The sequence below is a fragment of the Ovis canadensis genome, chromosome 2 (genome assembly GCF_042477335.2).
Source record: "Ovis canadensis isolate MfBH-ARS-UI-01 breed Bighorn chromosome 2, ARS-UI_OviCan_v2, whole genome shotgun sequence".
NCBI classification, from domain to species: Eukaryota; Metazoa; Chordata; class Mammalia; order Artiodactyla; family Bovidae; genus Ovis; species Ovis canadensis.
The window spans coordinates 236,342,795-236,872,171 of record NC_091246.1 but is presented as its reverse complement, the minus strand read 5'-3'; the positions used below and the strand labels follow the sequence as shown (position 1 = coordinate 236,872,171).

General features: G+C 40.8%; 1 protein-coding gene, 1 long non-coding RNA gene and 1 pseudogene across 3 annotated transcripts; 2 read left to right on the top strand and 1 right to left on the bottom strand.

Moving 5' to 3' along the window:
* The first annotated feature begins 45,021 nt into the window (after positions 1-45,021).
* Positions 45,022-321,638, top strand: PID1 (phosphotyrosine interaction domain containing 1). Its single transcript, XM_069578467.1, has 3 exons — positions 45,022-45,522; positions 171,099-171,245; positions 319,500-321,638. The coding sequence occupies exons 1-3, from the start codon at positions 45,493-45,495 to the stop codon at positions 319,974-319,976; spliced, it is 654 nt and encodes a 217-aa protein (XP_069434568.1). The 5' UTR covers positions 45,022-45,492; the 3' UTR covers positions 319,977-321,638.
* Positions 321,639-446,683: 125,045 nt separating this feature from the next.
* Positions 446,684-512,110, bottom strand: LOC138434737 (uncharacterized). Of its 2 annotated transcripts, none has more exons than XR_011254843.1 (4): positions 512,023-512,110; positions 511,870-511,915; positions 490,306-490,380; positions 446,684-446,831 (listed from the first exon to the last, which is right to left on the bottom strand). It is a non-coding gene; the product is annotated as an uncharacterized lncRNA (long non-coding RNA). The 2 variants fall into 2 exon arrangements; XR_011254844.1 differs by lacking the exon at positions 446,684-446,831 and adding an exon at positions 488,207-488,256.
* Positions 473,596-474,118, top strand: LOC138433145 (large ribosomal subunit protein eL8 pseudogene; annotated as a pseudogene).
* Positions 512,111-529,377: the final 17,267 nt, after the last annotated feature.

Genomic DNA, 529,377 nt, shown 5'->3' with positions numbered 1-529,377 from the left:
AGAACAGAAAAAATACTTCAAATAAAATATTTTTGGCTAACATGAAATTGCACAAGTAGCTGAGGTTAAAAGATATATTAGAAAACATGTGTCTATGTTAAAAATGAAAAGGCTTCCAATGGAGCTGATATTCAAGTTTCCTTCCTGGAATCTGACCATCTGAGGACTCCGGTCTCCAAACTGTAAGTCAGATAAGGTCCCATGAGCCCTCTGACAGATATCGTGCCCTGTGATTGTGGAGTTTTTCCTGTAGATATACAAGAACGGGGGACTTCCCAGGTAGCTCAGTGGGTAAAGAACCCACCTGCCAAAGCAGGAGACACAGGAGACGCAAGTTCGATCCCTGGGTCAGGGAAGATCTTCTAGAGGAGGGTATGGCAACTCACTTCAGTATTCTTGCCTAGAGAATCCCATGGACAGAGGAGCCTGGTGGGCTATTGTCCACAGAGTTGCAAAGAGTTGAACATGACTGAAGTAACTGAGCCCACACGTATCAAAGTACAGAGGGTATAAGATGTGGTTAAAATTACTAAGAATGAGAAACAAACCCAAGGTCATACCAAATAAAAGTGACAAGTAAGGCTGGAGAAGTTTCTCAGAAAGTGGGAACCAGAAGGGCGAGGGGAAGGCTCTGGGGTCTCTTAAACTCTTTCTGACAACAGGAGGGATGAGAGACTTACTGGGAAACCCGCATCTACAGTTGAACACTACTGAGGATGCCCGCTCCTGCACCAGATGGGATCACTGCCAAGTGTGGCAGGCTCCCTGGAGGGCAAAACCTGCCTTTGTTGAAGGATGGTCGTGGAATTTAAGAGAAGAGGCAGATGACAAAGCCTGCAGTAAAATACTGTTCATGGGGTTCTCAAGGCAAGAGTACTGAAGTGGTTTGCCATTCCCGTCTTATTGCCCACTTCTGCAGACTCTTTAACTACAGTGAATTTAGACTATAAAAATTCTTGCAAGCATTTATTGCCCCCAAACCAGGAAGGCTGGCTGGCAGAATGAAGCACAGGACACACTGAGGCAGTAAACGCCCTGGGAAAGGCAGACTACTTGGAGACCTCCTTCAGAGAGGTGGGGGCCCGCCAAATGTTTTGGGGTGGCCATGTGGCCTCACTGGCTAGAAGAAGAGAAGCTCCTTCGCAGGGAAGGCAGCCTGCAGGGCACCGTGAAGGTGGCTGAGCGTCCACCTGTGCTGGAGTCTGTCTTTTGACTTGGGGGTCATATCAGTGAGAGGTAGGAAATTGGGGTCATATCAGTGAGAGGCCAGGTCCCCAGTAGAGTCCAGTATAATCACTAGCAGAAGGCAGTGGGTAGACTGAACAATGACGTGGGTGGCCACATATAATGCTAACAAAAGTGAAAAGCAGCTTCAATTCATAAGTGATGGAGAGGGGCTTCCCTGGTGGTCCCATGGTTAACACTTCACCTTCCATGCAAAGGGTGTGGATTTGACCATTCCCTGGCTGGGGAGCTAAGAACCCCGTGCTCGTGGCCAAAAAAACCAAAACATAAAACAGAAATAGTATTGTAACAAATTCAGTAAAGACTTTTAAAAAAATCTTAAAAAAAAAAAAAGTGAGGGAGAGTCATATTCAATACAATTCAACAGAGAATAAGCTGAGGAGGAAAGTGGTAAAAAATCTGGGGGGATATCAAGGTGTAAGAAAGACCCATTAAAAGGCTAATACAACACTCAAACGATAAAAGATGAAAGAAAGAGGAAGAGCAATGAATAGTTTCTTGATGTGGTCAGTTTTAATACAGCTATACCCGCACGATGCCTACTGATTATGTGGCATCTTTGTAGGAGATTTTAACAAATTTTTTTTTATAAGAGTAGGGATTCAAAGACAGCTAATATCCACATTTCCTAAGGAATAAAGAGAAATGCCTTTTAAACTACATTTTAATAAGTAGATTGGAACATGATAAATAGCATCTAATCTGTTTGGGAAAGATGATGTCTATAATGTCGGAGAAGTCATTTTTGACACCAGATGCAGTGTCTGGGACCAGTAAGCAGTTCCTTAATGTAGGTACAAGTAAGTAAATATTTGAGCAAGAAATCTGTCAACTGTTAAAGCAGAGAGACAAGAAAATGAAAATGTACTTAATTTGACCTAGGGGTTGAACCCGCATCTCCTGCAAGTCTCCTGAATTGCAGGCAGGTTCTTTACCCCTAGTGCTGCCTGGGAAGTCCATTTAAAAGTCTTTAGGAGAAAGTAGAATGAAAAATTGTAAGTATATTTATAGAGCTTTTCAAATGAAAATGGAAAAGCTTGAGTAAATAGAGTTACCGGCATAACAATTCAATAAACAAAGGCATTGAAGTTAGTTTATTCAAAACCCAAAAGCTAAATCGTGTGATTTTAAATTTTATTGTAATTGTGAATTGGAAGATGTTTCTAAAAACATGCCATCTCAAATTATTTCATTATTGCACAAATTGGAAATTTTGATTAAACATGCACCATGAGAAGCATTCTTTAGCTCCCCTAAATCCTGCCCCAGCTTCACTCAGCTCCAGGTAAGATAACTTGCTACCAGCAGGTTCAGGCTTGACTAGTCTGAACCACTGAGGATCTGGCCTGTATTGGTTTAGTATCTCCTTTGCTAAAGGATCAAGAAGTAAGGTAGGGTTAGAGAGAGTGTCTATAGATTCAAAGATAGTCTTCTAGCCTGTTTCATAATACCCACACCAGTCTAATCCAGCCTTTTTATTTGAACACTGAATGAAATCACGGAGGGAGAGTTTTGAGTGAAGTAGAAAAGAATAGCTTTATTGCTTTGCACAGCAAAGAAGACCACAGCGGCTAAAGCCCTCAAAAAACTGTGTGTCCCAACTTGGAGGCGGTAGTGAGGAGTTTTACAATAATGGTTCAGAGAGGAGCTGATCCCCTTGTGGACATTCTTCTGATTGGTTATGTGGGAGGAACATCATTAGTCTTCTGATTCCAACCAGTCTGGGGTCAATATGCCTGTGGGTGACGTACTTCTCCCACCTGGTAGAGGTTTCAATATCTGCAAAACAGCTCAAAGATGTTTTTGTGTGTATCCCTTGAGGGGTTGCCAGGACCCTGCCCCAAGGCTGCACGGTGGCTTTTTGACTATTCCTCCCTTCTCTCCACATCTTCTCCCTTCTCTGATTAGCAATTGCTTGATCTGCCCTTTGGAACTCAGGGAAGGTCATGGAGGCTGAATGATGCCTATTTCCTGTAATCAAGATAAGGGGGACACAGAAAGGATTGTGCCCAGAATCCTGCCAGCTCTAGGTCCCCAGCTGGCTACCTCCTGGCCCCTCGCTGGGGAGGCTGGTCTGCCCTGAGGTCACTTCTCCATGCTTCTGCGGTTTCGGTCTTACTCTGCTTCAGCTCTGACCACAGCCCTGCCCTGCTCCCCTCAAATCACCTGGTGAGACTCTTACTTTGATGTGTGTGGATCGCTCAGCCTTTCGCTAGGACACGTCTTGGAAAGCCCACCACTCCTTTCCCTACCACCCCAAATGGATCCCAACCCAGCTCAAAGTGGGTGTTTCGTGCACAGCTGGTGGTTCTCTCTAGTGCTCATTCTTGTCTCCTTTCACCTCTGAAGTCCCAACAAGCCTTGTACCAGTGTGTAGCTTTGGACCATCATCTAACAGAAAATAAGAAATTTTAATTCCTCAGAGATGGATTGTTTTCATGGAGGGAGAAAAATCTTTTCACTAAGGATCTGGAGCTATGACTGTATCAAAATCTGTATCAGTCAGAGTTCCCCAAGGAATAGAGAAAATAGGAGATGTGTGTGTGTGTATGTGTGTGTGTGTGTGTGTGTATGTGTGCATAAATGTATTTTGGGGGCTGGCAAGTACAAAATCTGTAGGACAGACAAGGAGAGATAAGGTTGAAATTCAACTGATATGCCAGGTAAGATAGCTTCATTTTCTTACTTGCAGTAGGGTGACTTGTAGGGAATAAATACAAAGGCAGCTACTTACAATCATTTATAAAACTTTTTTTTCAGGAAAATAAAAGGTGTTTTTTTTTTTTTTTTTTTAAGTAAGAGCATTCTAGAGAATATATTGTCTCAGAGAATCTGGCTTCCAATCTGGTTTAAGCTTGATATAAAGGATAGTATAGAAAAAGCTATCAAATTGTAAGAGGAAGTATATAAAATTATACAAAATTTATTTGTTTGGAAAACTTACAAAGCTAAATCAAAGTTTTTACATAAACATGAGACCATTCTGTAGATTGAGTTAGGAGAAGCCGAATGTACTTAATGTGCAGATTTAGAAGAACATGTGCGGGTCAGTAAGGTATGTGATGACAGGGGCTAGATAAACAGTGACTGTCAAGATTCTGTGTTCTTAAAGATCACAGCATACACGCCAGGCAGGAGCTTAGTTTGAGTCAGAACGAGTGGTCAGATATCTCAATGAAAAAACAATGTCCTTGTTGCCCCGAAATGGAGTTCTTGCCTCAGGCTAATGATTTACCATGAGCAAAGCCACCTGCAAATGTGTTACAAAATAGGGATAAAACAACAATCCTGCAAGTTCCCACTTTGGAGGTAGGATTTGTGGTTAATTTAGAAGGGGTTTGAGAAGAGACAGTGGGGAAGGATTTGCACTGGAAATAAAAGGAGTATTCCTTTCTACTGAAGAGCATCTGGGGCAGGTACACGCCTGCTATTTATCTATCTTGTCACTCACCAGTGTAGGTAAGCTCAGCGAATCCCTGGCTTACCTGGCCATCTCTTTGGATGGGATCCAAGAGGATAAAAATATCTGGGCGGTAAGTCAATGCTATAATGCTATTTTAGGGAAAAAAGAGATTTTTAAGAGGGATTTATGACTTTCAGAATAGTGGAGAAGTACAGACTGGTTTGGCTACACAAGAAGCCTTAAAACAAAATCATTCTTAAAAAGAGCTAGTTTGTGAATAGATGGAGCAACAAGAATATGGTAAGAATATTGTCAGGAGATGAAAGCTCAAAATTAGTAGAGGTCCAAGAAAATGAGTAAGGATAGAGGGTGGATGTGTTATACTCCAAGCCAATAAGATGGACAAAATCCATTTGCTTGGGGCCAATGATGAAGTTCTAACTGATGAGGGATGATAATAAAAGTGATTTGTTTTATAATCCCATCATAAGATGGCAAGAAAAATGTAAGGTAAGCAGGACAATACTGAGTGTTTAGGAATTTCAGATGACTTCACTTTATCAGGACTAAAATAATCAAATCTGTATGTGAGCTCAGAGTCACTACCAGGACTCTGCACCACCTGACCCCGGAGGATGAGAGCAGGACCAGGAGATTAGTGATGAAAGAAATTCTGCTGCCAGTTTTGGAAAAAGAGGAATTCTGCAAATGACACACCAGCAAATCTGATTTTATTCCAGGGAAAGCTTCTAAAATAGAATATTAAACAGATGGCTGTGAGCACAGAGAAGAGGAAGCAGTGACTCACTAGGGAAAGTCATGCCAAACTCATAATCATTCTCCTTTTTTAAAAAATCATTATTGTTACACACACTCCTAGATTGGTGGAACAGGAAACACTTGGGGAAACCTTTAGAAAAGCCTGCTTGAATTTCAAAAGAACATTTGCCAAAGACTCTCCCGAGAGAGTGGTATACACAGTCACGGGCTGTTCGTTGGGTGTTGGGACAGTCAGGTGAAATTGTGGCTGGCTGGATAAGAACCTCTAAAAACTGTTGATTAATAGGTTGATATCAATAGGAGGAAATGCTGAGGAGGAATATCATATGGCTTGATTCTTGGCTGACTTCAACATTCCATCAGTTGCCTGGCTCAGGAAGTAGAAGGCTGCATAAAATTTTGCAGATGATACAATGCTGAGAGACAGAAAAATGAGCTAAACTGACAGATGCAAGAACTGAGGTTCAAAATGATTTTGACATCGAGAACTCCAGGCGGAAGCCAGTGAGATGAAATTTAACAAGGGCAAATGTAAAATCCTATACTTAGAATTTCATGAGTACATAATGATAATGACCTGCCCAAATTTCAGACCCCTCAGGCTCTGACTACAGGAGCCAGGGGTCTGCTGTTTTACTCACTAGCATGTCCCCTGAATTTCCTTGGTATTAGGTAGGAAGATAAGGAATCTTTTATCTGTATTTCCAGCCTTGCTATTGGACCAGCTCTGAAGTTATTATTCCAATTCCTACTTATACACAATGTTCACAGTAACTGAGTCCCTTCCTGCCATCCCAGATTCCGTGGACTTACCCTTCAGTCTCTGTTTGGCTTTGTCCTTGAGTCGCTGCTCAACAGTTACCCATATGGGTCTTCATGATAGTTGATGTTATGAAGCTCACCAACCACTCTGCACCAGCCCTGCTTTAATCCTTGTCCTTACATTCTGTCTGGGCTTTTGTTTGTAAAAGTTTCTTCTAAGGTTGATTCCGCTTATATGTGTTAATATACACCATTTGTTTTTCTCTTACTGACTTGCTTCACCTTGTATGCCAGTCTCTCTGCATATGGCCCAATTTTGGTCCTTTTTAGGGATGAGGAATGTTCTGTCATATGTATGTACCATTCCTTCCTTATCCATTCCTTTGGTGATGGACATTTAGGTTGCTTCCGTGTCCTGGCTTATTGTGAACAGGGATGCAATAAACACTGAGGTGTGTGTATCTTTTGGAATTATAGTTTTCTCTGGGTATATGCCCAGGATCTTCAAAGCAGAAATAGAGACACAGATGTAGAAAACAAATGTATGGATACCAAGTGAAGAAATTTGGGATGGGATGAGATAAATTGGGAGATTGGGATTGACATATTTACACTACTAAGCATAAAATAGGCAACTAATGAGCGCTTATTCTATAGCACAGGGAAATCTACTCAACACTCCGTGGTGACCTAAATGGGAAGGAAGTTCCCCAAACAGGGGGTGTGTGCATACACGCAGCTGATTCGCTCTGCTGTACAGCAGAAAATAACACAATACTATAAAGCAACCATACAGCAATAAAATTAGGTTTTTAAAAAAGTTACTTTCCGAGCCTGCTATAAGATTTGAATGCACCTCTAGCTCTTTGTTCTCATTGACTGGCTAGTTTCAGTGAGTTTCAGTTAGTATAGTTTCAGTTCCAAAGCATAAAAGCAACCAAAAGGTCTGTCTAGTCAAAGCTATGGTTTTTCCAGTAGTCATGTATGGATGTGAGAGTTGGTTTATAAAGAAACCTGAACACTGAAGAACTGATGCTTTTGAACTGTGGTGTTGGAGAAGACTCTTGAGAGTCCCTTGGACGGCAAGGAGATCCAACCAGTCCATTCTAAAGGAAATCAGTCCTGAATATTCACTGGAAGGACTGATGCTGAAGCTGAAACTCCTTTGGCCACCTGATGTGAAGAACTGACTCACTGGAAAAGACCCTGATGCTGGGAAAGATTGAAGGCAGGAGGAGAAGGGGATGACAGAGGATGAGATGGTTGGATGGCATCATTGACTCAATGGACATGAGCCTGAGTAAACTTTGGGAGTTGGTGATGGACAGGGAAGCCTGGTGTACTGAAGTCTATGGGGTTGCAAAGACTCAGACACGACTGAGTGACTGAACTGAACTGAGGTTGAAGTTGGAACTGAACTGAGGTTGAAGCCGAAACTGAAGAAATGACTATGGTCTCACAGAAGCAGGTATAGAGTAAATGAAGAATAGAGCTAAGAGCTGAAGTCTAAGGGAAACCAAGACAGTAGTGGTTAGAGCAAAGACATTCTGCAAGAGAAAAGGAAAGGACAGCCAGCAAGGCAGGAGGTCCACCAAGAAAGTTGATATCACAGAACGTAAAGATGGGGACTTCCCTATGGTCCAGTGGTTAAGAATCCACCTGCCAATGCAGAGAACATGAATTTGATCCCTGAACTGGGAACTAAGATGCCCCCGTGGGGCAACTGAGCCCGAGCTCAGCAACAAGAAAGCAGTTCTTGTTCATTGGAAGTTGAGAAAGCCCATGGACTGCAATGAATGAAGACCCCAATGCAGCCAAGAATTAAAAAAAAAAAAGAAGGCAAAGATGTGGACTGTTTCCAGGAGGAGAGAATAACCAGCAGTGCTAAATACTGCCAAAATGTCAAATAGGATAAAAGACATAAAATACTTCATTGGTTTTATCAAAAGCTAGACCGTCAACAACAGTGGCAAGTGTAGCTTCTCAGAGAGAAAAAGGAGAAGGAAAATTGCTAAAGGTTAAGAGGGAAGAGGTTTGGAGAAATGAAGACGGTGAGAATCACTTTTGAATAATGGAAAGAGAATGATGGGACAGTAGTTGAAAAGAAGTAAAGGATGAGATGAGGGAAATGTGTGTGTGTGTGTGTGTATGTGTGCTCACAGTTGTTTACATATTAGACAGACAGTGTTATTAGAGTGAGAAATGGAATATTCATAAAGAATATATGCTTTTGATGGAAGAAAATCCCCTCAGATCTTCAGCTATGTCTTCCTATTTCTTCCCCTCCTCTTCATTTCCTTTTCTTATTCCACTTACCCTTCCTTCCACTCCATTATTTTTCCTTTGAAGATCAGGGACTGCGACTGATTATTAATTGACTGTATTCATACCACTGTCATCACGGTCTGTTACTTGACTGGACTCAGGGATATGTCAAGCCTGAGTGGAGTTATGTGCTAATATTGAATAGGGGATGCTCCAAATACATGCCAGTAGCAGAATTATAGAGACCTAGTCACTGTTCTTTGTTAGTATTGCAGAAGACTCTTGAGAGTCCCTTGGACAGCAAGGAGATCAAACCAGTCAATCCTAAAGGAAACAAACCCTGAATATTCATAGGAAGGACTGATGCTGAAGCTCCGATATTTCAGCCACCTGATACAAAGAGCCAGCTCACTTGAAAAGACCCTGATGCTGGGAAAGATTGAAGGCAAGAGGAGAAGGAGGTGACAGAGGATGAAATGGTTGAATGGCATCGCTGACTCAATGGACATGAGTTTGAGCAAGCTCTGGGAGATAGTTAAAGATAGGGAAGCCTGATGTGGTACAGTCCATGGGGTTGCAAAGAGTTTGACACTGCTTAGGGACTGAACAACAACAGCAACTAACAAAAATATCCTGGAGATGTGCACTAATTAAGACGAACCTTGAAGCAGAGACAAACTCTAGACGGAGAACAGTTCTGGAGAGTATGTCATGTGTGGAAACCTCTGAAGATGTGGGGGTATTTAGCACAGAAAGAGAGTGCTAGGTTGAGGGAGAAAAGTGGAACATGCTTCTTTCATGTTTCTCTGAGGGCAAACTTAAGACCAAGGTAGGCAAGTCATAAGAAACTGACTTTAGTTTAGTGTCCGGAAGAACTTGCCACAAGGGTCCCCTGAATTGCTGTCTCTATGTTGTTAGAAGCTTGAGTCAAGTGATCTCACATCAGGCTGGGGGTGACTCTTCATATTCTCTGGATAACTTTTAAGTTCATTTCCTAAAAATGTCCAGCCAAAGTCCTGATAATACTCTTGCTGGACGGCCTTCCTCAAAGTGGCCAGAACAATGGAATCGAGTGACTATCTGGATCTGGGATCACAGATCCAACCTCTAGCTTTGTCTTTACCAAACCATAGGGAGTCCTGAATCAGGCAGTTTGGGGAAGGGAGAAATGGAGAAATAGGATTTGGAAAGCCAACTGGCAAAGGCACATAGCAACGCTGTTCTCAGGGACATTGTGCTGATTGGGAAGGAGTGCCACTGCTGAAGGCTCAGAAGAAGGAGCAAGAATCAAATGATCGTTCTCTTTCAAAACACTTAACACTTTGCTCCCCTAAACATTGACTGGTAAAGTTGACCTCTCCCATTCCTTTCCCTCTCTTTTCTTCATTGTATGCATCTCTTTGCAATTTATCTCTTTTTCCCTCTCCTCTGTCTCTCAGAACCTAAATCAATGTTTAGAATGAGGTGAGATAGCACACAGTGGGCACAGCAAAGGGGTAGTAATAAGAAGGCATTGCGCATGTACTGATTTCACTGCCACTTGCCTTTAGAATCTGAAGGTTCTGATTATAAAGAAATAAGATATGGAATTTGCACTTTTTTGTGGCCGCAGGACTGGAAAAGGTCAGTTTTCATTCCAATCCCAAAGAAAGGCAATGCCAAAGAATGCTCAAACTACCACACAATTGCACTCATCTCACATGCTACTAAAGTAATGCTTAAAATTCTCCAAACCAGGCTTCAGCAATACGTGAACCGTGAACTTCCATGTTTAAGCTGGTTTTAGAAAAGGCAGAGGAACCAGAGATCAAATTGCCAACATTCGTTGGATCATTGAAAAAGCAAGAGAGTTCCAGAAAAATATCTATTTCTGCTTTATTGACTATGCCAAAGCCTTTGACTGTGTGGATCACAACAAACTGTGGAAAATTTTGAAAGAGATGGGATACCAGAGCACCTGACCTGCCTCTTGAGAAACCTGTATGCAGGTCAGGAAGCAACAGTTAGAACTGTTCCAATAGACTGTTGCTTCTAATAGGAAAAGGAGTACGTCAAGGCTGTGTATTGTCACCTTGCTTATTTAAAGTATATGCAGAGTACATCATGAGAAATGCTGAGCTGGAGGAAGCACAAGCTGGAATTAAGACTGCCAGGAGAAATACCAATAACCTCAGATGTGCAGATAACACCACCCTTATGGCAGAAAATGAAGAACTAAAGAGCCTCTTGATGAAAGTGAAAGAGGAGAGTGAAAAAGTTGGCTTAAGCTCAACATTCAGAAAACTAAGATTATGGCATCCGGTCCCATCACTTCATGGCAAATAGATGGGGAAACAGTGGAAACAGTGGCTGACTTTATTTTTCTGGGCTACAAAAGCACTGTGGATGGTGAGTGCAGCCATGAAATTAAAAGACTCTTACTCCTTGGAAGGAAAGTTATGACCAACCTAGACAGCATATTCAAAAGCAGAGACATTACTTTTATCAACAAAGGTCCATCTAGTCGAGGCTATGGTTTTTCCAGTGGTCATGTATGGATATGAGAGTTGGACTGTGAAGAAAGCTGAGTGCTGGAGAATTGATGCTTTTGAACTGTGGTGTTGGAGAAGACTCTTGAGAGTCCCTTGGACTGCAAGGAGATCCAACCAGTCCATCCTACAGGATGGGTCCTGGGTATTCATTTGAAGGACTGATGTTGAAGCTTTAACTCCAATACTTTGGCCACCTGATGCGAAGAACTGACTCATTTGAAAAGACCCTGATGCTGGGAAAGATTGAGGGCAGGAGAAGAAGGGGATGAGAGAGGATGAGATGGTTGGATGGCATCATTGACTCAATGGACATGATTTGGGTGGACTCCTGCAGTTGGTGTTGGACAGGGAGGCCTGGCGTGCTGCAGTTCATGTGGTCGCAAAGATTCGGACATGGCTGAGTGACTGAACTCAACTGAATGATCACTGTGGATGCCACTTTGCCTTTTTATTAAAAATGTATTAGTAGCTTTGAGACCAACTCTCTTTTATCCTATTGTCTAATGTTCAGTTGTATTTCTACTTTATTCATTCAACACATTTATTGAGTCTTTGCTCTATAAGTTTGTAGTCAGTGATGACCACCATGGAGAATGCAGAGCAAGCCATACTTCCTGGTTCCATCATGAATATATGAGGAAGAGAATTGTATGTAGCTTTCCATCCACCTGTGATAGAATAAGTGGTAGGAGAAAAGACCCAAGAAGCTTTATGCCTGCATGCAAAGTTGCTTCAGTCATGTCCGACTCTGTGTGCCCCGTGGACTGTAGCCCTCCAGATTTCTCTGTCCACGGAATTCTACCAGCAAAAATCTGGTATGGGTTGCCATGACGTCCTTCACCAGATTTTCCCAGTGCAGGCATTGAACCCAAATTTCCTATGTCTCCTGCATTGACATGTGAGTTCTTTACCACGAGCACCAGCTGAGAAGCCCCCCAAACATTTTGGCTTCTTGTTGACTCTTCTGTATTAATCCTGTAGTGCAATCAGCCAAGACTTCAGGTATTGATTGTTATGGGTCTATGAACTTGGTTTCCAGAAGCCCTTGGCCTAGCTTATTTCCATTCCCACTATTACTTCAGAATTTTATTGCATCTTTTACCTAGTACTCTTCTGAACCTATGCAGTGTGATCAGTGGACTCTAGGCTGGGCCCTCGAACTGTCAAAACATTTGGAGGCAAGACAGAGACTCTGACTGCATGAGTAATCTTGCCATTTCTCTTTCCAGCGTGGAAATACAGCCAGTTCTCCGGTTCACTTCCCTAATTGGTATCCACAACTCTGCTGTTCTCATGATCCCCGGGGGCGGGTAAGTGTCGCAAATAAATATTTTCAAGTTCTGCAAATTTTTGTGCTTAAGGAAATTGCTTTCTAATTGTTTTGGCAACAAAGACTTTGATGAAACCCATCTCTATTGGGCTGGGTGCCACAAAAAATAAGAATTTGTGTGTAGAAAAACCACTAAAATTAGTTTTAATTTCTGTGGAGAGATGACTCAGTTTCTTGTCCATGCACATCTTGGCTTATCAGTTTGCTAGGCTTCCCCTTGTCCTTACCAAATTGATAGAGAAGCATCTTGTTTAATTTTCTGATTTCACGGTTGCATACAGCAATATTCATTAATCAGTAAGACGTTCTCAGAGTATCCATTTATTGTAGTTAGGTTTAGAAAAAGCACATTTAGTAGAAGAATCAAATAGAGGCTTCGTAGAAGAATCACATAGAGGCACCAGATACACAATGATGTAATGAAGATAAAGAAACTACTCCCCAGCAATAACTCTTACTTTGTCCTGTTAAAGTGTAAGCCATAAGGAAGAGGAATGACTTGGTATTTGTCTCTCTTCACCACCACTTTCCAAAACTTCAAGAGGATTTGTCAGTGCCACAGAAATTTCAACATTAAAACATGATACTTTCTATATCTGGGGAAAGACATCATAAATCTCACAGCAGTTCATCTGAAACCATTACAACATTGTTAACTGGCTGTATGTGTTAGTTGCTCGGTCGTGTCCAACTCTGTGTAACCCCCTGGACTATAGCCTGCCAGGGTCCTCTGTCCATGGAATTCTCCAGGCGAGTATACTGGAGTGGATAGCCATTCTCTCCTCCAGGGGATCTTCCCAACTTAGGGATCAAAGTCTCTAAGATCTGGGTCTCCTGCGCTGCAGGTGGATTCTTTACTGTCTGAACCACTGGGGAAGCCCTAATCAGTTTTACCCCAGAACGAAATAAAAAGTTCAATAAAATAAAATAAATCTCACAGCAGCCAAATCAAATTAAATACAGAAAAGCAGATTACTGTATCCCTGGTAATTCTACCTAAGAAGTCAAAACTAATCAAAAGATGTCTTGGACATATTTGATCCAGCCCTTTCTACCACTGGGCTTCCCTGGTGGCTCAGCTGGTAAAGAATCTGCCTGTAATACGGGAGACCTGGGTTTACTCCCTGGGTCAATCACATATATGGACCACATGGGAGGGTGTGGTCAAACAGGACAGAGGAAACAGCAGTGAGAATTATCTTAGCTTGGTTAGAGTGGATGAATGCAGAAGGCCAGGGAGCACAAATATTAACACCACCCCCACCCTTACCCCTGGTTTACCTTCTGAGGACTGTTCTTAACTTACCAGAAGGGGAAGTGACAAAACCCAAATGACGTATAAACCATCACAATTACGCTTGTTTGTCAATCTATAGCTCTTCTTCTGTGCTTTTGCTTGTAGAAATTTGGAAATTTGGAAATTTGTCACCAAACTGTCCCCTAATGACATCTAACCTGAGTGACTTCTTTCTTTATCACTGCAGTTGAGAGACGCTGCCCAAGGTATATGCATCTGTCAGAACTTCAGTTTCCTTGTGGGTGGGTATTTATTAATATAGTGAATATATGTGGATGTCTCTGGTAACAGCAACTAAAAGTTGCAAAAATGTAATAAAGTAAATAGATGATGTGAGTTCCTTATTTCTGATGATTAATACTGACTTCTCTGTCACTGTAATTTTTACATGAATTGGATAAATCACAATCCTAGGCAGGCCAGAATAGCTTGCAAATTTCTCTCCCTGAACCTGCTTGGTCTCCATTTTTGGTTGCCATGTGCTGGAACATCATCTCTGATTGTCTTCTCAATTTTGCTAAATCAAAGGATGTATATTTTATATTCCTTTTTTCTTTTATTAGGATGATTAAAATTTTGTTTATTTGTTTTTCTTAGTTCAGATCTTTCTTCAGGCACTGAATTAAGCCTGATTTTAGCAGATAAAATCGTGGGGGTAGGGGGCTGATCAGTAACTGAATATAATCACAAAATCATGTCATATAAATTCTTTAATAGAAAGTCGCTATGAAGAGCCACAGATGGCTGTTAAAAATTATCAGGTTATTATTTTGCATAAGCTAAACAAAAAAACACTCCATTTAATGGAAACTAATTCAAAATACCTTTCCCCTCTGCCTTTCAGAATATTAAAAATAAAGTTATAAGGACCAAATAGCTCATAAATGCCTTTAAAGGATATAGTTTAATAGTTTAAATGTGTAATCTAAGGCAGAGAGAAGTTTTTATATGCAGAACTCTAGGCTCACTTAAAAAATTGGCTTTAATTTCATTTGATTTTCATAACGACTAAAGTTTCTTTGGGCTTTAGTGTAACCCAAGGAGTCGGTCAGTGACAGATGACAAGATCTACAGAATTTCTCATGTGGACCATTTACATGTTTATTACAACTGAACAATATATTAATGTGATTTATCCTTGAATGATAGTTCAAACTTTTTTTGGTAGACCAAAGTTTGAATTGCAACATCCTAGATTTTACTTCATGATACTGAATTCTTTTAATGTTTCATATATTGTTATGGATTTAAGTGTTATAACCCCCCACCTCCGGGCTTCTCAGGTGGCGCTAGTGGTCAAGAACTCTCCTGCCAACTCTCCTGCAGGAGACATAGAGATGCGCGTTTGATCCGTGGGTTGCCCTGGAGGAGGGCATGGCAATCCATTCAGTCAGTATTCTTGCCTGGAGAATCCTATGGACAGAGGAGCCTGGCAGGCTATGATCCGCAGGGTCTCACAGAGTTGGCCCAACTGAAGTGACTTAGCACACACGCATGCACCCCCCCCCCCAAATTCATATGTTGAGATTCCGACCTTCAGTAGCTCAGAAAGGGACTGTATTTGGAGGCAGAGGCTTCGAAGAGTTATTTAAGTTGAAATGAGTGTTAGTGTGGGCCCTGATCCAATCTGACTAGTGTCCTTATAAGAAGAGGGGATTAGAACACAGACAGCAGAGATCTGTGAGCACAGAGAAAAAAAGATCATGTGAGGATACAGCAAGAAATCTTTTGCGAGCCAAGAAGAGAGGTCTCAGAAGGACTCGGACCTGCCAACATTTTGGTCTTGGACTCCTAACTGTGAGAAAATAAATTCCTGTGCTTTAAGCCACCCAGTTTGTGCTATTTTGTTACGGCTTTCCTAGCAAACTAATACACTACCCATATCAGCTTTCAATCGGTCTTATCCATCAACTACGATGCATTGGATTATGATAAGTAAGAAACAAATTTAGACCAGGCTGAATTTCCATACCCAGAAGGAACTAAAAATTTTGGACTAGAGATCGTATTTACTCTAAGCAACTGATAGGAAAGACTTTTCAGTTATAAGACGGGGATGAAGACGCTCATTTTCAATGAAGCAAAGCTTTGATTCTACCTCTACACCTTTCCTTTCGTGAAGAGGAATAAAAATTCCTCATTTGAAACAGGGAGCATCTGCTAATAGTAATGTTAGAAGTTGGTAACGCCAGTGTTCCTTATTTTATAGGGTTGGTTTACTGTATGAAAGTCGCTCAGTCATGTCTGACTTTGCAACCCCATGGACTATACAGTCCATGGAATTCTCCAGTCCAGAATACTGGAGTGGGTAGCCTTTCCCTTCTCCAGGGGATCTTCCCAACCCAGGGATTGAACCCAGGTCTCCTGCATTGCAGGTGGGTTCTTTACCAGCTGAGCCCCCAGGGAAGCCCTGTTTACTGTACATACAACTAGAATCGGTCAGCTTTCTACTTCTATCAGCCAGACAGTCTGCTGTATAAAATGTTCTGGTTCAGAGTGGCTGAGGAGAGCCATTACAAGCCATCAGTGTGGTTGGAATAGGCCAATGGGGGAATATCCAGCATCAGTGGAAGTCAGTGCATCGAATCGCTGCTTCTCTTATCTCCAAGGTCTTAAGCCATTCAAGCCTGGGGTTGAAAGTCATGTGTACTCCAAGTAAACTGTGAAGCTCAGTTTTACTTTCTGATTTTTCTTTTGATTTATCATGTGTCTAAAGGGGTGTGAAGCCCAAGGAGGTTTCTCTGCAGTGGTCAACCAGCTGTGGGTCTGGTGACATTAGGTACCATTTCCTGCACACAGTCATCTAACATGGGTGACATTACGCTTCTGAAACTGCTCCCTCCAACTGCATGTTCATCCCAGCTTCTAACTGCACGCTGTATTACATCAATACAGATGTTTGGTGCAAGTGCACTCTAGCTAAGCTGAAGGGGGAGATAAATAAATAAAAAACAGAAAAGTTTTAAAGAGGTCACAAGATTAAACAACAACAACATGGAACAAAAACAAAGCACACGAACAACCAACAGCAACCAGACAAAGGAAAAAAGAGAAGAAAAAACAGCCAACAGTGAAGAGTCTTGGTAGCAGCAACAGTGTCTTCATCCCTCTTATATGATTCTAGTTAGGAAGGGACTGGGCCTCTGACCTGTATGGGGTACCCTGCTCTCTCTCTGGCTGGAGAGGGCAAGGCACCTTGAGTAAGAGTTCCATCCAGCTAGGTTCAGTAAAGTGGAGTCCATCTTCCCAGAGATGGTCAGGATGCAAATTTCAAGAGCAGGTGGAGAGGAAGAGTGGCAGACCAAAGCCCCACAGCTTCTTTACCAGGAGAGTTGTCTTGGAGCATTGCAGTTTTAGCTTATCCATATCTCTACAGAGTTCCCTGGGGCTTTTCCAACTGGAGCTCATCCACTCACATTGTCTTGTGGACACAAAGTGTCCCTTCCTGCTCTGTTCTCTCTATGAGATATCTGTTGGCTCCTCCTGAGGAACCCTCTGGATGCTCCACTCTGGCCCTGAATTTGTGGCACACAGGTTCTAAAGCACTAGAGATCTCTTGGCTCAATGAAAGGCCTGTTTGTGTAAATGTTATTATCAACAGTCACTATCAGAAACAAGAAACATCTTGATGGTATGAGAGAAATGGACCCAGCTCTGCTTGGGTGCCAAGCGAAGCATCTGTGTGGACAGACAGAGAGCTCTAAGCTGCCAGACATGTGGGAGAACCGCCCCTCACTGTTTGGGTTTTAGCAGAATTTCCCAGAAGATGATGACACGACAGAAGCCCTGGGAGGTTCTAGGTGCTAGAACATGAATCCATGTGCTTTAGGACAAAACCAGCTCTTTCCTTAAGATGACTGTGTTTTCAAAAGCTCCCAAGGATAGTGGTGACCACATTCTGTCTTTCTGAGGTTTTTAAGTGAGACTAACTTACTTCCCCAGTACTTCAGCAGTAAAGAAATCTGCCTGCAATGCAGGAGCCGCAGGAGACAGGTTTGATCCCTGGGTCAGGAAGATCCCCTGGAGGAGGAAATGGCAACCCACTCCAGTATTCTTGCCTGGAGAAGCCCATGGACAGAGGAGCCTGGTGAGCTACAGCCCATAGGGTCACAAAGAGTTGGACAAGACTGAAGCCACTTAGCATGCATGCACATTTGTTCCTGAGGTTGAATATTTTTGCCTTCTTTGGGACTAGGGCCAGTAGCCCATCTGGATGGCTCCTTTCTACTTTCCCCAAAATCTAAACAGTTGGAACCCAAACGACGAGAGGTTCATTTTGGAGAGAGATTTATTCTAAATCACAACAAAATGACCTTTCCTATTCTGAATATACCAATGGCCAAATCTAGGCAAACTTTGCAAAGTGACACTTTATTAGTTATTTTACTGCTATATACTGTTTACAGCAAAACTCTAAGAACAAATACAATTGTATTCAATGCAAGGGCATGAAACAAAGCCTTAATACTTGGTGTGGTATTCACGTGGTTTAACCCTTTCTCTGCTGAGGATGTTGTGAAAGGATCCAAGAGCTTCATGGCTAGACTCATGAAGATAGGTGTACTTGGCAGAGGAGGGTGCTGCTGGGTTTCAGGCAGCTGCTGGTGTGCCTTCCTGGTTCTACAAGATGTACCTTCCTGGTTCTATAAGATGGAAGGGAAGAGAAAGTGGAGTAAGTGGCTGCAGGAGAAAATGACAAGGTGCCTCCAGGAAGACCATCCTCTCTTCTGCTCTAAGCAGCTCTGCTCGGCGGCACCACAAACCACGGAATGAAGTCTGGGGAAAGCCGGATGCTTCCAAGAATTGTCTGAGGAGTCAGGACGGCTCAGAGAAAGGATCTCTGGGTAAGGTGGCAAGACTGGGCTCTCACTCCTAGAAGCGATATTCAAGGCAATATTTAAGGCTGCCAGTCTAGGAAGAGGAATTCCCTTTCACCTGACACTTTTCGGGCCCTCGGAGCTTGGTTGATATTTCATTACAGATTGTCTGGTGAGACTTTCAGATTCAAGCAAATTTGGTGGTTATTGTTTTTGAGTCCAAAAGTGTGGAGAAAATCTTATTTCCTTAGAAGGGCAATACAAGTCTCCCTTCCCTATAAGGTATCTGCTTTTTGGTTGGGTGAAAAATTTGATAAGGGAACGAAGCCTGTCCACTACTCCTACCCCAAGAACAATAGCAAAGTTGAAGTGGTTTCTAAAGGGAGAAGCCCCCAAACTATCAGCTCTCAAGATCTTTTTTCTTCCTTAGTTCGGAAGCTGGAGCTCACATAAATAAGGTGGATTTTATCTCAGGTACCTGCAAAGGGAGTGAGTAGAGAGATGCATTGGCAAGACTTGGAGAGGAAATTTTCAAGAGGAAGCAGGGGAATGTCTAATGAAGAATTTTATTATATTTTGTTTTAAAAGTCCCTTCCCTATCTCTTTGTGAACTCTTCAGTAAAATCTAAATTATTTGCCAATGTACAAAGTGGTTGGATCTGTCTGGAAGATGGGGCAATAGGCTGTTGACGTTGTGATGGTGTGTGTGTGTGTGTGTGTGTGTAAGCAGAGGAGGAGACTGGGGAAGCCTAAGCCACCCCAAAGAGACCTGCCACGTCTGATTACACCATTTTAGACAGCCATCACTCTATGCCTAGCTAAATCTTTTATAAACCATGCTAAACCTTTTATGTATGTGGTATTATTTAATTCTCACTATATTCCACCAAGGCAGGCACTCCTGTGTTTTCTGTTATATCTCTGTCAATAGCCTCTCTCTTCAGATAAGAGGCTGTGAGCATCTTGTGGGTGGGTAGGATCGTGTTTTATTTATCTTTGTATCTCTGTTTTCCATCATGAGGTTTGGCAAATAGAAGGCACTTGAGAATGTTTTTTCAGTTGAACCGAGCAGAGGAGGTGTGATTGAAGATATGGACTGAAGTTAGACTGTAGAGATTTGATTGACAGACCAAGTTTGGATTTCATCTTAATTGTTGAGGTTTTAAGGACATGATAGGACGGGCCAAGGAGCACGGGAAGATTTTGTCTTGGTTAATCAGATTCAGGTGGCTCTAGTGGTAAAGAACCCCATCATAGGAGACAAAAAAGACATAAGAGACACAGATTCAATGCCTGGGTTGGAAAGATCTGCTGGAGAAAGAAATGGCAACCTGCTCCAGTATTCTTGCTTGTTGAATCCTATGGACAGAGGAGCCTGGTGGGCCACAGTTCATAGCGTCACAGAGTTGGACATAACTGAAGTGACTTAGCACATACAATCAGCTTCCAGCAGGTAAGAGTTATATTCTAAAACTTGAGTTGAATGGAACTCAGCCTTGTATCTTGTAGGAACACATTTTTCTTGACATCTTATTTTTTATGATTTGTTTTATGTGATTGGTTTAGCAAGGATTAGCCAAGGATAAGCCCAAAGGGTATCTGGAAGCTAATGTTTCTCTCTGGGCTGTCCTTTAGTATGTAAAAGAAAATAGATCCAACAAAACTTATTAAAACTCTGGGTCAAGTTAGCACTTTTAACACTGAACATTCTACAAAAACATGATTGGTTGCCAATCCCTAATAAAGATTATCCTTCCGGATCATTAGAGAAAAAGAATGGTTTCATAGATTTCTCTCCGCTGTAGCATTTTCTGCCATGGAAAAAAGTCTCCATTTGTTTATCTTGCCCAATTTGGCAAGAATAGAGGAATCACAGAATTGCAATAGTCATCACTGGTGGTAAAACATGAGAACCCTCTGTCCCAAAGTCTCCCAGCTTCAGAGTCTGCCTACATAGTGAAAGGAGTTCCTAAGCTGATTTCACTTTTTTTCTGAGAACATAGAAACCATGTCATTTCTTATGATAAGATCATGCAGGCCAACTTAAATAAGCTTATTTGCTTTGGACAAGCATTTATCAGTTTGCTTTGCTAACCTTGCTCATGTTTGCTGATTGGAAGCCCCGATGAGCAGTTACAATTGTCTGTCCCAAGGTATCCTCAGGGGACTGGTTCCAGGACCGTGTGTGGATAACAAAATTGGAGGATGTTAGAGTCCCTTATAGAGCAAAATGACGTGGTACAGTTGGCCTTCTGTATCTGACAGTTTTGCATCCATGATCTAACCACCCTGCCAGTGTGGAACCTGTGGATATGGAAGGCCCACTGGGTTGTATATAAGTATTTGAATAACAATATGAAAGGACAATCGAGTTGCTATTTTATAGGCAGTTGTTTTGGTGCAAGAATATTTTTCAAATTCCTCTGGAGACAGGCAAATAAAAATGACCTTTGGAAAGAAATATTGGGAAGCAATTTCATTATCTCCCCTCATTTTTATTGATGAGGCCATTGAGATCTGAGGGTTAAGTCCACCTCAAGGCCATCAGTCCAGGATCTCTGTCACCCCAACACTTGTTTAACCCTCCAGGAAGCCTCAGATTCTTGGCTGAGTCAATTGAAGACACATCTCCCCAAATATTTGTGTTCAGAATGAGGAAGATGCATTCTCTAAATTCTCTTCCTGTATTTTACCTCTTCCAGTTTTCCTGTGAATCAAGGGGAACGTGAACCCTTTTATTTTGGGCACAACAGGAGGGGTGACGCAGAGTACCTGGTGACATGGAATTGTGATAATGTAGTTGAGGTGGCAACAAAAGCCTGCAAATGTTTGCCAGAAACCGGTCAGGATGTCCTTTAAAGAAGCATCATCAAGACTTCATTGGGAGGTCTTAGTGATCGCTTTTTCACGTGTCAGTATGAGCATCTTACAGTTGTGACTCTCTGAGCCCCACTGCTTCCTTCTGGGAACTCGGGATGCAAAACCGCACAGGGGACCTCCTCAGAGAAAGCAGAGTCTATTTGTAAAGACATCAGCCTGGACAGAGTGTCCTCAAACCACACTTTGAAACATTTCCTTAACCAGTATTATGTCCAGTGTAGTGAAAGAAAACATTGAAAAGGAAAAATATGCTTTTTAAGGGAAACAAATTGCTGTTATTTGAATCAAAGAAAAGTACACAGCCAGCCTGCATTTCAAGCAAGACAGATCACATGTAAATTGCAGCTAATTCTAGAAATGGAACGTTGGAGCCGTATTACCAGTGTCTGAAGTGAAAGAAAGGAATATGTAGAACACTGACCTTTTTTGACGACAAAATAAAAGATGTGAAAAATATTGAGAGCTTGTTTTCCAAGTTGTTTGCTTCTATTTCGGTTAAAATAAACTCAAGGCTTGTGGTGTGAAACAGAGATTTAGAAAAAGCAGAAATAGAGATTAAAAAAAAGATTTCAAAAAAGCAGAAATAGGATGGAAATTTGACATTTCAATGTAGCATTCTTTTGCAAAAATCATGCATATAACAATGTCACCTCCAGCTAGAACACAGTGTGTGAAATACAGTGAGTCCTCCTCACTGAGTGGCTCATCACCATGATAGCCCAGGCCCTGTGTCACATGTCAGCCAAGTCTTGTGATACTGATGGGAGATTTGGCCCAGGCAAGGCCTTATATCTTTTTTCCTTACTTGGATTTTTTTTTTTTCACCTTGGATGGGAAATTCACTTTTCAAAATAATTATGTGCAATTTAGGAATGTTGAGGTCGGCAGGCTCCTTCTGCTCTCCCCCCCCCCCTTTTCTTGTGTGCTCAGTCATGTCCAACTCTTTGTGACCGCATGGACTGTATGTAGCCTGCCAGGCTCCTCTGTCCATGGAATTCTCCAGGCAAAAATATGGGAGTGGTTAGCCATTTCCTCCTCCACGGTATCTTCCTGACTCAGAGATTGAACCCAGGTCTCCCGTATCAGCAAGCAGATTCTTTACCACTGAGCCACCTGGGAAGACCCACTGGAAAGTAAATGAGGAGGGAATTTTTTCAGAGGTACTGCAATCTATGCCATGCAACTCTGATTGAAGGAATCCATGTCCGCCCTTCTCCAGTCCCCACCTGGCCCCTGGCATGTCCATCTAGAAGGTGGAGGGCAAGACCCAATGTAGAGCACTAGCCTACCATTGTTCTTATGGTTCCCCAAAGATGGTCTCTGTTATCTAACCAATCCAGAGCTTGTTGCCTTTTCCTTTATGCATTTTCTGTACCATTTTGTGCGCAAATTTTAAAAGCGATGTACTCTCTGTCTTTTTTTGTTGTTGTTCTTTTAAGAAAACATGTGAGATGCAAATTGGAGGACTATTCAAAGGAGCTCTTTCCTAACGTGATTACCAACTGTTTAATTTGACGGTTTTGAAATTTTGAGCTGTGAGCCTTTCTAGAGCTGATGTTGACAGAGTTCAACTGGTGTCTCCAAGCTACAACAGGACAGACTGAGGATACTTGTTCATAGGTTTGTGGTTTTGGTTCATTTGACATAAGAAATTCAGAAGAATGCAGATGTTCTTCCACCCTGCAGTGGCTGGTTAGATGCACATTCTAGTGTCCAAATTCAGAACCCTTCTGGGTGGATGAAACTGAGAGTCAGTGTCTTAGAAGAAGCAATAAGGGCCCTTGAAGAGGCTGAATGCTTAATGGTTAAGAACATGGTTTTCAAAAACAGAATTGTGAGTCTAACAATGAAAGTTTCAGCAGACTATGTAGTAATAAAATCATTTATATTTATTTACCATTTTGCAAATCTTTCCAGGTGTCAGTAACTGTGTGTTTGTGTGTGCATATATGTGTATGTATATACATTATTTGTGTGTGTATACATACATAGATACATAAGTTGTTGTTTTTGTTTAGTCACCAAGTCATGTCTAACCCTTTGCAACCCCATGGACTGTAGCCCACCAGGCTCCTCTGTCCATGGAATTTCGCAGGCAACAATACTGGAGTGGGTAGCCATTCCCGTTTCCAGGGATTGAACCCAAGTCTCCTGCTTGGCTTCCCTGGTAGCTCAGAGAGTAAAGAATCTGCCTGCAATGCAGGAGACCTGGGTTTAATCCCTGGGTCGGGAAGATCCCCTGGAGAAGGAAATAGCAACCCATTCCAGCATTCTTGCCTGGAGAATCCGGACAGACCATGGGGTCTCAAAGAGTTAGACATGACTGAGCAACTGACACTTTCACTTTTCTCCCTCCTGCTTGGCAGGGGCTTCTTTACCCCTGAGCCACCTGGGAAGCCTATACATACATATAATATGTATATACACACATACATATTGTACACATACACATATAGGGACCTTAATGCCAGAAGCTGTGCTCTGATTCATAGCATCCTGCTTCTTTAGTGTGCTCCTCAGAGTGTCACTGCAGCAAAGCCTGCTCTTCCGGGAACCGCTTGTTCAATTCTGGGTGAAGTAAGGAGACTGTAAATAGATCACATCTCTCAGCACACCGTTCAGTTCATAGGACCTTTTTTTCGTAGCAAGACTTCAGGGACTTCCCTAGTGGTCCAGTGGTTAAGACTTCGCCTTCCAAGGCAAGAGGGTGAGGGTGCAACCCTTGATGGGGACGCTAACATCCCGTATGCCTCGGAGTCAAAAAGCCAAGATACAAAACAGAAACAATATTATAACAAAGTTACTAAAGACTAGAAAAATGATCTACATTAAAAAAAAAATTAAAACTTCAGTGAGGAAAGCAGTATATTGATTTGCATTTCTGCACTCACACCTTAAAAAGTTGCACACTCGTCTTTCGAGTGTGTCTGTCTGGTCTACAAGGGATTTCTTTGGCTGAAATAGTAATATCTATTAAATTTAAATCACTACCAAGGCTAGGAATATCTACCTTTGGAGGGTTGTCAGGACAATTCAATGAGGAGACGTGCACAAATGACATCAAATAAAATGTCCCAGAAGTTCCTTTCTGCCTTGACCTTCTCACCTCTTTTCTGCCGCCTCAAATTCTTTTTGCAGAAGTAATCTCAGGGTGAAGGAAGAAAGGTTAGTATAAGAAGGTTAGAAGTGAAAGCTTTCAGAAACTTCTACAATACTGTTTCTAGTAAATTCAACATGAAGCGTTACTTTAAAAACCTTTCCTTAATATATTAATTCTCACATTCTTTCCCTTTTCATCAGGAAAAGAATTTCTCCATAATAGACCACTCTGGGAATCAGTTCCATGCCTCTTCCTTTTTCACCTTGAAAACCACTGGGATAGAACTAAAACCATGAATAATAAATAACTTCTTGCATATCAGAAGGTTAACTTTTCAGTATGGGAATAGCTTGAAATATATATGTATATATAATTTTATATTGTATATGTGATATTATAAACATATATTAATCTTTGTAGCCTGCAGTGAGTAAGGGCTCTTATTTTCACATTCATCTGTTTCACGTTTAAGTTTCAGTGCTTGGAAATACACAGTCTTTTGATACCTTAGGTCGTCTGTCGTTGTACTTGGAGTTGTATCAACCCGTGCGTGCATGTTAAGTTGCTTCAGTCATGTCTGACTCTTTGCGACCCTATGGACTATAACCCACCAGGCTCCTCTGTCCATGGGATTCTCCAGGCAAGAATACTGGAGCGCATTACCATGCTCTCCTCCAAGGGATCTTCCTGACTCAGGGATTGAGCCTGGGTCTCTTAGGTCAACCTGCATTGGCAGGCGGGTTCTTTACCTCAGTGCCACCTGGAAAGCCCTTGTATTATCCTATCGCTCCATAACAACAGAAATAATTGACACATGCTGACATCCACCCTTGAAGATCTTTTCTGGGTGGGAGTCACACGCACATTGGTGATCCAAACCAAGTTGCCGCTCCCCACCCATCTTAAACAAGTTGGAGAGTTGGCCATCTAAGTCAATCACTTCAAATTCAGACAAATTCAGTACATACTTCAAGTTATCATTTATCTCCTGGTTTCCATGTGAGTCAGCAACTAACAAAAACTCTGAACTGTACTGCGGACAAGGTGAGCCCACAGGAAAGCACCTAGAATATGTGTCTTACTATGAATCCAACAACGTTCACTTCAGCTCCAAGATGAAAAACTCTGGGAAATCACTCTCGGAGAATGACCTAAGGTGCAGTTTTCACGTGAGGAGAAACACTGGCTTCATCTTGCCTGATGAATGGTGCCCAGACAAGGGTCACTTCCAGCCACGAGGACCTCCCAGGCCCTGGCCCAGGAGCTTCTCCAGTCCTCAGGCCCCCGCTCTCCTAGAATCTGTAGCTACTAGGAAGAGAGGGCTCCAGGACTGTGCTGGCCAGTACAGTAGGCAGTAGTCACATGGAGTGATTTAAATTTAAAAGATTAAAGTTCACAAAAATGTCAAGTTCAGCTCCTCTGTCACCCTAGCCACATTCCAAGCCTCTACTAGCCACCCATGGCTAGTGGACTCTCCTGGATAGTGTAGATATAAAATGTTTCCATCACCGCAGAAAGTCCCATTGAACAGCGCTGCTCTAGAACAGTGGGGTTTATATGTCACTATGCATAAGGATTGCCTGGGAATCTTGTTAAAAGCGCAGATTCTCAAATTTCATTCTCAGTAGGCCCTGTGGGTGGGGGGGAGGGGGTTGTTGCCTAACAATTTAAACAATTACCTGTTTCAGGGACAGGTCTACCAGTCCCATTTTGACAAATACTGTCTGCTAGAGTTAAAAATATTTGCTATTTTTTGGAATGGCATTTTTCAAACTATAATAAACAAAACCATTTAAAAATGTTCCAATCCTTCATGGACCAGTATAAGTAAAGGGAATTACTAGAAAAATAAAATTTATAAATAAAGCATATAAAGTACTAATTTTAGTTTTTCGCTGTTAATATTAGATTTAAAGAATGTAAAATTACTCGGCTAACATGCTCCATGACTAAGTATTTGCTCTCAATTTCTGGACTTGTCTGTTCTCAGACCAGACTTGGAGAAGCAGTGGACCTATATCAATAAAGGAACAAATGCAGGCTTATTCGCTTTTTACACAAAGATGAGGGATAGCTCCATGTTTCATATTTGCTGCTTATAAACTCATGTCTTTCTCCATTAAAACTTTTAACCTCTGTTTAGATTTCTTATGTTACTGGTAATGGAGGGGAGGAAGGCTTGCTTAGAAAAAAATATATGGGCTCATCTTTTTCTAAGATGGAAAAAACACTGGATACCAAAGTTTTATGATACAAGAGCCAAGGAAGGAATTATGGGAAGAATAATGGAAAATGGTTGCAGGGAAAGAGAACAAGATCCATACTTGGAGAGTTCAGAAAAAGAAAGAGCAGGACGAGAAGAAGAAAAAGAAAGTGGGACGCGAGCAGGAAGCTGTTTTTGAATCTTGGCATGATACTAGTCCAATCACTGGTAACTTCCCTGTGACTCCTAGAGTTTATTTGAGCTTGATGGTTGTGGCTGACGGTGTTTCCTCCCCCCAGCACTTACTGAGTAGCCTTTGTGCATCTCTGGAGAATGAAGAATCAGACACCGATGATGCTGAAGTTTAGAGTGCTCATTTGTGGAAGTTGTGCGGAGCAGTCCTCCCTGGTGGGCTGAGGTCAGAGAAGCCTCAGGCACTAGCACATCTGGCAAAATGAAGAGTGATTTTTTAAGGGCATAAAAGTAACTAGTCAGGGAGCACATTTCCTATCTGGTTTAAGTGTTCAAGTCAGGGTCTAAAAAAGTCTTAGGTTGCATTTCGTTGCTGATCTTCATGTTTCGTTTTATCTGTAGATTTTCTTGTCCTGTAGATACAGAGGAAACCTGGCCATTTGCCCTACAGGTTCCACATTCTGGATTGTGCTGACTGAAGCCCAGTTGTGCTGCTCGACATGTTCCCTTGTTCCTCATATTTCCTGCAAAATGGTGGTTAGATCTAGAGCAGCACTATCCAACAGCAAGGAGATGTGAGTCACATATGTAATTTGAAATTTTCAAATGGTTGCCTAAAACAATAAAAGAAACATTTTAATTAATTTTATAACATTATTCAGGATATTCTTGCGCTTGTGCTCAATCGTGTCTGACTCTTTGGGACCTTTTAGACTGTAGCCTGCCAGGCTACTCTGTCCATGTGATTTCTCAGGCAAGGATACTGGAGTGTGCTCTCATTTCCTCCTCCAGGGGATCTTCCTGACCCAGGGATCGAACCAGTGTCTCCTATGTCTCCTGCATTGCAGGTGGATTCTTTATCCACCGAGCCATTGGGGAAGCTCTTATTCAGGATAACTGACATATAATAAACCCTACTTAGGGCTTCTCAAATAGCTCAAAGGTAAAGAATTCACCTGCCAATGCGGGAGACGCAGAAGATGCAGGTTTGATCCCTGGGTCAGGAAGGTCCCCCACAGAAGGTAATGGCAACCCACTCCCACACTGTTGTCTGGAAACCTTCATGAACAGAAGAGCCTAGCAGTATACAGTCCATGGGGTTGAAAAGAGTCTGACACAACTGAGCAGCAGCAAACTCTCCTTAAAGTGTACAGTTTGAAACCATCACCATGATTAAGATAGTCAACATATTTGTCATTGCCCAGAGCTTTCTCCTGGAAAGATCCCCTGGAGAAGGGATAAGCTACCCGCTCCAGTATTCTTGGGATTCCGTGGTGGCTCAGATGTAAAGAATCCACCTGGAATGTGGGAGATCTGGGTTTGATCCCTGGGTTGGGAAGATCCACTGGCAACTCACTCCAGTATTCTTGACTGGAGAATCCCCAGGGGCAGAGGAGCCTGGAGGACATGGCTGAGCCACTAGGCACAGCACAGTACAACTTTCTCGTATCACTCGGTAATTTCTTTGTCCAGGTTTCCATATTCTCAGGCAATGACTGAGCTGTTTTCTGTCTCTGTAGATTAGCTTGCATTTTCTGGGATTTTATATATCATTCAAATCGTATAATATGTATTCATTTTTATCTTTTTTCACTGATACTCATTTTGAGGATCATGTGTGTTGATGCATTTATCAACAGTTTGTTCCTTTTTCTTGGTTATTAGTCCATTGTATGAATATACTGATATATAACAATTTGTTTATCCATGAACTTACTGATGAACATTTGAGTTGTTTCAAATTTTTGGCTCTTTGTGGACATCCCTGGCGGTTCAGGGGTTAAGAACCTGCCTACAAATACAGGGGACATGGGTTTGACCCCTGGTCTGGAAAGATCCCACATGCTTTGGAGCAACTAGGCCCACATGCCATAACTACTGAGTCCATGTGTTGTGACGACTGAAGCCTGTGTGCCTGGAGTCACACACCACAACAGGAGAAGCCACTGCTGTGAGAAGCACATGCCCTGAAACGAAGAGGAGCCTCCACTTGCGGCAACTAGAGAAAACCCGCAAGCAGCACCGAAAACCCAGTGCAGCCAAAAATTAAATCAAATAAAAATGTAGAACATTGTTTTAGCTGTTTCAAATACAGCTGCTGTGAACCTTCGTGTACAAGTCTTTTCTAGACATACACTTTCTTTTCCCTTGAGTAAATTTCTAGGAGCGGAATAACTGCATCATGTGGTGGGTGTTTGTTTAACTTTTTAAGAAATATATAGACTGTTTCCAAAGTGGCTGCACCATTTGACATTCCCATCAGCAGCAAGTCAAAATAATTTTTATATACTTCACTTAAATCAATTCATCCAAAATATCACTTCAACATATATCCAAATTTTATTACTGAAATATTTCATTTTTCATACTGTCTTCAAAATCCCATGTATATTTTGAATTTATTCATAGCATATTCTAATCTAAAAAAGTCACATTTCAGATGCTTAAAAATCATGTATCTAATATTTCTACTGAGCTTCCCTGGTGGCTTAAACGATAAAAAAATCTCCCTGCAATGCAGGAGATTCGGGTTCAATCCCTGGGTCGGGAAGATCCCCTGGAGGAGGAAATGGAAACCCACTCTAATATTCTTGCCTGGGAAATCCTATGGATAGAGGAGCCTGGCGGGCTACGGTCCATGGGGTTGCAAAGAGTCAGATATGACTCGGCAACTAAACACAGCACAGCATAGTCAATTTATCTCTTGTCCAATTTTCTTTGGATTGTTGGGCTTTTCCTTTTATTTTATAAGTTCTTTATATATTAGGGATGTTAACAGTTTTCTGCGGTTAATTTTCGCACATATTTTCTAGTTTTTATCTGTCATTTTTACTTTGCTGATGATGTTGTTTGGTGTGGCAAAATTTTAAAAACATATATTGTAAAATTCTTCGAAATTTCCTTTTATCGCTTGAATTCTGAATGATAATTAAGTTTTCCTATAATGGAAATTATTCATTTTTTATATCCATATGAATTTTATGTTTTATGTTCATTTAAATATCTCGTGTATTTTTAATTTATCTTGATATACTGTGAAAGAATAAATCCAGTTTGAATCTTTTTCCTCTTGGCTATTAAATGATCTCAACACTGTTTTTTAAAAAGTTCGTTGTTTACCCACTGATTTGAGATGCTATTTTATTATAAACTAAATGTCTAAATAGCTTGAGTCTACTTCTGGATTTACTCTATTGATATTTTTGTCTATTTAAAAGTCTAAACTCTGAAGCATTATAATGTTTTAATATGTGCTTATGACAGAGGATGAGATGGCTGGATGGCATCACTGACTCGATGGACATGAGTCTGAGTGAACTCCGGGAGTTGGTGACGGACAGGCAGGCCTGGCGTGCTGCGATTCATGGGGTCACAAAGGGTCAGACACGACTGAGCTACTGAGCTGAGCTGAGCTGAGAGCTAGACGCATCTTCCTGTTTTTTGTTTTCCCAGGGCTTTCCTAATTAATTTTGTTTTTTTCCTCTCAAATAACTTTATAATTAAAAAAATATATTTTTCTATATGGTAAATATCAGGGTGGAATGTAATCCTAAATAGTTTATTTCTTGTCCTCAACAAATGGAATAAAAATTAGTAATTTTTTAAGAAAGAAGTATATATGGCTTGAAAATATACAAAAGCAGCTTTTGTGAAATTAGCAGTAGTTAAAAAACAATGTGTTCGTATTTTTAAAAATCAAGAAAGTAAAAATAAATAAGTTTCTATAGTAATATTTTGGTTAAAAAATAAATATTAAGAAAAGCTGAAATCAGAGTGCACAGAAGTCAAGCAAATATGCTATTAGAATACTAGGTATTTATTCACCTAAAAGTTTATGATTAAAAAACAGATTTTCAGTTCAGTTCAGTTCAGTTCAGTCACTCAGTCGTGTCTGACTCTTTGCGACCCCATGAACCGCAGCATGCCAGGCCTCCCTGTCCATTATCAACTGCAGGAGTTCACTCAAACTCAGGTCCAACCATGTCATCCTCTGTCATCCCCTTCTCCTCCTGCCCTCAGTTTTTCCCAGCATCAGAGTCTTTTCCAAGGAGTCAGTTCTTCACATGAGGTGGCCAAAGTATTGGAGTTTCAGCTTCAACATCAGTCCTTCCAATGAACACCCAGGACTGATCTCCTGTAGGATGGACTGGTTGGATCTCCTTGCAGTCCAAGGGACTCTCAAGAGTCTTCTCCAACACCACAGTTCAAAAGCATTAATTCTTCGGCGCTTAGCCTTCTTCACAGTCCAACTCTCACATCCATACATGACCACTGGAAAAACCATAGCCTTGAGTAGATGGACCTTTGTTGGCAAAGTAATGTTTCTGCTTTTGAATATGCTGTCTAGTTTGGTCATAACTTTCCGTCCAAAGAGTAAGCGTTTTTTAATTTCATGGCTGCAGTCACCATCTGCAGCGATTTATTTTAAAGTAAAAAGCAAAGAAAAGAAAATGATACTGAAATATTAATAATAACTGTGTAATATATCATTGAACTTTAAGTAATAAAAGTATGAAATTAATATAAATAGCATCAAATAGAAATAAACAAAATAAATTAAAAAGAGAATTATTTTATATTTGTAAAATTAGAATAAGCAGTAAATAAATATGAAGAACAATAACACTGAAACTATCTTTAAGCAATATAGCAGCAAATTTATGTCTTATAAATTGTTTGAAATATAAGGAGAAAAAATGACATAAACATGATAGAAATGGGATATTTTGATTATAAAAGTCATCCTGGAAGATAAAATAAGGAAATGTAAAAGTTTAATAATTTTCAAAGTAAAATTAAAAGGCATATTAAACATTGCACCCCCAACAGCAAGATTATATTTTTCTATAGTATATGTAGAGCATTTTCAAGATACAATTTTATAATATTGTTGAAACATAACAATTAAAAAGGACAAAATAATATAAGCTTTATATATCTTGACAATTTGTAAACCCCAAATGATTTCCTTATTTATATTCTCACATAATTATTAAGAATATTCCTGATAAAAATGTATGGAATGCATAAAAAATCTGGCAAGGGATCAGCAAATAAAGGTTGAAGCCTTAATATATGCTAAGTTTAGTGATACATTTTGAAATGTATATGAAGCAGACAATAATATGAGAAAAGCATATTAATAGATAACTTACCAAGGAAGAATATAACTGCTTTAAAAGAGAAAAAACGATCAACCTCACTTATAACTAAAGAAATGCAAACAATAATAAAGTTTTTCTGTTTGTTTTTAAGTTGCTAATAAAAAGAGCTTAATGGAAATACCCAATGCTACTGGTATGATATTCTCATACCTTGTTATTGACAATGTTTTTGCACAATGCTTTTTCGAGACAATTTGGCAATATGTATTGAGTGATAAAAATATTCATATCTTTAATGTAATTCTCATTGAGAGAATATTTCTTAAGATTAAAACATGTTAGGAAACTAGGGGATGATCATTGCACTCTTTCCTGCATTTACGTCAAGGCTGTTTTAAAAATTTCTTAAGTGGAAAAGAGATCCTGGACAGTCAGTCGGGAACTGGCTCAGAGGACAGTCTGAGGTCAGTGACAAACCACAGAAAGAAAATGAGATCAGATAGTTATGAGAGAATGGTCGCTGAGAGATGTGGTATGCAGAGCCCTAGGTCTAGAGCAGCCTTTGCTGTTGTTCAGCTGTTCAGTCCTGTCTGATTCTCTGCGATCCCACTTTAAAACTGTAGTACTCCAGTCTTTACTATCTCCCGGAATTTGCTCAAACTCATGTCCATTGAGTCAATGATGCCATCCAACCCTCTTATCCTCTGTCGCCCCCTTCTCCTTCTGCCCTCAGTCTTTGCCAGCATCAGGGTCTTTTCCAATGAATCAACTCTTCACATCAGGTGGCCAAATTATTGGAGCTTCAGCATCAGTCCTTCCAATGAATATTCAGGGTTGATTTCCTGTAGGATTGACTGGTTTGATCTCCTTGCAGTCCAAGAGACTCTCAAGAGTCTTCTCCAACACCACAGCTCAAAAGCATCAGTTCTTTGGTGTTTGGCCTTCTTTATGATCAAACTCTCACATCCACACATGACTACTGGAAAAACCATAGCTTTGACAATATGAACTTTTGTTGGCAAAGTGATGTCTGTGCTTTTTAATATGCTGTCTAGATTTGTTATAGCTTTCCTTCCCAGAAGCAAGCATCTTTTAATTTTGTGGCTGCAGTCATTGTCTGCAATTATTTTGGAGCCCAAGAAAATAAAGTCTGTCACTGTTTCCATTTTTTTCCCATCTATTTGTCATTAAATGATGGCACTGAACGCTATGATCTTAGTTTTTTGAATGTTGAAGACCCCTAGAATCATCACGGAGAAGGCAATGGCAACCCACTCTAGTACTCTTGCCTGGAAAATCCCATGGACAGAGGAGCCTGGTAGGCTGCAGTCCATGGGGTCGCTAAGAGTCGGGCACGACTGAGAGACTTTACTTTCACTTTTCACTTTCATGCATTGGAGAAGGAATTGGCAACCCACTCCAGTATTCTTGCCTGGAGAATCCCAGGAACTGAGGAGCCTGGTGGGCTGCCATCTATGGGGGTCGTACAGAGTTGGACACGACTGAAGCAACTTAGCAGTAGCAGCAGAATCATGAAAATGGACTGATGGCCTTCCCAGAGTTTGTAGGTGGTGAAAGCGTTAGTTGCTCAGTCATATATGACTCTTTGTGACCTCATGAACTGTAGCCCACCAGGGTCCTCTGTTCATGGAATTCTCCAGGCAAGAGTACGAGAGTGGGTAAGTTCAGTTCAGTTCAGTCGTTCAGTTGCGTCCAACTCTTTGTGACCCCATGGACTGCAGCACGCCAGGCCTCCCTGTCCATTACCAACTCCCAGAGTTTACTCAAACTCATGTCCATTGAGTCAGTGATGCCATCCAACCATCTCATCCTCTGTCATCCCCTTATCCTCCTGCCTTCAATCTTTCCCAGCATCAGGGTCTTTTCAAATGAGTCAGCTCTTCGCATCAGGTGGCCACTAGAGTGGGTAGCCATTCCCTTTTCCAGGGAATCTTCGCAACCCAGGGTTTGAACCCAAATCTCCTACATTGCAGGTGGCTTATTTACTATCTGAGCTACCAGGGAAGCCCCTGTAGGTGGTAGTCATGAGCATATGCTTTAGAGACGGCTTTGAATCTGGCTAATCAGCTGCTGGACTCTGTGTAAAGGCACTGTGCCCCAGCGTTCCCTTTCTTAAAGTAGAGATTAAAAACAGTGCCTGGAGTATTGACGAATGAGATAATAATATAATTCAGACATGCCCAGCTCCGTCCCTGGCGCATTCTGATCATGAAGTATATCTTGGCTTTTATTTGTTGTGATACGTCTGCTAAAGATTCTGGAGATCTTATCCTAGCATATTGCTAGCTGGTAGTTTGGACACATTGGTTAATCTGTCAGAGAGCTGGGCTAGATTAGATGATCTCTTAGGTCCCTCCAGCTTTAAACTCTATTTTAGAGACAGTTTTGTATAAGCTAGTGCCAAAGAGCTTAACCTACGGGAGTCAGATACACCTAAGTATAAATAGCAGCTATGTCTATTTCTGGGCTTCCCTGATGGCTCAGGTAGTAAAGAATCTGCCCGAAATCCAGGAGACACAGGAGACACTGGTTCAACCCCTAGATTGGAAAGATGCCCTGGAGAAGGAAATGACAACCCATTCCAGCATTCTTGCCTGAAAAATCCCATGGACAGAGTCCAAAGGGTTGCAAAGAGCTGAACACGACTGAGCAACTAAGCACATATCTATTTCTAGCTATGTGATCTGGGGCATAATATTTTAGCCTTCTGTGACTCAGTTTCTTACTTGTAAAATGGGCAAACAAGAGCACCTACCTCACAGAATTGTTGTGAATATCCTGAGAGATGTTGGATTCAAGGTGCCCAGAAGGATCACTGGCAAAGCTAAGGGTTTGAAAGAATGTGAGTATTGTTATGGTTCTAACATTGTTTGAATTCTGCTGTCACTTTGTTTTCTTTTTGGCATTGGTAGGGACATTAGAATTACAGTAAGCATCCTGATTTCAAATATTCCATCCATTGCCCACGTGAATCTATAATTTGTGGTGGAGATTCAAATATTTTATATCTAAATTTCTAGCTACTAGGTAGGTTTAGAATTCTAAACAACCCTCATGTACTTTGATTTCTGGCTCAAAAAAGAAAACTACTGTTCTTAGTGATCATTCCAGAGGCTGAAGGATGTTAAACACGTGTGGTCAAGTGTAATAATATTCTTTAGGAAATACTACAGAATAAATGGAGATACGTTCATGAATTAAAATGATCAGGTGGAATTCCTTTGCAGTGGGATCATGTGTTTGGAATTAGGCAGTTCTAAGGAAACTTGGAATTGATACTAACACTGCTAGTAGTATAACATCATACTCTTAGCACCGAGTCATTGTTTTCTGGGATGAGGTTACCTGTTTTAATACCCCATCTGCACTACACCAACATATTGCAACTAAAACACCTTTAATCTCACTCCGTTTACCCTTCCCACCCTGTCCCACCCATATGAACCTCAACTGGAGCTGGAGATCCCTAAATGGCAAACGATGTGGCTACTCCTGCTCTAAAAATAGACTTGAATGATGATGAAAAAATCTGAGACAGTCATGGTCTTAAAGAATTCCATTAGTGTTATTGATGTACCACATTATATACTTTAATGGGATCATTAGCCAAAGAAGAGAATGATAAATTTTTTAAGCTGGAACAAAGCTTAGAGGTAAACGAATCCACATAATTTATTTTACAGATAGGAGAAATGAGTCTAGGAGAGCGGAAGTGACTTTTTCAAAGTCACTCAGTGGCAGTGGACCCTACACACATGGTATGGATGTCTGAAGACCTTAAACTTTCCTAAATTTCACGATGACATCACAGTGTTCTAATTATAGAAAGAGTTACAAATGTATGTGAAATTTATGAATGAATGGAATATATTGTAGGAAAAAATGTAGGGACTCTCTTTTGACATACTCTTGCCATTATTAATGAACCTCTCCAGGAAAATATCTCAAAATTGTGGAGTGATGGATATCAGCTCTAAAGCTTAGTATTGACAAGCTCACTGGAGACTGAAACCATAGGAACGTTACTACTATATCCCTTAATTCAATGCAAGGTTCTAAAATCTGATTTTTAGCTCCATTGAAAAATTAGATATCAGAGAAGGAAGATGAAAAAGTTGACTCACTGTAAGTGGTCTGAGAGAAGCAAGCATGACTGCTGACTATGACAATCTCAGTGGGAACACGACCACGGCATTTAGCTATTCACTCTTAAAACTGGGCAGAGATCTCAGAGACACCCCTGTGTATCACATAGGTGCCAAGATCTATTCCTCTCTGCCCCCACATGCATGAGCAGCCCTGTATCTTCTTGATAACATAAGTCAATTGCTTCCTGCTGCTGCTAAGTCGCTTCAGTCATGTCCGACTCTGTGCGACCCCATAGACGGCAGCCCACCAGGCTCCCCCACCCCTGGGATTCTCCAGGCAAGAACACTGGAGTGGGCTGCCATTGTCTTCTCCAATGCATGAAAGTGAAAAGTGAAAGTGAAGTTGTTCAGTGGTGTCCGACTCTTTGCGACCCCATGGACTGCACTGTACCAGGCTCCTCCGTCCATGGGATTTTTAGGCAAGAGTACTGGAGTGGGTTGCCACTGCCTTCTCCGCAATTACGTCCGAAGCAGAGTAAATCCTGCCTTTGACTGACTGCTGATTTCTGGGCATATTGAATCAGAAGTAATTGGACACTTAACACTAATTGGCTATCACTTACATTAAAAAATTAAACTCTCTTGAGGTCTAATTTACATAGAATTAAATGCACGTGTATTAGTTTGATGAGTTTTGACTCATCGCCACCACAGTCAAGAAACAGAATATGTCATGCAAGAAAGTCCCCTCATATCCATTTGATTTCAATTATGGATCCCCCACCCCCAACTCGGAAACACTGATTCTCTACTGTCATTATATGTCTTCAGATAAACTTTGCCTTTATGATATAATGGTGTCTGGTGTGTGGCTTCTTTTGCTCTGAAGAACATTTTTTTAAAACTTTTTATTTTGTATTGGGGCATAGCTGATTACAAACAATGCCGTGACAGTTACGTGAACAGGGAAGGGACTCAGCCATACATATATGTGTATCTCTTCTCCCCCAAACTCCTCTCCCATCCAGGCTGCCATATAACATTGAGCTGAGTTCCCTGTGCTATACCATAGGTCCTTGTTGGTTATCCATTTAAAAAATAGCAATGTGTGTTTATTTTTAAAGTCAGTGAACATTGTTAAAAGCCTCCATGTTGCTACATGTTCTAGTCATGTGTTGCTTTTTGCTGCTGGGAAGTAGCTCTTTATGAGGATAAACCATGATATGTCCAATTGTTTACCTGTTGATTGATATTTGGTTGTTTCTGGTTTGACTTAGGATAGATAAAGCTGCTGTGAACACTTCGGTACAAGTTTTTGTGTGGACATAGGTCTTTATTTTCTTGAATATATATATATATATATATATATATATATATATATATACACATACTCAAGAATTGCTGGGTCACACAATAAACACATGTTCAACTTTATAAGAAATTGTCAAACTGTTTTCTGAAATGGTTGTGCCATTTTATGTCCCCAGCAGAAATGTTGGAGAGTTTATGTGACTCTACTTTTTCCCCCAGATTCTTCAGGTAGAAGCTAAGATAATTGATTCTAGACATATTTTCTTTTCTAAATAAAAGCTTCTAGCTCGATATATTCCTCTCTTAAGGCTGCATAGTTGTATGCAACAATTTTGATTGGCTCATATTCATTGTTCTTTAATTAAAATATTTTAAGAAGTCCTCTGTGATTTCATCATTGAGACACACATTATTTAACAGTGTATAGCTTAATTTCAAAATATCTGTGGATTTCCCAGGCATTTCTCTGTTATTATTTCCAAATTAATTCTGTTGCAGCCAGAGACCATAATCTATACTATTTCAATTCTTTTAAATTACTGAGGCTTATGTTATGGAGCAGTTTATGAGTATATGGTCTGTCTAAGTGGGTGAATATTCATCGGTACTCAAAAAGAATGTATACTCTGCATTTGTGGCATGCAGTATCCTATAAAAGTCAATTACGTTAAAATAGTTACTTTGCAGAGGAGGGCAGCACGTCGGGGTCACGGAATCTGAGAATTCAAGATTTCCAAAGGCATTGATCTGTATTCTCATCTCAAGCGTCAGGGGCTCCCTCCCTCCCAATCAGAGTTGTGAACTACAGCACTTTTTGGAGAGTTCAAACTCCCTGGAGCTTCACTTTCCCCAGAGCTCATTCCTGGGTCTGATCTTCAGCTTTCTCCACCACTTAGTTGCGACAGGTGCGCATCCCTTAATTTTCCGGGAAGGAAGCCCCCTGGCCATAATCACTAGCTGTATTTCTTTGTCTTTCTCCAATGCATCCACAGCACTCAGCAATGACCATTTGATTCCATAATCCTGGGAATTACTGTTTCCCCTAAAACTCTAATACCCGAGACACTGTGGCCCTCAGCACATTCCCTTTCATTTGTATCTCATTCCATTCACTCCAGGTTGTTTTAACAACCACTCAGCGATAGTGCCTAGGGATGATTAGCACTCTGTCTATTGCCTCCAGGGGGTGGTTTGGCTCTCAAATCCCCACTGTAGAGTCTGCAAGAAAGTGAGGGAAACAGGTCTGGACAAGAAGAGAGCTTGAACTTGAGGCAGCTGCAACAAAGGCTTTGGCTGATCCAACAGGAGGTGCTGGAATGGCTCTCTGCAATCGTCCCCCACTGGAGGTCAATGTAAACTCCACATTGACTGGTCACTGGAAGTGGGCTGCCTGTAGGGAGGAACATATTGGGCAAATTGGCTCCCTTTGGCTAAAGGCAATGTCAAGAGGGACTCAGCTGTGGACCATTGGCTCATACTCTCAACCTTGGCCCACCCTCCTTGCTGCCGAGACCATGAACACAGTGATCTTGAAGCGGGGAGGGGTCTGGATGGCACGTTAGAATCCCCACTACATCATTCCTAACAAACCATTCCCAAATGGTGTCTGCACTTCAGAGAGGTCATCGATGATTTCCTGCTCCTTTTCTCTGCCACCGACAAATAACCAATAAAAACAGAACGCAGAGCCACGGTTTCTGCTGCTCTACCTGCGATTCCAGGTAGTTTGGTATAGATGAAGATTCAGGTTCTTCTTTATCTCTCTCCCGATTCTCCATCCATAAGATCACTGGCTTGACCTCTGCTGCTCCCTGATGACCTCTGAACCTCTGCAGGAAGGGCTGCCTCATCCATCAGAGAGGGTTTTACTTGCAGAAGTGCCCCTGGGCTGTGAGTTAAGCAAAGGCCAAGAAGGATCCGGGGTTTCCCAGGTGACGCGAGTGGTAAAGCACCTGCCTGCCAATGCAGGAGACGTAAGAGACATGGGTTTGATCCCTGGTTCGGGAAGATCCCCTGGAGAAGGAAATGGCAACCCACTCCAGTATTCTTACCTGGAGAATAGATTGCCAGAGGAACCTGGCATGCTACAGTTCACAGGGACACACGTGCGACTGAAGTAACTCAGCATGCACATAAGATGGATCCAGAAGCATCTTTCTTTTCATGAATGTTCTTTTCTAGATAACCTAATTTCTACAAGTTATGGCCGGCACATTTCCTATAGGTTTGAGGACGGCAATTCTTGGCTTTGATGATGAAAGTGGGAAGAAAGAGAGAAAAAAATAGAAGCAAAGAAAGACTGGTTTGGTGTGAAATCAGCTCAGATGGAGAAGTGATGAGGTGGGAAGACAGCATAAACTATGGCTTCACCCCAGTCCTGATGAGAATGGATACTGCTAATCACTGAGGCAGGACTGTGGTCCAGGGCAACAGGGACCCTTAGAAACCAGGCCACAAAGGACAAGAATAGTTGCCTGTTTCTGGGCTAAATGTGGTAGAAACAGATCTGAACACCATCCTCCATGCCTTTCTCAGCCCAGGCTCTAGTTGGAAAAGGAACTGTATTCACTCTTCATCTACAAAGATGGGCAGGATATTATTGACCGAGCTCTGTCTCAGAAAGAAGGAGGAGGATGGTGAAAAAGCAGGTACCTTCATACTCGCTGAAAATTGTGCTTGAAGGAATCTACCCTGATCATTATATGATTGGAGCACAGCCCACTTCCCGTCTTCCTGTCAGAAAGACTAGAAAAATAAGTAGGGTTCAGCAGCATGGGTCATAGACTCTGATAACAGGACCTAGCTGTGCACGAGGGAATTGGGAAAGCAAGAATAAAAGAACAAAAAAGGAAATAAGTATTTTTCTCCCTATTGGTTTGCCACAAATCGTGTGTGGGATCTTTGTTCCCTGATCTGGGATTGAACGTGTGCCCTTTGCAGCGGAAGCACGGAGTCTTAACCACTGGACTGCCAGGGATATCCCAGGAAAGGTCCTTATGTTAGACTATGAGGTTTCATTTTTGTACCAACTCTGATAAATTGGTTGTTAGGAGAGACTGAGAAAGATGTGAATTTTACCAGGAAAGACTAACAGGTATTTGGTGATGCTTTCTGAATCAATTATCTACCCCTACCTAACAAGCTACTCCAAAACTTAAGGCTTAAAAAAACAACCATGTTAGTTTTTCATGATTTGGAGGGTCAGCAATTTGGGCTGGTCTCAGCTGAGTGGTTCTTCTGCTGGTCTCACCTGAGGCACCCACGTGGCTGCTGTCTTCGTGTGGCGTGGTTGAGCTGTCGGCTCACTCTGCTGCTGTTGCTTTGGCTTGGCTTCCCTCTACAAGGTCATAATTTCAAGGAGGCTAGTCTGGTTTCTTCCTGCCATGATCTCAGGTTCCAAGAGGGTAACAGTGGGAGCTGCAAGGTGTTTTGTGAGCCAAGCTTAGAAATGCCATAGGGTCACTTCTGCTGAATTGTATTGATCAAAGCAGGTCACACATCAAACGCAAATTCAGAAGGTGCAGGTAAGTTCAGTCTCATGATGAGCAACCCACAGTGTACAGGGCATGACTTCCAAGGGGAGTGAAATGACTGTGACTGTCTTTGAAAATAATCCACCACTTTTTTTATATTTATTTTTCTTATTTATTTATTTTTGCCACACCACATGGCTTGTGGGAACTTAGTTCCCCAACCAGGGACTGAACCCAGGTCCTTGACAGTGAGAGCAACGGAGTCTTAACCACTAAACCACCAGGGAACTCTCAATAATCCACTGCTTTTCTAAGTCTGGTCAGAGTATGAGGAGATCCTGAGTAGGGGAAGGACAACATACATACTAGGTACTCACCAGTCCTGTACCATTTGCCTTTTAGCCTAGTTTGCAAAAACTACTCTGAAGGTTTCCTTCTAAGGGAGAGAAAAGGTTATCTAAACACCCTTATAAGTACATAAGGGCAAGAGCTAGTGGCTCCATCACTATAGGCAGGTTTAAATGTTTTAATGAATATTTTTTAATATTGCTCATCTACAGCTATTTTGGTGATTTTGAAATCCAGTTAATGATACCAGAAGGACTTTCCAATGCTTGCTCTGCTAAACATAATAAATATCTCTGGCTATATGATTAAATTGGAAATGGAAGTGAGCTTTAATATAGCATATCTCTTTCATGTGAAAGACTAAATCAAACAATTGAAGTCCACAAACATGCCAAGTGGAAATGACTGGACCACAGGAAACACGGGCCACTTGGCCACTTTGTGAGAATTTGATCATTCAGTAATAAAAAGAGGGAGAGAAGTAAGGGGATGGAAACTACAGTTTTCTGCACATGTCCTATATATACGACATGTTGCACACATGGCCTCCAATAACGCTTAAGTATTATCATCCTTTTTATGGATGAGAAAGCTGAGGTTCAGCAAGGCCAGTGACTTGCCAAAAGTTCTCACCAAGGTAGTTCAAAGGCTAAGATTCAGGCCTTATTGTCCTAGGTTCTCTCCAACACTTACTGAAATTGATACATATTTTCTACTTGTATTAAAATTATATACTATGTAGCTTATTATCACAGCATAAGCATTTTAAAGCTGCAATGTAGATTCATAATTTTCCTCTTCAATGGCTGCATAATATTTTAATATTTTTATGATTTGCTGGGTCACAGCTTAATTCACCATCCTTCTGATGGAAAAACATCTAGGTTGCTTAGATGTTAGGGCTCAGAATCCTGAACTATACTAAATCGTTTATAAGAATTTCTGGACGTGGTTGGAATTATTTTTCTGGACAAAACATTGTGTTTATAATTCATCTTGGCCTTGTCAATTTTTCTTTTGTGTGTGTGTGTGGTCCTTTTCCTTGAAATGGTATTTATTAATAAGATTAGACCTGCTTAGATAATTACAGGAGATTAAGTATATGAAATTACACACATACCTGTGTGCCTAATATTTCTACTCATGGCACCAAAACAAATCCTGCTTATTTCAGGAATGACTCCTTGCTCAGAACCACCCTGTTTCTATTTTCAGACTCACCAGGAGGTTGAGGTGGCTTCTCCCAGAAAGGGGCTGGGAGTGATATAGATGCGCATCCTGGCTCTGGCCAGTAGGTGTCTCTGTTTCATTCACCCTCTATTGCAGGTTCCTCCTGAATGGAAAGGCTTGGGAGCAAAACTGATGGTGGGAGAGTTGTCCCATTCCTTTCGCCACCTACCAGGCTCCACCTCCCCTCTCATGCCCCGGCCCCAGATTCCTGATTCCTGACATAAAGGTCATCAAAACTAGGGGTGTCCTCTGAGTTTAAATACTTTACCAAAACCGCTTGCAAAGTGGAACTGGCAACTGAAAACCAAATCAACAGAGCCCCGAAGCCTTTTCTCCTTAAATAGCATCATACTCTGAACTAAAAGCTGTATTACTGAGTCATAACAATTAATTACACTCGGAGGTGAGAAGACAGGATTTAACGCTATAATGCGACTTGAATGTAGGCCGTTATCTCATCCCACTGCTATTTAAAACAAAATCACTTTTTCACGGCAGCATCTGCGACCAAGGATGGTTTCAAAGCTTAAGTCGGAAAACATCCCTGGCAACTGAGTGGTTCTGTTTTAGCTTCCTGAGAGGTTTAACATGCATATTTGGATTTTCTAGATTTTCGTAATGAAGTGCCTCTTTCTCTGCTTTGGGATTTTTATAAAAAAAGAATTAGGAGGCTGGGGAGGTCTATTATTTGCAGCAGGAAATTTCTAGGTGTGGGAAGTGTGCTGGATGAGTTATTGGAAAAGTAAAAATATCATCTCCAAACAGAGAGCACATGACCAAGCATCTGAGATGTATTTCCATGTAGGGCTGACATTCCAACACCTCATCAGAAAGGAGCTATTGGTAGATCCAGAGCAGGTAGCAGGGGCTGGGGAAGTAGCTGAGAAAGTCTTTGTGGTTGTCAGGCAGGAGTGGGAGGTTCTGTGGTCATGGGTGGAGACGGAGACCAGACTTTCAGAAGCATCTCTGTGGCTCTGCTGGCTCTTAGGGCATCGAGGGTCTGCCTGGGTGGGTGGCATCAACCAGCAACTGTGTGGTTTGGAAGAAGCCATCTGGAGCCCTGGAAAAGAGTCCTGGATGGGCACTGACACTGTGTGACTCTCCTCTGGGTGACTCTGTGAATCTCCTGTTCCCCAGAGCCTGGGAGAGGTGTGTTTGTCTCCCTTGGAGAATCCTGGGAGGGTCTGGTGAACTGAGTGTTCTAATATATGGAAATCACATGACGCTGATGCTGGGAAAGATTGAAGGCACGAGGAGAAGGGGCAGCAGAGGATGAGATGGTTGGATGGCATCCCTGACTCGATGGAAATGAATTTGAGCAAACTCTGGGAGATGGAGAAGGAAAGAGGAACCTGGTGTGCTGCAGTCCATGGGGTCACAGAGAGTGGGACACCACTTAGTGATTGAACAACAACAATGCATGAGGATGGGCAGATCCTTCCAGACATGGGTGTTAGTTTGGACGGTGCCCGAGCAGCTCAGGGGCCAGGCTGTGCACCTACAGTGCAATATGCTCTCGAGGCCCTTCTCCTGCCAGCCCTCGCTGCTTCATGGGACTGCTTCTCAGGAGCTTTGGGCCCCCACAAACATCTCCTGGTCCTTCCCCTCTTTCTGTTGCTTCTGTTCTCAAGCATCTCCTACCACTTCTCCTCCCACCCTCTTCATCAGTGTCCAGACTCCACTTAGCTTCCCCATCCTGTTCAGCTCTCCCAACCTCCAGTCCCCGAAGGTTGCCCTTCTCCCACGGTGTTTCCCTGGTTAGAACAGGAGCCAGGTAAGCGCTCCAGCCTTCAAGCCACCTGGAAGCCACTCACTGGCTGTGTGACTTGAATGGTCACCTAAACTCTCGGAGCCTCGATTGTTTCATCCAAGTGATGGGAATGTTCATGCTTGTCTCAGCCAGTTGTCAAGGGCATCGGAGGAGCTGGGTTTCCTTAGGAAAGGGAGTTACTTCACGTGGCCTCCACTCCCTGGAGCTCAGGGTGACCCTTGGCTTATGTTTGGGTTCACAGAGCTTCCCCGGGGGACCTGGTAGATCTCAGAATGGATGCAGTATGGGGGACTTTGGGCCACCTTCCTCCTCGAGGTTACAGGCACCTCAGACCTCTGCCCTTCCTGTCATCTCTCACTTGGTGCGCCCATCTTTCCCTCTTACTCCAGAAACCTCCCCAGACCCACCCGCCCCTCCCGCAAGACACTCTAATCTCCCTTTCTTCACCCATCAGCCGCGTTTTATTTTCTTCCCCTGCTTCGCTCAGCATCTGACAGAGGAGCGCCCTTTCAGATGCTGAGTGAAACATGTTGGGAAGAAAATACCGTTCAGGTGTGTTCTCTGTCGTTGACCATCTCCTCCAGCTAGAACGGAGCTCGGGAGTCTTCTATTTTGCGCCACTTTATTCTCAGAATCTAGCATAGGGGCTGGAGCCTAACAGATGCTCAGTTAACTCCAGGGGGAGGTATGAATGGGATTCTGTGGGTACAGTGCCAGTCAAGACCCAGGTCGGTTCAGAGATCCCTGCTGACCCACCAAAAGCCTGGGACCCCCAGTGGGGGCGACGTGAGTTTTGGCTTCAGAAAGCCCCCTTCTGCAGGCTCTTTAGTCTCCCGGATCCTATCCCACCCGGGGCTTCCTCGAGGGTCGGGGAGGCGGGGGCAGGCTGTGGGTTCTGGCCTGCCCACACCCTCCGCGCCGGGATGCGGGGTCCCCCGCGGCAGGGTGTGCGGGCCCCCCGGGCGGGCGCCGGCCCCGGGCATGCTCAGAGCGCGCAGGTCCGGGCGGCGGCGGCGGCGGCGGCGGGGGAGGAGGGAGCGGCCGCCGCCGCCGTGCGCTCGCGGGCCCGGGCGGAGCTGCGCAGTCCTCTCGCAGCTGCGCCAGGAAAGCCGGCGCGCGGCCGTGCCCACAAGTTGCCGGCCGCCGAGCGCCACGCCGCCTCCTCGCGCTCGCGGACCCAAGAGCTCACCCCGCGGCGGTCGCCGGCTCCGGGACGCACCTCCCGCGGACGCCCACCCCAGATGTGAAGCGGGACCGCAGCCCCTGCCGCCCCCAACCCTGCCGGCGCCCATCGACAGAGTCTTGCCAGCGTCTCCAGTGCCCAACCCCGCGGCTGGAAGATGTGGCAACCGGCCACGGAGCGCCTGCAGGTAAGGGGCCGCGGGGGGCTGGGGGCCAGCGTGGAGGAGGAGGTGCTCGGACCCGAGGAGCAGAGTACCGCTTGAAGGGTTTGCCTGAAGCGGTCATGAAAGACACAAAGATTAGAACCTGATGCTGTCGGTTTCACCCAGCCGCCAGATACCCGGTCGGGGAGCTGGGGTGATGAAATTGAAGAAGGCTTAGCTCTGGGCATCACAACTTTTGCCTTGGGGGTTAGTGCGCCTGGAGATTTATATAAGATTGGACTTTCTGACCAGCAATTTTAGGTTGCTTTCCACTGACACAGTTTACTGGTCTGGGGTTAGGATTTTTGCATCCAGATTATTATTATTGTTGTTGTTATTATTTTTTGTCTCCGGGCAAGACAGAACAAATGATTTTTGAAAGCGTTTGTTTGCCAATATTAATTTGGAAATCCTCAAGCTTGGTTTGGCTTGGTCATGGTATACTACTTATTCTATTTTATTTTTTCTTATTTGTTGGCCCCCTCGCCTCATCTCCCCTGAACCCAAGCTCCCCCAGATATTTGAAAATCAAAAGTGAAGTTCAGCCAGGAATAGTTATGCCCTGGGGTCATCTCTTTAAAAGTTTTTTTTCACTGCTGTCTGCTGAAATGCCAAACTGCCTTTAATTTGGATTCAGGAGCCAGGGAATTGGGAGGGAGGGGGGTGGTCAAAGTGAGAAAGTGGGGCATTGTTTCAGAGGGTGGCTCATTCAGTGACACTCGGAACCCCCAAATCACCCCGACTGTAAAGTCTGCTGAGTGCTTTCCCTGGAAAATATTCTGCGGAGGAAGGGCAGCTACCCTGCCAGATAAAATCTACTGAATCCTGCAGTTAAACTTTTGGCAGGCTCAGAGCCACATTGTTTCGTAGTAAACTTTGAAGAAGTGTGTAAGTGGTAAAATACAGCACGGTTGGATTCCTAATGTATCTGAAGTCTTGGGACAGGGAGGCCAGGAGCCCTGGCTGGCTTCGGAGGTTTTCAATGAAAATTCAAAGGGCCAGACTGTCTCTGAGATGCTAGGAGAAGCTAACTAACCTTTGCCTGTGGGTTCTCATGCTGAGGATTAACCTGCAGAGGGCATTGCTTTGAGCAGAAAATAGATGCCCCAAGACCCTTTCTGAGCCTCCCTGGGCCCGTCATTTTGGGGAGGGGGTTCATAGTAAGAGCTTGAGACCCCAGGCCATTCCCCAAGGGTCCCAAACCCACTGATTAAGGAAACAGATCTTTAGCCTTGAAGATGGGGAGGTGGTTGACTGGCCTCCTAACTCTGAGAGTCAACATCGGGCTCTGAGCCATTGGCCAGAGGTGATGTAAGTGTATTTCGGGACTGGCATCAGCTGCCAGTTGTACATGTGCGTTTTTCCTTTCGTTCAGGGCAGTGAATTTATGCTAAAGGAAGGAGTGACTGAGAGGAGGTGGAGGCTTTTCCCATCAGAGTGAGGAGTGGAAGTCTTGGAGAGATGAGGCTAGAATTCCTGCCGGTGGCTTTTATGGCCTGGGGAATCCGTGCCTCTGCGGAGTTTGTGGATTTTTGCCCCTTGAAGTTATTTCTGTTGGCGTGTTTCGTGTAGGAACTCCTGTGTGCTCCGCAGCACGTGACCCTTGGCGGGGGCTAGCTCTGGCTTGCGTTCTGCATGGCAGTTGTTCCTCGCTAGAAAGGGCCTTCTGGCTCTTCTGTGAAATGTACACACGTACATTTGGCGTGAGCCTGGCTTATTAGCAGTGTGCATTTGCAAGGCATTCTTGTTTTCCTCTTCAAGTGTCAGATTGAAAGAGCGGGGTGGGGGGGGGGTGGTTTCACATTTGAAAGCTCAGGTTAAACACGGCTTGTCACTACGATCAGGTCACTCCTGGAAGGTACTTATCAACACAGGGCTTAACTTCCTGCTCCCCAAATTTAAATGATTCTCCAGGCCTGGTCCTCTTTTTAAAAGTATGTCTCAAACCTTGAGATAATAAAAGTGGAGAAAAACCTTCCTATTCATAGCTTCTTCCCAATAGCAGCTCTGCTGTTCTTTAGAACAGAATTTGGATGTTTTTGCTTTTGGGTAGGGAGTTGTTGCGGGTGAGGTGGTGAGTGAGTTGTTGGTAATAATATTTTATTTACATTCTTTGTGGTTATCTTTGTCATGGGCTCTGTTTGCTGTCTGAGATTCCCCCCCCCCACCTTTTTTTTATTTTGTCCTTCAAAGCACCATCATATAGGAACACTGGTTTCTGATTCTTCAGTGAATGGGGTGTTTTCCATGACCAGATGTGGCCATGGTGATGGCGAGGGAGAGCGTGTTCAGTGGGGAAATGATGATGAATCCCAGTTGTTAATGGAGTCGAAACCCCACCCTCCTTACACAAATCTCATATAACCTCATGAATTTTTCCCTCATTAATTCTTAATGCAAACATTCTAATTTAGATGAGCTTGAGTGAAGAAACTGCTTCAAAGAGGTGCTCCCAGGGCTTCCTGTCAGGACTAAGGAGTCAATTTCTTGTACCGACACCTGGTGACGGAAGAGGTGAGGGAAGAAAAGGACATCTCAATGAATTGACTTGATTAGTCCCTATGGGTTGATGCCCGTTCAAAGGGTTTGTAGTCCAGAGTGTGTGGCTGGACTTTAAGCTAGAGGGTCACCCTCCAACTAATTCGAGTCCAGTAACCAGCTCTCTTGCTCAGGAAATCGCATCCCTAATCAGAGTGGATTACTGTTATCAAATCCTGCTCCTTTGCCAAACAAAATAATGCTGCTACTTTCTGATTTGAGACTTCGCTGTTTGACCCAAATCCAGGACAGGCAAAGGGACCTGTTGCTTCGAGCAGGGCTGAGCTGGGGAATTTCTCATTCAGTCACACAGTTCATCTGCTCCTCTGAATGTTAAAACTTCTGTTAACATCCCACTGGAGCCCTCGCTGGGAGATTCTGCCATTAAAATTATAATAGGATCAAAGGGAATGTGAAGATTTAAATCACCACCTCAACTTTTAGAGATGAATAAATATGCATTCTTCCCTTTTTATACCTTCTCCTTTGCACAGCAGACTTTTTTTTTTTTTTTTTAGAGGGACTCGGGAGAATTATGAATTTTTAAAGAAGCTGATTTGAAACAGGCTCTTCTCAAAAAGTGAAAGGAGACTTTCCAGTAGAAAAAGGCTAAGTATTGGTTTTTTAAAAACAGAGATGACTTTGGGCTTTAATATATTACAGTTTGCTGAGGTTGCCTGATTATCTTCACTGTTGGGCCAGGCAGATGCATGACCAGTGAGAGACTCACTGTCCACGCAGGAGTGTGGACTCAGCCATAAGGAGTGTGTCTTTCCTCAGAACATCTGACTTCTGTGCACTACCAGACACACTTTTGGGAACCCTGGAAAGGTGGAGAGCAGGAGAAAGATGACTGGAGACTGAGTTTGGAATGAAGGAGACCAGGGCATCTTTGCCTGTGGTGTAGTTATTACAGGGACAGAGTGGGATGTGGTAGTAGAAAGGCACAGAACTAGAAAAAGTTCTAGCAGATTCTAATTGTGGATTCTGTGTGTGACCGTCTTCTTATGAGAACCGTCTATAAAGGTTCCAATAGTTTTTCTGTTTTGGCTGATCTTAAACTGTCTTCATGGCAGATTTCCTTGTAGCTCAGTTGATAAAGAATCTGCCTGCAAGGCAGGAGACCCAGGTTCGATTCCTGGGTTGGGAAGATCCCCTGAAGTAGGAAATGCCAACCCACTCCAGTATTTTTGCCTGGAGAAGCCCATGGACGGAGGAGCCTGGTGGGCTGCAATCCATGGGGTTGCAAGGGTCGGATACGACTTAGCGACTAAACCACCATGGCAGACCCAGAAAATACAGAGCTTTCATTGATAAAGTTGGCTGTTGTTTCCCTCTCACCATTTTGTTCATTTATTTATTTTCACTCACATTTTGATCAGTGGCTATAACTTAGAACCTCCAAAAGTGTGAAATGAGGAAGGGTAGGGAGGAAACCAGATCCTGAAGAAGCTTTCCTTTGACTTCTTGCTCAACTTTTGGCCAATAGAAAGGTTGGCGTTTGGGCCTAAATACCACTTGGCAATTATAGGAGGTCAGAGTGCTTTTCTCGTAGGATCTTCCTGCCCTTTCTGTGCCTTGTCATATCGGGCTGATCTTGCCTTGGTGATCTTGCCTCAACTTATTTCTCTGTGGTTATCATTTCCACTTTTCCCCGGAGAAAGTAGACAGGAGACCCTTCTAAAGGATTAGCTGGAGCCCATTAGACTAGGCCCATCAGGCAGAGAGAAACCCTTGGTAAATCTGACCTTTTTCCAGGCAGAGCAAATTGACGGGGAAACCAGAGTGAGGCGGGTCATGACAGTAGGCACTTTTATGGTGCACGTGCTGGGTGTGTGGCACAGCGTTAGAGAGTTTTATTTGAATTGTCTAGCTCATTTGCTTCCCATAACTGCTTTTAGCCCCATTTTATAGATAAAGAAACTGAAAGCCAGAGAGTTCAAATGATCTGGCCAGAGTCCGGAAGCCAGGCGTGAACTGAGCTGGAATTTGAACCAGGAGGTTTGGCTCTAGATCTTCTTAAGCAGTTATTATTATTATTTGGAAGGCTAAGGTGGAGTATGATGCTTACTTGTGTGGGTGCTCTTGTTATTAATCAGTAGAATGAGTGGTGGTCTTGTTTGCTGAGAGAGGCCACTTTCATATTTCTTGTTGAATCGGTGTGGTTGCCTGTGTTGACCAAAGGTTACCCCATTTTTGGTGGCCCACATCTCTGGTAGGGAATAAGCTGCTGTGTCGTCCTCAAGCTGTAATGCCCAAGTGCCATTTAAGAGTCTCTTGAGCCAGAGCACATGGCATTTATCCAAACTAGAGACCTAGAAAGCTGGCAATAAAGCCTGATCACGTCTGCAGTCATTCTCCACTGAAGCCAAAAACGTGGAGAAGGGAGAGGGGAGGTCGGAGAGTTCAAGAGCAATTGCTTAGAAATAAGCAATAGCTGCTCTTACAGACTCACAGGTTTCTCACTAAATCGATCCTACGTTTTGCTATTCTTTTCAACCCTCATAGTTGAGTAAGCGCAGAGCATCTGGCCTTATCCTTCCTAAAGAAAACTTGGCCTTCTCATTAATTTGAGGTCTTGCAGAAGTAAAATGTTATCTTACAGCATTAGGTCTTTCTCAGAGTTTTGACAAACTTGAGACCTTGAAAGTTGGTGATAAAGCCTGATCACGTCTGTAGTTGTTCCCCGTTTAGACCAGAACTGCAGGGAAGGGAGGGAGGAGGTGGAGAGTTCAAGAGCAAAATCTCTACCAAGTGACTTGCAAAATGCTTGCCTTGGAAAATTGATTAAAAAAAATCTCTCTGCCCTTTGGTTACCTATTGCCTAATGGGCTGTTTGATGTTGACTGTCCTGGGTTATCTTGGAGCATTAGGCAACATTTTGCACTTTGTTTGATGTTCCAGATTGTCCCTCTCCTCCCTCTTCCCTTGCACTGACTCCCTTCCATAAAATGAATTCATCCTGTAGATCGGATCCTGAAACAGCTGACTCTGGCCCAGCCCCACGGCTACTGGCGATCAGGTTCCCTTGCGCAGGGCTGGCTATCTGACTCCTCGAATAGCAGCAGTTTAGGGACTCGTTAGTGGTCAGCAAATAAAACCAATTCAGAAGCACTCAATAGCTGTAGTGTGCTTCTGCTCAGCTGCAACCCCCTCCCCACCCCGGGGCACAAATCTAAACGGAGGCTTTATATAAGTAGAGCAAGAAGAAATAGTTGAGATGTTTGTCCCAAGACCTCCTTAGAGACTAGTGGAATCCATTACCATCATTTTATGTTAACTTAAAAAAAAAAGAAAAAATAGTTGTGATCCCAATTTAGCTGCTCTCCAGTGATGAAGCATCCGTGCATTCACCAGGTCCAAACCCTCAGGCCAAGAACTGGAAGAGGATGCTGTTAAGGATAAAGCACAGACTTGCTGTGTGCATTTGGCCTGTTTCAGTGCCGCCAAAGTCACAGTGAGCTCTCTCACTCAATCCGTCCTGCTGCTACTCTTCCACGTCTAGCAGCCTCAGTCTCCTCCTTCTCCCCTCATTTGTTGTAACTGAGGTCTTAATTTGATAAGGGAGGTTCTAGTAGTGAAAAAATTACCGCCTCCAGCTTTTTGAAGCCTGTCTGTTAGTTAGGTTTTTTATTACTTGTATCCAACTGACATGGCTACTTAGGGACCAAGATGCAGATTAACCCCTGGTCTCTGGGTCTTATTCATCGTGATGGGTTGAGTCGCTTCCCTTCCCATCAAGATATGTTGAAATCCTAACCCTGGGACCTGTGAGTGTAGCCTTATTTGGAAATTGGGATTGTGCAGATGTAACTGAGTAAAGGTGAGGTCATACTGGGTTAGGGTGAGCCCTAAACTCGATGTCTTCATAAGGAGAGATTTGAAGACACAGAGGAGACTCGACAAAGAGGGCCAAGTGAAGATGGAGGCAGAGGATGGAGTTGTGCTACTGCAAGCCAGTGATCAAACCTGTCCATCCTAAAGGAAATCCACCCTGAATATTCATTGAAAAGACTGATGCTGGAGCCACAGTTCCAATACTTTGGCCACCTAATGTGAAGGGCTGACTCATTGGAAAAGACCCTGATTCAGGGAAAGATTGAGGAGGGAAAGGGGTGACAAAGGATGAGATGGTCGGACCGCATCACCGACTCAATGGATAGGAGTTTGAGCAAGCTCTGGGAGATGGTGAAAGACAGGGAATCCTGGCGTGCTGCAGTCCATGCAGTCACAAAGAGTTGGACACAGCTTAGCGGCTGAACAACAGCAACAACAAGCCAAGGAAAGCCAAGGATGGCTGACAACCACCAGAGGCCATAAGAGTCCAGCAAAGATTCCTTCCTAGAGCCTTTGGAGGGAGGGTGGCCCTACCAACCTCTTGGTTTTTGATTTCCAGCCTCCAGAACTGCCAGAGAGGACATTTTTGTGGTTTTAAGCCATCCAATCTGTGGTGACCTGTTACAGCAGCCCTAGGTGTCTAATGTGCCAGTATACTCGTGAAACCTGCTGCCTTTTGAGGTATTTGTTTAGGGCTTCCCTGGCGGCTCAGTGGTAAAGAATCCACCTGCCAATGCAGGAGACGAAGTTTTGATCCCTGATTCGGGGAGCTCCCCTGGAGGAGGAAATGGTAACTCACTCCGGTATTCTTGCTTGGAAAATCTCGTGGACAGAGGAGCCTGGCAGGCTATGGTCCATGGAGTTGCAAAGAATCAGACACGACTCAGTGAGTAAAGCAGCAACGAGAAGGAAGCTAACATACCAGTACACCCATGACATGAAGCCTACTGTCTTTTTATTTGTGTATTTTCGGCTGCACTGGACCTTCGTTGCTGCAGTTGGGCTTTCTAGCTGTGGAGAGCAGCGGGCTACTCTAGTGATCCTCGGGTTTCTTATTGTGGTGGCTTCTCTTGTTACAGAGAGTAGTCTCTGGGCATTGGGGGTTCAGTAGTTGCAGTTCCTGGGCTCTAGAGTGCCGGCTTATGTGGCCCATGGGCTTAGTTGCTCTGTGGTTTGAGGGATCTTCCTCTACTAGGGATCGAACCCCCACGTCCCCTGCATTGGCAGGCAGATTCCTATCCACTGTGCCACCAGGGAAGTCCAAACCTGCGCCCTTTGTCTGTGTCTGTCTCTGTACTTCCTGAGGCTGGGGTGTGCCCGACTTTCATATCCTGGGACGAAATCACTGTGTCTGTATACCATTTTCTTTTTGTGCAGAGTTTTGAATTTGTTTATGGTGGATTTGGAAAATAATGAACACAGGCATTAGAGGAACAGTTAAATGCCCACTCCTTTCTTCCCACTTTTTCTCTTCTACTTCTGGTCAACATCCTGGGAAAATGAAGCAAACGCCAAGAAGACCATGTGCCTTGAGGGAGGGCCTCTTGGCAGTAACTGCTTCAAGAGATAGTTCACTCTGGTACTTAAGATCATGGGCTAGGATGTGGAAGACAGTCCCTTCAGGGTAGATCTCGGTGACAATTTTTCAGACAGGTGGAACCAAGGGAGGCCCAGGGCTTTATTCTCAAAATAATCCATGTTGTTCGTCTCTGCGACGTCCCTGGTTGGATAGCCAGCCTCTGGGATTTGCCTCTTCCCAACTAGGATAATATGGGCTTCCCACGAGGCTCAGAGGTGAAGATTCCGCCTGTCCCTGAAGGAGATGCAGGAGACCTGGGTTCGATCCCTGGGTCGGGCCAATCCCCAGGAGAAGGGAATGGCAACCCACTCCAGTATCCTTACCCGGAGAATCCCATGTACAGAGGAGCCTAGTGGGCTGTATAGTCCATGAGGTTGCAAAGAGTCAGACACAAGTGAGGGACTACCGCTAAATGACATTAGGAGCCATCATCCTTGACTTCCTGTGCCACCTTTCTTTTTCATCTAATAGCCACGATGGCTGCTGCCTGTGTGCGCAGGGAGGGAGAGGTGCCAGGAGAAAGGGGCTCCTTCATCATTACCCTTTCTTCATGGTACATCCATCCTAATCCTTTCATGACAAGCCCTTCCTCCTGGTTTCTCTGTAATTGTGGGTCTGAGGATGAACGCACAGATTCTGTAGACTCTTCTGCCCACTGCATGCTTTGATGTGTTTACACCAGGAACCGGCTTCCCTCCGGTGTGTGCGGCATCCTGGTGTTCAAGTCACCTATGATGCAGGGCAGCAGACACTGCCGTTTACCTTCTGTGTCTTCTGAGGATGCTCCCTGGGCACGGGACTGGGGGTGTGGGACCATGGTAAGCATGAGGGACTGTGGGGTTTTTTTTTTCGCTTGGACTTAACTTCTTGGTACCTTGTGTGTGTGTATTTGCTCGGTCATGTCTGACTCTTTGTGACCTCATGGACTGTAGCCCATTAGGCTCCTCTGTCCATGGAATTTACCAGGCAAGAATGCTGGAGTGGGCCGCCAGTTCCTTTCTCCTGGATATCTTCCCGACCCAAGGACTGAACCTGGGTCCCTGGTAGCTCAGTTGGTAAAGAATCCTCCTGCAATGTAGGAGACCCCAGTTCGCTTCCTGGGTTGGGAAGATCCGCTGGAGAAGGGATAGGCTACCCACTCCAGTATTCTTGGGCTTCCCTTGGGTCTCAGCTGGTAAAGAATCCACCTGCAATGCGGGAGACCTGGGTTCAGTCCTTGGGTTGGGAAGATCTCCTGGAGAAGGGAGAGGCTACCCACTCCAGTATTCTGGCCTGGAGAATTCCATGGACTGTATAGTCCATGGGGTCACAAAGAGACATGACTGAGTGACCTTCACTTTCATTGCCACCTTATAGGCAGATTCTGTCTGAGCCACCAGGGAAGCTCCCTGCCCAGGGACCCAACCTGCAGCCCTTGCACTGAAAGATGAAGTCTTAACCACTGGACCACCAGGGAAGTCTCTTGGTCCCTTAGTTATTAGTTTCTCAGTGCTGCTGTAACAAAGTACCACAAGCCGGGAGCTTATGCAGCAGAAATGTACTGTCTCACAGTTCTAGGGGATGGATGTCTCAAATCAGAGTGTGGGAAGCGTTGATTTCTTCTGAGGGCTATGAGGAAGAATCTTTTCCATGCCTCCTTCCCAGCTTTTGGCCATCATTCCCATTTCTTGGCTTGTGGCCGCATCTCTCCAGGCTTTGCATTGAGTTTTCTCTGTGTGTTTGTCTCCATGTCCAAATTTCCTTTTTTAATAAAGACACTGATCACATTGGATTGGGGGCCCACCCTAATCCAGTATGATTTCATTCTAGCTTAACTATTTATATCTGTACTGATGCTATTGCCAAATAAGATCGCATTCTGAACTACTCGGTGATAGAACTTCTACCTATGGAGGGACACAATTTGTGGAATTTATTTTTGGAGTCCTCTTTATGAACTGACATATTTCTCCCTACTTGAACCAACCGCCAAAAAAAAAAAAAAAAAAAGAGGTTTTATTCCCAAGCAGTGGTACAGATGTGTGATAGAGTGGAATCCATATCTTCTACGGGTCAAAGTCATGACTACTATTTTAGACTTGATTTGATTAAAAATTGCAAACTAGTATCTACTTAGGGTAATGAGCTAACACACCATAGAAGAGCGTGAAGTGTAATCTTGTTCCTTTGTGCTCAGTTATGTCTGATCCTTTGCCACTCCATGGACCGTAGCCCCCCTGACTCCTCTGTCTATGGAACTCTCCAGGCAGGTATACTGGAGTCGGTTGCCATTTCCTTCTTCAGGGGATCTTCTGGACCCAGGGATCAAACCTGGGTCTCTTGGGTCTCCACCGTTGGAAATGGATTCTGTCCCGCTGTGCCAGCTGGGAATTCTACCCATGAAGCAGACTCATGTGATCTGTCTGGTAGTTATTTTCCCAACATTTTCTTAGGTTTTATCAGTTCAGTTCAGTCACTCAGTCGTGTCCGACTCTTTGTGACCCCATGAATCACAGCACTCCAGGCCTCTCTGTCCATCACCAACTCCTGGAGTTCACTCAAACTCATGTCCATCGAGTCAGTGATGCCATCCAGCCATCTCATCCTCTGTCGTCCTCTTCTCCTCCTGCCCCCAATACCTCCCAGCATCAGAGTCTTTCCCAATGAGTCAGCTCTTCACATGAGGTGGTCAAAATATTGGAGTTTCAGCTTTAGCATCAGTCCTTCCAAAGAACACCCAGGACTGATCTCCTTTAGAATGGACTGGTTGAATCTCCTTGCAGTCCAAGGGACTCTCAAGAGTCTTCTTCAGCACCACAGTTCAAAAGTATCAATTCTTCAGCGCTCAGCTTTCTTCACAGTCCAACTTTCATATCCATACATGATCACTGGAAAAACCATAGCCTTGACTAGATGGACCTTTATTGGCAAAGTGATGTCTCTGCTTTTGAATATGCTGTCTAGGTTGGTTGTAACTTTCCTTCCAAGGAGTAAATGTCTTTTAATTTCATGGCTGCACTCACCATCTGCAGTGATTTTGGAGCCCCCCAAAATAAAGTCTGACACTGTTCCCACTGTTTCCCCATCTATTTCCCATGAAGTGATTGGACCAGATGCCATGATCTTCGTTTTCTGAATGTTGAGCTTTAAGCCAACTGTTTCACTCTCCTCTTTCACTTTCATCAAGAGGCTTTTTAGTTCCTCTTCACTTTCTGCCGTAAGGGTGGTGTTATCTGCATATCTGAGGTTATTGATATTTCTCCTGGCAATCTTGATTCCAGCTTGTGCTTCTTCCAGCTCAGCCTTTCTCATGATGTACTCTGCATATAAGTTAAATAAGCAGGGTGACAATACACAGCCTTGATGTACTCCTTTTCCTATTTGGAACCAGTCTGTTGTTCCACGTCCATGTCCAGTTCTAACTGTTGCTTCCTGACCTGCATATAGGTTTCTTGAGAGGCAGGTCAGGTGGTCTGGTATTCCCATCTCTTTCAGAATTTTCCACAGTTTATTGTGATCCACACAGTCAAAGACTGTGGCATAGTCAATAAAGCAGAAATAGATGTTTTTCTGGAACTCTCTTGCTTTTTCCATGATCCAGCAGATGTTGGCAATTTGATCTCTGTTTCCTCTGCCTTTTCTAAAACCAGCTTGAACATCCAGAAGTTCACGGTTCACGTATTGCTGAAGCCTGGCTTGGAGAATTTTGAGCGTTACTTTACTAGTGTGTGAGATGAGTGCAATTGTGCGGTAGTTTGAGCATTCTTTGGCATTGCCTTTCTTTGGGATTGGAATGAAAACTGACCTTTTCCAGTCCTGTGGTCATGCTGAGTTTTCCCAACACATGCAAATATATTTTGGGTTGGCCAAAAAGGCCATTCAGGTTTTTCTGTAAGATGGTAGATGTTACTCAAATGGACTTTGTGGCCAACCAATATTTAGTTTTTTTCCGCATGTGTTTAAATAATATAGTCATTGTACATATGAAACTCTGTAATTGTGTCACTTTACAGAATATTTCTTGGATATTTCTTTTGGTTAGTCCATGTAGCTCCAACCCATTCCTTTTCCTCCTTGCATAGACTTTTGTGATGGAACTGGACTAGAATTTATTCAGTCCTTCCTATATCAGGGAATAATTGGGTGGTACCCATGTTGTTTTTTCTCCCATAAATAATATTGTTATAAGGATCTGCATGCTATCCTTGTGCTTATATTTCTTTAAACAGAACTGCTAAGACTAGAGTTGCTGAATCAAAGAGGCTGTGTGTTTTAAATCTTAGCAACTGTCAAGGAGGGCCTTTTATGAGAGTTCTGCTTTTTGATCAGAAGTTAATGTGATTTTAACTAAAGTACAAAGAAATAGTTTTCTAGAGCAAGAATAGTCTTTTCAGCAAATTATGTGAAACAATCTGTATGCAAAATAGCAAAATCATCAGCAGCAACAAATCCAAAACTTCAATCCATACCTCAACAGATTGTATACAAAAATTCACCTGAAATGAATCATAGACCCACCTGTACCGTAAAACCATAAAACTTCTAGATAGAAATGGCAGAAAATCTTTGTGACTTTGTATACATCTGTGTAGACAGTCCTACAATCACGATAATGACCAGATCCATCACACCCAAAGTTTCTTTGGGTTGGGCAAAGATTTCCTAGAATAATAACAAAAACCCATTCAGTTAAAAGTTGGGTAAATTGAACTTCATCAAAATTGAAGACTTCTTTCTTTAAAAGATGTTTGTAAGAGAATGGAAAGATAAGGTGCAAACTGGGAGAAAACACTTGTAAATCATATATTTAAAATAAAGGCCGTGTATCCAGGATATATAAAGAACTCTCAAAACTCAATACTGTAATAAGATAAACAACCCAATTAAAGAAAATGAGCAAATGATTTGAACAAAAAAGTTATATATGGATAGGAAATCAACACATGAAAAGACACAACACATGAAAAGTCATTAGGAAAATGCAAATTAAAAGCACAGTGAGGTAACACTGTACAACTATAGAATAGCTAAAATTAAAAAAGCTTCAACCAAACTAAATGTTGGTGAGGGTATGGAAGAATTGGACCCCTAATGCTTTGCTGGTGGGGGTATAGCGTGATTGAAAGCAGAATTATAGCTGCCTGAGCCTGGGATGGGAGGAGGGGATTAGAAAAAGGCTGGAAAAAGCTTTTAAAGGTGATGAATGTGCTCAGTGTCTTGATTACAGTGATGGTTTCATGGGCTTATACATATGTCAGAACTTAGGAACTTGTATAGTTTATTACATGTCATTTACACCTACCCAAAGCTGTTAACATCAATGTGAAATTTTCATTGTATGCCAGGCACAGTTCTAGGTGTTGGGAACTAAATAATATATAGTTTCTGCTCTCACCTCTGCAAATGGTCTGTAGTTTTTGTTTGCTTTTAACTGGATGTTAACGTTCTAGCCCATAACGTTACTAATGAACTCTGTAATTTTCTTAGCGTTCTGTCCTCTCCTTTTGAAACATTTCTTCCTTGAGTTCTTGAAATGACATTTTCTTTCAGTCTCAATTTGCCCACGGATCTGAGAGAAACCAGTAGTTGAGCAAGAGAAGAAATCCAGACTGGAAGGTAAAACGTTCAAGGTGATGCCTTGCTGAATCTTCCTCATTCTGGATGGCCCTTTAGCCTCCATCCCACCAGAGATGTATTTCTTACTTCTTTCTAGCATGTTGGTTCTCCAGCTGACTTTTCCAGCTGCCCCCGTCTTATGGGCCCTTTTTAGCACTGTAGCTCGGCACCTGGCTCCTGATCTAGGGGCCAGTAGACTCAGGAGATTTTACGATTAAAAGGGTGAACTTCTGGGATGATGGGTCCTGCTGTTGGATGGGCCACCTTCTTGCCATTCTTCCTGTCCTGATAGAAAACACAGGGAGAATACATCCTGCAAAACTGTTAGTGTTCTCGACTCTAGTTGGTGGATGTCATATGCCTAGCAAATATAGGGTCTGGATTTCTTATTGGATAATTCATTTTTCTCAAAATGGCAACTAAAAAAATTTAGATAAGATGCAGAAACTTTACCAAAGGCCACTGAACTTTAGTTTGTTTGTTTGTTTTTTTTTTTTTTTAAAAGCTCTTGAGAAACATTCAGGAAAATAAATTTAGGAAACATTTTTCCCTTCAGGGAAGAAAATTTGAGCAATTTGACTTAATCTCCTAAAGTAAAGGGCAAAGAATATAAGACTTTGGTTAATAAATATATAATAAGATCAGGCGGCCTTTTGTCCAATCTGAGGTCCTGTTGAAGTGATGGGGGGGTGCTATTTATAATTAACAGGAACAGCAGGCATGAACTGTGAGTCAGGCTCCTGGCAAACCGGGATGGGTGGTCACTCCTGAGTGTCACAGGTAAAATGCCAGATTTCTTCTGTTCCTGTGATCACTTTGGGATGAAGGAAAGAAATGAACTGGGTTGGTGAGGGATGGCGGGTGGGTAAGAAAACCAGGCAGAGGGGAGATGGGGAATTGAGGGGAAAAGGATCTGCAGACACAAAACAAGGAGGAAAGGGAAGGGAGAGGGTCACACAGGCAGGGAGCCTCGTGTCCCTGACACATGTGTGTCCACCGCCAAGGTTAGCTGTCTGTCCTGTGTTTGATGCAGCTGTTGGCTTTGCTACATTGTTCCTTTTAGCAGAGGCATCAGATGCTCACACTGGCTCAGGGATGCCAAATATTTTAGTGGATTATCTGGCTTCCTTGGAAAAGCAATGCTTTGTAGATAAAGAGCCTGGAAGCTTTGTGGTAGGGAAGAAGCTAGATCCAAAGCCACAAGGGTGGGAAGTTAGGGAGAAATGGGAGGGCGTGAGAGAGTAAGGTTGTCCCTTGGTACATGTGAGGGTGTTTCTTCCAGGACCTCTTGCAGGTACCAAAATCCATGGATGCTCAAGGCCCTTATATAAGTTGGCACAGTATAACAGGCCCTGTGTGTCTGTGGATGCTGAACCAAAAGATACAGATGGCGACTGTATTTCTTTAGGCTATGGGTCAGTCTTCCTCTAACACCTGCTGCTGCTGCTAAGTCACTTCAGTTGTGTCTGACTCTGTGCGACCCCATAGATGGCAGCCCACCAGGCTTCAGCATCCCTGGGATTCTCCAGGCAAGAATGCTGGAGTAGATTGCCATTTCCTTCTCCAATGCATGAAAGTGAAAAGTGAAAGGGAAGTCCCTCTAACACATACAAGCTATTAAATAGTGGAAAGACTATAGATAGGGATTTTGGTCTTCCCTTGTAACTCAGCTGGTAAAGAATCTACCTGCAATGAGGGAGACCTGGATTTGATCCCTGGGTTGGGAAGATCCCCTGGAGAATAGAAAGGCTACTCCAGTATTCTGGCCTGGAGAATTCCATGGACTCTGTAGTCCATGGGGTTGCAAAGAGTCAGACACAACTGAATGCCTTTCACTATAGGGTTTTTAATCACAGACCCATGGATACAAATCTTGGCTGCTTCATTTATTAGGGATTACCTCACAGCTTCTGATCTATACTTTTTTTAACTTTAAAATGGGATAACAACATTCAGCTCCTGACTGTCACCTGAGATGTAGAATACATGGTATCTGGCATGTTACTGGGAGTTGGTGAATACTAATTTCTTTCCCTGTTTCCAGTCCAAGATGGTACTGTGAATAGCAGTGTAGCATTTTGGAACTGGGCAGGTAAGTTTGGTGCTTCCCAAAGTGTGTCCCATTAAAAGATGCTTACTCCTTGGAAGGAAAGTTATGACCAACCTAGACAGAATATTAAAAAGCAGAGACATTACTTTGTCAACAAAGGTCCATCTGGTAAAGGCTATGGTTTTTCCAGTGGTCATGTATGGATGTGAGAGTTGGTTTATAAAGAAAGCTGAGCACTGAAAAATTGATGCTTTTGAACTGTGGTGTTGGAGAAGACTCTTGAGAGTCCCTTGGACTGCAAGGAGATCCAACCAGTCCATCCTACAGGAGATCAGTCCTGGGTGTTCACTGGAAGGACTGATGTTGAAGCTGAAACTCCAATAGTTTGGCTACCTGATGCGAAGAGCTGACTCATTTGAAAAGACCCCGATGCTGGGAGGGATTGGTGGCAGGAGGAGAAGGGGATGACAGAAGATGAGATGGTTGGATGATGTCACTGACTCAATGGACATGGGTTTGGGTGGACTCTGGGAGTTGGTGATGGACAGGAAGGCCTGGTGTGCTGCGATTCATGGGGTCGCAAAGAGTCAGACACGACTGAGCGACTGAACTGAACTGAGATTGTGTTCCATGAAGCAGACACTCAGCGAGTTGCTCATATGAGTCTTGCCACAAAGGGTTCAGTCTCTGGATAGGTTGGGAGATGCTAGGTGAAGCAGAGGTGGTCTGGTTTGCTCTAGGATTTCTTGTGGTCTTTCAGATGTCACTGCCTGGTGAATTTCCATACAAGAGGAAAAGGTGATGCCTCTACATAGGAGCATTCAGCTTCCAGGGCACTTCAATACAGAACTTGAAGTTGACAAACTGTGGGCCTGAGGTTTGGCTCTAGCTTACAAAAATGTTTCCTTTGGCCCCTTCAGTGTATATAAAAATTTCACAAATTATTCTCCAGGATTGAAAAATCATAGGAATTTATATAGAAAGCTAGGCTCTCTGATTCTCTCAAAAACTGGGACGGTCCAACTATGCTGGGCCAGGATGCTCCTGTAGTGACTACTGACCAGCTGCTGCTCCATGGCCTCCAGCTCCACCCAGGCCTTAGGGAGCATTCCTAGCTAATTCACATTCCCTGCTGGGTCTTGCAGGTACCGGGGTTGGGGACCCCAATCCAACTTAGCAACTTCATTTGACTGATGGGAGAACTGAATGCCAGATTCACATAGTGTTGGACTCAGGGCCAGATCCTTGGTCTCCTGACTCTCAAAGGCCAAGGTAGTAAATAACTGTGTGACTAAGTTTATTTGTTTAACATCCACTTCTTTACGGGGCTTCCTAGGTGGTGCTAGTGATACCCCGTCTGCCAGAGCAGGAGAGGTAAGAGACATGGGTTTTGATCCTTGGGTTGGGAAGATCCCCTGGAGGAGGAAGTGGCAACCCACTCCAGTATTCTTGCCTGGTGAATCCCAGGGACAGAGGAGCCTGGTGGGCTACTAGGGTGGCAAAGGGTCAGACAAGACTGAAGTGACTCAGCACACACATGCACCCTGCTCTCCACTCATCACTCTAGGAGCCCGCCTTCCACTCAGAAAGCACCCCTGCTTCTCCCATGTTCTGCCCTCTCCCACTTCTAACTAAACACCGATCACCTTTCCTACATCTCAGGCCTGGCAGCTAGGTCCCTCATTGTTGTGGTATTGGCTCTTGAGGGGCGTTTTTACTGCTGAAGCAGAGTGCTGCTACTGCTAAGTCACTTCAGTCGTGTCCGACTCTGTGCGACCCCATAGATGGCAGCCCACCAGGCTCCCCCGTCCCTGGGATTCTCCAGGCAAGAACACTGGAGTGGGTTGCCATTTCCTTCTCCAACGCATGAAAGTGAAAAGTGAAAGGGAAGTCGCTCAGCCGTGTCGGACTCTTAGCAACCCCATGGACTGCAGCCTACTAGGCTCCTCCACCATTGGGATTTTCCAGGCAAGAGTACTGGAGTGGGTTGCCTCCAGAAAAAAAGGGTAAATTTAGAGAGTGGAGAGTTTTACATTGAGTGGATTTCCACATTTGCATCACAGATTATCAATCTACAAAGAACCTTTCAAATGCTGTTTTAGGGAACGCAAATTGAAAGACATCCCTAAGGGTGGCAACACCTTTCTAATTAAGAGCTCCCTTTGCACCAAAAAGATACCCCAGAGCACCTTGCAGGTGTTTTCTGAACATCCTGGGGGCAGATCTGCTGCTGTTTCCCCTTACCTTCCGGGATTACCACTGTTCTACTTAACTCTTCCCCTTTCCTACAGTGATAAGGGATTCTGATATTTTAGTATGAAAAATACCTGAAATTAACTCAGACCAGGGCTTGAGCTAGAAAACAATGAATTAGACCCACCTCTAAATCAAGACTCTATTGGCTCATGAAGTCATAGATGCCCTATGCTTCCTGGTTCTCCAGCTTTACATCTTCTGTCTCTCTGGGTTAGGCTGTCTAATATATAGGTTGGAGAGAGTTCCCTGTTGATCTTCCAGTAAAGGTTTATGAACTTTATTGATAACTATTCTAAAAATTATTGCACACTCCAGTCAGACTCAGAGTTAGATCTTTCTGTCTAGTTAACTAGCTGTCCTTCTAATTTAATCTATTCTAATTGAATCTAGCAAAAGAAAAGAATGATTTTGGCTGCAGAATACAGGAGTCCTGGACAATCTACAAGCTCAGAAAATGTAATTATACATGAAATACTTATATTGTTCTGAAAAGGCTGACTTTTAGCTAGGGAGGAAAATATCCAAATGCTTTTGATGTGTGTGTATGTGTATTTATGTGGACCGTTTTTAAAGTCTTTATTGAATTTCTGAACAATATTGCTTCTTTTTTATGTTTTGGTATTTTTGGCCATGAGTCATGTAGGATCTTAGCTCCCTGACCAGGCATCGGACCCTTACCTCTTGGGTTGGAAGCGAGGAATCTTAACCGCTGGACTGCCGGGAAAGTCCTTGAGACACTTTTCAGTAAAACATAGTTGTACCTTTGAAACATTGAAGTAAGACTAAAGTGAAACTACCCTCAAATACCAGTCCTGTCATGAAGGGAGAGAGTTAGTTGTACCTGAAAACCTAGCCTAAGGATAGCTACTGCCACTGAGCCTAAAACTCCTAGCTTTGAGCCTCCTGGCAGCCTAAGTAAGAAAAGAAACATGATAAACTACTTGACCCTCATTACCTGTTACAACAGAATGTACATCAGCTCATCTGGAGCCCCAGATGTTTATTTTTTTAATTGAAGACCCTGCAAATTACCATGCAGGCTATCCTAACACAGACTATTGGACAATAACATTATTTGTAACTTTTGCCGAAGTTGTCCTTCAGTTCAGTTCAGTTCAGTTGCTCAGTTGTGCCCGACTCTTTGCGACCCCATGGACCACAGCACACCGGGCCTCCCTGTCCATCACCAACTCCCAGAATTTACCCAAACTCATGTCCATTGAGTTGGTGATGCCATCCAACCATCTCATCCTCTGTCGTCCCCTTCTCCTCCTGCATTTAATCTTTCCCCGCATCAGGGTCTTTTCAAATGAGTCAGCTCTTCACATCAGGTGGCCAGAGTATTGGAGTTTCAGCTTCAACATCAGTCCTTCCAGTGAACACTCAGGACTGATCTCCTTTAGGATGGACTGGTTGGATCTCCTTGCAGTCCAAGGGAAGAAGCTGAAAAAGTAAGCAGTTCTGTAGGAATGCTGACTGTTTCTGTAGAAGTGCACATCTGTGTTTTTTCTGCCCATCTTAATTTCTCATCTGCTGATAACAGCACCCTGATTTTGCTTTTTGGGAATTGTTCTTCCCCTGGTCTAGTGGAGGGGACTCATTCAGTTTAGAGAAGCCTGTCAATCAATGTGCTCTCCTTTCACTGTGGGGTTGATGTGTATCCCTAATATCTAGGTCAATTAATTTCTCCCAGGAGTGGGAATCCAGAGCAGGGTGATAGAAAGGCTGAAAGCAGCCAACACTGATAATTCCGTCCACGGTGATCAGCAGAAACTCTGTTGTCCTCCAGTGTGGACCCTGGGGACCCCTTGATAGCTATCCTTTCTGAGCTTGCTCCTTCCATACTTCTTTTAATCCAGTGTTACCCAATTATTTATTATTTTTTTCCAGCTGATCAGTTGCAACCACAAAACTCTGATATACAGGTAGATTTTTTCTTGAACCCATGGACTTTAAGTCTTCAAATTCCATTTCACAGAAGGTGACGTGTGGAGCAGAGCTTGTGTGTGGAGGAAAGGAAGGGAGCCATGCATGTTTGAAGGGTTTCCAGGGTACCAACTAGAAGCCCAAGGGTGCACACGTGTGCCTCCTTATGGGTACACCTTCTTTGTAAAAGTTGCGCTTGCTTGATGAAGAATGGATGCAAATATTGCCCCCACCCCAGAATTTCTTATGCGTGCACCCCTGCTTTAGTAAGTTGTTGTTCAGTCGCTCAGTTGGGTCCAGCTCTTTGCGACATCATGAACTGCAGCACACCAGGCTTCCCTGTCCTTCACTGTCTCTCTGAGTTTGTTCAGACTCATGTCCATTGAGTCGGTGATAAAGTGGCACTTACCAAATAATCCTAATTATCCTCTAGTCCTGGTCCACAGCTTCCATGTTCTGGCCCATCACTGGGAAAAGATTTTTGTCTTTGTTTATAAGGGTGTAACCCTGCTATTGGCATCTGCTATAAATCTTAAGGTTTTTATAACTTGGATGTCATTTTCACCTTCTTGCCAAATCCCTGCACTGAAAAAGCAGAGTGTCATGTTAAGTAATGATGCTTTTACTGCATCCAAAACAAATAAAGTAATTTTGGTACACATCATAAAGTGAATCCCTCTTGTCTCCGAGTCTGGGGTAGAAATGGTGTCGGGGACACAAACAGCTATTTTGGCCAAAATAACCGAAAAGACATGGTCTCAGGCTGTCTGAGCCTCTGTTCTTGAGAAACATTTGTAATTGTTGGTTAAAAATGTGAATGGTAAGTTCACTCTAGGACAATGTGGATTTGTGAGGCCAGAAAGTTAAATACCTCCAACTTTGGCAGTCCTGACTTTCTGAGTAGAGAATATAGTTCCCTAGTTTTCAGGACCTGCTTTGCCACTTTGATTTAATACGAGGCGGAAATCTTCAAAACAAAGCTCTTGGGATCCAGGAAAAGTTCATCTGGCATCAGTTAGCTTGGGCAGGCCCCGCCCCCTTCCCCACCCCGCCCCCTTCCCCACCCCACCCCCTTGTCTTTTCTCTAGGAGCTCGATGCTTTGTAGAAAATGAATGGCTTTGCAAAAGTGCAAATTTGGGAGAGTGTGGAACAACCAAGGAAAATTCAAATCGGCATTCCCCCTGTGGGAATCCGTTGGAGGAGACTGAGATTATATTTAAATATTCATTAAACAGCCAATAGCTGTTTTAGGATGTTGACAGACTGTCTGAATGGTAAAGCTCAATGGTTTTCTGGAAGTAAAGCGGTCTGGAGAGTGAAGAAAACAGTCTAAAAAGCCTACTAATTGATGTGCCCTGCTCTCTGCTGTGTTCTTGGTAAATAGCACAGGCTCAGGCTCGAGGCTGATTTCTGTACTCCTTGGCCCAGAGAACTGGCTTTTCTCTTCATCATATAGTTGAATGCCCATGTTGAACAGAGTCTGACCCGTATGTGTGTGCTCTGAAGAGGAGGGGCTGTGTGCTGGCAGGGTACCTACGAGCAGGGTAAGCATTCAATGAAAACTTGGAGGAAGTCTTTTGGAAATAAAACTTAATTTGCAGGGATCTTAACTTCGCACGTGAGGTAGGCCTGCTGTGCGATTTGGGGCCATATCTGTTTTCTCTCTCTCTCTTTTTTTTACCTTCTTTTCTTGCCTTTCTCTTCTTCCTTTCCTCACAATTAATAGGAGTGAAGTTCTTTCCATTCCTGAATTTTTTTGAACTCTCTTGCTAACTGCCAAGTCTTTAGACACTTTTTATAGCTTTCCCAAGGGGTGAGCATCACCTATCTTTTCTCTGGTCTTCCTGTTTCAGTGACTGAAGGCTCTCAGTGGGCTGGAAGTCACAGCTGAATTAGACAGAAAGAAGTTTGGCTGTGGCTTCAAAGACCTTGCTTAAATTGGGGGAGATTTTTTCCTTTCTCTTTTTCTTCCCTTCCTTTCTATTTTGGCTTATGATTAACAGGATATTATCTTTGCATTAGATAGTCATCAAACTGGTTTCTTGGGTTGTGAATGCAAAGAACAAATGGCTTCATTTGGATCTGAGGACTGGGAGAAATTGATACATTGTTGGTTTCTTATCAAATGCACTAAAAAGTCTATCATGGAACTGAGCAGATGCCTGCCTTTGTTATGCTAAAGAACTGAAGCTATTTATCTTTTTAATTTCAATGATCAGCCCCTCTAAATAGGAAATGTAACTTTCATTTGAAGCTGTTAATGCATTATGGTAAATAACAAAATGTGTGCTGGAGAAAATTACTCTTCATCTCTTGCATTTCCTGGTCCTATCAGACTCAGGAGTATTTTTAATATAGCATAACAATTTCTTAAGTGTTAGCATTTTTTAAAAAAATGTCACATTATAAATAGGAGCAGAAGCCAGCTTCAGAAATTTAAAACTAGATTGCTGCTGCTGCTACTGCTAAGTCGCTTCAGTCGTGTCTGACTCTGTGCGACCCCATAGATAACAGCCCACCAGGCTTCAGCGTCCCTGGGATTCTCCAGGCAAGAACACTGGAGTGGGTTGCCATTTCCTTGTCCAATGCATGAAAGTGAAGTCACTCAGTCGTGTCCGACTCTTTGCGACCCCATGGACTGCAGCCTACCAGGCTTCTCCGTCCATGGGATTTTCCAGGCTAGAGTACTGGAGTGGGTTGCCATTGCCTTCTCTGTAAACTAGATTAAGGTTGATCAAAGAAGAAGGCAAAACTATGACTGTATTACAGCTCACATCCTTGGGGTTCTGAATAGTGGTTGGACAGTGGAATAGATACAACTAAAATACTCTCACTGGAAAAGATCCTGATACTGGGAAAGATTGAAGGCAAAAGTAGAATAGGGCGGCAGAGGATGAGATGGATAGATAGCATCACCAACTCAATGGACATGAACTTGAGCAAACTCCCTCCTCGAGATAGTGGAGGACAGGGAAGCCTGATGTACTGCAGTCAGTCCATGGGATTACAGAGAGTCGGACACGACTTACAACTGAGCAACAACAACTAGAGGAGCAAAATGTTTTTATTATGGATGAATAATTCTTGACCTATGGACCTTAGGACTCAAGAGGGTCATGGAGTTTTAAGATATCTATGAACATGTTGTCCTTTGTACATTTCCTATAGCTTTCAAAAATATACCTTGCCAAATATCAACTGCTTTTCAAATCCTGTCTGTTGTATTTAAAGAAATCATTTATTAGAAATCATTATTGATTCATAGCGGCTCTTGGACTTTATGTTTCTTTTCTGTTAGTGGGTACCAACGTTCTATGTGTGAGTCAGCAGCATTTTGGATTTAAAAAGGATTGTGATGCTTGAAAGAGGCGGGACTGTAGATTTCATGCATACCAAATACCAAGGTAAAAAGGCCCTGGCCGGCTGAGACTTGTCAGTGCTTTGCCTGGATGTCCCTTTCTTACAGACTTTCAACAGTATTTTGTCGTAGTTGTTTAGTTGCTAAGTTGTGTCCGACTCTTTTGTGACCTCATGGACGCTAGCCCTCCAGGCTTCGCTCTCCATGGGGTTCTCCAGGCAAGAATATAGAAGTGGGTTGCCATGCCCTCCTCCAGGGGATCTTCCTGACCCAGGGATTGAACCTGTGTCTCCTATGTCTCTGGCATTGGCAGGGGGATTCTGTACCACTGAGCTACCCGGGAAACCTTCAATGAGTGTTTATTAACCTTTTATTCTTGGGTAAGGAGCTGTGTTAATTTCTAAGGTGGGTCTAAAAACTGGTCCTGTGCTCAAGAAGGTTGTAATCAGTTAGATACAAAGTAGATTGTAATCATATGGGAACTTCTACCCTACGATGCTGTGAAAGGCAAAAGATGAGGGCCTTAGTAATCTGGTTTTTTTTTTGGGGGGGGGTATATATTAGGAACATGAGTGCATTCCTTCAAGTCCTACTCAGGAGTTTTCTAACATCTCAAGGATGGGGACTATGGCACATAGTTATCTGTTGCTTGAGAGAGCAGATATTTTCACTGGGCATATTTTTGCCCCAAATTGAGTTGTTCTTGTTCAGTTGCTAAGTCATGTCTGACTCTGTGACCCCATGGATTGCAGCATGCCAGGCTTCCCTGTCCTTCACTGTCTCCCAGAGTTTGCTCAAACTCAAGTCAGTTGCATCAGTGATGCCATCCAACCATCTCATTCTCTGTCGTCCCTTTCTCCTCCTCTTTTCAATCTTTCCCAGCATCAGGGTCTTTTCCAATGAGTTGGCTCTTCACATGAGGTTCCCAGAGTATTGGAGCTTTAGCGTCAGCATCAGTCCTTCCAGTGAATATTTAGGGTTGATTTCCTTTAGAATTGACTGGTTGGATCTCCTTGCTGTCCAGGTGAGTTGCAGTTCTGTTACTGTGGCCAGAGGGAATTACGGTGAGCACTGCCCCATCTCTACCACAGGTACTAAGTTTAAACTAACAGCAGATGTGGATGGTATGGGATCCCCAGATTCTGTTCCTTGTTTGTTTTTCTTAGAACTTTCATGCTTTTCTTCCCCGTGGTTTGGTGTGTGTTCCGTTGCTCAGTCATGATTGACTCTGCCGCCCCATGGACTGTAGCCTGCTAGGCTCCTCTGTTCATGGAATTTTCTAGGCAAGAATGCTGGAGTGGGTTGCCACTTCTGCTTCAGGGGATCTTCCTGAACCAGGGGTTATCAAACCTGCCTCTCGCATCTCCTGCATTGTCAGGCAGATTCTTTACCACTAGCGCCACCTGGGAAGCCCAGTGGCTTGGTGTAATCACACTGATGTCCACCCAATCCTCTGACTTGAACAATCAGTTGATGCTGGTCTAATATAGTATCAGATGGTTTTCTAGCCCATCTTTCAATAAAAGTGTTTTGTCCAGTGGCATGTGCTGAGAATTGCCAAGAATATTAAGAAAGGAAGACTTTGTGAGTAAAATAAAAATCACATCTGAGTGTTTTGATGTTAAAAGTTTAATGTTTGTTTGAACAGATGCTGTTTGGCTAATTTCATATTTGGGAAACTGTCATTTGGTCGATATTGTATATCCTTTTTTGTTTATGACGTTTAAGTCAAAATATCATATGTTGTATCTATCTTGTACCTGAGTTATTGCCTGATTACTGTCAGGATATTATCTTTGTTATATTTAATCTCTGGAATGCAAGTCAACAGTCAGGGCTATTCATCGTAAATGATAATTAGTTGAAAATATAAAGTGTAAAAACTGTCTTGTTTAGCATTATATCTATTTCTTGGTAATTGATCATGGTTATCGATGGGGAGAATTTTCAGGTTGATTGATTTTCTTTATGAAACCAACAGTGAACTCCAGTTGGGCATCATTAAGACATCTGGAGGCCTCCAAGATTGCTAAGCATTTATTTGTTTGCTAGGAAGTTTAAAAAAGCTTTTTTCCAAAGGACACAGAAACATAGAATTCAGCTTGGCTTCCATTGGCCAAATATGGTACCTGTTGAGCCTCAAAATAATTAACGATTGTTGTGGATCATGTCCCTGAATAAAATTACACTCTCTGAGGGCATTCCGATGCAAACGAGCGAGGAAGGAAAGTTCTTCCTTAGAGTATCAACTAAAAAATAAAGCAGTAAAGTTATGAAAATCACCATTTTGCAACCAGCATAGTAATCATTGGTGCAGGCAACCATCATTAGTGAATACTGAAACTAGTTGATGGATGTTTGATGCTTACACAGTCTCAAAGATCTCCCCACAGATGATCAGTTGAAAAAGAGAAAATGTAATGTTTCAGAAGAGAAATCAGGACATCACCTCAAACAAATCTCAGAGTTTGCATCATCCAGAATGGAGCAAACCATTATTATGTGATTCTTGATAATGCTACATGAAAACATGTGTGTAGATGAGTACATGAATGTTATTTTTAGTGGCTTTGGGGAGCAGTGGTCACCGAATATCTGAAGCATTAGGTCAGAGGCTGTCCTGCTCTGCTTCTTACTGTACACCTAGTGCAGAGTCTGGCAGAGGTAGGCAATTCGGAAATACCTGTTTGATGGCTGCTTGTACCTCAGGGCCTGGAATTCCCTCGAGCTGTGGAATCTGGATCTTTGCTCACATATTTTGCTATTTTTAGGTTCCTTTGTGGCTAGTTATCGCCTTGTAACAAGTTAACTGTAGTAGCCAGTGGGTTGTAAGCAAAAAGGATCTTTTTATTTAAAACTACCATTACTTTTTAAAAAAAGTTAGTTATTTGCCTGTGTCAGGCTCAGTAGTTGCTGTGTCGGCTTTAGTTGCTCCAAGGAACGTGGGATCTTACTTCCCTCACCAGGGACTGAACCTGCATCTCCTTGCACTTAACCACTGGACCAGCAGGGAAGTCCCAGCAAAGGGGTCTTAAAGGGAGGACACCTGCTTCTCTGCCCCTTCTTCCTCTGTTCTGGTGGGACTCTGGATGTCCTGGCTGGGTGTTGAGAGGCTCTTTGAGACCATCTTAGGGAGCCTTATGCTAAGGATGGTGGAACAGAAAGAGAAGCGTCTAGGATCCTTGATGCCAGGGAGTCTGCGCTAGCCCGGGGCTTCTTCCTCCAGACCTCATTTGTGTGAGAGAGGAGTAGCGTCTGTCTTTAAACCACTGCTCTTTTGCTTTTTCTTTCATTTGCAGCTGGAGCAAATCCTAAATGATACACTGTACTTTCTAAAAATCGTCGCTGTTGAATTTGTGTTCCTCTGTGGGGACCTGTATTCAGTTTGTTCCATAGACATATTCATTAGAGAAATTCTCTGCCCCCCCCACCTTTTTTTTCTTTTTCTTCCTGTTTTCTCTGAGTGGGATTTCTCTGATCGTCATAGGGATTCTCTTTTTGTCTTTGAGTATCTGGGGTTTGGGGTACTTTTCAATGCTGCGGGCATCCTCCTTTTTCCTCCCTTGTGACAAACCTCCGTTTTGCAAATTGCTTGGTTGATCTGAAAAGATTGATCCTGAGGGACTGACTCTCCTAGGAGATCTCTTGTCCTGACAGACCCAGCTGGAGACCGGATGTGCCGAGGTAAGAACTTGACAGAATCAGGGGGAAAAATAAAAAAGGGAAATTTTAACTGTTTCCAGTTGCCGAAAACATTTTACTTCAGTGGAAGGATTCGGAGCAGATTTTCTTAAGTGTTCCTTCTGCCTGGTGAGTTTTGTTTAGCAAATCTTTGTGCTTTTTTGGAATCCACTCATATTATTACTTGTTCGGTGAACAGTTCTTCCTTTGCAGCTCTTTATTGCCACTAAGGTGCCACTCTGGTGCCTTCATTCGCACAGATAAAAGATGGGTGTGTGTGCCCACAGCCCAGCGTAAATAGAGGACCTGACTTCCAGCTTGTTTATTGTTCAACTGATATGTAAGCAATGGGGCTTAACACCTGAATTATGCATAGGTATGTTTCTGTGCATTGAAATTCAGGAACTTGAAAATGAATTCTGTAGTGATATTTCCTGGTGTTCAGTTCTTTCCTTTAAAGTATTTATTGTAAAGTTTTACATGCGTAATTTACTTACATTTACTTGAGCAGTTCCCATAATAACATTATTTCATGATCTCTTTTGTAATTTGCAGCATCCTTTCCTTCTCATGGGTAGGATTGATTACTGGTGCTCTCTTTCTCCTGCCCAGTTGCTCAGTTGTGTCTGACTCTTTGTGAACCCATGGACTGTAGCCCACCAGGCTCCTCTGTCCATGGGATTCTCCAGGCAAGAATACTGGAGTGGGTTGCCATTTCCTTCTCCAGGGGATCTTCCCCACTCAGAAACCTGCCTCTCTTGCATCTCCTGCGTTGGCAGATGGAGTCTTTACCCTCGGCTACCTACTGGGGCCCTAGCTAATATAAATCTGAAAGATAATTGATAATCAGTTGAATATAAAATGATATTTGGCATTGCCATGGGCAAGGTCTTCCAGCTCTTTGAACTTCCAGTAACCTAGATAAGAATCAGTGATTGCTGTTGTATGCAAAATTTTATTTTATTCCTACAGAAAAAAAAAGAAGTAACTTATTTCTAGCACATTTTGGTCTGCAAAAGAAAGCAAACAAAACACTGAGGGAAACAGCTACTCAAAAGCCTGAAGCCAAAATGTAGAGGGGTGCATGATAAGAATAGCTTCAGTGTTCTCCTGGCTTAAACAAGCCTACTATGATGGGAACAGGGCACATTGAGGATTTTTCATGTAAATTTCAGCCCCTCTTGCTACTTTGCCTGTGACCTTGGGAAAGTATGTTAACTTCTGAGGCTCAGTTTCCCTATTTAGTAAAATGAACTTAATGAAAGCGTTCTTCTGAAGGTGAAGTGAGATGGGATATGTGAAAGTGTTTGCTAAACGGTGAAATGTGTTCAAGTATTGATGCTTTTTAAGCAGTCAGCTTAAAGCAGTGGTTTGTCCTCCCGCAGGCCTGTAAGCGCTGCTTTTCCTGGCCTGGAGCACTGTAGCTTGTTCTCCATTGTTGTTCAGTTGCTAAGTCATGTCCAACTCTTTTGTGACCCCGTGGACTGTAGCCCGCTAGGCTCCTCTGTCCGTGGGATTTCCCAGGCAAGAATACTTGAGTGGGTTGCCATTTCCTTCTCCAGGGTATCTTTCTGACCCAGGGACTGAACCTGAGTCTCCTGCATTGGCAGGCAGATTCTTTACCACTGAGCCACCAGGGAAGCCCAGTTTGTGCTTTAGGTAACAGTAATTGTCAGAACTTTTATGTAATGGGCAAAATTATACTCGGATTAAAACGAGTAGCATTTCCGTATCTTCAGGATAATTTCTGCTGGTGAAAACCTTATGAGATGGGAATTTGGCAAAGTAAAACAGATCTCCTTTTGCCCTTGCACTTAAGCATGTAATGACATCTATGGCATTCACTAGGAGGCTTGGGGCATTATAGAAGCATCGTGTTCACCTTGGCCTTGCTTGGAACAGAGAGAAAGCTTTGTCTAAGAGAGAGGCTTTACATAGTTGTGTGTTCAGAAAACAGAAAAAGCGTAGTGCAAGAGACTTGGTCATGCAAAAGGGTTTTGAACAACAGGTGGATTTTAAAGTGCATCCAGGAGCAGATACAGGCTTCCTTGATGACTTAGACCGTAAAGAATCTGCCTTCTCTGCAGGAAACCCGGGTTCTGTACCTGGGTTGGAAAGATCCCCTGGAGAAGTGAAGGACCACCCACTCCAGTGTTCTTGCTGGGAGAATTCTATGGACAGAGGAGCCTGGTGGGCTACTGTCCATGGGGTTACAAAAATGGGGTGCTACTGAACAACTAACACTTTCAACAGCATAAGATACAAATGCCATAATTAGTTTGGACAGCTCTATTAAGTGCAAAGAAAAACATGCTTATTGGCAAAGAAGGCTTTGTTACATGACAGACCTATATGTGAGATTTTGATCTTAAACAATTGAGAAGCAAGTAACACTCCATTTAAATTACCCAGAGCTTCTGGTTATGGATCCCTGGGTTGGGAAGATCCCCTGGAAAAGGGAAAGGCTACCCACTCCAGTATTCTAGCCTGGAGAATTCCATGGATTGTATAGTCCATGGGGTCGCTAAGAGTTGGACATGACTGAGAGACTTTCACTTTCTGGTTATGGAACTTTGAAATTTGCCTGGATGATTTTCCTATTTCTCTAAGCACCAGAGTGACTAATGATATCATACCTATGGCCAAAAGCAAAGCATGGGTTGGGGAGGGTTTTGTAGGGACCCTCTGATGGGAATGCAGAGAACAAAAGTCTGGGAGGTGAGGCTGTTCAGAGGAAGTGACAAAGGAAGAGTATATAGCTTTACTTTAAAAAAAAAATGGAAATTGCTTTTGCTGATTAGATAACACTATGAGATTCTGAGGATGGAAAGAGAGATTTTGTGTTTGTGATAAACACATTATTCAGGAATGCAAACTACATGCCAAATGGTGGAGAAGATAATTGGGCTTCTTAGAGGTTGAAGACAAAATTTTGATCGTGTTAAAGAATTTTGAAGGATTGAGTTTTTCTTTTCTTTCTTTTTTTTTTTTTTTAATGAGGTGGTCTGTGAAGTTGAAATTTCGGGAAAGAGGGTCATGAACGTTTGTTGAGGAAACAATCACGCTTGTAGTTTTGAAGGGCTCCCTGCAGGCAGACTTCATCCCTAGTTCTCGTTTTCACAGCTGGCTGCAGTTGTTTGGATGATATAAGAATCAAGGATATTTGGTCGTGTCTTTGGAAAAATTGGTGCCAAACTGCTTACAAGTGTGACTGGAGAAAGGCTACAGAGGTTGAAGTGCCCTTGGACTTCACTGAATGCTTGATTCCCTCCTTTACATTAAAATCCCAAGTTGCATTGAATTAGTGGTTAAATAAAGTTGCACTAATTTTCAATTAGTTGAGAACTAAAAAGTAACATATTTTGTTTACACAGTGCTGTTTTTTGCTTTATATTATGTTTGTATTAGAAATGAGCAATTTAGCCCAGAGAAAGTACACGTGGGGCTTTCTGCCAAATTCCAGTGCCAAACATGACTTTCATGATTAAAGTATCTACCGTTAATCTTTGCTTGACAAAAATCAAATTAGGATTTTTTTGAAAGCTTTACATGATCTGAAAAGAAAACATTATACGTCTAAGAGCTTGGAAAAGTTAAGAGTTACTAAACTGGACTTTGACCAGTATAGCTATAACTTTGATTTTGTAAAAGAAGAGGTTTTCTTTCCTCTTGGTATTGGAGAAATGCAGATAAAAATGATTGTGATTAATCTAAGTCTCACTATTTCTTTTTTTTTTTTTTTAATTGTGGTCTTTGGGTGGGAGGATTTGCTGGGAGGGAAATATTTTGTTGCATTCTTATATTTTGTCTCTCAACTTTAATATTCCAGGGCCACAAATCTGTAGAATGCCAGCTATAGAGATGAAAAGATGATATTCATTCATTAGTGCAACAGATGTTTATTGAACATCTACTGCGAGCCAGATACTATGCTGAGCTCATTGTCTTGAGAATGCAATAGACATACAAACATGTCAGATATAGTGCAGTGCATACCTACTGTAAATACAAACAGAAGGCAGTTATGAACCCTGTCCTAGACAGGAATGCTTCACAGAGGATGGGATGTAAGTGTGCAAGAAAGAATAGGCATTTGCTAGGTTGAGAAGATGACCCTAGGTATAGGGAAGAGAGAGCTGTGAACTCAGGCTTGTCTGGACAGCAGTGTGAGCGCATCCTGTGAGGCTGGGGAGTGGGAGAGGGACTGGGTCAAGGAATGAAGCCAGGGTGTAGCTCAGGCTGCATTGGAAAGGGCCTTGATTGGGGTATTTATGAGCATAGGTTCCAGCCTTTAGGCTGTGGGAAACCGCTTGGTGGCTAATAGGAGACAAAGGACTCAGATATATAGGTCTTAGGAATGTTATTCTGGTCGTGGCGTAGCAAATGAATTAAGAAACAAGGAAATGAGGACACTATTGGAAATGGGGCAGAAAAAAGGGGCATGAAAATATTATGTAAAACAGTGACTCTTGGAGGTGAGGAGGTGGCAGAGGGTTTGAGTGAGAGTTAAAAGGCAGAATGGGTTGATGGCAGATTGGGGAGGGGAGGGAATGTGAAGGGTGATGTTCAGGTTCCTAGCCTGGGCGGCTGAGTGGAAGGTCGAGCGGCATATGGAGCCAGCCCAGTTCTGTCGTAGGAGGAACAGATTTCAGGTAGCAGTGGGTTAGGGTGGGGGCAGCATCACGAGTTTTCCTTTCCCACCTGTAACTAAATATTTCAGCTTGTGGGCATGCCGTTTCTGGTTGTTCTGTGGAGTGTGCTGAGTCATAGCAAGTGCTGTGAGTTTTGATTTGAGCTGGTCTCTAATTAGGCAGAGCAGGAAAATTGTATTTTAGTTGTTGGATTCATTTTTTTTCCCCCACCTTGCACCCCAAATGCAGAAGTCTCTGCCTTTAAAAATAACGTTTACTGAGCACTAGCTCTGTACTTGCTGTTGTGCTCAAGAGGTGTGTTCGTGCGTGCCAGGTCACTTCAGTTATCTGACTCTTGGCTCGAGGGGTGCCTGTTATGAATTTTTACAGGTGAGGGAATATGCTTATAGAGGTGAAGAAATGTTCCAAAAGTAGTGAAGATGGAATCAAATTGGGTGTGGAATACATGTAAGCATATTCTTGTATTTGATTCTTGAAAAAATGATAACTTTTGGGAAAAAAAATTCAAGAAATAAAATAAGGAATCTATTTTAACTGTAGCAGATAAATTATAAGGTATTTTGGTTCTTATTTAGTTATTTACGTTGGTTATTGAAACTTTTCTGCCCATATGGGGGAGATACAGCCTGATTTATGCATGCTGTGAGTTTTGTACTCCTTAAAAGTTCACCAACTCTTTAGAAAGATCTATAGTACGAATATATTTTTCAGTATTATAATGGAAGAATTGGACACCTTCAAAACCTGTGTTTGCCTGAAGAAGCCTTTCTTTCTATTTGTGCAATACTCAGATTTCCTGTGACTAGGTAAACAATCATAGGTAATTATTTAGTCTTTTTTTTCTAGGTAAAACACATTTTTATCCCTTGGTCTCAGGGCAGAACTGAAACGGGCCCAACATGCCACAGTGTGAAAACCAAGCCTCCACAAGTTCAAGGCTATTAGCTAGTAACTTAACTGAGTTTTAAAGCAAAAATCAACATTCCTGTTAAGATAGAATGAAAATAGAATCCAGAGTCTTAAAATATGTCATCCACCACATTCATTGTAAGATAAGTTCTGGCAGGAAAATGTAGCATATAGCCAAGAGAAATAGAAATCAATAAAAACAGACCCTACTGATGGTTGGGCAGAGTGTTGGTTGATCCCCTTTCAAATCAAGTGGAATATTCTAAATAATACCAATAACAATTAGTAGTATTCACAAAGAAATAGCAGAACCTAATTTTTACGGCATATTTTTCTGTAGGTCAAATCCTCTGCTTGCTTTATCTCCATTAATTCTTACAATATTCCTGGAATCTGTACTAATGTGATTGCTTTTATAGTGAGTAAATTGTTCAGGGAAAAAGCTGGCCAAGTTCAAGGTATTTAGTAGGACAGCCAGGGTTATGCTGGTCAGACTAGTTCTAGCAACAATGTCTTGACCCACTTAGTAATAGTATCTGAGACTTTGGACATTGCCCCTCTCCTCCCATCTCTGCCTGTATGTCCTCGTGAGGCTAGAGATCTATTTGTAAATGCAAAAAGGGGAGCCAGAGTTCTTGTCTTTGCATGCTTGTGCCTGTCTTACTCATCTGTGACTTACCCCCTCTCCCAAGTTAATATCCAAAGACACTTTGATCAAGTAGAGTGAATATCATACTTTATGTCCTGTGCAAACACATTTTTATATCCTGTTTTCTTTCAAAAGTTTATCTCATTCTGGAAGTAACTAATTCACTGACCTTTTATCTTTGGGCTCTAGTTTGTGGTTTCTGAAGCTTTCCAAGATCAACTGAGCAATGATGTGGTTTGGCAATTTAAACAGTTAATACAGTATCAAGCTGGATGATTTTGAAAGCAATTAATGCTTGAATGAAGTCTTATCCTGCTGAGTTATGGTTTTCCCCCTTTAAAAAAACTTTATTAGGTGATTAGAGGCAGGCTTTCAAATTCCATTCCTGGTAATTGAGGGATTTATTTTACCTCCAAGATATTTCTGCTTTCTGGACCAGCAAGGAAATAGAGCGTTTTAAAGAAATAAGACAAAACCATTTTAAATGGAAAGAAAGGGCTCTCTAAATTGAAAGTTAATGTCACCATTTTTAATATGAAAGTAGAAACTTAAATGAACCTTCAAAGTTACTAATTAATTTGATGCTAGCTCCCACCCCTCCCACCATGTAGATTCCATTTGGTCGAGGAGTCTGAAAGAAGGACATTAATTAAAATTGGAATGATTAATTTTATTATGTGTAAGTCAGAATAAATTAATTCCAGTGTAAGTATAAATTGACTCCAGTGTTAATTCCATAGACCTCCTTTCCATGGTTTGCTTCAGTAACTGAGAATTTATCAGACGTTCCTAAAATTCAGAAATACTTTTGTGTATTTGGGGAGGGGGTGGGTACTGAGGGGCACAAAAATATATAGTGAGTCAAGAAATGTCGTTTAATTCCAAATTTTATTTATACTAGGGTATCCTTTAATTTTAGGGATTCCCTGGTGGCTTACCTGATCGCTCAGTTGGTAAAGAATCTGCCTGCAATGCAGAACACCTGGGTTCAATCCCTGGGTTGGGAAGATCCCCTGGAGAAGGGAAAGGCTACCTACTCCAGTATTCTGGCCTGGAGAATTAGTCCATGGGGTTGCAAACAGTCGGACACGACTGAGAGACTTTCACTTTCACTTCACTTTCTGGTGGTTTAGATGATAAGGAAACTGCCTGCAATGCCGGAGACCCGGGTTCAATCCCTGGGTAGGGAAGATCCCCTGGAGAAGGGAATGGCAACCCACTCCAGTATTCTTGTCTGGAGAATTCCATGGACAGAGGAGCCTGGTGGGCTGCAGTTCATGGGGGTAACAAAGAATCCGACACAACTAAGTGACTATCACACACACGGCCTTTAATTTTAGGCAAAAAATGTGTTGAGAATGTTAAATTTCTCCTTGTCCCCTTCAGCTGTGCCTTCTTCTGTTCTCCTCTGTTTCTCATACCACATATAGGTTGAAACAAATGACCAGCTTTGCTCTTGTCTGAGATTCAAAGACTGTTCTCTTTTCTTTTTTCCCCCTATTGCATAGTAGGTCATTACAAATTATTGCTACATCTCCAGTCACAACTATAATGTACTATCTACATGATAATGCTTGTTAGGGCAGTTTGCTATGTTAATATTTTTAGGGGATATTCTTGAATAAATAAAAATGGTAAGTGGAAGTGTTCATATCACATTTGATTACTCTTCTTTTCCATCCATGTTATTCAGACCTGTAGTGCTTTTTTCCTGGGCTGACTGCTCTTTCCATAACACTGACTGCTATTGATGACTATGTATTTTCTCCTAAGCCCTTTCACATATTCACTGAGTTTGAATTCGGTTTCCAGTTCTGTTTTCTGGATGTGAAGCCATTCTAAGTTCCCACAGTGGATACTTTTCTTTCTTACATAAGACCTACAAGTGAATTCTTCTGTGTGTTTTAATTTATTCATATTAGGGGGAGATTTTATAACATTTCAAAAACATTTAGATCATCGTCTGCATTGGGGGTCAGCAAATTATGTGTGTGCTTGCAGAGGGACAGGCATTTTGTATTTGGGGCTTGGTGGACTATAATCTGCTATAAATTCTCTGAGATTTCAGTATGAAGATAGCCACAGACAGTAAACAAATTGATGGGCTTCCCTGGTAGCTCAGCTGGTGAAGAATCCACCTGCCATGCAGGAGACCACAGTTCAATCCCTGGGTTGGGAAGATCCCCTGGAGAAGGGCATGGCAACACTCCAGTATTCTTGCCTGGAGAATCCCCATGGACAGAGGAGCCTGGAGGGCTACAGTCCATGGGGTTGCAAACAGTCAGATGCAACTGAGCGACTAAGCACCGCACACAGCAAACAAATGGATAAGCCTGTGTTTCAAGAAAACTTTATGTATAACAGCAAATGGTGGGTTGTTTTGTTCTGGACGGTAATTTGCTGATCGCTACACTATAGTAAGAGCTGTAGATTTATCTGGCCTCTATGACTTGGTCTTCTCCCTTTAACCTATTACCTTCTCCCGTACCTTCTACTTGAAGAGGGTGCTCTGTTTTCCTTCTTCTCTCTCTCTGTTCAAGTTGTCTGCCTCACTTTAGCATGATTTCTGTTTTGAAAGAGATTGTTTATTTCGACTGCATCTGGTCTTATTTGTAGCACATGGGATCTTTCGTTACGGCGCACAAGTTCTAGAGCGCACAGGCTTAGTTTCCGTACAGCATGTGGACTCTTAGTTCCCTGATCAGGGATCACACCTGTACCCCCTGCATTGGAAGGCATATTCTTAACTATTAGATCACCAGGTGGTGGTTTAATTATGGTGTTCCGACTCTTGCAACCCTATGGCTTCTCTGTCCATGGGATTTCCCAGGCAGGAATTCTGGAGTGCATTGCCATTTTCCTTCTCCAGGGAATCTTCCCAACCCAGGGATCAAACTTGGGTCTCCTGCATTACAGGCAGATTCTTTACCTACTGAGCCACTAGAGAAGTCCAGAACGATCAGGGAAGTTCCCTTAGCATGCTTTCTTACGTGTTCAAGGAGAAGGCTGCTTCTTGAAGGTTCCTAGGTTGTGACAGTGACCTGGCTGGAGCCTCTCTCCCCTACTGATAACTAAGGTTTAGTCAGTTGTTCTATCAGTTTCTCCTCCCTCCCTTAGAATCCCAGCAAGGTCCCTCCTGAAGTTGCACTCCCAGTTCAGTTCAGCTCAGTCGCTCAGTCGTGTCTGACTCTTTGCGACCCCATGAATCGCAGCACGCCAGGCCTCCCTGTCCATCACCAACTCCTGGAGTTCACTCAGACTCGCGTCCATCGAGTCTGTGATGCCATCCAGCCATCTCATCCTCTGTCATCCCCTTCTTCTCCTGCCCGCAATCCCTCCCAGCATCAAAGTCTTTTCCAATGAGTCAACTCTTCGCATGATGTGGCCAAAGTACTGGAGTTTCAGCTTGAGCATCATTCCTTCCAAAGAAATCCCAGGGCTGATCTCCTTCAGAATGGACTGGTTGGATCTCCTTGCAGTCCAAGGGACTCTCAAGAGTCTTCTCCAACACCACAGTTCACAAGCATCAATTCTTCGGCGCTCAGCCTTCTTCACAGTCTAACTCTCACATCCATACATGACTACTGGAAAAACCATAGCCTTGACTAGACGGACCTTAGTCGGCAAAGTAATGTCTCTGCTTTTGAATATGCTGTCTAGGTTGCTCACAACTTTTCTTCCAAGGAGTAAGCGTCTTTTAATTTCATGGCTACAATCACCATCTGCAGTGATTTTGGAGCCCCCCAAAATAAAGTCTGACACTGTTTCCACTGTTTCCCCATCTATTTCCCATGAAGTGATGGGACCGGATGCCATGATCTTCATTTTCTGAATGTTGAGCTTTAAGCCAACTTTTTCACTCTCCTTTTTTACTTTCATCAAGAGGCTTTTTAGTTCCTCTTCACTTTCACCACCATAAGGGTGGTGTCATCTGCATATCTGAGGTTATTGATATTTCTCCCAGCACTCCCAGTAGAGAAGGGTTAATCTTCTCAGATAAAGGAGGCTGTTTCTTGGTAAGGAGAGGGGAACAGTGGTTTGGCTCCTTGACACAACAAGGCTTATCAGAGAAGCATCTCCAGGAATCCCTGACTCATTGCTCCATCTGAAGTGGCTTCCCCTGCCCCTCCCAATCCTCTAGAAGTTTTTGGACCTGCCATCTTGAAATGCTTCTTTTTTCTCCCTTCTCTTTCTCCTGTTATTTGCCTTGCTTTGGGGTGAGTTTATGTCAGAGAGGCCTCTGTTCATAAAAGAGGGCCTCTTTCTTCTAAGTCTACCCCTGAAATGACCCCTTCAGTGACTATTTACATGTACATGGGTTTCTTAAAAGCGGACACACTTTACTACTATGTCCATCCAGCAAATTGTTTGCAGCCTTGTACAGGTCATCTTTGCGGTGATGTATTGCCACCAGCTCTCATAGAGTCTTGTTTTAAGAGGATATTTAAGCTTTTCCCTCCAAAATACAGGCTTTGGTTTCATTCCATTGAGAATCTACTGAAGAAGACAAAAAAGAGCCATGTACAGCTTTTTGTCTTGCTTCCCAGGTGCCTGTTTGTCTTTTTACCTTAACTGTTTTCCATGGACATCCTTCTGGCCTAGGGGTCCCCAGTGCAGTCGCTATCAGTGAGTTTCCCCTCGAGTGATTTTAATCCCTCATTCCTCTGGCCCATCCATGTGGAGTACCTGATAGGATTACAGCATCGCTGTCATGACCTTATCCCCTTGCTAAAGAACAAGGCTAATATGGGTCAGTTATTGAGACATTGCAGGAAGATGATGATGCCAGGGTTCCAGTAGCTAGTTCATGGGTTAATATCAGCATTTAAGAAAAAGAAGTGCTCAAAAATTAGCAACGGTCAGTGAAGATAAATCTGAAACATCAAGTTTAAAAAAATTGTGGACTTATTAAAAAACATCCATCTGGCTGCTGGTGGCTATACCGCATCGTTGTCTCCTATGCCACCTCTATGGAAGCTGCTGTCTTTGGGGATCTTGGACAGCAGACTTCAGGACTTCCTGCAGTGTTGCCCCCCTGAGTGTAACTTTCAGGACCACAACCTCTGGGCAGCTCCTCTGCTCTGCCTGCCGCTTCTCTGAGTAAAGCAGTGGCTGTTTTACTCTCCTTAACTTGGTCTTTTCCATTCATCCCTTGGAGGGGTTCCCTGCTTCCTGCCAGCAGGGTCAATCTTGTGATGTCAAGAGGTTGGGGTTAGAGAGTTGTACCTGTGAACTGAGTGGTAAAGCAAAGCAGAGAAAGCTTGTTGAGGATGGGAGGGAAGAGGAAAACCTGGAGAGGGTCAGATGTGGGGGACCGGGAAGCTGTTGATCACTATGAAATGACAGTATCACGACAAGCATTTCAGTACTTCAAATAAAGCATGGCGTATCAGATAACCAGGATCCTGAAAACTGGACTTGCAATCAATGGAAATGTGGAAATGGCTATTAATGTTTATGGAGGGTTGTTATGGGTCAGAACCCATGCTGACTCAAAAGTACCCAAATCTGTTATAATAAAATGACCTTTCAAAATAGGTCCAATAACATGGCCTTCAGAAATTCCAGGGTTGCCTTGCTGGTGCTGTTAGTTTGCTATTCAGTAAAAGAGATGAGCATGCACCTGTAGACCACTGCCACCCTCCCTGCCCCTCGAAATGTCTACATCTTAATCCCTGAAAGTTGCGAATGCTATATGTGTTAGTTCCCTCTTCCTGTTGGAATAGGTTGTCGTGAACTTAGTGGCATAAAACACAGAGTTATTATCTTACTGTCTAAAATGGGTCTCACTGGGCTCAAATTGGGGCTCCCCATGTTCTGCTAGTAGTAAAGGACCCACCTGCTAATGCAGGAGACGTAAAAGGCATGGTTTGGTTCCTGGGTCGGGAAGATCCCCTAGGGGAAGGTATGGCAACCCACTCTAGTATTCTTGCCTGGAGAATCCCATGGACAGAGTAGTCTGCCAAGCTACAGTCCATGGGGTCACAGAGTTGGACACGACTGAAGCAACTTAGCACGCATGTACCCATGGGCTCAAAACAACACGTAGGGGTGAATTTCTTCTGGAGGCTCAGGGGAGAATCTGTTTCCTTGCCTTTCCCAGCATCTTCAGACTCCCCTTGGCTCGTGACTCCTTTCTGTCTTCAAAGCTGGCCAAGGCCTTCTCATGTTGCATCCGTCTGACCCTCAGATGTAATTAAGGTTGTTGTTCAGTTGCTAAGTCATGTCGAACTTTACAAACTCATGGACTGCAGCACGCCAGGTTTCCCTGTCCTCCACTGTCCCCTGGAGTTTGCTTAAGTTCATGTCCATTGAGTCTGTTGCTTTTTAACCATCTCATCCTCTGCCGCCCTCTTCTCCTTTTGCCTTCAATCTTTCCCAGCATCAGAGTTATGAATCTTAAAACAGGGAGATCATCCTGGATTGTCTGTATGGGTCCAGCTGAATCAAAAGAAACCTTAAAAGTAGGTGACTTTTTCTATTTGGAGACAGAAAGATGTGGTGGAAAGGAAAGTGTTAAGTGACAAACATGGCTTCTGATTCAACTTAAGAAACTCCAGTGGCTTTCTTTCATCCCTCTTGCAAGCCCAAAGTTCAGCTTTAAAATCGAGCAGTCAGAGCTCACCTGTCCAATTTTGGATTCTGTACCTGAAGTCCAGCCAATCTCCTTGTATTTCTTTGAGAGCCCTTAAGGTGGTGTGCTCTTGCTGTCTTCTCTTAATTACCTGCAAGATAGCCTGTCTTGTCTCAAGGTCTCGGATTTTTCCTCATCGTTCAAAGTTAAATTGAAGTTTCACCTTTTCCATGAAGCCCTGGCAGTTCTGGGTAGTTGGCTGATTTTTATAATAGCATTTATAATCTTTGACATATGGTGTTCAGCTTATTAATGAGGTATCATGCCTTGTTTTCTGGGTATTTCTTGCATAAGTGTTAGCCTTTCAAAGTATATGCTTCTTGAGAGTAAAGACATTTTTCTGGATCTTCCAACACAATTTGGCATAGTTCATACTAAATGCATGTGTGCTGATTGACTAACTGAAATTAATTCTATAAAAATAATCGAGACATATGCTTAGTAGTACAGGTTTCCTCACTGCACAGTAGTCATTACAAATCTCAGATAAGAGGTATTTTTGGTTACAAAGACCTTCTATTTCTCTAACTCTTTTCCATCTTCAACCCCATCTCTGTTATCCCCACACCCACCCTGCCCACATACATCTAGAACCAGTCAGTGATTCGGACACCCTTTTAATGGCATGCTGGCCAGACTCACCCTCTGAATTTTCCTGTATTACACAATTTATTATTCTCATCTCCTCACTCTTCCTGCACATCTAAAAATCTCTCCTTCCAGCTTTGAACAAGTAATCTTATTAGAATAATCCATAATATATTATGAAAAACTGATAGGCAATATTAACCATTCTAGTTTTTTTTTTTGTAAGAAATTTTATTTTAAAAATTTAAATGGAAGGATTATGGTTTGTGAGGAAATCCACTGTCTTCTGTTGCCTTACTTGTTCATAAGAGTATCTTGACATTTCCCATCTAAACTCTTACAACTTATGGGTATATAGGGCACACGTTTGTTTCAGTGGCCATGTGATGCTCTTAAAAAGTGGACTTAATGAGTATATCCTCCAGTCTGGATTCAGAGTGATTTCCTGATGCTTCAGTTTGCATTTCATATTTCACATGCTTTCTTTCCTGTCGTCATGACTGTGAGTAGATGCATACACTTGTGTGTATGAGTATATATATGCACACTCGCATATTTTTGGTGGGGTATAGATGGGAGAGGGTGAGCGGGGCTAAGTTTTGACTTTTGTTCCCATGCACACGGTTAAAGGAGGAGTTTAAAGAAGAGATGTGGTGGACTTCCCTGGTGGCTCAGTGGTTAAGACTCTGTGCTTCCACTACAGGGGGCCTGGGTTCAATCCCTGGTCAGGGAACTAAGATACTGCATGCCACATGATGCAACCGAAAAAAAAGGGCAGAGGGAAGTGGATCATACATAAGTGGGTTACATAAAATGACACCCCACTCCTGGAACATTGAGACACATTGGTGGCAGCTCGCATTATGAAGACTCGATTATGTTACTGAGTCCAAGCTTGTCCTGCTCACTGCACAATAGGTCAGTAAGTCAAGAGACAAGGTGTTGGGACAAGGAATAGCAACTTTATTCAGAAAATCAACACACTGAAGTGGCACTAAGTGTCTTAAAGAACCATCTTAACTCAGAATAAAATTCAGGCTTCTTTTCTGTTAAGGGTAAGGGGCAGCAGGAGAGTTCAAGATTAAAGGATAGAAGTGGAGTGCAGACTTCTTGGAGATAACTGACCTACAAGGGAAAGCACAACACATTTCTTTGTGCTCCTGCTTGCTCATGTAGGCTGAATCCCAAATCTCCTGCAAAAACTTCAAATTGTTAGCAGTCATTTTTTGCTCCACCATTCTCCTTGCTGCTTGTTAGCAAGGTTTCTGGGCCGAAAGCAAACTCATCTATAACAAGTAATAGCCATAACTAGCTTGGAACTGTGGGACAGGAGCTGTTTCAGGGAACTTAATGAGCTATTTGTGCATGAGCAACATTTCTCTAATATTTAACTCTTTATAGACAGAGGAACCTGGCAGGCTACAGCCCATAGGGTTGCAAAGAGTGGGACATGTCTGAGCACACGTGCAAACAGGGCTAGAGTAATAGAACATATCAGCTAGAGAATGAGGGAAGCAGTTCCAGCATGGTATTACTTCTCTTCTTCCTCTGTTACAGTTGTGGGAAAGAAGTGACGCACGTTCAGGAACTCAGCTGACAGTATGTTAACTTTGGAGCCACATGCATTTGGGTTCATTTCTGGCTCTGCTATTGATCTCGGGCAGGTTTCACAGAGTATCTGAGCTCCACTGCCTTCACCTGCAAAATGGGGCTGCTGGGAGAAGGATGGGGGAATGGATAATCAGGCAGTTTGGGATTGACAGGTACACACTGCTGTGTTTAAAATGGATAACCAAAAACCTCGAACAGCCAAAGCAGTCTTGAGAAAAAAGAACGGAACTGGAGGAATCAACTTGCCTGACTTCAGGCTCTACTACAAAGCCACAGTCATCAAGACAGTATGGTACTGGCACAAAGACAGAAATATAGATCAGTGGAACAAAATAGAAAGCCCAGAGATAAATCCACATACCTATGGACACCTTAGCTTCCCTGGTGGCTCAGAGGTTAAAGCATCTGCCTCCAATGGGGGAGACCCGGGTTCGATCCCTGGGTTAGGAAGATCCCCTGGAGAGGGAAATGGCAAGCCACTCCAGTATTCTTGCCTGGAGAATCCCATGGACGGAGAAGCCTAGTAGCTTACAGTCCACAGGGTCGCAGAGTCGGACACGACTGAGTGACTTTACCTTACCTTACCTTATGGACACTTTATCTTCGACAAATGAGGCAAGAATATACAATGGAGTAAAGACAGTCTCTTTAACAAGTGGTGCTGGGAAAACTGGTCAACCACTTGTAAAAGAATGGAACTAGATCACTTTCTAACACCACACACAAATAAACTCAAAATGGATTAAAGATCTAAACGTAAGACCAGAAACTATAAAACTCCTAGAGAAGAACATAGGCAAAACACTCTCCGACATAAATCACAGCAGGATCCCCTATGATCCACCTCTCAGAATTCTGGAAATAAAAGCAAAAATAAACAAATGGGATCTAAATAAAATTAAAAGCTTCTGCACAACAAAGGAAAATATAAGCAAGGTGAAAAGACAGCCTTCTGAATGGGAGAAAATAATAGCAAATGAAGCAACTGACAACTAATCTCAAAAATATACAAGCAACTTATGCAGCTCAATTCCAGAAAAATAAACGACCCAATCAAAAAATGGGCCAAAGAACTAAATAGACATTTCTCCAAAGACATATGGATGGCTAACAAGCACATGAAAAGATGCTCAACATCACTCATTATCAGAGAAATGCAAATCAAGACCACAATGAGGTACCATTTCACACCAGTCAGAATGGCTGCAATCCAAAAGTCTGCAAGCAATAAATGCTGGAGAGGGTGTGGAGAAAAAGGAACCCTCTTACACTGTTGGTGGGAATGCAAACTAGTACAGCCACTATGGAGAACAGTGTGGAGATTCCTTAAAAAATTGCAAATAGAACTACCTTATGACCCAGCAATCCCACTGCTGGGCATACACACCAAGGAAACCAGAATTGAAAGAGACACATGTACCCCAATGTTCATCGCAGCACTGTTTATAATAGCCAGGACATGGAAACAACCTAGATGTCCATCAGCAGATGAATGGATAAGAAAGCTGTGGTACATATACACAATGGAGTATTACTCAGCCATTACAAAGAATACATTTGAATCAGTTCTAATGAGATGGGTGAAACTGGAGCCGATTATACAGAGTGAAGTAAGCCAGAAAGAAAAACACCAATACAGTATACTAACACATATATATGGAATTTAGAAAGATGGCCATGATAACCCTGTATGCGAGACAGCAAAAGAGACACAGATGTGTAGAGCGGACTTTTAGACTCTGAGGGAGAGGGAGAGGGTGGGATGATTTGGGACAATGGCACTGAAATATGTATACTATCATGTAAGAAACGAATCGCCAGTCTATGTGTGATACAGGATACAGGATGCTTGGGGCTGGTGCACGGGGATGATCCAGAGAGATGATATGGGGTGGGAGGAGGGAGGGGGGTTCAGGATTGGGAACTCATGTACACCTGTGGTGGATTCATGTCAATGTATGGCAAAACCAATACAGTATTGTAAAGTAAAATAAACTAAAAATAAAAATAAAAAAAAAAATAAAATGGATAGCACAGAGAACTCTGCTCAGTGCTATGTGGCAGCCTGGATGGGAAGGGAGTTTGGGGAGAATGGAAACATGTGTATATATGGCTGAGTCCCTTTGCTGTGCACCTGAAACTGTCACATTGTTAATCAGCTATACTCAATATAAAATAAACAGAAAAAAAGGCAGTGGCTAGTGCCCACCTTGAAGGGTTAGAAAGACTGTTACATATCTGCTCCATGTCCTCAGTTGTGTTCCACTCTTTGTGACCCCATGGACTGCAGCTCACCAAACTCTTTCGTGGAATTTTCCAGGTAAGAATTCTGGAGTGGGTTGCCATTTCCTCCTCCAAAGGATCTTCCCAGCCTAGGGATTGATTGGACTCAAATCTCTCGTATCTCCGGCATTGACAGGCAGGGTCTTTACCACTAGAGCCACCTGGGAAGCCATACCTGCTCCATGATGGCTATTAAGTAATTGGCAGGGATCATTGGGTGTGTCATATTTGTGTGATGGTGTATCCCAGGATGACTTGATGAGCAAAGGGATCTGCTTACGGAGGACATGAACACTGGAATGTGAAAATTACAGAAGAGGCCCACATGTGGGGCTTAGAGGACAGTTCCCTGTAGACCAATGGGATAGCCTGGATCTGTTTACTGATGAAAGACTGTGTGGTTAATTTGAATAGATCTGGTCTGCTCATGGTCTGGCCTCATTGGCTGCTCCTGGACTGCGACAGTTTGCCATAATCTGCAAAGCCCTCAAGTCCTTTCTAGTCGCACAGATGAACTCAGGTGCAGGTGTCCTGTGTTGTTCTTGACACTCTAGGGTTGGGTTTCTTTTGGGACATTGGTTGGGCTGAGAACACAGTGCCTCACACAGCTGTGATGTTCCCATTGCCAGGCGGTCCTTATAGTTAAAAAGTTAAGAAGAGTTTACTTATTTCTAGTATTGTCTTATGAGGAGGGACTGATGAGACTTTTCAGCTTAATAAACATTTCTTAGTGTTACATGGAACAAAGAGAAACAAATCAAGAGGATTGATAGCTTAATATATATCTATATGCACATGAGGGCCTGCATATATATTTATTTATGTTTCTAGAGTGTGTATGTTTATACATGGAGGGTATACCCCTTTAGAAATTACAGTGTGTTCTCTTTTGAAAAGGAGACTTTGATTGGATATAAAAAATGAAGAAAAATTAACTTTCTTCATCCCCAGTAACATACACGCCTTCACAAACAAATATTACCAAAGCCCCAGAGACAGCAATAAATTCCTCTTGCTGATTTAAATCCCATTAGGGTCCAAACTTGTGAGACAAATGTTGAAATTGTACAGCTGACAAACCAGACGATTCAGGGGGCTTTATACCAAAGGGGCTTAGAGAAGTTATTCACAGAAAACCTTCCAATTGTAAAAGAGATAAACAAGCTTTGGATCTGAGTGGTGTTTAACTGGAATATGCAGTGAGAGCCAAGAAGGGTTCATATTGCAAAACACAGGGCTTACTGCAGAATTTTAGCACTTGAAGACATCAGTAATCTCTGCTTCACTGACCAAGGTTTATTATTTTTATCTTTCTTTCATTCTTGCCCCCTTTCCCACCTCCTCTCTTTTTCTCTCTCCTTTCTTTCTGATACTAGAGAGCAATATAGTAGCTGTTTTTAGCACCACATTACAATTCCAAACACCTTTATATACCTGTGGATTTGTCAAAAGCTCCTTTATTGTATATTAGAAATGATTATTCTCTTTTAGGTTGCCAGCCTTTCCCAGGCCAGGGTTAAACACTGCAATTACTCGAAGAAGAGTATAAGCAGTAAATTGAAGTGTTGGAAAAACATCCAATGGTTGGGTGCATGGAGGCAGTTATTTTACTTCATAAAGTCCTAGCAGAGCCTTCTCCCAGTATGCCCTGTGTCTTTATAAAAGTCTTAATAAGTACCACATGTGTAAATAGACGAGCTCAAATAAACCTTAATAGATCACCTGGGTGAAGTTCTGTACCAAAACATCTGCCTTCAGCCTAGTTCAAATGTGCTCTTTGTAGAATCAGCATGTTGTGATAGCATACCTGAAACAAAAGAGGGCCTCTTACTTTTGAAAATTTAAAGGTAAGGGGTTGTTCCGCCAGAAAAGAAGACACATAGAGAAGTCTGGTGGAAGACAACAGAGGATGAGATGGTTGGATGAGATCACTGACTCAGTGGAATCTGAGCAGACTCTGGGAGATGGTGGAGGACAGGGCAGCCTGTCATGCTGCAGTCCATGGGTTCGGATAGCATTGGACACGACTTAGCGACAGCAACAACAGGTGGAAGATAAGAGCTCCCCGCCCACCACCCCCCCCCCCGCCCCGAAAATGTGTGGATATCGTGTATTTGAGTTGTCTGTATGGTAGAACATTTTGATGTGAGGAAAATTATGTGGTAATTTGGGCTTCCCTTGTGGCTCAGCTGGTAAAGAATCTGCCTGCAATGTGGAGACCTGGGTATGATCTCTGGGTTGGGAAGACCCCCTGGAGAAGGGAAAAGCTACCCACTCCATTATTCTGGCCTGGAGAATTCCATGGACTATATACTCCATGGGGTCACAAAGAGTTGGACACGACTGAGCGACTTACTTTCATGCTGTGATTTACTTATCACCATGATTTGGCCATAATGTTGCCTTTAAACATTTCTTGTGTTTAGGACAGTGTAAAGCTATCCATCCCATCAACTTACACGTTGCGGTGAAAATAAACGTGATACACAGCTGCAGAGAATGCAACATGAAGTCTCAGAGACCTCAGTGCCTTCAAGGGTAGCTTGCTGGCAGCCTTCGGAGACTAAGGGTGTTGGAGAAATTTTGTGTTCCAGGGCAGAAGTTGGGTGTTATGGGTCATACATTCATTCCTTCCTCAGCTTCCACCGTGAGTCTCAGTTTTCCTATACACAGAAGTTCAGTGATGACCCTAGGCCATACCAGGTAACACTGGGACTAGGGTGACAAGGGGAGTCGGCCAGCCATTTCTCCATTCCAAGCCAATGCCCGCAGAGTGACATTCTAGTATTTCTTTGAGATAAAGTGTATTTCCGGCACCATGTAATGTAAAAAAACAAATAAGAGATACATCCTCTCCTAAAGGAAAATTGTGTTTTTAACAGGCTTCAAAATTCCTGTTCTGCTTAAGTCAAGATATTTATGATGATGAGATTTAAGGCACCAACACATGGTATTTCTATTTATAAAGGGATCTTTCAGTTAAACTCTAAGATCATTTCAGGAAAACACTACCAACATGGTTTTAACAGATCCCTTTTTGTTTAAATATGAAAGAGTGAAAATCTCCATCCACATATGCTTCCTGCAGGTTTATAAATTGTACGTATATACACAGAAAGGGAGTATATGCTCATTAAAGAGCATTTTTAAAACAGAAAATGTGTCCATATACTTGAGTTCAAAGATATTTGTTAAAGCTCCAGTGTATTGCTATTTGCTCTATAATTTCTCATCATACTTTAAAATATGATTCCATGTTTGCAATATATGGAAGTAGAAGAAGTGAAAGTTGCTTATTTGTATCTGGCTCTTTGAGACCCCGTGGACTATTCAGTCCATGGAATTCTCCAGGCCAGAATACTGGAGTTGGTAGCCTTTCCCTTCTCCAGGGGGTCTTCCCAACCCAGGGATCATACCCAGGTCTCCACATTGCAGGCAGATTCTTTACCAGCTGAGCCACAAGAGAAGCCCAAGAATACTGGAGTGGGTAGCCTAACCCTTCTCCAGCAGATCTTCCCTACCCAGGAATTGAACTGGGATCTCCTGCATTGCAGGCAGATTCTTTACCAACTGAACTATGAGGGAAGCCCAATAGTGGCTTAAATTGGGATACAATTCCTCATGTAACAAGTGTAGAGGTGATTGATTGGTGCTGTTGGTTTGATTAGCTCCTCAACGATACCTTCACAATTGAAGGTTTTTTCTGTCTTCCTTTTCTGTTGAATTGGGTGTTTTGCCCTTCATCCTTCTGCATTTGCCTCTTGGTTGCAAGATGGCTGCTGCTACTCCAGTCATCGTGTTTACATTCAAAAATGAAGAAGGAGCAAAGTTCAGTACCTTTATGAGGGAAATGCAAGGTTTCCCAGCAGTCCCAAGTAGACTTCTTTTTTATATCTTATTGGCTGGCCATTGTATCCCAAGCCTGCCAAGTCTATTCAGCATATCCAGCCTCTGAAGAGGAACGCTATGGTAGAGGTGGATGGATAATTGTTGCCACCCACAGGTCTTCTGCAGCCTCAATACACTGCAGTCGCTGCTACTGATCTGCCATCAGCGAAAATGTACCTGTGCATAGAACATGGCATAAAGTAGTTTGACTCAGTGCTCTCCAGTAGAACTTCCTGGGGTGATGAAAATATTGAGTAATCTCTGCTGTCCAATATGGTAGCTTTTGTCCACATGTGGCTATCAAGCACTTGACATGTGGCTATTGTGATGAAGAGGCTGGTTTTTAAATTGTGTTGAACTCTGATAAATTTGAATAGTAGTATGTTGCTTGACTAGCAGCTGCTGTGTTAGGTAACACAGTTTGTTCATTAGACGTATCCGAATAATTTTGAGGAGCAGTGTTGACATTTAAAAGATCAAGCCCTTCTGTGGTTAAGTGTGATTTTATAAAATTACATATTGCAAAGTGATTATTTCTCCATGTGTTTGTCTTTACTTCACATTTATTTATTTTGCTTTATAAAGTTAGCCTGAAGATCAGTTTCTCTGACTTAGCAGAGATTTCTTTGAACATTTCTGTTCTGGTCATTGCTGTTTTATAGTTAAAAAATATGACGCCACTGCAAATTAAAAAAAAAATCTAAACACCCTGTTTTTGTCCATGTCAGCACTATGGCGGTAACAGTGGAACAAAATGATCCTTATTGAGGGGTCTTTCTAACAGTTTGGCTCCTTATTGTCTGCTCTTGTATTACCTGAAAGTGTAGTTTGCCCCCATAAAATGGTCCCAACTTCTGAAATGTGTGAGTTTATTTTGGATTTAATTTTTTCCTGGCAAGTTTCATGAGAAAGAAAGATTAGAGGAGACCAGGGAGTTTTCAGCGTTGGGATTCCTCCCGGTTCTGATTCTTTCACAGCCGTGGGTGTTGGTGGAGGTTCTGGCAGTGCTCTTTGGCCAAAGCTGTGATGAGAGAACACGTCCAAGCTGGAAGAGTGCAGACCTCAGATACGCTAACGAGAAACATTGCTAGAGCTCAGAGGTCTAACATCTTGGTTGGGTCACGCGGATGGAAGTGGTGTCATCCGTGCTCAGTCTTGGCAGGAGAGAGGACAGCAGCATGTCAGCTTAGCCTCCAGCTTAGAATGTTCACGAGCCTTGTAGGTTCAACAGCAGTGCGTCCTTTGCTTTCTCTTATAGTCAGAACAGAGAGATGACAGTCTCTGACATGAAATTCCATGCCCTTAAAGCAACCATTAAGCATTCTAGAAAGTTGCAGTCCATGGAATTCTCCAGGCCAGAATACTGGAGTGGGTAGCCTTTTCCTTCTCCAGGGGATCTTCCTGACCCAGGGATCGAACCAAGGTCTCCCACATTGCAGGTGGATTCTTTAACAGCTAAGACACAAGGGAAGCCCAAGAATAATAGAGTGGGTAGCCTACCCCTTCTCCAGGGGATCTTCCTGACCCCAGGAACAGAAGACTGTTCCCTCCAGGAGACTGGGGTTTCCTGCATTGCAGGCAGATTCTTTACCAACTGAGCTGTCAGGGAGCCCCCAAGAAAGTTGAGAAGCGTGAAAAGTGCTTATTTTTTAACTGAGCTGCCCTTCTCGCTGGGATGTGGACACTGACTCATAAGTGTCAGACCTGCAGTCCTTGGAGGACTAGGCATCCGTTGCTGTTTAGTTGCTAAGTCATGTCTGACTCTTTGCTGTCCCTTAGACTGCAGCAAGCCAGGCTTCCCTGTCCTTCACTATCTCCCAGAGTTTGCTCAAATTCATATCCATTGAGTTGGTGATGCTATCTAACCATCTCATCCTTTGCTGCCCTCTTCTCCTTTCGCCTTCAGTCTTTCCCAGCATCAGGGTCTTTTCCAGTGAGTCAGCTCTTCACCTCAGGTGGCCAAAGTATTGGAGCTTCAGCTTCAGCATCAGTCCATCCAATGAATATTCAGGACTGATATCCTGTAGGATTGACTGGTTGGATCTCCTTGCAGTCCAAGGGACTCACAAGAGCCTTCTCCAGCACCACACTTCAAAAGTGTCAATTCTTTGATGCTCAGCCTTCTTTATGGGCCATTTCTCTCATTGGAACATGACTACTGGAAAATCTATAGCTTTGACTATATTGACCTTTGTTGGCAAAATGATTTTTCTGCTTTTTAATACTGTCTAGATTTGTCATAGCTTTTCTTCCAAGGAGCAAACATCTTTTAATTTCATGGCTGCAGTTACCGTCTGTAGTGATTTTGGAGCCCAAGAAGATAAAATCTGCACTGCTTCCAATTTTCCCCTTCAAATATAAGGTTTGCTCATCAGTTAAGATCCCCTGGAGAAGGTAAAGGCTACCCTCCAGTATTCTGACCTGGAGAATTCCATGGGTTGTATAGTCCATGGGGTTGCAAAGAGTTGGACATGACTGAGTGACTTTCACTACGACTACTTTCTAGAAAACCTGTTATATCTCAGTGAAATGAATAATGATGTAGCTGCAAGCCAACAATAAAACCAACTGGGAAAATGTTTGCATCACACATGACTGTCAGAAGGTTATATTTTATAACAGATATTTTAACTGGTGCCTAAGAAACACCATGCAGATAAGTGGATGAAGGATATGAATTAGAATTAACACATTAGAATGTGATTAGTAAACAAATTTGCCAAAAAAATGAAGCTCATTAGTAATAAATGCACATTAAAATAATAATGCGGTGGTATTTTACAGGCTTCAAATGAATAGTAGTTTTTGTTTGTTTGTTTTTGTTTTTTTAAGACCAAAGCTAGGAAAATTATGAGATTGTTGGTTTAGTGGCTGTGGAATTTATATGGCTTCTTTGAAAAGGCAATTTGGCAACAATTATAAAGAATCATAAAATTTCCACACCCTTTGACCCAGCAATCCCACTCCTGGGAATTTATCTTCAGGCAATTATTAAAAAGACAATGAAAGCCATGTGTAAAAAAAAAATTCACTGCAGTAATGTTTATATTAGCAAAAAATTGGAAGCCACCTAAAGATTGTAAAACAGGGAAGAATTTCAGTAAATTATGGATCTACACAGCCATGAAATTAACTATAGCAGCTATACAGTAATATAAACATACTATGGTGTTAAGGAATGAAAAATGGTTTATTCTGTGCCTTTAACTGCAATAAAGTCCATATAGGAATTAGCATTGAGAATAAACACAGGAAAACAAAAATAATGGATGTAACATGATGGGGAGGTTAAAGGCTCACATGAGACCAGTAAACACATGAAATGTTTACACCTGCATGTAGAGATCTAGGTGTGTGAAATGGAAGTGTCCCGAGATTAAGCTGAATAGGTAAGTGGAAGCCAATTTGGGGGATGTTTCAGATACCATCTTAAAAAGTTTGAGCTTGGTCCTTAGAGGCATTGGAAAGCCATTGAAAAGGTCATAACTGAATCTGTTTGGGGAACTCTGATAAGCACCGACAGCTTCAGAGTGGGAGGGAGGCACTTAAGAAGGCTTCTCATGGTCTGGGTAAGAGGTCATGAGAGCCTCCAGTAGGCAGGGCAGGAAAGGGATGGAGAAATTTGTCAAGTGCTCAGATGTGGGATGTGGGGAGACAGAGGATGCTGCCTGCTTAGCTTGGGAGGGGATGCTGTTAAGAGGAGTGGGAACAGAGGCGAGATGCTGGTTCCCTTTTGAAGGTGCTGGGAAGATAGTCATCCTGAGGTGTCCTGTAGTACAGCCATCGGATGGTGGGGACACAGGTCTTATCCTTGGGAGAGAGGGAAGGGTTGGTGGTGGAGCCTGGGCAGGTAGGCTTGTGGGCATAGTTGCCCTTGGGAGAGTAGAAGATGTCTGGGGATGGTTGGTGTGAAGAGGGAAGAAGATGGCTGTGGGCAGAGCCCTGGAAAAGTCCGAGGTCTAGAGATGGATGGCAAGAGGGGTGGAGGAAGCCGTCAGAGAAGGAGCAGTTGGAGGTCTATATGGAAATAGAACAGGTACAGAGCCTTGGGCTTCCCTGATGGCTCAGAGGTAAAGAATCTGCCTGCAATGCAGGAGACCGGGGTCAGGAAGATCCCCTGGAGAAGGGAATGGCTACCCACTCCAGTATGGTTGCCTGGAGAATGCCATGGACAGAGGGGCCTGGTGAGCTATAGTCCATGGGCTCCAAAAGAGTCAGATACAATTGAGTGACCAGCACTTTCAGCATCCTAAGAAGGAGTGAGTGGATGGTGGGACTAAGCAGAGGTGCGGGTCTAGAAGACTGAAGCTTCATTGGAGGCTTTTGGTTAGGTCATTGGATTTTGGACAGAACAGGTACAGTCAAGCATGGAGAGGGGAGAGGGCGGTGGCAGAACCCAGATTCATGACTTGAAAGTATGTCAGACTTTAAAAGGCTCAGAATTAGAGTTTCCTGGGACTGTTGGTTGGGAAGGGGCCATTCCCAGGATGCAGAAATTTCGGTGCTCCAATTGGGAAACTCCCAGACCAATCAGGACAAGTTGGCCACCCAACTTACACAAAAATGTGTCAGCTAAAATGTCTGTTCTCTAAGAGCAAGTGAAGCTGGACGAGGACACCAGATACGTATACACAGTGCAGTCGAGTAGCACCGCAAGGGAACAAGCCTAGGTTGAGCTGCCAATTTAGTGGGATGGAGAGGAGAGTTTGGGAATATTTTTGAAAATATTTTTGGATTGAAGCAATCTGGAGAAATTCAGGGAAAAAGAAGTTGTTTTTCTCTTAAATTTTTAGTTAAAAAAAAAAAATCGAGTCAGAGCAGCACAATAAAACTGTAGAAAGGAAAGCACTGGTGTAAACACTGATAGTTTTACACTGAATGGTTTCCTCATTTACGTTTTCCAATTACTGTTTTATTTATTTAGTTTTAATTTGACACTACAGGGAATAAAAACCTATAACCACAGCTCATTAATTTGCATTAATGGGAAAGCAGTATGCTGTTTGTTAAGTAAAAGTGCTGAGTTCCAAGACAGAGGGCTCGTAGAACCTCGGGCCTGTTGTTGTTGTTGAGGTGCCAAGTTGTGTCCGACTCTTTAGAGACCCCGTAGACTGTAGCCCCCCAGGCTCCTCTGTCCATGAGATTTCCCAGGGAAGAATACTGGAGTGGGTTGCCGTTTCCTTCTCCAGGGGATATCTTCCTGCCCAGGAATAGAACTTCAGTCTCCTGTATTGGCAGGAGAAGAGTTCTTTACTACTGAGCTTCCAGGGAAGCCTGTAGACCCTTAGTCCTAGAAAAGCCCTAAGTCATCTTCTAGTGGAGCTGATGGTATACATAGAATCACTTTTCTCTGGGCTGGGTCCTGACTGCTGCCACCTCCTGGGTAATGGAGTTCCAGACCCACAGTCTTATTAGGGCTCCCCAATCTCACTGCTTGGAGAGCATGGGCCACTGGATTCCTGTTTTCCAAACCCTGTGGGCTTGGGGTCAACCTCTGGTTCTCTAGGACTCCTTTTCCCCATTCCTTGAACAACTGTTTTGTTGACATTAAGTAGAAGGTTTGTGAAGCAAAGATACTCCTCTGACTGGGGTTCTTTCACCTGGCTCCTTGCCACTGGCTAGGTCTGTACAGGCTTCCCAGGTAGCTCAATGGTAAAGAATCCCCCTGCCAATGCAAGAGATACGAGTTCAACCTCTGATCCAGGAAGATCCCCTGGAGGAGAAGATGACAACCTGTTCCAGTGTTATTTCCTGAAAAATCACAGGGACAGAGGAGCCCGGTGGGCTGCAGTTGTATCCGCAAAGAGTTGGGCGTGACTGATTCTCTGAGCATACACTGAGGTCTGTACAATCATGTGAAATTTCTGGGCCTCAGCTTCCTATGGAAAAGAGGTTGCAAGACGCTGTGTGGGTGGTTCAGAGTCTATCACATATTTGAAGCAATTAGTGTGGTGCCTGGCTTCTCCTGTAGCTCAGTCAGTAAAGAATCTGCCTGCAAAGCAGGAGACCTGGGTTTAATTTCTGGATTGGGAAGATCCCCTGGAGAAGGAAATGGCAACCCACTCCAGTATTCTTACCTGGAGAATCTCATGCACAGAGGAGCTTGGCAGGCTACATCTATGGGGTCGCAAGAGTCAGACACGACTGAGCAACTGGGTACTGTGCTATTTATTATTGGTAGTGATTCCTGGGTCAGGAAGATTCCCTGGAGAAGGGGATGGCTACCCACTCTAATATTCTTTTCTGGAGCATTCCATGGGCAGAAAAGCCTGATGGGCTATACAGTTCATGGGGTCACAAAGAGTCAGACTAACTGAGCGACTAACACAACATGACCCAATCACTTATGTGTTAACTACATGAAGAAGTGAAGTGAAGTTTTCCAGTTGTGTCTGGCTCTTTGCGATCCCTTGGATCATATGCTGCCAGGCTCCTCCGTCCATTGGATTTTCCAGGCAAGAGTACTGGAGTGGGTTGCCATTTCCCTTATACAATTCTCTCACCATGTCCTTAACTTAAAAAAAAAAACAAAAAAACTGAACTGGATGATCTGTGGTGTCCTTCCCAGTTCTTGAATCAATTCACTTTTCTTAGTGCTGTTTGAAGCTTGTGCTGAGGTGAATAGTTGTTTGTTTATGTACTGCCTTGAGAGACTGACTTCAAGGGAAAGTTTCAGTGTAACACATCCTCACATTTGAAAATGAGAATTTAGTTGAGGGAAGAAAGACTTCAAGAAGGCTACAAAGATGGGAGAATGGATCAGATCAGTTTATCAAACTCTAGGAAGATTTGCACAGAGAGCTTCTGTTTAGCAAATCAATAAATTTGGCAAACTGCGGGCTTTTCTCCTGTATACCTGCTGCCCATCTTTCTAACGGTTACTGTAGTTCCCTCCCCCTGCTGCTTCTGGTCCTCTGTGCTTGGGACCTTGGCTATCTGTCCAGTCTCTTCTCCCCTGAATCTCAGGACTCCATGCTGGAAATCTGGATCTGGGTAGGGCCATCCCCTCTGTTCCAGATCCTGGATGTCCAGTCTGTCCGCTCCGCTGTCCTCCAGGACCTGTCTGCACTGTCCCGCCTTTGGGCAGCATTTCTGCTCTCTAGGTAGTTACTCACTGTGACCTTGGCCGCTATCCTGCCCTGTTCTGTCACTGCCTAGGCTTCAGCTTGTTTCCACTGCTGATCTCAAAAGTATGTGCGGCAAGACTTACCCAGTGATTATAACTCATAAACCTTGACCCTGCGTGGACCTGGGATGAACAGGAACAAAAGGACAGGTGTGAGGTGACTGGAGGGTTCCCGAGAAGAGGTAGAAGATGAAGCTGTGAAACAGGGCTGGAGCAGGTTTAGAAGGGCTGTGGAATGCTGGGATAAGGAGAGAGTCTGGTAGTGACAGGGAATTATTGCAAAATCTGAATGAGTTAAGCCTAAATTGATGGGATTTGACTGTGAAGAGCTTGGGGAATAACCACTGATAGTGCCGTATTGGGTATTTGAGTATTAGAAGCTTTTGGAGGGCTGGTTGATCATATTGCTCGTGGTCATCCTGGCTCCTCTCCACAAGCTGCCAGCCATGCGTTCACCTCCCCCGACTGTCCTGGCGCTCGGCTGGGTCTCCCCTTTTCTCTAGCAGTCTTCCTGTGTACAGGTGGAGACACCTGTTGCCTTCGCCCCCACCTCTCTGTCTCCGAGGGAGATTGATGAATCTTGTTCCCTTCCGAGCTACGGCCAAGGGAGAGGCTTTGAACAGATCAGTTCTGACTGTGTTTCTTGGTACTGGTTGAAAGGTACTATCATTAATTAGAGCAAAACAAACAAAGCAAATCCTAAACAGCTGAGCTTCCTATTTTCAAAGACCCCTCCTAAACCTCATCAGCATAAAAGAAATTAAATTTGTAGCTTACTTAGTGCAGATGTTTCTTTTGATGGAGTATTCCACACTTTGCATTACTGTCTGGGATAGAGTTTTCTGAAGTCATCTCAGAGCTCGGATGAGTCGCCCTGTAGATCTTGGATTCCCGGATAAGAATGAGCTGTGTCCCCAGAAGGCTGCTCCGGCAGAGAGGCTGATGGGAAGTGAAGGACATTTGTGGCCAGCCTGTCCCAGGAGGTCCCAAAGAAGTCGGACTTGATTTAGTGATTAAACAACAACAAATGGCAGCAACTATGCAGCCACTTCCCTGGACTTCCCTGGTGGCTCAGACGGTAAAATGTCTGCTTATAATGAGGGAGACCCGGGTTCAATCCCTGGGTCGGGAAGATCTTCTGCAGAAGGAAATGGTATTCTTGCCTGGAAAATCCCATGGATGGAGGAGCCTGGTAGGCTTCAGTTCATGGGGTTGCAAAGAGTTGGACTTGACTGAGCGACTTCACCTTCTTTTCTTATACAACCACAGCCCAAATGTCCATATCCCAGTCTCCTGGGACAAAGTGAAAGTGAAGTCGCTTGGTTGTTTGTTTAATCACTAAATCATGTCTGACTCCTTTGGGACCCCATGGACTATAGCCTGCCAGGCTCCTCTGTGCATGGGTTTCTTCAGGCAAGAATACTGGAATGGATTGCTGTTTCCTTCTCTAGGGGGGTCTTCCCGACCCAGGGATTGAACCCAGGTCTCCTGCTTGGGAGGCAGATTCTTTACCACTGAGCTGCCAGTAAAGTCCATTTGCCTGATTAAAAGTTCAGTCTGTTTGTACTTGAGATCTATACATTTCACTGTATGTTAGTTATATCTCAGTACAAATTCTAATTAAAAAAAAAAGTATCTGTTTAAAGAAACTTTGAAAAAAATAAAATTTGAGCTGTCTTTTTCAGAAGATCTTGAAAATCAAAGGGACAGTGACAATAATAATATCATTTGTGGCTCTGGGTCAGTTTCTTCTTTTGTGTTTGTGTGTATGTATCAAGTTTCCTCCTTTGAATTGTGGCATGCTAGGTTTTTCTTTTGGGTCTTGTTTCTGGTTGATTTTTCCTTCACAATGAAATACTATTTAATAAATACTTTGTAAAAGAACAATTAAAATATCACAGCAACAAGAGTTATATTTATTCACGTTTGAGGATTTGACAACTTGAGGACTACCCACACACTGTTTGGAAAGATCAAAATCGAAGACCTTCCTCCTTAGTTGATAGTATTTCTGTCAGTTATCTGATCTTTTCTCTGGGTTGTGTGGTTGTTTAGAGGCTGACCATCTTGGTGTGGGATAGTCTTCTACCTTGAGTCCCTGTGTTGCTTTTTCATGCCATCATTTTGGAGCTAAAGCCACAAGAACTCACAAAGGACAAAGGTGCTACTAGTTGGAGCTGAGAAGCAAAGTGGTTGGGATTGAAAAGGAAGGTGATTGAGTTTGAGAAATAAGGTGGTTGGGGTTGAGAAGTAAGGTGACTTGGGTCGAGAAGTGGCCTGGCAGTATCATGCCTTGAACTTGGAGGAGAAACCATCAGGTGAATATGAGTCTCTGCTGTTCCTACAGGTGCTTATGTGCATGGCCCCTGGGAATTGGACCACATGACAGGCAACACATTTGCTGTTAGCCATTTTTACAAGTGATCTTTATATTTTATTCTGCTACTGCTTAGGACCCTACAGGCTAGGTCACGAGGACAAGTTTGAAAGGTTTCACCTTTCAAGAGCTCTTCTAAAAGCCACATGTCTGGCTGTCAAGTGACTTCCTGGTGGCTCAGTGGTAAAGAATCTGCCTGCAGTACAGGAGATGCAGGAGACTCGGGGTGGATCCCTTGGTTGGGAGGACCCCTTGAAGGAGGGCATGGCAACCCACTCCCATGTTCTTGCCTGGAGAATCCTATGGACAGAGAAGGCTATAATCCATGGGGTCCCAAAGAGTCGGACACAACTGAAGCCATTGAGCGTGCACACACTTACTGGCCATCAAAACTGAGAAAAACCTGTTCACGAAGAGGGCACACTGTCTTCACAGGGTAAAGGGATGTTTGCTGGCTTCTTCCTGGTGCTCAGTGATTTCCTAACTATGCCAGCAGAGGTGGTTCAGGATATATTTTCGCTGCTTAGAAGTTGTAGTAACAAGGCAGTGTGAATGGGCTATAAATATTTTAACAGGTTGCAGACCACCAGTATGTTAATTGGAGACTGCAGGTTCAACTTTTTAGTTTAGATTTTTCTGATTTTACAGCAAAATTTCTCCTCTCATGTCTGTGCATGTATTTGGACTTAGGATAAAATGCATCCCTGGCTAGAAGTCAGCTCTCCATAGTTCGTTTTATAATTCAAGCCTGCACGTGTCCATGCACATGACCTTGTCGTGGGAACACCTGGTGGTGACATGATTGACTGCTGGGTTACATGCCAACAGGGCCCAGGTGCCCCTGCCTGGTCCTTGCTCTGCTCATGGTCAAGTGGTTTTGTGAGAATAAAGAGATGCGCTGTCATCTAGTCTATTGATTAAATAAACATTTCAGACTCTAAGGCAGAGTTACTCTGAACACCACCAAAGCATAAATAACTCATTGGGGAAAATGTAGTGCAGATCAGTCGACCAACAGTCTGTTTTGTTCAGTTCAAAGTGCTTTCACGATCAATAAAAGACAAGCAATCCAGTAGAAAAATGGTCCAAAGACTTAAATAAGTAGGGTCACAGAAAGAAAGTATAATTTCCAATAAACATGCAAGAAGATGGTCAGCTCATTTAGTTAAAGAACCAGACAATGTAGCAATAGTCAGATCTCCCCCACCCAAGTGTCAGTAGATAGCGGTTACAAAGAAAAATAAAACCCAGTGCTCTTAGAGCAGGGGACGCTGGTCACTTTCAGACCCCACTGCTATCTGTATGACTGTAAATTGCTGCTGTGATTTTTTTTTGGAGGGTTTGGATGATGTGTCCAGAAAAATGAGGCACAGTCTTTTGACACCGGTGGTTTCCCTTCCATAAACTGATTTTACCGTCTCTTAATATGTGTCCTTCTCTGCACTGATTGTGATAGTAACAACCACCTTCCCAACCTGCGAGATACAACTTCAGTATCCATATATGATGAGTGAAATTATGGAGCCATGATTTAATGGAACACTGTAAAGCTTGGAAGAATAAAAGAGAACAGGAGGAAGAGAAAGAGAGAGGGAGGGAGGGAACAGAGGTGAAGAGAGTGATGGGGAAGGACAGAGTGACTGGATGTGCTGTGTGTTGCTATTATGGGAAAATGGTCACTCTATAGTCAGAGAAAAAAGTAAGCTATAAAATAGTTCAGTTCGGTTCAATTATCACGTTCATATAAAAAAGAAACAGAAAAGGAAAATCTTCTTATGTTTTAACTGCCTTGAACATTTCTGGAAAGAGCTCCAAAAGAAAACACAAAATGTAAGACAAAAATAAAAACCCTGCTGATAGTGACTGACTCTGAGATTTGACATTAAAGTTCAGAGAAGGAGGAGGGGTCTTTTATATATTTCTATCTGCCCTCCTGTGTTAATTCAATTTCCTTTTTTTACACTGAGCATGCTGGTATCTTTAGTGATTGGAAAACTAATAAAAAGTCCTCCATTCTTTCTCAGTCATTCTCTGTGCTAAGTCGCCTCAGTCGTGTCTGACTCTCTGCAACCCCATGGACTGTAGCCTGCCAGGCTCCTCTGTCTAAGGATTTTCCAGGCAAGAATACTGGAGTGGGTTACCATGCCTTCCTCTAGGGAATCTTCCCAACCTAGGGGTCAAACCCATGCCATTTTCTAATAATGCCCTAATCCTTCCTCATATTTGGTCCTAGAATTATATTTTTTTAAGACTGTAAGTACTTGGAGGTTTTTTTTTTTTTTTCCAGTTGACCAAGGCTTCCAAGGCTCAGTGGGTAAAAAGTCTGCCTACAATGCAGGAGACACTGGGTTTGATTCCGGGTTTGATTCCTGTTTTGGGAAGATCTCCTCCTCCAGGAGGAAATGGCAACCCATTCCAGTATACTTGCCTGGAAAATCCCATGGACAGAGGAGCCTGGTAGACTACAGTCCAAAGGGATGCAAAGAGTGCTGAGAAGGTAACAGGCAGGAAGGCCAGGGGTCTCCAAACGGAGGAAATAGCCTGCAAGTGTCAGACAGCTTTACCTCTCTTAAGCTTCGGGAGGAAACGGACTAACAATATTTTTTTTCCTTCTCTATACAAATTTAAAAGGAGGTTTCTCTTAAAATACTGTGTTGCCATAATGACACCTGGCTTCACCTGAAATTAACTATTCTCAAACCTTGAGATAACCAATGCATTCTTCTTATGGAAATGTTTGTCTTAAGCTATGCTAATGTGCTATGCATTTACCCCAAACTCTGTCTTCAAGTCGGTTCCCCCTAATGGCTCAGAACCTACTTGACAAACCACTATGTTATACTCAGATATTGTTTCCCTAATCTATGTAAACGAAACTATCTGTATGGTAATCAGTAGATTCAGGTTAATCATTTTATGGCTGGGATGAATCGTCTGGTGCCAAGATTATCCCAAAATGCATCTTATGGGTGAGGGGCCTGGTGCCATGCTGAGGTTTAAGGCATTCCTTTCTTTCATTAACAGACTGCTAGTGACTATATAACATTCAGCTGAAGCCTAGCAGGGGGGTACTCTTCCTGCCCCCTTCTGATGCCTCTGTCAGAAGCTTTCTGTAGCTCCTTTATACTTTAATAAAACTTTATTACACAGAAGCTCTGAGCAGTCAAACCTCGTTTCTGGCCTTGGATTGAATTCTTCTCCTCCAGAGGCCAAGAATCCCCGCGTCTTTTCATTCAGCAACAACCTTTCAGTGGAACACAACTGAAGACTAAGCACTCCATAGCCTCAAGATATACTTACTTCTTAAGAAGTGATTGCTTTTGAATGACTTGTCCTGAGGGCTCACTGGGCTCTCTACCGCAGGACTGGCTGGGGTGTGGGAACACCCAGCTTGTCCCCTGGGTGGAGGCATCCACTCTGTGTTCTCTGTCAAGAGCCATGGTTGTTGAAAGTGGATTCTTGAATCAGTGAGTTGGGTTTGACTAGGCTCTACCAGGTGCTATCTCTGCTATATGTCACTGGGCAGATTATTTAGCCTCTGTCAGTCTCTGTTCTGCATCTGTGAAATGGGGCTATCAAATGTATCTGAATAATGCTAGAAAAAATAATACCAACTGCAAGCCATGCCACTTACTTTTAAAACACTTAGAAGGAAGTCTGGAAAATAGTTGTCATCACATATTATTGAAAGTGAAAGTGCAGTCGCTCAGTCATGTCTGACTCCTTGTGACCCCATGGACTGTAGCCTACCAGGCTCCTTCATCCATGGCATTTTCCAGGCAAGAGTACTGGAGTCGGTTGCCATTTCCTTCTCCAGGGGATCTTCCCAATCCAGGGATTGGACCCACGTCTCCCGCATTACAGGCAGATGCTTTACCACCTGAGCCACCTGCACGGGTCAGATATTATTGTTTCATATTATATTTATAGGCATGTCTACCTCCCCTTTATTTTCTGTTTTCTTACCTTTAAGATGGTTGAACAGAATAAAATGGAATACCACATCCAGTTCAAAATTTGATACTTAAATATTTGCCTTTCTGGTATGTGTGTGTGTGTGTGTGTTAATTGCTCAGTTGTGACTCTTTGGGACCCTGTGGACTGTACCCTGCCAGACTCCTCTGTTTATGGGGTTTTTCCAGGCAGGAATACTAGAGTGGGTTGCCATTTCCTTCTCCAGGGAATCTTCCCAAACTAGGGATTGAACCAGGGTCTTCTGCATTGCAGGGGGATTCTTTACTGCCTGAGCCACCAGGGAAACCCTTACTCTTTATTAAATCCTGTGTGGCTTAAGGTTGTATATAGTTGTTGTGGTGTTTAACAGTAATTTCACTGGCTTGTTTTTTTTGATCAAAGCTCTTTGGCTAGCCTAAGTGACTGGCACATTACATGACTTACAGGTTCCCCCTGCCCCCCGCACACACTGGTAAAAATCATATATATTCTGTGTTTGGTACTGTCAAGAATGTGTTGTATTGAGGACCAAGAATGGAAAGAAGATGTAATGTCTACCCTCTGAGAGGTGTGGGGACATATGACTTGTATAATTTGGGGGGGAGTGGCTGCCCGTAAAATGAACTATGTCAGTCAACATGTTACTTGATTGAGAAACTGGTTGGAGGACAATTGTGAGTGATTTGTTATTCTTTCGAGGAACCCTGGAGCTTAAGATGGGAAATTGCCTTTCCCTGAATCAACACTTTTTCTGCCTTTTTGAATTCTAAGTTTTGCCTTTGTGTTTGGCTCATATCCTCTGAATTTAATTTTCCTAATTAACAAATGCCAAGCCTGGAGGCGGATGGGTGCTGTAGACAGACATATCCCTTGAGATGGCCTGGGAGCCTAATGAGCTGAATGAAGGCTATGCTTGGGTCAGGTGTTGAGCGTGGGGTGGAGGCGGCCCTGTATGTGCTGGTCCCCCTGGCTTGGCTTATTCATCTCACTCAATTCTCACAGATAACCTGGAACCTGGGCATTTTTCCCATGAAGAGTGGAGACTTAGAGGGGGGTCGGTTTTCTTGTCCAAAGTTACAAAGTTGGTGACTTACAGAGCCTGGATTGGATGGAGTCCAGGTCTTACCTGCTCCTTAACTCATGTGCATTTTTCTCTCGCTCTAGTCTCCTTGGTTAACTTCTTTATTTGAAGAACTGCAGAGTAGGTACTTAATCTCTTCCCCTGGCGTCATTAATTTGTGTTGTTAGTTACAAAAGGAATTAGACGTGAGAGCGAGTTTGGGAAAGGAGCTCAGGGTCATGGGACAGGGCTGAAGGGAGATGTGTATTTACTGGTGGGTCAGCTGAGACACACAGGCAAGGAGAATGGGAGGTTAGATATCCTGCTTCTGTCTCACTTGCCTTGCTTTACTTTGAATCAGTAACTGTCCATTTCCTCATATGTAAACAACAACAGCAAAAAATTATATTACCTGTCTAGCAGGCTTTATGTGAAAAGTAAATGGCAAAAGCCTGTAAAATGTCCCACATGGTTTTGGGCCAAATGCACATGTACCCCCACTCTGCCTGCACGCGTGCGCAATCACTTCAGTCCTGTCTGACTCTTTGCGACCCTGTGGGTTGTATCCTCTGTCCATGGGATTCTCTGAGCAAGAATACTGGAGCTGGTCACTATTTCCTTCTCTAGGGGATCTTCATGACCCAGGGATTGAGCCTGTGTCTCGTGCGTCTCCTGTACTGAGGTAGATTCTTTACTGCTGAGACACCAAGGCAAGTCCCCCTACTCTGCCTAATAAACCTTCAGTGGCAGCAGTAGCCCTGAGGTCCAGCCCTTGAAGAGAAACTTCTGGAATATCTCTGTGGCCTGTTCCTATTATCATTTTGGACAGGGTCATCTTTGCATGGAAATAGATATAAAATGGCCTGTTGGAAAGCACACTTCTCCAAGTTTAGCCCCCTTTACAGCTGCAGGTAGAACTCAGAGAGCTGCGTAAGGCTTGCTTGCCTCCAGTTCTTAGTGATGTTTCCCCAGGAATTACCTCTTTCTGCCATATGGGAACCTGGGCTGTATTTCTTTGGACAGAGGAGGGAAAAATAACGGAGTCACATAGCATGTGACAGCAATGAAACATCTCTCTGTGACGGCTGACTACTTAATCTCTAGGTGAACTTCAGAAAGTTGCCTTTTGGAAGGGAATTATACATTTCTCCAAAAGAAACTTCTGGACACCTGATTCAAGGGCATTGAGGACAAATCTACTTTAAACATAGCTTAGGAAGCACACTGGTACAGAGAAAGAAAAACAAAATAGGTAGAACTCTTGATATTTCCTCTGTTTTCTTTTTTTTCCCCCCCATAACATGCTAATTCTAAGAAAAAGAGATTATGATAAAGGCCTGGTTTTAAAACATGGATTTAGTTCTTCTCAGGTTGTTACACACTAAGCTAATCAGACACCTTCTGTATTTGAGAAACTAAAATTAAAATTGGTTCAAAAGTGTGACCGTGAAACTCTCTAAGTTTCTTGTTAGAGAAATCTTCAGTTTTTTAAAAAATTGTATTCAACCTCTAGTTGAGAAAGATATTCATTTTATTAGAATGTATAATTTTCTTAAAAATCCTGATTAACCAAAATGTGGTAATAGGGTCACACATTTCATTCTGATGCTGTTGAAAGGTATGAATAAAGCTGCCTTATGGTGTTCTCCTTCTTAAAAAGTTACTTTTCTGACAACCTCACCCATCCCAAACCCTACTAGGAGGGTGTGGCCAGAAGCATATGAGAAAGCCCAGTGGCCTCCTGCCTCAAAGCCCATGTGTCATACTCTGTGGAAATGATAGCATACACATGCATATTGAAAATATACCTTGGTACCATGTGGCTTAGGGGCTTCCCTGGTGGCACAGCTAGGAAAGAATCTGTCTGCTAATGCAGGGGACACAAGAGATACGGGTTTGATTCTTGTGTCGGGAAGATCCTCTGGAGTAGGAAATGGTAACCCACTCCCGTATTCTGGCTTGGAAAATTACATGGACATTGGAGCCTTTAGACCACCATTCTCATAAATGAGTTGAACAACTAAATGAGTGAAGGGTGGAAGAAATACAGACATTTGATTATGCAGAAGCCTCATTTCTGAGTACTTACATGAATGAAGTGTTACTATAATTTTGAATCTAGGAAATGCTTCTTTGCTTAACCCTCAGAATTATGGATGACTTTTCCCCAAACCACACATTTGGTTGTATAATCTCTTTTATATAATCCTATCACTACTCCCCCAACTGCTTACCCTACTTTTGAGGAGAGAATACAACATTACCACAATAAACAGTTCATTATTGGCAGCCTTATTTGGAAAGGGGTTTTAGAAAATACTAGTTAATGAAATTTTCAGCGAAGGCTGTTTGTGGCCACAAAAAGCATGATTAAATTTTAATTAAAACATACTTAATTAAATCTTATTGGCTAAAAATAAATGGAAAAAGTTATTAATCCTCTTTAACTATTTTCACCAAAGCCTTTAGATGCCCTGCCTGGAGGGGACTGCCTGGCAGATACAAAGCCTGTGTGGAAGGGTGGATCTTATTTCCTGACCTACCACCGTGTGGTTCACTGCTGTCTCCTAGCACCATATTGGCCCGTGGTGTCCAGCCATTTTTTTTTATCACTTTCCCAACAAATTATCTGCATGTAAATAAAATTATAAGACAAAAAGCAGTATTCTTTGAATTTTATTTAAAATCACTGTAGATGGTGACTGCAGCCATGAAATTAAAAGACACTCCTTGGAAGGAAAGTTATGACCAACCTAGATAGCATATTAAAAAGCCGAGATATTACTTTGTCAACAAAGGTCCATCTAATCAAGGCTATGGTTTTTCCAGTGGTCATGTATGGATGTGAGAGTTGGACTGTGAAGAAAGCTGAGCTCCAAAGAATTGATGCTTTTGAATTGTGGTGTTGGAGAAGACTCTTGAGAGTCCCTTGGAATGCAAAGAGATCCAGCCAGTCCCTTCTAAAGATCAGTCCTGGGTGTTCATTGGAAAGACTGATGTTGAAGCTAAAACTCCAATACTTTGGCCACCTGATGCGAAGAGCTGACTTGTTGGAAAAGACCCTGATGCTGGGAAAGACTGAGGGCAGGAGGAGAAGGGGACAACAGAGGATGAGATGGTTGGATGGCATTACCGACTCAATGGACATGGGTTTGGGTGGACTCTGGCAGTTGGTGATAGACAGGAGTCCTGGTGTGCTGTGGTTCATGGGGTCGCAAAGAGTCGAACATGACTGAGCAACTGAACTGATGTAGCAAAAGGTGTTGGTAAAAGTACCTTGAAGCCTTCTGACTTCCCCAGTCTGAGTTTTTTTTTTTTTTGCAAACTCTTCCTTCTAATCTATCAATCTCTATTTTCCCAATCTCTTTCCATGTTTGAAAGTGTGAAAGTGTTAGTTGTTCAGTAGTGTCTGACTCTCTTGGTCCCCATGGGCTGTAGCCTGCCGCACTCCTCTGTCTGTGGAATTCTCCAGGCAAGAATATTGGAGTGGGTTGCCATTCCCTTCTCCAAGGGATCTTCCTGACCGAGGGATAGAACCCAGGTCTTCCCTCATTACAGGCAGATTCTTTACCTTTTGATCCAATAGGGAAGCCCATATATGAACCATTTTTAAAAAGATAATTTATTCCCTTTCCGATACTAGACTTTCTGGGGCAGGGTCATCTCAAGTGAAAGAAAGGGCAATAAACAAAAATTTAGGGAAGGAGACTCTATAAAAGTATTACTTTGTTCTTGGGAAATATTTTATGGCTTGAAAAAACAGTGTTACCATGAGAAGATTTTCAGGATGTTTGTACATTTTGCTCTGTAGCAACTTTTCCTTAATAGAAATGGTATGATAATCCTGTTTCTAAATCTGACCTGATTCTGAGGGTTCTGGAAAAGTCATAACTTTTGCCCTTAAGCAATTGATAAATAAAAACTGAACTCATCTGAATAGTCATGGATGACCTATCATAAATCAGAATTAAAGATAAGTGTATCTAGGAGGGAAAAAATGAAAGCATTCCACTCACAGTTGAAGGGACAGAAGGAGAATGAAAGATTGTTGTTTTTCCAAGTTAAAGGTGAAGAATCCTAGAGACTGTATTAAATAAATTAGGCTGTGTATGTGTGTGTTAGTCATTTAGTCATGTCCGACTCTCTGCGACCCCATGGACTGTAGCTCACCAGGCTCACCTGTCCACAGAATTCACCAGGCAAGAATACTGAAGTGGGTTGCCATTTCCTCCTCCAGAGGATCTTCCTGACCCAGGGATCGAACCCGTGTTTCTTGCATTGCAGGCGGATTCTTTACCATCTGCGCCACCAGGAAAGCCCACATTAGGTTAGGATGCAGTAACTAAAAAACCCTAAAATAGAAAATGTATAAAACACTGTCAATGTTTGTTTTTCCAGCTCACAGTCCAAAGCCATGTTCCTGGACAGTTAGTGGCTCTCTTCCGTGTGGTGATTCAGGGACCCAGGCCTCTTCCATGCTTGGGTTCCACTGCCCTTAGGGCTTTTGTTGTTTGTAGAAGTGGCAAGATAGCGCAAAGAGACACAGCTGCTTCTTTAGGGTCTTTGCTTGTAAGAGGCACGTGTCAGACTTCCCTGGTGGTCCAGTGGCTGGGGCTCTCTGCTCCCAGTGCAGGGGGTCTGAGTTCAGTCCCTGGTCAGGGAGCTGGATCCCAGACATGCTGCAACTGGAGGGTCTCACGGACCTTGATGAGGATTGAGGGTTCCATGTTCTGCAGCTGGGCCCTGGCATGGCCAAATAAGTGATTAAGTAAAATAAATATTAAAATAAAAAAGGAATAAACATTTTAGAAAAAGAAGTCAAAAAAAAAAAAAAAAAAAAGGAAGAAGAAGAGGCATGTACCCTTTCTGCTCACGTTCTATTGGCTGAAACTCAACCATCAGTTCATTCCTAATTCCAAGGATGTGGAGAGACATGGTCCAACTGAGTGCCCAGAAAGGAGGAAAAACAGACTCTAATGATAACCAGCACCTGTGTTACAGAGACTATCTAGGTGAAGGTTTGAAGATGACCGGCCAGTAAGCCACCTTGGCCTTGCTGATATATTTCCTTTGGCGCACACGGCGCTTGTAGAAGTTTTAAACTGCAGCAAGCACCAAAAGACCAGGAGATTTCATATGAATATCCGGGCTTCAGACTCTTCTTGGAAAATCTGATTCTCTGGCAGTGTTTACCTATATTCTTGCTTCATTCTTGTCTAGAGTTGAGTGGGGACTCTGCCTTTAGAGTGGGCTTGTGTTGTCTCCTTTGCAAAGTTCTGGCCACTCTCTGTCGTACCCTGAGAAAGCCAAGCACTGATGGCCACTTGTCTTCTTATAGCAGGCCTTGCTTCTCTAATTCCTGCATCACTCCATGACTGGAAAGCAGAGCACTGATCCCAGCCCCAAACTCTGTCTTGGTCTCTCTCTATCAGTCCCTCCATCTCTCTTCTAACACCTATTTGTCTGCTTATTTATCTACCTACCTACTGCCTGCCATCTACATACAGTTCTCTATTTTCCTCTTTCTCCATTGCTTTCATTACACCAGATGGATTATAGGTGACACTCACCTATAACTTAAATGTGTGTGTGTTAGTCGCTTAGTTGTGTCTGACTCTTTATGACCCCATGGACTGTACCCTGCCAGGCTCCTCTGCCCATAGGATGTTTCAGGCAAGAATACTGGAGTGGGTAGCCATTTCCTTCTCCAGGGTATCTTCCCGACCCAAGGATCGAACCTGGGTTTCCTGTACTGCAGGCAGATTCTTTACCTTCTGAGCCGTAGGTCTAACAAATAGTATTCTGTTTGGTTCAGAATGGTTTCAGTGAGTTTGTAGAATTGCAAATACTGTTGAGAGGAAGGAAGAAAGGGAGGGAGAAGGGGGAGGAAGAGAAATGAAGGAAAAAGTGAAGGGAATGCATTCTGTGATTATGGAAAAGCAAAAAGAAAACTTCTGCGTCTCTGCATGAACACTGAGCTGCATTCGGCATATATGTGTTTTATAAGCCCTGTTCTATTCTATTTAAGATTTGCAATAGGAAGTGGGATCTTCACCCTCTAAAACTAGTGTGGAGAAATAAATGTTTCTTCTTGAGACAGTTGTTACTAGGACCAATTATAGGCACAGGTAGGAAGTGGTAAAAGAGGGGAGACGTGGCAGTGAGCCGAGAGAAAACCTTCCCGTCTGAACTGGAGTCTCTTTGTAGGGATTTATGAGACTCTGCTCTAGAGAGGCGAGTGACTGGGTAGTGATGGGGTGCTTGTCTTTCTACTTTGCAAAGCAGTGATAGAGAAAGCCTGAGTCCAAGGACACCTGGCTGGGCTCGCGCACTGAACTCATGAGCAGGAGGACTCAAGGAAGCCGTCTCCATCACAACTCAGCTGGCATTGGGATTTAAAAGGAAAACGTCAGGAACTGAAGCTTGTGCTTGCCTCTGATGCAGGTGCAGCTAGAGCTGTGAAGTGGGGATGCTTTCAGACAGGCAAGGCGGGTTCCTGTGAGTTCCTCTTCTGAGCCTACAGATGAAGGTAGTAGTGACAACACAGTCACAGCCGTAGCAGCTTACTGTCGCCTGAGTAAGCCCTGTTTTAAAAACCCGGTGATAGGTGGTCAGGCATGGTAATCAAGGCATCTGGGGCTCTAAAGATTGAAGACAGCTACAGATCGGAATCACTACAGAAGTATTGAATAATACAGAATCCAAGGTTTTATCTCAGACTTGCATGAAAACAACTCTGCCTAGCTGGGAGGAGGCAGAGAACTCTGAATTTTCGTCAAGTGATTATTATACGGCCAGGTTGGTGCAGGTCTGACAGTCCACATCTGAGAACCGCTGGGTGAAGTGATTTGCCTGCGGATGCACAGCGCATCAATAGCAGATCCAGGTCCAAACCTGGCTGCATCTTTTACTCTAGGTTGAGTGCATCTGCTGGAGCTAGGGTTCACCGACTGTTTGATAGGCTTAATAAGGTTTAATAATAATCAAAGACAGCACAAAAAAGAAAAAAAGAAACTCATTGTTGAGCATCTCCTGTGCTAAAGCAGTGTTCATATGTTTTTATTTCATCCTGTGCTCACACTGCAAGGTGAGTATTTTCCATTCACATTTTAAAAAAATTTTTAATTGGAAGATAATTGCTTTACAATATGGTTTTGGTTTCTGCCGTATAACAATGTAAATCAGTTATAATTATTACATATATATATATACACATATATATATCTTCGACTTCCCTGGTGGCTCAAATGGTAAAGCATCTGTCTACAATGTGGGAGACCCAGGTTCAATCCCTGGGTCAGGAAGATCTCTCTGGAGCCTCCCCCCTCGCTCCCGTTCCACCCTTCTAGTTCATCACAAAGAGTCAGGCTGGGCTCCCTGTGTTACACAGCAGCTTCCTTCTAGTTATCTGTTTTATATGTGATAGGGTGTGTATATCAGTGCTACTTTGCAGATCAGGATACTGGGGTTAAGGGAAGCTCAGTGCCACATTTATGCCCCCATGGTTTTGGCAGAGTAGAAGAAAATTAAAAATCAGGTCATCAGTAGGGTGACCTCATACCAATGCCATACAGGGGTTTCTCGAGATTTCTGCCCTTTAAATCTTACTCTAAATTGAATGACGTAAAACATGATTTAATGTTTCTGTTTATTAAGTCAATTAGGAATAGGAAAGGCAAAATTAAGTAGAAGTGTTTCCATTGCATGTCTAAGGGGAACCAAGCTGTTGATCTCTCAAGCCTTTATTGAAATGTGGTCATCTCCCACCTTGCTTCTCAAAGGCTGGGCCAAGACTGCAGTGTTAGTGCCACCCGGGAGCTCGATAGAAAGCCAGACTGTTATCAGGCACCACCGCACACGTGTTGACCCAGCATCTGTGTTTTAACAAGATCCCTAGGAATGCCTGTGCACATCAAGCTTGAGAAATACTGCACAGTTGCTGGAAACCAGATACCTTACAGAGAAATAAACAGGTTTGTCGTCTGTCACCACAAATGTGAGAAGTGATGGTTGACAGAGCAGAAGCCTGGGGATAAACCCTGGAGAGGGTTTGTAGGTTGAACTAATGGTACTGATATGGAGAATGAGGTGTTTGATTTGGTTGCTTTTGTACAGCTGTCAGTATATTTATTAAACTTGCAATGTTAGAGGTAAAGTTCTAGAATTGGATCCATTTACCTTGAAACATAAAAACATGCAGCAGAGTGCTTCTTATGTATGAGTGTGTATCCAGTGCTTTTTGATCATAAAGAGGTTTATTGTTTAAGTTTAGCTGGGAGAACTGGATTTAAGAGACTTGTCAGGACACAAAGTCTATTTAACTGAAATAATTGTATTTTGCCCTGATTATTGTTTCTCTATTACTTATATCACTTTCCTGATGATTCTTAGGCAGAACGTGATAAACACTGAAATGCCAAAAGGCCAAATTAGTCATCTCTTATTAGAGTTGTTAAGATCTTGGTATTGGTTGTTATGCAAGTAATCACTTGTTAGCAATATTTATTTCTGTAGGCAATAATTTTTAATTTGTTTTCATGAGGAATGTCCCCAGAGTGTGGCTTACAGAGGAATCTGAGCAATGAAAATCACTTTAACAAATAGTTTTGTATATATTTGTATATTTGGTCTGAGTGAGAAAAATCTGCATTTCATCCAAAGCACAGAGGATCTATTTCCGCATCAGCCTGATAATGAGACAGTAATTGGTGTGTAAGCCGTTCATTCTCCAAGTTTTCTCACGGGGCATAATTTGTCTCTTATTTGTCAAGGATGGGTTCTGGGAAACAACACTGCCATTCATGATGGGCAGAGCAAATGTACTAAAACATTATCATAGCTGGGATTAATGGTCCACTATGGATTTATGTCAAGAATGTTAATGATTTGTTTGTGAATAAGTGGGCCTGTCGCATGGTGAAACAGTGGCCTGCAGAATTGCTGAATGGACAGTTTGCTTGCAGAGGATTCTTGGAGGAAATAAATACTCTTGCCAGGCCTTTTGCATCTCTTAAATCGCTACTGTGAATTGACTTTGGGATTCGAAATGGTGGCATTTACCTTACAAAATCCAGGGCTTGCAATTGCTGATCTTGTAATTAAATTTTCCTGATATAGTGCAAAGAAAGTGTATCTTTTAAGGATTGAATATAATTTATTTCTGGTAAAATAGTTTTGAGAAAATAATGATTTGTTTTAATCTGTCATTGAGCAAAATCTCTCCACCACTACCACCCCCCCCATCCTGTCACCAGATTACGTGTTCTTTTTTGAAAAGCATGTTAATCTGTGGAAGACATGAATTTGGAGTAGATTTTAATTGGTAGATGAAAGAAAGTCAGTTATTGCCAGGCAAAGTTTAGGACATGAAAAGTAAATCAAGATTATATAATGATTCATAGACATACACATAGACTGATATAAAATAGACGTGTGTATGTATAGTGTATATGTGTGATGGTATGTGTGTGTGTGTGGCTTGCAGTATAAATGTTTGTGATGTAATTTAATGATGTGTATGTTAGCTACTTTTTATGAATGATGATGTTGGCCTTCTCTTAAAAAGAAATTTAAACTTAACTGCTATTCTATTTACATTAAAAAAAAGATTAATTTCTTCTTTTTGCTTTGGGATAGAACTAGTATAGTCAGGCTTTTCTTACTTGTGTTCAAAGGGTCTTAATACCAAGGTAACTTTATAGAAACTTCAGATTGCAATCTGGGAAGTTTCATACTATAAACATGACCTAAATGATATTAACACCTAGGCTCCTATATAATGAAACGAATGTATCATCCTTATTTCATGAAAGTGATATCTATCTACATTTGCTAGCCAGAAAGCATCCATAATGATGAATTCCCTTGATCCTCAGAGCAGTCCTAGCTATTCTGTGGTTATAAAGCTATGGTGTCAAGTCTCAGCGCAGGGTTATTTGAGTCCAGATCTCATGTTCTTTCTGTTGTATCACAGGATCAAAATTCATGTAACCTCTCTCCCCATGTCCCCCTCTGCCCTCTGTATTCCTGTCAGAACTGTCATGGATGAACTTATCAAATGCTGTTAAATCAAATCAATGGGCTTCTAAGTATCAGAGAACTCCTTAGCATAAACCCAGTTTATCTGATTCTTCAAGAGGTCCATGATCGCCCCAAAGATCATTTATCTGTATAACAAATCATTAACTTAGTGCCTGTCCGGTCATACTGGAGTGGATAAACATGTGTTCCCTGTTCATTTGTTAAGATGCTCTCATCCCTCTCTAGTAATTTACCTTCTGTGTAAATTATACTCCATCTCAAACTTGCAGCTTGGGTAACATGCAGCAAATACATAGACTTGACCTCTTCTGACCACTGTAAAGTTCATCATCTTAGAAGGGATTGAGAATAGGCAAGTGGGTATTGATCAGGGCTCTTTCAGAGTTAAGAGAAGAACACAGTTCGTCAAATTTTCAGCTGTAATGGGCCTCAGTACCGTCTGTTATGTGGCACATGGTTGGATTTGGAATGGAGTTGTTATCAGAGACATATTAAATTCAAGGGGGATGTGTTGAGCATCTGTGGTTGACAAGGCATTGTTCACATGCTTGGCAAGGTGAAGAGATGTGAGTGCTGGGTAGGATACTTGGGGAACTGTGTACATCCATTCATGTCTAAATTGTGATTAGGGTTCACCTGTGTGCAGGCTCCTTCATTTCCACTGCTCACATTTACATCCACTGAATGTTAACATAAGAACCCTTCACTAGAAGTACTAAATGTTAGTAGTATTGCATAATGTCTCTGGTACAGAAAGCATTTGTGATTATATGATTTGTTTCTCTTACCTTCATATATCTTAGATTTAGGATTTCCTTTCCCTCTCTGATTGACAGATGTGATTATAATAAGACTAATTCTGCAGAAAGCTACAAACCCATTCCACCACCTGTGGCTCCACCTTCTGTATCAGAAAATTTTCACCTCATTCTATCAACCTCAAGTCTCTCATCCTCAAAGACAATGATTCTGAAGTATTAGAATCACCAGGGGCTTTCATTAAAAATGGAGATGCCTTTCTCCTACTCAGAAATCTATTGTAACTAGCATCCCAAAGGATGCTGATGTAGAATGAGCTCTGTGCATGGAGTCTATAGATGGATAATCAACAAACCTCTGAAACGGTTTTCTAGATTTGGATTTTGTCATTTTTCTGGGGACAGGATCCAAAGTTTTACTTAGATTTTCAAAGTCTGAAATCCATAAAGAGTTTATAAGCTTTTGTTCTTGTGACTGAAATGAAGGCCATTAATTGTAACCTTGCATTTGTTACCATTTGAGCTTGGGTGCTAAATGGATGGAATTCATAGGCAGTGAGATGAAATCATACTATAATAAGAAAACTGTAACAAGAAACCATCTTACTTTCAAACAAACAAAAAAAAGGACTACTCCTGTAATATTACTTTATGTACTTTGTCAATAGCACTTAAAATGTAATAATAGTTGATGGCCAGGTGACATTTACAGAAAGATCCGCTGATGTTATAGATGCAAAAGTACATTATTTTTTATACCTTACCTGAGCCAGGTGAGATAGACTGTGCAGATACCTTACATTCCTTTAGTAGAACAGGCAACCTGAAACCCTCTTCAGTCAACTGGCCATCCCATCCTACTGCCTCTGGAAGTTTTGAGTTCATGGCAAACACCTCATTCATTTTGCACAGGAGTAGAATAGTAAGAAGGCATTAATAACTCAGAGCAGACATGGTGTTAGTGTAGATGTTATAATCATGTTATCAAAGTAATTGACTTGAACTCTAACAAAAATTCCACTTTGAGGTTCAGAGAGAGAAGTGACTGAAAGCCAGATTGATGCCTGCTCTGGATTCATGCTTCGTCAGTCCTCTAAGACTTCTTGGTGATGAAGACTTTTTGCAGAGTGGTGATAAGACCCTCATCGTCTTTACACATGTTTTCTCTGCTTCCAGACAATCAAATTAATAGGTAGTTTTTCTTTAGGGATTAGGTGCACTTTTAAAGAAATATTTGATGATTGTTCCCTGAAATTATCAGGGTGTTCTCTGTGAGTGAAGATACAAATAATTTAACTACCAACTTCCTTTCTATGTCTCTTTACGTAATGGCAGGTGGCAGAGAGGACGCACAGGCCTAAAGATACTGTAGTAAGGAGCTGCAGTGATGTGGCTTTGGCTGCTTAAGACAGGAAAAATATATCATCCTCAGAGTCAGAAAAACTGCCATTGAAGCAGACAGGAGTATGATTGATCATTGTGTGTGTGTGTGTGCTAAGTTGCTTCAGTCATCTGACTTTTTGCGACTCCGTAGACTGTCGCCTGCCAGGTTCCTCTGTGTATGAGGATGCTCCAGGCAAGAATACTCAAGTAGGTTGCCATGCCCTCCTTCAGGGGATCTTCCCAACCCAGGGATTGAACCCAGGTCTCCTGCATTGGAGGCAGATTTTTCTTTACCATCTGAGCTACCAGGGAAGCCCAAGAATACTGGAGTGGGTAGACTATCCCTTCTCCAGGGGATCTTCCCAACTCAAGAATCAAACCAGGGTCTCCTGCACTGAAGGCAGATTCTTTACCATCCGAGCCACCATACTACAGTAAAAATTAATTAATAATAATAGAAAAGAAATATACAATTTACAGAGGACTGGCTTCTCACCAGTTATAAGGCTTCAGACAGGGTAGAGTGCCTTTGTAGCATCTGTATGTACAAAGCCCATGCTGATGTTAGTTCAGCCATCTGCTCTTTTCTCAGAGCCTGTTTGATAAAAGGGAAAAAAATAAAGCTTTGGGATACACTTGCTGGGAACAGCTCTCTGTGTGTCTTCACTAGGTTGGCCCCAGTAAAGAAGGGAGGAGCAGGCTATTTTGCTTACTTAAGAAATTATAATATTGATAGTTTCATACCTGGCCAGGGCTTCTCTTTGCAGTGGACCCAGCATAAGTTGAGAGAATGAAGCAGTGGAGTTACCACTCAGTTCAGTAGATTTGCAAATAAATCAAATTCTCTTCTCCAAGTTCCTCCTTGTGGTGGGATCTGTGCTTCCTGCCGGAATGAGGTCAAGTAGGCATGGGATTCAAGTTGACTTCCTAAAAGTGTTGATGATGGAAATTATATTTGAGTGTATGTGTGTGTAACCGTATATGGGGACATTTTGCTATTTGATTGCAAAGTTAAATTTCTTTGATTATGACATGTGTTTCATTATACAGGCAAGCTCTGACTTGCAAAATACTGAAATACTGTTGGAATACTGTAAGAATCGATTGGCTTTGTTGGAATGATATTCTCATTTTTCACATTAATTTTTTAAATTAGAAATTTCCCCTTCAACTTAAAGGGGTATATGCCATGGAACGTTAAGCAGATTCTTTCAAACTCAGTTGTGGAGGTAGTTTTATAGATTTTGTAAATCCCAAGCTTCCTTGTGGAAACATATGCTAATTAACCTCAGCTATACTTTATGATCTATGTCTTTATTTTTTGAAAACATTAATTTCACTGTTTTATAGCCAACCCCATAAATGTGTATTTATTAAAAGTCTTCTATGAGCCAGGCTCTGCAGTAGGAACCAGAACAATGGTACAAATACAATTGTGATGGAAAGCCAGAGAGTTCTTGCTTCCCAGGGACTGCTGCTCCCACAGTGGGAGACATACAGTAGTATGCATATCAACAAAAATGGAAATGTAAATTAACATAGTGCAGTAATATAACCTGAAAGGTCTAGTGGTTTTCCCTACTTTCTTCAATTTAAATCTGAATTTGGCAATAAGGAGTTCATAATCTGAGCCACGGTCAGCTCCTCGTCTTGTTTTTGCTGACTGTATAGAGCTTCTCCTCTTTGGTTGCAACAAATATAATCAGTCTGATTTTGGTGTTGACCATCTGGTGATGTCCATGTGTAGAGTATTCTCTTGTGTTGTTGGAAGAGGGTGTTTGCTATGACCAGTGCGTTCTCTTGGCAAAACTCTGTTAGCCTTTGCCCTGCTTCATTCCGTACACCAAGGCCAAATTTGCCTGTTACTCCAGGTGTTTCTTGACTTCCTACTTTTGCATTCCAGTCCCCTATAATGAAAAGGACATCTTTTTTGGGTGTTAATTCTAAAAGGTCTTGTAGGTCTTCATACAACCGTTCAACTTCAGCTTCTTCAGCGTTATTGGTTGGGACATAGACTTGGATTACTGTGATATTGAATAGTTTGCCTTGGAAACGAACAGAGATCATTCTGTCGTTTTTGAGATTGCATCCAAGTACTGCATTTCAGACTCTTTTGTTGACCATGATGGCTACTCCATTTCTTCTAAGGGATTCCTGCCCACAGTAGTAGGTATAGTGGTCATCTGAGTTAAATTCACCCATTCCAGTCTGTTTTAGTTTGCTGATTCCTAGAATGTCGATGTTCATTCTTGCCATCTCTTGTTTGGCCAATTCCAATTTGCCTTGATTCATGGACCTGACATTCCAGGTTCCTATGCAATATTGCTCTTAACAGCATCAGACCTTGCTTCTATCACCAGTCCCATCCACAGCTTGGTATTGTTTTTGCTTTGGCTCCATCCCTTCATTCTTTCTGGAGTTATTTCTCCACTGATCTCCAGTAGCAGATGGTGATTGCAGCCATGAAATTAAAAGACACTTACTCCTTGGAAGGAAAGTTATGACCAACCTAGATAGCATATTCAAAAGCAGAGACATACATTACTTTGCCAACAAAGGTCCCTTTAGTCAAGGCTATGGTTTTTCCAGTGGTCATGTATGTATGTAAGAGTTGGACTGTGAAGAAGGCTAAGTACTGAAGAATTGATGCTTTTGAACTGTGGTCTGGCAGAAGACTCTTGAGAGTCCCTTGGTTTGCAAGGAGATCCAACCAGTCCATTCTAAAGGAGATCAGTCCTGGGTGTTCTTTGGAAGGACTGATGCTGAGGCTGAAACTCCAATACTTTGGCCACCTCATGCGAAGAGCTGACTCATTGGAAAAGACTGATGCTGGGAGGGATTGGGGGCAGGAGGAGAAGGAGATTACAGAGGATGAGATGGCTGGATGGCATCACTGACTCGATGGGCATGAATTTGGGTGAACTCCGGGAGTTGGTGATGGACAGGGAGGCCTGGCGTGCTGCGATTCATGGGGTCGCAAAGAGTCGGACACGACTGAGTGACTGAACTGAACTGAACTGAATGTGATACTTGGTGGGAGCCAGGTTTATTTCAGGGAGAGATGGAAGGCCTCTTTGAAACTTGAATAATAAAAAGGCAGTGGTCTCATAAATATTTGGGGGAGGTATATTGTAGAAGGAAGAAACAACACCTGCTAAGACTTTAGGTTGGAAGCAATCTTGGTCACAGTGTTTAGAACATCATGAGAGGGTTGGACAGAAGATGACAGTGGGGTTGGAAAAATAGTGAGGAATTAGACCTATTTGCCACAGTAGGCAGTTTGGATTTTATTGCATGAGTGATAGGAAGCTTGTGGTGGACCTTAAACAGAGAGTTGACAGATGATCTGTTCTTGCAGAAAGAGCATTGTTTTGGAGATGAGTTGTGGCAAACAAATGTGAAGGCAGAGAGGCCAGTTATAAGACTGTTGTACTAAGTCTGGAGAAGAAATGATGCTTTTTCAAGGGAGATGGTGAGCAAGGGTTGCCTATAGGATCAATTTTGAGTATCGATACAATAGAATTATCAATAGTTAGGAGTAGACTCTTGGAGAAAGAGAGAAATTGTCCCCTAAGATTTTAGTTTAAACAAATAGGTAAATTCACTGAGATGGGAGGAAAGAGATGGTGGCAAATTTCTCTTTGGGGGAAGAACTGTGTATTCTGTTTTGGCCATATTAATTTTGAGGTACTGGTTCAGACACCAAGGAAACCCAGAAGGCAAATATATATACGAATCTGGACCACAGAGGAAAGGTCTCGTCTAGGCATATATTGAGAGTTATTGAAATATGTTGTTGTTTAGTCGCTCAGTCATGTTCAACTCTTTTGTGACCCTGTGGACTGTAGCCCACCAGGCTCTTCTGTCCATGGGATTCTCCAGGCAAGAATACTGGAGTAGGTTGCCATTTCCTCCTCCAGGAGATCTTCCTGATCCAGGGATCAAACCCACGTCTCTCCATCTCCTGCATTATACGTGGATTCTTTACCACTGAACCACCGAGCCCTATTGGAATACAGCTGGAGTTTAAAACTACAGGGTAGAGTGATATTACCTAGGAGAGAGTGTGAGCAGAGAGATGGTCTGAGAAAATCGCTTCCTTGCTGGCTTCTCCTATAATAGTCCCTGACATGTGCTACCATATAACTGCTGCCAAGGACAGATGCTGAAACAGATTATTGTCTTACACTCTGTGAATGTCTGAAAGCTCTTTATGCTGCATAGTCAGTTCAGTCGCTCAGTTGTGTCTGACTCTTTGTGACCCTATGGATTGCAGCACGCCAGACTTTCCTGTCCATCACCAACTCCTGAAGGTTACTCAAACTCATGTCCATCGAGCCGGTGATGCCATCCAACCATCTTATCTACTGTCATCCCCTTAACCTCCTGCCTTCAGTCTTTCCCAGCATCAGGGTCTTTTCCAATGAGTCAGTTGCCATGGGCGGAGTTCCTCATGCTGGCCGCCGGGGGCCAGCGTGAGGAACTCCGCCCATGGCAGTCAGTTCTTTGCATCAGGTGGCCAAAGTATTGGAGCTTCAGCTTCAGCATCAGCCCTTCCAATGAATATTCAGGACTGATTTCCTTTAGGATGGATTGGCTGGATCTCCTTGCAGCCCAGTGGACTCTCAAGAATCTTCTCCAACACCACAGTTCAAAAGCATCAGTTCTTCAGTGCTCAAGTATATGCTGCATAAATAGTTACCTAATAAATTATGAAAATTTCAGGCAAAAACCTCATGTGTCTTATGTTTTGTATTTTCCTAGTGTATTTGCAATGGGACTTCCCAGGGGCTTCAGTGGGATGAAAATCCACCTGCCAAGCAGAAGACGTGGGTTTGATCCCTGAGTGGGGAAGATCCCCTGGAGAAGTAAATGGTAACCTACTCCAGTAGTCTTGGCCTGGGAAAACCCGTGGACAGAGGAGCCTGTCAGGCTATATCCAGGGGGTCACAAAGAGTAGAACATGACTTAGGGACAAAACATCAGCAGCAGAAATACCATGGGAATGATAACACATTTTGAAGAGGATCTGGGCATATAGTTGCCAAGAAATATTTGCTTGAAAAATGGAGATTGCTTTCTTAGTGTGCCAACATTTTATACCCTCTTGTTACTTTAAACTTGAAAGCTATCAGGATTTTTGTCACGGATTTGATTTGGATCAAAAACTCAGAAAAAATTTCATTTTAGCTGTTCAGTGCTACCACCACTTTATAACCTTGGATTTTGAGCCAGAATACTAGATGCTGAGTTGATTGAGTTTTACAGAGTTGTCTTTTTGTTTTTATATAAAAGAAGGAAATGAATTTGAAATACCAGTGAAACAGTCATAAAAGGAGAAACGATTCAATAGATATCAATATTCCTTTATGTGAAGGATTCCAAGAAGATGTACAGCTTAGGCTGTAGACAAGACATTGGAGGTGTTCTCATTTTCCCACTTTATGAAACTCAGAAATAAAAGCAAAATGAATTGTATTAGCTGTACTGTATTATGATAAGAAATTTTTCCCTTGTCATGGTACCGGTTTGTAATTGTTTACCATCCAAGACAATATATTTCACATTTAATGTGGATTGTTTCTATCATTTTAATTATGTTTTACATGATGTGTAGTGGCAAATTTGTTTCACGTGCACCTTAAAAAAAGAAGTATGATTTATAGGAGAAGGGGATGGCAGAAGATGAGATATTTGGATGGCATCACCAAGTCGGTGGACATGAGTTTGAGCAAACTCCAGGAAATAGTGAAGGACAGGGAAGACCGCAGCTTATGGGGTCGCAAAGAGCCGGATATGACTTAGTGACTGAAGAACAAAATTGGCTTATAGTATACAATTACATAACATAGGTTAAAGCATAATCCTAATTACTGTTGTTAAGTGGTGCCACGTTCTTATCATGTATCTTTTGGTTTGTCTGTCTTTGGATTCTTAATTTTGGTGCTTCTCTCAGTTTTCATCTTTTGGTGCATTTCTAAGAGAAGAAGGAAATGTTGATGAACCATATTCTAAGCACTTGCAGTCTGTATAAGTGACCTCTTGAATGGATTTTTCATTGTTTTTATCAAAGTTCTATATTGCTGTGGCTGAAAATAAAAAAGACATGATCAGCTGTTTCATTTCTACACTGTGTTAGCAAGAGCCTGATATCTCAAAATCAATAAGGAGGGGACCAGATTAATAAACTATGGAACACCCATGCTCTGAGTACTATTCAGTTATGATGTTAAAGTTGCTCAGTCGTGTCCGACTCTTTGCGACTCCATGGACTATACAGTTCATAGAATTCTCCAGGCCAGAATACTGGAGTGGGTAGCCTTTCCCCTTCTCCAGGGGATCTTCCCAACCTGGGGATCGAATCCAGGTCTCTGCATTGCAGGCGAATTCTTTACCAGCTGAGCCACAAGGGAAGCCCAATTTAGTTATGAAAAGAAGTTAAAAATTATCTCTAGTACCTATTTATAAGCTAAAAATAATAATGTGGAGAAGACTATGTGAAGTATCCTATTGCTTAAGGTAGGAATGAAGAAATATGAATATATGTGTATATAGTATGTATTACATGTGTGTGTTTATATATGTATATGTTATCTGTGTACAACACACAAAACCAAATTATTTGTATAAATAAAAGAACTAAAAAATGAGGTTACTAGAGAGAAAGGAGGGATAGGGTGGAGGAGCTAGGAATAGAAACTAGGATTTTCTAAATACAGAAAAAGTTTGTAGAACTATGTAAATATTTTACATAATTATATAAGATTAAAGCAGAGTAAAATGTATATTTTCTAAAAACTAAAGGTAAATTTAAACAATGAGGTGTAACTGTATCAAGTTGGTGATTTAACTTCATGGAGAAGAATTACTTCAAATGATTATAAAATATTTTCATCATTCTGTCCATCACTAGTGAGATATAACCAAAAAGAACAAAAAAAAATCTGCAAAGATATATTAAAATGTTTTTATTAATCATTTATTTTACTGATATTGTTATAGTAGTTATATTGGCATTGTTATTCTGAGCTGATTCCATGTATATATTTATATGTATAATATATACATATATTTTTACATTAAGTATACATGTATCTGTATAGATTCATAAAATATGTATGAATAATCATTTTTCTAATATTTCTTATTGCACAATATCCTATACTTTATTACTCATGTATCTTGTGTGTTCAGTCACACTCACATATATTTATACACAAATAGTAGTATATATATTATACTTTATTGTATCTCTTCTGTGTGTAGAATAGAATAGACCTGGGTTTGATCCCTGGGTGCGAAAGATCCCCTGGAAGAGGGCATGGCAACCCACTCCAGTATTTTGCCTGGAGAATCCCATGGACAGAATAGCCTGGTGGGCTACAGTCCATGAGGTCTCAAAGAGTCGGATACTACTGAGCGACTAAGCACGGCACATTCTATGTGTATCATAAAATGAGCCAGATTACCGATTATGTTCATGTCCTTAAGGAACCAAGATTTTAGTAAATATGCATTCCAAGAATTGAATGTAAGCCTTATAATCCTAAATTGGAATTGGAAATATTTCTGTATCTAATGTAATCCTATTTTCATTTCATTGCAAAATTCATACTTTTTAGTTTTTACTTTCCTTGTTTCTTAGAAGTAATGTTATCATATATGCTATTTAACTTGCAAAATGGTTTTCTAAAATTTTCTTCAAATTTCTATAGCAAATAATGTGTGAAAGCTAGGTGATTCTTCTGTTCCACCTCTGAAAACTTCATCTAAGTTTTAGAATGACAGTCTCTTTCCCTTGTTCTAGAATATCTTTGAAAGGTTCTGTGTGGGTTTCTTTTTTAAGAAAAATGTCTAAATCATAAAGATTGGGTTAGTAATAAATCATCTTTGGTCTTTTGTTGCTTTAATTCAATTACTTAGCTTGTATGTGTGTTCTTTTTTTTTTTTTTTTTTTTACTTCCTTTGACCTTGAGATTAACTAGCCATTTTGAAATTATGTTTTGAAAACTCAGAAAGTTCAATATACCCCTGGAATAGCTGTGGGTCTTCCTGAAGCCCAGAGCAACAAATTAAATTTAATTCCCTCTTAGAATTTTCATTAGGTTTTCTGGACCATAGCTCGGAGGCAAGGGACTGGAGATTATTCTTGTTATGCTCGGAGGTAATAAGTCCTCTTTGACAGTGTCTTTCCATTTCGCAACTTCAATGCCTCTTCACATTATTGCCTGCTCTCTTGGGAGGCCATTTTGAAAATAACATATGGCTTTCCTTTCACTGTGTGAAACCCTTGTTTAATTTGGCTGGGAGAGCAAATTGTACTTGACATCAATTTTACTTGTTTTTATTTCTAGCAGAATGACTCTGAAAGGTCATTTTCCAATAAAATTATAACATAATTTTATTAAGTGCATTGTATTTATTTATTACATGTTAATTAAGTTCTCATACACACACACCCCTATTCATACATGGCGTGAGACATAACAAAACAAAACCCTTGTTTGTACACTCCAGAGACCTGACTCACAAGAGCAGTAACATTATCATTTGTGTTTACATGGAGCCTGTGAGGTAGACCAACAATGGCTACGGATTTGCTGCTGTTTCTCCATTGGGATATTGGGAGGTGGAGTCTAATTCCATCCTCTTTGAATCTGAGTTGGCTTTAGTGACTTTACCAACAGAATGTGGCAGAAATGACTTTCTGAGACTTTTGAGGCTGGGTCAGAAGAAGCTTTCCAGCAGCAGCTTCTGCCCAGGACTTTCTGAACACTCTCTTTAGGAACTCTGAGCCACCAGGTAAGATGTCTGACTACTTTGAGTTCATCCTGGAGAAGTCACATGCAACAGTTCTAGCCAACTCTCCCACTTGAAGTCAGCCTTCTAGCCATCCTTACCAAGGCATCAGGCAAGTGACTGAGGCCTTTCTGATCAACCTGTCCGCCAGCTGAGTTACCAGTAAGCCATTTTAGCATCAGGTGGAGCAGAAGATGCTGAACCCTGCACAAATTCCTGATCAATCAAATTATGAGATTTATTAAAAAATGAAAAAGGATGTTGTTTTAAACCACTAAAATTTGGAGTTATGCAGTAAAAGATAACCAGATTAGAATATGTATACTAATCTCTTAAATGGAGTTTGAATGTGATGAATAAATAGTCAATTGAGGAAGCAGCGTGGAAGGACCTGGGATGTGAAAGTCTAAATTCTAATTTTGTTCCTAATAACTTGTGTAACTATGAGCAAATTGATCTCTTTGAACTTTACTATTTTTATATATAAAAAAGAGAATTATAAAATAATAACAATAAGGATGGTTGTTTTTCAACAATAACAATTATCATTGTTGAGAGTCCCTTGGACTGCAAAGAGATCAAACCAGTCAATCCTAAAGGAAATCAACCCTAAATATTCATTAGAAGGACTGATGCTGAAGCTGAAGCTCCAATTCTTTGGCTACCTGGTATGAAGAGCCAGCTTGTTGGAAAAGACCCTGATGCTGGTAAAGATTGAGAGGAGGAGGGGAAGGGGGCAGCAGAAGATGAGATGGTTAAATAGCATCACCAACTCAATGGACATGAATCTGAGCAAGCTCTGGGAGATGGTGATGGACAGGGAGACCTGGTGTGCTGCTGTCCATGAAGTCACAAAGAGTCGGACACGATTGAGCAAGTGAACAATAACAACAATAAGAATAGTAAGCCTCAATGTAATAAAAGCAAGTACTTACTGAATGCTACTATACAGGACACTGAAACTGAACTAGGTGTTTTAATGCATTGTTTACCTGATATTCCACAGTGATTCTGTAAATTAGAGGTATTATTATTATTTCATTATTAATACCAGTTTATGCATTGGAGAAGGAAATGGCAACCCACCCCAGTATTCTTGCCTAGAGAATCCCAGGGATGGGGGAGCCTGGTGGGCTGCCGTCCGTGGGGTTACACAGAGTCAGAGACGACTGAAGTGATTTAGCAGCAGCTGCAGCAGCAGATGGGTGGTAAAATGGATTTCATTTCAGGAAATCAGGAAGCTGCTCATACATCCTCTATAAAATATACTTTTTAACCTCTAGTGTTCTATTGTCCTGTTTCTAAGATTCTTCAAATCATCACCTGCAAATTAATATCTTATTTGTGAGAGGTGAAGAATTTCTTTTTTATTGTACCAAAGTAAATTCCAGAGTTGTAAGGTAAAATCAGTGGCGGAAAGGGAACACCAGAGTCTTTAGTGCAGTGTATCCTCATACAGCTTATATACTGGAACAAAAGAAGGAACTAGAAATGCCAAAAGGTTACTCTTTTGGTCTTCAGTCATGTTGTAAGGAAGTCACACATGAAAGTGTGGGGTAGACCTTACAAGTGAAGCATACTGGTTACAGCAGTTGCCATACGCATAGTCCATCAAAATGGATCTCAGCAGAGAGGTTAAAAAAGGTACTTCAGTGACAGTTGATAAGCTGTCTTGTGTATAAAAAAACGATGTCTTCATTTTAATCAATAGTGAAATATAAATTGCCCCAACATGTTAAAAATTTTTTTGTTTTTTTTAATCTCCTATTTTGTTTTCATAATTTTTCTTTGGTTTTATGCTTGTAGTTACAAAGAGTATGTGTTCACATGCATTGGAGGGAGGAAGGAAGCAGAGAAAGAAAAGCACTAATATTCATTGGGTAACTTGTCAGGCATTCTAGGTTCTAGCACCCGTGCTGTTAGCATAGCACATATGCTGTTTCGGGTTTAAATTGTAAAACATTTAGCATTTAAATTTTGGAGATTATTTTGGTTTCCAAAGCCACGGAGTTAGTAAAAGATGGGGCTGGATTTTGAATTTATCTTCTAAATCCTTCTTTCTGCTGTATAAAATGCCTCACTATCTCTTATAAGCCTGCTGTTTAGTTGATGAGATTTATTTTACTTTCATTTGATTTACCAATTCTTTTAAAAATCTTAATCCAATTTAAGAGTGCTGATTCACATACTGCAGGGTGCTCTAAACCTGTTCATTTTGGTTGAAGTATTAAGAGGGTCTAAATATAAGCTCATGAATGAACTTGCTGAGTGGATTGAAAAATACCCCTAAGCCTTTGAGGCCTTAGGTTAGAGGGTGTGTATGATCGGTTGGGCTCACATTTATTTTTGATGAAGATCTCTTAGAGTCACTAGCGGATATTTTGTGTGACTTAGTGGGGACTGCTGGACTGCACTGTGCCAAATGAGCCCTGGAGGAGGAACTTGGATGCATAAGACTTTCCTTTCATTCTCTTGAGAGAAAACGTTTACATCCTTGGAAGGGCCCTCTTCTCAGAGGCCCACGTCAGGTGGCTGAATTACTGCCTACCCGCATTTGATACCTGTAGACAGTTTCGTCTAGCCCAGCTGTTCTCTAATGGGGGCACTTTTGCCCTCTCCCCAGGAGATACTTGGCAATGTCTGAAAACAACTAGGAGATGCAACAGTTATCCAGTGGGTAGAGGGATGCTGCCAAACATCCCACAACTCTGGGGCGTGCCCCACAGTGTGAGCTTGAGAAAGTGGAGTAAGTTTTCTCAACTCTATTTTTTATTATTTCTCCCTAAGAAGCCTTTCTAGACATCTTCCCCTAATTTCACCCTCCCCAATGAATTTCAATATATTGTACTTTATAATAGTTGATCTACTGTAGTCCCAGGACTTCCCAGGTGGCTCAGTGGTAAAGAATCTGCCTACCAATGAAGGAGACACAGGAGATGCAGGTTCAATTCTTGGGTCAGGAAGATCCCCTGGAGAAGGAACCCACTCCAGAATTCTTGTCCTGATAATCCCGTGGACAGAGGAGCCTGATGGGCTGCAGTCCATAGGGTTGCAAAGAGTCAGACAGGACTGTCTATGCATACACACACTATATCACATCTTTGCTTTACACATAAAAAGAATAAGTGTTCTTTCCAGCCATCAGAACTAGTTTTTGCCCCTTGCCTGGCCTAGTGAACCACCTTGGGAACAGAGAGGCTTGTAAAGAACCCAGTTCACAATTAATTCTCGAATAAAATAGACAATGCCAAGCAAAACAAACAGAAGTCAGTATGACTAGGAAATTAATGGGAATGCTGCTGCTGCTGCTAAGTTGCTTCAGTCATGTCTAAGTCTGTGTGACCCCATATTGGAAGCAAAACATCTGCTCAGTGCACTATCGTCAACAGTCATCTATGACTTGTAGACAGGTCCACCAAACAGAGCCCCACTTTCTCTTTCTCCTTGAAGTGGAGAGAAGGCCCCCCAGTTTCCCTTCATACAATCTACAGATAGGAACTTCACCTTCAGTTCTTTCCACATGCACATGTCTCCTGGAGTTGGACAATGAGTGGGCATCTCTGCTTTCCTTTGTCCATGCTTAGTGACATCTGGTAGATGTCTGGGAGTGTGCCAAGCACTGGAAGTACCATGGGGGGCACAGACACAGACCTACTGCTCTTGCAGCCAGCGCTGGTGCCTGGTCCTCATCCAGTTGTTATTTGTATGATACAATCAACAGAATTTTGATACCGTATGCCGTTCCTTCAGTTTTTACATAACTGTGCTAACTGAAATATATACTCTCTATTGTCATTAAATTGACACACCTTTTTAGGTGATACATTTATTTTAAAAGACATTTATGTTATCACTTTACATGGGGAACCAAGAGCACTGCCATAAATATTTGGAACAATAAAAATTAAAGTGGGAAAAATTAATGAAAAATTAATGCTTTCTGAAGCCTCTGAGCTGAGAGCTGGTACCCTTTGGGCTAAAAAAGGAAAATTAGCGTGAAAGAAAGATGTTCAGGATACACTGGTACCAAACTAAGACTTTCTCCCTGATATTGTTTGAGAGAGAGTTGAAGTGGGCATAACTGTCTCCCAAGGTGATTGAATGCTAGGTAATGCTGTGTCTGTGTGCTACCTAAAATCGTCTCATGGACTCCAGGGGTCTCTCCTACATTTTGGGAACACTGGTCCAGCTAAGTCCCCATAGTTCTGTGCCTTTCCCGTTTCTGCCCCTTGACCTTCTACTCCATGGAGTGTCATCAGCAGTCCACTAGAACCAACTGAGGTTTCTTACTTCCCTTTGTGTTCCTAGCACCAAGCACCATGCCTGGTGTGTGCGGAGCAGCAGCTCTGTGTTTATCTGTCACTTGAATGACTGGATGAAGATGTGTGCTCACTGACCGTGCATGGTCCCAGGTAGGCCATAGGTCACGTTTGTGTGAAGCAGGGTTGGGTCGCACTCCCTGGGTGTGTGCTTGATCAATGACCTTCAAGTGGATTTCTGCCTCCACTGTCCCTTGGCTGAGGGCTACTCTGGTACAGGAGTCACCTACCCAGCCACACCTGGCTTCTCTGTATCAACGTCGAGGACATGTGGGTTCATAGATATGGAGAGGACTTTTGCAGGTTCTTTCAAGATTTACGGGTAAGTGGAGAAGGCCAATCTTGTCCCGTGCGCCTTAGATATATTCTCTTTGTTCAGAGGAGTGCTTAAGAAGCAGTTACCAGTAATTGTCATTGAGAGAATTTGAACGTACAAGAAAATAGACTTTACATAAATGTTTAAAGGAATGCTTACTAAAGACCAAAAGGTTTGAGGAGCAGTTATTGTATATGATCATCTCTTCTTCTAGGCTTGATCGTTGTTCAGTCACTCAGTTGTGTCTGATTCTTTGCGACCCCATGAACTACGGCATGTCAGGCTTCTGGGTCCTTCACTATCTCCCAGAGCTTGCTCAAATTCATGTCCATCGAGTCGGTGATGCCATCCAACCATCTCATCCTCTGTTGTCTCCTTCTCCTCCTGCCTTCAATCTTTCCCAGCATCAGGGTCTTTTCCAATGAGTCGCCAAAGTATTGCAACTTCAGCATCAGTCCTTCCAGTGAACATTCAGGGTTGATTTCCTGATTGATGGGAAATTTCCTGATTGATAGGATTGATAGGATTGATGGGTTTAATCTCCTTGCAGTGCAACGGACTCTGCTCTAGGATAAGGATATAAAAATGAATATCTCTTTAACAGAAGAGTCTTCTGAGTGGTGCTGCCCTCCTCTTCTTCCTTTCTTTATTCCTTCTCCTCTCATCCATCTGCATCTCTGCTACTCCCTCCTCTTTCTTTCAGGGAAGAAGTATAGGCACCCTAAAGGTTCCAATCATGGGACTGTTTCCCCCGTGAGTCAGGCACAGGTAGACCATAGCTGACCACCAGGGAATGAATGGAAGGTGGTCATAGAAAGTCAAATCAGGAAGGGTTCAGAGTCAACTCTTAGCATTTCTCTTCTAAAGATGGAGAAATCTGGAGAGAGTGATTGAGTGATCTCCAGCACACTGCCTGTGGGTTATGATCCTGTATGTTTTATGATGTATGTACTGTGTATGAGGTAGGTATGGTTTTAGGAATCATAGGAATAGGAATGTGAAGGGTAAGAATATTCCCATGGATGGAGCAGTACCAGCCTGTTCAGCAAATATTTGTTGAGCCAGTTCACAGGAAGGATGCGGCAGAAGCCTGATTAGAGTGGGTTTAAGAGAGTGTGGAAGGAGGGGAACTGGAAAAGAGGGTAAACAAACTTAGAAAGCTCAGTTTTACTTCAGATTGGATGAGAGAAATGGGAAAGTAGCCGTTGGGAGTAGGGCCAGGAGAGGTAGGTTCAAAGAGGATTTTTTTTTTTAAGCTGGAGAAATCTACAGTATTTTTTTCTGCTTATGGAAATGATCCTGTAGAAAGAAGAACGTAAGTGATGTAAGGAAAGAGTCTAATGTGTCTGAGTGGATAGGAGAGGATAGGATCAGTGAGCAAGTGGACTGATTAGTGAGCAACACCCAAGAGTAGGTGGGTATCTATGGCAACTGGAGGCAAGGCAAGGTCTCACAGGACGGATGCTTAGAGATGCTTCCTTCTGTCTGCATCAGCTTTCTAGAGATAGAGGAAGTGTGTTAGCTTCGTACGGCTACTGTAACAAGGTACCAGGAACCAAGTGAAGTTAGAAACTAGTTCCCTAGGTAACCAGAGCTAAGAGCATGTATATAGAGAAAGAGAGTTACTGTAAGGAATTGAGTCACACAGTTGTGGAGGCCGAAAAGCTCCAAGACCTTTGGGCAGCCTGCTGGAGACCCAGAAGAGTCCATGTTGTAGCTCCAGCCTGAGTGCTGAGTCCAGTCTGAGAACCGGGAAGGCCGATTGCAAGTTCAAGTCTGAAAGCTGAAAGGCTGGAGACCCAAGAAGAGCTGGTGTTTTAGTTTGTTGCTCAAACACAGGTAAAGTTGGATGTCTTAGCTCAAGATCGTCAGGCAGATGGAATTCCCTCTTACTCCAGGGAGGGTCAGCCTTTTTGTTCTAATCAGGCCTTCACCTGATCGGGCGCTGCCCATCCACGTTGGGGAAGCAATGTGTTCTGCTCAGTCCACCGATTTCAATGCTCCTCTCTCCATGGGGACATCAGGAATCTTGTTGGACCAAATACTTGGTCACTTCATGGCCCAGTCACGTTGATACATAAGATTAACCACCACAGAGGCTTAAAACAGTAGCAGTTCATTCTCTCACAGTTCTGGAAGCTAGAAGTCTGAAATCTGGGTCAGATTCCTTCCAGTGGTTCTGAGGGGGTGTCTGCTCCAGACCTCTTTGTTTCCTGGCTTCAGGGGTTGCTGGCAATCCTTGGCGTGCCTCAGCTTGTACATAGCACTCCAAACTCTTCCTTCATTATCACATGGCATAGTCTCATGTGTGTCTCTGTTTGAATTCCCGCTTAGAACACCAGTCATTGGTTCAGGCATCACCTAATCCAGCAGTAATCCATAATTGTTGTTGTTCAGTTACTCAGTCACATCCCGCACTTTGTGACCCCATAGACTGCAGCATTCCAGGCTTCCAGAATAACCTCATTCGAATTTGATTATATTTGCAACAACTCTGTTTTCAAATGAGGTCACATCCACAAGTTCCAGAGGTTAGAACTTCAAGAATAGCTTTTGGAGGGCACAATTCAGCTCATAGTAGGAGGCAAGACACTCAGCTGAGGGTGAGGACAGGCAAAAGGGGAGGTTAAAATAGTCGGATGAGAGAGTAGGTAAATATGCACCTGCCTGGTGGTCCAGTGGTTAAGGCTCTGCACTTACAGTGCAAGAGGCATGGGTTTGATCCCTGGTTGGGGATCTAAGATCCTGCATGTCGCATGGTACAGCCAAAAATTTTTTTAAAATAAAAAAATAAGAAGAGAGTAAATACTGTATGAGAAATACCTTTAAAAACAGAGAGTGAGTGGGAAAGTCAGTGATTAATGAACTGCAGAGAGGGCTGAGCAGTTCAGAGTATCTGCTTGTGGTTCATAGTCATGAGCTCCATGTGAGACCAGCCAGCATGGATACGTGGGTTTCCCCAGCCATGTGCGTCTCTGTGTGTGCAGCCTTGACTTGAAAAGAAAGTTGGTATTTTACCAGAGTTGGTTTTCCAAGGGAATTTGATAAAGTGATCATTAAAGGTGTATAGGAGGGAACTGTTATGATGAATGACCTTGAATATTAAGCTGTAAGGAGAACTGAGAAGACCTGAGAAAGTGGATCAGGGGGAACAGGTGACAGATGAGTGGGTTGAACTTCCTGTCTAGTTGAAGATGCTGAGAGTCACAGATACTAATAAGAGATCATGGTCAGAGACTTGGATGCTCAAAATGGAACTGTGGGCTGGTGGCCTTTAAGAAACTAAGATTTTACATACATTTCCTAAAATCACCTATCCCTTGTCCTAGGGAGCCTCTTGTATTACTTTTAACTGTGGTGTTCAGTCTCCTTGCCCTAGGCAAATTTGGAGGGTTATTCATTTTCATTACGATAAGTAATCTGTTCATACAGCTGACACTTGCTCTATTTCTTGCCTTCATCAGTTAGGGAAGAAAATCTCTGGTAAAGGCTACAAAGAGAAATGAAGCAGAGTGTCATTTCTGAGCTGATCTATTGCAGCTCAATGGTTCAGGAATTCTAAATGTAAAATTAAGATGCTAAGGATACTGTAATTTATGAGTTGGAATCCTTTGATTATCTGTGGAGATGTTTTCCTCAGAGGAATATTTGGCGATAAGGCATCAGTCTAAGTTCTTGGTTTCACTGTCATCTTTTGTTATTTTATAATGTGATATCAAATATGGCTCCCAAAGGTATTTCCTGATGGGATCTTTGGTCTTGTTAGACCCTCCCATCAGGCCCCCATCGGCTCCTCATGGACGGCAGAATCCAGTAGGTAGTCTTTCTTCACCTGCCACATATCTGCTTTTTGCAATTTTGTACCACATATTCCAGCCAAACAAGACCATCTGCTAGTTTCTAAATACACAAGATTCCCTTCCTGCCTCTGGGTTCTTTCTCTTCCTTCCTTGGGTCTGTTGATATCTTATTTGCTCACTTGACCTTCAAGGCCCTGATCAGAGGATGCTTCTTTACTGCAGCTTCCCTTGAGTCTTGTGATTCTCAGACATTAGTGCATGTCAGAATCACCTGGAGATTCTACCTGCTAGAAGGTAGATTACCTGGCCTCAGTCCCAGAGTTGGGGCACAAGAAACTGCGGTTCCAGTGAGTTCCCAAGTGATGCAGATGCTTGGTCTGGAACCTATACTTTGAGAACCACCATGCCAAAGTCTTATGTTGACATTTTTTTTTCTACTAAAGCTTTCTTCTGTCACACAGTAAACATAATATTAGCACGCAGTAACTCAACAGTGATTATTCGTCTAATGTCCTAATGTCTTTTCTATGCACACAGATTATGCAGGTTGGAAAGACTGTGCTATGCTGAGTCGCTTCAGTTGTATCTGACTCTTTGCGACCCTATGGGTCATAGCCCACCAGGCTCCTCTGTCCATGGGATTCTCCAGGCAAGAATACTAGAGTGGGTTGCCATTTCTTCCTCCAGGGGATCTTCCCCACCCAGGGATTGAACCCAAGTCTCTCACGTCGCCTACATTGGCAGGCAGGTTCTTTAGCTCTAGCACCACTTGGAAGGATTACTCATTTCCAATAAACCACGATGTTTACAATACCCCAAATCATACTGAACATAGTTTAATCTTAGATGAGTCAACTGGCATCTCTGCTTCATTTGATGCATTGCCTAAGGTGTATCCTTATAAATGTCAATCATAATTTTGTGGTACTCCAGAAAAAAAAAATTAGATCATTTGAACTTTCTGTAGAAGCTGATAAAGCAGATATTTCAATGAGGAAGGAGAGTTCAGATTTGGAACGTGTATACTAAGTGCATGTGGATGTAATTAATGTCATTTATTAGAACTACAGGAGGTTTAGCCAGACTCTTTGACCTGGCTCTTGTGTTTGACCTGGTGCAGATTTGAGCTTATGCCAGGCGGGGAGATGGGCAGGGCAGGTTCTGTGAGAGGCTGTCTTGAGGAGAAAAGGGACAAGTTGAGTCTAGGCAGTGTGGGCTCTTTCTGAGCAAAGGTCCTTGTGGTCAAGCAGGAGTTAGCCTATTTTGTAGCTTTTGTGCTGCTTCATACTAGGGCTAAGTCCAGGACAAACAAATGACCTCCGCACAGCTGCCTTTGCTGAAATCAGCTCACCAGACGGTGTTCTCATACAGCCAGATAAAATCTGGCATTTACTCTGTAGCTAGTGACCTTTGCTTTTAGGAGAGTTAAAAAAGCTGAGAATCTTGCATGATTGAGTTTTATAATAATGTTGCATTAAAGAGAAAATATCATTTTAATAGATTAGTAATGAGAAGGGATTGGTTTTTTTTTAAAGGGATGCTATCATCTGTTTGTAAATGGTGTAGAAATTTAAGAGTGTCTGACTTTCATCTGCTTTTTTAATTGGAGTATAATTGTTTTACCATGTTGTGTTAGTTTCTGCTGTTCAGTGAAGTGAATCAGCCATATTTATACATATATCTCCTCCCCCCTGGACCTCCTTCCCACACCTACCCCATTGCCACCCCTCTGGGTCATCACACAGCACTGAGCTGAGCTTCCTGTGCTTTACAGCAGGTTCCCACTAGCTGTCTGGCTTACACACGGCAGTGTATGTATGTCAGTACTAATCTTCCAATTCATTCTGCCCCCCTTCAACCCTGTGTCCACACACCCCTTCTCTACACTTGCTTCTCTGTTCCTGTCCTGCAAATAGGTTCATCTGTACCATTTTTTTAGATTCCACATAATGTGTGTCTCTCCCAACTTACCTTTGGTGTTTCCTCTTCATCAGTCTATTGACTTTAAACTTGGAGTGAGAAGCTGTTTCCACATGAGCTGTAAGATCAGCAGGGTGAGGAGCCCGGACTTCCACTTACGTCTTAGAAGAGATGGAAGTGAATGAGTTCAGTTGCTCAAGGCCCCGTTGGGCTGATCAGAGCTCTGAGGAGTCCCACTTTTCAGGTTCTGTCTTTGAGGACCACCCATTCTTTGGTCAGTTTCCCACTCCACTCCCTGCTTTGCTTTGGGTTGTGGGAAGCTTGAGCCTGGTGCTTCTTTCCCGTGTGAACAGGGTGGGAACTCAGAGTCTTAGGCTAAGGACAGGCAGAATTGAGCTCAGGGCAAGAGTTACTGAAGGTCTTGGGATTAAATGGGAAGTGAATTTTCACTCTTTCTTTCCAAACATGTACAAACCAGAGGGGTGAGTGTGTGAATGAGCCAGTGGTTAAAGAGATGACATGTGATTTCCTTGGGCAGAGTTTTTGCATCTGACTTTTACAGAGAGGGTCTGGCTTGGAGTTGGGGCCTTAGTCTATGTAGAGTGTAATTGAGCCTCACCCTGCATTGGCTTGGCTCTTAGTGTGCTCAGCGCACATGTCCTGCTGTTCCTCTCCCTAGCGACTCATGCCCAATACACATGGATGGTTCCACTTCCCGTTCACATCCTTCTCTGATGCTGCCAGACCATAAGACATTCTTTCCTCTTCTGAATTTTTAAAGCATGTATAGCCTTGACCATGGCTTCCCTGATGGCTCATATGGTAAAGAATCTGCCTGCCAGGTAGGAGATGTAGGTTTGATCTCTGGGTTGGGAAGATCCCCTGGAGAAGAAAATGGCAACCCACTCTAGTATTCTTGCCTGGTGGTGGTTTAGTCGTTAAGTCGTGTTCTACTCTTGTGATCCAATGGACTGTCTAGGCTCCTCTGTCCATAGGATTCTCCAGGTAAGAATACTGGAGTGGGTTGCCATTTCTGTCTCCACTTTATTCTTGCCTGGGAAATCCCATAGACAGAGGAACCTGGAGGGCTACAGTTCCCATGGGGTCACAAAGAGTTGCACACGACTGAGCAACTAAACAACAACAAATAATCTTGACCACATAGTTTGGCTCTATTTGAAACCAAAATGGTAAAGATTAATTTCAATTTGGGCTATTCAAAATGACTTTGTAAATAATAAAGTACATTTACTTGAGTATAATTAATAAGCATATACACAAAATGGATGGGATATTTTCATCCTGGCCAATTACAAAAGATGAACCATGGAGATGAAGGCATGATTTCAAGGAGGATTTGAGTAGCTGAGAAAGATGGGTAGACAGTAGAAATTAAAGATGAGAAAACAGAATGATCAACAAAAGAATTATTAACAAAAGAATTTTTTCCTTAAAAAGTGAAATGAAGCAAATATGCTAAAATCTTTATCAGTTTGATTCAGTTCAGTCCCTCAGTCATGTCTGACTCTTTGCAACCCCATGAATCGCAGCACGCCAGGCCTCCCTGTCCATCACCAACTCCCGGAGTTCACTCAGACTCATGTCCATCGAGTCAGTGATGCCATCCAGCCATCTCATCCTCTGTTGTCCCCTCCTCCTCCTGCCCCCAATCCTTCCCAGCATCAGTCTTTTCCAATGAGTCAACTCTTCACATGAGGTGGCCAAAGTACTGGAGTTTCAGCTTTAGCATCATTCCTTCCAAAGAAATCCCAGGGCTGATCTCCTTCAGAATGGACTGGTTGGATCTCCTTGCAATCCAAGAGACTCTCAAGAGTCTTCTCCAACACCACAGTTCAAAAGCATCAATTCTTCGGCGCTCAGCCTTCTTCATAGTCCAACTCTCACATCCATACATGACCACAGGAAAAACCATTGCCTTGACTAGACGGACATTAGTCAGCCAAGTAATGTCTCTGCTTTTGAATATACTATCTAGGTTGGTCGTAACTTTTCTTCCAAGGAGTAAGCGTCTTTTAATTTCATGGCTGCACTCACCATCTGCAGTGATTTTGGAGCCCAGAAAAATAAAGTCTGAGACTGTTTCTACTGTTTCCCCATCTATTTCCAATGAAGTGATGGGACCGGATGCCATGATCTTCGTTTTCTGAATGTTGAGCTTTAAGCCAACTGTTTCACTCTCCTCTTTCACTTTCATCAATAGGCTTTTTAGTTTCTCTTCACTTTCTGCCATAAGGATGGTGTCATCTGCATATCTGAGGTTATTGATATTTCTCCTGGCAGTCTTGATTCCAGCTTGTGTTTCTTCCAGTCCAGCATTTTTCATGATGTACTCTGCATAGAAGTTAAATAAGCAGGGTGACAATATACAGCCTTGACGTACTCCTTTTCCTATTTGGAACCAGTCTGTTGTTCCATGTCCAGTTCTAACTGCTGCTTCCTGATCTGCAAACAGATTTCTCAAGGGGCAGGTTAGGTGGTCTGGTATTCCCATCTCTTCCAGAATTTTCCACAGTTTATTGTGATCCACACAGTCAAAGGCTTTGTCAGTAAAGCAGAAATAGATGTTTCTCTGGAACTCTCTTGCTTTTTCCATGATCCAGCGGATGTTGGCAATTTGATCTCTGGTCCCTCTGCCTTTTCTAAAACCAGCTTGAACATCAGGGATTTCACAGTTCACGTGTTGCTGAAGCCTGGCTTGGGGAATTTTGAGCATTACTTGACTAGTGTGTGAGATGAGTGCAATTGTGCGGTAGTTTGAGCATTCTTTTGCATTGCCTTTCTTTGGAATTGGAACGAAAACTGACCTTTTCCAGTCCTGTGGCCACTGCTGAGTTTTCCAAAATTGCTGGCATATTGAGTGCAGCACTCTCATAGCATCATCTTTCAGGATTTGAAACAGCTCAACTGGAATTCCATCACCTCCACTAGCTTTGTTCGTAGTGATGCTTTCTAAGGCCCACTTGACTTCACATTCCAGGATGTCTGGCTCTAGATTAGTGATCACACCACCATGATTATCAGGGTCGTGAAGATCTTTTTTGTACAGTTCTGTGTATTCTTTGGCTCTATTCGAAACCAAAATGGTAAAGATTAATTTCAATTTGGGCTATTCAAAATGACTTTGTAAGTAATAAAGTACATTTACTTGAGTGTAATTAATAAGCATATACACAAAATGAATGGGATATTTTCATCCTGGCCAATTACAAAAGATGAACCATGGAGATGAAGGCATGATTTCAAGGAGGATTTGAGTAGCTGAGAAGGATGGGTAGACAGTAGAAATTAAAGATGAGAAAACAGAATAATCAACAAAAGAATTATCAACAAAAGTTTTTTTCCTTAAAAAGTGAAATGAAGCAAATATGCTAAAACCTTTATCAGTTCGGTTCAATTCAGTCCCTCAGTCATGTCCAACTCTCTGCGACCCCATGAATTACGGCACGCCAGGCCTCCCTGTCCATCACCAACTCCCAGAGTCTACCCAAACCCATGTCCATCGAGTTAGTGATGCCATCCAGCCATCTCATCCTCTGTTGTCCCCTTCTCCTCCTGCCCCCAATCCTTCCCAGCATTAGGGTCTTTTCCAATGAGTCAACTCTTTGCAAGAGGTGGCCAAAGTATTGGAGTTTCAGCTTCAACATCAGTCCTTCCATTGAACACCCAGGACTGATCTCCTTTAGGATGGACTGGTTGGATCTCCTTGCAGTCCAAGGGACTCTCAAGACTCGGCTCCAACACCACAGTTCAAAAGCATCAATTCTTCGGCGCTCAGCTTTCTTCACAGTCCAACTCTCACATCCATACATGACCACTGGAAAAATCATAGTCTTGACTAGACGGACCTTTGTTGACAATGTAATGTCTTTGCTTTTTGATATGCTGTCTAGGTTGGTCATAACTTTCCTTCCAAGGAGTAAGCGTCTTTTAATTTCATGGCTGCAGTCACCATCTGCAGTGATTTTGGAGCCCAGAAAAAGTCTGAGACTGCTTCCACTATTTTTCCATCTATTTGCCATGAAGTGATGGAACCAGATGCCATGATCTTCATTTTCTGAATGTTGAGCTTTAGGCCAACTGTTTCACTCTCCTCTTTCACTTTCATCAAGAGGTTTTTTAGTTTCTCTCCACTTTCTGCCATAAGGGTGGTGTCATCTGCATATCTGAGGTTATTGAGATTTGTCCCGGCAATCTTGATTCCAGCTTGTGTTTCTTCCAGTCCAGTGTTTTTCATGATGTACTCTGCATAGAAGTTAAATAAACAGGGTGACAATATACAGCTTTGACGTACTCCTTTTCCTATTTGGAACCAGTCTGTTGTTCCATGTCCAGTTCTAACTGCTGCTTCCTGACCTGCATACAGATTTCTCAAGAGGCAGGTTAGGTGGTCTGGTATTCCCATCTCTTTCAGAATTTTCCACAGTTTATTGTGATCCACACAGTCAAAGGCTTTTGTATAGCCAATAAAGCAGAAATAGATGTTTTCCTGGAACTCTCTTGCTTTTTCCATGATCCATCGGATGTTGGCGATTTGATCTCTGGTTCTTCTACCTTTTCTAAAACTAACTTCAACATCTGGAAGATCACTGTTCACGTATTGCTGAAGCCTGGCTCAGAGAATTTTGAGCATTTCTTTATTAGCGTGTGAGATATACTACTGTTAATCAAGATGCTGTTTGAGATGATAGCTCACCAGTTTAGGCTGGATAAGAATTAATGACTGCTGGAAGGTGCAGGACACAGAAGATGGCCCTGTTGTGAGCAGCCACATGCCTGGCCTTCCCCACTGTGATGTTGTATTCATTTGCTAAGGTTAGAGCAAAGAAAAAAAAAAAAAAAGCATTAGTCATTCAGTTGTGTCCAATTCTTTGTGACTCCACGGATTGTAGCCTGTCAGGCTCCTCTGTCCATGGAATTCTCCAGGCAAGATTATTGGTATGGGTCTCCATTCCCTTCTCCAAAGGATCTTCCTAGCCCAGGGATCAAACCTGGGTCTTCTGCATTGAAGGCAGATTTTTTATCATCTGAGCCACCAGGGAAGTCCAAGGATAGAGAATCTGAGGGGGAAAATCACACCCCTAAAGTGAAGATCACCTTAAGTAGGAGAGGTTCTGTCTTTCTGCCTTGGCTTCTGAGAATATAAAAGCATACTAGTGGACAGATTTGATACAAAGAACTGGTTGGAGAGTCTGATTCAGTGGATATGTAGTTTGAGAAAAAGAGAGAAGTAAGAATGCAGTCCTGGTCTCTGACTTTGACCTCTTTGTTGGTGGTGGGGCTGAGATGGGTACCCTGAAGAGAAGAGAAGTTTCCTGGAGGAGCCCTGGAGAAGACAAGTAGCCCAGTTTTGGGTGTTTTGACTTTGGCTACATGTATGGTAAATTATTGAACCTCTTCATTCCTTAGTTGTGAATTCTGAAAAGTGGATAGAAGCATTTTCTGAGTCATTACACCTCAAATAACACCTGAAACACAGTTCAGTGAATGTCAGACAAGATGATAATGATGATCTAAGATGTCAGGGCTTTAATTGGGTAGTCATTTTCCCTGGCCTGTCTGATCAACATCTTTTCATACTAATCTTGTGTTTATCAGAGGTCAGCATTAGCAATCTGCAGAATTCACCCATCAATAAATAGGTCCCTCGTGGAAACAGGTCACTTGGTTTTTCAGACAGATGAAAAGAAGAGATATTGAAATCAGTGAACTAGGGAAAGGAAAGTAATGTCACGGAGAATTAAGATAATGAGGAAAACCAAAACCAAACCAAAATCAAAGGAAAGAGAAGATAATTCTGGTAATGAATGTCAATAATTATGTATTGATTTGCATTGCAGTTATGGCTAACTCTCCAGCTCTTGCCCTGAGTCAGGACCTGTGCCCTGTGAAGCATTGGCACTATGCATGTCCCCATCTGCAGATGAGCAGCCTGCATCTTGGAAGGTTATGTGAACTCTCAGGTTCATATATCTAGGAAGAGGTGGGAGCAGCATTCAAATTCAGGTGAACCTCACTGGCACAGAAGTGGAGCTTCTTCAATGCATTCTTGACCCACTGGCACATTCTTCCTAGCTCACATTAAGTTATTTTACTTCCTTTTGCTAATTGCATGATTAGGAAGAAAGCATATGAAAATACCTGTTTTATCAGAGAAATATTTAGGTATGTAAGGCTTCTACAGTTCCTTTCTCTTTTTCATGGTTGTGCATGATCAGTTGTGTCCAATCCATTGCGACCCCATGGACTGTAGCCCACCAGGCTCCTCTGTCCATGGGATTTCCCAGGTAAGAATACTGGAGTGGCTTGCCAGTTCCTTCTCCAGCAGATCTTCCCAATCAAGGGATCGAACCCGTATTTCTTGTGTCTCCTGCATTGGCAGGTGGATTCTTTTACCACTGTACCACCTGGGAAGCCCCCTTTTCACAGCAGGGTTGAGTAAAATATTAGTTGGTGAAACACTGCATATAGACATCACCTTGCCAACAGAAGTCCATGTAGTCAAAGCTATTGTATTTCTAGTAATCGTGTATGGATGTGAGAGTTGGACCATGAAGAAGGCTGTGCACTGAAGAATTGATGTTTTCAAATTGTAATGCTGATTAAGACTCTTGAGAGTTCCTTGGACTGCAAGAAGATCAAACCAGTCGATCCTAAAGGAAATCAATCCTGAATATTCATTGGAAGGACTGATGCTGAAGCTGAAGCTCCAGATGCTTTGGCCACCTGATGTGAAGAGCTGACTTACTGGAAAAGACCCTGATGCTGGAAGAGACTGAAGGTAAAAGGAAAAGGGAGTGACAGAGGATGAGATAGTTAGATGGCATCACTGACTCAATGGAAATGAATTTGGGCGAACTCTGGGAGATAATTAAGGACAGAAAAACCTGGCATGCTGCAGTTCATGGGGTTGCAAAAAGTTGAACAAGACTGAGTGAGCAACAGCAACAGATACAGACATCCTTCAAGGATTATTGGAGTCATCCATGGCTCATCTGTAGACTGTATGTTATAAGATCTTGTGTCAGCATCATCAGTGTTATAAGTGTCAACTACAGTTTTTGAAGCTTGCCAAAAAGTTTGCTTTTGAATTTGGGGACCTGGTTGCCTAATAGAAATAAGATGTAGCACAAGGTGTATTGAAAATATGTACTGAATCCAGGAACTAAAAAGCATATGTCCCTCGGTCAGAGTCTACTGAGCGTGTGACTATGAGCTAAGGGGAGCTCTGAGCCAAATGGAACCAATTAGCATACCCTTGGCTGTGGACTTAAGGGTGTTTACCAAGCCAGTTCACTGGCGGGAGTCAAGTTTCTTTATCCTTCTTGTTTATAATTTAATTTTCAAATTGTCCTTAAAAAAGGTTGTAGGAACTTTGGCCTAACAAGTACAAAAATCTAGATTTTTATGAGCAGGCTGAATGAAACTCAGGAAATGAGTTCTGAACTTGTATGCTAAATATGTACCTGCTTTGAATTTGTAGCTCTGATGGATACTATTTTTTGAAGCAAGTGCAGGGAGCTGTGTTATATTTGAGGGGCAGTGATGGAAGGCAGTGAGCATGGGGTAGTAAAAGCCATCTTAAGCAAACACCGGATTTCCCTCTCCCCCTAAAAGTCCAGTTGGCATCAGCACGAGATTTTATGAGAGAACAATCTTTCCCAACCTCACCTTTTGGCTGCAAAACATTATAGAAAGCCCACTTGGATCTGTTTCTTGAGAGAGGAAATGGATGAAATGTGTGTCATTTGTATCAGGCAGTTGTGATGCCATGATTATTCATGTTGGTCCTGTGAAAATACCTTTTCTAATAACTCTGAATCATAATATTGAATGTCCTGTGTTTAGTATTTGATTGAAGGTGGTAAAAGGAGGCAATGATAAGAAATGGTCTTAATTGGTTTAGATCAAAAGATAATTTAGGACCAGCAGCCCTCAGAGAGGGATTAGGGTGCGAGGAGAGTGAGAGTGGGTTAGGATCATTCATTTATTCCTTGCCTTCATCCCTATTCTGTTGTCCTCCAGAATGAGGGTGGGAACAGTTTGCCCACTATGTGCAATTGAAAATATGTTCCACTTGATTTTGTCTGTTCTGAACTACTCTTTCAGAGCTGGTGGTTTATTTTCTTTATTACTTGAAAGAATTTATTGTCTTCCTGATTTTTGGAAATACAATGATATTGTTCACAGAGACTTGTGATGGTTTCTACTGATAAGCTAATTGACTCATAAACAAGAACAACCTTACTTAAAAAAAAAAAGTATATATTGACAAGCAAAGTAGGACCTGTAACTGTATTAATGAGTCAGTCACTTAAGCTTATTTACCCAGCTTGTTTACCCAGCGTTTGCTTGACTTTTCTCAGTGTACAGCCCAGTCAAAAGCAATGAATAAATGCCTGGTTAAGATTATGGTGGGTGCCTGTGCAGTGACTTTGATGTGAGATTTGGGAGCTTGGAGTAGTGTTTACAAGCACAATGTTCCAGTTATGTGGTGGTGGTGGTGGTTTAGTTGCTCCATTGTGTCCAACTCTTGCGACCCTATAGACGGTAGCCCGGCAGGCTCCTCTGTCCATTGGATTCTCTGGGCAAGAATATTAGAGTGGGTTGCCATTTCTTTCTCCAGGGCATCTTCCCAACCCAGGGATTGAATCTTGGTCTTCTGCATTGCAGGTGGATTCTCTACTGACTGAGCTCCCAGAGAAGCGCCAGTTCTGTGTTGCTATGTAATATATTATTTCCAAAATTAGCTGTGTAAAGCAATAGCAACCAATTATTTTGCTTACAAATCTGTGATTTAGGCAGAGCTTTGTGGGGTCAGCTGAGGCAGGTCAACCAAGCTAAAGGATTCACTTCAAGATGGCTTATTCATGTGGCTGGCAAGTTGGTGCTGGTTGTCGGCTAGGAGCAGAGCTAGGTCATGCTGGTTCCTCTCTGTGCGTTTCTCTCCTTGAGGCTGTTTGAGCTTCCTCAGAGCATGGTGGCTGGGTTCCAAGACCTACTGGTGAACAGGCAGCAGCTGGAAGCTGCCAGTCTCTTAAAGGTTGAACTGGAAGGACATAGACCCTTCGTCTTGAGGTGAGAGGTGTTAGAGAATCTATAGCCATTTTTAATTTACCACAAACTACTTAGCTCTGGCTCTGTAAGCTATGCACGTTCATATCTTTTTGCACTTCTCAAGGTGTTTCCCTACCTGTATTGTCCTCCCTTTTTTTTTTATTTCATGCATTTTCAATGAGGGTAAAAATTGGTTCTAGAAATGGGGAAAAAACTTAGATATTTATAATGGGAATATCTGTACCACAGGACATAAACAGATGCACCGTATACCTGTAGCTACAAAATTTCATGGGAGTGAGAGAAGCCATTAGAGAAAGCAAGGTCTAAAAAGAGCTCCTTAGGTGGGCAACTATTTTTTGAAGGTTTTTTTTTTTTTTTTAAGCGAACTATTTTGATAGTCTTTATTGAATTTGTTACAGTATTGCTTCTCTTTTATGTTCTGGTTTTTTGGCTGTGAGGCATGTGGGATCTAAGCTCCCAGACCAGGGATCAAACCCACGCCTCTTGCTTTGGAAGATAAAGTCTTAACCACTGGACTGCCAGGCAAGTCCCTAGGTGGGTGATTATGAAAAACTTTGAGAAACACAGCTTTACTTTCAGCCCAAATTTGTTATCCTCTCTTTTATAGAGCATATCCTAACCCAATCCTAAAAAAAACTTAATTGTTCCCATTTTATATACTTATAGACATTTTATTTGTGTGTATGCATGTATTTAAGCTGGTTGTTTTTAAGCTTTTTCTCCCTTACCTCACTATGAACTTCTTCCATGCATATGATCGTGTACCAGTAGAATGCCTGTAATGGTAAAGAATCCACCTGCAGGTGCAGGAGACATGGATTTAATCCTTACGAGATCCTTGGAAGACCCACTGGAGAAGGAAATGCAACCCACTACAGTATTCTTGCCTGGAAAATCTTATGGACAGAGGAGCCTGGCAGGCTATAGCCTAGGTAGTCATGACTTAGTGACTAATTTGGAAAACTCAGCAGTGGCCACAGGACTGGAAAAGGTCAGTTTTTATTCCAATCCCAAAGAAAGGCAACGCCAAAGAATGCTCAAACTACCACACAGTTGCACTCATCTCACACGCTAGTAAAGCAATGCTCAAAATTCTCCAGGCCAGGCTTCAGCAATACATGAACCGTGAACTCCCTGATGTTCAAGCTGGTTTTAGAAAAGGCAGAGGAACCAGAGATCAAATTGCCAACATCTGCTGGATCATGGAAAAAGCAAGAGAGTTCCAGAAAAACATCTATTTCTGCTTTATTCACTATGCCAAAGCCTTTGACTGTGTGGATCACAATAAACTGTGGAAAATTCTGAGAGAGATGGGAATACCAGACCACCTGACCTGCCTCTTGAGATATCTGTATGCAGATCAGGAAGCAGCAGTTAGAACTGGACATGGAACAACAGACTGGTTCCAAATAGGAAAAGGAGTCCGTCAAGGCTGTATATTGTCACCCTGCTTATTTAACTTATATGCAGAGTACATCATGAGAAATGCTGGACTGGAAGAAACACAAGCTGGAATCAAGATTGCCGGGAGAAATATCAATGACCTCAGAAATATCAATAACCACAGATGACACCATCCTTATGGCAGAAAGTGAGGAGGAACTAAAAAGCCTCTTGATGAAAGTGAAAGAGGAGAGTGAAACAGTTGGCCTAAAGCTCAACATTCAGAAAATGAAGATCATGGCATCTGGTCCCATCACTTCATGGCAAATAGATGGGGAAACAGTGGAAGCAGTGTCAGACTTTATTTTTCTGGACTCCAAAATCACTGCAGATGGTGAGTGCAGCCATGAAATTAAAAGACGCTTACTCCTTGGAAGGAAAGTTATGACCAACCTAGATAGTATATTCAAAAGCAGAGACAATACTTTGCTGACTAAGGTCCATCTAGTTAAGGCAATGGTTTTTCCTGTGGTCATATATGGATGTGAGAGTTGGACTGTGAAGAAAGCTGAGCGCCGAAGAATTGATGCTTTTGAACTGTGGTGTTAGAGAAGACTCTTGAGAGTCCCTTGGACTGCAAGGAGATCCAACCAGTCCATTCTGAAGGAGATCAACCCTGGGATTTCTTTGGAAGGAATGATGCTGAAGCTGAAACTCCAGTACTTTGGCCACCTCATGAGAAGAGTTGACTCATTGGAAAAGACTCTGAGGCTGGGAGGGATTTGGGGGCAGGAGGAGAAGGGGACGACAGAGGATGAGATGGCTGGATGGCATCACTGACTCGATGGACATGAATCTGAGTGATCTCTGGGAGTTGGTGATGGACAGGAGGCCTGGCGTGCTGCGATTCATGGGGTCGCAAAGAGTCGGACACGACTGAGCGACTGAACTGAACTGAACTAGTGAATGAACAACAATCAGCATTTAGTGAATTAATAAAAATGGACTAAGGGGAAATTAGGTTTTATAATAGTTTGGATTTTTCCAGAAACAGGCCCTTCGATTTAAGGGCATAATCTTTTGGAAAGTTCAGGAAACATTGGTGGGGAGCAGTGAGGTAGGGCAGGGAGAAAGAGGAGGCAGTGAACTGTGCCATCAAGCCAGTTATCACGTGTGAGCTTAATCCTGCAAGAAAATTCTCAGAACTATTAAAAAAAATAAACAAAAACACCAAGCCTAAAACTAAACTGAAACAAAAAAGTACCTGCAACTCAGAGTTTAAATCACTTTTAAGGATGGGGATTTGGGGTATTTATCCTCTAGCTTTCATCATTCATTGATTGTGGAATCTCAGAGATGCTTACCCACTGCTCTGGCTTCTTTGGCTTCGGGAAAAGCCTCCGGCAGAGAGAAGCAGGTACCCATGGGGACGTCATGGGGCCTCCCAGACATGGGAAGGCCTGAGAGCTAAAGGCAGGGCATCTAAGGGCTAAAGGTGTAGGCTGTCTTAGCACTTGGTGACTGAAACAGTAAAAAGAAAGGTGACAGATGATTTTGTTTGGAATGGAGGAACTTCTACTTTCTCAATGTCAGTTGAAGGGAAGACAAGAAACATGCCTGTTTAATTCAACACTGTGTACCCAGCAGAGTCTCTGATTCAGCAAATAGGATTAATGAATAAGTGGCTGAATAAACCAGCAGCAGGTTTAAAAAGATGTGTTCTTTATTGTGTTCCAGTTCCAGGGAGGTCCGAGCAGGTAAGGCACAAGGCGCTAATGAAAGCTGACAAATGTCAGGTGTGGTTTGCTTTCAAGGACTCTTAGAAAACGGACTGACCACAGGGTAGAATTGCTTCTGGGGGTAGCTAGGGCTGCTTATTGAACCAATGGCATTGTCATGACTATGTAGCTTAGACTCAAGATTCAGATCCACTGAACTCAGATAAGCCCAGTGCAGGTCTTGCCCATTTTCTTTTGTCTTGTCCTAAGGAATTTAGCATTATCTTTGGTTCTGGTGCCATGTAAGCAAGTACAGTAAGTCCACTACATACAAGCAAGTTCGGAGAGCTCCAATTTGTTCGTAAGTCCAACAAACTTCGCCTAGGTACTCAACTATTATTTACAATCAGCTATTTACTGCTGCTTTTATGCTGGCTTCCAGACAGCCTGGGCTTGAAATAAAGATGCTGTACTCGGTCTGTATCGTACTTAAAAGTACACACAAGTAACCACTTGTAGAGGATGCATACACGTGACAGTGTACACCAGATACATGAACTAACTGATGTGCTTGGACACTCAGGCCCATGTTTGTATCTTTGAAATTCCCAATCTGAAGGTTCAGATGGAGGGGATTTACTGTAATAGTGACTGGCAGCAGCTAGTGAAATATCTGTGTTCAGAGAAGCTTGGAATAATGGAGAGTCCAAATGCTAAGTACCTTCTCTGTCGGTTATGGGTGGAACTGTGTCCCTCATTCCCTCAGAAAAGACATGCAGAAGTCTTAATCCCCATTGCCTCAGAATGTGACCATATATAGAGACAGGGTCTTTACAGAGGTCATCCAGTTAAAATGCAGTCATGAGGATGGCACCTAATCCGATATGGTGTCCTTCCAAAAAAGGGAAATTTGGACTCGCAGACAGACACACCCAGCCACCAAAGAGATACAGCTCTGGTGATGCCTTGATTTGGGGCTCTTGACTCTAGAATTATTTGACAGTACATTTCTGTTGTTTCAAGTCACGATAGTTTTTGGTATTTGGTTATGGCAGCCCTAGAGAAGCAGTATACTTTAGTATACTTTCTTTTCTTTGTTAAATAAAGACTTTCCTAAATAATTGCCCTCTCCCTCCCTCTCTTCTTCCTGCCCTTTGCTTGCTTTCTTAAGTATGCTGCATTGATTGTTGACATTTGCTTGTGAATTTCCAGGGGTAAGGAAAGACATTCCATTCCCAAACCATTTGGAGGACAGCAAAAAAACAAACAAAAAAACCCTGTCTTCAGTGTTTGGACCTTTTGGCTGTTACTCAAGGGGAAATCAGTTTCCTCATTGAAATGTTTTGCCATCTCTACCAGGGCTGGGTGGGGATGAGCCTTTTGTGCTGCTGTAGTCTGATGAGATTGGCCTGAGAGATGGCCGGCATCTCCTACATGTTGCTTCTCAAGGAGCTGAAGGCAAGGAGCCCTTCCTTCCTGAGGAAGTTTGTGTGATATCCGTGAACCAAGTGTGGCCACTAGTTATGGTCCCTGTGGCTGAGAGTTGTCAGCATTCTTCACATGAAGCTGGAGGTTGTCTGGTTATGGACCTGAACCTGAACTGATTGCTAGGGTGATTTTCAGAACATGGTAGTCTAGTTGATGGTAGTTGGTGGTGTGGAGTCAAGGAATGGAAGGGAGTGAAGGGAGATAACAGACTGATTTGGTCATGTGTGTAGTTTGACGGCTTTGTTTTTAATTCTAGTTATGTTGTTTTTCTTTACTCACTTAATCGCTCATTTATTCATTAAATAGTCATTTCATCACTGCTTTTTGTCAGGTGCTTTGCAAGAGACGAGGGTTACAAAGAAGAAGCAACCTTACAAATGTACTTACATTCTGGCATTATAGGTGTATGGTGAAAGTCCTATTGTACAAGGTATGGTTCAGGCATAAAGCAGGTAGAGAGGTCAATTCTACCTGATCTGGGAGGTAAGGAGCGTCCAAAAAGCCTCTACAGATGTGATTGTAGTTGCAAGAATGGTCAACAAAATATTAGAATTGCTGAAATATGAAAGCATAAATATCTGAGCTGGAAAGGAATAGGGTGGGAGGAAAGGACCTTTTGAAATGATAGATAATGCTAACACACACTCTTTTGATGTGGATTAATTTTAGTCTTAAAAAAAAAAACTCTGCTGAAGGTATCATGTTTAGCAAATGGATTCTCTATTCTCTGTAGATGACCCTGCAGCATGGTGCTCTCCCCTGCACCCTGATCAAAGCGAACTCTGGGCTTGACAAAGCTCTGGCATGTCACCTTCCTGACGATTTGAAGCCTGGGAACAAAATTATTGCTAGTTTCCTTCCAACCTGCCGAGATAATGTTCAATCCAACAGCAACCCAAAATACATTGTTCTGCAGAGGAATTTTGTCTAGCAAAAATGAAGTGAAAACCAAATGCGTATGGACAAAAATGTGTGTGTGTTCAGAACATTTACCTGTCATGTCCTGAGGAATGGGGTTCATGATACCAGAAAGCCAAGCGTTTCAAATGGGAATGTGTGAGCACCCCGGGGGCCACACTCAGGGACTGAATGAAGTCCCTTGGGGGGGAGTATGACAGACAGTCACTGGAATCTTAACTCATAACATTTGGTTTGGTTTCCAAATCTTATGTTGTTTTGTCTGACTTCTTTTCATTCTTTTAAAAGCGTGTTTATGCTGTTTTGTTTTTATTCTCTGCTCTGTGCCCTCACTGGTTGCTTGGGAGGAAGATAAGCCCTCATGGATGTTTCTGGCTGTGCCCTTGCTCTGTCAGGTTTGTAAAGGCTGCCTGGTGTTTCCCTCTCATCCATGTGTGTGTCAGAGTGACCTGAGAAGGCAGCCACTTGATCTCTGCCTCACCTGTGTAAGTTAATTACCAATAACTTACACTAGATGTTACATAAGATTAATGCACATTGACTTTTCAAATGGTAGAAAATATACAAATTAACTTAGAGAGCAAAGGAAAGAGAAGACAATTACATGCAATTCAACTACCTAGAAATGACTACTTAATACTTTTGTATATGTGCTTCCAGATATTTAAAAGTGGTTTTCTATGGGACTTCCTTGGTGGTCCACTGGTTAGGACTCTGCACTTTCACTGCAGGGGTTGTGGGTTCGATCCCTGGTCAGGGAACTAAGATTCCACATATTGTATGATGTGACCAAAAATTAAAAAAAAATTTTTTTTAATTAAAAATGATTTTCTAACTATAAATGTCAGAAAATGGGGGGGGGGAATAAAGATGATTTGAGTCATATATTTAGTGAAAATGAAAGTCACTCAGTTGTATCTTTCTGACCCCATGGACTGTAGCCCACCAGGATCCTCTGTCCATGGGATTCTCCAGGCAAGAATACTGGAGTGAGTTGCTCTTCTCTTCTCCAGGGGATCTTTCCAACCCAGGGGTTGAACTCAGGTCTCCCACATTGCAGGCAGATTCTTTACCATCTGAGCCACCAGGGAAGCCCATCATATCTTTAGGATCATGATTAAAGCTAGGAGTTTCTGATTCTAAAACCTTCCTTTTACTTTGTGCCTTATACTGACTATTACAAAATTTAGGCCATTATGCAGTTCTGAAAGATGAATTGGTAGCTATCTTGTCAGCTCTGGCCAGGAGGGCAAGGGTGCAGGGGTGCAGAACTGATCTGGAATGACATGCTGGGTTGAGAACTCAACTAGTCATCAGATGACTGGACTTCGAGGCTGGTTGTCTTTGAAGCCTGTAGCTCGGGGCAACCTTGGACGAGTTGCTTCACTTCCCTGGGCTTTGTTTTCTTCCTCAGTGAAATCAGGGAACTGATTTAGTTCATCTGGAAGGAATAGTATGTGTCACTGGCTAGTTCCTCCCACAGAGTTTCTTGGTTTATCTTCCTACATTTGTTTATGAGGGATGATGGAACCAATGTATCTGTAAGTAGAGGTGTCTGAGGAGGGAGATAGGAAACGGACCACAATCAGATAGTGGTTGGCATTGGTGAAACCATAAATATCACAGCTGGAAATAAACAGGGAGGGAGGAAAGGATCTTTGGAAATGAGAGGTAAACCCAATATGCACTTCATAACATTTGTGTGGCTTCCCAGGTAGCACAGTGGTAAAGAATCTGCGTGCCAACGCAGGAGACATAAGAGACCCAGGTTTGATTTCTGGGTCGGGATAGTCTCCTGGAGAAGGGAATGACAACCCACTCCAGTATTTTTGCCTGGAGAATTTAAAAGTGGTTGTCTATGGGACTTCCTTGGTGGTCCACTGGTTAGGACTCTGCACTTTCACTGCAGGGGTTGTGGGTTTGATCTCTGGTCAGGGAACTAAGATCCCACATATCGCATGATGGACAGAGACCCTAGCAGGCTACAGTCCATGGGGTTGAAAAAAGTCAAACACTACTGAGCAACCGACACTTTCAGATTCATAGAAATGATGTTAGACAACAAGCAAATTCTAGCAATTTTTTAATACCAGTTCAAAATGGGTCTTAAAGCAGCAGAGACAATTTGCAACACCAGCAATGCATTTGGCCCAGGAACTGCTAATGAGTGTACAGCAGTGGTGGCTCAAGAAGTTTTGCAAAGGAGGAGAGACTCTTGAAAATGAGGAGCATAGTGGCCGGCTATCAGAAGTTAACGGCAACCAATTGAGAGGGTCATCGAAGCTGATCCTCTTACAGCTACACCAGAAGTTGCTGGAGATCTCAGCATCAACTTTTCTACAGTCAGTTGGCATTTGAAGTAAATTGGAAAGGTGAAAAAGCTTGATAAGTGGGTGCCTCATGAGCTGACCGCAAATCAAAAAAATCATTTTGAAGTGTAGTCTTCTCTTATTGTACACAAAAACAACAAACTATTTTGTGATCAGATTATGATGTGCGATGAAAAAGAGAATTTTATACAGACAGCTGGTGATGACAAACTCAGTGTCTGGACCAAGAAGAAGCTCCAAAGCACTTCCCAAAGCCAAACTTGCATCAAAAAAGGGTCACAGTCACCTTTTGGTGGTCTGCTGCTGATCCCATCCACTACAGCTTTCTGACCTGCTTTGGAGCTTCTTCTTGGAAAATTAAAAAAACTTTGATTAGTATACTGCAGGCTCTAGAGAGAAAAGTGAAGAACACAAAAGAATGTATGGGGAATTTCAGCAAAGAGAAACTGTAAGGAAGAATCAGATGGAATTGTTAAGGAAAACAAGGACAGGAACAAAAACAGCAACATAATGAGAGACTTGAGGAGGGCCTTTAACGAGCTCATCAGTAGACTCAACACAGCCAGCAGAAGAATAAGGGAACATGAAGACAGGCTATCGTCTTGACTATGTTGATCTTCTGTGTTATATTTCATTGATTTTTCCTCTGATATTTATTATTATTTTTTAAATTCACTTTTGGGTTTCATTTCTTCCTTTTTTTTTCTCTTAAGGTTGAAGATGAATTTATTGAATAGAAAACTTTCTTTTGCATTTCTAATCTATTACTATTTCTAATATTTCTAGTATGGACATTTGTGCTATAAAATTTCTCTTAAGGACTATTTTAGTGGCATGCCAGAATTTTTGATATATTTTCATTTTCATTCAGTTCAAAATAATTTCTACTTGGCCTTTTGATTTATTCTTTCATCCATGGGTTATTTAGAAGTATAATATTTAGTTTCCATACATTTGGAAAATGTACAGAGATTTTCCTGTTATTTCTTGGTATAACTTGAATTCTAAATTTGCAGAGTTTTTACTTTGTAGTTCAGAATTTTCTCTGCCTTGGTAAATGTTTCATGTACACTTGAATTACATTGTTTTTTGGTGAAGTGGTTTATAATTATTATGTCAGGTTCATTGATCTGTTATTCAAAACTTCTATATCTTTACAGGTTTTCTTTCTACTCATTCTATCAGTTTTGGAGGGAGAGGTATTGAAATTACCAATCAGATTTGTGTTTTTTATCTATATTGAAATTACTGACCATATTTGTGGTTTATATCCTTGTGGTCTATGGTTTTTATTTGCTTCTTTATATTTAGAGTGAATTTCTTATAGGCAGTAATAGGGTTAGATCTTGTTTTTTATTTAATCTCACTATCATATGTATATGTATATATATATATATATCTGTACTGGGAAAGATTGAAGGCAAGAGGAAAAAGGGACAAAAGAAGATGAGATGGTTGGATGGCATCACTGACTTGATAGACATGAGTTTGGGCAACTCCGGGAGTAGGTGTTGGACTTCCTAAAGCCTGGTGTACTGAGGTCCATGGGGTCGCAAAGAGTCAGACACGACTGAGTGAGTGAACTGAACTAAACTGCTATAGACTTAAAGGCCTAAAAGAAAACTCAGTAACCTGAAGTTCCCTGAAAAGCAAGCCCAAAACAGGCAAACATGAGAAAGCAGTTTAGCCTATTAGGTTGATGGTCACCTGATGCGAACTAATTGAAACAGTCCCTAATGCTGGGAAAGATGGAAGGCAAAAGGAGAAGGGGGCAGCAGAGGATGAGATGGTTGGATGACATCACTGACTCGATGGACATGAGTTGGAGAATGCTCTGGGAGACAGTGGAGGACAGAGGAGCCTGGTGTGCTACAGTCCATGGGGTGGCAAAGAGCTGGAGAAGACTTAGTGACGGAACGAGCTGTATCTTTTATTTGGAGTATTTAGAAGTTTACATTTTATGTAATTGTTTAATTTTAAACCTATCATGTTATTTGTTTTCTGTTTGTCTTATCTTTTATTGGTTAACTTTTCTCTATGCTTTCTTTTTTATGGTTTATCTTCTTTATTATTATAACTCTTTGGCTGTTTATTTTACTCATTGCTTCATGGCTTATAGGACACATATTTAACTTACCACAGCCTACCTTCAAATGATGTTAAACCATGTCATATATACTGTTGGATCCTTAAAATAGTATACTTCCATTTTACTTTTTCTGACCTTTGTACTAGTGTGGCAATACATCTTACTCTTATGTATAATGAAATCCCATTCCGCATTGCTATTATTTTTAATTAAATTGATTAAAATATTATATATCTATTATATAATATAATGGGTATATATAACAAATGTTTATAATATTACATATTTAATTAAATGATCAATTATCTTTGAATGAATTCTAAATTGTAAGAAAGAAACTTATTTCTCCATATAGTTACCCTCTTCTGTGCATTCATTTCCTTTTTAGATCTATAGTTTCATCTTTTCTTTTGCTTGACTTTCTTTAACATTTCTTATAGAAAAGGCTCACTGGCAACGAATAATTTGGATTTTTTATATCTTTATCTCTACTTCTAGAATATTTAATATATAGGTTTAATGTCTTTATCTGATCACTATAATATCTGTGCCATTTTTGGTTTATTTTTATTTTTTTTTAATTTTAATATCTTTAATTCTTACATGCGTTCCCAAACATGAACCCCCCTCCCACCTCCCTCCCCATAACATCTCTCTGGGTCATCCCCATGCACCAGCCCCAAGCATGCTGCATCCTGCGTCAGACATAGACTGGTGATTCAATTCTTACATGATAGTATACATGTTAGAATGTCATTCTCCCAAATCATCCCACCCTCTCCCTCTCCCTCTGAGTCCAAAAGTCCGTTATACACATCTGTGTATAACCAGTTTTCCCAGCACCACTTGTTAAAGAGATTGTCTTTACTCCATTGTATATTCTTGCCTCCTTTGTCAAAGATAAGGTGTCCATATGTGTGTGGATTTATCTCTGGGCTCTCTATTTTGTTCCATTGATCTATATGTCTGTCTTTGTGCCAGTACCCTGTCTTGCATACAGGGTCGTCATTGCCATCTTCCTAAATTCCATATATATGTGTTAGTATACTGTATTGGTGTTTTTCTTTCTGGCTTACTTCACTCTGTATAATCGGCTCCAGTTTCATCCATCTCATCAGAACTGATTCAAATGAATTCTTTTTTACGGCTGAGTAATACTCCATTGTGTATATGTACCACAGCTTTCTTATCCATTCATCTGCTGATGGACATCTAGGTTGTTTCCATGTCCTGGCTATTATAAACAGTGCTGCGATGAACATTGGGGTACATGTGTCTCTTTCAATTCTGGTTTCCTTGGTGTGTATGCCCAGCAGTGGGATTGCTGGGTCATAAGGTAGTTCTATTTGCAATTTTTTAAGGAATCTCCACACTGTTCTCCATAGTGGCTGTACTAGTTTGCATTCCCACCAACAGTGTAGGAGGGTTCCCTTTTCTCCACACCCTCTCCAGCATTTATTGCTTGCAGATTTTTGGATCGCAGCCATTCTGACTGGTGTGAAGTGGTACCTCATTGTGGTTTTGATTTGCATTTCTCTAATAATGAGTGATGTTGAGCATCTTTTCATGTGTTTGTTAGCCATCCATATGTCTTCTTTGGAGAAATGTCTATTTAGTTCTTTGGCCCATTTTTTGATTGGGTCGTTTATTTTTCTGGAATTGAGCTGCATAAGTTGCTTGTATATTTTTGAGATGAGTTGTTTGTCAGTTGCTTCATTTGCTATTATTTTCTCCCATTCAGAAGGCTGTCTTTTCACCTTGCTTATATTTTCCTTTGTTGTGCAGAAGCTTTTAATTTTAATTAGATCCCATTTGTTTATTTTTGCTTTTATTTCCAGAATTCTGGGAGGTGGATCATAGAGGATCCTGCTGTGATTTATGTCTGAGAGTGTTTTGCCTATGTTCTCCTCTAGGAGTTTTATAGTTTCTGATCTTACATTTAGATCTTTAATCCATTTTGAGTTAATTTTTGTGTGCGGTGTTAGAAAGTGATCTAGTTTCATTCTTTTACAAGTGGTTGACCAGTTTTCCCAGCACCACTTGTTAAAGAGATTGTCTTTACTCCATTGTATATTCTTGCCTCCTTTGTCAAAGATAAGGTGTCCATATGTGTGTGGATTTATCTCTGGGCTCTCTATTTTGTTCCATTGATCTATATGTCTGTCTTTGTGCCAGTACCATACTGTTTTGATGACTGTGGCTTTGTAGTAGAGCCTGAAGTCAGGCAAGTTGATTCCTCCAGTTCCATTCTTCTTTCCCAAGATTGCTTTGGCTATTCGAGGTTTTTTGGTTTATTTTTATTAATTTATTTGTCTCTATTATGGGTTCTGTTTTCCTGCCTTTTTGTATACCTGGTGATTTTTGTTTGGATGTTAGACATTTTGAATTTTGCCTTGTTGGTTGCTGGACATTTTTGTATTCCTATAAATATTTTTCAGCTGTTTTTCTGGAATTCAGTTAAATCACTCTGAAGTACTTTGATTGTTTTGGATCATCTTTTAAAGATTTACGGTGGAATCTAGTGCTGATTATTTCCTACCACTGAGATTAGACATTGAGTACTCTATCTGCTGCCCTGTGACTCACAAGTTTTTCCATTCATGTGTGGAAACAGACAATATTGCTAACTGTGTGAGCACCAGCATGTTAATCTCTAGTTCTTTCCAGAGATTTATTTCCTTTCGTTACTTTCCTTTCATATATATTCTGATTAATACTTAACTATTTAAGGGGATGCTCTGCAGATTTTCAGAGTTATCTCTGTGTGAAGATATTTCCTTTTTTTTTTTTTTTTTTGTCTCCTTGAACTTATATCTGTGTCAACTTATCAGGGACTCTGCTGGGCCCTGTTTTACTCCTCCCTGCCTGGCAGCCTGCAAACTCCTAAAGGTGGTAAGCTGGACAATTGTATAATGTATCTTATTTGTTTCACATCTTTCAGGGATCACTGTCCTCTATAGCCAGGTATCCAGTGTCTCACAAACTGTTGTTTCATATATTTTTCCTAGTTTATTTGGTTGTTTTTAGTGTCATAGTCTATTTGATTCCTGTTACTTGATTGCAAATGAAGTAAAAATATTGTTCTTTAGCACTTTAATTGAATTTAGTGCAAGAACATATTCATACCACCATATTTATGGGAATAACTTAAAGAAGAAGAGATTTCTAAATGCTTATTCTTGTGTCATACCTATTTGGAATGACCAGACAATTTTATTTTTATTTTTTATTTTTTTTAATTGAAGAATAGTTGCTTTATAGAATTTTGCGGTTTTCTGCCATACATCAGCAAGAATCATCCATAGGTACACCCATGTCCCCTCCCTCCAGGACCTCCCTCCTATCTCCCTCCCCATCCCACCCTTCTAGATTGTATTTGCATTTTACTCTCTCCATACATTTCGCCCTTTCCCTCCTCCTCTCCTCCCTATGTCCATAAGTCTGTTCTCTATGCCTGTTTCTCCATTGCACCCTGAAAATTAATTCATCAGTACGATCTTTCTAGATTTCATGGATTTGCGTCAGTGTACAATATTTATATTTCTCTTTCTGACTTACTTCACTCTGTATAACAGGCTCTAGGTTTGTCCACCTCATTAAAACTGACTTAAATGTGTTCCTTTTTATGGCTGAGTAGTATTACACTGTATGTACCACAGCTTCTTTATCCATTTATCTGTCGATGGACATCTAGGTTGCTTCCGTGTTCTAGCTATTGTAAATAGTGCTACAGTGAGCATTGGGATGTATGAGTCTTTTTCAGTTTTGATTTCTTCAGGGTAATATGCCTGGGAGTGGGATTGCTGGATGATATGATGATTTCATTCCTAGCTTTTTAAGGAATCTCCATACCATCTTCCATAGTGGCTGTATCAATTTACATTCCCACCAGCAATCCTAGACAGTTTTCTTTTCTCCACACCCTCTCCAGCATTTATTGTTTGTAGACTTTTTGATGATGGCCATTCTGACTGGTGTGAGGTGGTATCTCATTGTAATTTTGATTTGCATTTCTCTAATAATGAGCAATATTGAACATCTTTTCATGTGTTTGTTAGCCATCTGTATGTCTTCTTTGGAGAAATGTCTGTTTAGGTCTTTTCCCCACTTTTTGATTGGGTTGTTTGTTTTTCTGATATTTTTTTTTTTTTTTTTTAATTTTTAGTTTTTTATTTTTTAAATTTTAAAATCTTTAATTCTTACATGCATTCCCAAACATGAACCCCCCTCCCACCTCCCTCCCCAGAACATCTTTCTGGGTCATCCCCATGCACCAGCCCCAAGCATGCTGCATCCTGCGTCAGACATCGACTGGCGATTCAATTCACATGATAGTATACATGTTAGAATGTCATTCTCCCAAATCATCCCACCCTCTCCCTCTCCCTATTGAGTTGTATGAGCTGCTTGTATATTTTGGAAATTAATTGTCAGTTGTTTCATTTGCTATTCTTTTCTCTCATTCTGAGGGTTGTCTTTTCACCTTGTTTGTAGCTTCCTTTGCTGTGCAAAAGCTTTTAAGTTTGATTAGGTCCCCCTTGTTTATTTTTGTTTTTATTTCCATTTTTCTAGCAGGTCGGTCATAGAGGATCTTGCTTTGATTTATGTCATTGAATGTTCTGTCTATGTTTTCCTATAAGAGTTTTATAGTTTCTGGTCTTACATTTAGGTCTTCAATCCATTTTGAGTTTGTCTTTGTATATGGCATTAGGAAGTGTTCTAATTTCATTCTTTTGCATGTAGCTATTCAGTTTTCCCAGAACCACTTATTAAGGAGGCTGTCTTTGCCCATTGTGTATTCTTGCCTCCTTTGTCAAAAATAAGGTACCCATGGGTACGTGGGTTTTTCTCTGGGATCTCTATCTTGTTCCACTGGTCTATATTTCTGTTTCCGTGCCCGTACCATTCTATCTCGATGACCATAATTTTAAAGTATAGTCTGAAGTCAGGAAGGTTTATTCCTCCAGCTCCATTCTTCTTTCCTAAAACTGCTTTGGCTATTCAGGGTCTTCTGTGTTTTCATATGAATTGTGAAATTTTTTGTTCTAGTTCTGTGAAAAATGCCATTGGTAATTTGATAGGGATTGCATTGAATCTGTAGATTGCATTTGGTAGTATAGTCATTTTCACAATATTAATTCTTCCTATCCAGGAACATGGGATATCTCTCCATTTGTTTATGTCACAGACAGACAGTTTAACTCATTTATATTATTACTTCTGTCTGTCACATACTTACACTCTGTTAGTTCAGTATTCCTAACCTAAGTATGTGTGTGTATGTTAGTCGCTCAGTCATGTCTGACTCTCTTGACCCCATGGTCTGAAGAGCCTGCCAGGCTCTTCTGTCCATGGGATTTTCCAGGCAAGGATACTGGAGTGGGTTGCCATTTCCTTCTCCAGGGCTTCTTCCTGACCCAGGGATCGAACTTGGGTCTCCTGCATTCCAGGCAGATGCTTTATTGTCTGAGCTACTAGGGAAGAGTTAATTCAGCTATACTTTAATTTTTTTCTTGAGTGGGTGGAATTTTTGTTTTATGCTCCTAGCATTTGTCATTTTCCCATCAGGGTTTGCAAATTCAAATGTCTAGAAGGGTCAAGCAAGTCAAATGTCCTGGAGTAGGAAATGGCAACCCACTCCAGTATTTTTGCCTGGAAAACTCCATGGACAGAGAAGCCTGGCAGGTTACAGTCCATGGAGTCGCAAAGAGTCGAACACAACTGAGTACAGACACACAAGTCAAATGTAGGAGTGAAGTGGGTAAGGCAGAAATAGTCGCTGGTATTTAGTATAGAAGAGAAAGCTGGTATTGGGGGAAGAGGGAACATGGTGAATTGTAGAGGAAAATGCTTGAGTAAATAAGGGCATTTGCAACAACCAGCTGGAGTTAATTGTTGCCCTGAAGGAATGCAAGTTGCTTTTGTTGATCTTCTGATCTTTTAAGAGAAGCAGAAATGCAAATTTTCATCATATATAGCTCAATTTTTGAATACTACTTCAAATTTTAATCATAAAACAGTCTGTGAATCAAATAAAGCTTATTTATAGGCCAAGCATGCCTTTGAGCTGTGAGCTTGCAACCTGTGTTCAACAGTAAATTGTTTAACTGTTTACATACAGAAAAATAATTTAGAAAATTGCAGAAACTACTTAAGCTAGGGATACAGCACGTATGTATTTGTGTGTATGTATTTCAGATCAATAACAAAGTAAATAAGTGAATTCACATACACACACTCCCCTGAGTTAAATCTTTCAGAAGCTTTGGGGACTTTCTGCATACTCTGGAGCATGAAGTTATTTTTATGTTTCTCCCACATAATCTCTTGAGAAAGTCTGTGATGTGTAAAAGAAGTGCTTCCATAATTAAAAACTGCATGAATAAATATGGGTGTGTGAACATGAGTATTTTCAGTTAGTTTAATAATAGCTATCACTTTAATAGAGACAGACAAATTCATGAATAGCTGGATGGAGGCCTTTAGGCTGTAATATTTTTTGAATATGGCAGTCACCAGGAAAATTTGCAGTGAGAAAGTTCATGCCAAATTGATGTATGTCTTTCTTTTCTTAAAATACCAGATTAACACAGATTGCATTAAAAATTAATTCTTGAAGTAAAACAATTTTGTGTATGCCTATTATGTTTGATGAGATTTTCCAATCCTGCTTTACTTTTAAAAAGAACAAAAAATAATAGATAAACAAGATCTTTGCACTAAAATGTGTTTAAATGAAAGTTGAATTTAAGTAAAATTAACTTTTATTCACTCATATTATCTCTTAATCGTCTAACAAATCATTTGCTGTTTATCTAACAAAATATTTTTCTTACATTTGTGGGGTTTTTTTTTGGTGAAAGTGCTAGAATAAATATTTAAAAGCAGAAATCTAAGAATATACATTAAAAATAAATAAAAGAGTATTCAGTTCAGTTCGGTCGCTCAGTCATGTCCGACCCTTTGCAACCCCATGAATCGCAGCACACCAGGCTTCCCTGTCCATCACCAACTCCCGGAGTTTATCCAAACTCATGTCCATCGAGGCGGTGATGCCATCCAGCCATCTCCTCCTCTGTCGTCCCCTTCTCCTCCTGCCCTCAATCCTTCCCAGCATCAGGGTCTTTTCAAATGAGTCAACTCTTCGCATGAGGTGGCCAAAGTACTGGAGTTTCAGCTTTAGCATCAGTCCTTCCAAAGAAATCCCAGGGCTGATCTCCTTCAGAATGGACTGGCTGGATCTCCTTGCAGTCCAAGGGACTCTCAAGAGTCTTCCCCAGCACCACAGTTCAAAAGCATCAATTCTTTGGCGCTCAGCTTTCTTAGTCCAACTCACATCCATACATGACTACTGGAAAAACCATAGCCTTGACTAGACGGACCTTTGTTGGCAAAGTAACGTCTCCGCTTTTTAATATGCTGTATAGGTTGGTCATAACTTTCCATTAGATCTTATTAAAGGACACAAAAGATTATTTCACTTTTTCCATAATTCATATGTGGGGCCTGGCTACACTTTTTTTTTTGTTTGAGACAAGTGGTATACAGTGTAAGGACACTACAAATGAGTTCCAATAATTCTTACAGAACCCTAAAGTATTAAAATGAAATGATGAAATGTGATTATGCGTGGAATGTTAAAGCCCTACTGATTTTTGTATACTTGTACGAATTAACATTTGTTTGGTTTATTGAGTTTTTCCATTAATTCCATTCACCCACTTGTTACTTGTGGTTTTCTTGAGAACATTTGCAATATTTTTCAAGCTTGATTAGGGAATTACTGAGTCAGTAATTTGCAAGTTAAAACTGACCATTGTAGTTAGCCTTCAAAATGCAAAGATGAACCAGGGATTAAAACCTTTAATGTCTTCCCTCAAATTTGAGTGAAGATAGTGTTCCAGTTATCTTAGAAAAATGAAAAGGCAGGATTTGCCTTCCAAAGAAGTTTTGTATTTTGGATACAGAATCAATACAAAGGTGAGATACCCTGGATTTGAATTGGTAAAATATGTAAATCCCTGCCTGCTAAACTGCCAGAGATTAATGTCTGAATAGGAGTAGGAATCGCCAACTGTAAAATTATACAGGGCATGGCGATTACCCCATCTGCATAATGGGGCTTGATTTAGAGGCTCTATTTTAGGATCCCACATAAAGCACCAAATGTGGAAAGCAGAGCTTTGTTGAATTTGTCCTGGGCAGTGCCCTAATTTTCTACAACACTGTTCACTTTCCTTCTTTAAGGATGAATAACACATTTTCTTCATGGAACCTTGTGCATCCGTCATGTGGGAACCATAGCTTTTCTGAACCACTCTATTAGATTGCTCTTGTGTTGCCTTTTTATGATGCTACTGGATTATGTTATTTGAGGTTGCATTATCTTTATTATAGTTGTTTGTCTATGCAAAGAACAAGTGATATCATATTTGACTTATAGCAAGCTTTTTAAAGTTAAAAAATGATAAAACTGAGGCCCAGGAGGTACAAGGTCATGCAGTTCTACCAGAGCTAGTGTTGGCACATGGGTCTTGTCTACCCAGCAAGAACTGGATATCACTGCACACACAGTATTTCGCTGTCTCTTGATAGTTGGGATTCATGTTATTTTGGCAGCTCAAAGGGCTTTATCTTAGACATGAATAACCTGCGGACTATAATACCTTCTTTGGGTTGTTATCAGTGCTTGATCATTAAGGCTCAGTCTATTCAAATAACTAACTGCAAGATTCATTATATTTTAAGAGATAATGTTGCTAATTATTTATGCAGATTAACATTTATGAAGTCCTTTTTAAATTTTCTTATCTCCTTTTTATTTTTGCAGATGATTTTTTATTAAAAAGTGACTTTTATTGCTGAGACTCTTGAGTTCTGGGGATCAGACACATAACTCAAGCTCATTTAAGCATAAAAGGCAGTGTTTTGGTTTACACTGTCAGTAAGTCCGTCACTAGATCCAAGTCTAGATGCAGCTGGATCCAGGGGCTCAGCCTTGTCAATTCTGTGACTCTCCATTTCTGGGTTTTCCTTGTCTCTGTGTGGTATTATCATTCACAGACTGACCTTGGGAGGAAAGAAGGTCAGCTGCAGTTCTCCACTCTTTACTCCAGTTTAGCAGCCCTACATATCAACCTTCCAGAAGATTCTATTTAGCCAGTCTTGAGTTTCCTCTTAACCAATGCCTTTGGCTAGGCACATGGGGTACTCAGATAGTCAACCTGTGTTACATATTCTTTCTCAATGTTAGGGGGTGGGGGATTGTGATTGGCAGCCCCATTTCACAAAGCAGCATATAGTTGTGGAGTTTTTCCCAAGGGAGGGGCAGAAGAGTGTTCTTATCAGAAGCATCTTTAGCTATCACATTTCTACAGGTGAAAGTTTACAAGACAGACTCAGAATTATATACAAATGTTAATTTTCTGTAAAAGTGGTAGACTGAATGATTCATCATGTAATCCAGATTTTATTTCTCTCTTTACCTTCATCCTTTCACAGTGGACACAAAAGACAATGCCATCAAAGTAAAAAAAAAAACAAACAAACAAAAAACACTTAAAAAAAGAAAAGAATCATTTTCTCTGTTTTACTTTCAAATATTGTCTTAACCTTTTTCTTTAGCTCTTCTAAGGAACTTCTCATGTAGAATTGTAGTTGTCATTTGATTTAACAGTCTCTACTGATTGTGAAAAACCTTTCAAGAAGAGGCTGTCATTTTATTTCTGTTCCAGCTATGCCTCTCAGTGCTGGCTGAGTGGGAGTATTAAGTAAAGGTGGATGGTGGAGATTATATAAGAACATTGTGTTGCTTTTGGAATTTGAACTCCGTTATTTTTCTATTCACATGTGAAAGTTTCTTCTTCTTATTATTTTTTTAATGTTTATTTCTTCTGCTTGGCTCCCAGGCAAGTAATCAAGGGAGATGTACATGTAACTGTGACTTCCAGTCTCTCTTGTGCCTAGTGATTGAACCATTTTGTTCTGATAGTAATGACGGTGGGGAAAGAAAGACAGTCTCAGAACTTCTGTGCAGTGTGGTTGTCCAGCCCTCAACAGAATAGGGCCATTAGTGCCATCTTCAGGACCTTCCTGTGTGTCAGAAGTCAAGCTGAGTTGAGCTGCAGCTTCGTGTACCTCTCATGGAGCCCCAGCAAAATGGTGGCCGGGGTGGAGTATCCACACTTGCTCATTCTCTCATCTTCTGAGCCCCCTCCCTTTATAGTCTTCATCCTGTGGCTCCAGTTAGTTGTCCACAGGGCAAACCAGCTTCAGGTGTCACTCTCAGTGATCTATGTTTGTCTTCCCAGACCACCTTGCAACCCCAAATCCATACCCTCTATTTGGTTGGGAATCAATTAGGAGCAAAGATGGAAACTTCAGATTAATACCAAGATTTGTGATTTATGCAGTTATCAGGAAGATAGCCTTACATTTAAAAAAACTGGACATCAATACTCCTTGGGAAAATTGAGTGAGAGTCTCTTTTTCATTTTCATTTTCATGAAGGCCTTGTTCTGATACAGATTCTAAAACTTCTACTTACTTTATATTGAATTGCATGAAAAACGTTTTTGGCAATTTATATTTAGGTGAATGTACTTGTATATACAGGCTTCCCTGGTGGCTCAATGGTAAAGAATCTGCCTGCTAATGCAGGAGATGTGGATTTGACCCCTGGGTCAGGAAGATCCTCTGGGGAAGGAAATGGCAACCCACTCCAGTATTCTTGCCTGGGAAATTCCACAGAGGAGCCTGGTGGGCTACAGTACCTGGGGTTGCAGAAAGAGTCATTGGACGTGGCTTAACAACTAAATAGCAATAACAACAACTTGTGTATTCATTTCTTTCAGTCCTGTGTTTATTTCACAGTCCATAACATATTCAGAAATGTCAAGTTGGATGAAGTTGTGAGCTGGTGTATTCCATGATCCCTGGTAGAGATAATTATTTTTATATTTGAGCTTTGATTTTTTTTTTCTATTTTATTATCTGAGTTGACTTCCACACATACTTGTAGGACAGCTGTTATGTTTCAATTGATGTTTTAGGTACTTGGGAGACTTCATTAATTAAAACAGTTTCTACTTATATGGTGCTTATATTCTAGTAGATGGTGATAGAATAGTAGTAGATGGTAGTAGTAGTAGTCTGCTGCTGCTAAGTCACTTCAGTCATGTCTGACCCTGTGTGACCCCAGAGATGGCAGCTACCAGGCTCTTCTGTCCCTGGGATTCTCCAGGCAAGAACACTAGAGTGGGTTGCCATTTCCTTCTCCAATGCATGAGAGTGAAAAGTGAAAGTGAAGTTGCTCAGTCGTGTCTGACTTCGTGACCCCATGGACTGCAGCCCACCAGGCTCCTCCGTCCATGGGATTTTCCAAGCAGGAGTACTGGAGTGGGGTGCCATTGCCTTCTCCGAGTAGTAGTCTAGTAGATGGTAATAAAACACATTTCATAGTGATGATAAGTAGTGATAATAATAAAGCAGGGGGAGGAAATAGTTATGAGGATTTATGTGTACCAAGCTTAGCTCCATAATCTGTGGGGCCCAGTGCAAAATGAAAATCAATGTCCTCCATTCAAAAAGTAGAAACAAGTGCCATTAAAAGTACTAAAAATAAAGCTTTTTTCTTTTCTTCCATGAATCTCTCTTTGGAATAATTATGGTGGTTTTTCTTTTTAAAGCTTGCTGTTTAATGGTGTTCTAAGTTTAAAGAAAAATTAACTTTCAAATTATTAACATGAATTTGTCATTCACCATTTACTGGGCTCAAGTAAATGAGAAGATAATGGGTAGGAAATGAGATTAGAGCTGCTTTGGGTCCCTGAAGCATGCGTGGGCTTGAAGGCCAGAGTAAGGACTTAGAATTTTTTGATGAGAAGAGGGGAAGACTTGGGGATCTTTGGCAGAAGGGTGACAGCTGATTAGATTTTAGAAGGATTCCCTTAGGCTGCTGTGTGACAAGGTTGGAAGCGGCAAGACTAGATTGGAAGCTGCTGTTAACAGACCAAACAAAGATGGTGCCTGAACTGTACATATAGAAAAATAATGGTGATTAAATGTGGTTAGATTCTGGGTATATTTCAAAGTTAATGCCAATAAGAATTGAATGTAGACTAGATGTTTACTTAGATTCCTGGCCTAGACAGCAGATAAAATGGTCTGTTGAGAAGCAGCTAATTTTCTAAAGTTCTACAGCCAAGGCATGACACAGATGAAAAAGGCAGACAAGAAAAGTCAAGTACGTGTGTTTTTCATCAGTTCTTTTTCATTATCTCTAGACTTTCCTTCAGATAGCTCCTGTAACATCTTCACTTATTTAGCTTATTTTAGCATGGATTACATATCTAGAATCTCATCCATACGTATCACTTTGGAAGAACCTCTGAGAATAAAGTTCTGGTGAGGCTGCCACTGCCCCACGTTTTCATGGCATAGGAGTGGGTATTGGCTGTCTCCCATAGTTTCATTTTGGTAGTATCCTGACAGATTTTTCCTCCCATTTTACTCAAACCTTTTGGCCTGCCCTAGTAAAAATAGAATTAATAAAACAAAAAGTTTGCTCCTGAATTTGCTGTGCAGTGGCACCTTGTACAATTCCAAATGATTTCACTGTTTGGCTTTTTTGTTTGTCCTGCTTTTCAGCACTTTCAGACCATGCTGAAGTCTAAGTTGAATGTCCTAACACTGAAAAAGGAACCTCTGCCAGCAGTCATCTTCCATGAGCCAGAGGCCATCGAGCTGTGCACGACCACGCCCCTGATGAAGACCAGGACTCAGAGTGGCTGCAAGGTAGGGGGCTCATGGCCAGCAGGGAACCTGTTGGTGGGGCAGACAGCAGGATGCACAGACTTAAGGCACTTGTTTCATAGTGATAACTTTTGTAAAGAGTGAAGATGTCAGACGACTACCAGAATAAGCTCACTGAGTGATGGTAGTATGAATTTATACCCCGCTTTATGTTTCTTGGTGATATAACACTCTTCATCATATGGTGCTACACACTAAAGACATGAGTTATACCATGTGTGAATGAAATAGTAATTGCCCCATATTTTCTGTAGCCCTAAGGAACGCTGGGCTTGACAAGAAAAATTATGTCTTGAAAGATAATTCTTCCCTTTGTATTTGCAATCTGAATAAGATATATCTTAAAGACCAAAGAACAGAACAAGTTTCTCAATAGTTGTACTCTCTGAATCCTTTGGGGGTAAATTTACATTTTCGTTTTGCTGTAGCTCTTAAAATTTATTCTAGTATTCATGCCTCAGAATCCATTTAAAAAGTGTTTTTCATTTATGTAAACCGTAATGCTGACTTGGAAAGAGAACTAGACATGAAATACATAATTTTGGTAAGTTGTTGGTTTCTTTCTCACATAGTATTCTTTTTTACATGTGTTGATGAATATAGTCATCGCTTTAGAGGTAACAAAGAAAATATCTCATGCATATTTTGTCATCAGAAATTTGTTTTGAGTCCTGAAAGTAAATTAAGGGGCAGGAAAATGCATGTTTGCTTGTGGATTTCTTTTATAACCTTGTAGTACACTCTTTCCCTTATTGCTTTCTGGGTTAGGGAAGCAAAGATCCATTGATCTTTCTCACCAAAATATTCCATCCCCTCCCCAGTGCTTGCATAGTTGTGGTCAGATTGGAGTAAGCCTGAGTGATGGTATTTGCACAAAACCTCACACATGTCCATTCATCGCACAAATACTCTGGGTGTGCTCAGTGTCTGCCTGGCAATGGAGCCCCTACCCAACTCCAGCATCTTTATGGGGCTTAACTGTTCCTTGGAGGAGGAGAGAGGAAAAAGTACAGATGAACAAACATTGGCTGATGAGAATGTCAGTCTGTGAAGAACTTGTGGAAGTATCTGCTAGGCAGAGGAAGAAGGAGAGCTAATTCCTGGTCTTGTGCATTTTACACAGAAAAGAATGGGCCGGTGAATGTGGGAATGTGACAGAGTTGTGGTTTGTAGTGGAGTCTTGTGGGGGTCCAGGTATAGGGAGCTTTGATACTATGGCAAGGAGTTTAGATTTGGTTTTAATTTCTAGGAAGAAGTAGCAGAGGGATTCAGGCAAACGAGTTAAATGACTCCATTTGGGAAAAAAAATTTTTTAAAGATAACTCTGCTAAGGTGAGCATCGAGCTTCTCAAAAGCAGTGGCCAGTGGCCCTGCTTCAGCAGGGGAGAGTGGCCCCACAGAACTGCCTTTGGTCCCCTTGTATACACTGCTTTTGGTGAACTGATGATGTGAAGGAATTTTAAAACTACTCATTAAATTGTAAAGTGATAAGAAATCAAATTAGGTTATATTTCCTTTAGAGATTTCCTGAAGTCTTTTTGAATTCTGTTCCTGTTGGGGATAGTGGTCCCTCAAAAGCATGATGAAATCAGTAGAAACAAGTATAAGGAGGAGTTTGGTAAAGTCTGCAGGGCATGTTTAAATGGAAGGGAAAATGCAGCTACAGAATAAAAAGACCTAACAATGCAGTCCCAGATACAAAAGAGGAATATGTGTGCGCGTGTGTGTGTGTGTGTGTGTGTGTGTGTGTGTGTGTGTGTGTGGTGGGGCGGGGGGGAGGGAGAAAGAGGAATAATTGCTAGGATAATATAACATTTCTAATAAGAAATATAGGGTTCCAGATTCACGGAGTGGTTTTTCTTTCTATGCATTCTTTAGATCATGTTCATTTATTTTACTTCTAGAGGGATGTTGAAAAAGACACAGAAGGAATTGAGAAGAGCATGTCAAAGAGAGTGAGCGTTGCCCAGGCATTGGTCTATGGGGCTATTTAGACAAAGAGAAGTCAGCAGTGATTTCAGCTGGATGCAGGGAAGAACTTATGCATTCAAGGTGAAAACCACGTTCCACTGGGCTATAAAAAATTTATGACCTCTCCAGCCCTAGAAATCTTGAAGAGGAGATTCCAGGTGCAGATAATCATAATCCTAGAATCAGGCATCTGGGCCAACACCTCTGGAGATATTTTCCAGCTTTTTTATTCTGTTTCAAGGATGAAAACCTCGTATCCTTCTTTAGACTGCGCACTTGAATCCACTTTACATATTTAAATTTTAGCTGCAAATATACTGGAGTCTCAGCCTTTCATTCTCAGGGACAATGTCACCTTTGTGTTCAGAGTCATAGTCTTTGGTTCCAAAACAACAAAACAAAGTTAGATTTTTGAGCCTTGAAAGTTTGATTTAAAATCTTCAGACCTCCCTCATTATTTTTTTTATTTTCCAGATCATCCAGGGAACAAAGTGTAGTGTTTCCTCTCTGATTCTTGCGACTAACTTAGCTCCCAAAATGCCAGCTGCAGAAGGATCTCCCTCCTGCCAGGCATAATGAGCACAATGTAGCCAGGGCCCAGCTGCAGAGCCGGGACCCTCCTTCCTCTACACAGTGCTGGTTCTTTTTGCCTCGCAGCTCTCAAGTTGTGCCTGCATAACTTTAGGTTTGGGGAGGGACATAGGCAGGAGGAAGCAAAGGAAAGGGGAGTTGCAGTGGGATTCTGGTGAGCGAGGTCAAGGCCCTGGCTCTTCTCAGATTTCCCATTTCCCTCTGATCTGTATTCTCCGTGGGTCCTTGGCGGGATGACCCTGCCAGGCTATTCATGTTGCGGGCAGCTGGGTCTTTGTATATTCTCCTCCCTTGCTGCCACTTTTTTTTTCTTTTTGGAGTGGAGTTATTTAACTGTACGATCCACTGCATACCATTAAGATGCTTGTTGGAGCTGTTCCGAGTGTCAGATGCTTGTGTCTGATTTTGCAGCGGAGACAATGGCTTATCTTGCCTGCCTTTGCCTGTCTAAACAGGGGCATCCTAGATGGCTTTGGCTTGTTAGCAAACATTTATTTAATTAAAAGTCATTGGAAACCTACTGTGTGCGTGGAATTGTGGAGAAAGGAATCAAAGTAGGTGTTGTGAGTGAGTAGGTGGCTCAGGGATAAAGAACCCACCTGCAAATCTGCCTTCCTGATCCCTGGGTCCAGGAAGATTCCCTGGAGGAGGGAATGTCAACCCACTCCAGCATTCTTGCCTGGAAAATCCCATGGATAGAGGAGCCTGGCGGACTACAGTCCATGGGGTTGCATGACTGAATGACTGAGCACTCTCACACACATTTAAATTATCAAATTGCACAAAGCAATTTATAGTCAAGCAGAAGAAATAAGATGAATGTCTGAGTAAATTGTGAGTGCTTCCAATACTTATGAGTATGTCAGAAACCCCTGGATACTAGATCTTTGAACCATCTTTCCGAAGAGTTTGATTTGGGCACTCAGCTTACTGGTGGGGAGCAGGAGCATGCACTTTAGGATAGACCGTGTAATTTACATGAAAGTGGTGATTGGACGTGCTTTGTGCTTGAAGACCTGAACCACAGAGAAGGGAGTGATCATAGCAACTAAGTGAATGGAGATGCAGTGGGGAAGTGGGAGATGCAGGGAAATGGGGGCAGTTTAGCACATCTAATAACATTTATCTTTTATTTAAAAATGTTTTATAAAGTATGTGATTGGTGGTCATTTCTAAGAAAGGAAATAGCATGGAAGAGAAATACCAAGAGAAAGATGGGGAAAGATGCAAGAAGGAAAAGCAGGAAAATTAAAAGTTATTTACATAGGGCTCCTGTTTGAGTCTGGATCTGTCTGCCTTTGGGTTTCCCAGATGGCTCAGTGGGTAAAGAATCCACATGCAATGCAGGAGACTTAGGAGATGTGGGTTCGGTCCCTGGGTCAGGAAGGTCCCCTGGAGGAGGGCATGGCAACCCACGCCAGTATTCTTGCCTGGAGAATCCCATGGCAGGGAAGAACCCTGCCCATAGGGTCGCAAAGAGTCAGACATCACTGAAGTGACTGAGCATGAATGCACTATCTGCCTTTGTCCTGGATTTACCTGGTTGTCTTATTCTATACCCACTCCGCATCTCAGGAAGGAGCCAAGGTCCTGAGCTAGGTCTTGAGGGATGGTCTCCCGAGGGAATGCTCTTCTTAGCCACATATGGCCCTTGGGAGTTGCTAGTGAACAGAGCTGGTTGAGCATATGTTTCTTTCCACTCCCTCCCTTTCCATCCCCTGTTGTTGATGCTGAGGGTGCCCTTGACTTCATTCTACAGCTTGGTAGCTGTCCAGCTGCCCCATCCCTTTATTTCACCGAAGGCCCTGCCAACATCTCACCTGAGTCTGCTCTCCAGGTGATGCTTTGTTTTCCAAATCTTGCCTCCTCCTGAGTGAGGCACTTGGCCTGACATCTTCTCAATTATGAGAGCAGAAACAAACTAGTCTCCAGGAAGGAATTCAGTTCAGTTCAGTTCAGTCGCTCAGTCGTGTCCGACTCTTTGCGACCCCATGAATCGCAGCACGCCAGGCCGCCCTGTTCATCACCATTTCCCGGAGTTCACTCAGACTCATGTCCATTGAGTCCATGATGCCATCCAGCCATCTCATCCTCGGTCGTCCCTTTCTCCTACTGCCCCCAATCCCTCCCAGCATCAGAGTCTTTTCCAATGAGTCAACTCTCGCGTGAGGTGGCCAAAGTACTGGAGTTTCAGCTTCAGCATCATTCCTTCCAAAGAAATCCCAGGGTTGATCTCCTTCAGAATGGACTGGTTGGATCTCCTTGCAGTCCAAGGGACTCTCAAGAGTCTTCTCCAACACCACTGTTCAAAAGCATCAATTCTTCGGTGCTCAGCCTTCTTCACAGTCCAGCTCTCACATCCATACATGACCACAGGAAAAACCATAGTCTTGACTAGACGGACCTTAGTCGGCAAAGTAATGTCCCTGCTTTTGAATATGCTATCTAGGTTGGAATTAGTGATTCATAAACCATGACTGTTTTTACTTTACTCTCTGAGATTTCTGTGTTCTGGAGTGTCAGTGGTAATCCCTTGGCTCTAAGAAAGAATGTGATTGATTTATAGTTTCCTGGGACAGGGAGGAGTTTCTGAACTGAGGGCATGGCAGGAAGTCCTCAACTTCGTCAACGCCTACCATTTTGTGCACTTGTGAAATGGCCAGTTTGAGAAGTGGCCTCGAGCTGTCCTGCTTATCTTGTGCTGTGCTGTGCTTAGTTGCTCAGTTGTGTCCAACTCTTTGTGACCCCGTGGGCTGTAGCCTGCCAGGCTCCTCTCCTAACTTGAATTTAAATATATTTAAAATTAGCATAATGTATCTACTTTCTACACATATTTTGTATTTATTAGATCAGTCATGTATTTCATTAGAAATATAGTCATATTTTCTCACTTTACACATGAACAGAAGGAAAAAACATTGATTATATTATTATTTTCATCAAATGCATTTTGGTATAGGTCATTTTGGACATGGGAACCTAAATATGTCAATTATACAGACTTTTGTTCTGCAAAATAAGTTTCTGATTGAGATACGAAGGTAGAATACGAATAAAATAAAGAATAGTGATATATGAAGTGAGAGTCGGGCCCTTGGTCTTTATGGTTTTTTTTCCCCTCCATATTCAGAGTGGATGTTATCTAAGTCTAATTTATTTTCTCTTCATTCTTTCTCATAGTTCCCTGTAAGCAAATCAAAGCTCAGTTACTTCTGCTTGTCTCTCCAAATGGAGAAGGGTAAAAGGTGATAGGAGGTTATAGTTTGTTGGTTTGTATCAACAAGCTTTTATTTTTCTGTAATTTTTACTTTTGTTGATTTGTAAATTTTCTGACTTTCTCCTTTCCTCCCTCCCTTCTCCCCTCCTCCCTTCCTTCCTTCCTTATTTTCTTCTCTCATTTCCTCCTTCATCCAAAAGAATATATTGCACACCCTCAGGATGTTCTGTGTATTCATAGGGACACAAAGATAAACAATGGTATTGGATGCTTCATGCTGAAATAACAGGAAATGTAATCCGAATTGACTTGATTCATTGACATTGATTTGCTTTTGCTTTTGAATCTGTAAGTTCCAGAAGAAAGGAAGAAGGCAAGAGATGCTAGAGAGGAAACAAAAGTGTCCACTGCAAAAAGTTACCCAGGGATAATGACCTGCAAGGAGGCACATATACTCTGCAGGAGGGGTGGTGGCAGTTGGTGATAAAGGCCGAGTCCTCAGGTTGCCGAGTAAATGCTGCTTTTTCCTCCATATTATAGCCCGTTTTATTTTCTTGGTTTCTAATGGAGGATGTTTCTTTGCAGATAGGATCAGCCTCAGTATGTGTACAGGCTACTGTCTTGGGCTTCTCTCGCCAGCAGTCATAAATGGCCATCAGCTGCCACGTGGTTTGGCCTTCTGCACTGAGAGGCTTTCACCTTGCTGGTGGGGAGGGTGTTTTCATTCACTGGAGAAACTCTTCATCCCCCTTTTAGTCCAGGTTTCTAATTTTGGCAGCCCATTAGTCAAGGTTAGAAAAGAGAAAGAGAGTCAGGATTTCAAAAGTGATCATGGGTTCAAGCTTATGGAATTTGGGATATCTGTGGGACCACAAGTGGCAACACCCAAAAGGTGCTGTGTTAAATGGGTTTGGAGCTTCATGGATACCTTGAGGGTGTTGTTATGGAGAATGGGGATGGGAGAAGATGAAGGAGTGAGACAGGCATGCAGAAATACAAACTTACACATATCATCACACTTGGTTTTTTTTTGGCTGAAGAGATTATTTATTCCATGACTTTTCTTTGGCAGAATCCGATATGGTGTTCCCATCTTTATGCACACACTCTTTTGGGCTTAAATCCACTATTTCAGACCTCTCAGCATGCAATGTGCAGGAGAGGGTCTCATATTGAATTCATTGAGTCAAAGACCCTACCAGTTATACCACCAAAAGAGAAAAATGCTGCCACTAATTATTGTACGATGCCAGCAACCTAGAAAGCATATTCAAAAGCAGAGACATTACTTTGCCGACTAATGTCCGTCTAGTCAAGGCTATGGTTTTTCCAGTAGTCATGTATGGATGTGAGAGTTGGACTGTGAAGAGGGCTGAGCGCTGAAGAATTGATGCTTTTGAACTGTGGTGTTGGAGAAGACTCTTGAGAGTCCCTTGGACTGCAAGGAGATCCAACCAGTCCATTCTAGAGGAGATCAACCTGGGATTTCTTTGGAAGGAATGATGCTAAAGCTGAAACTCCAGTACTTTGGCCACCTCACGCAAAGAGTTGACTCATTGGAAAAGACTTTGATGCTGGGAGGGATTGGGGACAGGAGGAGAAGGGGACGACAGAGGATGAGATGGCTGGATGGCATCACCGACTCAATGGACTTGAATCTGAGTGAACTCCGGGAGTTGATGATGGACAGGGAGGCCTGGCATGCTGCTATTCATGGGGTCGCAAAGAGTCAGACCCGACTGAGCAACTGAACTGAACTGAATTGACACTAATACATGTTCATCTTTTGGGTTTTTAAAACATGAAAACAACAGCTACCTTAGACTGGATTAAATATATAAGCACCAGTAAAAATAATAACACATTGTGCATGACTGGGTGGACCAAGCACTGTTCTGAGTGCTTTTCATGATTAACACATTTCATCTTCACAAGGATCCAATGAGTAGGGACTATTGTATAATCACACAGTTTAAGGATGCAGGAGAGAAAGAAAAATCACTGGGAAAGGAGCACCAGGAACACAAAAGGATACTCTCCTCCCCACCAGGCACTGACTCCTCTTCAGCCTTTTTCTCACTTCATCCTGCACACACCTCCCAGGCACTCTCCTTACCACCTTGTTCAGCTCTCAGATACGTCAGAAAGAAAAATGGATATAGCTCTGGTAACAGCTGAAAACCCTGAATGTTGTTTTAGGGTTGGTCTCTCTACATATGTTCAAGATACAGGCTACTTCTGCTGTGATACTTAGTGTGGAGGGATATTTCATTTATGGTTTTAATGTAAACTTTTTGACCGCAAGTCCCAACTATGACTTTGAGTTCTGTATTTTGGTCTTCCCAGTGACAACTATGGTGACTTCAACAAAGTTGTCCATCCTTCATGAGCTCACTTTTGTTATATGGTGGCTAAAATCTTTTCATTCTGGAAAGTGTCTTTACTTGTGCTAATGAAAGTGTTTAGGATATAGATTATCGTTCTGCGTCAATGCCTGTTGAGTAGAATGGCAGACTTCTTTATGAGGTTCTTCTTTCCCATGATTGATTTGTCCCATTAAGGGCTTCTCTGGGGATCCTTATACCTTCAAACTATTTATTTCCTGCTGCCTCCCACACTGAGAGCTGTGGCTGAAAATGACCATTTTACTCTAGGGAACCAGATTTGACATTGCAGCTTAACCTTTGTTTAATGTCAAAGATGGTATCTTCCTATATTTCTGAATTTTTAATGTTGCTGCCTGCTTTACTTCTTGGCTTTAAAAACTCTTGGGAAATCAGCAAAGATATATTAGTGAAAAATGGGAAAATAATCTACATTGAAAGAAATTATAATATTTTTACTCTACAATACTATGTAAAACATGTGGCTATTAAAAAATTTTTGTACAAATGGTCCTGGTGAGAAAAATGCTCATAAGGTATTAAATAAATTTAAAAAGCTGGTTGCAAATTGTTTTTAGATCCTATTTTAGTAAAAAAAAGTAAAAATAAAATAATTATATTCAAATATTCATAATAGAAGGATCACACTAAAATATGAACAGAAATGATCCCTGGATAGTCAGATTATAGGTAAAACTTTTGATTTTCTTATTTTTTGCATTTTATAAACTTTCAACAATGAATAAATATTGCTTTCATTATTGGTTTTTAAGTGTAGTTATTAAATTAATAATTATTTTAACAATTTAAATAAATTGTTAATTTATTTAATTAAATAATTAAATGAAAGTAATTAACTGGCTGAGAAGGCCACCTGGAAAATTATCTTTAAACCACTCCATTCTCCTTGGAGCATTTGGAAAAGAGTTCCCTCTATGTCACCAACTTAGACATTAGTTTCTTCTCTTTGCCCAGGTAAGAATTTCCTTAGCTTCAGGGTAAGTGACATTTTTCCATCTAACATGTGGATTCTCCGGTGGCGTGTTTGGCATAATAATTGTAAGTCCACTCACATGCATTTGCAAGGATGGAGTGCTTGGTTTCCTCAGAGCTGCTGGGTAGCAGTCTTTGTACCTGAAACTGCAGAAATTTATTTTTCACAGTTCCGGAGGTCAGAAGTTCACAATCAGCATCACTGGGCAGAAACCACTGTGTTAGCAATTCCATGGTCCCTTTGGAGGCTCTCCGGGAAAATCCACTCCTTGCCTCTCCCAATTTATGATGGCAACAGGCATTCCTTGGCTTGTGGCCACATCACTCCAGTCTCTGCCTCCATGGCGACACTGCTTTCTCCTCTTGTGCCTGTATCAAATCTCCCTCTGCCTTATAAAGAGATATGTGGTCAGAAGTAGAACCCACAAGACCATCCAGGATCGCTGTCCCCACCCCGTGCCCCGCATTTCAAGATTCTTAATGTATTCAAATCTGCAAAGACTCTTTTTCCTTTTAAAGTAACATTTATAGGTTCTAGAGATTAGGACCTAAATATCTTTGTGTGTGCTCACTCAGTCATGTTCAAATCTTTGTGGCCACGTGGACTGTAGCCCACTAGGCTCCTCTGTGGAATTTTCCAGGAAAGAATACTGGAGTGGGTTGTCATTTCCTACTCTAGGGGATCTTCCCAACCCAGGTATCAAATCTATGTCTCTTGCCTCTCCTGCATTGGCAGGTGGATTCTTTACCACTAGCACCACTATAGATTCCTCCCTTATAAATGGGGAATTTCAGAAGTGTAAGAACTTACAGGCAAAAATGTAATGCTCAAAGTTATAAGTTGTTTAGGTTAACTTTATTCTCTCTTGGGCCTAAGAAGACTCTTTCATTGAAATTCAGAAAGCTAGTTAAAAAAAGTAGAGAGATGAAGAGAGTTACTCTTATATTGGGGCACATTTCTTTGATGATTTTGCTTCCTTAATCAATATTTCTGAAAAAGGCAGTTCTATTTCCAATTTTTAAAGGCATCTCCACACTGTTCTCCATAGTGGCTGTACTAGCAGCAATCCCACTGCTGGGCATACACACCGAGGAAATAGACATGTGTACCCCAGTGTTTATCACAGCACTGTTTATAATAGCCAAGACGTGGAAGCAACCTAGATGTCCATCAGCAGATGAATGGATAAGAAAGCTGTGGTACATATACAAAATGGAGTATTACTCAGCCATTAAAAAGAATACATTTGAATCAGTTCTAATGAGGTGGATGAAACTGGAGCCAATTATACAGAGTGAAGTAAGCCAGAAAGAAAAACACCAATATGGTATACTAACACATATATATGGAATTTAGAAAGATGGTAATGATAACCCTGTATGCCAGGCAGCAAAGAGACACAGATGTATAGAACAGACTTTTGGACTCTGTGGGAGAGGGAGAGGGTGGGATGATTTGGGAGAATGGTATTGAAACATGTATAATATCATGTAAGAAATGAATCACCTGTCTAGGTTCAATGCATGATACAGGATGCTTGGGGATGGTGCACTGGGATGACCCAGAGAGATGGTATGGGGATGGAGGGGGGTTCAGGATTGGGAACTCATGAACACCCGTGGTGGAGTTATGTTGACGTATGGCAAAACTAATACAGTATTGTAAAGTAAAATAAAAAATATATAAAAAAAGAAAAGAAAAGAAAAAAAAGAAAAATTTCTGAAAAAGAAGAGATGTCTTAACATTTAAATGAAGTCAGATTTTTTACAGAAACTTGTGAGCATTTGTTAATTTGTTATGGTTCAGTGTTGTATGTTAAACACTGTTTGTTTAAAAAAAAAAAAAAGTCCACGATTCTGCCACAGGGAGTGAGAACAGTGTTTTTTCTAGATTCCCAACAAAGCTTTAAAGATAATTTTGAAAATTATTCAGAAGCTATCGTCACTATAATGTGTGTGTCTGAGAGAAGTATCTTGTTATGAAGTTATTTTTTCCCTTATGGTTTCCTCATTAGATGGTTTGTCTTTGAAACAATTTGTTGGTTTAGTTCTGAAAATTTAGCTTAATCATTATGTGAATATAGGGTTCATTTAGTCAGAAAACATTTTAATTATTCTGCATGTTTCCTTGGATTAATTCTGTGGATAAAATATAGTTCCTCTGTGGTAGACTTCATCTGTTAAGGCAAAATGCAGAAGCATCACACAGAAAACCAATTAAGTTGGGAAAAACTCATTAATAATATGCTTTATGGTTTCTTTCCTGCAGAGTTGTACTACTTGTTAGAGATGGTTGCAAGGTTATGATAATTTCAAAAGTAAAATCTACTTTATACAAATATAATGCTCAAGTATAAGTAGTTAATGTTTAAAAGATGTTCTCATCTTTATATATATTTATATACATTTATATACATTTTCTGCTGTGTTTTATTCACCTTTTACATTCAAGGTGTCTCTAATGAGGAAATGAAATGTTACAGCAATAGTCAACCTGATACTCTAGGATTAGTTTAATTGATTGTTTGTTAAATGGAAAATGAGCATTAAATAAGGAAGCATTAGACTATATAGGGCTTCCCTGGTGGCTCAGTGGTAAAGAATCTACTTACGATGCCGTGAATTTGAGTTTGATCCCTGGGTCGGGAAGATGCCCTGGAGAAGGAAATGGCTACCCACTCCAGTCTTCTTGCCTGGGAAATCCCCTGGACAGTGGCGCCTGATGGGCTACAGTCCATGGGGTCACAAGAGTTAGACATGACTTAGTGACCTAACTGCCACCCAGACTATATAGACTGTGAATATAATCTCATAAAGCCTGAAATTTCTTTGTTAGTGATTTTTTTGCCTTAAATTAAAAATGTTTATCAAAGCATTATCTATATAGATAAAACCTTAGATAATGATGAAAATGAAACATAAAATATTTTTAACTGCCTTCTTTATCCTTCCCTCACACCCAAGTCCTGCTTAAAGGAAAATGATAATTATTTCAGTGGTTTGTTCTTATTTTTACCTTCATATTTTACATACTATGTTTTCATCCATTTTAGATATCTTCTGTCTGTTCAGGAAGGTAAAATTCTAGGCTCTAATAACCCTACCAACTTTCCTTCCTCCATCTTCCTATTTACTTCTGAAATTTTAGTTTATTCAGATAGGTGTGTAATAACTAAAACACCCATCATTATACCCTGATTGTATTTAATACATTTTTATAAAATCTTATATTGAAGTACAGTTGTGTTAGTTTCAAATGTACAGCAAAGTGGTTCAGTTATACATATATATCTATTTATTTTTTGCTCATTTTTCTTTGAATTAAAAATTTACAAGTTTAAAGTTAGCATAGTTTGATATGGGCTTCCCAAATGGCCCAGTGGTAAAGAATCTACCTGCCAATGCAGGAGACACAGGAGTGGTGGGTTTGATCCTTGGGTCAGGGAGATCCCCAGGAGCAGGAAATAGTAACCGTTTACAGTATTCTTGCCTGAGAAATCCCATGGACAGAGGAGCCTGGCAGACTACAGTCTATGGGGTCACACAGAGTAGGACGCAACTGGGCAACTAAGTATACACATGTAATTTAATATACATTTATACTTAATTTTCACTAAATACTGTGTCAGATTTGGCATATACTATCAATATGTTGCTCAACTAGTAATTATAGAGGTTCTGTAAATCTTTTTAATCTTCTCCTAGGAGTCTCACCCAGAGTCCTTTGTCCTGCATCAGACTAGACTATTTGTTTCTGAGCAATCTTCTTGCTGTAAATCTGGGACTTCTCTCTTCTGTGGCAGATACTCTTCTGTTTTCTCTCCTGCTTTTAAGAAATGATACCTTTGCTTCTCTAGAGCACATATTAAGAAATAAAAATTGTGTGCCTTGTATGTCTGAAATTTTTTTTATTCTGCCCTCACCTTTTGGAAAATTTGACTGGATTTAGAAACATAAATTAGAAATAATTTCAGATTTAGATTGTGAAGGCACTGTCCCTTTATTTTGCTGTCTTCTGTGTCTTGGTGTAAAATGTCCACCCCCCTCAAATCATTTAATTGGAAGGTGGTGGGTCTTTACAATTTGGAGACTCTTTTACTTAAGTAAAATTTCTATTTCCTCTCTTAGTTTTGGAACCATTTGAGAAATAAGAAATAATATAGGTAGATTAGATAAAAACATCAGTTTTGTAAAACTTGCTTGGAAGGATGGAGTTTGGATGTATAGGTTCACTGGGTTTTCTAAAGTTTTTAAATCTTGCTGGAACCTCTGGTATCTTATTCTACTCTCCCCCATTCATTTTGTTCTTATGGCTTAAAAATGTTCATTATGATCAATTTAGTGGAGTTTAGAAATGACATAAATATTCAATGCCTGCCCACCATCTTTATCTCGAAATCCTCTCTGAATTGTTAAACCCTCTCTAAGTTGCTAAGTTTCACTGTTTAAACTTTTCTTATTTTATATTTTTATCTAAAATAGAAAGGGTGATTCTTAGCTTACTTTTAGGTTTAAGGAGATATTTATAAAGTACTTTGAACTTTTCCCAAGAGCAGGGCTGTATAAATAAAGTAGCATTGTCATTCAAATACAGCTCCCCTTGATTTGAATGGAAAGGTCAATGAACTACAGACAAAATGGTGGCAAATGAGGTAAAGATGTTCCAGTGGCAATAAATTACCCGAATTATAGAAAGGTCATAAACTGTACTCTTAAATAGGAACAGCTATTTCTTATTACATCTCTGAGGATTTCAACTCCCAATTACCAGCAAGTAAACTATAAAAACAGCAGGTGCAGATGTGTTCCTTGGTGTGCTGGCTGTTCATGTCTTTGTTTTTACTGAAAATATTATACGTTCATTTCTTGGCAGGAGAAATGATGTCTAGGCTTCCGTGCATACTGAGTTCTGTAAGTGAGGCATTAGTCAGTTGGCGTTTATGAGTCACCAGTCATCTTCATAAGCCAAATCCAGGAATTATAAAATAATTTACTCAGGAAGTAATGGGGATAAATGAAGTTTATCATCCTGGGAAACAGGAAAGCTACCTTGTGAGCTAATGATCCTACTGAAATGAAGCTTTCCCCCCACCGTTGATGGATGACTCCGTTGTCTTTAAAACTGGTTTTTGTGACACTTATGAGCAGTGTTCCAAGTCTCAGTTGCCACCATCTAGCTGTAGCTGTAGTATGTGGTGGGGCAGGACAAGTGCTGTCTGCTGTCATAGAGACATCTTCCTGTTAGTCTTTGTTTTGTTTGCTGTGTGCTTGGTCGTGTCCGACTCCACGATCCCGTGGGCTGAGGCTCACCAGGCTTCTCTGTCTGTGGGATTTTACAGGCAGGAGTACTGGAGTAGGTTGCCATTCCCTTCTCCAGGGGATTTGACCCCTAGATCAAATCTGTGTCTCTTGCTGCACTGTTCATGGTATGGTACAAAGCAGGAGTCTACTTTTCCCCTTGGAGAGCTTGCCAGTTCACTCAGAGCTCACCTTGCTTGTGTCCTAGTCCCTACTCTGCTCTCTGTCCTCATTCTCATTCCAAAGTGACCTAAAATCCTTTAATTCTTTTTCTCTTCTTTACAGCCACATCCTCCAAGGGGCCTGGCTTACAGGGAACTTTGGGGGTTAGGGGACAACCACAGTAGGCTTGATGGCTCGGTGGTAAAGAATCTTCCTGCTGAGCAGTAGACGTGGGTTTGATCCCTAGGTTGGGAAAATCCTCTGGAGGAGGAAATGGCAACCCATTCCAGTATTCTTGCCTAGGAAATCTCATGGACAGAGGAGCCTGGTGGGCTACAGTCCATGGAGTCGCACAGAGTCAGATAGGACTGAACAGCTGATACTTGTACTGTCTTTCTTTAATTATACTAAATGTAAAACCAAATTTCAGAGGGCTTTGATGACTTCAGTTTCACTGAAGATCAGTTTCACTGATCTTTCACGTCTAATCAGGTCATCAGTTTTCACCCCAGAATGAGGTAGAAAAGATTCCACGACAGAAGGTGATGTATCAGCTCTGCCCCATTGTTGTATGTGTATTCTTTTTATATCTTAAATCTGATGTTTATTGGCAGGAATCTCAGCTGGGCTTTGTTAAAACCAGGTTATGAAACCCATAAATCCATTGAGCAAATGTAAACAGTAATATTCTGAGTGATCATGATGAGTGAGATGGCTCGTCAGCTTCTTTTCCATGGTAGTCTCCTTTGGAGATTTTGAGTTTTGCACGTTGACACAGGTCATCTGAGATATGCATGGGCCAAAGGTGCTAGTGTCCATTTGTATATTAAACACGAGCTGTGTTGAGTTTATTTAACATTTTTGAAGATAAAATAACTCTAAATAGAAATTGTAACATAACATCCCTAACCTAGGGGATTCTATTCATACTTCCCGGGGTGTACTTTGGAGACAAAGGACCTGGAGAACAGTGATAAACACCTTGAGGCTGCTTTTTGGCTTTGCAGGAGACCATGCCAGGATCATTCATTGATACTTGCTGTTGTTTCAGGAGGAAAAAGTGATAGGCTGGTGTCAGATACTTAGATTCAGACCAGTGCCTTCTTGGGGTCCATGTAGCAGATGAGAAAGTCTAGACCCATCAGACTGAGTGATGTTGTTAACAAAGGGGTGGAAAATCAGAATTACCATTTCATTGTCTTCATTTCTGGACCAATCCAGTGACACTGCTCCTTCTTACTGTATCGTAGGAGATAAGAAAAGAAATCATCATCACTCATGTGGATGTTAAAGGCATCCAATGAAATGCAAGCTCATCTTACTCTGGCCAAGCTCTGAAATTTATTGACAGCTAGCAGGCAGTTATTATAACCAAGACATTCATTAGCTAGGGTAAACTTGACATTTGTGGATCAAGGTGTCTTTGCAGAAAGTAGAAGAGACTTTCTCAATGATGAGGTGTTTAGACTTGGGAGTATTTTGTTCTTGTGCAATAGATCACAACACAGGTTTTTGGAATAGAAAGATGCTAAGATCAGCAGTATCTAAAATACAGAAAATTCAGGATTGTGTGAAAGAAGCATAATGTTATTTTCATTGTATTTGCAGAATAGATCGGTTCTTCACCTAGCTCCTCCACAGTGGTTTGACTGCATTCTGTAGGTTTCAGTATTTTACTTATTAACTAATGATTACACTGTGACTGTGAATAAGGTGATTTGCAGACATTGCATTCTTTTTACTTTAAATTGTGAATAAAGGTAGGTTAAGTGCCTTGACAATGATGTTGAAGCAGGGTTAAGAATCCATATATTATGAGGGTACGTTTGGTAGAAAGAGAGCTTCCCTGGTGGCTCAGATAGTAAAGCGTCTGCCTGCAGTACAGGAGACCCATGTTTGATCCCTGGATTGGGGTGATCTCCTGGAGAAGGAAATGGCAACCCACTCCAGTACTCTTACCTAGAAAATCTCACGTACAGAGGAGCCTGGTGGGCTACAGTCCATGGGGTCGCAAAGAGTCTGACGCAACTGAGCGACTTTCACTTTCTTTTGGTGTAAAGAAGCTGTCCTTTTTCCTTTTCCCTCTTTTTCTTGCCCTTCTTTTTCTCTGTTCTCTTTACTCCACACTTTCATCAGTCCCTTTTCTCTGCTATCACTTTCTTCCTTTTTCCCACTACCCACCATCCTGCTTCTTTCTTCCTCCTACACCCTGGAACTCATTTGTCCAGAAGCAGCACCAGAAGGGCCTCTGATTTGATAGGTTCACATCACCTTCTCAGCCCAAGCATATCCCCTTGGTCCAGGGATGGAAGGTACCAGACTGGGACCTTTATTCTGTGATGGAGCTTAACTCAGACTACCTGGCCTTCCAAAGGGAATTTGGGTGCATTAGGACTGTGGAAAGGGGAATGGACAGTATGACACAATAGATCTATGTCTACAGCAAACAGCATCCTTTGTACCGTTATACATGGTGAAATGATGATGTAGAACCTTAGATCTGCTCCAGTTTGGGTTCAGTGATCACCCAATAGTCAGATGAGTCTTTTAGTGAAATTTGGATATGATTCAGGGAGATGAGCAAGAAAGAGGCTCTTGGAACTATTTTGAAGAGTATGGGTTTCAACTGGGTTCTCATGGTGGACAGATAGGGAAGAAAAACTGCATGAGAAACCCTGAGAGATTGAGAAGGACATGAGTGACCTGGCGGATGTTATGCTAAGTGATTAGAAGTCAGACACAAAGGCAAATACTGTGTATTCTTACTTATAAGTAACATCTAAACTAGTCAAACTCATCAAAGAGTTGAACGGTGGATTCCAGAGTTGGGAAGTGGTGGGGGTCATGAGGAGATATTGGTCAGAGGGTACAAAGTTTCACTTTTGCAAGATTAGTAAATTCTAGGGATCTTATGGTTATCTCTGGGCTTTCCAGGTGGCACTAGGGGTAAAGAACCAGCCTATCAATGCAAAAGACCTAAGATACATGGGTTCAATCCCTGGGTCAGGAAGATACCGTGGAGGAGGAAATGGCAACCCACTCCAGTATTCTTGCCTGAAGAACCCCATGGACAGAAGAGCCTGGTGGGCTGCAATCCTGGGGTCGCAAAAAGACGTGACTGAAGCGACTTAGCACACAGTGGTTATCTGTAGTGAACAATATTGGATTGTGTTGCCTAGAATTTGCTTAGAGGGTAAATGCTAAGAGTTCTCATTGTTGTTGTTTAGTTGCTAAGTCATATCCAACTCTTTGTGACCCCGTGGACTATAGCCCACCAGGCTTCTCTGTCCATGGGGTTTCCTAGGCAAGAATACTGGAGTGGGTTGCCATTTCCTTCTCCAGAGGATTTTCCTGACCCAGGAATTGAACCCATGTATCCTGCATTGGCAGGCAGATTCTTTGCCACTGTGCCCCTAGGGAAGTGTTCTCACCACCCCCAATACAATAACCTACATGAGGTGATGAATATGCTGATTAGCATTGTAGTAGTGTGGCATCACTGACTCGATGGACGCGAGTCTGAGTGAACTCTGGGAGTTGGTGATGGACAGGGAGGCCTGGCATGCTGCGATTCATGGGGTCGCAAAGAATCTGACACGACTGAGCTACTGAACTGAACTGAGTGTTCATTTCATATTGTATCCATCTATCAAAGCCTCAAGTTGCATATACCTTAAATATATCCATAAAATCTAATAGGAAAACTCAAATGAACTTTTTGGCTAACTCCATATATACTGTTTTCATTTGTCACTTCTACTTCAGTAAAGCTAAAAAATGCTTAACAATATTTTTTAAAGTGCTGAGGGTTTTTAGAAGACAACTTGTATACCCACTACTCTAGTCTGCACCTGTGATGTGAACATCACTCCTATTTCCTGCTTCCTTCTGAGAGTCCAGGAGAGCAAGGAGTAGGCAGAGGATGGGGACTGCTTTCTGCTGTGACTTGACAGTGGAGGCAAAAGGCCACTTGCTGTCATTATTCTCTAGGTTTCCAAGAACTTGTTTGCTTTTCTCCAAGCACGCGGTTTCTCATTTTCAGCACCTGAGCGTTCAATGTTTTCTGCAGGGTGTGGTGTGAAGGAGACCTGTGTCCCTTTGTCTCTGGATGTCTGCACAAAGAGCTTTGTCTGGTGTACTCAGAGAAAGGCTGATGTGTTTTCTTGTGATCCATCAAACTCTCTCCTTTGCTTTCTTCCAGTTTCTCAAACAGAACAGTGGAGAGCCTGTTCCACGGAACTTTCAATGGCTTTGATGTGTATATATTTATAAGTTAGCTAAGCAAAATGCTTTATTTATAGAAAGCATAACTCTTGGTTCTGGTCTTTGGAGATTCAGTTACCTGTGTTACTGATGCGGTTGCATTACGCCTAAGTCCACCTGTTTCATTCATCCCTGTGTAGAAGTATCTGGGCGTCTTTACGGTTATTTTGTTCATTTCTGTCTTTCAGCACTTGAAAGTTAATTTACTTTACAGTGTATTGAGTTCAAGCTTTTGTTCATTTCTATGCCTTCATTCAGAAAAATATTATATTTAAGTTGTTAACATCTAATGGGATACATCAGACTGAATTTAGTGTCCTTGATTTGAAATTCAGTCCTCTGGTAAGAGATAAATATCATCTTAACTGTTAGAAGTTAAATATGTTTTATGGCAAAGAATGATAAAAAAATAAATGATGATGCTTTATTTTCCACTCTCAGGGCCCCCAGTTCTGTTCACTAAAGCACATATGTCCCAATTAAGCTACTTGCCATACAAATCTGTGTGGCATGTTTGATAGAAATCATTTAATTTCCTCTATTCTTTTGTTTCTTAGACTTTCTTATATGTATTAAATGGAGCAACTACTTATGAGGATTCAAAAAAGGGTGCAGCCTTGTGCAGTTTATTTTACTTGAAATTGATGACATATGGAAAGGTTTGTGATTAAGGGAAAAGGATCACGAACTTAATTTATTAAACCTCTTACATGTGAAAAATAATCCCTCATTTTCCACTTGCAGTTTCCCTTCGCTGTTCTGAGCACAGCTTAGCAGTAGGAAATAGCCATTTGTCTTAAGGGAGTTGAATTTTTCTGCTGCATAGACTATAGTTTGGGGCTCATTTCTCTAAGAAAAACATGTTTACCATAAAGACACATGATAAGATCTGCCATAGGGTGTATGAACCTTCTATTTGATGTTTTCCATCTCTGCAGTGTGTAGTTTTAGGTTAAGGTAGGGCTCATAATGTTGGGTGAATATTTGTCTAAATTTTCTAAGGGGTCAAACAGTACCAGTCATTTCCTTACTCAATTTATGTCCCTGAAGTTCAGGATAATCAGCCACTAGATTTAAATCAAAGAGAAAGTGCCAATACTTCATTGATTTTTTTTTTTTTTTTAGTGGAGGGTAAATAGTCCATTATCCTTAATTCACATAAAGAAGTAGGAGCTATTTTCATAGGAAGGAAATAGGTTTCGGAGCATTAGTCCAAGAGTGAGGAATATTAGATTTATGAAATGATTATCTTTATTAACCAGTGAAATATCAGAAAACTCTGTTATACTGGTTATCCCTACTGCTGCATAAAAATTACTCCCAAATGAGTGGCTTAAAGCAGCAAGCATTTATTGTCTCACAGTTTCTGAGGTTCCAGGATCCGAGTGCAGCCTCTGGTCTCTCCTGCGGCTGCCATCAGTGGAGCTGCTGGCTGGCCTGCAATGTGGTCTCAAAGCTCAGCTGAGAGAGCTTCCACTCTCAGGTGCACTCAGGTGGTCATCGGCGGGATTCACTTCCTTCCAGGTGGCTGGACTGAGGGCCACAAGAGCCTCTCCCTAGGGCAGCTCTCCAACATGGCAGTTGGCTTCCGCCATAATGAGTAAGTGAGAGAGCAAGGGCGACGAGCAAGACACAAGACAGCGTCTTCTCGTAACAAACTTGGAAGAGGTATTTAGAAGCCAGCCGCAACTAGATCCAGCCAACACTCAAGGGGAGAGTGAATACTAGGAAGTGAGGATCCTTGGGGGCCCTCTTAGAAACTACTACCACATCTCTGACTACTTTTCAGACCTTATCCCATTAATCAACGAGCATAAATTGAGCGTGCTATTTACTGTCTAATCATTTGACTTCTGCATTTCACATAATTACTCTTTTCCTGCTTTAAAACGTACCCCTCCTTAGCTTTGGCTCTTGGCTGCTTGAGTTTCCTTCTTTTATTTTTTGAACAGTAATTCACTTAATTGCTATCGTTGTTGTTCAGTTGTGTCCGACTCTTTGTAACCCCATAGACTGCAGCATGCCAACCTTCCCTGTCCTGCACTATCTCCCAGTGAAGTTTGCTCAAACTCATGTCCACTGGAGTAAAAACAAAAAACAAAAAAATGAGATGCTTTCTTTGCGGCTGAAGTTCCTTCTTGATTCAATGAGATGCTTTCAATTCCCTGCACCGCTCCTTTGACTCCCACCCTGTTCAGTTGCTTTGAGAAGCTAGACCTGCTGGAGACCTGCTGGTTTTTCTGTGGCCATAGATTTTGCTGTAATTACACCCTAAGCATTTTTGTATAGAACTTCTGCATCAGGTGCCACCAAGGAGGGTGCCACCTGTTCATAAGACAGTCCATTGTACTATTCTTTTGCAGACCACAGAGCTCACAATCTGGAGCTATAAAGTACCATGGTTTTTTGGAAAGTGAAGCTTCCACCAGGGTTGGAGGGAGATGCTGGTGTATTTTAGGATTGACCAAACCCAACAGGAACCACATTGGAGAGCCCTGTCCAGATCATGAGAAGTCGATATTGGTGTATGTGGAACTAGCTAGTCACTGCTGACAGCATCAGCTAGATCTCTTTTTCTGTGTATCAAAGACAAAAAGTAGTCAATGAGCAAAGTGCTGACTCTTTGTTAGCTAATGAAATGTTAATGAAAGTCCTGTACATGAGATACGTTGCTTTGTCAGTCATTCCTATTCTGCTTGCTTTTTTGGCTTTGTGCTGTGTGTGCTTAATTGCTCAGTCCTGTCTGACTCTTTGCAGCCCTATGGACTGTAGTCTGCCAGGCTCCTCTGTCCATGGGGATTGTCCAGACAAGAATACTGGAGTGGGTTGCCATGCCCTCCTCCAGGGGATCTTCCCAACCCAGGAATCGAACCCAGGTCACCCACATTACAGGCGGATTCTTTACCATCTGAGCCACCAGGGAAGCCTCATCATGAAAATACATGATTTCTTCATTACCTTGAAGAGACATTTACAGCCCCATGTCAATTACAGCATCTTTCACAATGACCAACATGTGGAAGCCACTTACGTGTTGACCGACAGATGAATAAATAGAATGTGATATCCACACACAATGAAATAGTTTTAGCCACAAAAAAAAAAAAAAAAAAAAAAACAAGGAGGTTCTCTATTTGTGATAGCATGAATGAACCTTGAGGGCATTATGCTAAGTGGAATAAATCAGAGAAAGACAAATAGTGTATAGTCTTATTTATACGTGGAATCTCATAAAAGTGAGAAGCAAGAGAAGACTCATAGATTCATAGAAGCAAAGAGAATGATTGATAGTTATTGGGGATTGAGGGCAGAAGAAATGGGAAGATGCTGGCCAAAGAGTACAGACTTTTAGCTATAAAATGAGTAAGTTTCAGGGATATAATGTACAGCATGGTAACTTTAGTTAACAATACTGTATTTCTACTTGAAAGTTGCTATGAGAAGAGACATTAAATGTTCTCACCATCACAACAACAATGGCATGATGGTAATTATGTGAGATGAAGGATTTGTTAACTCACCTTATTGTGGTAAATATTTCACAATATATACCTATACCAAATCACCACACTGTATACCTGAAACTTACACAGTGTTGCAATTATATCACAGTAAAGCTGGGAAAAAAAGAAAACATGATTTCTGAAGTCAGTCTTATAAATCTATCTTTTCCTGTGGTATTCCCTCCTGGCCTCAGTGATCTAGCTAGTGAATTTGGTTGAGTTTGGCTTATTTGGCAAAAGTAAGAGATTAAGTCTTTACTTTGCCCATGAGATGTTTGTGGACAAAAGATTGAGATTTCTCTGTTCTGTGTTTTCCTCCTGTTTATTTTTCTGTTGAGAAATAGTGCCTCCTTTAAGATGGGGCATTTCAACGAGGTTGTTGGGGTCAGGGCTTTTCTTCTTTCCTAAATGACAATGTGGATGATTTGTGTGTCCAGTTAAATCACTGGAAAGGTGACGCTGTGAAAGTGCTGCACTCAATATGCTAGCAAATTTGGAAAACTCAGCAGTGGCCACAGGACTAGAAAAGGTCAGTTTTCATTCCAATCCCAAAGAAAGGCAATGCCAAAGAATGCTCAAACTACCACACAATTGCACTCATCTCACATGCTAGTAAAGTAATGTTTAAGATTTTCCAAGCCAGGCTTCAGCAATACATGAACTGTGAACTTCCAGATGTTCAAGTTGGTTTTAGAAAAGGCAAAGGAACCAGAGATCAAATTGCCAACATTTGCAGGATCATTGAAAAAGCAAGAGAGTTCCAGAAAAAACATCTATTTCTGCTTTATTGACTATGCCAAAGGCTTTGACTGTGTGGATCATAATAAACTGGAAAATTCTGAAAGAGATGGGAATACCAGACCACCTGACCTGCCTCTTGAGAAACCTATATGCAGGTCAGGAAGCAGCAGTTAGAACTGGACATGGAACAACAGACGGGTTCCAGATAGGAAAAGGAGTACATCAAGGCTGTATTGGAGAAGGCAATGGCACCCCACTCCAGTACTCTTGCCTGGAAAATCCCATGGATGGAGGAGCCTGGTGGGCTGCAGTCCTTGAGGTCACGAAGAGGCAGACAGGACTGAGCGACTTCACTTTCACTTTTCACTTTTAAGCATTGGAGAAGGAAATGGCAACCCACTCCAGTGTTCTTGCCTGGAGAATCCTAGGGATGGAGGAGCCTGGTGGGCTGCTACTATGGGGTCACACAGAGTTGGACACGACTTAGCAGCCGCAGCAGCAAGGCTGTATGTTGTCACCCTGCTTATTTAACTTATATGCAGAGTACATCATGGGAAATGCTGGGCTGGAGGAAGCACAAGCTGGAATCAAGATTGCTGGGAGAAATAGCAATAATCTCAGATATGCAGATGACACCACCCTTATGGCAGAAAGTGAAGAAGAACTAAAGAGCCTCTTGATGAAAGTGAAAGAGAGTGAAAAAGTTGGCTTAAAGTTTAACATTCAGAAAACTAAGATCATTGCATCCCGTCCCATCACTTCATGGCAGATAGATGGGGAAACGGTGGAAACAGTGGCTGACTTTATTTGGGGAGGCTCCAAAATCACCGCAGATGGTGATTGCAGCCATGAAATTAAAAAGACGCTTATTCTTTGGAAGGAAAGTTATTATCAACCTAGACAGCATATCAAAAAGCAGAGACATTACTTTGCCAACAAAGGTCCATCTAATCAAGGCTATGGTTTGTCCAGTGGTCATGTATGGATGTGAGAGTTGGACTATAAAGAAAGCTGAGTGCTGAAGAATTGATGCTTTTGAACTGTGGTATTGGAGAAGACTCTTGAGAGTCCCCTGCACTGCAAGGAGAGCCAACCAATCCATCCTAAAGGAGATCAGTCCTGGGTGTTCATTGGAAGGACTGATTTTGTAGCTGAAACTCCAATACTTTGGCCACCTGATGTGAAGAGCTGACTCATTTGTAAAGACCCTGATGCTGGGAAAGATTGGGGGCAGGAGGAGAAGGGGATGACAGAGGATGAGATGGTTGGATGGCATCACCGACTTGATGGACATGGGTTTGGTTGGACTCCGGGAGTTCATGGTGGGCAGGGAGGTCTGGTGTGCTATGGTTCATGGGGTTGCAAAGAGTCAGACACGACTGAGCGACTGAACTGAACAGAACTGAACTGAAATCACTGTTAGTGTATGTGTAAACCTATCCCTGGTGTCTCAGTGGTAAACAGTCCACTTGCCAAGCAGAAGACCCAGGTTTGATCCCTGTGTCAGGAAGACCCCCTGGAGAAGGAAATGGCAATCCACTCTAGTTTTCTTGCCTGGGAAATCCCATGGACAGAAGAGCCTGGCAGGCTGCAGTCCATGGGGTCACAAAAAGTTGGACATGACTTCCGTTCGGTTCAGTTCAGTCACTCAGTCGTGTCCAACTCTTTGTGACCCCATGAATCGCAGCACGCCAGGCTTCCCTGTCCATCACCAACTCCTGGAGTTCACTCAGACTCATGTCCATCAAGTCCGTGATGCCATCCAGCCATCTCATCCTTGGTCGTCCCCTTCTCCTCTTGTCCCCATTCCCTTCCAGCATCAGAGTCTTTTCCAATGAGTCAACTCTTTGCATGAGGTGGCCAAAGTACTGGAGTTTCAGCTTTAGCATCATTCCTTCTAAAGAAATCCCAGGTTGATCTCCTTCAGAATGGACTGGTTGGATCTCCTTGCAGTCCAAGGGACTCTCAAGAGTCTTCTCCAACACCACAGTTCAAAAGCATCAATTCTTCGGTGCTCAGCCTTCTTCACATGACTTAGGGACAGACTTTTTTTCCAAGGCTGCATTTAAGCCATGTAGTTAACCTGTCCTTTTCCCTTGGTGAATGGATTTTGAAGTGGAAAGCAGATTCTGATTCTACCCCTTAGGAGTTGCTTATCTGAATCAACATAGTCATCTTTTGTCTCTTACATCATCTGTAAAATGGGACTAATGCTCACCTGGGAAGGTTGCTGTGAAGGTCAAATAAGATAGTGACAGGTATATTGTTCAACATGGGGTATGTAGGCAATATTTTATAACAACTGTAAATGGAAGGGTGGAATTGAGAGTAGTGTTGAAACATATACATTACCATATGTAAGATAGATAGCTAGTGGAAAGATGCTGTGTCAACACGGTGCTCTGTGACAACCTTGAGGGATGGGAACGGGTGGGAGGTGGGATGAAGGTTCAAAAGGGAGGGAACATATGTGTATTTATGACTGATTCACATCATTGTATGGCAGAAACCAACACAACATTGTAAAGTAATTTTTAGAATTAATAAAATTCTAAAACTTATAAAAAAATAAAAACACCTTCCTTACAGTTGAAGGATATTTTTTCTTAACAACTAAAATGCTAAAATAAATTATCATGTTAGAATGCAATAAAACTGTATATTTAATGAGTTTTTTTTAAATTCAGAGATAGAGCAGATGGCAAATAAAACAGCTATTAATTTCTTGCTTTTATTTTTATTTATTTTTAAAGTCCCCTCGACTTAGCTCAGATCCTTTGAGAGATTCTTTTATTATTTGTTCCATTCCTGACTTTTGTTTTAAATGCACATTGTCCAGCTTAGCACTTTCACCATTTTAAAGCATATCTTTCAGTGTATTTAGTATGTTCACCCAGTTGTGACTGTCTAATTCCAGAACATCGTCATGACCCCAAAGGATGTCTCCTGCCAGTTAAGCCATTGCTCTTGGTCCCCTGTACCCCAGCCCTTGGCGGTCACTAATCTACCTTCTGTCTCCATGAATTTGCGTTGGCTGCATATTTCACACGAATGGAATCACACAGTATGTCGCCTTTTGCGTCTGGCTTCTTTCACTTAGCATCACGTTTTCAAGGTTTCTCAGTTTTATCTCCTATAACCATTTCACCAATGTATCCTGTATATGTATATGAGGGAAAATAATTCAACATGTGTGCTCTCTGAATGCTGGGCCAGAGCATGGTCATCTTAGTAGCAGGATGAGCCCATAGGAACCATTGAAACAAGGAGAGAAAAGAACAGTGGGAAGGATGCCAGCAAATTCATTTGTACATCAGCTTCTATAGAAATGACTTCTCTTCCCTTGATACCCTTCCCTCCATCTTCCCCTGCTTTGCTGTCTTGCATCTCTTCACCCCTTTCTTCCCTTCCCAACTGCCTCCTCCTCCCCTGTCTCCCTCCCTCCCTCCCTTTCTTCCGTTTGCTCTTGATTGTCCCCTCTTCATTTTCTCCCTTTCTTTGTTTCTTCATTTCCCTCTTTTGTTCTCTTTGCATAAAGGTAGAACTGAAATAGGTTAGTACTAAAAAATTCTGTTGCTGAAGATCTATCCCTAGAGCATAGTAAAAGTAATTAACATTAACCTTTGGGATCAGAAAAAAACTTCAATACAAGAGCTTGGTTAAAAAAAAAAAAAAAGATCGCATTTATCACTTGAAAAGAATATAGCCATGAAACATTATGCTTCATTGGGTATTTAATGACAGGATATATATGTGTGCGTGTGTGTGTGTGTTCAGTTGCTAAGTTGTGTCTGACTCTTTGCGACCCCATGGACTGTAGCCTGCCAGGCTCCTCTGTCCATGGGCATTTTTTCAGGTGAGAATGCTGGAGTGGGTTACCATTTCCTTCTCCAGGAGATCTTCCTGACCCAGAGATAGAACCCAGTTCTTCTACATTGGTAGAAAGATTCTTTACCACTGAGCCACTTGAGAAGCCCTGACAAATCATATATTTAGAGATAAAAAGACCTTGTTCATACAAAATAGTGCTCCTGTACGTCTCTCAGATTTTTAACAAACCAAATGATTACTACATATAGTTTATGTGCATCTTCTAGGAAAAATTAAGGTCATGCAATTGGAACCGTCATTGTATCATAATATAGGGCAATTACTGGTGCTTTTATTTTTCCTCTCTGTGGTTTTCTTGTCTTCAGAATTTTTAACAAAGTATATGCATCACCCTTTGGAATCACATAAAAAAGGATAATAAAAAATCAGATATAAAAGAATAAAAAGGACCGTGAAGGCTGAGCACTGAAGAATTGATGCTTTCAAACCGTGGTGCTAGAGCAGACTCTTTAGAGTCCCTTGGACAGCAAGGACATCAAACCAGTTAATCCTAAAGGAAATCAATATTCCAGTGAATATTCACTGGAAGGACTGATTCTGAAGCTCAAGATCCAATGCTTTGGTGACCTGCTATGAAGATCTGACTCATTTGAAAAGACCCTGATGCTGGGAAAGATTGAGGGCAGGAGGAGAAGGGGTTGACAGAGGATGAGATGGATAGATAAAATCATCGATTCAGTGGACATGAATTTGAGCAAACTCTGGGAGACAGTGAAGGACAGGGAGGCCAGGCATGCTGCAATCTATGGGATCGCAAAGAGTGGACATGACTGAGTGACTGAACAACAGCAAAAGGATAATGAACACTGGTATTGAATGCAGCTAGTGGAATAACTCCATTCTGGGCCATGAACCCAGAGATCCATCTTTAGTATAAAGGAGCAGCGTTCATTGAACGAAGGCCTTGAGATGGGATGATTTTGTCTCCAGGACTATTTGACAGTATCTGGAGATATCTTTGCCTGTCACAACACAACTGTGGAGGTGCTATTGGAATCCAGTTGTTAGCTAAACATTCTAAATGCACAGGGTGTCTTTCCCCTACTTCCTCATCAACAAAGAATTACCCAGCCCACATGTCAATAGGGCTGAAGAAGAGAAACCTGCTTATTGGTTAGTTCAGATATTTTACATTAGCTCGTTGGATCGTATCAGTAGAAAAAGTCATCACTTGCGTTGTCCTTAGTGGGTGTTAAGAATTAATTGACTTTCAAGTAACCCTCCACTGACCTCATTATTTAAGGACTTGAGATGAACTCTTTTCTCTTACACTCGCTGTCCGTATGATTTTTCTTTTTTTTAATCTGGATGTGTATCTCCTAGAGAAGAAGCCTGGCAATATATTTGAGGTTAGCATGTTACTTACAGAGGTCATAGAATTCTATGGAAGCAAGGAATAAAGGGAACTGCCACATAGAGTCCTCAAGTCATGCATAATGAAAGAAAATTCTGGCTGAGGGAATAGTGCCACCTACTGAATTGTGTTTGTGTTTTCGACAGGTTCTAATTTATGCAGGTTGATGCCTGGAAGTGTTACTTTCAATTATTGATCTCCGCATCTTCTGAAGTTAGTTACTGCCAGAGTGTTAAACAATATTTAGTTATTATTGGATCAAGGTGTAATTAGAAACAGCTGTGAGCAATTGTATGCCATCCAGCTCCTGAAGTAGCAAACAAAATTGTACTTGAAGACCTCGGATTGATTACTAGAAATTGTATCTGGCAGTTAAAACAAGTCCATCTCTAGTTTGAATGCTCCCAGGCAGTTCCCTTTTAGGAAAATAACCAGAAAGGTTAAAAAATGCATTAAATATACCATTTCCGAATATCACCAAGTTTAAAGAAATTAAAACATGCAGTGTTTGCTGCAAAAAGTTGTCAACATTTCATCCCTTTTTTTCCAAATTTTTGGCTTTGAGCTTTACTCTCTATATTTTTAAGTGCCCATTTAAATCTCCTCATTTTTTACCCAAGTAATTTTAAGAAATTCTACAGTCTAGTGCATATATTTTGATATATCTCTTTAATAACTACATTTTTAGATAATTTGAAAAGTTATTTTGAAGTATATATTGAATTAAGTGGGTCAGATAATTTGTTACCATGGTGAATCTCTTTACTGAAATTAACTAGTTTGTCTCATAAAATTATATGCCTCCGTGTAATATGTTAATTCTTGGTCCTAATCAAACATTTAATTACATCATGAGCTCAAATTAATTTGTAACTTGAATCTAGAGCTCATTTGTACAGAATTCAAAATGAGTATCTATTGGGGAGATACCAAGAATTTCTAGCATTTTGTTTCAAAGTTTTAGCAATATATACTGATAGTAAACCTGAGACTTTGTGACAGGTTTCAAGTCCAGAAAAGCATAGAGTGATAATGATAACCAAAAGTTGAATTTCTCGTGTTGATTTATTTATTCTGCGCTGTGGGTTTGAAAGCCAGTTTTTATCATGGTGACTGTTTACTCGATTTCTCTGGGAAGGTGACTGCTTGTCACATGAGCACAGAGGGGCCAGTGTGTGAAAGGGACTCCCTCTTCTCAAAGTTGTCGCTTGGAAATGGGGGCTTGTGGTCCTCAGAGAGTTACTGGAGATGTGATTTAAGAAGATGGGAAAGGACCATGTTCATCTTCTGATCCTTTACTCTCTAAGTGTATCCTTCTGTTCCTATACCCAATTTTAATCTTTCTTTCTCCTAGAAGTGAGTAGTGTATACACCTTTAAAAGGAGATGATCCTACTAGGTGTCAGTAAGTAAATGAAAAACAAGCCACCATCTGGATTCCTGGGAAACACAGAAGTTAATACTCAGAGATTGGTTCCAAGAACAATACAGATGTCAATGTCTCTATTGTTTTCTACTAAGATTGCTTAACGCCCCTCCAGAGAAGGTTTGCTCCCAGATTTCAAGATAACATTACTCATCATTACCAGCTTCTCCGCACTGTCTCCTTGAAATTGCTTAACAGTGATTGATACTGAGTTAGAGAAATATTTCGTACTCCTTTCAACCCAGACTGAGTCTTGTTTCCTCTTTCGGAAAATGTTAGGACCCTTCAAGAACTGAATTTTGCCTGATTGACCTTCGTGATTTATTAAGAACTGTGCTGACAGCTGAGATCTTGGTTTTTAATTGCTAAGCAGGATTAATTAGTGGAATTCATGTCTGGCCTGAGTATTTTGTGGTGCCTTTTGGGGGAATGGACATTTTGCCTGCTCTGTATAGTCTTATAGGGAATAAATCCCTTCCAAAGTCTAGCTGCCATGGACATTTTTATGTGTGAGGGGAATCCTTTACTTTTTTTTTTCTTTTCTTTTGCATAGAGCAGTCTGGTCTTTATTTACAGTTTATTTCTGCTCAGATGTTAGAGGTTGAATTGTGTCCCTTCTAAACTAATATGTGGAAATCCTATTTACCCAGAACCTCTGAATGTGACTTTATATAGAAACAGGGGAGTGGTTAAGGGTAGTTAGTTGAAGAGAGGTTATATTGGAGTGAGGAGATCCTCATCAAATGTGACTGCTGACCTTATAAAAAGGTGGAAACTTTGGGCACAGACATGCACATGAGAAGAACGCGGTAACAGGATGACTGTTATGGATAACAGGATAACTGTTATCCTGCCACAAGCCAAGGAAATTCCAGAATCCAGGCTGGAGATCTGGAACAGACCCTTTCCTGGCACAGTCCTGCTGACAAGTTCTGCTGACCAGACTGGACTGCCGGTCTCTTGAACAGTGGAAGAGTAAAATTCTGTAGTTTAAGCCACTCAGTGCATGGTGCTTCATCACGGCAGACCCAGGAAGCTAACACACTAGATGGTAGGGCCGTTGTCATTTTTAGTTGCGTTCTGCTACCTTTTATGAGCAAGTTCTTTGTGCTAGAGTTGGGCTAGGTGCTTGTGACACAGAGAGAATTAAGCTTTCCAGGACCCCAGTCTCCTGAGAGAGGTGGGCAGAAAGGACCTGGGAAGTTTGATGTGCCTCTGAATGGACCCAACTTGAATGGTCCCATAGTCACTAACTTGAATGGACCCATGAAATTGCCTCAGAAGCTACTAGTCCCCTAATTGACTTACTCAACCACACTGCACAGTGACGATTCAATATCTGCTCTCCTCATCTCATCTCCACTTTCCTTTAGTAGAAAAGCACTTTATACTGCCTCTCATCTTTCTTGAGGATTATAATTTTTGCAGACATCTCAATCAGTTCAGTTCAGTTGCCTAGTTGTGTCCGACTCTTTGTGACCCCATGAACCACAGCATGCCGGGCCTCCCTGTCCATCACCAACGGCCAGAGTCTACCCAAACCCACATCCATCGAGCAGGTGATGCCATCCAACCATCTCATCTTCTGTCATCCCCTTCTCCTCCTGCCCTCAATCTTTCCCAGCATCAAGGTCTTTTCAAATGAGTCAGCTCTTCACATCAGGTGGCCAAAGTACTGGAGCTTCAGCTTTAGCATCAGTCCTTCCAAAGAAATCTCAGGACTGATCTCCTTCAGAATGGACTGGTTGGATCTCCTTGCAGTCCAAGGGACTCTCAAGAGTCTTCTCCAACACCACAGTTCAAAAGCATCAATTCTTCGGTGCTCAGCTTTCTTTATAGTCCAACTCTCATATCCATACATGACCACTGGAAAAACCATAGCATTGACTAGACAGACCTTTGTGGACAAAGTAATGTCTCTGCTTATTAATATGCTGTCTAGGTTGGTCATAACTTTCCTTCCAAGGAGTAAGTGCCTTTTAATTTCATGGCTGCAATCACCATCTGCAGTGATTTTGGAGCCCCCCAAAATAAAGTCTGACCCTGTTTCCACTTTTCCCCATCCATTTGCCATGAAGTGATGGGACCAGATGCCATGATCTTCGTTTTCTGGATGTTGAGCTTTAAGCCAACTTTTTCACTCTCCTGTTTCACTTGAAGGGTTGCCATTCCCTTCTCCAAAGGATCTTCCCGACCCAGGGATTGGTCCTGCGGCTCCTTCATTGGCAAACAAGGGAGCAGGCCTCATTTCATCCCCAACTGGAAAGGACAAGATGGTTTTACTCGGGAGGAGGCAACCATCCTGCCCCTCCACCCCACTCCATTCCTGCCACCTAACATACTGACCATGTCCTGAAGGGAGTACTGTGGGTCTGGTGTCTTCTCAGGCCGCCTGCCAAAGCAGGAGCCCCAGGTTCAATCCCTGGGTCAGGAAGATCCTCTGGAGAAGAGAATGGCAACCCACTCCAGTATTCTTGCCTGGGAAATCTTGGGGACAGAGGAGCCTGGTGGGCTACAGTCCATGGGGTCACAAAGAGCTGGATGTGGCTGAGTGAGTACTCTGTGTGTGTGTGTGTTTAAGGAAGAAAATAATGACTTTCCAAGAGGACTGAGTTTCCTTTGCTTGTCTCCGCATCACATAGGCATCACTTCGCCCCTGTCCTTTGTGGTTCGCACACTTCTCCCGTGGATACATCACTGGGACCTGCACACTCTGTAGGGAAAGTTCTGGTGCCTTGGGCAATGAGGGTACATGTGTGTCTACAGCAACCCAGACGGGCTTGGGCTCTAGAGCTGCTGAGACAACTTCTTATCCTGCCCTTCATGACATAGTTATTCAGAGTTTCAATTCGTAGGACGGTCACATTGAAGGCTCAAGCGTATTTTATTTAACGACTTTTGAACACCATTCAGTAAAAGGCCACCGACATTTATTTTGGTGATAAAGCTGAGCAGATGCAGGATTGCCAATGGCTACTTAAGAGCAGAGTGTCCTTGAGAAATATTTCCTTCTTTGTGTGACTGCTTCAGTGTCCGGGTGGAGCCTATCTTTGCTTCTTTGCTCTAATTTGTGTGAGTGATGTTGCTGGTAGGTTGCCATGGTGACTTGAGCCCACTGGGCAGGAGGACAGATTTTCATTATAATGAGTGTGAATACGACAGCCCGACCGTGGGTGCTGCTCTTCTGAGTAGCCGCCTCCCTCATTAGCTCATGAGGTCACTGCAAGGGGGTTTGGGGAGTAGGAGTTGGAGTGGGGGAGGGTTGGGAGGCAGATGAGAAGGAGAAGCATTTTTCAGATAAATCAGATTGCTGTTAGAAACGTGCTTGTTAATAATACTCTGCGTAAACTACTATCCCAAGATAGTAATGAAAGAACTCTTTCAAAATAGCTGGGATGCAATTTAATCTACTTATGCGGAAAGTAACATATCCAGTTGAGAACTGCTGGGTAAGAAAATGAAAATTTAAATATCGATTGCCATGGTGACATTTAAATTTTTGGTGTGCAGATGCACCTGTGATTGCCAATATGGGATTTTCAACAGATGAACTTCCTATAGAGCCATCATACCTTGGTGGAAATAGTGTAAACACAGAGGGTTTTGCAGTTGGGGGACTTGTCTTCAAGTCTCAGTTCTGTACTTACCAAGCTATGCATTCCTGGACCAATCAGCTGCTTTCTCTAAGCCTCAATTTGTTCATCTTCTGAAAATATAAATAACTACCTGCCGGGTGTTTGTAAGCATCAGAGATAATGAATATAGAGGCCTGGGAAATGATAGGCACTATGCATGATGGTGATTATTATTATTATTTTTTGTTTTGTTTTTAGTTTAAAAATAAATTGAAGCGAAGGAAAGCTCACAGTTCTTTACCTGCAGTGTTCATGAAATATTCATTAAATAGCTTAGGTTTGCCAAGCATTATCATCCTAGAATAAGTCCACTCTATTCAAATAAAAGCATTCCTTGGCTTTGAACATTTTTTTTTTTCCTTATCAAAGATTCTCCTTTGAGCAATGAAAGTAATAAATAAGTCCCTTTGCACATTTCAACTTGAAATATGGGGACTTTTTACAGTTATACCAGCATCGGAGAGTCTTTCCCTAATTGCTGTGATACAACAGCTAATTGAAGAGAGGCAATGAAACATTACTTGAACCAAGATTTAAAAATATTTTTCAACTTGAGGTTTTAGAGGAAATTTAAAGAAATTGTTGTTGTTTAGTTGTTAAGTCGTGTCTGACTCTTTTGAGGCCCCATTGACTATGACCTGCTTGACTCCTTCTGTCCATGGGATTTCCCAGGCACGAATACTGGAGTGGGTTGCCATTTCCTTTTCCGGGGGATCTTCCTGACCCAGAGATCAAACCCATGTCTCCTTCATTGTCAAGTGAGCCACCAAGGAAGCCTTTATAGGAATGCATTTCCCTAAACTGGATTTTGCTTTTTATAAGGGTCCTATAATGAGGTTGTAGATGTTGAGTTTCTTTATTGCCTTGTTGGAAACCCCTTTGGCTGTTGAGAATCAGTGAGTGACATTTGGTGGAGAGACTTGGGTGTAAAAGTTCCAATCTATTTACCTGTGGTTGGAAGCTTGTTTAGTCATTTAGTCCCTAATAAGATGTGTAACACCGATGTCCTGGGGAAACGGGAGACACAGACAGAACCCCTGACAGCTCTCACCATAGAGGACAAACATGTAATCTCACTGATGGAGCCAACCCATCTGAAGGAAGTATCCTTTGAGAAAGATGAATTGCATGGAGGCTAGACAAAGCCAAAGAAGATGTACCTGACAGTGTTTTCCAAGACTTTGAGAGAGAGAGAGAAAGACAGAGAAACAGGAGGGGAAGGGATACTTAGGGAGTTTGGGATGGGCATGTACATGCTGCTGCATTTAAAATGGATAGCCAACCAGGACCTCCTGCAGAGCACAGGGAACTCTGCTCAGTGTCATGTGGCAGCCTGGATGGGAGAGGGGTTTGGAAGAGAATGGATACATGTGTATGTGTGGCTGAGTCCCTTTGCTTTTCATCCTAGACTCTCACAGCATTGTTAATTGGCTGTACCCCAATATAAAATACAAATTTTAAATTTAAGAAATACAGACAGACAAGTACTGCCTCTGGCGTATAGGAGTTTTCCAGCCACATGGTGGGTGATATTAATTCATTCCACATTTTTCTGATTGAGAACACTGGTTCCCAAAGCTAAAGGGTGCAGATTTGTTCTCCAGGGGACAATTAGCAGTGTCTGGAGTCATTTTTGGTCTTCAAGACTGGAGAGGCGTTAATGGCATCTAGTGTGTAGAAGCCAGTGATGTTGTCTGACAGCCTCACATGTGTGGAACAGCCCTGCATCAAAGAATTATCCAATCAAAAAGTCCATAATGCCAGGGTGAGAAATACTTGGTGTAAGAAAAAGCACACGTTCAAACTGGCCCATGTCCTCTCTTACCTCTGCTTAGAATGTCACCTTCTAATGCCTTACTTTGAATTTTAGACTCCTTAACTGAAGAAGGAAGCTGTCTAGGCTTGCACTGCAATAGCAAAATGCCATAAATCGAGTGGTTTATCCACAATAGAAATGCATTTCTCATAGTTTTGGAGGCTGAGAAATTCAAGATTAAGGTGCTGGTTTGATATGGCATCTAATGAGGGTTCTTTTCCTGGCTGCAGGTGACTGCCTTCTTGCTGTGTCCTTACCTGGTCCAAAGAGTGAGCCAGCTGTCTAGTCTCTTCTTATAAGGCACTAGTCTATTGATGAGGGCCCCAACCTCATGACCTAATTATCTCCCAAATCCCCCACCTCTGTATGCCATCACTTTAGGGACCTGATTTCAACATAAGAATTTTGGGGGGAGTACAAACATTCAGTCCCTAACAGGGGTGTCCTAGCTGGTAACTGATAAGTACTAGCCTCCAATAGAAATAAGCTGCCAGTTGTGCTCATTCATAAGTTTCTTAAAATTCAAGTCAGTTCTGAGTCCAGTCAGTTTTGGAAACTTGGGGAAAAATAGAGGTAGAATAATATAATAAGCAGGTATAATTTCTATGCCTGTTTAATAAAACAGAAGACAGAGAGGTTACATCTTAGTCAGCAAGGGGACAAAACCATCACCAAATCCTTTCCTTTTCCTCCTGGACACACAGCTAGATGACCTTTCCCAGTCTCCTTGGCAGGTAGGTGTCCCATATAACTGAGTCCTGACCCCCGAAATGCAAGCAGAAGTGATGTATTCCTTGTCCAAGCCTGGCCCGTGAAATGTGCAGCGTTCCTCCATTCTCCTGCTTCTCCTGGCATCTGGATGGCCAGGCTCCAGATTCCAGGAGGAAGGTAGAGCCACAGGCTGTGGGAGGGCCCTGCTGCTTGGAGGACAGCTGTCTGACTAGGAAGCTCAGCCCTGGAGAGTTGCTGGGGCACAAGTGAAACCTTTATTTTGTTAAGCCTCCAAAATGTTGGTTAAATAAGTTATTAGCTTGCTCTGACTAATAATACAGCGAAATAGACAAACACCAACATGAGGGGGCACCTAGCTTGTAGCCATCTTTCTGGGACTGTGGAGAAATTCAGCTCAACCAGATATGCAGACATTCAAATGGAATGACATTTTCGGAGATGCTGCTGTTTATATTTGTCATGCTGTCTTCAGAAACGTGTTTTAAAACCAAAGTATCTGTTAAGACCTCTTTATCAGTATCTTACACAGTGGATGAGAGCTTATTTATATCTCAGGCCGTCATTTTAGTGAGTTCAGGTTCCTAAGTCCTGCTCGAAGATTGCTAAATTCTCATATTATCTCCTAAATGCTAAGTGTTGCATATGAGTCTGGGATTTCGCTGAGAAATGTGGAATATAAAGATTTTTTTGCCAGACCATTCCCAGTTGGTTGTGCATCTCAGGAGCCAAAGCTTATTACTTTCCAAGTTGTAATTTAAACTTGTTAAATTGCCTCCAGACTCATCGTCTTTATGTAGCACAATGGGAAAAACTCAGTGCTTTGACTTCAGATGCATTTTTCTTTTAATTTTCTCTTTCTAAAATCTTACATCCTTTGGGACTGCATCATCATTGTTTCATAGAAACTCTGAGCAGAAGCATCTTTTTATGAAAACTTTTGTTGTTGTTGTCTTCTGTTTTATTTTTTTTCTCTTGAGGTGGAGATTTGCTATTGCATCTGGCACATGGGGTAGCTCTTTTTGAGAGTCTTTCAAACTCATGATGTAAGTCACATTTTAAGATTTTTGTGGGATGGCTGTAAGGAGAAATCAGCTTTTGTAACTATGCAAGAAATTGTCCTGGTAAACACATTAGAGTCAGATAATCCTCTGCTGTTCCCTAAATAGCACCCAAAGATTGTGCAGCCCCTGGCCATCTCAGAACATAGCAGGAACTTTGTTGCTGAGAGACAGAAGGTTCACATTTTGCTCAATATGCTTGCTCCACATACTTCGATGGAGAAAGCCTTTAGCAGTCCACCAGCTGCCCAACTGAAGACCAGCCTCCCACAGGCACACAGTGCACACGGGGAATGAGCTCGGTGTGTTCATAGCAAGTATGGTAAATGCTCAATGGTCCATATTTAAGTATTTAAGAAGTGGGATGATTTTCAGCTGAATTGTCTGTTCTCATCCTTTATTTTCATGGAGACAAGGCTCCAAGGTCTGTTTTTAGGGTATGAGGGGAGAAGGAAAGGAAGAGCTGCTTATACGTTTCAGTACTCTAGGCAGTTTTTCCTTTGGTGTTTCTTCGAGTTCCAAGAGGCAGAAGAAGGTCAGATCAAGTTTGATTTGCTTTGTCACTTGCCTCAATAATTGATAGAGAATGTTTAAGTGTGTGGAGGAAGGACTGGACCAAAAATGAAAGCTGCTCTCTTTTTTTTTTTTTTTTTTTTGCTGCCTGCCTTAGTCAGGATGGGACATTATACTCTGATAACAAACATTCCTCAAATGTCAGTGACCAAAACAGTGCAGTTTTCTTTCTTACAGCACATAGCCACTGGTGGAGGGCTCTGATTCATGACATCTGTAGTCTGAAGCCCCAGCTGCTGGAGGCTCCTGCATATGGAATTTCACAGGTCTCAGTAGCGGGCAAGAGGGCATGGGGAACAACGTGTGGGTTCTTCAGTGCTTCAGCAAAAGAGAGACACATATCACTTTTACTCAGTATTATTGGCCAGATCAAGTCTTACAGCCAAAACTAACCTCAGAGAGACAAGGGAAGGCAGATGTCCTGAATACCAGAAGCAGAAACTGGATAGCAGCAAATAGTGGTAATACTTTTTCACAGTTCCACACTGACAGACACATTGACATAAATAGACATTTAACCTTAAGCCAATTATGAAATTGGCCCCCAAGGCCAAATGAAGAAGTCTCATGAGGGGCAATTTTAGAAATACTGTTCAGAATAGGAGACATGCAGTTAGATTCTTCTTCCAACTCAGGAATCTTTTTTTTAAAATTTATTGAAGTGATATAGTTGCTGTGCAAAGTTTTATGAGTTACAATTGTACAATATAACGATTTACAATTTTTAAAGGTTATACTCAATTTATAGTTATTATTGTAAAATATTAGCTATATTCCTCATGTTGTATAATACATCCTTATGGCTTATTTTATACATAATAGTTTGTACTTCTTAATCCCCTCCCTGTATGTTGCCATCTCCCCCTCTCCTCTCCCCACTGCTAACCACTAGTTTTTTAGGTCTGCTACTTTTTTGTTATATTCACTAGTTTGTTCTATGTTTTAGATTTTACATATAAGTGATATCATACAGGGCTTCCCTCGTGGCTCAGATGACAAAGGTATCATGCAGTGTTTATCTTTCTCTGTATGATTTATTTCACTGAGTAGAATATCCTCCAAGTCCCTCCATGTTGCTGCAAATGGCAAAATTTCATTCTTTTTATAGCTGAATAGTATTCTATTGCAAAGGAAATTGGTCTTGAATATTCATTGGAAGGACTGATGTTGAAATTCCAATACTTTGGCCACCTGATGTGAAGAACTGACTCAATGGAAAAGATGCTGATTCTGGGAAAGATTGAAGGCAAGAGGAGAAGGGGACAACAGAGGATGAGATGGTTGGATGGCATCACTGACTTGATGGACGTGAATTTGAGCAAGCTCTGGGAGTTGGTGATGAACAGGGAAACTTGGTGTGCTGCAGTCCAGGGGATCATGAGGAGTCAGACACAACTGAGGGACTGAACTGAAATGATCCCATTGTATATATATATCTTTAGTCAACAGGTGGTGAAAAAGCATTTTGTTTCAGGGGCTATTCCTCCACCTGAAACTCAGTTATGAGCTAGCACAGTATAATTTCTGAACTGGGAACATTTAGTGTAGTCATCTCTTTTTTAAAAATAAATTATTGCAACTCAGACTAAATTTTGATTTTTCTTTTAATTTTTTTTCTTTTTTTTCTAAATGGTAGGTCAAATATCTGTGGGAAATGTGTCCACAGATGTGAGACATAGTCACAAGTATCATTTTCAGGGTCTATTAAACAGAATAAAGACAATATGAAGCATAAGAAAAGGACTTTAACATGTAATTATGGAGAATTAAAGATGATGCTATCAGATTTACTGCCAGGTATAACCTCAGTTCTCTCTTGTTAGAAACTCTTTAGAGAATTAAGATAATCTTTAATCATTTTTTTCTTTTTTTGTTATAGTTAAAAAAAAAAAAAAAACTTTACCCCAAGTAAGTAAAATGTCATTTGCCTGGGAGAAGTCAAAAGGAACCCCACAACTATAAAATAGAGCCATCCCAGGACAGATGGACAGATGATGATAGAAAAATAGATTGCCTAATATCCAACTGCTGCAGCCACCAAAAAAAACAAAAAACAAAAAACAAAACAAAACTCCAGATTTCTCTTTTGAAACTCCTCATTAGGTCAAAAAGAAAATAATAAAATTAAGTCAGCATGATGTCTGAAGAATAAACGTTTCATTTTATTTTGTCTTTGCCCCAGATTTTAATTTAACAAACACATACACAGAAAGTCTCTTGTGTTCTTCTCAAGTATTTCTGTGTTTTATCTATCCTGTAACAGAGCCTGAGAGAAATATGACCTGCCAAGGTAGTGTCCCCATAGGGCAGTAGATTACCTGGCATTGATCTGCTTTGTTCACTAGCATTATAGAGAAAATATTTGCAAACCAGATAACCAATAAGGGATTTGTAGCCAGAATATATAAAGAAATCTTACAACCCTAATAAAAAGAACAAATACCCAATTTTGAAAATGAGTAGATGATTTAAATAGCCATTTCTCCCAAGAATGTGTACAAAGGGTCAATATGTACATGAGAAGATGCTCACAGTCTTTCAATGCGAGGGAAATGAAAACCAAAGCTATCATACCCCAAACACCTATCACATCCACTGGAATGGTTAGAATCAAAAAGACAGATGATAACCAGTGTTGATGAGGATTTAGGGAAAGTGAAAACCTTGTACACTGCTAGTGGGAATATAAAATGTCGCTGCCACTTTGGAAAACATTGACAGTCCCTTAAGCAGTTAAACTAGAGTTGTTATATCACCTTAAAAAGTTAAAGTAGAGTGATTTTTTCACCCAGCAGTGATTTCTTTCTTAGGAAACAATACCCAAGAGCAAGAATCCCAAAAGAAATGAAAATGTATGGCCCCAGAAAAACTAGTACATAGGTGTTCATAGTAGCATTACTCACAACAGTCAAAAAATGCAAATAACCCAAATATTCATCAACTGATGAATGGATAAACAAGATGTGGTATACCCATAAAATAGAACATTATTTAGCTGTACAAAGAAATGAAGCACTGATACCTGATACATCATAGATGAACCTTGAAAAGATCCAGCTAAGTGAAAGCAGCCAGTCACAAAAGACGTATGTTATATAATTCTATTTATATAAAATGTCCTAATGGGCAAATCTATGAGACACATAATAGATTAGTGTTTGCCTAGGGTTGGGCAAGGGTGGGCAGGTAGTGGGAAGTGACTGCTCATAGGTACAAGGCTTCTTTTTTGGAGTGATGAAAATGTTCTAAATTAGATTGTGGTGATGTTTGCACAACTCTGTGAATATACCAAAGCACTGAGCTCTACTTTTTAAATGAGTGAATTGTATGATATGTGAATTCTATCTCAATGAAACTATTTCTATTTTTAAAGTAATTTTGTCCAGCTCCAGTACTGAAATATAATCCTGCCTGGGAGGGTCTGTTGGCTCAGTAATTTGTAATGCTCTACAGTGGGTTCCAAGTTCTGGTTCAAAGTTGTCTACAAAAAAATCAGTAACAGCTCGTGGCTGTTTCAGTAATCCCTTTCTAAGCACCTCACCCTTTCCGTTCCACGTGGTTCACAGTGAGGTGTCTCACCTGCTTCAGGACAGAAGCCTGGCTGAATGTTCATAATATTTGCTAATGACCTCGCTTGATGAAGTACAGCATGTGTGTGTGCCAAGTCACTCTGTCTTGTCCAACTCTTTATGACCCTATGGACTACAGCCCACCAGGCTCCTCTGTCCATGGAATTTTCCAGGCAGGAATAATGGAGGGGGTTGCCATGCCCTTCTCCAGGGGATCTTCCCAACCCAGGGATCGAACCTGCATGTGTTACATTTTCTGTATTGGCAAGCGGCTTCTTTACCACTAACGCCGCCTGGGAAGCCCTCAAACCTGCTTTCTAATCGTGACCATGGTAGATTTGCTTTCTTTTAATGTTCTCTACAAGTGCTGACTGCCTGCTTTACCAATGACCACAACTGGCAGTGTGATGGTGGAACTACCTAGAGCTTTCTCTAATCTGAGTGCCTCAGTCTGGGTGTTGGTAGGGTGGTTCATGGTAGGGTGACCCAAACTCCAGTGATATTCTCCAGGCACAGTGGCCTTGGAGAAAGGAATTGCAAAACTCACTTAGAAGGAAGAATAACTTTCTGCTTGGAATTCCAGTGGAAAACCATTCAGCCATCACTGTGTGCCTTTGCAGACTCTGTGTAATGCTGTTAGAATTTTCTCTAGCAGAGACATACATAGATATGGCTGTTTAAACCTTTAAGCCTATAAGTAAATGGACTACATTTATTTAAATATCGCAGACACAGAATAAGTTTTGTTGACTTCATTAAAATTGTATGTAAATCATCTTTCTTCCATGCTGTGTGAGAGACACCTGGATTATTATCAATTATATAAACTTTTTCACTGACTTTTCAGATATAGAAACTATTATCTCAGTAAAAATTTACTGTATAAGGAAAGAACATACCAGTTCTCTTATAGATGTTTATGAAAACTGCATTTTTAAAGAAACAACAGTCCAGCTCCTTCATCAGCTTCATTCAGGCCTCTTCTTGATAGGACATTTTTGCAGTCTCGTTCCCTGATCACCTGTCAGAATCTGTGGGGTCCCTGTTTCTCTCTATCCTCCATTGTTTTCTCTATAGTCATAATTACTCCCTGTTTTCTGCTATATTTATTTCTATATTGTTTATCTTCTCCATAGAATGTAAGCCTCATTAGAGCAGGACCTTTTATATCTTTTTTGCCATTCTGTCCCTAGTACTTGATCAGTGTCTGGCTTCTTGTTCTTGCTGTTGTTTAGTCACTAAGTTGTGTCTGACTCTTTGTGACCTCATGGACTGTAGCCTGCCAGGCTCCTCTGTCCATGGAATTTCCCAGGCAAGAATACTGGAGTGGGTTGCCATTTCTTCCTCCAGAGGATCTTCCCCACCCAGGGATTGAACCCATGTCTCCTGCATTGCAGGCGGATTCTTTTCCACTGAGACACCAACGAAGCCCCACTCTATAGGGTCATGAGAAATAAGTGGTAATACAGGTAGAAGGTTTGTTATAGAATGCTCTGTTCAAATACTATCACCATGGCCACAGCGCAGACTTTTATGGTAGTTTTATTTCTTTAGAAAATGACTTCATGAATTCCCCAAAGCTCCTGTCCAAGGCATTGCTTTTAATAGCTGAGACTCTGAAAATGATATTCCCCCTGGAGTGAAAAAGGTGGTCCAGGTAAAGAAATAAAATTATGTGTAATAAATTAGAAAGCAACTTGAGAAATAGTCTGCCCCAGTTGGATTTTCTTTTGAGCATGGAAGTGGAGTTTCATCAAATTGACTAAATACCTGTGTTCAAGACTCTCTTGCTACTGAAATACACCAGATTTCTTTTTATATTTACACTGGTCAAGATCTTGGTTTTTACTGACTCAAAAAAACAACATTCCATTGGCAGAGATCCTACCCTTCTCAGTAGGACTGACACATTTTGCCTTTTGGATATATTTTATTTTGAATCCTTTTATGTTTAATACTTTCCTGCAAAGAAACAGCATGTTAACATTGTTTGAATAGGCCAATAAATGCCTGGGTGGCTTGTGATTGCTTTCTCATTTGTGTGGATCAGATAATGACTTATCTTTCCTATTCCTTTTGCTGTTCCAAAGTATTGCCATCATAGCATCTCAAAATATGGGATCAGTAGGATTGCATTTCCCCTTCATAGAAGTAAGATTGAGATGTGGAGCTATTAAATGACTTACCCTAGTCTCAAAGCTGGCAATTAACAGAGCTAGGATTTTTTTCCTTCTCTGTTACGGTACTCATGACTAACTTGGCATTCCACTCATTATATATGTTTGTGAATAAGTAGACATAAGGGTTCTTTGTTAAGCCTAGAGAAATGGAGAATAATATTCTAATGCTCCTTGAAAAGGAACTCTCTTATGCTGTTTTGGGAATGCAAACTGGTACAGCCACTATGGAGAAGAGTGTGGAGAGTCCTTAAAAAACTGGAAATAGAACTGCCTTATGACCCGGCAATCCCACTGCTGGGCATACACACCAAGGAAACCAGAATTGAAAGAGACACGTGTACCCCAATGTTCATTGAAGCACAGTAGCTAGGACTTGGAAGCAACCTAGATGTCCATCAGCAGAGGAATGGATAAGGAAGTTGCGGTATGTGTACACAGTGGAATATTAACTCAGCTATGAAAAAGAATGCATTTGAGTCAGTTCTAATGCGTGGATGAAACTGGAGCCTATTATACAGAGTGAAGTAAGTCAGAAAGAGAAACACCAATATTGTATATTAACACCTATATATAGAGTTTACTCCTTGGAAGAAAAGTTATGACCAACCTAGATAGCATATTCAAAAGCAGAGACATTACTTTGCCGACTAAGGTCCGTCTAGTCAAGGCTATGGTTTTTCCTGTGGTCATGTATGGATGTGAGAGTTGGACTGTGAAGAAGGCTGAGCGCTGAAGAATTGATGCTTTTGAACTGTGGTGTTGGAGAAGACTCTTAAGAGTCCCTTGGACTGCAAGGAGATCCAACCAGTCCATTCTGGAGGAGATCAGCCCTGGGATTTCTTTGGAAGGAATGATGCTGAAGCTGAAACTCTCGTACTTTGGCCACCTCATGTGAAGAGTTGACTCATTGGAAAAGACTCTGATGCTGGGAGGGATTGGGGGCAGGAGGAGAAGGGGATGACAGAGGATGAAATGGCTGGATGGCACCATTGACTGGATGGACATGAGTCTGAGTGAACTCTGGGAGATGGTGATGGACAGGGAGGCCTGGCGTGCTGCGATTCATGGGGTCGCAAAGAGTTGGACACGACTGAGCGACTGAACTGAACTGAACTGAATGACAATTCTATTTGCAAAGCAGCAAAAGAGACACAGAGGTAAAGAACAGACTTTTAGTCTATGTGGGAGAAGGTGAGGGTGGGATGATTTGAGAGAATAGCATTGAAACATGTATGTTACCATATGTAAAACAGATGACCAGTGCAAGTTTGATGCATGATGTAGGGCACTCAAAGCCGGTGCTCTGGGACAACCCAGAGGGATGGGGTGGGAGGGAGGCAGAAATGGAGGTTCAGGATGTGGGGACACGTGTACCTGTGCCTGATTCATGTTGATGTATGGCAACAACCACCACAATATGTAAAGTAATTATCCTCCAATTGAAATAAATAGATTAATTAAAAATATTCCAGTGCTCCTCTAACGCCTGAGTGAGGGAGACTTTTCATATATGTCCTTTTTTTTTCTTCTGTTAAACAGTGTCTACATTGGGAGGACTGAAAGAGATGGGTGATGTGAATGCAAAAGAGAATAGACGAAGAAAGTGAACAAATCTCATCTCCTTCCCATTGAATTGTCCATGTATTTGTTTTCTCATCAAGTACTTCCTGAGTGCTTGCTGTGTGCCAGGCTCTGTTTAAGTCACTGAAAATACAAGGCTAAAGAAAATAGGAACTGCTCTAGCCTCCTAGAACTTCCAGTCTCTTGCCAGGTTGGCAGTGGATTATTAACTATGATTGCAATGAGAAAAAATGCTTGAAAGGAAAATGTGAGGTGCCATGAGCCACCATAGCAGAGAATCTCAGCTGAGCATGGGAGTTCAGGAAGTCTCCTAAAGAAATGCCATCAGCCAAGACTCCTCTAGGTAGGAGGTGGCAGGTGGTGGAGGCTTGGTGGCAGAGAGGGCGAGAAGAGACCAAGCAAAGACAAGAAGATGAGCAAAGAGGCTGAGACAGCAAATGTCTTGATGTATTTAAGACACACAGAGGTTGAAATGAGAAAACAAGAGGAGGGAGTTGATAGTGATAAGCAGGTAAGAGCCACTAATGATATTTGGTCTTGCAACAGCCTTGGTGTTGATGCAGAAGATTTTGACCTCTGTTATAGAGCACTGGGAAATTATTTAGAAGCTCTGAGCAGATGAGCATCAACACTCTGGCTCCAGAGAAAAGAAGGATTGGGGAAGGCAGAGCTGTATAGAGACCTGCTAGGAGATTTTGGCAGTAATCCCAAGGAGGAGCAATGTTGGCTTTGACTGGGGATGGGGCAGTGGAGAGAGACATGATAGATGTGAAGGCAGCCTTGATTGGAGGTGAGGCCTGAAGGAGAGGAAAAATTTTGGATTGGGGCATGGGAGGCTTGGGGGTATGATATTATTCTATTTACTGATAAAAGGATGGCTGTAAGAAAAATGTTTTCTGTGGTAGAGCAGCAACATAAATTATCTTTTTGAAGAACTAAGATTGATATGTGAGCCACTAAAATAGGCATTAACCTTGGCTGTATTGATCCAGGGCTCAAAACAGAGAACTAGACTGAAAATGCACATAGCTGAGCTGTGTATGTAGAGATGGTATATGAAACCAGGTAAGGGATGAGGTCGTCAAAGAGAAACACCAAATGAGAAAAGAGGAGGGTGCAAGTCACACCCCAAGGAACGGATGCTTGCTGTGTTAAGATGTGCCGTGACAACTGATCACGCCCAGTAAGGATCAGGGTAGGTGCGGCAGAGTTGTAGGCACTGTTTAGAGATCAGGACAAGAACCTCACAGAGGATACTGAGAACAAGCAACCATGGTGGCAAGCAGACACAAAGCCAAGAGGGAGTGATGTTGTGGGAGGCAAAGGAAGGTGTGTGAGATGCTGCTGAGGCTGGGGAGGACGTGGTGCCATGGGGGAGTGGATAACCCAGCTCAAGCTGGCTTGAACAGTAAATTGGAAGACTCAGGATCTGACTTTCCTCTAGTATCGCAATGTCTCATTTCTAAACTATGTAGAATTCCCCCTACTGAATATTTCTAATGATTAAAATGATTTATTTTTTCTGAGTTTCACTTGGAATCCAGTTGGAAAGTAAAGAGAAACACATGAAGTGATTAACAACTGAACTCAGTTGATTTGCTTCTGGATTTGGGGCCAGCAGAAAATCCATGTGGTAACTTTTTGTAAATGTTGTTTTGGATTGTTAAATTGAAGACCTTGACAAAATAAAATATTGAAAATAGCTTTTCCAGTATCACTGGGGCATGCCTGATATGTCTTTGCTGTGAACTGATGTTCCTGTGGTTTCCTGTTAGATATTTGAGACCTGCCTATGAGTAGGGCAGAGTCTGAAAAACAAGATTTAGAGACTTCTCTAGTGTCTACTGGTTAAGACTCCACATTTCCACTGCAGGAGGCGTGGGTTCCATCCCCGGTCGGAGAACTAAGATCTCTCATGCCATGTGGTGCAGCCAATGAATGGAAAAACGAAATAGAGAACAAGATTTAAATGAAAGATTATTTAAAATATGGATTAAGAAATGAAACTACTTGAAGAATTCATACTGTGTATTTCTTCCCCTTAAATTCTACTTTGAAATGAGTAGCTTACAGTAAATTTTTGAAAATGCTCAAATTTGAGGTTGATTTTGTAGAACCCCAATCTTAAGGACTGCACAGTTTAATGAACAATGTAGCTGCTTGTTTTGGTTGATTGGTTGAGTTCATAAAATACAGGACTAGATTCTCTGTTGGATAGAAATTTCAGACATCTATTACTCTTTCAAAGAATTAAGATGAGTGCAAATCTAAACTCAGATTTTTTCATGTGAACAGTAAATGAAGGAGATAACTAAATTTTACATTTCAAGTGAAATTAAGTCTATCATTGACTAAGAATTGGGAGACTTGGTGTTTGTAGCGCCAACAAAAATTTATGGAAAATACATTGTGCAAATTCTTAGAGATTCTTGAGACATAAGTCCTGATTTCAGGGACTTCACAGTTAAATAAGACAATACAAATGATTATAAAACAAGGAGGTAATTTCTGTCACAAAGCTGGGTTTTAGGAACTCAGAGGAGGAGCCTGGAATGGTGTAGGGAAGGATTTGCAGAGGATGTAACAATGTGAGCTGAGTCACATTGACTAGTCAGCATGAAGAGTAAAGACTCAGAAGAAGGGGTCCTTTGGCAGATTTAGTACAAAGTTGCATCTAGGGGAATGGAGGAGGATGTCAAGATAGAGAGGACCCAGATTCTGAAGGACCTGCAGGCCAAGATAAGGAGCTATTGAAGGGCTTCATGCAGTTGCTTAGTAGGTAATTTATGCATCATGGAAGGTCATCTGTGACAAAGGTTCGAGTGGGGAGCCGGTCTAGAGGTAGGGAGACTGAAACCGATGCTACTGCCTTGGTCCAGGTTCAGTACAGAGATGCAGTCAAGAGAAAATGAGCAGTGAAAAGATGGCTATGCCTCACAAAAGCATCCCTAAGAAGTGAGAAACAAAGGTCCGGGTTGTAAATTCAAGTTCATAACTTTTGGAGTTCTCCAGAGAAGAGAGAGAAATTTATTTCAAGGAATTGGCTGACATAGCTGTGGAGGCTGGCAAGTAGGGTGGGCTGATAGGCTGGAGACCCAGGGATGTGGTGATATAGCAAGTTCGAGTCCAAAGGTTCAAATTCTCCCGGCAGAATTCCTTCCTGCTCAGAATGGCCAGCCTTTTTCTATTCAGACCGTCCACTGACTTAATGAAGCCCGTCCACCGCAGGGAGGGTAATCTGCTTTATTCAAAGTCTGCCAATTTAAATGTCGCACACATACTCATTCTCTCAGTCGTGCTGGACTGTTTTGTGACCCTGTGGACTGCAGCCCACCAGGCTTCTCTGTCCATGAGATTTTATAGGTGAGAATACTGGAGTGAGTTGCCATTCCCTTCTCCAGGGGACCTTATGGATTCAGGGATCGAGCCTGCGTCTCTTGCCTCTCATGTACTGGCAGGCAGATTCTTTACCACTAGCAATCCTTTTAGGAGAATTAGGGAGTTTAGGGTCGACATGTATACCATGCTAAATTTCAAATGGATTACCAGTAAGGACTTACTGTATAGCACAGGGAACTTTGCTCCATGTTATGTGGCAGCCTGGATAGGAGGGGAGTTTGGAAGAGAATGGACGCTTGTATATATGGCTGAGTTCCTGTCCACCTGAAACTATCACAACATTTTTTATTGGCTATCCTCCAGTATAAAATGCAAAGTTTAAAATATGTATATAAATCCCTTCACAGAAACATCCAGGATAGTATTTGATCAAATATCTGGATACCACGGCCCAGCCAAGTTGACACATAAGATTAACCATCACATTGAAAAAGGACTTTTGAGGTGATCATAGGCAAACTGCTTTCCATTTCTGTATCCTTTCCCAGTTTTCTCATATAAAAGTATGATATTGGACTAGGTACATCTAAGATCCAGTATAGCTTTGAACCAAATAATTTTACTCTTTTTTTTGCCACAAAGTTAAGAATGGATGTTGCCTAATTCATTCTAAGAGTCTAACATTTTAGCTCCACAAGGTTCCTTTGGTATCTGCATCAGCACATTTATTTGATGCATAAGGAGGTCGGGTGACTTGCTTAATTCATACAGAGAGATGACCCATTGCTGTCATGTCAGGATGCCATGCTCTACAGTAGCAATATTCAGCAAAGTGCACAAAACCAAATTTCTATAGCTTAAATCATGCCTGGAACATGCTAGAAAGTTCTTCTTTAAAAACCCTTCAAATAGGTTCTGCTGGGAAGTCAGATATTAGCATATAAGATTTGAATGTGGCAGAGATCCTTGGTATGGAGATAGAATCTTCCAGTACCACAGGCAAAGGGAAAAATTATTCATGTTATGAGGCTGAATCAACCAATTCTGAGCAGGAAGGTTTCATGTGCAATGGTGGCATCTGTGAGCTGATTTTAGGGACCCCTTGTTCCCCTCTGGTGTGAGGCTATCAGATATAGAACGACTCATTTTTCTAAAAAGATGTTAGAAACACTTTCCCCCTTCTCTTTGAGACACGTGTTTCTAGATGTGAGGTGCATTGATACACTGAGTATATTACTCAGGAGGTTTAGAAGTTTTAGTTGTGAAACCTAACACTAATGGAAAAATGAATCATCAGCAGCGTTTCTTGTTGGCAGAAAACCTGGGAAAATGACTAATAGACTCAAAACTTTTTGTCATTCCCTTCCCTACCTGCCAAGAGTGAAATTTTGGTTTAATTCTGTTTTGTCAAAAGTATATGTGGACCAATGTGAACTGAGAGCTTTGTATGGAGGAAATAAGTTTTAGCATTGAAATGATAGATGTGAAGCTCTTAACAGGGCTAGTACACGTTTTTAAATTAGTTGTCACATGCCATCCAATGGTTGGAGCAATGTGCAATTCACTGTCATACGACCCTAAAGATTTTAGGACTTCAAACTCTAATCTTCTCTCTCAATCACAGCTATTTGAGCATAATATCCATCTTTGAAGCTTTTGGTCAACTTTTCTCTTTTCTTACTAAGCTCCCTAGAATTTTGTCTCTGATATTTTGAGACAATTTTGAGGAAGATAATTTCCAAGTTACTTCAAATTACTTTTCATTCTTATTTTGATGTCATTGAATGTATCATATCATCAAGACTTCAGGCTCACTGCTGCCCTTGGACAGGCTGTTTTAAATCTGTTTTACTTCTCGTGAATATATTCCTTATTAAACGGCTTAAAGGGATTTAAAATAAGTCCATTAAAATTTTTAATCCTCTGTCTCATTTTGGAATATTATTTCTGTTATTTCGTTGACATGGACATGGAGTATTCAGTCTGTGCAGAAAAAAAGATCAGAAAAAGGAATTCATTTTCTGTTACTTAAGAGGGGGTGTAGGGAGTCAGAAGTGGCCCAGTTTGAATTCCTTGGCCTTAATCCCCTATCTTTCCTCCATCCTTTTAATGTTTTTTAAAAGGCATATTTCAAATAAATAAACAACACATTAACTGAAGATTTTCTGGGTCAGAAGATATCACTCTATTACTATATCTTCTCATTTAACTTCTGAGACAATAAAAATTCCAGTCTAGTCGGATGTCAGTTTTATAATGGAGACCCATGGGAGACACCTCAGTACTTTTATTTGAAACTTTTTGTCCACTTGAAGCCTTTCTGTGCCAGTATCTAAAAGGGGTGGCTCTGCCCCCCTGCTGGTCCATGCCGCTCCACCATCTTTCCTTGCTGTGTCCGGGCCCCTCTTGACTGTCCAGGTGAGTCCAGGCGAGGAAGAGGTTGGAGGGGATGCAGAGAGGAGGAGGAGGCCGAAGGCATGGACCATCTATCCCCACTGCCTCATTGGTGTTACTCACACCGCAGCACACCTAGACCTTTCCCAGAATGTGATAGGCTGCTGCTGCTGCTGCTGCTAAGTCGCTTCAGTCGTGTCCGACTCTGTGCGACCCCAGAGATGGCAGCCCACCAGGCTCGCCCGTCCCTGGGATTCTCCAGGCAAGAATACTGGAGTGGGTTGCCATTTCCTTCTCCAATGCATGAAAGTGAGAAGTGAAAGTGAAGATGCTCAGTCGTGTCTGACCCTTAGCGACCCCAAGGACTACAGCCTACCATGCTCCTCCGCCCGTGGGATGTGATGGGCTAGTCTGTATTTAAGGGTTTTGTTTGTTTGTTTCTTCACTTCTCAGGGAATATAAATAAGATATAATAGTTAAGAAATTTTTTGGGGGTAAGTTGAAAGATCAACCCCTACAAAAATGATCAGTGCCTTATCTGTTTAATGTTACATATATATTATATATCATTATATATTGTCAATGGTACTTGTAATATAATCATTTTCATTAATAGATGTAGTTTTCCTTGTTCAATCCCATAGAGTTAATGATTTTTTTTTCTGTTGTCATTTCTGATTTTTTAAAAAATTTCTCAACTTTTAAAATTTAAATTTATTTATTTTTAATTGGAGGAAAATTGCTTTACAATATTGTGTTGGTCTCTGCCATACATCAGCATGAATCAGCCATAGGTGTACATACGTGCCCTCCGTCTTGAACCTCCCTCCCACCTCCCACCCCATCCCAACCTTCTAGGTTGAAAAAGAGCATCAGATTTGAGCCCCCTGCGTCACACAGCAAATTCCCACTGGCTATCTAATTTTACATATGGTAACGTACATGTTTCAGTGCTACTCTCTGTTTGTCCTACCCTCTCCTTCCCCCACTGTGTCCACAAGTCTCAACTCTTTGATTTCAGTTCTTCTGGCTTTTCCCAGTGGCGGGACTCTTCCTCCGTGTCTCTGCCCCTTGAGAATGCCCTCCCCACTGTGGTAGCCTTGGAACTGCTCCTTGGTTCTGTCTCCTCCCTCACTTAACCTTGCCTTCCTCTGGCACAGACCCTTATGGTCAGATGGGACTGTCATCCTTGTCCTAACCTCTCCCAGGTTTGGCTCTGGTGGCTTGTCTTCCCAGCAGTTGGTGGGCCGTCCTCACTCCCTCACCCAACTCTGTCTCCAGGGTCTCCAAGACTGCTGAGTCCCGATTCAGCAGGGACTGGAGCATCCCTGGCTCATGCTGTAGGACAAAGAACAAGGATGCGGAGCACAGAACACCAAAGAATCTTGCTTCTGTTGTTACAGAACCTTTAAAGTTGACCTAAGAGTCTTGCTGTGTCCCCAAGGCAGTGGGTCTGAGCATGTCTTGCAGGGTGAGAATCTGGGCTCCTGCCCAGCAGAGGAGGCAGACAGTCCCCCAGTTCCTTCCAGGGAGTACAAATGGTTAGAGCATCTCCTCCAGTTACAGGGCAACTAATTGGAGTTCTTGTTAATGTATTTTGTATGATGAGGTGGAGTACTTTAAACAGCCTGGTTATTAAAAAAAAATTGCTTTATAACATAGGGCAGCTGCAGTGAATCTGCTTTCCCCCATGTGTCTCAGTCCTGGCCAGACCATCTCTGCAGCTGCTGTTTACTCACCAGATACAGATCTGTTGGACTTGCTTTGCTTCTCTCTTAGACCCCCAGACACCAAGCCTTGCCATGGTGTAGTAGATTCCAGGTAGCGCATCTGTGTTCTTTGGATGCACATACTTTGATGAAACATATAAAATATGATTATGTCAAATAATCATAAAAATAGATCGCTCTTCACTTTTCTGTTCATGAGGATTATGCCACTCACAATTCCCTCAGTAACTCTCCCTCGGTGGTGATTTTGGGGGTGATATTGATGGAGGTCCTAAATTGCCCACCAGCTCTTCTTGCCTGATGCCTCCTGGGATGGGGATAGTGCGCTTGCAGGATTACCAGTGGGAGGTAATGATGCAGTTTGTGACTACGGACTGGTCCACCTGGGATTCAGCACCACTGCCTCTAGTTCATTAACATGCCAAGTAGTGTGTGGCTGACACACAGGGTTTTCTGCCTTCCTGATTGCCTGGAAAATTCCATGTTATTTTTCTGACTCTTGGCCACAAACACACAAGTACAGACTGTATTAGAATTCAGAGGTTTCTGTAGCCTGAAGAAGCTTGTGCATGCGTGCCAAGTCACTTCAGTTATATCCGACTTTCTGCAACGTTATGGCTCCTCTGTCCATGGAGTTCTCCAGGCAAGAATAGTGGAGTGTGTTGCCATATCTTCCTCCAGGAGATCTTCCCAATCCAGGGATTGAACTCAAATCTTTGGGGTCTCCTGCATTGGCTGATGAGGTCTTTTCCGCTAGCATCACCTGGGAAAACCAAAGAAGCTTGTACGTGCCCACAAAGGCCTCCAGTGCCTTATCTAAAGAAAGTCCACAGGATCACCTCGAATAGGTGATTTGGCTGCCAAATTACCGCAATAAATTTCATATTTTTTTTTTAGCAGAAAATGATTTTGAGGATTGAGATCCATTGTGTACATTTATCCCTATTAAATCACCAGGACCTGTAAGTCTTAGTGAGCCTCTTCTCATAGCATTTTATTACATGAATTATTACTAATATTATTGCACTGAATTAACCATGTGATAAGACCTAGAATTTCCAATATACTGTGTCATCATAAAATTTAATTGATAGAAGTGTTTCTTTTAGAATTGTCCCATTTTATTTTTTAATGTTGTAGTAAGGATAATCACAGTTTCATTTCTCCATTACTGAGTCTGATTTGTGGATTCTCCAGAAAGAAAGGGTTCAGGCTTTTTATTTCCCACCATCAATAGCAGGAAGATGGACTGCCCATCAATCGTATAGCAATGCCCTCTGTTGCACTTAAGCCTGGACCACACAATTCTCTCCACAGACTGGCCTCTAATGCCTGTCCAGCTTCATTTCCATCACTCTCTGACTCCTATTTTGTGCTCCCTGGTCGTTGCTGTTTAGTCACAAGTAGATTCCTTCATCCCTCCATGTCTTTGCTTATGCTCTTCCCTCCCCCAGACTGCCTTTTCCCACCTTCTTTGCCAAGATTCCTGCAACTCATTCTTTACGGCTCTGTGTAGACTCCTCTTCCTCCATTAAGTGTTCCCTGGCTCCCCCAGGTGAGCCCTGGGGTGCCCTTTCTGTGTTAGCACTTGCCTCTCCATTGCTGAAATGGACCACGTCTGTTTCCTCTGCTCTCTGCAGGGTGGAGTCATCGTTCGTCACCAGTGCCTTGGTGTCGTCTGTCATCCAGGGTAGTGTGCTCATAGGTGGCGGCCTGAGAGGGTGGTCACCAGCTGAGCTGTCATGGGAGCCTTGGGGCTCTTCTAATAACCTGAATTAAAGCCACAGCTAAAAAGATAATTTTAAAACATGCTTCTTCTGATCGCTTGGATTTCTGGGTCTCTTTTCTAGGAGTCTAACCCAGTTAGAAACATTACATTCAATAAACAGAGAGAAACACATAAACTATTCTTTTGCATTTTTTTCTTTCTTGTTTTTTCAAATTTCAAGATTGTGTGCTGTTCTTTTGCTACAGTCGAAAGGGCTGAGAAGGGTGAAGCATATGTGAGTGGGTGTGCGTGTTTCGTGGATTTCCAGCCATTCTTGGCCATTCTTATTTTAAGATGGCATAATTTCATGGTCATTGAAAAAGTTGTCAAGTAAATACTGCAGTTGAGGGCATCTCAAATTTTCATGTGCCAACCAGACACCTGGGGCTTTTATTAAGAATGCAGATTTGGACTCAGTAGATCTGGCATGAGGCCTGCCATTGTGCATTTGTACCAAGCTCTCAGGGAACATTAGTGCTAGCAGCCCGTGGACCGCATTTAGAGTACCAGGCAGTAGCATTCAGAGGATGCTTCAGTATTTTCATCTGGTGGGACTTTTAAAGCAAAATTGTTTCCTTCTGTTTCAAAATGCTCAAGTAAAAAAGCACCAGAGATGATCTGATTATAAGAAACCTGAGCAAAACACGTTTTGTCTCTTTGAGCCTGCACAGGGCGTTTTGGAATCTAGGCAAGCTCTTGTCACATAAACAGGACAGGCCGTGTCCTGATGACTTTCAGCTCTTTTTCCTGGTGGTTGGGTTTAGACTGAGAGGAAAAACATCTTACCGTTCTCTCTAGTAAAATTTTACTACGAGTTAGCTGGTCATTTTGTGGCATTCACCAAACCAATTTACTATCCCATTTCTATTGGGTGAGGAATAGAATATTCTCATAGGAGAAGATCCTTGAATCCAGATGTTTCAGAAAACCCCTGTGTATTCATTTTTTAGAGCTGTCCTAACAAAGTACCACAAATTTTGTGGCTCCAAGCAATAGAAGTTTTTTCTCTCACAGTTCTGGAAGCCTGGAGTCAAAGTCAAGGTGTCTGGGGAGCCATGAGGCCATGTTCCCCACAGAGTATTCAGGAGAGAATGCTTCTTTTCCTCTTCAAACTTCTGGGGCCTCTGGGAATTCCTCAGTTTAAGGATAAATCACTACAGTCTCTGTTTCCATCTTCACATGGCCTTCCTCTCTGTGTGTCTCTTATGAAGATACCAGTCATTGGATTTAGGATATACCCTGAATCCAGGATGTCACTAGGTCATGTCATTGATACCTCTACAAAGACCCTGTCACATTTCACCGATGTTGAGGACTGGGACTTGGACATGTCTTTTGGGGAAACCCTAGTGGCTCAAACAGGAAAGAATCTGCCTGCAATTCAGGAGACTCAGGTTTGATCCCTGGGTCAGGAAGATCCCCTGGAGAAGGGAATGACATCTCACTCCAGTATTCGTCTGTGGAGTATCCCATGGACAGAGGAGCCTGGTGGGCTGTAGTCCATTGGGAATGCAAAGAGTCAGACACGACTAAGTGACTAACTTTCATTTTGAGGAGACACTGTTCAATCCACTGCGCCCTAGTTTGCTGAATCCATCGTGAAATCAGGATGTGAAGGTTGGTGTGAGAGAATAAAACATGCAGATATCCTATTCTGTGCAGAGCAAGAGTTGTTATTTAGTTGCTAAGTCATGTCCGACTCTTTGCGATCCCATGGACTATAGCCCATCAGGCTCCTCTGTCCATGGGATTCTCCAGGCAAGAATACTGAAGTGGCTTGGCCATTTTCTTCTCGAGGGCAGAGCAGAGTGGGAGGTGCTTTGTATCCATGTATTGGAGGAGGGGATTGGAAGATGCTAACACCTTTGTTCCAACCCTCCAAGTAATTATAATGATAATTAAAGAAATAGCAACCAACAGGTATTAGATTTTCATATGTGGCAGAGCCTGTGCAAAGAACATTCATTTAATCATTGCATCTATGAGATACCTGTCATTGAATGCTATTACAGTAGCATTCAGCAGATGAATTCCTTCATCTGTAAGCTCTCTTTTAGATAACTGGCCTCTGTTTATTTGTTTGTTTCTTCCTTTTCCCCTGATCTGTTTCTCTACCTCTGTACAAGCCTCTTTTTTCCCTTTTTATTCTCCCTTCCTGATTGGCCACTGATCAAGCTACCTAGCTGTCCAGCTGGCTGTCTACTGATCTATTATTTTTTGCTGCATCTCATTCCAAAAAGCATGAAGACATTTTTCAAGAATATGGATTTTTAGTGCCTGTAAGAAGTCTTGATTTGTCATTTGTTAATTGCTTAGATAACAATATGAATTTAGAAGTCAATGTTGATTAATGTGAAGGTGAAGTATTTCTAAGATAGTTGAAAAAGATCATTCAGTTGATCAAAAATTCAGCATCTACACAGCTTCTCAGTTGCCAGTGGATCACATAGAACATGATGAATTATTCTCCTTGCATAAAGTAAGTTTCATATTTCACCACCTTCCTCCCTGGCCAACTGGTTTTACAGGGAATAAGATAGTGGATGTAAAAAGCAAAAGACAATTGTATCATTTCTATAAAGTCTCCTGAAGATGTTAATGAGTTGTTCAGCTGTTTTCCATCAGAGAGGAGGGAATTTGTCCTCGTCTTTCAAAACAATCGCTAGTTAATAAATGAGAAAACACAGAGAAAATACATGGAGAGCAAGGTGCTTACTGCTTTGTATGTTGCTTCACTGTATTTTGATATTCGGAGTCCCAGTTGGCCCTGAGCCACCCCTCAGGATTTAGCTCTTTTATCTCAGGCTTCCTTTCAGGATCTGGAATCAGTTAAATTCAGATTTTCCAGAAATCAATATCATTGCATAGATAGGATTCCAAGACTCTAATTGCGTCCACAGAAAGGAATATACAGTCTCTTTGCTGGTGGACAATGAGAAATTAACCAGACTCAAGTGGTTTTAAGTAGCTGCCTTTAAAGATGAGAATATGTATCTTGTGCCAGACTTACTATTGCTGAAATATTTCATCACCCAAAAAATGTGCTACCTCGGGTTTTCAAATTATTTTGGTCCTAACACATGAAGTTGAATTTATATGTAGGTAGTAGATCCTCTGGGCTTCCCTGGTGGCTCAGCGGTAAAGAATTCCCCTGCAATGGGGTTCAGTTCTTGAGTGGCGAAGATCCCCTGAAGAAGGAAATGGCAACCCACTCCAATATTCTTGCCTGGGAAATCCAATGGACAGAGGAAACTGATGGGCTACAGTCCATGGGGTTGCAAAGGGTCACACACAACTTATCGACTAAAACAACAAGATAGCAAAGTAGATCCTTTGGCAAAATAATGGACAACTTTTTTCTTTAGGTTCTTCCTTACTTATCCAACCTACACAAATTTCATTGCACAAAAAAGAGGGAAGGCATTGTACGATGTGGTACTTTTGAGTAAACCGGGCTGTGTCTGTCTGGAGTACATGTGGGCTCCACTTCTCACCAGCTCTATGGTTTTGGGCACATTCCTTCTACCTTCTGTGCCTCAGTTATCTCATCTGTCAAATGGGGCTGTTTAGAGTCTCCACATTATAGGATGGAAAGTAAGTGGATGGGATGGTTAAATAAGAAAACACATGTGAAATGGTAAGTACAGACTTACCCTAAGGCTCCATCCAATACAAACATGATGGACTCATTAAAAAGCAAAAATAATCAGGTGAAAATGATCTTAATAATGTATTTTATTTAACCCAATATATTAAATTTTTTTAAAATTTCAACGTGATCAAAATTATTAATGTGACATATTACTTTATTTATGGGTACCATGCATAGTGATTCTGATTCACTTGGTCTGGGGTCCAGCCCTGGTCTGGGTGTGCATGCAGCGTTCCCAGCTGATTCTAATGTACAGACCAAGAATCCGCCCGGTGTCCACGGCGAATCACTTTTCCATACCCACAAAATGGACGATGCCATTGGCTTTAATAACTAAACAATGTTACTGATAAGAGTTGAATATAATACTGATGATGCAGTATTATTATAAAACATAAAATACCACAGGAAGGGAAGAGCTTACACTTATTGATAATTATGTCAAAATGGGAAGAGTAGGCAGCCCTCAATGGAATTGCCTTCTGAAGATACGCTAAGAGCCTAGATGGTCTTTCTTTTGATTCCAACTACTGCTGTCTTTTTCTTGAGAAGAGGTGCGTTTTTTTTTGTTTTTTTTTGTTTTGTTTTGTTTTTTTTTAATTCTGAAAGTGATGTTTACTAAGCATTCTCATTGCTAGGCTGGTTGCATAATGGACAAAGTGTGTTTTCAGAAGTGATATTCACTATCGGCAAGTGCCAGCTCCAACTGTTCCCTTGCATTCTCTGGGTCACAGTTTCCTTGTCTGTAACTGGGATGCTATTCACAAGGCTGGGCTTCTTCGTGTGTGTGTGTGTGTGTGTGTGTGTGTGTGTGTGTGTGTGTGTGTGTGTGTGTATAGTACACATGGCTGGGCTTTTTTGAGGAATGGTATAAGTAATGGACATAAAGCATTTAGCTCAGGGTCTGGCCTCCTTCCCAAGCATTTTTCTGGGTCCTGGACATGAGTGTGATTCTCGGTGACTTGGGGAAGAGCAGTCCTTGTAGCAGTGTGACTAGTGGCCCTTGAACAATTACAGTAGCTGGTGAGCATTCACTTCCCAGAGCCCATGCTCTTGGGCCCTCCTCTCTCACACACTGATCAAAGAACTCTTTTTTCCTTCCATAGATGCTATCTCAGGAGATTTGTCCTAATCTGTGTTCAAATGAACTATTTCCTTCTGTCCTGAGGGGACAGATCAGGTTCTGCATGGCTGAATTGGTTATTCAGCTTTTAACAGCCTGCAGCCAGAAGGAAGCCCTTTGCTGCTGATTGAATCTCCCCTTGGGAGAGCGGGAAACTGTTTGAGTGAAGTGTGCCCAGATCAGATTGGATTCCAGGCTAAGGGAAATGTCCCCATCTCCCCGGCTCATGGAAATTCCTTCCTATTATTCTAAAACTGAGATAAACAAAACAATGATATGGTTCAACGCTGTGGGCTTTCTTGCACAAAGATATATCAAAAGCTTGTTTGCTGTTGTTCAGTTGATAGGTCGTGTCCAACTCTTTGCGACCCCGTGGACTACATGCAGACTGCCCTGTCCTCTGGTATCTCCTGGAGTTTGCTCAGATTCGTGTCCACTGAATCAGTGATGCTGTCAATCCATCTCATCCTCTGTTGCCTCCTTTTCCATTTGTCTTCAGTCTTTACCAACATCAGGGTCTTTGCCAATGAGTTCACATCAGATGGCCAGAGTACTGGAGCTTCAGCTTTGGCTCAGCCCTTTCAATTAATATTCAGGGTTGACTTATACATGAAACAGATAGCTAGTGCGAATTTGCTATATGATGCAGGGAGCTCAACCCAGTGCTCCGTAACAACCTGGACAGGTGGGATGGGGTGGGAGATGGGAGGGAGGTTTAAGAGGAAGGCTGATTCATATTGATGTATGGCAGAAACCAACACAATATTGTAAAGCAATATCCTCCAACTAAAAATAGATAAATAAATAAATAAAAGATTATTGACCAATTAAAAATTGTACCCAGAACATGACTGTTCTGTGGGCCCTGGTGACTCTACACGTTCTGTTTACTCTTTGGGAACTTAGAGCAGTTCAGTTGGTTCCAGGATTCCAGACACATTTGTATCTATACCTCTCTATTTTTCTAGGTGAAGAAATTCAAGTTTATAGAGAGTTGGGGACTCACCTAAAACCTCACAGCCATGATATTTACAGCTTGCATTTGTGGATGGCCTCCTTAGTCAGGTGGAATGTGAAATGCTTCATTTCATCCTACCCCTATGAGTTGGGCACAAATATTATACCCATTTTATTGGTAGGACATTTCTTCCAGGTTTAATACCTAGGAAGCAATAGAGACGAGTTGAAAACCTAAGACTCTCAAAAGGGTATTTCTGAATGAGCACAGCCTGTATTGGATTTATCTAAGTAGGAAGTTCACTGTGATAATTAACAATTTCCTGAGTTCAAATCCACAGGGGAAGTATCATAGGACAGCATATGATTAACTCCTCTAATGAATGAAACAATCAATAATTGCTGTATGAATTCAGACTAACTTAAGTGTAGTTCAGTTCAGTCACTCAGTCGTGTCTGACTTTTTGCCACCCCATGGACTGCAGCATGCCAGGCTTCTCTGTCCATCACCAACTGCCAGGGCATACTCAAACACATGTCCATTGAGTAGGTAATGCCATACAACCACCTCATCCTCTGTCATCCCCTTCTCCTCCCGCCCTCAATCTTTCCCAGCATCAGGGTCTTTTCCAGTGAGTCAGTTCTTCACATCAGGTGGCCAAAGTATTGGAGTTTCACCTTCAGCATCAGTCCTTCCAATGAATATTCAGGACTGATTTCCTTTAGAATTGACTGGTTGGATCTCCTTGCAGTCCAAGAGATTCTCAAGAGTCTTCTCCAACATCACAATTCAAAAGCATCAATCCTTTGGCACTCAGCTTTCTTCATAGTTCATTTCTCACATCCATTCATAACTACTGGAAAAACCATAGCCTTGACTAGACAGACCTTTGTTGGCAAAGTAATGTCTCTGCTTTTTAATATGTTGTCTAGGTTGGTCATAGTTTTTCTTCCAAGGAACAAGTGTCTTTTAATTTCATGGCTACAGTCACCATCCGCAGTGATTTTGGAGCCCCCCCCAAATAAAGTCCCTCACTGTTTCCATTGTTTCCCCATCTATTTGCCATGAAATGATGGGACCAGATGCCATGATCTTAGATTTCTGAATGTTGAGTTTTAAGCCAACTTTTTCACTATCGTCTTTCACTTTCATCAAGAGGCTCTTTAGTTCTTTGCTTTCTGCCATAAGGGTGGTATCATCTGCATATCTGAGGGTATTGATATTTCTCCTGGCAATCTTGATTCCAGCTTGTGCTTCATCCAGTCCAGCATTTTGCATAATGTACTCTGCATATAAGTTAAATAAGCTGGGTGAAAATATACAGCCTTGATGTCCTCCTTTCCCAACTTGGAACCAGTCCAGTTCCATGTCCAGTTCTAACTGTTGCTTCTTGACCTGCATTCAGATTTCTCAGAAGCCGGATAAGGTGGCCTGGTATTACCATCTCTTTAAGATTTTTCCAGTTTTTTGTGATTCACACAGTCAAAGGCTTTGGCATAGTCAATAAAGAAGAAGTAGAAGTTTTTCTGGATTTCTCTTGCTTTTTCAATGATGCAGTGGATGTTGGCAATTAGATCTCTGGTTCCTCTGCCTTTTCTAAAACCAGCTTGAACATCTGGAAGTTCACGGTTCACATATTGCTGGAGCCTGGCTTGGAGAATTTTGAGCATTACTTTACTAGTGTGTGAGATGAGTGCAGTTGTGTGGTAGTTTGAACATTCTTTGGCATTGCCTTTCTTTGGGATTGGAATGAAAACTGACCTTTTCCAGTCCTGTAGCCACTGCTGAATTTTCCAAATTTACTGGCATATTAAGTTCAGCAATTTCACCACATCATCTTGTAGGCTTTGAAATAGCTCAAATGGAATTCCATCATCCCCATTAGCTTTGTTCATGGTGATGCTTCCTAAGGCCCACTTGACTTTGCATTCTAGGATGCCTGGCTCTAGGTGAGTGATCACACCATTGTGATTATCTGGGTCATGGAGATCTTTTTTGTATAGTTCTGTGTATTCTTGCCACCTCTTCTTAATATCTTCTGCTTCTGTTAGGTCCGTGCCATTTCTGTCCTTTATTGAGCCCATCTTTGTATCAAATGTTTCACTGGTATCTCTGATTTTCCTGAAGAGATCACTAGTCTTTCCCATTCTATTGTTTCCCTCTATTTCTTTGCATTGAATGCTGAGTAAGGCTTTCTTATCTCTCCTTGCTATTCTTTGGAACTCTGCATTCAAATGGGTATATCTTTCCTTTTCTCCTTTGCCTTTAGCAAAGACTTAGACTTGAGTCTAAGGTATTTTTAAAAATCAGATAAAACATACAGTTGGCTACTCACTGCTTCACAACATTCTATATTTTCTACCAAAAAGTCAGTTCTTAGTCTCTTCTTAGTTATATGGTCATTAATGCTGCTCACATTAAACATTTCTTGAAAAAACTTTTATCTATAGTGTTGTTTGGTCAAGCTAATTGATGGCGGCTGCAAGCAGCATGTGCAAGGGCAGTTCAGGGGAAATCTAGTGAAATGTTGTCTGTAACATAGGCTGGACCAAATAAGTGATTGACATTGGCAGAGGATGTGTATTCTTCCATTCCTTCGTCACAGATGGAGTCCAACTCATTTGGTACCATTGCTTCAGTGGAGGAAGTGGAAGGATAAATTAACCAGCTACCTTGAGGAATTCAGTGCTTTGCAGAAAACATATATAAGCCAGTTAAGGTAGAGTTTCTTAAACAGGGAAGTAACAAGCCTAATAAGAGATATAAGTCTCATATAGGAGAGCATCTTGCTGTTTTTTTGTGATGCCAGTGTGGGTAATATTTTTAGCAGCTGCTGCTTCATCAATCTGGGAAGAATTCCTTTGTTTGTAAAAGTCCAGCATATTAGTCCAGAGTACTACCTTGAAACTGGTGGTTTGACACAACAAGCCTTTGTTTCTTGCTTCAGGAAAATCCAATATGGATTGTCCGCGAACTCTTCGCCAAGGTCTAGGGTCTCAGCTCTTGTCATCTGGTTGCTCACTCACCACACCCCGAGTCCTTGGCTTCCTTCCCTGCATCCTTTGCATCTGGTTGACAAAGGAGGGGAGACTGTGGACCCTGTGTGTCCTCCTAAAAGTGACTTGCATCAGCACTGTGAATACACATTGCTACAGGGGGCTGGTGACTGTCCTCTAGCAGAGGGCTCAGGACTGGACCCTGATGTTGCTAGGCACCAGAGTCTCTCTGCACCTAGAGTTGTTTTTTGTTTTTAGTAGACATCTACCATCTCCATAGCATGTAATCCTGAATCCTTTGATGAAAAAGACACCAATACAGTATACTAACACATATATATGGAATTTAGAAAGATGGTAATGATGACCCTGTATGCGAGACAGCAAAAGAGACACAGATGTATAGAACGGACTTTTGGACTCTGAGGGAGAGGGAGAGGGTGCGATGATGTGGGAGAATGGCACTGAAACATGTATACTATCATGTAAGAAATGAATCGCCAGTCTATGTTCAATACAGGATACAGGATGCTTGGGGCTGGTGCACAGGGATGACCCAGAGAGATGATATGGGGTGGGAGGTGGGAGGGGGGTTCAGGATTGGGAACTCATGTACACCCATGGCAGATTCATGTCAATGTATGGTGAAACCAATACAGTATTGTAAAGTAAAATAAAGTAAAAATAAAAATGAAAAAAAAAGAATCTCTGCCTTAAAGAGATTAAACTCTGTGAACATATCTGATGAACAAGGTTTATCTTCCCCTGCCTGTTTGACCTGGAGTTTGAACACTGAGGTAACCCCCCTTTTCATTGGGTTTGTTGGTGCCTAGGGACTGGATAACATCTCTGCTTTACCTACCAGGAACCCAAAGAATCTAGTTCCTGAGAGACAGCATTTCTGCCAATCCCTTAATCAAAGTTGCCCTGGAAGCCGTTCTGTGTTTCTGGCTGCATGGCACGTGAAAATCAGTTTTAGTGGCTTGTATCTTCCCAGAATGCTCTGCACCTGGTTCTGCCCACCGAGCATCAGTCTTGGCTCTGGTTATCTTGTAGATAATTATTCCACGTGTTAATTTCCTTCTGCAATGTAATATAACATATTCATAGGTTCTGGATTTACAAGTAGCTAATCATCCAACCTTAAAAGAGGAAGATTATTCTGAATCATCCAATTGAGGCCAATGTAATCACTGATGGAGGAGGAGGGAACCTGGCCCTGTGTGTGTGTGTGGTTGTGTATGTGTGTGTCTTTAAATATTATTGTTGCCTGTGTCAGAAGCAAGGAGGCAATTGTTTTGTTTTAACCTGAGTTGCACTGTGTTATATGTGAGAAGTCTGCTTTTTATTCTTTGGAAAGAGATACACTGGATCATTAGGGAGGCATCATTTCCTTTGTAGTTTTCTCATTCCCTTTAAACAAAATGTTGTTTGATATGATAAAAAAATTAAAAAAATAACCTATTTTAAATTGTAAACTACTACATATAAACATTTTATTAAACTGTTAAATATATCTTTCTAAACTATTATTATTGTTGAAACTTACCAAACTATCACAATCCTATTGAAACTGAGTTTGGAGTATAAAATAATTAGAAGAATATAATGTTCTAGTTTTACAATATAAGAAGAAAGACTTCTATAGTAGAAAGGAGGTGAGCTCAATTATGTCTTTTCCCCAATTATTTTACACTTCTTTCAGTTTGATTCTTTTAAGCAATGAGAGGATATCTTGACCAAGAGGCAGGTCTTCTAGAAAGGAAGCCCAAATTTTAAGTTTTGATCAGATGGCATGCCTTTTCATGCCACTTCCTCTTGGACTGAATTTAAACACACTGTTGGATAGTCACGTTCAATGAGAATGCCATTCTAAAACAGGATTTAAATTTTACATGAATGTGCTTACTCCAGGTTTCTAACGGAATAAACTCTCTTGCACTTCTCTAAATCTCTTATGTATTTCTTTTTTTTTTTTTTTTGGCATGTTTAGTTCAGCATTTATGGGATCCTGCAATAAGTTAAGCTACCGGTGCCCTGCCTTCTGCTGTTGAATTTCCTGCCTCAGAATGGCCATGTCAAAACCATTGCATGCAAATCTGTACATGTAACATGGTTTACATGAACAACATCTGCTGCCTAACGTGTGGGAAAACAGGGAATCAAGTAGGAGCCAGTTCTCTGTTTCTGCCCTCCCTTTCCCCAACCTATCTGCTCGGTTACTTCTCTTTGAATTAAAATTAAAATTTTCTTCTCTTGCAAACATATATTTTAAGAATTTCCCACCTGGCTTCTAACATACTGATTTTATACATCAAGATTTGGGGAGTGGGTAGGTGCATTGAAACGGGAAGGCTGATTTTTAAATGGTGCCCATGGTTGAATGATGATGCATAAATTGTAGAGACAGAGTTCTGAGTCCTAAGAGTTCCCAGGCATCAGCGAGTTTCCCCAGCACGGCCCCAGTGCCCTGGGCAGGAACTGGTCCTTTCCCTGTTTGCTCTGGCAGAAGGAAAAACCTCGGCATCCTTTTAGCATCAGAGAAACGCAGTGGAGCAGAAAGCCAAAAACTGATGATGGAGATTCAGTTGGAAAGAGGAAGAAAAGTGGAAAAAAAATCATCAACATTTTGAGAGCAAATTGCCCCAGGCTGCCAAAGAAAATAGCCTGTTAACTCCTAACTCACTTTGAATAGGAAACTTGGTGCCCAAAGCAGGAGGGCTGCTCTCAGACAGAATGGAGGAGTGAGCTTTGGAAAGGCAGGTGAACTTGATCTCCTAAAGGGAGAGAATTATGAGATCGAGGAGGTGGCTGTAGATGCTGATAATGAATAGAAATGAGGATATTACTATTGCAGGTGAAATTTCATTTAGTCTTCATTACAATCCCAATTTCTTCTCCACCAACTGTAGGAAATAGCATTTACTATATGTTTAAAAAATTTTAATTTAATTAATTTTTATTGGATTGTACACGCTTTACAATGTTGTATTAGTTTCTCCTGAACAACAAAGTGAGTCAACTATAAGTAATACATATATACTTTTCCTCTTGGACCTCCAACCCCATCCCCCCCCCCCCCCCCCCAGGAGCACTGAGCTGAGCTCACTGTGCTTAAAGGAGCTGTTAACATAAAGAAGATGTTCTTGTGAGAGAAATAGAAAGTTCGGGGTACTTATTGGGCACCTTGGACGAGGTCGCCCCTCCTGACCTTGAACGTGGAGTAGCTCCTCGCAGCCCTCCTGCTCCTGAAAAAACAGTGAGCAAAAACAAGACCGGGAGCTGACTGTGGCTCAGATCATTAACGCTTTATTGCCAAATTCAGACTTAAATTGAAGAAAGTAGGGGAAACCACTAGACCATTCAGTTATGACCTGAATCAAATCCCTTATGATTATGCAGTGGAAGTGAGAAATAGATTTAAGGGACTAGAACAGATAGACAGAGTGCCTGATGAATTTATGGACGGAGGTTCGGGACATTGTACAGAAGACAGGGATCAAGACCATTTCCATGGAAAAGAAATGCAAAAAAGCAAAATGGCTGTCTCAGGAGGCCTTACAAATACCTGAGAAAAGAAGAGAAATGAAAAGCAAAGGTGAAAAGGAAAGATATTCCCATTTGAATGCAGAGTTCCAAAGAATAGCAGGGAGAGATAAAAAAGCCTTCCTCAGCGATCAATGCAAAGAAATAGAGGAAAACAACAGAATGGGAAAGACTAGAGATCTCTTCAAGAAAATTAGAGATACCAAGGGAACATTTGATGCAAAGATGGGCTCGATAAAGCACAGAAACAGTATGGACTTAACAGAAGCAAAAGATATTAAGAAGAGATGGCAAGAATACACAGAAGAACTGTACAAAAAGATCTTCACGACCCAGATAATCACGATGGTGTGATCACTCACCTAGAGCCAGACATCCTGGAACGTGAAGTCAAGTGGGCCTTAGAAAGCATCACTATGAACAAAGCTAGTGGAGGTGATAGAATTCCAGTGGAGCTATTTCAAATCCTGAAAGATGATGCTATGAAAGTGCTGTACTCAATATGCCAGCAAATTTGGAAAACTCAGCAGTGGCCACAGGACTGGAAAAGGTCAGTTTTCATTCCAATCCCAAAGAAAGGCAATGCCAAAGAATGCTCAAACTACCACACAATTGCACTCATCTCACATGCTAGTAAAGTAATGCTCAAAATTCTCCAAGCCAGGCTTCAGCAATACGTGAACCATGAAGTTCCAGATGTTCAAGCTGGTTTTAGAAAAGGCAGAGGAACCAGAGATCAAATTGCCAACATCCGCTGGATCATGGAAAAAGCAAGAGAGTTCCAGAAAAACATCTATTTCTGCTTTATTGACTATGCCAAAGCCTTTGGCTGTGTGGATCACAATAAACTGTGGAAAATTCATCAAGAGATGGGAATACCAGACCACCTGACCTGCCTCTTGAGAAATCTGTATGCAGGTCAGGAAGCAACAGTTAGGACTGGACATGGAACAACAGACTGGTATCAAATAGGTAAAGGAGTACATCAAGGCTGTATATTGTCACCCTGCTTATTTAACTTATATGCAGAGTACATTATGAGCAACACTGGGCTGGAAGAAACACAAGCTGGAATCAAGATTGCCGGGAGTAATATCTTTAACCTCAGATATGCAAATGACACCACCCTTATGGCAGAAAGTTAAGAGGAACTAAAAAGCCTCTTGATGAAAGCAAAAGAGGAGAGTGAAAAAGTTGGCTTAAAGGTCAACATTCAGAAAACAAAATCATGGCATCTGGTCCCATCATTTCATGGGAAATAGATGGGGAAACAGTGGAAACAGTGTCAGACTTTATTTTGGGGGGCTCCAAAATCACTGCAGATGGTGACTGCAGCCATGAAACTAAAAGATGCTTACTCCTTGGAAGAAAAGTTACGACCAACCTAGATAGCATATTGAAAAGCAGATACATTACTTTGCCAACAAAGTCTGTGTAGTCAAGGCTATGGTTTTTCCAGTGGTCATGTATGAATGTGACAGTTGGACTGTGAAGAAAGCTGAGCACCGAAGAATTGATGCTTTTGAACTGTGATGTTGGAGAAGACTCTTGAGAGTCCCTTGGACTGCAAGCAGATCCAGCCAGTCTGTCCTAAAGGAGATCAGCCCTAGGTGTTTTTTGGAAGGACTGATGCTGAAGCTGAAACTCCAGTACTTTGGCCACCTCATGCGAAGAGTTGACTCATTGGAAAAGACTCTGATGCTGGGAGGGATTGGGGGCAGGAGGAGAAGGGGACGACAGAGGATGAGATTGCTGCATGCCATCACCAACTCGATGCACATTAGTTTGGGTGAATTCCGGGAGTTGGTGATGGACAGGGAGGCCTGGCATGCTGCGATTCATGGGGTCGCAAAGAGTCGGACATGACTGAGCAACTGAACTGAACTGAACTATTGGGCACCTACAACTTTAACAAATAGAAACTCCTTAAATGTTTAATGATGGTTTAGATCCTAGTACTTTGGACAAGTAGACTTCAGTTAAAGGCTCTGAGAAGTCCAGTCCTAAAGAATGTTTCCCCTTTACAACGTTTTCCAAATTTATTTAACCACAATAGATCTTTCCTCTTCTTTTGGCTTCTCCTTTTTACAGAGGCATAATTTGGAGAAACAAATTCAGAAGGAATGCTTATGTATAGTTTTCATCTTATAAATGAAGAAATGGGTCAGAATATGTAGTCAGTCCTAAAGGAAATCCACTCTGAATCTTCTTGGGAAGGACTGATGCTGAAGCTCCAATATTTTGGCCACCTGATGCAAAGAGCTGACTCATTGGAAAAGACCCTGATGCTGGGAAAGATTGAGGGCAGGAGGAGAAGGGGGAGACAGAGGATGAGACAATTGGATGGAATCATTGAGTCAATGGATGTGCGTTTGAGCAAGCTCTGGGAGATGGTGAAGGACAGGGAAGCTTGGTGTGCTGCAGTCCTTGGGGTTGCAAAGAATTGGACACGACGGAGCGACTGAACAATAACAGCATGTAATTGTGCAAGGTTCCCTATTCTGCAAGTGAGATTAGAATCCCAGTATTTTGGACAAATATTGACCATTGTTAGCTGTTGGCCTCTGAGACTGATAAGTGCCCAGGCCACAGTAGGAGCACTCTGGGTGACATGCAGTGTAGACTCATCCTTCCGTTGGCCCCTTGAAGTGTGGTTTTGCATTTTTGTGGGACTTCAAGCTCATGTCTGTGGTAAGAGACCCAAGAGACTGTGGCCGTGTAACAAGAGATTGACCTCACAGAATTCCTAGTTCACATTTCAGAATGATTCTGAATGATTCAGATGAATCCCACATTCCATCTAACTTGCAGCAGAGGTTTTGTTTATTGAAAGCAAATCTGAGAACTTCCCATTGTTTCTCTTTTGTGTAGATTCGGACCATTGTGGTTTCAATGCAAGTTCCATTTTCTTCAGTACAAATAGAGTGGACAGCTTTAGGTTTGTTAGGTTGAGAAAGGAAAGAGGAATTTATAAATGTTACTTACAGGAGAAAATTTGATTAGAAGGTTCTACAGAATGGCTTAAAAGAGCCTAAGTAGCCATTACGATTAGTTGAAATCTATTCCTAATTATGCTTGCCTCTTTAAAATACTGTTTTATTTTTTTCAGAAGAACTGTATTTGATGTTGCCAACTAAAGAATCCTTTTAGACAGAAAAGCTGGGGTTCGTGTATTATCTGATTCTCATGCTTTAGATGGAGATAATTGGCAAAGAAAGAAAGTTAGTGACTTCTAATTAAAGACATATATTTCCCTTACAACTGCCAAGACAACCCAAGACAGCTATGTTAGCAATGATTTCCCAAGTTAATATGCTCAGAGTTGTTTTTTCTTTTTCCTTCTTCTTTAGACTTTTTTGTTTTTCTTCTCAATGTGGATCATTTTTAAAGTCTTTATTGAATTTGTTACAATGTTGCTTCTGTTTTATGTTTTATTTATTGTTTTTTTGGCCACCAGCCATGTGGAATATTAGCTACCCAATCCCAGATCAAATATGCACCCTGGCACTGAAAGGTTAAGTCTTAACCCCTGTACTGCAGGCAAGTCCCCTATGCTCAGAATTTTAGTCAAAATGTTCCAGACCACGATTTATAGCTCTCCTGACTTTCTTCAGTGCATTCAGAACTCAGCATGGCCATTTGTGGTGGAGAATATTGGACAGAGGACATGTGCCGCTTCTATGATGCTTTCCCCCCAAGTCAAACTTGCTCAACTTGAGGTTTTCAGTAAGACACTTATAGATGGGCTAAAGTGTGATCTCACACATAAGATCAGCAGAGCTTTGTTTTCCTAAACACTTCATGTATTTCTATCTTGAAAGTTCCTTATAGGCTACATTTTATCTTGTAGCAGTGGTTGGACTTCAAATGTGGCTGTTTTTGTAGAAATGTTTTATTTTTTTAATCAAATCCGATGTGATTTTAACAAGCTATTTTCACAGCTGAGTTCCCAGTGTTGGAGGTTTATGGTGTGTTTCATATGTTCTTACTTTGCCCTCCCCTTTTGACTTGTTTATTTTTCATGACACATCTGAATGCCTTCTTGTAAGCAGATCTCTCTTCTTGAGATCCAACTGTGGGGTTATTAGTACAAAGGCACGTTACGGGAATCCTTAGTGAGGGGTTAAGAGGCACGGTTCAGAAATTGTTTTCTTTTCTGACCAAACACATGCGTGGTGTTTTTCTTCCCATGGAGATATAACCCAGACTCAAGTTTCTGAAAGCATTGAGTACTTAGGACTCCACAGTGCTTTTGATATTACCCGTCTGATTCTCCTTAGAGAGCCTCACATCGCTGTCTTTCAGTTGAACCCCTAGGTGGGAAAGAGAATTCTAAAGCTGAAGTTAAGAACTGTAAGGCAGTCCTGAGTAAGATGTATAATTGTCAAGCTCTCTTCTTTATGTCACGTGGTCAATTTTAGTGAAATTACCCCATGACATGGACCTCAAGTGAGTGAAATTGTGATGTCTTTATTGATGATGTGTTAAGGAAAAATCGCTGAGTCAAGAGTCTTTCTTTTGAGTGAAGGCTCCAAATTGTCTTCACTCCATTTAGCAAGGATATTGCTGCCAAAACAAATTATTTAGACTCATGCTGACTCTGTCCAGAAAGTGCCATCCCCTTTTACTCAATAAAATGGGTCATATGAAGGAAAGTATTAGCAAGTGCTAGAACTGTGATTTCCTTTCCTAATTCAAATTAATCACATTTTTTTTTTCCAAAGCAAAAGAAGGAAAAGCCTGGTATTTCCTTAGATCCAGCCTCCAAGTAAATGTCTGCTTAAACTTGTAAGAGTAATTCTAATACAAATGTGGCTACTTTGCTTATAGACAAAATTATAGACTTTGCTTATGGATATCGCTCTATTGCTCCTATGACCATTCTCCAACATCATTTGATGCAGTTACAGGTTTCCCCTTGTAAAAGTCACCTATAAGATAAAGCTTATATAATTTTCTTACTTTTATCTCTTCTTCACCTCAACACTTGGAAATCAAATCAAGTAGAACCAAATAGATCAGAAAAATCCTGTGATTATTACACATTTAAGGGTGAAGGGTAACTTTATGGCTACAAATGAAAGACTTTTTCTGACTGTGCCCATATCCCAAAGAAGCATTTTTTAGTAAAAGACATTTTATAAGTCTGTTTGCATTGGGCAAATGTTGGGTGTAGCAAGATTGGGGTATACAGCGTGTGATGAACTGACAGATTCTAATGTCTATAATGAGCATCTTTGTATGAATCATTTCTGATATGAAAAGAAATTTGCTTATAAATGCAAGAAAAACCATTGGTATGTTAATTTTATGCAAGCATGTCTTCACTTTCTGATTTGAGCCTCCCAATAATGGAATCGTAATTGGATTTCTGAGAGACCACGCATAGAAAGCATTTTAAAAGGAATTTGTTAATCAGAAATTGCTCCAAATTTGTGCAGTAAAAATATGAAGACATGAAACCTTTGTCTAAAAATATGCAAGATGGGCAATTTTCCCTAAATGCTGTAATTTGAGGGAGGCTTACCTACCACAACATGGAAACCTCAGTGTTGCTTTGAATTGTACCACTAGAGAATTGGAAAGTTCATCTCTTTGTGTTAAGCCTTTTTCTCTCACCTTGGCCTTGAGGTGCAGAAACCTAAGACAGAGGTAATAAACCAAATTGATAATATCTGTATCTTTCAAAATATTTCCCTTTTTTGTTTCTCTGTAGGGGAAACCGAAGTCTTTCTGGGCTTGTGTGACTGAGGGATCAGGGAAGGACACTGAAGAGTAGCTTCACTCACCTTTGATGTAGGAAATGGGAGGGACTCATAGCTCTGGGACTCACTAGCTGTGTGTCTTTCGCACGTGACTTAATCACTCAGTCATTATCGCCTTTATCAGTAGGATGCTGTTATCATCACAGCATCAGTGTGGTGAGGATTTTATCAAACCATATATGTAATGAAATGTGGACAGCACAGCACCTGATTCAAAATAGATGGTCACTGCACATCTCTCTAGGTTTCCCTGGTGGCTCAGATCGTGAAGTGACTGCCTGCAGTGCAGGAGACCCAGGTTTGATCCCTGGGTCGGGAAAACCCCCTGGAGAAGGGGATGGCTACCCACTTCAGTATTCTTGCCTTGAGAATTCCATGGATAGAGGAGCCTGGCAGGCTACAGTCCATGGTGTTGCAAAGAGTTGGACACAACCATGGAACTTTCACTCAGTCATGCATCTCTTAAGTCATGGTTCTGTTTTTCCATCCTTGTACCATCAGCTGGGAGGGATTGGGGGCAGAAGGAGAAGGGGACAACAGAAGATGAGATGGCTGGATGGCATCACTGACTTGATGGACAGGAGTTTGGGTGAACTCCAGGAATTGGTGATGGACAGGGAGGCCTGGCGTGCTGCAAATTCATGGGGTCGCAAAGAGTCAGACACAACTGAGCGACTGAACTGAACTGAACCATCAGCTTGCAGCAGAAACCCTTTGATGACTAAGCACTAAATAAATACCTAAATATTAAGACATGAGGTTGAGAATTATAAACCCATCCTTGAAATCAGTAGGAAGCAACTTACTGATAAACTTGTCTAATCAATCTGTCTGTCAAGCAGCAGACATTTGTAAATGACAAGAAATCAGTATACACTGGGGTAACAGGGATTAACTTTAAGCAGGTTGGATACACCTGGGGCTTTAAAGGTTAGATATAAGTTAGCAGAACATGAAGTAAACATTATGCATCTTTAGTATTTGTTTGTACCAGGTTCATGAAGGACAAAGCAAGTCCTTGCTACTGACATGTGCCAATAAAAATGCAAAAGGATTCCAGCCAAAAGGTTACCATTGTCACTCACTGTGAATATCAGGCTGATGTATAGGTTGTCTGATTAGTGTAACTATCTGATAAATTAAGAGAGTTGGTTGGTGTTTCTTGAAAATGTAACTCAACTTTTTTTTAAAACTAAACCAACTTCATGAATATGTCTTTCCTTTTTTTGCCTTTATTTTTAAAAATAATTTATTTTATTTATTTGTTTTTGGTTGCTCTGGATCTTTGTTGCTGTGAGCAGGCTTTCTCTAGTTGCTATGAGCTGGGGCTACTCTTCACTGCGATGTGCAGACTTCTCATTTTAGAGGCATCTCTTGTGGAGCACAGGCTTTAGGCACAAGGCTTTGATAGCTTATGGTGAAGGATGTTGGATTCATGATCTCTGAAGAAGATTTAACTTTGGGACCAGGGACCAGGCTTGATCGCTCAAGAGCTTTGTGTGGCAGAGTTTTATTAAAGTATAAAAACGGACAGAGAAAGCTTCTGACATAGACATCAGAAGGAGATTGGAGAGTGCCCCTCTTACTAGCCTAAGCAAGGGAGTTATACACTTTTTTAATTGGTTATTACAATAAATCAAAAAAGAATGTCTCAAGGTTGTAAAAATTTTACCAGACCCACTCCCACAATTTACATTTTAAGTAACAGGATTAGAACTAACATTAGAAAGATCTTACCAGACCCCCTCCCATAATATGCATTTTAAGATAACAGGATTAGCTAGAAGGTTTTCAAGAAAGAGAAACTGTTCTCACGCAGGATACAGTGTTGCTGCTGCTGCTGCTAAGTCACTTCAGTCATGTCGGACTCTGTGCGACCTCAGAGACGGCAGCACACCAGGCTCCCCCATCCCTGGGACTCTCCAGGCAAGAACGCTGGAGTGGGTTGCCATTTTCTTCTCCAATGTATGAAAGTGAAAAGTGAAAGTGAAGTCACTCAGTCATGCCTGACCCTTAGTGACTCCATGGACTGCAGCCTTCCAGGCTCCTCCACCCATGGGATTTTCCAGGCAGGAGTACTGGAGTGGGGTGCCATTGCCTTCTCCGACAGTGTTGTTATATAATCCTTATTAAGGAATGTAGGAAAAAAGTTTGCCCTTTTCTCCTCCTTGAGAATGCTAGACCCCCATCTCCTCAAGAGCCCCAGACCCCATTCTCCTTGGAGACCCCGGACTTCTGATCAACCTGCCTAGGAACTGACTCTCTCAGCTTCAGAAGTTGCACCACATGGGCCCAGTAGCTGTGGCAAAGGAGTTCATTAGCTGTGGCTCTCAGGCTTTAACTGCCCATGGCATATGGAATCTTCCTGGACCAGGGATAGAACCCATGTCAACTTCACTGGCAGATGGATTCTTATCCACTGTTATCACCAGGAAGGTCCTATTTTAACCACAGGGTGTTTTTGTGATTCTTACTTATAGTAGATTCTTTTACACTTAGTTGTGGCAGTCTAAACACCTGGCTCTTTTTAAAGGCAATTGAATGCCCTTTTTGCTAGTTAACATTTGCATGGATTTTAGTACATGCTTAAAAAAAATAATTTAATTCTTGTATTCTAGAATAAAAGGGTATGACTATATTCCTAACAAGTCATGTCATATTAATTGTGTCTAACTGGGAGTATGCTTCTTCTTAATGTAGAAGAGAAATAATTCTGGAAAGTCCTACACAGGGCTTTCATCTGTGTAAAATGTTTTACAGGAGGAACTGTAACAGATAATAGAGAGAATGGGTAAATGATACAGAGATGAAGGCATACTAACCAGTTATCAGAGCTTTCAAACCTGGGACATTGTAAAGGGACCTTTACAAGAGGGTTTGACATTAATGGACATTATCAGCTCTCTCTTTTACTCCCATCACTACCCTGATTCCTTGAAAAGTCAAAGCTATTTAGCAGTTACATACTGTCTGGCATGTAGTACATACTTGATAAATGCTTGTGTGGGTGGATCATGCATGCATGCATGAATCAGAATCAGTGATGACAACCCATCAACTGATTTTTCTCCCACTCCAGCCCTGGTTTACCAACATGTAGTGCTGGGCCACTCAGAAGGATTAACTGCAGAAAACAAAAGTGGAAAATGATCTAATACAGGGGATGAAGTACTGGAAGGGTTGAAGGAGTGGGATTCAGGAGGCCCCTGGCACTGTTGAGTTCAAGAACACTGATCTAAGATCAGGAAGCTGGAAGCCACTGACAGTGTAACTGCCTCTTGACAACCACCTGCTTCCCAGGAAGTGGAGGCAAGAGACACAGTTGAAGAAGCTGGGCCATGGTCTCCACCTTTCTTCCAGGTATCATGAGAGGGTAGAAAGTACTAGGACCTAATTCTCAGGGGTGCCCGACTCAATGCCTTCAGTGTGTGCAAGGATTCAATAAGAGTTGGGCTTCCCGGTGGCTCAGTGGTAAAGAATCCACTTGCCAATGCAGGTGACGTGGGTTTGACCCCTGGGCTGGAAAGATCACCGGGAGAAGGAAATGACAATTAACTCCAAGTCCTATGAATAGAGGAGCCTGATGAGCTACAGTCCAGGGGGTTGCAAAAGAGTCAGACATGACTTAGCAACTAAACAACAGCAAGAAAAGTGAATTTAATTATTCTACAGATTCCTGGCTTGTCTTGAATGTTTTTATTGACCCTTTTCTTTAATTTCTAAGTTGACTAATTTAATTAGATATAAAATAGCAAGGACAAATACATGACCTGTTGTTCAGTCACCCAGTCATGTACAACTCTTTGTGATCTCATGGACTGCAGCACACCAGCCCTCCCTGTCCCTTACCATCTCCTGGAGTTTGCCCAAGTTCATGTCTATTGCATCGGTGATGCCATCCAGCCATCTCATCCTCTGACACCCTCTTTGCCTTCTGTCTTCAGTCTGTTCCAGCATCAGGGACTTTTCCAATGAGTCAGTTGTTTCCATCAGATGACCAGAATACTAGAGCTTCACTTTCAGCATCAGTCTTTTCAATTAGTATTTGGGGTTGATTTCCCTTAAGGTTGAGTGGTTTGATCTCCTTGCTGTCCAAGGAACTCTCAGGAGTCTTCTCCAGCACCACAGATTGAAGGCATCAATTCTTCAGCACTCTGCCTTCTTTATGGCTCTCAAAACCGTATGTGACCACGGGGAAGACCATAGCCTTGACTCTACAGACCTTTGTCACCGTATAATGTCTCTACTTTTAAACACACTAGGTTTGTCATAGCTTTGCTGCCAAGAAGCAGTCATTTTCTGATTTCATGGCTGCAGTCACCATCCTGAGTGATTTTAGAGCCCAAGAAGAGGAAATCTGTTGCTACTGTCACCTTTTCCCCTCTATTTTCCATGTTAATGGGGTGGATGCCATGATCTTAGTTTTTTTTTTTTTTGAATATTTAGTTCTAAGCTGGCTCTTTCACTTTCTTCCTTCACCCTCATCAAGGGGCCCTTTAGTTCCTCTTCACTTTCTGCCATTAGAGTGGTATCATCCACATATCTGAGATTGTTGATGTTTCTCCCACCTGTCTTGATTCTGGCTTATAACTCATCCAATTCGGCATTTTCCATGATGTGCTCAGATTATAGGTTAAACAAACAGGGTGACAGCAGACAGTCCTCTCATACTCCTTTCTCAATCTTGAACCAAGCAGTTGTTCCATACTGGGTTCTAACTGTTGCTTCCTGACCCGCATACAGGTTTCTCAGGAGATCGGTAAGAGGGTCCGGTATTCCTATCCCTTTAAGAGTGTTCCTCAGCTCATTGTGATCCAAGCAGTCAAAGGCTTTGGCATGGACGATAAAACAGAGGTAGATGTTTTTCTGGAATCCCCTAGCTTTCTCTGTGATCCAGCAAATCTTGGCAATTTGATCCCTGGTTCCTCTTCCGTTTCTAAACCCAGCTTCAGTTCAGTTCAATCGCTCAGTCATGTCCGACTCTTTGCGACCCCATGAATCACAGCATGCCAGGCCTCCCTGTCCATCACCAACTCCCAGAGTTCACCCAGATTCACATCCATCGAGTCAGTGATGCCATCCAGCCATCCCATCCTCTGTCGTCCCCTTCTCCTCCTGCCCCCAATCCCTCCCAGCATCAAAGTATTTTCCAATGAGTCAACTCTTCGCATGAGGTGGCCAAAGTACTGGAGTTTCAGCCTTAGCATCATTCCTTCCAAAGAAATCCCAGGGCTGATTTCCTTCAGAATGGACTGGTTAGATCTCATCTGGAAGTTCCTAGTTCACATAATGCTAGAGCTTAGCATGCAAGATTTTAAGCATGACCTTACTAGCATGGGAGATGATTGCAACTGTCTGATGGTTAGCACATTCTTTAGTACTATCCTTGGAAATTGGGTTGAGGACTGACATTTTCCAGTCCTGTGGCCAACTGCTGGGTCTTCCAGATTTGCTGACATATTGAATGTAACACCTTGATGGCATCATCCTTTGGGGTTTTGAATAGTTCTACTGGAATTCCATTGTATCCATTAGCTTTATTAACAGCAGTGCTTCCTAAGGCCCACTTGACCTTGCTTTCCAGAATGTCTGGCTCTGAGTGACTGACTGCACCATTGTAGTAATCTGGTTGATTGAGATCTTTTTTGTACAGTTCTTCCATGTATTCTTTCTATCTCTTCTTGATCTCTCCAGCATCTACTAGGTCTCTACCGTTTCTGTCCTTTATTTTGCCCAGCAAAATGCTCCCTTGATATTTCCAATTTTCCTGAAGAGATCTCTAGCTTTTCCCCTTCTGCTGTTTTTCAGTTTTATGCACGGTTCATTGATTCCTGGTTTGTCTTACTTGAATGTTTCTTATAGACCCTGTTCTTTAATTTCTAAGTTGATTAATTTGATTAGATGTAAAATAACAAAAAGAAATACATGACTAGGAGGCTGATATTTAGGTGTTCTAATTGGGAACCACATGAGAAAATTGTTTGTGGTCATTGTTTTTATTTTAGAGTGAATTGAACTGAAGCGTCTGGATCGAGTTTGAGTTTTGCATGGTAATTAAAGTTGAGATCAGATTTAACTGGGATGAATTAAATAACAACCTTTGACCAGGAAAGAGCAGGAGGAATTGCTTATGTATGTGGCTTATTTGGGGTCCAAAGCTATTTCAGCCAAATGCATCTTTTACTTACCTAGAGAACCACAATCAAATCTCGATTTTAGCCTCCAGCTCTCCTTTATTTTCCTTCTTGCCACCCTCTTCCCCTGCTTATCCACCATGGAGTGCTTTACTGCAGCCCACACAGAAATGAACCTTTTAGTTGCTGATAATAGATATTTTCCAGCTGGCAAAACAGAAATCACCACTGCACAAATCTTTATTGCTTTTCTTTAGAAACAAAAGCTCCTTTCCTAGGCAAGTGACTGTGAATCGGCTCTCTAGTATTTCGACTGTAAAGTGCTATGATATTTGGAAATTAATTATGTATTCCATGAATGTTTAACATTGCAGCTATTAATTAATATGCCCCCTAGCATTTTACAGATTTCATAAAATACAATCTGCTGGAAGAGTTCCCTCGTGTAAAGCATTGGGAAAGCCTTTATGTTTTGACTTAATTAGGGTGACAATAAGAATTGCTCACTCAAGGGAAATGCCAGAGTCTAGGGATCAAGGCTGTTCCAATGGCTTGATTATTGCCTTTTCTTTCTAAAGCAGCTCAGTCCTTTTTCCAAGGTTGCTACAACTAAAATCTTAATAGAGATTAACCCATAGGGTTTAAGTGATTGAGGACTAAGTGGAATTTTGAGGAACAGGAGATACAAAAATATATTTTATTCAGTGCCTCTCAAAGTGTATCAAGAAGCAAGTGCTTTCAGTCATCTTTACATAGATGCTTTACAGAGCTTTACTGACATGTAGGATCTAGTTGCCTGACCAGGGATTGAACCTAGGCCCTTGTAGCGGGAGTGCAGAGTCTTAGCCGCTGGACCACCAGTTCAGTTCAGTTCGGTTGCTCAGTTGTGTCCAACTCTTTGCAACCCCATGGGCTGCAGCACCCCAGGCCTCCCTGTCCATCACCAACTCCTGGAGCTTGCTCAAACTCATGTCCATCGAGTCAGTGATGCCTTCCAATCATCCTATCCTCTGTTGTCCCCTTCTCCTCCTGCCTTCAATCTTTCCCAGCATCAGGATCACCAGTGGAAGTCCCTAACATGTTACTGGTATCAGCCTAGTAATGGCTGCAGGCAAATAACCAGGGAAAGAGACATTGATGAGCAGTTATGGCTACTGATGGGATAAAACAGAATGAAGAACTATGAAATCTGTCCTCTCTTTGTCCTTCATGCCTTTGTTTACTTTTGAATGTCTTACGGTATGAAATGTGAGTGCTCAGTCCCTCAAGTATGAAAACCAAGGCTCTTTTTCCTATCCATCTTCTGTATGCCAACTTGAAGTTAGAATTAAAATGTCAAATGAGCTTTCAAGAGGAAAGGTTAAGAGTCTCCTGAGAAACTCATTGGAGTTGCTATTGACAACAATTCTTTGATCCTAAAGGCAAAATAATTCATTTGGGTGGTTCTAACTTTATAATCTACCATAGCTTATAAATAGGCTTCCCTGGTGGCTCAGCTGGTAAAGAATCTGCCCACAGTGCAGGAAACCCGGGTTTGATCCCTGGGTTGGGAAGATCCCCTGGAGAAGGGAATGGATACTCACTCCGGTATTCTTGCCTGGAGAGTCAACAGAAGAGAATCTGGACAAAGATAAATTCCTGCAATGACAAGAATGCAGTCTCAGGCAGTTTTCACGGGGAATAGTGAACTGTCTTTTGATAATTACTCAGGAGGGCAGAAGCACAGAGCTCCAGTGTTTTTGTTGCCCTTTATAAAAAATTATTTTGTAGTCTGTGATAATAAAACACAATTGGAGTTAAGAGCTTAGTGTGATTTTAAAAACTGTGGTCAAATTCCCGTGTATTGAACTGCTGACACTATTGTATTTAGGCTCCATGATATCAGGTTTCTTCCTCTAATGATGGAAAGTTGAGAAGGAGAATGTCTTATCCTTTCTCCTAGAAGGATGTGCTCTGTCCACATTTTTATTTCCTCACTAATACTCTGTTGCTTTTTTCTCTTCCATGCCTGTACTCGGCTTCCTCGGGAGAAATCCTTGGGGCCAGGGTATTGCCTCCATCATTGCCTCCACTTTGTATCCTCAGGACTTGGCATATAGTAGTTGCTCAAGAAGCATTTCAAAATAAAGGTGTGTATAAGAGGAAAAAAAGTCACTGCTGATCTTCCCCAGATGGCTTTACTCTTACATGAACCCACCCACCTCTTTCATTAAGCATCTTTATAATCTACAAAATAGAGTAAGTGCACTATATATACACTATAAAGTTTGACACTTTCAAAGATGTGAATGTGCGTTCTCATGTCCGATCATGCTGTTAGTTCGCGTGTCTGGAGGACATTGTCATGTGCGTGCATCCTCCGCACGGGCTGGTGCTTTCGTGTACTTTACTGCACAGTGCGGTATAGTGGGCAGTTGGGTGGTATTTTTACTTCAACCCCAGGGTGTCTAGAAGGAAGTGTAAAAGCAGCAGTGATGAAGCTGGCACTGCTAAGAAGCACTAGGATCTGAAAACCCAGAGGAAGGACGAAGAGAGACAAGAGGAAGTAGCTGCAGAACTGAAGAGATTCACGAGGCAGGACATGGCAAGGGGATTTTGTTTGTCTGAAGAGGCAGCCTTAGTGTCTGAGGCACAGGACTTGGACATAGAACAGTACATGAAGGTTGTTGCAGCCGTTCAGAATGCGGTCCGGTGCTACCGTGTCATCATGATGAGAAAAAAAGAGCCTCTACCCAGACATCACTGGATCATTTTTTAAAGAGAGTAGACAGAGTTGAATCCAGCAAAGAACTGGAACCTGTGTCATCAATGTCAGGCGTGAGTGAAATTGCAGCTTGCCCTCCGTCTCCTGTTGCCAATGATCCTTCAGCTCTGCCGTCTTCCACCTCCTGTCCCTCCTCCAGTCAGTAACCCTCCTTGCCTGTTCACTCGATGCCAGCCTCTATGTGCCAGCTGTTGTACTGTACTCCTGCACTTTTCAAGGTACTCTACGTTAAAAATGTTTACTTTTGTGTCATTTTTTATATATTATTTGTGTGGAAAGTATTATAAACCTGTTACAGTCCAGTTGTCCCCATTTTCTGGCACTGAGCTCCTAAAACCTTTGGACTTTCCTAAGTGATAAAGGTGTCTCAATATTCACAACACACCCTTGGGATTACCTAGTAGTTCAAATGGTAAAGAGTCTGCCTGCAGTGTGGGAGACTGAGGTTCGATCCCTGGGTCCGGAAGATCCCCTGGAGAAGGAAATGGCAATCCACTCCGGTATTCTTGCCTGGGAAATCCCATGGATGGAGGAGCCTGGTGTGTTGTATATGACTGAGTGACTTCACTTTCACTCTATAGTACAGTACCATATAGCCAATTGTGTGAGTTGGGTGCCTTGACTAACTTTGTTGGACTTGGGAACAAATTGGCCTTATAAATGTGGTCTATGACCAGAACTTTTTAGTATGTGGGAACTTACTGTAGATGATGTTTAGAACTCCCAGAACTGTTGTCAAGAGCTGTTAGTGAGAAGAACTGGGTTCCATCTCTTGGGGTTCAGTTCCTGTTCCTGGATGTTCTCATGGACCTCCTGGAAGGAGAGGACCCCACAGCAACTTCTACTCTGGGATTCCTGAACAGAGTGAGTCTACACCAACAGCCTGAGAATTCCCCATCTCTCTGCCATGTGGCAGGCTTTGTCCTGACCCTGCACTTCCAGTGGGCTGGCCAGTAAAATGCTACAAAGCAGACGGCTGACCTTGAGGTCAGGATTACCTGAGATGCAAATCTCCATCCTTCCCTTAGCTATGAGACCGTGGCCATGTTCCTCACCTTCCCGACTCCGCCTTCTGTGGCTGCACAACTATTCTTAGGACAGATTTAAAATGTAAATAAGGAGTGAAAACTCAACTTTTGAATGTATCTTCGTTGTCACTTTTGAAGATTATGAGTCAATGGAGAATCAGGGTGTAAAGGACGAGACTTCTTTATATTCACTTTCTTTAGTCTTTGCTCAACTAGGAGGACATCCTGATGTTGTGTGTGTGTCTCTGTGTGTGTGCATGTGCGCACCCACATTTATTGATGCATGATGTACATACTGAAAAGCATGGAAATGGGAAACCGATAGCCAGATGCATTTTTACACAGTGAACACACTTATGCAACCAGCCCTGGGATCAAGAAATGGACCATCACCGTTTCATGCTGTTTTATCACCTCTAGTCACTACCTCCTGAAGGCGGGCATATCCTGATTTGTAACAGCAGAGATGGAGGTGTTCATCTTTTGAACTACGTTTACATGGAACCGCCCACCAAGTACTCTTTCTGGTCTGGTTTCCTTTATTGAACATCATATCCTTAACAGTGACTCTTAAAAAGCTGTGCTAGATTCCACAGCACCTGATTTGAAGAAATGCATGCATTCTCTCGATCATGACAGATTTCTTTTTGGAATCAAATTTTGCTGTGATAACTAGATTTTTCCATGGTGCAGGGGGAACACCTAGTGTAACCTGATGAGCAGTTAGTTATGCAGTAAATTTGATCAACATTGAATGTACTGTGGTGCCCTAAACTGTGAACCCTTAAATGCATCAGCTGTCTTCTTCACTTAATCTGGCATTGCTTCTAGTTATTTGAAAAGCTAAAATGCAGTAAACATTCTGATAGTGGTTTGTGGTTGGAAACTGCGTGGTAGTCATTGGCTGCCTTATTGGTGTGTGTTTGTGTGTGTGAGTGTATGTGTGTAACGATGGTGTGATGGAAAGAATGTCATGTGGACATGTACGCTCTGCAAATATGAGGTCTGCTACCCTGAAAGATGCTGTTTCTGTTTAAAAGAGTAAACTCTACAAATACTATGTTCATAAATCACTGTTTCTGTCTCACCAGAAGCCTTTAATTGGCACCTTTAGCTTTTGTATCTTTTTTCACTGTTACCTGGACCTCTGTCTCACTCTCAGTAAGGCCTCGGTTAAGTTTCTTATAAACATAAAACCTAACTTTCTGCTGGGTTAGCATTTATGTCATTTAAATTCTCTCTGCTTTACTTTGACAAAAACCTCTAAAAGTATAGAAACTTCAGCTTATAGAAAATGCAATCAGAAATCGTCCCAAGGGAATGAACTTTTAAAAATAAAGATATATTGTTTTTTCTTGTTCACTATATTTTTGAACATATCCAGAACTTGATTATAATTAAGCAGCTCAAGAAAAGTATGTGGATTATAGAATGTATAAAATATTGGCTCTTATTTTTTAATATTGTTGGTCTGAAAAAATGTACCATTTTTAAAAATAAAAGTCAAATTCTCCCTAGATCGATTTTTCTAAGTTTTAATCAGTTCTCTTTTGAAGACCTGCTCATGCAACCAGTAATTTCAAGTTTGCCCAATTCACAGTATCATAAGGATTAACAGGATTTGGTATAATAGGATCAACTGGAATTAACTGAGTTTTGTGGTCTGATAAACTGTATCTCATTGGCTAACTGAAGGACAAAAGAGCTTGCTTGATTGGCAAAATTTGCTTTTCCGTTTATGTCACTGGTTCTATGTGTTAGGAAGACACCACAAATATACATTTTTAAAGCAATGTTTCTTTGTGGGTATCTTCTGACTGTCATTTGGCTGATGTTTCCACAATAGTTAATCATATCATCCTAAAGGTTCTAAATGTTCCAGAACCTGAATGCCTAGTTGGTTGGCCAGTCAGCTAGCTCTCTGTTCAATTCAGTCTAACACAGCTTCAGTAAACACCTCTCCAAAGTACCAGGCATGAATGCAAAGATCAGTGAGATAGTTATCCTGACTTTGAAGACTTATGCCCTTGTGGCAATCAGAGAAGTCTAGGATCAATTCCCAAGATGTTTCATGATCTTCCTGAAGGACTGTGAAAATCACATTCAGATCCTGGGGTATTTGCGTAAAGACAATGCTTATTCTTTGTTTTCCACTAGGATATATAGTGTGAGGGTAAGAGAACTGTGGATGCAGTAGAATTATTATGGTGATTCTAAGCTGCCTGTATCATGAAAATAATCACAATAAAATAGATCAATCATGAGAGCTTATTCACAGAGAATATTTGGTACATTATTTCATTTTGCTAGTTAAGGAGCTTTGTCTTAAATTCTTTAAAGAGAGATTCAGAATCCAGAAAATGCAAGGAAAGAGCAAAATAGAAGAAGAAAACATCTTTTTAAAAAGAGGTGACTTGATTTCCTACTGGCACTAACCATCTCCTTTGAACTGCTAAGGAAAATAAAGCAATATTTTTCTTGGGCCATATCCTAGGAGAGAAATGAACTGCTCGCTGGTGTGAATTATGCAGCTTTAATGCACTAGAGAAAAAACTGCTTTTCTCAAGTGACTTGAGAGTTAATGCCCAGTATTTCCTCTAATGTGTGATGCTATATTAGAGTTTGCCACAAAGCCCTGTTCTTGCTCTTTGTTCTTGAGACTTTTGCCATCTCTGCTCTGAGTTTGGTGAACTTTTTTTTTTTTTTTTAATGATTATAAAACAAATATAGGGGTTAAGAATAGATCGCCTTAGCCTTGCTTCAGAGTCTGTGTCTTCACATTTGTTATTAATCAAGAACATAATTATGTTTGAAGCAAGAAAAATAAATCACTTATCATGGCAGGCTAGATGAGTCAGTACCAATTCATATGGTTATAAACCTACCAGCTGAGTCAAATCATTATCGCCAGCTCAATCATTTTGGGTTAACCTGGAGGCAAAACAAAGAACTGTCAACACCATAACCAGTTAGAAAGAAAAGGTTTTGTTTTTTACCACTTACTGTCATGATGAACAGTGAAATATCCAATAGACATGTGCCAAGAGAATATTTCCACTTTATATGCAATGACGGCCATGTGGGCGCTGAATACATAATAACAACAAGAAAATAACACCAGAGGGGCCGGTTGCAGGAAGGTGAGCATTCTTTGGCTTTCAGTTCTGACCTTGTGCCCCCCACATAGCCAATGGCATGACCTGAGAAGCCAGATACCGTCATTGTGTGTAGATATTGTTTAGAGCTTGCTTGAAGCAACCACAGTAATAAACACTGGGTCTGTGTCAGCCAGCAGAATGTAAATATTTAAAGGATCCAATGGGCTGTGAGCTGTTTTAAGAGCCTTCTGTTTATAATCATTCACTGAAGTAAATGTTTCCTGTTCTACAGACAGCATGTAGTAGGGTATTGAACTTCATTGTCTGGCTAAGGGAGCACAAGGAATGTAAAATTTGGCTATCTCGAATTCCTTGGCTACTTCTTCAGTATTCAACCAGCCTTTCACTCACATCTTTCTGCCATGAGGGCTGCCCCCATGGCAGGTCCCATGTGGTGCTGGCTTATTTTTGAGCTAATGCATATGACCTAGAGTGTTGCAATCGGAATTGCCTCTGACTGCTTGCTTCGGTTTTTAAACAGTGATTGTACTTGAAATAAACGTGTTAGCTCTGAAGAGATAAAACTTTAGGTCCCAATAGCTTCCCTGGGTCTATTTCACTTTCATTGGACCAAGAGATCTTTTTGTAGTAGAATCATGTCTGACAATCCCCAAGGGATGAAAAAAAGAAAAAACAACACCTGCATATTTTGATTGCTTAACCAGAGAGATGGTTCTGAATCAATCAATTTTTTTTGCTAGTATCATGTTTTACACCTATTTTAAATGGTAAACCTTTTTGTTTTCAGGTTAATTTTAATTGCCTCAAGTGCTTCACCTTCATATTAGTGTTTCTGTGAACAAATTGATTCAGCCTTCAGGCAGATGCTCTAGGACTCCCTTTCGTTACCTGATTTAATTGTTTTTTTTGCTGGTAGTACTGGATCTCATTTTCCTTTATGTAGCATAGGCAATGATGTATTGCAGCATAGCAGAGTTACCTACTATGACCAAGCATTCTTGGTCTGGGTATGTTGGTCACTCCATCATTGTGTCAAATGCATATTGAAAGAATGAATGATTGACTAGATGGGGCCTATGTTATCAGAAAATAAGATGTCAAATTGGATTACAGAAGGAATGGGTTCTCTGAGCAGCAGAGTAGAAATTGTACCTGTGGGGGCCACATTTCCTCATTGGTACTGTTTCCAAATTTGCCATCATCAATGCTCTTCTGATTTTTTACTTCCTGTGCCATTGCTTTATGAAATTAGGATGAAGTCTCTATTCAGATTCAGGAACTTATATTAATGTATGTATTAATTGAATAGTAATTATTAGAAGGCCTATTAGTTTTCTGTAACTGCTCCAACAAATTAGCACAGACTTTGTGGCTTAAAATAATACCCATTTATTATCTCACAGACTGTCGATTTGAAATTCTGGTGAGCTTGGCTGGACTCTCTGCTTAGGGTCTATAAACCTAAAATCAAGATATCAGCTGAGCTGCCCTCTCATCTGGAAGTCTTGACAGTTAACCCACTTCAAGGTTATTCAATCAAAATTCAATTCCTTGTGTTTGTAGGACTGAGCTCCTTGTTGCATCTCTGGCTGTCAGCCAGGGTTCACTGTCTGCTCCTGGAGGTTGCCTACATTCGTTTTTAAACCCTGTTCCATCTTCAAACCAGCAGCAGGATTGGGATGCTCTTCATGCTTCAAATCTCTCTGACTTCCCCCCTGTCACAGTGGAAGAAAATCCTGTGTAAAAGGACTCACATGATTAGACCCACCTGGTTAATTTCCCTTTCTTAAGGTCAACTGATATATCACATTAATGACATTGGCAAAATCCCATTTACCCTGTAATGTAACATAATCGCTGGAGTAGCACCAGGGAGTAAAGTCAGAGGATTCATCTTAGAATCCTGCTTAACCACAGTAGGTGAAGGGGAATAAATACCAGAGTCACTGCAAAGAAGGGTGTGTTTTTCTTTTTAACTCACTGGCAGGGGTGTGCATTCCTCTTCACAATATCGTTCATCCTTTTTGGCATCACAGTCCACATTTCAGCCTCATCCTCTTTGCCTCCAGAGTCTAAAAGATGCTCCGAATCTCTTATAGACATAAGCAGTTAATTATGTCATGGCAACATTTCAGGAACTCATGGGTCCTGACTCTGGCAGCTCTAGACTTGGAAGTACAGTTTTGAGACGTAAGAAAGAATCCTGAGGTTTTATGTGCATTTTCTGTGAGGTTGAGCTTATAATTTTCTGTTTTCCTCAATTGATTTGAGTACTGGTTGAGATGAAACAGTTTCTTTGAAAAACCAGCTGGAAGTACCAGACAAAGTGCTTCTTGATGCAGTTTCCTCCCACCGAACTCTCCTGGCTTTGAGAATTCTATGCTATTTTTCCTGAGCTATTTGGCAAGTTTTTGTGCTTTTAACTACATGGCCCAGTAAATGCCATGTAGTAAATGTCATGCCCAGTAAAATACACCATCTTCTCCATACATCACACCTCTTGTTTGCCCAGTGTTTAACTGAGAGAAGCGTGAACTTCTTGCTTTCCCTTGCTGAAATGAACACCTTTCCCGGCAGAAACTAAGGTGGATTTATAAAGTGGAAAGTCTTATTTTGTAATTCAGGACAAGGAGGCTTAGGGGATCTCACATTGCACCTTCTCTTTGCTGCAGTGATTTCTTCCTGCTGCCTCAAATGGTTCTTCTTAAAATATCATTTGCATCAGCGTGCCATTCCTCTCCCAAGCTCTGCAGTGGCTCTCTGCTGGCTGCTAAATCAGCTCAGTACCTCCTGGACAAATTTATTTTTCTCTGTTTTCTATATTAAAGCCTTTGCCCTACTTGAGTTCTATCTTAATATTTTCTCCCATGTACTACTTCTGAATCTTAATATATACCTTAGTGCCATATATCTTAAGTTGCATCATAATTATGTTTTCCATGCTTTTTCTTTCCTGCAAGACTCAAAGCTTCTTAAACATAATAACCATGTGCATGTGTGCTAAGTTGCTTCAGTCATGTCCGACTCTTTGAGACTCTGTGGACTGTAGCCTACCAGGCTCCTCTGTTCATGGGATACTTGAGGCATGAATACTGGAGTGGGTTGCCATGCCCTCCTCCAGGGGATCTTCCCAATCCAGGGATCTCACCTGAGTCTCAGGTCTCCTGCATCGTCAGGCGAGTTCTTTACTACTAGCAACACCTGGGAAGCAGTAACCATATCTTACCCCCCTTTATAACTTCAGGGTTTGCATAGGTCTGCCTTTAGGTAAGTACTCAGTAAACATTGGCTGAACTGATTTGAATATGCTGTTGCTGTTGTTTAGTTGCTAAGTCGTGTCCAACTCTTTTGCACCCCTATGGACTGTAACCTGCCAGGCTCCTGTATCCATGAGATTTCCCAGGCAAGAATACTGAAGTAGGTTGCCATTTCCTTATCCAGGGGATCTTCTTGACTCAGAGACCAGACCCAGGGATCAAACCCACATTTGCATTGTTGAGGAATTCTTTATCACTGACCCACCACTGATCCATAGTTTATTTCATAAACTTTATCTGTTGAGTCCCCACCACGTTCCTGCCTGTGCTAATGACAGAAAGATGCAAGATGAAGAGAGGTGACATCTGACCTTGAGAAGATCCTGGGTTCCTGGAGAAAGACATGGATTCCACAATTTCTATGACAAGAGTTCTGATCGAGGTATGCGTGATGTATGAGCACAGAAGTCGAAGCACTTTATTCTGCTTGATGAGGAGGCTGGATAAGGAGTTGGAGGAGGTGATATTTGAACCTGTCTAGGATGAGAGGGCATCACAGCATGAACCTCGGAGCTAGGACTGGGGATGGGGGAGCCATTTGGGGAGGAGAGCACAGGAGGAGTGAAAGCGTAAGGGTGTGTGTGTTGGGGTGTGGTACCATCCATGTAACGTGGCTGATTTGTGAGAGCCACGGATGAAAAGACTGTAAGGGTAAGTGGAGGATGGGTCAGAAAAAGCCTCAAATGCTTTGAACTTTGCCAGGTAGACAGTGAGCACCGATGAAAGGGTTTTTCAGGAAGTAACATGATGAGATTAGTATTTCACTTTCTTTATTCTTTCACATGAGCCAGGAGAAGATGAGAATGTGCCAGAGTCTTACCCCTGGCCAGACAGCCTGCTGGAGGCACCTGTGCTCCTTGGAGCTCCCACAGAATGGGCTGGAGGTGGTGGAGACAGGAGAGGGCTGACCCTGCCTTGCCTTTCCCTGTTTGGGGGTCTGCACAGCCACCTGGATCTCAGCCCCCACACTCCACTCCCTCTAGCAGTAGAATCCTAGGCAAGTCTGCCGCTGGGACCTATGCTGATGGCTCCTTACCTGTCACCTTCCTCTTTGCTTCCTTATGGCTTCAACCTCACTGCCCATTCTTAAATATCTGATGCAATTTCTGCTTCAAAATCTTCCCCCTGCCCCAAGTACATTTGGGGAACCATAAATACTTGATAGATTCAATCACTTGGTCCAAGGCTCTATTCTTTCAACTTCTGGATTTATTGATTCTTAAAAGAACACAGAGAAAGATTTGTCTAATCTTATTTCTTTACACGCCACTGTTTTATCTCCTCAAACGGAACAACTTGAGGTGCTAAAAACCCAGTTCTTGAACATAAGGGAAGGATAGGAAACATTTAACACTCAACCTTCTTTCCCATGACTTGAGTGCCTTAGGCACTCAGTAAGTACCAGTGCTTGAGTGAGAACAAATTATAAAAGTCAAATGGAAGTAGAGAAACCATAAGACACTGGGTAGTATAGTAACAAAAGGAAAAAGATTCAAAGGAAGTGGTTTCATGAAACTTTTTAGCACTTCCTCATCTTTTGTTCCTCGGAGGATATATTCTTGGTGAGTTGGAAAATAACTTAATAGACTTTTCTTTTTTAATTGAAAAGAAAAATACTCTCAGATCCTTGAGAAGTCTTGTTATATAGGGAAAAATAAAAGCAATGAATAAATATTTTGAATAAAACAAACCGTATGACAATCACGGCAAATGAGAAATGTCCCAATGAGGCTTTTCTGGAGCTAAAGCAATCTCAGGGCCAGTCCTGTTCCCCCTCACTTAATCTCAGGCTCAGCTAGGGCTTTGATTTACAAATGTGCTTTGGTTTCTGTTTTATAGTAACTTAACTATAAAAACAGAAGGAGATCTTTTGAATAAACTGTTCTCAGTTATTTTCAATTTAGTTTCTCCCTCTAGTTTAAACTAGTGTTCCCACAGGTACTTGATATTGCAAACAGTTCTACCTGGGAAACTTAACATTGCTTCTTTTCTTTAATCAATATTATAAAAGCATTTTTATTCAAACTATACTTACCTCAGCATTTTCTCTAGTTTTCCTCATTATCCTCTGCAAAGTGATACTTTGTTCTTTGCAAAAAAGTTGGGGAACAAGAGTGAAAATTCCTTATGACCTTATACCAAGACATTTAATAGGAACCAGCCAGTAAGAAGGATTTTCTTTTATTTCCTTCAAAAAAGTTGGGTTTGGTATTAATCCCTTCGCTATTATGCTACAGGATTGGAGACTATTTGATTGGATCTTTATTTTGCCTCTAGAGTAGAGTTTGCACTAGTCTTAACTATATGTACCATTAGATGGGAATACCAGACCACCTAACCTGCCTCTTGAGAAATCTGTATGCAGGTCAGGAAGCAACAGTTAGAACTGGACATGGAACAACAGACTGGTTCCAAATAGGAAAAGGAGTACGTCAAGGCTGTACATTGTCACTCTGCTTATTTAACTTCTATGCGAGAGTACATCATGAGAAATGCTGGACTGGAAGAAACACAAGCTGGAATCAAGATTGTTGGGAGAAATATCAATAACCTCAGATATTCAGATGACACCACCCTTATGGCAGAAAGTGAAGAGGAGCTAAAAAGCCTCTTGATGAAAGTGAAAGTGGAGAGCGGAAAAGTTCGCTTAAAGCTCAACATTCAGAAAATGAAGATCGTGGCATCCGGTCCCATCACTTCATGGGAAATAGATGGGGAGACAGTGGAAACAGTGTCAGACTTTATTTTGGGGGGCTCTAAAATCACTGCAGATGGTGACTGCAGCCATGAAATTAAAAGATGCTTACTCCTTGGAAGAAAAGTTATGAGCAACCTAGATAGCATATTCAAAAGCAGAGACATTACTTTGCCGACTAAGGTCTGTTTAGTCAAGGCTATGGTTTTTCCATTGGTCATGTATTGATGTGAGAGTTGGACTGTGAAGAAACCTGAGCGCCGAAGAATTGATGCTTTTGAACTGTGGTGTTGGAGAAGACTCTTGAGAGTCCCTTGGACTGCAAGGAGATCCAACCAGTCCATTCTGAAGGAGATCAGGCCTGGGATTTCTTTGGAAGAAATGATGCTAAAGCTGAAGCTCCAGTATTTTGGCCACCTCATGAGAAGAGTTGACTCATTGGAAAAGACTCTGATGCTGGGAGGGATTGGGGGCAGGAGGAGAAGGGGATGACTGAGGATGAGATGGCTGGATGGCATCACGGACTCGATGGATGTGAGTCTGAGTGAACTCTGGGAGATGGTGATGGACAGGGAGGCCTGGCGTGCTGCGATTCATGGGATCACAAAGAGTCGGATACGACTGAGGACTGAACTGAATCATTATCTATATATCTTATCTTATCTCCTGTTCTAACCTTAGGTCTTCAAGGACAAGATTTAAGGTTCTTTGGGTAGCTGATTGCAGTCAGCATGGTGCTCTGGGTCCAGTAGGTTCTCAGGGATACTGCTTTGAGGAATTCACAGATGTATTTTCCTAATGTTGCATATGTAGATTTCTCAGTTACTTGGGAGAAAGAAATAGCTTGAGGAAGAAAAAAGTTACAGTACATTTTGATCATAGAAAGTAGGAGGGAACAGCAGATTAAACAGGGGCAAGCAAAGATCACACAGATCATTTGGAATCTGGGCTAGAGTTTAAGGGAAAGATATGCATGAGAAACACTGGGCTGGAAGAAGCACAAGCTGAAATCAAGATTGCCAGGAGAAATATCAATAACCTCAGATATGCAGATGACACCACCCTTATGGCAGAAAGTGAAGAGGAGCTAAAAAGCCTCTTGATGAAAGTGAAAGTGGAGAGTGGAAAGGTTGGCTTAAAGCTCAACATTCAGAAAATGAAGATCATGGCATCTGGTCCCATCACTTCATGGGAAATAGATGGGGAAACAGTGGAAACAGTGTCAGACTTTATATTTTGGGGCTCCAAAATCACTGCAGATGGTGATTGCAGCCATGAAATTAAAAGATGCTTACTCCTTGGAAGAAAAGTTACGACCAACCTAGATAGCATATTGAAAAGCAGAGACATTACTTTACCAACAAAGGTTTGTCTAGTCAAGGCTATGGTTTTTCCAGTAGTCATGTATGGATGTGAGAGTTGGACTGTGAAGAAAGCTGAGTGCCAAAGAATTGATGCTTTTGAACTGTGGTGTTGGAGAAGACTCGAGAGTCCCTTGGACTGCAAGGAGATTCAACCAGTCCATTCTGAAGGAGATCAGCCCTGGGATTTCTTTGGAGGGACTGATGCTAAAGCTGAAACTGCAGTACTTTGGCTACCTCATGTGAAGAGTTGACTCATTGGAAAAGGCTCTGATGCTGGGAGGGGTTGAGGGCAGGAGGAGAAGGGGACGACAGAGGATGAGATGGCTGGATGGCATTACTGACTTGATGGATGAGTCTGAGTGAACTCCGGGTGTTGGTGATGGACAGGGAGGCCTGGCGTGCTGCAATTCATGGGGCTGCAAAGAGTTAGACGCGACTGAGCGACTGAACTGAACTGAACTGATGCACGTATTAGAGATGTACCTTTATGAGTTGACAACGTGAAAATCTTCGAAGTCATGAGGGGAGGAATTATTTAAGCAAGAAGGTTTCAGTGACAAAGAAGAATGGGAAAGAGATGAACAAAAAGCAAAATTCAGCCACTGAGACCACCCAGAGTGGGAGGACTAGGAGGAAACAAAGGCAGAACAAGAGAAGTAAAACAAGGATGGTACCTTCTGTAAAAATAAGAACAAGAGAGTGTTAGTTACATGAGGCTCAGCAGAGCAGTCCAGGAGAGTTAATGGGAAAAAATGGCTAAGGGCTTGGCCATGGGGAAGTTTCTGAGGATTGAAGAAAAGAGCCAAAGGATTTTCAGGCATAGAAGCCATTCCTGGGAGGATTAACGAGAGACTGGGTGTTGAGGAAAGAGATCAGTGGTACTGAAAATTTACTTAAGAACTCCAGGAAGCTTGTTAAAAATATAGGTTCCTGGGCCTTACACAAGGAAACTCTGATTCAACAAGTCTGGCATGGGTTAATAGACCTGCATTTTAAGCTAAGCATTCCTCCTGATTCTGAATTTTAGGTGGTCTGCTGACCACTTTTTCAGAAATACTACTGCAGGGGCAACCAGTGTATCTTGGTAATTTTTTGAAAATGAAGCAGGGAAAGGAAGGCAAGAGACAATGCAGTGGGGAGAAGTAACAGCAAGGTGAGGCAGTTGTCACCTTGGGGGAAATAATTCTGATTTACACTCAAAGAGGTACCAGTGGTGGAAGACAAGGAAGATACCAGGAAGGACAGGAACATGTATGAGAGTAGCATCCTTAAGTTATATCTTGGGAAAAGAAGAATTTAGGAGCTGAGTTGATTTTTAATGAGTGTTGGGCTTCTGGTTTGAGTGACAGGTGAATGAAGAATAAGAAAACAGTGCAGTGAATGGTGACCCACTTCCCTGTGATTGTTGTCTTTATGACTTTGCTCTGTACATAGCAGACATTTATTCTTCTTTTTTGTACCTTTTGCACAACCATGTGGATATCTTGATTGCAGACATGATTCAAGTCCCTTTTTAGTGTCTCATAGCATTTATGCTCAGGGAAGGCAATGGCACCCCACTCCAGTACTCTTGCCTGGAAAATCCCATGGACGGAGGAGCCTGGCAGGGTGCAGTCCATGGGGTCGCTAAGAGTTGGACACAATTGAGCAACTTCACTTTCACTTTTCACTTTCATGCATTGGAGAAGGAAATGGCAACCCACTCCAGTGTTCTTGCCTGGAGAGTCCCAGGGATGGGGGAGCCTGGTGGGCTGCTGTCTATGGGGTTGCACAGAGTCAGACACAACTGAAGTGACCTAACAGCAGCAGCATTTATACTTCAAAATTCAAACATTTAAAATGAGATTTTTTTTTTGGATAAAAGCATCCATATATAAATCTGTCAGTGTTTACTAATATGTGATGGCATAACAGATGGGCCAGGCTTTTGTGAAAAACATGAGTAACTAAATATTATACTAGTATATTTCACTAGAATAATAATATAGATAAAATCTCCCAATGCGTATATATTATATGATTACAAAAATCTATGCTTTTAGCTACATGGAGAGAAAAAAAATTAAAATAACAAGTAATGGTTGAACTAGTTTTATTCCTGTCTTTTCTTAGATTTCCTCTAGAGCAAGTTCAAATCATCATGAAATTTTATTGTATATTTTGCCATCTATTATAGTCTATTGGGCTTCCCTGATAGTTCAGTTGGTAAAGAATCTGCCTGTAATGCAGGAGACCCCAGTTTGATTCCTTGGCCAGGAAGATCTACTGAAGAAGGGATCAGCTACTCACTCCAGTATTCTTGGGCTTCCCTTGTGATTCAGCTGGTACAGAATCTGCCTGCATTCTGTGCAACCTGGGTTCGATCCCTGGGTTGGGTTGCCATTCCCTTTTCCAGGGGATCTTCCCATCCCAAGGATCAAACCCAGATCTCGTGTATTGCAGGCAAATTATTTACCATCTGAGCTACCAGGGAAGTCCTAGTCAAGTTACTTCTACCTTAAATAATTAAAAATAGATAAATACCATGTAACCCTTGGTATACATCTAGGTACTTGGCATTTACAAGCCCTATAAGACCCAGATGTAGATCTTAGTTTTTCAGTCTGTAAGCCCTTGATTTGTGCTTTAATGATGTCTGTTTTGGAGGAGCTTTAAGAACAATGTGTTGAATTTGCATGATGCAGAAAGAGAATGTAGCTGCATTATAGGGGGATCCGTGCTCTTTTACAATAGCATGGAAATTATATAGTCTACATGGACTTACGCATACTAATTTCTCTGGGTAATTTTGCAGTCCCTAGAATAATAACATAAAGTTTGTTTTTATTAAAAAAAAATATATTCTTTCAGCTCTATTCCCAATAGCCAAAGCCTTTAAGAACCCAGATGTTCTGACTTCCTTCAAAGTTACCTTAAAGAATAAAAATTTATTCATTGACTTGGGGCAATTTATACTAAGTTCAGTTTTGCTTAAGTCCAGTAGAAACTTGTTTGGGTCTGCAGTAATGTTTGTTGATTTATTTAAAAGGTGATTCCAGTTCTGTGATATCACATGCTGTCAAGACTTCCTACTGGATATTTACAAGTCAGGACAGAGCAAGTCATGTACCTACTGTAAAGGGATGGTGTTAAATTTACTAAAGACAGGAGAGTATTGATCTTGCAAGAAGACATGTTTGCTCCAAACTCCCATCAATAAATAGAGCAGGACAATGCACGAAAGCACGACCTAATTATCTCATTTTTGGATAAAGATTCATTTTGCAATAAGTTGTCTTTTAAGCTGACAATAATTATTTGGTCAAATGCCAGTTTGAAGATGGCACCAATTACTCAGTTTGTGAAGATAGCTCCATTTGAGTCTTACAGTTTAGTTTAAGCATCTTGCTGAGTAGTGCTGTCCATATGACAGCAGTGGCATGGTGAAGAGATCTGTAAAGCTTGGTTTCCAATTTTGCAAGCACTCTGATACCTTTTAGAAACTCCTTATTTCCCCAAAGATCTTTTTGCACCCTGTTTCCATCTTTCCCACCTGTTTAAACTACTGTCTCAGTGTTCATGGTTGTTCAAAGCCTACATCAAGTTTGTGAATATATTGGCTTGAACAGAGAGAAGCAGAATACATTTTTAAGGTGGCAGCTTTAAAGCCACAGCTACAACCTGAATGTCTGTCACCCTAGATTTGAAGTTTACATTTATAGCTTTATACAAAGTTAGTAGATACCTGGATATTAAAATTATAATAGTGCAACTTATAAGATTAACTACCATTTCCAGTTATGTATTATTTTATCCTGTTATTATTTACAGACTTTAAAAGTACAGAAAAATGTTTGGTTTATAATGAAATAATGAGCTATATTATTTGATTCCTTGACATTTCTAGTGCTAGATTGATAGACATATGTGACTTTGAAAAGGCAAATTCAGCTGTCAAGAGAAGATTGTAACTGTTATTTCCATTGGCTTGTGTATCATTCCACGGGGCTTCAGAACTATAAAGAGTTATCTAGCCATTTGAGAATATCAAATTAAAAATTTCGACATTATGGCTGTTAGAGAAATTAAATTGCTTTTTGTAAGGGTGCGGTGGAAAATGTTTCCATTTATTGAGAAATGATGTTTAGAAATAAAACAGGAGCTTCCTATAATGGGTGGTTACTTATTCTTCAACAGTGAACCTTTGCCCCATAGATTTTAATTATTTCAAAAAGTTGGATGTGGTTATAAACTAAAAGATACTGTGGTTTTCTCGTACTGCAGCTTTTCCTCAGTACCCTCTTTTTTTCTAGCTATGTACTTTCCAAGTCAGAATTATAGATTCCTCCCGGGGGGTGTTCAGTTCAGTTCAGTTCAGTTGCTCAGTCATGTCCGACTCTTTGCGACCCCATGAATCGTAGCACGCGATCACATCTAATAAAACTTAGTGATGAAGTGAAAGTGAAAGTTGCTCAGTCGTGTCTGACTCTATATGACCCCATGGACTGTAGCCTGCCAGACTCCTCTGTCCATCGAATTCTCCAGGCAATTGTACTGGAGTGGGTAGCCATACCCTTCTCCAGGGGCTCTTTCCAACCCAGGGATCGAACCCAGGTCTCCCGCATTGCAGGCAGATTCTTTACCAACTGAGCTACCAGGGAAGCTGGCATGCCTATAAATCCATATGTGACAGGAAGATGTTTAAAAACAAAAAAAGACAGACATCTCTGGTTATGTATATAGAAGCTATTAAAGAATGGTCAGTTGGACCCCATCTGTTCTCAGTTTTTCGCCATCTGTAAAATGGCATAATAATATCATCTACCTCATGAGTTCAGTTCAGTTCAGTTGCTCAGTCATGTCCGACTCTTTGCAACCCCATGAATCGCAGCACGCCAGGTACTACCGTCCATCACCAACTCCCAGAGTTTACTCAAACTCACGTCCCTCAAGTCGGTGATGCCATCCAGCCATCTCATTCTCTGTTGTCCCCTTCTCCCCCTGCCTCCAATCCCTCCCAGCATCAGGGTCTTTTCCAATGAGTCAACTCTCGCGTGAGGTGGCCAAAGTATTGGAGTTTCGGCCTCAGCATCAGTCCTTCCAATGAACACCCAGGCCTGATCTCCTTTAGAATGGACTGGTTGGATCTCCTTGCAGTCCAAGGGACTCTCAAGAGTCTTCTCCAACACCACAGTTCAAAAGCATCAATTCTTCGGTGCTCAGCTTTCTTCACAGTCCAACTCTCACATCCGTACATGACCACTAGAAAAGCTATATCCTTGACTAGATGGACCTTTGTTGGCAAAGTAATGTCTCTGCTTTTTAATATTCTATCTAGGTTGGTCATAACTTTTCTTCCAAGGAGTAGATGAAGGTGAAGTCGCTCAATCATTTCCGACTCTTTGCGACCCCGTGGACTGTAGCCTACCAGGCTCCTCTGTCCATGGGATTCTCCAGGCAAGAATACTAGAGTGGGTTGCCATTTCCTTCTCCAGGGGATCTTCCCGACCCAGGGATTGAACCCGAGTCTCCTGCATTGGAGGCAGACACTTTAGCATCTTTTAATTGCATGGCTGCAGTCACCATCTCCAGTGATTTGGGAGCCCAGAAAAATAAAGTCTGACACTGTTTCCGCTGTTTCCCCATCTATTTCCTATTAAGTGATGGGACCAGATGCCATGATCTTTGTTTTCTGAATGTTGAGCTTTAAGCCAACTTTTCCCTCTCCTCTTTCACTTTCATCAAGAGGCTTTTGAGTTCCTCTTCACTTTCTGCCATAAGGGTGGTGTCATCTGCATATCTGAGGTTATTGATATTTCTCCCGGCAATCTTGATTCCAGCTTGTGTTTCTTCCAGTCCAGCCTTTCTCATGATGTACTCTGCATATAAGTTAAATAAGCAGGGTGACAATATACAGCCTTGACGTACTCCTTTTCCTATTTGGAACCAGTCTGTTGTTCCATGTCCAGTACTCTTCCTGACCTGCATACAGGTTTCTCAAGAAGCAGGTTAGGTGGTCTGGTATTCCCATCTCTTTCAGAATTTTGCAGTTTATTGTGATCTACCTCATAGGGTTGCTCTTAAATGACTGAGGAATGTAGAGTCATTAGCAGAATGTCTGGTAATTAGCACATGCTCAGAAAATATTAAATTATAACTATAATAAAAGCAACAAAAACAACAAGGACGAAACCTCAACAATGAAAAATATCCTCACCGCAGCCTATGTGACAGTCACTTCATTGTTATGTTGCTTCCAGAACTCTGAAGGGATAGCATGGACTTTGCAGGGAGAAGCGGTTAACTTCCCTCCTGGTCAGTTTAGAGACAGTCATCTGCAAGTCAATGGATAAAACTCCTCAATTCAGACATACCCCTTACTCTGAGGTTTGTGGTTTTTTTTTTTGTTTTTTGTTTTTTAATCGTAGTGAAGATGCATGTAAATAATATAATTTTCTTCCGTTTGTTAGTTTTAGTAATATTTATTTGTTTTCTAAGAAATGAACCCAAGGCAATGAAACATAAAATATCTACATTGACTTCCTTGATGGAACAGATGAGCCTAAAATAGATGTAGATTTCTGAAAAATCACAGTGTATGAAGCATGTAGTAGGTTGCAAAATTCTTTTCATTGAGCTCTACATGGGTTGTTTTGAAAGGTTTGTATATACCTGTAATGAAGAGTCTATGACTATGGTTTTTGATGTGTGACTGCTGACAATTTTTTAGTCTTTTCTCGCATCTGGGAAAGCTGATAAGAAAGCCCAGGTGCTCCCCCTTTTGGTGTAGACAGGACACCACACGCAGAAACCTCACCCCTTGCCCCCACCCCTCGCCATTATGGAAACCTCAGGCCAGTGCCCTTCCTTGCCTTCTCAGGCTGTTGTTGAACCTGCTTTTGAAAGCTGCCCTACCCTCCCAGCGAGGCCGTTTCGTACCCTCTTGGTTCTTGTGTGACATCTTCAATCTCAGCATTCTCACCAGATCTGGGTGGAGGTTTACCCTCTTCCTGCAGAATGACCACAACAACATAGAAAAAAAGGTTTATTATCAGAGCTTCTTATCTGCACTGTATGTTATCTGTATGTTTTAAATATTCTCAGAAGGACTTTATTATTATTCTGTTATTTCCTTCTGATGAGTAGGATATTAAGCCTTTACAGGGATTAGTGATCTCATGTAATCTTCACTATAGTTATTTGATCCTTATTTTCCAGTTTTCAATGACAAAACTGAGGCCCAGGAAGATTAAATAACAATCCCAGGGTCGGATAATTAGTAAACGGCCAAGTTAGGATCAGACGGTGTGGGTTCAGTACCGCTGTACTGTGTCTTCCCTTTCAGATAAACCTCGTATGCAATTTTCACAAAGTGCTTTATTGAGGAAGTCATCCTTGCATTTCCTCTTTTCAGCCCTCACATATTTAGAAAAGATGACAGCACCCATCCAAAACTCTATGCATATCGTGGTCTTGAGGGAATCCTCATATCCTAAAGGCAGGACCTGGTTGAACTGGCTCTTTTCCTCCTGAGCAGACACGGGTCCTGTGCCTCACAGACGACCCACAAATGTTTCTTGAAGTGAAATATATGCTGCTGCTACTGCTAAGTTGCTTCAGTCGTGTCCGACTCTGCGACCCCATAGACGGCAGCCCACTGAGCTCCCCCGTCCCTGGGATTCTCCAGGCAAGAACACTGGAGTAGGTTGCCATTTCCTTCTTCAATGCATGAAAGTGAAAAGTGAAAGTGAAGTCGCTCAGTCGTGTCCAACCCTCAGCGACCCCATGGACTGCAGCCCACCAGGCTCCTCCATCCATGGGATTTTCCAGGCAAGAGTACTGGACTGGGGTGCCATTGCCTTCTCCAAAATATATGCTAGCATTTAGAAATGAGTGTTTTCAGTCTTCTGGTTGTTTCTGTTTTCCTCATGACTTTTCTTGTGAAATTATTGATTTGTGCTTATGGATCAAATGTCCTCAGAGAAAGTTCAGTTTGAATAACAGAACAGATTATTGAAAACATTTCATAGCTAAAGGAATATGTCATTCGCCTGATGGAGCAGTAATGATCTTTTCATGCTTGGTACTTCCATGGTGGCTTGTATTACAGGTAGCTGGAATGACACCTTTTTGTATATGCATATAATTTCCCATCCAGGTTGTGAGTTCTGAGATTTCAAAGCCAACCTTTCCTTTAATTCTGTTACTTACTGCACTAACAGACCTTCACACATGGGTATCTCTCAGTAAATGTTGTTTTAATTGGTCAATAGCTATCAAACTATGTCTGAAATGCATAGATTTTACCTTAAAGAAACAGCCACCAGCTCACCCGTGGCTTAGCAGTAAAGAATCTGCCTGCCAATGCAAGAGCGGTAGATTCTATCCCTGAACCGAGAAGATCCCCTGGAGAAAGGAAATGGCAACCCACTCCAGTACTCTTGCAGGGAAGATACCATGGACGGAGGAGCCTGGCGGACTGTAGTCCATGGGGTCACAAAAGAGTCGGACACAGCTGTGTGACTAAAAACAACAAACAACCAGATGTAATCCTGTTCCATTGGGAAGATCCTCTGGAGAAGGAAATGGCAACCCACTCCAGTACTCTTGCCTGGAGAATCCCATGGAGGGAGGAGCCTGGTAGGCTACAGTCCATGGGGTCACAAAGAGTCGGACACGACTGAGCGACTTCACTTATGCCTATTGATTCCGGTCCTGATGGGAAGGTAGGACTATTTTCTCCATTCTCTAAAATTTCTTAGGTAGTAAATTCTAGAACTGTCACTCATTCCCAGTCATCAGCATCACATCCATGGCCACGCCCTCTGCTGTGCCGCCACCTCTCTGCCTTCCTATTGAATGAAGAGATAGTGGAACCCTAAGCTTGCTATCCTTTGAAGGAAAGAGTTTTTCATATGCATTCAACTTCATTTTATATAAACTTACCTGAAAATCCTCTGTTTTTAAAAAGATGGGATATGGGAGAAGATTATGTAATTTCTCTGCCTCACCCTACATCCCTCTCCCTAATCATCTCATCTCAGTCCCTCTTGTTAAAGAAAGGAAAGAAATTTTGATGATGGTTGTTTAAGAAATTAAAAGACATTTTAAAACTGGAGGTAAGGTTGTTTACTGTGAGAAAGATACTTTTCCTTGAAGAGATAAAGGGCAGAAGATGAGGCTTCCAGGAGGATTTCTGAGAGGGTGGTGCTGGTACTAGCTGCCACAGTGAAGAGTATTTAGATTTAGGAACCAGATGGTTAGACCTGGAGTGGAGTCCCAGCCTTTATTTTCCTGAAAGTAGGAAACTTGCTGGCCCTTCTGTCACCAAGTTACTGAGCCTCTGTGGATATCTCTCTTTTCCTCTACTACAAGGAGACACTAATTCTTACCTACAACATTGTTGTGAGGAGAAAAATGGTTCAGTTCAGTTCAGTCTCTCAGTCGTGTCCGACTCTTTGCGATCCCATGAATCGCAGCACTACAGGCCTCCTGTCCATCACCAACTCCCAGAATTCACTCAAACGCACGTCCATCAAGTCCGTGATGCCATCCAGCCATCTCATCCTCTGTCATCCCCTTCTCCTCCTGCACCAAATCCTTCCCAGCATCAGAGTCTTTTCCAATGAGTCAACTCTTTGCATGAGGTGGCCAAAGTATTGGAGTTTCAGCTTAGTATCATTCCCTCCAAAGAAATCCCAGGGCTAATCTCCTTCAGAATGGACTGGTTGGATCTCCTTGCATTCCAAGGAACTCTCAAGAGTCTTCTCCAACACCACAGTTCAAAAGCATCAATTCTTTGGCGCTCAGCCTTCTTCACAGTCCAACTCTCACATCCATACATGACCACAGGAAATACCATAGCCTTGACCAGACGGACCTTTTTGGCAAAGTAATGTCTCTGCTTTTCAATATGCTTATCTAGGTTGGTCATAACTTTCCTTCCAAGGAGTAAGCATCTTTAAATTGCATGGCTGCAATCACCATCTGCAGTGATTTTGGGGCCCCCCAAAAATAAAGTCTGACACTGTTTCTACTCTTTCCCCATCTATTTCCCATGAAGTGATGGGACCAGATGCCATGACCTTCGTTTTCTGAATGTTGAGCTTTAAGCCAACTTTTTCACTCTCCTCTTTCACTTTCATCAAGAGGCTTTTTAGTTCCTCTTCACTTTCTGCCATAGGGGTAGTGTCATTTGCATATCTGAGGTTATTGATATTTCTCCCGGCAATCTTGATTCCAGCTTGTGCTTCTTCCAGCCGACCGTTTCTCATGATGTGTTCTGCAAAGAAGTTAAATAAGCAGGGTGACAATATACAGCCTTGATGTACTCCTTTTCCTATTTGGAACCAGTCTGTTGTTCCATGTCCAGTTCTAACTGTTGCTTCCTGACTTGCAAAGAGGTTTTTCAAGAGGCAGGTCAGGTGGTCTAGTATACCCATCTCTTTCAGAATTTTCCACAGTTTATTGTGATCCACACAGCCAAAGGCTTTGGCATAGTCAATAAAGCAGAAATAGATGTTTTTCTAGAACTCTCTTGCTTTTTCCATGATCCAATGGATGTTGGCAATTTGATCTCTGGTTCCTCTGCCTTTTCTAAAACCAGCTTGAAATCTGGAAGTTCACGGTTCACATATTGCTGAAGCCTGGCTTGGAGAATTTTGAGCATTACTTTACTAGCATGTGAGATGAGTGCAATTGTGTGGTAGTTTGAGCATTTTTTAGCATTGCCTTTCTTTAGGATTGGAATGAAAACTGATCTTTTCCAGTCCTGTGCCCACTGCTGAGTTTTCCAAATTTGCTGGTATATTGAGTGCGGCATTTTCACAGCATCATCTTTCAGGATTCGAAGTAGCTCCACTGGAATTAAATCACCTCCACTAGCTTTGTTCGTGGTGATGCTTTCTAAGGCCCACTTGACTTCACATTCTAGGATGTCTGGCTCTAGGTGAGTGATCACACCATCATGATTATCTGGGTCATGAAGCTCTTTTTTGTACAGTTCTTCTGTGTATTTTTTCCACCTCTTCTTAATATCTTCTGCTTCTGTTTTATCGAGCCCATCTTTTCATGAAATGTTCCCTTGGTATCTCTAATTTTCTTGAAGAGATCTCTAGTCTTTCTCATTCTGTTGTTTTCCTCTATTTCTTTGCATTGATCACTGAGGAAGGCTTTCTTATGTCTTCTTGCTATTCTTTGGAACTCTGCATTCAGATGCTTATATCTTTCCTTTTCTCCTTTGCTTTCTGCCTCTCTTCTTTTCACAGCCATTTGTAAGGCCTCCCCAGACAGCCACTTTGCCTTTTTGCATTTCTTTTCCATGGAGATGGTCTTGATCCCTGTCTCCTGTACAGTGTCATGAACCTCAGTCCCTTAAATCTATTTCTCACTTCTACTGTATAATCATAAGGGATTTGATATAGGTCATAGCTGAATGGTCTAGTGGTTTTCCCTACTTTCTTCAATTTGAGTCTGAATTTGGCAATAAAGAGTTCATGATCTGAGCCACAGTCAGCTCCCGGTCTTGTTTTTGTTGACTGCATAGAGCTTCTCCATTTTTGGCTGCAAAGAATATAATCAATCTGATTTCGGTGTTGACCATCTGGTGATGTCCATGTGTAGAGTCTTCTCTTGTGTTGTTGGAAGAGGGTGTTTGCTATGACCAGTGCATTTTCTTGGTAAAACTCTATTAGCCTTTGCCCTGCTTCATTCCGTACTCCAAGGCTAAATTTGCCTGTTACTCCAGGTGTTTCTTGACTTCCTACTTTTGCATTCCAGTCCCCTATAATGAAAGGGACATCTTTTTGGGGGTGTTAGTTCTAAAAGGTCTTGTAGGTCTTCATAGAACAGCTTCTTCAGCGTTACTGGTTGGGGCATAGACTTGGATTACTATGATACTGAATGGTTTGCCTTGGAAATGAACAGAGATCATTCTGTCATTTTTGAGATTGCATCCAAGTACTGCATTTCGGACTCTCTTGTTTACCATAATGGCTACTCCATTGCTTCTAAGGGATTCCTGCCTGCAGTACTAAATATAATGGTCATCTGAGTTAAATTCACTCATTCCAGTCCATCCTAGAATGTCTATGTTCACTCTTGCCATCTCCTGTTTGACCACTTCCAATTTGCCTTGATCCATGGACCTAACATTCCAGGTTCCTATGCAATACTGCTCTTTACAGCATCAGACCTTGCTTCTATCACCAGTTATATCCACAACTGGGTATTGTTTTTGCTTTGGCTCCATCCAGTCATTCTTTCTGGAGTTATTTCTCCACTGATCTCCAGTAGCATATTGGGCATCTCCCGACCTGGGGAGTTCCTCTTTCAGTATCCTATCATTTTGCCTTTTCATACTGTTCATGGGGTTCTCAAGGCAAGAATACCGAAGTGGTTTGTCATTCCCTTCTCCAGTGGACCACAGTCTGTCAGACCTCTCCACCATTTCCCGTCTGTCTTGGGTGGCCCCACAGGGCATGGCTTAGTTTCATTGAATTAGACAAGGCTGTGGTCCGTATGATTAGATTGACTAGTTTTCTGTGAGTATGATTTCAGTGTGTCTGCCCTCTGATGCCTTCTCGCAACACCTACAGTCGTACTTGGGTTTCTCTTACCTTGGATGTGGGATATTTCTTCACAGTTGCTCCAGCAAAGCACAGCCGCTGCTCCTTACCTTGGATGAGGGGTATCTCCTCACTGCTGCCCCTCCTGACGTTGAACATGGAATAGCTTCTCTCAGCCCTCCCTACAAAATCCGTTTTCAGAGTCTTCTGCCAGCAGCCTGCCCCTCCAAGCAGGTCTCTGTGTCCACAGAACACAGCTGTTGTCACCCCTTCAGGGCCTGACATCATGGGTTAAGCTCACGGTCAGAGCCAGACATGTTTTTAACCTTAACTAAGTCAGAAAACTGTTGCTCGGTTTTTCCACCGATGAAACAGTGACAAAAAACACACTTTCTGTCTAAATTCCTATAACTGAAAAAATGACCCAGCAGAAGGGAAATGACACCTTGATTCAACTGCTTGTCAATTTTTTCATAAAGAACACTTGTCCTTCCAGAGTCAGAGCCAAGGTGCTGTTGTCAATACAGCTGGACAATGTAATTTGGAAAAATATCTTTTTTTTTTTTCCCCCGCTGCATGTCGCTCTGAGGAATCAAAGAGAAAGGGGAGATAAGCCTCTCACCTCAGCACTGAAAACAAGCCCTGAAGCCCTCCAGCTCCTGACCCTGCGGTGACTTTTTCCTGACCATGGGGTGACTTTCTCTTGACTGTCTGCCTCTCTTCCCTCCTCGCTCACACTCCCTTCCCTAGAAGGAAGCCCTCTCCGACTCTGCTCCCCTTCTGAATGCCAGCCAGCAGTAGCTTGGCTCTGACGGAACCCAAGGCATGGTGGTTGTCAATCTGGGTGGCTTCTCAGCTGACAAAGGCCTGATTCTGCCATCTAAATGTTCCCAGTAAGATGTGAGAGCAGTGCGCCTAGGCAGAGATGGTCCACAGGTTGGGCAGAGTGCAGAGGAAACCTACAATCTGGGGAGTTACCAGGGCACATAGAACTGAGTCCTGTTGGGGATTTCAGGGAAGGCTCTGGAATTGACCTTTGCTTCAGGAGGATGAATGGAGAGAGCTTGTTGTACAAAGTGGAGGAGGCTGTTTCGAGAGGTGGAACAGCTTCATCAAAGCCCCTGAGGATGGGATCAGTGCTGGGTATGGGGGTGGGTTAGGGGAGCATCACCCAGCTTCCAGTGTGAGACCACAGCCTAGAGGGAGACAGATGCAGGCTATGGATGGAGAGGAAAGGTCTGATTTGCCATTGCTGGGAGCTTAGACTTTATCTTGTAGGTGGGAGGCATTGGAACTCTCTCCCACTGGTGACTTCATGGGAGATTCACGAGGGAAGGGGTGCAGCTGGAAGGAGGCAGGAGACCAGTGATCAGTTAGTAAACTAGTGCTATCCCCCATGTGAGGGATGTTGAGGGCCTGGAGTAGGGCAGTGGGCGCGGAGAGGGTTGTTTTTGCTCCAGCGGCCGGAAGGGGGTGGCCTCAGTTTGACAAATGAGCAACTGAGTCTGAAATTGACATGCCTTCCCTCCATCCGTCCTCTTCTTTTACCTGACACATCAGATTCAAACCCTTGCAGGTCTTTGATAAGCCTGATCTTCCTGCAATGACTTGAAACCAAAAAAGCAAAAGAGTTATTTAAAGGTAATTTTGTGTGTGCTTGCAATGCTGGAGACCCAGGTTTGATCCCTGGGTCGGGGCAATCTCCTGCAGAAGGGAATAGCAACCCACTCCAGTACTCTTGCCTGGAAAATCCCATTGATGGAGGAGCCTGGTGGACTACAGTCCATGGGGTCGCAAAGATCGGACACGACTGAGCAACTTCACTTTCCTTTTTTTTCAGTCATGTCCAAGTCTTTGTGGTCTATGGACTGTTGCCCACCAGGCTCCTCTGTCTCTGGGATTTTCAAGGCAAAAATACTAGAGTAAGGTGCCATTTTCTACTCGGGATTTTCCTGACTCAGGCCCCAGGTATCAAACCCACGTTTTTAGCGTCTCCTGCATTGGCAGGCGGATTCTTTACCACTAGCGCCACCTGGGAAGCCCAAAAGGTAATTATGGAATACATTAATAAATTGGTTACAATCAGTTCCTGTGGAGTTAGAAGAAAGCCTGTGGAGATATTTGTGGGCACTAATGAGCCTTATTTGGGTGGGTCAGCAGACCACACTGAGTGTTAGGACAGCGATGTCCCCTTTGGCTTGCTGCAGTGAAGCTGTAGCCATCTGATCACACAGTGCAGAGGCATTTATAGTGTTCAGAAAGGAGTCTTCAGTATGCATGTAATATATCCCCAAATAGAAGCTTGCTCTTTTCTGAAAGTCTGTCTCCGAAGGACCAGAGAACCAGGGAGGAAAATTCTGAATACGTTCAAATCTAGCCCAAGTGTCCTCACACTTTGAGAAAAGAGCTCAGCATCGTGAACCAGGCTTTGACTTCAGCCAAGATACCAAGGGCACTGCTATTTTGCCACTGTTTTAGTTCATCATTTTATACATAAAAACAAGAGTGATTTTCAAGAAGTGACTTGTTCTAAGTCCTTAGGTAGCTTCTGGGTAGGCTTCAAATTGCAACTCAGGTGTGATACCCTCTGATTGGCTTCCTTTGATCCCTGCAGCCCCACTAATACTTCCCCTCTGTCCCATAACACTTGGAAAATTGAACTGTCGTCCTGCTTGATCATGAGGTCTTTGAAGGCAGGGACTTTTTGAATTTAGAGCTTTCATCACTTAGTGCCCCAGTTCAGTTCAGTTGCTCAGTCATGTCTGATTCTTTGCAACCCCATGGACAGCAGCATGCCAGGCTTCTCTGTCCATCACCAACTCCTGGAGTTTACTCAAACTCATGTTCTTCACGTTAGTGATGCCATCCAACCATTTCATCCTCTGTTATCCCCTTCTCCTCTCGCTTTCAGTCTTTACCCAGCATCAGGGTCTTTTCAATTGAGTTGGTTCTTCGCATCAGGTGGCCAAAGTATCAGTCCTTCAGCTTCAGCATCAGTCCTTCCAGTGAATATTCAGGACTGATTTCCTTTAGGATGGACTGGTTGGATCTCTTTGCAGTTCAAGGGACTCTTAAGAGTCTTCTCCAACACCACAGTTCAAAAGCATCAATTCTTCGGCACTCAGCTTTCTTTATAATACAACCCTCCCATCCTTACATGACTACTGGAAAAACCATAGCTTTGACTAGATGGACCTTTGTTGGCAAAGTAATGTCTCTGATTTTAATATGCTGTCTAGGTTTGTCAGAGCTTTTCTTCCAAGGAGCAAGCATCTTTTAATTTCATGGCTGCAGTCACCAAAGAGAAAGAGGAGAATGAAAAAGTTGGCTTAAAACTCAACATTTCAGAAAACTAAGATCATGGCATCTGGTTCCATCACTTCATGGCAAATAGATGGGGAAACAATGGAAACTTAGTACCTCAGTTCAGTTCAGTTCAGTCTCTCACTCGTGTCCGACTCTTTGTGACCACATAAATTGCAGCACGCCAGGCCTCCCTGTCCATCGCCAGCTCCCGGAGTTCACTCAAATGCACGTCCATCGAATCGGTGATGCCATCCAGCCATCTCATCCTCTGTCATTCCCTTCTCCTCCTGTCCCCAATCCCTCCCAGCATCAGAGTCTTTTCCAATGACTCAACTCTTCTCATGAGGTGGCCAAAGTACTGGAGTTTCAGCTTTAGCATCATTCCTTCCAAAGAACACCCAGGGTTGATCTCCTTCAGAATGGACTGGTTGAATCTCCTTGCAGTCCAAGGGATTCTCGAGTCTTCTCCAACAGCACAGTTCAAAAGCATCAATTCTTCAGCACTCAGCCTTCTTCACAGTCCAACTCTCACATCCACACATGACCACAGGAAAAACCATAGCCTTGACTAGACAGACCTTTGTTGGCAAAGTAATGTCTCTGCTTTTGAATATGCTGTCTAGGTTGGTCATAACTTTTCTTCCAAGGAGTAAGTGTCTTTTAATTTCATGGCTGCAGTCAACATCTGCAGTGATTTTGGAGCCCCCCAAAATAAAGTCTGCCACTGTTTCCACTGTTTCCCCATCTATTTCCCAGGAGGTGATGGGACCAGACTTAGTGCCTAGCATTTGATAAACGAATGAATGCACACAATCTTGGATTCTACCAGATCCTGTCTCTTACTGTGATCATTTTGTCCCTTTAGTTCTTTTTATGATTTTTTTTCCCTTGTGTGTATGTGTGTGTGGCTTAAAAATGAAAGTGTAATTAATTGCTTAGTCCTGTCCAACTTTTTGCGACCCCATAGACTGTAGCCCTCCAGGCTCCTCTGTCCATGGAATTCTCCAGGCAAGAATACTGGAGTTGGTAGCCAGTCCCTTCTCCAGGGGATCTTCCTGGCCTAGGGATTAAACCCAGGTCTCCTGTATTACAGGCAGATTTTTTACTGTCTGAGCCACTAGACTTAAAACATAGTTCTAAATGCTTGATTGCCTTCAGCTATAATACAGTTAGAGGTAGTATGGTTGTCTATGAATCACATGCATTTCCTTGGGCTACATGAAAAAGTACAAATTATGCTCTTTCTGTACTCATGAAATATTTCAGTTGAGGCCAACGCTTACATTAATAGTTTACTGTCAAACACACAAATTACTCTCATCAACCATGGGCTAATATGTGTGAGCACTGGAGCAGAACCCTTGGAAATGTGTTGGGAGAAACTTTGAGAGGTCAAGACAGTAGCTGCAGTCTGCTCAATTTGCCATCCAGGCCAGTCTCGAGAAAATTCTCTTATTTTTCTAACTTTTGTTATTATTTACTTTTTTTTTAAACCACAAAAAGCCCATTTGTAACTTTAGTTTAAAAAGATACAGTGAAAACAAATGTTTTCTCAAGAGGAAATTATGATCTCAGTAAACCTTGGAAAAGTACACTTACGGTTTTCATTCTCTGAATTGAAGGACTGACATGCATGCATTTGTGTGTGTGTGTGCTTTGCATGCAAGTATTTGTGTTTTACTTGAATAGCCGATGTCGCAGAGTCGAGAAGGATTTATGAAACTGTAGCCCCAGAGGAACGCCTGTTCCTTATGACAGCAGAAACCTCTAGCACACAACCATGCCAAGCATTTCTACTATTTATGGAATCTCTGTTGAAGACCTAATTGGTCATGGAAGTGGGGAAAACAGCCACCAGCTATGCTTATTGTGTATGGTACATTTAGTCTGCTTTGGGGGAAAAATATATATATATATATATATATATTTCCTATTTCATTAAAGACTGTTCTAGAACTTAACATTATTTGCCAAAGGAGGATGATTCTGGAATCCTGGATACTTGCTGGAGGTCAGAAGTGTTCCCCTTGGGGTACTTGAATGAATAGTTTAAGTTGAAAACAGTTTCTGAACATCTCGGGTGTTTGCCACTCAGCCAAGATCTTTCTTTCCAAATATCTTGAGAATGTGTTGTCCATCTGTGAGGACTGTTAAAGTAAAAGGCAAACTGTCAATATGGGGCCAGTGATCTGGTTATGGCTTCTGGAGTCTGGTCCACTTAAAAGGCTACTCTAGGCTCTGCACATTTCACAGTTTTCCTAGCCACCATCTGTTTGCAGCGGACTCACCATACCCTTCCATGACTCCTGCCAGCTCCATTATGCTGGCTTTAGAAAGCTTACATTATTATAAGGCTGCTGTTGGAATCAGCATCTGAGTAAAATCACTTGTATTTCCCTTTAATTATGTTTGGACTCCCAGAAGTGAAAAATTAGAATGAAAGATTCTCATATGATCATGTCTTGTGATCATGACTTTCCAAAATTTCTCTTCAGCAAAGGGAGAATGGCCGCAGTTTAAATAATTTTAAGCCTTTAACAGTTGTAGATAGGTATGCCCCATGGCTCTTCAAAAACTCCAGACAGGTAAGCTCTTTTTACAGATTCAGAGATTTAATTCTGAGACTGTTATGCTTTAAGGAAGCTGAAAGAAAGTTCATTGGTTACTGCCATTCAAAAGAGTTTCATAAAAAGCATAATTTATAGGCAGCCCAGACCATACCCTCTCCTCTAGACTGCCTGATAGATACACAAACTCAGCTCATTCACAACTTAATTCATCGTTTCTCTTCCCAAGTTGTTTTTTCTTCTGGGCGTGGCACTAGCCCCCCCTCCCCCACTACTGGAATCACTCACTGTTTTCACCCCCATGATCACCAACAGCTAGTCAGTCCTGATCAGCTTGACTTTACTTCCACTAACTTCTTCTTAGCCCCTCTCCACCCAATTAAACCACCACCTTCTTTTTCTCTAACTATTGCTGTAGCCTTTTAACTTGCCTGCCCACTGCCAGTCCTTAAATCCATTCATCCCATCGCAACAGAAAGGATCCTTCTCAAACAAGAAAATCTGTGACTACCTTTTAGCTGCTTGAAACTCTTGAATGGCCACACCATTGAGGTAAAAAATGTATCAGTCGCTCAGTCACGTCCGACTCTTTTGTCCCCATGGACGGTCTAGCCCGCCAGGTTCCTCTGTCTGTGGAATTCTCCAGGCAAGAATACTGGAGGAGGTTGCCCTTTCCTCCTCCACTGAGGTCAAGTCAGAGTGCAAATGCCTTCATGTGACTATACACACCAATTTCTTCTCCAGACTCAATGTGTCCTCCCCCTTCTTCCAGTTCTTTAGATCTCAGCTTTGAATCCTTTGCTCTGCAATGCTTCTCTGTTCCCCCAAGTTTGGGTTTGGAGTTTTTCTCTGAGCCTCAGGGCACTTTGTATTTCCTGGAACACGGCACCCAGCACACCGATTGCAAGGGGATGCTTATCTCTCTATCATCCACTGGACTGTAAACTCCATGAAAACAGGGAATCTGCTCCTTGTGAAATCCCTAGAACCTAGAAAAATGCTTGGCGCATGGTATTCACTCAGTAAATACTTGTTGAATGAAGGAAATTCCATTTTGGGGAGATGTTACAAGGTGAGATTAAAAATGTCATTCAGTACAATTTACAACTGGTTTATTGAATTGTATTTGCTAGATAGCCTCATGTGAAGGGGAGGTATTATGGTGCTTACATAGTAAACTTGTTAGCTGAGATCACTTGGTCTGATTTAGCACTGAGTTCCTATATCCTTTTAGCATGGTTAGGTGAAAGCACACTGAAATTGGATTCAGAAAATGCTTGGGTTCAAGACCCAGGGATGTCCCTTAGACTAGGGGACTGGACAAATTAATTGACCTCTCTGAGACTCACCTTCCTTCTCTGAGGTAAAATGATCCTGAAGTGTACATGCATGATCATATGTGAACACACCTAGCTTGACGCTGACTACATAGTATGTACTCCATACATGTTAACTTCATGTATTTTCATGAGTAAGAGCTGGAGATGCTGACATTTCATTTTGCTCAAGATGTTTCTATATTTATTACATGAATTCAAGTCATTGTGTGTGATAGAATTTACTTATCCTTAATGCCCTTCTTTACTTTAAAAATGAGTACAGCTTTAACCAAATTAACTACACACACACACCCACCCACACCCCCCCCACACACACACCCCATATTCATCAGTTCTACTGTTTCTCATCCATAGCCTCATTTCTTACCCATTTCTCCTTTTGTTTCTTATCCTGTAGAAAATGCACAATTTAGCCACAAGAAGAGGTTTCTAAGTTACCTTTGTTGTGCTTTGAGCTAAAGAATCTTGAAATAACTTCAGTGTATACTTTAAAAACTATATTGACACTGAAGAAAGACCGTGTTATATCCGTACAGGTCATTTCACACGTGGCTCCTTTCTGAAGTATTGTCACTGTTTCGTTTTTGGCTACGTCACTTTTCATGGATTTTTGAAGCCGTGGGAGTGGATTTTTTTTTCCTCTGTAGTCTTGTATCATGGTTGACAAATATACCTTAAGGACATGGGGTACAAATCAGTGGTAGAAAAAACCAGATTCGGTCTCTGTTCTTATGGAGGTCCACCTCCCTTTTTTTTTTTTTTAAACTTACTCTCCATTTAACTTAATGGATGTGATCAAAAGCACATCTATTGACTTGGCATGTTTGTCAAGTCTCTTGGAAGGTGCAATAACACTGAGGTTGAATGGAAATGAGTGGCTGGCAAAGAGCTGGAGTTCTGCAGCTCGCCCTCAGGAAAACCACCAGGAGAGTTCCAGATGTGTCAGCAGGAGGGTCTGACGTCTGGGCCTCTTCACAGTATAACCAGTTTATAAATGTGAACGTTCGTTTAGCCAGAGGAGATTCTTTTTTCTCCCACTAGCTCTCCCTGAGTTGCACTCACTAACAATATGGCTTGGTACCTTCTTTGCTGGAAGAGGAACAGCCACTAAAGAGAAACCCAAACACGTGAAGAGACAAAGGGAAACCAGTGCAGAGTGCCTGCTGTGAACTCATCTTTTTCTCTTTTTTTAGAGTGTGGTGTTTTCCACTAGCGGATTTGAATCCTCTGAGGGTGGTGGCTAAAGATGCTGGAGGTGTTTTTATTGATTTCCCAAGAAGATATTCAGCAATATTCTATTGTAACTCTCCTGAGATGGTATGATGGATAATAGGTTTCGGAAAGAGTTCTCTGGTGTTCAGGTGTCCAGGTAGCGAAGCCCTGGGCAAGCCCAAGGGGGTTATTATTTATTCTGGCCACTCTTTACTAAGGGGACACACAGCCTTTGAGCACGGCATAACTGACCTTGGTAATTGTATCCTCCCTCGAAGGAAGAAAATCTTTGCGTTTCTAATTGCCTTTTAATTCTTTTGTAAACATTTAGGTCAGCAAAATATCACTGTCCCATTTTCAGTGCATACTAAATACTAATTTTAAACATCTTCTGCTCCTTTCCAGCTCTCAGTGAATATGGGTAGAATATGCTGTGTCCATTCTCTGTGCCATACTTTTGAGATGAGCATTTTTCTATTAATACGTATGAATTCTCAAGTGCCTTCTCAGCCTCTCTGGAACATTGAAGCAAAAGCATAGTTAGTCCTAAGGTTGAGCTGTTCTACTAACTAATGGAGCTGAAATATCATTTTAACCAGGCTTTCATTCACTAGTGATATTTATAACATATTTAGTAATTTACTTGCTGCTGCGGCTGCTGCTGCTGCTAAGTCGCTTCAGTCATGTCTGACTCTGTGCAACCGCATAGACGGCAGCCCACCAGGCTCCTCGTCCCTGGGATTCTTCAGGCAAGAACACTGGAATGGGTTGCCATTTCCTTCTCCAGTGCATAAAAGTGAAAGTGAAGTTGCTCAGTCATGTCCAACTCTTTGTGACCCCATGGACTGCAGTCTACCAGGCTCCTCCATCCATGGGATTTTCCAGGCAAGAGTACTGAAGTGGGGTGCCATTGCCTTCTCTGAATTTACTTGTTAAGTTCTGATATTTGCATAGATAATTTTAGTTATCATGGTGTAGGACATTTTCTCCCTTAAATTAATTCTGTTTTTAGTGTTTATTTTGATGAAGCAGGGAAAAATAAGGCTTGCTTGCAAGAGGAAGGAGCAATCAACAGAACCAAAGATAAAAAATGAGTCTTTTTTATTATTTTTTTGCATGCTGGTTGTTTCTGTTTGTTTATGGTTTTGCCTCAGTGATATTCAGCACATCTTGAGGTCAGTAAAAATAATAATTTCTGTCTGTTATGTTAATATTACTTTCCACTTGGAAAAAACATCCTGGAAAAATACCATGTCCTGTGAAGCCAGTGATTCTTTGGCCGAATAGACCATTTTGCTTCATCTTCCTACAAAGGAAAGGATAGCTCCTCTTCTGGTACACAGATGATTCTGCTTCTCTTTTCTTTACTTCAGGTCATAAACATTCAGGAAATATGGGTCTCTAGTACTGGAGTATGTTAGAGGATGGACCTCTAGGGTCACTGATGTGGATTTGTTTTAATCATGCAGGCAATGCAATTTATTACCTTGGAAACTGATTTGAGCAAGAGGCGTGTGAGCATCTTTGACTGTTATATTGCTTGGTCATTGTCTTGGGGAGGAAACAAAGAAGCAAATAACAGGTGAAACATTAATTCTGGGCTATAGTCAGAGATAAATTTTTATTTTTTAAGAAGATTCATTTATATGATATTTTGCTGAAACCATATTAATATGCTACATTTACCATTTCAGAGTCCAGTTTCCTAAAGAGAGATCAATTTAATTGTTCAACTTATTCTTTCTTCTTAAAGAGATGTGTTCAGGGGTCAAAGCCAGGAAGGTAGTCTGCCTAAGGGAAGACAGACTGTATTAGTTATCTATGGGCACAATGTTGCTGCATAACAAATCTCACCAAACTCAGTAGCTAGTTAAACAGCAGTATTGTGGTCATACATGACCAAGGGTTTGGCTATTACTTGGGGCCATGAATCATTCAGTCTCCTAAAAGTTGACTCTTTCTCTGTGATTTCTATACTCCCATAATATTCTTATTCTTTGGTTAATCTGGATTCAAGAATTATGAAAAGGATTCCTGAGAGCAGCCCTTGAGATTTCACTGGGAATGAGGAATAGTATCCGTGAATAGATATGCTCCATTACTCAAAATAACAGACTGTGAGTGGAACACAGATAATGTGCTTTTGGTGGTTAATAAGGAATTCACTGGAATTTAAGATTTTCCTGGATTTGAATTCCAGCTCTTAACAAATTGTGTCTACTTGAGCAAGTCACCCAGCCTCTCAGCCTCAGCTTGCTCATATGTGAACTGGGAACTTTGATTTACAGGTTAAAGTTGAGTCTATTAATCTATATGGAAACACTTTGCACAGTTTCAGAATGTTACAAGTGAGTTACCATTATTGAAACCAGGCTGTGTTTTTGTAAAAGTTCTAATCCAGCATTTATGGCTATATTCTCAGAACCTGTCTTGGATTTTAAAACAATGGGTAGATATGTTGGTGAGTTTACTTGTTTAGCTATAAGCATGATGTTGTCTTCAATTTATCACATGATGTACTTTGTGTATTGAATTAAACATGTATTATATATATAGAAAGATAACTTAATTGGTTTTCTTCTAGTTTGAGTCTATGGGCAAGAGAAACTGTGGTTATGGTCAGTTTCTAATTATCCCCATATAGATTAATCAAATGGGAAGATATCTGAGGCACACTTAACCTTTTATCTTTTTCCTGTTTCCCGACAATATTTATCCTCTGCTTATTTTTTAATTCCCTCTTTCCAATTGTGTCATAGCTAAGGAAACAAGGAAAACCTTTTAAACATGTTAAATTACCCTTGTTTATTTCTCCTTCCTCCTCAGGGAAGGTTGAAGCAAAGAGATAAGTCATAGGTAAACTGGTGTTTGGCATTAGTCTCAGGAGGGTAGATGTTCTTGAGGACCTGGGAGGAATTGCAAAAATTAGCAAATGTCAGGAAACTAAGTTGCTTAAAATGCTTTGTCTCTCTTCTCGGTGTATTGGCACCTGTGCGAGTCTCACAGTTTGTTGATTTGTAAATTTTGCAGTCATGAACGCCAATCATGAATGATTAGACCACAGTGAGAAGTGGGGAATTACTCCCAGTCCCTATTGAGTCACCATGCCTTGTCCATCATTTTCTTTGAAGTCTGGTTTCTCTCCTCTCCATTTGCACTGATTCTCACCCCTCTCCTGTGCTATGACTTTACCCTTCCGGATAGGTTTCCAGAAAGGCAAAATGCTGGCTTTCATATGGGCATAAAATGAACATGTGTTCAGAATTTACGATACTCATCAATCACTGAGGGGACCGGGCAGAAGTTACAGCCAGTTCAAAGAGAATCTGAAGAATAGGCTTACTGATAGATCAGGAATATTGAAATGAATGTACAAATGGAGGCAAAATCCACCCCCTGCCCCCTGCCGCCCTCAGAGGGCATAGACATAGCTCAGATTGCTTCTGAACAGGACAGAATTTATTCAAGAATTATTTTGCATTGCTGTCACTTAAACTCAGAATTGTTAAGGACTCCCACAGAAGCAGAATCTGGTAACTCCGGTGCTGATCTTGAGAGTCTAGACGGAGCATAGTTTTCCGCTGAGGCACAGCATTTTTCTCTATGACTGGTTGGTCGCATTGTGGTTGACTTTGACCCCATCCACCAGTTTAAAGTTCCATGAGCAGTGCTCTCATTATTTGACTCACCCCGCCAAATTTTCCTTGGCTTCCTAACATCGGTTCTATCTATCTTACCGGTCATCAAGTTCTTTCATAATCTCTTACATTTCTAGCACGGCACCCCGCTTTTCTCAAAAACATAAGCCCTGCTTTAGCCAGACAACCTTCTGCCCTTGATATGTGCTCACATTTAATTCCTCAGCCAAACTTTCTGCAGAATCTCTCCTTTTAAACCTACTCAACCCTTTGTTCAAGGTCAGCTTACCTCAACCTCATTAAATCTTGCCTCTTATGACCCATGTGGGATGGATGGAGTATAACAAACAACCCATCACTCAATTACCTTTTGTTTTGTATTATCAGTGATCACTTCATGTTTATTGATTCCAGCTTGATTGAAAACTTTTTTTTAAATCTTATTGAAGTATAGTTGATTTACAGTGTGTTCATTTCTGCTGTACAGCAAAGTAATTCAGCATAGATTTTACACACACACACACACACATATGTACTCTTGTTCATATTCTTTTCCGTTATGGTCTATCAGAGGCTATTGAATGTATTTCCCTGTTCTATATAGTAAAACCCCGCTGTTTATTCATAGTATACATATGCTAGTCTGTATCCGATAGCCCAAACTTCCAGCTCTTTCCTTCCCCGCTTCCCCCTCCTTTGGCAACCACGAGTCTGTTCTCAGTATCTGTGAGTCTGTTTCTGTTTCATAGATATGCTCTCTTGTACCATAGCTTAGGTTCACATATCTGTGATATCATATAATATGTATCTTTTTCTTTCTGACTTACTTCATTTGGTATGATCATCTCCAGGTCCTTTCATGTTCTTGCAAATGGCATTATTTTGTTCTTACACATGTCTGAGTGGTATTCCATTGTATGTATTCCACATCTTCTTTATATATTCATATGTCAGTGGACATTTAGGTGGTTTGCACGTCTTGACTATTATATATAGTGCTCCTGCGAACATCAGGATGCATGTATCTTTTTGAACTGTAATTTTGTCTGGGCATGTGCCCAGGAGTAGAATTGATGGATCTTATAGCAACTCTACTTTCAAGTTTTTGAGGGACTTAGATACTGCTTTCTGGACTTCCCGGGTGGCTCAGAATGAATCTACCAGCAGTGTGGGAGATCTGGGTCCAATCCCTGGGTTGGGAAGATTCCCTGGAAGAGGGCATGGAAACCTACTCCAGTATTCTTGCCTGGAGAATCCCCATGGATAGAGGAGCCTGACGAGCTGCAGTCCATGGGTTCCAAAGAGTCAGACAGGACTGAGTGACCAACCAACAGCACATACTGCTTTCTATGGTGGATATGCCAGTTTACATTCCCAGCAAGTTGGGAACTTTTCTCCACACCTTCTCCAGCATTTATTGTTTGAAGACTTTTTAATGGTGGCCATTCTGACTGGTCTGAGGTGGTACCTCATTGTATGAAAACTCCGGGATTCTTTTATTTTTTTGGTCACACTTCACCTTGCCTCTTATGAGCATTTTAAACCACACCCCCCCCTCCAATATATACTTACTGATTTTGGTTACCATCCATTTGTATGATTTAAAAGCTGGCTTAAAACTCAACATTCAAAAAACTAGGATCATGACATCTGATCCCACCACTTCATGGCAAATAGGTGGGGAAACAATGGAAACAGTAAGAGACTACTTTTTGGGCTCCAAAATCACTGTAGATGGTGATTGCAGCCATGAAATTAAAAGATGCTTGCTCCTTGGAAGAAAAGCTATGACAAACCTAGACAGCACATTAAAAAGCAGAGACATTATTTTGCCAACAAAGGTCCATCTAGTCAAAGCTATGGTTTTTCCAGTAGTCATGTATGTGATGAGTGATGAGGATGTGAGAGTTAGACCATAAAGAAAGCTGAGCGCTGAAGAATTGATGCTTTTGAACTGTGGTGTTGGAGGAGACTCTTGAGAGTCCCTTGGACTGCAAGGAGATAAAACCTGTCCATCCTAAAGGAGATCAGTCCTGAATATTCATTGAAAAGACCAAAGCTGAAACTGAATCTCCAATACTTTGGCCACCTGATGGAAAGAACTGACTCATTAAGACCCTGATGCTGGGCAAGATTAAAGGCAGGAAGAGAAGGGGACAACTCAGGATGAGATGGTTGGATGATATCACCGACTCAATGGACATGAGTTTGAGTAAGCTCCAAGAGTTGATGATGGACAGAGAAGCCTGGCGTGCTGCTGTCCATGGGGTCACAAAGAGTTGGACATGACTGAACAACTGAACTAAACTGAACTGAGATGAAAGAATGTGATTTTTCTCTTCCTTCCTGAAGGCAGAGATTTTGTCTGTTATTCACTTCTGTCTCCACATGCATAGTTTAGATGTTTAGGAAATATTTGTTTTTGAATGAACAAATGCTTGTTTCTCATTTTCTAATCAGTATAATGTATTAATCATTTCTGAATTTACAGTTTTTGAAAATTCTGTTTAGGTGGTGTTCGAAATGTTTCCCTTAATGTGTGCTCAGTTGCTCAGTTGTGTCCCACTCTTTGCAAACCTATGGACTGTATAGCCCTCCAGTCTCCTCTGTCAATGGAATTTTCTAGGCAAGAATACTGGAGCGGGTTGCCATTTCCTCCTCTACAGGATTGTCCTGACCTGGGATCAAACCCTTGTCTCTTGCATCTCCTGCATTGGAAAGTGGATTCTTTACCACTAGCGCCACCTGGGAAGCCCGTTTTGGTGGTGTTCAAACTATTTCCCTTAATAGACTTAGAAAATCAGATAAGAAGCTTAGTTTTATGGGAAATATCCAGTAAGAAAAAGACAATTTGAACCAAAATATGGCACATATTACACATTTATATACATTTATATGCCTCACAGATGTTTTCATTGATATAAATCTGTTTTCTTCCTAGAAATGATCATATTACATATATATTTACAAATGTCCTGTTAGATTTTTGTGGCACAAGTTTTTGTTGCTTCAAATCATGGTTGACTAAAATGCCACTTAAAATCATTAGTTTACTGAAAGAACGTTTTTACAAGGATTATGTTTGGTACCCAGAAATGTAAGTTGTGTAAGACAAAGATGTGTTTTAGTCTTAGAGCCCTTTGTTATTGGGTTAGCCAAGAAGTTCGTTCAGGCTTTTCTATTCCATCTTACGGAAAAACCTGAATGAAGTTCTTGGCCATCCCAATAAATACAATTCTTACTTATAAAGAAAACTTTCAGTTTGCTTAACGTAAACTTCTACTGATTTCTTATTCCTAGAGCATTGTTGTTCTAGTCGCTAAGTTGTGTCCAACTCTTTTGTGACCCCATGGACTGTAGCCCACCAGGCTCCTCTATCCATGGGATTTCCCAGGCAAGAACACTGCAGTGGGTTGCCATTTCCTTCTCCAGGGGATCTTCCTGACCCAGGGATCGAACCCAAATCTCCTGCATTGGCAGGAGAATTCTTTACCACCAAGCCCCCAGGGAAGCCCGTTCTAGTTCATGCAGTCCATCAGTCTCCTCATGGTGCCAGCTCCTGAAATTATTATCAGTTCTTTTTTCCTTCATGTTAACTAAAGGCCAAGTAACCTCCAGGGAGTTTTGAATTCAAGTTTTTTTTTTCTTCCTGTTTGAGATAAGCATCTCCCACAGGACAAATTAGACAATAGATCTCCAAATAAATATATTTCCTTTAGGAGGGTTTCTGGAGGAGAAAATGACCCAACACATAAATCTATCTTCAAAGTAGCAAATGCTTTATTGATCTCTATTTGTTGAAAAAGAGGTTCTCAAAGTCAAATTCCAGCCATGAGGTAGGAAGGCCTTTAGTAGCAAGTAGAAATGGTTAATCAAGAATTACTTGATTAATGGTTAATTAATTAACTTGATTAATTAATGGTTAATGGTTAATTAAAGTTAATGGTTAATTAACTTGATTAATGGTTAATCAAGTCTTAATGGTTAATCAAGTTGAAGTAGAAACTTATTATGGAATCTTGTGGCTAAACATGTTCATTAAGATAGGATTATTTTCCAGTAGTCATGCATGGATATGAGAGTTGGACCATAAAGAAGGCTGAATGCCGAAGAATTGAAATTTTTGAATTGTGGTACTGCAGAAGACTCTTGAGAGTCCCTTGGACTGTAAGGAGAAAAAACCAGTCAATCCTAAAGGAAATCAAACCTGAATATTCATTGGAAGGACAGATGCTGAAGCTGAAGCTTCAATACTTTGGCTACCTGATGCGAAGAACTGACTCATTGGAAAAGACTCTGATGCTGGGAAAGATTGAGGACAGGAGGAGAAGGGGATGACAGAGGATGAGATGGTTGGAGGGCATGAATGACTCAATGGACATGAATTTGAGCAAACTCTGGGAGATAGTGAAGGACAAGGAAACCTGGTATGCTGTAGTTCATAGGGTCATAAACAGTCAGACATGACTTAGCAACTGAACAACAACAAAATATTTAAAATAGAAAATTTAACTGGAGATTTTCTCCCCATATCCAGCATCACAAAAAAGTCTAAAACTTCTTGGACAGGAACACTCATACATGAACACTCTCACACATAGATGCATATTTTTTATGTGATTGTTTTCCCCCAGTAGCCCTGAGAAGATGATTCCCTGTGTGTACATTTTTCTGGGCCATTGTAACCTTGGGAGCCACAGGTGTTAACAGTTCTACATTAGGTTAATTTCTATTACTGAGTGTTTTGACATTTGACAATTCGTCAAATTGCTTTAGCAAAATTATCCTTTGCTAATGGCTGCAGACGGAGAAGGCCATGGCAACCCACTCCAGTACTCTTGCCTGGAAAATCCCATGGACAGAGGAGCTTGGTAGGCTATAGTCCATGGGGTCACACACAGTCGGACACGACTGACGCGGCTTAGCAGCAGCAGCAGCAGCATCAATGGCTGCGGAGGGCAGGAACTAATCAGTGTCCTCCAGACTTGATCAGCAATGGGAGCCTAAGCCAGGAAGGTTCCACATTTTTGTGGGATTCTGAGTCCATACATTTCTCTGTCCTTCCATTGACCTGGAAAACTGATGCATGCTCTTGACCTATCACTAGACAGCTAGAGCTTTTTTGAAGGAAGTTATTTAGTCCAAGTCTGTCTGTAGACAACATGGGAAGGATTTAGGCCAGTATTACAGGAGGGAAATGTTACCTACCCGTGGCCTAGAAAGCAGGAAAAAAGAGAATTTGGGAACTAGAGGAGAATCCAGGCTGGCCCAGTAAGTCACATCAGTTTGTAACAGTCATAAAGACAACCTCCTCTAGCCCTGCTTTTTTTTTTTTTAATTTTATTTATTTATTTAAACTGAGAGTTTACAGTGCACTGTACATTTATTCACATCATCTCATTTAATTTCTTCCTTGTCACAATCCTATATTCTAGGTATTATTATTTCTTTTATTCCACAAATGATTGTTAACTTCAGTTGTCTTTTTTTTTCACTGATTCATTCTCAACCTCTGACAGCATAAACATGCAAACGTTTGCTAAATGAATCCTCATTCTGTAGGTGATGAAACCAAGATTGAGTAATTTTCAGTTTCAAAGACCGCGCATCAGTTAATTAGCCCAATTACTTGCTATCAAATCCATGATTCAGATGACAGTAAGGATTGAAATATCTTCAGGTCCAAAAGCTATTGTTTTTGTTTTTTTTTTTTATAAAATGTTGTTAGTCACTGAGTTGTGTCTGACTCTTTGTGACTCCATGGACTGTAGCCTACCGGCCTCCTCTGTCCATGGAATTCTTCGGGCAAAAATACGAGAGTGGGTTGCCATTTCCTTCTCCAGAGGGATCTTCCTGACCCAGGGATTGCTCCCCCATTGCAGGCAGATTACGTTCTGAGCCAGCAAGGAAGCTTAAATGGAATATAAATTTCTGTGTTTCCTTTTTTGTTCCTTTACTTTTTATAAAATTTTACAGACAGTTTGAATTTATTTCCTCCATGTAAGAGGAAAATGGAGAGAAAAAGAAGTTTGCACATCAGATTGTCATTAAGTTGGACTAGAGTTCCTGCAGAGCTCAGGAATCTTGGTGATTGTTGAGAGCGTCTGTAGAGAACCTTAAAAGAAAATCAGAAATCCAGGAACACTGGAATCAGACCTCTGTTTCACTTGGCTTTCCTGCCTAGTTTCTGTTCAAGTCTTTTCTCCTGTATTATATGCACTGCCAGCCAGTCTGATGGTTTTCTAATCTATTCTGCGTAGCCAATGGTTATTTTCTTCATAGGAAGTATTATGAGATCCTCAAAACACAGTGATTGACACTTAAGAATGTGATTGCTTTTGGTTTTATGTTACAACCCTTAGACCACTGCCCAGCTTCTCATGGTATTAAGGCTTATTCCGTAGAGAGCTTTCAGTGGCTTAACTGCAACTTCACTCTAGTTTGAGGTGGGGGCATTGATGGGCTTAGGGATGGGACAGGTATGTTTCTCTGTAAGTGTCCTGTACAGAGATACTGTGCACACTCACCAGTATCCACACAGCACTTAAGTAGTGTGGTCACGGCTTCATGGGACTCTTCCAAACCCACTGTTATTTGGTAACTACCATACTGTACGCTGAAAGTGTATTTATGTAAATATTTGAGAAGGCAGACTTTTTCTTTTTCGAAAGATTTTTTTCTTTTTTGGATGTGAACCATTTTTAAAGTCTTTGCTGAATTTGTTACAGTATCGCTTCTGTTTTGAGTTTGAGTTTTTTGGCCCCGAGGTCTGTGGGCTCTTAGCTTTCCCACCAGGGATCGAATCCACACTCCCTGCATTGGAAGGTGAAGTCCTAACCACCGTACCTCCAGGAAAGTCCCAAGATGGACTTTTTAGAAGAAAATATTAAGGACCAGTGATTTGATTCAGCTGAATCAAAAACTCTATATGTATATAGTCGGTCTAACCTCAGGATAATGGGTTTGTTGCTTCAGCAGTTCTGAGTCCTTGATTTCCCAGTTTAGAATTATTGCCATTTTAGAACTCTGCTGGAGAAGCTCTGCATTTTGACAGCTAGAGAAATCACAAAGGTTTTCATGAGTCATAGCCCTCATCCTGCACTGTAATAGGGATGGGAGACTGGAAGCTAATGACCACGTGCTCCATTGGGCAGTTTCACAGATAGGGCTGCAGGATCTTTTGTACGGTAGGCTGGTTCTCACAATCTCTTGTCTCGCTTCAGGGAATGCACTTCTGTTGGAGATTTATAAAAAGATAACATAAAGAAACAGGAGCTGTTATCTTGGAAAAGTTCTGTAGCCAAATGACTTCTTATTTTGGCATTCTTCCATATTTTCTCTCTTCTGTAATGAATATTGATAGGATTTTGACTCACGAGTTTAATTACACACCATGTATACATGTAGATATGAATGTATATATGTTTATACTGATACCTGCATGCACGGATTTTTTCCTAAGAGCATGGTAAGCTACACTGTTAGAGAATTATGTGCTTCCGGGAAAAGACCATTCAGTAGAAAGTCCCTATAATGAAGCAGGTTGTCCTAGAGTTTTGTGTGCTCTTTGTGGATGACTGTTACTGTTTTCCGCTGAATGTGAAAGTGAAAGTCCCTCAGTTGAGTCCGACTCTTTGTGACCCCAAGGACTATATAGTCCATGGAATTCTCCAGGCCAGAATACTGGAGTGGGTAGCCTTTCCCTTCTCCAGGGGATCTTCCCAACCCAGGGATCGAACCCAGGTCTCCCACATTGCAGGCGGATTCTTTACCAGCTGAATCACAAGGGAAGCCCAAGAATACTGGAGTGTGTAGCCTATCCCTGCTCCAGCAGATCTTCCCGACCCAGGGAATTGAACTGGGGTCTCCTGCATTGCAGGTGGATTCTTCACCAACTGAACTATCGGGGAAGCCCTACTCTGATGGAATTTTAAAATAGAATGCATATAGTCAGAAAGCTTTTTCTCATCTTCTGAGTGCTAGAAAATGAATTTCAGGTTTTTTGAGATGTTAAAGTTGGGAAAGAAATTAGAAGATGTCTCTTGTATCACCTTATAGTGTAGTAACTCTTGGTTATCAGTTGTATGAGCTACTGATAATGGCTCACTAGGTAATACAGATGGGGAAGGCAATGGCACCCTACTCCAGTACTCTTGCCTGGAAAATCCCATGGATGGAGGAGCCTGGTGGGCTGCAGTCCATGGGGTCGCTAAGAGTCGGGCACGACTGAGCGACTTCACTTTCGCTTTTCACTTTCATGCATTGGAGAAGGAAATGGCAACCCACTCCAGTGTTCTTGCCTGGAGAACCCCAGAGACAGCGGAGCCTAGTGGGCTGCCATCTGTGGGGTCGCACAGAGTTGGACATGACTGAAGCGACTCAGCAGCAGCAGCAGCAGCAGCAGCAGGTAATACAGAAGTTGTTGACATGCCTTTGACTGCTTGTATTTGCTCATGGGTGTGTTTCTAGTGTTCTGGAATTGTCTTGCATTTTAAATAAATGACAAGGATTGCCACTGTCATCAGTATTACTATCATTGTTCTGAACAGACTGGCCAGTGGAATGAGATGTAAAACAAATAGTGTAGTGTCAGTCGCTCGGTTATATCCAACTCTCTGCAGCCCCATGGACTGTAGCCTGCCAGGCCCCTCTGTCCATGGGATTCTCCAGGCACGGATACTGAAGTGGGTTGCTACTCCCTTCTCCAGGGGATCACCCTGACCCAGGAATTGAACTCAGGTTTCCTGCATTCTAGGCATTCTTTACCATCTGAGCCACTGAGGAAGCCTCATGTAAAACAAGGTGAGATACAAATATTGAAAAGAAGATAACCCTCTGTAGAAGCAAAAAGGGGCCAACAAATTGAACATGTCATCTATCAAGGAAGAAATAAACATATAAACATTAATCTTATTTGCAAAATAACAGGATAATATTTTTCATCTGTTAAATTGGCAAAAATGCTAGAGATGATGATCACCGTTGTTGAGAAATGTCCGGTATGTGTTAAGAGTTGCATACACAGCTATTAGGAATAAAACTTGGCAAAATGTTTCTGAAAGGCATTTCAAAATTACATCAGAACCTTAAAAGTGTTCATATTCATTGCTGCCTTAGTTCTACTTCTAGGAATTTACTATAGGCAAAGTGTCTTCCTTTGCATTGCTAATCCCTTTGAGAATCTGATTAAAGTGATGCAAATATGAAATCAAGTTTGCATTTAATTCCTCGGGTCATGTGGTGAATGCCAAACTCCAGCAAAATTGCTCTATCATCTATGACAATATTAATTTGTGTAATACTTAAAAAGGACTTTTCCTGTTGGCTCAGTCATAAAGAATTTGCCTGCAATTCAGGAGACCAGGGTTCGATTCCTGGGTCGGGAAGATCCCCTGGAGAAGGAAATGGCTATCCCCTCCAGTATTCTTGCCTGGAGAATCCCATGGACAGAGAAGCCTGGTGGGCTACAGTCCATGGGATCACAGAAGAGTCAGACAGGACTTAGCGCCTAGAACAACAGCAACACCAAAATTCTGTTACTTTAGAAAATTATAAAGAAATCCATAAAACAAAATTTGTGGAAATTCATGTTAAAGTATATTTCATGTAGAAAATGAAAAGATTTACATTTTTACAAGTTAAAATGTAGCATAGCACAAATTATCCTTTTAACTTATGTCATCAGCCACTGCTGCTTCTGATCTTTCCTTTGACTCCACAGAGCTGGTAGGATTTCAGCGCCTTCCTGCCCTGGTTAGCACCCCTGAGTGGAACTTTCAGGATCAGTCTTTGAGTTGCTTCTGTCTTCTGGCTAAGGCCTTGGAGTTGCAAGTTTTGTTTTGTCTCCTCTTTTCTGGAGAAGGAAATGGCAACCCACTCCAGTACTCTTGCCTGGAACATCTCATGGACAGAGGAGCCTGGGAGGCTGCAGTCCATGGGGTCACAGAGTTGAATATGACTGAGCAACTTCACTTTCACTTTTCCTTTCTACCAAAGATGAAAATGTGTAACTCAGATAGGGACTTTAACCCCTCGACCAGGACTCAAAACCCACAGTCTTCCAACTGAGACCACGAACCTGGTTTCAGGATTTAATGAAGCTCAGGTTCTTGATGTCTCATCACAGAAAGAATTCAGTGAGAGACAAAGCGATAGGTAAGAAGTGGACTTATTTAGAGAGAAACATAATTCACAGACAGTATGGGCCATCTTGGAAGGAGAGAGTGCCATCAAAATATGGTGTGGTCAGCTTTTATGGACTGAGTAATTTCATAGGCTAATGAGCGGGAGGATTAGTCCAACTATTTTGGAGAAGGGGTGGAGATTTCTAGGCACTGGATCACCATCCACTTTTTGGTCTTTGGTGGTCGGCCTTGAAGTAGTCATGGCACCTGTGATTGTGTCATTTAGCTTGCTGATGTCTTACAATGAGTGTATACTGAGGATCAAGATCTAGCGGAAGTTGGCTTGTCCACCATCTCAGACCTGTGTATGTGCTCAGTAGCTCAGTCATGTCCAACTCTTTGCAGCCCCAGGGACTGTAGCCCTTCAGGTTCTACAGTCTGTGAGATTTTCCAGGCAAGAATACTGGAGTGGGTTGCCGTTCCCTACTCCAGGGGATCTTCCTGACCCAGGGATCTAACATGAGTCTCTTGCACTTCTTGCATTGACAGGCAGATTCTTTACCACTGAGTCACCTGGAAAGCCCATTTTGGACCTATTTGGTTCTAATTAATTTATGGCATGTCCTTATAAAGTTTGTGCCCTTCCCTCTTCCTTCCTACTTCAAGAGGTATTTATGGGGGAGAATAAATATGTGCCAGCCCAAGATGAATCTGATTCCTCTTTGCAACTGAGAGACCTATCCCCTTCAGCAAGTGCCTGCCATCAGGGCCAAGAAAGAGTTGGCAAGACTGTGTGAGTAGGAACTGAGCTTGATGGTAAAGAGGGTTGGGATACGTTCATAGTGCTATTCCAAAGAGACCCTTTGGTCAGGAGACTCTCCACGACTTATATCCATTAGGAGGGTGTTTCAATGAGATACAATAATGGCAGTAATTGAGGAACATTCAGGGCTGTCTCTAAAGAGAAGGAATAATGAGTAGCAGAATTGTAGGGTGTGAGCAAGAAAGAGAGAACAGATGGTGGTCAATTGGTGAATCCTAACTTTATTCACTGGGGTCCTCAAGAGAAATTGAACCAGTAGAATGTGTTTGTGTATGTATGTGTGTGGATAGATATATCTAGATCTGGATCACATGGTCTATTTACCTAACCCTTGGAGAGAGACCATTTACCTATTACAATCCAGGTTGTCTCTTCAGAACTTGTCATGGCATGAAGGATTTGGACCACCAGCTAAAAATCCACGGGGAGCATGGAGAGGGTTTATAGGTTAGGCTGTGATGACAGTGTCCATCTCAGTGACCACTGAAGACTGCTGTCCTCATCCCAGCATCCCCCAGAGTCAGTCACAGTGGTCTTCTCTTCAGGACCCAGCTGGCCTTTGGAATGTAGCAGGTATAGATTAATGATAGACTTATCTATATAAAGGTCTTCCTTGACTTACAGTACAATTGTGTTCATGCTAAATCTCCCAGTCATGTCTGACTCTTTGACCCTACAGACTGTAGCCTACCAGGTTCCTCTCTCCATGGGATTTTCTAGGCAAGAATACTGGAGCAGGTTGCCATTTCCTACTCCAAGAGATCTTCCCAACCCAGGGATTGAATCTGTGTGTCTTGTGTTAGTTGCACTAGCAGGCAGATCCTTTAGCACTGAGCCACCTGGGATGCCCTACAGTGGGATTACATCTTGAAAAACCCATCATGAATTGAAAATGTTGTCAGTCAACAATGCATTTAATACACCAAACCTACTAAACAGCATAGTTTATTCTTACAGACCTTAGATGTGCTAAGAACCCTGACATTAGCTTGAAGTTGGGCAAAATCATCTAACACAAAGCCTATTTTAAAATTAAGTGTTATGTCTCATGTAATGTACTGAAAGTGAAAAATGGAATGGTTACCTGGGTCCAGAATGGTTGTAGGCCTATCAGTTGTTTACCCTCATGGTTGTCCGGCTGATTGGGAGCTGTGGTCACTGCTGCTGACCAGCATCATGAAACAGGATTATAATGCGGGTCTGGGAAAAGAGCTGAATTCAAAATTCAGAGTACAGTTTCTATCAAATGCACGTTGTTTTTGCAACATCGTAAAGTAAAAAAAAAAAGAAAAGTAAGTTGATTGCAGGTTGGGGATCCTCTGTGTATTACATATATAAAATTAAGAGATTTATTCTAAGAGTTTGACTTATATGCCTTCGGAGGCTGAGAATTTCCAAAAGTTACAGTCAGCATGCTGAGACCCAGGAAAGCCCATGGTGTAGTTCGAGCCTGAGTCCAAGTCTGAAGGTGGGAGAAGACCAGTGTTCCAACTTGAAGACAGTCAGCCAAAGAGAGCAGGTTAGCCTTTTGTTGTTGTTGTTCAGTCACTAAGTCATGTTGGACTCTTTGCGATCCCATGGACTACAGAATCCCAGGTTCCTCTGTCTTCCACTGTCTCCTGGAGATTGCGCCCCCCCCGATTCTCCTTTTGTCTTTCCCAGCATCAAGTTCTTTTTCAGTGAGTCAGCTCTTCACATCAGATGGTCAAAGCATTGCAGCTTCAGCAACAGACCTTCCAGTGAATATTCAGTATGATTTCCTTTAGCAGTGACTGGTTTGATCTCCTTGCAGTCCAAGGGACTCTCTTTTGCTCCACCTTTTCTTCTGTTCAGTCCCTCAGTGTGGGGGGCACTTACATAGGGGAGGGCTGTCAGCTTTACTCTAAGGATTCACATGTTACTCTCCTTCAGAAAGGCCCTCACAAATATGTCCAGAATAATGTTTGAGCCAGTATCTGGACACTCCAGGACCCATTTGAGTAGGAAACGAACAGTCACATCATCTTCCTGCTAGAACGAGGAGGGATGAGCTGAACCAACACCAGCTCTGTTAGTGACAGGGCTTTGTACTCTCACACGTGCATGGACTAGCCTTTAGGTCTCTCTTGGTCTCATCACTTTAAGCAGTCCAACCTCCCTGTGGCACTGGTGATGGAGAGAACGTGAGAACATGGACACACATGGAAGCCACTGGAAGAACAGAGCAAGTTCACTAGTTCGATGCAGCGTGCAGGATGCTTGGGGCTGGTGCACTGGGATGACCCAGAGGGATGGTGTTGGCGGGGAGGTGGGAGAGGGGTTTGGGACTGGGAGCACGTGTACACCTGTGGATTAAAAAAGAAAAAAAAAAAAGAACTTTAAGAATGTAACAAATACTCCTGATGGTTGCACACTATTACATTTTTCAAAATTCATAGACCTCTGCACCAAAAAAAGAGAGGACTGTGTAAATTATCCTCAGTAAACAACAAAAGCAAATAAATGTAAAATTTTAAAATAAATTAAAAAAAAAGAATAGAGCAAGTTCAACCAAAAAAGTCAATAAGAGAAGACCTGTATGTAAGATCCAGTGAATTTACAGGGAAGACATTCACCTCTATATGGATATACTCAAGCAGTGACTATAAGTTCTTTTTCAAAAGGTCTGCTTTTCTGGCCTGAATCTGTGAACCACGGTTTCTGTAATATTTGCTTCATGTGCATGTGTTCTCCAGGGTCTAGAGAGTCAGATAAGGCCCTTCAAAAGGTTTCAGAAATTGTGCACAGGATGTTCTCTTTGTCCTCCCTTTGCTGTCCACACAGATGTCCTGATGCTATTCACAGCGCCTCGAGTTGTCAGGCTGCATTTTCTGTTGATTTGTTGAACATTTGAAGAGAAACTTCCTTCTTCTTTTTCCCCCTCTCAAGAATATACTCATCAGAGGTGACCCTAACCAGAAACCCCTCAAAGTTACAATACATAAACCTTTATAAGTACTTGTTTCTGTATTTCTAAATATCTGATATCATTATCCTTTTTTATAAAGCTAGCACCAAAATTCTATAGGTTTTTTTTTTTTTTTTGCAGTGTGATAATTTTGATATGGAGACAAATCACAATATTTTCAAAGGGTTAGAGAGCAGAAAAGGTATGTCTCCAAGATAAGTTTTAACTAAGACTATACAACTGTGATGGTGATAGTGATGGAAAGATAACTTTCCATCATGCATTGGTTTCTATTTGGAAACAGAAGGTAAATATGGTGTTTAAAGCTCTTGAGTCATCACAGATTTGATTACTAAAGGTATTGCTTGTTTATGGAAGATAATTTAACTTGTTATATGCCCACTCCAGTATTCTTGCCTGGAGAATCCCATGGACGGAGAAGCCTAGTAGGTTACAGTCCACGGGGTCGCAAAGAGTTGGACATGACTGAGCGACTTTACCTATGCCCACTTAAATACCTGAATTTAGGTGCACCAGGAGGATTAGAGTGGAATTTGTCACATATCACTAAGATATATGGGCTTCCCAGGTGACTCAGTGGTAAAGAATCCGCCTGCCAAGCATGAGACCTGGGTTCAATCCCTGGGTCAGAAGATCCCCTGGAGAAGGAAGTGGCAACCCACTCCAGTATTCTTGCCTGGAGAATCTCATGGACAGAAGAGCCTGGTGGGTTACAGTCCATGGGGCTGCTAAGAGTTGGACCTGACTTAGCAGCTAAGCAGCAGCACTAAGACAGATAAATCCAGTCAGCATGAGGGAGTGGATCTTGATTACAAATAGGTTCTTGAGTGGATACATATTAATACAAGTTTATTCTTCAGGATATGAACATGGCTTAATCAACTACAAATGCTCACTCATAAAGATCTTTCTGTTTTCCTTTTAAATTAGCATCGAGCCGGGGGAAATGTACTCACATATGTTCCTAAAATTTTTAGTGTGAAATAACTTTAGGACAAAAAATGAAATTATTGTAACTTATTTCTATATGTATCTCTCTTAGTTCAGTTCGGTTCAGTCACTCACTCGTGTTGGACTCTTTGTGACCCCATGGACTGCAGCACGCCAGGCTTCCCTGTCCATCACTAACTCCTGGAGCTTACTCAAACTCATATCCATCGAGTCGGTGATGCCATCCAACCAACTTATTCTCTGTTGTCCCCTTCTCTTCCCAACTTCAATCTTTCCCAGCATCAGGGTCTTTTCCAATGAGACAGTTCTTTGCATCAGATGGCCAAAGTATTGGAGCTTCAGCTTCAGCATCAGTCCTTGTAATGAATATTCAGGACTGATTTCCTTTAGGATTGACTAGTGATTCACTAGAATTGATTACAGTTGAAGCCTTGCTTGCAGAATTTTTAGCAATACTTTGCTAGCATGTGAGATGAGTGCAATTGTGCAGTAGTTTGAACATTCTTTGGTGTTGCCTTTCTTTGGGATTGGAATGAAAACTGACCTTTTATAGTCCTGTGGCCACTGCTGAGTTTTCCAAGTTTGCTGGCATATTGAGTGCAGCACTTTCACATCATTTTTTAGGATTTGAAATAGCTCAACTGGAGTTCCATTGCCTCCACTAGCTTTGCTTATAATAATGCTTCCTAAAGCCCACTTGACTTTGCAGTGCCGTCCAGGATGTCTTTCTCTAGGTGAGTGATCACACCATCGTGGTTATCTGGGTCATGAAGATATTTTTGGTATAGTTCTGTGTATTATTGTCACCTCTTCTTAATATCTTCTTCTTCTCTTAGGTCCATACCATTTCTGTCCTTTATCGAGCCCATCTTTGCATGAAATGTTCCCTTGGTGTCTCTAATTTTCTTGAAGAGATCTCTAGTCTTTCCCATTCTGTTGTTTTCCTCTATTTCTTTGCATTGATCACTGAGGAAGTCTTTCTTATGTCTCCTTGCTATTCTTTGGAACTCTACTATCAAATGGACATATCTTTGCTTTTCTCCTTCGCCTTAGCTTCTCTTCTTTTCTCAGCTGCTTGTAAGGCCTCTCCAGACAACCATTTTTCATTTTTGCTTCCCACAAGGGAAGTGTATCTCTCTCAAATGCTTATTTGCTTGATCATTCATGCAACACCTCCCAACCCAGTTTTGTAATAAGAGGTGATGCCCCCATACTTTGGGGTGTAGTTTTCAGAAACTGGGTATTTATCTTATGCAACCATTCTTATATATCCTTATATCTTTATATATATATAAGCATATATACATATATATACATACATGTAATGTAGTTTGAACATTTTTTGGTATTGCCCTTCTTTGGGATTGGAATGAAAAGGAACCCCTTTAAAAGCTGGTGCCCTGTTTTGTTTTCTATGAAGAAAGCTGAGCACCAAAGAATTGATGCTTTTGAACTGTGGTGTTGGAGAAGACTGTTCAGAGTCCCTTGGATTGCAAGGAGATCCAACCAGTCCATCCTAAAGGAAATCAGTCCTGAGTGTTCATTGGAAGGACTGAAGCTGAAACTGAAACTCCAATACTTTGGCCACATGATGCAAAGCACTGACTCATTGGAAAAGACCCTGATGCTGGGAAAGATTGAAGGTGGGAGGAGAAGGGGATGATAGAGGATGAGATGGTTGGATGGCATCACTGACTTGATGGACAGGAGTTTGAGTAAACTCCGGGAGTTGGTTATGGACAGGGAAGCCTGACAAAGCTGCAGTCCATGGGGTCGCAAAAAGTTGGACACAACTGAGCAACTGAACTGAACTGAGCTGTGTTTTGGACATATTTCTGTGATTCTTTGAGCACTTTCCTACTTTCTGGCACAGTATGATATTTAAGATCCTCTCATTCCTTTCATGTGCCTGTCATGGAATCAACTATTTTTTTCCTCTGAGGACGGCTGGTTCCTTTCAGTAGAAAATGATGTTTAGAAAAAGGATTTGGGTTTCAGGCGTGTGCTCTTTGCTACTTGCATGTCACTGCTCACAGAGTCTCAGTGGTCATTGATGAGAGATAGGAGTGTGTGTGTGAATGTATATGAACATAAGTCTTCATTTTTTCTGGAATACTTGGTAGTTCCATGTTTAGTTAACCTCAGAGTGACTTTCTTGTTTCCAGCCGCCACTGGCCTTCTAGTAAGAGCTCTAGACTTATAGCCAGTAGATTGGTATGTTTCTTTTATTCGGTCAAATGTTGCCTCAACATTATTATTTCTAAATCTTTGGTACCTTTTCTGGTCTATTCCCAACCAATTGTGTGCTAAGGAGGATGAATTAATACAGTGCTACAAGGACAAAAATTGGTGACTTTTTTTTTTTACCTGGCCCCAGTGTTTGTCCCTTGGATCCATTTGTCAGGATAACCCTCAAGCAGTGTGCTTGATATTGATTTGCCATTTAGAGAATTTTCTCATTGTGAACATTTCAGACCCTAGAGAGCTCTACTGAATTTCTTTCTTTCTGGTATATTCCGCTGATTAGAATGCAGAAGGGGAGCTATCAGACTTGTCACAAAATAAATTGTTCTTGTGCCACTGAGTAGAACAGTGGTTTAACCATCCTTGCTCCAGCTTACCAGAAGGGGCCGGATGAGGGAATGTATGTTTTAATGTGGTGTCATTTTTATTAAGTGACTTTGTCTTCTGAAGCACACTTCAGTGCCTTCCAGATAAATTGCTTCTGTCTTTGACAGTGACAATGACAATATTTCCAAGCTTCACACATCCAAGAGCCAATTGACAGGACAAATTGCACATTGGGATTGCTTGATAAATGCAAGATGGGACCCAGCATCTCAAAGCACTCTGCATCAGTGGAACTAAGTTGTAATATGAATAACAGAAATAAATCTGTCACGTAAGTTTCTAATTGTACGACACATGCTGTATTTAACAGCTGAAGCAGTGTTCATCTCTTTGTTAGAGTACAAAAATAACACATAATTATTTCTTGATATTGGGTCTTAGTAAATTTGTTTTTCCCCCATGACAGAAATTTACATAATAAAAAGAAACTGTATCTCCCAGTAAAATTTTTATTAATATTTTTATAGATTCTATCAGCATAACTCATGCAAATACTTGGGAAAAACTGCTTAACAACAAAAAAGTATTCTTAGTATGTGTGACATTAGGAAAGCTACTGAAATAAATAAATAGCACTAAACAGAGGCATATGTATACATGTGCCCCAGAAGGTATGCATTTTATAAAATCTACCTTCTATTGCCAAGATTGTTGCTACTACTGGAAAAAATATTAAGAGTAAGGTCTGTAAGCCTTTCTGGGTCATCACTAGCCCCTCTGCTAAAGTCAGAGGCAGGCTTCCCCTAGGCAGCCTTGCTCACCCTCTTAGTCAGCTGATCAAGCCTGACTAAATAGATATAAGGCAAAAGACGTTACAGGATGATATTATGGGGAATGGCCACGATTGGTCCTCAGCCTTGTCTAGCCATAGGATAGCCGGGTCTACTTTTATCCTGATAAGGGTAAGAAAGAGCTGCCAAAAATAGGTGCCAGATGGTACCCAAGACATTCTTTGGAGAATTAAATCCTAGTTTTTAACCACAATCATCTGGGCCTCTTAGGGATGACTCAGGAGACTGAAGGGCTGAGGATGGAGAAGCATGCCAGGCTTCCCGTCCATCACCAACTCCTGGAACTTGCTCAAACTCATCACTGATTAGGTCGTGCCATCCAACCATCTCATCCTCTATCGTCCTCTTTTCCTCCTGCCTGCAATCTTTCCAAGCATCAGGGTCTATTCCAATGAGTCAGTTCTTTGCATCAGGTGGCCAAAGTACTGGAGTTTCAGCTTCAGCATCAGTCCTTCCAATGAATATTCAGGACTGATTTCCTTTAGGATGGACTGGTTGAATCTCCTTGCAGTACAAGGGACCCTCAAGAGTCTTCTCCAATACCACAGTTCAAAAGCAGCAATTCTTCAGCACTCAGCTTTCTTTATAGTCCAGCTCTCACATCCATGCATGACTACTAGAGAAACCGTAGCCTTGACTAGATGGACCTTTGTTGGCAAAGTTACGTCTCTGCTTTTTAATATGCTGTCTAGGTTTGTCATAGCATTTCTTCCAAGGAGCAAACATCTTTTAATGTCATGGCTGCAGTCACCATCTGCAGTGATTTTGGAGCCCAAGAAAATAAAGTCTGTCACTGTTTTCATTGTTTCCCCCATTTATTTTCCATGAAGTGATAGGACTGGATGCCATGATCTTCATTTTTTGAATGTTGATTTTAAACCAGCTCTTTCACTCTCCTCTGTAATTTTCATCAAGAGGCGCTTTAGTTTCTCTTACCTTTCTGCCATAAGAGTGGTGTCATCTGTGTATCTGAGGTTATTTATATTTCTCCCAGTAATCTTGATTCCAGCTTGGGCTTCATCCAGTCCAGCATTTCACATAATGTACTCTGCATGTAAGATATGTAAGCAGGGTGACATTATACAGCCTTGAGGTATTCCTTTCCCCATTTGGAACTAGTTTGTTGTTCTATGCCCATTTCTAACTGTTGCTTCTTGACCTGCATACAGATTTCCCAGGAGGCAGGTCAGGTGGTCTGGCATTCTCATCTCTTTAAGAATTTCCCATAGTTTGTTGTGATCCACACAGTCAAAGGCTTTGGCTTAGTCAATAAAGCAGAAGTAGATGTTTTTTTGAAACTCTCTTGGATTTTTTTGATGATCCAGTATACATTGGCAATTTGATCTCTGGTTCCTCTGCCTTTTCTAAAACCAGCTTGAACATCTGGAAGTTCACGGTTCATGTATTGCTGAAGCCTGGCTTGGAGAATTTTGAGTATTACTTTGCTACCATGTGAGATGAGTACAATTGTGTGGTAGTTTGAATATTCTTTGGCATTGCCTTTCTTTGGAATTGGAATAAAAACTGACCTTTTCCAGTTCTGTGGCCACTGCTGAGTTTTCCAAATTTGCTGGCATATTGCGTGCAACACTTTCATCTTTTAGGATTTGAAATAGCTCAACTGGAATTCCATCACCTCCACTAGCTTTGTTTGCAGTGATGCTTCCTAAGGCCCGCTTGGCTTTGCACTCCAGGATGTCTGGCTCTAGGTGAGTGACCACACCATCGTGCTTATCTGGGTCTTTTTTGTATAGTTCTTCTGTGTATTTTGTGTACTAGAAATTTATTGGAATAATTGTGAGTAGTTAAGGAAAACTTGTTTGGATCTCTCAAGTAAAGGAAGAGGGCAAAGAATACCAGAATAAAAAAAGTAGAATAAAGCAACTTAAATTTTACTATAAGATTTCAATGAAGACAAATCAGTTTGATGTGCCTGAAACATCCTGAGAATGTTTCAGGTGTCATCCTGAGAATGAAACACAGGTGTCAAGTGAGGCCAGGTACCCCGCCTGTCCATTCAATGTAACATATCCAGAGCATTCTAGCTGCCAGTCTGTCTTGTTCAGGAGGCAGGGTAGGCCTTGTATCTCCTATGTCCTTGATTTCCTAGTTCCCGTCTGATTCCCCTCTCCCTTGGCACTCTTCTGAAGCCATTAGCCTGCCTGATTCTCTACCACAGTAGCATCTCAGGAAGCCAAACCACAGTGACTGTAAAGACTAATAACCCTGCATGCGGCACAGCTTGGGCCAAGGAATAGAAGCTAAATGGGGACTTTTTTGGTCCAAGTTATGCTGTATGAAGTGAAAAAGCTCTTGTAAACCCAAGAGAAGTTTTCCAGTTCATCAGAAGCACTCTTAGAAGCCCATCCATGTTCTCCTCCCTGCTACCAGCCTTGTCTACATAACTTTGAGTTCTATAAACTCAGTCATAAGCATCTTCAGTTTAGCTGGAGTGTCAGCCCCAAGAAGGCAGAGGGCTTTTATCAGTTTTATTCACTGATAAACCTGGTTGCTAGTAGGTGCTCAGTGAATAGTTATCAAATGAACATACAGGATAAACAAATTTACTTTTCAAGACAAAGCTTATCACTTTCATTTTTCTCACAATAACTTCATAGGTTTCACTGTGAGCATTATTAATCCTTTGATATTGTCTTCATGGTTTAAAGCATGTTATGCAAGTTCAAGGTTATAATTAGCATCACTTTGGTCTTTGCATTATGGATAGTTAGGTCATTGGCTTTTGGATCCATCCCCACTCTTCAGAGTGCCTAGTGGATTCTTGCTCCTCTGTGACCAGCCAGGAAGGAGTAGATTCAAGCCTGCATCATAAATCTCAGGATTTTGTCCTTTACCTTTCCTCTGAAATCTGCAAAAGGGAATTAATGTGAGAACAGAAGAGCTTGGCTCTGGAATTTGGCCCAGGAGTATGAGCGGCTCTTTGTCTCATCTTCTGCCTTATAACCCAAAGGCTATTAGAATTCCCAGTTACGTCTTCTCCATCCTGTGCTCATATCATGTTGTTTTATGTCAGCAGGGGAAAGGAAGTCTCCTACAGACAACGAAGGACAAAAAGATCTTTTATATTCCAAGAAAGGCCTCTGGAGAATCTTTGTTCTTGACGTGTCTTCTCAGAGAAGCCACATAGTAAAGTGAACCAAAGTTGAGCCTCTGAAGTCGGGTAGTTGGGCTTATCCAGCCTGGAAGGTTGAATCCTGCAGAAAACCAGGTGTTTGGTTTCTCAGATTGTCATCCATCTCCTACCCTCCTTCAGGGACCTCTGTTATCACCCTTTCCGTCTGGCTGTACAATCTAAGTGGAGATGATCCTGGGTCCTCACCAAGGGTGTTTCAGGCCAGAATGAAATACGGACAGGCCACCAAGAGGAAGGAATGGAATGGTGCCGGCTCTGCCAGTAGGATGCACATCGGGAAACCAGGGTTGTTTTGCCACAGAGGTGGGAACAGTGATTCATGAATGGAGACCTGGCTGGGGTGTTGGAAAACTCATGGGTGGGAAGGAGAGATTCTGAGGACACTGGTCTCTCCTGATCTGACACTCTTAATGATGCAGACACTCTGGCGGGCCCCTTGGCTCTATGGCCTCTCCACATTTTCACATGCCACGAATATCCTCAAATACTTCAACTGGGACTGGGCAAAGCCCATTCACACACATTACAGACGTCTGTGTCTGGGCATTGGTTTATGCCATTGAATGACACAGAGGGGAAAACTTCATTTTTTTTTCTCTGTTTGTTTATTTCTCTCTGAATGATTCATTCTTAATAAGTTTCTTGCCCAAAGCCTGTTTCTGCAACCATGGGAAAGATTCCAGTATTTATTTCTAATGGGTTGTGACTCCTCCTGAAGAATCTTCTCGTCTTCTTCCAAGTCCCTTTGTCACAGCACCTTGGGAAGTTATCTTGAAAAATATCTGTCTACCATTCTGGATGTTTAGGGAACAATTTCGTGACTCTGTGTTTCTCATCTGCTTTGTGACTCTGGAAGGTTGCAGCTCCTGAGAATGAGGCTCAGAAGGGACTTATTCATGGAGAAAACATTCACCTCTTTCATAGACGGCCAAGATGACAGGGTGCTCATTCACAGACCCTCCGTCGATGCTTAGCTATGTCAGTGGTAGAAGCCTTGAGGCAGCCTTGCACATTGAGTCCTGTGTTCTCGCTCACAAGGAGGACGTGCCTGGAGAGGGGTGTGAAACAAGTCTCCCACACGAGGAAGACTGGGGCAAGAAGGGATCCCTATGCATATTTAGAGTAAATCCCTGCTGGAGTGTTGACATAAGAGGATACCTGGCTAAACCCCCATATTTCAGGGTTTCTATTTATTGAGACACATGTTCTTTGTAGTCCCATAAGCACAGAGGCTGTGGCTGCCTGCAGAGCATCACTAAATCTTTGGTATTTTGAGAGAATTAATTTTTTAAAATATTTTTATTTATTTCCCTTGAAAACCAGAGCCATAAGGCACAGTTCTGTTAAACTAAACATAAAATATTAAAGAGAAAATCACTTTAAAGCCTGAATTTTTCTTTTTCCACTGACTTATAGTCACCAGTATGGGTGAATGCCAGACACTGGGGAATTTAATGGGAGAATTAGGAAATCTGCGAGCAGGTAGTAAATAATTGGCATATTAGGGGAAAGTGCTCAGGGACAGAATGCTGGAACTCGGGCCAGTCAGGATGATGGCCGGGCTGATTTAAAGGGGTCGTTCTGAGGGGAGACTGTCTTGATGCATCATTTTATCATTTTTGCATTCCATTTTCAAGGAAACTCTACTTAGAGAATTCCTTTTATTCCATTTCTAGGGAAATTTATTCAGATAATTCTTTCCCTATATTTCCTTAAGGCAGCAATCTCCAGCCATTTTTGGCACCAAGGACCGATATCATGCAGGACAGTTTTTCCATGGATGGGGGAGGGATGATTCGAGCACATTACATTGATTGTGCACTTGATTTCTATTATTGTGACATCAGCTCCACCTCAGACCTTCAGGCATTAGATCCCAGAGGGTGAGGATCCCTGCTCTAGTTCAGTTCAGTCGCTCAGTCGTGTCTGACTCTTTGTGACGCCATGAATCGCAGCATGCCAGGCCTCCCTGTCCATCACATCTCCCAGAGTTCACTCAGACTCATGTCCATCGAGTCAGTGATGCCATCCAGCCATCTCATCCTCTGTCGTCTCCTTCTCCTCCTGCCCCCAATCCCTCCCAGCATCAGAATCTTTTCCAGTGAGTCAACTCTTTGCATCAGGTGGCCAAAATACTGGAGCTTCAGCTTTAGCATCATTCCTTCCAAAGAAATCCCAGGGCTGATCTCCTTCAGAATGGACTGGTTGGATCTCCTTGCAGTCCAAGGGACTCTCAAGAGTCTTCTCCAACACCACAGTTCAAAAGCATCAATTCTTTGGCGCTCAGCCTTCTTCACAGTCCAACTCTCACATCCATACATGATCACAGGATAAACCATAGCCTTGACTAGACGGACCTTAGTCAGCCAAGTAATGTCTCTGCTTTTGAATATACTATCTAGGTTGGTCATAACTTTTCTTCTAAGGAGTAAGCAATGTACCAAATTATTAACCGTCTGAGCTGCAAGGGAAGCTCAGGTGGTAAAGAATTTGCCTGCAAGGCAGGAGACCTGGGTTTGATCCCTGGGTTGGGAAGATCCCCTGGAGGAGGAAATGGCAACCCACTCCAGTATTCTTGCCTGAAGGAGCCTGGCAGGCTACAGTCCATGGGTCACAAAGAGCTGGATACAAATGAGTGACTAAGTACACACACAAATTATTAACATATGCTTTTAATTGATGTAATCTCATAGGATTTCAGACAAAGCTATCAGTTCCCCAAAGGTAACAAAGTAGAGTTTCATTGACTTCCCAAGGTTTACCCAGTGACATAAGTTATACTCCCTTATTTATGCTTTGTGTTGGCCACACCTTACAGGAAGCAGAGAGGAGTTCATTACTGGGACTGTTTAGGAAGGTTTGGGCAGGGTTAGTGGAAAATTGCATGGGTGGAGGAGCCTGGTAGGCTGCAGTCCATGGGGTCACTAAGAGTTGGACATGACTGAGCGACTTCACTTTCACACATTGGAGAAGGGAATGGCAACCCACTCCAGTGTTCTTGCCTGGAGAATCCCAGGGAAGGGGGAGCCTGGTGGGCTGCCATCTATGGGGTCGCACAGACTCGGACATGACTTAGCAGCAGCAGCAGCAGTGTATTTTTGGGGGGGACTTCCCAGGTGGCACTAGTGATAAAGAACCTGCCTGCCAGTGCAGGAAATGTGAGGGACAGGCATTCAATCCCTGGTTGGGAAGATCCCCTGGAGAAGGGCATGGCATCCCATTCCAGTATTCTTGCCTGGAGAATCCTATGGACAAAGGAGCCTGGCGGGCTACAGTCCGTAGAGTTGCACAGAGTCAGACACACTGAAGTGACCTAGCATACACACATGCAGTGCGTTTTTATCAAAGAGAGGACACAGCTAAGAGCCTTGCAGAAACCCTCGTATTGCCAAGCAGCAGGCCTGGAGCTGCCATCACTGGGGAAGCAGCCTTTCTCTGGTGTTTTAGATGCACGCTTGCTAATTCTGCGCTTGGAGGAAGGGCTTGTCTGTTCACTGCAGCCTCTGGCCTCCGTGGCAAATCCCCATTAAAAGCAGACGTAAGTTGCAGTGCCCCAGCAAACAGTTGGTGTGAACGTTGGCCCTTGTCAGTATCACAGTTGAGCGGCATCATCACATAATCCGCTCTTAGCCCGTCTCCATCTGCAGGCTTAGTGATACTTTGCAAGATGAAGCTAATGGAATATTCAGGATTAGTGATATTAGAACATGTTTATGCCTCTCTGTTCACAGGAAACTTTTGGAAAGATGCCAAAAGTCTGAAACTCTTTAGATTGAATTTTTTAAAATTAATTTATTTTTTAATTGAAGGATAATTGCTTTACAGAATTTTGTTGTTTTCTGTCAAACATCAACATGAATCAGCTATAGGTGTACATATGTCCCCTCCCTCTTGAATCTTTGGTTTCATTGTAAATAGATTATATGTGTTTGAGTTTTAGAAACCAGATAATATATACATGGGCTTCCCCGGTGGCTTAGTAAAGAATCCACGTGCCAGTGCTGGAGACTGAGTTCGATCCTGGGTTGGGAAGATTTCCTGGTGAAGGAAATGGCAACCCACCCCAGAATTCTCACCTGGGAAATCCCATAGACTATAAACAGATCATATATAATAAATATTTGTAAAAGTATATAATGTATATTTACATGATGCATATAAATATATATTTCCTTATTTTTTGTGTTTCATTTTACCTGTGAAGTTACGGTTTTTGAACCTTATTTTCTGCAGTTATAAAACAAGAATAAAGTTTTAAGAAATGCCCAGGCATGGAAGGGAGTGTCATTTACAAAAACACCAGGCAATAGAATGTGGTTCTTTCTTTGGGAAGACACATGGTTTCTAGGGTGTTCATACAATGTGAAAATTTCTCTTACAGCTCCAAAAGGGGAAAGATGAATAAATGGCTGAAAAGTAAAGCTGCATGGAAATGATTCTCATATAATAATAAAGTGGGCTAAGAATTGAACGAGTGTCTTTTTAGGCTGTCTTTTCTGTGCAGCTTTCCTAGATCATCACAGTGTTGCTGAATTCCCAACACTTTGTAGTATACTCTTTGTACCTGGAACCACCACCTGATGTACAGTTCTTGTCTTTAAACACAGGTTAGGAGATTAAAATTGACCTATGCACCCTTCCATGTGTGAAACAGATAGCTAGTGGAAAGTTGCTGTATAGCACAGGGAGCTCAGTTCAGTGCTCTGTGATGGCCTAGTGGGGTGAGACAGTTGGGGTGGGGTGGGGTGGAAAGGAGTCCAAGATGGGGGGGATATGTGTATATATATAGCTGATCCACTTTGTTTCATGGCAGATATGAACACAATGTAAAGCAATTATATTCCAATTTTAAAAATCCAGGTTAGTGATAATAAAATTCCATTCTTACCTACAGGGCTGTTGATGGATCTGATGGACACTGAGTGCTTTTTGCCTAAAATGTGATGCAAATATTCCTTGTTACTGTTCAGTGTGTGACTTGATTTGGCTGCAGACCTGTGTAAACAATGAAGTGGGACTTTATGCTTAGTGAGTTGTTTAAGTGATAGTAAAAACAGGCTGCTAAGATTACTTCCCTGGTAAGTTTAGTACCAAGAGATTATATCTGTGTGTACGTTGAACCGCAGTGTTTTAAAATTGTTTTTCTAAGAAATGTCTACATATTATTACATAGCATTCATTGTTGTCTTATTAAACTCTTTGAGCTAATCATCTCAGCTCTATGCTTCTCTCAAGCAAACTTCCAAAAATAAAATGTTATTTTCCTTAAAACCTTTAGTTTTTAAATAATAAATATTTATGAGGAATACATTTTCCTTAGTTGTCAAAATATTATTATTACTAATTTTAAGGAATCATAAACAACTTATTGTAACAAAGTTTTAAAAATTTATTCTTTATATCATGATAGAAACCACCGTATAATTTTTTAAAAATTGTGTGTGTTTGAGAGAGAGGACGAGAGAGAGATAAAAGCACATCAAAGGAGATTGTCTCCATCTGAAGAATGTTTCTATCAAATATAACAGATATAAACAGCTATTTCTAGTCTCAGGGGACAGTAAGAAAGAATGCTTTTCACTTCAAGCTCTCATACTAGTTTCCTCCATTTGCTATTCTACTTCAAAAGGAAAGATGTCATAGAAAAGAAAGGGGTATTGATACATGGTATATCTTAGATGAACCTTGAAGACATTATGCTGCGTGAAAGAAGCCAGACACAGAAGGTCACATATTTTGTGATTCCAATTGTGTGAACTCTCCAGAATAGTAAATCTCTAGCAACGGAGATCATATTCGTGGTTTCCACTGTCTGGATCAAGGGGAAAATGAAGAGTGACTGCTTAATGGATACTGGATCTCCTTTGGTGGTGATGAAAATACTCTGGAACTAGACAGAGCTGATGCTTGTGCAACAGTTTGACGGCTACATGCCACTGAACCATACATAAACGGTTAACATTATGTAATGTGAATTTCACCTCAATTAAAATAATAAAGTTGTTAAAAATAATAAAGGTATCGTAAATACCATACACAGAAAACATGTTCAGTAAGTCAAGAACCTTATGTTGTGCGTTTCCTCACAAAGCCATCTTTATAACATGACTCGAATCCAGAGGGACAAAGAGCTATTCTGCAGTCATCCCCGTGGAGAGTGCAGGCACTTGCAGCATCTTTCTGAGTCATTTCCCCGCTTCGGTGTATTGCCAAGGGTTTTCAGTTTGATCTTTGAATATCGTTCCCATCTGTCTCCCCTGTCCTTTCCACTGCCTCCCCTCCTAAGTCAGGCCACCCTTGCTTCCTGGTTGTGCTGTTGCAGCGCTTCCTGCCTGAGCAGTCTTCTGCTGGGCAGCCCCCTGACCTGTCTTTCTTCCTGGCATCCGTAAAGTCTTCCAAGTTCACAGCCTCCGTCATATCCAGGTACCCATTGGACTGTAGACCCTCAGTGGCATTCCATCCAGAGCAAAGAAGGCCCTACTCCTCAGACTGTATGCAAGACCACTCTTCAAAGTTCAGCCTGTTTTTATCCAGCAGTCATAGACCGTCTGTTTCTTCTTCAGGGCTGTCTTAGACCAAATGTGTGGTCAGGCCAAAGTGCCCCATGTGCCCAAGAAAGTGAGGACTTTCCCCACTGCAGCACTTACCTTCCTGCTCCTTTCTACCCTTCACCATCTAGTTGCTGGTCTCCTGTCTGAGCTTTGAAGCCCTGATGCCTTGAAATCCATTGAATCCTTCTCAGAGGTGTTCCTTAAGCATGGTGGGTGCCATCACTGGCTCTGTTAAATGCTCAGCGTACATCATGTGAAATGCTGGGCTAGATGGATCACAAGTTGGAATCAAGATTGTCGGGAGAAATAGCAGTAACTTCAGATATGCAGATAATACCACTCTAATGGCAGAAAGTGAAGAGGAGCTAAAGAGCCTCTTAATGAGGGTGAAAGAGGAAAGTGAAAAGGCTGGCTTGTAACTCAACATTCAAAAAACTAAGATCATGGACTTCGTGGATCATGAAGTCCCATCACTTCATGGCAAATGGATGGGGAAAAAGTGGAAGCAGTGACAGATTTTATTTTCTTGGGTTCCAAAGTCACTGTGGACTGTAGCTGCAGCCATGAAACTAAAAGACACTTGCTCCTTGGAAGGAAAGCTATGGCAAGCTTAGACAGCATATTAAAAAGTGGATACATCACCTTGCCTTGGCCCATATAGCCAAAACTCTGGCTTTTCCAGTAGTCGTTTATGAATGTGAGAGTTGGAGCATAAAGAAGGCTGAGCCAGAAGAATTGGTGCTTTTGAACTGTGGTGCTGGGGAAGACTGTTGAGAGTCCCTTGGACATCAGGAAGATCAAACCAGTCAATCCTAAAGGAATATCTCACACCTGAATATTCACTGGAAGGACTGATGCTGAAACTCCAATAATTTGGCTACCTGATGGGAAGATCTGACTCATTGTAAAAGATCCTGGTGCTGAAAAGACTGATGGCAAAAGGAGATCAGGGCAGCAGAGGATAAGATAATTAGGGAGCATCACCGACTCAATGGACATGAATTTGAACAAAGTTGGGAGATAGTGGAGGACAGAGGAGCCTGTTGTGCTGCAGTCCATGGGGTTGCAGAGAGTGGGACATTACTTAACAACAGAAACTTTGTGGTACCACTTGCCTGCCCTTTCCACCATCTGCCTCACATCATAGCTGTATCTGTGCATGTGCAAAGGGCTAGCAGTTTCTCCAGAACTACCCACTCAGTGAACTAAGGAGCTAGGATTTATTTTCAACCTCTGTGGCCTCAAAGACCCTGCTCTGAACAAATATTCAGCTACTTTCTGCCTACTAATTTTGGACCTCTCCATCTTCCCCTTCCCCCATGCCCACCTGGCACCTTGCTGTTGTGCATGATAGGTTCCCAAGAAATACTTCTAGAATGGGCTGCATTTGTGCTTCTTTTCTAAGAAGTCATCTTTTTAAAGGGACAACATGGTGAACTCTTGTCTAAGAGAGAAGCGAAGCACAAAAACATGCAACAGGACTCAACATCCGTGTCCTGAACTTTTTGTATGTGGCCTTTATCGTCCACTTAACAGAAACATTGATTTAGAATCATTGTGGCCAAATGTCCTCGCTCAGTTCTCACCATTTCTCTGGACCTCTTTCTGGTCTCTTCCAAAAAATGTTTGGAAGAGTGTTTATATCTGAGCCTCTTATTTTGAGCCAAATTACATCCTTGTTGTTTGGTCTCTTAAGTTTTATCTACCTCTTTGTGAGCCCATGGACTGCAGCAGGCCAGGTTTAATGCATGTGCCGGGTGATAGAGGGTCTGTCTATCTTGATGAGTGAAAAATAAAGTGAGAGAGTGAACATCTTTTCTTGGTATATTATAAATCAGTTTTTTAAAGGATGCTATTTGAATCATGTGGAATTACTTTTCTTTGTTTTAGTACTGCTCATTTAGCTATTTGATAAACCTGGGTTTTAATCTTAACCTATCTGTAGGTCTTTCATTTTTATCAGGTGGGACAAATTGGGAGCGTAGTATTTACATGTATACACTACCATGGGTAGAATGGTTAGTGGAAAGCTTTGCTCTGTGATGACCTAAAGAGGTGGGAGGGGGGTGTAGGGGAGGGAGAGGATGTATACACACACACACACACACACACACACATACATATACATGTAGCTGATTCATTTTGCAATACAAGAATACTTTTTGCAACACAACATTACAAAGCAATTATACTCTGATACAAACAATTGTTTGGGTTGAAATACAACTGGTTATTGCTCCATTTTTAAACATTACCTTGGCGAGAAAACAATCATGTTTTAGACCATCAGTTAAGTAGAACAGTTTTGTGTCCTTGGCATTTTCTAAGAAGTAAGTAGCTTAAGTGAAATCAAACATTGAGAGATTTACAAAGAGAATCTGTCTAGGAGATAAGTTTAATACATATATTGTTTTTCAGAGGCAACATTCCTTTGACTCTTTCTTATCATTCAAGTCTTTGTGTGTTTGGTTAAAAATCAACTTCAAATGGATTTATAATTTCAAAGAAATGCCAAATCACATAAAAGATCATAATCATTCATTCTGAATTTAAAAGGAGATTGAGGGAGGGAGAGTAGTCCTCTAGAAATTAAATTTTAAAAATCTAGCCCTGTTTTAAAAATTTCAGTACCTTTGTCAAGGGGTCAACTTGTTAGGGAGAAAAAAATATAAATTGTGACAACAGTTATTATTTTTTACAACATTTATTTATGTATTTATTAGCTGCATCGTGTCTTAGTTGAGGTGCACAGGCTCTGTAATTGTGGCACGTGGCTTAGTTGTCCTGTTGCATGTGGGATCTTAGTTCCTCAGTCAGGGATCGAACCCACATTCCCTGCATTGGACGGCAGACTTTTAACCACTGGATCACCAGAGAATTCCCAATAGTTCTTCTTTTAAGGGGCAATAAAGATATCTCTCCATTGTTCTAGAGTGAAACTGATTCTTTGGGAACACGAGTGAACAGCTAAATCAAGAGCCTACTGTTGACCTCTCTCTTTTTTTTTTTCTTCTCTCCTGTCTGCAGGTGACCTATCTGGGTAAGGTGCCCACCACAGGCATGCAGTTTTTGTCAGGCTGCACAGAAAAGCCAGTCATTGAGCTCTGGAAGAAGCACACACTAGCCCGAGAAGACGTCTTTCCAGCCAATGCCCTGCTGGAAATCCGACCGTTCCAAGTGTGGCTCCATCACCTCGACCACAAAGGTGAGGCCACGGTGCACATGGATACCTTCCAGGTGGCCCGCATCGCCTACTGCACCGCCGACCACAACGTGAGCCCCAACATCTTCGCCTGGGTTTACAGGGAGATTAATGATGACCTGTCCTACCAGATGGACTGCCATGCTGTTGAGTGCGAGAGCAAGCTGGAGGCCAAGAAGCTGGCCCACGCCATGATGGAGGCCTTCAAGAAGACTTTCCACAGTATGAAGAGCGATGGCCGGATCCACAGGAACAGCTCCTCGGAAGAGGCGTCCCAGGAATTAGAATCTGACGATGGCTGAGTGAACTCAGAGAGCTTCAGCAAAGGCAGCATTGGTCAAGGAATTCAAGATGACAGACGGATAAGCGATGATTCAAATTTGGGATGAAAAGACTGCCAAATTATTGGCCGACCAAGCTTTTTAAATTCAGAAGAGCAATTCTAAATCTAAAGAAATGTATTATTAAAGTAATTACGTTACATTGAAATCTGCTGCTGCTGTGACTATGAGGAGGGTGGGAGTGTGGATGGGGAGGGAAGTTCTAGACTTTTTCTTTTTTTGGCTCATTTTCCAATGCCTCCATTGTAGGAGTTCTCCATGCTGATTTTTGCCACTGTCGGGCAAATACACTGCAGTTGTTATCCAATGCACCATTCCCACTTGCCTTATGAAACCCAACAAAAATGTTAGATGCACCTATAGAGTCCCTGGTTGTAGGGGGAGATGGTGAGTGCTGATGCTGACGAGGAGGCCTCTGGGCTAAAGGAACAACACAGAGCTCCTCTCCCCTGGCTGGTTTCAGATTCTCTCCTCAGTAAGCAAATCAGCACAGCTTTATTGAGCTTTATAACTAACAACCTGATAGTTGGCAGTTAATTCACAGTTAAAGGCAATGCTTTTATTACATAGTGTATCCAGTAGCACCTTCTTCTTATTGTATTCACTTCACCTATTTTCTTAGAATTCTTGCAACTACTAATAGCCCCTTTCCTCCACGGCCCCATCCACCCTCTCTGCCCTTCCAATCCACTACACCATCCCTCCACGATTGCAGTCTCAACCTACATGGCAGGACACCAAAAGGGAAGACAATAATAACCAAGGAAATGAAAGAATCAGTCAAACAATGTGGGAGCTTCAAACCACCACCACAGAAAGTTCAGAAAAAGGGAATGAGTAATCAGCGAGTATACAAAGCCCATGAGGGCTGTCCTTTCTTCAACTGCAATTTATGATAACTTATTTAGTTGATGGTCCTATCTGATGACTCTCTCACGGCAAGCTTCATATCTGAGCTGGTATCACTAAGGAAGCGTTGACCCATCACTCAACATGGCACTCGAGTAGGGAACGGATTCTATAAACCAGACTTATCCAGAGAACCTATGTCCATTCGCAAGGGAAATCTGACCTTCTTCTCTTCCAATTGGATTGATCTCGTAGGGTCAGAGTTGCCAGTTTTTGGGTATTTCTAATGAGAACTTCTTACTAAGACAGCCTGAGTTTTCTTGGTTTGATGGATCTTTAAATATCATAAACGCAAAGAATCAACATTGAGTGACATTGAAAGTACTGGTGAAAATCCACACATTTAAGGCCGAGAGCAGATGAACAGTTTTCCAGGAGCTGCTGCTCCTTTCTGAGAGTCTGTTTTGAATCCTGGTAACCATGTCAGGGGCCCTGGGACACCTTACAGAAGCCTTAAATGAGAGTTTATAGAATCCAGAGAGAAGTGGTGTCGGTGTTTTGGTCTGTGTATCTGTGCGTCCGTGTATGCATTTGTGTGTGTGTACGTGTGCCCCCGAGCGTGGGTCCCATCTTAAGGCATGTAGAATAAGCATGGAGTTGTATTGAGGGCAGCACACCTTCTGGAGATCTGCTTGCTGCTTCACGACAAATGTAAACTACTCTTTAGCATAAATGCATTCATTCTTTAATAAAAAATATGTTTGCATTAAAAAACCTGAGGAGTTTCATAGTGTATATGGCGTTCCTTTTTTAAGTAAAGAAAACCTGAGGGACAAAACGGATCAAATTGAATAGATGTCTGTTCTACACATGAAAAGCGTTAGTCACATCTTCCTGTTTGTGACCCCGTGGATTGTAGCCTGCCAGGCTCCTCTGTTCATGGAATTCTCCAGGCAGGAATACTGAAATGGGTAGGCGTTCCCTTCTCCAGGGGACCTTCCTAACCCAGGGATCGAACCCAGCTCTCCTGCATTGCAGGCAGATTCTTTACCATCTGAGCCACCAGGGAAGCCCCAGCTTTACACATGGTAGTGTGTATATGTTAATGATGCTCTCTCAATTCATCCCACCAGGCTCAAGAGGAAAGGGTATATGCACACAAATAGCTGATTCACATTGTTGTTTAGCAGAAATTAACACAACATTGTAAAGTAATTATACTCCAATTTAAAGATTACTATGAAAAATTAAATTGAATAAATAGGGAATTCTCTCTAAACATGTTAGAATGTGATCATCAATGATGTATCCCTTGATGGTGTTTAAAAGCATCTTGCTTTATTTTTGAATACTACACCTGTAGATAATGACTGCCCCTTCATTAAGATGGTAACATGTCAACAATGGAAAGAGTTACTTAGTGTGATAGTCTTATTTCAGAGGAGAATCTTCTGGAACATTTTGCAAATGATGGCTATTTATAAAATCTCACGTACCTCTCGGAAGAACCTACACTAAAATCGTGGAAGGTAAACACGAAGTGATTCCTTCTGACAGAACTGGTTAAAAATGTCTCCTCCAGGCCATGATTTCTCAGAATAGCCCCATTAATCAAATAAGGCAGATGGCCCTGGAGCCTGTGTGTCTTGAGCAATGCCCTTCATGGGATCAGTCACATATATAAAGGCTTTGAAAGTGAAAATATGGGTGCCTGCTACTGAGAAGAACTCAAGGAAGAATTACTACCTCAATCCTCCAAGGAAAATGGCATTTTCTTTCAAGCTGAACTTGTCTCATTTTTAGGTTCACTTTATCGTCCTTGAATATGCTTTGAAGAGGGGGAGGAAAAAAAAAAAAGAATCCAACCCCAGCATATATTTCCAAACAATGCCATTTTCCTCTCTCAGTAAAATTTGGGTTGCAAGGGCACATATGGTTATTTATTGCAGAAGCATTTGCTGGTATTTTTCTCAGGGTACCAAGTGTGACATGCTATGTAATAAGCTCTGATAACATTGGCGTGAGCATGTGTTTAGCGAGGAGTAAGCAATTTGGAGATAAATACAGGACGACATCTTTCAAATAACTAATGAAGTCTTCTGGGACAGCCAATACCAATTCCCCTCAGAGGGGAGATTCAGACTTGTGTTATTTTTTAACCCTTTGTTTCCTCCATTTTTGTACTAACTTTCTATACCAGTGGTCACAAAGCATTTTTCTGAACGTCAACTCATAAGTCCCACAGAAGGATCCTGTTGGTGGGTATGGCATTCAATATAGAGATGAAGAAACTGAGGTTCAGAGACACTGTATACTTTGGCAAAAGCAGCCCAGCTCGGGCATGTTTAACGGGGACTAAGACCCACTAACTTCTGGTCCAGAGCAGTTGCTCTATTTTGGATATTTTATTTTCATTCCTTTTAAAACCCTCCAGCTTATTTTAAATTAGCATACGAAGCCGCTAGAAATAAACATCTTTGCTATTCATTTTTGAAGTATTTTTTATAGCAACAGAAAAAGTGTTAAAAGCAAACAAAGGCCCAAGAAGTTTTTATTTGAGCACAAATAACATAATATGATATTTTTTGCATCAGTGTTTTATAGGCTGTGGTCAATGGACAAAATACTCTCTCTACCCTAAAGAACAAAGATGAACTCTTTGTTTTGTTTTTCTTCTCTCTCTCTCTTTAGTTGCTAAGTCGTGTCCGACTCTTGGGGCCCCATGGACTGTAGCCGGCCAGGCACTTCTGTCCATGGAATTCTCCAGGCAAGATTACTGGAGTGGGTTGCCATTTCCTTCTGCAGGGATCTCACACTGAACATTCTTCCTCTATCTATAAGCAGCCACAAACTTGTTCTGGAATTAGGTAAGGAATGATGTTTGCCTTTAGTAAAAAGCCCATTTGCTCACCTTTGAAGGACATGGGCAAGCGTCTCTATGGTTCATTCCAGGGTTTTGTGCCGGAACTTCCAAACAAAAGGGATCTTCCTGACCCAGGGATCGAACCCGGGTCTCCTACACCGCAGACAGATTCTTCACCAACTGAGCTACTAGGGAAGCCCTTTGTTTTTCTTAGGGTATGTTAAAACTTTGAATCAGATCCTTCTATTACAGGATTCTATAGCATCCTAGAATTTCCCTTCATGTCATTCATTGAAGTTTGCAATTATACATTTATTTGTATAATTAGGTAATAGCTTTATAAGCCTCTGGAGTGGAAATGTCTTTAAGATGGGGATTTTTTTTTCTCTTTTATTCACATCTTATCCCTTGCTTTATCACAGGGCTGATCACCTAAGAGGAACTCAGTAAGTTTCTGTTAGCAGGCTGGAGAGAGGGACAGACAGAAGCAAAAATCTTTTTATGAGGCTTTTGTTTGGAAGTTCCAGCACAAAACCCTGGAGTGAACCATAGAGACGCTTGCCCATGTCCTTCAAAGGTGAGCAAATGGGCTTTTTACTAAAGGCAAACATCATTCCTTACCTAATTCCAGAACAAGTTTGTGGCTGCTTATAGATAGAGGAAGAATGTTCAATGTGAGCTGTATGATTGAAATAGAGCAAACACTATCCCAGGGAAGTGGACAGATAATGTATTTCGAGGCACCTGCATTTAATAGATTACAGAATTCTTGTCATACATTTGACTTTGTTTATTTCTGTGTCAGGATAGAGAGAGAGTGATGGGGGAGGATGTTTTAATTTTCTGATAGTATGAAGCATATGAATTTAACTTTTCCCCCCAAGTTTATACTTCAGAAAATACTTTTTTCTTTATCCTCTCTATCTGCTTTTCTCCATTTTGGCTCTCCTCTTCCCCTCACTCCTTTTTTACTTTTCAGTTGAATTATGTATATCACACCATCCTAGACTGTCTCTGATTTTAGCAGGAAAGAGCGTATATTATGCTCTGAATCTGAGATTACTTGTTTTGTTTCATGGTCCATTGATGCGAAATTTGACAAGATTATCAGACCCTGCCAATGATCTTAAACTGCTTTTATTATTTTTTTTCCCAGTCAGATGGAACATGATGACTATTCTCCATAGCCTAGTATTTCTTAGGCATTCCTAAAAATGTGATATCTTCTCATCTCTTCAATATACCTTAGACTACACTGCAGTGAAGGGAAAGAGTCCCCTAATTGTCATATTCTTATTGATCTTTCAGAAGCTTTCCTGTTAGATGCCAAGGTTGGGCTTTTGGAGTAATTTTATGGGATGCCTTGTTCAACTAAAGAAATTTCATTGCTTTTTTTTTTTTTTTTGAAGAGGTTCTAGCTGATAATAGTCGCCAGAGAACTATGTTTATTACATAACGAAACTTAGAAAAACAATTGATGGGTATTGAGATCACTAAGAGGATGAAAAAATCTAAACCATCTTCATTTGGACATTTGCAAATGAACTATATTTATTAAAAATAAATCTAAGACATGGTCTTGTACACTTGAGCAAAGGTGGCATTCACAGAGAGATTTGGAGAACTGTTTCTCATGACATGTCCTCGTAAGATTAGCTTGGGTTTTGCTTTTGCACCCAAATTTAGGCATTGAAGCAGAATCTGAATAGTTTTTTTTGCCTAGGAAACTTAATGATTTTCATTCAAAAATGTTCTCAAGTTCCTGCTTTTCAGTAACTTGACTCAGAGGCTGCTACAAGAAGGTGCTGATGTATTCTGAAAATAGAACTAGTGAGGCATTACAGGTAATTTCAAGTCCTTCATAAAAATCCCCAATAATGGGCCATACTTTCATTTCTATAACTTCATTTGACTACTGTTTTCTTAATGTTTTTATCCAGTTAACTAAACATACATAATAGACTGAGGTTGAGTCTTTTGAAAACGGTACCAGATTTGTGAAATAAAATGTGACATTACATGGGACCTGCTTGATTTCAACCCTGTCATTACATGGCCTGACTACCATTCCAGAATTTTTTGTCTTTGGAGGGCAAAACTTAAACAATTAAGCTAATACCTACTTGCAAAGAAGAACCAAGAGTTGACTCCATTCCAAGGTAACTTTTTAATGTAAACTTGGGATCAGATAAGACCAAGGCTTATCACAGGCCTGAACACAATGGTTCTGATACCAATTTTGCATAGAAAAAGTATAATAATAAATGTTATTATGTTCATAATTAGATTACCTTCATGTAGATGCTATTATTGTTATAAAAACATTTTAATTGGGGGATTAGGATGGAATTAGACCTTTAATTCAGTCTTTCACCAAATTATCTATTGGTTTTCTCTATTTTAATTGCAACAGCTTTTCCTAGGCTTTAGACCACGCTTTTAGAAATTAGCACAGTAAAACTTCATTAATTTAGCAAAAACCAATTAGGAGTCTGTGGTTTTGGCTTTGAAAAGCTCAGGGTTTATACTTATTTTTAATAAGCAGATAAATAAGATTAATTAATGTTGTTATTGAGAGTATTTCCCTATTTTGGAAAACACTGTTTCCAAATATTCAAATAGCAACTTGCTGAACATAGCATAATTTCAGCATAAATAGAAGCTGGTATGACTGAAAGTGAGGCTTTGATTTCTGGTTTCAACCTATTCTTCTCTATTTATTAAAATGGGTTCTCCACAAAGCAACAGATGGTTTATGCAATTCTAGGATTCAGAGTATTTAATGGTAATAAAATGCCTATTTTAAAAAAATACACAGTATTTACTTATATCTTTATCTTTAATTAGTATATTGTTTGATTTAACCATGACCCCTCAAAAAAATCCTTAAGTGACTGACTCTTCTTTTGTCTCGCAAAAACATCAGTATCAAAACAATTGAAATAGAAGTTATTTTCTGATCACAAGCTTTAATAATTTACTGTTACTAGTTCAAGATGCTAAGTCTTTGTGAATCACCTTAGGAAGCTCAGTAACTCATCAGGATCATATAAAAAGTCAATTAAAAAGTCAATTATTGCCAATTATCTTTAGCAGCTGGTTTGTATACGAAGTTTAACATTTAATAGGTTTTTTTTTTCCAGATCTGTGAATGTGTGTATCACTTGCAGTGATATATCAACAAATTACCTGATCATCATATTTGCCCCATCAGGGTGGTATATGAGGTTCTGAGGGTAAGAACACACAGAGTGGAGCTTGTGGTAGAGAGAACCAGGGGCAATTAAAATAATTGTGATCTTTGAGGCATCACATTCTAAGCACCACTGTATGAAAAGCTGTGCTTTAAAGAATCAATAGCATTGCTTCCTGAGAGTCATTTCTTCTTTATTACTATTGGAGGAAAGATGTGATGCATCCCACACATGAGGAAGCCTCAGAAATGGGGAAAAACATTTTGGGGGACCCCAGGGAAGCTAAAAAGGCCTGGAACCTGGAGGTAAAACCTAGCATCACTCTGGTGCTGAGGTGGACCTCCAAAGCAGAAGTCTCATTTATTTCTTCTGTTATCCTACTCTTGATACAAGCCTTTCCCATGACTTGAAGTGTCATCTGGGGATGGGTGATGTCAACGAACAGCAGCTTCTGAGGAAGACAGGAGAGAGCTCTGCATCGCCTGCCATTGGCCTCAGTCAGACCAGCTCTGTGTCCTCAGATCACTTCTTCTTCTGTCTGCCAAGTGCCTCCTGTGGGCACTATATCCCTCAAAGCCCATGGTGACAGGAAGCTCTCTGGATTATCTTATTTCTGGGTTAGGAGAAAGAACCAGCTTCTTATGTGAACACAGAATCTCCAGCCCCACCACTCTTCACAGACTCCAGAGCTCCTACTGTTCCCAAAGTCAAATCTGCTCATGCCAGACTTTTGCTTTAAATCTTTCTGTAGCCTCCTCATTGTCTCCGAGATAAATGAATGAATGTCCCCACTCTCTCCTTCCCTTCTGTGCACCTACCTTAATTTTATATGTTAGTATGATAAACAGCTCCTTCAAGAGCAAGCTGGTTCTACCTGCTAGTCCAGGCTCAGAATTAAACCCTTGTCCTGAATTGCCGTGGACAATAAACTTAACACTTCAGGCCTCGGTTTCCTTGTCTATACAGTGAGAATAATGGGTGCCTAACTCATGTAGCTGCAATGAGCGTTAAATTAGTAAAATATGTATGAAGCATTCAGCCTCATGCTGGCACCCTGTGAGTGTTCAGTTGATGCCACTGTTTCAGGGTTTTCATTTTCACCTCTCACTCCTCCACAGAGAACTGTTGGATAGCCTAAAGAGTTCTTTGCAATTCTACCAAAGCCTTGGCACACCCTGCTACCCTCTTTGTGTTGATTTATTCCTTCCTTCAGGCTTCTGCAGACTTGTAAAGATATTTTCTCTACCACCTTGACACAAAGCTATTACTTGGTTCTGGGTTTACTCCACCCCTTGATCTGGAAGCTCCTAGAGCAATGCTGTCCAATAGATCTATCCTGACAATGACACATATAATTGGAAATATTTTCATAGTCAAATTAAATAAAAAGAAATTGGATAAATTAATTTTAATGTACTTTATTTAACCCAACTATCTAAAATATTATCATTTCAACAAATAATTATTATAAGATGTATTAATGAGATATTTCATATTCTTATTTAAAACTCTGGTTTTCAGTACATAATTTATACTCTATAGCATCTGTTCAGTTCAGTCACTCAGTCGTGTCCAACTCTTTGCGACCCCATGAATCACAGCACGCCAGGCCTCCCTGTCCATCACCATCACCTGGAGTTCACTCAGACTTAACGTTCATCGAGTTGGTGATGCCATCCGGCCATCTCATCCTCTGTCATCCCCTTTTCCTCTTGCCCCCAATCCCTCCCAGCATTAGAGTGTTTTTCCAATGAGTCAACTCTTCACATGAGGTGGCCAGAGTACTGGAGTTTCAGCTTTAGCATCAGTCCTTCCAAAGAAATCCCAGGGCTGATCTCCTTCAGAATGGACTGGTTGGATCTCCTTGCAGTCCAAGGGACTCTCAAGAGTCTTCTCCAACACCACAGTTCAAAAGCATCAATTCTTTGGCACTCAGCCTTCTTCACAGTCCAACTCTCGCATCCATACATGACCACTGGAAAAACCATAGCCTTGGCTAGCTGGACCTTTGTTGGCAAAGTAATGTCTCTGCTTTTAAATATGATATCTAGGTTGGTCATAACTTTTCTTCCAAGGAGTAAGTGTCTTTTAATTTCATGGCTACAGTCACCATCTCCAGTGATTTGGGAGCCCAGAAAAATAAAGTCTGACACTGTTTCCACTGTTTCCCCATCTATTTCCCATGAAGTGATGGGACTGGATGCCATGATCTTAGTTTTCTGAATGTTGAGCTTTAAGCCAACTTTTTCACTGTCCTCTTTCACTTTCATCAAGAGGCTTTTTAGTTCTTCTTCACTTTCTGCCATAAGGGTGGTGTCATCTGCATATATGAGGTTATTGATATTTCTCCCAGCAACCTTGATGCCAGCTTGTGCTTCTTCCAGTCCAGTATTTTTCATGATGTACTCTGCATATAAATTAAACAAGCAGGGTGACAATATACAGCCTTGACGGACTCCTTTTCCTATTTGGAACCAGTCTGTTGTTCCATGTCCAGTTCTAACTGTTGCTTCCTGACCTGCATATAGGTTTCTCAAGAGGCAGGTCAGGTGGTCTGGTATTCGCATCTCTTTCAGAATTTTCCACAGTTTATTGTGATGCACACAGTCAAAGGCTGTGGCATAGTCAATAAAGCAGAAATAGATGTTTTTCTGGAACTCACTTGCTTTTTTGATGATCCAGCGGATTTTGGCAATTTGATCTCTGGTTCCTCTGCCTTTTCTAAAACCAGTTTGAACATCTGGAAGTTCACAGTTCACATATTGCTGAAATCTGGCTTGGAGAATTTTGAAAATTACTTTACTAGTGTGTGAGATGAGGTGCAGGAGGGCCTAGAGGAGCTATTCCACGTTCAAGGTCAGGAGGGGCGGTGGTGAGGAGATACCCCTCGTCCAAGGTAAGCAGCAGCGGCTGTGCTTTGCTTGAGCAACTGTGAAGAGATACCCCACATTCAAGGTAAGAGAAACCCAAATAAGACGGTAGGTGTTGCAAGAGAGCATCAGAGGGCAGACATACTGAAACTATACTCACAGAAAACTAGTCAATCTAATCACATGGACCACAGCCTTGTCTAACTCAATGAAACTAAGCCATGCCCTGTGGGGCCACCCAAGACGGATGGGGCATGGTGGAGAGGTCTGACAGAATATGGTCCACTGGAGAAGGGAATGGCAAACCACTTCAGTATTCTTGCCTTGAGAACCCCATGAACAGTATGAAAAGGCAAAATGATAGGATACTGAAAGAGGAACTCCCTAGGTCAGTAGGTGCCCAATATGCTACTGGAGATCAGTGGAGAAATAACTCCAGAAAGAATGAAGGGATGGAGCCAAAGCAAAAACAATACCCAGCTGTGGATGTGACTGGTGATAGAAGCAAGGTCCGATGCTGTAAAGAGCAATATTGCATAGGAACCTGGAATGTCAGGTCCATGAATCAAAGCAAATTGGAAGTAGCTAAGGAGGAGATGACAAGAGTGAATGTCAACATTCTAGGAATCAGCGAACTAAAATGGACTGGGATGAGTGAATTTGACTCAGATGACCATTATATTTACTACTGTGGGCAGGAATTCCTTAGAAGAAATGAAGTAGCCATCATGGTCAACAAAAGACTCTGAAATGCAGTACTTGGATGCAATCTCAAAAATGACAGAATGATCTCTGTTTGTTTCCAAGGCAAACCATTCAATATCACAGTAATCCAAGTCTATGCCCCAACCAGTAATGCTGAAGAAGCTGAAGTTGAAAGGTTCTATGAAGACCTACAAGACCTTTTAGAACTAACACTCTAAAAAGATGTCCTTTTCATTATAGGGGACTGGAATGCAAAAGTAGGAAGTCAAGAAACACCTGGAGTAACAGGCAAATTTGGCCTTGGAATGTGGAATGAAGCAGGGCAAAGACTAGTAGAGTTTTGCCAAGAAAATGCACTGGTCATAGCAAACACCCTCTTCCAACAACACAAGAGAAGACTCTACACATGGACATCACCAGATTTTCAACCAAAATCAGACTGATTATATTCTTTGCAGCCAATGATGGAGAAGCTCTATACAGTCAACAAAAACAAGACCAGGAGCTGACTGTGGCTCAGATCATGAACTCCTTACTGCCGAATTCAGGCTGAAATGGAAGAAAGTAGGGAAAACCGCTAGACCATTCAGGAATGAGTTAAATCAAATCCCTTATGATTATACAGTAGAAGTGAGAAATAGATTTAAGGGACTAGGTCTGATAGATAGAGTGCCTGATGAACTATGGAATGAGGTTCCTGAGACTGTACAGGAGACAGGGATCAAGACCATCCCCATGGAAAAAAAAAGCAGAAAACCAAAATGGCTGTCAGGGGAGGCCTTACAAATAGCTGTGAAAAGAAAAGTGAAAAGCAAAGGAGAAAAGGAAAGATATAAGCATCTGAATGCAGAGTTCCAAAGAATAGCAAAAAGACATAAGAAAGCCTTCCTCAGCGATCAATGCAAAGAAATAGAGGAAAACAACAGAATGGGAAAGACTAGAGATCTCTTCAAGAAAATTAGGGATACCAAGGGAATATTTCATGCAAAGATGGGCTCAGTAAAGGACAGAAATGGTATGGACCTAACAGAAGCAGAAGATATTAAGAAGAGGTGGTAAGAATACACAGAAGAACTATACAAAAAAGATCTTCACGACCAAGATAATCACAATGGTGTGATCACTCACCTAGAGCCAGACATCCTGGAATGTGAAGTCAAGTGAGCCTTAGAAAGCATCACTACAAACAAAGCTAGTGGAGGTGATGGAATTCCAGTTGAAATATTTCAGATCCTTGAAAGATGATGCTGTGAAAGTGCGCACTCACTAGGCCAGCAAATTTGGATAACTCTGTAGCATATCAAGTGCTGAATAACCATGCCTGCCTGATACTGTTGTTTGAGATCCGTTGTTTGAGATCACATATTCCAAGAGGTTGAGATTCATGGCCTGATGCCCTCTGTATCCACAGAGCCCATCTCAGGGGCTGACACATAGAGCGGCTTGTGGATTGAGTTTAATTAATCAGAGGACTCGCACAACTCCATTCGGTATGGAAGCGTATTTATGTGCTGAGACAGTCATACCGAAGTACCACAACTGGGTGGTTTAAACAACTATGGTCTCACAGATCTGAAACTTAGAAAGCTGAGGTCAAGGAGTCAGTAGGATTGGTTGCTTCTGAAGTGAGGAAAAATCTGGTTCATTGCCTCTCCTCTAACTTCTGGTGGTTTCCTGGCAGTTTTGGCATTCCTTGGCTTCTGCTCTATCACCTTGCTCTGTGTCTTCATGTTGACATGGTCTTTTTTCTGTGTGTGTGTGTGTGTGTGTGTGTGTGTGTGTGTGTGTGTGTTGCTCAGTCATATTTGACTCTGCCACCCCACCAGGCTCCTCTGTCCATGGAATTCTCCAGGCAAGAATACTGGAGTGGGTAGCCATTTCCTTTTCCAGTATTTTTGTCTACCTGTCTCTAAAATTCTCCCTTTAATCAGGACATTGGTCATATTGTATTAGGGCTTCATTTTAACTAATTACATATGTAATGATCATATTTCCCAATAAGGTGACATTCTGAGATAGTGGGGATGAGGATTTCAGCATATGAATTTGGGAGTGGGTACAATTCAACCCATAATGATAAGGGCGGTAATAACATCGAGTCATGTTTGGAGTTCATGGCTCAGAGGAAAAGAACCTGGATTGCTCTACTTTGAATTCAACACTTTTCCTCCTCCTGTCCCTTGGGAAGCCCACTTTTTGCTTGGTTTCTCTTGGCCAGCTAGGGTTGTGGTTGGATTATCAAGGTCAGAGCAGACAGTTCTTTCAAGTATATTCATTTCAATGCTTTGAATTTCCTTGTGAAATAAAATTAACACGGTTCTTAAATACACAGGCATTTCACAGAGATGAGATTTCCCTGTATTTGTCCTTCCCCATCTTCCATTTCTCTTTTGTAACTGTTTTCTTTCATTAGATTGGTGTCTGGTAATCGTTGGTTTTGGTTGTCTGCTGAGAGAAATGAGGTTGTGAGAGAAGAGAAGTTTGAAAACTAAAAAAAAAAAAAAAAAAAAAAAAAAAACAAGAAAACCTGAAACAGGCAGGATGGCCTTTTCTGTGTGTGTGACAACATTAGCCAACTCTTAAGGCCAAGTTTTACAGGCCAAAGTTGCTCTAAGCCAATGCCCTCATGGAGCCCCTTGTATTTTTCATTGGGAATTGGTGTTTTCCAGGCATCTCAGTGTAATCCAACTAAAATCTCCACATCACAAAAAGAAGACTTTGAAGGCCAGAATTTGGGATCTGCCAGCAACTCGGGGACTCTGGTGCATTTCAACGTCTGCAGCTCCAAGTCATGTGGTTGTGCCTCACATTTTTTTTTTTTTTGTAAGCATGTGCTCTGTACCACACTGAAGAATCAGATTCCTCACCATTCCCCAGTATTTAAAAAGCAGCTTCAATGTCACTCTGCTAAGATAAGCCTATACCAGTATTCCACTGGCCAGCAACCAAAGGACTTCTGTGCAGCTGGGAGAATTTATTACAAAAAAAATTATTTTCCAGGCTGATTATTCAATTCCTCCTTTTAAAGGTCAGACTTTGTTATATTTTGGTTAAAGATCCCTTTTTATAAACTGCCTTTTTCTCCACAATGGGCCATGATCAGAGGACTTGGAAAGCTTTGTCTTTCTCTTTTTCTCTGCAAATCTAATGAGCCTTGCAATTCTTTCCAACTTAATGGGTTTAGTTGTGCTAAAGTTTTTCTTTGTTTTTAGGCAAATCCAGCTGACACTGTAAAATAGCTAGTCTCAGTTGGTGATTGTCTTAGGAAACATTTAAGCATTAGGACCTGGGATTGGAAGTAATTTATTCTAGGGTTTCTTTTGTAGGCTCAGAATATCCTAGGAAAGGAAAGCACAGAAATACACATTTCCTGAACACATTGCTGGAGTGAGAGTCAGGTAAAGGAAAGGAAAGGAAAGTCGCTCAGTTGTGTCCAATTCTTTGCAACCCCTGAACTGTAGCCTACTAGGCTCCTCCATCCATGGAATTTTCCAAGCAAGAGTACTGGAGTGGGTTGCCATTTCCTTCTCCAGAGGATCTTCCCAACCCAGGGATCAAACCCAGATCTCCTGTATTACAGGCAGATGCTTTACTGTCTGAGGCCAGGTGGTAATTAGTAAGTTACCTCCTTCAGGCTCAACACTGTCCACTAATAGCTCCATGGACTCTACCAGGGCTGAAGGTGGAGTTTGAAGAGAGAAGAGCATTTTGAAATAACTGAAATAATAAGATCTGATACTTTTGAGCATAAATGAGGTGCCAAACACTTTGCATCATCTCATTTAATCTTCACAGAACTTCCAAGTGGTGAGAATTTTTATTCCCCTATTATGTATGAAGCATGTATTTTGAATATGCTTCAGCAAGTTGGCTGAAGCCCACAACTACTAGAAAGCAGGCTTAGGACTGAGGTCAGGACACACTGATACTCCAAGGACGCTCTCACGTCACTTCCCCTGCACAGTCCAACCTCCTCAGCTTTAGGTCTCCCAGACTGAGCCCCAAACTGTTCCTACAGATCCAAGTGCCTCGTGCTCAGACCTGCGGACCCAGTGGCTCTGTCTGTTCAGCTGCTGATGCTTCAGTCATTAGTGTCTTCTCACGGTCTCACTTTCAATACTCATGCCTCCAGTGGTGGCTTATGACCAACATGGACCCTGTTCACAAAACCAAAGTGCCTAACTTGCCCTGTACAATTTTGATGGTTCTTTTTGATCTCTTTCCTGAGACACTCAAATATATTTCCTTGGCCAAGTCAGAAAATTCATTTCAGCCTTCCTCTCTTACTATGCACATCAGGAATCTGTATCCTGACCCTGAATCATGTGAGGTTTAAGTGAGATAAAAATAGAAATGAACATTTATTGAATGCTTACCATGTATCAAAATTTAAGCTTTTCACCATCATTTTCTAGTGCTATGTCTCACAAAACCCATATGCAGAGTGTAGTAAGATTATCCTTATTTTATAGTTAAAGGAAGTTAAATGTAGAGAGGTTAATGTCACCATTCTAGGGAGGTGGTCTGACTCCTGAGTCTGCATGTCTTTTCCAGATTCTCAGGTGAGTAAATTCTTAGCTCAGGGCCTGGCATGGGGCATCTTCCATTCAGTTAAGTTATAAAGGTATTTCTATAGCAGCTCTCTTCTTGCCCATTTCTATCAGGCCAACACATTTCTTCCTGGTGAAGTAAATTACACCTTGGAGCACCCTTCAAAGGCTTTACTCCTCAAGGATGGAAGATTGAGAAGAAAGATATTCCAATGTCTTGGGTACATTTCTGTATTATCTGTTCTAATACCATGTGGTTTTAAACTTTTTTGAGATACAGAGATATAAAATAATTTCTCCCACTTGACACAAAGCCAGACCAACACTCAATTCTTGGTGCAAATGGCATTTTCCCAATTCTTTGCACAAAGGGGATCTTCTATAACATGGCAAAGATGTTTTATAAATTGTTGGGGTTATAGGTATCTATAGCACATATCATTCTTTTCATTTTTCCTTAAAATGTTTCATTTCTTATCCAAGAAGTTCAGGGAAATGCAGAATCTATCGTAAGTTAAGGACTCTAGTGCTACTGTCCTTTAACACTATGTAAAATTAAACTATAAAAAACTACTAAAGCTGAAACTGTACTGGGCATAGTTGGATCTTAAAACTGGGATCTTTGTTTCTCACACATTATTATAAATGTGTCATTTCTTACACTGTTCTTTCTTTCTTTATTTTTATTAATTAATTTACTTTAATTGGAGGATAATTACTTTACATATTGTGATGGTTTTTGCCCACACTGACATGAATCAGCCACAGTCTTGCACTGCTATTTAGTCAAACATACCATTTATTCTAATAAATCTTGAATAATAGGCCACTAATATTCATGACTTCATTAAAAATGGGGGCCATTGTATCATAGTTACTGTTTAATTTTTAAAACCATACAATTAGGGAGGAATTCCCTGGCAGTCCATTGGTTAGAACTTTGACTTATGGGGCCTGTTTTCATTATTGGTCAGGGAACTAAGATCCCACAAGTCTCACAGCATAGTCAGGAAAAAAAAAATACAGTTTTTAGGACCTGTTATATCAATCTGCAATTAGCATTTTGTACAAATAAGCTTGAGAAGGCTCTCTTGTTCTAGTGTTAGCTCTTCATCATTTTATCTTTGATTTCTCAATTTTAAAAGTGAATGCTGATATTTACAACAAGATTGTTATTTCCAAGGAAGATTCTGGCTTTATCCAGTAGTATTCTCTTTTATAATTTCATTTATAATCTAAAAAAAACATGTTTATAACAGAGAAAAAAGGAATTAATAGTCTCAATATATCATTATGTCAAGATCAAATTTTTCAAGTTAATGTGATCAGGGAATGGATGCTCCTTCCAAAATTTTACTCTTGTTTTCTTGCTAATAAATATGTAATACCTTTCATATACATATATAAATATATTAGTATACATATATATTTATGTATTTTGTGAATATATATATATATAATCATATTCACATATGATTCACCTTAGAATTTTTTCTGTTGCTCTTTAATTCTTTGATTTTAAGGGGGAAAATATACAAAGCATAATATTCATTTCCCTGGTGAAAAATTTTCCCAGAAGACACAATATGGTGTGAGCTATTTCCCTAACAGCAGGTAATACACAAGTCATTTCTACTGGAAAATATGCCATCTGGAACAAAACAATTTGTGGAAATGTGTGTCAGTATGATTGTGTTATCCTAGGTTAAAAATGTTGGTAATTGCATCATCAAAGTAGTTTTTAGTAGAAAATGTAAGAAATGTAAGCTCTTGGAAAGAGCTATTATGGGTAACCTTTGGTTAAGTTTTCTGGCAAATGCTTCATGCATTTCAAAGTAAGAGAGATTGAACCAAGACCATGTGGCTGCTTCCATGTGCTGGATAAGATACAGGAATAAGGGTAGAGGGAGATTTGAGTATTACTGTAACTGAGAAATCTGTTTTGTAGGGTTATCCTTAAATAAACCCACAAGGAACTGACTCAGAGTCCTCTGGGCTCCAGGGTCCTGGTCGTCTTCTGGTTCCTCATGCACTGATGGCCTTTGCACATGTTATTCACATTGCCTGGAGCAATGCCACTACCTGTCCTCAGTGCTCCTATCTTAGACCATCCCCGTGACAGAGGATCCTTCTTTAGCCTTTGAAGGAAAGGTCAAAAGTCCTACACTCTAGTTGCATGGCACCGTGTGTATTTTCTTCTGAGCATTTATCATGGTTGTTATTGTGTTTTTATTGGCATGACTCTATAAATAATGGTTGTCTTTTCCTCTCTAGAATGTAAGTTCTCTAAGTGCCTACCGCAATGCCTGCTGCTTAGATGGGACCCATAAATACTTTCTGAATGAATAAAGGATTTGGCCTTGGAGTATGATGACTGTGGCCTTGGACCACCTTGCTGAGGTTCACCGCGAGCTTCACTAAAGCAGCCGAGGCGTGGCTGATGGGGCAGCAGTCTTAGCTGGCTGTCTTTAAGAGCGGTCAGTGACTGTGAGACAAAGATTTCATCTGCTTGAAACTATCTGGGGATCAAAGTCTGGGGATTAGAACAACTGATTCCTTAATCAACAGAGTCAAAATGACTTCAAAGAGATTTCTTCATGGGAAAGTTTGGGCAGGAGTACAGAGCAGGGTCAAAGCCCGGTTGTAGGATATGTTAAATCTCCTGTTCTGACTTTATGAAGCTCTATTTCTACCTAATTGCAACTATTTCTAGTTTAGTTACAGGCATGCACCCAAAGAGAATAGTAATGACTGGAGTTACAAGTTGTGAGAACACAAAAGGTCCGGAAGATGGTTTGCTGCTTTGTTCTTAGATGGGGATCTAGAGAAATCCAGTGACTTGCCCACAATCCTTGGGCTAGTGATGAAGCCAGGGCTGGAAGCCAGAATTCTTTCCATCAGGCTAGCCTCCTGCTTATGATAGCAAGGCCACTGCTTATATGTCTTGGGCCACTCACTCATATGGGTGGCTTGCCCTGCCACTTAGAAGATGGGAGGGTGACCTGAGCACACACTTAACCTCTTTGGCTCTCAGGCTTTAATTTCCCGAATAGAAAAGAATGGGCCATGTTAAATGTCATGAAAGTGAAAGTGAAGTCGCTCAGTGGTCTCCAACTCTTTGCAACTCTATGACTATAGCCTGCCAGTCTTCTCCTACTATGGGCCTTTCCAGGCAAGAATACTGGAATGGGTTACCATTTCCTTCTCCAGGGGATCGTCCCAATGCAGGGATTGGACATGGGTCTCCTGCATTGCAAGCAGACTCTTTATCATGTGAGCCACCAGGGAATCAGAATTGTAGATCATTTGTTATTCTTTACCAACACTCTGCTCTTCCCAAACTGTGATTTCCTGGACATCATTTCTAAACCAAAGCTCTGACTGTTGAGTATAATATGGAAGTTCAACATTAGCCACAGTTAGTGCTTTTATTAGTTATTATACATATTGTAAGTGATAGACACAGTTCTGTGTAACATATAGTAACTAATTTAATCCCCACCATGATTTTAGGGGAAATACTAATATTTACTTGCTTCCCTGGTGGCTCAAAAGGTAAAAGTATCTGCCTGCAATGCCTGCAGGAGACATGGGTTCCATCCCTGGGTTGGGAAGACCCCCTGGAGACAGGAAAGGCAACCTACTCCAGTATTCTTGCCTGGAGAATTCCATGGACAGAGGAGCCTGGCAGGCTATAGTCTATCAGATCACAAAGAGTCAGACATGACTGAGAGACTAATATTTTCAGTTTCACACTTTCATATTACAGACGGGAAACTGGCACCCAGGAAACGTACATGTCCTACCCAAGGTGTCCCAGATCCTAAGTGATAGGTCTTAGATTCAAACCCAGGCAGTCTGGTTCCAGAGTTCATGCTGACTTGATTTAGAGACAAATGTACAAAGTGGATTTTTAAAATTTGTTTATATACTGCTCCCTTCCCCAAAGGTTTTAATATCTTACAGAAGTATGAGCTATACCGCATACAAAATATGTGAATAGATAAGGGAAAGGTAAGTTGATAAGTACAGTATCCCAAAATCTTTTGAACACTTGGCTAAATGTAGGTTCAAAATACTTGGCTCTAGGTATACTAGTGGTGAATGAAAAAGAAAAGAAAAAGAAGAGGAGAAGAAAAAGGAAGAAAGAAAGAATCATAAAAATGAAAAAAAAAAAATCACCGGGAAACCTCCAACCATCCATCTGAAGCAGGTTTGGAAAAGCTGTTTTTAAGTATTTGCATTGAGTTTCAGAAGTTTCTTATGTTTTACTTTACAGATCAACCCTTTTCAGCTATATATTTTCAAGCAAATATTTTCTTCTGCAGTGTAGGTTGCCTTTTTCACTTGGTTGATCATTTTCTTTGCTACTTGCAAGCCTTTTAGTTTGCTGTAGTATGACTTGTTTATTTTTGTTTTTGTCGCCTGTACTTACAGTTTTATACTCATGCAAGATTGAAGTCGTGATGCTTTCCTCCTATGTTTTTTCTTCTAGGAGTTTTGCAGTTTCAGTTCTTGCATTTAAGTCGTTAATCTAGACGTTTTAGTTTTGATTTGTGTGTGTGATGTAAGATAAGGCTTTAGTTTCCTGCTTTCACATGTGGATATAGAGTTTAATCAACACCATCTGTTGAAGAGAGTATCCATTCACTCTCGTGTATTCTTGGAGCCTTTGTCCAAGACTATTTCCTGTTCTAGACACCCTTCAGTCTTCTCTGTAGTGAAGGATTATATCCATCTGCTCACTTGCCCTCTGTCAGCATCTGGTTTTAGCTAATGGGGATCACTGGCCAGGGATTGGCGGCTGGGAGAGGGTGATGTCAGTTACTAATTCCCCTGGATTTCTCCCTGCAAGGTTATCCAGAGCCAAAATAATAAGAAAAAAGTTCCCCAAGCTGTTTTTAGCACTATTATTTTTTTATACATAAACTTTTTTTCTGGTACTGGATTTCATTTTTGTGTAAGATTTGAGGTAGGGATTCATTTTAATTTTTTTCCCCCTATGGCTACTAGCTGACCCACCAGTCTAACTCCAGTTCCATCCTACTGATTTGAAATATTATCAGATTTTTAGTATATTGGTTTGTTTGATCTCTTTATTTTTGTATTTTTTTGTAATAGGTTTTTATTTTTTTATTCTGTTGATTTCTCTCTTAAATATATTATCTAATGCAATCATATATTTCATTGCACATAATTTATTCCTTAATTTGAATGATAATGAAATTTGTTAATATTTGGTTCCTTTTCCTTTCCCTCTCTCCTTCAAAATTATCTAATTTTAATGGAATATATTATTTTCTTCAATGTTTACCCTTTCCTCTTTAAACATACACTTTTATCTCTATCACTTGATTTTTTTGGTTTTAAATACTCTTTTTTTAACATGGACTATAACTTAATTGGAAAGCAGCATATTCATATAACCTCCATCCCACCTTCTCTCCATTTTCCTCTCTCAGTTTCTATCTAATCATTTAAATTCTGTATTGTTGAAGTTTATAATGTACAAATTGTTCTTCAGCAATAATTCGCTTTTGACAAAGTCCTGTAATTCAGGATATTTGAAGCTCACCTTGGATCACTTTTTTACTACTTTTTCCTTCAAATAGATTATTTACCTAAGGATATTTTTAATCAAGAAATTCCTTTAAGAGCTGTTTTCCAATACAGTATACTAATGCATATATATGGAATTTAGAAAGATGGTAATGATGACCCTATATGCAAGATAGCAAAAGAGACACAGATGTAAAGAACAGTCTTTTGGGCTCTGGAAGAAGGCGACAGTGGGATGATTTGAGAGAACAGCATTGAAACATGTATATTATCATATGTGAAACAGATCACCAGCCCAGGTTCAATGTTCAGAGTGCTCAGAGCTAGTGCACTGGGATGACCCTGAGAGATGGGATGGGAGGGAGGTGGGAGGAGGGTTGAGGATGGGGAACACATGTATACCCATGGCTGATTCATGTCAATGTGTGGCAAAAACCACTACAGTATTGTAAAGTAATTAGCCTCCAATTAAAATAAGTTTATATATATATATATATATTTTTTTTTTTTAAAAGAAGCGCTGTTTTATTTCTGAGTTCTCACATGTCCAGATTTTTTGTTCCCTTTACTTGGATGGCAGTGTGTCTTTGTATAAAATTTGTTTTTAATGCTTTCTTTCCTTGAGAACTTTGTAGAGAGCATTCAATTATCTTCTTGAACTGATTCTCTTCTACACCCTGATGCAGAATGAGATGATATGTGGACTATGAAATTTCTTTTTCAATGATGACTGGAATTTTTTCTTGGCTTCATAAAGTTTCTTCATTGAGAAGATAGATATTGTTCTCCATACCCTTAAATTCAGTGTTGACCTTCTATTCCAGTGTTTACTGCAACATAGTATATGCCTTCAATCTGTGGAGACACATTTTCTTTTATTTGGGAAAATTTTTCTTTAAATATATCTTTAAACACTTTTTTTTCCCCTCTTTTACCATATTGGTTTTCTTCTTCGAGGGAATCAATTAAACTTTTAAAACTTTGTCTCTATCTCAGTTTTGTTTGATTATTTTTTATCAGTTCTGTGTTGTCCCTATTTTACTCTTCTCTTTTATTGTTACAGAAAGGACCTAGGATTCATTTTGTTCTTCTTTTCTTCTTTTTTTCAGTTTTATTCACCTTTTACTTATTTACTTATTTTTTGGTCTTCCTATATTTTTCCTAAATTCTTTTATCTCAGATTTGAACTCTTGTTTTATAGAGGCAATAGTTAAGTTTTTCTCTGTTTTAAATTCATGATAATACATTTAGTTATATTATTAATATTCATCTACTGCTTAGAAGTATAATTCTGGTGAGCTTATATTCATCTGCCATTTTTTTTTCTGTTCCTTGCTTAAGCTGCTATAACAAAATACCACAGACTAGGTGGCTTAAACAACAGAAATCTCTTTTCTCACAGTTCTAGAGCCTGGAAGCCTGAGATGAGGGTGCTGACATGCTCAAGGTCTGGCCAGAGCTCTCTTCATAACTCGCAGACAGACACCTACTCAGTGTCCTCATATGACAGAGACAGACAGACAAGGTTCTCTGGTATCTCTTCTTCTAAGGGCACTGATCCCATCGTGAAAGCTCCACCCTCATGACCTCATCTAAACCTGATTACTTCCCCAAAGACCCTTCTTTAAATATCATCACATTGGGGAATAGGGCTTCAGCCCTATATGAATTTGAAGGGACACAAACATTTAGTTCACAACACATTCCTCCTTTTCTTTTGTAATACCTTGTATGTACACTGTACCTGTTCATTTTAAACTTTATAGGGAGTATAATATGCCTCCGTGTTTCTCAAAGTGTGGTTTGCGGACTCTTGGTGGTCCCTGAAAACTTTTAGCAGTTCTGCAAGCTCGAAACTATTTTGGTAACAGTGCTAAAACCTTATTTGCTTTTTCATTATTTATACCAATGGTGCCAAAGCAATGGTGGCTGAATCTGTTGGTCCTTAGCAACAGCAACAAAATGTATTGCTTGTCACTGTAGTTTTCACATTGATAAGTTCACACTTTTAAAAAACTCCTAGTTTTAGCTTTCTGTAAGAATGTTTTTAATGAGGCATAAATAATTGCTAATTCTGTTAAATCTTATCCTTTAATACATGTCTTTAAAATATCCTGCACAATGAAATGAGAATTGCACAGAGTACTTCTGCTGAGTATGAAGTCTGATGGTTGTCTCAAAGAAAACAAGCTCCTTTTTCATGGAACACCAGCTTTACATGAAAGAATAACTGACAGAAAATCTAAGATTATTCAGATTTGAGCATTTGGCAGATACTTTCTCAAAAATAAATCGAGACTGTCACAGGAAGGAAGATAAGTGACAATGTTTGTTGCTGATAAAAAAAAGTCAGATTTTCAAGCAAAAGCTAGAAGTTTGGAAAAACTTTGTTGTGTCATTCTGAGCTTGACAACTTCCCAACACTTAATATTTCTGATGAGTTTAGTAGTAATGTTAACAATATGATTTCATATTGCACAATGAAATGAGTCAACATTTAATAAAAGATCTGTCTTACTCAATGAACCAGATGACCAGTGCATCATGTTACAAAATCATGCATGGGTAGGAGTCATTCAAAGTGCAAGTTAGATCAATGGATTTTAATACAATAGAGTAAGAAATATTCATTGTTGTGGTTTCATATTCCACACTGCAACTGCCTTTTAAGAAACTACAACTTTGTAAGTTTTTTAGTATAGAAGAAGAATACACACATTATTTGAAAAGGTTTATTAAAATAACTGCTCCTTTTCCAACTACATAATGTATAAAGCCAGATTTTCTTCATATGTGCAACCAAAACAACATATCTTACCAGATTAAATGCAGAAGCATGTATTAAAATCAAGCTTTCTTCTATTCATCCAGATATTAAAATATTTTTAGAAATGTAAAGCAGTGCCATCTTTTCACTAATTATTTTATTTTGGTTTGTAAAAGATATATACATTGCATTAAAATTCATGATAACATTTAATGGGCTTATTTTTCATTTTAAATGAATTACAAAAATAAAAGCTCTTTTAGATCCTCAGTAATTCTCAAAGTGTAATGAGGTCCTGAGACCAAAACATTGGAGATGAAAGGGACAACATAGGATGAGATGGTTGGATGGCATCACCTTCTTGATGGACATGAGTTTTGACCAAGCTCTGGGAGTTGGTGATGGACAGGGAAGCCTGGAGTGCTACAATCCATGGGGTCTCAAAGAGTCAGACACAACTGAGTGACTGAACTGAACTGAACTTGTTTGGTTAGGAGTGTGAATTCTGGGGCCAGATTGTCTGGGTCTGCATTTTGACTTCTCCTTTCTAGCTACTCAACCCTTGGAAATTTACTTAAACCCACTAGGTCACTTAGGGCTTCCCTGGTATCTCATCTGGTAAAGAATCCATCTGCAATGCGGGAGACCTGGGTTCGATCCCTGAGTTGGGAAGATCCCCTGGAGGAGGGCATGGCAACCTACTCCAGTATTCTTGCCTGGAGAATCTCCATGGAGAGAGAAATCTGGTGGGCTACAGTCCATCTGGTTACAAAGAGTCAGACATGACTGAGCTACTGCGCACACAGCACACTAGGTCATTTAACCTCTCTGTGCTTCAGTCTCCTAATCTCTCATATGGAAATAATAGGAATACCTAACTTATAAGGTTGTTGTGTGTAGGAGCTTTCTTTGTAGCTCTGGCAGAAAAGAATCTACCTATAATTCAGGAGACCCGGGTTTGATTGAAGGATCAGAAAGATCCCCTGGAGGAGGGAATGGCAACCCACTCCAGTATTCTTGCCTGGAGAATTGAATGAACAGAGGAGCTGGATAGGCTACAGTCCATGGGGTCACGAAGAGTCCAAATGACTGAGTGACTAGGACTTCACTTCAGGGTTATTGTGAAGATTAAATATAGGTAACGTTCCTAGCATGTTGCTTCCACATAGTATATGAGCCATATGTATTACTGTGTGATTCATAGTACTAATGATTATCACTACACAGATTTGATTGACACAATTATTCTTGATCAGCTATTTCATGTATAGATGTGAGAGTTGGACTGTGAAGAAAGCTGAGCACCAAAGAATTGATGCTTTTGAACTGTGGTATTGGAGAAGACTCTTGAGAGTCCCTTGGACTGCAAGGAGATCCAACCAGTCCATTCTGAAGGAGATCAGCCCTGGAATTTTTTTGGAGGGACTGATGCTGAAGCTGAAACACCAGTACTTTGGCCACCTCATGTGAAGAGTTAACTCATTAGAAAAGACTCTGATGCTGGGAGGGATTGGGGGCCGGAGGAGAAGGGGACGGCAGAGGATGAGATGGCTGGATGGCATCACTGACTCGATGGACGTGAGTCTGAGTGAACTCCGGGAGTTGGTGATGGACAGGGAGGCCTGGCGTGCTGCAATTCATGGGGTCATAAAGAGTCAGACATGACTGAGTGACTGAACTGAACTGAACTGAGTGAATTAATAATATAGCAAAAGACCCTATCATAACCTAGTGAGGGTTCTCCTTATACTTCAAGGTTGTGTATATGAGTTACTGTAACGTTTGCTATTTCCCAGTTCCCTGACATGAGCTCATGCAGGGCTCCTCACCAGGGGAAGGTCTGTCTCTTTCCATCACCTGTCTCCTTGGTAAATAGAGTTGGGATTATTTGATTTACCAGGTGATTCTTCATTTGTATGTTCTTTCCTGCTTCTCAAAACTTCATGCCATGAGGTTCCTCACCCAGCCACACCTTTTACTGCCTTTTGGATCTTGGTTCGTGACATTGTAGAGGAGACAGGGATCAAGATCATCCCTATGGAAAAGAAATGCAAAAAAGCAAAATGGCTGTCTGAGGAGGCCTTACAAATAGCTGTGAAGAGAAGAGAGGTGAAAAGCAAAGGAGAAAAGGAAAGATATAAGCATCTGAATGCAGAGTTCCAAAGAATAGCAAGAAGACATAAGAAAACCTTCCTCAGCAATCAATGCAAACAAATAGAGGAAAACAACAGAATGGGAAAGACTAGAGATCTCTTCAAGAAAATTAGAGATACCAAGGGAACATTTGATGCAAAGATGGGCTCGATAAAGGACAGAAATGGTAGGGACCTAACAGAAGCAGAAGATATTAAGAAGAGGTGGCAAGAATACACAGAAGAACTATACAAAAAAGATCTTCACAACCAAGATAATCACAATGGTGTGATCATTCACCTAGAGCCAGACATCCTGGAATGTGAAGTTAAGTGGGCCTTAGAAAGCATCACTACAACCAAAGCTAGTGGAAGTGATGGAATTCCAGTGGAGCTATTTCAGATTCTGAAAGATGATGCTGTGAAAGTGCTGCACTCAATTTGCCAGCTAATTGGAAAACTCAGCAGTGGCCACAGGACTGGAAAAGGTCAGTTTTCATTCCAATCACAAAGAAAGGCAATGCTAAAGAATGCTCAAACTACCACACAATTGCACTCATCTCACATGCTAGTAAAGTAATGCTCAAAATTCTCCAAGCCAGGCTTCAGCAATACGTGAACCATGAACTTCCAGATGTTCAACCTGGTTTTAGAAAAGGCAGAGGAACCAGAGATCAAACTGACAACATCCACTGGATCATGGAAAAAGCAAGAGAGTTCCAGAAAAACATCTATTTCTGCCTTATTGACTATGCCAAAGCCTTTGACTGTGTGGATCACAATAAACTGTGGAAAATTCTGAAAGAGATGGGAATACCAGGCCACCTGACCTGCCTCTTGAGAAACTTATATGCAGGTCAGGAAGCACCAGTTAGAACTGGACATGGAACAACAGACTGGTTCCAAATAGGCAAAGGAGTACATCAAGGCTGTATATTGTCACCCTGCTTATTTAACTCATATGCAGAGTACATCATGAGAAACGCTGGGCTGGAAGAAGCACAAGCTGGAATCAAGATTGCCGGGAGAAATATCAATAACCTCAGATATGCAGATGACATCACTCTCATGGCAGAAAGTGAAGGGGAACTCAAAAGCGTCTTGATGAAAGTGAAAGATAAGAGTGAAAAAGTTGGCTTAAAGCTCAACATTCAGAAAACGAAGATCATGGCATCTGGTCCCATCACTTCATGGGACATAGATGGGGAAACAGTGGAAACAGTGTCAGACTTTATTTCGGGGGGCTCCAAAATCACTGCAGATGGTGAGTGCAGCCATGAAATTAAAAGATGCTTACTCATTGGAAGGAAAGTTATAACCAACCTAGACAGCATATTGAAAAGCAGAGTCATTACTTTGCCAACAAAGGTCTGTGTAGTCAAGGCTATGGTTTTTCCAGTGGTCATGTATTGATGTGAGAGTTGAACTGTGAAGAAAGCTGAGAATTGATGCTTTTGAACTGTGGTGTTGGAGAAGACTCTTGAGAGTCCCTTGGACTGCAAGGAGATCCAACCAGTCTATTCTGAAGGAGATCAGCCCTGGGATTTCTTTGGAAGGACTGATGCTGAAGCTGAAACTCCAGTACTTTGGCCACCTCATGCGAAGAGTTGACTCATTGGAAAAAACTCTGATGCTGGGAGGGATTGGGGGCGGGAGGAGAAGGGGACAACAGAGGATGAGATGGCTGGATGACGTCACTGACTTGATAGACGTGAGTCTGAGTGAACTCCAGGAATTGGTGATGGACAGGGAGGCCTAACGTGCTGCGATTCATGGGGTTGCAAAGAGTTGGACATGACTGAGCCAATGAACTGAACTGAACTGATCTTCAACAAATCTGGCAGTGCTTATAATGTGTTTCAGAGTTATCAATTTTATCTTTCTCATCAATGATGGATTTTGCATTTCATCTTAACACTCACTCTCTCATTTTTATTGCTGCTTTTAGGACATTTTCAAGAAGAAAGTCGGAAACAAAAGGACAAATATTTATTGCTTACATAAAACTAGGGATCTGGGTTTTGTTTTTTGTCTTTTTCTAATTTTGATTTTTTGTTCATCACCGATTTTTTTTTGCATCAATTTTTATTTATTTTTGGCCATGCCCTGCGGCATGCAGCCTCTTAGTTCCCCAGCCAGGGATCGAACCCATGCCCCCTACAGTGAAAGCCTGGAGTCTTAACCACTGGACCTACAGGGACGTCCCAAGGAGTCTGTTTTAATACTAGCAAACCCTGTGTTATGACACTACTCTAATGGCAGGAAATGAAGAGGAACTAAAGAGCCTTTTGATGAGGGTGAAAGAGGGGAGTGAAAACTCTGGCTTGAAACTCAACATTCGAAAAACTAAGATCATGACATCTGGTTTCATTACTTCGTGGCAAATACAAGGTTAAAAGTGGAAGTAGTGACAGATTTTATTTTCTTGGGCTCCAAAATCACTGGAGACAGTGACTGAAGCCATTAGATTAAAAGACACTCGTTGGAAGAAAAGCTATGACAAGCCTAGCATAGGTGTGTGCTGTTACTTGTCGTGTCTGACTCTTTGCAACCCCATGGACTGTAACCTTTCCATGGGAGTCTCCAGGCAAGATTACTGGAGTGGGTTGCTGTGCCATCCTCCAGGGGATCATCCTGACTCAGGGATTGAACCCACGTCTCTTATATCTCCTACATTGGCAGGTGGGTTCTTCCCACTAGCGCCACCTGGGAAGCTCAGACAGCATCTTAAACAGCATCTCAGACAGCAGAGACATCGCTTTGCTGACAAAGGTCCTTATGGTAAAAGATATATTTTTTCCAGTAGTCATGTACAGATATGGCAGATAGACAATAAAGAATGTTGAGCCCCAAAGAATCAATTCTTTTGAATTGTGAAGCTGGGAAAGACACTCGAGAGCCCACTGGACTACAAGAAGATCAAACCAGTCGATCCTAAAGGAATTCAACCCTGAATGTTCCCTGGAAGGACTGATGCTGAAGCTAACACTCCAGTGCTTTGGTCACCTGATAAGAAAAGCTGACTCATTGGAAAAGATCCTGATGCTGAGAAAGATTAAAGGCAAAAGGAGACAGGGGCAGCAGAGAATGAGATGGTTAGATAGCATCATCGACTCAATGGACATAAATTTGAGCAAACTTTGAGAGATAGCGGAGAACAGGAGAGCCTGGCGTGCTGCAGTCCCTGGGGTCTCAAAGAATTAGACATGACTTGGCGACTGAACAACAACGATGTTAACACAACTCATGGAGTAGAGTATCTTCGTATTCTGAACATGTGCTTGAACTTCTGAAAAGACAGAAACCTTAAGGGAAGAGTAATATAAAGATTTTCCCTTATTATTAAGTGATGTTTGTGGCTTGATGCTATTCTCTCACTGAATGAAGGATAACATAAGATCTAAGGTGTTTTCAGCTACAAGGTCAAGCCACACATATGCTATGGAAACAGCACATCAAAACAAACATTTTCTCTTGAAGATATCAGCTTTGGGACCTTCTCCTAATTCTCATTCCAAAGTCACCAAGTGTAAATTTCATGCAGTATGTCTCCATTTCTTTCCCAGAAATCACATCACTCATTTGACCTCAGCCATGTTGCTCCCAACAAGATATATATAAAAGATGGAAAAGAAATAATTTGGAAACATTTAAAAGGGGAAATAAAAATTGGATGATTTTTATAAAGATGTTTATTTAAAATAGCTTCCCTCGACTATACACCTTTGCTTTTTTCTGGTGTTTCAGACTTAGCAAACATGGCTTTAATTTTGCATCCTACCTGTTATTAAATGATTTTCTGCCAAATTAAAAAAAGAAAAAGAATATGTAATGGATTCCAGATTCAGTGCCGCTTCAAGAAACACAAGATATTTCAGAGCCCTGGGGGATAATGAAATGCTAGAAAGACTTCAAAGCAAACCCCCAAGAAGAAAGGCTCAAAATCACATCTTGAGCTTTCTAACTGTAAGAGAGATCAGCCTTACGCAACCATAGAAACAGGTGAAAAATGAATGGCTAACCTAGCAGAAACTTTCCACTGCTGTACTTAGGGCTGCTTTTAAACTCTCCTCCAACCAGTCTACAGGTAGAACGTGATGGATATCTATTCTTCTATCCTGCATGCAGAATGAATGCCAAGCTGAGTTTTCATCACACTGGTTAATTACAGTTCTCTTCATGTGGCAGTGACACAAGGCAGGGGATGTGTGCTTCAGTCTTGATGGGGACAGGCCAGGCAGGGCTTTTGGGCTTCTGTGGACAGCCTTGTTCATGCTTCTCACCGCTAATCACTGGTGGGAGCTCAAGAGAGGTTATAGACTCTGGTGAGTCTGAATATAATTTTTTAATTGAAACAGGTGTCAACTAGTCACAAAACATGAGACTGATGACCACTACTTATTGCTTATTGTAATAAAACAAATTATGAAATACTTAGGAGACCTGGAAAAGAAGAAGAACTTTCCAGAGAAAATCAGTTGGATTGGGAGAGTTAGATATTTGTAGAGTCCCTTGGACAGCAAGGAGATCAAACCAGTCAATCTTAAAGGAAATCAACCCTGAATACCCATTGGAAGGACTGATGCTGAAGCTGAATTCTAATGCTTTGGCCTCCTGATGTGGACTCACTGGAAAACATTCTGATATTGGGAAAGACTGAGGGCAGGAGGAGAAGGGGGAAATAGAGGATGAGATGGTTGGATGGCATCACTGACTCAATGGACATGAATTTGAGCAAAGTTCAGGAGATACTGAAGGATAGGAGTCTGGTATGGTGCATTCCATGGGGTCACAGAGTTGGACACGAGTGAGACTTAACAGCAACAACAATAAGGAAACTACTAGATCACTTTTCTGGAAAGGTTTACCTAGAGCTATCCCTGCTTTAAGTGACCTTCCACATTCCTTCTCTGATGGATGCTGGAGATTTCTGAATTTCAAAAAAAGTGGCATTAGAGAATTTAGCACTCATTTTTAGAGCCAAAGGTGATAACCACATTTTCAGGGCCACTGCATGTATTGATGTCTCATGCTGCTATGAATGTAAATGTGTAAAATCACACAAAACACAACTTACAAAGGCAAGAATGTAAGAAAAGTGGTATTAGTTTATTCAGGCGGAAGAGGAAGCTGAGTTACAGAAACCCAATGACAATTAGATGGCCTACAACATATAGATGGCTCCCAATGCCCTTAGTGGGGAATAAAATGCTGGTTCCATCAGTTTATATCACTGTGAATCTTGGGACCCCATACTGTGAATCTTGAACTCCATCTTGGGTTCAAATACCAACTCCTCTACTTACTAACTGATATATGGGTTCTCTCTGTACCATCCTCATACATTTCCTTCAGATATAAAGTTATTCTCTGCAAATATAAAACTATTCTACAATGAAACATTTATTTAAAATATGGCACCTCCTATGTATATATAATGGAATACTACTCAGCCATAAAAAAAGAATGCAATAATGCCATTTGCAGCAACAAGAATGTAACTAGAGATTGTCATACTAAGTGATGTCAGTCAGAAAGAGGAAACCAAGTACCATATGATATCACTTAGGTGTGGACTCTAATATGGCACAAATGAACCTATCTGTGAAGCAGAATCATAGACATGGAGAACAGACTGGCTGTTGCCAAGCGGCGGAGGGGGAAGGGATGGAGTGGGAGGCTGCAGTTAGCAGATGTAAGCTTCTATATATAGAACAGGTAACCAACAAAGTCCTACTTATATCATGGAGAACTAGTCAGTATCCTACAATAAACCACAATGGAAAATAATATAAAAAAAGAATGTATTTATATGTATAACTGAATCCCTTTATTGTACAGCAGTAATTAATACAACATTGTAAACGAATTATACTTCAATAAAATAAGTGTTAATACGTACACAAATTCTAACATAAAAAAATGAAAATGTGATACCTCTTGTTTAAAAAACAGGACAGCATGGAGGGAGTGGAAGGACAAGAATCTGTCTCAGGGAGGCAGGAAGATAAAGATATGGCATAGAACAGACCATATCTGTTGAGCCAAGACTCCAAGTCCTTGGTGCTTGCTTCATTCTCCCAAATGAACTTTTTTACAAAATCAAAATTCACAGTTTCAAGATGGTGACTGCAGAGCGTGAGCCCCAAATACAAAATTCTCCTTTGAGCTTGGGGGTCCTGTCATGACTGCACTTGTCACATGTCCACGTGACATCAGGTGGCCCTGATCCAGGTATGTCCTTGGCCTCACCAGCCCTTCCATTATCTCACCAAAGAAAGGCACAGAACAAATCACTATCTGTGAGCAGGAATTCTTAATCATTTTTGTTCCATGGATTCTTTAGGGGGGAGCCTGGAGAATACCACTGACCTCTTCTAAGAATAATTTTTATCATGTTAGTACATGATATGCAGTGTCTTTAAAATATGCCCCTCCAGAGTACATAATCACAATTTCTTTTTTACAGATTCTTGTACATTGTAACTAGCCAACTAGAGTGATTCTATGCTCAATAATCCTTTCCTACCAACCGGTTCAGCCACATGTTATCATATCAGTGATGCAAATATCTACAATGCATCCCAGTACATCCTACTTAAAATCATGTGTCAATCAATATTTGGATAGAGTTTAGTCAAAGACCATTCCACAGTATAATGTTCTTATTTGAATTAAGAAACAAGAGCCTTCACACTGAAAGCTTTTTAAAATGAACATGACTCTGAAGCTTTGGAATTTCAATTGTCTTGGAAAGTACAGAAAAGAACTGAATTCATAACTGGCTGGGTTTCCTTGAGTTGGCTGAAATTATATGATTAAAACATGAAGAGAAAAGGAGAGAGAACATAAAAGAGAGAGAAAATAAAATAGAAGACTGCACTTCATTTTCAGAAGTTTCTATAATAATATTTTAGATGGAAAATAAAATGGAGAAATTGTTAAATTTTGAATAGAAGTTAGCAAAAGATGGAGACAATCTGTGCCATCCAAATTAATGTAATTTTATTCATGGTCAACTGAGAGTTGAGAACCCTTCAGTAGTGAGCATACAAGAAGTAGACCCATGATGGACAGGCTTAAACAGTCCCACTCGTCTCCTCTTGTTCCTCGTGCAATGGAAAACTTGACTGACATAGCTCTTGCTATAGCACGATGAATGGGCTGTTAGGCCATTGACAGCTGGACCTATAATTCAGGTGGTGATGGAAGTACCAAAACTGCTTCCTGTCAAGGCTGTGCAGAAGAACTGAGAGAAAGGTGAGCATTGATAAACGTCTTTGGAAGTTTCTGGTAAAGTGTGATTATTTGATTGATGGCAGAAGTATAAGCCCAGTTTCTTTATGTTCTCTGATGTTGAGTTCTGAGCCCATTTTGTTGGCTTTCAATAAAGACTGGAAAACACATCTAGGAAAGAAGATAAAAACTCATTTTTAAATCCCTTCATTCCTTGGAGGAACACGATCATTTCTCATTCATATCAATTCTTTCATCTGAGGATCATGAAGTGTGACCTCAAATGTTTTCCAGATGTCTAATGGAATGTGTGTTGGAGGAAAATTATTTTGTTTGCTGCACAAATTCAGCTCTGTTACTAACATTGCAAAAGGAAACAAACAAATGGGATCTGAGAGCACTTTTCTACTGTATATTACTTTACACACAAAAATAAAAGTAAAAGGCATATAGTAACATATAGTCAAAGTGAAAATGTTAAGGGCTTCCCTGGTGACTCAGACAGTAAAGAATCCACCTACAATTCAGAAGACCCAGGGCTGATCTCTGGATCAGGAAAATCCCCTGGAGAAGAGAATGGCTACCCACTCCAGTACACTTGTCTGGAGAATTCCATGGACAGAGGAGCCTGGCAGGCTACAGTCCTTAGGATCACAGAGAGTCAGAAAATGGTATCCAGGAAAAAAACAAACAAACAAAAATTTTTATTTATAATTCTCTCTCTTTGACTATTTTTGATCCTAAGGCATGAACCACCTAGGCCCTTTTGGAAGTTCTTTAGCAAACTAGCGTATTTCTGATTCAATAATTAAATCATATTTTTATCCCCTTCCCAACCCCACTCAAAAAGTTAAGTATTACTACTGATTTATTACTTAGCTATGGTATCTAAAACATTTTGCTTCTTAAAATATTAAAGATCTATATCCTACTTGCTTCTGAAAGGGCTCAAGGTAGCTGCTGCTGCTGCTGCTGCTAAGTCGCTTCAATTGTGTCTGACTCTGTGCGACCCCATAGACGGCAGCCCACCAGGCTCCCCCATCCCTGGGAGTCTCCAGGCAAGAACACTGGAGTAGGTTGCCATTTCCTTCTCCAATGCATGAAAGTGAAAAGTGAAAGTGAAGTCGTTCAGTCGTGTCTGACTTTGCAACCCCATGGACTGCAGCCTACCAGGCTCCTCCATCCATGGGATTTTCCAGGCAAGAGTACTGGAGTGGGTTGCCGTTGCCTTCTTCGCAAGGTAGCTAGTAACCTTTGTTAGTGTAAGCAGACCATGATCATTTTCCTCCTTGCCTATAACATGGAATTCTGTCTGTTTCCATGAATACAAATCATCTCACTTCCTGCTTATGCAGCTGATGAGGAGGTCATGAAACCCAAAGGAAAATCACTCCCCAGTTCTTCAAATTGACATCACTCATCCCCTGCCTCTTTGTGACTTGGCAGTCTAAGTGTAAGGTAATATCTTAAAGAGGAGAAATCTCAAACTTGCATAAAGTGGACTTTCTGTACTACCATAATATGACATGATGTCCCCTAACCATAAAACACTCTGAGTCATCTGGCCCTTTATTTACTCAGTAATTCCATTATTTAATATGATGGGTTGTCAGAAAGAGAATTGATAGTGTTGTTGGAAACACATTGACTTCAAGTCGCAAAACTATCATATTTTTTATTCTTCAGGTGCTGAACTAATATGTGGGAAAATAGTTCCAACCAACACATAGTGGTGTTTCCTCACTGATGTCCACTCAAATGTCTCACCCAACTGTTGTGAACTCATTTCTGCCTCTTATGTGCTATATTTTAGTGGCTATATTATAAGGAACTCTTCAAAATAAGATTTCTAGTTTAAGGGTAGGAAACACCAGCAAGCTGAGGCAAGAATAGAGAGCATTATGAGAAATATTTTAATTCCGGACTTGGCTTTCACTAGATCCCAGTTAAGTCACTAGTGGTTATAACCAGCTTAGTAATTTGACGGTAATATAAGAATGGACAGCATGGCTAACTCTATGGTGATTGCATTAATACCTATCTATCTATCCATCTATTGGTATATATATATATATATATATATATATATATATATATATATATTTCTAAACTGTCTCTGAAAATGATGCTATAAAACAATGGGTTTAAAGTTTTAGGAATAAATGTTACTGTTATTCTTTTAGTAGAAGTTTAATTTCTTGAAAAAAGCGACTTATTTTTTATTATTGATACTATTATTAGAAAAGAAATTCTAAAAAATGGGCTCCAGTGAGTGTGTCTGAAAGATCCACAGCTATTTTAACCACCATCACGATAAAAACAAAAATAATATCGAAACAATAGCAATGCTGATGATAGCTGCCACTGATGTCCACTTGCATTAAGCTCTGAGCTCCATGTGGCATTACTTCTTTTCATCCTGTTATCCAAACAATGGAATAAATACTCAGATAACTTTGTATGCTTTGTCAATAACACACAGCTAATTATGACCAAGTAAGCATTTCAGCCATGAGAATCTGGTCTACTAGGCTGGTTTTTTCATTTCCTTCTCCATCATGTAACCATTTTTTGGTACTTTGTCAATGTATCAGTAAAAAAAAAACAACAAACATTGTAACTAATGGTCAGTCTTCTCAGAAATTCTATTGATAACAAAAGCAATAGAACAAGAGAGCATGTTGCACACATACACACACTCACACTCACACTCACAATCTCAGACACACACAGAGTACCAATCTCAAGAAACTTCCATGAGTATTCAGGACTTAGGGAAAGTGGAAAGTTATTTCTCTCGTTAGAAAAATCTTGTAGACTTAACCCTTCAGAATTAATTAAAATAAGTTAAGATAATTCATCATATCTATTTAAAGACAGGAATAAGCTGTAGCAATCTGGGTAAGAGAAGAAGAGAGAAAGCTTAATAATAGGTTTTCAGATACTCAGGTAGGACCAGTTAATTCCCATTTCCTCTGTAAGCAGAAGAAAAAGAAACCTTGCTTAAAATATAGCATGGATGAAATTAAAATCTAATAATTAGTTGTGGAATTAAGACGTAGGATAGGATATTGATGATGCTATGGAGTCTCCAGTTCTCTTAGTCTTAAAAAAATAGAGAACTTATTATTTCCTAGAAATGATTCTTTAATACTTGAGAAATAGTACACCACAACGTTTAAGAGTCAGAGTCCTATAATCTGATCAGCCTGGTTTACTCTTGGTTTTACCATATTTATGAGCTGTCTGATTTTGAATGTTACGGAAACTGCTTTAGCCTCATTTTCCTCATTTCTATAGGCAGAATATATTATCCATGACAAAAGTATGGATCATGCTTTTAACACAGTGGTTGGCAGCTAGCTAGTGGTTGGATCATGCTTTTAACACAGTGGTTGGCTGAGATATCTCAGCTATCTTTGTTGCTGTTGTATTGAGATATGGTCTGGCTTGAAAACAGGATTGTGGGTTCCACTGCATTTCCATCTGTGGTTTAGTTGCTAAGTCGTATCCGACTCTTAAGACCCCATGGGCTATAGCCTGCCAGGCTACTTTGTCCATGGGATTTCTCAGGCAAGAATACTGGAGTGAGTTGCCATTTCCTTCTCCAGGGGATCTTCCCAACCTAGGAATTGAACCCAGGTCTCCTGCATTGTAGGCAGGTTCTTTACCAACTGAGCTATGAGGGAAGCCTTCAGGTAAAAAAGACATATAATGGACATTTGTCATTTTTTTTGGCTACCCAGAATTTAAATACCTTTTATATTTGGCATGGGTCACAAGATTGGCCAAACCACACGGAAGCAGATATTCCTTCTTCCAAGTTCTTGGTGTTAGAGTGGAGATACGTGACATGGACTGGCTGACTACATGCTCCAGGTTGGGTTTTGAATATGGAAGAGTAGCAAATGAGAACAGAGGTCACTGGAGATGATTTTCTGGAGCAATGGTGTAAACTGAGAGCACAGTGGACTCCCCATGTGTTCCTGGGGAGTGTGGAAAATGTTGAGAGAGCAGCCAGTCTCCAGGGTAATGGTACCTAAAGTAGCATCCTAGAGGTTCGTAGTGGAGTCTTGGCCATTCCTAAATTCCTGTGGCTCTTGTCTGTTCTCCAACCTTGGTTCCTTTGTCATTCTAATTAGTTTATGATGTTTCTATCAACTATATCCATAGTAATTCTGCAGAACAATTCTCCACCCCCAAATACTGGGATTTAACAGTGGCATTTAACATGGACTTTTATTTCAAACTCCTATTGATAGAAGGTTGGCTCTTCTTGGCTGTAATTAATGGGGCTTGACTCCAAGCTGTGCTTAAGTGCAGATCTAGTCTACATTTTACTCATCTTCACTTGAAAGGCAGCTATTGAATGCATATCCTTGTGAAGGTGAGAGCAATAAAGGAGATAGCAGGCCCAACTGAGCAAGCACATAGCAAGTATATCTGCTAGCATTAAACTGGTCAACTAAATCACGTGATTAAGCCAACATCTGTGGTGCTGAAAAATATACACCTCTTCTTTTCGAAGGAACTGCCAAGTCACAGAGAGTGGATACTGCAAAGGCTAAGGCTGTGCCTTTAGCACAAGGAAGGGTGAAGAATTGAGGACATTAAAGCAATTGACCATGGATAGGTTCCTCAATATTCTGTCAGCCAAGGTATTTTGTTCAAATTAGAATTTAGTTCTATTTTTTGTAACAAAGAATAAATATATATATATATGCAAAGATTTATAGTGCAGATTTATTAAGGGAGTGAGTTTCATTTCTTTATAGAGTTTAGGGACTCTCATATTATTATCTGGCTTTCATAGAACTGAAAGTGTTGAAAGCAATGTAAATCTAGTGTCTTCCAGTATTAAAGGATAGGGATCTGGCAGCCTATGATATATGGTCTCAACATAATTTATTATATTATTGCCTATTGTGAACTGGAATTGAATATCCATGGAAGGCCACTTAATGACCACTGCTATAGATTAGTATAAGGACATGCATTATCCATGCATTCAGGGTGGAGTATTCATACTACAGCACTGGTCACTTTACAAAGAACCATAAACTCAATTATTATATTCTTGTCTCAAGGCACAAACTCAAAATTGAGAACTTTCTATGACTGCTAAAATAACCTGTTTTATTATGTTTTGTATCTGCAGTGCTGAGGCCTTAAGGTGAAAACAAATGCATAGAAGATTTTGTGTTTTGTCGAACTACCACGTTGGTGAAATATACAATTTCCAAATCTCTTAGGGCATGCATTGAGAGAGAATGGGGTTCTGGGAATTTGAATGGTAGCATCTGGAAGACTTAGGGTTCCTCAAACTTCACAAGGCTTCTGAGCCTACTGAGCCACCTGGAACAAACTCATTTTTAGTGTCTGAAGAGATTGTTTCAGTTGGCTTAAAGATACCACATGTCCCTTTTGTCCATTTGGCAAAATACTTCCACTTTGTCCATTCCCTTGTCTCCTACCTCTTGTTCTATCGAAACCTATGGGTGGAGTCAGATTGCAGCACGTCTCAGGTGTCTGAGGAAGTCTCACACACAAAGACTATCTTATTCTTTGTTAAGTTGTATAGCAAAAAGTCTGAGCAATATGTGTGGGAATGAATTCCAAGGATGCTAGAACAAATAGTCTTGTGCTTAATCTCTCAGTTGTGTCCAACTCTTTGAGACCGCATGGACTGTAGCCCTCCAGGATCCTCTGTCTATGGAGATTCTCCAGGCAAGAATACTGGAATGGGTTGCCATGCCCTCCTTCAGGGGATCGTCCCAGCCCAGGGACTGAACCAGGTCTTCTGCACTGCAGGCAGATTCTTTACTGTCTGAGCTGCCAGGGAAGCCCAGAAGAAATAGGGAAGATGAAAAATGTAGTTCAGACCATGTTTTATTTTAAAATATGGAAGGCACAAGAAGTTCTAGATTCAAAATATCAGAGTGGTGGAAGTGGTTTTAAATGTAATTAGAGATGTTACGAATTCTTCTGTGTAACAGAGGAGACTTGCTGGAGTAGATGTATTGTGTGTGATCCTCTTATCACTCACTCTCTATCTATAGTGCAGAGGAAGGTACAGAAGACCTGCTCTTCCTAACGCTCTAAGAAATCATTTGGAAGGGAAATACTAGTGTTTCTGAAAGATATTTTAATGTTTATTGTCACTAAGCTGATGATGCTGGTAGAAGACAATTAAGTTGAAATGCACTCTCTGATTTCAATGCTATGAAGGTATGTGGAATGTCAGACACAAATAAATAGCATCTGACAACTAGAAGCTCAGTGGGAAAAGCACTCATACATTCTGAATGGGGGGTAAACTACGTGTCCTGACTCTGAAACTGAGCTTTGATGATTGTTTTCAGATCATGGAGTCCCAGGGACTGAAATTAAGGATAACTCACTAAGCAACTGTTCGATTTATATAACTTAATCAAAATATGAAGAAAAAAACTGAGATCTCTTTGAAAGTCACAACTTCTTATCAAATTCCTAGATATGAGTCAGTTCCCAGATCCAAAGTCCTAGTAAAGTGAATACTTAGGGACCCATAAAGAATGACCTTAGAGGAGCCTGACAGATTACAGTCCATTGGATAGCAAAGAGTTGGACACAACTGATTGACTAACACACACAGGGCTTCCCATGTGGTTCAGTGGTAAAGAATCTGCCTGCCAATATTGGGAAGATCCCCAGGAGAAGGAAATGGCAACCTATTCCAGTATTCTTTCCTGGAAAATCCCATGAACAGAGGTGCCTGGTGGGCTACATTCCATGGGGTTGCAAAGGACTCAGATGTGACTTAGCAACTAAACAAGAGCAACAGCAAAGAATGATTTCATGACAGCATCACATGTGTGCACTATAGACTTTTGCTTGATCTGCCTGAAAGGGATTTGCAGCCATTCAACAAGACTGCACTGAGAGGTTTGGAGTTATTCTTGATAGTTTCAGAGAGATCCAGAAAGAACTTCACCTATATTCAGAATTTGAAGGGTCAAGATGATAATTGGAAATTTGACCTGAGTCTGTCTCACATTATGTCTACCTTTGAGCTCATCCTAGAGTTATTTTTCCAATTATCAAATATACAAACACTGAGCAGCAAAGAGAATTCTCATATACGCCTTTGCTGATTCATAGAGTAAGTATTCTATTTGTAACAAAGACTTTTACCAATATAGTTGTTCAGTTACTCAGTCATGTCCCACTCTTTGCAACCCCATGGATTGCAGCATGCCAGGCTTCTCTGTCCCTCACCATCTCCTGAAGCTCATGACCACTGAGTTGGCCATCCAACCAACCTGTGGTCTGTCATCCTCTTCTCCTCCTTCCCTCAATCTTTCCCAGCATCAGGGTCTTTTCCAATGAGTTGTCTTTTCACATCAGGTTGCCAAGTATTGGAGCTTCTGCTTCAGCATCAGATCTTGCAATGAATATTCTAGGTTGATTTCCTTTAGGATTGACTAGTTTGATCTCCTTGCAGTTCAAGGAACTCTCAAGAGTCTTCTCCAACACCACAGTTCTTAATAGTGAAGGCAGTGATGGGCATATACTGTGCTACCACTTGGATAACACAAAGACTATTCTGGAAAAACTGCATTAAATGAGTATAGGGGAGTTTGTGGAAAGCCTGAAATTGAAAAGCTATGCCAAAATAAAGTCCACATGGATAAAGACATATTTAAACAGCATACTGCAGAGCACAATTCACAGGGAAGAAGGTAAGTATGAGTATTATATGAATATACCTAATGTATATATCTATATATGCATATATATAGTATATACAACATATGTGTATCGGCTATATTCTAGTGGGAGACTATTTTTTAAGCATAAGAATGAGGAAAATGATTTGTGAGACTGTTCCATATGCAAAGGTGAGATTGTGGAGGACATTGTCATTTTTGTGTGCCCAGCATCTAAACTGAATCATCTGTAATTTAAAATCCGAAGATATTCAAGGAGCATTTGTGGTTAGCAGATTTAAGTACTTGGAGAGGAATGACGTCAGTGACCCTTGGTGTGATTTTGGACATATCCTGTATCTCTTGGTCACTGACTATTTTCCAAGCTTGGTTTTGAACATTTCTAATCATTTTGAGAGCTACCAAGTATAATTCCAATCTTCCCTGTCTGAATAAACTACTGTATATAATGCAAACCAGCTATTGTAGTAAAGAATCCCACAAATATGTTGTTTGTCATGTGAGTTGAGATGAATGTAATTCAGAACTATCAGACAACTCATCTCCCCAACCTCTTGAAGGAAATTAGATTCTGTCTTGATGTTCACATCTCTAGAGTGTTATAGTCTTAGTCTTTGAAGCTGGATCACCAGCCCCAATTCACATTCCATTATGTGGAATGGGGAGGAGATTAGTGGAAGACAAGGGATTTTTTAATTTTAATAGGCTGTAGAAGTTATAAAGACCATTTGTTCTTGCATTTAATCTCTGAAAATTTAGTCACATGACTACTCTTACCTATACGGGAAGATAGAAACAGACTCTATGGCTAGGAGGTTTTGTGCCTTAACACTGTTCAGGAGAGGAAACACCTCTATCTGTAAAACAAGAAAGAAAAAATGCATCATAGGGAATAGTTATAATGCTGGGCTACATGTGGATGGAATATCAATTGCTGTTGTTTGCAACTAAACCCCCTTGCATAATAAGTGTGTGCTTAGTCACTCAGTCATGTCCGACTCTCCATGAGCTATAGCCCCACCAGGCTCCTCTGTCCATGGAATTTTCCAGGCAAGAATGCTGGAGTGGGTTGCCATTTCTTCCTCCAGAGGATCTTCCTGACCCATGGACTAAACCCATGTATTTTGTGGATTGCTGCATTGACAGGCAGATTCTTTACCACTAACACCACCTGGAATAATGTAATCACCTTATAGTTGTGTTAACTCTTAACTTAAGCCTCTCTGCAAATATTTGAAACTAAGAATCTGGCTTTGGAGGAAGATGTGACAAATGTTTAAATGTTCCTTAGCTCTTTTAAGCAAAGGTGAGTCTCTCACCAATACACTTAACAAAATATTCTGCTTACAAAAATGCAATTTTTTAAAACATAATAGGATGTGTATAAAAGGATTTCCAGTTCACAGAGGGTTACTAAACATTAGAATGGATTATGAAAGGCGAGATTAGATTCATCTAATGCATCTAATGCATGAAGGATTATTTAAAATAAGATGTTTTCATATTATATCGCTTATATGTGGAAACTAAAAAATAAAAGATGCAAATGAACAGAAATAGACTCACAGACACAGAAAACAAACTTATGGTTACCAAAGGGGAAAAGAAGGGAATGAATTAGGAGTTTGGGATTAACAGATCAGTTTTATTTAGAAAAGAAAGGAAAATACATCCTCGAGGCGTGAGGGCATGCTGACCCAAAAGATGTGAAGAGAGAGAGAGAACGCACATGGAAGAGAGGGACCTCCGGCCCCCTTTGGCTCCTCTTTTTATAAGTTTTTCCCACCCCTGGACCTGCCCTATGTAAACTGGGCTAGCCAGGAGTGCTCTTTGTCCTACCTGAGGTCCTCACTCCGGTCCTCGGACCTTCCTTTGTTCTATTTTCACGGGCTTTTCCCTTCCTTGTCTTTTATCCACTGCCATTCTGGACTGCTGTTCCCTATTCTAACTACCTAACACCACCATATATAAAATAGCCAACCAAGACACACTGTATAGCATAGGACACTCCACTCAATATTTTATAATAACCCATATGAGAAAAAAATTAGAAAAATATAGATAAATATGTATAGCTGAATCACTTTGCTCTTCATCTGAAATTAACACAACATTGTAAATCAACTATCACTCAATAAAAAGTAAATGTAATTAAGTCTCGTTAAACAAGTTGTAATCTTTGCTCTTCCCTGTTTGTGTTCATTGGCTCAGGCACACGGGCATATACGCATATCATGCCTATTTCTAAAAGGATTTAAAATAGTTTAAATATAGAAAGTGAAAGTAAAATGAAAGTAAAAACCACTAACACAAGAAGAGTTTTAAAAAGAGACAGAGTCAAGAAAGAGCAGAAACAGGGAGGCATTAGCAAATCTTTAGTCAGAACAAAGAAACCTACTGCAAATGAGTAGAGTCATGTGAATCTCTCTAACATCTAATCAAAGAGAAGTGCTTTGATGCTCAAATGTGTGTGTGTGAGTGTGTGCATGCATTCGTGTGTGTGTATGTGTGTGTTTTCTGAAACTATAGTACTAGATTATAAGTCAAAAAAAGTCAACCAGTCACTGCAGACATCTTAAAAATTTGCTCATATCATTAAAAATGAGCGACCTGGGAGAGGCCTAGTGTAACATAGCAATGGAAAATCTCAGTTCAGTTCAGTTCAGTTGCTCAGTCGTATCCGACTCATTGCGACCCCATGAACTGCAGCACGCCAGGTCTCCCTGTCCATCACCAACTCCCGGAGTTCAACCAAACTCATGTCCATGGAGCAAGTGTTGCCATCCAGCCATCTCATCCTTGGTCGTCCCCTTCTCCTCCTGCCCCCAATCCCTTCAGGCATCAAAGTCTTTTCCAATGAGTCAACTATTCGCATGAGGTGGCCAAAGTATTGGAGTTTCAGCTTTAGCATCATTCCTTCCAAAGGAATCCCAGGGTTGATCTCCTTCAGAATGGACTGGTTGGATCTCCTCACAGTCCAAGGGACTCTCAAGAGTCTTCTCCAACACCACAGTTCAAAAGCATCAATTCTTCAGTGCTCAGCTTTCTTCACAGTCCAACTCTCACATCCATACATCACTACTGGAAAAACCATAGCCTTGATAGACAGACCTTAGTCGGCAAAGTAATGTCTTTGCTTTTGAATATGCTATCTAGGTTGGTCATAACTTTTCTTCCAAGGAGCAAGCTTCTTTTACTTTCATGGCTGCAATCACCATCTGCAGTGATTTTAGAGCCCCCCAAAAGAAAGTTTGACACTGTTTCCACTGTTTCCCCATCTATTTCCCATGAAACAATGGGACCAGATGCCATGATCTTCGTTTTCCGAATGTTGAGTTTAAGCCAACTTGGACGCTCCAACGTCCAATGCGCGGTGGCTGCACGGACACAAGAGGGCTGAGAGGAGCTACTCCACATTCAAGGTCAGGAGGGGCGGCAGTGAGGAGATACCCCTCGTCCATGGTAAGGAGCAGTGGCTGCGCTTTCCTGGAGCAACCGTGAAGAGATACCCCACATCCAAGGTAAGAGAAACCCAAATAAGATGGTAGATGTAGCAAGAGGCATCAGAGGGCAGGCACACAAACCATAATCACAGAAAACTAGTCAATCTAATCACATGGACCACAGCCTTGGTCAATGAAACTAAGCCATGCCCTGTGGGGCCACCCAAGACGGATGGGTCATGGTGGAGAGGTCTGACAGAATGTGATCCACTGGAGAAGGGAATGGCAAACCACTTCAGTATTCTTGCCTTGAGAACCCCATGAACAGTATGAAAAGGCAAAATGATAGGATACTGAAAGAGGAACTCCCCAGGTCAGTAGGTGCCCAATATGCTACTGGAGATCAGTGGAGAAATAACTCCAGAAAGAATGAAGGGATGGAGCCAAAGCAAAAACAATACCCAGCTGTGGATGTGACTGGTGATAGAAGCAAGGTCCAATGCTGTAAAGAGCAATATTGCATAGGAACCTGGAATGTCAGGTCCATGAATCAAGGCAAATTGGAAGTAGCCAAGCAGGAGATGGCAAGAGTGAATGTGAACATTCTAGGAATCAGTGAACTAAAATGGACTGGGATGGGTGAATTTAACTCAGATGACCATTATATCTACTACTGCGGGCAGGAATCCCTTAGAATAAATGACCTAGCCATCATGATCAACAAAACAGTCTGAAATGCAGTACTTGGATGCAATCACAAAAGTGACAGAACGGTCTCTGTCATTTCCAAGGCAAACCATTCAATATGACGGAGATCCAAGTCTATGCCCCAACCGTAACGCCGAAAAAATTGAACAGTTGAACTGTTGAACCGAAGAATTTGAACGGTACTATGAAGACCTACAAGACATTTTAGAACTAACACCCTAAAAAGATGTCCTTTTCATTATAGGGGACTGGAATGCAAAAGTAGGAAGTCAAGAAACACCTGGAGTAACAGGCAAATTTGGCCTTGGAATGTGGAATGAAGCAGGGCAAAGATTAATAGAGTTTTGCCAAGAAAATGCACTGGTCATAGGAAACACCCTCTTCCAACAACACAAGAGAAGACTCTACACATGGACATCACCAGATGGTCAACACCAAAATCAGATTGATTATATTCTTTGCAGCCAATGATGGAGAAGCTCTATACAGTCAACAAAAACAAGACCAGGAGCTGACTGTGGCTCAGATCATGAACTCCTTATTACCAAATTCAGACTTAAATTGAAGAAAGTAGGGAAAACCGCTAGACCATTCCGGTATGACCTAAATCAAATCCCTTACGATTATATAGTGGAAGTGAGAAACAGATTAAAGGGCCTAGATCCGATAGATGGAGTGCCTGATGAACTATGGAATGAGGTTCGTACATTGTACAGGAGACAGGGATCAAGACCATCCCCATGGAAAAGCAATGCAAAAAAGTAAAATGGCTGTCGGGGGAGGCCTTACAAATAGCTGTGACAAAAAGAGAATCAAAAAGCAAAGCAGAAAAGGAAAGATATACGCATCTGAATGCAGAGTTCAAAAGAATAGCAAGAAGACATAAGAAAGCCTTCCTCAGCGATCAATGCAAAGAAATAGAGGGAAACAACAGAATGGGAAAGACTAGACATCTCTTCAAGAAAATTAGGGATACCAAGGGAATATTTCATGCAAAGATGGGCTCAATAAAGGACAGAAATGTTATGGACCTAAAAGAAGCAGAAGATATTAAGAAGAGGTGGTCAGAATACACAGAAGAACTGTACAAAAAAGATCTTCATGACCCAGATAATCACGATGGTGTGATCACTCATCTAGAGCCAGACATCCTGGAATGTGAAGTCAAGTGGGCCTTAGAAAGCATTACCTTGAACAAAGCTAGTGGAGGTGATGGAATTCCAGTGGAGCTATTTCAAATCCTGAAAGATGATGCTGTGAAAGTGCTGCACTCAATATGCCAGCAAATTTGGAAAACTCAGCAGTGGCCACAGGACTGGAAAAGTCAGTTTTCATTCCAATCCCAAAGAAAGGCAATGCTAAAGAATGTTCAAAGTACCTCACAATTGCATTCATCTTACATGCTAGTAAAGTAATGCTCAAAATTCTCCAAGCCAGACTTCAGCAATATGTAAACCATGAACTCCCTGATGTTTAAGCTGGTTTTAGAAAAGGCAGAGAAACCAGAGATCAAATTGCCAGCATCCGCTGGATCATGGAACAAGCGAGAGAGTTCTAGAAAAACATCTATTTCTGCTTTATTGACTATGCCAAAGCCTTTGACAGTGTGGATCACAATAAACTGTGGAAAATTCATCAAGAGATAGGAATACCAGACCACCTGACCTGCCTCTTGAGAAACCTATATGCAGGTCAGGAAGCAACAGTTAGAACTGGATATGGAACAACAGACTGGTTCCAAATAGGAAAAGGAGTACATCAAGGCTGTATATTGTCACCCTGCTTATTTCACTTCTATGCAGAATACATCGTGAGAAACGCTGGACTGGAAGAAACACAAGCTAGAATCAAGATTGCCAGGAGAAATATCAATAACCTCAGATATGCAGATGACACCACCCTTATGGCAGAAAGTGAAGAGGAGCTAATAAGCCTCTTGATGAAAGTGAAAGAGGAGAGTGAAAAAGTTGGCTTAAAGCTCAACATTCAGAAAATGAAGATCATGGCATCTGGTCCCATCACTTCATGGGAAATAGATGGGGAAACAGTGGAAACACTGGAAGACTTCATTTTGGGGGGCTCCAAAATCATTGCAGATGGTGACTGCAGCCATGAAATTAAAAGACGCTTACTCGTTGGAAGAAAAGTTATGACCAACCTAGATAGCATATTCAAAAGCAGAGACATTACTTTGCCGACTAAGGTCCCTCTATTCAAGGCTATGGTTTTTACATTGGTCATGGATGGATGTGAGAGTTGGACTGTGAAGAAGGCTGAGCACCAAAGAATGGATGCATTTGAACTGTGGTGTTGGAGAAGACTCTTGAGAGTCCCTTGGACTGCAAGGAGATCCAACCAGTCTGTTCTGAAGGAGATCAACCCTGGGATTTCTTTGGAAGGAATGATGCTAAAGCTGAAGCTCCAGTAGTTTGGTCACTTAATGCGAAGAGTTGACTCATTGGAAAAGACTCTGATGCTGGGAAGGATTGGGGGCAGGAGGAGAAGGGGACGACAGAGGATGAGATGGCTGGATGGCATCACGGACTTGATGGATGTGAGTCTGAGTGAACTCCGGGAGTTGGTGATGGACAGGGAGCCCTGGTGTGCTGTGATTCATGGGGTCACAAAGAGTCGGAACCGACTGAGCGACTGAACTGACTAATTGAACTGAAAGATGCAGAAGCTCTATACAGTCAGCAAAAACAAGACCAGGAGCTGACTGTGGCTCAGATCATGAACTCTTTATCTCCAAATTGAGACAGAAATTGAAGAAAGTAGGGAAAACCACTAAACCATTCAGTTATGACCTGAATCAAATCCCTTATGATTATACAGTGGAAGTAAGAAATAGATTTAAGGGCCTAGATCTGATAGATAGATTTCCTGATGAACTGTTGACGGAGGTTTGTGATGTTGTACAGGAGACAGGGATCAAGACCATCCCCATGGAAAAGAAAAGCAGAAACCAAAATGGCTCTCTTGGGAGGCCTTACAAATAGCTGTGAAAAGAAAAGAAGTGAAAAGCAAAGGCAAAAAGGAAAGATATAAGCATCTGAATGCAGAGATCCAAAGAATAGCAAGGAGAGATAAGAAAGCCTTCCTCAGCGATAAATGCAAAGAAATAGAGGAAAAGAGCAGAATGGGAATGACTAGAGATCTCTTCAAGAAAATTAGAGATACCAAGGAAACATTTCATGCAATGATGGTCTCAATAAAGGACAGAAATGGTATGGACCTAACAGAAGCAGAAGATATTAAGAAGAGGTGGTCAGAATACACAGAAGAACTGTACAAAAAAGATCTTCACGACCAAGATAATCACGATGATATGATCACTCACCTAGAGCCAGACATCCTGGAATGTGAAGTCAAGTGGGCCTTGGAAAGCATCACCTCGAACAAAGCTAGTGGAGGTTATGGAATTCCAATTGAGCTATTTCAAATCCTGGAAGATGATGCTGTGAGAGTGCTGCACTCAATATGCCAGCAAATTTGGAAAACTCAGCAGTGGCTACAGGACTAGAAAAAGTCAGTTATCCAGTTATCATTTAGTTAAATCATAAATGTTATCATTTAGCTTCATTTAATTCGTAAATCTGATTAAGGACAGATTTTATAACCAATTTCATTGGTAAACATTCTTAAGAAAGAAAAGTTAAAAGATTTCATGTAATTTCTGGTGAGTTTTAAAATCTGTTATCTAGACAAGTTCTCTAAATTCTAACACTATTTTTAAAGGCAAGGATCTCCCTGCCATATCCTCCGGAAAAAAGATTGTATATATCTTTTTTATATGGTGGCCATATATTTGCAAATAAAAAATAAATAAGCATTCAGAATCAGCTAGAGCATTTGAAATCTGAACTATTTGAATCTGAAGTCTGCATCTGGAATCTTGTAAATTTTTTAATGAATTTATGCCACAGGATTAAATGGTACCATGTATATTCCTGAGGCTGAAATAGATCAATTCTATGAGCAAGAATATTAGTTCTTGGTTTGAATAACTTTGCAAATAAGTTTATTGGGTAATGATTTTGAAAGTTTGTTGCTGAACCATGCAAAGATGCTGGGATCCTTTGTCTCCAGAGGAGAAGAATTCAATCCGGGGCCAGAGACAAGGCTTAATTGCTCAGAGCTTTTGTGTAATAAAGTTTTATTAAAGTATAAAGGAGATAGAGAAAGCTTCTGACATAGACATCAGAAGGGCGTAGAAAGAGTACCCACTTGCTAGTGTTAGCAATGGAGTACTCTCCAATGAATCCAAAGAATGTCTGGAGGGTGTAAAGACCTCACCAGACCAACAGAATTAGCAAGAAGGTTTAATCCAGAGACTGTCCTCAGGCAGGATACATAATCCTAAGGAATGTAGAGGGAAAAAATATTGTCCTTTCTTCCTCCTTGAGAATTCTAGACCCCTCTCTCCTTGGAGACCCCTAGACTTCTTATCAATCTGCCTAGGAAACAACTTTCTCAGTTTTAAGATGATCACTCCCTCTCAGCTTGCCTTCCATGGTCTATGCTTCTCCCTTCCTGCCTCTCTCTACATCACCTTCCCTTTTCCCTCCCCCTACTTTCTATTTTTCCTCCCTCTTTCCTTCTCCTCTTTCTTTACCTTCTGGTCCCCAAAGTCTCTCTTTCCCCCATAGTTAATAGTAAGAAATTTGAAATGAAACTCAGCCAAGTAAATTGAGGAACAGACTCAGATTCCTTATGGAAACAAAATTTTATTTCAACTTCATGAATCAATATGTTGAAGAGACAGCTTTTTCTCTCAGGTGGCAATATTGTGTGTGTATGTGTGTGTGTGTTGTTTGCTCAGTCATGTCTGACTCTTTGTGACCCCATGGACTGTAGCCCCCCAAGCTCCTCTGTCCATGGAATTCTCCAGGCAAGAATGCTGAAGTGAGTTGCCATTTCCTTCTCCAGGGGATCTTCCCAACCAAGGAATCAAACCTGGGTCTCCTGCATTACAGGGAGATTCTTTACTGTCTGAGCCACCAGGGAAGCCCACTTGGCAATATTGAGTTGGCCCAAAAGTTTGTGCAGGTTTATCAGTAAGACAGTATCAAAAGACCCAAATGAACTTTGGGAACAACCCAGCGATATTGAACGTCTAAAGTTGCTTTTGTAAAATAAACCACAGACAAGATTATCTTCTGAGGATTTAAAATATAGTGGCAAGAAGCCAATTTGATCATGTTTATGAGCAGACCTTTCACAACATTTCCTAATAGAAAAACTCAGATTAGAACTCTATACCCTCCAGCCATACTTGCCAGTAACAGGAAGCAAATTATTAACAATTAGCCATGGATGCTGGTCTTACAAACTCTTATGAGAGCGACCTCTCTGATTCATTAAAAAGAATTTGCTATCTCCAGGCAAATGAGTGAAAAGACTATCTAAAGATTTCTTTTCTATGAGATTTGGTCACAGATTGTGAAGGCATTACAGGTAGGTTTAAGTCAAGTGATAAACATCTGTAAGCATCCTAAAATAGCAGTGAATTTTTCCATGATAATTTTGTCTTTCAGGAAAGACAGCATTGTCCTCTCTTTGAACCGCTGCTTGTTGTTATTTAGTCACTAAGTCCTGTCCTACTCTTTTGCAACCCCATGGACTGTAACCCACTAGTCTCCTTCGTCCATGGGATTTTCCTAAGTGAGAATACTGGAGTGGGTTGCCATTTTCTTCTCCAGGGGGTCTTCCCAACCCAGAAGCATAAGATGATATTCTTAAAAAACAAAGTCCTATAAATGAGCATCACAAAGGCCCTGCCTGGAGAGTCTGGTAATGGTATTCAGCTTGGATTTCTGACTGCATTTCACAAAGGGTTTCTTTTTTATTTTAACAGTTGAAATTCTTTACCTGTTCTCTTCTTTCTGGAAAAATCTATTTGGAAATGCTGCTATTAAAATCAATGCCATGATTGTTCGTACTGCCGGGATTTTGTTGCTGATCAAGAAGCAACCTTATTTCATGACTTGATGCACACACCTGCTAAATTATTGTCATAAACATCATCAGTGCTGGGGTTGGGAAATGGAAAGGCAGGTCTAACCAGCAGACATTGGCAGCAGTGCCTGAAATCCAACATGGAATTGGGAACCACAATTATGAAATTGCTATCTAGACTCTGTTTAGAAAGACTTTAAGCAATTATGTATATGGAGGATAAAGTATTTATATAGTCATTAGAAACATTTTATCTTATTGAAATTAAAGTTATTTGGTAAATAGTAGTTTAATATTTAGGTAGAGATTTGAAGGGGAGGTAACACTGCTGACAGATTAGATAAACTTCCTTGTTGATTCTGCAGAAAGTATTTCCAGAGACTAAAAGGGCATCTTTGTTTTGTATGTAAGGCAATTCTTATTTTTACATTTTTGAATCAAAATTATTTAAATAGGTGACATTTTAAAAGATAAACTTTATTTTTAGAGCAGTGTTAAATTTACAGAAAAATTTAGGACCGGTCATATCCCTGCACTTAGTGTCCCTATTAGCATATTAAATTGGTGTAGTACACCTGACACAATGAATGAACCAAAACTGATGCATTATTGTTAACTCAACTTTATTTAGACTTTTTTAGATTTAGATTTACTTTATTTAGATTTCCTTAGTTTTTATTCAACACCTTTTTTGCTGGTTCTGGAGTCAATTTCAGGAAACCACATTGCATTTAGTCACTATGTCTTCCTAACCTTCTCTTGGCTATGAGTTTCTCAGACTTGACCTCTCAGTCCAGGTATTTATCTTCTTATCCTCCTCCAGCAGATCCACTAGGACTAGGTTTATAAGGCCACCATCAACAATACACACACACACACACACACACACACACACACACACACACACACACCACATCTGCAACTTCTGTAACTTTTCTTTAGAAAATCAAAACTAATATAGGACAGTGCGAAAAATAAAAACCTTATGGTTTCTAAGATTTTATGGAATAAGATAATGAAGATGTAGAGTGTGCTAATGTTGCTTCTCATAAAACTATTCCACTCTTTGTATTGGTCTAGTCAACTCAAGTGTTGAGATTTGTGGGTCAATAGAAGAAAGTTTTAGTAGCATCACAGGAAAAAATGTCAACTTGCTTTAGCTCAGCAAGCAGAGATTATGAACAGGAGTAAATGCACTTTTGTAACTCCAACAACTATTCTAGGTCACAATGCATATGCTTTAGTGATTTATAAGACCTGACTTAACAATTCAGAGTGGGACAGTTGTTCAAAGCAATTGTTAAGAGCTTGTCTCTGTTACTTCTAAATCAAAGGAGATTTTTATGAAGTCAAAAGTAACTTTATACAAGTAAACCAGATGCCAGTGTAAAATTTTTCTGGGTTCAGGAATATCCAGATCAAATGATGAAGACAACAGACACATTTTCTTATTTGGCTTACCTGATGCAAAGTGCTGACTCATTTGAAAAGACCCTGATCCCGGGAAAGATTGAGGGCAGGAGGAGAAGGGGATGACAGAGGATGAGATGGTTGGATGGCATCACTGACTCAATGGACATGGGTTTGGGTGGACTCTGGGAGTTGGTGATGGACAGGGAAGCCTGGCGTGCTGCGGTTCATGGGGTCACAAAGAGTCAGACATGACTGAGAGACTAAACTGAACTGAAACAACAATAAATATTAATCTAATATTAAAATATTAATATTATTAATGTTAATCAGCCTGTCTGAAACATACTACCTGTAGTAATTCTTGAAAAAGATTTTCCAGAGAGTCAAACTTGTTCACCAGATGATTAGAAACTTAGAAAAGAAGATTACAATAAAGAACTGGCAGTGATTTTGAGATTAATTTTGTATGTGCTTATATAATTGTAGGGGTATAATGGCAACCCACTCCAGTATTCTTGCCTGGAGAATCTCAGGGACGGGGGAGCCTGGCGGGCTGCTGTCTATGGGGTCGCACAGAGTCGGACACAACTGAAGCGACTTAGCAGCAGCAGCAGCAGGGGTATAATAGTTTAAATTATTGTTCAAGTGATTATTTTTAACTTATGTTGGAAAATTTTAAATATATATAAAAAAGAAAAAATAGCATGATGAACTCCATATCCCCATCACTGAGCTGCAACAATTATCAACCCAAGTCCAGTTTGTTTTTTTCTGTATTCCAACCCACCCTCCCCAACTTCTATCCCTCAACACCAAATATTTATTAAAATAATCCAAGATCATATACTTTATTAATAAGTATTTCAACATGCATGTCTAAAAAGAGAAGGACTTTTAAAGCAAACCATAATGTAATGACATAATTCCAGCAAAATTCCTTAACTTTATCTAATATTCAAGCCATGTTCACATTTGAGAGGAATCACTCATTTTTCATTTTATAATGAAACTATATAAACCAAAATAGAATAAAACATGTCAAACATCCAGTTTGACACTGGATATTAAAAATGTATTATTTTGATATATGTACTATACACATATATATGCCAAGAGGAATTCACTTTTTAATTTTTTTGCAGAAGATAAACAAAATGTAACTTTATTTTAAGGATAGAATAAAATGCAACTAAGAAAACAAAGAGACTAATGTGTTCACAGGAAATAGAAAGCATTCCTGTCTGATGATTTCTTGTGTGTGTGTGTGAAATAAGAGAAGGGTTTATCTACTGAGTGTAGATGTGATAGAGAAGAGTAGAGGAGTTCTGAAATAGTTTTAAGTAGATGTTTTGTTGAAAATGAGAAATGGACTCTCATTAGCAATCTCTAATACAGATTTTCATAATATCTCTTAGAAAATCCTTGATGGGAAAAATAAAAGATCAAATTTCAGAAGTCTAAAACAAAAAGTTGAACTATAAAAAAAGTGACACTCATTATAAGGGAGAAAAACTCTTTAAAACTTCACCTCATTGTGCAGTCTGGTTCCATGTCATGGAACAAATATAATATTCTTGATCTAAAACTTCAAATAGATTAATAGATGAAGGAAAGTGGAAGTGTACTAAACTATTGCTCTCACATAAAGAGAACTAAAAATGAACACTTTATTTTTGGTCTTTGATATTTAGATAAATGTAAGTTAAGGAGGGCTTATGAAAAATTTAAAGGTAGCTATTCAAATTATTACTAGCATAGAGACCCTCAAAAACATTGATTAATTTAAGCAAGATGGCTAGCAACAAAGGCAAAAAATGATTCATGTATAAAAAGACAGAAGAAAAGATATCCATGAACAATTAAAGAAAAAAGGAAAGCTTAGAACTAAATGATTATAAAAGCAAAAGTGAATTGATTAAATCCCCCAATTAAAAGTCAACCACTCTCAGATCAAAGTATACTAATTAAATGATATTTACAAGAGACAGCTTTAAAACAGAGATAGAAAAGTGTAATTTATTACACTAATTTCTCAAAAGTTTCCTTTAAGTTTCTCTTAAATTGAATTTTAACAAATTCAATTTAAAATGAATATATAACTACTAAGAAACTTTTCCACAAAAAAGTTAATTTGATCAAATTTGTTCAAAATCAAAATGGAATGAAATGCAATACCATATGTACAAGAGATTTTATCATTGCAATGTCAGTTTTTGAAGTAAATAAAAATATAAATGAGTTTCCATAAGGGTTGAATAATATAATTTATCATATTAATTTATCAGAGTGTATCACAAACATAGATGCACATTACTTTCTTCAGCACCCACATAATATTTACAAAATTTGATTATGTATTAAGCCATAGAAAACTTGAAAGTGGAAAGTGAAAGTGTCAGTTGCTAAGTGTAAGCGTGAGTTGTGTCCAACTACTTGCAACCCCATGGACTGTAGCCACCAGTCTCCTCCGTCCATGAGATAGAAAACTTAATAAATCTTAAATAGTTGAAATTGTGTAAACTTTACTGTCTTTTCAAGAAAGCATTAGAAAAAGGCTTATAACGAGAACCATGATAAAAATATATCCAATGCTGTGTATGTCAGAAAAATTCTAATGTCAAAAAAGAAATTAATAGCTGTGATTTATTTTTGATGTGTTACTTACCCTCCCCCCAATTTAGAGACTTAAAACAATAAAGATTTATTATTTCACAGTTTCTGAGGGTCAGAATTCAGAAGCAGCGAATCTAGGTGGTTCTAGCAAAAGGTTACTGCAGTCAAGGTGGGCTGCACACAGTCAAAGGCTTTGTCAATAAAGCAGAAATAGATGTTTCTCTGGAACTCTCTTGCTTTTTCCATGATCCAGCGGATGTTGGCAATTTGATCTCTGGTTCCTCTGCCTTTTCTAAATCCAGCTTAAACATCAGGGAGTTCACGGTTCACATATTGCTGAAGTCTGGTTTCGATAATTTTGAGCATTACTTTACTAGCATGTGAGATGAGTGCAATTGTGCGGTAGTTTGAGCATTCTTTGGCATTGCCTTTCTTTGGAATTGGAATGAAAACTGACCTTTTCCAGTCCTGTGGCCACTGCTGAGTTTTCCAAATTTGTTGGCATATTGAGTGCAGCACTTTCACAGCATCATCTTTCAGGATTTGAAACAGCTCAACTGGTATTCCATCACCTCCACTAGCTTTGTTTGAGGTGATGCTTTCTAAGGCCCACTTGACTTCACATTCCAGGATGTCTAACTCCAGATTAGTAATCACATCATCATGATTATCTCGGTCGTGAAGATCTTTTTTGTACAGTTCCTCTGTGTATTCTTGCCACCTATTCTTAATATCTTCTGCTTCTGTTATGTCCAGACCATTTCTGTTCTTTATCGAGCCCATCTTTGCATGAAATGTTCCTTGGTATCTCTAATTTTCTTGAAGAGATCTCTAGTCTTTCCCATTCTGTTGTTTTCCTCTATTTCTTTGCATTGATCGCTGAAGAAGGCTTTCTTGTCTCTTCTTGCTATTCTTTGGAACTCTGCATTCAGATGCTTATATCTTTACTTTTCTGCTTTGTTTTTTGCTTCTCTTTTTTTCACAGCTATTTGTAAGGCCTCCCCAGAGAGCCATTTTGCTTTTTTGCATTGCTTTTCCATGGGGATGGTCTTGATCCCTCTCTCCTGTACCATGTCACGAACCTCATTCCATAGTTCATCAGGCACTCTATCTATCAGATCTAGTCCCTTAAATCTGTTTCTCACTTTCACTGTATAATCATAAGGGGTTTGATTTAGGTCATACCAGAATGGTCTAGCAGTTTTCCCTACTTTCTTCAATTTAAGTCTGAATTTGGCAATAAGGAGTTCATGATCTGAGCCACAGTCAGCTCCTGGTCTTGTTTTTGTTGCCTGTGTAGAGCTTCTTCATCTTTGGCTGCAAAGAATATAATCAATCTGATTGTGGTGTTGACCATCTGGTGATGTCCATGTGTAGAGTCTTCTCTTGTGTTGTTGGAAGAGGGTGTTTCCTATGACCAGTGCATTTTCTTGGCAAAACTCTATTAGTCTATTCCCTGCTTCATTAATTTCTGGCAAATGTATGTTTACTTGCCCTATTTACTTTATGTTCAGTTCAGTTCAGTTGCTCAGTTGTGTCAGACTCTGCAACCCCATGAATTGCAGCACGCCAGGCCTCCCTGTCCATCACCAACTCCCCGAGTCCACCCAAACCCATGTCCATCGAGTCGGTGACGCCATCCAACCATCTCATCCTCTGTCGTCCCCTTCTCCTCCTGCCCCCAATCCCTCCCAGCATCAGGATCTTTTCAAATGAGTCAGTTCTTTACATTAGGTGGCCAAAGTATTGGAGTTTCAGCCTCAACATTAGTCCTTCCAATGAACACCCAGGACTGATCTTCTTCAGAATGGACTCGTTGGATCTCCTTGCAGTCTAAGGAACTCTCAAGAGTCTTCTCCAACACTACAGTTCAAAAGCATCAATTCTTCAGCACTCAGCTTTTTTATAGTCCTATTCTCACATCCATACATGACCACTGGAAAATCCATAGCCTTGACTAGACGGACCTTTGTTGGTAAAGTCTCTGCTTTTGAATATGCTATCTAGGTTGGTCATAACTTTTCTCCCAAGGAGTAAGTGTCTTTTAACTTCATGGCTGCAATCACCATCTGCAGTGATTTTGGAGCCCAGAAAAATAAAGTCACCCACTGTTTCCACTGTTTCCCCATCTATTTGCCATGAAGTGATGGGACCGGATGCCATGATTTTAGTTTTTTGAACATTGAGCTTTAAGCCAGCTTTTTCACTCTCCTCTTTCACTTTCATCAAGAGGCTTTTGAGTTCTTCACTTTCTGGCATAAGGGTGTTGTCATCTGCATATCTGAGTTATAGATATTTCTCCCAGCTATCTTAATTCCAGCTTGTGCTTCTCCCAGCCCAGGGTTTCTCATGGTGTACTCTGCATAGAAGTTAAATAAGCAAGGTGACAATATACAGCCTTGACGTACTCCTCTTCCTATTTGGAACCAGTCTGTTGTTTCATGTCCAGTTCTAACTGTTTTTTCCTGACTTGCATACAGATTTCTGAAGAGGCAGGTCAAGTGGTCTGGTATGCCCATCTCTTTCAAAAGTTTCACAGTTTATTGTGATCCACACAGTCAAAGGCTTTGGCATAGTCAATAAAGCAGAATTAGACATTTTTCTGGAACTCTCTTGCTTTTTCCATGATCCAGTGGATATTGGCAATTTGATCTCTGGTTCTTCTGCCTTTTCTAAAACCAGCTATAACATCTGGAAGTTCATGGTTGACGTATTGCTGAAGGCTGGCCTGGAGAATTTTAAGCATTAGTTTAGTAGCGTGTGAGATGAGTGCAATTGTGCGGTAGTTTGAGCATTCTTTGGCATTGCCTTTCTTTGGGATTGGAATGAAAACTGACCTTTTCCAGTCCTGTGGCCACTGCTGAGTTTTCCAAATTTGCTGGCATATTGAGTGCAGCACTTTCACAGCATTATTTTATGTTACATCATCGAATTCCTCATACCTGCATTTTTTTGCTAAGTCATTTCTGAAACACATTTTTTTTGTTTGTTTTTTGCTGCTTTTATTCCCATATATGTTTGCTTTACTCTGCTAAGGAAGGGGTTTGGATTTGCCACACTGGAAGCTGATGGCTTCATTGTATTCTTCTATCTTTCCTTTCACCCATGTTCAACCCTTCCCACTGTTTAGACACAAAAACATCAGCACTATGGGTGTTTTTGAGACGCATGTTCTGGTCTGATTTGTTTGCTAAAATGTTGGTTGAAATGCACAACACATCTATACAGTTATGGTCTTTTCCATGGAGGGCGGACTGGTGCTGGGGCATCAAGCCTTCATGGGCATATCATGTGGATGCTGGGTAGCTCAGCTGAACTATATTGGCCAAATTTAGATCCAGGGACCATTTTGTAACCTTTTATATATCAGACAGATTGTTATCTTCCCCCTTGCCGACGAGTGCAAACAGAAGTTTTTGTAGAACTGCAGCTGACCTCAGCTGGTCTCCTTCAGATGAACACTTGTAACCAGAAGTAAATGGTTTCAGTGAGCAGTGGGGACACTCGACTTTGCATTAAATGGTGTTTCCTGTTTCTTGCCACGTGCTTCAGTTTGGGCCCAGTAATTCCCGAGATGTGACTCATCTCCCTCTTTATTGATCACAGGCCATTCGGAGTATCTTATAACTCTTCTTTAAAAACTGGCTGTGAATTTAAACAGCTGCCGTGCCTGCAGGAGGCTGACAGAGTCAATCTGGCTTCCTGGGAAGACCATTGCCATTGTTTTGTGGAGAGGGTAGAGAAGCATGTCTAATCTAATTGTCTCCCAGTAATAGAGTCACTTTAAAGACAATCTTTTCTAATGGAATCCATTCCTGTTTTTTAAATACATACTATAGTGCCTTTTGAATAATCTAGAAAGGCTGGCTTGCTCCTAGTGCTGTGTGGTCTAAGAAGTGAGCTGGTCCGTGTGTCCCCTTCCCAATACCAGTTTCTGCTTTTTGTTACTCTCCTAGATCCTTGAGGGGTGATAGAGATTCTCCCCAACCCCAGAACTTTTTGGATAATGCAGTCTATTAGGCAGATTAAATCCTATGGCCATTTGTTATTCAAGGGTAAAATTTTATTCTTTATTATATTTCTGATCCCAAAATACATTGAGGCAAGTCAACCTCTCTGAGATTGTCAAAGAAGTCGTGAAATAAGTATATTCCAATTTTAAAGTGGCAATATTACATGTCTCAAGCTTTAGATTCCCTGGTGTGAAGAATCTGCCTGCAAAGCAGGAGACCTGGGTTCAATCCCTGGGTCTGCAAGATCTCCTGGAGAAGGGCATGGCAACCCAATCCAGTATTCTTGCCTGGAGAATCTCATGAACACAAGAGGCTGGTGGGCTATGTTATGCCCAGAGTCCGAGTCCCCAAAACTGAGAGAATAAGACGTCCACAGCAATGCAAAAGCATAAAGGGGTTTATTGCTAGCTCGAGTTAGGGCCCAGGTCTCACCCAGCACAGTGGAATCCTACAAGAGCCCCGAGCTCTGAATCACATCTACTTTTCTACAGACGGTTCTTTGTTCCTGTAACAGCATAGCTGATTGGTTAAACCGTATGCACGCAAGGGACTTTTAACCTCGCATCCCTATCTGGATTGGCTCAGGTCTGGCCTGGGCGAGGGGCTATGGGGATTTTTTCTGATTGGTTGAGCTATACTGCCTGCGGGAGTTCCCAGTGCCTCAGCTTTCCTAGAGACTAAACCTCAGGCCTAGCCTGCCCCTTAGAGCCTGTCCTGGCTTCAGTTTGGTCCTAACAGGCTATACAGTTCATGGGGTTGCAAAGAGTCAGACTCGACTGAGCAACTTTCACTTACACTTTTGTTAATTTCCTGTGGAAACCTTAAATCGTCTTGCAGGTAGAGATAATAATAATAATAACAATAACTAAAGAATAAAATGAAGGTCTCATCCCTTCATGTCAGATAAAAGGGGAAACAGTGGAAACAATGACAGATTTTATTTTCTTGGGCTCCAAAATCACTGTGGATTGTGACTGCAGCCATGAAATTGAGACACATGTTCCTTGGAAGGAAAGCTATGACAAAATTAGACAGCATATTAAAAAGCAGAGACATCACTTTGCCTATAAAAGTCCATATAGTCAAACCCATGGTTTTTCCAGTAGTCATGTATAGATGTGAGTTGGACTATAAAGATGGCTGAATGCTGAAGAAATGATGCTTTCAAATTATGGTGCTGGAGAAGACTTGTAAGAATGCTTTGGCCAACAAGGAGATTAAAGCAGTCAATCCTAAAGGAAATCAACCCTGAATATTCTTTGGAAGAACTGATGCTGAAGCTGAAACACCAATACTTTGGCAACCTGATGTGAAGATATGACTCATTGGAAAAGACCCTGACGCTGAGAAGATTGAAGGCAAAAGGAGAAGGGAGCGGTAGAGGATGAGATGGTTAGATAGCATCACTGACTCAGTGGACATGAATTTGAGCAAACTCCTGGAGATATTGAAGGACAGGAAAGCCTGGCGTGCTGCAGTCTATGGGGTCGCAAAGAATTGGACACAACTTAGCGACTAAACAACAACAATAAAATGAGGGTGAAAGGACAAAATCTTAATCTTTAGCTTCTCCACGATGATTTTCAGCCTAAGCCAGTGACCAGCCAGGCTCCATGACCTGTAAAGTTAAACTGAATTGGGAATACTTTCTCAGCAGGAGGTAATACTAGATACTTTGATACTTTGCACTTACCTTATCTACCAGGAAATCTCTACCAGTGTACTTGCAAAGCACATTAGAAATGTTGATACCTTCTTGCAAAGCTCAGAAATTTGAAATAGTGGAAGGGCCAATCACAAGGTTTAATTTGAATTTATTTATTTTTTCTTTATCAAAATCTCTTAATTTTTATTTCTCAGCACTCAAGAAGATTGGATGGAGTGAGGGCTTGATCCAGTGACCTAATATCCATACATCCTTGTAAAGTCATTATTTCCTTTCGGAGTGCTGCAACAAAGTACCACAAACTGGGTACCTAAACAACAGAAATGTATTGTCTCACAGTTCTAGAGACTACAAGCCCAAAATCAAAATATTGGCTGAGTTGGTTCCTCCTGAGAACTGTGAGAGAAGGATGTATCTATTCCAGGTCTCTCTCCTTGGCTTCTATGGCCGACTTCATGTTCACCTGGTATTCTCTGCTTATGCACTTTTCTGTCTAAATTTCCTCTTTTTATAAGGCTAGTCATATTGAACTGGGCTTTCCATGCGTTGCTAGCGGTAAATAACCCATTTGCCAACGCAGTAGACATAAGAGACAAGCGTTTGATCCCTGGGTAGGGAATATCCCCTGGAGGAGGGCATGGCAACCCACTCTGCGATTCTTGCCTGGAGACAAGAGGAGCCTGGCAGGCTCCAGTCCATAGGGCCACAAAGAGTCAGACACGACTGAAGTGAATTAGCACACACGCACATATTGAACCAAGGCCCTTCCGAATAACTTCATTTTAATTTGATTACCTGTGTAAAGACGTTATCTTCAGGTAAGGTCACATTATGCAGTGCTGGGAGTCAGCGCATTGACATATGAATTTTAGGGGAACACAATTCAGCCCATTAGTGAGCATCTTAAGTCCTAGACTTCTTCTACCACATAGGATAGGCCTGTGAAATCTGCCTCCCTGTGAAGTTGCTCCTCAAACTCACCTGTGTTTCAGCTAGGGGTGGCTGCGTCCTGGTTCCTGAGTTGAAATCACTCTTAATACTCCTGAAATTCAGAGCCAGGTCCTCAGAGGTCCCCCAGACACACTGCTTTTCTGTCTTCAGAATGATCCAGCTGAAATGGTAACAGCTAACCCACTGGTTAGGTGGCCTTCCCACTTTTTCAGCACAGATGTTGTTTGCTGGGACAACTATCTTGTTTTCCTTACCTGCTTCTTTTGATTTGGAATGTTTCCTAATTTCTGACCCTGTGGGGAAGCCGCATGAATCTGAGGTTGATCTTACCATAATTCTTTCTATAAGCAGAACGGAATTTGGGACTCCTAGACCTAGAGTTAAAGGAGCTTGATTCTCACTAATGCATCATAGACCACAGAGTATTTGGTGACCTTGCCTTTTGAAAAAGGCACGTAGTTTTCTGTTCAATATAATCTCAGGTGGCCTCGGCCTGCAGTGGCTTGAAGCAGGATTTTGGTTCCCTGCCAGAGGCTGAGGTCAGCTGCGACAGTGAGAGTGTTGAATCCTAGCCACTAGACCACGAGGGTCAGTGGCTGGTGACAAGGCCCTGGCCTGTCAGCTTTGGGGAGACATGTTTCCACAGAGATGGAAGCAGTGAAACAAAAAAAGCATATATTAGGAGGGAAAAGGGTACATGTGGATAGACACATGGGTAGACTCAAAGAGTTGTGCCTAATGGTAATCTGAATCACTTACAAGGGGCATTTTTTCCAGATTCCCTCTGGCTAATCATCCTGCCTTGCTTGGCTTTGGGTCCATATTTGGTTTAACTCAAGGTCTTCCCCTGTGTGTGTATCCGTCTCTTAACCAAGATAAATTCTAGTGAAGAGACTTATGGGTAGGTTGATACCACCTTCTATGGGGTGGTACCCCCTCCCTTTTTGATCCTTGAGGAGCCTTTTGGACATGTGCAGTCAGGAATTTTATTTTCTTGGACTCCAAAATCATTGTAGATGGTGACTGCAGCCACAAAATTAAAAGTCACTTGTTCCTTGGAAGAAAAGTAATGACAAACTTAGCCTATTAAAAAAGCAGAGACATTACTTTACTGACAAAGGCCTGTATAGTCAAAGCTATGGTTTTTCCAGTAGTCATGTATGGATGTGACAGCTGTACCATAAAGAAAGCTGAGTGTTAAAAAACTGATGCTTTCAAACTGTGGTGTTGGAGAAGACTCTTGAGAGTCCTTTGGACTTCAAAAAGATTCAAACCAGTCCATCCTAAAGGAAAGGAATATTCATTGGAAGGACTAATGCTGAAGCTGAAGCTCTAATACTTGGGCCATTTGATGTGAAGAACTGACTCATTAGAAAAGACCCTGATGCTGGGCAAGATTGAAGGTGGGAGGAGAAGAGGATGACAGAGAATGAGATGGTTGGATGGCATCACCGACTGAATGGACATGAGTTTGAGCAAGCTCCAGGAGCTGATGACAGATGGGGAAGCCTGGTGTGCTGCAGTCCACAGGGTCGCAAAGAGTTGGACACCACTGAGTGACTGAACTGAACTGAACTGAATCAGGATGATCTCCTTGATATCTAGAATGAGAAATATGTGGTCTCCTTATCTCTTATATGGGCGGGGCTCAGCTCTGCTCTGCCCCTGCCATTGCCAGCATCCACTGGAGGCAAAGTCCAGCTGTTTACCCTGTTCTGTCATTGTTTCTAACTGAAAATGTAAAAAGGAGGCTGGTTGTAAATTGTCTAACTTGGAGTCCATCTATCTCCTTCCTTGATTAATGTCTGAAAGGCTCATATAGGGAAAAAATATTCTTCTCTACAATAAATCTTTGTCTTAGCTACGCTGTCTGAAGAAAAGCTTAAGAAAAGACTTGCGTATTTTTATAAGTCAGGCTATTTCTTGCAAGGGTCAATTTCCCAGCCCACATCTGGCCTGGTCTCTGGGCCCTGAGCCTCCACTCAAGTGGTTGGATTTGTCACAAACAGGTTAGATCCAAAAACGACTTGCTTTCAGCTTAGCAAGCAGAGCCCTTACTTTATCGACAGCTGCTTGCTTGTGAACAGAATCACCATCAAACTGCAGTGTTCTGTCAAGGAAAGAATTCCAAGTGACACATAACTGAACTTGGACTCGTCTATCAGACCTCAAGGTTAATTGCAAACTCACGTTGCTACCAACTTAATGGTCCAATGTAAGTCTCTCAAACTGCAAAGTCAAAACATCCCACTCATACATTACATACTGAAGTTCAAGGCCCAAAGCTATGTGTCTCAAACTCATCCACATCTCTCTATGTGCTATTTTGATCCACAGGATCCATTCTTTCTTTCTTGAAGTTTCTGACTCTCCACAAAGAAGCTAGAGCTTGAGAGGGAACCATGAGTAGCACTCATCTTCTCATCCAAGTTCTGAACCAGCTGGGGAATAGAGCAGATGGCTGACCAAAATACTATCTTAATTTACAATAATGCTAATTTTGAAGAATGTGACATGTGTCTAGGGGGAAGTGAACTTTATCAAACTGAACCACTGAATTAGATATACCCATTTGATAGCTCAAGCATAAAAGAATCTGCCTGCAAGGCAGACACACGAGAAATGGGTTTGATCCCTTGATCAGGAAGATCCCCTGGAGGAGGAAATGACAACCCACTCCAGTATTCTTGCCTGGAGAAACCCATGGACAGAGGAGCCTGGTGGGCTATAGTCCATGGGGTCATAAAGAGTTGGACATGACTAAGACTTACTGTAATAGGAAAGATTCAATAATTCTCCATATAGCTTACTTCCAGAAAACAACAGTTTTCAGGAAGCATTTGTTTGTTACCAGTTACAGGAGGGCTGGACCAACACAGGTACCCTCACATCATGGGACTGTCACTGTAACACTAACAGCATGAAAGAACAGACCAGAATCCATGCTTCCTGGGCACAGAGGTTACGGAGAGCAAAAGGAAAGGAAGTGGAGGACTCTACATGTCCTATTTCTCTGTTTACTTCATCAGTAAAAACCTTTTCCCCTCCAGAAAGGAGAAGGTGGGAATGCCATGGTGAGGAGGTCCCTCTGCATGGAAGGGCCATCAGGCCTTGGAGTGAAAGAGATTCTGGCAATCATCTGTTGACTGTCAGAAGATGCACAACCTAAAAGTTGAGAGTGATGATTTATTTGGCAGACTTTCTGAGGACTTCAAGCCTAGGAGGCAGCCTCTCAGATAGCTCTGAGGGACTGCTCTGAAGAAGAGCTGGGATACAAAGGCATTTTGCAACAAAGACCAGGTAGTCAGAACACCAAAATATTACTGTTAATTAAAGAAAACCAGATATTTCAAGTTGATGAATTTAGCACTTTTCTATGCATGGGAAGATGCAAGAGTCTGGGCTCATTGAGACCATTCCTTTGATATGCAGTTTAGCTACCTAGGGCCAGTAGCCTGCTTCTTTCCCATTCTGAATTCCCTAAGGGCTCACCAGTGGGGGCAGCAGCAATGGCTGATGGCCACAGTATCTTTTGCTTGGTGATGTGGAGGCAAAACTTTTCATTCACACATCCCATCCTTATACCTCACCAATGGCATAACAACAAAAAAATACTAGCTATTTCACACTAGCTATTTTTGTCTTCCATTTCTGTGCTTTCTCATTTTATTTCAGACCTCAGGACTCTTGGGCTGCATCTTAGATATATACAGCCCCTGAGTGTGGCATCCCCACAGAGGCCAGTTATCCCTGGAAAGTGATGCCATATTCCTTGACCCTCTATCAAAATAGACCCTCCAACTGTGGTGCTGGAGAAGACTCTTGAGAGTTCCTTGGATAGCAAGGAGATCAAACCAGTCAATCCTAAAGGAAATCAACTCTGAATATTCGTTGGAGGGACTGATGCTGAAGGTGAGGCTCCAATATTTTGGCCTCTTCATGTGAAGAGGCACCTCACTGGAAAAAATGCTGATGTTGGGAAAGATTGAAGGCAGGAGGAGAAGGGGACAGTAGAGGATGAGATCATTGGATGGTAACACCAACTCAATGGATATGTTGTTCAGTTGCTCAGTTGTGTCCAACTTTTGTGACCCCATGGATTGTAGCATGCCAGGCTTCCCTACCCTTCACCATCTCCCAGAGCTTGCTCAAACTCATGTCCATTGAGTTGGTGATGCCATCCAACCATCTCTTCCTCTGTCATCCCCTTTTTCTCCTGACTTCAATCTTTACCAGCACCAGGCTCTTCTCTAATGAGCTGACTCTTTGCATTAGGTGGCCAAAGTTTTGGAGCTTCAGCTTCAGTATCAGTCCTTCCAATGAATATTCAGTATCAACTTCCTTTAGGATTGACTGGTTGGATCTCCTTGCAGTCCAAGGGACTCTCAAGAGTCTTCTCCAACACCACGGCTCAAAAACCTCAATTCTTTGATGTTCAGCCTTCATCATAGTCCAACTCTCATGTCCATATATAACTACTGGAAAAACCACAATTTTGACTATATGGACCTTTGTTGGCAAAGTAATGTCTCTGCTTTTTAATATGCTTTCTAGGTTTGTCAGAGCTTTTCTTCCAAGGAGCAAGCATCTTAATTTAGTGGCTGCAGTCACCATCTGCAGTGATTTTGGAGCCCAAGAAAATAAAGACTCTGTTTCCATTTTTTCTATATCCATTTGCCATGAAGTGATGGGAGGTGATGGAAAGATCTTTGTGTTTTGAATGTTGAGTTTTAAGCCAACTTTTTCACTTTCCTCTTTCACTTTCATCAAGAAGTTCTTTAGTTCCTCTTTACATTCTGGCATAAGAGTGGTGTCATCTGCATATCTTAGGTTATTTATATTTCTCCCGGCAATCTTGATTCCAGCTTGTGCTTCATCCAGCCCAGCATTTTATGTGATGTACTCTGCATATAAGTTACATAAGCATGGTGACAATATATATCCTTGACATACTCTTTTCCCAATTTGGAGCCAGTCTGTTGTTCCTTGTCCAGTTCTAACTGTTGCTTCTTGACCTGTATACAACAGATTTCTCAGGAGACAGGTCAGGTGGTCTGATATTCCTATCTCTTTCAGAATTTTCCACAGTTTGTTGTGATCTACACAGTCAATGTCTTAACATAGTCAATGAAGCAGAAGTTTTTTTGAAATTCTCTTGCTTTTTCTATGATCCAACAGATGTTAGCAATTTGATCTCTGGTTTCTTTGCCTTTTCTAAATCCAGCTTGAACATGTGCAAGTTCTCAGTTCACGTACTGATGAAGCCTAGCTTGGAGAATTTTGAATGTTACTTTGCTAGCATTTGAGATGAGGGAAATTATGTGGTAGTTTGAACATTCTTTGATATTGCCCTTTGGGATTGGAATGAAAACTGACCTTTCTCATTCCTGTGGCCATGGCTGAGTCTTCCCTATTTGTGGCATATTGAGTGCAGCACTTTAAGAGCATTATTTTTTTTTAAGATTTGAAATTGCTCAGATGGGATTTCATAACCTCTCATAGCTTTGTTCATAGTGATGCTTCCTAAGACCCACTTGACTTCACACTTCCAGTTGTCTGGCTTTAGGTGAGTGATCATGCTTTTCACCTGGAATGTATCTAGTTGGTATGGCTGTTGTAAGAGGGTTCTGTAGAAGCACAGTGTAAATGTGGCCCTTCTTTGGGGGTGGTGGTTTTTATTAGGCTATCCGTGGAAAAATAGGAACAACAAGAGCAAAGACACATTCTCTTGATAGATGATGAAATACATTCTTATTTTGGAATATAGGGCAAAATATACATGGATTATTAAGTAAACTAGTCTTTAAAGGAAATTGAAGCTGAGGCTCGTTCCATTAAGCTATTCTGCTGTTGTTTCTGAGACACACAGTCACTCTCTGTTGGTGTGAAATGGAATATGTGTATGTGTGTGTGGTGTGTGTGTATGTGTGTATGTGTATACTGGGGGTGGAGATATGTATCATGTTTCAACACTGGGAAAAACACTAAAGTGGTAGAAAAAAGAAAGATTTTTGAGTCACATAAATCATGTGAACAAAGTCATTTTCTTGCTGTAACATTTTACACGTGTCAGTCAAAAAAAAGGCACAACCTAAAAGTTGAGAGTTATGTTTTATTTGGCTAACAAAACCTTAGAGGTGACTGCAGTGGCTGAGGATTTGATGGCAGATATTATATTTCCATCCTGAGCTCCCCCAGGGGTCACTGGCAGGAGGGAGTTGGCATGAGGGTGGCAAGAGTGGGGAGGTGGCTGTAGTGGCTGACAGTTGCAACATCTTGCTTCCTAATATGGCAGGTGGCATTTGTAGTTCACACAAGTAACCTAAATGAACTGGTTTCAGTTATTTGTATAAGGAGACACAATTAAATTTTCTCACCTCCTAGGGTTGTTGTGAGGACTGATTGAGTTACTATCCACCTAAGTCATTAATAGAGAAACTGTCACCTAGTTTGGGTGTAACTGAGCAGGATCCTATGGGGCCTTCCCAGGGGAGACCCCTCCTCCCTTCTTCTCTACTTAGCTCCTCTCTGAAGAATCTAGATAACAGGTCAGTTCAGCTCAGTCACTCAGTCAGGTCCAATTCTCTGTGACCCCATGGACTGCAGCACACCAGGCTTCCTTGTCCGTTACCAACTCACGGAGCTTACCCAAACTCATGTGCATCGAGTTGGTGATGTCATCCAACCAGAGCCACCTCACTGGAAAAGATGCTGATGCTGGGAAAGATCAAAGGCAGGAGGAGAAGGGGACAACAGAAGTTGGACATCACCAACTCAGTGGACGTGTTTTTGTTCAGTCGCTCAGTCATGTCTGACTTTTGTGACCCCATGGACTGCAGCATGCCAGGCTTCCTAGCCCTTCATCTCCCGGAGCTTGCTCAAACTCATGTCTGTTGAGTTGGTGATACCATCCAACTATCCATTTGTCTGTCATTCCGTTCTCCTCCTGACTTCAATCTTTCCCAGTATCAGGGTCTTCTCTAATGAGCTGACTCTTTGCATCAGGTGGCCAAACTATTGGAGCTTCAGCTTTAGCATCTGTCCTTCCAATGAATATTCAGGACTGATTTTATCTGATGCAGATTTCCTGTTGAGAAAACCCCCCACCAAATAGAAGATGTTAACTACCTGATACAGTGAGCACATAGCCCCAGGCCTCCTGGAGCGTAAGGACTGATAAAGTTAACCCCTGTGACATCACTCTGTCACCATCAGCCAATCAAAGGACAGTGCATGAGCGGATCACAGACTCTGCAAATCCCTCTTTCATCTGGCTGTTAAAAGTGCTTTGCTGAAACTCTTCAGGGAGCTGAAGGGATTTTTAGAGCATGAGCAACCCATCTTTGTGCATGGTCCTGCAGTATACCTTGCTGTGCTCCAAACACCAATGTTTCCGTTTGTTTGGCTTCACTAAGCATGTGCGTGGGGCAGAGGAACCTGTGCTAATTTGGGCTGCTGTTGAGAGGGGTCTATATTCATTCACTTGTTTATCTATTAGTTTGTTTATTCAGTCAGCTGACCATCCATTCACTTGTTTACTCATTAACCCACACCCATAAATCTTTCAGAGTCTTTTCGGTACATATATATTTTGTCAGCATAATATGCACTAATGCAGTTCATTATTAATGTTAATAGTATCCAAGTCCATAGTTCAAACTCACTAAAAGCATTTGGAAGTACAGAGGAAAATAAAGTAACAGTCTTAAATATGTCACTGCTATTGGTATTAATTATAGAAATTAATGGAAAGGAGATAATGAAAGATTCCAAAGTATTTTCAGAATAATAAATACATATGTTTGGAATATTATTTTTAATATTATATTTTATGTAATGAAATAGTTATTTTATATTTAATATAATATAATTATTTTTATTTTGACTTTCATTATATTCATATATAATGATTATTATATAGTTACTTTATAGAAATATACAATCACAGAAGGAAATGATGTCCCACTCCAGTATTCTTGCCTGGGAAATCCCATGGACAGAGGAGGCTGGTGAGCTACAACAAACAGTTGAACACAAGTTAGTGACTAGACAACATGAACAGATTATATTTAATACAATATTTGTGAGGTGATTGACGAAAGAGAAACAGACTCTCAGATAATAAACAATGAGAGGAGGAACTCTATGGGCTCTTCAGGAGCAAGTTTCATGTTTTAGAAGCTCTGAGGATTCAATGGCAGACACTGAGGGATGTGGTAGGCAGACTTCTGGGGCATTCTTCCAGCAAATACAATGATTCAAGTTTTGTATGGTAGCTGATGGAGATGAGAAAAATGGACCCAGAGACTTTAGGAAGGAGTGAGCTGATGCTGGCCCAGGGTGATTACTAAAAGTATCAAAATAGGAGCAGGTGTAGTGGGTCATACTAAGAGACAGGCTGTGCTGATGTGAAACAGTCTTGTCCTGTTTGTGGCACTGGCCAGGCACTCGCCATATGCCAGGCCCTGTGTGAACCATGCTTTCTGCACTTCAGCTGATTTAACTCTCAAAACCACTCTTTGAGGTAGGTATTAGGCTTATGGCATTTTCTTCAAGAAAAAGAAAGTGAGAGATTGGTTTACATTAAGCAATTAATAAACGGCAAAGTCAGAATTTCGATCCAGATCTAATGAACTCTGGGGAGACCATCGAGTAAGTTCTTCACATTTCTGTGACTATTATAGGAATTTGTTTGTGGAACATGAGTGTAGAATAGTTGGAAATTTTTCATCACTGCACAATGAAGCAATGACTGCTGGCCTTCTGGAAAGAGGTCAGAGTTTGGGTGGCATTCTGGAAGGCAAATTTGCATGGCAGAGAAAAGCAAGAAGGAATGAACATGACTAGTTGTTCTGAACACGACTAGTTGTCTGAGATCGTGCGGTCTGATAAATCTCCGTGTGTCTGATCATAGGAGAGACAGTAAAGTAAATGATCAAAATTGAAATCAGACTGATTGTATTCTTTGCAGCCAAAGTGGAGAAGCTCTATACAGTCAGCAAAAACAAGACCAAGAGCTGACTGTGGCTCAGATCATAAACTTATTGCCAAATTCAGACTTAAATTGAAGAAAGTAGGCAAAACCACTAGATCATTCAGGTATGACCTATATCAAATCCCTTATGATTATACAGTGGAAGAGACAAATATTCAAGGGGTTAGATCTGATAGAGCGAGTGCCTGAAGAACTATGGATGGAGGTTTGTGACATTGTACAGGAGGCAGGGATCAAGACCATTCCCATGGAAAAGAAATGCAAAAAAGCAAAATGGCTGTCTGAGGAGGCCTTACAAATAGCTGTGAAAAGAAGAGAAGTGAAAAGCAAAGGAGAAAAGGAAAGATATAAGCATCTGAATGCAGAGTTCCAAAGAATAGCAAGAAGAGATAAGAAAGCCTTCCTCAGTGATCAATGCAAAGAAATAGAGGAAAACAACAGAATGGGAAAGACTAGAGATCTCTTCAAGAAAATTAGAGATACCAAGGGAATATTTCATGCAAAGATGGACACAATAAAAGACAAAAAATTTATGGACCTAAGAGGAAGAGAAGATATTAAGAAGAGGTGGAAAGAATGAACAGAAGAACTATACAAAAAAGATCTTCATGACCCAGATAACCACAATGATGTGATCACTTACCTAGAGCCAGACATCCTGACTGTGAAGTCAAGTGGGCCTTAGGAAGCATCAGTACGAACAAATGAACAAAACTAGTAGAGGTGATGAAATTCCAGCTGAGCTACTTCATTTCCTATAATATGATGCTATGAAAGTGCCACACTCAATATGCCAGAAAATACAGAAGACTCAGAAGTGGCCACAGGACTGGAAAAGGTCAGTTTTTATTCCAATCTCAAAGAAAGGCAATGCCAAAAAATGTTCAGAGTACCACACAATTGCACTCATCCCACACACTAGAAAACTAATGCCAAAAATTCTCCAAGTGATGCTTCAACAGTACATGAACTGAGAACTTGCAGATGTTCAAGCTGGATTTAGAAAACACAGAGGAACCAGAAATCAAAATCACCAACATCCACTGGATCATCAAAAACACAAAAGAGTTCCAGAAAAACATCTGCTTCTGCTTTATTGACTATGCCAAAGCCTTTGACTGTGTGGATCACAATAAACTGTGGAAAATTCTTCAAGAGATGGGAATAGCAGACCACCTGACCTGCCTCCTGAGAAACCTGCATGCAGGTCAAGAAGCAACAGTTAGAACCAGACATGGAACAACAGACTGGTTCTGAATTGGGAAAGGAGTACGTCAAGGTTGTATAGGGTCACCCTGCTTATCAAACTTCTATGCAGAGTACATCATGCAAATTTTTAGGTAGGATGAAGCACAAGCTGGAATCAAGATTGCCAGGAGAAATATAAATAACCTCAGATATGCAGATGACACCACCCTTATGCCAGAACATGAAGAGGAACTAAAGTGCCTCTTGATGAACGTGAAAGAGGAGAGTGAAAAAGTTGGCTTAAAACACAAGTTGCAAAAAACAAAGACCATTCCATCACCTCCCATCACTTCATGGCAAATAGATGGAAAAAAAATGGAAACTGTGAGAGACTTTATTTTCTTGGGCTCCAAAATCACTGCAGATGATGACTGCAGCCACAAAATTAAGATGCTAGCTCCTTGGGAGAAAAGCTATGACAGACCTAGACAGCATATTAAGAAGCAGAAACATTGCTTTGCAGACAGAGATCAAAGCTATGGTTTTTCTAGTAGTCATGTATGGATGGAAGGGTTGGACCATGAAGAAGGCTGAGCACCAAAGAATCGATGCTTTTGAACTGTGGTGGTGGAGAAGACTCTTGAGAATCTCTTGGACTGCAAGGAGATCAAACCAGTCAATCCTAAAGGAAATCAATCCTGAATATTCATTGGAAGGACTGAAGCTAAAGCTGAAGCTCCAGTACTTTGGCCACCTGATGCGAAGAGCTGACTCATTTGAAAAGACCCTGATGCTGAGAAAGACTGAAGGCAAGAGGAGAAGGGGGCAGCAGAGGATGAGATGGTTGAATGGCATAACTGACTCGATGCACATGAGTTTGAGCAAATTTTGGGAGTTAGTAACGGATGAGGGAAGCCTGGCGTGCTACAGTACATGGGGTCACAAAGAGTCAGACACTACTGAGTGACTGAACTGAACTGAACTGAATTCACTTCTTATGTTAAAGACAAATTTATACATTAAATGCTTAGATCCATATTTGTTCTTCTGGTAAGAAATTTTCATATCACAAAAGAATAAGAGCTAAAATGAGACTGTTTTAGAGTAAATGTTATTTTTCTGTAATGATTAGTTAGTATTTAATCCATATATATCAGTTAATATTTACTTCTAATTTCGAGTTATAGAAAGCTCAACTCATATTAGCTCAAGCAAAGTTCAAAAAGGCCCTGGTCTTCAGGCCAGGCCAGAATCCAAAGGTCAAATAATGGCACCAATTGCCCTTTCTCCTACTTCCCTTTGGTATTCTCTTGGTTGACTTAATCATCAGGCAGAATTTTGACATATAATCTTGGATTAAAATGACCAGTTCTTTCCCTATTGATCTAAGGAAAGTCATAGGAAAGACCTGACTGGGCCATGGACCTACCCTGTGAAGAAAGACTGACCCTGGGACTCAAGAGCTCCAACCTGGAGATGGGCAAAAGGAATGTCCCCAGCAGAAAAGACTCCAGCAAAGACTAACTATTGCACTTGAACCATATACTTGGCATTTATGAAGGATGGGAGTTTTATACCACTGAGTTTTTGCTTTCTGTAAATAAGTTTGGTATTGGACATGTGATAAATCTGTATAGTCAAAGCTATGGTTTTTCCAGTAGCATTGTATGGATGTGAGAGCTGGACCATGAAGAAGGTTCAACGCCAAAGAATGAATACTTTCAAATTAGGTTGCTGGGGAAGACTCTTGAGAGTCACTTGGAAAGCAAGGAGATCAAACCAGTCAATCCTAAAGGAAATCAGCCCTGAATATTCATTGGAAAGACTGATGCTAAAGCTGAAGCTCCAATACTTTGGCCACCTGATGTGAAGAGCCAGCTCATTGGAAAAGACCCTGATGCTGGGAAAGATTGAAAGCAAAAGGAGAAAGAGGCAGCAGAGGATGAGATAGTTAGATGGCATCACCAACTCAATTGACATGAATTTGAACAAACTCTGGGATATAGTGAAGGACAGGAAAGCCTGGCATGCTGCAGTCCATGGGGTTGCAAAGAGTCAGATATGACTTATTGACTGAACAGCTACAATAATGTATAAATTAAGATGTTTCAGACATATCACTCACTTGGGTAATGTTTGGGGCATGAGTATCTTCTTCCATGAGACACTATTTGCTTATATCAGTCACTAGCCAACAAGTCTTTATCAAGCAATTCCTATAATCTAAGTATCCTGTTCACACAGCACAAATCAAATTATAGCACGGTCAATACCACGATAATGGAAATCTCTCCTGACAAGCAAAGCCCAGGCCTCAGCTGCGAACATGGAGTTTAGAGTGATATTCAATAACCCCATTTCAGAGCTGTCCCAGAACATGGTTGTCTTTGTAACAGTGTATGGCAGGTAATCTGTGTTGAGTAGATCCTTAAGATGCTTTTGGTTTTTCTTTGTGTTTTTCATTTCGGTGATTTCACTATTGATGAGCATTGTCTGGGAGCCAAAAAGGAAAATGAATCTCTGATTAGTTTGCATAATCATCACTAGCTTGTCAGAGGGAGTGTGAAATCTCAGGATGGATTAGAGATTTTCATAGGGCATGTCACCATCAGGGGCTTCCCCCGTGGCTTAGCAGTGAAGAATCCACCTGCAATACAGAGACCTAGTTTCAATCCCTGGGTTGGAGGAGGGCATGGCAGCCCACTCCAATATTCTTGCCTGGAGAATCCCATGGACAGAGGAACCTGGCAAGCTATAGTCTATGGGGTTGCAAAGAGGCAACACAGCTGAAGATACTGAGCACACGTGAATGCCACCATCAGAGCAATTCTAGCCAGGTAATGAACACAGCCTCCTTTTCCTACAGAAAATCATGCTGAGTAGATTCAAATGCAGACTTCAAGCTCTGCACGGAGTCTTATACCAAGAAGGGCAAGTCTGGAGAGTTAGTCAGGTTCTGATTGTGCTATCTAAGGAAACTGGGCTTCATCCCCTCTGTAGGGAATGTTTAAGAGAGTTTGAAAAAGTGATAAAATGAGATTTTCAGTTGAGAAAAGAACATCCTGACAATGAATGAGGAACGGATTGGAGGAGCATTCCAGAACCAGCGCCCTTTCCTGACCCTCCTCAGCAGTTGGGCATACAACCCAGTCTTGGCCATTTATATCCTCTTCCTAAAACTTTGAGACTTAGACCTCTAGGCCACTCTGGGCGGGACCTGATTTTCCCAGAACTAGTTGTACAACTTTCTATTTGACTAAAAGAGTATCCTGAAAGCATTTCAGTAACTTACCTTTCTGTTTAAATTAGCCAGTGCTGACTTCCGTTTTTTATAACAGAATTGCTAAAAAAGTTAATTGCCTGCTATACTTAGGTCACCTTTCACAGAGATGCCTGTAGACATCTGAGATTTAACTTCACCCATGAGTAAGCAGAAAAGATCAGTTGCACACCATAGTATTAGACAAGATGGAAGGGGTTGATTCAGCCCAACAGATACTAGCAAAGTTATCACAACCATCATCGAATAACAATGTGAAGCTAATGATAACCACTTTTCTAAATTTTCTACCATTTTACCACAATATGGGCCTTTTGAAAGCATGGCTTCTGTCAGCTTGCTCTATATTAAGTGGCAAGAATTTTTTTAAGAACTGGGTCATCTGTGCACTAGACTTGTTTTCTGTGAAAATGCCAGCCAAATAATCAAAGGCAAATTGAATCAATTAAGTGTATAATAGGCCAAATTTATCCTAGGAGGCCTGTCATGCTCAAGAGATGATTTATTTTCATTTCACTTAGCAAAAAAATAAATGTTAAAACCATACAACCAAATGTCAGATGGAATCCTCTTTGGCAGATGCCCAGAGGTCCAGTGTCCACAGGAGATGGGTGTGGGAGCTAGGCTTGTAAGCAAAGTCTTCCACAGTCCCTAGACATGCTTGAAGTACTTTCAAAAAGAATCACCAGGTAAACACTAAGAGCTGTTTAAAGAGCAAATTATTTAAATCATTATTTAAAGTAATGTTTTAAACTACCACATATGCTTTGGGAAATAGTCATTTGTGTTAGTTGCTCGGTTGTGTCTGACTGTTTACAACTCCATGGACTATAGCCCACCAGTCTCCTCTATTCACAGAATTCTCCAGACAAGAATACTGGAGTAGGTTGCCATTTTCTTCTCCAGGGGATCTTCCCAACCCAGGGATTGAACCTGGGTCTCCTGCATTGCAGGCAGATTCCTTACCATCTGAGACACCAGGGAAGCCTCTAATTATTATTCTAATTTTGTCTTTTTAAAAAATTCTCTCTTGATTTAAAACCTTTCTCTTTTCTTCTTCTTGTCCATTTTTCAAGGCTCAGAACCACTTTTTATTTTATTTTCTTAATTTTTCTTTCACATTGCTGGTTCACTGGGTTTAAGGTTGCTCTGGTATGTTAACTTTGTAACACTTGGTTTCCAGTTTCCTTTTATTTTCAAATCTTCAGTAGCCTAAATATTTATCTTGGTAATTTTTAAATTGGTGTAAATCTTTCTCTGAAAATCAATGTATTTTTCCTGAAATAGGTTATTACTTTATATTTAATTTTATGCTTCAATCAGCAGATTATCTTCAGTCTCTCTGCTAAGCTTTCTCTTTTCCCTAAACTTTGTCTTGGTTTCTATTTGTTATTCATCATCATTCACTATATAAAATGAAGAAAAAAAAAAAAAGGCTTCTGGCTGTTCTTAAGTTTTTTTCCTTACAACACAAAGCTGTTGTGTCAGCAGAGATAGATGTTTCAACAGAGAAGTGTCTTGCTGTTGGCATTATCCAAGGCAATGCTGTTTAGGTCAATGAGTTCAGTGAATGTAGTTTGGACATGAGTAGCGCTAAAAATCAAGTCAAAGCAGTTTCTTTATGTTTAACAAACAGTCTCCAGAAAAATCAGTGAATTGCTTATTTTTATACCTATTGCTGGAAGAAGGCAATGGCAACTCACTCCAGTACTTTTGCCTGGAAAATCCCATGGATGGAGGAGCCTGGTGGGCTGCAGTCCGTGGGGTCACGAAGAGTTGGACACGACTGAGCGACTTCCCTTTCACTTTTCACTTTCATGCATTGGAGAAGGAAATGGCAATCCATTCCAGTGTTCTTGCCTGGAGAATCCCAGGGATGGGGGAACCTGGTGGTCTGCCGTCTGTGGGGTCACACAGAGTCGGACACACCTGAAGTGACTTAGCAGCAGCAGCAGCAGCGGTGGCAGCATACCTATTGCTGAGGACTTGGATTATAGTGTCTAAAAGTTCACTTCTGGCCAAGACCTGTCAAGTGAGTGATGGAAGATTCTGGCCTAGAATGCAAGCTTCTCAAATGTATTTCAGTGCTTCTGGGGGCCTTGGACAATGTTTCATGGTTTCATGTTTCAAACTGTGGCTTGACCACTCATTTAAGTTTTGTGTCTTTGGGCAAGATTAGTAACTTATTTTCTCCATCTTAATACTTTCCTGAGGAACTGTTGAATTAAACATGATGTCTATGAAGTGTGGGGCTTCCCTGGTGGCTCAGAGGTGAAGAATCCACCTACAATGCAGGAGACCCAGGTTCTATCCCTGGGTTGGGAAGATCTACTGAGAAGGGAATGGCTACCCACTTCAGTATTCTTGCCTGGGAAATCCCACGGACAGAGGAGCCTGGCAGGCTGCAGTCCATGGGGTTTCAGAGAGTCGGACATAGTTGAGTGACTAACACTCTCACTATGGAATGTACATAGTGTGTGTTTTTAAGATCATGATTATTACCATTGTTGTTGTTAGTAGCAATGTCAGCTTTAGGATAAGGTTTCCCAATGCTTTTGTTCAGCAGTAGGAGTACAAACCAAGTTAACTGTTTCCTTACTCCTGAGAAAGTTTAAGTGTCATTAAAGATATTTTGAGCTATGTTTTCTGAGCACTAACATGACTATGAAAAGATAAAATACAATACAATACAGCTCAACCTTACTCAATGTCAGCCTACTCATTATCTCTACTTGAATGTCTAATGAATGTATGGAGCTCAAAATGCCCTAAATTAAATTCCTGTTTCCTGATCCCCTCACACTTGCTCCACCCATGTCCTTCCTCACATGGTTGCTGGTACCTCCAAACTGCCAGTTGCCTAGACAAAAAGCTTTGAAGTCATCCTTTAATTCTCTCTTTCTATCATGGCTCATATAAAATCTATCAGCAAATCCTGTGAGTTCTACCTTCTTACTTGTTTTATTTCATAGCCTCCCAACCAGTTCCTCTCCCAACCAGCTTCTGTCCTTCCCAAAGCCAAGGAAATGGCTTATCCTATTTTCTTCTCTGGAAAGGACATGGTGTATCAAGGGTGTCTTTTCAACAACTTGACATATTATGGAATGTCTCTTCTCAAAAATGTTTAGTTCTTCCATTTTATTCAGAGTAAAAACTGTAACTTTGCTAAAACATACCATGCCACATGGCCTAGCTCTCTGCTTTTGCCTCACTTTCTTAGGTGATGTGCCCGAAGTTTTGCTACTCTTTAGGCTTGTCAACTTTTTAAACTGATCTTTCTGGACTGCCTTATCAAAAGGATTTAAGGATACATCTAGAAAACATAAGCATCTTGATCATGATTTTAAAAAGAGTCTCTGGACATTTCTCTTTTGTATCTTTGATTCTTTATACCTGTGACTTGGTAACAAGATGGTTTGTAACTGACAAGAATTTTTCGTTTCCATTGAAACCTTGCCAATACTAATAACCTCGAACCATCATTTTTACCTTAGAGGTGAGAAATTGTATTTAATTAGTTAAAACATTCATTAGAGACTATTTTTTAGCAAAGGCAAAAATGATGATGGATCTGGGGAGGACAGCAGTTATAAACTGATCATGCATACTAGAACTCAGAATAGAATGTTGTTCACTGGTCAGTATTTCCATCTGTGTGGACTTACGTCAATCATACATGCTCTAATGGTATGGTCCTTATGGCAGCACACTGTTCTATGCCTTTTTCTTTTTCATATGAACCTACTCCAGTGAGCACTGGTGTTTATATGGAAACACATGCTTCCTAAAAATAGTAGTGAGTACCTTGTGGAAGTAATAACCATTTTCTTAATAAAATTCTTGATGCCTGGTTGATGCTGTCAGGAACAAACCATTTCTTTCCCTCATAACAGAGAACAGATTATTTATAATTAGTTTATTGGTGAGAATGCCTTTCATCTTCTGCACATTTATGAGGTTAATAGCTTTGGGGCAGTTCTGTGTAATTTTTTAAACATCTTCTTTGGCATAGTCACGCTTGTGTGCTGTTGAACTTGTGAACTCAGCTAACTTATCTATCTAGCATACTTTGCTAGGCTCTTTTGTAAAGCATTTCTGTTTTGGCATTAGAATAAAACAAACAAAAAAAAACCAATTGTAATCTCAGAGATGTAATGGAAAAAGAAACAAAGTATTATGGCAAGCAGTGTCTTTCAAATTCTTGTTTTATAAGTAAATATCTGCAAAAAACGTACAATTTCAGATTTCCATGCTAAATCTTCATTCATCTGTGGCATTGCTCTGGTCATCAACTTTTTAATATAAAGAGAAGAGTGAGAGCTATACTGCAGAATAAACAGTGGAGAAATAGTTACTGATGGGAAGTTCTGACCAAGTGGGCGTGAAACTGAATGACTCTGAGTTCAGATTTCATTAGTTAGAGTTATTAAACCCAAAACTCAAGAACTAAAAGCTTGACCAGTCTTTTACTGGTCAGGCTTCCTTCTTCAGATATTATGTGGGTCTAGATTTAGAGGAACCTTCTGATCTTCATGGATAATCCAACTTTTGTCCTTTTTGCTCAGTGGAAATACCAAGTTGGGAAACTGAATAATTAATAATAAACAACTGAATAATAAATAATAAACTGAATAATTAATAATAAACAACTGAATAATTAAGTAAGCACTACACTACAGTTACAAGAGACACATTGTGGCAAACTTCTCCAATCCTAGGAATTTTTTGCCTCTCCTCTGTACTCATTTGCCATATGGTTAGTTTCTTTAAAGCTCTTGAGGGAGAAAAGGCAGAAGAACCAGAGATCACATTGCCAACATCCGCTGGATCATGGAAAAAGCAAGAGAGTTCCAGAAAACATCTATTTCTGCTTTATTGACTATGCCAAAGCCTTTGACTGTGTGGATCACAATAAACTGTAGAAAATTCTGAAAGAGATGGGAATACCAGACCACCTGACCTGCCTCTTGAGAAACTTATAAGCAGGTCAGGAAGCAACTGGACATGGAACAACAGACTGGTTCCAAATAGGAAAAGGAGTACGTCAAGGCTGTATATTGTCACCCTGCTTGTTTAATTTCTATGCAGAGTACATCATGAGAAACGCTGGACTGGAAGAAACACAAGCTGGAATCAAGATTGCCAGGAGAAATATCAATAACCTCAGATATGCAGATGACACCACCCTTATGGCAGAAAGTGAAGAGGAGATAAAAAGCCTCTTGATGAAAGTGAAAGAGGAGAGTAAAAAGTTGGCTTAAAGCTCAACATTCAGAAAACAAAGATCATGGCATCCGGTCCCATCACTTCATGGGAAATAGATGGGGAGACAGTGGAAACAGTGTCAGACTTTATTTTTTTGGGCTCCGAAATCACTGCAGATGGTGACTGCAGCCATGAAATTAAAAGATGCTTGCTCCTTGGAAGAAAAGTTATGACCAACCTAGAGAGTATATTCAAAAGCAGAGACATTACTTAGCCAACTAAGGTCCATCTAGTCAAGGCTATAGTTTTTCCTGTGGTCATGTATGGATGTGAGAGTTGGACTGTGAAGAAGGCTGAGTGCCGAAGAATTGATGCTTTTGAACTGTGGTGTTGGAGAAGACTCTTGAGAGTCCCTTGGACTGCAAGGAGATCCAACCAGTCCATTCTGAAGGAGATCAACCCTGGGACTTCTTTGGAAGGAATGATGCTAAGGCTGAAACTCCAGTACTTTTGGCCACCTCATGAGAAGAGTTGACTCATTGGAAAAGACTCTGATGCTGGGAGGGACTTGGGGCAGGAGGTGAAGGGGACGACCGAGGATGAGATGGCTGGATGGCATCACAGACTCGATGGACGTGAGTCTGAGTGAACTCCAGGAGATGGTGATGAACAGGGAGGCCTGGCATGCTGCGATTCATGGGGTCGCAAAGAGTTGGACACGACTGAGCGACTGAACTGAGCTGAATTGAAGAGCACCAACGAGGAAAGCATTATAAGCAATTTTTAATCTAAATGCCTATGTGTTCACATAGATTTGAGTGTTGCCATGATTTATGGTCATTTCCAACATTTCCCCAATCCTTGCATGCTAAGTGGCTCAGTCGTGTCCAACTCTTTGCAACCCCATGGACTATAGCCTGCCAGCCTCCTCTGTCCGTGGGATTCTCCTGGCAAGAATACTGGAGTGGGTTGCCATGCCCTCCTCCAGAGGATCTTCCTGACCCAGGGATTGAATTCGTATCTCTCACATCTCCTGCACTGGCAGAAGGGTTCTTTACCGCTAGTACCATCTGGAATGCTCTCCCCAATGCTTTCCACTGAATTGTTTTATCTTTATTATGTAGCATTTTAACCAGACTTGTGCCTGATCAACCAAATTAATTTTCCTTTCTTTCAAGGACTTCACCCTGATCTTGCTTGGAATGTGATGTGCCATTTGAATGGAAGACAAACCAGTCTCATCTTACCACACAAGTAGCAGGAGGGAAAACAGAGAGTTGACTCAGCTCAATTTACATTTCCTTATCTCTTGTTGAAGGCAAAATATATTTAGACCTGTGGGAACTAAGGTATCAAACATTATCCTGTGGTGGCACTAGTAGGTTATTTTACTTTGTTCCCTAAGGATGGAATATTGTGGCAAGATATAGGGAATGTGATTCTCCAAAAATGCTAAGCTTCATTTTAGTTTCTATAGTAGCTTTTCTTTTCTTCGTAAGCTTATGGCATTTATATTACTTTTCTCATATTTTTCTTCTTATTCAGTCATTTAATTAAATGGTCTATGATATAGTTCCAAAGAAGGTCTAAAATATCTCCATCTGACCTCCTCTTTGGTGATGAGAGCTTCCTGCTTTTGCATTAATGAGTGGACTCAAAATCCATTCCCCTTGAAATTGGACTGAACTCAGAGACTCACTTTGCATTCTATTTACAGAAAAAAAAAAATCAGCAAAATACATGAGATCTAAGATTGCAAGGAGATACAACCAGTCCATCCTAAAGGGAATCAGTCCTGAATATTCATTGGAAGAACTGATGCTGAAGCTGAAACTCCAATACTTTGGCCACCTGATGTGAAGAGCTGACTCCTTTGAGAAGACACTGATGCTGAGAAATACTGAAGGCGGGAGGAGAAGGGGACAACAAAGGATGAGATGGTAGTATAGCATCACTGACTCAACGCACATGAGCTTGAGTAAACTCTGGGAGTTGGTGATGTACAGGGAGGCTGGTGCGCCGCAATCCATGGAGTAACAAAGAGTCGGACACGACTGAGTGACTGAACTGAACTGAACTGAACTGAAGATCACAATGGACAATGGGACACGTGGAAGTAAGACTCTATGTCTCTTAAGACTAGGCCAGAAAGTCTTAGGGCTTCCATTTGGGTCTCTTGAAATGTTTCCTCTCTTGAAGTTTCTTGTTGAAACCTAGCTTCTCTGTTTCATGAAGCCTCAGTCACATGGAGAGAACATGTGTAAGTGTTCTGGTAAACAATCGCAACTGAGGCCAGGCTTCTGGTCACTGCTGCATAGTATCAGGCATCTATTTGAAGTAACTTTCAAATGATTCTTGTGCTTGGCCATTTGAGTCATGCCTGGTCAACTGAATATTCTCCACTGAGGTCCAGACATCATGAGAAGTAAAGAATCATCGCTTCTCTGCCCTTTCTGTCATGACCACAGAATCTGTGAGCATGTCAAATGGTTCTTGCTTCACACCACAGTGTTCTATGTCTGGTTTTAATGTCACAATAGATAATTGTAACAGAATTCACCCAAGAACAGAGTGTTCCCATAATAGAAACTTAAAACTTATTGCTGTCTTTGAGATGAGATTGCAAGTGGCAAATGAAAGGGTTTTGCAGCCTCTGCTAAGAAAATTTGGAACGATGTCAAAGAGAGTATTAACAAATGCTGAAAGGTCAGTAAAATAATTATTAAGGAAATTGAAAAAAAAAAAGTTGGACAACACAGTTGAGTATTCAAATGATCATGTGGTGATATAGAAAATAGAAAATAAGCCTAATAAATTGGTGGGTTTCTTAATGAAATCTCCAAGCAGAATTACCAACTTGCTTCTCTTAGCACATTATAAGTACATTATAAGATGTAAGGAAAGAGAGAGATAAGGTTAAAAAGGAAATATATAGTTTTCAAGCAAAATTTAGTAAAACTGTTCAAATAAATAAATAAATAAAACCCATGACTTTGTGGGCTGAAAAATTTAACTAATTTAATTCCCAGGCTCTCCAAATGACAAACGATTCTCAAAGAGAAGACATCGGGGGCAAAGATCAAATTCAGAGCACTGTTGGGAAAATATAGTCTTGGAGTAAGGATGAAGCTAATGGCTAATGGTGTGGCTGTAAAACATTTTGTAAACTATAGAAAGGATTTAAAATAATGAATGCCTCAGGGGTCCATTCATACAGCTCAGACTCCTAGGCATCTAAAGGCATACTTTATAGGTACTCTCTGTTAAACAATTTAAGGAAATTATCCCACTGCAGCTTCATGAGGGGCCATGGAAAAACAAAAGCTATCTCAAAGAGATCTGTGGATATTAAGATTTTTTCAAGTGGCTTGAGCACCAAAAGATAATTCATAGAACCTCCACAAAGTTTTAAAGAAATTATATTGGCAGAAATGCTACTGTTGCTATAGTTGTTCAGTCGCTCGGTTGTGTCTGACTCTGCAACACTGTGGAATGAAGCACACCAGGCTCCTCTGTCCTTCACTATTTTCTGGAGTTTGCTTAAATTCATGTGCATTGAATTAGTGATGTTATCTAACCATCTCATCCTCTGCTGCCCCTTTCTCCTTTCTCCTTCAGTCTTTCCTATCATCAGGTCTTTTCCAGTGAGTCGGCTCTTGGTGTCAAGTAGTCAAAGTACTGGAGGTTCAGCTTCAGCAGTTGTCCTTCCAAAGAATATTCCAGGTTTATTTCCTTTAGGATTGACTGGTTTGATTTCCTTGCAGTCCAAGGGACTCTCAGGAGTCTTCTCCAAAGAATGAAAGGAATCAGTTCTTTGGTTCTCAGCCTTCTTTATGGTCCAACTCTCAGATCCATAAATGACTACTGGAAAAACCATAGCTTTAATTATATAGACCTTGTCAATAAAGTAATGTCTCTGCTTTTTAATATGCTATCTAGGTTTGCCACAGCTTTTCTTTCAGGGAGTGTCTTTTTCAAGTGTCTTTTATTTTCATGGCTGCAGTCACCACGCAGTGATTTTGGAGCCCACGAAAATACAGTCTGTCACTGTTTCCATTGTTTCCCCATCTATTTTCCATGACATGATGGGACCAGTTGCCATGATCTTAGTTTTTTGAATGTTGAGTTCTAAGTCAGCTTTTTCACTCTCCTTTCACTTTCATCAAGAGGCTCTTTAATTCCTCTTCACTTTCTGCCATAAGGGCAGTCTGCATATCTGAGGTTTTGATATTTCTCCCTGCAGTCTTGATTCCAGCTTGGCTTCATCCAGTCTAGCATCTCACATGATGTACTCTTCACATATGCTAAATAAGCAAGGTGACAATATGCAGCCTTGACATACTCTTTTCCCAATTTGGAAACATTTCGTTGTTCCAATCCTGGTTCTAACTGTTACTTCTTGACCTACATACAGATTTCTCAGGAGGCAGGTAAGGTGGTCTGGTATTCCCATCTCTTAAATAATTTTCCAGTTTGTTGTGATCCATACAGTCAAGGGCTTTACTATAGTCAATAAAGCAGATGTTTTTCTGGGATTCTCTTGTGGTTTTCTGGAAGTCTCCCTAGTAAGCCAAAACAGAAGAAAAATATTGTGTGTGATTGATTGGAATTAATTAGATGGACTGAGTACACAGTGACTTTAGGCTTCATCTCTATGTCATAATAGGGGTGGTTTTACACTGTCCCTGGGCCATAGCTCCTTGTCACTGTCTCAGTATTTGCAATGCCTGCTGAAAGGACCTGAACACGGTCATGACAAGGTTAAATCTTCCTTCTCTCTATACTGTCCTTCAGTGGAAGCTGACAGTGTTTCCCTCTGCTAATTTCATTTACTCTGCTTCCAAGGCTTAACATATTTCCCTATTGATAAAACATTCTTCTTTTAAACCTGTCAGTAAAATCAATCAGGCTACCTTGGAGACATTGGTATCTGAGATCTTTCTGTATTCTTAAAATGCATTTGCACTTTTATTTTTTCATGTTTTGCATACTTCATTAATACTTCCAAAGCTTTCATTCTATGCCTGTCCATAAAGTTATACTCCACTAGGGAATGATCCATATATCTATGATTCACAATGTTTATGAAGTATTCTGTGCTTTTAAAAATTAATTCAGATGCAATGTCATAACATGTTGAAATTTTTTCCTAGTATCTTGACATTCTGTAATTTTTCTGGCAAGCCTGTGTCCACAAATTGTTCCTTATTTCTTTCTTAATCAAGTTAACAATTGCTACATTTATGATCCTGGTGTGTCGTACTCTTTGAAATTGCCCCACTTCATTGTGATTTTGTCATAGTTGCAGTGAAATTTTATTTTCCAAATCCATTTGTTTACAAGCATTGGGAATCCAATTTCCCGTAGATATTAAAAAGAGGGATTTATTGTTTTTGTAACCAAAGGCATGATCCTGGGCCTCAGATTCTGTCATTGCAATGCTGGATAGTTCTGTCCTTTGATTTCATTGATCTCATTTGCTGATACTATTGATGATTTCATTCATGTAGCTTTGGAAGAGAATTCTAAAGAGTCCCAAGTTACATCATCGTTATGGCCTCATATCTCAGAGGAAGAACAATGTTATCGCTCCCTCTGTGCATACATATTCAAAGTTTTGTAACTTGCTCTTATCTTTTTTTTTTCCTCTTGTCTTTGAGCTAATTTTTTTTCTTTGACTAGTAGAATGGAGTGCTTTAATTAGCCTATGTATTAATAGACTGCTTATGAAGGCAAACTATGAGAACCACTTCAGGATCCATGTAATAGAAAGGAGTGGTATCCCAAAGGCAGACTGGACTTTTAGCAGATGAACAGCAAATGACACCCTGGGAGTGATATTAACAGACCGTCTCATATTTATATACACACGCTGTGTCCTATAATGATTACAAAGGCACTGATGATTTCAGCTTTTGTTCTTTGTGCATGTGATATGTATAAAGTAATTGTGAAAGTATCTGAAAACATATGTGACCAAAGGAAAGTTCAGTTTAGGGATTGGCAAACTATAGCTCATGGGCCAGACCTAACTCTGTGCCTGTTTTAGTGAGTAAAGTCATATTGGAACATGGCCACACCCATTCCTTTACTGTCTGTGGCTGCTTTTACTTTACAACAGATTGAGTAGCTGTGATAGAGACTGTTTAGCTTACAAAGCCAAAGATATTTATTCTTTGGTCCTTTACAGAAAAAGTTTTCTGATTGCTCTTCTATTAGAAAGATTTTCTTATTCAATTGAGTAATAGGTAACTAGTAAATAAGACCAGGAAGAAGCAGTTGATTAATCGTCTGAGTCAGCAGAGGTAATTGACATGGGAATGTATCTTATAGCTAATCTATCTTTAGATTTATTCTGGGTAAACTGAGATTAATTCATTATGGTGAATTTTTGTTCTTTCTCACACTCTAATTTCAGAAACAAATTCTGTTCTGAGACGTTTCCAGAACTAGGGACCAATGGACTGGCAGAAGAAAATTTCTGAATATTGCCATGTAGAGATACTTCCATGGGGTTTCAGGTGATATTTTCAATAAAAGCACCTGAGGATGAATCAGAACTGGCATGGCTTCTGGAGTCTGTCAATTCATTAAATTCCACTTCACAAGTTAACTTTATATCTTAGTCAGCTTCAGCTGCCATGACAGAATTCCATAGGATGGGTAGCTTAAGCAACAAAAAATTATTATATGGTTCTGGGGGCTAAAATCCAAGATCAATGTGCCAGAGAGCTAGGTTTCATTTTGAGTCCTCTTCCCTTAGCTTCATCGTGTTTCTGTGCTCACATGATCTCTTCCTTATGTGTGGACAGAAAGAGGGAGAACAAGCTCTCTTGTATCTCTTATATTTATATAAGCACCAATCCTGTCATGAAGGCTCTACCCTCATGACCTCCTCTAACCTTTGTTATCTCCTAAAAGCCCCAACCCAAATACCATCACATGGGGGCTTAAATCTCCAATACATGAATTGTCAGGTTGAGGGGAACACAGACATTCCATCCACATTTCCAGTGTCAAAATTTTGCATGTGCATGTATGAGATGATGACAATCCATGGTCAGAAAAATTGGAGAGAAAATTACTGTAATCATTCAACAAGTATTTATCAACCTCTTTAGATGTTCTAGTTTTTATCCTTCAGTAATGTACATTTCTTGGCCTCAAAGGTCCACAGTGAGACTCAAAATTTTTCAATCCAATTTGGTATACTCAGAGAATTCCATAATAAAAACTAGAAACCTGGAAGTCATCTTGAATACCTTCTTCTCACTTATGCCAAGTCTTATAAAGAAAGTGAAAGTGAAAGTTGTTTAGTAGTGTCTGACTCTTTACAACCCCATGGAATTCTCCAGGCCAGAATACTGGAGTGGGTAGCCTTGCCCTTCTCCAGGGGGTCTTCCCAACTCAGGGATCAAATCTAGGTCTCCTGCACTGCAGGCAGATTCTTTACCAGTTGAGCCACCAGGGAAACCCAAAATTATTTTAAAGCCATCTATGTTTTACTATGTCCATCACCACCTACTCTAGTCAAGGAAACCAGGAAACCATCTCTTGCTATTTGAAATAATCTCCAGACTACTCTCCCTTCTCTCATTCCTATGATTCCCATGTGTGTATCTTCTGGGCAGTCAGAGTAAGTTTTCAAAACACATCAGAAATATCTGATTGTATTATCTAAATACTGTGAACACCACTTTGGCCATCCATTGTTCTTCAGGACTAGTCATGACCTTAAAAGACTCTGCCTTGTCTGTATCTATCTGCCTTTACAACCTCTTCTTATCCTTACTCTTACTCTCCAGGCATACTGCCTATATTCTTACTCCTTATTTCCCTTTACTTTCCTCCTTTCCCTACTGTCTTAGTCCATTCAGGCTGCTATAGCAAATTGTCATAAACTAGGTGGCTTGTAAACTATGGAAACTTATTTCTCATAGTTCTGGAAGCTGAGAAATCTAAGATCAAGTTACTGGCAGATTCATTGCCTGGTGAGGCCCAGATTCAACACTGACCATGTCTTTTCACTATAACCCCACGTGGTGGATGACACAGGGGTTCTCAGGGACTGTTCTACAAGGGTACAGTCTCATTCATCACCTGCTTACCTCCCAAAGTCCCTACCTCAAAGGACGATCAGACTTGGGATTAGGTTCTCAACACAGGAAATGTGGGGGGATACAAGCATTCAGCCCTGAATCACTTCTACTTACATAGGAGATTATTTTTCAAGCTCATTCTCAACTCAAGGGCTTTGCCCTTGCAGTTCTCTCTTCCTGGAATACTCAAAGCTTCACATGGTAGACTTGTCCTTGACATTCTAACCTTGGATCAAATGTCATTATCTTAAGGACATCTTCCTTACTAAAAAATCACTCTTTTAATTTGAATTCATTTTCCTGGTTACATCTCTTGTTTTCTTGCTGCTGCTTTTTTTTTTTTTTTTAAATATTTGTAGTGTGCCTCTTTCACTAAAGACAATGCGACTGCATATCTTCAGTGTTGGCATAGTGCAAAACTGAACAAATGGATGAAAACATTAAAATGAAAACATGAAATAGCATTGTCTCCCCAACTTGATTTTAAAGAAAAAAATTCATACTTTATGGAAAATCAGTACAATTGAGTAATTAATGTATATTCTGAAACAAGTAGCTTGATTTGAAATCCAAGGTCTGCCATTTACTAGTTACAAAATCTTAGGTTCAACCTTGAAATTTGATTTTCTTATATTAAAAAAATAGCTATAATATTTACCTTGTAGGGTTTTTATGAGAATCACATGAGCTATCATAAGTAACGAACTAAGAATACTCCATAGCACACAGTCAACTAAGTATTAGAGTGTACATTAAATTAACTTTCATTAATATTATTTATAATATTCAATAATAATATTTTATTAGTGAGTTATACTGAAATGAATCTAGCAAAAGTTTATTGACAAAATGGCTGAACATAGTTTGCAATTTTATACTTAAATGAACAGGAAAATAACAGAATCTTTTTTAAAATTATTACAAAATCAGACAGAGAAGGACCTAAATTCTAACTAAAATATTGACATAACATTTGTATGGCACTATGGCTCAGATGGTAAAGCATCTGCCTGTAGGGCAGGAGACCTGGGTTCGATCCCTGGGTTGGGAAAATCCCCTGGAGAAGGAAATGGCAACCCACTCCAGTACTCTTGCCTGGAAAATTCTATAGAATGAGGAGCCTGGTAGGCTACAGTCCATGGGGTCACAAAGAGTCAGACACAACTGAGTGACCTCACTTCTTCATACTATATACAAATAATGTGCCCCATGGCAAGTAACGTCATACTCCCACCATCCTAAGACAAATATATTATCAATAGTTTAGGTATTGGAAAATAGAGGTGTCATGAAGTTCATTCACTTGCCCAAGGCCCCTATTTCTAGACCTATAGAGTCAAACCTCGAACACAGCTCTCTGGACTGCGTATTCTGAAATTTCCCAGTATGCTGTCTCACACCTTTTGTTGTAATATCCATCAGGCAGTCTATGCACATGTTTGAGGCAGCAGCAAAGCAGGAATCCCCCATAAATGAGAAAAATATTTGGAAATAAATATTTTTGACTGATGCTGAAGCTCCAATACTTTGGCTCCTTGATGTGGAGAGCCAACTTATTATAAAAGACCCTGATACTAAGAAAGATTGATGGCAGAAGGAGAAGAGGGCCATGAGATGGTTGGATGGCATCACTGACTCAACAGATATGAGTTTGAGCAAATTCCAGGGGATGGTGCAGGACAGGGAAGCCTGGCATGCTGCAGTCTACAGGGCCACAAAGAATTAGACATGACTTAGTGACTGAACTGCCACAAAATGTTTCAGTTTTGTTTTATTGAACTTCCTTTACTTTCATAGTTTAGTCTGTTTTCATTTTGATCACTATGTGTGTGCGTGGCATCATAAAATTTTCAGTTCTTGAACTCTCTAAAGATCCAGAGACATAAACATCTGACCTTTCCATGTACCAATATACTGGCTTGGCAGAAGTAAATTCTTGGGACTTACATATCACTGATAACTGTTAACACTAGTTCTCTTGGCCTTGAAGACATCTCTGAAAGATAGGACCACACATGAAACAAAAATAGTGATTTAGTCTTTATATCAACCCATTTCTTGGCTTTGGTGCTGCTGAAGGCAGTGGGAGGTGAAGGGGAGGGGATGGGTGATGAAGGATTGATACTAATGACATTTGATTCACATGGAGTTGAATCACATTCACCCTTATATGGAGACTGATCCATTCTCCTAATCTTGCTCATCCTGGCAGGCAGACACCATTTGATAATAACTCAGAATTCTTTCTCATTGGAGCCAATTCTGAACTGGTGGTCTGGAAAGAAACTCTGTATTGAATTACCAAGTAGTTCCAATAGAATCATTTCCAACAGTCATTAAGGTTGATGGAATACCCATTTTTGAAAAACAGTCCAGAATTCCAGATTTTTCCAAAAAGAAAAATTAGAGCTCAGCTCCTTTGTTCACGTTCCTCTTTTTAAGAGTGTGGAAAGATCTTTTTTGCAAGAAAGTAAAACATGCCCTTATGTTTGAGAGAATGCATGGAGAATGCCTCCATACTCTCTTCATTTCTGCTACCACGAACCTCCCACAGTATTCAGGGTGTAATGGGGAAAGCTGAGACATTGAGAAGTTGATAGAGGGTCTCTGTAGCTCAAAATAAAAGTGACATCTTGTCTGTGTGGTTCAATGGTGGCTACATATATCAAAGTTTTTCGTATCTAAATCAAACTCTCTTTAGCGGAGAATTACCTCAGTTGATAGAGTGAGAAGACTGTGTTATCTGCTGGACTAGGATACTTGACACTATTCTAATCAAAGGAAGAGACAACATTCTATTTAGGACAAGGATGAGGTAATGGCAGTCGTTTGCAATGAGAGGACCAGTTCTTCATTGTTAGCCTATGACTGGGAAATTTCTGAGGTATTGGTGTGGTTTGATATTGGTTTAATAATCTTTGATGGGAGCCTAGAAAGTTATATCAAAAGGAGAGATAATGTGTCATTTTAAAAATGACCAGAATCCTTTCCTCTTGGCTTTATATATATATATTAATTTTTTTTTTTTTGGTGGGGGTAATTCTAGGATGCTTCACAGTAGGGATTGGATATACCTTATCCAACAAGGACCAGATGGGGCTGATGAAGCAAGCTGAAAACACATGTATTTGAGAAGCTGATACTAAGATTATAAGCCATTTCTGTTGGCTTGAAACGACAGAACCACAATTATCGTGTTTTTGAGCCAACTCTTGCATTAAGAACTTTCTCGAAGAAACTGGATCCTTGCGATTTTTCTCTTTTTTGCTAGATAAGTTCCAAGGGAACGTCTCAGCCTAGATCCCTAAATCCTGTTGTGTTGTTGTTACTGTTGTTCAGTTGCCCAGTTGTGTCCGACTCTTTGATGACTCATGTCAGACTCATGGAGGTGATGGAATTCCAGCTGAGCTATCTAGCTCCTAAAAGATGATGCTGTTAAAGTGCTGCACTCAGTATGCCAGCAAATTTGAAAAACTCAGCAGTGGCCACAGGACTGGAAAATGTCAGTTTTCATTCCAACCCCAAAGAAGGGCAGTGCCAAAGAATGCTCAGATGACTGCACAGTTGTGCTCATTTTATATGCTAGCAAGGTAATGTTCAAAATGCTGTTATCACATAGCTCATTTAAATAAGTGTCTCAAAGGTTCAAGTTTTCTCATTCCAGGAGTAAAAGACCTACTCAAGTTAATAGTTTCTGTCACTCAATAGTGGTATTTTCCTTTCTTTTTCCATGCTCTACTGGTGCTGTGTAAGACAGTGCTAAGGATTAATTGCAATTATCATATTCAAGGCAGAAATGCCACCTTATGAAGCACTAATGAGTGTTTTATAAGCTGCACTGTGAATGTATGTCCAAGCCTTATATCATGTACGTGTATGCTCGGTTCTGTCCAACTCTTTGTGTTTCTATGGACTGTATGTAGCCCACCAGGCTCCTCTGTCCATGGGACTTTCCAGGCAAGAACATTGGAGTGGGTTGCCATCTCTTCCTCCAGGGGATCTTTCTGACTCAGGGATTTAACCAGCGTCTCCTGTGTCTCCTGCATTGGCAGGTGGATTTTTACCGCTGGACCACCTGGGAAGCCCTTATATCATGTGAGAGGAAGCAGAACTTGAAATCCTGCTAGATTATACAAGTCAAAAGTTTACTCATAAATCTCTGACCCCACAGTCCATCTGTAGACAGATTTGCACGTTGTACAGCTCTGAAAGGCGACACATCTTGATTTGCATTGAAGTGGGAAGGATTGCCAACGAATGCATCCAAATCTTGAAATATTAATGAAGAACACACAGGGCTAGTCAGGAGATGATTTGGCAACATGGGCTTGGGTATAGCATATTGGGCTTAACTTTAGGCTCCATCTCTTGACAGCTGTGTGATTTCAACAGCTTCCTTAACTTCTCTGATCCTCACTTTCTTGAGCTTAGAGACAAAATATTAGAGGGCTCATGAGTGCTGGCACAAAAGCACACAGCCCACCTTAAAAGCCTCTGCTGCATTGTGCCATGGCCAGCTGTGGCACCGTGGGCAAATTGTTTCACTGAGACTCCCTAGCCCTTGGTTTTCTCATCTCTAATGTGCAGATAAAAACACTGCTTATCTTATAGGGCCTTTGTAAGGTTTATGTTTATTAATCAAATACTCTATATAAATGCTTAACACGGTGGCAGACACTTAGTAAATGAGCCAGGAATGGTCCTTGATTCACGTATTCAAGCTGCCAGATTCTGTTTTATCAAGAAAGAGAATAAGGTGACAGTCTCTTCATGTTTGCTGAACCGTTCTTCTAACTGACCATGACATATGAGAGTTTATGCACCCTGGATGGCAGATTTTATAAAACAGTTTTTCCAGTGAGCTGGTCCAGAAGACTGATTCTGGGTAATCATTATGTATGGCAACTGACCTCAAGATTCCATACTCTGTTTTCTTATGAAAACTGTCAAGTTCTGGGAGGGAAAACAACTCCCACAAACACTTGAATGGAGATTCTGTTGTGCCACAGGTTAATTGCTCAGTTCAGTTCAGTCACTCAGTCGTGTCCGACTCTTTGTGACCCCATGAAAAGCAGCACGCCAGGCCCCCCTGTCCATCACCAACTCCCGGAGTCCACCCAAACCCATGTCCATTGAGTTGGGGATGCCATCCAACCATCTCATCCTCTGTTGTCCCCTTCTCCTCCTGCCCTCAATCTTTCCCAGCATCAGAGTCATTTCAAATAAGTCAGCTCTTCACATCAGGTGGCCAAAGTATTAATTGGACCATTGCTTAATAGTATATAAGTAATTGGTATGAATTGAGTAAAGATGTTTTTGATTCCATGTTAAATTGCTTTCCCTCTGTCACTTAATCTTCAAACAACCCTTGGCAATTGCACCCCTCTGTTTTGGGGGATGAAAGATAAATTCCATGACTTGGTCTACACAGCCTGTGTGATTTGATTTCTTCAGGCTTCAGAGCAGTTACTCTCTCCTCTTCTACGACTTTCTTCTCATTCATTCATTCACCCATTAGCCTTTCATTCATTCATGCACACAGGTACCAAGCACACATGTGATGCTCCAACGGTGAGTATATGAAGTCCGTGTCCCATTGGTCCTCATGTTCTAGTGGAGAAAACAGGCAACTAAAATAGATGTATAATCTTATGGAAAAAACAAATTTGGAATTCAGGAAATGGAGAGATCTGGGCATTATTGAAGAAAATATAGGGGAAATAAATGCATAATAAGCCTGAGACAGGGGGCGGTTGCTGTATTCAGCAGTGGGTGAGTGATAGCAGAAGAGGTATCAGTGTCATCCCTACTTTAAGTCTAGGAAACTAATCATTGAAGGGGTGATCCATGCTGCTCTTCATGCAGTAGGCACTCCTTTCTTTCCTCCTCAATTCTTCAGCCCAGTTAACAAATGCATCTAATTTATTATAAAATGCTTCTCAACTTCTTTTTTTGTTGTGTGTGCATTGCTTTATATGATTTCTCCTCTATATTCTTCTTCATTTTAATGATTTTGAATAGGTTTTCCAAATCAATCTGTGGTTGGGGATGGGAGTTATGTACAGATGCGATGCTGTGGGTTTTTTTTTTTGTTGTTGTTTTTCTTTCCCAGAGGAAGAGTGACTCGTTCACTAAAGCAAATAGCCCTGCCCTCCATGGCTTCATCTGGTGGTAAGTAGTTTCAGTGATGATATAGAACTGCTTCTTCTTTCTCCTCCATGGATGAATGTGAAATGTATCAAATTTTTTGTGTTATGATACAGGAAACAAAAGACCATTTTTCCCTTGTTTTTTTCTCCTACAGTTATATAACTTAATCTATCCATGACTCTTGTTAGACTAAAAATGTCAAATGAAAGCAACCCAACCCATACTTTGGGAAACATACATATTTTCCAGAAAACTGCAACCTTCACTTTGGCTGGGTGAGTCAAGTTCAGTGTTTCTCTTTTCTGCAATACCACTGGTTGACTGTGCACGTGACTTGAATTTCTTTGAGTTGTGAGAATATAAATCCAGTAGATAAATGCGAACAGTGGATGTTTTAAAAGGGGAGAGATGTATTAAAAGCCTACTAGCTTCATTTAACCCATCGCAGAAATAGAGATGCACAGACAGAGAATGAACATGTAGACACTGGGGGTGGGGAAGGAATGGGTGGGAAGAGTTGGGAAAGTAGCAGTGCCATATATATACTACCATGTGTATAATAGATAACTAGTGGGAAGCTGCTGTTTAGTGCAGGGAGCTCAGATCAGTGCTCTGTGATAACCTAGTAGGGTGGGATGGCTGGGAGGGAGGCTGAAGAGAGAGGGGGTATATGTATACATATGGCTGATTCATGTTGTTGCACAGCAGAAACTAACACGACATTGTAAAGGAATTATACTCAATTAAAAAAACAGGAGTACTTAATGTAAACATTTTTAAACAGAGAAAACAGTTGTGCAAATGATTAGAACACAAAGTGGCTCACTGATACTCTTTATTGTCTCAGACTGAAGTTTCTTCCTTGCAGTTGTCTTATAAATGGTCTCCTAATGAGTCATCTAAGCAGATCAATAAATACATCCACTAACTGTTCCTTCCGTAATTCCTGAAACAGTGCTTGAAATTACAAGAATAATACTCAAGTTGACTGAAATATGGACATCACTAATACTTACAGAATAGACTGACTCTACTGTGCTGAGGTATAGCAGTTTCACTAGCGTGAGATTTTAGTCGCAATAATCTTTCTCTTGTCAATAGTGTTGATTTATTTATTCAGCACTGCCTGGCATAAGCTATGTGTCCAAATACTATACTAGCATGAAAAGCTCTGCTCTGTTCTTATGCCATAAAATATCACTCCCAAATCCCAGCAGCTCTGTGGTTTGTAGCACTCTTTGCAAAGGCTGCAAATGGGTCATATTTTAAAATTGTTCTTTATGTGAAATTCTATTGAAAAGCCAGAGTCTTGCCAAAAAGAAGTCGTAGGAGACATAGCAGACTCACACATAAGGAGCGAAGCATTTTTATCTTATTTTAAGAGTATTTACACATTCCAGAGGTAATTAAAAGATTCATGAGTATAAAGACCTTAGCAATAGATATTGATTTTTGGGGAACAGATCCTTAGAGTAATGGAGAAGATGATGGTTTATTTTTTTGCAGAGCACTTAGAGTCATTTTGATGCAAGAAGGCAGAAATGATGTGTTTGCCATTTTGCTGACTTGACTAGATCTAATTAGATATTGATTCTCTCTGTGTAGAGAGAAGACAGGAAGAAAAGCTGGAGGAAGGTAATGGGTGAGGGCCCAAGTTTTCTTTAGCTTCCCCCAAATGAGCTCTTGATCAATGAGAAGTCAAGGAATAGCCACTTTTTGAAAGAAAATGTCTAATACAATATAAGCTCACAAACTTACTGTCAGCTAAAATTCAAAAGACAAATAGTACATTTCAGTGCACTTCCAATTATTTGCTTCTAAATATAGCCATAAAGTCAAATCCAGACTACCATAGTTCTAAGGAGTAAATTTTGAACTGATCAACTTAACAATTAGAGTGTCAATTATATATGTGTTTAGCATTTGAAAGCAGCATGCTTTCCTGCAGATTTGAATGTTATTTCCACATAAAGTTTGCATCTTATTTATGAAAACTATTCCTGATTCACTGGGAATAAGAAACATCAGGCTGGGTACTGTCAATTTATCAAAATCTCTACATATAGGCAATAAAACTGAGATTTTACTATATTGAAAATGATGTTAGGCCATTATCCTACTTTATCTCTCTATGTGTGTCTGTGTGTGTGCTCAGCTACTCAGTTGTATCTAACTCATTCTGCCTCTTGAGAAATCTGTATGCAGGTCAGGAAGCAACAGTTAGAACTGGACATGGAACAACAGACTGGTTCCAAATAGGAAAAGGAGTACGTCAAGGCTGTATATTGTCACCCTGCTTATTTAACTTCTATGCAGAGTACATCATGAGAAACGCTGGACTGGAAGAAGCTGGAATCAAGATAGCTGGGAGTAATATCAATCACCTCAGATATGCAGATGACACCACCCTTATGGCAGAAAGTAAAGAGGAGCTAAAAAGCCTCTTGATGAAAGTGAAAGAAGAGAGTGAAAAAGTTGGCTTAAAAGCTCAACATTCAGAAAACAAAGATCATGGCATCCAGTCCCATCACTTCATGGGACATAGATGGGGAAGCAGTAGAAACAGTGTCAGACTTTATTTTTTTGAGCTCCAAAATCACTGCAGATGGTGACTGCAGCCATGAAATTAAAAGACGCTTACTCCTTGGAAGAAAAGTTATGACCAACCTAGATAGCATATTCAAAGGCAGAGACATTACTTTGCCGACTAAGGTCCATCTATTCAAGGCTATGGCTTTTTTCTGTGGTCATGCATGGATGTGAGAGTTGGACTGTGAAGAAGGCTGAGCACTGAAGAATTGATGCTTTTGAACTGTGGTGTTGGAGAAGACTCTTGAGAGTCCCTTGGACTGCAAGGAGATCAACCAGTCCATTCTGAAGGAGATCAGCCCTGGGATTTCTTTGGAAGGAATGATGTTGAAGCTGAAGCTCCAGTACTTTGACCACCTCATGCGAAGAGTTGACTCATTGGAAAAGACTCTGATGCTGGGAGGGATCGGGGGCAGGAGGAGAAGGGGACGACAGAGGATGAGATGGCTGGATGGCATCACGGACTCGATGGACATGAGTCTGAGTGAACTCCGGGAGGTGGTGATGGACAAGGAGGCCTGGCGTGCTGCAATTCATGGGGTCTCAAAGAGTCGGATACGACTGAGCGAGTGAACTGAACTGAACTCATTGTGGCCCCACAGACTGAAGCCTGCTAGGCTCCTCTGTCCATGAGATTTCCCCACAGGAATACTGGAGTGGGTTGCCATTTCCTTCTCCAGGGCATCTTCCCAACTCAGGTATTGAACCAATGTCTCCTGCATCTCCTGCATTGGCAGGCAGAATTTTTTTTTTTTTTTTTACCTCTGAGCCACCTGGAAACTTTCTCTGAGTATGTAATTGCTCCTCTTTGTAACAGAAGATTTCATCCTCATGGTAAAAATGGAGGAGAAAATATTTAAGAGGAAAAATATATTCATCATTCTAGATTCTATCTGTGTTACTACCAACAATGTCATTTAAAACTACTTACATATGTCTGACTCACTTTGGTTTACAGCAGAAACTAACACAACATTGTAAAGCAACTATACTCCAATAGATACATAAATGTACATGGAAAAAAAACCAACTACTTACAGAAAGATATGGTACAGAATGAGATGAAAGGATGAAAGGGCTAGACATTTCTCTAGCCCTGTGCTAAACTTGCATCTTATTTGAAGAAGGAATGAAACCCAAAGGAGGCTCAAATTTTGCTCCAAAAATATGCTGCCTCTTCACATACGTATCTCTGAAGAATGTCTTGTTTCATAAAAAAAAAAAAAAAACAAAACACAGTATTGGAATGATACTTTCCATACATTTAGCTGCATATTAAATGGCACATTGGATTCTTCATCAAGGAGTAGGTTTCAGATACTGAGCTTCAGATTCTTTCAAAATAAAGTGGGAAAAGTGCCTTCTTACAGAAAAATTCTAAAGGGAAATGAGATGGTCTGTAGGCGTATTTTAATTTCCTGGAAGAAAAGAATGGTCATCTGAAATCAATCTTATGGATGTTTGTTTTTTTTTTTAAAAAAAAAAAAACAAAACAGTGGATCCAATAAATTCTATTTGACCAGCAAAACTGGCCTTGGGCCTTCACACACTTACCTAGGTCATCTTCCTTTTTTGTTTCAACCACACTAGGTTGAAACACCAGTTTACAGAAAGATAGCCTAGATTCCAGGGAAATCTAAACAAAATGGAAGGTGAGAATCAATGTCTCCATGTTTTCCTCAGGATTTCCACTGAGTCCATCTGATTTATCTCAAGACAAGAGTATCATAGAGTGTTATCAATATTTGATCATCTAGAATTGTAGTAAGTTCTGCAAGCCACAGAAAAATTAGTACGTAAGATATATGTTGGGAGAAAGTTCTAGTTTCTAGTTTTCTAGTTGCATTCACTGTAGTGAATGAGTTGACAGGAACCTATTTTAGTTTTCTAGTTTCATTCACCATGGTGCATGAGTTAATGGGAATTTATCTGCCACTCCATACATATAGAAATGCTAGATAAGTTATAACAAAAATATCTGCAAATCCCATCTCAATGAAAGAAATAGAAGCCCAGTATTTCATAGATTAGGATAAAGCCAGAATGATAGAGAGGAAGTATGTCTGATCGTTAAGAACACAGACTCTGGGCCAGAAAAACCAGTTGGGTCCAAAACCCAACTGCCACTTATTGGCTCAATCTAATATTAAGATCAACAACAAATCAAACTTCTCAGTGATTTATTGGTCAAAGTAGATAGCATAATGAAATGTGTAACACACTGTGCTTAGAAATAAATGCAAATGTAAACACCGCATATCAAATTGAGCAGGATGCATCTGAAGTGCTACACAGGCAGAAATTTCTAGCCTTCAATCTGTGCATTAGAAATGAAGATTAAAAGTTAATAATTTAAAAATCTAAGTCAAAAAATAACAGCAAAACTCTGGAGAAAAGAAAAAAGTAATTATAAAAAATAAGAGCAAACATTAGTGAAATAGAAACAAATAAAAAATAGAGAGGATCAGCGAAGCCCGAAGTGAGTGTATTAAAATGTGGATACAATGCACCAATGTATGACAAGATTGAGCTATGGACAATTAAGAATATTAGGAACATAACAAACATTACAAGAGTTAACGCAGAAATGTTTTACTATTATGAGCATATACTAGAGCATTCTTTGTCAATGCATTCAGCATTTGGAAGAAAGCAATATTCTTCTTAAAAAATATTAAAATACATTACCACCACAAGGGATTCAGGAGAGCATAGAAACTCTAATAGTATCATAACCCTTTAAAAAATCATATTAGCATTCAAAGCAACACCTATTCCTCCTCCTGTGAAATGCATGCACAAAAATACACACATTAACTAACACAACAAACAAAGGAAACAGCAGCCCCAGACAGTAAGCCAAGTTATGGCAGATGTTCAAGGAATAAGCAATTCAAGTTTGCTGCAAACTCTTCAAAAAATAGTGAGTGAGAGATTTTTTTTCCATCTCCTTTTATGATGCTACTGTGTCTTTGGATATTGACTGTATCAAAAAAGAAAATATAGGGCAATCTTACTATGGAATATAGATTTAAGAGCTTAAATAAAGTTAGTGAAAGTGAAAGTGAAGTGAAGTCGCTCAGTCATGTCCAACTCTTTGCGACCCCGTGGACTGTAGCCCACCAGGCTCCTCTGTCCATGGGATTCTCCAGGAAAGAATACTGGAGTATGTTGCCATTTCCTTCTCCAGTTAAGTCAACCTGAATTTTGGATGATATAAAAAAACACATCAAGATCAGGTCGGATGTGTTCTGAGATGCCAAAATGGTTTAACATTGGTCTTTCCCTGGTGGCTCAGCAGTTAAAGCATCTGCCTGCAATGTGGGAGACCTGGGTTCAATCCCTGGGTCGGGAAGATCCCCTGGAGAGGGAAATGGCAACCCACTCCAGTATTCATGCCTGGAGAAGCCCATGGACGGAGGAGCCTGGTGGGCTACAGTCCACGGGGTCACAAAGGTTTAACATTAGGAAACCTAGAAAAGTATATCAACATATGTCATGATGCGTTTGGCTTCAAGTAACAAAGAAGCCAACAAAATGTAGCAAGTATTATTTCACAAAACATGAGATCCAGAGGTTGAACAGTTTCAGAGTTAATTCTGGAGCACCGTTGTAATCAGATTCCACTCATCTTTTCTCTCTGCAACATTCAATGTGTGGATGGTTCACTGCATAGGTACAAGATGGTAGTAGAAATACTAAGAATATTCAGAAATGTAAGGTGAGTCCCTGTCATGCCCTTTTGCCAGTTCCCCAAGCAGAATATGTTTTATGTGTTATTGGCTACAGTTGCATCACTCCACCATGTTTAAACCAACCACTGGGAGAGATAATAGATTTACTATAGTTTTAGTAATAATCAAAATTCATGGTAGGAGGTGGCGCTAGTGGTAAAGAACCCACCTGCTAAAGCAGGAGTCATAAGAGGCAGAGGTTTGATCCCTGGTTCAGGAAGATGCCCTGGAGAAGGAAATGGCAGCCCACTTCAGTATTCTTGCCTGGAGAAGCCAAAGGACAGAGGAGCCTCGCGGGCTATGGTCCATGGGGCTGCAAATAAGTCAGACATGACTTAGTGACTAAACAACAACAAGATAGACCTGGAATAATGGCTTGGGTATAGCCTGCAGTAGTAACACATACAGAGGAAAATGTGAAATTAATTTAGTAGTTATGGCAAGAAGTGAATGAAATTCAACTCTAAGTCCTGAGTAACAGTAACAACAATGAAAATCACTTTAAAAAATGGAAAAAAAAGAGGACATTAACATGATAAACTTAATCCTGCAAAATTCTTAGTATCTTAAAATGTGCAGTGAGGAACTAATCAAGAATGACAACCAGCTCTTTTCACTTGTATTAAATATTTTAATGAATATTCTCATCCTATATCTGAAATGAAAGGCATGTGAACTGAAATAGAAGGATTGGCTAGAAAGAGACAAAAATGTTATTTTTTGTGATATATGATAATTTGCATGAAAAATGTTAGAGAATATATTGCCAAATTAATATAATGCATAAACTGGCATAAAGAGCTTCTGGATACAAAATCAAAATACATATGTAGGACACATATGCCCTTTTACATAGCTGAATTTAAAATGTAGCTGCTGTACAAAAAGATCTAATTTATAATACCAATAGTGAGGTATCTAGCAATAAATCCTTGCAAGTCTTCACTGAGAGAATTATAGAACTTTATGGCTGCAATTGAAGGTTCTATTTTCTCAAATTCGTAGGTAAAAAGGAAATAAATATACTAATTTTATAGGATTTTTTAAGGATTAAGTGATGTAATATATAAAAATCATTTAAGACTCTTTCTTATATAACACTTACTCAGAAATAGAAGCTTTTAAATAAGTTTTATAGAAATATTTTATAATTTTAGGAACCTATAAAGTAGTCTCTTAAGAGCCCTGGAATTCTTCAGAGCAATTGGAAGACCACATGGTAACATTTATATTTTTCAGGTAATCTAAACCAAAGTTCAACATCACTTTTCTGACCCAAGCCAAAGTTGGGCTTTTCCTTTGACTGTACATTCTCTCAACCTTTATGGATACAGTATGTCCCACGACTACTTGTCAATTTGTGCTTTTCATCTCTTTTGTGTGTGTATTTATAGGAATGTTTTACCCCCACAAAGAGAACAAATTCTCCAGTTTCATGGACAATCCCTTCTTTTTTTCTGTCTCATGAAACAATCTGTCTTCATTCATTTATTACATAAATATTTTAAGTGACCACTCTGAGTCAGGCACAGTCTATATTCATGGGATAAATCAATAAATGGAATCAACAAAATCTCTTGCCCTCTTGGATATTTCAGGTTAGTGCTGTGCTGTGCTTAGTCGCTCAGTTGTGTCCAACTCTGCAACCCCATGGACTAGCTAGCCAGGCTCCTCGGTCCATGGGGATTCTCTAGGCAAGAATGCTGGAGTGGGTTGCCATGCCTTCCTGCAGGGGAATCTTCCCAACTCAGGGATCGAATCCAGGTATCCAGCATTACAGGTGGGTTATTTTCCTGTCTGAGCCACCAGGGAAACACTTGGATTGCCCCAAATGTAGAGTGGTTAGGGTATTTCCCTTATTGGGAAGGTGTTATTTCAGTCTTGAAAGAAGGGAGGGAATTATTCAGGTTGATACCTTGAGGAAGAGCTTTGCACTAATTTTAGCATGATGGCTGTAAAGCAGGAGTATACCTGGCATGTTCAAGTCATACCTGGGAGATAGCTGGTGGTAAAGTTTTTATTCTGGGTAAAGTCAAAGCCAGTGTAGGGTTATAATCAGAGGAGTGAGATTGGTTTGAGAGGGTCATTCTGGCAGCTTTGATGAGAAGAGCTGTAAGGATAGACTTGGTTGGGAGGTTATCACAGTAAACTACCAGATGAGGGTTGATAAAGACTCAGTCTGTATTTTTTTCTTTGGACATTCCCTGCAGCCTGCAGGATCTTAGCTTCATGACCAGAGAACAAACCCACACCCTTGGCAGTGAAAGGGCAGAGTCCTAACTACAGAACCACCAGGGAATTCTCAGTAGGAATCAGCCTGGCCTAAGGTTGGAGGTAGTGATAAATCACTAGATTTTGCATGCATTTTTAGAGCAGGACCAACAGTATTTGCTTTAAATTTGAAATCAGTGTATAGACAAAGAGAAGAGGTCAGGCAAGGCTTTAGGCCTGATTAATCAAAGGTGTAAATGCAGCATCAGACTGAGATGAAGGAGTCACTGGAAGATAATGGGAAGAAATTCTGTTATGAAACTGTTGAAATTGAGGGGCCTGTTAGTCTTATGTTAGCATTGGATCATATGAAATTGCTGATATTCAAACTGGTACAACTGTGAAAATGGCACAGTTGGACCTCATACAAGTCTGGAGTTTGGAAAAAGTTCTGGAAATCATCAGTATAAAGGTAGTATTTCATGCTATGTGACTAGACTAGATCACTGTATAAGTCAGGGTTCAATCAGGAATCAGAAACCACATGAATGTTCTTAACAAGAAGGTGTGTTATAAAGAGATGGTAGCCAGGTATTAGAGAGCTGAAAAGACAGCAAGAAGACGCAGTATCAGGAAGCAGTTACCATCCCTCTGCTGGGGATGCAAAGGAAAGAGCTTGGGAATAATTAAAGGTAAAGTCTTAAAAGAGGGGTCCATGGCACTCAGACTCAGTCTGAGGAGGTGGCGTCATTTGCTTGGTATTTCAGAAAGGACTGATCCTGATGATGTGGAGGGAACTCTAAAAACTGGGACAAATTGCTGGAGCTGGGATTACCTGTTCTTCCAGGGTCTGTCTCTTCCATGGCCATTCATGTTTCTTCTCCCTAATTTTCCAGTTTACTTCTTACATCCCCATTGTGCGTGTGTGTGAGTTTGTGTGTGTTTGTGTGTGCTCAGTCGTGTCTGAGTCTTTGCAACCCCGTGGACTGAGGCTCACTAGGCTCCTCTATCCATGGGATTTCCAAGGCAAGAATACTGGAGTGGGTTACTATTTCTTACTCCTGGGGAATTTCCTGACCCAGGAATCAAACCTGCATCTCCTGCATTGGCAGGCAGATTCTTTACTATGCAGACACCTCGGAAGGCCCTTTCCCCCACTGGCAGAATCTAAATGGGACTGACTGGGAAAGGAGAATGTGGTCTGCAGAATCCCAAGCTCTGTATCACAAAGTCTGGTATAAAAGTATAGCTTGAAGGTGAGACCTGGAAACTAAATAATCAAAGAGTTAGTGTAAAGAGTGCCCCACACCATGGGAGATTCCATGTGAGAGATTAGGGAGGATGGAGGCAAAGGAAACAAAAAAGGAACAGTCAGTGGGGTAGAAGGAAAACTGAATGTATGTCCATCCTTGATATCCTGGTAAATAAAGTGCTCCCAAGAAGAGCTGTTTCTCAACTGTACAAAATGTAAAAGAACAAGTTGGCTTCAAACTAAGAATTTGTTGGCTTAGTGATATGTCATTGGTGGACATATCAATGTGGACATACCCTTGATTGTCTTGATTGAAGGGGTTTTAGTGGATCTATGAAGACAATAAAGAGCGATTTGGAGTGGAAAAATTAGATAAGTATATACAATAATATATAGAGAGTCTATAGAGTATATTGTATTATGTATATGAAGTATGTACAATAATATATTAGATGCGTCTAAGTCACTTCTGTCATGTCTGACTCTGCGACCCTGTGGACCATAGCCCTCCAGCATCCTCTGTCCATGGGATTTTCCAGGCAAGAATACTAGGGTGGGTTGCCACTTCCTCCTCCAGAAGATCTTCCCAACTCAGGGATGGAACATGGGTCCTTTATGTCTCCTGTATTGTCAGGCAGGTTCTTTACCATTAGCGCCACCTAGGAAGCCCCAATGTATTAGGTATTTAACTATATTTTGGGGTTGCTGCAAAGGCGCGCAGAGAAATGGAATGATATTTTGGAAAAGAAGTCAAGTAGAAAGATTTCTTTTTTTAATAATGAAAAAACGGTAGCATGTTTGAGTACTAATGGGATGATCAAGGAGAGAGGTAAAGAGAGATACCATAGAAAAGTAAGAGAACTTCTCCTAGAACAACATGCTTGGGACTGCGAGAAGGGATGGAATCAGGTGCCTGAGTTGGGGGATTTGCTTTAAGTAAGCTCATGGGTAGTTCATCTGTGATAACAGAAGGAATGGTGAGTTCTTGAGGACAGATGCTGAAAAGCCTGCAGATGTGGTGGTGGAATCTGTCAACATTCTTTCCCAATTGCTTAAACGATTGCTTCAATTTTTCCTGTCATCAACCGAGAGTGAAGAAGGCATAGAACATATGTAATAGTGAAGAGCAGCAGAGTCCTTGGAAGAGGAGAAGGCTTTAGACATTAATTCCTGGAGCCTCAGCTTCTTCATCTGAAAACTATTTTTAAAAAAAGAAAACCTTTTGCAATATAAGTGCTATTAAATCCTCTTGCAATATGAAAAGAATATGTAATACTGTTGTCAAATATTATTAATGATAAAATATATACAAAACAAAGTGGAAACACTTTTTTAAATAAAAATATCATGGAGATATATATATATATATTTATATATATAATCTTTGGATTTTCCTATAAATACAGCAACATGAAAAATCATTTATCACTTTCCAATGAATATGCATTTCAAATTGACTTGTTTTACGTGCATTCTCCAGGAACCTTTTCTAGCAATGTTTGGGTTAAAACTTAAATCATTACATTGAAAAGTCCTTGAAGTCAGAGATATCTTGTTAAGTTTTTAGTATTAAATGACCTCACACATAGTAGGAGTGCAGTAAATATTTTGAAGTAATTTAATATATCAATGCTGGTCTGTTAAATAGTATTTATGAGAGAGAGGGAGGGAAAAAGTAGAGGAGGAGTAAGAGAGAAGGGGGAGAGAGAGAAAAGGAGAATTTATCAGATAAAGCCACATCCTAGATAGTGTGATGTGATAAAATCTCTTTGTATCCCTGAAGCTATTTTCAAGTCTAGAAACAAAATGTCTGACAACTAAAGATACAAGAGTGTTCTCTCTTCTTTGAGCCATCATTGGATTTAAATTAGATTTAAATTATAGGCACCCAGGGAATCCTGAATGATTACTACTGGGATGAATTAATATTTCAGGTTTAATTTTTTCATTGAAAACTTCTTCATGGAAGACACAGGCTTTTTGTACATGTGGTCTTAAATGAGATGTTGAAAGAAATGGCAGCTGAAATTAATGAATAAGCAATCTCTGTTCAAGAACTAATCTGGGAGGACAGCATGCTTGTTTTCATGTTTGGATCATGTTAAAGCTGTCTTTTCTACTAATTGAAAATTAGCTCTCTGTAAACATGCTCAAAAGTTTTAGGCAAAGGTACTTTTCAAATTAATTCATAATTCTTGCTCTTTTTCTTGTTAGATGTCTCAGACCATGCCCATATCAAGTCATCCTTTGGAAAAAAATAAGTTTTTCTTCCGATCATTTTTTGAGGATTGGATAAAGGAATTGAGAAATTATTTGTAAGTCATCTGACTTATTGCATCATGCTGTATAAAAATGCCAAATATCTTTTTTTAGCAACTCCATGAAGTACTATTTATATATCATAAAATTCACTCATTTTACGAGCAGGAGACAATGAATCGTAGTAATTTTATAGAGCTGTACAACCATTGTTGCAATCAATTTTCAAACATAACTGTCATCCCAGAAAAACCCCCAATTCCATTTGCAGTTAATCCTCATTCCCACGCTCAACCCCAGGTAACCACTAATCTACTCTCTTTCTCTACAGATCTGCCTTTTCTAGATATATCGTGTAAATGAACCCTATACTACACAGGCTATTATGTCACGCTTTTTTCACCTAGCATGTTTTTGAAGTTCGTCCATTCTTTAGAGATCTTTCCACGTATAGTTGAGCTTCTTAACAGACCTTTTCATAAAGACTTCACGTTGCTGTTGTTCAGTCACTCAGTCACATCTGACTCTTTGCTACCCTTATGAACTGCAGCATGCCAGGCTCCTCTCTCTGTCCTTCACTGTCTCCCAGCGTTTTCTCCCATTCATGTCTATTGAGTCAGTGATGCTATCTAACCATCCCAGCCTCAGCTGCATCCTTCTCCTGTTGCCTTCAATCTTTCCCAGCATCAAGATCTTTTCACAGAGTCAGCTTTTTGCATCACGTGGCCAAATATTGGAGCTTCAGCTTCAGCATCAGTCCTCCCAGTGAACATTCAGGGTTGATTTCCCTTAGGATTGCCTGGGCTAATTTCAGCAGCACTTATTTTATTGTGATTCACAGTTTCCATTGTAATTCAGTCATCCTCGCTGGACTGCAAAGTTGTTGGGGCAGAGACCCTTTCATTCCTTGCAAACAACTGCAGTTTGATTTGCTTTATTACTGGCACTCAATTAGTGCTTGTCAAGTTACTGAATGATAGAAAAGTTGATTTTTCACTTTTGCCCTTTGCTCCCTGTTGCAGATCATTTGCTGGGAAGCAGATTAGAAGATGGAATTTAGTGTGCAGATGTTTATTAGGGAGTATCCTTGGAAGGGAGGAGGAGGAAGTGGGGTTGGGTCCAGGGAGAATTGAGCTGGGATATAGACTCTATGATAAACTTAGCCAAACCTACAGGGAGCTCTGAAGCTGAGATGGCCTGTCAGGGTTGTCCTATGTTAGGGTGAAATGGCCCAGCCTTTGTAATTCCTTCTCATTAGTCAGTCACTGGACCTGGGCCAGCATGCGGAGGGTGTGGCCAGGACCCAGTGGCTTTCTTCAGGACGTGACAGGATGTCCTTCATTACAGGGGACCTGAACTGTGAAACTCTGTGTTTATTGAGTTTCTACAAGACAGGCTACAGTCCATGGGGTCGCAAAGAGTTGGACACGACTGAGTGACTTCACTTTCACAAGTTCTTTCCCCCTAAATGTTAGTTAAGGCAATATCATGATCATATTCTGCCAAGTCGTCCAGATTTTCTATATCTGTTGCAAAAAATCACTGTAATATATGTTAAATTCTGCCGTACTGCTGAAATAGTGTTTGTGTGTATAACGAATATTTTTTAAAGCTACATCAAGTTCTTGTCAGAAATGTTCAATAATTTCAGTATAAAATTTAGAACAAATGAAGTTTAAAAGACAAACAGATTTTCTAATTGTTTTTGAAATACCCTAAAATTATCCTGTTTCATCATTTTTGCTAGATCTTCCCCTGTCAACATATGTGGGAGAAGTTGTTTTAGATTATTGAAACTCTTGGGCGAATAATTTATCAAATTGTCAGCAGCTGGTTTATTTTTTTTTTTTCCAACAATAGATTTGAATGCATCGGTTGTCCTTCATTTTTCAAACTTTAAAAAAAAATTTAGAATGTACTAAAAACATATTCATGAAACTTTTCCACAGTGTATCCTGCAATATCAAATTGGGCAGTGATACTTTTGGTCTCCCTAAGTACAGTATCAATGCTAAGAGAATTTTCCTCAACATTTAATATTTTATTTTCAAAAAATAAGATTTCCATTTGCTGGCACCGTACTGACCTTCTGGCTTTAAAACACATCTCTCTTTTCGGCATTCACCACTATTATCTGTAAAGTATTCGTAAGCCAAGAAGGCTTGGGCCCCTTTGTTTGGACTCCCATTTTGAGTCTTCTGGGGATTACTGGTGGATCTCTTGCTGCTGGTGCTCTCATTCTAAGGGCTAATAGTGACGATAGGGTGCTTTCCACATCCTAGGGTTCTTTACTAGGTATTTTCCAGGATGTGTACCTAACCAACAAGGAGAACTTTTGTTCTCTTTAATACCACCTCAGTGGTGATGCTGGCCATTTCTTATTTATTCCAAAGACTCCATAAGTTCTACCAACTTGAGAGACTAGTATGTATAAGAAATGTTGTGCGCATTATCTTATATTAATTCTCATACCAGCTTTCTTTTTGCCAAGTACTTCAGTTGTTCTTTAGATAAGAGAAACTTGAGGTTCACAGAAAGGTCAGATAATTTATCCAGAGTTCTATAGTAAGGAAATAACAGATCTCATACACCAAAGCTAAGGCCAACTCTCTAGTTATCATGTTCACAAAATTTGAGTTGAGCCAGTCAAGTTCTATTATATTTGCTGGGTCTTACAATGCAAACGGCTGGGTAGCTTACACAGTTGTGTGGACCTGTCATAAGACTTCTGTTACTCTGGGCCTTATTAGAACATTCTGAGCTAGCAGCCTTACAGAGTACTTGGTAAGCGGACTTGCTTCATAGTCATTATATATGAGTGCATGTTGCTTCCAGAATTCAGTCCTTTAGATATTGTGCCTCCTTAGTGCAAAGATACTAGATGCAATAACTCGTCATCTAATATTCAACTTTGGAGGATGTATCTCAACTTGCCTCCAACCTCTAGAGCCCCAGAAATTTCACTGACGTGGCAGGCTGTTTAAATGTTGGGTTTATTTCCCTCTCTCTGGTATGCATGTGTTTCGCCAGGATATTTGTACTTCTTCCTCAGCACATTCAGTCAGCATACCATCATCAGTATGATGAACTGACATCATCTCTTGTGCAATGCAGGGTGATAAAGTGTCTCTGGACTGGATTTTAACATAGGGCTACAGATCTGATGCATCTCCCAGAGTAGTACAGGGAAAGAACACTACTGTCTTTGTCAGGTGAAAGCAAACTACTTGTCAGAGTCTGTATTAACACAGAGGATAAAAGCACTCAGACCAATAGCTGCATATTTTGTGATAGAGACTGGCTTGATTTTCTCTAGCAAAGAAACCACATCCAGAACATCATATTCAATTTAAGTTGCCATCTGATTAATTTTTCAGTAATTCATTTTATTCCTCTTACACATAGACTAACTGGGGTAATTGGGAAGTAGTTGGCATCTCTGAAATTTTTCAGAAAAGCAGTTTTAATTTTGATTTACTGTTTTGACAGGCAGAGGCAGTTCTAGAGGCTTCCACATGGCTTTTCCTACAATAGCCCTCACTTTGTACGTCAGGGAAATGATATGGGGATTCTGCCAGTTGCTGAGAATGTCTTTTCCAATGTTGCTTTCCAGGACTCGAAAAATAACCATCCAGTGGGTTTAGGAACCTACAAGACTTGTTGTGAACTACATCATAGGCAAACTCCATTAATCACATGGATTTCATAAGCTCCTATCCTGGATCTTAATAGACTTTAATCTTATTTGACCTTAATCTTATTTGAGTCCCTAGGAATCAGCATCAGTTAAGCCTTGTAATTAAGTGTAGTCTAGTCAGTTAAGTCAGTGTCTAGTAATCCCCTCAGTTTCTGAGTATTTTCTTTTACTCAATTTACTGCTCTGTTAAGTTACTCTGGGTCCCACTGGAGAGGACTAAGAAGAAAATATACGGTGTAACATTTTGGCATTTTATCATATATTTCTTTAAGGGAAGCCAGGCTTCCATTCAGCGGACTCTGAGCCAGTGAACTGGGTCATGTCTAGAAATTGGCTAAGACGTCTTGATTCTTTTGTGGTGATTCAAGTCAGATTTCTGTTCACAGGGGTAAGAGTTCATCACTTGGAGAAGTCAAGTAAAGCTTCCATTCAATTCAGTTCAGTTGATCAGTCATGTCTGACTGTGACCCCATGGACTGCAGCATGCCAGGCTTCCCTGTCCATCACCAACTCCCTGAGCTTACTCAAACTCATGCCCATCGAGGCAGTGATGCCATCCAACCACCAGAGTTAAATTGAAGAAAGCTTCTGTAGACTACGTATTTCTGTCCTAGGAATACCACTAATAACTTTGCAAATCAAACCATTCTGACTCCAGCTTCAGTCCTGGTACCTATTACAGGAACCATGCCTATCCTGTCTCTATAAGTTAAGCCCCATCGCCTGCATCCTGTCATTCTGGAATCCCATCACAAACCTCATTTTTATATCAATATCTCACTCTTTCTCCTGGCTTAAAGATATTATTCACTAGAAAACTTATCATGGATTTTGGCATTCTCCTCACAAATGTATCTCAAAACTCTGGTGAAGGGAAGTAACTTCTGGAATATCCTGGTTAAAGTTTAATTTTAGTTAAAGTTTAAATAAGTAGATGATAATAATATTACTCTAACATTCTTATTTCCCTAAGCTTTTAGCCAGCTTCTTGAAGCCTTAGATCCCTTTTCTAAACCTTGAGTATATCAAGGAATTTGGGGTACTTCACCTTGATTTAGTAAAGGCCACTATTGTGTTCAAGAAAAGCATTAGATTCACTTTGCAACTCAAACTATCTCATTGCATCTAGACTCCCTGGATTGTATACCATATCAACTAATTCACCTGAATCCAATATTTTCAATTTTCTATCATAGTCTATCTTTAGGATCCATTCTCATATACATTTTTCAGATTTCTTTCAACATAAACAGGGGAAAGGTTACATTGTTTTCATGTTCATGAGACTACCAGCTAGCTCATTCCTATTTTGTTGGAGCTTGCTGGGACTTGAGTCTGGTTTAAGTCTTGAAACAATGAATGGTGATGAGGGTGAGTCTTGAGGATCATTAAGCTCCCTGCTAGTCAGCTACGTTAGGACAGCTTAATATGAATTTTTAGATAAGAGGGGCTGATATTCTCAGGTAAAAAAGGAAAGACTATTCCTCCCATCAAGCCTGGCCACGTGGATTTGGGTGTTCAAGGTATATCTTTATATAGCTCATCATAATTTTCATGTACCACATTTCAGTTTTCAGAATCTCATCCCTTTCCAGCTTCAACACAAGAGGCACCACAAGATTTGAATTTAGTTTGTCCACCAGTAGGATCATATGTTAAATTTGTTTTACAGATATTGTGGCTGTATAGCTACAGGAGATGAGGAATTTATTTAGGAAAGTTATAGGAGAGCTTTGGTTCTTTATCTGAGCCATGGCCTGGAAATGTTCAGTTCCAAGCTCATCTTTTTCTTATTCTCCATTCATTGGCTCACTCAGAAGCCATCAACCAATCTTACAGTTTTATACTCTAATTGCCAGTATTAATTTTAGCCCTTTTAGAGATGAAAGCCTTCTATAGGCTTTTCATTCCTCGTGACTAGGGGTGCTAAGTTACAATCAAATTGCCTCTGCAGAACATATGACTTCCCATTTGCTACAGGACGTAAGTCACTGCTATTTTTTATTTTAGAATCTAGTTCTGTCAGATTCAGATCCTCATCCTTAAGTCTTTATTTCCCTGGAATCAACTCCGTTACCAACAACCATATCAGTCAGGGTAACAGAAACTTGTCTCTAAATTCTGGACCTAGCATGTTTGTATAGAATTAGGAGGTTGTGGTACTGAAGGCAGAGCTAGAGTGGATGAGAGAGAATGATCATCAGCAAAACTGCTGCTAAACTTCAGAGGGCAGCTGCAGAAGGGTGGGGATATGACAGGTAGGGTATGTCTGAAGCAGTAGAGTGACATCTGACCCCTTGGATACACATGTCAGGGACCACCCTAATGCTCATGTCTGGACACACATCTGACCATTCCACCTTCCCAGAATAACTGATTCTGGGGCATCTGTTATTTTTATTTTATTGATTTTTTAATTGAAATATAGTTATTTTTCAATGTTGCGTTTGTTTCAGGTGTACAGCAAAGTGATTCAGTGATGCATATGCATATATTCATTCTTTGTCAGATTATTTTCTCTTTAATGTTATTACAATTCATTGAGTATAGCTCCCTGTGCTCTAGAGTAGGTCCTTGTTTGTTATCTATTATTTATATATGATGATGATGATGAAAGTCACTTCAGTTGTGATCCTGTGGACAGTAAGTAGCCTGGCAGGCTCCTCTGTCCATGGAATTCTCCGGGCAAGAATACTGGAGTGGGTAGCCGTTCCCTTCTCTAGGGGAGAGAGCGGATGGATAGCCACATTGTAGGCAGATTCTTTACCATCTGAGCCGCCAGGGTGTATGTGTTAATCTTAAAGTCCTAATGTATCTCCCACCCTGCCTTCCTCTTTGGTAACTATATGTTTGTTTTTCCATGTCTGTGGCTCTGGTACATTTCCAAATCTCATGTAATGTCAAGCTCTCACCTATACCACAAAGGATAGATGACCTTGGAGAACATAACTCTTGACCTTAAATGAGAATAGTAGTGGTGCTGTGAGTTGACAGCAGAAAATCCTGTATGATAACAAATAAAAGAAATAGAAGGAATATGAAAGTGTTACTTGAAAGAGATGGCAAGAGGCTGGGTACGATTTCCTTAATAGAGTGCAAAATGGGAGTAGAATGGAATCTGATAAAATATGGCTAAATCCCTTCACTATTCACCTGAAACTATCACAGCATTGTTAATCAGCTCTATTCCTATACAAAATGTTTCAGTGTTAAAAAATAAATAAGTAAAATTTAAAAAACTAAAACTAAAAATCTTTAAAAAAAGATGCTGCTATTTATCTTATAAAATTATTTATCTATTAGTACCATTTGGCTTCTTAAAAGATATGAAAATATTACTTTAATTAAAAATGAAATCTAAGGCAATAGTGTTAAGGGAATATCGTTATTCAGGTAAATTAGATGATTTAACTGTGCAGATTAAAAAGTTCCTATATGTATATTTGGGCTTCCCTGGTGGCTCAGCGGTAAAGGAATCTGCCTGCTGATGCAGAAGACTCAGGTTCACAGGTTCGATTCCTGGGTCAGGAAGCTCTGCTGGAGAAGGAAACGGCAACCCACTCCAGTATTCTTGCCTGGAAAATCCCATGGACAGAGGTGCCTGCCAAGCTAGCGTCCATGCAGTAGCAAAGAGTTGGACATGGTTTAGTGACAAAACAACGACAACAATGTAGATTTAAAATAATTTTATGACTCTTTCAAAAGAAATGGAGCATTCTGATTGGTTGCACTACTATATGTAGTCAAACGTGTCCTTCTCGAACCTGGAAGAGACCTAATTTCCCTCCAATGGCTCGCATACTAACATGGGACACACTGCATATCACAGGCATTAGTTTTTCTGTGAAGCCAAAGCCTGAATAGGCAGCTCTCTGGGGCAAAAGCTCAGGAATCAATTTTACCAAGAACATGAACTTCACTGGCTGCTCCCAGGGTTGGGTAGAGAAGTGTGATTTCTGCTTTCCATGGCAAATTCTGGACCTGGTTGCATTGGAAGTTCCAGCAGGGCCAATGTTATTTAGATGGAGATTAAGTTCTAAATGCAGCTGTCAGCTTGAGGTTTTGTTGGAAATCAGAACAGGGAGAGCTTGGCTTTGTATGTAGAGGATATACAAAGAACTGTATGCAAACTTATTTAGATTCTTAAAGGATAACTGTCAAAGCTTGGAAAATCATTTGCTTAAACATTCTTTTGGAAGCAGTGATGTTTGGAATGGAACTTATTGAGTTTTATTGCTGTTGAAGATTTGTCTCTACATATTAACCAAAAGTGGTCCGTCCCAGAAATTAGAACTTTTCCAGAGAAGCAGAATTGCATCACTTATTAAACATGCATGCTTTGAAGCAGATTCTTCTAGTTCAGGTCCTTGTTCTGCCTTTTGCTAGCTAAATTTCTCCTGAATCATGCTATTTAATCATTGGTTGCTCCTGCTTAAAATGAAATTGAGACTTCCTATCTCATAGTTTAGGAAAATTCAAAGAACTGATGATGCATATAAGTCGTTTAACAAAGTTTCCAGTGCATAAAATATTAGCTCTCATGCTTATGAATAGATTTAGACTATTTTTTCAAAATACATCACAAAAGCATGTTTATACAACATCAGGAAGTTGTATGTGTGTACAGTTGAGAACTTAGGAAATTTCAAGTCCTGGCATGACAATACTCAGACTTTTATCTCTTGGTGCTCTTTGAAGGGTAGATGATTAGAAACACTGTACAGCTGTTGAAAGGAATACATAAAATTATGTAAATAAAATATTTCTGCAGAGACTGTAACAAAATGTAAACAGATATTGCTGAGTTGCCGTCTAGGAGAGCTCTAACGGACAATTGTTTTTGCATCCTTGTGTCCCAAGGCACTGAGAGAAGACTGCCATGCTCAGAGAATGCTTCAAACAAAGGTTACTCTTGTTATCATCATTACTGAACAAAATAAAACAAGAGCAAAAATAAATGTCAGAGTTCTCTTAGTCCAAGTTTTTAATTTTATTGATAAGCATATGAGACTTATTAAGGTCACAAAGGTATCATTCCGTGATTCTATAATGGACGAAGCACTCCCTTTTTCCCTCTACTCCACGTTGATGATAACTTACGGTTAGTTTGTTAGGGATGCTATAACAGAGTATTACAGATTAGGGAGCATAGACAACAGAAATGAGTTTCCTCATACTTCTGGAGGCTGGAAATCTAAAGTCAAGGTGGTGAACAGTTTGGCTTCCTCCTGCAACTTCTCTCTTTGGCTTGCAGTTGGATGCTTCTCACTGTGTCCTCACATGGGTATTCTGAAGTACATCCATGTCAGTATTATCTCTTCCCCTATCTACAAGGTCACTGGGCCCTATTAGATTCAGGCACCACCCTGATAATTTAACCTTAACTACCTATGCCAAAGCCTTTGACTGAGTGGATCACAATAAACTGTGAAAAATTCTGAGAGATATGGGAATAACAGACCACCTGACCTACCTCTTGAGAAACCTATATGCAGGTCAGAAAGCAACCGTTAGAACTGGACATGGAACAACAGACTGGTTCTAAATAGGAAAAGCAGTACATAAAGGCTGTATATGGTCACCCTGCTTATTTAACTTCTATGCAGAGTACATCATGAGAAATGCTGGACTGGAAGAAGCACAGCCTGGAATCAAGATTGCCAGGAGAAATATCAATAACCTCAGATATGCAGATAACACCACCCTTATGGCAGAAGGTGAAGAAGAACTAAAGAGCCTCTTGATAAAAGTGAATGAGGAGAGAAAAAATTGGCTTAAAGCTCAACATTCAGAAAATTAAGATCATGGCATCTGGTCCCATCGCTTCATGGGAAAGAGATGGGGAAACAGTGGAAACAGTGTCAGACTTTATTTTTGGGGGCTCCAAAATCACTGCAGATGGTGACTGCAGCCATGAAATTAAAAGACGCTTACTCCTTGGAAGCAAAGTTATGACCAACCTAGATGGCATAGTCAAAAGCAGAGACATTACTTTGCCAACAAAGGTCCGTCTAGTCAAGGCTATGGTTTTTCCTGTGGTCATGTATGGATGTGAGTCGGACTGTGAAGAAAACAGCGCTGCAGAACTGATGCTTTTGAACTGTGGTGTTGGAGAAGACTCTTGAGAGTCCCTTGGACTGCAAGGAGATCCAACCAGTCTATTCTGAAGGAGATCAGTCCTGGGTGTTCATTGGAAAGAATGATGCTAAAGGTGAAACTCCAATACTTTGGCCACCTCATGTGAAGAGTTGACTCATTGGAAAAGACTCTGATGCTGGGAGGGTTTGGGGGCAGGAGGAGAAGGGGACGACAGAGGATGAGATGGCTGGATGGCATTAACGACTTGATGGCGATGAGTTTGAGTAAACTCCGGGAGTTGGTGATGGACAGGGAGGCCTGGCATGCTGTGGTTCATGGGGTCGCAGAGTCAGACACGACTGAGCAACTGAACTGAGCTGAACTGAACCTCTTTAAAAGGTGGTTAAGTCTTCAACATATAAATTTGTGTGGGAGGACACAACTCAGTCCATAATGCCTATCCATGAAAATATGCTTTTCCAATATTGTTCTAATATTCTTTTAAGTTGAAACTTTGCTGGCTATGTCTGTGTCTAGATCTATATAGACCACATATGTAAAAGATCATCCCATCTTGGCCCTCAACCTTCAGGACCAGGTCAATCAGCCAAACAGAAGAAACAGAAACCATATTTTCATAACAAGGAAAAAATGTTAGTTCAATTGTAAATCATCAGCAACTTTGTTATATTTGAATCAGAAAGACACTTCATATTAAATGGTTGTTAATTATATTTCTTATGAAGGCTTTATTTTGAAATTAGTTTAACAGCAGTGATGAATGTTTCTGCATAAGTGTTTTCTGTGTTTTTAAAGTTTAGTTTTCCAGGAAGAGTCTTTATCAGAAAAGAACAAATCTGGATGGGTAGCATGATTGGCATGATGTAAGTAAGTATAGCTGTAGATGGAGACAAATCACAGAGATGCACATGGGGGTAAGGATAGAGACAGGGATAAAGGTAGAAAGGATATAGATATTTCTGTGTAAGGCTACACGTTTTTTTTTGATGCAACAAAACATTTTATTCTCATTCATGCACCTGTATGAAGGCAAATCCATTTCTTTTTCACAAATTTATGTCCATAGTATGGACTTCCCTGATAGCTCAGTTTGTAAAGAATCTTCCTGCAATGCAGGAAACTCTGATTCATTTCCTGGGTTGAGAAGATGCCCTGGAGAAGTGAAAGACTGATGCTGCTGCTGCTAAGTTGCGTCAGTAGTGTCTGACTCTGTGCGACCCCATAGGTGGCAGCCCAACAGGCTCCGCCATCCCTGGGATTCTCCAGGCAAGAACACTGGAGTGGGTTGCCATTTCCTTCTCCAATGCACGAAAGTGAAAAGTGAAAGTGAAGTCATTCAGTCGTTTCCAACTCCTAGTGACCCCGTGGACTGCAGCCTATCACGCTCCTCCATCCATGGGATTTTCCAGGCCAGAGTGCTGGAGTGGGGTGCTATTGCCTTCTCCCAGGGAAAGACTACTCATACCAATATTCTTGGGCTTCCTTGTGGCTCAGCTTATAAAGAATTCACCTGCAATGCTGGAGACCTGGGTTAGATCCCTGGGTTGGGAAGATCCCCTGGAGAAGGGAAAAGCTACCCACTCTAGTATTCTGGCCTGAATAATTCCATGGACTTTATAGTCCATGGGGTCTCAAAGAGTTGGACACGACTGAGCGACTTTCACTACTCCCTACTACTGCTATGTCCTTAATATAAGACAACCCATTTGCAGAGCATAGTGAGGGTGCAGAAATTTCAGGCTCACTTAAAAGGAAAACCATGTAAAGGGTTTAACTGCTAGAAACTGCTATTTTGGCTAAAAGAACACAGCAAGTATTTTCCATAAATGTTATAATTATTTGATATTGTAATGGAAATGCAGAGCATTTTGGTGACTTGATCAGAGCTGACACTTGAGGGCAGATGTCCCCAGGAAGAAGGCTGTCTCCAAAGGTAGGCAGGGCTGCTTCTCCTACAATGCTTGGCTTCATTTTGTAGAACAGGAAACTGAAGCTCAGAGAGATGAGTGCTGTTTAAAAATTCAACTGATGAGGAAGTGGTAGAAATGAAATGAAAGCCAGCGAGCTTTATTCTTATTGAATGAGACAGAATACAGACTGCTCAATGTTTGGCATTGTTATTTTTCTTTTAGCTACTAGGGGGAAAAAACACCAAGATCTATCAAGATAAACTAAACATTACTTGGACTTACGCACTCCCACATCTAGCAGGCTTGCACCATCCTATGGAGAATGAGAATGTATAAAGGCAGCTGGTGTACATGGGGCAGCCAGCAAGCAAGTGGTCACTCAGTTATGAGAGAGACCACACTTGACTGTGGTCCATAATGCAGATCTTCATATTGGCTTAGAGTCCCACCTAAGCTATAAATTACTACTTATTTCTCACATCAGTTCAGTTCAGTTGCTCAGTCATGTCCGGCTCTTTGCGACCCCATGAATCGCAGCACACCAGGCTTCCCTGTCCATCACCAACTCCCGGAGTTCACCCAAACCCATGTCCATCGAGTCAGTGATGCCATCCAACCATCTCATCCTCTTTTGTCCCCTTCTTCTCCTGCCCTTAGTCTTTCCCAGCATCAGGGTCTTTTCCAATGACTCAGCTCTTCGCATCAGGTGGCCAAAGTACTGGAGTTTCAGCTTCAACATCAGTCCTTCCAATGAACACCCAGGACTGATCTCCTTTAGAGTGGACTGATTGGATCTCCTTGCAGTCCAAGGGACTCTCAAGTGTCTTCTCCAACACCGCAGTTCAAAAGCATCAATTCTTCAGCACTCGGCTTTCTTTATAGTCCAACTCTCATATCCATACATGACCACTGGAAAAATCACAGCCTTGACTAGACGGACCTTTGTTGGCAAGGTAATGTCTCTGCTTTTGAATATGCTATCTAGGTTGGTCATAATTTTCCTTCCAAGGAGTAAACGTCTTTTAATTTCACCATAATCTAAATTTATTCCATTGAAAATAGGCTCTGAGAAGGTATTCAGAACTGGAAATTATTTGTCTATGTTGAATATTCTGGGCATTTTCTTGTACAGAACTGCCAGCAGGTCAGTACAGAAGTTTGTTTCTCTCCTTGTTAATCAGATACCACTAAAATATAAGTGTTGGGACTTCTGTGTTGGTCCACTGGTTAGGACTCCATGCTTCCACCACAGGGGGCACAGGTTTGATCCCTGCTCAGGGAACTAAGATCCCACAAACTGCACAGTGTGGCCAAAAACCCACCAACAAACAAGTTCTTCATGTCTTTTCCTGAAATATGATACAATTTAGTGTTATTGAAGGAGAAGGCAATGGCAACCCACTCCAGTACTCTTGCCTGGAAAATCCCATGGATGGAGGAACCTGGGTGGCTGCAGTCCATGGGGTCGCACAGAGTCAGACACAACTGAAGTGACTTAGCAGTGTTATTGATGCTTTTTTTTTTTTTTTTTAGTCATGGAAGACAGATTTTTATTGCCTAGGTGAACAATGAGAGAAAAGGAAGAACCATGGAGAATCTGTGATCACCTAAAGACACATTTTATCCCTTGGGTTTAAACTTCTACAGTAAGACATGACTCAGAAAGGCAGTTTTTCACAAAGAACTGTAACTGGTTTTATTTTTTTCTTCAAGTTTTATTTCTTATTTTTATTTTCTATTTATTTTCTTTTTTTCTGAGCCATTTACCCTCTATTGGAGATGTTGGAGGGTAATAAGATTGTCACAAGACAGTTTAGTAGTTGGAAGGAGAGTTCTAGATTGTTTGTAGATGGGGAAATGTGAGCATCCATACAGTGACTGGTCAGCTGAACTTGGACAGGATTTTACACGCTCTGCTCTTCGCTCCGCTGCACAAGCCATGAAGTGTTCAGATGCTAACGTGATGTCAGAATTTTCTTTGCTGTTGAGACAAAAGAAATCTTAAAGAGGTATTTCTAAGCCTGCACATGAGTTTCCATAGCAATCTTTGTCTCAGAATTAAATTAGGATAAAGAATTCCTTAACATAACTTTAAAAATCTCAACTAACCTACAGCTACAGGTTTTGCCATAAGACAGACATTTCTATTGGGTATACCGAGTTGATTAAGCGTCCACAACAGAGAAGTTTATTTAGAGGTACCATCTGCAGCTATAATTAGTTTGAACTTGTGAAAATGAAGACTTTGACAGGAGATATGACATTCATTTCCAAGAAAGGGGAACTTTGCTATTTTGCATCAATGAGAACATGGAAGTGGAATGAAACTGCATTCACAGAGATTCTTATAGGAACTTGTTAAAGCTTTTAAACATAGAGAGGGAGAAAACTGGAAAGTTACTCAGAACTAGACGTTGACTTAGTAGGCAGCTGACATGCACTTCTAACTCCAAGCACGGCTTCTTTTCTGGTTGGAGCCAACGTGGATGACTTCCACGTGAACCCAGAAGCTAGAGCTTCCCAAGGATATAGAGCTGCTAACCAATTGTCTAAGCCTCAATGGACATCTGGATCCCCAAGATGCAGACACCTGAGAAGTGCTTCAGAGAAACAGCTGATCGAGACCACCTGGATTCCCAGGTCTTCTTGATTTTAGATGTGTGGCCCCTATCCCTGGTGGCTCAGACAGTAAAGAATCCACTTGCAATGCAGGAGAGGCAGGTTCCATCCCATGGGTTGGTATGATCTCCTGGTGGAGGAAATGACAACCCACTCCAATATTCTTGCCTGGAGAATTCCCTGGACAGAGGAGCCCATGGGGTCAAAAAGAGTTGGACACAACTATAGCAACATAGCCCAGCCTATCATCTAGGAATCTTGTGAACATGCAGATTCTGGTTGGTCTGGGATGAGATGGGGTTGAAGCCTGCTTTTCTAACATGGTGATGCTGTCCTTTACTTTGAGTAACAATCTAGAAAATTGGAAATAGGAGAACTGGAGGCTTACCTGCAGCCGTCTTTCCCAGCTCTCACTCTAATCACAAAGTAGGCAAAAGAACTTTTCTCTTTTATCAAATTTCTTACTTTCTTTGTGGCTTTCCTGCCCTGCCTCATTTGACATCTATGCCATCTTGAGGTTTATGAATGGATCATAAGTGGTAATTTGGCAAGACCCAAGGAATCCTCCATAAGGATACTCACAGCCCATTTCTTATCCCTTACATATGTCTGGGGACATAAATTTTTGCCCTTGGCTATAATCCTATGTGCCACAATCCACCAGGATAATACTCCTGATCACTCCCAGTGGAAAAAAATTCTGGTTTTTCTTTTGATATGAGACAGTAGATTAACTATATTGTATGCATTAAATCTGGGTTTCCCAGGTGGCTCAGTGGGTGAAAAATCTGCCTGCAATCCAGAAGATGCAGGAGATGAGGGTTTGATCCCCTGGGGGAGGGCATGGCAGCCCACTCCAGTATTCTTGCCTGGAGAATCCCACGGACAGAGGAGCCTGGTGGGCTTCAGTCCATAGTGTCACGGAAAGTCGGGCATTGTTGAAGCCACTGACCATGCATGCATGCATGCATTAAATCTAGCCTTTGTCTTTTACATAAATCACTATTTTAAGAAAGATGTATTTCCTTTTTCCTTATAAAATAATAGCTGAATCTGTTATCTAAGATCTGTATGCTCTAAATATATTATCTAATTGAGTTTCTACTGAATTGGAATTCAGAAGGTCTAACTTTTTTTCCTTGCTCTATATCTTATTCTATGCCTGAAGGCCAAAGATTTAACTTTTCTGACCTCTGCTTCCTTAATTTACAAAGTGAAAGTTTGATGAGGTGAATACTTGTGTCCTCCGAAGCTAATTCTAGAATTCTAGTAAACATAGTAATAGTGTTCATATACTGAAAGAGTAATTTCACTATTGCCACCATTGTATTGTTTGGAAATACACTGTGTAGCTCAATGAGAAATCAGTTTATTCTGGTCTAAGTACTTGACCATTTCTTTCTTAGTATGTTAGAAGTCTTTCATTGTGGGAAAAAATCTGCAGAGATAGGAATCATATAGTGCAATAATCTCTGTTAAGTACCTTTACTTGAAAAATAAGTTGTGGTTCTGGGACTTCCCTGGAGGTCCAGAGATTAAGACTCCCCGTTTGCAAAGCAGAGGGTGCAGGTTTGATCCCTGATCAGGGAAGAAAGATCCTACACACTCTGCAGTGTGGCAAATAAATAAATAAATAAAATTTCTCACTATAGTCTGATAAAATAGGTAGTTTTTTACAAAGTAAAAATAATGTGGAGCAAATAGCTTTTTTTGAGATATAATTTAATGCCATATATAATCATATAAGTCACGCTTGTAAAGTCTACAAGTGAATGGTTTAAAGTATATTCACAGAGGTTTGTCTCCATTACCACACTCAGTTTTAGAACATACCATCATCTCAAAAAGAAACTGCATACCCATTTAGTCATCACTCTCATTTCTTCTCATATCGCTCCATCCCTATCCCTAGGTAACCTCTAATCTTCTTTTGTGCCCCTGGATTTGCCTACATTTCCTATAAAAGACATCATGCAGTATGTGATCCCTGTGACTGACTGCTTTCATTTAGCGTGATATCTCCAAGGTTTACCCATATTATGGCATGAATCAGTATTTTATTTCTTTTTATTACCAAATATTGTTGAATCATATGGATATACCATGTGGATAAATGATATATCCATTTATCTATTTATCTGCTAATGCTTATTAGGACTGTTTTCACTTCTGGCTATTATGAATAGTACTGCTGCTGCTGCTGCTGCTGCGTCGCTTCAGTCGTGTCCGAATCTGTACGACCCCATAGATGGCAGCCCATCAGGCTCCCCTGTCCCTGGGATTCTCCAGTCAAGAACACTGGAAGTGGGTTGCCATTTCCTTCTCAATGCATGAAAGTGAAAAGTGAAAGTGAAGTCGCTCAGTTGTGTCCGACTCTTTGCGACCCCATGGATTGCAGCCTACCAAGCTCCTCCGCCCATGTTATTTTCCAGGCAAGTGTACTGGAGTAGGTTGCCATTGCCTTCTCCAAATAATACTGCTATGAACATACAAATCTGTTTCTGTGTGGATGTGTTTTATTTTTTTTTCAGATATCTAGAAGTGAAACTGTTAGGTCACATTATAACTAGGTGATTAAGATATTTTTTTGGCCATGCCATGGAGTATGTGGGATCTTGGTTCCCTGACCAGGGATCAAACCCCAAACTCATGCACTGGAAAGATGGAGTCTTCACCACTGGACCGCCAGGGAAGTCCCGTCTATGTCTAACATTTTGAGGAATTACTAGACTATTTCCAAAGAAGCTGCCTCATTTTACATTTCTACCAGAAGTGTGTGAGAGTTCTGATACTCCACCTCCTCGACAACACTTGCTATTATCCATCTTTTTGATAATAACCATTTCCCCAGTGGAAAGTGGCATCTCATGGTTTTGATTTGTGGTTTTAGAAAAGGCAGAGGAACCAGAGATCAAACTGACAACATTCGCTGGATCACGGAAAAAGCAAGAAAGTTCCAGAAAAACATCTATTTCTGCTTTATTGACTATGCCAAAGCCTTTGACTGTGTGGATCACAATAAACTGTGGAAAATTCTGAGAGAGATGGGACTATCAGACCACCTAACCTGCCTCTTGAGAAATCTGTATTTAGGTCAGGAAGCAACAGTTAGAACTGGACATGGAACAATAGACTGGTTCCAAATAGGAAAAGGAGTACATCAAGGCTGTATATTGTCACCCTGCTTATTTAATTTCTATGCAGAGTACATCATGAGAAACGCTGGACTGGAAGAAACACAAGCTGGAATCAAGATTGCCGGGGGAAATATCAGTAACCTCAGATATGCAGATGACACCACCCTTATGGCAGGAAGTGAAGAGGAGCTAAAAAGCCTCTTGATGAAAGTGAAAGAGGAGAGTGAAAAAGCTGGCTTAAAGCTCAACATTCAGAAAACGAAGATCATGGCATCTGGTCCCATCACTTCATGGGAAAGAGATGGGGAATCAGTGGAAACAGTGTCAGACTTTATTTTTGGGGGCTCCAAAATCACTGCAGATGGTGACTGTAGCCATGAAATTAAAAGACGCTTACTCCTTGGAAGAAAAGTTATGACCAACCTAGACAGCATATTCAAAAGTAGAGACATTACTTTGCTGACTAAGGTCTGTCTAGTCAAGGCTATGGCTTTTCCTGTGGTCATGTATGGATGTGAGAGTTGGACTGTGAAGAAGGCTGAGCACTGAAGAATGGATGCTTTTGAACTGTGGTGTTGGAGAAGACTCTTGAGAGTCCCTTGGACTGCAAGGAGATCCAACCAGTCCATTCTGAAGGAGATCAGCCCTGGGATTTCTTGGGAAGGAATGATGCTAAAGCTGAAACTCCGATACTTTGGCCACCTCATGTGAAGAGTTGACTCAGTGGAAAAGACTCTGATGCTGGGAGGGATTGGGGGCAGGAGGAGAAGGGGACGACAGGATGAGATGGCTGGATGGCATCACTGACTTGATGGACGTGAGTCTGAGTGAACTCTGGGAGTTGGTGATGGACAGGGAGGCCTGGCGTGCTACAATTCATGGGGTCGCAAAGAGTCAGACACGACTGAGCGACTGAACTGAACTGAATGTGAATAATATTGAAAATATTTCCATGTGGTTTTTGGCTATTTGTAAATCTCCTTTAGGGAAATGTCTATTCAGATTTTTATTCATTTTCAAATGGGTTATCTCTTTATTATTGGGTTGTGAGAGTTCTTTATATATTCAACATACAAGCCCCTTATCAGATGTATAATTTGAAAATATTTTAGAATAGACTGTCTCATCATTTTGGTAATGATATACTTGCAATAACAAAAAGTTTAATTTTGATGATGTTTTCATCTGTCTTTCCATTTGTTGCTTGTCCTTTTGATATCATATCTAAGAGACCATTGTTCAAAGATTTATACCTATGGAGAACTCCTACCCTTGATAGAAACATTAAAAAACATTTCTAGAATAATTCAGAGTTTCAGAAACTGACAAACTAAACACACAAGTTGATAAACAATTTAGAGTAGTTTTGACAGAAGGACAGCTGGCCACTTGGGAAATTTTTGTATCCGTGGGCCATATGACACTTTGACCATTCCCCCTGTCACATCATTAGGCCAGATTGCAAAAACACATTAAAGATGTAAGTGCTTAATTATTTGGGGAACAACTTATCTCCTAAGGAATATAAGCCAGTTGGAAATCATGCTGAGCTCAAAATTCATAAAGCGGGTGTCTTGCTATTTCTCTGAGATTGGTTCATACTGAGAGTCTTTATAACAGTTTCTAACACTTACTGAATATTAAAAAAAAAACAAACTCAATCAACTGATGAACAGCTGGATGCTCATTTAATCCTGTCTGCTCTCCTGAAATCTCTTAGACTTCTGTAAAGTGATAACCTATTAATTCAAATTGCCGACGTTATATCTCATGGTGCTTTATTCTGAATAAGAATCAAAGTTGCTTTCTATTTTACAAGTTTGAGGCATTTCTTCCTAGTTGCAAATATATGCTTTAATACCCTAAAAGCCCCAAATGGATTTCCTGTACTCTAAAAATGTTATTATAACATTGAAGAGACAACCAAGTATTTCCTTATGGTATCATCTGAACGAAATATTTCATTTGGCATGTCTCTTCCACTCTTTGCTTTATAGCTGTATAGTTTACTCATTATAACCACAATGAACACATTATTTTCAAATAGTATTTTAGGATGGTCTTTCCAGTACACCTGAGCAAGGAGAAGGTGATATCTACATGGGTTCAGAGAGTTCAGATTTGCTAAGTGACTTTGCTCAAGGCAGTAACCTCCTAGTTTTCGAGAGAGCTGTTTCTGATGACCTTATTTACCCTCTGCATTGCTGACGGTGAACTTCACACACCGTCAGGCTACAATCCCCATTCCTGCTGAATTTTCTGCCCGCCCACCCTTTCACAAACAGGGAAAGTGATGGCCCTGTTCTTCCCTTGGGCTGTGCTATTCAGCCCCTGGCCACTTCTCAGATTTCTTCTCACACAGCTCCCACGAAGCTGGCTCTGCTCCAGACACCATGGCCAAGAGCTTTCTTTTCTCAGAGCTTGTTACTCGCTGTCCCTTCCACTGGGAACACTCTGTGCCTGGATCTTGCACATTTGGCTCCTTAAGCTTCGTCTCAGCTTGACAGTATCTCAGGGAGAGCTGACCATCCTAATCGAGAGTTCCTCTCCCTTCCCTTTGCCTCCACATCACATCACTAGGTCTTATTTTCTTCGTGGTGCTTATTATTGTCTATGAGAATCTATCATCTAAAGTCTGATATTTACCTGGACTTGTTTATTGTCCCATCCCCTTCTGCTGACAAATTAATATTTCATGAAGTGGAATCAGGTTTGCCTTCTTTTCCATTATAAACCAGTACTTCTTAGCACACTTGGCACAGTAAGCCCTCCATAAATATTTACTGAATGAATAAATGAGTAAAAGGGTATATTTAAGCAAAGCTTCCCCCCGCCCTACCGCTTTTCCCTACTTTCCCTTCTGAACTGCCTGAGAGCAGCTTACTTCGGTTTCTGCATTCTGTTATAGGTGTGAAAAAACAACCAAAAAGAGAGAACATTGGAAATACATGGATGGTGGGAAGGGAGGTTAACAAGTATTGTAATGTCTTTGAGGAGAAGTTCTCGTGTTACAAATGACCAAAAAGCATTTCCTTGAGACACATTTAATACATCTTTAATCAGGCAAAATGACAGTGTAATGGTAACTTTCTTGATAGATGGGTGATTTGCTTCAATACTGCTTGTGGTATAATACTCTGTTTTGATATCATTTGGTGCATCTTCTGCCTGTGTTTGAGCCTAGAAACATTATCTGGTGATAAAAAGAAAGAAGAAAGAATTTTAGTACTTTGATTGTGAATCTGATGCAGAAATAAACAAAGTCCAGTTGTGACTGGGTTTGAATGGAATTGAGGCACTGAGAGAAAGTAGGTGCTTTGTGTATCGAAAAACTTTAGGTGAAGAGCTATTTTATTCTGAGATTGAGTCTCGTGAACAACTGAATTGTCACTTCTGTACCAATCTGAACCTCAGACTGTATAGTTGAATGTGTTGTAATCCTAGATCAATCAGATCTCTCAGAAAACAAATTAAATGAATTAAAAAATGGAAGAAAGTTGGCCTGGCCAAATAAACTGAAAAGAGACTCCAAAGTAAAATCTTTTTTTCTTAGAAAAACCATTGTTCTTTTTCCTTTCCCCCAGGGGACACGACTGACTGCCCTTTAAACAAAACAATCATCTTGGCATTCACCTCAGGAGTTCTTCCTAGCACTGAATATTATCCCCCTATCATCCTGTAAGCCTTTTCTGCTGTCCTATTCAGGCTCTTCTCCAGGATGAGGGACCAGTTGTCAGAGAATTCTGCAGGTGTCTATTTCATCTTTCATTTCAAGGTGGGAAATCCTTGGCAACAGGGAGCTCCCTGCTGTGATCGAAAAATAAAATGACAAATTATAGGTCTACATATGAGGCTCTGAGGCTCAGTTTTTGTCAAGGTGGCAGCTGGAGATCAGGGAATGATTTAGTTGGAGGTGGGGTTGGGGTGGAGGCAGGGAGAGGGTGGAAAGGATGTACTAGCAAGAAGCAGCATGTAAGAGTTTCCAACCCAACACTTTTCTTATGTTCTTGATCACATAGAATTTTAATTCTGCACTAGTATGTGGGGTAGAAATATAAGAGAGAAAATGGAAGAAGAATAGGAGAAAGAATAAGCTATTATGGGGTTACTGGTTGACTGAAATATTCATAAAAAGAAGACCTCCTATCTCACTGCTTAATTCAGAGAGTGCATTTTCTGATACATTGTCCAAAATGCATGAAAGAATGGAAAAAATGCAATGTTTATTTTTAAAGTAAGTTTCTTCAGTTCTTAGAGGAATTTTCCAATGTTTACAAGAATCACTTATTTACACACCTGTTTTTCCAATAGCCATGTACGGTTGTGAGAGTTGGGCCATAAAGAAAGCTGAGCATGGAAGAATTGATGCTTTTGAACTGTGGTATTGGAGAAGACTCTTGAGAGTCCCTTGGACTACAAGGAGATCCAACCAGTCCATCCTCAAGGAAATCAGTCCTGAATATTCATTGGAAGGACTGATGTTGAAGCTGAAACTCCAATACTTTGGCCACCTAATGTGAAGAACTGACTCACTGGAAAAGACCCTGATGCTGCAAAAGATTGAAGGCAGGAGGAGAAGGGGATCACAGAGGATGAGATAGTTTGATGGCATGACCGACTTGATGGACATGACTTTGAGCAAGCTCTGGGAGTTGGTGATGGACAGGGAAGCCTGGCTTGCTGCAGTCCATGGGGTCACAAAGAGTCGGACATAACTGTGTGACTGAACTGAAACTAATGTAAAATATTTTAATATAATCATATTTAGATTTTGTTTATTGTTCATTGGGCTGTTTTGAATGTCTCACTTTTATCACTGTCCTCTTCCTCAGACCTTCCCTGTTAAGACTTCTAATAAGCTCTATTAGTGTTTGCATTTTATATTAAAACATTGAGCCATGGTGTTCATGAGGAACTTAACTCAAAAATGATAAAGAAGTCTCTAGGAATAGACTTGCAGACATAAATATATTAGAAGATGTGTATCATTATTAGATTCTAGAAATTTGACAGTGCTACAATAGCGTTATATAATACACAGCTGAACTGTGGCGACTTAGTAGAGTTTATTCTTGAAGCTGGCACTGGATTTCTTTTTCTGCTTTAATTGAACAGATTTTAAGAGTGTATTAGAAAGTGTTTCTTAGAATATATTGTCACATCGAGGTGAAAAAAGTGACCATCCAGTTTTCTTTTGTTTTGTTTTGTTTTGTTTTCTTATGAAGGAGGTATGCTTGTTGGAAAAAAAAAAAAATACTTAGAATACCTGACGCTTGGTCACACTCACTCAAGAGCAGATTGGATAGCTTTTTACTTTAGGAAGAACGATATCAGCAGAATTTTTTCCAGGGGTCCTAATCTAGGTAGGCTGAGCAGCGAGTGAATGATTCATTTATTCATCAAGTAATTTTTGGATACCTATTATATACTGGACACTCTTCTAAGTACTAGGAATAAAATGATGAATAACATTAAAACATATATGATTGCCATAGCATGTTTCATTAAAGAGCTCAGTTCACTGAGAAGATTAACGTGGAAACAGAAAATTGAGATACAAATTGATGCGTGTTCACAAGATGCTATGGGAGGATGAATGGAGACTGAAGGCCATCTAATCTTACCAAGGGAGCTGGGGTGATGATAAGTGGTAAGCATTTCAGGAAGTCAGGATAGCATAGTCCACAAGCAGTTAACTCCTTTCTTTAACTTTGGCCAGAACGGAATGAGTTGCTTGTTGTTGTTCAGTAGCTAAGTCATGTCTGATTCTCTGTGACCCCATGTTTGTGAACCAAGGCAGCAGAGCAGGTTTCCCCATCCTCCACTATCTCCCAGAGTTTCCTCAAGTCCATCTAAATTGAGTCAGGGATGCTATCTAACCATCTCATCCTCTGCCCTCTCCTTTTGCTCTCAATTTTTTCCAGCATCAGGGTTGCGAAAATCTAGTAAATCTGAAAGATTGAGCAACAAGACTGGTAAGTTTTAATGGGTATGGAATGATCTAGATGATCCAAGCCTGAATCAGTCCTGGAACAAGCTTCCTGGTGATTAGGAAGTAGAAGGAAGTCAAGGGGAACTGACAAAGCTCTGCATATGTTGACTCTGTCCTGGGTTGGTCCCGAAGCTTCCCACTTGGTTGGTGAAAGGACAGAGCTGCCCTGAGCAGCCTAACAGGCAACAGCTGGATGCATAAGATTTATGTGCTTGCAGAGATATTAAGCTAACTCATCCACAGAGAATGAAAGGAAAATTCAATTTAGTCGAATGGCAACTCCCTTTTAATGAAAAGGGAGGAAAGCAGACATCCTTTGGTCTCTCAGTCATATTCTGAGGGGAAGGATATTTATAATTAGTCAAGACAGAATTTGCTATGCTTAGGCTTTGGGAAAAGTGCAATGTAAATGAAGGATGAGCTTCCCTTCTGTCATGGAGATATATGCTACAATTAGCAGAAGTTGATGGAGCAGTTTGCAAGAAGTTATAATTGACTTGAGCCAATAGCACAGAAGGAGAAGGGGGAGAAGGGGCGACAGAGGATGAGATGGTTGGATGGCATCATTGACTCAATGGACATGAGTTTGAGCAAACTTCGGGAGATAGTGAAGGACAGGAAAGCCTGGCATGCTGCAATCGGTGGGGTTGCCAAGAGTAGGACACCACTGAACAGCAAAATAGCACAGAAAGCACACTCCAGCTTCTACTGCTACCATGTAATTATTTGATAACATTTCAGGCTTGGTGAACAGTCTCGGGGACCATGAGCAAGTATTGTGTTAGGTGTCCTTCACAGCAGAGCTCACAAACAGGGTTTATCTCCCTTATGTAAAAAAATATGTTAGGTGAGCTTTCTTACAGTGTGCAAAGATATAATTCAGCAGCCTGGAAATGCATGAAACTCAGGCTGGCGACAGAGGCTTAAACAATTCATAAATAGTACCATGAAGCCTTCATTACATTTCAGCCTTTGCATTAAGGCAGAATCTTGTTATTGTGTGGTGGTTTTAGAAAGTGATGATCATTCCCCAGGTAAGCTTTAAGGAGCACACTGGTTGATCATTTAGAGCTCATGTTCAGAGAGATGAATAGATTTACTATTTCACAAACACTGGAAACAAACAAAATGCTTTGGTTAAAAATAGCAAATTACAGACTATTATAAATGAATGATTTCACCAAGTTGAATGGACAGCTTGAGTATTGATGCCTGGGAAGAACAATGAATTTTCATGTTCTGTCTTATGGAAACGCTTTGGTAAGCGAACATTTAAAACTATGTGTTTGTAAAAGAGTCAGACATGACTTAGTGACTAAACAACAAGGACAACTTGTATTAACATATGCTAACTATGAATAGTCTATCATTTACTCCAAAATGGTTTTAAGTTTGTTGCTGTTATTGTTCAGTTGCTAGGTTGTGTCTGACTGTTTGAGACCCCATGGGCTACAGCATACCAGGCTCTCCAGTCCTCTCCATCTCCCGAAGTTTGCTCCAATTCATGTCCGTTGATTCCGTGATGTTATCTAACCATCTCATTCTCTGCTGCCCCCTTCTCTTTTTGCCTTCAATCTTCCCTGGCATCAAAGTCTTTTCCAATGAATAAACTCTTTGCCAATTTGTAGTTTACAGCATAGGAAATAGCATTGAAATGAATATAATAGAAAGTGAGAACCAAGGGAAGAAGCAAAACCCGAATGAGTCAACTTAAGGGTTAAGGGAGTAGTATGACCAACTTCAAGCGGGGCACTGAGATTTCTAGCACCTGGGCAGTGTTTTCTCACTGTCTATTCTAGAGCCTGCTCTGTGTTGTCTGTGTTCTCCTGGGGAAAGCTAAAATGCTGCTAACAGCCATTAGTCTCAAGCCTTCTCTCTTTGCCTATGTGTGAACAGTTGGCGATTTCACTCTTTACAAACACTTTCACTAGGAAGAATGTGATGGCAATAAGTCATGCACTGTACTAAACTATAAATACAAACTTTATTGCAGTGATATAGTAATTCAATGTTGGTTAGATGGCTAACCAATTGCCTCATAACCATTTACTAAATAATTCCTATTATATGTACTGGTAGAAATATCCTAAAACAAAATTGCTCATGTCTTTGGGTCTATTTATGTATTCTTCCTTTGATCCATCTATGTATTCACAATAAGACAGTGTAGTAATCAATTACACTTTCTAATGGAATTCATTAAACTCACTCAAATATTATGTGGGTATATTTTCTTGTTGATTTTCTATGTCAGCTTTAGAATTGGCTTGCCTAATTTTTAAGGCCTGGTCATTTTCTTGGGAATGTTACAAATTTACAGGTTAAATTAGAAAGTTGGTAGTTTAATGACATTTGAGTTTTCTTATCTAAGATTATGATATATATTTTCTTTAAGTCTTTTGGGTACCTAAATAGTATTTTAAGTTTTCTTAATATGGATTTTGCATAAAAACAGTCTTTGATAATTTACTTTCTTCTTTGTAATTGTTTCTTTCATTATACCAACTTGTTTTAATACCTAATATAGACATAGCTACAAACACATAGATTTTACTGATTTCTTTCAATCTAATGGCTTTCTGAGTTTCTTGAGTGTTCTGAGTAAATGATCATATTATCTGCAAAAAATCTCTGTCTTTTCCAGTTTACATACCTCAATTCTTTTTTCATTCATAACAGTCATCTCAGTTTTTAAGAGGAAAATTTCCACTGCTTCTTATTTTGTATAATTTGGGCCTTTAGTTTGATAAAGACATATTAAAGGCTTATCCTTATGTTACCATGGTTTAAATTTTTTTTCTCATAAATAATGGGTGTTGCAATTTTTTTACTTTTGAACAATTATTATAGTGAATTACATTAATATATATTTATCAGTGATCCATTCTTATAATACTACAATGAAGATCACTAGATTATTTATTATTATATTCTTAATGTACTGCTGAATTTCACTTGCTAATAGTCTATTGAGATTCAATTTTTTTAAGATTGTTTTTATGTGGCATTTTAAAGTCTCTACTGAAACTGTTACAATATTGCTTCTGTTTTATGTTTTGTATTTCTGGCTGTGAGGCATGTGGGATCTTAGTGCCCTGACCAGGGATTGAACCCGTGCTCCCAGCTTTGGAAGGAGAAGTCTTAACCCCTGGACCACCAAGGAAGTCCCAAGAGTTATTTTGAATACACTTTAAAGAGGGTAGATTTTCATTGCACATATTTGTAAAATGTTAACTTCCTCTTAGGAGGCTTGGTGGAAACCATGGATTGTATTTTAGGCTAGCAGAAATTATTTTACAATGTACAATTTTATGTGAGAATGAAGTTATCTTGGTGCTATTCTTCCCAACTACTCAAATTGGTAGCAGCCACCTTGTCCGTCATGCGGAGTGCGTCTCTTCTCACTTCTCCATTGGCAGATCACTTCCTCCAAGCAGGGTATATCCACATGATGTCTCTTAATGTCCACTTGTTTTTTCAGTCCTCTTCATATCAGCACTGATTCAGCCTCTGCCACAAGTCTGATCACCTCCTTCCATTCCTCACTTGTTAGCCTTGCTTTGCAAGCTTTCTCAAGAGTTGCATCTGGTCTTATCTGCTTCTTCAGGCACCTTGCGTGACCTTCCCTCCCTTTGGCTGCCCTTTCCTTGTAGTTTGCTTTCATGAAAGATGTCTCTTGGTTTCTTTAGACATGAATATATGCACTGTATTTGTCCTCCTGGATGTCTGGTTAACATCATCTTCACCACCATGGTCAAATCCCAAGAGTAGTATTTTCGTTCTTCTTAATTCCTAATTCTGGCAACAAATTTTGGTGTGGGCATGTGACCCTGTGAAAGCAATATTTCCTTTTCCTTGTTAATGTGAGCCTCCAAGGCTCATCATTTCCCCTTTTCTCAGTCATAACATACATTAAAGAAAAAGATTGCCACATTCATCATTGAACAGTCAGCTCTAGCTCCATCTTTTATTCCTTTCCTGCCATGGGAGAAATCACCTCCTCTTGCTCTTCTTCCCCACTGATCTGACAATTTATATCCTGCATGCAATATTTATAAGATAAAATGTCAGTGGACTTTGATCTAACTCATGCTGTAAGGGATGTCACCAAAGACTGGACAAATACCTTCTCGGGTTCTTTCATGCCTGACAGCATCAACTTTGTCTGAGATACACTTTTACTCTTCTCTTTTTCCAAAATTTCCCTACCTTTGAAAGCTCAGCAAACATCCGGTCTTTTTAAAAAGACTTCCCTGACTGCCAAGCACACAGAGAAGCCTCTTTTCCGGATTCTTTAATTTCTTCTTTTGTTTCTTTTATGGTGGTATGTTGTAGGAAAAAGACATGCATCTGGAGACAGACTGCATGTGTGGACTCAGTTCTGCAAGTTACCGGCTGGATAACCTTGAAGAATAGGCTCTCGGTGTCCTAACCTAACTTAGAAGACAGTTGCACAATATTTTTTAAATTGCTGTAGTAATAACATTTGCTTTATAGAATTTATATTAATTAAATTAACAAATGTTACTGATAGATGGTAAACATTATGTAAGTGCTAACAGTTATTTACAGATGTGTATTTTTCAACAATGATGTATTTAGCACCAATATGTACCAAACACTGCTAGTGCTTCAGCCAGTGCTTTTTCTTGGGGGGGAGGTGTGGTTTTAAAAATCTTTTTTTTTTTAAATAATTTTTGAATGGTATGTATATTTTAAAAATAGCAGTATTGAGGTATAACTTTTGTACAAGAAAATGTACATATTTAAAGGGCATAATTTGATGAATATTAGTAGGTGAATACTCTCATAAAAGAGCACCACAATGAGGATAACAAATATTTCTATTACTCTTAAAAGGTTCCTTGATCCTTTTCGCAATCCTCATTTTCCTTTATTCGTGTTTTCAGGCAATGACTGATCTGCTTTCTGTTCCTATGGATTCATTTGCACGTTTGAGAATTTATATAAATGGAATTACATCATTCTCTTTGTATCTTTTTCCCCATTTAGCATGACACTTCTGAGATCCACCCAAATTGTTGCATGCATCAATAGTTTGCTCTTTGTATTACTCATTATTATTTCATTGTGTGGCTATACCACAATTTGTTTATTCATTGAACTGCTGAGGGACACTGGATTATTTTCAGTGTTTGGATATTACTAATTTAGCTGTTCTGAATATTCAGGTACTAGTCTTTCTGATTGCTGTTCATTTCTACTGGAGTGAAGCTTGTAGGTTATATTTGTAAGTATATATTTAACTTTTCATGAAATAGGGAGCTGCCTTTCACTGCCCTTGTACCCATATTCTGCTTCCTCATATAACTCACAATGTTTGACAAGTAGACTTTGAAGATACTCCATTATAAAGGGAAGTGTGCTTCCGTGATGAACAAGAACAAGGAAAATTTTTTAGTTTTCCCTCATCAGTTAGTTGGGTCAAAGCTCAAGTAAACCATGATAGGCTCTGTAAGTGCAAGTTCCTGGCCCTTCTCATCCACAATCAGAGCTTATGTCTTTGGAGCTCTGTCTTGTACATGAAAGGCTCACAGAATCTATTTCTTGAATAAATATTTGAATAAATGAAATTTAATTAAATATTTATTTTGCGGTCATCTCGTATGTTGACATGTGAATTTGTTTCTGACAAATGAATAGAGTTGGGACTTGCTTTCAAAAAATAGAGTTTAGAATGATGTATTTACGTCTTGTTTCAAAAGATAGCAGTGATATATGAACAATTGTGATTCTTATATGCTATTGTTCTGTGTTATGTTGGGTTACTTGTGTTCTATAAAGATGTGTCTAAAATCCCACAATGGAGTATAACTTTAAAAAAAAATTTATTTATTTAATTTCTTTGGCTGTGCTGTGTCTTCCCTGCCACCTGTGGGCTTTCTCTAGTTGCAGCAAGAGGGGGCCCCTCTCTAGTCGCTGTGTGTGAGTTTCTTTCTTTCTTTTTTTCCCCTATTTTAATTGGAGGCTAGTGACAATATTGTGGTGGTTTTTGCCACACATTGACAGGAATCAGCCACGGGTGGACATGTGTCCCCATTCTGACCCTCCCTCCACCTCCCTCCCATCCCATCCCTCAGGTTCATCCCAGTGCACCAGCCCTGAGCTCCCTGCCTCATGCATCGGACCTGGACTGGCAATCTATTTCACATATGATAATATACACGTTTCAATGCTATTCTCTCAAATCATCCCACCCTCACCTTTTCCCACAGCGTCCAACAGTCTGTTCTTTACATCTGTGTCTCTTTTGCTGTCTCGCATAGAGGGTCATCGTTACTGTCTTTCTAAATTCCATATATATATGCGTTAATATACTGTATTAGTGTTTTTCTTTCTGACTTACTTCATTCTGTATAATAGGCTCCAGTTTCATCCACCTCATTAGAACTGATTTAAATGCATCCTTTTCAATAGCTGAGTAATACTCCATTGTGTATAGGTACCACAGCTTTCTTATCCATTCATCTGCCGATGGACATCTAGGTTGCTTCCATGTCTTGGCTATTGTAAACGGTGCTGCGATGAACATTGGGGTGTGGTTTTCTTATTGCAGCGGCTTCTCCTGTTGGGGAGCATGGGCTTTAGGAGCATGGACTTCAGTAGCTGCAGCATGTGGGCTCAGTAGTTAATGGTGCGTGGGCTGCATTGCTCTGCAGCAGCATGTGGGATCTTCCCTAACCAGGGATTGAACTTGTGTCCCCTGCATAGGCAGGTGGGTTCTTAACCAATGGACCACCAGGGAACCCAGGAATATAACTTCTTAAAGTTCCTCTGAAGGCAGCTATCCTTTACTTTTGGCCACCGTAGCACTGAACACACAACCGTGAATGCTGCAGGTTGTCATTTTATGTTTGCCATCAGATAGATCATATCTTTGATTTCAAGACTATCTGAAATTCATTCACTCAATGCTTATTTACTGAGTAAGCACTGTATTGCCAGGCATTATTTTAGGGGACAAAGAAAAATCAGTGAACAACAAAGGTAATCAATTCCTGCACTTGTAGAGTTTAAATTGTTTTGTATGAGGGTGGTGAAAAGTGAAAGTGTTAGTCACTCAGTCATTTCCAACTATTTGCTACCTACGAACTGTAACCCATTAGGATCCTCTGTCCATGGGATTCTCCAGGCAAGAAGACTGGAGTGGATTGCCATTTCCCTTCTCCAGAGGATCGTCCCAACACAGGGATTGAGCCCGGGTCTCTTGCATTTCAGGCAGATTCTTCATCACCTGAGCCACCAAGGGCTGGTGACAGGCAATAAATAAAATAAGTAAATAGAACATCTGAGCATTTTAAACACCACATGGCAGCAAGTGTGATAAAGAGAAATGAACTGGGATGGAATGGTGATGAGTAGGCAGCCCACATAGACACTGGTAGAGAAACATTTCAGGCAGAGAAAGAAGCGTGTGCAAAAGACTTGAAGTGGGAGAGTCCCTGGCAAGGAGCATCTGGATAACATCATGTGACTGAGGTCAGGCGAGGGGTGAGAGGGCAGGAACTCAGGTCAACAAAAACCTAATGAATGAGGTCAGGCCTCCACGGTCAATGTAAACACACTGGGCTTCACTCTGAGTGAGCTGGGAAGATACTGAGCTGTTGAGTGACTTGATTTATCTTTTTTTAAAAATCAGGATCATTTTGTCCATGGTGTCAAGAATAGACTGTAGGACAGAAATGGATCCTCAGGGAGATGGGTTTGGAGTCTACTTTAATTGTCCAAGGAGTAGATAGTTATGGCTGGAACTTGCATGGTACCAGTGGAGGAGTGAGAAGTGCTAGCCGTCAGGTGATACCTAATGCATGCTATAGCAACACCTCTAGACACTGGAGTGGCAGTGTGGAGAGGCCAATGGGATATAAAAGAATGGAGTCAAAGAGAGAAAAACAGAGTGAAGATTTACATTTTGGAATCCGCATGGCATACAGGCTTGGGTGATGGTACCAAAGGAATGCAGTAGTTAGGGCAGATGTCCAAGGCCTGAAACCTGGGAAACTCTAACAATAAGAGGTCAGACAGATGAAGACAAATCAACAAAGGAGATGGAGATGGAGCAGCCAGTGTACTAGGAAGGACAGCAGAGTTTAGAATTCTGGAAAGCAGTGTTTAAGGAGGACAGATATGAGATCAAAGCTGAGGTTTTTAATGATGACAAGGGAAGGGCTTCCTTGGTGGTTCAGACTATAAGGAATCTGTCTGCAATGCAGGAGACCCGGGTTGATCCCTGGGTCAGGAAGATCCCCTGGAGAAGGGAATAGCTACCCACTCCAGTATTCTTGCCTGAAAAATCCCATGGACAGAGGAGCCTGGCGGACCACAATCCATTAGGTCGCAAAGAGCTGTACATGACTGAGCAGCTAACACACGCAAGGAATAATGGTAAAGAAGGCCAACGATGAGCAAAGAGAGTGTCCACACTATCTCTATGGATGTTAGCACAACAGATATAAAATAAAAGGTCTGGGAGTTCTTGAGACAGTGAGGACTTGATTTTTAGTTGTAGACAACTACTACCAGAACTAGCTTAGTGAAATCAAGGGTGAGTTATCAACTCCTACTTGCTATAGTGCTAGGGGAGCCAGCAGTGTTGCTGGGGCTATCCATACATTTTGATTTAAAAACTATGGTATAAATAAAAATAAAAATTATGCTTCAACTTATGAATAATACACACAGCTTATGAGTGCCTGGACAACCTGTTGAAAGGTGGAAGTACTACATTGTTCCTTAGGTTCAAGTCTTACACACGGTCATGGACTTCAGATAACCTCCTTTGTCTGATCAGTTAATTTAAGAATCAAAACCAGCAAGGAAAGACACAGAATAAGCCTTCTGAGGATGTAAAAAAGATTTCCAAAACTTTTATTGAGTGTTCCTGGGATGTTTGCTAGTTTAAGGATCTCATGTCTGTTTTAAGAGATTATTTTTGGAATCATAATGAATTTAACTGTGGTTGTTAAAAAAAATATTTTTGTGCCCTGGAAGATGTATTCATCTGATGAGTATAAGAAGCTCTTTCTGTTTTGCTTTAATATTTTTCATTTTATAGAATTATATTTGTGGCAAAAATGAAATATTTAATTCTTTATATTTTAATATACACATTTCACATAACAGAGAATCTGGACTTCACTGTGTAAGATACTCCCTTGCTCTGATATGGCATCTTTATTCTATTTAAGTTTTCAATTAAATTAATTTAATGAGTATGAGCAAACTCTGGGAGATAGTGAAGGACTGGGAAGCCTGGCATGCTGCAGACCATGGAATGACCAAGAGTCGGACATGACTCTGCCCCTGAACAACAGCAATTAAGTTTTCAAAAAGTTTATACACATGAAATGTGATATGCTACCTACATTTATAAGATATAGTTCCTAATTTCAATTCTTTCTTCTTTAACTTTAAAATTTAACTGTGAAAACTCCCCATCGCCATCAACATTCCCAGTAAATAGAAGTAATTCTATACTTACAGTAATATTGCTTTCAAGTATATCTTCCAAAATTTGCTACTTAAAGTGAAAAAAAAAAAAAAAAGTAAGGAAAGAATTTGAAGAATTCCCAGAAATTGCAACAGGGTCTACTTCTGAGCTGATGAATAGCTCCTTGAGGAAAGTCAGCTCTCTTATTAATATAACATCTGGCTTGCATCTTGCATAAATAAAAACACAAGAGCAGGATAGAAATATCGGAAAAGGGAAAGAGGAAGGAATGTGTTTTCTAGCATAATAATCTCTAACAGCCAAGAAATCTAATTAGAAGAAATGTCATCTCATGGGATTCTAGTCAAGAAAATTCCACAGGAGAAGGCAAAGCCTCAGGGGACCACAACAAAAACAGTGAATCAGGTAATTAAAAAAATAAAAAGGAAAAATGAAAACAGCATGCATTGACTGAAGGACTCCATTCAGGCCAAATGGTGATTATCAATGGCTTCTCTAGGGACTATTTATGACTTTAACCACAGAAATTCCATGGCTTGGCTAATGTTTTAAAAAGCGCTCTACTGTTCTCATCTGCATGATCGGATTTCTATTTTTTCCCTTTGTGTATTTGTCAGTCTGGAAGAAGAGAACACACCTCATTAAAGATATGAACAGAAGCTAACTCTCATTCTATTACATGGATGAATGGAATGGTTCCTGTTCTATAGGAAACACCGTTTCTGACAATTTTGTTAGAGGTCAGCTTGAAAAAAAGCTGAACGTCAGTGACTTCCAAACTTAATTTTGTTCGCTGTTTCCAGATCTGGAAATTGAAGCCATGAATTGAAATTAAGTAGTAACACTGACAAGCGTTGAGTAGTAAAAAATCAAATGATAAGAGAGTGCAAATATAAATACATAAAAATGAGACTGAGGGCTTTTGGTGGTGTTTGTTCTTGTGTTAGAGATCTGTCAGCTACTTTGAATTTATCAAGGTATCCCTGGTGTTACCTTTTATCTACACTGCTCCATTGTATCTAGCAAGAAAGAGTTTAAAAGAAAAAGCCCAGTTTCTGGTTTCTATGCTGCTTAGTGAAATTTCTGTGACTCTGGAGACATAAACTGGCCACTTAGTAGAGTACACAAATAAGTCTATGTAACAAAATAGATATATAAAAGGAAATATTGGAAAAGTGGAAATCATTAAAAATGAAAAGTAGAATCAATGATACAAAATATTTATTTCTCTAGGTTTCCTGAAATCAGACATCAGTGTTTATGCTGCTGAAGTTTTATCTCTGCCCTCTTGCTAATCAGTTTTTTTTTTAAATTTATGACTTCATAAGAACTTTCATAAAATAGAAAGTCAATTAGCATTTTTGGTGATATATTGGCAATAAGTATTCAGTTAGTTGAGTTCAGTTGCTCAGTCGTCTGTGACTCTTTGCAACCCCATGGGCTGCAGCACACCAGGCTTCCCTGTCCATCACCAACTCCTGGAGTTTTCTCAAACTCATGTCCATCCAGTCGGTAATGTCATCCAATCACCTCATCCTCTATTGTCCCCTTCTCCTCTTGCCTTTAATTTTTCCCAGCATCATGGTCTTTTCTAATGAATCATTTCTTTGCATCAGGTGGCCAAAGTTTGGGAGCTTTGGCTTCAGCAGCAGTCCTTCCAATGGATGTTCAGGTCTGATTTCCTTTAGGATTGACTGGTTTGATCTCTGCAGTCCAAGGGACTCTCAAGAGTCTTCTCCAACAACACATCTCAAAAGCATCAATTCTTTGGCGCTCAGCTTTCTTTATGGTCCAACTCTCACATCCATGCATGACTATGGAAAAAACTATTGCTTTGACTAGACAGACCTTTGTCAGAAAAGTAATGTCTCTGCTTTTTAATATGCTGTCTAGATTGGTCATAGCTTTTCTTCCAAGGGGCAAGTGTCTTTTAATTTCATGGCTGCAGTCATATCTGAAGTGATTTCAGAGCCCAAGAAAATAAATTCTGTCACTGTTTCCATTGTTTCCCCATCTATGTGCCATGACGTGATAGGGCTGGATGCCATGATCTTAGGTTTTTGAATGTTGAGTTTTAAGCCATCTTTTTCACTCTCCTCTACACTACAGAAAATCACACTACAGAAAAGTGATTGAGTTATACATATACATATATTCATTCTTTTTAAGGTTCTTTTCTCTTATAGATTATCACAGAATATTGGGTAGAGGCCCCTGTGCTATATTATTCATCGACCTAGTCCCAATTATTCATCTATCTAGTATGTAGTAGTGTTTGTCTTTTTATCCCAAGTTCCCGATTTGTCCCTTCCCCCAGTGTTTCCCCTTCAGTAGCCATAAGTTTGCTTTTGATATCTGTAAATCTGATTCTGTTTTGTAATTAAGTTCATTTGTATCTTTTTAAAAACTTAGATTCCACATGTGAACATTTGTCTTTTTCTGATGTATCTAGCTTAGTATGATAATCTCTAGATTCATCCACTTTGATGCAAATAGCATTATTACATTCTTGTTTGTGACTGACTGGTATTCCACCTGCATACACCATGTCTTCTTTATCCATTACTCAGTCAACGGACATTTAGGTTGCCTTCATGTCTTGGTTATTGTAAACAGTGCTGCAATGAATATTGGGATGTACACATTCTTTCAAATTATGCTTTTCTCCAGATTTATACCCAGGAGTGGGATTGCTGGGTCATATGGTAGTTCTATTTTTAGTTTATAAAGGAATTTCCATATTGTTTTCTGTAGTGGTAATTATGTTAATGCTATTAGGACCCTTGAGTTTCAGTATAAAGATCAAAATGAAGTTAAAAAAACTAGTTAAACCTGAATCTGGATTGAAAGTAACAGTATAAATTCAGGATATATGTTTATGATTTTTTTCCTTTCTCTGTCCACTAAAAGCACATGGAAATAATGGTCAGTCTGTGGCTAGGAATACCCAGTTGAATCCAGACTGTAATGTTGAAATGTCATTTGTCACTTCAAGAAATAGGAACACCATGGAGAACAGCTGATTCCAGGTCCGGGACATGAAATGGCCAAGGTAAACCAGAAATTGTTCTTCATATCAGATTAAAGGGACACTGTTAAAGACTCTGGGTTGTGTCAGGAGTGGTTGGGAACCAACCTGAAAGAGTCCCCCTTCCCTAACCTCCCAGCAAAATGGTGGAAAATTTGAGGCCAATAGGTAAAGACAACTGCATTAACTTGAAAAAGAAAAGCTATGTTTAAATATACATGAATTTTCAAAATGAAACAAAACAAAACAATTCCTAGACAACCTTTGGAGGAAGTGAGGAATCACACTCAGCCTGAAAACTGGTAAATAAAGAGAAAGAATCAAGCATTTATCCTCCTTTCTGTGTGAACTGTCCTCAGAACAATCATTATGACAAACAGTTTTGGTTATCAAAATTACTCTAGATAATTATTGTCAAAGCAATAATGAAATTAGAGAATAACCATTTTGCTTCTCCTAATGTAATAATGGATGAAGATATGATCATGAGTGGCTATCCAAACCATTAGGTGAGTGCATTTGAGTCAGTTCTAGTGAGGTGGATGAAATGAGCCTTTTATACAGAATGAAGTAAGTCAGAAAGAAAAACACCAATACGGTATATTAATGCATATATATGGAATTTAGAAAGATGGTAACGAAGACCCTATGTGTAAGACAGCAAAAGAGAAATGGATGTAAAGAACAGACTTTTGGACTCTGTGGGAGAAGGCAAGGGTGGGATGATTTGAGAGAATAGCATTGATATATGTAAAATAGATGACCAGTCCAAGTTTGATGCGTGAAACAGGGCACTCAAAGTTTGTGCACTGGGATGACCCAGAGGGATGGGAAGGGGAGGGAGGTGGGAGGGGAGTTTGGGGCCGGGGGACACATGTACGCCTGTGGCTACTTCATGCTGATGCATGGCATAAACCACCACAATATTATAGAGGAATGAGCCTCCAATTAAAATAAATTAATTTTAAAAAATGGATGGAAATCTTGTTTTTGTTTTTTTTTACTGTGCATTTTAAATTGAAGTATAGTTAATTTGCATGTTGTGTTAGTTTTAACTGTACAGCAAAGTGATTCAGTTATACACATACATATATTCACTCTTTTAAGAATTATTTTCTCATATAGATTATCACAGAATATTGAGTAGAATTCCCTATGCTATACAGTAGGTACATACTGGGTAAACAGTACAGAGGTTCCTTAAAAAACTAAAAATAGAGTTACCATACAGCCCAAAAATCCCATTCCTGGCCTGGGCATATTTTCAGGAAAAAAAACATAATTTGAAAGGATGCACACATCAGAATGTTCATTGCAACACTATTTACAATAACCAAGACATGGAAACAATGTAAATGTTCACTGACAGATGAATGGATAAAGATGTGGTGTATATACAATGGAATATTAATCAACCATAAAAAGAATAAATTAATGCCATTTGCAGTAACATGGATGTACCTAGAGATTGTCATAGTAAGATGTGTAAGTCAAAGAAAAACAAATACTCATACATGATATCATATGATACCACTCATACATGAAATATAATTAAAAAAATACTTCTGACCTTATTTACAAAACAGAAACAGACTTACAGATATCAAACACAAACTTATGGTTACTAAAAGGGAAACATCAGGCGGAGAGATAAATCAGGAACTTTGGATGAATGCACTCATACTATTATGTACAAGATAGATGATCAACCAGGACTATTTTCCATAGCAGCTATACCATTTTACATTCCCACCAACAATGTAAAGGTTTTCCTTTTCTCCGCACCATCTCCAGCACTTATTAGATGGAAATTTTTATAATGGATGAATAAAGCTTACCACACCTGAACCCACTGATTACTTTTAATCTTTAAAAATGTCTTGGAAAAGTGTGTGATGACAATATTTAAATAAAACACGGATTCAAACAGTAAAATCCAGAGCCTGGGAATTCTATAAGACAAAAACTTGGTGTTCTCAAATAATAAATTGCAAGCAGGGCAAAGAAACAGGGAGAAACTGACAGAACTGAGAGAGACTTACAAGGCATATCGACCAAATGCCATGTGTGAAAGTTTTTTGTTTTTAATCTGAATTCAAAAGTATGAACTGTAAAAATATTTATGTGATAATATTTATAAGATATTTGGGGGAAATTTGAACACTGACTCAGTATTTGAAGATGTTACAAGTTTATTGACAGTAATTTTATGTTTGAAAACGGTATGTTCATGATTAAAAAAGAATTGCTCTTATCTTTCTACAGGTGCTTTCCTAAATGCTTACAGATGAAATGATATGGTGTCTTATATTTACTTCTAAATATTTTGGGGTTGTAGGGGACATGGTTGGGGGTTATAAATAAAACAGCCTTGACACGGTGTTGAAAGTTATTGGAACTGATGATTTAAATTAATGTTTGGGATTTTCCCCTTAAAGTATATTTATGACACTCGGGGCAGATTTTAAAATTGTGACTTTAGGTTTGACTTATGTACCTCTATGGTACAAAGCCTTTTAGGGATTATTTGATTTGTGATTATATTACTGGGTGTCTCTGTTTCCAGTATAATTTATCAACTGTGCTAATGACCTCCTAGAACCAGAATCTGTAATTAAAAGAAACCATTAATGTTAGCCACAGAGGTAGATGGGTTTTTTTTAGAAGCAAACTTGAATTTGAGATCAACCAAAAGTGCCACATACAGGAAATTTTTAAATGTATCCATCTTTCATAAGTCAAAAATGATTGACATCTGAAATGATGCTTTTAAAGTGTGTACTTCACTTCCATGAGCTTCCCTTGTAGTTCAGTTGGCAAAGAATCTACCTGCAATGCAGGAGACTTGTGTTCTGGATCACTAGTGAATAAACATGTGCCAACTTATTTTAAGCAGTGATTAAAATTTTGTGGAATAGCTGTAGTCATATTTCTCTTAACAAAGTAAAACAATTGAAAGGGATTCTGTTTCAATTTCCACACAAATTAATCTCTACTTACTCAATTCAGTTCAGTTCAGTTCAGTCACTCAGTCGTGTCCAGCTCTTTGCAACCCCATGAATGGAAGCAAGCCAGGCCTCCCTGTCCATCACCAACTCCCGGAGTTCACCCAAACTCATGTGCATCGAGTCGGTGATGCCATCCAGCCATCTCATCCTCTGTCATCCCCTTCTCCTCCTGCCCCCAATCCCTCCCAGCATCAGGGTCTTTTCCAATGAGTCACCTCTTCACATGAGGTGGCAAAAGTAATGGAGTTTCAGCCTCAGCATCAGCCCTTCCAATGAACACCCAGGACAGGTCTCTTTTAGGATGGACTGATTGGATCTCCTTGCAGTCCAAGGGACTCTCAAGAGTCTTCTCCACCACCACAGTTCAAAAGCATCAATTCTTCGCTGCTCAGCTTTCTTCACAGTCCAACTGCCACATCCATACATGACCACTGGAAAAACCATAGCCTTGACTAGATGAACATTGTTGGCAATGTAGTATCTCTGCTTTTGAATATGCTATCTAGATTGATCATAATTTCATGGCTGCAGTCACCATTTATTTTGGAGCCCCCCGAAATAAAGTCTGACACTGTTTCCACTGTTTCCCCATCTATTTCCCATGAAGTGATGGGACTGGATGCCATGATCTTCGTTTTCTGAATGTTGAGCTTTAAGCCAACTTTTTCACTCTCCTCTTTCACTTTCATCAAGAGGCTTTTTAGTTCCTCTTCACTTTCTGCCATAAGGGTGGTGTCATCTGCATATCTGAGGTTATTGATATTTCTCCTGGCAATCTTGATACCAGCTTGTGTTTCTTCCAGCCCAGCATTTCTCATGATGTACTCTGCATAGAAGTTAAATAAGCAGGGTGACCATATACAGCCTTTATGTACTGCTTTTCCTATTTGGAACCAGTCTGTTGTTCCATGCCCAGATCTAACTGTTGCTTCCTGACCTGCATACAGATTTCTCAAGAGGCAGGTCAGGTGGTCTGGTATTCCCCTCTCTTTCAGAATTTTCACAGTTTATTGTGATCCACACAGTCAAAGGCTTTGGTGTAGTCAATAAAGCAGAAATAGATGTTTTTCTGGAACTCTCTTGCTTTTTCGTTGATCCAGCAGATGTTGGAAAACCCATAGTCTAAAATTGTTGCCCTTATGGACCAGGGAGGATTGTCATCATCCCAGTTATTTTCAGCATCACTGGAAATTTTGGACCTTCTGCTTAAGATGAAAGTGAAAGTCACTCAGTCATGTCCAACTCTTTGTGATCCCGTGGACTATATAGTCCATGGAATTCTCCAGGCCAGAATATTGGGGTGAGTAGCCTTTCCTTCTCCACTGGGTCTCCCTGACCAAGGAATTGCACTGGGATCTCGTGCACTGCAGGCAGATTCTTTACCAAATGAGCTATCAGGGAAGCCCTCTGCTTAAGAAGTTATCTCTTAAAACAATCACAGCCTCCCTGCCTCCAATCAGTCAGCATATGCACAGGCTTTCCCACCTTGGGAAGTAATGTGTGACAAGCTTTTAAAAATTAACTTGTATTTTATCAAGTGGCATGTACATGCATCTTAACATGTCCAAAAGGACTAAAGAATCTTAGCAAAACCCAGTAGTTTTCCTCCCTGTTCAGTTCAGTTCAGTTCAGTTCAGTTGCTCAGTCGTGTCCGACTCTTTGCGACCCCATGAACCGCAGCACGCCAGGTCTCCCTGTCCATCACCAACTCCTGGAGTTCACTCAGACTCACGTCCATCGAGTCCGTGATGCCATCCAGCCATCTCATCCTCAGTTGCCCCCTTCTCCTCCTGCCCCCAGTCCCTCCCAGCATCAGAGTCTTTTCCAATGAGTCAGCTCTTCACATGAGGTGGCCCAAGTACTGGAGCTTCAGCTTTAGCATCATTTCTTCCAAGGAAATCCCAGGGTTGATCTCCTTTAGAATGGACTGGTTGGATCTCCTTGCAGTCCAAGGGACTCCCAAGAGTCTTCTCCAACACCACAGTTCAAAAGCATCAATTCTTCAGTGCTCAGCCTTCTCCACAGTCCAACTCTCACATCCATACATGACCACAGAAAACACCATAGCCTTGACTAGATGGACCTTAGTCGGCAAAGTAGTGTCTCTGCTTTTGAATATACTATCTAGGTTGGTCATACTTTTCTTCCAAGGAGTAAGCATCTTTTAATTATAAATAAGTGCTTGCCCAACAAAGACCACCAGGAACACATTCATGGTTGATAGAGCTGGTTTATTATTTATTGTGTTGATGGAGACCCCACACCTCGGGGTCTCAGTAAGAAGGTGTTAGTTAAACTTATAGGATTTGAGCTTGTATTAGATAATTTGAGGTAAGGTTTAAGGAAGTGGGTCTTGGTTCTGGATTGGATGCTGTCTGCAAGCATGGGCGAGTCTATGGCTATCACCATAAATTTTATCTTGAAGAGTGAAGCTGAAGTTGATTGATAAAGAGACATCAATGACTCATATTAAGCTGGAAGCAGGAAGACGGTCATTCTGTGGCTTGAACAATGCTCATGTCTTCTCGGTGTTCAATTGTGATTATGGAGAGTTCTTCCTTGTGTTCTTTCCAACCAGAAAAAGCCTGGTTGGACACTGATGCTCTGTAAGCTTATGTTCAAGGGGAGGATATCATGCCTGCCAGCTCCAAGTTCTCCTTTGTCTCTCTCTCCTTACTACTTCAAGTCCCTCTCTTTTACTCTTTGTTGGAATATAGAGATGTCCATCTAGATCATATGTACATGGAATCTCATATTGATTTCCTTTTATGCTAGCACTTTTACATTGCCACTACACCCCTGAATCTCTTTACCCTTTTCCTGATAGATTGATTGCAGAGTTCCAAAGAATATCACAGAGAGATAAGAAAGCTTTCGTCAGTGATCAATTCAAAGACATAGAAGAAAACAATATAATGGGAAAGACTAGATATCTCCTCATGAAAATTAGTGATACCAGGGGAACATTTCATGCAAAGATGGGCACAATAAAGGACAGAAATGGTATGGACCTAACAGAAGCAGAAGATATTAAGAAGAAGTGGCAAGAATACACAGAAGAACTATATAAAACAGCTCTTCATGACCCAGATAACCACGATGGTGTGATCACCCACCTAGAGCCAGACATCCTGGAATGTGAAGTCAAGTGGGCCTTAGGAAGCATCACTACAAACAAAGCTAGTGGAGGTGATGGAATTCCAGTTGAGCTATTTCAAATCTTGAAAGATGATGCTGTGAAAGTGCTTCACTCAATATGCCAGCAAATTTGGAAAACTCAGCAGTGGCCACCGGACTGGTGAAGGTCAGTTTTCATTCCAATCCCAAAGACAATGCCAAAGAATGTTAACTACTGCACAATTGCACTCATCTCACATGCTAGCAAAGTAATGCTCAAAATTCTTCAAGCCAGGCTTCAACAGTACGTGAACCGTGAACTTTCAAATGTTCAAGCTGGTTTTAGAAAAGGCAGAGGAACCAGAGATCAAGTTGCCAACATCCGTTGGATCAGCAAAAAAGCAAGAGAGTTCCAGAAAAACATCTACTTCTGTCTTATTGACTATATCAAAACCTTTGACTGTGTAGGTCAAAACAAACTTTGGAAAATTCTTAAAGAGATGGGAAGAGCAGACCACCTGACCTGCCTCCTGAGAAATCTGTATGCAGGTCAAGATGTAACAGTTAGAGCTGGACGTAGAATAACAAACTGGTTCCAAGTCGGGAGAGCAGTACTTCAAGGTTGTATATTGTCACTCTATCTATTTAACTTATATACAGAAGACATCATGCAAAATATTGAGCTGGATGAAGCATCAGCTGGAATCAAGATTGCCAGGAGAAATTTCAATAACTTCACGTATGCAGATGGCACTATCCTTATGGAAAAAAATTAAGAACTAAAGAGCCTCTTGATGAAAGTGAAAGAGGAGAGTGAACAAGTTGGCTTAAAACTTAACATTCAGAAAGCTAAAATCATGGCATTGGCCCCATAACTTCATGGCAAATAGATGGGGAAGCAATAGAAACAGTGACAGACTATTTTCTTGGGCTCCAAAATCACAGCAGATGGTGACTGCAGCCATGAAATTAAAAGATGCTTGTCCCTTGGGTAAAAAAATATGACCAACCTAGACAGCATATTAAAAAACAGAGACATTACTTTTCCAACAAGGGTCTGTCTAGTCAAAGCTATGGTTTTTCCAGTAGTCATGTATGGATGTGATAGTTAGACTACAAGGAAAGCCGAGAACTGAAGAATTGGTGCTTTTGAACTGTGGTGTTGAGAAGACTCTTGAGAGTCCCTTAGACTGCAAGGAGATCCAACCAGTCCATCCTAAAGGAGATCAGTCCTGGGTGTTCATTGGAAGGACTGATGTTGAAGCTGAAACTCCAATACTTTGGCCACCTGATGCGAAGAGCTGTCTCATTTGAAAAGACCCTGATGCTGGGAGGGATTGAGGGCAGGAGGAGAAGGGGACAACAGAGGATGAGATGGTTGGATGGCATCATCAGCTCAATGGACATGAGTTTGGGTGAACTCCGGGAGTTGGTGATGGACAGGGAGGCCTGGTGTGCTGTGGTTCATGGATTCACAAGGAGTTGGACATGACTGAGCAACTGAACTGAACTGAGTGTTGAAGAATTGATGCTTTTAAACTGTGGTGTCAGAGAAGACTCTTGAGAGTCCCTAGGACTGCAAGGAGATCAAACCAGTTCATCCTAAAGGAAATTAGTCCTGAATATTTGTTGGAAGGACTGATGCTGAACCTGAAACTCCAATACTTTGGCCACCTGATGTGAAGAACTGACTTTCTGGAAAAGACCTGATGCTGGAAAAGATTGATTTCAGGAGGAGAAGGGGACAACAGAGGATGAGTTGATTGGATGTCCATCAGTTGATGGACATGAATTTGAGTGAGCTCTGGAGTTGTTGATGGACAGGAAACCCTGGTGTGCTGCAGTTCATTTGGTCACAAAGAGTTGAACGTGACTGAGCAACTGAACTAACTGAATAGATTGATAGTTTTTAGTTACATGAATATCCAGCACTTCGTTGATGCCTTTGTAAATATTATTCACAGTTGAACATCCAGTAGTCTATGATGTTTCCTTTTTTTGTTTCTGTCTTTGGTGAGACTGACGTAATTGCTTTGATTTTGGCTGTCCTTGTGCTTCTTGATAATTCTTCAGACCTCCTAATAGCTCCACAGGACAATTTGCCAAAAGGTCAATAAGATCAACTGATCTACCCAGGCTTTTTCTCTCCCAAAGATTTCTTTGTTCTCTCTGGGCCAGTTTTTCTCCAAGTTTTCTGTACACTGTCTTTGTGTTCCTTCTTCTCCGAATTATTGTCCTTGGCATTTGCTAATCTGGAGTTTGATGCTCTGTTTTCTGGAGGGTAGGCCTTCCTCATTCTTGGCTTACTCACTTGGTCTGAAGCAGATGCTCCAGTAATTTGATCAGATTAAAGATGGCATCACCACAGAGGGCACGGGGTGGACAGCCCTCCACATGTCTGTTTCCTGTGTCACACTGGTCCAGGGATATCTGCATCTGGAGTACAGTCATCTCCCTGAGGTCTCCCTCCCCCAGTATTTTGAAGACTTTTCTCACTTCTCTCCTGGGCAGTATCCCTCTGTTACGAATCTCCCATCATCTCCTTTTCTTGATCTGCTCCCTCTTAGGGCAGAAATCATCTTCCAGTAGCCCCTTTAGCAAGAATGCAATGGAAGTAAATGTGTTGGGAGCTTGCATTAAGAAAATATCCTTTAAACTTCCCTTGCAGATGAGAGATAGCTTGAGTAGAGAATACACAGTTGGAATTTTCTTTGGCATTGTAGAGTCATGATTTCATTGTTTTGTTGTTCCTTTTGCTGTTATTGAGGAGCCTAAAGTGATTCTTTGTACAAATTTACTTTCCTATCTAGAAAATCATAGAATATAATAATGAAAAAGATCAAAATAAGCAAGAATTACCAGTGTGACACAGAAATACAAGATGAGCAAATGCTGTTGAATAAAATGCACTGATAGACTGGCTCCATGCAGGGTTGCCACAAAACTTCAATTTGTCTGAAAAAGAAAATGTACCATCTGCAATCTGCAATAAAGTGAAGTACAAAAAAAGAGGTTTGCCTGTACTTTGAGGTGCATATCTAAGTAAGGAAGTGTGTGTGTAACATAGTTCTCAAAGATCCATCAGAACTGTCCAAGCCAGGCTTCAACAGTATGTGAACCAAGAAATTCCAGATGTTCAAGCTGAATTTAGAAAAGGCAGAGGAACCAGAGATCAAATTGACAACATCTGTTGGATCATACAAAAGGCAAGAAAATTCCAGAAAAAACATCTACTTCTGCTTCATTGACTGCACTTTTAAAGCTTTTGACTGTGTGGGTCACAGCAAATTGTGGAAAATTCTTACAGATGGGAATACCCTACCACCTTACCTGCCTCTTGAGAAACTGGCATGCAGCTCAAGAAACAACAGTTAGAACTGGACATGGAAAAACAGACTGGTTCCAAATTGGGAAAGGAGTATGTCAAGGCTGTATATTGTCATCCTGCTTATTTAACATCTATGCAGAGTGTGTCATGTGAAATGCCAGACTGGATGAAGCACAAGTTAGAATCAAGACTGCCAGGAGAAATATCAATAATCTCAGATATGCAGATGACACCACCCTAATGAAAGAAAGTGAAGAGAACTAAAGAGCCTCTTGTTGAAGGTGAAAAAGGAGAGTTAAAAAGCTGGCTTAAAACTCAACATTCAAAAAACGAAGATCATGGCATCCAGTCACATCACTTCATGGCAGATAGATAGGGAAACAAGGAAAATAGTGACAGACTTTCTTTTCTTAGGCTCCAAAATCACTGTGGACTGGGACAGCAGCCCTGAAATGAAAACATCCTTGCTTCTTGGAAGAAAACCTATGACAAACCTAGACAGTGTATTGAAAAGCAAAGACATTACTTTGCCAACAAACGTTCATCTAGTCAAAGCTATGGTGCTTCCAGAAGTCATGTACGGATGTGAGAGTTGGAACATAAAGAAGGCTGAGTGCTAAAGAATTGCTGCTTTTGAACTGTGGTGTTGGGGAAGACTCTTGAGAGTCCCTTTGACTGCAAGGAGACCAAACCAGTCAATTCTAAAGGATTCAGTCCTGAATATTCATTGGAGGGATTGATGCTGAGGCTGAAGCTCCAATAGTTTGACCTCCTGATGTGAAGAACTGACGAAAAGACTCTGATGCTGGGAAAGATGGAAGGCAGGAGGAAAAGGGGACAACAGAGGATGAGATGGTTGGATGACATCACTGACTGAATGGACATGAGTTTGAGCAAGCTCCAGGAGATGTTGAAGGACAGGGAAGCCTGGCGTGCTGCAGTCCATGGGGTCGCAAATAGTCAGACATGACTGAGCAACTAAACAGCAACAAAAGGCACTAATAGACTTGCTCCACGCAGGCTTGCCACAAACCTTCAATTTGTGTTGAAATAATGCACCATTTGAAAAGTGTAATAAAGCAAAGTCCAGTAAAGTTAGGTCTGCCTGTATTTTGAGGTGCAGATCTAAGTCAGCAAGCATGTGTTTGACATAGTTTTCAAAAATCCATTGGAATTTTTTCCGTCTAAGAAATGTAAGAATAATTAAGAATGGTAATAGCATTTTAAACTAAGGATCCCCTGGAGAAGGGAAAGGCTACCCATTCCAGTATTCTGGCCTGGAGAATTCCATGGACAATATAATCCATGGGGTCACAAAGAGTTGGACATTACTGAGCGACTTTTCACTTCACTTCACTTCATTTCACTTCAGATCATTAATAAAGATGTACCCTCCTGTGTGGTTCTTACCAAAAACTTGACAAGGAACTTGTCCATCACACACTGTTTAACTTTACTTCTCAGGACAGAAAGTGTTAGTTGCTCAGTCGTGTCTGACTCTTTGCAATCCCATGACCTGTAGCTTGACAGGCTCCTCTTTCCATGGAATTCTCCAGACAGGAATACTGGAGTGGGTTGGAGATGGAACCCGCATCTCCTACATTGCAGGCAGACTTTTACCATCTGAGTCAGGACAGAATATCAGACCAAAAGGGACATTGCCATCTTTGTCAAATGACTTCGCTACATCTGATTGCAAGGCCAGAGAGTCAGCCTCTATAAGTTGCTGAAAATACCTCCCTTGCTTAACCAGTTCACCCAGGCCTTGGACTCTCAAGGACTTCCCTGGCAGCTCAGATGGTAAAGCATCTGCCTACAATGCAGGAGACCCAGGTTCAATCCCTGGGTTGGTAAGATCCCCTGGAGAAGGAAATGGCAACCCACTCTAGTACTATTGCCTGGAAAATCCCATGGACAGAGGAGCCTGGTAGGCTACAGCCCATGGGGTTGCAAAGAGCCAGACATGACTGAGTGACTTCACTTGGACTGCCAAATAGTCACTCAGCTGATTAATGTCTCACAAGTACAGACCAGACATGAAGTAAGAGAAGAGGCAACGGTTGTTAGCACAGGGTGAGACAAAACCTCACAGGCAAAGGGGGTGTCTCCACAAAAAGGCCACTTATCCTTCTGGCAGGGGTTAATGCTGTCACCACAATGATGGAGACCAAAAGTTTCCACTGGAGGTGATTGCAAGTGATATGGATCCCACTGAGTTGGGGGCCTTCCTGCTTGCCCTGTATCATAAGACGCGAGTTCCTTATCTCATTAGCAAGGGGAAGGCCAGGCTGGAGTGTCCAGTCCACATGAAAGAATTACACCATCGTCAACTTCACATGAGTTAACTTGGCAGACAAAGAACCTCAGGATAAGCTGATGGAAGCTATTAGGACCAATTACAATTACAGATATGATGAAATCTGCCATCACTGGGGAAGCAACATCCTGGGTCCAAAGTTGGTGGCTTGTGTTGCCAAGCTAGAAGAGGCAAAGGCCAAAGAACTGGCCATCAAATTGAGAAGTGTACACTATTGAGTTTTCTGTACCAAAAAAGTTTAAACAAAATATCCTTCAAAAAAAAAAGAAGAAGAAGAAGAATGAATTAAGATCATATGAAAGGCAAAACAGGGAATGTTTTGAATGGGTGAACCCCAGAATGTGAGGAACCAGGAAGAAAATACATTTATTGGGCAAGAATCATGAGTTCATCACTATGCATAATGTCAAAATGACCTTGTAAATATTATTATCTCCATATTAAAAGTGGTGAAACAGGCCCAGAGGAATTATCTAACTTATTCAAGGTTTCTAATATCACAGTTATCCAAGTCTATACCGCAACCAGTAACGCTGAAGAAGCTGAAGTTGAACGGTTTTATGATGACCTACAAGACCTTTTAGAACTAACACCCAAAAAAGATGTCCTTTTCATTATAGGGGACTGGAATGCAAAAGTAGGAAGTCAAGAAACACCTGGAGTAACAGGCAAATTTGGCCTTGGAAAGCGGAATGAAGCAGGGCAAAGACTAATAGAGTTTTGCCAAGAAAATGCACTGGTCATAGCAAACACCCTCTTCCAACAACACAAGAGAAGATTCTACACATGGACATCACCAGATGGTCAACACTGAAATCAGATTGATTTTATTCTTTGCAGCCAAATATGGAGAAACTCTATACAGTCAACAACAACAAGACCAGGAGCTGACTGTGGCTCAGATCATGAACTTCTTATTACCAAATTCAGACTCAAATTGAAGAAAGTAGGGAAAACCGCTAGACCATTCAGGCATGACCTAAATCAAATCCCTTATGATTGTATAGTAGAAGTGAGAAACAGATTTCAGGGCCTAGATCCGATAGATGGAGTGCCTGATGAACTATGGACTGAGATTCGTGACATTGTACTGGAGACAGGGATCAAGACCATCCCCATGGAAAAGAAATGCAAAAAACTGAAATGGCTGTCTAGGGAGGCCTTACAAATGGCTGTGAAAAGAAGAGAAATGAAAAGCCAAGGAGAAAAGGAAAGATATACGCATCTGAATACAGAGTTCCAAAGAATAGCAAGAAGAGATAAGAAAGACTTCTTCAGTGATAAAAGCAAAGAAATAGAGGAAAACAACAGAATGGAAAAGACTAGAGATCTCTTCAAGAAAATTAGAGATACCAAGGGAACATTTCATGCAAAGATGGACTCAATAAAGGACAGAAATGGTCTGGACCTAACAGAAGCAGAAGATATTACGAAGAGGTGGCAATAATACGTAGAAGAACTGTACAAAAGAGATCTTCATGACCCAGATAATCATGATGATGTGATCACTAATCTAGAGCCAGACATCTTGGAATGTGAAGTCAAGTGGGCCTTAGAAACCATCACTATGAACAAAGCTAGTGGAGGTGGTGGAATTGCAGTGGAGCTGTTTCAACTCCTGAAAGATGATGCTGTGAAAGTGCTGCACTCAATATGCCAGCCAATTTGGAAAACTCAGCAGTGGCCACAGGACTGGAAAAGGTCAGTTTTCATTCCAATTCCAAAGAAAGGCAATGCCAAAGAATGCTCAAACTACCGCACAATTGCACTCATCTCACATGCTAGTAAAGTAATGCTCAAAATTCTCCAAGCCAGGCTTTGGCAATACGTGAACTGTGAACTTCCTGATGTTCAAACCGGTTTTAGAAAAGGCAGAGGAACCAGAGATCAAATTGCCAACATCTGCTGGATCATGGAAAAAGCAAGTGAGTTCCAGAAAAAAACATCTACTTCTGCTTTATTGACTATGCCAAAGCCTTTGACTGTGTGGATCACAATAAACTGTGGAAAATTCTGAAAGAGATAGGAATACCAGACCACCTGACCTGCCTCTTGAGAAATCTGTATGCAGGTCAGGAAGCAACAGTTAGATTTGGACATGGAACAACAAACTGGTTTCAAATAGGAAAAGGAGTACATCAAGGCTGTATATTGTCACCCTGCTTATTTAACTTCTATGCAGAGTACATCATGAGAAACGCTGGACTGGAAGAAACACAAGCTGGAATCAAGATTGCCGGGAGAAGTATCAGTAATCTCAGATATGCAGATGACACCACCCTTATGGCAGAAAGTGAAGAGGAACTAAAAAACCTCTTGATGAAAGTGAAAGAGGAGAGTGAAAAAGTTGGCTTAAAGCTCAACATTCAGAAAATGAAGATCATGGCATCCAGTCCCATCAATTCATGGGAAATAGATGGGGAAACAGTGGAAACACTGTCAGACTTTATTTTTGGGGGCTCCAAATTCACTGCAGATGGTGACTGCAGCCATGAAATTAAAAGGCACTCCTTGGAAGAAAAGTTATGACCAACCTGGATAGTATATTCAAAAGCAGAGACATTACTTTGCTAACTAAGGTCTGTCTAGTCAAGGCTATGGTTTTTCCAGTAGTCATGTATGGATCTGAGAGTTGGACTGTGAAGAAGGCTGAGTGCCGAAGAATTGATACTTTTGAACTGTGGTGTTGGAGAAGACTCTTGAGAGTCCCTTGGACTGTAAGGAGATCCAACCAGTCCATTCTGAAGATCAGCCCTGGGATTTCTTTGGAAGGAATGATGCTAAAGCTGAAGCTCCAGTACTTTGGCCACCTCATGCGAAGAGTTGACTTACTGGAAAAGACTTTGATACTGGGAAGCATTGGGGGCAGGAGGAGAAGAGGACGACAGAGGATGAGATGGCTGTATGGCATCACTGACTTGATGGACGTGAATCTGAGTGAACTCCGGGAGTTGGTGATGGACAGGGAGGCCTGGCGTGCTGAGATTCATGGGGTCACAAAGAGTCAGACACGACTGAGCAACTGAACTGAACTGAACTGAAGTTGGTAAAATAAAAAGAGGTGATTCTAGCCCAGGTTTGTTGAGTTTCCATTTCACTATTTCCACTATACCTCCAAACTGTCCTAGACAAAAATGATGGAATTTTACTATGTGGTATAAATTCCACTAAGGCCTAGTAGTGGGAAATGAAATCCTTGATATATAACTGAATCCATTCCCCTTAAAACTGAAAACAGTAGAATTAACCAATTAAAAATATTAATTTAATTGAATATATTAATATCCATGGAGAATTTGATATGGGTGACAGGTAATGTAATGGAGATTATTGTTCCTACTTTTTAATATGCATTCAAAATGCAAGATACAAATACAAAAGACGGATGTCTATCTCATTTATATTGAACTTTATAAGTTATATCAATATATACTAAAAATACTAGACACAAAAAGGATATGCAAGTTCCCGTATGAAAGGAAATCCTTTATATGTAAACCAAAATTAAAATCAAAGTTATATTTAGGTTACAAAAATTGAAATATGTATTTTTTGAATTCTTGGTTTACTTAAGAGAAATGATAAAATTATGGGGGGGGGTATGGTTTATCTAAATACCTTTCTTTTCCTTCAGGTTTTGGAAGTAGTTTCTAAAATAGATAAAATGAAAACTTTAAAAAGAAATCATGGTTATAGCTGATATGATGAAATAGGACTGGTCACATATTAGATAATGTATAATTTTACTTGAATGCGTTGATTATATATTGTGGGACAGTTTTCACTTGTCTGAACAAACATGTTTTGTTTTTAGTTTGTGCATACAATGGTAGAAAGCATAAAGCCACATTTGATCCTAGTTGGCTTGTAACTACTATTTTCATTTGCAAGAAGGCTATGTTTTTACATTCTTGGTTCTGAAGCCAGCACAAATTATGCCCCCTGTGATTAAAAGATGATATTGGCTATCCTTCTCTCAGCCTTGGGGCCACCTTGTCTGGGCCAGATAAGTGTGAGACAAAGCTGACACTCACTCTCTTTTTCTTTTCACCATTAGCAGCAGACTTCATGTTCTCAGGAGAAAAGTGGCAATTAGCCTCCCTACTAAGTTAAAGGATAATTAGAGATTTTACCATTTCTTTATTTAAATACCCTTGAAATTTTCATTAGGGAGTTCCTATGGTTTCAGATTAAAGGAGCTATGATGGTTTTTACTCTTTTTTTGGTGTATTAATTATCTAGGATTGCCATTACAAATACCATAGGCTGGGTGGCTAGAACAATAGAAATATATTTTCTAACAGTTCTGAAGGGTGGAAGTCCACGAGCAAGGTGTTTTCAGTTCAGTCACTCAGTCGTGTCCAACTCTTTGAGACCCCATGGACTTCAGCATGCCAGGCTTTCCTGTCCATCAAAAACTCCCAGAGCTTACTGAAACACACGTCCAAAGAGCTGGTGATGCCATCCAACCAATGGTTGGATGAGATGATGCCATCTCATCCTCTATTATCCCCTTCTCCTACTGCCTTCAATCTTTGCCAGCATCAGCATCTTTTCAAATGAGTCAGTTCTACGCATCAGGAGGCCAAAGTATTGGAGTTTCTGCTTCAGCATCAGTCCTTCCAATGAATATTCAGGACTGATTTCCTTTAGGATGGACTGGTTGGATCTCCTTGCAGTCCAAGGGACTCTCAAGAGTCTTTTCCAGCACCACAGTTCAAAAGCGAAGAACCAGAGCCTCTTGATGAAAATGAAAGAGGAGAATAAAAAAGTTGGCTTAAAACCCAACATTCAGAAAACTAAGATCATGGCCTCTGGTCCCATCACTTCATGGCAAATAGATGGGGAAACAATGGAAACAGTGACAGACTTTATTTTGGGGGCTCCAAAATCACTGCAGGTGGTGACTGCAGCCATGAAATTAAAAGATGCTTGCTCCTTGGAAGAAAAGATGTGACCAACATAGACAGCATATTAAAAAGCAGAGACATTACTTTGCCAACAAAGATCCATCTAATCAGAGCTACGGTTTTTCCAGTGCTCATGTGTGAATGTGAGAGTTGAACTGTGAAGAAAGCTGAGCGAGGTGTAAGCAGGTTTATGTTCTTCTGAGGTCTCCCTGTTGGCTAGCAGGTGGCCCCCTTCTCACAGTGCCCTCATATGCTCTTCCTTCTGTTTGTGTGCATTCCTGGTATCTCTCTAAATGCCCTCTTCTTATACAGACACCAGTCAGATTGAGGAAGGCCCACTCTAAATCCCTCATTTCAACTTATTCATCTCTTTAAAGACTATCTTCAAGTACAGTCACCATCTGTAGTATCAGAGGTTGAGATATCAGAATATGAATTTTGGAGAACACAATTTAGCCTGTAGTTGTTGGAATGCTCATTTTTCAAGACAAACAAAAGACACTGGAGCAAGCTAATTTTGAAACTTTGGGACAAAACATTGGCAACTCCTCAAAGTTTAGTTGGTGAAAATATTTCTGAAGATTCTCTATGCTTCCCTATTAATTATCAGGTATCAATTCTCTTACCTATTCTTTTATAGTGAAAATACTCTCCTAACAAGTTTGTCAGTTTTTAACTGACAGCATAAAATTCAGCTTATGCTGAATTTTTTTCCCTAATCCATTCCATTATTTTGTTAACACTGATGATTTTTCATTGCACTCATACAGACACTCCTTAAAGATAACATGTATATTTCTCTCTCTATTCCCTCATTGGCAGCCTCATGCCCTTTATGTTTTATAGCTCCTTCACAGAAGTTATGTCTTCCAATAAGTAGATATTATCTCTTTCAATAATAAAAACAACAGTGGATTCCACTTCCATTTAAGACGGAATGAATATCACTTCCATTACAATAGTAAGAAAACACTAGATAAACAAAAAATTATATAGTTTTGAAAAGCCACCAAGGTACAATGGATAACTAGAAGTCTAAATGAACTAAATTCCAGGTAAAGAAAAGCCTTTCTGAAAAGAGTAAAGAATGGTGGCCACCTTTGTACATGGCACCGTTGCCTAGTCTTGGTGCTGGCAGAAGCTAGGAAGATACCTAAGCAGAGAGACTTTTCTGGGCAAAGAGAAATGAGTTAAAGTTTGATTGACAACATGACCTGGTGCAATAGAAGCCTGGAGAAGCTCAAGTGCCAAAATAAATTCTTAAATTTCTCATGCTCTGAGAATCTTGTTGATTTCCCAGTGGAAAATTATCAGGAGAGCAAAAGGAGATACTGCATCACACATGAGACTGAAATTTAATCTAGAGGTGAACTGAAACTAACCTATTTCCTCCTAGCTCAAGTTCTAATAAGATTAAAGAAATGAGCCCTTCAGAAAGCAATAAGGAAAATCCAGGAGTTGGGCTAAAAGGCAAAGAAAGATTTATATACAGTTTGTCGTCCTATTGTGAATGTGGAACCTGTGGATACAGAGGGCTTAACGTGCTATGCAATTTTATATAAAGGGTCTGAACATTCCTGGATTTTGGTAGACACAGGGATGGCGGAAGCAATCTCCTCGCATATGCTGAGGGATAACTGTAATCTCATTTGAAACCAGATATAAATTGAAAATAATTAAAGTTCTGGCCCCAAATTATACCTAAATGATCAGCCTTTACCCTTGTTGCCCATCAGAGAAAAGTATTAATGCCTCTCAGAAAACAAAAACAAAAACATACTTTAGTCTATACTGTTTCTTTATACAAAATATGTGACATACATGAGAAAAGTTAGGAGTTTTACAAATAAACAGGGAAATGTGACCCATATCAAGAGCCTGACTCATGGATTACGTTGATTTTTAATAAACAGATAACGAATTTTAAGTAATTATTGCAAAGTGGTTAAAACATGTAGATGAAAGATGGAGAAGATGGATGAAAAGGAGGAGAATTTCAGCACAGAAGCAAATATCTAGTATTAAACCAAGCAGAAATTCTAGAACTGAAAATTAAAGAATATGAAATGAAGAAATCATTGGATAGATTTTATATGACTTTTCAGAGCAGAGGAAAGGACCAGGAAGTCAAGATAGGTCAATAGAAAGTCAGGATAAATATAAAGAGACACATTAAAGCAAAATTGCTGAAAGCCAAGGAAAAAAAGAAAAAAATCTAAAATCTTCGAGAATAAGTAACACCATGTTCAGATGAACAACAATAAGAATGGCAGCTGGTTTCTCAACAGAAATAACAGAAAGCAAAAGACAGTACAAAATTAAAAACAAAATCATGAACTGTTAATTTCACAACTAAAAAAGGGTTCATAGTGAAGGAAAAAGAGAAAGATTTCAGGCTAACAATCTAAAAGAATTTATTGCCAACATGTCTGTATTATAGGAAATGCTAAGGGAAGATAGTGGCACCCCACTCCAGTAATCTTGCCTGGAAAATCCCATGGACAGAGGAGCCTGGTGGGCTGTAGTCCGTGGGGTCGCTAAGAGTCGGACGCGACTGAGCAACTTCACTTTCACACATTGGAGAAGGAAATGGCAAACCACTCCAGTTCTTGCCTGGAGAATCCCAGGGACGGAGGAGCCTGGTGGGCTGCCATCTATGGGGTCGCACAGAGTGAGACACGACTGAAGCAACTTAGCGGCAGCAGCAGCAAGGGAAGATAATCAGGGTGAAGGTAAATGATACCAAAGGAAAACCTGAATCTCCAGGAAGAAACAAAGTGCACCAGAAATAGTGGACGTTGGTAGTTAAACTGTAAAATAGACCATTGATGGTTTAAAGGCAAAATAATAAAATGCTGTGGAGTTTAAAAAAGATACAGAAGTAAAATATATGACAGTGACAGCAGAATGTTCTGAGTTCTTAAATATAAACAGTTGTTATAATCTCAAGAGAAAATGTGATAACCTAAAATGTGCATTGCAATCTGCAGAAGAATCATTAGAATTATCACAGAATGGTAAAGCTAAAAGGCCAATAGTGAAGAAATACAGAATTATTCTAAAATACAGAGGAAAGAAAGAAGAAAAGAACAGAGAATAAACGTGAAAGGTAATGACATAATTCAGTTCAGTTCAGTTGCTCAGTCGTGTCCAACTCTTTGCGACCCCATGGACTGCAGCTGGCCAGGCATCCCTGTCCATTGCCAACTCCCGGAGTTCACTCAAACTCACGTCCATCGAGTCAGTGATGGCATCCAGCCATCTTATCCTCTGTCATCCCCTTTTCCTCCTGCCTTCAATCCTTCCCAGCATAAGGGTCTTTGCAAATGAGTCAGTTCTTCACATCAGGTGGCCAAAGTATTGGAGTTTCAGCTTCAGCATCAGTCCTTCCAATGAATATTCAGGACTGATTTCCATTAGGATGGACTGGTTTGATCTCTTTGCAGTCCAAGGGACTCTCAAAAGTCTTCTCTAACACCACACTTCAAAAGCAGCAATTCTTTGGTGCTCAGTTTTCTTTATGGTCCAACTGTCACATCCATACATGACCACAGGAAAAACCGTAGCTCTGACTAGATGGACCTTTGTTGGCAAAGTGATGTCTCTGCTTTTCAATATACTGCCTAGGTTGGTCATAACTTTTCTTCCAAGGAGCAAGCATCTTTTAATTTCATGGCTGCAGTCACCATCTGCAGTGATTTTGGAGCCCCTAAAAATAAAGTCTGTCACTGTTTCCCCATCTAGTTGCCATGAAATGATGGGACCAGTTGCCATGATCTTCATTTTCTGAATGTTGAGTTTAAGCCAACTTTTTCACTCTCTCCTCTTTAATTTTCATCAGGAGGCTCTTTAATAGTTCTCACTTTCTGTCATAAGGGGTGGTGCCATCTGCATATCTGGCGTTATTGATATTTCTCCCAGCAATCTTGATTCCAGCTTGTACTTCATCCAGCCCAGTGTTTCCCATGATGTACTCTGTGTATAAGTTAAATAAGCAGGGTGACAATATACAGCCTTGAAGTCCAATCTGGAACCAGTCTGTTGTTCCATGTTCAGTTCTAATGGTTGCTTCCTGACCTGCATACAGATTTCTCAAGAGGCAGGTTAGGTGGTCTGGTATTCTCATTTCTTTAAAAAATTTCTAGAGTTTATTGTGGTCCACACAGTCAAAGGCGTTGGCATAGTCAATAAAGCAGAAATAGATGTTTTTTCTGAAACTCTCTTGTTTTTTTGATGACCCAGCAGATGTTGACAATTCGATCTCTGGTTCCTCTACCTTTTCTAAAACCAGCTTGAACACGTGGAAGTTCACAGTTCACACACTGTTGAAGATTTGGAGAGTTTTGAGCATTACTTTGCTAGCGTGTGATGAGTGCAATTGTGCGGTAGTTTGAACATTCTTCAGAGAAGGCAATGGCACTCCACTCCAGTACTCTTTCCTGGAAAATCTCACGGGCAGAGGAGCCTGGTAGGCAGTCATGGGGTGGGTAAGAGTTGGACTGAGCGACTTCACTTTCACTTTTCACTTTCATGTATCGGAGAAGGAAATGGCAACCCACTCCAGTGTTCTTGCCTGGAGAATCACAGGCATGGGGGAGCCTGGTGGGCTGCCATCTATGGGGTTGCACAGAGTCAGACACGACTGAAGTGACTTCGCACTAGTTGAACATTCTTTGGCATTGCCTATCTTTGGGATTGGAATGAAAACTGACCTTTTCCAGTCTTGTGGCTACTTGCTGAGTTTTCCAAATTTGCTGGCGTATTGAGTGAAGCACTTTCACAGCATCATCTGTTAGGATTTGAAATACCTCGACTGGAATTCTATCGCCTCCACTAGCTTTATTCGTAGTGATGCTTCCTAAGGCCCCCTTGACTTAAGATCCCAGAATGTCTGGTTCCTGGTTGGTGATCACACCATCATTATTATCTGGTTCATAAAGATCTTTTTTTGTATAATTCTTCTGTGTATTCTTGCCACCTCTTCTTAATATCTTCTGCTTCTGTTAGGTCCATATAATTTCTATCCTTTATTATGCCCATCACTGCATGAAGTGTTCCCTTAGTATCTCCAATTTTCTTGAAGATATCTCTAGACTTTTCCATTCTATCATTTTCCTCTATTTCTTTGCATTGATTGCTGAGGAAGCCTTTCTCAGCAATCATTGACCAAATTAGTAAGGTGGTAAATTGTAACTCAGCTCTTCTAGTAAACACATTAAATGTAAATAAAATAAGCACTCCAGTTTGAAGGCATAGATTTAAGAGGTAGATTAGAAAATACCCAAACATATGCTCTTTAAAGCAGAGACATTTTCAATGTAAAGACATATACATTGAATGTAAAATTATGAAAGAAGGCTATACATCGTGGAAACACAAATTATAAGAAAGCTGGTGAAACTATTTTAATATCAGGCAAATAGACTTAAAGATAAGCAATACTATCATAAAAAGGTTACACATAGTGATAAAAGGGAATTTCAACAAGAAAATATAAGAAAATATAAAAATTCTAAATATAGATGTATTGAATAACACATATGTATTAAAAATGAATCAGTAATTGACAGAACTAAAGGAGATATGTGAAAATTCTACTTGAAAAACTCATATCTCTGTAACTGATAGGTAAATGTCCTTAAGAATCTGAACAAAATTTTTGACTGAATTGATCTAACTGCCATGAAGAGAACGCTTTATATCCAGTATACAGTCTTTTCACTTGCTCAAGGAATAGTCACCAAAGTTAACTTAAGCTGGCTCATAAACCAGGCTTCAAATTTCAAAGAATTGAAAAAATGTTGATATCTATTCTAAGACTGAACAGTCACCAAAGTCAACTTCAGTTCAGTCAGTTCAGTCGCTCAGTCGTGTCCGACTCTTTGCGACCCCATGAATCGCAGCACGCCAGGCCTCCCTGTCCATCGCCAACTCCCGGAGTTCACTCAGACTCACACTCACGTTCATCCAGTCAGTGATGCCATCCAGCCATCTCATCCTCGGTCGTCCCCTTCTCCTCCTGCCCCCAGTCCCTCCCAGCATCAGAGTCTTTTCCAATGAGTCAACTCTTCACATGAGGTGGCCAAAGTACTGGAGCTTCAGCTTTAGCATCATTCCTTCCAAAGAAATCCCAGGGCTGATCTCCTTCAGAATGGACTGGTTGGATCTCCTTGCAGTCCAAGGGACTCTCAAGAGTCTTCTCCAACACCACAGTTCAAAAGCATCAATTCTTCGGCGCTCAGCCTTCTTCACAGTCCAACTCTAACATTCATACATGACTACTGGGAAAACCTTAGCCTTGACTAGATGGACCTTAGTTGGCAAAGTAATGTCTCTGCTTTTGAATATGCTATCTAGATTGGCCGTAATTTTTCTTCCAAGGAGTAAGTGTCTTTTAATTTCATGGCTGCAGTCACCATCTTCAGTGATTTTGGAGCCCCCAAAAATAAAGTCTGACACTGTTTCCACTGTTTCCCCATCTCTTTGCCATGAAGTGATAGGACCGGATGCCATGATCTTCGTTTTCTGAATGTTGAGCTTTAAGCCAACTTTTTCACTCTCCTCTTTCACTTTCATCAAGAGGCTTTTTAGTTCCTCTTCACTTCCTGCCATAAGGGTGGTGTCATCTGCATATCAGCTGGCTCATAAAACAGGCTTCAAATTTCAAAGAATTGAAAAAATGTTGATATATATTCTAAGACCAATGAAACTAGAATCTGAAAGATAACTAAAAAATTTCCAAGTATTTGGAAATTTAAAAACACACTTATAAATAGCACACAGGTCAAAGAAGAAATTCCAAGAGAAACTTAAAAAAAATTTAAATGGATGATAATGAAAACACATGTAAAAATTTGCTGGATACAGGTAGATCAATATTTAGTGGGAAGTTTATGGTTTTTAGTGCTTATATGGTAAGGTGTATAAATCTAAAATCAGTGATCTGATTTTCTACATACACCATGGAGCTATAAAAAGAGACAATTAAGTTCCATAAGTAGAAAGGGAATAATAATAAGAACAAAAAGCAACTAAATTAAAATAAATATGACAGTTGATAAAATTAAAAACAACTATGAAAACAAAAGTTGATTCTTTGGAAATATTAATGATACAGCATGAGTGATCAAGGAAGAGGGAGTGACAATGTAAATATTTATTTGTCTATATTGAAAGATGGACCTAACTATCAGTTCAGTTCAGTTCAGTTGCTCAGTCGTGTCCGACTCTTTGCGACCCCGTGAACTGCAGCACACCAAGCCTCCCTGTCCATCATCAACTCCCAGAGTTCACTTAAACTCATGTACATTGAGTCAGTGATGCCATCCAGCCATCTCATCCTCTGTCGTCCCCTTCTCCTCCTGCCTCCAGTCCCTCCCAGCATCAGAGTCTTTTCCAATGAGTTAACTCTTCGCATCAGGCGGCCAAAGTATTGGAGTTTCAGCTTTAGCATCAGTCCTTCCAGTGAACACCCAGGACTGATCTCCTTTAGAATGGACTGGTTGTATCTCCTTGGACCTCACTATAGATTGTACATATTTAAAAGGAAACTTCCGCTGCTGCTAAGTCACTTCAGTCGTGTCCAACTCTGTGCGACCCCATAGACGGCAGCCCACCAGGCTCCCCCCTCCCTGGGATTCTCCAGGCAAGAACACTTGAGTGGGTTGCCATTTCCTTCTCCATAAAAGAAAACTAGGAGCTATTGTTAACAATTTTTTCCTAAGAAACTCAACAATTAGATGAAATGAGCAAATTCATTGTATTCACTTTGTAAAACTAATAGAAAATGAAATGGAAAAATTATAATATAATTTATAATTTATAATATAAATTTATAATATAATTTATAATATAATGGAAAAATTATCACTGGTGGCTCAGTGATAATATGCCTGCAATACAAGAGAGTCAGCTCAGTTCCTGGGTAGGGAGGATACCCTGGAGAAGGGAATGGCTACCTATTCCAGTATTCTTTGCCTGGAGAATCCCATGGAAAGAGGAGCCTGGCAGGCTACAGTCCATGGGGATTACAAAAAGTCAGACACCACTGAGCGACTAACACTTCCACTTTTTTTCACTTTTTTCATATGTTGTAGATAATACATGAAAAAACAAAATATTGGTTTAAAAAAAAAACCAAATAATTCATTGAAGAAAGCTCCAGGTCCAAGTGACTTTGTTAAAGAAAAAAATATATCACTAGTAAACATTTTCAGAGACAGAAGGGAAAGTCTTTTCAGCTATGAGGCTAGCATAACTCTGATGCTAAAAACTGAGTAAAATGTTACAAGAAAACAAACATTGCAGGCTAACAACCTTATGATTTTAGATATAAAAAATCCCTTTAAAATATTGCTAAATTGGACATATGACCTGGAGAAGGGATAGGCTACCCGCTCCAGTATTCTTGGACTTCCCAAGGGGCTCAGATGGTAAAAAATCTGCCTGCAATGCAAGAGATCTGTGTTCAATCCCTAGATTGGGAGGATCCCTTGGAGTGGGTTGCCAATTGCTTCTCCAGGGTATCTTCCTAAAATAACATACTGTACATATTACTACATGTATATAATATATATATATTATGACCAAGTGAAGTTTATTCCATTTATATGTTTCTAGATTCAATTTAACAATATTTAAGGGATTATATATATATGTTAATAACAAAAATAATATAACATTAATATTATATTATGAATTAATATAATTAATTATATAATAATATATAATATTGCTTTTCTATACCCTAGAAACCAACATAACATTATATACCAACTATACTTCAATAAAAAAGAAAGTAAGAGAAGTAATAAATATAGAAATGAATAAAAGATGAAGTTAACTGAATTTATTTGCACACCACATAATTATATATTTAAAAAATCCAAAATACTCTTCAAACAAGCTACTATCAGAAGTAAATTTCACAAGGCTGTAGGCTACAAGACCAATAGAAAACATGCATTTTTATATACTATCAATATATAACTGGGGAAAGAATGTTTAAAAATAAAACCACTAACTGTAACATGAAAAAACATCAAATCCTCAGGAAAATATAGAGAAAATTGTTACATCTTTACCCTGGAAACTGCAAAATATTACTGACAGAAACTTAAAGAAGACCTAAAGAAATGATTTGGAAGAATCAGTATTGTTACAGGATCAATTTGATTCAACATAATGCTGATAATTCCCAGCATTCTCTGTAGAAACTGATGTATTGGTTTGCATACTTGCTTTACTTTGCATAGTATGCTTTTGTGAATTTTCATGATGAAAGCACAGCCAAAGATTAGTTTCATTTATAACAGAGTTCTGCTTGTGACTGGTGGGTGGCTGAATGCTGTATTTACAATAGTTATAATTCAATGTTTCCTCAAAGAGTAAATTAACTTATTACATGTGCTTCCTCAATAGATAGTGGAGCCAAATATGGAGACTTCCTGCAAGAGAAGGCAGAGGCTTTTGAGAGGTTCATGACATATTGAGCTATTAGACTTAAAACAGGAATGAGGGCAAAGAGGAAGATGTCTATTTAGAGCAAAAAAAAAAAAAAAAGATTTGAAATTAACAACTAACCCAAACTTATGGAGTTTATTGAGGGATTGTTTTCAATGTTTTGTTTTCAGAAGAGAATTTAGCAGAGTTAAAAATTTATATTGGCCTGCAGCTGTGGAAAACTTCCTGGGTAACTTTTCATTTTTTAATGCATCTCATTTGTGTTGGTCAGATACTATACATCACCGCCAACACTTTTATGCCTAGTCTGTGCCTATTTGTAACAATATCCTTAAATCATAGTAATTGGGTCCTTTGTATTTTCCATCACAAATCTTGTATAAGAGCACAATTCCTTCAGTTCTACCCATATCTCCCTTTTGGCCATTCCCATCTCAGCTTAGACTAGATAACTGTCTCAGGGACATTGTTTGAAAATTTTACATTTTATTTTTGGTCAGGAAATATTTACTCTTTTATTGCTCCCATGTTACTCTAATTTAAGCTATCCAAGTGTACGTTTTAAATTAAGGATCCTGTCTAACCATCATGATAAGTTCTGTGTTTTGTTTTTTTCATGTAGTATTAACATTGCTGATATGAATTCTACTGATCAAGTTAAAGAAAATAACCAAATGAAGCCTCAAAGACTCCTTATCTTGAATCCTGAATAATAGAATCATCTGACAATTCCCATCTAATAAATTCATACGCTCAGTGTCTTCCAAAAAGAGCAATCTATTACAATAGATGCCAAGTGAGTGTTAGAGACAGTGTGTGCTGTGCTGTGATTTCAATTTTGCATGTTCAGTACTTCCTAATTTATTTTTCCTGGTGGTATGTTGTTTTCTCTCTCTGCACTTTGTCAGGAATTAAGATTGTAGAAAACTCCTTTCAGACAACAGGAAAATCTCACCCTTTCTCTTGTGGATCATGTAAGAAGAGGGACAGAGATAGGGCAGAAAAGTCAAATCATAACACAATAAAGTAATGTTCTCTAGAATATCCCCTCCCTTGGCGGCCATGTGTAGCCTGACATGGGAAACCTTAATTCGGTGTTGGTGGCAGGTAGTGGCTGCCTATGAGCCTGAGATAAGGCTTCTGGAAAATCATGGAATTTAACATTTACTGACTGCCTGGTGAGAAGGTGCAGAGAGTTAAGGGAGATGGCAGAACCATAGGAGTCTGAGTTGAGGACAAAGAAAGTTCCATGTGTGAGAACTTGCAAGTGGATAGTCAATTGGCCAGGACCACAGAATCCACCTCCCTCCAAAATCTAAAAATCCAGGCCTGACCAGTTCCCTTCCATTACTCATCACTCCAGAGAGCAAACTAGATTAATTGCTGCATAGCGCTCACCACAGAGGATCCAGAGAAGACCACTGGGAGCAGGGTTTGTTTCCACCCTTCGCTCACTGCCACCAGGACTCTTAACTAGACTTCCCACACACTGCCAGACATCATCTGGAAGGGGAAGGGGGGCGGTGGGGAAGGTAGAGTTACAAAAGCCTGCTTTAGACTAATTAAACAGAAGACATTGAGATGGTATTCCCTGGTGGCTCAGACATAAAGCATTTGCCTGAAATGCAGGAGACCGGGTTTTATCCCTGGGTCAAGAATATCCTCTGGAGAAGGAATGGCAACCCACTCCAGTACTTTTGCCTGGAAAACCCCATGGACGGAGGAGCCTGGTAGGCTACAGTCCATGGGGTTGCAAAGAGTCGGACATGACTGAGTGACTTCACTTTCAACTTTTTTATTGTTCACTGAGGTGCGTGCGTGCTAAGTCGCTTCAGTCACATCCTACTCTTTGCAACCCCAGGCTTTCCTGGTGCCTGAGTGGTAAAAAATGTGCCTGCCCATGCAAGAGACACTGGTTCAATATCTGATCCAGGAAGATCCCACATGCCCCAGAGTAGCTAAACCCATGTGCCACAACCACTGAGCCTGTACTCCACAACAAGGAAAGCCACAGCAATGAGAGGCCCACTCACCGCAACTAGAGTAGACCCCGCATACCGCAACCACACAAAAGCCGATGCAGCAACGAAGACCCAGCACAGATGAAGCTAAAAATAAAGAAATAAAATTTTTTAAAAAGTCTAGGAAATAAACTACTTGAAAGTGAAAGTGAAAGTCACTCAGTCGTGTCTGACTCTTTGCAACCCCCTGGACTGCGAGGCTCCTCTGTCCATGGAATTCTCCAGGCCAGAATACTGGGAGTGTGTAGCCTTTCCCTTCTCCAGGGGATCTTCCCTACCCAGGGATCAAACCCAGGTCTCCCACATTGCAGGCAGATTCTCTACCATCTGAGCCACCAGGGAAGCCCAAGAATACTGAATCCCTAAGCCAATATAAAACTACTTAGGGACACACTAACTTCTGGAAGAATACTCTGCATGCAATTTTCCCCCACTTGTTTGTCCCCAGAAAGCTTGGCAATTCTTGAGATATTTCACCAGATCAATAGGGGCCCCAGGAAGCTACACCTCTGAAATGGTAAGGCTTAGGCTGGATTTATCCTAGGATCCTATCCCTTGGCAGAAGCTTTCCCACCCCTAGATCCTGTGGTTCTCACCGTACCCCACAAGCTGGAATCCTATCTCTCTTAATAAGTCAGAGGACATGCCCACAAGCAACCACAAGATCATCTTTTCTGACTTTAAGGCATGCATGAAAAGGTTAGGAACAAAAATATAATAAATGCATTAAAAATGAGGTTAGGAAGAAAGAGATCTCTGTTGCCTCATGTTCCTTTTTCATCATTTTCAGTCCTCTAAATGATATGCTGGCATATCATAATGAGTATTTATTGAATGAGTTATTGAAGGAGGAGGAAAATAGGAAACAGAGTTTAGAAGCCATAGTTCTCCTGAATTCAGTATGTTGAACAGTTCTTAGGGTCAGTTCCATTCACTTTCATAAATACATATTATGTATGTGGTGAATAAAATACACAGAATTCTAACCTTCAAAGATCTTTCCGTTTGCTCTGCTTTGGTATTGGCACTTTAAGTGGAGGTCATCCACACTTGCAATGAGCTCTTTTTCTCTAGGATTCACCCAGGTGCCCTTCTCATTAATCCTCCTGTCCTGCGGTTCTTGAGTTCATCATTCTGTCTGTGTTGTCAGCTTTGGGGGTCTACTCTGACTCCTGATTTCAACACCAGTTTCATAATCTTTTCGGACTTACACATCTAAATTCTTGACCTTGTTTCCTCTGTACACAGCTGCTGTCATGAAATGAACACCTCTATTAAACTCATGAGGACGGAGTGGAGGAAAGTCAAGAAAAACAATTTTGCAGAACTTAGATATTGATTAGATATGAAGTATGAGCTTAATGATATTAACACAGTGATTTGGATCCTTATTGACAATAGGATTTTGGTAAAAATAGGGAAAAGTGCTTAGAGGTGGGAAGAAATGATGGGTTGGAGTGAGTGGGGAGGGAGAGAGGGGGAATAACTAATACTCTGATGCAAGGAGTGAATTATGTCTTCTCATGTATCAATCCTAAGCCAATCTCTTCATATACATTGACTTATTCACAATATCTGTGTGAATTAAGAACTGTCATAACTACTTTATGAAGAAAGATGACTGATGCTTAGTGAGCTTAAATGACTAAGATTCTAGAACTAGCAAATAGTAAATACAGGTTTTGTTTCGCCATGATTGAGTTGACCAGTTGACTCCAAGCTTCTATCCCTGTTTCAATGTTAAGTTGTGTATACCCTCCGCTAATTCAAAAAGGTATAAAGCTATATTGAAAAGAATTAGGACATCTGGTTTCCTCTTTAGCTCTCTGCCTCTAGAATATTTACTCTTAGTTTGCTTCTTGTTTTGAGTATGAGAATTCTAAACGATCTATGACGTGTTTGTCCTGAACTCCCTTGCCTCCAAACCTTTTCCTGTTCTGAGTCCAAGATTCATTAAACATGATGTCCAATAAAATTTGTATATGAAGGAGCCAACTTATAAGACAGGAGAAGGGCTCATCTCCAGGACTGTGGAAGACTTCCTTGCAGTTCTAACATTGTCAAAATACTAGTAAACATGAGAAATTCTTAAATAATAAGGAAACTCATGAGAGGTGAATAACTTGTCCCACATGACACTCTAGGTCACAGGAAAGACCTGGGATAGAACCCAAGTCAGATATTAGAATTTAAAATCCTGCTGTAACTGCCGGAACTTACTATCCCTGATATATTAGCCATCAACATGAAAGCAGCTGGAATCTATTGATATTTGGACTCTGTTTGGAATTCCTTTGTTTCTAATGTATTCTAAAAGTATTTTTTGAAAGCTTTCTTAGTAATGCAGGACACTGAAAGTGTTTTCTGCGGGCTGTTTGTAAATGAGGGTTGGGTGATACACATCTGCAAGCTACACGATAAAGTATTTTGTATTCTATGCTTCATATTTATCATTTTCTCAATCTGATATTTTGGAAAAAAGAACTGTGTAGTGAGGTCTCATGTGTTTGCCGGTGGTGCTCAGCTTGTTTAAATTATCTGATGTTTTTACTAAATTATAATTATTTCTTATTGAGACCAAAACACTATTTGGCTTGCAGCAAGTCTCATCTGACTGGTGAATCATGAGGAAATGTTTTTGTTTCAACAGATTACAGAGAAAGCATTCATTTATACACATCATAACTAACTAACCCTTTTGGTATTTCCTAAAATTAAAATTTGCAGCAACCAACAAGGTGTTGATTTAACCAAATTCTGACTAACTCTAAATTCCAATTATACTTGTTTAAAAAATCTAATGATTTTTAGAGGTCCTAGCAGGGGGAATAAATTTATTCATATCCTCCACTGAAGAACAATTCTTTAACTGAGAAGAAAAAAAGTTTTTTGGTTTCTATAAGGGGCAGCTTTCTGAGTATATAAATAGTATACTGAGGAAGAAAGACAAAATCTTCTCTAGTCAGCTCAGCTGGCAAAGTCAGTCCTGTCAGTGAATGGAGACATAAGACTGAGCTTTTGAACCAGCTTTTGTACAAACTTGTACTTGGAGAAGACTTTCTTTTCTTGTTACCTAGTCGTCTTTTTTACTAAAATTGGGATATAGGTGCTTCACAGTGTTGTGTTAGTTTCTGGCTATACAACACATTGAGTTAGCTGTATGTACACATATACCCCCCTCACCCCAATTCCACCCCACCCCCATCCCATCCATCTAGGTCATCACAAAGCACTGAACTGAGCTACCCACACTGTATAACAGACTTCCACTAGCTGTTTTACACATAGCAGATGAATGGATAAACAAGACCTGGCACATGTGTACAATGGGATATTACTCAGCCATAAAAAGGAAAGATATCGGGTCATTTGTGGAGACATGAATGCACCTAGACTCTGTTCTACTGTCTTTCTCACATGCATTTAGTAGATGTCTGGAGAACAAACTCTAGGTAAGCATTGCAGTAAGGACAAGAGGTGAAAAAGATGTAAAGTATCGCCCTATCTTCAGGAAGTGAGCTGATGACTCCAGTTCGAAGCAACAATTCAAAGGGCCAAATGGGAAGGGAGAAAAAGTCACAGGACACAACACTCTCACAGGGCTGAAGGGCAGCATAATAAATGTTCAGTTTTGCTCACAGATCTCAATTCCTTTAGAAGTACCTGTTTGAGCTCAGCAATGGCAAAGTATCAGACCATAGCCTCGGATAAAAGTTCCACCTCAAGTACATAGGTTTCTGAGTCTACTTCCTTCCGCTGTTCAGTTCCCAGCTCTCTGAGACCTGGGCTTGTTATCCAGATGCCTGCACCCACTGTAGTCTCTCTCTCATGGCCCAGAAAACATCTGACTTTAAACGATGGGTCACTCAGCCAGACACCTGTCTGGGTGGATGCTACCGCAGACGAAGAGCTGCTTCTGCTTCTTGTCACCAGCAGGGTCCTTCCCATGGCTTCCTGAAGCGCTGTGGGCTAGTTCAGGATTTTAGCCTACTTCAGAGGCACCCCCTTCACCTGTGAAAAGATCTGAAAGCCATGGGAACGTTGACAGACCTAGCTTCCTGGAAAGTGGAGCCTGACTTGGCCGTCTCCCACTTAGCCATGCTACGCTTCTGCTGCTCTGCTATTCTCCCCTAGACCCAAATAACACTGACTAGATCGTCTCTGCATGTCTCACTACTCTGCAGGCCCTAGACGTGAAGCAATGTGAGCGTCACGTTGAGCATCCTCCCCCAAAGTTAAGGGAAAGCCTCCCAGTTCCTCCCTAGACCTCATCATCACTAAGTTGGGGAGGGCAGGCACACAGCTTTCCCTCTCCTTCACACAGACTCTTCTTTGAACAACTTTTCTTGGGATGAGAGGCAACTCATTTTTGCTGATTTCACACTGCTGATTATGTCTCATTAAATAGTAGTCTTTTATTCTTAGATTTGAGCTGTCTCCATAACAATCTATGCCCATATAGCTTTTCTACCAGAATTAGGGTGGAGGTGGGAAGGGAGACAGGAGTGGTGGAGAGAAGAGACCAACCTATAACACAGGGAGCCTGAAACAGATACTGATATTTCACAAGATTGTGCTACAGTATTAATTTACTGGTGTTCAATGGTTGGGTGACTTTACAGTTTGATTTACCCAGTTTATACCTTGCAGTTTATACCTTTCGTCCTAGTATTTTTCTTCCTTCCTTTCTTTTTAGCTTTATTTTATCCTGGTAAGAACACTTAACATGCCATCTACCTTCCTAACAAAATTTTAGGTGTACAGTGTAATATTGTTAACTACAGGGTCAATGTTGTAGAGTAGATCTCTAGATCTAATTTGTCTTTCACAATTAAGAATTTATGTCTATTAACTGGTTCAGTTCAGTTCAGTCGCTCAGTCGTGTCCGACTCTTTGTGACCGCATGAATCGCAGCACACCAGGCCTCCCTGTCCATCACCAACTCCCGGAGTTCACTCAGACTTGCGTCCCTCAAGTCCGTGATGCCATCCAGCCATCTCATCCTCAGTCATCCCCTTCTTCTCCTGCCCCCAATCCCTCCCAGCATCAAAGTCTTTTCCAATGAGTCAACTGTTCACATGAGGTGGCCAAAGTACTGGAGTTTCAGCTTTAGCATCATTCCTTCCAAAGAAATCCCAAGGTTGATCTCCTTCAGAACGAACTGGTTGGATCTCCTTGCAGTCCAAGGGACTCTCAAGAGTCTTCTCCAACACCACAGTTCAAAAGCATCAATTCTTCAGTGCTCAGCCTTCTTCACAGTCCAACTCTCACATCCATCATGACTACTGGAAAAACCATAGCCTTGACTAGATGGACCTTAGTCAGCAAAGTAATGTCTCTGCTTTTGAATATGCTATCTAGGTTGGTCATAACTTTTCTTCCAGGGAGTAAGTGTGTTTTAATTTTATGGCTGCAGTCACCATCTGCAGTGATTTTGGAGCCCAGAAAAATAAAGTCTGACACTGTTCCCACTGTTTCCCCATCTATTTCTCATGAAGTGATGGGACCGGATGCCATGATCCTCATTTTCTGAATGTTGAGCTTTAAGCCAACTTTTTCACTCTCCCCTTTCACTTTCATCAAGAGGCTTTTGAGTTCCTCTTCACTTTCTGCCATAAGGGTGGTGTCATCTGCATATCTGAGGTTATTGATATTTCTCCTGGCAATCTTGATTCCAGCTTGTGTTTCTTCCAGTCCAGCATTTCTCATGATGTACTCTGCATATAAGTTAAATAAGCAGGGTGACAATATACAGCCTTGACATACTCCCCCAGTCCCCTTTTATTGAGCACCCATAGTTAATAATTTATAACTCTTTGATCTGTTGACAAACTGACTTAAAAGTTATCATACACAAATGGGAATTAATCTACAGGTACCCTAAGCTCAAATGCTAAAAATATACAGGGCCAGAATTCTAGTATTCCTTCCTATCACATCTAACTGTATCTTTCTATTCATCAGTTGTATCTATTACATATGTATACATGTATGTATACATGTACTCAATATCTAACTATCTATATCATCTGTTGCTTTATATCTTCTGATTAAGGGCAATAGAAATCACCCAGTTATGGAAGCCTAGAAATCTGTGGTTATTTTCTTCTGTGTCCTTTTTCTCATTCCCATGCCAAGTTTATCATCATGTCATGGTTTGCGTACCTTTATTCACTCCTATATGTATCAAAAATTTATCCTCTATTATAAACCCCTCAAGAACAGATCAAGTTCAGATCCTAATCATCTCTCATTCAGACCATTGGCACAGGACTTCAAATTAATCTCTCTGCTTAATACTCTTAGACCATCCTTTCTACAATCTGACACTAGAGAAATCTTTCAGAAATAAATGTTTTCTTACCTTATCCTCCTGTTTAAATTTTTAGAGCATTGAAAATGTTTAGAGCAGTGGCTCTCAAAATATGGACCTGGAACAGCAGCATCAGTATTTCTTTGGAAATGTAATTTCTTGGGCCCTAACCCAGACCTGCTCTAAATCTGTATACAAGGACCCAACAATCTGTGTTTCAACAAATTCTCCAGATGATTCTGTGTACACTGAGTTAGAAGCTAAAATAGCCTCGTAGACAGCAAATTGCCTTTTTCAGTCTCCTTTCATGCCATGCCAATTTTCTCTTACTCCATTCATCTCCTAACTTCAAGTCACATCTAACTGTTTTTTCTCCAGTGATATTTCTCTATGTTTTGTACATGCTGTTTCCTTGCTTGGGATGAGTTTTCCCTCTTGGTCATCTGCTACTATCCTTTCAGATCAAATATAATTAGCATCTTCTCTAACTGTGCTGGCCTGGAAGGGGTTGATGAGATCAGTGAAACCTCCACTCTTTCCCTTCTAATGTGGTCTTTCACTGTCCCTGTGGTCCAGCAGCATGCTCCAGATTCACCCCCAGGTTTGAGGATTCTCACAAGGGTGCCTTGTCTATGGAGTTGTAAGTTGGTCCTATTACTCGAGGGACCTCAGTTGGGAACTACCTCTGTTGCTATCCTGGTAATATTACCTTAATCTAGGTTTATTCAATTTGCATCTCTTGCCCAGAGTGTTGTATCAGAAGCCAGTGAAAAGTAGCTGGAAAAGTAGCTGCTGTGGCAGTGCTTGTAGCTCATAGTCATTTCGGCAATAGCGCTCATGGGAGAAGGCATGCCATGTGCCGGTAGCCCAGTGATGCTCAAGGCGGTGGCAGCGGAGAGCTCACAGGTAGACCTCTGTACAGTGAGCAAGCCTTTGCTTTGTCTGTCTGCTCTTCCTCTGTTCTTGCTCCTCTGGCCCACTCGGTGATTCTAAGTTTTCATACACCCTTTAATAACTTCAGCCAACCACTTATTTCCTATTACTTGCAGATAAGAATACTGGCTACATTGCTCCAACTAATCTAAGATGTGCAGTTATTCTATTCTATTATTATGGTTTATTTACTTCTAAATGTTTAAAAGTTCATTTGGAAATCAGAAATGAAGTAGGAAATCCAGTTGTTGTTTTTTTAATTTTAATAGCTAGGCATTGTCCTGACTCCCCTGACTGAACTCTATTTCCCCTTCACTAATTTTAAGTGCAAATTTAATCATATATACAATCTTAAGTGTATTTCTATAATCAATTTGATTTCATAGATTGCTCACTGTATTCTTATAAAAATGTCTAAGTTACTCTCTCTCTCTCATACACACACACAGTTTAGAATTATTCAGGTTGTCCTTCTCAGCTTATTTTTCAAGATAGAACTCAATACCTTGTTGCCAAATCCCTTATGAATTCACATAGCTATGTGTATTAAATTGCACCTTCTTCATAGATTGAAATCATGAGGATTTGAAGATCTGGCATTTTTATAAACATATTCCTATTTAAGAGCAAAATAAGCCTTTTATACTCTATTTAAAAAGAAGGTACATCTTTTCACATTCTTCTGTAAAGAACAGTCTTTGCCATCTCTCTTTCTACTTTCCCTCTTTCTGATGATAACAACAGACTCATGGGTTTTTTTTTTTTCACAAAACAATGTGCATTGTAATTCATCACTGTCATTCTGTTTGATGCTCGTATATTCCTGCATTTGGCCAATGGGCGGCCCTGGCAAGCCCGTTCCTGCGTCCTTTTGACATAGTTCCATTAACCTTTAAACACTGATCCCATTAATCCTTCAGGCTGCATTCCTGCTATGGGTGGGAACTTGAATAATGTATGATTAAATTATAGGATAGGATACATGAAATTGGCTTCTCATGCCATTTTACCTTACATAATACTGCATCTACTCCCTGTGTATGTTTCCCCAAATTGTTTTATTTTAATCTGTTCTAACAGCTTCAGCATATTGCAGACTGGAGATTATGAGATTACTCTGTTTTTACTATGATTCATAAGATCTAAGCATTCAACAATGACACTAACTGTTCATTTTAAAGATATTTGTGACTTTAGAGTCTCACTTGTCCGGGATTTCCCCTGACTTGGGGGCAAATTGTATCACTTACTTTGGAGTTTCTTAGAGGTTTCAGGTTTGATAAACTGAAAGATATAACTTCTATTTGTACATAGAGTAGAGATCTCATTTACAAAGATGGACACTTGGTTACATAGAATTTGATCTTAAATGTTGACTCTCCCCAAAAAACTGAAGTGAACATTATCTTTAATTCATTTAAAAACTAGTTAAATGAATATATACCATGATTTAAAATGTATTCTTACAGAATGAGTTTTAACGAAAAGCAACTAACTATTCTCTGCCACAGCCTTTCCTACCCACATCCCATCTCCAGTGGAAATTAACTGAGCTCGTTTCTAGTAACAGAGAAAGCTATTCCCATCTCTCTAAACGTGTGCTTAAAGCTGCTTTTTTTTTTTCCTCTCATCAATTTTAGATATTCTCACTTGGCTTTTTGCTTTGATAGAAAAAGATGGAGTGAATACAAAGCACTTTCTCCTTTTCCTTCCTTTCTCCACTATGGGACTCTACATATTTTCCAGGTTCTCTGGTGAATGGTGCTCAGCAGCTCAGTTGTGTCCTACTCTTTGCAGCCCTATGGACTGTAGCCCGCCAGGCTCCTCTGCCCATGGGATTTTCCAGGCAAGAATACTGGAATGGAGTGCCATTTCCTACTCTGGAGGATCTTCCTGACCCAGGAATTGAATCCACGACTCATCTGTCTCCTACATTTGAAGGCAAATTCTTTGCCACTAGCGCCACCTGGAAATGTATAATTTTAACCTATATGGTTCTATTAGTTTGCCGTGGCTGCCACAATAATGTACAACAAAATGGATGACAAAAACAATAAAATTTTATTTTCTCAGCATTCTGGAGGCTAAATATCTGATAGCAAGGTGTCAGCAGGCTGGTTCCTTCTGGTGTCTGTGAGCAGAGAAAGTGTTCCAGGCATATCCCTGTGGCTTATAAATGAGCCTCTTTTCCTATGTCTTTTCACATCGTCTTCCTTCTGTGCATATTGAGTCTGTGTCCAAATTTCTCCTTTTCATAAGGGCACTGGTCATTTTGAATTGGAACCCACCCTAATGGTATCATTTACTTTATCATTATCTCAATAAAGACCTCATCTCCAAATATTCACAGGTATGGAGGGTTAGGACCCTAACACATCTTTTTTTGGGGACACAATTCACTCCATGAAAGTGTTAGTTGCTCAGTCAAGTCCAACTCTTTGTGACCTCATAGACTGTAGCCCTGGTAGCTCAGCTGGTGAAGAATCCACCAGAAATGCAGGACACCTCGGTTCCATTCCTGGGTCAGGAAGTTCCCATGGAAAAGGGATAAGTTACCCATTCTGGTATTCTTGGCTTCCCTGGTGGCTCAGATGGTAAAAAATCTGCCTGAAATGTGGGAGACCTGGGTTCGATTTCTGGGTTGGGAAGCTCCCCTGAAAGAAGGCATAGCAACCCACTCTAGTATTCTTGCCTGGAAAATCCCCATGGACAGAGGATCCTGGCGGGCTACAGTCCATGAGGTCAAAAAGAGTTGGATACAACTTAGTGACAAGCACAGCAGAGACTGTAGCCCACCAGGCTCCTCTGTCCATGGGGATTCTTCAGGCAAGAATACTGGAGTGAGTAGCCGTTTCCTTCTCTGGGGGATCTTCCTGACTCAGGGATCTAATGCAGGTCTCCCATCTAACAAAGATTATATCTTCAATTCTCTCTGAACTCTCCACTTAGTAAGATGACACTATTAATAGCCTGGCTCTTTTCTTAAGTTCTTCTAAGCATTCATCTCTCAATCTGTCTTCTGTACTCTACTTTTAAGTCAACAAGACTGACCACATTTATATCCTGTCTTAGGAAATTTAAGCCTTTCAGATAATGTTTATAGGTTCACTTCAAAACTTGAAATTCCATAAACAGTATTTTTATTGTTATTCACTGTCGAATCAGTGTAGTACAGTTACATTTCCTTTTTGTTCTTCTTGACTTTCACAATTGATTTTGTATTAACTGCCCTTATTGCATTTTGGTGTGTTCTAGACAGCATACTAAAAAGCAGAGACATTACTTTGCCAACAAAGGTCTGTCTAGTCAAGGCTATGGTTTTTCCAGTGGTCATGTATGGATGTGAGAGTTGGACTGTGAAGAAAGCTGAGCACCAAAGAATTGATGCTTTTGAACTGTGGTGTTGGAGAAGACTCTTGAGAGTCCCTTGGACTGCAAGGAGATCCAACCCGTCCATCCTAAAGAAGATCAGTCCTGGAAGTTCATTGGAAGGACTAATGCTGAAGCTGAAACTCCAGTACTTTGGCCACCTCATGCGAAGAGTTGATTCATTGGAAAAGACTCTGATGCTGGGAGGGATTGAGGGCAGAAGGAGAAGGGGACGACAGAGGGTGAGATGGCTGGATGGCATCACTGACTCAAAGGACATGAGTTTGGGTGAACTCCGGGAGGTGGTGATGGACAGGGAGACCTGGTGTGCTGCGATTCATGGGGTCACAAAGAATCGGACATGACTGAGCGACTGAACTGAACTGAACTGAACTGAGCTGAGAGGTCTTTCAGTTATGACACTGTTATGAGTATACTGGGATCAAGGTGCCTGGGGTAAAAACCCAGCTTAGCACTGGCTATATGATCTTGGTGGTAGTGGTGGTTTAGTTGCTAGATTGTGTCTGACTCTTGCAACTCCATGGATTATAGCCTGCCATGCTTCTCTGTCCATGGGATTTCCTAGGCAAGAATACTGCAGTGGGTTGCTATTTCCTTTTCTAGGGGATCTCCCCAACCCATGGATGGAAGTTGGGTATCTGCATTACAGGCAGATTCTTTACTGACTGAGCCACCAGGGAAGCCCATATGTGACCTCAGGCTACTTATTTAAATCTTTCATTTCACAATTTACTCATAAATTTACTCACAATTTGCTCATTTGTAAAGTGAGTATAATGATGATAGTACTCATTGGTTTTATAGGATTAAATATATTAATACTTACATAGCTGTTAGAGTTGTACTTGAAACACAATACACTCTTAACATGCATTAGCTGGTATTACTAGCATCACTCTTCAAAGAAAATAACACATTTCTAAAATCCCCCTACTCTGAACTAAACTGTGCCCTGAAAAATTAATATGTTGAAGCTCTAATCCCAAGGTGACTATATTTGGAGATGGAGCCTATAAGGAAGAAATAGAGATTAAATGAGGTCATAAGGATGAGGCTGCTATCCTATTAGACTTTTTCTTCTTATAAGGGGGAGAGGCACAAGAGACCTCTCTCTCTCCACACACACACACACACACACACACACACACGCAGCAGGATGGAGGGAGAGGGGAAAAGAGAGACAGAGAAAAGGCCATGTGAGGACACAGTAAGAAGATGCTTTCTTCCAGACAGGAGCATTGGGACTTCCTTGGTGGCCCAATGGCGAAGTGGTTAAGACTTCGCCTTCCAACACAGAGAGTGTGGGGGTCGATCCGTGGTTAACACACCAAGGTCCCACATGCCTCACAGAAAACCCCCCAAACATAAGCAGAAGAAATATTGTAACAAATTCAATAAGGATTTAATTTGTTAAAAAAAAATCTTAAACACACACAGACACACACACACACACACAGACACACACACACACACACACATACAAGAAAAGTCCTTACCAGCAACCAAGATTACTGCTGGCTTGATCATAGACCCTTGGCCATCAAAGGTGTGGGAACATGCATTTCTGTTTAAGCAACAGAGTTTGTGGTATTTTGCTACGTGAGCCCTAGCTGAGGAAAATACTGCCTTTCCCTAGATTTCTGCCCTTGGGAAGCCTCCTATCCCTAGCTCCACACGGAGCACAGTGCTCTCCCCACCTGTAGCACAAACGACAAGGTGAGATCTCCTGTCTCTGCTCTCCTGCATTGCAATGGTCACTTCCCAGACCCTGTCTTCCTTATGTTTGCTTTCTTCCCTAATTTCCTGGGCATACATCCTAACAGAGCTTCCTGAAAAAACGTGCCCTCAGGATAAATTTTCTGTCTTTGCATGCTGGATATATCTCTACTTTTCCTTTATGCTTTATTCATACATTGGATAAATAAAGTATTCAAGACTGAAATTATTATTCCTTTAGAAAATACTTTCATATATTGTTGGTAAAATATGTTTTCCTTTGCATGATGAGAAACCTTTTTGTTCATGGGATATCATTGTTCTATAATCTGGGCACTTGGCAGACTTTTTGTTGTTCTTATCTCCCAATAATGTATCTAGTGTTTTTGTATTTTTAGCTTTTTTTTTTTAGCCATTTAATGTGATCTATTAATCTTAAAATGCATAGCTCATAGGAGCCAACTAGAGGTCAAATTTAAGACAAGGTCAGTCTCTAAAGTAAAAATAGTAATTATGAATGATAGTGAGTTGACTAAAAATGAATAAAGATCCATGAGTTCTTCTCACTAAAGAAAGAGGCAGAGCCAGACAATAAATGTAAAAGTAATGATAAAATTTGTAAACTTCATGTTGCTATTTTCAATAGAATGATTTATTCAGATAAGGATTGCTAATGGGGGCTAAAACCATTGATTGGATATAAATTGGTCGTGAAACAAGATATTCACCATCTCAAAATACCACCCCATGGATTATTTCTTAATTACATCAGGAAACATGTATCTTTCCAATGCATATATCCAGTGTTCCCCACATTAATTAATCAAACTTAGCATCAGCAACATTGCAAGCAGTGTTTTGTATTTCCAAAACCTCTTTATGACTGATTTTTTTTCTTTGACAATGTTTTATTTTTTTTTCTAAATGTGGTCTCTTCTCCAACCTCTCTGAGAATACTAATTGCCGTTATTTTAAACTTCTGAATTCTTCAAGAATTGTCTTTCTTTCCTCCAAGGATATGCTTTATCCATGATCATATTGGTATTTTCCTTGCATCTCTCACAGGTTTTACTTAGATGACTAATATCTCTTTTTATCTAGGAATGGGGCAGTAGCTAACCATGAGCGTTGTCTCCTAAATGGGGCTCCTTAACCTAGTGCTTAGGTTGTGTAAGTACTGGAAACTGAGATGAGTGGCTTCATAGGCTTTGAGCTCGCTCATATCTCTGGGTCCAAGCTATTCCCGGGTTCTGCAAGTCAGGCTGCTTTCCAACCTGGCAGCGGTAGCGTGTGTTGTAAACTGTGGTGGTGGTGGTTTAGTCGCTAAGTCACGTCCGACTCTTGCTACCCCATGAACTGTAGCCTGCCAGGCTCCTCTGTCCAGGGGATTCTCCAGACAAGAATAGTGGAGAGGGTTGCCATTTCCTTCTCCGTTGTAAACTGTAGTTTCACCTAAACTGTTCCAGTCAACCATCCTCCAGCAACTTTCCACCTTCCAGACGTGTTTGAGTCTTTTTATCCTCAGGTATCTTCTCTCTAGAGCTTTTTATTGTTGTAGTTTTTTGCTTTCTTTCCTCTTCTACTGTTATTTTTTCAATCAGGTTTTGCTGCTATAACCACCAACCACATTAACTCAGTTGCTTGCAATGTCGTTTTATTTCCCACTTGTGCTGTATGAGGATTCTGGGTCAGCCACTGTTCTTCCTGATGATGCTGGCTTGGCTGGGCTGCCTGTGTCCTCTCATGGTAACGCTCAGGGTGAAGGAACAACCCATATCTGGAGCAAGTTGCTCTTATAACCAGAGCACAGGAACTCAAGAAAGGCATTGTCAAACCACATAGTCCCTGCTTGGATTGCAATATTAAAATTTCCAGTTTTGTTCTATTGGCCAGAAAAAATCACATGGACAAGCCCAGAGTCAACAGGACTGTTACGCATATGCCATCTAGAGGGAAGCATGGCCACAATGGGGAAAGGATAAATAATATGAACAAATAATCAGCCTTTTACCACCAATTTAGTGGACTGTGGAAGTGAAGGAGGTAAGAAGCACACTCAATCCATGATTCATATCAAATTGCTCTTGATCAAGACGGTTTTTTGGAGAGCTTTAAAATTCTCTCTGAAAGAGATATTCCTTCAAAACAACACGAAGGAATTTCAATAGTGGGAAACTATACCACTAGAAATATATATAAAGCATGTACTCATACCCACATTTATAAAACCACTTCACTTTTCATCACCACTGGAATTACAGCAAGAAACACTCAAAAGATCTAGGGCATATGGAGATGGGTATCTATTTTCAGAACACACAGTGATCAGCTAAAAATGATTCAGATTCAGAACCCTCCACACTAACAATAATTTCGCATCTTTTGTTTATGTTGCATGAGACTTAAATATTAAACAAAGTTGACAGTTTGGCAGGGAAGCAAAGCTTCATTCTGCATCTGGTTTCTCTGAACAAAAGTATGTAAAGGAAAAGGAATGTGATTATTTCTGCTCCATTATTCTTGGAAAGATAGTATCAAATAAATGTTTGAAAGTTTAAAATGATTTTTCCCAGCTTGAGGATATATTTGTTCCCTTTCAATTCTTGCTTGCTTTTATTACATGAAATTTATTTATTGTACTTTAATGAGTTTTCCATTTTTGAAATATTTTTATGTTATATAGCCAGATTATCTGACTTTGTGATAAGTCTCTCAGAAAAGATACCTTCTTACCAATGCCTACTGAAAAATGCAAAGGAATCATGAAGTTCACAAACCTAAATTCTACACCTTCTCTGATTCCTGCTCCTAATAGAGTGTATTTTTTAAACTTTTTATTAACCTTTTGCATATTTTGGATGCAAAAATACCTCTATGTAGTAAGAGTAAAAAATTTTAATCTGGAGTCACCCCAGATTTGCTTATTCCTGATACTATTTTTCTCTTGGAAAAGTGTAGCAAATTAGTTGTAAATATCCTAAGATAATACTGAAATCAAATATCATTAGCCAGTTAGCTTTGAAAGTCTTTGTAGATGTGGCTAAAATTGACATTCCAAGTATTTAAAACACAGTAAATTTTTCAGTGAAGCTTCCTTGGTGGCTCAGTGCTAAAGAATCTGCCTGCAATGTTAGAGATGCCCCCAGAGAAGGAAATGGCAACCCACTCCAATGTTCTTGCCTGGGAAATCCCGTGGAAAGAAGAGCCTGGCGAGCTGCAGTACCTGGGGTTGCAAAGAGTTGGACACGACTTAGCGAACTGAACAACAACAAGATTTTTTAGTAGGTTTGGGAAAAAGTGAGCTAAATAAACATATTTAGCATGGGAGAAAGAGAATATGAAATTTGAAAGGTGCAAAAACCAAGTTCTAATTTAGAAATTCTGAAGTCCCAGGATTATTTCATGCACTAAATCCACTGGGGAAGTAGCTATGGGATATTTGATAACAGCAGAAATGAAGCACAATTTGCAAATCATTAGATAAAATCACCAGTTCTATAAACTTTGAATTTTCCCAAAGTGTCCACCAGAGCTTTCTGTTCATAAACACAGAAGTGGGGAAAAAGTTAGGAATTATGTTTGCACGGGACAACCAGGTCCTGGTCTTCATCCTAAACTGTCCGGCCAAGTGACTCACAATTCACCTTCAATTCTTCTGTCAAATATAAACATTACTGGTGCTTGAAATCATTATAATAGTATTAATACTTTAAAATATCCTACATACCATGATACTCAATATTTCATTGCAAATTTGAGTTTTATTTTACAAGATAATACAAAGACATGTGCAATCCTAGTTTTACCTAGCAGGAGTGCAGGAGTACCAGCCAGTGTATGCCATGCTGTTGATAGCCCTAATATGTATTTCTTGACATAGAATATGCATGTGGTTGCAAGCTTAGTCCATCACAGGTATCTAAGCCAAGCTGAGTTACAACGGGGCTATCATCACATTTCTCACACATCCATTCACCATTCGCCTCAAATGAGAAGACACATACTTGATGCGACCACCATCAAGAAGTTAACTCTCTGCCCCTTGGTTTTTATGTTTTCTTCAGCTTATAAGGACAGGGAAACACATTTGAGCTGATTGTCGACATCTGGTAATTTGTAGGGTCTTGAAACAATCACATTAGCCTCGCAGCAGAGTAATTAAATGCAGACAGCAGCCTCTCACTGCACAGCTATGCATCCCTCAGTAGAGTCTGCTTTGCAGAAGGGAATTCTGGCAGCTTCTGTCAAGATGAAGCGCCTCAGCTGTGCTCATCTGGGTGCTTTGGTGACGGTGACCTCAAAGACAGGATGGTGGTTTTGGAGACTAAGGATGGCGGCAGTGAGGGCAGAGTTACTGTAAGAAGCAGGGAACACAAAGTATTTCTCAGAAATGGAAGACAACAGAAGAAGCTTCTGGGTTTGTTTAATATCTGAGACCTAACTTGTTCGTCCATTTCATGAATCACGTAAGATCAGGAAAGGGGTGGCGTGCCTGTGTGTTTAACATGTGTTCACATCCAAATTTCCAAGCCTCAGGCTAGAGCTGCCTCAGGTCACAAGTATTTGCTGAAGTCACACTGTGTCCTAAAACAGGGCTCCTAGGAGAAGCACAATAAAACCTAACTAAAATCTGACAACATAGAGTACGAGGCAAACGACACTCTCATACACTGGCGGTAGAAATATAAATAACATTTAAAAAGAAGAACCTTGATAAAAAGCAATACAAGTACTTCCAGGAAAAAAAAAATGATGTATACTATTTGGAATGATTATATCTAGGCTACCAACTCCAGTATTCCTACCTGCAGAATCCCATGCACAGAGGAGCCTGGCGGGCTATAGTCCATGGGGTTGCAAAGAGTCAGACACGACTGAGTGACTAACAAGACAGAAAAGTACACAGGTACAAAGGACCAGTTACTTCATCATTTTTAAGAGTTTAATCTAAGCAATTATTGTGAAATAGCTGAGAAAACGTGAACAAGGATATTCATTTTAGCATTATTTATACACACATGCTATGTATGACCATTTAAGAACAATTTTAATGTCTCCACCAGGAAATGAAAAAATAATATGTGGTCTTAGGTCTTATGAAATTTGTAAGTAGCAATGTGGGGATATCTCAAAAATAGGATTCTGCGCTAAAAAGAAGATAAAGTGAAAGTGAAAGTGAAGTTGCTCAGTCCGACTCTTTCCGACCCCATAAAAGGAAGATGTATAAAACAATATTTACATAAGGAAAACTCAAGCAATTCCATACTGAATGTTACATGTGATATATTTGTGTAAAAGTATGAAAACTTACTGTAAAGATGACTACTTCATTCATTATTCTGGTTGTCTCTGGGGTTAAGAAGTTGAATGAGAAAAGATTTAAAAGTTTAGACTATTTTTAATGGTATATTTATTTTAAAAATAATGGAACTTTAGTCCTTGCTAATCCTGGTCATAATTCTGTGACTGTATTACAGCAGGCTTTGCACTTTTCTGTATTTGGTAAGCATTCATTATCCCTGCCTTCATAGTATTTACAATTTAGGTTGGGAACAACTCTTATATGCATAAGACAGTTGGAGAATAATCAAGTGGTAAACTCTGCCACTGGCTTTCTTAATACAAAAGCATTTCAGAGAAGAAAGTGAAAGACCACCAAGAGTCCCCAAGAGCCTTTCAGGGGTGCACGAATTCAAAGCAATTTCCATAATCACACTAAGATTTCATTTTCCATTTTTACTCTCTTACTCTCACAAGTATACAGCGAAAATCTTCAGAAGATATATGATGTGGGATATTCAGCAAATTGAATGCAGAATCAGATAAGAGAATACAGCTGTCTTCTCTTAAGCCAGACATTAAAGAGATTTGCAAAAATGTAAAACAATGCCACTCTCAGTAAAAATGTTTTCATTTGGAAAATATAGGTTCTGTTTTCATAAAATGTGTTGTTTACATTCACATGTAATAGGTTTATTATTGCTATTTTAAGGAAAAACATAAATATATATTTTAAAATCTTCTCAGTTTTAATTTCTTAAACAATAAATGTAAATAACTATCTTCCATGTAAACAAAAGTTCTTTGGACTCTTAGGAGTGTTAAGTGATCCTGAGACCACAAGGTCTGAGAACTGCTTGAGTTGGATTACATTTGGAAGTGATTCTGGAGGAGGTGGAATGAAATTCATCAGAGGGATCTAAGGAGCATATTTCAAATGGGGAGAATATTATAGACAAAACATGCTAGGCTGAGGAACCCAAGAATCACATCAAATAAAATTTGAAAGTTGAGGCAAGGATCATATCAGCTGATGGAATTTTGCACCTGTAGGAGAAGTATTTTTAGAACAAGTGTTTTTAGTAGGAGTTATTCAGTAAACGTTTGTTGTCTTGAAAGTTCTATGGTAGGCACTAGGATACCTGGGAAGAAGTATAAGTCTGACTTTCTGTCCTGAAACTCATAATTAGTGCACATTTAATTACAAAGAGCTGTAATAGAGATAGCTATATTGTGAAATGAATGATCCAAACACACTACAAATGTGTCTTTGATTTTTTTCATTAGTATCTTGCTACATTTATAAGAGTTTCTAGAAAAATAAAAACCTGTGCAATAGCTTTGAGAAAGAAATGAGTACAAAGTGGCTGTTTGTTATATCTGCTTTAATTAAATCTGTTTTACTCATACCCATGGCTATGAGCATTGAATCTGTCAGGATAGGCCAGGCCAGTTGTGAACAAACAAACCCCCAATTCTAGTGACTTGAAACACAAAAGTTTTTTTTCTCCCTAATGTATATGTCTGTCCACTGCAGGTCTGTGGGAAGTTCTGCTCTATTTATTTATTCCACATCATTTTATGAGACCGCAGACTCACATGCATCATCATGGTGCCATGTAACAGGGCAGAGAGGTTGAAAACTCAAGCTCTAGCAATTATTACAAAGTTTTCCTGGAAGAGAGATATATAGCTTCTGCTCCTATTTCATTTGCCCAAAGCTAATATTGTGGTCTTGCCTAACTTCTATAAACAGAGATACTGGTGGGGCAAGTGATGTTTCATTTAGCTAGAACTACACCAGATATCGGAGAAGGCAATGGCACCCCACTCCAGTACTCTTGCCTGGAAAATCCCATGGATGGAGGAGCCTGGTAGGCTGTAGTCCATGGGGTCGCTAAGAGTTGGAGACGACTGAGCGACTTCACTTTCACTTTTCACTTTCATGCATTGGAGAAGGAAATGGCTACCCACTCCAGTGTTCTTGCCTGGAGAATCCCAGGGATGGGGGAGCTTGGTGGGCTGCCGTCTATGGGGTCGCATAGAGTCGGACACAACTGAAGTGACTTAGCAGCAGCAACAGCAGCACACCAGATATCAGAGAAATCTAGAATTGCCTACCACAAGCACTGCTTAAGAAAAATAAATTACAGTAAAAGTCTAACTCTATACCAGAAAATTTCTCCAATTGAATCAAATTCAAGAAAGATATTTCTCCAGCTGAACTAAATGTTTTAAAGTTGAATCAAACTTCCTTGGGTGTCAGTTTCCCCTCTTCTTCAACCTGTATAGCTTCATTCTAGGGGCAGAAATCTCACGGTTTATGGTAAATATTGGTTAATACCCATTTGCTGAACTAAGATGACAGGCTAAGTAATTGTATTTCCACTAGTGAATCAGTCTTTCATTACACAAATATGTCTAGAAAGTTGTGTGGAGTAGGGTTCTGAAGTCAGATAGACCTGGGTTTGGCACTTGGATCTTCTTTTCAAAAGTAAAAGAGCCACATAAAACTGTCAATCCTGATGAACCTATCCAGGTTGGCAGGAGACTAGAGTCACGTTCTTTTGGACAGTCAGTATTTATTGACTGAGCATGTCAGAAGGCTCAGTTCATGGCCTTTTCGAGGGCATTTGGGCAAAGAGTACAGGTTGCTGTTGTTTTTATGTTTTATTCATTCTGGGAAAAAATAAAATAAAAACTTTACCCAGGGAAAAGCTATGAATCATGAACAAGGCAACATAATAAAGTTAGAGAAGGGGAATCTTGAAAGTCAATTAGTCGAACCACCCATCTCATGCTTGGATCTCCTCTACAGGCTTCTGTCCAAGGGATCATAAGCTTAAAACTTCCAGTTGCAGCAATCGTGACTGCCCAGTGCCTTTCCTTCTCTCTTGGAAACCTCTGATGGCTAGAATTATATTTCATTTTGTGCCAATATCTGTGATTTAGTAATGGAGATATGCTTCCACATTTGGAAAGAACTATGCTATTTGATTCCTGAAAAGACATACTTTATTATTCCATTTGCTTCTCCTATCAACTCCAGGAAGTAAGTATTATCATTAGATGACGAGAAAGCCAAGGCTTGGTGAGGCTAAGTAGCTTGGTAAAGGTGACAATACTGAGTTATAAACTGGGAATGAATGTATGATTGTGCTTTCAAATATCACTGTGACAGTGAAAAAAATTCAACTTTGCTTGAATACAAACACACCTATGTGTGCTTGTGACGGCAATTTTGTTGGCAAGGATGTGTGACACTGTTTTATCAAGAATGTGTGATAATGATCTCAAGTAGACCCCCATTGCTTTATCTCCTTTCATGCTAGCTTTTAGAATTTCTGGGGATAATTTCTGTGTTTCCAATTTTTTGGTGAAGCTCAGTGCTGGCCACGTAAGCATGCAAAACAGAGTTGAAAAATGACTATACGCATGAAATATTCTTCCTATAAACCTTAACAAATGGGCTATGATTTTTGCAGAAGAACTTTTCAGTTTAATAAAATTAGAGCCTGCACTTTGTTTGGGGACAATGTGTCCAAGAGAGCAGTCGTTTTCAATGAAATATGCATGAAATCAGCTTCCCTAATGGCTCAGATGGTAAAGAATCTGCCTGCCTGCAATGCAGGAGGCCCAGGTTCAGTCCCTGGGTAGGGAATATTCCCTGGAGAAGGGAATGGCTACCCACCGTAGTATTCTTGCCTGGAGAATTCCATGAACAGAGAAGCCTGGCAGGCGACAGTCCACGGGGTCACAAAGAGAGCGGTTAACACTACCCAACTATGTATGAAATCATCAAGAGACAAAGCCCACTCACCTCTTAGGGGTCATTTCTCTAACAAAACATGTCCACAAAACCAAGCAACCTATAATCAATCAAGCAACAAAAAACAAACAAAAGAGGTCTGAGTCGCAGTGATGCTAAAATTCCATCTACTTACCGACTTTCCTACACTGCTTGCATCTGATAGTGCCGTTTTGCTTTTCCTAAAAGTAAAATCAATATTCCTAAATCAATATTCCATTGCACTAAGTCAATATTCCCATATCAAAGATTATTTTTTAAAAAGGAGTAAAAGGTGGAAAATGTGAACCTTGGCTTCCTGTTGCTGGGACAGAATCATTTCTCTCCATTAGGGCTTAGAAATAGGATCACTTTGGCCAGCTCCCCAGGAAAGCAACAACAGGTGTGGAAGGGGCCCACAGAAGGGAAGAGTGCAGCACACGTCTACTTTATTCTGGCGTGCAAGGAAGGCTCTGGGATTCTCACTTCATTTCTTCTTGTTTTTATTACTTCTAACATTCATCTTTTCCAAACTCAAGTTTCTGCCATGAATTACACGTTCGTAGCTGCTTATATTCAGAGAGGTTTAGGTTTACATTTAGTTGTGACCCAGAGTTCCAATTTCATTCAGCACAACATGAGCCTGGTGAAAGCCTAGAACCTTGTGAGTGAACTATTAAGCAGAAACAGTCAGGTAATTCCTTTGTCCTGCAATAGAAGCATTGCATCCAGTAAGTACATAAGACCACAGCTAACCTTTACAATACGTTGTTTCACCCCTTAAAGGGTGCAACTTATATATCCTTCAAAGCTTAGAGGTGTGGAGGTGAATTTAAAGGTACACAGAATTTTAGTTATCAGACTAACACTTCTTTAAAAAAGAAGGTGGGTTAGCTTGCAGAAAGCTATAATCAATAACAATAGAGAAATTTCATTTAAATACTCATTCAAGCAGAATTAGAAAACAAAATGGATTCTAGCATGCTTTTGATCTACATGTAAATTACTGTTTTTCTTTTTCTCTCATCATTTTAAAGATGGTTTTATAGTTGTAAGAGTGGTATAATCAGTTATTTTCTTAAGATGAGCATCTTTAGTTAGCAACTATATATTCATACATCAAGGGGCATCCCTGGTGGCTCAGTGGTAAAGAATTTCCCTGTCAGTGCAGGAGATATGGGTTCAATCCCTGAGTCAGGAAGATCTCCTGGAGAAGGAAATGCAACTCACTCCAGTATCCTTGCCTGGGAAATCCCATGAACAGAGGAGCCTGGTGGGCCACAGTCCATAGGGTCACAGAAGAGTCAGACACGACCTAGTGACTAAACAACAAACAAATACATTTACTATCAATACCTGTACGTTCTTCCTTTTCTTTAATTCTTATTGTCAGATCACTGTAGAATCAAATTTTGATTCCTTCTTTGAATATGTATGCAATTCATTTGCCTGCACTTTTATTCTTTGGAAAATTTTCTCATTTTCCTTCCATTCTCTAGTATTGCATGCTGGGAAAAAAAAAAGTATAAGATCTCCAGGATTTACTGATAGGCTCATTAGAGAAAAGAAAATAGTTGAAATAAACAGATTTGTTTTTGCATAGGCAAATTATTTTTCTTCTTTGTGGCTTTGATTCCTAGTCTGTAATTAGACTAATAATAGTATTTATCTCTAAGGATGTGATGCTTTAATGATTCTTATCAAGTGCTTCATACAATGCCAGGCACACAGTAAACTCAATAAATATCAAACTTATTACTAACACTATTTTTGTCTTTGTTATTCAGTAAATGCTGTACAAAGTATTGAGCTAAGTGTCATTAAGGATACAAAAGATTAATAAGACTTGGTTCTTGCCTTTGAAGAAAATACCATCTAGGGGTAAAGAGGAGATCTGTGCACAGATAGCAAAGGTGAATAGTATAAAATGCTACAAGAGTGTCATCACTGAAGGGCATAGGAGAGAAGGCTGGAAGAAGAGCTAGGATTCCTTCCCTTTAGAAGAATCACTGCAAGTTTTAATCAAGTAAGAGCACTATTTAGCTGAATCTTCACAAGGCATAAAAACAAAACAAAACAAAACAAAAAACCCCTGAGTAGCAGTATTTTGTATTATCTATAATTTTAAAGGTTAAAAATAGTACTTTAATTGACATGATCTTTGTTTATCAAATGAGGATGCATGTTTATCCATTGGTTATTCATATTTGTGTGTCTATGCGGCTTACCAGTTTATGTCTGTAGCCTGTTTCCCATGAGATTCTATGTTTTTTCTATTGTTTTGTAAAAGGACTCTATATTTTATGAGTGATGAATATTATGTTAATAGATTTCTAAATACTGACCCATCCTTACGTTTCTAAAATTAACTCCACTAAATTTAACTGTGCTTCTTTTATGTGCTGCCAGACTCCACTTTCTAATTAATGAGATGTTTATATGAGACTCTGTTTCCATTTCAGCAATGTCTCCAAAGAGACTTGCATCCTCTTCCAGTTTCCTAATTCAAGTGCCAGACTACTTGTACAGGATTTGCAAGGGTTATGAAGACCTGTTTGGCCTCCTTAGCCCAACACCCACCTTGAAAGTAAAAAATGGTTAATTTGGAAGCTGAAAAGAGATTTTCTTTGAAGAGTGTTGCTGGCATTTGTGGCATTTTTTTCTCCTCCACAGGGAGGAGCGGATGGAGGTGCTTTTCCTGATCCCATCAGTTTGGAAAAGAAGAACTTTTAAGTACACTGTCTTTCTTTAGGAAGGCTAGAGAAATATGTTCTTCTACAATCTTTCATCAGGAAAGGCATGAGTCTCTTTGCCCTCTCACTAAAACTGGGTGGAAAGAGCCTGCTTCCTAGAGAACAGAATGATGTTGTGCGACTTCTAGTTTATGATCTAGTCTCCATTTGAGTCCTTCTAAGGACATTTGTTCTGGGGGAAGCCAGCCCATAAACTATGAAGAATTCTAATTTAACCCCCATAGACAGGTGATCTGTAGAGGAGACCCCAGCCAACAGCCCACATGAATGACCAGTCATACCAGTGAACTGCCTTTAGGTCCTAACCCCTAACCTTTGAGTCTTGCTGCTGGTCACCAGACATCATGAAATAGCTGCTATTTGAACTCTAACTCATAGAATCCTTGAGCATTATAAGTGGTCATTTGGCATGTGTAAGTTTTAGATCATGTTTTACACAGTCTTAGTAAGTGGAAGAGAAACATATTTGATTCCTATTTCTGGAGGCTGAAGATGAAAACCTGAAGCTGGAGTGACATGCTTGTGGCAAAGAAAAGTTGTAAAAGGCAATAGGTGAGCCGGCTACATGGGCACTGGCAGCTGGCCTAGGTGGTGGGCTCTTTACAATGGGAAGAGGCAAAAAAAACAACAACAACAAAAAAAACAGCCAACCTGAAAGAGATTCCACCCACAAGGGACACACAGAGAGAGGCAAAGTGACCTAGTAGAGGGGTGACTGACATTGCATGAAGGTGGAGGGAGACGGCCAGGGTAAGGAGAGATATTAGATCACCTGAGGTAGACTAGCTGTAAAGCTCTAAGCTCTGTGAGACAGGAGTCTTGCTATTTCTCTTCAAAGTCTGGAGCCATTGGCGTCAGGTTCCAAGTGCTCTCATTTTCTTTTACTGTATTGTTCCTCTCTGCATCAAGGCTAAGCTGAAATTATACCTAGTGAACAGGGGAAAGAAATTAAAGAGCAAGAGAAACAGACACAGTTGATTGTGTGCCCCTGGCCCACTGCAGCCTTTCCAATAAGAGGTGGTATCCAAATGAAGAAAGAGAAATGCTTTAAGGAAAGTTCAGGATGATTATTGTTACCATGGAATAGCTGTTTTGATTGTTGGAATGAGGCTGTTCTTGTGACTAAAAGGAGGAATGCATGTAAGAATTAAAGATTTTAAAATTTAAAAAATAAAAAACAACAAAAAAAAGAAATCTGGCAGAAAAAAAAATAAAAAAATAAAAAAAAAAAAGCTATGAGCTATAGCTACATCCAAAGTGCAGTTTGAACAAAGAGTGGGAAGAAAGACGCTGTCATGTACTTTCACCCTATGAAGTCTGTCTCATTTAGCTTTCATGGTTCTCATTTTGTTCCACTCAGAGATATTCCAGGAATGTGTATTCTGGGGCCACCAAATGCAAGTAAGGTTGCTATGGTATGAGGAGGGATATCTGTCTGGTCAATAAATGAATGTTGTCTGGTTAATTAAATGCATGTTGACAAGCTAGTTGAGCATCTAAACTAAGCCTCTAAAATGTTGTGAAGGAGATTAGAAATGACAGCGCAAATACAGCTTTCCTTCTTGGCCCTCCTTTCCCTGAATTGATGCTGACCAGCATCACTCTCTTCAGTACTGCATCCCAACTCCCTTCCTTGGTGTAGAGGATCCTGGGTTTGACATAATTTGAAGTTGGACCAAGATATACTTCACTGACAATCCCCTAGATATTTTAAACAGGAAAAAATGTAGTACCAAGAAATAGATGGGGGGTTTTGTTTCTTAGGCATTAAACATTTTATTTTTAAAATTTCTTATTGTGGCAAAAGTCATATAATATAAAACACACTTTTTAACCGTATTTAACCGTGCAGTTTGGTGACACTAAGCACATTCACATTGTTGTGCAACTTTCTCCCTCATTTATCTCCCAAGTTTTTCACTTTCCTAAACTGGAGCTCTGTCCTCTTTAAACATGAACCGCCCCCCCATTCCCTCTGCCCCCCTTCCCACCCCTCACCTCTTGGAATCTACTAATGTATTTTGTGACTATGAATTTTACTATTCTAGGTATCTTGTACAAGTGAAATCAAGCAGTATTTGTCTGCACCTAATGTATATTGGAATGTATGTTAAAGGTTATATTAATACATATATCCCAGGCGGCACTAGCAGTATAGCATCTGCCTGCTAATGCAGGAGACGCAAGGGACAAGGTTCAATCTTTGGGTTAAGAAGAACCCCTGGAGAAGAAAATGGTAGCCCACTCCAGTGTTCCTGCCTGGAAAATCCCATGGACAGTGGAACCTCGCAGGCTACAGTCCATGGGGTCATAAAGAGTCAGACATAACTGAGCACACACATAAGCGCACACACACGTGGAATCTAGAAAAATAGTACAGATGAACCTACTTGCAAAGCAGAAATATGGACACAGAAGTAGAGAACAAATGCGTGAACACCAAGGAGGGAAAAGGTGAGTGGAATGAATTAGGAGACTGAGACTGACATATACACACTACTCTGCATAAAACAGACACCTAATGAGAAACTACTGTATAGCAGGGGGACGGTGGGAAAAGAAGGTACAATCTGTTTGTAGCATATATATTAAGAAACAGATGCTTGCAGAACTATTTGGAAGGGTTGGGAAAGTGAAGGTCAAGAAAAACTACGGCTAACATTTAGGAAATCAGGAATTACAGGAATCATAGGATGTTGCCTCCAATTATGTCTGCTCTTTGCTGCTGTGAGTAATTTATGGAACCCCTGGAAGTCACTGAGCTCCTTGGGACTACAGTCCATCCACAAGTCTGCCAGCTGCTGCCAAAAGAGAATTATTGCTTCTACTTGTCTTCTGCCTTCCACTTTTCACAGAATGTTTTGCTTTGGAAGAATCTGTACCAGTATCCAATGAGTGAGGGCTTCTGGGAAATGAATCAGGGCTTCTTTAGCCATTGAAATGTAACGGATAGTTGGAGGGACAGGGATGATGCTGAGTTGTCAAGAGATTTTAAGTTCAGTTGCCTACCTGTCATCATTTCCCATTTCCTTCTTTAAAACAGATCCCTGCTTGTGTTCAAGCATCGACTTCATTTCTAGCCTTAGAAAGAGGTTGGATTTAGTTGACATGGTATGCCCCAGTGACTGTTTTTAACTTTATTGTTTAGGGGCATGTTTTTATGTCTCAGTCTTCTATTGAACATGACAAAGTAACACATAACTTTTCACATGCAGCGTTCCAAAGCCATGAAGAAAGCAGAATGAGGTTCATATTAAGGGAAACCTAGAGAGGAGACAAAAAATTAAGGCTTTGAAATGAAATGGTTTTACAGCTCTTCATATTATGCCCAATCACTGCACTACTCCTTAATATTATATGTTTAATACTTGTTTCATTATTGTTTAGGTTAGTTTCTGTCCCAGTTTCTGTTGCTTACTGTTTAGGACATCATCATGAATAAACTTGAAGTGTGAGGGTTGTGGAGCCCCTAGATGCTGTACAGACTACGTTTCAAAGGCAGGTACAGCTCTGAGTGGACACAAGGTCACATCCTTCCTTACTTTTCCTTTGAAGGAGTCTGTGCCATAAAATCTCTTATGTTTCCACTGAATGGACTGAGCTGGATGACGTGGAAGAGACCTCAAGGCAAGATCTGATCATCAATGTCACCAAGAGTGGAAGAGGACCCACCCATGTATGGAGTGTCTTTGTGGATACCGTATGTCACCAGAGTGTTGTGACACAGAAAACATATTTCTGTGGTACATAGCAGTGGCTTAAGGAGTTGGAAATGAGCTGACCTAGTCCTCAGGTATACAGTGCATCCCAGTTTGCCTGCAAATTTCTTGGTGCTAGCCCTGGAAATCCCGTGTTCTGGGAAATTCCTTTATGCCTGGAAATATGAGATGGTTCATCATCCCACCTGGGACATTGCCCTACTTGTCACTTGTCAGTCATGAATCCTTGCAAACATAGATTTGCCTCTCTGGGCTTCTTTTGCTCATCTGTTAATTGAGCAAGACTGAAAAGCTGGTCCACAAACCCATGCTCAGTTCTTTGATCATGTACTAACTTCAAGTCTGGCTTCATCTGTTAAATGAGAGAATTAGACTCATTGAAATCACTTAGTTTTATCATATTTTACAGACCAGGTGGCCATGGTGCTGAAGTTAAGGGATTTTCTCGAAGTCATTCAGTCAATGTAGGGTTTTGAGGGTGAGAAAACCAAGTCTCAGCTGACTACAAGCTGTTCCATCTCCATATCAGGGAAAGATTCAGAGTTGAAAGATTATTCTTATGACGAATACTCCTGGGCCTGAAGGTTATTCAGCTGAACTAACCACCTCCACATTTATTTTTAACTCACCAGACACACCTCCTCTCCGGGCTCTTCTCTTTGCGGCCACTAGTCATATCTACCTTCCATATGATGTTACCTTGACTCTGCATGTGAGCACAGACCAAACAGAGTCAATTCTGTGTCTGTGGAAAGAACTATTTCCCTCTCTCCCCAGACTTCTTGTAGCAGTCATTCTGGGAAAATAGCAGCAAAAACCTCCTGCATAATATTATGTTTCTTATCTTCTCTGAATCCCTAAGGGCAACACATTCTGAAAGGTCTGAGGCACTGTGGCTTATTACACTTCATGGTTTCCAATTTTCTTTGATAAACATCAAAAATACGATGCGATGTATTAGTGCATTTTACTTAAAAATACTTTATTAGTCATGATTTACTTCAGGAATGGAAAAAGAAATCTCTCAGTCTTAGCTTTTCCCATATTAACTCCAGAGGAGGAGAGATGCTTTTATTCACTCGTAAGTACTCTTACTCTGAACCTGGCCCTTAATTAGACCAGCTTTGTAATCTATATCACATGTTCTATTGTTTCTCTGCTTTGTCCTTCAACACATCCCATAGCTAGCTGTTTCAATGGGCAGTGAATTCTGGTGAGGCAAAATTCTGATTTTGTCTGTTGTGTGAATATTTCAGTCTCCCTTCATATAAAAGCTCTTTTATACTGAATCTGAACTCCAAGAAGGATTTTTGCATAACTAAAACAAGCCACATGAAACTTTAATTTCCAAGTATTCTCGTGCTTTATAATATAATCTATCAAATTTTAGATTATTTTCTTCTCTTATTTATCATGTAGAGATTTGGTAATGGCCTGTGAATATTATTCTGTGGAATATTAACAAAACAAGTTGGTGATAGACAGGGGAGCCTGGCGTGCTGCAGTCCAGGGGGTCGCAAAGTGTTGGACACGACTTAGCGACTGACTGAACCGAACTGAACAGAGTCCCTGAGTCTTGTGGCTTGAATGGTAGATTTCTTAATTTCACATAATATGTTGTTTGTAGGGTGGTCCATTTCACGGTTGGGGTGCAGGCATCTATGGACCAGGCTCCTTCCATCATTCTTTCCTTCACTTTCAATGATTTATAATCTTTATGGTTTCAGGATGGCAAATACTTACATTCTCTTGGACAGTGTCCCAAGCAGAAAGGAAGGTGGGAATGACAAGAGGTGCCTTCTCTTCTTGTTTTCTTTTGTAACAGGAGGAAAACATTTCCCAGAAACTCCAAGCAATCTTCCTCTTACGTCTTTGCCAGAACTTGGTCCCTTGTCCACGCCTACGTCAAAAGGAAACTGACTCACCATGATTGGGCTTGGGCTACATGCAATCATGGTCGATGTTGCTACCCAGACAAAATTGGGGATCTGTGGGCAGGGGAGGGGAGCAATTGACAGCTATGCCCCTTGGGTTTCTAATTATTCTACCAGGGATAGGCTTTCTGATTTTAAACCTTCTGGTCTAACCTAAGCAAATGAGGAGTGACTTTTTTTTTTAAGTGTGTGATTTTTTTTTTTAATTTAATGAATGAATCAATGCAAGTATTTTATGTGCAAAGTGTTTTTTGATTCAGGAGTGAAGATTTTAAGTAAAGAATTGCTATTACTGTGCTGTGCTCAGTTGTGTCCAACTCTTTGCAACCCTATGACTATGGCCTGCCGGGCTTCTCTGTCCATGGGATTCTCCCGGCAGGAATACTGAGTTGGGTTAGTGGGTTGCTGTTTCCTCCTTTCGGGGATCTTCCCCACCCAGGGATCAAATCACGTGGCTCCTGCATTGGCAGGTGGATTCTTTACCACTGAGCCACCCAGGAAGCCTAGGTAAAGAATTAAGGGTCCCCAAATCAATGTTGTTGGCCACTGCAATGGCTTCAAAAATACATCACATATCTGAACTGGTTAATGCACCAGATTCCTTAACAGGAAAAAAGGATTTCAGTTCTTTTTGATTGTCACACTGAACATGGGTAAGGATGACTAAGCTTTGAAGTGCTATGTAAATGCTAGTTGAATGAGGAAAAGGAAAGTAACTTAACAATCCAGACATTGGCAAACTCAATTAAGAAAACATAAGTGATGGACCCAATGCTTTACATGATCCATGACGTGGAGCTGGTGGCTTCATGCGACAGCTTTCTTCTCTGCTCAACCTCTTCAAGTCTAACTCTCATCTGACTTGTTTGCATTTTGACCCCAAGGGCTAGATGGACTTCTCAACCTGGGTTTGGAGTAATCCTTAGCTTTTGGGGGCTATAACTCATAAATGATCAATAACAACAATAATGAAACACACAGCAGGATATTCTTTTTGGCAGTCATTCCTTACAGTTTGGGGATCGTGCTCAACTGTTTATGATACAAGGCTGTTCAAATTTGGGAAAAAAACAACACAGGTAAAGTGATCTCCTTCTTGACCTCTTTAGATTCACAAGTGCCAGTTTCATCTCAGCCTTATTTTAGAATCTAGGAAAATCAGATATATTTTAAATGCACTGAACAGGAATTATAATTGTATTAAGAACATTTTACTCTCATATCCCTGCTTCTGGCAGGACATCACCCCCTGAGATGTTTTGGGAGTTAACAAATCTTAATACTTAACTGTAAAGTGTTCCTCTTTCTCAGCTATACATATTTATTAATTCCCAAATACCCAGAATAAAGGTAAATCAGCCTGCCACCTCCTTATTTTCTTGGAGACAGCATATTTTCTTGACAGTCTGCTGTAATCTAGCAGAGAAACACACCAGTTTTGTACCTCCAAGGCCTCCTTGCTTTTAGCATTTTGGTGTGTATCACCTGGAGATCTTGTTTCCTGGTTCCATCCTCAGAGATTGTGCTTAAGGAGGACTAGGTGGAGGCCTGAGTCTCTGAATTTCCAGCATGTTCCTTATGATGCAGAGGCTAACTGTTCATGAACCACAGCCATGAGGACAGAAAGCTGACTTTTTATCTTGAAGTAACAGTGATATGAAACCAGTGAATCCTCATCCTAAGGCTAGTAGAGGCCTATTTTGTGCATATGATAGTATATGAATATATAGTTGCATATATGCGGTGCAGTGCTAAGTCACTATAGTCATGTCCAACTTTTCGTGACCCTATGGACTGTAGCCTGACAGGCTCCTCTCTCCATAGGATTCTCCAGGCAAGAACACTGGAGTGGGTTACCATTTCCTTCTCTAGGGGATCATGGAGAATTAGATATATGTTAATATAGCTGGCTCATACCTCCTGCAATACAGTTAAGTTACAGAAGAAAAACAATGTGACAGTGTTGGTCTCTTGACCAATCATATCTATCTATATATACAGATATATGGATATAAATATAGATATATATAGATATATATAGAATCATATATATATATATAGAAGATGCAGGAAACCAGGGTTTGATCCCTGGGTCCGGAAGGTCCCCTGGAAGAGGAAATGGCAACCCACTTCAGCATTCTTGCCTGGAGAATCCCGTGGACAGAGGAGCCTGGCAGGCAGGCTACAGTCCATAGTGTTGCAAAGTCAGACATGACTGAAGTGACTGAGCATGCACTCATATATAAACATATATAAAATATCTATGCACATGTACATTATATAATCATATATATGTGCCATAATCTGAGTATATATTACATATTCAATCACATGTAAAATATATATTATATTAAATATATGTAATTATTAAGCATATATATCCCTGGAGATGGAAATGGCAACCCACTCCAGCATTCTTGCCTTGAAAATTCCATGCACAGAAGAGCCTGGCAGGTTACAGTCCAAGAAATCGCAAAGAAATGGGCACGACTGAGTGACTGAACACTCACTATTATATAGGTACTTGCACAATTTATGTGTATGTACACATGTAAAATCACGTGTTCTGTGGCATGAAAGTATACCAGTGGGCTATTTTATACATATGTATGTATACGCATGGACATCACACACACACACAATCAACCCACTAGTACACTTTCATTCACATGCATCTTTAAGTGGATGGAACTTTTTTCTCTGTATCTTCTTGCCTTTCTCAGAATATTCATTGCCATTGTTTCCTAATCTCCTCCTCAAAGTTGCCTTGAGGAGGGGCTGTCAGTACCTAAGACTCCAGACTCATTGCTTCCCAATGCCTAGTTCAGGGAATCTTATTAAAGGAGAACCTTCTGGAGTATATGCTTTCGTCTTTTTCTCTAGACTCTTTAAATTCTATCTTTGACTCAGTAACACTAACTGGGAGCTGCTATTAGATCAAGAAGCTAGTAAAACTCTTTTTAGTCAAACACGCTTTTTCGAGTACGAAGATGCTGTGGAGTCGGGGATCAGAATTGTCCTATAAGTGATGTTGCTGGCTGAGCTGTCACTATTAGGGCACCTCACACTAACAGAAGGCTGCTGCTGTAATCCCAATCCAATGAGAGAGGAAGCTGAAAAGGCTTCCCTGGTAGCTCAGCTGGTAAATAATCCGCCTGCAATACAGTAGTCCCTGGTTTGATTTCTGGTTCCGGAAGATCTGCTGGAGAAGGGATAGACTACCCACTCCAGTATTCTTGGGCTTCCCTGGTGGCTCAGCTGGTAAAGAATCTGCCTGCAATGCGAGACCTGAGTTCGATCCCTGGGTTGGGAAGATCCCGTGGAGGAGTGCATGGGAACCCACTCCAAGTACTCTTGCCTGGAGAATTCCATTGACTGTACAGTCCACGAGGTCACAAAGAGTCAGACACAACTGAGCTATTCAAAGGTAGGTAAAGGTAGATTCTTTGAATGCTGAATGTTGCCCCCTGTTCAGACCCACAGGGAATATCTCCATTAAAGGTATAATTCTGATAGAAAAGGAATGCTTTTCTCTCTAGTACTTCATCAAAGGCAGAACTAGAGGCTCCTTACTTATCCTTGTTCAGAACATGTACAAAGAAACATTTTCCCTTAGGATCCTATGTTAGAGATATGACTGTTCTCAATAATGCTGTTTTCAAGCATTTTGTTGGAATTAACAAAGGGACACTTTTATTGGTTTTCAATGTACACCAGTGCCATGAGGCCAAAGTCCAATTTAGTGACAATAGTTCTCTAGAGGAATGAATTAAATAGAGGATTTCTGAGATTAATAATATTGTTCTGTGTCCCTTTCCAATGTGCAAAATCTCATTTCCCCAATGGTGAAAACTTGGGTGGGATAGCTCTTAGTTTTTTCTTGGCATTTGTAAGGTTGTGCTGGTTTGTGTGAAGGTAAGTCAGCCTTCTATTCAGGTGTATAAGATTGCTCTGGACTTAGGATAGGGTTATATCCTGATAAACCCATTGTAAGCTGAAAATATCATTACAAATGCACCTAACTTATCAAACATTATAGCTTAGCCTCACCTACCAAAAACCTGCTCAGACCACTTACCCTAGCCTACAGTTGGGAAAAATCATCTAACATGAAGCCTGTATTATCACAAAATATTGAATATCTTGTGGCATGTATTGAAAATTGTATTGAAAGTAAATAGAGAATGGCCATCTGGGTCCAGAATGCTTGTAAAAGTATCAGCTATTTACCCTTTTTTTTAAAAATACATATTTTTTAATGTGAACTAGTTTTAAAGTCTTTTTATTGAATTTTTACAGTATTCTGTTTTATGATTTAGTTTTTGGCTATAAGGTATATGAGATCTTAGCTCTCTGATCAGGGATCAAACTTGCACCTCCTGCATTGGAAGGTGAAGTCTTAACCACCAGGGAAGTTCAAGTTTTTCAGCCTTCTGATGGTGTGGGTCACTGAAGAGAACATCATGGTACTGCAGTTCACTTGCCTGGGAAAAACGCAAAATGCAGAGTAAAGTTTCCACTGAAAGCATAAGACTTTCACGCCATTGTAGAACCTGTATATTCTTGTCCAGCTTTTCAGATTTCATAAGAGGCTGTCTATCTAATACTTCACTCTGCTCCCTTCCAAGGGCTTGTCAGGACCTAAGACTCCAGACTCATTGCTTCCCAATGCCTAGTTCAGGGAATCTTATTAGAGGAGAACCTTCTGGAGTATATGCTTTCGTCTTTTTCTCTAGATTCTTTAAATTCTGTCTTTGACTCAGTAACACCAACTGGGAGCTGATATTAGATCAAGAAGCTAGTAAAACTCTTTTAACTCAATAACAGTTTTTATTTGCTAGATATTGTTTTGTTGTCTAATTTGGGATATATCAATAAGAGCAGAGGGGTCTATTTATCCCACCAGTTGAATCAGCTTCGAGAAGAATAAAGTTGTGAATAGCATCTTGGGAGCTTTGCAATCAATATGTTCTCAGGATTCTCTTTCAAGTGAATCTTTGACTTAATAAGATTTAATTTGTGACTTGCATTAACAAATCCATCAAGTGAAATTCTCTTAAGGCAGGTAGACTTATGGTAGTGAATTAGGAATTTACTAATAATGTCTTTATTATGTAACTCATGTGAAATCCAGGGCTCTACATGACCTTTTGTTATTGTTATGGAATCGTATTCATTGAAACTGTAAAGTAGTATAATACCTTTAATCACAGAAATGCAAATACTAGAATGGAAGTTTATCCTTTATGTCTAGTAAGCTCTCTCCCAACCTTCCTTTCTGTCTCGACTTCCCCATAATCTTGAAGGAAACAGCAATGGCAACAACAAACTGTCTCCAATCTCATTCTCTTTCTGTTTCCCCAACACCCCCTCTTCCCAGCTGTGAGACTAGAGGGAGACTCTTTTCCCATATAGACCTCTCCCATCACACTGCTCCCCACTCTTCTCAATAAAGGGCTCCTGCTATAGGAAGTTCTGACATCTGACATTTCCCATTGGGTGCAACAGCCTGGACACTGTAGTTCTTCCCTGTAGTTCCAATTACTTTTCCAAAAAGAAAAGCACTCTGGGAATTCTGGAATAGCATTTTCCCTGTTGAATACTTTGCATGTCCAGCCTATAGGGCTGGCTTCAGGAACATATGATTACACCATAGCACAGGGTCTGGTCCTCAGAAGGGACTGGCACTTGATTTAAGGCTCTATGGTTGCCATCCTGAAATTCTCATTAATTGTAAACAAAAAATCCTTGGTTTTTGTGTTTCAGTGTGACTAGAAGAGACTTAGCGGTAGCAGCAGCAGTTCTATAATTTGCCATGTGGGCACAGAATCCTTGGATCCTGATGTGTTTGACTAGGGAGTTATCAACCAGGAGTTTAGACAGAGTAAAGGGAGCTGGGCTGAAAATGCCATCAGCTCTGGGCTCAAAGGATGGGAAGAAGGGAAGGATTTCTCTGCATCTTTTCATCGCCCTTCCCAACAGGCCATCTGTACTTGCTTTTTGGTGCTAAAATGCTAGAAGACAGAGTTTCTTTCTCTTCATTTTGCATCAGAGGCTGAGCATTCAGACTTTTATCAAGAATTATTAGGATGTGATTGTGTCTTGGGGGACTTTGAAGCTCTGATGAAAGACCGGAAGAAAGTTTGGGTTGGATGTACACTGAAAAGGTCACAGAGATCTAGGCTCCTTCAGTACTTATCCTTCTAACTCACATGTCAAAGAACTTAAACATTGTAACAAATTCTCTGTAAGTTTCCTCTGCTAGGAAAAAAAAAAAACAACAAAAACCACACAAGCATTTTATTCACCCCCAAACAGACTTAAAGAGTTGAAATTTTTGCTCCTCTTTCTTCTTTTAAGAGGATACACAGAAGCACACATCAAAATCAAAGACACCTTTTGTCTTTGATTTTGTAGAAATGATTGGAAACATTATTCAGAACTGCATGGTCTATGTAAATTTCATAGTTATTATTTCTGGATCATGTGAATGGGGATCAGTATGAATGGGGAGTTTGTCACCTGAACCCATCATCTCGACATTTCTTGGGAAAAGGACCTTGTTCATTTCCTCCTTATGTCCCCATTGTAAAACAAGTTTTGGCATACAAATAATTTACTGAAATATTAATTATATTCATATAATAATTTTTGGAAAATACTTTTCATAATAATTTATTGAAAACAAGATATTTAAAAATTTTGAATTCCATAAAAATACATTGAAGTTTTATATTCTGCTTTATAGTAATTGTACTATTTATTGGTATCAGTCAGTTCAGTTCAGTTCAGTTCAGTCGCTCAGTCTTTGCGACCCCATGAATCGCAGCACGCCAGGCCTCCCTGTCCATCACCATCACCTGGAGTTCACTCAGACTCACGTCCATCGAGTCCGTGATGCCATCCAGCCATCTCATCCTCTGTCGTCCCCTTCTCCTCCTGCCCCCAATCCCTCCCAGCATCAGAGTCTTTTCCAATGAGTCAACTCTTCGCATGAGTGGCCAAAGTACTGGAGCTTCAGCTTTAGCATCATTCCTTCCAAAGAAATCCTAGGGCTGATCTCCTTCAGAATGGACTGGTTGGATCTCCTTGCAGTCCAAGGGACTCTCAAGAGTCTTCTCCAACACCACAGTCCAAAATCATCAATTTTTCGGCGCTCAGCCTTCTTCACAGTCCAACTCTCACATCCATACATGATTACTGGAAAAACCATAGCCTTGACTAGACGGACCTTAGTCAGCAAAGTAATGTCTCTGCTTTTGAATATGCTATCTAGGTTGGTCATAACTTTCCTTCCAAGGAGTAAGCGTCTTTTAATTTCATGGCTGCAATCACCATCTGCAGTGATTTTGGAGCCCCAAAAAATAAAGTCTGACACTGTTTCCACTGTTTCCCCATCTATTTCCCATGGAGTGATGGAACCGGATGCCATGATCTTCGTTTTCTGAATGTTGAGCTTTAAGCTAACTTTTTCACTCTCCTCTTTCACTTTCATCAAGAGGCTTTTTAGCTCCTCTTCACTTTCTGCCATAAGGGTGGTGTCATCTGCATATCTGAGGTTATTGATATTTCTCCCGGCAGTCTTGATTCCAGCTTGTGTTTCTTCCAGTCCAGTGTTTCTCATGATGTACTCTGCATAGACATTAAATAAGCAGGGTGACAATATATAGCCTTGAAGTACTCCTTTTCCTATTTGGAACCAGTCTGTTGTTCCATGTCCAGTTCTAACTGTTGCTTCCTGGCCTGCATACAGATTTCTCAAGAGGCATGTCAGGTGGTCTGGTATTCCCACCTCTTTCAGAATTTTCCACAGTTTATTGTGATCCACACAGTCAAAGACTTTGGCATAGTCAATAAAACAGAAATAGATGTTTTTCTGGAACTCTCTTGCTTTTTCCATGATCTAGCATAATGCCAATTATTTATATAAATTACCTATACTATATATTCATATAAAAGTACATATATAATATACTGTATTATATTACTAGTCGTAATATAATCTATTTACAATTTATAATCTATTCCATAGATATAGACACTGAGGTCAATAAAATTCAAGAGTGTTTTTCAGGTTTACCTAAAATGTTTATTAAAAATTTCTTAATAGACTGTGTGTGTGTGTGTGTGTTAGTCACTCAGTTGTGTATGACTTTTTGCAACCTCATAGACTGTAGCTTGCTGGGCTCCTGTGTCCATAGGATTTTCTAGGCAAGAATACTGGAGTGGGGTGTCATTCCATTCTTCATGGGATCTTCGTGACCCAGGAACTGAACCCGGGGCTCCCGCATTGCAGGCAGATTCTTTTGGTTTATTAAATATTTAAGTTAAGCATGAATATGTGTGCTTATTAACCTGAATCAGGCTGTGGGTTAATAAAACATTTTTAACTTAACTGTATGAAATGAAAAGCCAGTAAACAGAAATAAAACTACATAAATTCACTGAAAATAACTTATGACTAATTTTATTTGCGTCCTTGAATGAATGGAAAACAGTTTTAAAAAACCCCAAAAAACTATAACTTCCAAAAGAAAACCTTTTCACTGACTCACCATCAAAGGAAGAACAAATGGGAAGGGAATAAAATAGAGAGGACACATCCTCTGAGGTGTTCAGTGAGTCCAAGTTCAGCCTAGACCCACAAGGACCTGGTGTAGCCTCAGTCTTCCACGGATGTAGGTAATTAAGTTGAGTAGCAAATGAAAACAAATGGCAGTTTAAGATTCGTAATGACTCTGGTTTGAAGTCATGACCAACTTCCATTTTAAATACTAATTGAGAGATGCAGATTAAAACTAGTAAGCCCCCATCATCTTTATCCATTCATCTGTTGATGGACATAGGCTAATTCTGTATCATAAAAGTTGTAAATAATGCTGCTATGAACATCAGAGTGAATATATGTTTGCTAACTATTGTTTTTATTTTCTTTAGATAAATGAACAGGAGTGAAATTTATGGGTCATACAATAATTCTATTTTTAGCCTTTTTGAGACTTCCATACTCTTCCTTGGTGGCTTAGTTGGGAAAGAATCCAACTGCACTGCAGGAGATCTGCCTAAGTGCCAGAAATCTAAGTTCAATCTCAGGTTGGGATGATCCCCAGGAGAAGGAAATGGCAACTCACTCTGGTATTCTTGCCTGGGAAATCCCATGGACAGAGGAGCCTGGGGGACCAAGGTCCATGGAGTTGCAAGAGTCAACATGATTTAGCAATTAAACCACCATCACAATCTTTTCCACACTGGCTATACC

Bases quoted from the DNA above. Each gene is read 5' to 3' on its own strand.
- PID1 (XM_069578467.1), top strand. From the start codon at position 45,493: ATGTGGCAACCGGCCACGGAGCGCCTGCAG. The intron at 45,523-171,098 runs GTAAGGGGCCGC...CCTGCTTTTCAG, and splicing joins CGGCCACGGAGCGCCTGCAG to CACTTTCAGACCATGCTGAA. The intron at 171,246-319,499 runs GTAGGGGGCTCA...TCCTGTCTGCAG, and splicing joins GGACTCAGAGTGGCTGCAAG to GTGACCTATCTGGGTAAGGT.